General features: G+C 43.3%; 9 protein-coding genes, 1 non-coding gene and 4 pseudogenes across 21 annotated transcripts; 5 read left to right on the top strand and 9 right to left on the bottom strand.

Moving 5' to 3' along the window:
• Positions 1–8,695: 8,695 nt before the first annotated feature.
• On the bottom strand, positions 8,696–19,941 carry CNPY3 (canopy FGF signaling regulator 3). Its single transcript, XM_007972536.3, has 6 exons — positions 19,687–19,941; positions 13,306–13,429; positions 12,233–12,329; positions 10,106–10,228; positions 9,742–9,859; positions 8,696–9,391 (listed from the first exon to the last, which is right to left on the bottom strand). The coding sequence occupies exons 1-6, from the start codon at positions 19,832–19,834 to the stop codon at positions 9,168–9,170; spliced, it is 834 nt and encodes a 277-aa protein (XP_007970727.1). The 5' UTR covers positions 19,835–19,941; the 3' UTR covers positions 8,696–9,167.
• A 3,941-nt stretch (positions 19,942–23,882) lies between these two features.
• On the bottom strand, positions 23,883–34,147 carry PTCRA (pre T cell antigen receptor alpha). The gene is given in 4 exon segments (XM_007972537.3): positions 23,883–24,406; positions 25,409–25,453; positions 26,339–26,659; positions 33,833–34,147. Coding segments are annotated over 4 exon segments (846 nt in total). The 5' UTR covers positions 33,891–34,147; the 3' UTR covers positions 23,883–23,984.
• Positions 34,148–59,750: 25,603 nt separating this feature from the next.
• On the top strand, positions 59,751–60,252 carry PEX39 (peroxisomal biogenesis factor 39). The gene is given in 2 exon segments (XM_038005668.2): positions 59,751–60,167; positions 60,169–60,252. Coding segments are annotated over 2 exon segments (309 nt in total). The 5' UTR covers positions 59,751–59,942.
• Positions 60,253–60,924: 672 nt separating this feature from the next.
• On the bottom strand, positions 60,925–71,166 carry RPL7L1 (ribosomal protein L7 like 1). Of its 3 annotated transcripts, none has more exons than XM_007972538.3 (7): positions 70,829–71,166; positions 69,791–69,896; positions 67,437–67,600; positions 66,304–66,441; positions 64,639–64,748; positions 64,257–64,471; positions 60,925–63,578 (listed from the first exon to the last, which is right to left on the bottom strand). In XM_007972538.3, the coding sequence occupies exons 1-6, from the start codon at positions 70,867–70,869 to the stop codon at positions 64,263–64,265; spliced, it is 768 nt and encodes a 255-aa protein (XP_007970729.1). In that variant the 5' UTR covers positions 70,870–71,166; the 3' UTR covers positions 60,925–63,578; positions 64,257–64,262. The 3 variants fall into 3 exon arrangements, with proteins under 3 accessions (XP_007970729.1, XP_007970730.1, XP_072862094.1); XM_007972539.3 differs by having other exon boundaries at positions 64,257–64,417; positions 70,829–71,125; XM_073005993.1 differs by having other exon boundaries at positions 67,437–67,597; positions 70,829–71,068.
• A 10,973-nt stretch (positions 71,167–82,139) lies between these two features.
• Positions 82,140–206,759, bottom strand: BICRAL (BICRA like chromatin remodeling complex associated protein). Of its 3 annotated transcripts, none has more exons than XM_073005992.1 (13): positions 206,738–206,759; positions 169,143–169,404; positions 128,872–128,917; positions 128,079–128,127; positions 127,920–127,988; positions 119,881–121,560; positions 98,308–98,413; positions 96,435–96,535; positions 94,263–94,324; positions 92,812–92,957; positions 90,069–90,163; positions 87,779–87,881; positions 82,140–86,041 (listed from the first exon to the last, which is right to left on the bottom strand). In XM_073005992.1, the coding sequence occupies exons 3-13, from the start codon at positions 128,910–128,912 to the stop codon at positions 85,254–85,256; spliced, it is 3,240 nt and encodes a 1,079-aa protein (XP_072862093.1). In that variant the 5' UTR covers positions 128,913–128,917; positions 169,143–169,404; positions 206,738–206,759; the 3' UTR covers positions 82,140–85,253. The 3 variants fall into 3 exon arrangements, with proteins under 3 accessions (XP_072862093.1, XP_007970733.1, XP_072862092.1); XM_007972542.3 differs by lacking the exon at positions 206,738–206,759 and adding an exon at positions 140,352–140,447 and having other exon boundaries at positions 169,143–169,405; XM_073005991.1 differs by lacking the exons at positions 169,143–169,404; positions 206,738–206,759 and adding an exon at positions 140,282–140,340.
• LOC140708885 (uncharacterized) lies at positions 159,903–168,568 on the bottom strand (annotated as a pseudogene).
• Positions 206,760–206,979: 220 nt separating the features above from the next.
• On the top strand, positions 206,980–208,383 carry TBCC (tubulin folding cofactor C). The gene has a single exon (XM_007972544.3). It carries the CDS (start codon positions 207,022–207,024, stop codon positions 208,060–208,062), a length of 1,041 nt encoding a protein of 346 aa, XP_007970735.1. The 5' UTR covers positions 206,980–207,021; the 3' UTR covers positions 208,063–208,383.
• A 9,702-nt stretch (positions 208,384–218,085) lies between these two features.
• On the top strand, positions 218,086–221,423 carry LOC103222341 (ADP/ATP translocase 2 pseudogene; annotated as a pseudogene).
• A 7,079-nt stretch (positions 221,424–228,502) lies between these two features.
• Positions 228,503–230,113, bottom strand: LOC103221492 (V-type proton ATPase 16 kDa proteolipid subunit c-like). The gene has a single exon (XM_007972545.3). The coding sequence runs from the start codon at positions 229,441–229,443 to the stop codon at positions 228,976–228,978; it is 468 nt and encodes a 155-aa protein (XP_007970736.2). The 5' UTR covers positions 229,444–230,113; the 3' UTR covers positions 228,503–228,975.
• Positions 230,114–234,029: 3,916 nt separating this feature from the next.
• On the top strand, positions 234,030–260,572 carry PRPH2 (peripherin 2). Its single transcript, XM_007972561.3, has 3 exons — positions 234,030–234,874; positions 251,692–251,938; positions 258,212–260,572. The coding sequence occupies exons 1-3, from the start codon at positions 234,294–234,296 to the stop codon at positions 258,422–258,424; spliced, it is 1,041 nt and encodes a 346-aa protein (XP_007970752.1). The 5' UTR covers positions 234,030–234,293; the 3' UTR covers positions 258,425–260,572.
• A 2,600-nt stretch (positions 260,573–263,172) lies between these two features.
• Positions 263,173–401,306, bottom strand: UBR2 (ubiquitin protein ligase E3 component n-recognin 2). Of its 8 annotated transcripts, none has more exons than XM_007972547.3 (47): positions 400,872–401,300; positions 391,621–391,880; positions 372,453–372,531; positions 370,344–370,457; positions 354,548–354,678; positions 352,447–352,585; positions 351,399–351,461; positions 345,471–345,591; positions 342,934–343,041; positions 342,014–342,102; positions 340,760–340,858; positions 324,178–324,341; positions 323,989–324,088; positions 321,033–321,161; positions 319,388–319,571; positions 316,337–316,398; positions 314,892–315,002; positions 314,107–314,172; positions 312,273–312,395; positions 312,073–312,136; positions 311,028–311,152; positions 308,265–308,317; positions 305,988–306,090; positions 303,804–303,852; positions 303,228–303,382; positions 300,162–300,264; positions 297,752–297,861; positions 297,559–297,639; positions 297,056–297,234; positions 295,739–295,938; positions 293,306–293,399; positions 292,185–292,346; positions 290,072–290,175; positions 289,339–289,417; positions 285,147–285,295; positions 284,674–284,729; positions 281,363–281,459; positions 281,055–281,122; positions 279,072–279,207; positions 278,392–278,482; positions 276,863–276,993; positions 275,703–275,811; positions 272,099–272,155; positions 270,325–270,402; positions 268,281–268,451; positions 266,995–267,096; positions 263,173–265,631 (listed from the first exon to the last, which is right to left on the bottom strand). In XM_007972547.3, exons 1-47 carry the CDS (start codon positions 400,947–400,949, stop codon positions 265,490–265,492), a joined length of 5,268 nt encoding a protein of 1,755 aa, XP_007970738.1. In that variant the 5' UTR covers positions 400,950–401,300; the 3' UTR covers positions 263,173–265,489. The 8 variants fall into 8 exon arrangements, with proteins under 8 accessions (XP_007970738.1, XP_007970739.1, XP_007970737.1 ...); XM_007972548.3 differs by lacking the exon at positions 340,760–340,858 and adding an exon at positions 340,591–340,689 and having other exon boundaries at positions 290,072–290,172; XM_007972546.3 differs by lacking the exon at positions 340,760–340,858 and adding an exon at positions 340,591–340,689 and having other exon boundaries at positions 400,872–401,299.
• LOC119626904 (U6 spliceosomal RNA) lies at positions 291,335–291,441 on the bottom strand. Its single transcript, XR_005243082.1, has one exon. It is a non-coding gene; the product is annotated as a U6 spliceosomal RNA (small nuclear RNA).
• A 57,932-nt stretch (positions 401,307–459,238) lies between the features above and the next one.
• On the top strand, positions 459,239–459,349 carry LOC119626891 (small nucleolar RNA U13; annotated as a pseudogene).
• A 4,615-nt stretch (positions 459,350–463,964) lies between these two features.
• On the bottom strand, positions 463,965–464,513 carry LOC119626765 (large ribosomal subunit protein eL42-like; annotated as a pseudogene).
• Between the last annotated feature and the right edge of the window lie 33,950 nt (positions 464,514–498,463).

The following is a 498,463-nucleotide window of genomic DNA, read 5'->3' as shown; positions in this document are numbered from 1 at the left end:
TCCTGTCTGTACAAAAAATACAAAAATTAGCCGGGTGTGGTGGCGCACACCTGGAATCTCAGCTACTCGGGAAGCTGAGGCAGGAGAATCACTTGAACCTGGGAGGTAGAGGTTGCAGTTAGCTGAGATCACACCACTGCACTTCCCTGGGCGACAGAGTGAGACTCAGTCTCAAAAAAGAAAAAAAAGAAAAAAGAAAAGAAAATAAGAACATTTAAAATACGGACACATTATTTGGAATTGGCTGAAAATACTAAATTCTTCATTCCCAAACGTATGACATGTTTGCAAAAAGACTTCATCTTGGGAATGTGGCTATAACTGGACTAATTCCAAGTCCTACTTGAGGACACATTAAAATCCTGCAATTGTGAACTATGTAGATACAATAACTGCAAATGGGAGACATCCTGGTTGTTTTGATGTTTTTTTTTTAAGACAGAGTCTCACTGTGTTGCCCAGGCTGGAGTGCAGTGGTGCATTCTCGGCTCACTGCAAGCTCCACCTCCCAGGTTCATCCGATTCTCCTGCCTCAGCCTCCCGAGTAGCTGGGACTACAGGCGCCCACCACCACGCCCAGCTAACTTTTTGTATTTTTAGTAGAGACAGGGTTTCACCGTGTTAGCCAGGATGGTCTCAATCTCCTGATCACGAGGTCAGGAGTTCGAGACCAGCCTGGTTGATATGGTGAAATTCCATCTCTACTAAAAAGTACAAAAATTAGCCAGGCATGGTGGTGTGTGCCCATAGGTCCCAGCTACTCAGGAGGTGGAGGTTGCAGAGAGCTGAGATCGTGCCACTACACTGTAGCCTAAGTGACAGAGTGAGACTCCATCTCAAAAAAAAAAAAAAAAAAAAAAAAAAGGCGGTTTTACGGAGTGCTAACCTCCAGTAAGATCTCTTCAGTACACACAGATCGGTTCACTGAGCTATTATTATTCAACATAAAAATGATATGCTATTTCAGGCCCTGATAACAGGCTAAGCATTGTTTATTGAAACAGGTGATGTAGCACACACCATCACATCTAAAACACCAAGACTGGGCTGGTGAGTCCAGGTGACCCTTGAACAACTTGGGGGTTAGAGGCCCCAACTCCCCACACAGTTGGAAATCCAGGTGTATCTTTTTTTTTTTTTTTGAGACCGGGTCTTGCTCTGCTAACCAGGCTAGAGGTGCAATGGCATGATCTCAGCTCACTGAAACTTCCACCTCCTGTGCTTAAGTGATCCTCCCACCTCAACCTCCCAAGTAGCTAAGACCACAGGAATGCACCACCGTGCCTGGCTAATTTTTCTATTTTTTTGTAGAGATGGGTTTTTGCCATGTTGCCCAGGCTGGTCTCAAACTCCTGAGTTCGAGAGATCTGCATGCCTCAGCCTTTCAAAATGCTGGGATTACAGGCATGACCCACTGTGCCCGGCCCCGACATATAACTTTTGACTCCCCAAAAATTCAATTACTAAGAACCTACCATGGACCAGAACCCTTACCTATAACATAAAATCGATAATACATATCTTTTTTTTGAGAGACAGACCAAGTCTTACTCTGTTGCCCAGGCTGGAGTGCAGTGGCGTGATCTTGGCTTACTGCAGCCTCTGCCTCCTGGGTTCAAGCAATTCTCCTGCCTCAGCCTCCCAAGTAGCTGGGATTACAGGCGTGCATCACCACATAGGCTAATTTTTGTATTTTCAGTAGAGACGGGGTTTCACCATGTTGGCCAGGCTGGTCTTGAACTCCTGACCTCAGGTGATCTGCCCGCCTCAGCCTCCCAAAGTACTGGGATTACAGGGGTGAGGTACCGCGCCCGGCCAGTAACACATACCTTGTATGCGTATTATATAGTGTAATCTTACATTAAAGCTATAGAGGCTGGGTGCGGTGGCTCATGCCTGTAATCCCAGCACTTTGGGAGGCTGAGGCAGGTGGATCATGAGGTCAGGAGATCGAGACCATCCTGGCTAACATGGTGAAACCCCGTCTCTACTAAAAAATACAAAAAACTAGCCAGGCGAGGTGGCGGGCGCCTGTAGTCCCAGCTACTCGGGAGGCTGAGGCAGGAGAATGGCGTAAACCCGGGAGGCAGAGCTTGCAGTGAGCTGCGATCCGGCCACTGCAGTCCAGCCTGGGAGAGCGAGACTCCGTCTCAAAAAAGAAAAAAAAAAAAAATGCGCTCTTCTTTCAAGATCAAAAAATAAGGGGAATTTTGTTCATACTTGGAACTATAGTGGTGTAGGGCTGCAGTCAACATCTGGACAGCATAAGTCTCCACACTAGAGGGGAGTGTGGGGCTCCCATTCACAGGACAAACCTCATGGGTTTGCAGATTTATGAGATAATTTTCTGGCAGGCATTCAGTCAAGTGTCTTATTCTAACAAATGTAATTAAAACAATTTTCTCTTTTTTTTTTTTTTTTTTTGTAGACGGAGTCTCACTGTCACCCAGGCTGGAATGCAGTGGCAGGAGGTTCAAGCAATTCCCCTGCCTCAGCCTCCCAAGTAGCTGGGATTACGGATGCATGCCACCACACCAGGCTAATTTTTGTATTTTAGTAGAGATGGGGTTTCACCAAGTTGGCCAGGTTGGTCTCGAACTCCTGACCTCAGGTGATCCACCCGCCTGAACCTCCCAAAGAGATGGGATTACACGTGTGAGCTCCCACACCCGGCAAAACAATTTTCTGACAGATGGAAGTTGAAGTCGTGAAGAGCATCTTTTCCTAACTTGCATAAAGATCTATGGAAATGCCACCTAGCAGTCTCTAAGTAAGGAGAGGACCCTGCCTCGTAGGACCTGCCCTTTCAAATGAATACGGAAGCCCTGATGCAGCACTCCTGAGATTTTACTATCTGAGCCTGTTTTTTTTCCCCCGAGTTTTGCCTGTTGCCCAGGCTGGAGTGTAATGGCATGATCTCGGTTCACTGCAACCTCCGCCTCCCAGGTTCGAGTCATTCTTCTGCCTCAGTCTCCTGAGTAGTTGGGATTACAGGCATGCACCACCATGCCCAGCTAATTTTTTGTAACTTTAGAGACGGGGTTTTACCATGTTGGCCAGGCTGGTCTCGAACTCCTGATCTCGTGATCCACCAGCCTTGGGCTCCCAAAGGGCTGGAATTACAGGCATGAATCGCCACGCTCGGTCATCTGTGGTTCTTTTAATCATTGAACTGGAAAAAACTGGCCTTGTGGTCTGTCCATCAGTCCTCATGGTTCTAGTTGATGGAAGTCTCCAACAGAGATGGAGCCATTCTGCTGTTTATGTTTCTGAGGACAAGACCTTGACCCAATGTAAATTCATTGAAGTCCTTCCCCCTCTTAGGACAACACCCTGGGTTTATCTTGGTGAAGTGAGTTCTAGCTGCCTCTTCTTAAGGACCGTGAGAGATGTTTGCTAAGCATGCAGACTCCCAGTTCTCAACCCAGCAAGTCTGAGATAGGCCCAGACATCTGTATGTTTAGCAAGTGTTCTAGGCGACTATCATGTCCAGGTGAGTTGAGTTCAGAATTGTGTTCTAATGAGGCTTCTGATAGGACTGAAATCAGGTTAACTTGAGCGCAGGCAGTACATACCCTTACCTGATTATACCTGTGCCCTATACATTTATACAAATAGAAAACTTTTAAAAACAGAGGTTCTTTTTACAGTTTCACACTTTATTACAGGCAGGTTTTCTGTTTCATTTTGTTTCTTGAGACAGGGTCTCAGTCTGTTACCCAGGCTGGAGTGCAGTGATGTGATCAGTGTAAGTATCCACACTTAAGGGGAATGCGAATGGGAGACATCCTGGTTGTTTTGGTGTTTTATTCGCTTTTTAGAGATGAGGGTCTGTGTTGCTCAGGCTGGACTGGAACTTCTGGACTCAAGTGATCCTCTCAAGCCACCTCCCAAGTAGCTGGGACTACAGGCATGCACTGCACATGGCTTGTGTTTTGATTCAGAACAGGTAGAAATTCATCTGTATGAATTTCTGGGTATCAGGTAAATTAATTTCTACCTGTTCTGAATCAAAACAAAAACAAGTCATGGATGGGAAGGGGTATAGGAAAGTGGGAGGCAACACCCAAGTTCGAAAAGACTTGTGTGGTGGGGAGAAAAGCCGCACGCCTGTAATTCCAAAACGTTGGGAGGCCGAAGTGGGAGGACTGCTTGAGCCCAGGAGTGTGAGACCAGCCTGGGCAACATAGCAAAACCCCATCTCTACAAAAAAGAAAAAGAAAACAAAACAAAAAACAGAAAAAATAGTCTGGGCATGGTGGCTCATGCCTGTAATCCCAGCACTTTGGGAAGCCAAGGCAGGTGGATCACCTGAGGTCAAGAGTTTGAGACCAGCCTGACCAATATGGTGAAACCCTCTCTCTACTAAATATACAAAAATTAGCCAGGCATGGTGGCACGCATGTGTAGTCCCAGCTACTCGGGAGGCTGAGACAGAATTACTTGAACCCGGGAGGTGGAGGTTGCAGTGAGCCAAGATTGCACCACTGCACTCCAGTCTGGGTGACAGAGTGAGACTCCAGCTCAAAAAAATAAAAAGAAAAAAACCCAGAAAAACTTAGCTGCACATGGCAGCGTGCGCCTCTGTACCTGCAGTCCCAGCTAGTTGGGAGGCTGAAGTGGGAGGATCGCTTGAACCTGGGAGGGTGAAGTTGCACTGAGTCATGATCACGCCACAACATTCCAGCCTGGGCAACAGAGGGTGACCCTGTCTCAAAAGAAGAAGAAGAAAAAAAAAAAGCTGGGCATGGTGGCTCACGCCTGTAATCCTAGCACTTTGGGAGGCTGATGCGGGCAGATCCCAAGGTCAGGAGATCGAAACCATCCCGGCTAACACGGTGAAACCCCATCTGTACTAAAAAAAAAAAACAAAAAAAAACTATCCAGGTGTGGTGGCAGGCACCAGTAGTCCCAGCTACTTGGGAGGCTGAGGCAGGAGAACAGCATGAACCTGGGAGGCGGAGCTTGCAGTGAGCCGAGATTGGGCCACTGCACTCCAGCCTGGGCGACAGAGCAGACTCAGACTCCAAAAAAAAAAAAAAAAAAAAAAAAACCAGAAAGAAAAAATCCCCGGAAAGTCAGGTTTCCTGCATTCTGCCTTTCTAGGCAGGGCCAGAATAAGCTGCTGCCGGGTGGGCTGGGTGAAGAGCTAGTGAGTGTGCAACAAGCCTGGCCCTTGGGAGGCAGAGAAGAGACTCATCACACAGTTACCACAGGTCAAAGAGCAAAGCAGTGACAATACTGCCTGCCCTCAAGTCTGGGCCAGGGATTGGGCCACCGGGCCAACACCTCAGTAAAGTTTTTTTTTTTTTTTTTGAGATAGAGTGTCCCTCTGTTACCCAGGCTGGAGTGCAGTGGTGTGATCTTGGCTCACTGCAACCTCCACCTCCTGGGTTCAAGCAATTCTCCTGTCTCAGCCACCCAAGTAGCTGGTATTATAGGCATGCACCACCATGCCCAGATAATTTTGTATTTTTAGTAGAGACAGTATTTCTTGATATTGGTCAGGCTGGTCTCGAACTCCTGACCTCAGGTGATCCGCCCACCTTGGCCTCCCAAAGTGCTGGGATTATAGCTGTGAGCCACTGCACCTGGCTCAGGGGTTAGATCTTTACCTTGTCCTACTTTAAAAATCAGCGAGGCCAGGCACAGTGGCTCACATCTACAATCACAGCACTCTGGGAGGCCGAGATGGGAGGAATGCTTGAGTCCAGAGTTTGAGACCAGCCTGGCCAACATGTGGAGACCCTGTTGCTAAAAAATTTTCTTTTTTTGGTCGTGGGGGATGGAGTCTCTGTCACCCAGGCTGGAGTGCAGTGGTGCAATCTCGGCTCACTGCAACCTCCGCCTTCTGGATTCAAGCAATTCTCCTGCCTCAGCCTCCCGAATAAGAGGCTGGAACCACACCAGGCCCAAAAATTAAATTTTAAAAATTATTGGCTGGGTACAGTGGTTCATACCTGTAATCCTAGCACTTTGGGAGGCCAAGGTGGGTGGATCATTTGAGGTGAGGAGTTCAAGATCAGCCTGGCCATTATGGTGAAACCCCATCTCTGTTAAAAATAACAAAAATTAACCAGGCATGGTTGTGTGTGCCTGTAATCCCAGCTACTCGGGAAGCTGAGGCAGGGGAATCACTTGAACCCAGGAGGGAGAGGTTGCAGTGAGCCAAGATTCTGCCAGTGCACTCCAGCTTGGGTGATGGAGTGAGACTCTGTCGCAAACAAATAAAAAAGTATTTAAATAATTTTTTCTTTTTTAGACAGTCTCATTATGTTGCCTCGGTTAGTCTTGAACTCCTGGGTTCAAGCGATCCTCCAGCCTTCGTCTCCCAAAGTGCTGGGATTACGGGTGTAAGCCTCCACACCTGGTATACAAAAAATAAAATTTTAAAATTAGCCAGGTACAGTGGTGCATACCTATGGTCCCAACTATTCAGGAGGATCACTTGAGCCTGGGAGGTTGAGGCTGCAGTGAGTCATGATCACGCCACTGCACTCCAGCCTGGGCGACAAAGGGAGACCCTGTTCTAAAAAAGAAAGGTGGGGGGAAGGGCCAGGCATAGTAGTTCATGTCTGTAATCCCAGCACTTTGGGAGGTCAAAGAGGGTGGATCACTTGAGGTCAGGAGTTAGAGACCAGCCTGGCCAACATGGCGAAACCCCGTCTCTACTGAAAATACAAAAATTAGCTGAGTGTGGTGGTGGGCACCTGTAATTCCAGCTACTTGGGAGGCTGAAGCAGAGAATCACTTGAACCCAAGAAGCAGAGGTTGCAGTGAGCCAAGGTTGTGATACTGCACTCCAGCCTGGGCAACAGAGTGAGACTCTGTCTCAAAATAAAAGACCCAAAACAAAACAAAACAAAACAAAAATCAATGGAGCTCTGGGTACAGAAGTCAGGCCCCTAAGTGCTGTTAGTGATAGAATGGGGGAATCAGAGACTGGCCACCAAATCCTAGACAGTTCAGGGGGCAGCAAACAGATCCCTGCCCTGGGTGCCAGCCCTCCCACCTCACCCCCAGCCATCTTCTATGCTCAAAGTCCAGGACAAGACCTGCATCTAGAATGGAATCTCACTGCTCACCAGCCCCTTTATCAAGGGGAACATCAGTCCTGGAGACACGGAGGTGCAAGCTGGAACAAGATAGTATCATTTTCTCAAGACCTGGCGTCATCCTCAATAGCCAAAGGAGAGACAGATTCCATTCTGTTCCACTCTATGGCCTTGGCTGCCCTAACCTGATGGAGGGGGAGAGGCTGGAACCAGGCAATGAGGGGGCCCCTCACTCCCAGTTCGGCCCCCAAAGCTGCTGCCCTGGATGCAGGGAGGCTTCAGCAGTGTATCCCTCCTACCCACTGGGCCCGGCCTGGAAGTGTGAGGTAGAGTTGCAGTGTGGGTGCTCATAGGACATCTGGTGCGAGCACAGCGACTTGCTGTCATTCTTGCCTTCCAAGAAGCCACAGCTGCTTCCTATTTGCCTTTTAAGAATCTTGGTGGTGGTTAGGCCAGATGCAGTGGCTCCTGCCTGTAATCCCAACACTTTGGGAAGCCGAGGTGGGTGGATCAGTTCAGGAGTTCAAGACTATCCTGGCCAAGATGGTGACACCCCATCTCTACTAAAAATACAAAAAAATTAGCCTGGCATGGTGGCAGGCACCTGTAATCCCAGCTACTTGGGAGGCTAAGGCAAAAAATTGCTTGAACCCAGGAGGCCGACATTGAAGTGAGCGAAGATCGCACCACTGCACTCCAGCCTGGGCAACAGAGTGAGATTCCGTCTCAAAAAAAAAAAAAAAAAAAAAAAAAAAAAGGAATCTTGGTGGTGGTGACAGGTTAAGGCCAAGAAACCAAACCAGTTCGATATGACTCACAGTCAGTGCCAGGGGTTGGAGGAAGAGGCCCTGGCAGCTGTGACGAGTGGAAGTACCATGGATTTTCAATCTGAACACCAGTGTCTACGTCCCAGCTATACCACTCCTTAACAGCAGGACCTTGACTCCAAGCATATCACTTGATTCTAGCCTGTTTTCTCCTCTACACAATGAGGCTAACAGCACACCTCACAAGAGTGTGGTAAAAGTTAAAGCACTGTGAATACATACAATTGTCATCAATACTGTACCAACTTCCCTGATCCCTGCCTTCAGGACAAACTGGGAGGTGACTGAGCTTCCCACCCCTTCTCCCTAGAGGCCAGCCTCCCTGCTCCTCCCCCAGCCCTGAGGAATATGGTGTGACCAGGTGGTGTTGGGAGCCTGGTGTCCTCTCAATTGCACTCCAGGTACAGCTAGGAACATCAGAGTGATCAAGTGTGGTCATCAGAGAACAAGGTTCAAAACCAACAGGCAGGGCCAGGTGGAAGTAGGAGCAGGGGCGGGAGCTGGCCGGGCAAACACTGCACTTTACACAACAAATGGGAGGCCTTGGGAAGAGGAGCAGCAGGACAGAGGGAGGGAAAAAGGGCAGCCAGGCGCCCAGGACACAAGGGAGCGGCGTAAGGTCAGTGTACTGCCCTGGACCTCATCCTATGCCCATGCCTCCCCTCACCCCAAGACAACCCTGGGCCTTCCCCGCACTTGCTGCTCCCGAGAGTGGGTGGGTTTAGCCTCCCACTCCTCAGCCTGATGGGCTGGAAGTCAAGGAAAGAACACGAGGCTCCAGGGCACCTCCGAGGGCTGTAGAGGACTCAGAAATCAGAACCAGAACATTTTTACTCTTTGGGCCCTGGGGAGGGCCAGGCAGAGTGTAAGGTGTCCACAGGAGGGATGAGCAGAGAGCAGCCATGGGGGGCTGCAGTCTCAGTTCCCTGTGGAGGAGGATTGAGGTGAGGTGAGCTTGGGCTCCGGAAGGGCTCCAGTCCTGGTGCCCGGTTCTGACACCTGCCCCTCCTGAGTTCACACTGGAGTCCTCGCAGTCCTAAAACCACAAGGCCTGCCTGAACCCCGGGTCAGGAGAGAAACATTTGGGGAGGGGAAAGGCCGGCGTAGGCTACCCATGGCAGCTCTTGAGTTCTTCCTGGGGCTTGTGTCTTTCCTTGGAAGACGACGGCACAGCCAAGGCAAGGAGGGCCTGAAGCCTGCGGGGCCATCCTGGCCTGCCAGAGCTATGCCCCCGACTCCTCAGCTTCAAAATCAGAGGTCTCAGCACAGAGGACGCTGGGTGGGCTCAGAGCTCATCAGGGGGGCTGTGTGTTAGAGGGGATGCCTTCTGGATGCCCTCATCCTCCTCGGGGCTGGGGTCTCCCTCAAGGCCACCCAGCTCCTTCCTTTGTTTGCTGCTGCTACTCCTGCCGCCTGCTGCCTTGGCCCTGCTGCTCTTCTTCTTGGACTTCTTCCCTCCCAGGGAAGCTGTGTCTCCCTTCTTGCCAGACCACTGCTCTGCCAGGCAACCTAGGGTGTGGAGGAGAGAGACCCTCAACAGAAGTGCCTCAGGGCTGGGGTGCTGGGTGGAGCAATGAGCAGGGAGCCGTAGTAGCAACTAGGACTGTGCTTGACATCAGCCTCCCTGCCTCCTGCCTCTCGCTGTGGCCACCAGGCCTCTCTGGGGGCATCTGACTTGTCTGCTCATCATTCTGCACCTGGTTTCAGTGACTCTTACTTTCACCATGTCTTGCCAAGCAAGCCTTCCGAGGGCAGAGATCCTACAATGCCCTCTGGTGCCCTCTGTTTCTCCTCCTACCCACCGCCCCTGAGGGAGAGCAAACAAATCATCCAGAGCAAACTTCCTTTCCCAAACTCACTGGTGTCTTTTCCCTTCAGCACGTGGTTGGCGCAGAGGAATTCAGTCAGGTCTTCCTCCTGGTGGTTCCTGTACCAGTCCTCGATCACCTCCTCAAACTCTTCCACCAGCACGTCGCACTGTTAATCGTAACACCTCACGTTGGCAAAGCCCCAGCACCTTACTCACTCCTAGAGGAGCTCAGCTAAGCCTTGCAACCCACTGCAAGGTAGTGGCAGTGGTTCACCTAAGGAAACTGAGGCTAGAGAGGTGAAATGACGTGACCAAAGCCACCCTGGCCTGGGTGGCCCTCCTCAGAGCAGACCCAATCCCCACCGGCCCCTCACTGGGCACAGCAACCCTTCCAAGGGCTGAAGGGCCTGTACCTGCTTCTTGAGGTCAGCCACCTCTGCAGAAGTCTCGTTCCACAGCTCATAGGGGATGTCCATCACCACCTTGACCCCTTTGTGTACCAGGTTGTGTAATGTCTCAAAGGTCTCTGACATGCCCTGGAAGAAGCGACCAGACATGGGAGGCAGAGCTCCCTTCTCTCCCTCCTACCCTCCTCTCCCAGTGGTGCCTATGAACTCAGCTGTAAGACCAATGCCCAATGCCCTCTGAGGATCCTCATCCTTTTTTTTTTTTTTTTGAGAAGGAGTCTCACTCTGTCACCCAGGTTGGAGTGTCTCAGCTCACTGCAACCTCTGCCTCCCAGGTTCAAGTGATTTTCCTGCCTCAGCCTCCACGCCTCCATGCCCAGCTAATTTTTGTAGAGATGGGGTTTTGTCATGTTGGTCTCGAACTCCTGGCCTCAAGTGTTCCACTCGCCTCAGCCTCCCAAAGTGCTGGGATTACAGATGTGAGCCACTGCACCCGGCCTCATTCTTGACCTGACCTTCCTCTCCCCTTTTAGGCCTGCTTCCCACAACCCCTGCACATATACCCCTTGACCTGCCTCTGGACACCTCATCCTTTCAAAGAGACCTGTGGCTGCCCTCAGGCCTTTTGGCTTTACGCATGCTTTTCCAGGAAATAGGTTTGTCTTAGCTCTTTCCCCTCACTATGGCCGGACACACTCCCAAAGATCCACACCTGCTGTTCCATTCTTCCTGGGTTGTGTCTTTTCTCAATGGGAAAAAGGCACAGCCAAGGCAGGTAGACCTTTATTCTGTGAAAACTATCTCTGTTAGCTACCTAGGTCTTATCCAAAAATAGAACATACTATCCATTTCCTCTTTTTTCCCAGAGATAACTCATACAAATACCAACATCTAAATATATCCTCCCCCTAGCCCCTTTTTACACAAGCAGTGGTATAGCATACATACTATTTTGCACTTGCCCTTTTTACTTATACCTTGAAGGGCTGGGCGCAGTGACTCACACCTGTAATCCCAGCACTTTGAGAGGCCAAGGTGGGCTGATCACCTGAGGTCAAGAGTTTGAGACCTGCCTGGTCAGCATGGTGAAACCCCGTCTCTACTAAAAATACAAAAATTAGCTGGGCGTGGTGGTGGGTGCCTGCAATCCCAACTACTCAGGAGGCTGCGGTGGGAGAATCGCTTGAATCTGGAAGGTGGAGGCTGCAATGAGCTGAGATCCTGCACTCCAGCTTGGGCAACAGAGTGAGACTGTCTGCAAAACAAATAAAAACCTTGAAGATCCATTTAATTCAGTTCCTAAAGAGCCTCCCCATTCTTTGTTTCCAGCCACATGCTAGTCCACCAAATGGCCGGATCAACGTATTTAATCCTCTATTGGTGGAGTTAGATTGTTTCTCACTTTTTTTTTGGCTATGAAAAATAATACTTAAACACTTTTTATTAAAGCAAACACATATTTATTACTGAGTAGACTACAAAATTCATACAAATTTCTGCTGCTTGAGACTATACCCTTAGGTATCTCAGAAGTTTATGAATGGTATCCTTTGCTAGAAGGAAACTTAGGTAGAAAAATGTGGGTGGCAACTATCTTACCCTGTGCCAGGCACTGAAGATGTAGAGAGGAAGCAGTATGGGCCTTGTTGTAAGCAGCTCATTCTCCAGAGAGAGAAGCACTCATGCACATACTGAGTACATGAGATGTCACACAGGCACCCCAGTGGGGTTGTGGGAGGTACTGTGTGGGCCCAGAGATGGGACTGGGCAGTCACTCACCCCAGGTGTCCTCTGATATCTCACCTAAACCCCCACCTTTCTGCACATCCTGGATCTTGCTGAGTTCTCCCTCTCTAGTGTCTTTAGGTTACCATGGGGGCAGCAACTGTGCAGCATTTCTGCCTGTGTCTGAGATTGAAGCAGGACCCTCATGGACAGGCCTAGATCCTCATGCATGTGCCTGAAAAGTCAGGCCACTCAGGAGGGGAGGAGGGCAAACGGCAATCAAAGAATGGGAAGAGGCAAGGAGGGAAGCTCCCGGTGGTGATCTTCAAATCACACTCACACCAGCAGACACACTAAGATACATGCAGCCTGGCCCCAGAGCAGAGGAAGGACAATCCCAAATCCAACCTTGGCAAATCGGTTGCTGCCAGTCCTCTCCTTGTGCAGGCTATAATCCAGGAGCCTCTTGCAAATGGTCTCAGTGACTTCGATTAACCGCAAGTCCCTGCCAAGATAGCAGGACGAGAGGAAATGAGTTCCCCTCCTAGCCCCAGTGGGTTAGTGGTCTGTCCCTCCAGCCCTGTGCCCCAACACCTGCACATCTCACCAACAGGAAGTGAGTCAGACCTGGAAGGAAGATAGGTCATCTGGTCTGGGGGATCTGAAATGCTGGAACACAGACCAGAGAGACAAAATTTTAACAGCTCTAAGGGAAGGAATTTTTTATAAAGCTAAATATGATTCAGTATTTAGATTTTCTGATAAAGCAAAATATATTAAATTTTGATGGTAAAATATTCTCTTTGAAGGGATGATCATAGCTGACAGAATTGGGTTTTTAAAAAATATATTTATACTTGGCAAAAAAAAAAGTTGGTAATCCCATTACTAACGTTTTTAAAAAATTGCACTGCGGCTGGGTGTGGTGGCTAACACCTGTAATCCCAGCACTTTGGGAGGCCAAGGCAGGCGGATCATCTGAGGTCGAGTTCGAGACCAGCCTGACCAACATGGTGAAACTCCATCTTTACTAAAAAAATACAGAAAATTAGCTGGGTGTGGTGGCACATGCCTGTAATCCCAGCTACCTGGGAGGCTGAGGCAGGAAAATCTCTTGAACCTGGGAGGCAGAGGTTGCGGTGAGCCAAGATCATGCCATTGCACTCCAGCCTGGGCAACAAGAGTGAAACTCCATCTCAAAAAAAAACTTGAAATGGTCTGTGAAATCCAAGCGTCTGAGAATCAATGATATAGTCCAACCGTCTTGCTTTTAGAGATGAGAAATCTACTGAAGTATAAAGAAGTTAAGAGATTTATGCAGGTCATCCAATTAGTTGGGGACAAAACCAGTGGGCAAACTCAGGTCTTGGTTACAACTAATGCCCTTGTAGGGGGTTTGCCTAGTTAGGAGAAGGGAACTCTAAGCCCCTGAAGCCTCCAGCACCAATGCAGGCCAGGCCAGTGAGTCCCCATTCACTTACGACTTGGTGTATTTGACTCCAGAGGTCTTCTGGTCCAGGATGCCATAGCCCGTGCCAATCACCTCCTTCGTCTTGCCGGTTTCCTCAAAGGCTGACTTCAGCTCCACAGCAACATATTTACACACTGGGGGAGGGAGGTAGCACAGCCCACTGAGTGCACATGAGTCTAACGGGAGGCCAGCTCCCAGCAAAACAGATCCAGGTGGGCATCCTTTCCTAGACTGGAGGACCAAAATCAACACTCAAGGCAGGGAAGGAGTTAGAACCTGTGGAGGCTAAAGCAACTCCATCTTGGATGCTAATATGCCACTTTGACTTCTGATTAACCCCAGTTCTAGGAATGCCTCTAGGATTTCTATTTTATCTACTGTTTCTTGTGTAAGAGCATGTACTTACTGCAAATCCTGCCCTTAAGCAATTGTTCTTCGTATCCCTTTTTTTTCAAGATGGAGTTTTGCTCTTGTTGCCCAGGCTAGAGTACAATGGTGACATCTCAGCTCCTGGGTTCAAGCGGTTCTCCTGCCTCAGCCTCCCAAGTAGCTGGGATTACAGGCATGCACCATCACGCCCGGCTAATTTTGTACTTTTAGTAGAGACAGGGTTTCATCTTGTTGGATAGACTGGTCTCGAACACCTGACCTCAAGCGATCCACCCACCTCGGCCTTGCAAAGTGCTGGGATTACAGGCATGAGCCACCACGCCAGGGCCTATCATTTTACTTTCTAAAATTGCATACATACAGAAAAGCTGAAAGAATACAATGAATACCTTCCACTTGTATTCAACAGTTGTTAATAGTTTGCCACATTCTGTCTCCAATATATAATATCTCAACAATATATACATTATTTTTGCTACATCATCTTGAGAGTAAATGGCAAACATGACCTTTTGCCGTAAATATATCATCACGTATCTCCTGAAAGCAAGGACCTTCTCCTACATAACCAAAGAACAATTATGACACTTGGAAAATTAACAATTCCAACATCACCAAGTAGTTCATATTCAGATTTCCTTAATTGTCCCCAAAATGTCTTTTATAGTTGTTATATTACTTGATTTCATATGTGTTCCAACATCAGCTCTCTATTTCTACCAAGTTAATTTGCTCCATGCCCTCCAGGGAGTTCTTGTTCCTACTGTCTCTGCACATTTATTTCCTCATTTCCTCTTACCCTTCCTCAAATAGGTATTAGGCAACTCCTATGTGTCAGCCTGGGGATACAGAGATGAAAACAAGGTCCCCCCCCTTCCAGATACTCAGTCTAATGGAGCAGATAAAGGTGTAGACAAATAACTACCACTGTGTAAGGAGTGCTACAGTGCTACCACCGAGGGTGTGAAGTGCCTGAAGCCCTAGGAAAATACTTAATGCCTTCTAAGGGCTTCTCTGCCCATCCTGCCCACCTCACATTATAAGCCTCTCCCCCAGGAAGCCATTCTGCACTAATGCCAATTGCTCTAGATTTCACTCTGGGCCTCTGCAGGATCCATCCCTAAGGACCCTTGGTCATTTCATGTGTCTCTCCACAAAGACCACAAGGGTCCCCAAAATGTGCATTATGTATTAGATTTTTTTCTGTATTTCCTTAGCCTGTGACTTGATATATGTTGGATGCTTGATAAATCTTGTTGATAGAGACCGTCTTCTGATGCCCCTGAATGGAATACCAGTCTGCAGGCTAAATGCCATCAGCAGTTTTAACACTGAGAGCACAGTCTGGTAGAATACCAATTTACCACAAGAATAAATACATCCCCTGGAGGCCTGCTTGGTGAAATTCACTGATGGCTTGGAGAATTTGCAACACATAAAAATTCCAAGTAATAAGCTGGTGATCTTCAAATCTGCAATGAATTGGGGATGTCCCACCTCCCCAGCTCTCCATCCAGGACCGTCTGGGCTCCCTCACCTCTTCTGTCCCGTACTCTGTACAGGCGCATCATTTTTCTGGCACCACTTGTCCCTCCTCCCACGCCCTCCCCAGGAGTGGGGAAAGGGGAGGTTTGGAACATCCTTTCTCTCTTATACCCATCAAACACAACTTTGCTTTCCAGCTCTTCCAAACATTACCTCTTTAAGACCTCCTCTGGGGATCCCACCCAGAACCAGACTCGGAGGAGACTCATGGCACAGACCCCAGACCCTCACTGACATCCACCCACTCTTTTTTTCTGGGCAGGTTCTCCTTCCTCTGTGCCGAGGCCTGTTCCACTCAGGCTACTGAGCCAGGAGGCAGGCTTGGTGGGCTAGACACAGTCAGCATTTAATAACAAAGGTGTAATAACAATAAATACAAACAAATACAATATTAAGATGAACCTAATGGTTGGAGTTTGCCAAGCCATCCTGTGACTGCAAATCCCTTTTCAATTAATCTTCACCAGTTACTAAATGAGGTTAGGCTAGAATGATCTCTAAGATCCTGGGCATCTCTATGCTTCTGTGAGTACGTGAATGTTGCCTAAGGAGAATAAATGTGAGCTTCTTAGATTATCAGAATAATAAGAGGGACAGCATGGGCTCTTTGATATCAGAAGAAGATAGAATACAGGCCGGGTGTAGTGGCTCACGCCTGTAATCCCAGCACTTTGGAAGGTTGAGGCGGGAGGATCACCTGAGGTCAGGAGTTCAAGACCAACCTCGCCAACATGGTGAAATCTCATCTCTACAAAAATACAAAAATTATCCGGGCATGGCCGGGTGCGGTGGCTCACGCCTGTAATCCCAGCACTTTGGGAGGCCGAGATGGGCAGATCACAAGGTCAGGAGATCGAGACCATCCTGGCTAACATGGTGAAACCCCATCTCTACTAAAAATACAAAAAAATTAGCCGGGCGTGGTGGTGGGCGCCTGTAGTCCCAGCTACTGTAGTCCCAGCTGAGGCAGAAGAATAGCCTGAACTCAGGAGGAGGAGCTTGCAGTGAGCCGACCACTGCACTCCAGCCTGGGCAACAGAGCGAGACTCTTTTCACTGCACTCCAGCCTGGGCGACAGAGGGAGACTCCGTCTCTTTTAAAAAAAAAAAAAAAAAAAAATTACCCGGGCATGATGGCAGGTGCCTGTAATCCCAGCTACTCGGGAAGTCGAGGGAGGAGAATCGCTTGAATCCTGGAGGCAAAGGTTGCAGTGAGCCTAGGTTGCGCCACTGCACTCCAGCCTGGGCAACAGAGCAAGACTCCGTCTCAATAATAATAATAATAATAATAATAATAATAATAATAATGAAGAAGGAGGAAGAAGGAGGGAGGAGGAGGGAGGAGGAGGAGGAGGGAGAAGGAGGAGGGAGAAGGAGGAGGGAGAAGGAGGAGGGAGAAGGAGGAGGGAGAAGGAGGAGGGAGAAGGAGGAGGGAGAAGGAGGAGGGAGAAGGAGGAGGGAGAAGGAGGAGGAGACGAGGACGACGAAGGAAGAAGAAAGAAGGAAGAAGAAGGAAGAAGAAGAAGAAAGAAGAAGAAAGGAGAAAGGAGAAAGGAGAAAGAAGAAAGAAGAAAGAAGAAAGAAGAAAGAAGAAAGAAGAAAGAAGAAGAAGAAGACGACGATGACGAAGACGAAGACAGAAAACAAAGAAAAAAGGAAATGAAACCCTGAAAAGCTATCAGCAGGGCTGGGCGCAGTGGCTCAAGCCTGTAATTCCAGCATTTTGGGAAGCTGAGGTGGGCGGATCACCCGAGGTCACGAATTCAAGACCAGCCTGGCCAACATGGTGAAAACCCGTCTCTACTAAAAATAGCCGGGAGTGGTAGCACACACCTGTAGTCCCACCTACTCGGGAGGCTGAGGTAGAAGAGTCCTTGAACCCGGAGACAGAGGTTGCAGTGAGTCAAGGTCGCACCACTGCACTCCAGACTGGGCGACAGAGCAAGACCCCATCTCAAAAAAAAAAAAAAAAAAAAAAGCCGGGCACAGTGGCTCACGCCTGTAATCCCAGCACTTTGGAGCCGAAGTGGGCGGATCACGAGGTCAGGAGATCGAGACCATCCTGGCTAACATGGTGAAACACTGTGTCTACCCAAAAAAAAAAAAAAAAAAAAAAAAAAAAAAAAATTAGCCAGGCATTGTGGCAGGTGCCTATAGTCCCAGCTACTCAGCAGGAGAATGGAGTGAACCCAGGAGGCGGAGGTTGCAGTGAGTTGAGATCGCATCACTGCACCCCAGCCTGGGCAACAGATGGAGACTCCCACTCAAAAAACAAAAAACAAGGCCGGGCGCGGTGGCTCAAGCCTGTAATCCCAGCACTTTGGGAGGCCGAGGCGGGCGGATCACAAGGTCAGGAGATCGAGACCATCCTGGCTAACACGGTGAAACCCCGTCTCTACTAAAAAATACAAAAAACTAGCCGGGCGAGGTGGCGGGCGCCTGTAGTCCCAGCTACTCAGGAGGCTGAGGCAGGAGAATGGCGTAAACCCAGGAGGCGGAGCTTGCAGTGAGCCGAGATCCGGCCACTGCACTCCAGCCTGGGCGACAGAGCGAGACTCTGCCTTAAAAAAAAAAAAAAAAAAAAAAAAAAAAAAAAAAAAAAACAAAGAAAAAAAAAAACTAAAAAATAGAAAAAAAAATTAGCCGGGCGCAGTGGCGGGCGCCTGTAGTCCCAGCTACTCGGGAGGCTGAGTAGGAGAATGGCGGGAACCCGGGAGGCGGAGCTTGCAGTGAGCCGAGATTGCGCCACTGCACTCCAGCCTGGGCAACAGCGAGACTCTGTCTGTCTCAAAAAAAAAAACAAAAACAAAAACAAAAAAGGCCGGGTGCGTTGGCTAATGCCTGTAATCCCAAAACTTTAGGAGGCCGAGGCGGGCGGATCACCGGAGGATCTGGTGAGCCGAGATAGCGCCATTGCACCCCAGCCTGGGCAACAAGAGCGAAACTCATCCCCCCCACACACACACACAAAAAAGGTTATCAGGACTAGAGGAAGAGTGAAACGGCGGCCTGAAGCAGAAGCTCACACCTGTAAGCCCAGCACTTTGGGAGCCCAAGGCGGGCTGATCACTTGAGGTCAGGAGTTCGAGACCAGCCAGTATGGTGAAACCCCATCTCTACTAAAAATACAAAAATTAGCTGCGCATGGTGGCATGCGCCTGTAATCCCAGCTACTCAGGAGGCTGAGACAGGAAAATCATTTGAACCTGGGAGGCAGAGGTTGCAGTGAGCCGAGATCACACTATTGCATTCCAGCCTGGGTAACAGAGCGATACGCCGTCTCAAAAAAAAAAAAAAGAAATAAAAAAAGAAAAGAAAGGGGGAAGGCACAGGCTTGAACTCATACTTGGTGCCCCACCAGTGAAGTCGGCTTATCTCTAAAGCATCGCCTTTTAATCTCTCTAATGGAAGGATTCTGTGTCCCAAACTTACCCCAAACCCACTTTCCAGTGTTTAGGGAACATCTGGCCTGATGTAGGCTTTCAATTCAGATGAGAGGTTCACAGCCAACTTTCTGGGGGCCCTAGGGTTACGGGGCTGGGAAGGCAGGCATGACTGTAAGGTCTGAGGAGAAAACTGATGGACGGAGGGGAGGAAAAAGAAATAGATCCTTTATAGCTGGCTCGCTGGTAGCTCCCTCCCTGTAGTTCTTCAACGCCTACGTCCTTGGGACTCACCTTTTCTCCATACTCCTAAAATCTTCTTTCAAGTTCCCCATAGGCTCTACTGTTCTCCCAAAGGCCCCCTCAGACCCAGATCCTCCTCCTCACACCTCCACAGTACTCCACTTAATCTTATGTATTCTCAAAACATTAATTGAGTGCCTACCGGATACTGTGTGAATGCGTATCTAAGACAAAGTCCCTGCCTTCGAGGAGCTGTTAGTGGGTGCAACAGACAACCACACAGATTGGGTTACAGTGAGGTCACAAACGGGAAAGTCTTAGGTTCTTTTCCCCCAAGACGAGTCATCTGGAGCTTTTCAGTTCCTCAAACTCGTTCTTGGCTTCTCAGCCGGCAGGCCTCTGCCTCTGTAGTTTCCTCTGAATGAGCCCCTCTCCACTTCTCTTCATCCGGCTAACTCCTAATGCCTCTTCGTGCTTCCTGTATGAAGCCCTCTCTGACTCCCCTCTGCACACAGCCCTCGCCCACCCCCTCCCCCCCTCCAGGCTAGACCAGATGCTCCTCGCCTGGCCCCTAAAAGGAAGCTCTGTACCTCCCCTATCATGGCATCTCCTACTCTGAATTATCACTGCTTGTTTCTACCAATGTGTGAACTCCAGGGGTACCAGGACCAGACCTCCAGTCCGCCGCAGCGTCCCAGCGCACAGTACGTTCAAGGAACTAAGAGACCCTGCAGACCTCGGAACCTTGCAGCCCCCGACGCTGCTCCGCAAGGGCCGCCCCTGGAGCCAGCCCCTCCGGCAGGATACGCCCCACGGGCCCCGCCTCCTCACCTTCGCATTTGCTGGGCAGGCGAACCCAGTCGTTCTCGTCAGCTCCGGCCTGGCTCGGGCCCAGCTCCGGGGCAGGCAGCAGCAGCAGCAGTAGCAGCAAGGGAGGAAGCAGAAGACAGCGCGACGCGGGCTCAGGCAACAACTCCATGGCCCAGCCGGGCCCGACCCGAACGGACCGGGCGGCACCTCCTCCCGCGGCGCGCGCGGAGCAGCTTCCCCGCGCCGCTTCCGGGGCTGCACACGTGCCTCCGCGTAACCACGACAACAGCCAGCCTCCCGCCCGCCCTCCTCTCGCAGCCGCAGCCCGCCTTCAAAGCAGACCAAAGCTGGCGGACGCCGCAGCCAATAGACTTTCTGGGGTTTGCCCCCTAACGAATGGGAGGACTACCGTTGTATGGCCTTGGCCAGTAAGAGAGCAGATGGTGCCCTCAGAGACCTATGGCAACGTCCTTTCCCACCCCCTAACGGAGGCTCTGGGAGAGGATGCAGGACCAGGACCCGGGGAGAAGCAGCCTGTGTCTGGGCCTGAGTGGCACGCATTGAGGCGCGCAGGTGCTGGAAGTTGTCGGGAAGGCCGGCTTCGCGGCTTTCTCCGCCTCTTCGAACGTCACTTCCCTCCTGGGTTCCTAATGCCGCAAGTCCTTACTGAACACCTGTTTTTAAATGTTATTATTATTGGTGTTGTGGTTGTTATAGCCAGGCACTCTTGTAGGCGCTTAGGGTGCGAGCAGGAGGACTCAGACTGTCCCCAGCCTTCAAGATTTGTCCTAGTGAGAACTAGAACAAATGACTTCCTCTCTGAGTCTGTTTCTATTTGTATGACAAAGTGATTCTTCTAGCTGCTGTATGAGCTTGCCTGTTGTTGGGAAGCTCAAATAGGTTAATAGAATTACAATTTACCGAGCAGACTGTAAAAAGTTCAGGCATTAATTTTCTTTTTGTATGTAATCCCAGCCCCTTTTACTGCCCTATTATTTATTTCTTGATTCTGCCCTCTCAGAAGGCAGGAATTTGGCCGATTAACGATTGTCTCTCCCTTCCGTTTCCTCAGCAACAACAGGGTGCCTGGCACAAGGAGATACTCGGTAAATCTCCCATCGGCTGTGTCATTAAGAGGAACACTTAATGGCTCACGCCTGTAATTCTAGCACTTTGGAAGGCCCAGGCGGGAGGATCACTTGAGCCCAGGAGTTAGAGACCAGTCTGGGCAACAGGGTGAGACCCTGTCTCAAAAAAGAAGAAGAAGAAAAAAAAAAGCCCAGGTGCCCTGGCTTACGTCTGTAATCCCAGCATTTTGGGAGGCCAAGATGGGAGAACTGCTTGAGGCCTGGAGTTCGAGACCAGCCTGGTCAACACAGCAAGACCCCATCACAAAAATAAATAAATCAACCAAAATAAAAAATAAAGAGGAGGCCGGGCTCGGTGGCTCATGCCTATAATTCCAGTACTTTGGGAGGCCAAGGCAGGCGGATCACGAGGTCAGGAGTTCAAGACCACCCTGGCCAAGATGCTGAAACCCCCTCCCTACTAAAGATACAAAAAATTAGCCGGGCGTAGTGGCGCCAGCCTATAATCCCAGCTACTCGGGAGACGGAGGCAAAAGAATTACTTGAACCTGGGAGGCGGAGGTTGCAATGAGCCAAGATCACGCCATTGTACTCCAGCCTGGGCGACAGGGTGAGACTCTGTCTCAAAAATAATAAAGGCTGGCACGGTGGTTCATGCCTGTAGTCCCAGCACTTTGGGAGGCCAAGGCAGGTGGATCGCAAGGTCAGGAATTGGAGACCAGCCTGGCCTATATGGTGAAACCCCCTCTCTACTAAAAATACAAAAAAATTAGCTGTGTTGGTGGGCGCCTGTAGTCCCAGTTACTTGGGAGACTGAGGTGGGAGAATCGCTTGAACCCTAGAGGTGGAGGTTGCAGTGAACTGAGATTGCGCCACTGCACTCCAGTCCAGTGACAGAGCGAGACTCCATCTCAAAAAATAAAAATAAAAATAGGCCAGGCGCGGTGGCTCACGCCTGTAATCCCAGCACTTGGGAGGCCAAGGCGGGCGGATCATGAGGTGAGATCAAGACCATCCTGGCTAACACGGGGAAACCCCGTCTCTGCTAAACAAAATACAAAAATTAGGCGGGCGTGGTGGTGGGTGCCTGTAGTCCCAGCTACTCGGGAGGCTGCGGCAGGAGAATGGTGTGAACCCGAGAGGCGGAGCTTGCAGTGAGCCGATATCGTGCCTCTGTACTCCAGCCTGGGCTACAGAGCGAGACTCCGTCTCAAACAAACAAACAAAAAATAAATAAAAATAAAGAGGAGCACTCTTGGTTTTGAGGTCTTCTTCAGGCTGTCCCTGAACTCAGTGTCCTTGTAGAGACCAAAGTTGCTTCTCTGGGAAGTTGTCTGCAAATTGGCCATAAAACCCTGTTCCCTGATACCTTCTTGTTTCCTTCCTAGACGTTGGATATTTATGCTAGTTTATGAAGACTTCAGAGCACTGAGGCCCAGGCCTTGACACTTTCTGACCTCAGTTTCTTGTCCAAAACAACTGTGTTGGTAACAAGGCACTTTGGATAGGCGGGGGCTGTGGCATGTGGCATTCCGCAGTGTACAAGATCAGGACACTGTCCTGAGGTCCTCCATGTTTTCTAGGCTTGATAAGACTTGGGTAGGCTCAAGCTGGGCATGGTGGCTCACACTCGTAATCCCAGCACTTCAGGAGGCTGAGGCAGGCAAATCACTTGAGGTCAGAAGTTCAAGACCAGCCTGGCCAACATGATGAAACCCTGTCTCTGCCAAAAAATACAAAAATGAGCCAGGCATGGTGGCACGTGCCTGTAGTCCCAGCTACTCGAGAGGCTGAGGTGGGAGAATTGCTGGAATCTGGGAGGCAGAGATTGCAGTGAGTCGAGATTGCACCACTGCACTCCAGCCTGAGGAACAGAGTTAGACCCTGTCTCAAAAAATAAAATAAAATAAAATAATAAACTTGGATAGGCTCAGAGCTTGGCCATGGCCCTTGATTCACCTCAGCTCAGAAGCCCTCCTGGGAAATAAGATTAAGCCAGCCTGACAGTGGAGATTGAGAGGCCTGGGCTCAGCATCTGGCTGGATAGCTGGGAAGGGATAGTGGCCAGAGAAAGTCCGAGGTTATAGCTGGGCCCCTCCTTGGCCCCTGCCCACCCCCTCTCTCAGTCTTTGTGTCAGGGAAGGAACATGCCTTGTGGGGATGGTGGACAGATTCATCCCTAGAAGCTGTGGGACCCTCCCACCCCCAGCCACCACCACCCAAGAATCCCCAAAGCAAGTGGGAGAATCTCCTTTCAGGCTGGTGAGAGATGAGCAGTGGAGGAGGCAGTGAGAGTTTTTATGGAACAGTAGCTGAGAGAGCACAGAGGCTCAGGGAAGCTGAGGGTGTCCTTGAAACCATGTGTTGGGGTGCTGGGGCATAGTTCCCCATCCCCTCCCTGGGGGAAGGAAGACTAAGGTTGATCCAGCAGACTATCCTATGGGGCCCAAGGGACAGGTGGATTTACATGAGAGCACCCAGAGTCTCTTGGAGTGATTACTAGCGGAGAACCCTTGGGAAAGGCTGGATTTGCAGCCAGCACTGGGCAAGCAGGGGACACACACGTTATGCTCTACTGTGGAAGCCTCATACTCGATCAATGTAAGAATCTTCTTTAGGAAACAACCAAACCAAAAAAGCCAAGCCTCTTTACTGCCTGGCTCAGGGTTGATGCTCAAAGAATATTTGTTAAATGAATAATGACTCTTAATTGATTAATAAACTGTAAGTTTGGAATTAATACCTCATACTCTTGGCATTGAAAACGATCCTGTTCCCCGGAAACCCTGGCCCTGTTCACCTCTGTCGAGTCTGTACAAGAGTTCACATCGATCCAGCATCCACCTTCCTGGGTTCCTGGGCTCTCTGCCCTGATCTCTCACAGAGGTTGGGCCAGGGTAAGGAGAAGAGGGGGCCTCCCCACTTGCTGTGGGGCGAGGAGACAGCCGTGGGACAGCTGCCTTCCCAACCACCAGCCCCACTCTGTAGTTCCCAAGTTCTGTCTCAGGAAGCCCTCTTCCTCAAGGGAACCTTCCTGGATTTCTCCTACTTCTAACTCTGCCAAATTCCCTCCTCCCAGGATAGACATGAATTCAAACATTTCTCATTTGCTATGTCATTTAAGTTCTTTTTTAATGTTCTCAGTCATCTGCTCCCTAAATACCCCCGTAACTGGGTGGATCACCATTCTGGGGGGTGGAGGGGTGGCCTGGGGGAGGTAGAGCTGTGCCCTCAGGCAGCTCCAGCCTGCAGAGGAGGAGGCAGGTCACATGCAAAAAATGCTCCAAGACTCGAGGAAGGAATCCTGAGGTCAGATCTTGAGCACCAGGCCTGTGCTGGGCAGGTGGGGTATCTGCTGAGGTAAGACCCCTCCTCCCAGACTGGGCTCCCAGGCTTCCGACCCAGAGGGGTGTCACTCCAGCCATGGTCCTGAGGCTGGGGCCTGGGTGAACTGGTGGCCTCTCATCCCCCAGTCTCCGTGGCCAGGTACAGTCGGTGGGAGCCGAGGGCTCGAAGGCGGGTGGCGGCTGCGGGGGAAGGCGGTGGGCCCACGGGGTGGCGCAGGCGGCTACAGGTCAGGAGCAGGTCAAACAGCAGCAGCTTGAAGAGCAGCAGCCGCAGCACCCCCAGCCACAGGACCCCGCCCGGCATCCCTGCGAGGAGGAACCGCTCAGGAGCCCGCAGGAGCCTGCAGCCCCCCGACCCCAGGAGAGAACGTCCACGGAGGAGAGGGCCTTGTCTTCTGCCCTTGCCATTGCCCGTCCCCTTGACCCCTCCTCCAGGGAAAGTCCATCCCGGTGTCTAGCCTCCATTCTTACTGGTAATAATAAATACCTTCCTTGCCTTCATTTTATTTTATTCCCCAACAATCATGGGGGTAAGGGTAGGGGCCAGGCAGGACTTAGCATCTGACGCAGAGAGTAACTAGCTCAAAATTCTTTTTTTTTTTTTTTTTTTTGAGATGGAGTCTCACTCTGTCACCCAGGCTGGAGTGCAGTGGCCCGATCTCAGCTCACTGCAACCTCCACCTCTTGGGTTCAAGTGATTCTCCTACCTCAGCCTCCCCAGTAGCTGGGACTACAGGCATGTGCTACCATGCTCGGCTAATTTTTGAATTTTTAGTAGAGACGGGGTTTCACCATGTTGGCCAGGCTGGTCTCGAGCTCCTGACCTCGTCATCCACCCACCTCGGCCTCCCAAAGTGCTGGGATTACAGGTGTGAGCCACCGCGCCCAGCTTCAAAATTCTCTATTTGGTCAGGAAGCAGAGTTGGACCACAGCCCAACTTCATGACTGTCCATCCAGTGCTCTTTCCATCACCCCAGACAGCCTCCCATTTACACAGCCTGTAATGCTAAGACCCCCTGCCTGGGCTGCTCAAGGAGGACTCCAAAGACCCCTCTATTAGCTGTCACCTGTGCTTCTCAACTAATGTCCAAGAATTAGGCTAAGGTCAAAGGATTCACCCCCATCTTATCCTAGGTAGACTGAGGCCCATGCTAGCCAGTGCCCCAACCTAGCATGACAGCCTCTACGTGGGACACCTACTGACCTCCCGTGTAAGACCCATTAGGCCAGAGCTGAATGCCCCACCCCCCAGGCCCAAGGTCCTGGTCTCAGCCTCTTATTCCCCATCCCTTGCCCAGAGTACTCACCCCTGAGAGGCTCCCAGGGGCAGGTCCTGGCTGTAGAAGCCTCTCCTGTTGTCCAAGGAGAAGGGAGTGAGTCTTTGGGGATGGGCCATGCACTCTGGAGGCCATCCCCAGTGCTATGCCCAGGCCCTGGCACAGCATGGGTGTCAAGGCATTGGGGTAAATGGACAAGTGAGCCAGCAGCAGAAACCCTGAGCCCGTTTGCTGCAAGTCCTCTGAGGGCCCAAACATCCCTCACTTTGCACTGTTCCCCGTTCTGTGCCCTGGGGAGGCTGGGGTGCCCAGCACTCTCAGATAAGGAACTGACCGTCTTCACGGCATTCTTTGAAAGTCAGGGCACTGAGTTAACAAACATTCCCATTTGGAAGATGACAAAACTGAGATAATCCCCAGAGAGGAAGTAAGTCATCTGGTCAGTGATAATAATTGCTGACTGTTTCAAAATACAATGGAGGGGGAAACAAAAATCACTGGCTTTAGACATGTTACTTAGCCTCCCCATGCCTGTAAAATTAAGGGAATTATATGATCTGTCTCATAAATGTGAAGTGTATAGAACACTGCCTAGAACAGAGTCAACGCTCAATAACTGGTAGTGATTGGTTAATTAGTTTGGTCCTTACAGGGTATCATGCATGTACACAGGGTGATATATCTATGTGTGTATAATGAATCCTAGGTAGAAGGAGGCATTTTTATCTTTGGAAGCCGTGCTGCAGAGCCTGGATTTCAAACAGATATTGCAGTTGCAAATCCCAGAATTCATGGCCCTGAGGCCACTCTCCCCTGAGCCCAAGTGTCACCTCACCCGGAGGCTCTACACTTGGACACCCTTCATGCCTTTGCAACCTGGAGCCTACCCTCCCTCCAACCATATCCTAGTGTGTGGAAGGGGACAGGGAGCATCCGCAAGGGCCCAGGCTCCATCCCCACCTGACAGCTGCAGGGGCTGTGTACTCCTGCTGTGGCCCTCAGCCCCAGGCCCAGTGTGGCAGACCAAAGGCTCCCAGGATGCCAGCTCCTCAGAGGGCAGGGAGAGATGGGCCAAGCTGGTCCAGGTGCCATCCGTTGCTGGGGAAGGGCCATAGGTGAAGGCATCCAGTGCACTACCGTTGCCGGCTGAGAACCAGATGGGGCTGTCAAAGCCAGGGGGTGCAACATCAAGGACCAGGCAGACCACCACCATCTGCTGTTTTCCATCCGCCAGTAGCGTGATTGGTGGGGCCAGAGAAGGAAAGGGTGTGCCACCCACACCTGCAAGAGAGCATGCACCTGTGGGTGCTAGACCAGCTTGTGGCTTCCCAGGCCAGCATTGTGTTGTAGGCTAGGGTTCTACATTTCTGTCTTTCCATCCATCCATCCATCCATCCATCCATCCATCCATCCATCCATCCACCATCCATCTACCTGTCCTTCTAGCCACTCATCCATTCCTCCCTCCTTGCATTTTCCCATCAAGCCACCCTTCCTTCCCTCCATCTGCCCATCCTTTCATTCACTCACCTATTTATCCATCCTTTCTTCTATCAGCCATCTATCCTCCATCTATTCCTTCCTTCTTTTTTTTTTTTTGAGACAGAGTTTCGCTCTGTTGCCCAGGCTAGAGTGCAGTGGCGTGATCTTGGCTCACTGCAAGCTCTGCATCCGGGGTTTATGCCATTCTCCTACCTCAGTCTCCCGAGCAGCTGGGACTATAAGCGCCTGCCACTGAGCCCGCCTGGCTAATTTTTTTTTTTTTTTTTTTTTTTGTATTTTTAGTAGAGACGGGGTTTCATCGTGTTAACCAGGATGGTCTCGATCTCCTGACCTTGTGATCCACCTGCCTCAGCCTCCCAAAGTGCTGGGATTACAGGAGTAAGCCACTGCGCCCAGCCAACTCCATCTATTCTTTCTACCTTTCATCTATGTATCTGTCTATCCTTTCACCCACCTCTTCTTCCATCTACTTGTCTATGATATCCGAGCCCCATTCTGTGCCAGGAACTAGAGATACAACATTGGGTAAGTCATCGTTCCTGCTCTCAAGGAACTCAGTTCCATGGGAAAGACAGTAAATGTGCAAACAAATACTTGTAATACCCTGCTGTGGCAGCCTCTGGTGAGGAAGGGAAGGAAACAGGACCTGGAATGAGATTAGAAGGGGCCTCAAATATATCTGTAACTTTTTGTTTCTTTTTTTAAAAGTCTGATTTAAACATGGCAAAATGTTAAACATTTGTTAATCTAGGTGGAGTGTGCATTGGTGTTTTTTCTTTTATTCTCAGCCTTTTTCTGTAGCCTGTAGTTTTTTTGTTTGTTTGTTTGTTTTTTGAGACGGAGTCTCCTCTGCCTCCCAGGCTGGAGTGCAGTGGCACAATCTCGGCTCACTGCAACCTCCACCTCCTGGGTTCAAGCTATTCTTCTGCCTCAGCCTCCCAAGGTCCCATGACACCACCCTGGCTAATTTTTATTTTTATGTTTTTAGTAGAGACTGGGTTTCTCCATGTTGGTCAGGCTGGTCTCGGACTCCTGACCTCAGGTGATCCGTCCGCCTTGACCTCCCAAAGTGCTAGGATTACAGGCATGAGGCACCATATCCAGCCTTTTAAAAAAATAATAATAATAATAATAAAAAGCTTTATTGGCTGGGCACGGTGGCTAAAGCCTGTAATCCTAGCACTTTGGGAGGCCGAGGCGGGCAGATCACAAGGTCAGGAGATCTAGACAATCCTGGCCAACATGGTGAAACTACATCTCTACTAAAAATACAAAATTAGCTGGGCGTGGTGGTGCATGCCTGTAATCTCAGCTACTCAGGAGGCTGAGGCAGGAGAATCGCTTGAACCAGGGAAGCGGAAGTTGTAGTGAGCCTAGATCGCACCACTGAACTCCAGCCTGGTGACAGAGCAAGACTCCGTCTCAAAAAAAAAAAAAAAAGCTTTGTTGGCTGGGTGTGGTGGCTCACACCTGTAATCCTAGCACTTTGCGAGGCTGAGGCAGGCCGATCACCTAAGGTTAGGAGTTCGAGACCAGCCTGGCCAACATGGTGGAACCCCATCTCTACCAAAAATACAAAAATTAGTCGGGTGTGGTGGTGTGCACCCGTAGTCCCAGCTACTTGGGAGGCTGAGGCAGGAGAGTTGCTTAAACCCAGGAGGCAGAGGTTGTAGTGAGCCGAGATCATCCCACTGCACTCCAGCCTGGGCAACAGCACAAGATTCAGTCTCAAAAAAAAAAAAAAAAAAAAAAAGACTGGGTGTGGTGGCTCACACTTGTAATCCCAGCACTTTGAGGGGCTGAGGCGGGCGGATCACCTGAGGTCAGGAGTTCGAGAACACCCTGGTCAACATGGTGAAACCCCATCTCTACTAAAAATACAAAAACATTAGCTGCGCATGGTAGCACATGCCTGTAGTCCCAGCTACTCTGGAGGCTGAGTCACAAGAATTGCTTGAACCTGGGCAAAGGTTGCAGTGAGCTGAGATCATGTCACTACACTCCAGCCTGGGTGACAGAGTGAAAAAAAAAAAAAAAAGCTTTGTTTAGATATAGTCCACATACCAGACAATTGACCCATTTGAAGTATAGATGTATTATTTCATAATCTGAAGAACTAAGTCATATGGGTACTACAAACATTTTTCCCATATTTTCCAAAATAATCCCTACTTCACACAATCTTTTTTTATTATTATTATTATTATTATTATTATTATTATTATTATTATTCTGAGACAGGGTTTAGCTCTGTCATCCAGACTGGACTGCAGTGGTGTGGTAACAGTTCACTGGAGCCTTGGCCTCCTGGCCTCCCAAGTAGCTGGGACTACAGGCACGCGCCACAACACCTGGCTAATTTTTAAATTACTTGTAGAGACATGGGTCTCCCTTTGTTGCCCGGGCTCAAGCTGTCCTCCCGCCTCGGCCTTCCAAAGTGCTGGGATTACGGACATGAGTCCCTAGGCCCAGGCTGCAATCTTATTCTTTTCAGCAAAGATGGCTCATTTAATATGTAACAGAATTTTATTTATTATTTTTTGAGATGGAGTCTCACTGTCTTACCCAGGCTGGAGTGCAGTATCACAATCTCAGCTCACTGCAATCTCCACTTCTGGGGTTCAATAAATTCTCCTGCTTCAGCCTCCCAGGTAACTTGGATTATGGGTGTGCACCACCAGGTCTGGCTGATTTATTTTGTATTTTTTGTAGAGACAAGGTTTCACCATGTTAGCCAGGCTGGTCTCCAACTACTGACCTCAAATGGTCCTCCCACCTCAGCCTCCCAAAGTGCTGGAATTACAGACATGAGCCACCGCGCCTGGCCCAGAATGTTATTTTTGAACATTGCAATTTTTTTTTCTTTTTTTTTTTTGAGACAGAGTCTCTCCCTGTCGCCTAGGCCGGAGTGCAATGGCATGATCATGGCTCACTGAGGCTTCGACCTCCCGGGTTCAGGTGATCCTCTCACCTCAGCCTTCCCAGTAGCAGGGACTACAGGCAGGTGCCACCATACCTGGCTAATTTATTTTTTATTTTTTGTAGAAATAGGGTTTCACTATGTTGTCCTAGCTGGTCTTGAACTTCAGGGCACAAGAGATCCTCACACCTGGGCCTCCCAAAGTGCTGGGATTATAGGCATGATCCACCTTGCCCAGCCTGGAGTTTTTTGTGAATTAGGTATAGCCAGACTTAAGAAATGTCCCAGAGTGCAGGGAAGGAGGCCAAAGAATCTTGTGAGGATGTAGGGGTAAAGGGTACTCAGGAAAGATTTCTTAGAAGCCAAATAATTAGCCTAGGCCAGTCATGGTGGCTCACACCTTTATTCCCAGCACTTTGGGAGGCTGAGGTGGGCGGATCACAAGGTCAGGAGATCGAGACCATCCTGGCTAACATGGTGAAACCCTGTCTCTACTAAAATACAAAAAAATTAGCCAGGTGTGGTGGCACGTGCCTGTAATCCCAGGTACTCAGGAGGCTGAGGCAGGAGAATTGCTTGAACCTGGGAGGCAGAGGTTGCAGGAGGCTGAGGCAGGAGAATTGCTCGAACCCGGGAGGCAGAGGTTGCAGTGAGCCGAGATCATGCCACTGTACTCCAGCCTGGCGACAGAGCAAGACTCTGTCTCAAAAAATTAAAAAAAAAAAATAGGCCAGCAGATCATGAGGTCAGGAGATCGAGACCATCCTGACTAACACAGTGAAACCCCATCTCAACTAAAAATACCAAAAATTAGCGGGGCGTGGTGGCGGGCGCCTGTAGTCCTAGCTACTTGGGAGGCTGAGGCAGGAGAACAGCGTGAACCCGGGAGGCAGAGCTTGCAGTGAGCCGAGATCGCACCACTGCGCTCCAGCCTGGGCGACAGTGCGAGACTCCGTCTCAAAAAAAAAAAAAAAACTTATCCTACTAACACATAAATGGTAAGTTGTCCAGTCAGGATTTGAACTCAGATCTCTGTGACTCCAAATCCCATAAACCATCTTACCTTGCAGGGTGACTAAGATTTTGCCATGTGACACAGTGGATCATCTAGGACATAGCTTCAGACAGAGCTAAGCGTGACTCCTGACTCATTCACTTAATTTTCTGAGTTTTTTGTTATTATTATTATTATTATTATTATATTATTATTATTATTTTTTGAGATGGAGTCTCACTTTGTTGCCTCGGTTGGAGTGCAGTGGCATGATCTCGGCTCACTGCAACCTCCCCTTCTGGGTTCAACCGATTCTCCTGTCTCAGCCTTCTGAGTAGCTGGGACTACAGGCACGTGCCACCATGCCCAGCTAATTTTTTGTTTTGTTTTGTTTTGTTTTGAGACAGAGTTTCACTCTTGTTGCCCAGGCTGGAATGCAATGGCATGGCAAACGTGACTTGCTGCAACCTCTGGCTCCCGGATGCAAGTGATTCTCCTGCCTCAGCCTACTGAGTAGCTGGGATTACAGGCGCCCCTCACCGTGCCCGCTAATTTTTTGTATTTTAAGTAGAGTTGGAGTTTCACCATGTTGGCTAGGCCAACTCCTGACCTTTAACTCCTGACCTTAGGCTATCCACCCGCCTCAGCCTCCCCAAGTGCTGGGATTACAGGCATGAGTCATTGAGCCCAGCCAATTTTTTGTATTTTTAGTAGAGAGGGTTTTCACTGTGTTAGCCAGGATGGTCTCGATCTCCTGACCTCATGATCCACCCGCATTGGCCTCCCAAAGTGCTGGGATTACAGGCATGAGCCACCACGCCCGGCCTTTTTTTGTATTTATTTTTTATTTTTATTTTTTGAGACTGAGTCTTGCTCTGTCGCCCAGGCTGGAGTGCAGTGGCAGGATCTCAGCTCACTGCAACCTCTGCCCGCTGAGGTTCAAGTGATTCCCCTGGGTAGCTGGGATTACAGGTGCCTACCACCACGCCTGGCTAATTTTTGTATTTTTAGTAGAGATGGGGTTTCACCATCTTGGCCAGGCTGGTCTTGAACTCCTGACCTTGTGATCCACCTGCCTCAGTCTCCCAAAGTGCTAGGATTGCAGGCGTGAGCCACCGTGCCCAGTCTTTTCTTTTCTTTCTTTCTTTCTTTTTTTTTTTCTTTGAGACTGATTCTGTTTCTATCGCCTAGCCTGGAGTGCAGTGGCGGGATCTTGGCTCAGTGCAACCTCCTCCTCCTGGGTTCAAGCATTTCTCCTGCCTCAGCCTCCTGAATAGCTGGATTACAGGCACCTGCCACCACGCCTGGCTAATTTTTGTATTTTTAGTAGAGATGGGGTTTCACCATGTTAGCCAGGTTTGTCTCAAACTCCTGACTTCAAGTGATCTGCCCGCCTTGGCCTCCCAAATTGCTGGGATTACAGGTGTAAGCCACTGTGCCCAGCCAATTTTCTGAGTCTTTTTGTTTGTTTTGTTTTGTTTTCATTATTTATTTATTTATTTAGGTTGAAGGAAGAATATTTTTTCTGAGTCCCAGTGGTCTCATCAATATAATGGGGTTAGGTCGGGCTTAGTGGCTCATGCCTGTAATCCCAGCACTTTGGGAGGCTGAGTCAGGTGAATCACTTGAAGTTTGGAGTTCGGGACCAGCCTGGCCAACATGGTGAACCCCTGTCTCTACTAAAAACACAAAAATTAGCTGGGCATGGTGGCGGATGGCTGTAATCCCAGCTACTTGGGAAGTTGAGGTAGGAGAACCGCTGGAACCTGGGAGGCAGAGGATGCAGTGAGTTGAGATCGTGCCACTGCACTCCAGTCTGGGCAACAGAGTGAACTCTGTCTTAAAAACAAAAACAAAAACAAATAATAATAATAATAATAATATAATGGGCTGGGCACAGTGGCTCACGCCTGTAATCCCAGCACTTTGGGAGGCCAAGGTGGGCAGATCATGAGGTCAGGAGTTCGAGACCAGCCTGGCCAACATAGTGAAACCCCGTCTCTACTAAAAATACAAAACATTAGCCGGGTGTGGTGGTGGGCACCTGTAATCCCAGCTACTCGGGAGGCTGAGGCAGGATAATCATTTGAACCTGGGAGGCAGAGGTTGCCGTGAGCCAAGATCGCACCATTGTACTCCAGCCCGGGCAACAGTGTGAGCCTCTGTCTCAAAAAAAAAAAAAAAACCTCCAGAGCCTTTTCAGTTACATAGACAGAGACATTCCCCAAGTTGAGTTCGGCTTCCATTTCTTCCATGAAGCCTCCCAGGATTGTTCCTGCTTACCCTGGTTACTTCCTTCCCGAGCTCAGGCCTCCTGCCATGGGCTCCCTGTGTTCCACATAGGTGTGGTTTACTCCCTAATGAAGGAGTGCCTGTGAGATACTTGGGGCCAGCTTTAGATCAAGGAGACCCCCCCGACTCAAAAACCATGGACCTTCCCCTACCACACACATGCACACATGCACATGCTTCTAGATGAAGCTGGAATTTTCCCCTCAAGACATGAGTCCTTTGGCTCCAATCTTGATCATGGGAGGGTGGGGGTAAATACCCTGGGAAGAGGCCTTGGGACCTACCCTGAGCCCATTGATAAGGGCAAGCTGGGAGTGAACCTGAAACACCCTGAGTCCTATTGAACTAGGGCAGGCACCCTGAGGGCAAGAAGGACAGGACAGGACCTCACACTGTTATCCATATCCCATCATTGCATATCACATCACACACCCTGGCTACCCTAACCCCACCTTCTATGGATGCCCATCCAGTTTGTTCTCATTTCTCTATACCTCTAAGAGGTGCAGCCTCCCTACCAACACTGTGGGCTCCAGGGCAGGAGGACGTGGGAGCCCCAGAGCAAGGTGGCTGGGAGGAAGAGTACAATGGGAAGAGCACAGTGGGTGAGACTCTCCCCAGAGGTCCCTAAATAGTTCTTGTCCTGCCTCACTGCAGCCCATCAATACCCAGGGAGGTCCAGAGTGAGGGAATGGGCTTGGGCAGACTGAGGAGGAACAGAGAGGAATGCAAAGAGGGGGCTCACCTGTGGGTAGGGTTGGACACTCAAGGGCCAGGAGAAATAGCAGCCATGTCCCGGCCATGGCCCACTCGGAAGGAGGCAGGACCCAGCTGCAGACCTGAGTTGTGGCTGGGGGAGGAGGCACCCACAAGACTGCCTTCTAGGCCACAGGCCCAGCTGCACCTCAGCTGTTCCACCACGAGCCGTTTTCCCTGGTGATGGGCCCCTCCTTCTGCCCTGGCCCCCCAAACCCAATCCTGTCTCATGGGCCAGGGAGCACAGGGTGCCTCTCCCACACCAGGAGATGGACACCTGCACTTCCTCTGAAGACAGAGCACTTCAGTCTGCAAAGCCCTGCTTCAGGGCAGCTACCATCCATAGGACACAGAGTACCAGGTGGCTTGACAGGGTTGACATACAGCCCTTCACTTGATCCACTCAACCACTGTGAGATACATTTCACAGGTGAGGCAACTGAGGCTTACAGAGAGTGAGGGACCCGTCCAGGGCCACACAGCTGACAGGTACCAGAGCCAGGGCTTGAACTGTTTTTAGATGGCTGGCTTTATTACAGGCAAAAAGATACCCAGGGCCAGGCGTGGTGGCTCACGCCTGTAATCCCAGCACTTTGGGAGGCCGAGGCAGGTGGATCATGAGGTCAGGAGATTGAGACCATCCTGGCTAACATGGTGAAACCCCGTCTCTACTAAAAATACAAAAAAAATTAGCCAGGCGTGGTGGCGGGCACCTGTCGTCCCAGCTACTCGGGAGGCTGAGGCAGGAGAATGGCGTGAACCTGGGAGGCAGAGCTTGCAGTGAGCCGAGATCACACCACTGCACTCCAGCCTGGGCGACAGAGTGAGACTCCGTCTCAAAAAAAAAAAAAAAAAAAAAAAAAAAAAAGATGCCCAGTAAACTTTTTGCCATGTTGTTACAACCCTCCTTTTTATTTGTTTATTTATTTATTTTTTAGAGATGGGGTTCTTTCTTTGTTGCCCAGGCTAGAATGCAGCAGTACAATCATAGCTCACTGCAGTCTTGAACTCCTGGGCTCAAGTGATCCTCCTTCGTTAGCCTCCTGAGTAGCTAAGACCACAGGCATGCGCTACCACACCCAGCCAATTTATCTTTATTTTTATTTTTTGTAGAGATGGAGTCTTGCTTTGTTGCCTATGTTCGTTTCGTACTCCTGGGCTCAAGCGATTCTCCTGCTCTGGCCTCCCAAAGTGCTGGGATTACGGGTGTGAGCCACATGTCTGGCATTGATTATACCATTTTAACTTTTTTTTTTTTTTTTTAAGAGACCAGCTCTTGCTCTGTCACCCAGGCTGGAGTGCAGTGAGGCAGTCATAGCTCACTTACAGCGTTGAACTCCTGGGCTCAAGCAATCCTCCCACCTCAGCCTTTTGGATTTTTTTGAAGACAGTCTGGCTGTATCACCCAGGCTGGAGTACAGTGGCATGATCTCACCTCAATGCAACCTCCGCCTCCCAGTCCCAAGTAATCCTCTGGCCTCACCCTCCCAAGTAGCTGAGACCACTGGTACGTGCCACCACACCCAGCTAAATTTTTGTATTTTTTGTAGAGACTGGGTTTTGCCATATTGCCAGGCTGGTCTCGAACTCTGGAGCTCAAGTGATCCACCCTTCAAAGTTCTGGCATTACAGGCATCAGCCACTGTGCTCAGTCTGCTTTTTTGTTTTTTCTCAGACATTCTGTTACAGCAGCCATTCCTTTATTGTTAGACATTTGGGTTTCCAGTTTGGGGCAATGGCCATCTTTGTTCATAAAAGTTTTTCCAAATTTACTTTTTTTTTTTTTTTTTTGAGATGGAGTATCGCTCTGTCACCAGGCTGGAGTGCAGTGGTGCAATCTCGGCTCACCGCAACCTCTGCCTCCTGGGTTCAAGCAATTTTCCTGCCTCAGCCTCCCGAGTAGCTGGGACTACAGTCGTGCACTACCACCCCCAGCTGATTTTTGTATTTTTAGTAGAGATGGGCCAGGATGGTCTCGATCTCTTGACCTCTCGATCTGCTTGCCTTGGCCTCCTAAAGTACTGGGATTACAGGGGTGAATCACCACGCCCGGCTACAGGGTCTTGCTCTGTCACCCAGACTGGAGTGCCGTGGTACAATCACGGCTCACTGCAACCTCCACCTCCCTGGCTCAAGTGATCCTCCTGCCTCACCCCCAAATTAACCTCTCCAGTAGCTAAGACCACAGGCGTGCACCACCACCTGGCTAATTTTTTGTATTTTTTATAGAGATGGGATTTTACCATGTTGCCCAGGCTGGTCTAGAACTCCTGACCTCAAATGATCTGCCTGCTTTGACCTCCCAAAGTGCTGGGATCAGACTTGAGCCACCGCACCCAGCACCCCCAGTTTACATTTATTTCCTTAAAATTATTGGCTAAAGGCCTCTGTAGTTTTGTTTGTGGTTTGTTGTTCAACTATTAAACAATTATTTTTTTCTGGCTGGGCATGGTGGCTCACACCTGTAATCCCAGCACTTTGGGAGGCTGAGGTAGGTGGATCATGAGGTCAGGAATTCGAGACCAGCCTGACCAACATGGAGAAACTCCGTCTCTACTAAAAAATACAAAAATTAGCCAGGCATGGTGGTGCGCACCTGTAATCCCCGCTACTCAGGAGGCTGAGGCAGGAGAATCACTTGAACCCGTGAGGCAGAGGTTGCAGTAAGCCGAGATGGTGCCATTGCACTACAGTCGGGGTGAAAGAGCGAGACACTGGCTCAAAAAGAAAAAAAAAAAAAGAGACAGGATTTTGCTATTTTGCCTGGACTGGGGTGCAGTGTCTATTCACAGATGTGATTATCAAACTCATGGCCTCAGACTACAGAGTAGCTGGGACTGCAGGGGCATGTTTCTGTACCTGGCCATCCTAACCATTTGTAAGTATACATTTCGGTGGACATTCATACTGCTGTGCAACCATCACCATCATCTATCTCTAGAATTCATCTTGCAAAAATGAAAATCTGTACCCTAGCAACCACCATTCCCATTCTACTTTCTTTTTCTTTTTTTTTTTTTTTTTTTTTTTTTGAGACTGAGTCTTGCTCTGTCGCCCAGGCTGGAGTGCAATGGCGTGATCTCGGCTCACTGCAACCTCTACCTTCCAGGTTCAAGTGATTCTTGTGCCCCAGCCTCCCGAGTAGCTGGGATTACAGGCACCTGCCACCACGCCAGGCTAATTTTTGTATTTTTAGTAGAGACAGGGTTTCACCATGTTGGCCAGGCTGGTCTTGAACTCTGAACTCAAGTGATCCACCCGCCTCGGCCTCCCAAAGTGCTGGGATTACAGTTGTGAGCCACTGTGCCCGGCCACCAACATTCTACTTTCTGTAAATGAATTTGACTACCTCATTCAAGTAGAATCATACAGTATTTGTTTTTGGTGACTGGTTCATTTCACTTCGCACATGTCCTCAAGTTTCATCCATGTTGAAGCACGTGTCAGAATTTTCTTCCTTTTTAAAGCTGAATATCTCATTGTATGTATATAGCACATTCTGCTTATCCATTAATCTGTGGATGGACATTGGGCTGCTTCCACATTTTAGCTATCACGAACATGACTTAATGATAAATAAAGGGGTATTGACCTCAAAGGAAGAGGTTGAAGCACAAAATGTAATTTAAAGAGTTTACTTGATGATGCCTGTAATCCCAGCATTTTGGGAGGCCAGGACTTCATGATATCCATTATGAACATGGATATCTCTTTGAGACTTTCTTTCCTTTTTTCTTTTTTTTGAGACGGAGTTTCGCTCTTGTTGCCCAGGCTAGAGTGCAACGGTGCAATCTTCGCTCACCACAACCTGGGCCTCCCGCGTTCAAGAGATTCTCCTGCCTCAGCCTCCCAAGTAGCTGGGATTACAGTCACCGCCACCACGCCCAGCTAATTTTGTATTTTTAGTAGAGATGGGGTTTCTCCATGTTGGTCAGGCTGGTCTCAAACTCCCGACCGCAGGTGATCCGCCCGCCTTGGCCTCCCAAAGTGCTGGGATTACAGGCGTGAGGCACCGCGCCTGGCCTTGAAATTTCTTTAGTCTGGTGCCAGCCTCACCCGATTTCCGTCTGGATAGCTATTTTAATAATCCTGTGGATGGCGCTCTCCTGACGGTCCTGAGGGAACACTCTGCAGTCAGGGTTGCGCTCCCGGCCCTTGCTTTCCCAGGGCTGCCTGGAGGCCGCAGGCCCCGCGCGTTCCCAGGCATAGCCCGCGCCCAGGTGCGCGCCGTCGCGGTGGGTTCCCCCCGGGAGGGGGAGGGAGCGGGGCAGGTGTCCCTAACGACTCTCCCACCCTCCAGCCCGGGGAGGAGCTGGCCCGGGCTCCGTTACCACATTACAGATGGGGAAAGAGCTCTCCTCCCTGTTTCGGATTTCAGGATCTTCCCGAGAACCAGAAGGAGGAAGACCCCCTCCTCCCCGCCCCCGCGCCAGCCGCCTCCATCTACAGTAGCTGACCCTTCCCCCATCCGCACCAGCTCCCGCGGGACTCAGGCGTCCCTGGCCACCGCAGCCTGGAAGCATTCCTTGCCTGCCCCTCACATGGGTCTCCTCTTTCTGGGATCCCCGAGTCTCCCTCGGACCCCACAGTCTTGCTGGCCCTGAAGACGCCTTGCCCTGGGCAGACTGCCTTTTAACTGGACTTGGGTGAACCTACCATTTGCTGGCCAGGACTTGTTCCCAGATGTCTAATTTAATCCTCCCAACCACCGCACCAGGTGTTATCGCCTAAGGAAACGGGCCCAGAAAAACTAAGTTGCAACGCCGAAGATACCCTAGCAGGCCAGTGGTGGAGCTGGCTGGAGCCCGCAGTTTAGCAGAGGGATGTGTTTACAGGACTGTCTCTTCCCAAGCCTGCCGGGACAGAGAAATGAAATACGGGCTCCCACCTGCGTGCCTGACGCATAGCAGGTGCTCGCTGTAAGTGATACCTCCCCTCCGTTTTTTCTTACGTACGGGTGGAAAACCAAGGGCCCATGGAAATCTGAGTTGAGCCACATAGGATGTGAAAAATAAAATTAAGAAAAAGTAGGCCGGGTGCAGTGGCTCACGCCTGTAATCCCAGCACTTTGGGAGGCCGAGGCGGGCGGATCACCTGAGGTTAGGAATTCGAGACCAGCCTGGCCAACATGGAGAAACTCCGTCTCTACTAAAAATACAGAATTAGCCGAGTGCAGTGGCGCGCGCCGGTAGTCCCTCGGGAGACTGAGGCAGGAGAATCGCTTGAACCCGGGAGGTGGAGGTTGCAGTGAGCCGAGATCACGCATTGCATTCCAGTCTGGGCAACAAGAGCGAAACTCTGCCTCCAAAAAAAAAGGTCTCTTCGGCCGGGCGCGGTGGCTCAAGCCTGTAATCCCAGCACTTAGGGAGGCCGAGACGGGTGGATCACGAGGTCAGGAGATCGAGACCATCCTGGCTAACACGGTGAAACCCCGTCTCTACTAAAAATACAAAAAACTAGCCGGGCGAGGTGGCGGGCGCCTGTAGTCCCAGCTACTCCGGAGGCTGAGGCAGGAGAATGGCGTGAACCCGGGAGGCGGAGCTTGCAGTGAGCTGAGATCCGGCCACTGCACTCCAGCCCGGGCTACAGAGCAAGACTCCGTCTCAAAAAAAAAAAAAAAAAAAAAAAAAAAAAAAAAAAAAAAAAAAAAAAAAAAAAAGGTCTCCTTCAGGAATACTGACAGGGGCACACCTATTTCATTTATCAAATGAAAACCTACAGTGTTATTTATAACAAAAAAATAAAAATCACCTAAATGTTCAATGATAAGGAAATAGCTAAATAAAATATGGTGGATTTGCATGATGAAATAGTATACAAGCCTAAAATGTTCATTCATTATTTCATTCAGAACCATTTACTAGTCTCTTTTTTTTTTTTTTTTTTTTTTTGAGACAGAGTCTCGGTCTGTTACCCAGGCTGGAGTGCAGTGGCACAATCTCAGCTCACTGCAACCTCCACCACCCTGGTTCAAGCGATTCTCCTGCCTCAGCCTCCGGAGTAGCTGAGATTACAGGTGCCTATGACCATGCCCGGCTAGTTTTTGTATTTTTAGTAGAGATAGGGTTTCACCATGTTGGTCAGGCTGGTCTGGAACTCCTGACCATGTGATCCGCCCATCTCGACCTCCCTAAGTGCTGGGATTACAGGTGTGAGGCACCGCACAAGGCCTATCTCTGCTATGCCAGGAATTGGGGCTGGGGATAATGGGACAAAAGGAGATGCTCTCAGCAGTCAAGAGGGAAGAGACAGGGAGGGGACCTGGAGTGTTAACAAATACTGTGACTAAGCACCACACACACACACACACACACACAACCAAGCATAAGTGCAGAGGTGGAGGGAGGTCCTGGGGGAGGGGCTGTTTCTTGTAGAGCCGGTGGGAATCAGAACAAGTGCTTTAGAAGTTTATACTTGGGGGCCAGGCGTGGTGGCTAACGTCTGTAATCCTAGCACTTTGGGAGGTGGGCGGATCACGAGGTCAGCAGATCAAGACCATCCTGGCTAAAACGGTGAAACCCCATTTCTACTAAAAATAGTGGGTGTGGTGGCTAGTGGGCGTGGTGGCACGTGCCTACCCAGCTACTCAGGAGCCTGAGGCAGGAGAATCTCTTGAACCCAGGAGGCGGAGGTTGCAGTGAGCTGAGATCACGCCACTGCACTGCAGCCTAGGTGACAGAGCGAGACTCTGTCCCCCAACCAAAAAAAAAAGTTTGTACTTGAGGTTTGACGCAGTAGCTAACGCCTGTAATCCCAGCACTTTGGACTTTGAGAGGTTAAGGTGGGAGGTTAAGGATTGGTTGAACTCAGGAGTTCAAGACCAGCTTGGGCAACGTAGCAAGACTTCTCCACCATTCTATCCAGCCAGCTGCTTCTGGTCCACGGGGTACATGGTAAAGCCAGTAAATTCCTTGAGTGTGAGCTCATTTGTACATTTCCTTGGCTGTAACACGTATTGCCCTGGTTAGAGGCTATATTATGTTGAATGCCATGCTGATGGATATGGCATTCAGTAAGTCCATGAGTGGTGGTGCTGATGGAAGCACTGTAGGTAGAGAAAGCAAATACATGAAATATGTGCCTATCCTCATGAAGATAAAATACAGCCCCTTCATGATGGGAGAACCCAGTCAAACCAATCTACAATGAAGTGAGAATGGTGCCCAATCAGGGCTCAGCAGTGGGCTGTGAGGAGGGTCGACACTCAGCACTGGCCACAGCCAGATCAGCCTCAGAGAGAAGACTCTGTTACTGAGCCCAGGCATAGCTTCCATCCCTGCCACCATGGCCACTTTATATCTTTGCACAAGCCCGGGGCAGGGGAGGGGGCGCAGCTGGGAAAGCAGCTGACCATCGTCCACTAGACTGTCATCTTGTCCACCTGGTGATCATTTCGTCCCTTTGCCTTATTGTGGGCTATTGTATCCACCTTGCCTTTGTTAAGTACACAACTCCATTTGGCCTTTGTACCACCAAGATGCTATTATTCTCACTGAGATCGGGGAATCCAGTTCCACTGATCCATCCAGCACACCCCACTAGTTCTCTAGTCAAGAGAGGACAGTCATCAGAGCAAGTCAAGGATGCTGGTGGCCCTCACCAATGCATTTCTTAATGCTTTCATAAAGGGAGTGTTTTCCATACCCCCCTAAAATATGTGGTAGCAGGGGCTAAGAAGGTTGCTCATCACAGATCCAGTCCAGCATTCGCATCTCCCGGGGATTTCTGATTCCTTCTTCTACAGTATGCCAGGGAAGTTCTGGCATTTCATATTTATTAACTGTAGGCTACTACTTAATCCAGACTTTAATTAGCCAATCTAGCCGACTATTAATTCTCCTCCCAGGTGCTCAGGCCAACACAGTAAATCCCAAATCCTGGATAAGCATCCACGGCAACGAGTTTGGCCAAACCAAGGCTTCCATCCCCCAACTTTGGTCTAGCTCCCTCAGCACGCACTCCCACACATGCTCCTGCAGCTTCTGCCAAGACAAACTGGCTAGGCCTGTAACCTTGTGCTTCTCCATGGGCTGTGCTGGGACCTAACTCATGAAGGGCCTGGGGCCAAAGAGGGATGGGGGCAGGGAGGGTTCTGAGGCTGATATTTTGGGAAGAGGGAGCAGTATTAGAGGGCCTTATCTCCACAGACATGAGAATTTCAAGGGAATTTGGGGGTTCAAAGTTCTCAGTCTTGTTCATGTTTGCCTAAATGTCTCCATCTCATCTCGGGCTCCCAGCCCATTCCCAGCAATGCCCTTATCTTAGTATAAGAGACCTGGAGGGCTGAGCATTTACTTAGCACTGAATCTTGGTAACCTTTACAATGACATCCTGGTCCTGTCCTTAGTCACATGTGCCTGTGCCTGGAGGAGATGAGGGACTCCTTCAAGTTGCCATCAAGGGATTCTGGGTTTTTGTTGTTTGTTTGTTTTTTGAGAGGGAGTCTCGTTCTGTCACCCAGGCTGGCGTACAGTGGCGCCATCTCAGCTCACCTCAACCTCCGCCTCCTGGGTTCAAGTGATTCTCCTGCCTTAGCCTCCTGAGTAGCTAGGAATAGAGGTGCCTGCCACCACGCCTGGCTAATTTTGTATTTTTAGTACAGACAGAGTTTCACCATGTTAGCCAGGTTGGTCTCGAACTCCTGACCTCGGATGATCCACCTGCCTCGGCCTCCCAAAGTGCTGGGATTACAGGCATGAGCCACCACGCCACCCAGTTTCTGTATTTTTAGAGATGGGGTTTTACCATGTTGGCCAGTCTGGTCTCAAACTCCTGACTTCATGTTATCCACCTGCCTCGGCCTCCCAGAATGCTAGGATTACAGGCATGAGCCACCACACCTGGCTGTGTCTGTCTGTCTATCTACCATCTCTCTCTCTCTCTCTCTCTCTCTCTCTCTCTCTCTCTCTCTCTCTCTCTCTATCATCTATCTAACTATATCTGTTGAGACAGGGTCTCACTCCCATTGCCCAGGCTGGAGTGCAGTGGCACGATCTCGGCACACTGCAGCCTTGACCTTCCAGGCTAAATTGATCCTCCCACTTCAACCTCTCAAGTAGCTGAGACTATAGGTGTATATCACCGTGTCCAGCTAATTTTTTGTATTTTTAGTAAAGATGGGGTTTTGCTATGTTGCCCAGGCTGGTCTCAAACTCCTGGTCTCAAGTGATCTGCCTGCCTTGATCTTCCAAAGTTCTGGGATTACAGTCATGAGCCGCTGCACCCAACCAAGATATATATATATATTTATGTATAAATATATAAATATAATATATAAATATATAAATAATACATAAATATATAATATATATTATATATAAATATAAATATATATATAAAATATCTAAATAATGGATGAAAGATGTTGGATGAATTATAAATGAGCTTAGGGATGTTTGGAACCTATCTCTAGCTTAGAGGTTGATACCTGGCCTTGCTACCCTCTGCTGAAATAACCTCTTGGCCTCCTGTGTCCTGGTTGACTCAAGGAGAGGCTCTAGATTTACCTGAATGGGAAATACCATTGCCTCTGTCTATTTATTCAATTTTCCTTATTTTCTGTCCCTGCCTTCTGCATGCACATCTATGGCAGTGCACGAGCTTAGATGGCTGCCCACAGGGCAGAGGCCTCTGGGCCCCATCAAGGGGAGGCAGCCTGGTTTAGTGGAAGAGCATTGGGTTAGAGTCAGGAGGCCTAGTTTCCAAACTCAGCTGTTACTTCCTTTCATGGACTTGGTTAACTATCTAAGGGGGTTTGGACTCAGTGATGTTTGAGGTCCTTCTTGTCAATCCCTAATTCCTAACTTGTCCTGATCATTTTATGGGGTTGTGCTGTGGACAAAATGAAAGAATGTGAGAGAAGAGTAAGAATGACACTGAGATGATCCCCCACTTCCCAACCACATGCACATCATCCTCCCTAATTCTGAGGACATTTGACTTTTAGTGTGGCTGGGAGAACACCCAAGGCTGTTTTGACATCATAGACATGCTTTCATCTTGCACTTGGCTGGCAGGAAAGGAGGCAATGGTATAGCAGGAAATCAGAGGCCCCCCAGCAAGGATCTTGGCAGTGGAACCAGGACGAAGGACATCTGGGAAAGAAAGTGAACCTGGTGAGTTAGGAAGAAATCCTTAGGGCAAGAACTGAAGGAGTCTGGCCGGGAACTGACCTAGGCCACAGACAGGATAAGTTCTTCTTTCATATAGTATTCTGTTAAATACCAACTGGTGCACTGTGGTTCAATTCTGGCCCTCACCATCCAGAGCTAGTGCAGACCCCGCAAGTTAAAATGCACAATCCCCAAGACGACTGCCTTTACTTTAGAGGTCAGCTGCAAGGTCACGGGGATCCTCAGGTCACCCACACTTCTGACTGGCTGGCTACAAATTTGGGGGTTTCTCATGATCCCCCTCAGATTCGATAAGTCACTACAACCACAGCACTCAGGAAAGTGCTATTCTTATGATTACAGTTTTATTATGGAGGATGCAAATCAGCACAACCAGCCAGAGGGTTGTGGGGTAAGAACAGGGCAAGTCTGAGAGGGTTCTGAATGCAGAGCTACCATACTCTCTCCCTGTGGAATCAGGGAGGTTATGTCGTCCTTTGCCCTCTGACACTCCGTATGTTCATCAACCAGGGCACTCCAGAGTTTTGTATCCAGAAGATTTTTGTTTTTGCTTGTATTTTTTTTTTCTTTTTGAGATGGAGTCTTGCTCTGTTACCCAGGCTAGAGTGGTGCGATTTTGGCTCACTGCAACCTCCACCTCCCCGGTTCAAGTGATTCTCCTGCCTCAGCCTCCCAAGCAGCTGGGATTACAGGTGCATGCCACCACACCCAGCTAATTTTTGTATTTTTAGTAGAGACAGGGTTTCACATTGGCCAGGATGGTCTCAATCTCTTGACCTCATGATCCGCCCACTTCAGTCTTGCTTCCCAAAGTGCTGGGATGACAGGCGTGAGCCACCATGCCCAGCCTGTTTGTTTGTTTTTGAGACTGGGTGTGACTGTGTTGTCCAGGCTGGAGCGCAGTGGCATGATACGGCTCACTGTAGCTTTTATCTCTCAGGCTCGAGTGATCCTCCCACCTCAGCCTCCCATGTAGCTGGGACTGCAGGTGCATGTCACCATACCCAGCTAATTTTATTCTTTTTTGTAGAAACGGGATCTCGCTCTCTTGTTCAGGTTGGAGACTCAAGCTCCTGGGCTCAAGCAATCCTCCTGCCTTGGCCTCCCAAAGTGCTGGCAGTATAGGCATGAGGTACCACTCCCAGCCTGTATCCAGAGTGTTTTTTTTTTTTTTTTAAATCAGAGTTCCATTACATAGGCACAATTGATTACATCACTGGCTGGAGATTCAGTTCCATTTCCCCTCCCTGAACCTCAAGTGGATTGAATCCCCAATCTCTAATCACAGAGCTGGTTTTTCTGATATGGTTAGCTGCTATCCTGAAACTGCTTAGGGGCCACCATGAGTCACCTAATTAGCATAAACTATCTGGGCCATAAATATCACTCTTAATACTTGAGAAATTCTAAGGAGTGAGTCTCCCTCCTGAGCACCAGGGACAAAGGCCAAATCGTTTTTTTTTTTTTTTTTGAGATGGAGTCTTGCTCTTGTCCCCCAGGCTGGAATGCAGTGGTGTGATCTCAGCTCTCTACAGCCTCTGCCTCCTGGTTTCAAGTGATTCTCCTGTCTCAGCCTCCCGAGTAGATGAGATTACAGGCACTTGCCACCATACCTTGCTATTTTTTTTTTTTTTCTTGAGACGGAGTCTCACTCTGTCACCCAGGCTGGAGTCCAGTGGTGTGATCTCCACTCACTGCAAGCTCTGCCTCCTGGGTTCACGCCATTCTCCTGCCTCAGCCTCCCGAGTAGCTGTGACTACAGGTGCCTGCCCCCATGCCCGGCTAATTTTTTCTTATTTTTAGTAGAGATGGGGTTTCACCATATTAGCCAGGATTGTCTCAATCTCCTGACCTTGTGATCCACCCACTTCAGCCTACCAGAGTGCTGGGATTACAGGCGTTAGCCACCGCGCCTGGCCAATTTTTGTATTTTTAGTGGAGATGGAGTTTCTCCATGTTGGTCAGCCTGGTCTCAAACTCCTGATCTCAGGTGAACTGCCCGCCTCAGCCTCCCAAAGTGCTGGGATTACAGGCATGAGCCACCGCACCTGGCCTAGGCCAAATTTGTAGGGAAAAGAGAGAGAGATCAGACTGTTACTGTGTCTTTGTAGAAAAGGAAGCCATAAGAAATTCCATTTTGATCTGTACACTGAACAATTGTTTTGCCTGGAGACGCTGTTAATCTGTAACTTTAGCCCCAACCTTGTGCTCACAGAAACATGCGTTGTATGGAATCAAGGTTTAAGGGATCTAGGACTGTGCAGGATGTGCCTTGTTAACAATATGTTTGCAGGCAGTATGCTTGGTAAAAGTCATCGCCATTCTCCATTCTCGATTAACTGGGAGCACAATGCACTGCCGAAAGCCACAGGGACCTCTGCCCAGGAAAGCCGGGTATTGTCCAAGGTTTCTCCCCACTGAGACAGCCTGAGATATGGCCTCGTGAGATGGGAAAGACCTGACCATCCCCCAGCCTGACACCCATGAAGGGTCTGTGCTGAGGAGGATTAGTAAAAGAGGAAGGCCTCTTGCGTCTAAGGGGAAGGCTTCTATCTCCTGCATGCCCCTGGGAATGCTCGGTATAAAACCCGATTGTACATTCATTCTATTCTGAGATAGGAGAAAACCGCCCTGTGGCTGGAGGCAAGATATGCTGGCAGCAATGCTGCTCTGTTATTCTTTACCACACTGAGATGTTTGGGTGGAGAGAAGCATAAATCTGGCCTATGTGTACATCCAGGCATAGTAGCTTCCCTTGAACTTATTTGTGACACAGATTCCTTTGCTCACGTGTTTTCTTGCTGACCTTCTCCCCACTATCACCCTGTTCTCCTGCTGCATTTCCCTTGCTGAGATAGTGAAAATAATAATCAATAAATACTGATGGAACTCAGAGACCGGGGCCGGTGCAGGTCCTCCGTATGCTGAGTGCCGGTCTCCTGGGCCCACTGTTCTTTCTCTATACTTTGTCTCTGTACCTTATGTCTTTTCTCAGTCTCTCATCCCACCTGATGAGAAGTACCCACAGGTGTGGAGGGGCAGGCCCCCCTTCACCTGCCGCACAACGTGGGTGCCTTTCTCTAAGGTGAAGGTACGCTAAGAACGTGAGCTTTTGAGGACGAGTCCATGAGAGATTCCTGAGTACGTCCCTGGTCAGCCTTGCGGTAAGCTTGTGCACTCAGAGGAACCCAGGTAACAATGGGACAAACTGAAAGTAAATATGCCTCTTATCTCAGCTTCATTAAAATTATTTTAAGAAGAGGGGGAGTTAGAGCTTCTACAGAAAATCTAATTATGCTATGTCAAACAATAGAACAATTTTGCCCCTGGTTTCCAGAACAGGGAACCTTAGATCTAAAAGATTGGGAAAAAATTGGCAAAGAATTAAAACAAGCAAATAGGGAAGGTAAAATCATCCCACTTACAATATGGAATGATTGGGCCATTATTTTTTTTTTTTTTTTTTTTTTTTGAGACGGAGTCTCGCTCTGTCACCCAGGCTGGAGTGCAGTGGCCCGCTCTCTGCTCACTGCAAGCTCCGCCTCCCGGGTTCGCGCAATTCTCCTGCCTCAGCCTCCCGAGCAGCTGGGACTACAGGCGCCCGCCACCTCGCCCGGCTTATTTTTTTGTATTTTTAGTAGAGACGGGGTTTCACCATGTTAGCCAGGATGGTCTCGATCTCCTGACCTCGTGATCCGCCCGTCTCGGCCTCCCAAAGTGCTGGGATTACAGGCTTGAGCCACCGCGCCCGGCCAATTGGGCCATTATTAAAGCAACTTCAGAACCATTTCAAACAGAAGAAGATAGCATTTCAGTTTCTGCTGCCCCTGAAGGCTGTGTAATAGATTGTGAAGAAGAGGCAGGGACAGAGTTCAGGAAAGGAACGGAAAGTTCACATTGTAAATATGTAGCAGAATCTGTAATGGCTCAGTCAACACAAAATGTTGACTACAATCAATTACAGGAGGTAATATATCCTGAGTCATCAAAACTGGGGGAAGGAGGTCCAGAATTATTGGGGCCATCAGAGCCTAAAGCATGATGGCCATCAACTCCTCCTCCTGGGTTCAGATACCTGTAACATTACAACCTCAAAGGCAGGTTAGACAAGTACAAACCCCGAGAATATCAAGTAGAAAAGGATAGAGTTTCTATCCCAGCAATGCCAATTCAGATGCAGTATCCACAATATCAGCCAGTAGAAAATATGACTCGACCGCCGATAGTTTATAAATACCGGCCGCTAGCCAAGCGTCAGTATCGGCCGCCTCCAGAGGTTCAAAGCGGTATGTCCTGTGCCAAATAGCAGGGCACCGTAACAGCAACCCATGGCGGTGGTGTTTAATCCTACACCACCACCTAGTGGACAAGGTAGTACACTGCATGAAATCATTGATAAAGCCAGAAAATAGATCTTGAGGCATGGGAGTTCCGGGTACTTTTAAAACCGATACCGGCCAGGAAAGGGACTCAAGCAGGAGCGTCTGTCTGAACTGAGGCTAGATATGAATCTTTCACTATGAAAATGTTAAAAGATATGAAGCAAGGAGTTAAACAATATGGACCCAACTCCCCTTATATGAGAACATTATTAGATTCCATTGTTCATGGAAATAGACTCATTCCTTATGACTGGAAATTTTTTTTTTTGTTTTTTGAGACGGAGTCTGGCTCTGTCGCCCAGGCTGGAGTGCAGTGGCCGGATCTCAGCTCACTGCAAGCTCTGCCTCCTGGGTTTAAGCCATTCTCCTGCCTCAGCCTCCGGAGTAGCTGGGACTACAGGCGCCCGCCACCTCGCCCGGCTAGTTTTTTGTACTTTTTAGTAGAGACAGGGTTTCACCGTGTTAGCCAGGATGGTCTCAATCTCCTGACCTCGTGATCCGCCCGTCTCAGCCTCCCAAAGTGCTGGGATTACAGGCTTGAGCCACCGTGCCCGGCCATGACTGGAAAATTTTCGCTAAATCTTCCCTTTCACCCTCTCAGTTTCTACAGTTTAAAACCTGGTGGATTGATGGAGTACAAGAACAGGTACGAAAAATTAGGCTACTAATCCCACTGTTAATATAGATGGAGACCAATTGCTAGGAACAGGTCCAAATTGGAGCACTATTATCCAACAAACAGCAATGTAGAATGAGGCTATTGAACAACTAAGGGCTATTTGCCTCAGGGCCTGGGAAAAAATTCAGGACCCAGGAACCGCCTGCCCTTCTTTTAATTCAATTAGACAAGGCTCTAAAGAGCCATATCCAGACTTTGTGGCAAGGTTGCAAGATGCTGCTCAAAAATCTATTACAGATGATAACACCCGAAAAGTTTTTGTAGAATTAATGGCTTATCAAAATGCAAATCCAGAATGTCAATTGGCCATGAAGTCATTAAAAAGAAAAGTTCCAGCAGAAGTTAATGAAATTATAGAATATGTGAAGGCTTGTGATGGGATTGGAGGAGCTATGCATAAGGGCAATGCTAATGGCTCAAGCAATGATGGGAGTCACTTTAGGAGGACAAGTTAGAACATTTGGGAAAAAATGTTATAATTGTAGCCAAATCGGTCATCTGAAAAGGAGTTGCCCAGTCTTAAGTAAACAGAATATAATAAATCAAGCTATTACGGCAAAAAATAAAGAGCCACTTGACCTGTGTCCAAAATGTGGAAAAGGAAAACATTGGGCTAATCAATGTCATTCTAAATTTGATAAAGATGGGCAACTATTGTTGGGGAAATGGAAAGAGGAGCCAGCTTCAGGCCCCGCAACAAACTGGGGCATTCCCAATTCAGCTCTTTGTTCCTCAGGGTTTTCAGGGACCACAACCCCGGCAGCAAATACCACCACATCAGGGAGTCAGCCAATTACAACAATACAACAGCTGTCCACCGCCACAGCAGGCAGAGCAGCAGCAGATTTATGTTCCACTCAAATGGTTTCTTTACTCCCTGGAGAGCCCCTGCAAAAGATTCCTACAGGGGTATATGACCTGCTGCCAGAAGGGATGGTAGGCCTTATTTTAGGGAGATCAAGTCTAAATTTGAAGGGAGTCCAAATTCATACTGGGGTAATTCATTCAGATTATAAAGGGGAAATTCAGTTAGTGATCAGCTCCACTGGTCCCTGGAGCACCAATCCAGGTGATAGAATTGCTCAATTACTGCTTTTGCCTTATATTAAAATTGGGAAAAACAAAACGGAAAGAACAAGAGGGTTTGGAAATACCAACCCTGCTGGAAAAGCTGCTTATTGGGCTAGTCAGGTCTCAGAGGATAGACCTGTGTGTACAGTCACTATTCAGGGAAAGCAGTTTGAAGGGTTAGTGGATACTGGGGCTGATGTTGCTATCATCGCCTTAAATCAATGGCCAAAAAATTGGCCTAAACAATAGCCTGTTACAGGACTCATCGGTGTAGGCACCGCCTCAGAAGTGTATCAAAGTGCCACGATTTTACATTGTCTAGGACCTGATAATCAAGAAAGTACAGTTCAACCTATGATCCCTTCTATTCCAATTAATTTATGGGGCCGAGACTTGTTACAACAATGGCATGCAGAGATTACTATTCCAGCCTCCCTATACAGCCCCACGAGTCAAAAAATCATGAGTAAAATGGGATATCTCCCTGAAAAGGGACTAGGAAAGAATGAAGATGGCATTAAAGTCCCAATTGAGGCTGAAAAAAATCAAAAAAGAAAAGGAGTAGGGTATCCTTTTTAGGAGCGGCCAATGTAGAGCCTCCAAAACCCATTCCATTAACTTGGAAAACAAAAAAACCTGTATGGGTAAATCAGTGGCTGCTACCATAACAAAAGCTGAAGGCTTTACACTTATTAGCAAAGGAACAATTAGAAAAGGGACATATTGAGCCTTCATTTTCACCTTGGAATTCTCCTGTGTTTGGAATTCAGAAAAAATCTGGCAGATGGCGCATGCTGAACGACTTATAGAGTCATTAATGCTGTAATTCAACCCTTGGGGGCTGTCCGACCCGAGATACCCTCTCTGGCCATGATCCCCAAAGATTGGCCTTTAATTATAATTGATCTGAAGGATTGCTTTTTTACCATTTCTCTGGCAAAACAGGATTTTGAAAAATTTGCTTTTACTATACCAGCCATAAATAATAAAGAACCAGCCACCAGGTTTCAGTGGAAAGTGTCACCTCAGGGAAAGATCAATAGTCCAACTACTTGTCAGATTTTTGTAGCTCAAGCTCTTCAACCAGTTAGAGACAAATTTTTTTAGACTGTGATATCATTCATTATATTGATGATATTTTGTGTGCTGCAGAAATGAGAGACAAATTAATCGACTGTTACACATTTCTGCAGACAGAGGTTGCAAACCCAGGATTGACAATAGCATCTGATAAGATTCAAACCTCTACTCCTTTCCATTGGAAATGCAGGTAGAGGAAAGGAAAATTAAACCACAAAAAATAGAAATAAGAAAAGACACATTAAAAACATTAAATGACTTTCAAAAATTGCTAGGAGATATTAATTGGATTCAGCCAACTCCAGGCATCTCTACTTATGCCATGTCAAATTTGTTCTCTATCTTAAGAGGGGATCCAGAATTGAACAGTAAAAGAACATTAACTCCAGAGGCAACTAAAGAAATTGAATTAGTTGAAGAATAAAATTCAGTCAGCACAAGTAAATAGAATAGATCACTTAGCCCCACCCCAACTTTTGATTTTTGCTACTGCACATTCTCCAACAGGCATTATTGTTCAAAACACAGATCTTGTGGAGTGGTCCTTCCTTCCTCATAGTACGATTAAGACTTTTACATTGTACTTGGAGCAAATGGCTACATTAATTGGTCAGGCAAGATTACGAATAATAAAACTGTGTGGAAGTGACCCAGATAAAATCATTGTTCCTTTAAACAAGGAACAGGTTAGACAAGCCTTTATCAATTCTGGTGCAGGACAGATTGGTCTTGCTGATTTTGTGGAAATTATTGACAATCATTAACCAAAACCAAAAATCTTCCAGTTTTTAAAATTGACTACTTGGATTTTACCTAAAATTACCAGACATAAACCTTTAGAAAATGCTCTGACAGCGTTTACTGATGGTTCCAGCAGTGGAAAAGGGCTTACACCAGGCCAAAAGAATGAGTCATTGAAACTTAATATCACTTCGCTCTAGGAGCAGAGTTGGTTGCTGTCATTACAGTGTTACAAGATTTTAATCAGCCTGTTAACATTGTATCAGATTCTGCAGATGTAGTACAGGCTACAAAGGATGTTGAGACAGCCCTAATCAAATATGGTATAGATGATCAGTTAAACCAGCTGTTTAATTTGTTACAACTAACTGTAAGAAAAAGAAATTTCCCATTTTATATTACTCATATTTGAGCACATACTAATTTACCAGGGCCTTTAATTAAAACAAATGAACAAGCTGACTTGCTAGTATCATCTGCATTCATGGAAGCACAAGAACTTCCTGCCTTGACTCATGTAAATGCAACAGGACTAAAAAATAAATTTGGTATTATATGGAAACAGGCAAAAAAAATCGTACAACATTGCACTCAAGTCCTACACCTGCCCACTCAGGAGGCAGGAGTTAATCCCAGAGGTGTATGTCCTAATGTGTTATGGCAAATGGATGTCACACATGTGCCTTCATTTGGAAAATTGTCATTTGTCCATGTGACAGTTGATACTTATTCACATTTTGTATGGGCAACCTGCCAGACAGGAGAAAGTACTTCACATGCTAAAAGACATTTATTATCTTGTTTTGCTGTCATCGGGGTTCCAAAAAAAATTAAAATGGATAATGGGCCAGGATACTATAGTAAAACATTTCAAAAATTCTTAAATCAATGGAAAATTACACATACAACAGGAATCCCCTACAATTCCCAAGGACAGGCCGTAATTGAAAAAATTAATAGAACACTCAAAGCTCAATTGGTTAAACAAAAAAAGGAAAAAGACAGTAAGGAGTATAACACTCCCCAGATGCAACTTAATCTAGCATTTTAGACTTTAAATTTTTTAAACATTTATAGAAATCAGACCATCACTTCTGCAGAACAACATTTTACTGGTAAAAAGAACAGCCCACAAGAAGGAAAACTGATTTGGTGGGAAGATAACAAAAATAAGACATGGGAAATAAGGAAGGCGATAACATGGGAGAGAGGCTTTGCTTGTGTTTCACCAGGAGAAAATCAGCTTCCTGTTTGGATACCCACTAGACATTTAAAGTTCTACAATGAACCCGTTGGAGATGCGAAGAAAAGCGCCTCCGCGGAGACAGAAAACCTGCAATGGAGCATCATCAACTCTCCAGGTAAACAAAATGGTTATATCAGAAGAACAGATGAAGTTGCCATCCACCAAGGAAGCGGAGCTGCCGACTTGGGCCCGGTTAAAGAAGCTGACACAGTTAGCTAAAAAAAGCCTAAAGAACACAAGGGTAACACGAACTTCAGAGAATATGCTGCTTGCAGCTTTGATGATTGTATCAACGGTGGTAAGTCTCCCCATGTCTGCAGGAGCAGCTGCAACTAATTATACTTACTGGGCCTATGTGCCTTTCCTGCCCTTAATTCAGTTAGTCACATGGATGGATAATTTTATTGAAGTGTATGTTAATAATAGTGCATGGGTACCAGGCCCCACAGATGATCGTTGCCCTGCCCAACCTAAAGAACAAGGAATGATGATAAATGTTCCCATTGGGTATCATTATCCTACTATTTGCCTAGGGAAGGCACCAGGATGTTTAATGCCTACAACCCAAAATTGGTTGGTAGAAGTACCTGCTATCAGTGCCACCAGTAGATTTACTTATCACATGGTAAGGGGACTGTCACTAGGGTCACAGATAAATAATTTATAGGACCCTTCTTATCAAAGATCATTAAAATCTAGGCCTAAGGGGAAGCCTTGCCCCAAGGAAATTCCCAAAGAATCAAAAAGCCCAGAAGCCTTAGTTTGGGAAGAATGTGTGGCTGATACTGCAGTGGTATTACAAAACAATGAATTTGGAACTATTATAGACTGAGCCTCTCGAGGCCAATTATATTATCATTGTACAGGCCAGACTCACTCATGTTCACAGGCCCCATCCATCTGGCCCATTAATCTGGCCTATGACAATGATTTAATTGAAAGGCTGGGCCGGGCGCGGTGGCTCAAGCCTGTAATCCCAGCACTTTGGGAGGCCGAGACGGGCGGATCACGAGGTCAGGAGATCAAGACCATCCTGGCTAACACGGTGAAATCCCGTCTCTACTAAAAAATACAAAAATCTAGCCGGGCGAGGTGGCGGGCGCCTGTAGTCCCAGCTACTCGGGAGGCTGAGGCAGGAGAATGGCGGGAACCCGGGAGGCGGAGCTTGCAGTGAGCTGAGATCCGGCCACTGCACTCCAGCCTGGGCGACAGAGCGAGACTCCGCCTCAAAAAAAAAAAAAAAAAAAAAAAAAAAAAAGGCTGGATCAGGTTTATAGAAGGTTAGAATCACCCTATCCATGGAAATGGGGTAAAAAGGGAATTTCATCACCTTGACCAAAGTTAGTTAGTCCCGTTACTGGTCCTAAACATCCAAAAATTATGGAAGCTTACTGTGGCCTCGCACCACATTAGAATTTGGTCTGGAAATCAAGCTATAGAAATAAGAAATCATAAGCCATATTATACTATCAACCTAAATTCCAATCTGACAATTCCTTTACAAAGTTGTGTAAAACCCCCTTATCTGCTAGTTGTAGAAAACATAGTTATTAAACCAGATTCCCAAACTATAACCTGTGAAAATTGTTGATTGTTTACTTGGATTGATTCGATTTTTAATTGGCAGCACCGTATTCTGTGAGTGAGGGCAAGAGAGGGCGTGTGGATCCCTGTGTCCTTGGACCGACCGTGGGAGGCTTCGCCATCCATCCATATTTTAACGGAAGTATTAAAAGGAATTCTAACTAGATCCAAACGATTCATTTTTACTTTGATTGCAGGGATTATGGGCCTTATTGCAGTCACAGCTACTGCTGCGGCTGCTGGAATTACTTTGCACTCCTCTGTTCAAACTGCAGAATATGTAAAGAATTCTTCAAAATTGTGGAATTCTCAGACCTAAATAAATCAAAAATTGGCAAACCAAATTAATGATCTTAGACGAACCGTCATTTGGATGGGAAATAGGCTCATGAGCTTGGGACATCTTTTTCAGTTACAGTGTGACTGGAATACGTCAGATTTTTGTATTACACCCCGAGCCTATAATGAGTCTGAGCATCACTGGGACATGGTTAGATACCAGCTACAAGGAAGAGAAGATAATCTTACTTTAGATATTTCAAAATTAAAATAACAAATTTTTGAGGCACTGAAAGCCATTTTAAATTTGGTGCCAGGAACTGAGGCAATCGTGAAAGCTACTGATGGCCTCACAAATCTTAACCCCATCACTTGGGTAAAAACCATCAGAAGTTCCACTATTGTAAATTTCTTTTTTTTTTTTTTTTTTTTTGGAGACGGAGTCTTGCTCTGTCGCCCGGGCTGGAGTGCAGTGCCCGGATCTCAGCTCACTGCAAGCTCCGCCTCCCGGGTTTACGCCATTCTCCTGCCTCAGCCTCCCGAGTAGCTGGGACTACAGGCGCCCGCCACTTCGCCCGGCTAGTTTTTTGTGTTTTTAGTAGAGACGGGGTTTCACCGTGTTAGCCAGGATGGTCTCGATCTCCTGACCTCGTGATCCGCCCATCTCGGCCTCCCAAAGTGCTGGGATTACAGGCTTGAGCCACCGCGCCCGGCCTGTAAATTTCATATTAATGCTTGTATGCCTGTTCTGTCTGTTGTTAGTCTACAGGTATAGCCAGCAGCTCAGAAGAGACAGCGACCAGCGAGAATGGGCCATAATGACCATGGTGGGTTTTGTCAAAAAGAAAAGGGGGATATGTAGGGAAAATAAAGAGATATCAGACTGTTACTGTGTCTTTGTAGAAAAGGAAGCCATAAGAAACTCCATTTTGATCTGTACCCTGAACAATTGTTTCGGCTTGAGATGCTGTTAATCTGTAAGTTTAGCCCCAACCTTGTGCTCACAGAAACATGCGTTGTATGGAATCAAGGTTTAAGGGATCTAGGACTGTGCAGGATGTGCCTTGTTAACAATATGTTTGCAGGCAGTATGCTTGGTAAAAGTCATCGCCATTCTCCATTCTCGATTAACCGGGAGCACAATGCACTGCCGAAAGCCACAGGGACCTCTGCCCAGGAAAGCCGGGTATTGTCCAAGGTTTCTCCCCACTGAGACAGCCTGAGATATGGCCTCGTGGGATGGGAAAGACCTGACCGTCCCCCAGCCCGACACCCGTGAAGGGTCTGTGCTGAGGAGGATTAGTAAAAGAGGAAGGCCTCTTGTGGTTGAGATAAGAGGAAGGCTTCTATCTCCTGCATGCCCCTGGGAAAGGGATGTTTCGGTATAAAACCCGATTGTACATTCATTCTATTCTGAGATAGGAGAAAACCGCCCTGTGGCTGGAGGCAAGATATGCTGGCAGCAATGCTGCTCTGTTATTCTTTACCACACTGAGATGTTTGGGTGGAGAGAAGCATAAATCTGGCCTATGTGTACATCCAGGCATAGTAGCTTCCCTTGAACTTATTTGTGACACAGATTCCTTTGCTCACGTGTTTTCTTGCTGACCTTCTCCCCACTATCACCCTGTTCTCCTGCTGCATTCCCCTTGCTGAGATAGTGAAAATAATAATCAATAAATACTGATGGAACTCAGAGACCGGGGCCGGTGCAGGTCCTCCGTATGCTGAGTGCCGGTCTCCTGGGCCCACTGTTCTTTCTCTATACCTTGTCTCTGTGCCTTATTTCTTTCCTCAGTCTCTCGTCCCACCTGATGAGAAATACCCACAGGTGTGGAGGGGCAGGCCACCCCTTCAAAATTCTTTATTATACAACACTCAATACGGTCAGTTTCCTCCAGGCTGGCTTCTCAAGCTCTTATCAAGTGATCCCAACCCCAAATTTTTTTTTTTTTTTTTTTTTTTTGACAGAGTCTCTGTTGCCCAGGCTAGAGTGCAGTGGAACAATCTTGGCTCACTGCAGACTCGACCTCCTGGGCTCAAGTGATCCTCCAGCCTCAGCTTTCTGAGTAGCTGGAACTACAGGTGTGTGCCACCACATCCAGCTAATTTTTGTGTTTTGGAGGTCTCACTATGTTGCCCAGGTTGGTCTTGAAGTCTTGGGTTCAAGTGATCCTCCTGCCTTGGCCTCTCCCAAAGTTCTGGGATTATAGGCATGAGCCACTGCACCCAGTCTACCCCAACTTTTTATTTTAACAAGTTTCCAACCCTCATGTGGATTCACTAATTCTTAGCAATTCTGCCACATTTGCTTTCTCTCTGTCATAATGACACTTCACCTCTAAATACTTCAAAATGTATCTCCTATGAACAAGGTAATTCCCGCACATAACCACAATTATCACACTTGATAAATTTAACATTGATATATCGCTATCATCTAATATATGGATCATATTCAAATTTCCCCAAGGGTAAAATGTCCTTTAGAGCTGATCTCCCCTACACAATCTTGCATCTAATCCAGGATCACTCATTGTATTTATTTATTTATATTTTATTTTTGGAGACAGTTTCACTCTGTCTCCCAGTCTGAAGTGCTGGCAATCACAGCTCACTGCATCCTCCACCTCCCCAGGTTCAAGCAATTCTTCAATTACTGCCTCCGGAATAGCTGGCACTACAGTTGTCCACCACCATGCTCGGCTATTTGTGTGTGTGTGTGTGTGTGTGTGTGTGTGTATTTTTAGTAGAGATAGGGTTTTGCTATATTGCCCAGGCTGGTCTTGAATTCCTGAGCTCAAGCAATCTGCCCACCTCAGCCTCCCAAAGTGCTAGGATTAAAGGCATGAGCCATTGTATCTGGCCTGTATTTATTTATTTATTTATTTATTTATTTATTTATTTATTTATTTTTGAGACGGAGTCTCGCTCTGTCTCCCAGGCTGGAGTGCAGTGGCCAGATCTCAGCTCACTGCAAGCTCCGCCTCCCGGGTTCACGCCATTCTCCTGCCTCAGCCTCCCGAGTAGCTGGGACTACAGGCACCCGCCACCTTGCCCGGCTAATTTTTTGTAATTTTTAGTAGAGACGGGGTTTCACCGTGTTAGCCAGGATGGTCTCGATCTCCTGACCTCGTGATCCGCCCGTCTCAGCCTCCCAAAGTGCTGGGATTACAGGCTTGAGCCACCGCGCCCGGCCTGTATTTATTTTTTATGTCTCCTTTAATCTGGGGTAGTTCTTAGCTTTTTCTTTATCTTTTTTTTTTAAATTTTAATTTTTTTTTTTTTTTTTGAGACGGAGTCTTGCTCTGTCGCCCGGGCTGGGGTGCAGTAGCGTGATCTTGGCTCACTGCAAGCTCCACCTCCTGGGTTCACACCATTCTCCTGGCTCAGCCTCCCGAGTAGCTGGTACTAAAGGCGCCTGCCACCACGTCCAGCTAATTTTTTGTATTTGCAGTAGAGACGGGGTTTCACTGTGTTAGTCAGGATGGTCTTGATCTCCTGACCTTGTGATTCACCTGCCTCCCAAAGTGCTGGGATTACAGGTGTGAGCCACCACACCTGACCATTAAGCTTTGATTCTTTGATTAAGGTGATGTTCACCAGATCAGTCTAGCTTTTGACACTTTTTTTTTTTTTTGAGACGGAGTCTTGCTTTGTCGCTGAGGGTAGAGTGCAGTGGCGCAAACTCAGCTCACTGCAACCTCCGCCTCCCGGGTTCAAGCGATTCTCCTGCCTCAGCCTCCTGAGTAGCTGGGATTACAGGTGTGTGCCACCATGCCCAGCTAATGTTTGTATTTTTAGTAGAGACGGGGTTGCACCATGTTGGTCAGTCTGGTCTTGAACTCCTGACCTCGAGATCCACCTGCTTTGGCCCCCCAAAGTGCTGGGATTACAGGTGTGAGCCACCATGCCCGGCCACTTTTGATAATTTAAAAACCTGACTTTCCGAGCAGTCAGAGCAGCTGTAGCACATCTGACCTGCCTTCAACTTCTATCTTCTCTGGGACCACTAAGAATTGAAGGATGGCAGGATGTGTGAAGAGGGTGGTGAGGCTCTGGCTGGGTGGGTGGCTCACACCTGTAATCCCAGCACTTTGGAAGGCCGAAGCGGGTGGATCACTTGAGGTCAGGAGTTCGAGACCAGCCTAGGCAACATGGCGAAACCCTGTCTCTACTAAAAACACAAAAATTAGCTGGGCTTGGTGGCAGATACCTGTACCCCCCAACTACTAGGGAGGCTGAGGCACTAGGGACTCTGAGGATTGCTTGAACCCAGGAGGAGGAGGTTGCAGTGCGCTGAGATCTCGCCACTGCACTCCGGCCTGGGCGACAGACCGTGAGACTCCGTCTAAAACAACACAACACAATACAAAACAAAACAATAATAATAACTAAGAGAGTGGCGTGGCTTGGTGGTGGTGTCACTCCTGAGGCCCCTGGGAACAACTCTGCAGTTAGGCTTTGTCCCGTGCTGCGGAGCCTAGGATGGGGATTGTCCTCTGCCATGCCTTGTATCGGAATCCTTGCATGCGCTCCCGTGGTTGTGCATGAAAATGGGCATGTGCTCGGTGCCTATGCATGTATGGGTCTTTTTGCCCGCAGCAGCGCGTCCGCAGGCATGTTCTGTCCTATGCTAGCCTTCAAGTTTTGGCGCGTCCGTCCCTTCTTCTTTGGCGGGTACGTTGGGCACTCTGGTTTGGCTAAATCGTGGACGCTTCTAAAGCGTTTCTGCAGGGCGCTGGTCAGAGTTCTCAAGTGCTCCCCCAGTTCTGGGCCGGCTTGGTACGGTCTACAGCCTCCCTTTCCTTCCCCCGTCCCCCCGTGGTGGTTGCATCCATTCCGCCCGGAAGTGCTCGCTTTCCCGAACTGCAGGCGGCTCAGGCTTCGCGACCCGACATGACATGGAGCGTCCTCGCAGTTCCCGCTGCTCGGCCCCGGCCCCGGTCCCGGCTTCGGTTACCCTGGCGCAGCTCCTGCAGCTGGTCCAGCAGGGCCGGGAGCTCCCGGGTCTGGAGAGACGCCACATCGCGGCGATACACGGCGAACCCACAGCGTCCCGGCTCCCGCGGAGGCCCAAGCCCTGGGAGGCCGCGGCACTGGCTGAGTCCCTTCCTCCTCCGACCCTCACTCAGGATAGGAACGGCCCCGGCGGAGCCTGGCTTGGCTGAGGCAGCGACTGCACCTTCTTCATGACATACAGCTGGCTCCTGAGGTTCCAGGTCCTTCGCGGCGGCGATCTGGAGGTCGTGGCTACAGGACCCCGTATGCCATTCAGTTACTCATCTTTTATGCTTTGGTCCTGACCTGTCTCAACTGGACTTGCTCCTGCAGCCACTATGGGGGTTTTGCATTTGCATTTCTGGACCGTGATACAGTTAAGAAAAATCCTGTTTCAGTCCTTATATGTAATAAAATGTGTAATAAAAGGTTTTATGATTAATTTGGCCCCACAATGATTTTGAAGATACGTTAAAGGAAAGCCCAAAGCATTTTAAAAAGCCAACCAAGAAAGACTAAAATCGTGGCTCTTGGAATCAGCTGGATCAGGCAAGGGGCTAGAGACTTAGAGCATTGGAAAGGCTCCCACAGCCACCCTGAAATCAGTCCTTTTATGTTAAACAGGCTACCTGGCTCAGTGCACCTACTTAGTCAACACTAGATTTTACTTTCTCTACAAAAGCTAGAACATACCTAGTATGTGCTGACATGAGCATACCCTAACCCACAGATGATGTAACAGGTCTACCTTTTCTCAGAAATAAGGATTGTCTCACAACTTGTTCAACGAATTAGTTATGTCATGGTACATATATAGAAGTGCACAATTTTTGTAACATCTTTTATTTGTATACAATTATAAATTACAAACTTGTTTTATCAGAATTTTTTATTTTTTAGTCAACTTACTCCCTTTTATTTACCAGTAGTTTGCTCTGACAGAGTAAATTACAAACTCTTGTTTTGCTTAATCCTTTTAGCCATCATGTCAGGCACACAGGTTGGAGGGTATTAGCTCCCATTTTATGGACAGAGTGGAAACACTGTACTTATATTTAGTGTAGACAGAGCTGGGATATAAGCCTTGGGATTCCATAGTCACAACTGCTTTTTTCCATAACTTTGTAATACATCATTTTAAAGTAATCCGATTTCACAATGTTTTACAGTATAAGAGTAACATCTACAGCATCTCTTCTTGGCAGGTTACCTCTGGAGAGAACCAGTCTAGTTACCTCATCCGCTGGTACTTTTTTTTTCTGAGACAGAGTTTTGCTTTTGTTGCCTAGGTTAGAGTGCAATGGCCTGATCTTGGCTCACTGCAACCTCCGCCTCCCTGGGTGCAAGCAATTCTCCTGCCTCAGCCTCCCAAGTAGCTGGGAATTACAAGCACGTGCCACCTCACCCAGCTAATTTTGTATTTTTAGTAGAGACAGAGTTTCTCCATATTCATCAGGCTGGTCTCAAACTCCTGATCTCGGGTGATCCGCCTGCTTCATCCTCCCAAAGTACTGGGATTATAGGCGTGAGCCACCACGCCCAGCCTAAGCTGGCACGTTTTAAGGAAGTTACACCTCTAACTTGATTTCCCAGCTATGCTTGAGGGTCCCAGGAGCCAAAATTGCAGCCAAACTGATCTGAAAGGACCAGGGAACAGAATGGTCAAACATGTTTCCAAGTTTAACCTAGGCCTGGCACATCCTTGCCAATTGCTCAGATGGCAAGTGAGGGGCAACTAAGTGAAGGGAGTAGCAGGATGACCCACTTGGGGTGGACACTAATGAAAAACACAATCAGATCCACTGTTGTCAGGATTAAAATCCCCAGATGCCCAGTTACTGGTCTACTATCTACTATGTCACTACCAGCAGTACAAAAGGCAATACTTCTGAAGACTAGAATACACAAGGAAAAAATTAAGCTGCCTGCCTGTCTGGGGCCTACCGAGCCAAACAGTGCTAATTTCACCCATGCCAAACAAAATTGTTCATTCCTTCCTGATTTGGGTTTGAAGAAAGGGTGCTGATCATCAGAGAAACCAGGTAATTCTATCCTGAAGCCCAGGGGAAGAAATGGTGGGGATTTCTGAGTTAGAGATGGTGCAGGGGGTAACACTATGCCACCATGAAGGGAAAAATCTATCTTGGTAAACTTTGTTCTTCCATAGGACATGGAACCAGAGTAGCAAGATCAGGGCCTGCATGACCAATCCCGATTAAAAGCAGGACTTCCTCGCATAAAGTACACAAGGGCCGGGCGCGGTTGCTCACACCTGTAACCCCAGCACTTTGGGAGGCCCAGGCTTGTGGATCACTTGAGGTCAGGAGACTAGCCTGGTCAACTGGTGCAACTCTGTCTCCCTCTCTACTAAAAATACAAAAATTAGCCAGCCATGGTGGTACATGCATGTAATCCCAGCTGATCGAGGGGCTGAGGCAGAATCACTTGAACCCAGGAGGTGGAGGCTGTAATGAGCCAAGATCACGCCACTGCACTCCAGCCTGGGCAACAGAGTGAGACTGTCTCAAAACAGAGAAAAACAAAACCCATAAGGTGCACAGGTATCTGAGAAGGGTCTAAACACCCTAGAACTGCAAGCAAAATTTTGAGTGTATACATGTTTTCCTGGCGAAGGGGTCCTCATTCTCAAATCCTGAGCTTTTAGGAAAAAGTACTAAGCCAGTTTCAGGTTAGGATACAAAAGCCTCCAGATACACTTAGAGCCAGTCAAGTTTGAGAGCTCTCAAAGCCATCACTGAAAAGTTGGAACACAGACTCACAGCAGAGACAAGTGAACATTTATTTGTATGCCTTTCTTCCTATGTGTATTTCAAGTCTTTTTCAAAACAAGGCCCTAGGACGCTCCAGATTCAATTATGTCCTTGGGCTTGGTCAACTGCTGCAGGAGTCTTAGGGAGCCTTGTACAAATGCTAGAGTGACTCATTTACCAACATTAAACCCTAAGATAGATGCAACAAAGCAGGACTCCTTCCTTCACGGAATGTGCTGATTTCAGACGATGCAGTACCCAATGTAGAAAACACTGGAATTTTTCTTTGGAACTGGAGTGTGATGAGAGATGCTTGCCATGAACATAAGCTACTGTCTTTTCTTTTCTTTGAGACAGAGTTTCGCTTGTTGCCCAGGCTAGAGTGCAAGGGCATGATCTCGGCTCACTGCAACCTCCGCCTGGCAAGTCTCCTGCCTCAGCCTCCTGAGTAGCTGGGATTACAGGCATATGCCACCATGCCCGGCTAATTTTTGTATTTTTACTAAAGACGGCATTTCTCCATGTTGGTCGGGCTGGTCTCGAACCCCCAACCTCAGGTGATCTGCCCGCCTCAGCCTCCCAAAGTGTTGGGATTACAAGCGTGAGCCATCACGCCTGGCCAGCTACTGTCTTTTCTTTGACCCTTCCTTTCCAGTTTTTGAAGATAAAGCAGGAAATAATCTTCTCTGAAGATACTTGATAAAAATTCCCAAAACAATTAAACACAGGCTTCCACTTCATTGATAAAAATTTACCGCAGTTTGACACCTGAAAGCAATAACAACAGCAATAAAAAGTAATTTCAGAGTTAAGATTTCTTCAGCAAAATAGATGATTCACATCTTCAAGTCCTTTTTGAAATCAGTTATTATTATTGGTCTTTCCCCATTTCCATCTAAATGACCGCAGCAGTACAGTTTTTTTTTTTTTTGAGACAGTCTCGCTCTGTCACCCACGCTGGAGTGCAGTGGTGTGATCCTGGCTCACTGCGATCTCTGCCTCCTAGGTTCAAGCGATTCTCCTGCCTCAGCCTCCTGAGTAGCTGAGACTACAGGCATGCGCCACCACACCCACCTAATTTTTGTATTTTTAGTAGAGACAGGGTTTCACCATGTTGGCCAGGATGGTCTCAATCTCCTGACCTCATGGTCTGCCCGCCTTGGCCTCCCGAAGTGCTGGGATTACAAGCATGAGCACCGCGCCTGGCCAGCAATAGTTTTTAGTTACTCGACATCTTTAAGCCTATAACTCAGGCTATGCATAGCTCCATGTCCTAATCAGGCATTCATCAATCCCAGCAGGTCTCTATCTATTTGTACTAGCCTCCTTTCTCCTCCCAATCTCAAGGTTACTCTTAAATACTAGTAAATGCAAAAAGAATTTGTAAAGTGGCAAGGCATGGCCCATCAAAAGTCAACCCAAGGGCAATTTTCAGCCCTGCCTCACCTGGGTCTAGTTCAGCTGGCGGATGAGCTGATTGATGCGTTCACCCCGATAGCCAGGTGTGCCCATCTCCTTGAGGAAGCCCACTCTATTTTTGGTAGCATGTCGGGCCACTGAGAGGTGGAAAGGGCGCAAGAACCATGAGATCTCCTGGAAATGCTTCCCTGGGAAGGCAATTTCATGAATGAGGTCTTCCAAGCAAATGACACCAAACTTCCCTAAGAAACACAAAAGCACAGATTCCTTTATCAACATGTATCCAGCATATACTAAGCTGGGCACTCTGGCAGACTCTTGGGACCCCAAGAACACAACCTGAATCTCACATCAAAGCTTCAAAGACTCTGGTTTTCTGCCCCAGATGACCCTAAGCTGTAGCACTCACCCAGGTGCTCCTCAATCACTGTGTTGTCTGTCAGAGGGATGGTCTTATTCTTGACCTTGGCTTGTCCACGTTTCAAAATGAGTTCTCGGACAGACTTCAGATTTGGAAATCTATATGGGAAAATAAAGCACGGCTTTCACCAGCACCTGGCACACTACATACCAATCCTGCAGCCTGGCTGAGGAGAGGTTGGAGAGATTCTCCCACATACCCACTTCTCCCAACGAGCAAGTGTTCTGCAATCACATTCCAGCTGAAATGCTTGGAAATATTCCTAATAAAGAACCGAAGTGACCCCACTTACATAATTAGAAATTTAAATTTATGGATATAAATGTTCACCAGGGAAAATATCACCAACAAAAACAAAACAGAAACAATGTCCTAGCTTAGCTCAGGGGCTAGGACTCTGGCCTTAGGTGACCCTCTAACTCAAGATAGTGCAAGAGTTGGAAATGAAATCCCAAGTTTTTGTTGGGTTTCAATGTTTGAGGAACACTACTCTTTTTTTTTTTTTTTGAGACGGAGTCTTGCTCAGTTGCCCAGGCTGGAGGGCAGTGGTGCAATCTCGGTTCACTGTAAGCTCCACCTCCCGTGTTCACACCATTCTCCTGCCTCAGCCTCCTGAGTAGCTGGGACTACAGGCGCCCGCCACCATGCCTGGCTAATTTTTTTTGTATTTTTAGTAGAGATGGGGTTTCACTATGTTAGCCAGGATTGTCTCGATCTCCTGACCTCGTGATCCACTGTGCCCGGGCTTTTTTTTTTGAGATGGAGTCTTGCTCTGTCGCCGTGCTGGAGTGCAGTGGCGCAATCTCTCTCAGTTCACTGCAACCTCCGCCTCCTGGCTTCAAGCGATTCCCCTGCCTCAGTCTCCCGAGTAGCTAGGACTACAGGCACACACCACCAGGCCTGGCTAATTTTTTTTTGTATTTATTAGTAGAGACAGGGGTTTCACCATGTTGACCAGGATGGTCTCAATCTCCTGACCTTGTGATCCACCCGCCTCGGCCTCCCAAAGTGCTGGGATTACAGGCACGAGCCACCATGGCCGGCCAAGAATACTACTCTTATACAAGCACTGCCTTTAGCTCTGCTTTAAGACTTCCAAGAACCGATCTCTCCTTGACCGAGCCTTAGCCTACGACGGCACCAGCCCTACCATGGTACTCTTTTTTTTTTTTTTTGAGACGGAGTCTCGCTCTGTCGCCCAAGCTGGAGTGCAGTGGCCGGATCTCAGCTCACTGCAAGCTCCGCCTCCCAGGTTCACGCCATTCTCCTGCCTCAGCCTCCCAAGCAGCTGGGACTACAGGCGCCCGCCACCTCGCCCGGCTAGTTTTTTTTTGTATTTTTTAGTAGAGACGGGGTTTCACTGTGTTAGCCAGGATGGTCTCGATCTCCTGACCTCGTGATCCGCCCCGCCTCGGCCTCCCAAAGTGCTGGGATTACAGGCTTGAGCCACCGCGCCCGGCCCATGGTACTCTTAAGACCCCTCCCTACCCCGTGTCCCATGGTTGTTACAGCTACCCACTGATTTCAGGCTGGCTGAGGTCACAGCAAAATGTCCCTTCTACAGCAACATGAGCCCTGGAGAGCAATACCTGGTGCAGCCTGACACGCTCAAATAGAAATCTAATGTGAATTCACATGGAAAACCTCACTCACCCCCAGGTCACATAAGGTTCCACTATACGCAGCATTTTTAGGTTCTGGGGGGTGACTTTTACAAAGACACCACTAAAAATTTTCTTTAGGCGAAGTCTTGCAATGGTTCTCTGCACCAATAAACTCACGCCATCAATCCTGAAATGAACAGCAACAGAAGTCAGACAGACTCCCTCCAGTTTATGTCAGTCCAGCAAGCACAACATGCGAGGTCACTACACTGGGTAATCTGGAGTAAGACACAGAGACTGTGCCTTAAAGAGCTCAGTTTAGTGGGAGGGAGTTATGAAAACCAATCCTTTCATGATGTGGAGCAATGCCTGGAATGCTATGGAAACACAGAGACAGTCCCTGAACTTGTGTGTGTTTCAGGGGTTGAGGGAGTGGTGGTATGCAGGTCTACGCATGTCCAGCTAAGGAAGCTGGATATGCTTTTACGGGCAGTAAAAGCTACTGAAGATTTTAAGTAGAAGAGACAAGACCAGATTTCTTTCTGACAATCACCAAGGGCAGTGTATGGGATAGATCACAGTATGACACTAGAGGCAAGGAAATCCAGGAGGAAGGTTAATACAATAGTTTAGGAAAAATACGAGCAGTGGTAGAAGGCTACAAAGGACAGAGCTCATAAAAATATGCAAAAGTCACAGGTTTCTAGTTTGGGTGATTGGGTAGGGGAAACAGCAAGTAGAGTTGCACATGAGGTGGGCAGGGGGTTGCGAAAATTCCACTAACTGAGGAAAAATGTCTCCCCTTCACTGAATATGCTTCATCCACTCAGCCTTGTTTCAGTTCCTAGAATGATGCCTTGCTTTCCCCACCTCAGGACTTCAGCACATATGCCCGGAAAGTCTCCCAACACTGGTGAACGCCTTTCACATCTTTCAGGTCTCAGGTAGAAGTTCCTGCTTTAGAGAGGGTGTCCGCAACCCCCTCTCCCTAGTGAGCACTTATTTTCAAGTCTATCTGTCTAAGGTCTTCCAAATATTGCAGACTAAATTGTGCTCTACCCTGACATCCCAGCATGACTTGGCTGAGTGGCTTGGGGCTTATTATCTTCCTAGAAAGGGGTCTAAAGCTTAAGCAACGGTTTGCCCCAGACTCATGCAATTAGAAAGACACCAGTTCCTTACCTTTCGATGCGTACAACAAAGGCCAAGGAATGTTTGTCTGGCAATTCCAAGGCATGAGGTTTCACTTCTAGTCGTCTGAGACGCACCTTGTCACGTTTCTGCCGCCAGGAATCATGTAGGAATGATTCCAGTCGCTTAAACCTGAGCCCTTTTCCTTTCCTCTGCTACAGAGAAGACAGACCATCATTATCATCTTGTGCCTCCATACATTTTTACTTTTAGAACAGTAATTCATGAGTGACAACTGATAGAGCTTATTTCCCCGTGTTCTACAATGTAGAGCAAAGCAATATTCTCTATTTTCATATAAGGGAAAAATGAGAAACCAAAGTAAAGGTGGAGTTGAGTAAACTTGGGAATTACTGGGAAAAATAATTAACAAACAAAAAATTAGTTTGCATGATATTAATTAATGCTTACTAACAAGCTTCCTTAAACTCAACGCCAGCATTGGCCTGCAGGTGTTAAATATTTGCTAAAGGAAGACATACACCATATACACTTGGTGCTCTGCATCTGTGATTCAACCAACCCCAGATGGAAAATACTTCTGAGGAGCACATACACAGTGGCTCACCTGTAGTCCCAGCTACTCAGGAGGCTGAGACAGGAGGTTCTCTTGAACCCAGGAATTCAAGGCTGCAATGAGCTATGATCCTGCCACTGCACTTAGTCTGGGTAACAGAATACCTCACTCCTTTTTTTTTTTTTTTTTTTGAGATGGAGTCTCGCTCTGTCACCCAGGCTGGAGTGCAGTGATGCGATCTCGGCTCACTGCAACCTCTGCCTCCTGGGTTCAAGCAATTTTCCTGCCTCAGCCTCCCAGGTAGCTGGGATTACAGGTATGTGCCACCACACCTGGCTAATTTTAATATTTTTAGTAGAGATAGGGTCACCTTGTTGGCCAGGTTGGTCTTGAACTCCTGACTTCAGGTGATCCACCTGCCTCAGTCTCCCAAAGTGCTGGGATAACAAGCGTGACCCACCATACCCAGTCAAAGACCCCACTTTTTCTTTTTTTGAGACAGGGTCTCGCTCTGTCACTCAGGCTGGAGTGCAGTGGCACAATCTTGGCTCACTGCAACTTCCGCCTCCTGGGTTCAAGCGATTCTTCTGCCTCGCTTCCTGAGTAGCTAGGATTACAGGCACATGCCACAGTGCCCATCTAATGTTTTGTATTTGTAGTAGAGATGTGGTTTCACCATGTTGGCCAGGCTGGTCTTGAACTCCTGACCTCAAGTAATCCACCTGCCTCAGCCTCCCAAAGTACTGGGATTACAGGCGTGAGCCACTGCGCCCCACTGACCTCTTGAAAAAAAAAAAAGAAAAAAAAAAGAAAAAAAATTCAGGGGAAAAAAATGAAAAAACAAAACAAAACAAACAAACAGTAAAAAGAAATACAAATTTTAAAAATACATTATGTACACTGTATTAGCTATCAGTAACCCAGGCCAGGGAGGGTGGCTCAGGTCTATAATCCCAGCACTTTGAGAGGCCAGTGGGTGGATCACTTGAGGCCAGGAGTTTGAGACCAGCATGGCCAACATGTTAAAACATCTCTACTAAAAATACAAAAATTAGCCGGTGGCCATGTGGGGTGGCTGATGCCAGTAATTGCAGCACTTTGGGAGGCCGAGGTGGGTAGATCACTTGAGTCCATGAGTTCCAGACCAGCCTGGTCAACATGGTGAAACCTCGTCTCTGCTAAAAATACAAAAATTAGCAGGGCATGGTGGCACATCCTTGTAATCCCAGCTACTTGGGAGGTTGGCGCAGGAGAATCGCTTGAACCCGGGAGGCGGAGGTTGTGGTAAGCCGAGATCACATCACTGTACTCCAGCCTGCGAGACAGGTGAGACTCTGTCTCAAAAACAGAACAAAATTAAATTAAATAAAAAAAAAAATTAGCCGTGGCTAATTTAGCTAAAATTAGTCACATGCCTGTAATCCTAGCTACTTGGTTGACTGAGGAAGGAGAATTGCTTGAGCCCAGTAGGCAGAGGTTGCAGTCAGTCGAGACTGTGTCACTGCACTCCAGAACACAGTGAGACTCTTGCCTCAAAAAAAAAAAAACCTATTAAGTAATCCAGAGAGAATTTAAATTACACAGGCGGAAGGAGTACAGATTATATGCGAATACTACAACCATTTTATATAAGGGACTTCAGCAGTCTCAGATTTAGGCATCTGTGGGAGTCCTGGAACCAACCCCCTAAGGACACTGAGAAACAACTATACCTGGTTTGTCAAACTGTCGCGGGGAGCTCGTAAATACCAAATGTAGTCCAACACATGCTGGATAAAACTCACCTAATACAAATTCTAATTACTTTATCTTGGTTCCCCGCCATTACCTCCTTCTTTGCCAAAAGTGCCTGCTTTGCCTGGGTGGCTTTGAGGGCTTGATAAGCCTTCCTCTTTTTCAGCAGATTTTCTGGAACCAAAGGGATTTTTCTTTGCCTGATGCAGAAAATTGAGATCAGAGATAACATTTAGAAAACGAACACTTGGCTGGGCGCGGTGGGTCAAGCCTATAACCCCAGCATTCTGGGAGGCCGAGGTTGGGGAGGGGGGGATCACCTGAGGTCAGGAGTTCGAGACCAGCCTGACCAACATGGTGAAACCCCCGTTTCTACCAAAAACAAAAAATCAGCTTGGCGAGGTGGCGCACGCCTGTAATCTCAGCTACTCCGGAGGCTGAAGCAGGAGAATCGCTTGAATCCGGGAGGCGGAGGTTGCAGTGAGCCGAGATTGCGACACTGCACTCCAGCCTGGGCGACATAGCAAGACTCCGTCTCAAAAAAATAAACAACAACAACAAAGAAAACGAACATTCAATGGATTTCCAAACCAAGTCAATATCCTGGGCTTCAGGGAACATTACTGTTTTCAAGTGTCTGAAGAAAGATTCCCCTGAAACCTGCGGTTTCTGACTCCAGGCCTCAAAATGTACCCCTAATATTCACTCATCCCCAATGCCTCGAAGTAATGAAAAGTAATGAACCCTTTAGCCTCTGCGTTCCTGTAAGTTAACAGGATTTTCACTGCCACAGCTCTTCATAGGCACTAGCAGCGACGAATCTAGTAAAACCCCATGGGGTTGGGGTGGGCGCAGACCTATCTGCAGGGTTAATACTTGTCAGGCTGGGTGAATTCAGCTGTGGCACTCCAGCCCGCTGCCTGAAGTCAATCCTCGCCTCTCTAGATAATCCGAAATTGACCGCGGTCCCCTCCCTCCTCCGCCACAGCGCTACGGCTCCTCATCCCCACCCTTTGTAAACTGTGGCTTTTTCTATTCCTAGAGCCCACAAGAATCCGCCACCGAGGCATAAACACCGTGGATGGCACCAGATACTCAACACCCAATTCCAGATATTCAAAGCCCCACTCACTCTTGCTCCGCCATCTTTCTAGTGGTGCAGCTACTGATCATGCGCAACCCCAACACATGGGGAAGACAGCACTCGCTCTGTTTCCTTGACCATAGAGATGTCTGTTCTAACTCACGCTGGAGGACCCAGACAGTCAGCGTTCACTTAGCCGCAGTGAGTCGCTGAGGTCCTGCTAACCCCGATTCCTGCCAAAAGTTGCAGCGCTTCCAGGGTTTTTAGAGCCTGTATCATTTGCAAAACCCAGCCCTTTTTTTTGTAAGTTACAGTTTCATCACAAGCAGCTTGGCTGTGGACAATAAAGTACTTCCCACAATGCACCTATGGCGTCCGCTCTAGCGAAGGCGCCGCACTTCCGGCGCGGCTCTGCTGCATCTCTGAGGAGGAAGACAGACAAATTGCGCGAAACAAATTTTCGGTCTGTGGAAAAATTTGGAGGCTATGGTTTTGGCTCTCACATGTAGGTGCAAGTGTTTGTTGAGGACTCAGAGTGGTAAAACAGGTAGCTGCGATTCCGTCTGCTTGGCTCCGTCGATGGATCCTTGAAGACGTTATTTAACCCCTCTTCATTACCTATGGGTATACAGTAATAATAGGTCTACCTAATGGCGTTACGAGGATTACAGGAGATTATATAAAGCGTAAAGCGTTTAGCAGTGTCTGTCAGCACTATGTTTGTTACTATTACTGCTGGACCGAAAAGTACAACTTGCTTCCTTGCCATCTAAAACCGTTATACACACCGGGCGCGGTGGCTCACGCCTATAATCCCAGCACTTTAGGATGCCAAGGCGGGAGGATCACCTTAGGTCAGGAGTTCGAGACCAGCCTGGCCAACATGGCGACAGAGCAAGACTCCATCTCAAAAAAAAAAAAAAAAGGAATGAAAATAAAACCGTTATACAGCTGTCATCACCTGGAATATGCGTTCTTCCCTCCCGGTCTATATAAAATCCTGAAAAAGTAGGCCGGAGCCGGTGGCTTTCACCTGTAATCCCAGCACTTTGGGAGGCTGAAGCAGGTGGATCACTTGAGGTCAGGAGTTGGAGACCAGCCTGGCCAAGATGGTGAAACCCTGTCTCTACTAAAAATACAAAAAATTAGCTGGGCGTGGTGGCTCGCGCCTGAAGTCCCGGGAGGCGGAGGCTGCATGAGCCCAGTTTGTGCCACTGCACTCCAGCCTGGGTGACAGAGCAAGAGTGTCTCAAAAAAAAAATAATAATTTTTTAAAATTAAAAATCCTGAAAAACAACACAAGTCTTATCTCTGCAAACCTCCAGAGCAGCGCTTCTCAAGCATTAATAGTGAATAGGAGTCATCTGAAGATTTTACTAAAATACAGATTTTTATCCAGGAAGCCGGGTGGGGAGTTGATATTCTGCATTTTTTTTTTTTTTTTGAGATGGAGTCTTGCTTTGTCCCCCAGGCTGGAGTGCAGTGGCATGATCTCGGCTCTCTGCAAGCTCTGTCTGCCGGGTTCACGCCATTCTCCGGCCTCAGCCTCCGGAGCAGCTGGGACTACAGGCGCCCACCACCATACCCGGCTAATTTTTTTAATTTTTCGTAGAGACGGGGTTTCACCGTGTTAGCCAGGATGGTCTCGATCTCCTGACCTTGTGATCCTCCCGCCTTGGCCTCTCAAAGTGCTGGGATTACAGGCGTGAGCAACCGCGCCCAGCCAATATTCTGCATTTCAACAGGCTTCGGAATGACACTGGTGCTACCGGTCTATGGGCTGACTAGTAAGACTCTAGTGTCTGATTTCCCTCAGGACATTATTATATATTTAATATTTCTTCCACACGATACTAGGAGGGCAGGAACCATGACTGCTTGCTCATCACTGATCCTAAGGGTCTAGCACCAATTTCTTGATTTTGGCACTATTGATACTGATACTGGTGGCAGCTAAAGGCCTCGTGTTGCCATGTAACTAGTCCAACCGGAAAGACTGCCATGGGCACAGGTCACTTTCTGATGAATAAGTGTCAGGACAACCCAGTATTCAGGGTCACACACTGAAAGAGGGAGGCTCATTCTCTTTCAGCACCTCACCATGTGTCTTTGTAAAGAGGCAAAATACAAGGGTCATCAAAGTGTAAGACATTCACTAAATAGTAAACAAAAAAGCAAAAAGTTAAATGTTTTGTGATTTTTCCTGTCTATGGATAAAAGGTAGAGTCTGTGGTATCAATAATATCAAAGGGAGGAGGAATTTTAGGGTTAACAATACTCCAGCCGGGCCCCGATGGCTCACACCTGTAATCCCAGCACTTTGGAAGGCTGAGGCGGGCAGATCACTTGAGCTCAGGAGTTCAAGACCACCGTCAGCAACATGGCAAAACCCTGACTCTACTAAAAATAAAAAAATTAGCCGAGCATGGTGGCACATGCCTGTAGTCCCAGCTACTTGGGAGGCTGAGGCACGATAATTGCTTGAACCTGGGAAGCAGAGGTTGCAGTGAGCCGAGATTATGCCACTGTACTCCAGCCTGGGCAACAGAGCCAGAATCTGTCTCAAAACAACCCCCAAAATACCAGTACTGCAAGGCTGAATGGGATTGAGGCCAGGATTCAGGAAATGGTTTTCTATTGCCAGCAGATGGTGCTAGGAGAATACTTATTCTCAGCGCCAACGCCATTACTCCACCAGATTGACACAGGGAAAAAGAAAAGAGCCCCACTCTTAAACAATTATTCACTAACTGAATATGTGTTTACTGAGCATTGAGCATGTGTCCTAGATCTTTTTTTCAAAGTGAGGTTACTGAGGTCGGGTGTGGTGGCTCATGCCTGTAATCCCAGCACTTTGAGAGGCTGAGGCAGGCAGATCACCTGAGGCCAGAAGTTCAAAACCAGCCTGACCATCATGGTGAAACCCCATCTCTACTAAAAATACAAAAATTAGCTGGGTGTGATGGTGCATACCTGTAATCCCAGCTCCTTGGGAGGCTGAGGCACAAGAATTGCTGCACTCCAGCCTGGGTGACAGAGTGAGACCCTGTCTCAAAAAAAAAAAAAAAAATTCCAATCCTCTTGTGAACTTCTCTCTTCTTCATCATGTACAGTTGGGCGGCTGTTGGGAGGATACCAAATCCGAACATTTCCCTCTAATACTTAAAGTAAAGGAGTCTTTGGAAGATCTTTTCAATTCTTTTAATCACCCTATTGGGAGCGGGTATGAGATGCTAAATTTCTCTGTGATTTTGAATTTTGAGCAGAGTGATGATGGAACAAAGTATGAGATTTGAGACAGACTTTTTTTTTTTTTTTTTTTTTTTTTTTGAGACAAAGTCTTGCTCTCTCGCCCAGGCTGGAGTGCAATGGTACAATCTTGGCTTACTGCAACCTCTGCCTCCCGGGTTCAAGCAATTCTCATGCCTCAGCCTCCCAAGTAGCTGGGACTACAGGCATGTGCCACCACACCTGGCTAATTTTTGTATTTTTAGTAAAGACGGGTTTCACCATATTGGCCAGACTGGTCTTGAACTCCTGACCTCAAGTGATCTGCCCACCTTGGCCTCCCAAAGTGCTGGGATTACAGGTATGAGCCACTGCAACCAGTTGGGGGAAAAACTTAAGGATTTCCACCCAAGAAGACCTCCTAGAGTTTCTTTGTCTCTATTCTTCTCAAGCCTGGTGGGTTCTTCAATGTTTTCTTTAATTCTTATTCTCCTTACAAAATCCCTTTATGTTGGTTAACTAGAATAATTTTCTGTAGTTTACAACCAAATAATCCTGATTGTAATACTCCCAAACATTTGGGATACAGAATAGGGTGTAAAAAATGTTCCCAGATTGTTTTTGTTTTTGTTTTGTGTGTGTGTGTGTGTGTGTGTGTGTTTTTGAGATGGAATCTCACTCTGTCGCCAGGCTGGAGTAGAGTAGCACTATCTCGGCCTACTGCAACCTCTGCCACCCTGGTTCAAGCAATTCTCCGGATTCCGGACTCCGGACTCTGAAGTAGCTGGGACTACAGGTGCACATCACTATGCCCGGCTAATTTTTGTATTTTTAGTAGAGATGGGGTTTCACCATGTTGGCTAGGATGGTCTCAATTTCTTGACCTTATGATCCGCCTGCTTTGGCCTCCCAAAGGGCTGAGATTACAGGCATGAGCCACCGTGCCCAATCCCCAGATTGTTTTTCTTTTCTTTTTCTTTCTTTCTTTTTTTTTTTAAGAGTCTTGCTCTGTCGTCCAGGCTGGAGTGCAGTGGCATGATCTCGGCTCACTGCAACCTCCGCCTCCTGGGTTCAAGCCATTCTCCTGCCTTAGCCTCCCGAGTAGCTGGGATTACAGGTGCCCGCTACCACACCTGGGTAATTTTTGTATTTTTAGTAGAGACAGGGTTTCACCATGTTGGCCAGGCTGGTCTCGAAGTCCTGACCTCAGGTGTTCACCTGCCTCAGCCTCCCAAAGTGCTGGTATTACAAGCGTGAGCCACAGCGCCCGACCAATTATAGGTATATTTGTATGTAACAATTTTGGAAGCATATATGAAAAAGTGCTGATGGTGTCTTTTTGGGAAATGGTAGTAGGGTCTGGAATCGGAGGAAAACTTCTACTTTGTGATATGCCCTTTGTTTACCACGTACGAATTAGTTTAAGAAAAAGCTCTGAGCCAGGTTGGTGGCTGACGTCTGTAATCCCAGTACTTTGGGAGGCCCAGTTGGGCAGATCACTTGAGCTCACAAATTTGAGACCTGCCTGGGCAACATGGTGAAACCACGTCTCTACAACAAATATAAAAATTAGGCTGGGTGTGGTGACTCACACCTGTAATCACAGCACTTTGGGAGGCTGAGGCAGGTGGATCACTTGAGACCAGGAATTTGAGACCAGCCTGAGCAACATGGCAAAACCCTGTTTCTACTAAAAATTCAAAAAATTAGCCGAGCATGGTGGTGCACACCTGTAGTCTCAGCTGCTTGAGAGGCTGAGATGGGAGGATCGTTTTAGCCTGGAAGGGCAAGGCTGTAGTGAGCCAGATCTTGTCACTGCACTCCAACCTGGGCAACTGGAGTGAGACCCTGTCTCAGTAGCTAGATAGGTAGATAAATAGACAGATAGACAGACAGACATGGCCAGGCAAGGTGACTCACACCTGTAATGCCAGCACTTTGGGAGGCCGAGTGGGTGGATCACTTGAGTTCAGGAGTTTGAGACGAGCCTGGCCAACATGATGAAATCTCGTATCTGCTAAAAAAAATACAAATATTATTTGGGTGTGGTGCTGGGTGCCTGTAATCCCAGCTACTCAGGAGGCTGAGGTAGGAGAATTGCTTGAACCTGGGAGATGGAGGTTCCGGTGAGTCGAGATTGCACCACTGCACTCCAGCCTGGGTGACAGAGTGACTCCATCTCAGGAAAAAAAAAAAAAAAAAAATCTTGGCCGGGCATGGTGGCTCACGCCTATAATCCCAGCACTTTGGGAAGCCGAGGCGGGCAGATCATGAGGTCAGGAGATCAAGACCATCCTGGCTAACATGGTGAAACCCCGTCTCTACTAAAAATACAAAAAATTAGCCAGCCATGGTGGCACGTGCCTGGAGTCCCAGCTACGCCGGAGGCTGAGGCAGGAGAACTGCTTGAATCTGGGAGGCAGAGGTTTCAGTAAGCCAAGATCACACCACTGCACTCCAGCCTGGGCGACAGAGAGAGGCTCCGTCTCAAGAAAGAAAAAAAAGGCTGGGCGCGGTGGCTCACGCCTGTAATCCCACACTTTGGGAGGCCAAGGTGTGCGGATCACGAGCTCAGGAGTCCAAGACCAGCCTGGCCAAAATGGTGAAACCCCGTTTCTACTAAAAATACAACAGTTAGCTGGGCATGGTGGCATGTGCCTGTAATCACAGCTACTTGGGAGGCTGAGGCAGGAGAATTGCTTGAACCTGGGGAGGTGGAGGTTGCAGTGAACCGAGATCACACCATTGCACTGCACCCTGGGCGACAGAGTGAAACTCCGTCTCAGAAAAAAAAAAGAAAAAAGAAAAAAGAAAAAAAATCTATATCTATATATAAATTAGATGGGCATGGTGGTGTGCACCTGTCGTCATGCTACTTGGGAGGCTGAGATGGGAGGATGGGTTGAGGCTGGGAGGTGGAGGTTACAGTGAACAGAGATCGCACCACTGCACTCCAGCCTGGGTGACAGAGCCAGAACTTGTTTCAGAAAAAAATAAAATAAAATAAAATAGAAAGTAAAAAAAAAAAAAAAATCTGTAATTGGATTTTTGTGGTTCTCTCTGAATTGGTACCAGAATCTCTTTCCTAACATGTCTGTGCATAATTTATTTCAGTATTCTCTGCACTTCTGGATTATTTGGAATCCTACTTTTACTTAAGGGAAAGCTGCCACACCCAACACACCCTAAGGGGAACTCTATCGGCAATTTCCCATCTGCTCCATCCTCTTTCTTGGATTAAGACACTGTTTGCAGTCAGCTTCATTTTGCTTCAAGCTTTGCTTGTGTTCTGAGAGTGACAAGGGGTTATCGGGAAGCAGGTAGGAAAGAGGTTAGTCTGAGAGCAGTGGATGAACCTGGAGTTAAGGCAGACCACGTGAACAACAGCTTTTGATCCTGATGAAAAACAGGCATAAGGAAGCAAAAGTGGGAAGGAAAGGGAGAGAACAGGTGAGGGGCAGCAGCCTCAAGCTTGAGGATCGACAAGAAAGCTGGGGTAGGAAGGTGAAAGTATGTAGCAGGTAAGACTAAAAGCAAAACAGACAAACCCAAACTTCTGAATTATTTAGGGATAATGGAATATGGCTCTTTTTACTTTTTTTTTTTTTTTTTTTTTTTTTGAGATGGAGTTTGGCTCTTGTTGCCTAAGCTGGAGTGCACTGGCACGATATTGGTTTACCACAACCTCCGCCTCCTGGGTTCAAGCGATTCTCCTGCCTCAGCCTCCCGAGTAGCTGGGATTACAGGCATGTGTCACCACGCTCGGCTAATTTTGTATTTTTAGTAGAGATGGGGTTTCTCCATGTTGGTCAGGCTGGTCTCGAACTCCCAACCTTAGGTGATCTGCCTGCCTTGGCCTCCCAAAGTACTGGGATTACAAGTGTGAGCCACTGTGCCCAGTCTCTTTTTCTGTTTTTTTTTTTTTTTTTTTTTTTTTTTGAGATGGAGTCTTGCTCTGTCAGCCAGGCTGGAGTGCAGTGGCACAATTTTGGCTCACTAGAGCCTCCACCTCCCAGGTTCAAGTGGTTCTCCTGTCCCAGCCTCCCGAGTAGCTGGGACTACAGGCATGTGCCATCATGCCCAGATAATTTTTTGTATTTTTAGTAAGACGGGGTTTCGCCATGTTGGGCAGGCTGGTCTTGAACTCCTGACCTCAGGTGATCTGCCCGCCTCAGTTTCCCAAACTGCTGGGATTACAGGCGTGAGCCACTGTGCCCGGCCCCGCTCTTTTTACTGTCTGCATGTCTTCAGTAACAATTTTTTTTTTTTTTGAAAGAGTCTTGCTCTGTCACTCAGGCTGGAGTGCAGTGGCACGATCTTGGCTCACTGCAATCTCCATCTCCCGGGTTCAAGCAATAGTCCAGCCTCAGCCTCCTGATTAGCTGGGATTACAGGCACCCACCAACATGCCTGGATAATTTTTGTATTTTTTTTTTTTTGTTTTTTTTTTTTGCAGAGACAGGGTTTCACCTTGTTTGCCAGGGTTGTCTCTAACTCCTGACCTCAGGTGATCCGCCCGCCTCTCAGCATCCCTAAGTGCTGGGATTACAGGTGTGAGCCACCGTGCCCACCCTTAGTAACAACACATTTTACACCCTAAGAAGTAGAGGGCCGAGACCAGTCTTCCTAGTTGATGGGCAAGGACACGGTGACTGAGAGTTAAGTTGTATGAAGATACATGATTATGTGATAGATGAGGTACCAGAACCCATTTCCACATTCTGCTGCCAAAGGCACTTTCTGCCCACCCAGTTGCACTGCTTTCCTTGACTGTCATAGAAGTAATTTTTTCCCAAGGATCTTCTTGCCTTTGCAATTGGTTTCAAAGGTCAGACTCCAGCACATACCCAAGAGTAATACAGATTAGAGTTTCTTTTTTTTTGAGATGGAGTCTCGCTCTGTCGCCCAGGCTGGAGTGCAGTGATGTGGTCTTGGCTCACTGCAACTTCCGCCTTTCTGGTTCAAGCAGTTCTCCTGTCTCAGCCTCTTGAGTAGCTGGGACTACAGGTGCACCACGCCTGGCTAATTTTTGTAATTTTAGTAGAGACAGGGTTTCACCATATTGGTCAGGCTGGTCTCAAACTCCTGACCTCAGGTAATCCACCTGCCTCAGCCTTCCAACGTGCTGGGACTACAGGCGTGAGCCACCACACACGGCCTGGGTTTCTTATAAAGGTCTTTTACCTGCAGCAGTGTAGACAGGCAATTCCTATTACAGAATCCACTTTATACTACGTATGTGCTCCTGCTATTTGTGAATATGCTGAAACAGATTTCTCCATATAATTAACAATTTAATTACAAAAGTCTTGGCGCGGTGGCTGACGCCTGTAATCTCAGCAGTTTGGGAAGCCAAGGCAGGCCGATCACCCGAGGTTGGGTTCGAGACCAGCCTGACTAACATGGAGAAACCCCATCTCTACTATAAATACAAAATTAGCGGGCATGGTGGCAGGTGCCTGTAATTCCAGCTACTTGGGAGGTTGAAGCAGGAGAATCGCTTGAACCTGGGATGCAGAGGTTGCGATGAGTCAAGATCATGCCATTGCACTGCACACGGCCTGGGCAACAAGAGGGAAACTCTATCTCGGAAAAAATAAAAATAAAAAAATAAAGTCTTTTATCTTTGTTACTACAGAAAGTATCATATTTTTTTTCTCAAGTATAACTCAGGAAAATACTAAGAACCAGGGCATGGAAATGTAAATTACAGCTCTCTGTGCAATTTATCGTGGCAGTCCAGAAGAATTTTATTTTTTGAGACATGGTCTTGTTCTGTGACCCAGGTTGGAGTCCAGTGGCATGATCATGGCTCACTGCAGCCTTGAACTTGGCTCAAGCAATTCAGCCTCCTGGCCTACACGCATATGCCACCATGCCTGGCTAATTTTTATTTTTTCTGCAGATAGGTCTCACTGTGTTGCTCAGGCTTCTCTTGAACTCCTGGCCTCAAGCAGTCCTCCTGTCTCAGACTCCCAAAGCGTTGGGATTACAGGCATGAACCAGCCACATGCCCAGCCCAGAAACATTATAGCATCCCATTTTCTTCTCTCCTGCACTCCAGTCAGTTCCCAAATGTAATGTATATTTGTGTGTTGCTCCCCCTGTATACTGTGAGCCCCTTGAAAGCAGAAAGCATGCCTGAATTATCTGTATATCCCAATGTCTAGCACAGTGTCTGCCAACAGTCAACTGCTCAAGTAATATTGTTGGTTAGTGATTATCATTTTCAGCTGGATTCCCAACAGGTCCTCCTCTGTCTTGGAGAGCACACACAAGGCTGCAAGCAGGGCATGACCCTGAATCCCAGGGCCTAGCCCTTTCAGAACAGCACAGCTAGAGCCCTGCCTGAGCAATGCTGTTCCAGTTCCCCCACACTGTAAAGGTTTCTTTATTTTCCCTTACCTTTCCCCCAGTAATTAACTTGGAACTTTCTCTGCATCAGGAAGTGCTAGGGCCCCTTTCCTAGACTGTGTCCTCCCATACACACAGCTGAGGGCTTTAACCATCCTAAGAGAAGATGCCTGTTTTTCCTCCAGGTATGCCTCCAGGGAATAGAGACAGATCCTAACCTAGCAACCAGATGATCCTTCCTTCCTTTTTTTTTTTTTTGATGGAGTTTCGCTCTTGTTGCCCAGGATGGAGTGCAATGGCGCGATCTTGGCTCACCACAACCCCTGCCTCTCCCCGGGTTCAAGTGATTCCCCTGCCTCAGCCTCCTGAATAGCTGGGATTACAGCCATGCGCCACCACGCCCGGCTAATTTTGAATTTTTAGTAGAGATGGGATTTCTCCATATTGGTCAGGCTGGTGTCAAACTACCAACCTCAGGTGATCCACCCACCTTGGCCTCCCAAGTGCTGGCATTAGAGCCACTGCACCCGGCTGATCCTTCCTTTTAACTCTTCAATCCTGGGGCACTCCCATTGTCAATGGCCTGAAGAGGGACAAAAATGTCATTCTGGACACACATTTATCCTTAGCAAGAAGAGAAGCTTGACATCAGGGTAACACTGTACATGACATCAGTAGATAGATCCCTTCATATCATTCTGTTAGTTATTTGAGAATGACTTTCTTTGTTGCCTTTTTAAAATCTTTTTAGAGAATGACTTTCTATTTATGTACTGATTACTGCTGAATCTTCATTTCCTACTGATGTTAGGGCACAGGGGAGAATCTAATTAAACCATAAATGAGTACAAGTGTAGATTCTAGGCCCTAAAGAACAATTTGTTCCCAGAAATACATTTCATCTCTAGAAGCTTCCCTAACAATTTGGGTGGAAAAATACTTGTGAGGGCAGGAATTCAAAAGGGCCTCATGGGGCTGATTTTACACATAAGGTTATAGAGTTATTTTATTTATTACTATTATTATTTTTGAGTCAGAGTCTCACTCTGTCACCCAGGCTGGAGTGCAGTGGTGCGATCTTGGCTTACTGCAAGTTCCGCCTCCCGGGTTCACGCCATTCTCCTGCCTCAGCCTCCCGAGTAGCTGGGACTACAGGCGCCCGCCACCACACCTGGCTAATTTTTTGTATTTTTAGTAGAGACCGGGTTTCACCGTGTTAGCCAGGATGGTCTCGATCTCCTGACTTCGTGATCCACACACCTCGGCCTCCCAAAGTGCTGGGATTACAGGCGTGAGCCACCGTGCCTGGCCAGAGTTATTTTTTAATACAAAATTTGGTCAAATATGTTGAATCCAAAGAGAAACATGTTAATTCTGGACTATGTCTTATGTGAAATCATTTATCACTTAGCTTTCTCCTTGTCCTTGCAGAAACAAAATAAACATAACAACTGAAGAAAATCTCCTGCAGAGTGAGGCTCACTTACCTGACTTTTCACATGACCCCCACTTTTCCTTCCATAGCTAAGGACCTATGTGACAGGAGTAGGGATGGAGGCCAAAGGTGTACAGGACCAAACCTCCTCACTGACCAGCTTCATTAATTTGTAACTGTTTGGAAAGACCAAACAATTAAAATCCTATCCCTTCCCTAACTGGGGTAAATTGATTTTGGTAATGGTAAATCTATTAAAATAGAATTCCCATTGAACACTTACCCTTCTCCTCTGGGAAAAGCAGCCATTCCTATTTGCAAAATCAAGACAATCACAGTTGCACATTTTCCCAAATCTTTGGCTGTATTGCAATGGTTGTTTCATTTTGTAATCTCCAACTAAACATTTCCTAACCATGAATTAACAATATAGTTACTGACTGGTTTCTTTTAACAGTATTTATCCAACATAACAAAATAAACTGCAATTTGTTATACTTTTTTTTTTTTTACAAAACATTTTATAAATATTTTTACAAAATGTATACAAAGCAATTTCAAGTGAGACATACTATACAAATGAAGGTATTTAAGCAAATAAAGCCCACACCACACTGACAGCGAGTGACGCGTCCTCTTTAAGTCAAGTCAGTCTGTAAGGCCTCCCTAATCTAATAGAATCTACTAAATCCTTCAGAGCTAAAATATTTCTTTTTCGTAATTGCCAGATTAAAATTTTGCTTCATCTTTAGGAAGTACTTAAGGACACAGAAAATCAAATGCTTAATAACAAATTCACACTTTTCCACGACAACAACAGAAAAAAAAAAAAAAAAAAGAAAAATGATTTTTGTGACTGAGTACAAATAGTTCTAAAACTTAACTTTGACTAATGAACCTGAAAAACTGAATGCTGGCCATCTGAGGCTGAGCTCTCCTACCTTGCACCAGAGGGGGCTCAACATGCGAGTTATGACCCATGTGCGTAGAACCTAATCACAGGAGTAAAATACATGTCATAATCTTCATTTGTCATTATCTAGAATCCTTCCTCCGTAAAAAGTAAACTTACATACAATGACACAAACATTTACAAGTTTCATTTTGGTAAATTAGGCTCTCCATTTGCTAGACAAGTGTTAGGGCTTAAAAACCCTTTAAGATGGTATATAGAAAAGCTAGGATTGGGACAGCAGGGCAGGATAGGGAAGAAAGAGAGGTGACAAATGTACATGAAGCTTATCTTGTCTCTTGAGAATTCCACTGATTTGCAGTAATTAATATAACTCACTAGCAGCCCACATGAAGGCTTCCAGGGATAAAGTCCCGCAATGAGAAGAATTTGATTAGGAGGGATCATCTTGCTAGGAATTAGGGGAGCATGAGCCCTAAGGGAAGAAAAGCCTATGAAATCATGGAGTTCAGGGCAGGGTGTTACCCCAGGGCTACCCAAACAGAAAGTACCAACTGGCAAAACCAACTTACCTAATATGTTACAATACAGGAAAAAGGGGAAATCTGCAACTTGGACATTGGCACAAATAAGGAAAAAATGGTAACCCTAAAATGGCCCAGATTTTCCAATTTGTATTGGCTAGGGCACGTGGTTGGGGTGAAGGTACGTTGCTATTATGAAGATTGGCCATCTCACAGGGTTTTTTGTGTATAGTGGGACAAAGGGGCACCGGGGGTATAGGTCTTCTGTTGCTGTGTTTTCTAATCAGAAGCCTTCCTTTCCATCACAGGCCAATCCGGAAAAGAAATGCCCAACATGATGACAATGGGGGTCATCCCCATGCTGGCGACAGCCAGAAGCAGATTCTAGCAACACACTAAAGTGAAGACCAGAGGCTGCACCTCCAGAGCCAGGGAGATAAACAGAATAAATGAGAGTATGCACACAAAGAAGGAGAGTGAGTGTGCACACACTGTAACAAAAATGACCTCTGGATCCGAGCAGCTCAGATACACGCACATGTGTGTATGTGTGGGAGAAGAGTGCATACAAATACTACCATGTAGCTTTCCCAATGAGAGGAGATAAGTGATGGTTACAATGACATTGAGAATAAAGGTAACAACAGAAATGGGATAACCTGGGGCAGGTATACAAGAAAGGAAAACGGAGAACACTCCCTGACAAGAAATAAAAATAAATAAAGCAATAAGCCATGCTCACTAATATGAACACAGGCCAAACAGAAATGGTGACAGGGCATATCCTTTGGCTCTCAAATGGGAATCCCATGTCTAAGATCTTTCCTTTCAGTGGTGGGCTAGCTGGTTACCTTTGGTTTGTCTGTGTTTTGGTAATGAATTGCTGCCAGGGGTGACCACTGTTCTCAGACAAGAAGCATAAACAAGGCCAAAGTCTCCTTAAAGTTTAAACTGAAAAATTACAACATAATTTTCAAATGAAAGTGCTTTTGATGCTTGGTATTTGTTGTGGGAGAGGGTGCAAAGAGAGGTTAAGTGAAACAAAATCCAGCAACAAACAAAAACATACATCATATGTTGACTATATCCAATTATAAAATGCAAAACTTGTTTTTTCTCAATAGTTAACATATATATGCTTTTACATATATACATATTAATATTATAACCTTCATGGCTCTATCCCGGCCTCCCCTGTACACTGTGCCTCTTAACTGGTTTCCATTTTCCTTTATTTAGCCTGGTGAAATTATTTCAAATTTTGCTGCTGTAACTAAGAACAGAACATTCCCTAGATGAAATTCAACATGGATATGCCTAAAAGCATGAGGTTTTGTCCCAGAAGCATCAGAAAAGCACTTGAACCATCAACAGGGAAGCACTGCAATGCCCTGCGTATGTGCTACTGGCTTTTCCACCAGGGCTCCGGTCCCTGGCAGCACACCCAGCAATTTACTGCTCAAGGATGGCTGAGGGGGAAGAAGCATGTGGTCTTCCCCTCAACAACAACAACAAAACACACGCACACACAAACCCAAAATAATAATAATAATAAAAACCCCCAAAACTAAATTTGGAGATGCAGTGGGATATTCTTTAAAAAGTAGCTTCTATCTGTCTCGTTTGATTTTAGTAAGTCTGTTCTTTTCAAATGACTTATGATTGTCAAAATTTTACCAAGGGCCAAGTATACGTGGTCTCATTGAGTTACGGTGTTTTTAAAAAACAAAACAAATAAACAAAATGACTATAAGCACTTTCATAACACTTGAAATGAGTGGGGCCTATCAGACTGCTTTCTAACAAGGATTAATTTTACTAAAGGATCTCCCTGTAATCACGACAAGTATTGCTCTTAAACAAAGAACAGGATTGAGATTAGAAAGTATAACCTGTGATGAAAGATCAAGCAGGCTGGAGACAGGAGACCATTTCCATTTGCTTTTGCCAGGAAAGAATGTAACTGGTCCGGGGCCGGGGGGGTGGGTCTTGGGTGGGGTAAGGGGAGGACTGCTGCTATTAACACTCTAAGATACTATTTACAGCTGCTTCTAAAATGGAGTCAGTTTCTACAACACCTTCACTGTGGTCCGGGATGAACTTTTCCAGGCAGTTTTCCTGTGAAGCCATAGGAGAAAAGTTGGGGAAATCTAACTCAACAGAGCCGCTAACCGTGGGGTCACTCTGGGGCTGCCGTCCTGCCTTTTTGAGTTCCAAGATGTTCTTAAATGTGGTTTCCAAGCTCTTCGTCAGCTGGAGATCTGGCTGGGGCTCACCTGACCCTTTCATGATGTCTGTGTGTAAAACTTCATTCTTTGGAGAATTCCTCAGACTTTTGTCCTGGAAGGAATTGTTACATGTCATCTCCAAGTGCGAATCTGCTAGGATGCTTGAGAGTTTGCTCTCAGTACCGTGATCTGATCTGGATGAGGTTTTCCGGTGCCCTTCAGGGCCGGGAGAGCACTCACTGGCCTTCAGAGGCTCTCTCCGACTGGCCTTCTCTTCAGACGTGCTCTGGTACTGAACTAAGCCCACTTTGTCAAATTTCAGTGCTCTGCCAAGGCATTCTGTTTTTTTAGAAATGTTTCCTTCTGCAGAGACCACGATGTGATTAGGCACTAGATGAAACTGGTCATGATTCATGGATTCTGTCACACTGGTTTTGGCTCGGTCTCTGCCTTGGGCCTTGGCCGGCGGATGTGGAGAGCTGCTTGCTTTACTGCCATGCTGGTCACTCCGGCCAAACTGTGTCTCATGAGCAGCTTTATCAAGTTTGAAGGAACAACAGAAATCAGCCTGAAAACCCTCTGGAAATGGGAACAAAAAGATCATTAGTGAGTGATTGGGAGAGTACAGACTATACAGCAGACCTTCAGTGGGTCAGGTGCTGAGGGCAAAGCCAGCCCCACTCACAGAATCCATCTGCTTCACATACAGGAACATGCAGAAGCAGGACCCTGATCCCGAGAGAGCATCCTGTAAAGGCAGCCAAGGCTGTGGAGCCCCAGCTTCCAGATGGGGAGCTTAAACCTTTTGAAAAGGTAGATGCTTGATGACAAATTGGAAAATGTGATGGGCAAAAAGCCTCACTCAGTCCTGATCTCTAAGTATTATTTTATTTATTTTTTTTTGAGATGGAGTCTTGCTCTGTTGCCCAGACTGGAGTGCAGTGGTACGATCTTGGCTCACCGCAACCTTTGCCTCCTGGGTTCAAACAATTCTCCTGCCTCAGCCTCCCGAGTAGCTGGGATTACAGGCACTCACCACCATGCGCAGCTAATTTTGGCTTTTTTTTTTTTTGAGACGGAGTTTTGCTCTTGTTGCCCAGGCTGGAGTGCAGTGGCATGATCTCGGCTCACTGCAACCTCTGCCTCCTGGGTTCAAGTGATTCTCCTGCCTCAGCCTCCCGAGTAGCTGGGATTACAGGCGTCTGCTACCACAACGGACTAATTTTTTTTTGTATTTTATTAGAGGCAGGGTTTCACCATGTTGGTCAGGATGGTCTCGAACTCCTGACCTCAGGTGATCCACCTGCCTCGGCCACCCAGAGTGCTAGGATTACAGGCGTGAGCCACCGCGCCTGGCCTAATTTTGGTATTTTTAGTAAAGATGGGATTTCACCATGTTGGTCAGGCTGGTCTTGAACTCCTGACCTCAGGTGATCTGCCCGCCTTGGTCTCCCAAAGTGATAGGGTTATAGGTGTGAGCCACTGCGTCTGGCCTCTAAGTATTATTTTAAAATTAGTTTTCAGCTAATGACCTCCTTGAAACCTCCTGAAAACAGAAATTAGGTCCTGGTATCAGCCTAGTTTCTTCCTTAGAGCAGAAGGGCCTGGAATGGGGCTTTGCAGGGAAGGGGGATAGACACCAGGAAACAGAAAACCTATCTGTCTTACATACTTTCTGGGTGAAGACAGCTACTTGTCTTTGGGTGAAAGCACTTCAATCCCTTTAGACACATAGGAGAAACCTGGCATCACTTTGCCAAGACCACAAAATGAATAGCCAACACTCATCCAAAATGATATGGAAGGACAATGGGTATGCAGGAGCTGCGTCTGTGAGTGAGCACTGAACTGCACCAGGCTTGAGGAGCCAGAGGATGGCAAAAGAAATGTCCGTGAGGATTTAGAACATTGAGGGTCCAGATGGAGGTAGGCAGACTGCTGTTATGCAAGAGTGGAAAAAGTGTTAACGCTGGAAATCATCGAAGTGAAATAGAGCTTTGATGACATCTACAAAACAACAAAGAGTATGTATAGTGTGAACATGAATTTGTTCACCAAATTCTAAAATGTGAGTTTTAGGGAATGTAGACTTGAAATCTGAAAAGATGATTCCATCCAACAAACATTGGCTGTGCAGGCCAAAGAGAAGAAGGAAGTAGCTGGGATTACAGGTGTGAGCCACTGTGCCCAGCTCTCCCCAGAATTCACGTTCTACCTTCAAGTTTCTTACTCAAAGTTCACACAGACTCCCAAAGGCCCCACGGTCCCTGAACCATGGCAGGAGCTGTCCGCTACTTTCACTGCAATGTTTCTTACCAGGGTCTACAAGCGCCAGGCGCTTGTCTCGGGATAGGGAAGCTCTTTCCTCCTGGTTGAACATCCTATCGATCATCACCATCTCAGCAGAGGGATTGATTCGCTGAAAGAGAGAGAGGCCAGTCATTTCATAGATCAGTTTTAAAAAATTGTTGTTTTTGGAAAAAATAATTTACACATTGGTACAAAATTCAAAAGATGCTACAGGGCATGTGAAAAGTGAGCCTCCCTTCTTTGCCTCTTCCTGGTGTGCACCCACTACCACCCAGTGCCTCTCCCTGGAGGCATCTGCCTGCCTAGTAGTTTTCAGTACTCTTCTGGAGATATTTCTGACACACATAAGAATATATATGTACTATATATATGTGTGTGTGTATATATATATATATAAAGAAATATACTTCTTTATTTTTGTACCCAAATAGTAGCAATTATATATACTGTTCTGTATTTTTTTCTCCTCTATTTAATAATATATCTTAGAAATCTTTTCGAACCCTTGACCGCAGGTGATCCATCCGCCTTGGCCTCCTAAAGTGCTGGGATTACAGGCATGAGCCACCGCACCTGGCTGAGAACAATTATTACAGACTTTGGCGGCATTATTTTATTTTATTTATTTATTTTTAGACAGTTTCGCTCTGTTACCCAGCCTGGAGTGCAGTGGTGCAATCTCAGCTCTCTGCAACCTCCACCTCCCAGGTTCGAGCGATTCTCCTGTCCCAGCCTCTGCAGTAGGTGGCATTACAGGCATGCGCCACCATGCCTGGCTAATTTTTGTATTTTTACTAGAGACAGGGTTTTGCCACGTTGGCCAGGCTGGTCTCGAACTCCTGACCTCAGGTGATCCACCCACCTCAGCCTCCCAAAGTGTTGGGATTATAGGCGTGAGCCACTGTGCCTGGTCTGGTGGCATAGTTTTAAGTAAATATATATATATATATATATATATTTATTTATTTATTTAAGTAAATACAGACACACAGATACACATTTACTCTATGTTGTATATGTGTATAATATAGCTCAACCAATCTCCCAAGGTACATTTTCAAAGTTGATATCAAATTGAAAATGAGTTATAAGAGACCATGATAGGCTAAAGCCTATTTGATTTTAGAACTGCTTCTCAAATCTCAGATTTGGTCTTTCTATCATTTCCTGAGGTATCTTATTCTTACTCCTTTCTCTATTTAACTGGCACTTCAGATGAATTGCAGTTTCTATCTGGGATGATGAAAATGTTCTGCAATTAGATAGTGGTGATGACTATGTGACCTTGTAAATGTACTAAAAACCATCAAGTTGTACACTTCATTTATTTATTTATTCATTTTTGAGATGAGTCTCACTGTCACCAAGCTGGAGTGCAGAGGTGCGATCTCGACTCACTGCAACTCTGAACACTGAAATGTTTGTCTTTTCAGTAGAGACGGGTTTCACCATGTTGGCCAGGCTGGTCTCCAACTCCTGACCTCAGGTGATCCATTATTTATTATTATTATTGTTATTATTATTATTTTATTGAGACAGAGTTTCACTCTTGTTGCCCAGACTGGAGCGCAATGGCATGATCTTGGCTCACCACAACCTCTGCCTTCCAGATTCAAGTGATTCTTCCACCTCAGCCTCCCGAGTAGCTGGGATTACAGGCATGCACCACCACGCCTGGCTCTTTTTGTATTTTTCGTAGAGATGAGGTTTCTCCATGTTGGTCATGCTGGTCTTGAACTCCCAACCTCAGGTGATCCACCCGCCTCGGCCTCCCAAAGTGCTGGGATTACAGGCATGAGCCACCGTGCCTGGCTTAAGTTGTACACTTTAAATGTAAATTTTATGGTATGTCAATGATCTCTCAATTAAAAACAAAACTAATTTTGACATTTGTCACCAGCTTATCTGTTCAGATATGCCTCCAGTCCTTTCCCCACATCTATGGGTTGGTGAAAGGCGGTAGACGGCATCAGAGTGTGGACCAGGGGTCAGATGATCCTGGCCTGTATCCGAGCTCTGCTAATGACTGCAAACTTCTTAGCCATCTGTACTCGAGCAAGTTACTTAACCAAAGCCCTGGTTTCCTTATCTGTTAAACAAGAGAATAGTACTGACCCACCAAGTAAAGTTCAGAAAATGTTCACTGCTGTTTTTGTAGTAGCAGCTAAGTGTAAATTTTTCTACAGTGTGAACTATCTGTGTCTTTTACATTATGTTCTATAATCCCTTGAACTTTTTATCTCTGATTTAGTGGCTGTGACCTGTAAAAAACAAATATCAGTCGCATGACTTTTACCATGGCATCTTCTAGGAGCAGGCATCTGTATTTGTTAAGCATAGCTTGGGTCCTTTTTAGGAGCTGAGTGGCAACTGTTTCAAATTCATTGTCCACTTTAAAAAAAGAGAGACAAAGAAATAGTAAGAGACTGTAAATCACCGACTAGGTCTTCTGTTTCTTAAGACTGAAATTCATTACTCTTCCATTATTCAAACATGGCTTATCTGGGGCAATTTTCTCTTCTTAGATGAGCTGTTCCCTGGCTAAGCATTATCCTTCTACACTGCTTTGCCTCACTGTCCACTGATCATGGAAACTCATTTTATTACTAGCTTTTTTAACTTTAGGAAACCAAAAACATAATTACTTTGATATCACCTATAAAATAAAACCATATAACAGACTCGCAATAAATATCAATGAGTAGAGAATGATCTGCTAGTTTAGATGACCTAAGCCTAATGGTATGAAAAACTAAAATAGCTGAAACAATGAAGTCCAACTGTCTGGACTAGGCAAACCGGTTTAATGTAAAGACACAGCTTTACATTAAACTGTTGTGGTCATGTGGCTCTATTCTCTGTCTGTTGGTCTCCAAAGATTTGAACACCTTCTAATTCATTCTTCTTCTCAGTCTTCACACCCCCATGGGTTTTTTTTTGAAGGAATCTTGCTCTGTTGCTCAGGCTGGAGTGCAATGGCGCAATCTTGGCTCACTGCAACCTTCGCCTCCTGGGTTCAGGTGATTCTCCTGCCTCAGCCTCCCGATAGCTGGGATTACAGGCGTGTGCCACCACGCCCCGCTAATTTTTTTGTATTTTTAGTAGAGATGGGGTTTCACCATGTTGGCCAGGATGGTCTCAAACTCCTGACCTCATGATCTTCCCAACTCAGCCTCCCAAAGTGCTGGGATTACAGGCATGAGCAACCACGCCCGGCTCTTTCACACCCCATTTAACGCTGGATCTTGACCCTATTCCTTGGTGTCCTAGGGAAATCCACAGTGGACTCACAGAAACCACTGTGCCCTGAGATTAGAGGTCCCTGCCAGGAGGAGTAAGACTTGTAGCAGCTGAGGAAGGGATTAGAAAAGAGGAGGGCACTGATACAGCCAGGCCTTGGCGGTGGTGGTGGGAAAGAGCATGGCCACGCATTGGGACAGGAGGAGTTCCAGGTTTGGGGAAGGGGCCCTTATCTCTAAATTAATTAATTAATTAATTAATTAATTATTAGACAGAGTTTTGCTCTTGTTGCCCAGGCTGGAGTGCAATGACGTGATCTTGGCTCACGGGAACCTCTGCCTCCTGGGTTCAAGTGATTCTCCTGCCTCAGCCTCCCAAGTAGCTGGAATTACATGCATGTGCCACCATGTCTGGCTAATTTTGTATTTTTAATAGAGACAGGGTTTCTCCATGTTGGTCAGGCTGGTCTAGAACTCCTGACCTCAAGTGATCCACCCACCTCAGCCTCCCAAAGTGCTGGGATTACAGGTGTGAGACACCGCGGCCAGCATTTTCTTTTTTTTGAGACAGAGTATTGCTCTGTTACCCAGGTTGGAGTGCAGTGGTGCGATCTCCGCTCACCGCAACCTCTGCCTTCTGGGTTCAAACGATTCTCCTGCCTCAGCCTCCCAAGTAGCTGGGACTGAAGGTGTGAGCCACCACGCCCAGCTAATTTTTATATTTTTAGTAGAGACAGGGTTTCACCATGTTGGCCAGGCTAGTCTTGAACTCCTGACCTCAGGTATCGGCCTGCCTCGGCCTCCCAAAGTGCTGGGATTACAGATGTGAGCCACCATGCTCAGCCCTTATCTCTCACATTTTTGTCAGTTTCTTGATATGTGGCTAATGCTCTGGACTCATTTTGGAACCTCAGGGAATGCTTTTGGGAACTCAAGTGTCTAATTCATAAAACTACCAGAAACAGTTTGGCCAGGCGCGGTGGCTCATGCCTGTAATCCCAGCACTTCCGGAGGCCGAGGTGGCCGATCACCTGAGGTCAGGAGTTCAAGACCAGCCTGGCCAACACGGTGAAACTCCATCTCTACTAAAAAATACAAAAATTAGCCGGCTGTGGTGATGCGTGCCTATAATCTCAGCCACTCGGGAGGCTGAGGCAGGGAGAATTGCTTGAACCTGGGAGGCAGAGGTTGCAGTGAGTTGATGTGCCACTGCACTCCAACCCGGATGACAGAGCGAGACTCCACCTCAAAAAAAAAAAAAAAAAAACCTTCAGGGTATGCATACTGCCTAAAGGCAAGGACTATGCGAAACCACTGTGTAGAGTGTCTAGTGCAAAGCCATCCCATCTGGAGCCAGCAGTCCATACAAAGCTTGGATTTACTGCCCCTAATCTGTCAATAAAATACTCTGACATTAGGGTACCCTCCTAACAATTTTTTTTTTTTTTAAAGAGACAGTGTCTCCCTATGTTGCCCAGGCAGGAGTGCAATGGCTATTTACAGGTGTGATCATAGCACACTATAGTCTCAAACTCCTGGGCTCAGGTGATCTTGCTTTAGCCTTCTGAGTAGCTGGGACTACAGGTGTGTGCCCCTACACTTGGCTTCCCTTCAAAAAATATTGAGAAGTATAAGTCACGACCTTAAACAGGGACTGGGAAACTGAGTAAATAGGGAACAAGTTTGGTCTGTGATTAACAACAATCATCTGCCTACCATCTGGGGGTGACATGGCTCTTGCTCTTCTGGGGGGTGTCCATGGGAGGGTTTCCTGGAGCCTTAGGGTTCCAGCCTGCTTACCTTTTCTCAAGTCTTCTTCAGTGGGCATGGAGCCCTGGCACACGTGGTAGGAGAGCAGTCTCTGCACCGCATCACTTAGTGATCGGAAGTGACTTTTGTCCGGTGTCACAGTGTGGGCTTGGTCCCTCTGCAACTGCTGGAGAATGCTTTACAAGGGAAATGGCCAATGTCAATGTAGAGTCATGTTAGGAAATTAAATCTAGTCATATTTATTTGTACGCAAATAAAATAAGATATATAGGAATAGTACGGCAGTTTTTTCTTCAGTTTTATATTTGTTATACCACAGTGCGTTTATAGCTTAGTTTAACTAGCTCCACAGAGGACTCAGACTATGACCCTGACCTCGAAAGCACAGGTTCCCACCAATCATTTATGTGTTGGCATCCCCATAAACCTTGGCAGTGCCTGACCACTGGCCAACTAAGCTCATGCTAACATTTCTGTTCTAAACATGGGAGTTTAACAAACCATGCTTTTCCTCAGAGATTCTTTGTCTCTGAAAAGACAAAGAACTATTCTCCTTAAGAAGAGCTAACAGTAGGCTGAAACTACATTCAATATATTTGAAATGTATATACTACATTTCAATATATTTGTAAGTCCTAATGAAAATAAAGTATAGGCCAGGCGCGGTGGCTCACACCTGTAATCCCAGCACTTTGGGAGGCTGAGGTAGGTGGATCACCTGAGGTCAGGAGTTCAAGACCAGCCTGGCCAACATGGTGAAACTCTGTCTCTACAAAAATACAAAAATTAGCCAGGCATGATGGCGGGTGCCTATAATCCCAGCTACTCTGGAGGCTGAGGCGGGAGAATCGCTTGAGCCCAGGAGGTGGAGGCTGTAGTAAGCCGAGATCGTGCCACTGCACTCCAGCCTGGGTGACAGAGCAAGAATCTGTCTCACAAAAAAAAAAAAAAAAAAAAAGAAAGAAAAGAAAAGAAAGTATAGAAAAAGATTTTCAAAGTGTGTGTGTGTGTGTGTGTATATATATATTTATATGTATATATATGTGTATATATATGTATTTTTTTTTTTTTTGAGACAGGGTCTTGCTGTGTCGCCCAGGCTGGAGTACAGTGGCACAATCTCCAATTCACTGCAACCTCCACCTCAGGACTCAAGCTATCCTCCCACCTCAGCCTCCCAAGTAGCTGGGACTACAGGCCCGTACCACCACGCCTAGCTAATTTTTGTATTTTTTGTAGAGGCAGGGTCTCACCATGTTGCCCGGGCTGGTCTCAAACTGCTGGGTGCAAGCGATCCTCCTGCCTTAGACTCCCAAAGTGCTGAGATTACAGGAGTGAGCCACCATGCCCTACCTCAAAGTACATTTTTAAAAAGGCTAATATGCTCATTATTATAACCTGATTTCTATAGTATATTTATTGAAGGCTAGGGACCCAAAGAAACGTTCAAAATTGATTTGTTATTTCCAAAAGTAACTCACAAAGCTCCTTTAGTTAGCTGTTTTGCAGCAGGCCTTTTTTGTCCTCCCGAATGACTATCCACCTAAAGACAAAACATACCTCTTATTATTCCTTTTATAGGAAAAAGAATACAGTTATACATAAAGTTCACTACATTTCACATATTTTCAACTACCTATCAAGAACATAGTCTAAGACTATAGAATGTGCCCTGCTGAAAAAAAAAAACAAACCAGTACACAGAGTCCATGAAGCAAAGTTATACTGTGTTAAGATTGCAGAAAGCTGCATAATCAGTTCCGGAGGACTCAGTTTGCACTTTAAAGCCTGAATCTCTAACTCCTCTCTAAATGCATCATCATCATCATCATCATCATCATTTTTTTCACAGGGTCCTGCTCTGTCATCCAGGCTAGAGTGTGGTGGTACAATCTCAGCTCACTGCAACAATCTCTGCTTCCCAGGCTCAAGTGATCCTCCCACCTCAGCCTCCCAAGTAGCTGGGAGTACAGGTATGCACCACCATGCCTGTTAATTTTTTGGTATTTTTTGTAGAGACAGAGTTTTGCCATATTTTCCAGGCTTGTCTTGAACTCCTGGGCTCAAGTCATCACGCCTGCTCACAGGTGTGAGCCACTGCACCGACCCATGGTTATAGTTTTGAAATTCCACAGACATCTGAAAAGTCAGTAGATCCTATCTAATCCATCTTCTCAGTGGTAAGTACGGGGTGCACACACTTTTAAGCTCCTGTTATATATAGTCCAGGTGTGTGATCTAACGAGGCATTTTTTACAACACGTTAAGGAAACAAATATCTCAGAACCTTAGAACTGAACAGATCCTTCACTGTGTATTCCAGGCAGTCCCACACTGTAGCAAGGTTCATTCAACTACTAATTGGTAGGTCTGATGGAGAAGAAACTGTCTTAGTAAGCTGAAAACAAGAAATGTTTCCTTCCTTTTTAGACTACTAATTTGAAATCTTTTAGGTTTAAAAGCCAAAGTTGAAGTTATCAAATGTGCCCTGAAAATATGTACATCCATCATGTATCAAAAAACAAACCAAACAAAAAAAACTAGGCCAGGCGTGGTTGCTTAAGCCTGTAATTCTTAATTCTAGCACTTTGGGAGGCTGAGGTGGGAGAATCGCTTGAGCCCAGGAGTTTGAGACCAGCCTGGCCAACATGGCAAAACCTTTTCTCTACAAAAAATATAAAAATATTAGCCAGGCGTGGTGGTGCATGCCTGTAGTCCCAGCTACTCAGGAGGCGGAGGTGGGAGGATCACATGAGCCCAGGCGATCGAGGCTTCAGTGAGCTGTGATCACACCACTGCACTCCAGTCTGGGTGACAGGGCGAGACCCCACCTCAAAACAAAACAAAATAAAACAAAACAGAAAAACTAAAAAAAAACAAAAAAAAAAACACACAACTGGACTAGGCAGGGCACAGTGGCTCACACCTGTAATCCCAAGTACTTTGGGAGGCCAAGGCAGGTGGATGGCTCGGGCCCAGGAGTTCAAGACAGGTGTGAGCAACATGGCAAAATCCTGTCTCTACAAAAAACACAAAAAAGTAGCTGGGTATTGTCCTAGCTACCCAGAAGACTGAGGCAGGAGGATCACCTGAGCCTGGGAGGTCAAGGTTGCAGTGAGCTGTGATCGCACCAGCGCATGTCAGCCTGGGTGACAGGTGAGACCCTGTCTCAAACGAAAACCAAAAAGTTGGACTTTAAAAAGTGTCAACGTTGGGTCAAAAGACTGTAGGGATGGCCTAATTCCTATACACCTGGTTACTACTACAGAAAAAAAAAAAAAAAAAATCCCTCAGCATAACTAAGAAGAACAGATCCACTTTGATACAATGGTGAACGATATCACCCAGTAATAAATGACATTTTTTGAGTGCCTAGTATGTACTAGCTGCTGGTATATTACTAATTCATGAGGATATGATAGATTAATGAAGCACTGTAAACATGTCAGAAATAGAATAGACATTCATCTCAGAAACAGAAACATAAGGCCCAGCCCACCAGGAAGGTCTTCAACGACCACCCTGTTGTGGGAACACAGGGGACTGGGTGGACTGTGCATACAAAGCTAGCCAGCAACCACAAAGATGATACGACTACATTTCCATTCAATTATGCCAAACATTAGGAAGAGGCTATGCCAATAGTTTTCTACCTGCACAGCTGGATGGCCAGGAGATGATCCAACTACTTTTTCCTGCTGTGGTTGTGCGGTTCCTAAGGATGCAGATATAACTTTGCTTCCAGAATCCTGCCCTATTAGAATTAATACATAAGACAGTGTTCAAAAGAAACAGTAAATTGGGTCCATCATATAACCCTAGAGCCCAAGGGGTAGAGACTGTTGAGCATTCTGCAACAGGTTTCTTTATCATGGCTGCTTGCTGTGAAGAAGGAGGGCAGGGTAGTGCATTTACTTACAAGCTCTAAAGGAAGAGGTTATTAAAGCCTATTTAAGTAATAAATAAGTAAAGAGTAATAAATAGAAGCTCTAAATGCTATAGTTTCAAATTAGTTATAGTCTGAAACACAGGCCTCAAGCCAGTATCTGTCAGCAATACAGAATCCCAAAATACATTTTAAGGAAAGGGAGGCCCAAAGAGTCAATGAGGCAATTGACTGGGAATATTCAAGCTTTTTCTCTTTCTTGCCTTTTTTTTTTTTTTTTTTTTTTTTTAAGTACTAATCGGATGTTCAAAGTCTTAGAACTGCAGATGTTCAAAACCTTAAAAAAGCAGAAGACACAGTCCATAATATTTTCAGTCTGGGTGGAGAATTCCAAACATGTATATAGAGAGCAACATGGGGATAATTACAAAGTCACAAGTACTATAAAATACCTTTTTTTTTTTTTGAGACAAGATCTCGTTCTGTCGCCCAGGCTGGAGTGTAGTGGCATGATCACAGCTCACTGCAGCCTCGACCTCCCAGGCTCAGATGATCCTCCTGCCTCAGCCTCCTGGGTAGCTAGGACAATGCCCAGCTAGTAGAGATGGGGTTTCACCATGTTGGTCAGGCTGGTCTTGAATTCCTGACCTCATGATCTGCCTGCCTCGGCCTCCCAAAGTGCTGGGATTACGGGTGTGAGCCACTGTGCCTGGCCTGAATTCATTATTTCTAAGAAGCATTTTTTTTTCCCCACATAATTTAATGTGTCATAATTTAGAGGTAAGTGCTTTTCTTTTCTTTTTGGTAGTATGAAAAATGACAGTACATCTTACCATTGATGCTATCTTAGTGGGGTTTTTTTTTTTTTTTGAGACGGAGTCTGGCTCTGTCGCCCAGGCTGGAGTGCAGTGGTGCGATCTCAGCTCACTGCAAGCTCCACCTCCTGGGTTCACACCATTCTCCTGCCTCAGCCTTCTGAGTAGCTGGGACTACAGGCGCCTGCCACCATGCCCGGCTAATTTTGTTTTGTATTTTTTAGTAGAGACAGGGTTTCACTGTGTTAGCCAGGATGGCCTCGATCTCCTGACCTCGTGATCCGCCCGCCTTGGCCTCCCAAAGTGCTGGGGATTACAGGCGTGAGCCAGTGCACCCGGCGGCTTTTTTTTTTTTTTTTTGAGATGGAGTTTTGCTCTGTCACCCAGGCTGGAGTGCAGTGGTGCGATCTTGGCTCACTGCAACCTCTGCCTCCTGGGTTCAAGCGATTCTCCTGCTCAGCCTCCTGAGTAGCTGGGATTACGGGCGTGTGCCATCATGCCTGGCTAAATTTTGTGTTTTTAGTAGAGATGGGGTTTCACCATGTTGGTCAGGCTGGTCTTGAACTCCTGATCTCAGGTGATCCACTCTCCTCGGCCTCCCAAAGTGCTGGGATTACAGGCATGAGACATGGTGCTTGGCCTGATGCTATCTTAGAGTTGATGCAACACAGTATATTATTTGGGCAGAAAGGATACAGAAAGAAAGGAATAATCAGAGTGGAGGCGAGATTAAGCCAGAAAGCTTTCATGCAGAATGAGGGAGAAGAGTGAGAAGAGCATCCGTGGGTGTTGGGAGGACAGGGACAAACTGAGGAAGCTCCTGACCTGGCAGTGCGGTGCTCAAGAGCCCAGGGATCTGTGCTTGCCTCAGGCCGTCTGTGGTCTTGGGAGCAGAAATGGGGGAAGTCTGATTCAGACATTTTTTCTGAGCCTGTGAAACATGACCAAGATGAAAACATTAATTTCATTTCTAAAGCTTTAACAGATTATTTTAAATATCAACCAAGCCTCTTCATGCCTCCCTGGTACTTTCAGGTTAGATTATAAACAAAACAAAAATTTAAAAATTGTATTTTCTTATCCCATCAGGGGAATTGCAAAGTACGTCCTTTAACAATCTGCAGGCACACCGAATTTTTCTGATGCCATTCAGTAGGGATGCTGACTTGACACCAGGTTATTTTCTTGCTTCTGGGACTGCTGTGTTTGTGGTGCTCAGACAAAAAGGCTACAGCTGGGAATTTCTACCCCCGGTCATCTTATATCCCGCCTGCTAGGATTATGATCCTGACTATCAGCTCCTATGTGGGATCTGCACAGACTCCAAGTACCTGGTCAGGGACCAAGGGCCAACCCCCAATTTTTTGTCACCACTCATTGTTTTGCTGTGTAGATGATGTAAAGTACATTTCCTCACTACCATCTGGTATATCTCTAGTTTGTGTTGTGTCAACATTAGGTAGCATGCAACTGAGAAATGAAAATCAATTTAATATTAGCCTGAGCAAAATATAATTAGAAAAATAATCCAATGTTTAAATTGTTGTGTGCTTCTTTTCTATAAATGGGGAAGATGAAATGGATAATGTTTAAGAATTAAGTTCCTTTTAGCTCTTAAAAAAGAAAAACTATTATGTTATCTCTATAACATATTGCTTTTTTTTTTTTTTTTTTTTTGCCATAGAGTCTCACCATGTTTCCAAGGCTGGTCTTAAACTCCTGGGCTCAAGTGATCGTTCCACCCAAGCCTCCCAAGTAGCTGGGATTGTAGGCATGCACCACCATGCCCAGCCTCTATAATACATTTTAAGTAGAAAGATAAAGGGCTTTTATTTATTTATTTTGAGATGGAGTCTCACTCTGTCACCCAAGCTGGAGTGCAGTGGCATGATCTTGACTCACTGCAACCTCCGTCTCCCAGGTTCAGGCAATTATCCTGCCTCAGCCTCCTGAGTAGCTGGGATTACAGGTGTGTGCCACCATTTCTGGCTAATTTTTCCAATTTTAGTAGAGACGGAGTTTCACCATAGTGGCTAGGCTGGTCTCCTGACCTCAACTGATCCGTTCACCCTGGCTTCCCAAAGTGCTGGGATTATAGGTGTGAGCCACCACGCCCAGCCAATAAAGGGCTTTTAAATTACCCTCAGTTTTTTTTTTTCTTTTTGAGAGGGAATCTTTTCTGTCGCCAGGCTGTAGTGCAATGGTGCGGCTCACTGCAACCTCCGTCTCCCGAGTTCAAGTGATTCTCCCGCCTCAGCCTCCTGAGTAGTGCGCCACCACACCTGGCTATTTTTTGTATTTTTAGTAGTAGTTTTAGAAACGGGGTTTAGTAGTATTTTTAGAAATGGGGTTTCACCATGTTGGTCAGGATGGTCTCGAACTCCTGACCTTGTTATCCGCCTGCCTCAGCCTCCCAAAGTGCTGGGATTACAGACATGAGCCACCATACCCTGCCTACCCTCAGTTTTTAATCCTCTGTGCCATTACTACTTCAAGGCGCAGTAACTTTTCAGAGTTTTTTTTCTTCAGTTTTTTTTTTTTTTTTTTTTTTTTGAGATGGAGTCTCGCTCTGTTGCCCAGGCTGGAGTGCAGTGGCTGGATCTCAGCTCACTGCAAGCTCCGCATCCTGGGTTTATGCCATTCTCCTGCCTCAGCCTCCCGAGTAGCTGGTACTACAGGTGCCCGCCACCTCGCCCGGCTAGTTTGTTGTATTTTTTTTAGTAGAGACGGGCTTTCACCGTGTTAGCCAGGATAGTCTTGATCTCCTGACCTCGTGATCCACCCGTCTCAGCCTCCCAAAGTGCTGGGATTACAGGCTTGAGCCACAGTGCCTGGCTTTTTTTTTTTTTTTTTAATTTAATTTATTTTTTAAAAGATTTAGTCTTGCTCTGTTACCCAGGCTAGACTGCAGTGGCGCAATCTCGGCTCACTGCAACCTCCACTACGCAGGTTCAAGTGATTCTCCTGCCTCAGTCTCCCTGGTGGCTGGGATTACAGGCGCCCACCACCACGCCCGGCTAATTTTTGTACTTTTAGTAGAGATGGGGTTTCACTGTGTTGGCCAAGCTGGTCTCCAAGTCCTGACCTGAGGTGATCTGCCCACTTCAGTCTCCCAAAGTGTTGGGATTACAGGCGTGAGCCACTGCACCTGCCCTCTTCAGTTTTATATTATTTATACTATCAGTGGATTTAGAGTTTAGTTTAACCATCTGCACAGTCACAGACTTAACCATCACAGACTTAACTATGACCTTGGCCTTAGCAAAATGTTCCCACCAACCATTCACATGTAAGTGCTCACACAGACCTTGGCAATGCCTGACCAATTGACAAACTAAGCTTATTTATTTATTTATTTATTGAGACAGGGTCTCACTCTGTGCCACCCAGGCTGGAGTGCACTGGTGCGATCTTGGCTCACTGCAACCTCTGCCTCCCAGGTTCAAGCGATTCTCTTGCTTCAGCCTCCCGAGTAGCTGGGACTACAGGTCTGACCATGCCTGGCTAATTTTTGTATTTTTTGGTAGAGATAAGACTTAATTATGTTGCCCAGGCTGGTCTTGAACTCCTGACCTCAAAGTGATCCACCTGCCTTGGCCTCCCAAAGTGCTGGGAATATAGGCGTGAGCCACTGCATCCAGCCCGACAAACTAATGTTAACATTTCTGTTCTAGGCCAGGCACAGTGGCTCACGCCTGTAATCCCAGCACTTTGGTAGGCTGAGGTGGGCGGATCACACGGTCAGGAGATCGAGACCATCCTGGCTCACATGGTGAAACCCCGTCTCTACTAAAAATACAAAAAATTAGCCGGGCGCGGTAGCGGGCGCCTGTAGTCCCAGCTACTTGGGAGGCTGAGGCAGGAGAATGGCGTGAACCCAGGAGGCGGAGCTTGCAGTGAGCCGAGATGGTGCCACTGCACTCCAGCCTGGGCAACAGAGCAAGATTCTGTCTCAAAAAAAAAAAAAAAAAAAAAAAAAAAAGGTTCTGTTCTAAACAATTATTTATTTCTCTTTTGTAATATAAAAATGAAAAGGAGGCCAGATGTGGTGACTCATGCCTGTAATCCTGACACTTTAGGAGGCTGAGGTGGGAGGATCACTTGAGCCCAGGAAATTGAGATCAGTCTGGGCAACATAGGGAGACCTCATCTCTACAAAATTAGAAACTTAGCTGGACGTGGTGGCACATGCCTGTGGTCTCAGCTACTTGCGGGGGCTGATATAGGAGGACGGCTTGAGCCCAGGAGGTTGAGGCTGAAGTGCAGTGATGACGCCACTGTACTCCAGCCCAGGTGACAGAAGGTTATTAAAGAGGTGGACATGGTCACCTTTTTCATTCTTCCACTAGCAGGGAAGGGCAAACCTAAACTATTCCAGGTAGACAGGCAATGAATTATTAGGAAAAAACCCACGAGGGGAAGGGTCAATGTGAAAATCTTCCAGTTTTACAGCATGTCCCCTACAAGGTGACCCCATGATGTCCTACTGTAGTATGGGAAGTTCCCCATATGGTGAACTTCTACAGTAGGCTTGAGCCACCAAGCCCAGCTGTGAGTACCAGCTTTATAATTAATTGTTTTGTCATTGTTGTTTGTTTGTTTTGAGACAGGGTCTCACTCTATGGCAATCCCGGGTCACTGCAACCTCTGCATCCTGGGCTCAAGGGATCCTCCCACCTCAGCCCGAGTAGCTGGGACTACAGGTGCATGCCACCAAGCCTGGCTAGTTTTGTGTTTTTTTAGAGATGGGGTTTTACCATGTTGCCCAGGCTGATCTCAAACTCCTGAGCTCAAGCGATCCACCTGCCTCGGCCTCCTAAAGTGCTGGGGTTATAGGCATGAGCCACTGTGCCTGGCTAAGGTTCAAGCAATTTTCTGCTTCAGCCTCCCAAGTAGCTGGGATTACAGGTGCCCGCCACCATACCCGGCTAATTTTTGTATTTTTAGTAGAGACAGGGTTTCACCATGTTGGTCAGGATGGTCTCGAACTCCTGACCTCGTGATCCACCTGCATTGGCCTCCCAGAGTGCTGGGATTACAGGTGTGAGTCACCATGCCTGGCCAATGCCTGGCTAATTTTTAAATTTTTTGTAGAGACGAGGTCTTCCTATGTTGCCCAGGCTGGTCTCGAACTCCTGGGCTCAAGAGATCCTACTACCTCGGCCTCCCAAAGTGCTGGGATTACAGGCATGAGCCACCATGTGTGGCCAAAAATCAATTATTTTAATGTATCACATCAATAAGCTAAAGAAGAAAAATCCCATGATAATATCAACAGATGCAGAAAAAGTATTTGACAAAAAGCAACACCCATTCATGAAAAAAACTCTCAGCAAACTAGGAGTAGAGGGGAAATTTCTCAATTTGACAAACATCTACAAAGAACCTACAGCGAATTGATGCTTTTTAAAAAGGTTTTGAGAGGTTTATTCATTGTTTTTTCTTTTCCCCGAGACAGGGTATCTGTTGCCCTGGCTGCAGTGTAGTGATGTGATCTTAGCTCACTGCAACCTCTGCCTCCCAGGCTCAAGTGATTCTCCCACCTCAGCCTTCTGAGTAGCTGGGACTATAGGTATGTGCCACTGTACCTGGCTAATTTTTCTATTTTCAGTAGGGATGGATTTTCACCACGTTGGCCAGTCTGGTCTGAAGTGATCCGCCCACCTCAGCCCCTCTAAGTGCTGAGATTAAATGCATAAGCCACCAAGTGTAATTCATATTTAATGGCAAAAAACTTAAAGCTTTACTGCTAAGATCAATAATAAGGCAAGGATGACCCTCTTTTCACAGGTTTTCAACATGTTATTGAAAGATGTAGCTAATGCAATAAGATAGAAAAGACAATATACAACATGGTGTTACTTCCCAGAGGGCAGATAAGAGCTAAAGTCCAGGGAAGAAGCACCCACTACACACCCTCTAAAAGTGCCAAGCCTAACAGTAAAGCAGGTTGTCTACTTAGAGGGGTGTGTTTTTATACTTTGGTCCTGAGGGGCACTTTTTCCTAATTTGTACAAAGGCTCCAGATTGAGCAGCAGAGACCCTGGAAGACTACTTCCTTGTGCCGCCCAGAAGACTACCCCTCCAGTCATGGTTTATTCAACCACAAGTGGCCTAATCAGACTCTCTGGAGAATCTGGAATGGGGGTAAGGGATGGATATCAAGAGGTAGCGGTTCTCAAATTCAGGTTGCGTCAAGATCACCTGGAGAATTTCTTGGTTCCATCCACAAAGATCAATTCAGAAATCTAATGTGGGGCTTAGGAATCTATAACTTTTTATTTTATTTATTTATTCATTTTTTATTTTAGATTTTTGAGCTGGAGTCTTGCTCTGTCGCCAAGGCTGGAGTGCAATGGCGCAATCTAGGCTCACTGCTAACCTCCGCCTCCCGGGTTCAAGCGATTCTCCTGCCTCAGCCTCCTGAGTAGCTGGGATTACAGCCACCACGTCCGGCTAATTTTTGTATTTTTAGTAGAGACGGGGTTTCACCATGTTGGTCAGGCTGGTCTTGACCTCCTGACCTCGTGATCCACCTGCCTTGGCCTCTGAAAGTGCTGGCATTACAGGTGTGAACCACGACGCCTGGCCTAGGAATCTATAACCTTTTTTTTGAGGCAGAGTCTCACTCTGTTGCCCAGGCTGGAGTGCAGTGACACAATCTTGGCTCACTTGTGCAAGCTCCGCCTCCCGGGTTCACGCCATTATCCTGCCTCAGCCTTCCAAGTAGCTGGGACTACAGGTGCCTGCCACCACGCCTGGCTAATTTTTTTTTTTTGTATTTTTAGTAGAGGCAGGGTTTCACCGTGTTAGCCAGGATGGTCTCCATCTCCTGACCTCGTGATCCGCCCACCTTGGCCTCCCAAAGTGCTGGGATTACAGGCGTGAGCCACGGCGCCCGGCCAGGAATCTATAAGTTTTTGAAGCTTTCCATTTGATTCTGATGTATTGTTAAGTATTGGAAACCAGTGCACTTGCCAGTGGCTGTTAAATGCTTGGTTTGGAATAATGTAAAGATAGTCTGGGGCAATCATTTTAGTCCAGGAGAACAAAGAGAAAGAACAATGAAGGAGAGATAAGAGGCCATGCTGTTGGGCCGGCGCCGTGGTTCACGCCTGTAATCCCAACACTTTGGGAGGCCGAAGCTGGTGGATCACAAGGTCAGGAGTTCAAGCAGCCTGACCAACATGGTGAAATCCCGTCTCTACTAAAAATACAAAAAAATTAGCTGGGCGTGGTGGTGTGCACCTGTAATCCCAGCTACTCAGGAGGCTGTGGCAGGAGAATCGCTTGAATCTGGGAGTTGGAGGTTGCAGTGAGCCGAGATCGCACCATTGCACTCCAGCTTGGGTGATGACTGAAACTCCATTTCAAAACAAAAACAAAAAAACACCCAAAAAACAAAAAACAGAGAAGACAGCCAAAGGATACCAAACAGTCTTTATCCTCAAGTTTACCATCCAAGAAACACACAGGCTCACAGAAACATGATAGATCAGTGTGTTATAATTGTGGTGCCCAGACTCAACTGGAATCCAACCCCACACCTGTCCGGTAATCCTTTTTTTCCCTTAGTCAGCTCTTTTGAATGCTATTTCATTATAAGCAAACCTATACGCTAGATGAGAACTTTCTGCCGTGAAAGCTATAGTCTTACCCTTTCCCACCTTCTCTTGTTACAATAGAAGAGGTGTCCCTCCTCTGTCTACAAAGAATCCTAGCAGTGCTCTAGAATGAATGTCTTTCTCTTATCAGCTGTGAAAAAAGCTCATCTTTCACTACAAAAATAATTCCCTAATCCCACACATCCTCATAGCTATTGCTCTTCAGTTATCTTCATTTATCTGACAGCTGTCTATGCTCATGAGCACACCTCCTGCTCTCTCCTCAGTCTGTTGCAATCTGGCTTCTGCACCTACCGTTCCACAGAAACAAGTCATACCAACCAGCAGCCTCCCACTTGTTAAATCTATCAGAACGCCCACTCCTTCCCTTCCTTCTCAGTGTGCATCACTCTGTGGATCTTCTTTCCTGCCTGCAACATCCTCTTTTCTTAGTTTAAATGTTGAGGTGCTGTGGGGTTCTCTTCTGGCTATTTTCTTCTCTATTTATATGCTCTCCTTGGTCTATTTCCTCCACTCCCATTGCTTCAGTTGAAATTTATATGCTGGCCAGGTGCGGTCGCTCACGCCTGTAATCCCAGCACTTTGGGAGGCTGAGGCGGGTGGATCACAAGGTCAGGAGTTCGAGACCAGTGTGACCAACATGATGAAACCCCGTCTCTACTAAAAATACAAAAAAAAAAAAAAAATTAGCCGGGTGTGGTGACGCGTGCCTGTAATCCCAGCTACTCAGGAGGCTGAGGCAGGAGAATCGCTTGAACCAGGCAGGAGGAGGTTGCAGTGAGCCGAGATCGCGCTACTGCACTCCAGCCTGGGCAACAGACTGAGACTCAGTCTCAAAAAAAAAAAGAAAAAGAAAAAGAAAAAGAAATTTATATGCTGATCAATCCCAATCCCATTTTAGCTCATATTTCAGTGTTAAGCTTCAGTATATACAGCCGTGTATCATATAATTTGGTTGTCCTACAGGTACCTCACACTAGACAAACATACCCTAAACTAAACTCAGTAACTTCCCTTCAAATCCAAATCTCTCCCCATTTCTCCAACTCAGTGAACCTGTGTGTCATTGTCGGAAATCTGTAAGTCATCCTTATTCTTCCACTCTGTCCAATCAATCACAAGTTCTATCTAACCTAGTTGTCTCAGATCCATTCATGTCTCGCCATCTTTCCTACACTGCTAGTGTAGGTCTACTTCATGCTTAGATTACAACACTGGCTCTTAACATGGCATCCAAGACCTGCATGGTTTGTGCTCACCTTTCCTACCAAACACCTTAGTTGCCTCACCTGAACGTGTTTTCCTTTCCCCACAGCACCATGGTCTCTTTTCTCTCTAGGCTCTGCACTTGCTGTTTCTATTTCACGGACCATTCTTCACCCAGATCCTCTCTGCCTGGGTAACTCTCAGAGAACACCACCTCAAGGAAACCTTCCCTGACCACCCCAACTGGGTTAGAGGCTCCTTTTCGGAGTCCGCACTCTGGACTACTCCTAGCAGCACACTTAAAATACTGTGTTGCCTGGGCGTCGTGGCTCACGTCTGTAATCCCAGCACTTCGGGAGGCCGAGGCGGGCAGATCACAAGGTGAGGAATTCAAGACCAGCCTGGCTCACACGGTGAAACCCCATCTCTACTAAAAATACAAAAAATTAGCCGGTCGTGGTGGCGGGCGCCTGTAGTCCCAGCTATTCCGGAGGCTGAGGCAGGAGAATGGCGTGAACCTGGGAGGCGGAGCTTGCAGTGAGCCGAGATTGCGCCACTGCACTCCAGCCTGGGTGACAGAGTGAGACTCCACTAAAAAAAACAAAACCAAAACCAAAAATGTAACTGTGTTGTGACTGTTGGCCTAACTATCTGTCTGGGATACACTGTTATATATCTGGGGCTGGCATGTGGTAGGTACTCAAATACTGTTGGGTGAATGAATCAATGAAGAAAACATTTAACAAAGTAAGTGGTTATGTACCTAGTGGGGTGTACAAATAAAAAGTATAATAGGCAGGAAGAGATCAGTGAAGGGACTGAAAAACCTTCATTTTTTCTAGGGGCTTTGGGTGGGGCCCTGAAGGAGGGGAAGAATTTAAACAGGGAAGGAAAGGACATTCAATGTATACCCATCAATAAAGGCCTGAACACACAATGAGTCTGGCCTATTCATGGGAAAAACAGGGACCAGCCTGGTGGAAGTTGAGGGTTTCTAACTAGAGAACCTTGACTGCCAGGTCGGAGATTTGTGCTTTCTCCAGTGGGAATGAGAAGCTCCCTGATGATTTGGTTCAAATATTTCAGGAGAATTAATGTGGAAATCTGCCTTCTTTAAGGAAGAGGACGAAGGCAGATTGATCACCTAGACAATTGTTGCAGCTGTCTAATTAGGAGGTGTTAGGGTTGCAATGGGCTTTGGAAATCAGGTAGCATAGTGCTTCTCTATCCTGGCTGCACTTTAAAATCACTTGGGGAGCTTTTGAAAAATGCTGATGCCTAAAGCCCTTTCTCCAGACTACTTAAGTCAGAATTTATGTGGGTGAGGCTCAAGCATCCATAGTTTTAAAAAGCTCCCCAGGTAATTCTATTGCACAGCTAGAGTTCCTCATTTTAGAAAAGACAAAACTAGGGCTCAGATAGTTTAAGATACAAGCTTAGCTCAGAAACCACTTGCTGGCAGGGTGGGACCTATGACTGAGCTGGGACTGCTGATTCACCTCCTGTTTTTCTGTCATATTCTAGTCTCTCTTAAAGTCTACCTTAAGGTATGGATGTAGAAAAGGAGAAAAATGGGAAGCAGTGTGGTATAGATAACTAACAGGTAAAGTTCACCTTTATGAGCAATTTGTCCAAGGTCTGAACCCCCATCTTCTCTGCTGTAACGTGGGAACGATAATGCTACATGTAGCTCCAACATAATTAGAAATAGTGTGTGGAGCCCCAGCACTGTCCTTGTTGTTGTTAATAATATGATTAGTATTTTCATTGTTATTAGAGAGAATGGATAGGACACATTTTCAAATAATTTATTGGATTTGGTAATTCATTAAAGGAAGAAGAAAACAAGAACATCTAGTTTTAAGTCCAGATGTCTGAAAATACAATGGTTCCACATAAGGTAGGCAGGCTGAGCTACAGGGGGGATAGGGAAGTAGGGAGGGGCAGAGCGGGACTAGAAACTTCAGTAAAAATTCAGAGTGATTGGCAGGGCGGCGTGGCTCACGCCTGTAATCCCAGCATTTTGGGAGGGTGAGACAGGAGGATCACAAGGTCAGGAGTTCAAGACCAGCCTGGCCAATATGGTGAAACCCCGTTGCTACTAAAAAATACAAAAATTAGCCTGTGGTCCCAGCTACTCAGGAGGCTGAGGCAGGAGAATCGCTTGAACCCAGGAGGCAGAGGTTGCAGTGAGCCAAGATAGTGCCACTGCACTCCAGCCTGGCGACAAAGTGAGACTCCGTCTCAAAAAAAAAAAAAAAAAAAAATTTCAGAATGATCATTCAGGCACTCTCACATCCAAAGCATGGTAGGTACTATAGGTGATAAGGGCTCAGCTGCTCTCAATTTTTTTTTTTTTTAAAGATGGAGTCTTGCTCTGTCCCCTAGGCTGGAGTGCAGTGGTGCGATCTCGGCCCACTGCAACTTCTGCCTCCTGGGTTCAAGCTATCTTGTGCCTCAGCCTCCCGAGTAGCTGGTATTATACAGGCATGCCCCACCATACCTGGCTAATTTTTGTATTTTTAGTAGAGACGAGGTTTCACCATGCTAGCCAGGCTGGTCTTGAACTCCTGACCTCAAGTGATCCGCCTGCCTCGGCCTCCCAAAGTGCTGGGATTACAGGTATGAGCCACTGTGCCCTGCCTGCTCTTAATAAATTTTGAAACTACGAAATCCTTTAGTGATCCAAAGAGATTTGGGGCCAGGTGCGGTCTCTACTAAAAATACAAAAATTAGCCAGACATGGTGGTGGGTGCCTGAAATCCCAGCTACTAGGGGGTGCTGAGGCAGGAGAATCGCTTGAACTGGGGGGTGGAGGTTGGAGTAAACTGAGATTGCACCACTGCATGCCAGCCTGGGCGCCAAAGCAAGACTCCATCTCAAAAAACAAAAACAAAACAAAAATAAAGAGATTTGTCTGACTGTTGTGGCTCGTGCCTATAATCCCACCTATTTGGAAGGCTGAGGTGGAAGGATCACTTGAGCCCAGGAGTTCATCTTGGACAACATAGCAAGACCCCATCTCTAATAAATAAATGATGGAGAGATTTGGACCTATACTAATTTGTTTACTTTTGTTTGACAGATTATTTTAAATTGTCTCCTTAGTAACTGACTTTTGAATTTTAATCCATTTACAAGAAAGCGTAAATCCTGTAAATTACTCTCTGCACAAAGAGACTTAGTTCACAGGCTCCTTCAAGAATGGCGGATTCCAGGTTTGAGGCAAGGTAATCTAAGGCAGTCCTACAGTGTCTTGTGACACAAAGCAAGGAAGTGTTCAGAGGAGGTGAAAACATGTCAAAAGTATAGGAGCCAGCTCAAACAGGCTTCTATTGATCAAATTTGGGATAATTAAAGCATCAAAAAGAATGAGGAATGTAATAAATTACAATATATTAAATACAGAAAGAATACACTAAATACAGAAAGAATACATGATCTCTTAGAGATAAGTGCTAAAATATGACAGATGAACTGATATGATGGGTGAGCTTCAAAATCATACCAGGCAGGGGCAAAGGCAGTGGGGGTGTGGATGAAACAAGAGCAGCCATGAGTGGTAAATACTCAAGCTGAGGGAGCATGGGGGCTTGCAACAGTGCTTTGTCTACTTTGTGTTTAAAATTCCTCATGATAAAAAGTTCTAAAAAACAAACATAAAAAATCCTGGGCCAGGCCTGGTAGGTCACATCTATAATCCCAGCACTTTAGGAGGCTGAGGTGGGAAGATCGCTTGACCCCAGGAGTTAGAGCCAGCCTGGGTAACATAGCAAGACCCTGACTCTGTTTTTTAAAATAATAATAATAATTTAAAAAATTCTAAAACAACGGTAATGATCCCTATGAGTTCACAGTGCTACGCAAAAAAAAAAAAAAAAAAAAAAAAAAAAGGGAAGGAGAGGAAGAAAAAGCTCTTTTTTTTTTTTGAGACAGAGTCTTACTCTGTTGCCCAGGCTGGAGTGCTGGAGCGTAGTGGCACAATCTCGGCTCACTGTAACCTCCGCCTCCTAAGTTCAAGTGATTCTCCTGCCTCAGCCTCCCGAGCAGCTGGGACTACAGGCACATACCACCACACCTGGCTAATTTTTGTAGTTTTAGTAGAGATGGGGTTTTGCCATGTTGACCAGGCTGGTCTTGAACTCCTGACCTCAGGTAATCCGTTATTTATTTATTTTTTTGAGACACAGTCTCGCTCTGTCACCCAGGCTGGAGTGCAGTGGCGCAATCTCAGCTCACTGCAACCTCTGCCTCCCAGGTTCAAGTGATTCTCTTGCCTCAGCCTCCCAAGTAGCTGGGATTATAGGTATGTGCCACCACACCCAGATAATTTTTGTATTTTTAGTAGAGATGGGGTTTCGCCATGTTGGCCTGGCAGGTCTCAAACTCCTGACCTCAAGTGATCTGCCTGCCTCTGCCTCCCAAAGTGCAGGGATTACAGATGTGAGCCACTGTGCCTGGCCAAAAAAGCTCTTCTTTCTGGAAAAATCCCAGGCAATAAATATAGATAGGATACTACAATTATAAAATCATCATTTTGTGACTATCAATATAATATTCAGGTGAGGGGCATCAAAGGGTGAGAGGCTGAGAAACAGAATAGTCACATGGTCTCAAAGTACTATCCTGGAGATCATTTCTTCTTTATGAAGGGAACAAGACACCTTTGAGACCCTTGTGGAGAAATCTGGGAGAAGCCACTTAACCAAGGGCCCACACTCAGCAACACCATGAATGGGACAAACCAACATGTGTCTTGACCAAACCATTTAGCCTGATGAAGTCAAGTCATGAGGAAATGTAATTCCAGTCAGACAAGTCCAGTCAGACAAGGCCACTCTAGAAGATAACCGAACAGGGGCCACACGGTGGCTCACGCTTGTAATCCCAGCACTTTGGGAGGCCGAGGCGGGCGGATCACGAGGTCAGGAGACCATCCTGGCTAACATGGTGAAACCCTGTCTCTATTAAAAATACAAAAAATTAGCCGGGCATGGTGGCGGGCACCTGTAGTCCGAGCTACTTGGGAGACTGAGGCAGGAGAATGGCGTAAACCCGGGAGGCGGAACTTGCAGTGAGCGGAGATCGCGCCACTGCACTCCAGCTTGGATGACAGAGCGAGACTCTGACTCAAAAAAAAAAAGAAGACAACTGATCAGGACTGTTACAGACTAAAGAGATGTGATAACTCCATGAAATCAGTGCTCTCTGGATTCTAAAGTGAAAAACTGTTTTTGTAAAGGGTGTTATTGGGCCAAATGGAAGAAATTTGATATAATTGTATTAAAAGGTCCTTGTTCCACGGAGACATCTGCTGAAGTATTTAGGGATAAAAAGTTGTGACGTTTGCAGAGTACTTTCAAATGGTTAAGAGAAAAGTATATAAATAAAGTATAAATGTGTGTGTGTACATACACATAGAGACTACAGACATTTAGCACCAATAAAGCAAATACTGCAAAACAGAAATGACTGGTGATACCACGTGAATGTATTCACTGTACTCTTCCAACTTGTCCATGGCTTTGAAAGTTTTCCCAATACAAAGTGAGCAAGGAACTTAAGCTCACATCATAAAAGCTGGTTTCACTGGTTGCCTGATGGCAACTCAGTGGCAGGGGAACGAGACTAGGAGGGAAACTCTTCATCGTAGTATACATCTTTCTGTACCATTTGAGTTTTCTTTCTGTTTTGAGATGGAGTCTTGCTCTGTCACCCAGGCTGGATTGCAGTGGCGCAGTCTCGGCTCACTGCAACCTCCGCTTCCCAGGTTCAAGCAATTCTCCTGTCTCAGCCTCCAGAGTAGTTGGGACTACAGGCACCTGCCACCACATCCGGCTAATTTTTGGATATTTAGTAGAGAGAGGGTTTCACCTTGTTGGTCAGGCTGGTCTTGAACTCCTGACCTCAGGTGATCTACCTGCTTTGGCCTCCCAAAGTGCTGGGATTACAGACGTGAGCCACCATGCCCAGCCCCATTTGATTTTTTGAACCAAGTTAATGTATTATCTATATTAAAAACAATATTATATTTATATTTATATTTAAAAACATAGTTATCTCTAACATTAACCATTTATAGTATCAAAACCCGCTGAATTACATTTCCACAAACATACAAACACCAAAAGCCTTTGGTAATTATATTTCTGTTTGTTACAACATTCTATAAAGTAATTTATATAGAAATATGACACAGAAAAACTGGGTGCGGTGGCTTACACCTGTAACCCTAGCACTTTGGAAGGCTGAGGTGGGCAGATCACCTGAGGTCAGGAGTTTGAGATCAGCCTGGCCAACATGGCGAAACTCTGTCTCTACTAAAAATACAAAAAAATTAGCCAGGCATGGTGGCACACACTTGTAGTCCCAGCTCCTTGGGAGGCTGAGGCAAGAGAATTGCTTGAACCCAGGAGGCGGAGGCTGCAGTGAGGCGAGATAGTGTCACTGCACTCTAGCCTGGGTGACAGAGCTAGACTCCATCTCAAAAAAAAAAAAAAAACCAGAGAAAAAGAAAATAAATATTACATAGAAACTACAGAGAGGACCGGGCACAGTGTCTCATGCCTGTAATCCCAGCACTCTGGGAGGCCAAGGTGGGTGGATCACTATGTCAGGAGTTCGAGACCAGCCTGACCAACATGGTGAAACCCTGTCTCTACTAAAAAATATAAAAATTAGCTGGGTGTGGTGGTGCGCGCCTGTAATCTCAGCTACTCAGGAGCCTGAGGCAAGAGAACTGCTTGAACCTGGGAGGCGGAGGTTGCAGTGAGCCGAGATTGTGGCACTGCACTCCAGCCTGGGCAACAGAGCGAGACTCCATCTCAAAAAAAAAAAAAAAAAAAAGAAAAAAAAAAAAAGAAACTACACAGAAACACAGAAAGAAAAGAATTTATGTGTTTCTGGGTGTCCCAGGAATTTAAATGGTAGCTGACCTAAATACTACTATTTCAACTAATTCTGTACCCAAGGCTATGTTCCTTAATTTTAATAAACCTGGGGTTTCACTTGTTCCTGAAAACTTAGAAGCAGAAACACACTTGAACACTTGAAATAGTGCAACTGACCTAGTTCCCAATGCTTTTTGGCATAAAAAGTCAGCTGCTTTGAAGCTGCTAGTGTAGGCTTCTTTTTACCTTTGAATAACTGAAACTTTTGGGAGTCAGAGAGAAAGAGGTGTTTTTCTCCCCCTGCCTTTGAAGCATTATTTATTATATAGCAAAGAAGAAAAGGAAATGACCACGCTATGGATGATTGCTTAATTAATTATAATAAACATAAAGCTGATCAATACATTCAAATATAAAATGATCCTCAAGTTCTATCATTAAGTGAAAACGTTTATGGCGTGTTGCAGATAAGTATGTGTATGCACTGTGTGTGCTTGTCTATGTAGAGGATAGCTCTGGGGGAATACAAAGAACCTACAAACAGTGAGCCTTCTGGAAGGAAACTGGAGGTTGGGGAAAGACTTACTTTTCACTCTAAACTACTTTGGAACTGTTTTACATTCTTACTAATTAATTGCACGTTTTTTGTTTCTTTATGTTTGTTTGTTTGTTTGTTTTCTGAGACAGGGTCTCGCTCTGTCACCCAGGGTATAGTGCAGTGGTGCAATCACCCTCACTGCAGCCTTGACCTTCCCGGTCTCAGATGGTCCATCTCAGCCTCCCAGGTAGCTGGGACTACAGGCGCACACTACCACGCCCACCTAATTTTTGTATTTTTTGTAGAGACAGTGTTTCACCATGTTACCTAGGCTGGTCTGGAGCTCCTGAGCTCACGCAATCTGCCCCCCTCGCTTGCTGGGAAGTGCTGGGATTACAGGCATGAGCCACTGCAACCAGCCCCAAGTAACTTTTGAACACAGTATGTTGACTGTAAACACTTAGGCTAAAGACAGAACTGTAAATCATTAGTAAAGTGTAATTAATAGGTTATTTTTTTTTTACAATGGTGAAAAACATGGATTAGCAATTCTAATACTATTTTCTGTATATTCTAGGATTGAACAAATAAATAAACATGGTGGGGCTGGCTTTCTTACTGTTATAAAAAGGAGTTATAGGCCAGGTGTGGTGGCTCACGCCTGTAATCCCAGCACTTTGGGAGGTTGAGGCGGGTGGATCACCAGAGGTCAGGAGTTTGAGACCAGCCTTGCCAACATGGTAAAACCCTGTCTCTACTAAAAATATAAAAATTAGCCAGTTGTGGTGGTGCATGCCTGTAATCCCAGCTACCTGGGAGGCTGAGGCAGGAGAATCGCTTGAACCCGGGAGGCGGAAGTTGCAGTGAGCAGAGATTGCGCCATTGCACTCCAGCCTGGGCGATAGAGTGAGACTTTGACTCCAAAAAAAAAAAAAGGGGTCAGGGGAAAGGGAGTTACAAACATGGAAAAGAGAGAAATTTGGATGAATTCTGTAGTCATGGATTAGAATTGGAACTATCGGCCGGGCGCGGTGGCTCAAGCCTGTAATCCTAGCACTTTGGGAGGCCGAGACGGGCGGATCACGAGGTCAGGAGATCGAGACCATCCTGGCTAACACGGTGAAACCCCGTCTCTACTAAAAAAAATACAAAAAACTAGCCGGGCGAGGTGGCAGGCACCTGTAGTCCCAGCTACTCGGGAGGCTGAGGCAGGAGAATGGCGTGAACCTGGGAGGCGGAGCTTGCAGTGAGCTGAGATCCCGCCACTGCACTCCAGCCTGAGTGGCAGAGCGAGACTCCGTCTCAAAAAAACAAACAAACAAACAAACAAAAAAAAGGAATTGGAACTATCTATGTGAACTCACAGCTTTTAATATAGATTCACAGAAATGTAAATAGCTATAGGTGTTGGGTGTATAAACATACATATTTCCCAACTGAAATGACCTTAGTAGCAATGAACACACACAATGCTCAGATCTTGGTTTCTAAATATTGTTCTCCACTAGAAGGAACAAACCTTCTTAAAAAAATAGTTGATGCTAGGGCAGGAGCAGGGAAATTAAAAGATAAACACAGAACATTTGTTTTGCCAGAAATTGAAGGAAGTGCTCAAAAAATGATGGAAACATGTCAGAAGGATGAGCAGCCAATTTGGAGGGGCACCCACTTGCCAACTGTGGGTAGACTTGAGCATTAAAATACATTATTATACCAGTTTATAACCCACTAATTATAATAATAATCTAAGAATTCACACATAAAGAAAAAGGAAAGGGAAGAAAAGGAAAAGCTGTTCCTTAAATTAGAATGCCAATAGTAAGTATAGAACAAATGAAGGAATCAGAAAGTCTCTATTTGGAGGCCATCATAGTAATAGCTCTGTAATAACTGATTCAATCAGGAATCATCAATGGAAACTTAAATTATCATGTGAAAGTCTGATGAGAAACTGGATGCCTATAGAGTTTCAAATTATCTTCTGGAAGATTCTAATTAAGGACAAAAGGAAAAACAGTGGAGAAACCTGAAAGACACCATGTTAAGCAAGTGTTCAAGGTGAAATCACCAGTAATGGGACAAATCCACATCCTGAGCACTGAGGACACCTCACTTCTGTGGCAATCCTGTTAAAAATGTACTGAATCTAATCATGAGGAAGCATCAGAGAAACCCAAATTGAGAGACATTATAGAAAATAATTGGTTTGGCTGGGCGCGGTGAGTCATGCCTATAATCCCAGCACTCCAGGAGGCCGAGTCAGGCAGATCACCTGAGGTTGGGAGTTCCAGACCAGCCTGGCCAACATGGAGAAACCACGTCTCTACTAAAAATACAAAATTAGCCAGGCCTGGTGGCGCACACCTGTAATCCCAGCTACTCGGGAGGCTGCGGCAGAAGAATCGCTTGAACCTGCAAGGCAGAGGTTGCGATGAGCTGAGATCGCACCATTGCACTCCAGCCTGGGCAACAAGAGCAAAACTCTGTCTCAAAATAATAATAATAACAATAAAAATAATAATTATTGGTTTGCAGTCTTCAAAAATATTAATAGCATGAAAGACAAAGAACGACTGAGGAACTGTTGCAGATTTTAAAATCTGACAGTGAAATGAGATAGCGATTCTGGGTGGATCCTGGACCATAAAAACCAAAACAAATTGGGAAGCTGAGGTGGGCAGATCACCTGAGGTCAGGAGTTTGAGACCAGCCTGGCCAACATGGAGAAACCCTGTCTATACTAAAAATACAAAAATTAGCAGGGTTGGGTGGCAGGCAGCTGTAATCCCAGTTACTCAGGAGGCTGAGGCAGGAGAATTGCTTGAACCCAGGAGGTGGTGGTTGCAGTGAGCCGAGATTGTACCACTGCACTCTAGCCTGGGCGACAGAATGAGACTCTGTCTCGAAAACAAACAAACAAAAACAAAACAAAACAAAGCTGCATGCAGGGGCGAGCCTGTAGTTCCAGTTACTCAGGAGGCTGAGGCGGGAAGATTGCTTGAGTTCTAGAGTCTAGCTTGGGCCAGGCGCAGTGGCTCACTCCTGTAATCCCAGCACTTTGGGAGGCCGAGGTGGGCGGATCATGAGGTCAGGAGATTGAGACCATCCTGGCTAACATGGTGAAACCCTGTCTCTACTAAAAATACGAAAAATTAGCCGGGCGTGGTGGTGGGCGCCTGTAGTCCCAGCTACTCGGGAGGCTGAGGCAGAAGAACGACGTGAACCCGGGAGGTGGAGCTTGCAGTGAGCTGAGATTGCGTAACTGCACTCCAGCCTGGTAGACAGAGTGAGATTCTGTCTCAAAAAAAAAAAAAAAACCAAAAAAGAGAGTCTAGCCTGGGTAACATAGCAAGATCCCATCTCTAAAGAAAAAACACTAAAACACCAAAACCCAAACCAAATAATTTGTTTTCTCTTGTGCTCTCAGGGACATTACTGGGAGAACTGACTATATCTGAGTAAGGTCTGCAGATTAGTTATAGTATTTTAATAATGCTGATTTCTTAATTTTGATTACTGTACTGTGGTTATATAGAAGAATGCCCCTGCTTTTACAAATACACATTGAGGTAATTAGGAGTCAAGTAGCATCAGCATCTGGTCTGTAATTTACTCTGAAAAGTGTGTGTGTCTGTGTGTCTGTGTGTTTGTGTATGAGAGAGAGAGAGAGAGACAAAGGGAGAGAAAAGATTTGGGGAATCTTGGTGAAGGGTATGTGAGAATTCTTTGTAGTAATCTTGTAACTTTAACTTTTCTGTAAGTCTGATATTATTTCAAATACACACACATACACCCCTTTGATATCTTTGATACCAAAACAAATAAACTGAACATCCTTAATCATAAGTAATTTTTGTTTCCTTAGGATTCTTAGTGAAATTAGTTAGTCAAAGGTATATGGTTTAAAAAATTGATATATATTATATATATAAATACATATGTGTATATATTACATATATATATATAATCTTTGGGATGGAGTCTCATTCAGTCTGTTGCCCAGGCAGGAGTGCAGTGGCAGGATCTTGGCTCACTGCAACCTCCACCTCCTAGGTCCAAGTGATTCTCCTGCCTCAGCTTCCTAAGTAGCTGGGACTACAGGTGTGTGCCACCACACCCAGCTAATTTTTGTATTTTTAGTAGAGACAGGGTTTCACCATGTTGGTCAGGATGGTCTTGAACTCCTAACCTCAAGTGATCTGCCCACCTCGGCCTCCCAAAGTGCTGAGATTACAGGCATGAACCACAGCTCCTGGCTGATATATATATTTAAAAGATTGATATTGGCTGAGCACAGTGGCAAATGCCTATAATCCCAACACTTTGGGAGGTCAAGGCGGGCAGATCGCTGGAGCCCAGGAGTTCGAGACCAGCCTGGGCAACATGGTGAAACCCTGCCTATAAAAAAAATACAAAAATAGTTGGGCATGGTGGCATGCACCTGTGTTCCCAGCTACTTGGGAGGCTGAGGCGGAGGGAACGCTTGAGCCTGGGAGGCAGAGGCTGCAGTGAGCTGAGATTTTGCCACTGCATGCTAGCCTGGGCAACAGAGTGAGACTGTCTCAAAAAAAAAAAAAGATTTTGAAATATGTTGATATATACAAACAGAAGTTTTTGAATCCTTCTGAATGTGGAGGAGGACAAAGGCAGGGGAAACGCAGGACCGAGGGGTGGAAGGTAGGGTATGGCATGGGTCCTCCCAGATGAGAAGAGGAGGAGCTGGAACTATGGAGCATGCTCAGAATGAGTGGGAACCAAAAGATGGAGCCGTCGAAGGATCAGTAGATGACAGTGAAGGACTAAAGCTCATGACCACTTGAGATTCTTTTCAGAAACATAATCCTTATGTGGTTTACCAATTGCCCACAGTAATTAACCTGCATAATAGTATAGTAAGAGCAGGCTCAGGTAAAGTACTTGGTCAAATGAGAGTGCCTCGATTTCTCCCTTTATGTGCTTCCCTCTGCTGCAGGCCAGTTACCCACTATAGAGTCACGCTGAGTCCCTGAGCCTTTCCTGTTGGCAACCAAGAAGCAGCTACTACATCTTCAACAAGTCCATAGTCACATGTCCTAGTAGCCTGCTGTACAATGTAAATAAATAATCTAAAAGAAACTTTCATTTTAAATGCCCATAATGAATTTAATTAAGTATAAATACAGGCTTCTATTGAGTATTTGCTGTTTGCCAGGGTCTATGTCTAAGTGCTTTGTTTAGATTATCTCATTTCACCCTCCTGATAACTCCATGGGATGGCAGTATCATTATCCCCATTTCACTGTTGGAGACAATTAAGTCTAGAGCAGTAAGTTAACGTTTTCCATGTCATAAAGCTTAGATTCAAACTCAAGAGTCTAACTCCAGAGTCTCCACTCTACAATGGATTAAAAAACTTAAGAAGAAAAAAGGTTGGGTGTGGTGGCCTGTAATCCCAGCACTTTGGGAGGCCAAGGCCAGGGGATTTCTTGAGCCCAGGAGTTTAAGACCAGCCTGGGCAACATGGCGAAACCCCAAATCTACAAAAAATACAAAAAACTAGTTAGGTGTGCTGGTATGTGCTTGTAGTCCCAGCTACCTGGGAGGCTGAGATGGGAAGATCATCTGAGCCTAGAAGGTTGAGGCTGCAGTGAGCCATGACTGTGCCACTGCCCTCCAGCCTAGGCGACAGAGTGAGACCCCCTACCCCCGTCCCCTGGCAAAAAAGAAAATCAAGAAAAAAGATAACCAGTCATAAGTGTAAAAAAAAAATTTTTTTTTTTGAGACTCACTCTATCACCCAGTGCAGTGGTACAGTCATGGCTCGCTGCAGCCTCAACCTCCTGTGCTCAAGCTATTCTTCTGCCTCAGCCTCCAGAGTAGCTGGGACTACAGGTGTGCACCACCACACTCAGCTAATTTTTAAATTTTTGGTATAGGCAGGGTCTCACTATGTTGCCCAGGCTGGCCTTGAACTATTGGGTTCAAGTAATCCTCCAGCCTCAGTCTCCCAAACTGTTGGGATTATAGGCATGAGCCACTACACCTGGCCTAAAATTTTTAAGAAATTGGGAGTCTAGGATGAAAATTATATTCTAGTAAATACACATCTCATTTTTCCACTCTATAATCAGCCAAATATTTATTTGGGAAAGGGCATTACCTGGCAGAAGAATTGTTGCTGGGTTCCTGCTCCAGGTGTGTTACTGAAGGTGCTGGTACACTTGGAAGAAGAAACTGGAAGACGATGAGACACACTGACTGGTACTGGAGTCCTGTTCGGCTGCGTCAGCTGATCTCCCGTAAAGTTTGATCCTGATGAACCAGACTGAACTGCAGACCCAAGGCTAGGATGGGCAGTGCTGGCTGAGCTGACAGCAGGGAACCGACTAGGTCCTGACATGCTTGTCACCGAGGGCATGGTGGTGAAGCCAGGTCTTCCTTGGGAAACGCTGCTCTGCCCAGGTGACAGGTGTAATACCGTTGGGGACGCCTGCTGCAAGGGCATCTGTCCACCCACAAGCTGAGGAGAGGCATGATTGGCTATCACTGGACTTCCAGAGGCAGCAAATGTCTGCCCAGACACTAAGTGGACGGCAGTATTCTGGTTGTTAAGCATCTGTCCAGAATATGGTTGGTTGGTCCTGAGCATGTTGGAAGAGTTTCTGTTCAACATGACATGCTCTGAGGCCACTTGGCCAGAAATGAGCTGAGAGGGTTGAGTCTGAAGAAGTTGCCCATTTATAGTCTGGACGTGGTGTACCGAGTTGGAACTGACAGAAAGGCTTGTAGGTATGAGGAACTGACTTTGGGGTGCGTGAGGCTGGCCCATGGGGGAATGAATAACAATACTGCCCCCAGCGCTGCTCACTGCCTGTGAGGTGACTGGCTTTCTTGTGTTCTGTTGGTTTACAATGTTCACAGACATGTGTGGACCAACTACTGAGCCCTGGGGTGAGCTTGCAGAAGCAAAAGAGATCCCTTGTTGTACGTGGTGCTGCTGAATTCCCAAATTGTTCACATTGTATGTATTTTGCTGACCCATCTGGATAGGCTTTGGCTGTATATTAATTGGGACTTTATTTGAATTTGGTGCAAGACCCCTTTGTATGATGATGTTATGCACAGGTAAAGATGTTTGAAAATTTGTGCTGTTAAATGGAACAGTAACAGGCTGTGCTACTGGACTGGAACTGGAGTTCCCAAACAAGGAGTTGCCATTAGGAGTCTGTCTATGAACCAGGAGCCCTCCACTCACATTTGATGGGGCTTGCTGCCCGCTGCCCTTTAATATGATTTGAGATCCATCTAGGTTATTAATAGTCATCATGGAAGGATGATTACCAAATGACCCAATTAATTGTATTTGACCAGAACCACTAATCTGACTGCTATTAGACAAATGCTGGCTGGGAACACTGATCCCCACATGTTGCATAAAGCCATGTTGTACACCCACTGTATTGCTTGCAAACGATGCTCCAACAGGCACATGCGTCACCCCTATAGGCTGCAGCGTCTGACCTGAGTAATTAGAAACATTAGAAGCCTGAGTAAAGGATGCTGATGAAGAAGGATGAAGCTGAGCTTGTGCAAACTGTTGGCTTGAACCTATACTGGCATCCAAATATGCCTCTTCTGCCAATGTCTGTTCAGTGATATTGGCCTCTTGCAAGGATTTCTGAAGAATGTCGAAAGGTTGGTCCTCAGTGAGATCAGGAAGAGGAGAAGACTCGAGTTCATCTTCAAGAAACTGGAGGCTACTTGAAAGTGGCAGTCCATCACTGGGCCCTTCTCCAAGCTGGTTGCTTACACCTTTGAGGGATGACTTAGGATCAGCATTCTAAAAAAATAAACAGTATGTTACATGGCATATGTAACCTTTGAAAAGGATGTATAAAAATTGGCCAGGCGCGGTGGCTCAAGCCTGTAATCCCAGCACTTTGGGAGGCCGAGACGGGCAGATCACGAGGTCAGGAGATCGAGACCATCCTGGCTAACACAGTGAAACCCCGTCTCTACTAAAAAAATACAAAAAACTAGCCGGGCGAGGTGGCGGGCGCCTGTAGTCCTAGCTACTCGGGAGGCTGAGGCAGGAGAATGGCGAAAACCCAGGAGGCAGAGCTTGCAGTGAGCTGAGATCCGGCCACTGCATTCCAGCCTGGGCGACAGAGCAAGACTCCGTCTCAAAAAAAAAAAAAAAAAAAAGAAAAGGATGTATAAAAATTAATCTTACTTCTGAACATGAATAAAGCATAACAGTCTGCTTTTCAGGCACAACTCTCTAAACTGCTCACCTTATTCTGATATTTTATTTTCATAGTAATGATGCTTGATGTTATGTTTATAAGCATATGCATCCATCATGCTGGTAAATTATTTTATAGAGAACAGATAGATAATGCAAACATACTGAGGACTACTTAGAGCTTAGCTTCATTGTTTTGAGATACTGCCACAGACTTTATTTACTTATTAGTTTATTTTTTGATCTGGGGTCTCGTTCTTTTGACCAGGCTGGAGTGCAGTGGCCCAATAATAACTCGCTGCTGCTGTGAACTCCTGGGTTCATGAGATCCTCCCACCTCGGCCTCCTGAGTAGCTGGGACTACAGGTGTGCCCCACCATACCCAGCTACGTTTTTTTGTTTTTTGTTTTTAGAGATGGGGTTTCACCATCTTGCCCAGGCTGGTCTTGAACTCCTGCATGCAAGTAATCCTCCTGCTTCGGCCTCCCAAAGTGCTGGGATTACAGGCGTGAGGCACCATCCCCGGCCTCAGAGCATTTTCCATATTTCTACTACACCGACATGATGCAAAAAAAGTTGCCAATAAATACATATTGAATGAAGCAATTTGAAAAGATAGAATTAATACTCACATGGAAGTAGGAGAGTTGCTAAACAAAAATCATGAATGTTGAGGGATAGGCTAAATAACTACTTTATGGGCTTAGTGGCATCATATGTAGTGATTATTTATTCAAAATGAATGTCAGAAATGCTACTGATTCACAAGCCTTACAGGAGATCAATGTTGTGACAGATATATCTTGCATGATATGATCTTATGTACCTTACACACACGCGACCATTAAAAAGAACTGTCCATCCCAAGGACTTTCCGAACACCATTCCATTTTATAGGTGAAGAAAATATAGGTCCTGATGATAGTAAGTTAATATTTACTAAGCACCATACCAAGTGATTTCAACAGTCTAGTCAACTAATCTTAACCACCCTCTCAGGTAATTCCATTGTTATTCTGGTTTCATAAATGAGGAAACTGGCCAGGCGCGGTGGCTCACACCTGTTAATCCCAGCACTTTGGGAGGCCGAGGTGGGTGGATCACCTGAGGTTGGGAGTTCGAGACCAGCCTGACCAACATGGAGAAACCCTGTCTCTACTAAAAATACAAAATTAGCTGGGCATGGTGGCGCATGCCTGTAATCCCAGCTACTCAGGAGGCTGAGAGAGGAGAATCGCTTGAACCTGGGAGGCGGAGGTTGCAGTGAGCCAAGATTGTGCCATTGCACTCCAGCCTGCGCAACAAGAGCGAAACTTTGTCTCAAAAAAAAAAAAAAAAAGAGGAAATTGACCCTCACAGAGATTTAGTGATATATCTAAGGTTACACGGCTAATAAGTGGTAGGGCAAGGATTCAACCTTGGGCAGTTCAACTTCTGACTACCATCCACAGCAGAACAAAGCAACTATAAAGAGTAAGGGAACCTAAGGCTCAAACACAGTAATCTCAATATAGTCTCCAGGCAGGACACCCCAATCCCCTAGGTTAGGTTTCCTGGCTAGATGCTTCTAGAGGTTAAGAACATGGAGGTTGGGCGCAGTAGCTCATGCCTGTAATCTGAGCACTTTGGGAGGCTGAGGCGGGTGGATCACTTGAAGTCCGGAGTTCAAGACCAGCCTGGCCAACTGGGTGAAACCCCGTCTCTACTAAAAATAGGAGGTGGAGGTTGCAGTGAGCCGAGATTACACCACCGCACTTCAGCCTGGGCAACAAAGCGAGACTCTGTCTCAAAAACAAAAGAACATGAGTTCCAGAGCCTGGCGGCCTGGGTTAAAATCCTAGCTCTGCAACTCATGGCTTTGTACTATTTGGCGAAGTAACTTAACCTTTCTGTGCTTTACTTTCCTCATCTCTAAAATATGTATCTTTTTTTTTCCCCCCCGAGACAGAGTCTTACTGTGTTACCCATGCTGGAGTGCAGTGGTCCGATCTTAGCTCACTGCGACTTCCGCCTCCCAGGTTCAAGCAATTCTGTCTGCCTCAGTCTCCCAAGTAGCTGGGATTACAGGTGCCCACGACCACACCCATTTAATTTTTGTATTTTTTAGTAGAGACAGGGTTTCGCCATGTAGGCCAGGCTGGTCTTGAACTCCTGACCTTAGGTGATCCACCCACCTCGGCCTCTCAAAGTGTTGGGATTACGGGTGTGAGCCACTGTGCCTGGCTAAAATATGTATCTTAATAGAACCACTTCACGGAATTATTGTGAAGATTAAATGAGGTTAATACATGTTTTGGGTTTCTTTTTTTTTTTTTTGAGACGGAGTCTTGCTCGATGTTGCCCGGGCTGGAGTTCAGTGGCTGCCATCTTGGCTCACTGCAAGCTCTGCCTCCCGGGTTCATGCCATTCTCCTGCCTCAGCCTCCCGAGTAGCTGGGACTACAGGTGCCCGCCACCACGCCCAGCTAATTTTTTGTATTTTTAGTAGAGACGGGATTTCATTGTGTTAGCCAGGATGGTCTTGATCTCCTGACCTCATGATCCGCCTGCCTCGGCCTCCCAAAGTGTTAGGATTACAGGCATGAGCCACCGTGACCGGCGGGTTCCTTTTTTTTTTGAGATAGGGTCTCACTCTGTCGCCTAGGCTGGAGTGCAATGGCACAGTCTTGGCTCACTGCAGCCTCCAACTCCTGGGCTCAAGGGATCCTGCCTCAGCAGGACTGGGACTACAGGCATGCACCACCATGCTCATCTACTTTTTTTTTTTTTTTTTTGAGACCAAGTCTTGCTCTGTCGCCTGGGCTGGAGTGTGCAGTAGTGTGATCTCGGCTTACTGCAAGCTCTGCATCCGGGTTCACGCCTCAGCCTCTCGAGTAGCTGGAACTACAGGTGTCTGCCACTAATTTTTTTGTATTTTTAGTAGAGACGGGGTTTCACCGTGTTGGCAGGATGGTCTCAATCTCCTGACCTCATGATCTGCCCACTTCAGCCTCCCAAAGTGCTGGGATTATAGGCGTGAGCCACTGTGCCCAGCCAATTTTTTTGATTTTTTTTTTTTTGAGACGGAGTCTTGCACTGTCGCCCCGGCTGGAGTGCAGTGGTGTGATCTTGGCTCACTGCAACCTCCGCCTCCAGAGGTTCAAGCAATTATCCTGCCTCAGCCTCCTGAGAAGATTAAATTACAGGCACACACCACCACACTCGTCTAATTTTTTGTATTTTTAGTAGAGATGGGGTTTCACCATGTTGGCCAGGCTGGTCTCGAACTCCTGATGTCGTGATCTGCCCGCTTCGGCATCCCAAAGTGTTGGGATTACAGGCATGAGCCACCGTGCCTGGCCACTGGTCTAATTTTTAAATTTTTTGTAGAGATGGGGTCTCACTATGTTGGCTGGTCTCAAAGTCCTGAGGTCAAGTAATTCTCCTGTCTTGGCCTCCTAAAATGGTGGGATTACAGGCATGGGCCACCACCTCTGCCTGAGGTTAATATATGTTAAGCTCTTAATGCCAAGCACATACTAAATGCTCAAGTGTTACTTATTATCTTTTTTTTTCTCATTTAAGATGAAAACAACTTATAAGTAACTATGAATTAAGAATAATTTCCTCAAAGATTATTATGTAACAAGGTTCAAAACATTCTAATATGACTTTCTCAGGTTGTAACATTTCTGAGTCATTTTAGAAAGAATGTTGAGGCCAGGTGCAGTGGCTCACGCTTGTATTGGGGTGGGGATCACTTGAGGTCAGGAATTTAAGACCATCATGGCCAACATGGAGAAACGCCATCTCTACTAAAAATACAAAAATTAGCTGGTGTGGTGGTGGGCATCTGTAACCCCAGCTACTAGGAAGGCTGAGGCAGGAGAATCGCTTGAACCCAGGAGGCAGAGGCTGCAGTGAGCCGAGATCGTGCCACTGCACTCCAGCCTAGGCAAGAGAGCAAGATTCCATCTCAAAAAAAGAAAGTTGAAAGCTTAGAAAAATGGCAAAGTGGATATATAGCTTGCCTTTTTATTATTTAAAAGACAACCTCATATAGCTTGTCTTTTTATTGTTTATTATTTATTTTATTTGTATTTATTTATTTATTTATTTATTTATTTATTTATTTATTTTTGAGACAAGAGTCTTGCTATGTGGCCAGGCTTGAGTGTAATGGCACAATCTCGGCTCACTGCAACCTCTGACTCCCTGGTTCAAGCGATTCTCCTGCCTCAGCCTCCTGAGTAGCTGGGATTACAGGCATGCGCCACCACGCCCCATTTTGTGTTTTTAGTAGAGACAGGGTTTCACTGTGTTGGCCAGGATGGTCTCGATCTCCCGACCTCATGATCTGCCTGCCTCAGCCTCCCAAAGTGCTGGAATTACAGGAGTGAGCCACCGTGCCCGGCGTATTATTTTATGTTATTTATTTATTTATTTTTTTGAGATGGAGTCTCACTCTGTTGCCCAGGCTGGAGTGCAGTGGCACGATCTCAGCTCACTGCAAGCTCCATCTCCCAGGTTCACGCCATTCTCCTGCCTCAGCCTCCCAAGTAGCTGGGACTATAGGAGCCCGCCACCACACCCAGCTAATTTTTTATATTTTTAGTAGACATGGGGTTTCACCATGTTAGCCAGGATGGTCTTGATCTCCTGACCTCGTGATCTGCCGGCCTCGTCCTCCCAAAGTGCTGGGATTACAGGAGTGAGCCACTGCGCCCGGCCTATTTATTTATTTTTTTGAGACGGAGTTTTGCTCTGTTGCCTAGGCTGGAGTGCAACGGCACGATCTCAGCTCACTGCATCCTTTGCCCTCTGGGTTTAAGCAATTCTCTGCCTCAGTCTCCCGAGTAGCTGGGATTACAGGCACCCACCACCATGCCTGGCGTATTTTTAGTAGAGATGTGGTTTCACCATCTTGGCCAGGCTGATCTTGAACTCCTGACCTCGTGATCCACCTGCCTTGGCATCCCAAAGTGTTGGGATTACAGGTGTAAGCCACTGCACCTGGCCTATTTTATTTTTTAAAAATAAGAGACAGGGTCTTGCTATGTTGCCTAGGCTGGTCTTGAACTCCTGAGCTCAAACGATTCTCCCACCTTGGCCTCCCAAAGTGCTGAGATTACAGGTGTGAGCTACCGCACCTGGCCATATAGCTTGTCTTAATTTACTATGTTAAAAGTAGAAAATGTTGGCCGGGCGCGGTGGCTCAAGCCTGTAATCCCAGCACTTTGGGAGGCCGAGACGGGCGGATCATGAGGTCAGGAGATCGAGACCATCCTGGCTAACACGGTGAAACCCCGTCTCTACTAAAAAAATACAAAAAACTAGCCGGGCGAGGTGGCGGGCGCCTGTAGTCCCAGCTACTTGGGAGGCTGAGGCAGGAGAATGGCGTGAACCCGGGAGGCGGAGCTTGCAGTGAGCCGAGATCCGGCCACTGCACTCCAGCATGGGGGGCAGAGCGAGACTCCGTCTCAAAAAAAAAAAAAAAAAAAAGTAGAAAATGTCTACATAATTCAATAGATTTTCTTCCTATATAAATTACAACAGGCTGGGCGCAGTGGCTCACACCTGTAATTCCAACATTTTGGGAGGCCAAGGTAGGTGGACTGCTTGAGCCTGAGAGCTCAAGACCAGCCGGGCTAACATGGCGAAACTCTGTCTCTATTAAAAATACAAAAATTAGCCCGTCTGGTGGCACGCGCCTATAGTCGTAGCTATTTGGGAGGCTGAGGTGGGATGATTGCTTCAGCCTGGGAGGTCGAGGCTGCAGTGAGCTGTGATCGCACCACTGCACTCCAGCCTGGGTGACAGAGTGAGGCCCCATCTCAAAATAAATCAATAAAATAAAATAAATTACAACAGACAAGGTAAGGATTCTCATGATACAAAGGCAGTTAAAGGCTCAATTCACAAGGCATCAATGAGATAGAAACCATTTAATCACTGCATTTAGTTTCCAATACTCACACTAGAGTTGGCGAAAATTGAATTTGAATTGGCTGCAGAATATCCTGCGTTAGTCAAGTCATCATTGCTCTGCAAAGATACAAATTCAATAGGTGGTTACTACTTTAACTGTAAAGCAGAAACAAAATAGATGTCTGTGGCATGCTACGTATTACTTACAGATTTATTACTAGGTCCATGTAGAAAATAGTTCAGTGCTTGTGGGTCTCTAGAAAAGAGAGGAAAAAAAAGAGATAAAACAACAAACAAATACACTACCTATATTTAGAATTAATTTTTACTAGAGTAGAAAGAAAATGATTACCTGAGTAAAATTCTCTCCCTATTTTAAAACAATTAGTAGTTTTTAAAATTTTTATCTTGTTTTTCTTTTGATATTGTGCCATTTCCTATTATTATTCACTTTTCCCTCCTGGGATTTATTAGGAAATAAATTTAACAAATAATTACTTGCTGGGCGCAGTGGCTCATGCCTGTAATCCCAGCACTTTGGAAGGCTGAGGCAGCAGGATCACTTGAGTCTAGGAGTTGGAGACCAGCCTATACAACATGGCAAAACCCTGTCTCTACAAAAAAAAAAAAAAAATACAAAAAATACAAAAAATTAGCCAGGCATGGTGGTGCGTGCCTGTAGTCCCAGATACTTGGCAGGCTGAGGTGGGAGGATCGTATGGGCCTGGGAGGTAGAGGCTACAGTGAGCTGAGACTGTGCTGCTGCACTTCAGCCTGGGTGACAGAGTGAGACCCTGTCTCAAAAGGAAAAAAAAAAAAAAAGAATTACTGAATTACAGCCCCTATGTTAATCAAGTCCTTTGTTTCTCTACTAAACCTATGATTATTATTTAATTTTTATTTAAAATACCTACCAGGTGTTAATACGCTATTAGGTTGTTTTAGTGTTCAGCAAACCTCACACATTTGATTTACCCGGGTTTCGGAATAAGCATCTTACCCAATAAGATCAAGGAGACACGAGTCATCATCATCATCCATGACAACTATAAAGAAAAGGGAGAGGAAAACAGGTTTCAGTAAAGCAGATTAAAGGCAGTAGTATCAATGCAATATAAACACATGCCTTACACTTTTCTGGATAAATAACTGTAATTCATGTGAGTTTTCCTCGGCTTATTATTAATGTAATTTTTGAGAGATAAAATATTCAATTTAAACTTTTTATTGGAAACAAACCCTTAACTTATAAGTCGAAAAAGAATCTAGACAAATCAAAGATAGTTGGCAGCAACTTCCTTCACATGCAGATTCCCCCAAGGGGCTATAAACCATGAATAGTAACTTCCTCAAAATGTACAATAAACAAGGGGAGAAATAATATTTATGTTTTAGAAAAGATCTCATAGACATAGAGGTCTTTTAATTTTGTGACTCAATGTCCCTAAACATGGTGAACAATCTACATTTTTTGCCATATTCTGGCTATCTTTAGGAAGATAGGAAAATAGTTCTTCCTGCATTTAGAGAGAGAAGAGGGGCACCCTAGCCGCAGGCAGTCTCTGCAGGCTCTGGCCCGCAGGTCCTGCGTTCTCCCTCTGCAGCACCACCACCCCTGTTCAACTCCAAACAATCTACATCCTAACACTAGAATCCTTAAAGTAGAGAATCTCAACCAAAAAAGTTCACCCCAGCTCCAGGCCCTGAGATCCCTCTCTCCCCAGCCAGCGACAGCGTCAAGCTTAGCCAGTGAAATGACTATGCTTCAGCTGAACAACAACAACTGCACAGATTCCAAGAGCAGCTCTCCCCACAGACTGGGAAACTTACACTAGCGATCCGACACCTGGCAACACCGCTTCACACCCATTTTGAGCCATGCGTGGAATAATTTACATCACGGAATGCCAGGGCCAAGAGTTCTGGAGCAGTTGGAAAGGGCAGTTGTGAACAGCAGTTGGACGGAGGAATGAAATCCTGAAGAGATGCCCAGAAGAGGGACACGCCCGAAGAAGGCAGAAAGGACAGTCTCTACTAAATGTTTTTCCTCTGTTAAAACTGCATCTCTTCTCCATTTCCCTCAGACTTCCCACTCTAACAGTCACAAGGCCAAACTAATATAAAATGTACTCCTGCTACATAGAAGGTAACTTGCTTTCCTCAGGAAGAGTCTGGAAGGGGTAAGTACCCCCACTGGGATCTGCCAGGGAACTTCCCCTTGGCGGGTGAATTCGTCCAGCTGCTGAATGATCTGGGAGATTACAAACCCTGTAGAATCCAATGGAGAGGAGAAATGGTGGTTGAGAAAGGAGGAAGAAGAAGTGGGAAAATATACCAAAAGGTGACTCCCAAGGCTGAAACTGACAAGGGCAGCTGGCTAAGTGAAACCTGCTTTTTAGAACTCAGACTTGGAGTTACTCACGGGCACACTGGCATGACTATACTACCGTAACGTGACTGTGGAAGGAGTGAAGATGGGATAGAAAGAAAAGCAGGAAAATGATCATCACATAGATACAGAGAAATCTGTGTTAAGGTCTTCCCTTAAATTCTGACGACATTTAGTGAGATAAAATTGTATTAACCATGGCTCATCAGCAAACCATAGGCTTGTCTCAGGCATCACAATCATATGGAATAAATTAGCCAATTATGACATACATTAAGCCTATAAAGGAGATATTACTTTTTTAACATGACCATGTAAATTGAATTCCCCGTATCCTTTGTGAATTCATTTTTTTTAAGTGTCTGTCTCTGGAACAAACTAATTAATAAAAATGCAAGTGAAAAATAGTCTATACCAAAGAAAAACACTTCCCCGACTCTCCCAGCTTCCCTCCTTACTTGACACACTTGCCTAATTCCTCTACTCGATAAGGTGCCCTAAGAGTTAAACAGCCCTGAGGCAGGAAGTCACCAGCAGTCACTCCACTGAGGTGTTACTACCACCAGCACTTGCAAGCACAGAGAACATCTGCTACCCCTAAGTTCAGAATGACAAACTAGTCCTTGAGTAGTGCAAACAGAACAATTTTATAATATTGAATGAGATTAAAAGCCATTGTGCAATCTTCTCTACCAAACAAAACAGGGGGTCAAACACTTGGCTTGAAAGAAGGCTCCCCGGGGATATCTACCCCCTATCAGCAGCATCAGGAACTGCCAGACAGGCCTTCTCCTCTGGTCCCAGTAGGTACAACTCTAGGAGCCTTTACAGTCGGGGCACCCTGAGAATTCTACTTTTTAAAGGGCCACACTCTTTTCTCACCTTAAAATGGTTTCAAATTAAAAGAGATGACCCCTTAGTCCTGTATTCTCTAGCTTCAAATAATGCCAAAATGTAGTCATAATATAGCCTAAACCAGGGGTTCCTTTCACCAGATGACCAACGGTCCATCAAAATAAATTTACCAAAGCAAAATTGTAAAACTTGACTATGATTTTAAAATGAGAAGATAGGCCAGGCACGGTGGCACATGCCTGTAATCCCAGCATTTTGGGAGGCCGAGGTGAGTGGATCACTTGAGGTCAGGAGTTCGAGACCAGCCCGGCCAACATGGTGAAACCCATCTCTACTAAAAATACAAAAAATTAGCCAGGTGTGGTGGCACATGCCTGTAGTCTCAGCTACTCGGGAGGCTGAGGCAGCAAAATTGCTTGAACCTGGGAGGCGGAGGTTGTAGTGAGCCAAGATCACGCCATTGCACTCCAGCCTGGGTGACAGAGCGAGATTTTGTCTCAAAAAATAAAATTAAAAAGAAAAATAAATAAAATGAGAAGATAATCTGAAGATCAGTTACTAAGACCCAGAAGTGAAGAATTTTGTTTTCTCTGGAAAGATTCTCCCTTTAATTCTGGACTCCTGTTGAGGCTCTTTTCTCATTCAAGTAACATCCCTAGATGGGTGGCTGACCCCAGGGAGATTTTATGAGGCTAAGGGGAAATCCCTGTATGAGTGGTTGGAAACTATTTCTGGGCCCAAGAGACATGGGCAAGACGTCGTCCCCTCTGTAAATAGCAGCACTAGCACTCGGCAGTAGGATTTGTCGTGGAGGGAAGGGGGCTGTAGGCACCCCAAGAGTTCAGAAATCACTGCCCTGAGCACCTGACTACCTCTCTTAAAAAATTAAAGCTAATGTTTAAAATTGTTCTGAATTGCACCAACAAACATCTTAAATAATAGCTTTTAATCAAGAGGACACAGTATAAAAATGACATTTCAAAGCGGTGGGGAAAAGTTGTTAACCATATGGGGAAAATAAGGTAGATTCACACCTCATATCTTACACAAAATAAATTCTAGATGGATCTAGGCGTTACATGGTGGAGGGAGAAAGAAACTTAAAGTTCTAGAATAACACATGGGAGAATTTTTTTTTAAACAATGTTGGAGTGAGGAAAGTCTAAGGATGTCATAAGACACACAAGTCATAAAAGACTGACAAAGTCAACATAAAATACAAAGCTTCTGCATGATAAAAGAAAAACACATCATAAGCAAAGTCAAAGACTAAAACAAAAATAACTGGTAAAAATACCTCCAATTCATACCACAGAGTGCTTTTCTCCCTAATACATAAAGAGCTCCTATAAATAAGGAAAATTTTTTATCAGGGCTTTTCTCCCTAATACATAAAGAGCTCCTATAAATAAGGACAATTTTTTATCAGGGCTTTTCTCCCTAATACATAAAGAGCTCCTATAGATAAGGAAAATTGTTTATCAGGGCTTTTCTCCCTAATACATAAAAAGCTATTCTAAATAAGGAAATTTTTTTTATCAGGATCCTTCCAGAATATCAAAGATTTAATCAGTTTATGAGCAATCAATTCACAACAAAGGAAATACAAGTAGCTCCTAAGGATATAAAATAATCAACCTTACTTACAATAAGAGAAATATAAATTAATATTGTAGTGAGATACTACATGTCCTGTCAGATTGGCAATGATAAAAAAGTTGGATGAAGAATTATGCTAGCAGGGAGTGGGGAAATAGGAACGTCTATACACTGACAGGATACGGACTCATATAACCTCTAGTGAGGGCAATTCAGCAATGTCTTCCAAAATCTTAAGTGAATAAATCAGCTTACCAAGCAAATCCATTTCCAGGTATTTGTACTGCAGATACTCTTTTTTTTTTTCACTCACTTTTTTTTTTTAAAGAGATGGGGTCTCTCTATGTTGGCCAGGCTGGACTTGAACTTCTGGGCTCAAGAGATCCTTAACCCCCTAAGTGGCTGGGCCTACAGGTATGTGCCACCATAACCAGCTGTCACTTGGATATTCTTTCACATGTGCCAAATGACATGTGTATAAGAATATCCAGGGCAGTATTATTATTATTTTAGTATTATTGGTTTTAACAAAGGACTGCAAAACCTTAGATGTCATGGGTATGGTGTTTCTTTCTGGGGCAATAAAAACGTTCTTGAACCTGCCTGGCAATGTAGTGAGACCCCATCTCTACAAAACATTTAAAAATTAGTTGAGTGTGGTGGTGCACACCTGTAGTTCCAGCTACTTGGGAGCCTGAGATGGGAGGATTGTTTGCTTTAGCCTAGGAGGTCAAGGCTGCAGTGAGCTATGATTACACCACTGCACTCCAGCCAAAGTGACAGAGCCAGACTCTGTCTCTAAAAAAAAAAAAAAAAAGTTATTGAATTAAACTACTGAGTTATATTATTTTAAAAGGTGAATTTTATGGTATGTAAACTATACCTTAATTTTAAAAACTCTCTTAAAAACCCTAAATGTCCATGATTAAATGTCCTAATTATGGTTTACCTACATAGTGGAATACTCTGTAGTCATTAAAACTAATGAGGCAGTTTTAATCATACTGACTTGGAAGGATATATGGTCAATGAAAAAAGAAGGGTGCAGAATAGTATGTACATTATGTTCCCAGATGTGTGTGTGGGAAAATACACACACACATATATGATGTGTGTATGTGTGTAAATGTATAGACCCTAAAATGAAGCACAAGTAACCAGTAACACTAGTTACTTCTGGGAAGAAAACAGGGTGACTGGGGAACAGAGGAAGATACACTATTTATTTATATGTCCTTTTGTACCTTTTGAAATTTGTGCCACATGCATGTAAGATCTAATAAAAAAATAAATACAATTAATAAAACAAGGAGAAGAAGGAGACAAAATGGTCCTTGAAGTACAAGAACCTCAAGTCAATTTAGCCAGGTGTGGTGGCGCTTGCCTTTATTCCCAGCTACTTGGTAGGCTGAGGTCAGAGGATGACTTGAGCCCAGGACATAAAGGTTGCAGTGAGTCGTGATCTTGCCACTGCACTCCAGCCCGGGCAAAAGTACCAAACCTATCTCAAAAATAAAATAAAATTTAAAAAGAACCTCAAGTGAGGCTCACTTTCCTTAAGTATACCAAATATACCAAATACTCAGAACTTTTTTTGTTTTAAAGAGAAGGGTTTCATTATGTTGCCCAGCCTGGTCTTGAATTCTTGGGCCCAAGCAATCCTCCCCTTTCAGTCTTCTGAGAAGCTAGGATTACAGGTACATGCTACAGTGCCCAGCTAAATACTTAGAACTTTTTTTTTTTTTTTTTTTTTTTAAATTTTGTAGAGACGAGGTCTCACTGTGTTGCCCATGCTGGTCTTGAACTGCTGCACTTAAGCGATCCTCCACCTAGGTCTCCCAAAGTGCTGGGATTACAATTACCATGCCCAGCCCATAGAGTATTTTAAAGCAGCCTACTGACCTGGAGAGTAAGCTACATCAGCTGTCTTAAAAGAAATGCCGTATCCTTTTTTTTTTTTTTCTTTTGAGAGGGAGTTTCTCTCTTGTTGCCTAGGCTAGAGTGCAATGGTGCGATCTCAGCTAACCGCAACCTCTGCCTCCCAGGTTCAAGTGATTGTCCTGCCTCAGCCTCCCGAGATGGGATTACAGGCCCGTGCCACCATGCCTGGCTAATTTCGTATTTTTAGTAGAGACAGGCTTTCTCCATGTTGGTCAGGCTGGTCTCGAACTCCCGACCTCAGTTGATACGCCCACCTTGGGCTCCCAAAGTGCTGGGATTACAGGCATAAGCCACCACGCCTGGCCAAGAAATACTATATCTTAAAAACAGTCTGAATTTAATTAAGCTCACAGCAAAACTTCAAAGACCTCCAAGGCAGAGATATAACAGACTATCATTTTTTTTTCACACAGAGGGAGAAAATCTAAGCTCTCATTAAGAAACATATTGGTTGCAAGAACAGATATTTCAGGAAAGCTAGTGCGGCAAATCAGTTTTGCCTATTTAAGATATTCTGGGCTGGGCACGGTGGCTCATGCCTGTAATCCCAACACTTTGGGAAGCCAAGGCGGACGGATCACCTGAGGTCAGGAGTTCGAGACCAGCCTGGCCAACATGGTGAAACCCCATCTCTACTAAAAATACAAAAAATTAGCTGGACGTGGTGGTGGATGCCTGTAATCCCAGCTACTCGGGAGGCTGAGGCAGGAGAACTGCTAGAACCCGGGAGATGGGGGTTGCAGTGGGCCAAGATCACCCCACTGCACTCTAGCCTGGGTGACAGAGCGAGACTCCATCTAAAAAAAAAAAGATATTCTGGCCAGCAATGGAAGAAAACCAAAACTGACCCTTAAGAGCCATGAAACAGCCTGGCCAACATGGTGAAACCCTGTCTCTACTGAAAATACAAAAAAATGAGCTGGGCGTGGTGGCATGTGCCTGTAATCCCAGCTACTATAGGGGCTGAGGCATGAGAATCTCTTGAACCCAGGAGGCAGAGGTTGCAGTGAGCCAAAATCGCACCAATGCACTCCAGCCTGGGTGATAGAGTGAGACCCTGTCTCTAAAAAAAAAAAAAAGAAAACAGGATTTCAAAGACTGCACAAACTGAAATTTGGTATGTGGCCACAATTACAAATATTTTTGTTTCCTCCCTTATCTGCTTCTCCGTTCTTTTTCTTCATTCAAAAATATAGCCTAGTGGCTGAGGCAGGTGGATCACGTAAGATCAGGAGTTCAAGACCAGCCTGGCCAACAGGGTGAAACCCCGCTCTACCAAAAATACAAAAATTAGCTGGGCATGGTGGCAGTCGCCTGTAATCCCAGTTACTCGGGAGGCTGAGACAGGAAGGAGAATTGCTTGAACCTGGGAGGCAGAGGCTGCAGTGAGCCAAGATTGCACCACTGCACTCCAACCTGGGTAACAGACTGAGACTTCATCTTAAAAAAAAAAAAAAAATAGGCCGGGGGCAGTGGCTGAAGCCTGTAATCCCAGCACTTTGGGAGGCCTAGATGGGCGGATCACGAGGTCAGGAGATCGAGACCATCCTGGCTAACACGGTGAAACCCATCTCTATTAAAAATTACAAAAAACTAGCCGGGCGAGGTGGCGGGCGCCTGTAGTCCCAGCTACTCGGGAGGCTGAGGCAGGAGAATGGCGTGAACCTGGAAGGCGGAGCTTGCAGTGAGCTGAGATCTGGCCACTGCACTCCAGCCTGGGTGACAGAGTGAGACTCCGTCTCAAAAAAAAAAAAAAGATATATATATATGTGTGTGTGTGTGTGTGTATATATAATTTATATATATGTGTGTATATATAATTTATATATACACGTATACATATGTGTATGTGTATATATATGTATATAGCCTAGTGAAGATGGCTTGAACTCAGGAGGTTGAGACTACAGTGAGCCTAGATTGCACCACTGCACTCCAGCCTGGGTGACAGTGAGACCCTGTCTCAAAAAAAAAACCAAAAACCAAAAAACCACCAAGAGCCAATACAAGATACCTTACCAAAAACTGCTGACATTTGCTTTACTTGTAGTAAGTTGCTATAACATGAGTCATAACTTACCAATAATTTACAAACAAATTTACCTCTAAAAGGTGTTGAGGTTAGCAAATTATTGACAGACTTTAAGCAGACATGAACTAAGGAATAGTTTCAGTCTTCAAAATCACATTTTTACCTCCTGACCTATTGAAGGTAAAATGAACTGCAGTCACTTTATTTTTACTGACATATTTACTACTTCCAGTGTTCTTCCTTCTCTTAAGTAAATCCAGATTTCCATCTGGTATCATTTTCCTTCTCCTGAAAGGAATCCTTTAGTATTTTTTGTAGTGCAGGTCTTTGCTGATGAATTCTTTCAGTTTTGATATATCTTTAAAGAGTGTGAGATGGGCACGGTGGCTCATGCCTGTTATCCCAGCACTTTGGGAGGCCGAAGTGGGCGGATTGCTTGAGTCCAGGAGTTTGAGACCCTCCTGGGCAATACGGAAAAACTCCGTCTCTACAAAAAGTAAAAAAATTAGCTGGGCATGGTGATGTACACCTGTAATCCCAGCTACTCAGGAGGCTGAGGTGGGAGGACCACCTGAGCCTCGGCAGGTTGAGGCTGCAGTAAGCCATGTTTGTGTGACTGCATTCCAGCCTGGGAGACAGCAGAGATTCTATCCCCCACACCCCAAAAAAGTGTTTATCTTTCCTTCATTTTTGAAATATATTTTCACTGGGCATATTGTTTAAGATTGACAGGGTTTTCTTTTCCTTTCAGTTCTTTAAAGATATTGATATACTGGCCAGGCGCGGTGGCTCACACCTGTAATCCCAGCACTTTGGGAGGCCAAGAGGAGGGGATCACAAGGTCAGGAGATTGAGACCATCCTGGCTAGCACGGTGAAACCCCGTCTCTACTAAAAATACAAAAAAAAAAAAAAAAAAAGATACTGATGTACTGTTTCTCATTTGCATTATTTCCAAAGAAAAGTCTGCCATCATTTTTACCTTTCTTTTTTTCATAATGTGTCATTTTTTCCTCTGGACACTTTAAATATTTTTCTCTTTACCACTAGTTTTAAGCAATCTGATTATGAAAAGCCTTGGTGTAGTTCTCTTCATGCCTCCTGTGGTTAGGGTTCACTAAGCTTCTAGAATCTGCAGGTTTATAGTTTCCCTCCAATTTAGAAAATTTTAGAAATTTAGAAAAATTTCAGGCGTTCATTTTTTCAAATATTTTATGCCCCTCCCTCTCCTTTGGGGACTACAATTACAGTTATATTATTAGACTATTTGAAGTGTCCCACAGCTCAATGATGCTGTATTTTCTTGCAGTCTTTTATTTTTTAAATTTATTAATTTGAGACAGGTTTTTGCTCTGCTGCCCAAGCTGGGACCACAGGCACCTGCCATCATGCCCAGCTAATTTCTGTATTTTTTGTGGAGACAGGGTTTTACCATGTTGTCTAGGAGGCTAGTCCTGAACTCCTGGGCTCATGTGATCCTCCTGCCTTGGCTTCCTAAAGTGTTGGGATTATAGGTGTGAGCCACCATGCCTGAACTTTTTTAGTATTTTAATCTCTCTGGCTTTCATTTAGGATAGCTTCTATTCATATGACTTCAAACTCATAAATATTTTCTTCTGCAGTCTCTAATCTTCTGTTAATCCCATCCAGTAAACTTTTATTTTAAAACATTGTAGTTTTCATCTCCAGAAGTTCAATGTGGGTCTTTTTAATATACTCCATGTCATTATTATTAAAAAAATTTTTTTTTGCTTTGTTGTCTTGGCCCAAGATGAGATTCCATGCCATTATTTGTTTAATCTTTTCACTATTTTCTTGAACTTATGTAAGATAGTAACAACTTAAAAAAATTTTTTTTGAAGAGGCAGGGGCTCACTGTGTTGCCCAGGGTGGTCTTGAACCCTTAGTCTCAAGTGATCTTCCTGCCTCAGCCTCCCAGTGATGGGATTACAAGCATGAGCTCCACAGCAGGCTAATTTTTTTATTTTTTGTATTTTTTGTAGATACCGGGTTTCGCCATGTTGCCCAGGCTGGTCTCATACTCCTGGCCTCAAGCAATCCACCTGTCTCCACCACACAAAGTGTTAGGATTACAGGTATAAGCCACCTCATCTGGCCAACAGTTTCTTTACAAAATGTCTGATCCTTTTAAGGTTTGCTTTTAAGCTTTGTCAATCTTTAGTCTAGAAGTCATTTTGCCCTATATTGAGGCAATAAATACCTCATTTGATATTCTATGAATTACAAGGACTTTTGCACTCTTGCAGATGGGAACACAAACTATTCTCTGCCCTATGTGAGCTCCAAATAGGGTTCCTTCCCAGAACTTAGGTAGTTTCCTCAAATACATCAGTTATCAGCTGAAAACTTGAGAAAGACTCTGCAGATCTCCAGATAGTGAAGTGTAGTGCTGCCTCTCTCTGGTACCCTGCCCTGTGAAGGTAGGCTTTTTTTTTTTGAGATGCAGTCTCGCTCTGTTGGGAGGCTGGAGTGCAGTGGCGTAATCTCGGCTCGCTGCAACCTCCGCCTCCCGGGTTCAAGTGATTCTCCTGCCTCAGCCTCGGGAGTAGCTGGGATTACAGGCACATGCCGCCACGCCCAGCTAATTTTTCTATTTTTAGTAGGGACGGGGTTTCACCACGTTGGCCAGGATGGTCTCGATCTCTTGACCCCGTGATCCACTGGCCTTGGCCTCCCAAAGTGCTGGGATTACAGGCATAAACCACCGTGTCTGGCCGAATTTAGGCCACTTTAACCTCTCAGAGACATCAACTCAACTCAGGAAGATTATCAGCCTTCCTGTGGGTTCCTCCTCCCCTGAGCTATGGTAATGAAACACTCTTGACAGTAAGCTGGGTCAGTTACAGGGCCTCATCTCATTTGTTTTGTCCTCTCAGGAGTCACTGTCCTGTGCTGCCTGATATCTAATATCTAAAAAACCATTATTTCATTATATTGTGTCTGACTTTTACCATTTTTACACAGGAAGTTAAATCCAGTCTCGGTTACTCAATTTTGGCTCCACAGTCATTTGTAAGGTCTTGAACCAAATCTCTTGAAGGGGTTATATGAGTTCATCAGCAGAGATTATAGGATCAGAGTATTCAGAAAGAGGGAGGATAGGAGAAACGAAGGAAGGAGGACAGATAATTACATTGTTTACACAGTTTTCTCCTGTGCCTCCTTTAGTTTTCTACCCTTGAAGAACAGCTTAGGGAATGAGAAAGGCTCCTTCTTTAATTCCTATCTTTAATAAAACTATTCAATGGGTATAAAGAATATTCATTTAATAAACATTAGCGCCAGGTACTATGCTAGGGAGTGGGAATACAAAATAGTATGACATAAATGTAATAAATGTAAAAATCCTTCACATTTCGTAGAACAGAAGAAGCAAGGCTGAAAAGTGAACTACTGTGTTTGAGCAAACAGTTTTCCAATGGGTGTCACCATCAAAAAGTTATGCCATGAATAGCCAGTTATGCAGGGCAAATAACTATTCATGTTGATAAGGATATAAAGTATTCTCATCTTATTCTTTTTACTATATTGTAATTGTACTGTGCTGTTAAATTTTGTAATTGCAAGACTTCACCTTCTGGCATGGTTCCCGTTTTGAAGGAACTCACTTTCTTTTGGAAGACAGACATGCAACAATTCATTACCATTGCAATGTGAGAAGTGCTACAATTTTTGGCAGGAGTTCCCAAGCTTCTTCAGGTGAAATCGCTGGGCTTTTTGTGAAATAATATGACGTTTTGCTAGAAGAAAACATGACAATATTTTCACAATTATATCCATTTGGGGAGAAAAGAAGCTGTCAAACTCAGCATGATTGGCTTTAAGTTTTTTAGTTATTATTCAACCAAGGATTTCTTCATTTATTTTGTCACTAGCTAGGGCCTTCTAAAAGCAAGGAGGAGTGGGTGGAAAAGAGTAAGGCAAATTGTTACAAGAAAAACTTAGAAATTTAAAAATTCTGCCGGGTGCGGTAGCTCACGCCTGTAATCCTACCACTTTGGGATGCTGAGGTGGGTGGATCACCTAAGGTCAGGAGTTCGAGACAAGTCTGGCCAACATGGTAAAACCCCATCTGTACTAAAAATACAGAACTCAGCCAGGTGTGGTGGCATGTGCCTGTAATCTCAGCTACTTGGGAGGGTGAGGCAGGAGAACTGCTTGAACCTGGGAGGCAGAGGTTGCAGTGAGGTAAGATCATGCCACTGCACTCCAGCCTAGGCAACAGAGCAAGATTCTGTCTCAAAAAATAAATAAAAATAATAAAAATTCCCAGCTGGGCATAGTGGCTTATGTCTATAACTCCAGTACTTTGGGAGGCTGAGACAGGCGGATCAGTTGAGCTCAGGAGTTCGAGACCAGCCTGGGCAACATGGCAAAAATCCTATCTCTACAAAAACTACAAAAAGCTGGGTGTGGTGGCTTGGGCCTGTGGTCCCAGCTCCTCTGGAGGCTGAGGCAGGAGAATTGCTTGAATCCAGGAGACGAGGAGGCTTGAATCCGAATTGCTTGAACCTTGGAAGCAGTGGCTGCAGTGAGCCAAGATTGTGCCACTGCACTCCAGCCTGGGTGACAAGAGCAAAACTCTGTCTCAAAAAAAAATAATAATAAATAAATAAATAATAAAAAATTCCCGGATGGGCGCAGTGGCTCACGCCTACAATCCGAGCACTTTGGGAGGCCGAGGTGCGTGGATCACAAGGTCAGGAGATCGAGACCATCCTGGCTAACACGGTGAAACCCCGTTTCTACTAAAAATGCCAAAAATTAGCCGGGTGCGGTGGCCGGCGCCTGTAGTCCCAGCTACTTGGGAGGCTGAGGCAGGAGAACGGCATGAACCCAAGAGGTGGAGCTTGCAGTGAGTGGAGATCTCACCACTGAGCTCCAGTCTGGGCGAAAGAGTGAGATTCTGTCTCAAAAAAAAAAAAAAAAAAAAAAAAAATTCCCAAAGTTGGAAAAGGTGATATTTAACATAAGTGATAAATCTGGTTCATTTCATGAAACAAAGAATTTGAAGGTCTTTAAATTGCTTTAATTCCTACTTGAGGTAGGAATGAGGTGGGGCAGAAATAAGCCTAACAGCAGACATAAAAAAGAATGAGTTCGTATCTTTTGCAGGGACATGAATGAAGCTGGAAACCATCATTCTCAGCAAACTAACACAGGAACAGAAAACCAAATACTGCATGTTCTCACTTATAAGTGGGAGTTGAACAATGAGAACATAAGGGCACAAGGAGAGGAATAACACACATAGGGCCTGTTGGGGTGGGAGGGCGGGGGCTAGGAGAGGCCAGAACTTAAAGTATTAAAAAAAAAAAAAAAAGAAAGAAAGAAGCCTAACATATTAAGCAATCCAGTTGGCAAAAAAAATGTGCTATAACATGGGGGAAAGAGTGACCAACCATGAAGGGGGCTGGGGAGAATTTCTGGCAAGGCTTTACAGAGGCTGGGGACACAGGGCAAGGACACTGAATTTGGAAGTCACAGGGCTTGTTTTGGATACTGACATTGACTAATCATGTGATGACGAAGAAGCTCCAACCTCTGGGTCCCATTTCCCATTTGTTAATGAACTTAATAGACCATATCAGTGAGTTTTTAAAACTTGGGACCCAATATTCTTTAAAGTATCCAGGAGCTGTCTTAGAGGCTTAAAATAGCTGGTGGTGGAGGCACTCTTGACACTCCCCCCTCTCCCCACACACACCCTTCAGCTGAGTAGCTCAACTCTTACTCAACTGCAAGAAAAAAGTTTGAAAATCATTTAACTTAACCAGCTCCCAAACTCCCAGAACTCTATGACTTGTCATCTATTAAAAAGGAATGACCATCAGCAATGGTGAATCTGGCAATGTAAACAGGAATCCGTGAAAATCAAGACATCCATGATTATTTTAGCAAGCAAGACAATAGCTATACATATAGGGCCCATATTTCATTAAGGTAAACTCTAACAGCTGGGCACAGTGGCTCACGCCTGTAATCCCAGCATTCTGGGAGGCTGAGGTGGGCGGATCACCTGAGGTCGGGAGTTCGAGACCAGCCTGACCAACATGGAGAAACCCCGTCTCTACTAAAAATACAAAGTTAGTTGGGCACGGTGGTGCATGCCTGTAATCCCAGCTACTCGGGAGGCTGAGGCAGGAGAATCGCTTGAACCTGGGAGGTGGAGGTTGCAGTGAGCCAAGATCGCACCATTGCACTCCAGCCTGGGCAACAAGAGCAAAACTCCATCTAAAAAAAAAAAAAAGATATTATAGTACTACCCTCAAAAACAGGAATCTCATCTTATTTGTCTTCACATCCCCAGCAAATAGCACATAAGTGGGTATAATAAATATGGAATAAATACCCAGGATTTAAATATAAGGCAGCTGTATTTATTCACTTTTCCTTGAGAACTTCAGTTTTCCAAGCTCCCAAAGACCTTGCCTAATTAAAAGCTCATATAATTCCATAATTCTAGGTTAATCCTAACACATTTACAATTTCACAGAGTCTACCAGCATTGAAATTCTATAATTCCTGATGAATTATAAATATATCATTCTGTTAAATTTTTTTCAGTTATACAGGTGCGCACTACCACACTCGGGTAATTTTTGTTTTTTTTTTTTTTTTTTGAGATGGAGTCTTGCTCTTTTGCCAGACTGGAGTGCAGTGGTGTGATCTCGGCTCACTGCAACCTCCGCCTCCCAGGTTCAAGTGATTCTCCTGCCTCAGCCTACCAAGTAGCTGGGACTACAAGTGCGTGCCACCACGCCCAGCAAATTTTTGTACTTTTAGAGATGGGATTTCACCATGTTGGCCAGGATGGTCTTGATCACTTGACCTCAGGGATCACATTTTTTAAAAAAAAGAATTAGTATCTTTTAGAAATCCATACTGAAATAGGCATGAATGAAAAAAAAAATGACATCTGAGATTTGCTTCAAAACAATATGAAGGCCAGGTGTGGTGGCTCACACCTGTAATCCCAGCACTTTGGGAGGCCGAGATGGGCAGATCACGAGGTCAGGAGATCGAGACCATCCTGGCTAACATGGTGAAACCCCGTCTCTACTAAAAATACAAAAAATTATCTGGGCGTGGTGGCGGATGCCTGTAGTCCCAGCTACTCGGGAAGCTGACGCAGGAGAATGGGGTGAACCTGGGAGGCGGAGCTTGCAGTGAGCCCAGATTGTGCCGCTGCACTCCAGCCTGGGTGACAGAGTGAGACTTCATCTCAAAATAAATAAATAAATAAATAATAATAATAATATGAGGCCGGGCACAGTGGCTCACACCTGTAATCCCAGCACTTTGGGAGGCCGAGGTGGGCGGATCACGAGGTCAGGAGATCGAGACCATCCTGGCGAACACAGTGAAACCCCGTCTCTACTAAAAATACAAAAAAAAATTAGCCGGTCGCGGTGGCGGGCGCCTGTAGTCCCAGCTACTCAGGAGGCCGAGGCAGGAGAATGGCGTGAACCCGGGAGACAGAGGTTGCAGTGAGCTGAGATCGCGCCACTGCACTCCAGCCTGGGCGACAGAGCGAGACTCCGTCTCAAAAAATAATAATAATAATAATAATATGAACTGGAGTTGGTTATTAAAAACATGAATGGCTGGACATGGTGGCTCATGCCTGTAAGCCCAGCACTTTGGGCGGCCGAGGCGGGTGGATCACTTGAGGTCAGGAGTTCAAGAGCAGCCTGGCCAACATGGCAAAACCCTGTCTCTACTAAAAATACAAAAATTAGCCAGGCCTGGTGATGGGTACCTTTAATCCCAGCTCCTCGGGAGGCTGAGGCAGAATTGCTTGAACCTGGGAGGCAGAGGTTGCAGTGAGCCAAGATCATGCCATTGCACTCCAGCCTGAGTGACAAGAGCAAAACTCTGTCTCAAAAAACAAACAAAACATGAAAAACCACAGAGCACAGTGGCTCATGCTTGTAATCCCAGTACTTTGGGAGGTCAAGTGGGCGGATCGCTTGAGTTCAGGAATTTGAGACCTGCCTAGGCAACATAGCAAAACCCTGTCTCTACTAAAAAATATAAAAGTTAGCTGGGCATGGTGGCACATGCCTGTAGTCCCAGCTACTTGAGAGGCTAATGCGGGAGGATCAACAGAGTCCGGGAAGTGTAGGTTGCAGTGAACCCAGATGGCGCCATTGCACTCCAGCCTGGCCAACAGTGTAAGACCCCTGTCTCAAAAAAAAGAAAAGAAAAAAAATAAAAATTAGCCAGGTATGGTGGCACATGCCTGTGGTCCCAGTTACTGGGGAGGCTGAGGTGAGAGGATTTCTTGAGCCCAGAAGGTCAAAGCTGCAGTGAGCTATTGTTGCACCACTGCCCTCGGCAACAGATTAAGACTCTGTTTCAAGAAAACAAAAACCATGGACTCCTGTCCTCCGCTACCCCAACCCTGGAGATTCTGATTCACCTGGAATCTGGGGTTACTAGTTGCCCTTGGGAAAATTTCAAGCAAATTGGGGAACCTGTTCCAGGTCTGAGTGGAGTCAGGTGGGACCTGCAAACAAGGGCCTCAGGCTGACTCAGAAACCCAAACTGAGGCTCCAACTCTCCAAACTTAAGGGGAGAATCCCGTTTCTTGGCAACCTGACTGAAGGAAAGATGCTGTGGGCAAAATCTTATTTGGGAATGCATCACCCTAAGCCACATTCAGTATCAATCCTTTTTTACTCCTTCCCACCAAATAATTCCTCTACTTCTTCCTTCTCCTCTTTAGCACATTGACTCATATTTACATTAGAAAGTCAGCTCCATCAGGGCAGAGGTTTGTGTCTGTTCACCAATGACCCTTGGCACCCAGAATAGCCCCTGGCACATAATAGGAACTCAGCAAACATTTTAAAAAATGAACTTATCACCCTTTCTAATGTGTTGGTCACAGGATGGCAAACCTGCAACAGAACCAGGCACACAGGGAGAGTGTGTTTAGTCACTTTTTCTTGAAAACTTCAGTTTTTCAAGAAAGCATATTTTTCTTACTTTGGAGACCAGGTTATTCCTATAGGAGAACAATCTAAAGTGGAAAACAAAGAACTTTATTTAAGCTGACAACATACAATAGGGCTAAAGTTATTTTCCACTACTCCCTTGCCCTCTATTCTAGCCCACTGCCACTCTCCTAGCCTCCAAACACAATGATGTACTTTCCCAGCATCTGTCCTTGTCCAGGTGACAAATTTCCTTACCTGAAATGCTCTTCTTCCTCTCCCATGTCTACTGAAAATACAACCATTATTCAAAATTAGTTTGGATCTGATCTCTGTGAATCCGTCTCTGACAACCTCAGCCTGTCTTCATAATTCTCTGCCCAGAATTCTGACAGCAGCAACACTGATCAGACACTGCTCTGTGTGATAATCTTCATTATGCTTATCTTCTGTTCCCAATTAAAGCACACAGGCTGGGCACAGTGGCTCCTGCCTGTAATCCCAGCACTCTGGGAGGCCAAGGCAGGAGGATCGCTTGAAGCCAGAAGTTCAAGACCAGACTAGGCTACACAGTTAGACCTAATTTTTTTAAAAAAAGCAGAGCCCAAATATAAATGAATACACAACCATAAAGTGCTATGAGAGTGCTGATGAGACAGCATTTAATTCTCCCATCCCAAAGGCAGGCAACTTTTAGGCTGTATGGTTTTTTGCCATCAGAGAGCTGAATATACTGGCCTATTACAATAGGCACTAGCTAGCCTATCTCTACCCATCCCACTTGTCCCTGTAAGAAACCCTTAGTTCTTTGCTTCCTTGACCACCTGATGTCCCCAAAACTTATCAGTTTTTCAATTATTTGACTTTGCATATTCCTTTTACTTTGAAGACATTCCTGCCCACCTCCAAGCGGTCAACTGACAATGCCTACTTATCCTGAAGGTCTTGAGTAAAATGATACTGCCTTTCTTTAGTTTTATTTAAATCCTGAAGCAAAATTCATTATTCACTTATTCATATCCCCTAGAGGACATCTGACATCTTACCAGCACCTGACACATGTATGACAATACAGCCATGTGCCCCATAACAACTTTTCATATACAGTGGGCCACATACATGATTATGGTTCCATAAGAGTATAATACTGGCCGGGCGCAGCGGCTCACGCCTGGAATCTCAGCACTTTGGGAGGCCGAGATGGGCAGATCATCTGAGGTCAGGAGTTTGAGACCAGCCTGACCAACGTGGAGAAACCCTGTCTCTACTAAAAACACAGAATTAGTCAGGCCTGGCACATGCCTGTAATCCCAGCTACTTGGGAGGCTGAGGCAGGAGAATTGTTTGAACCCAGGAGGCAGAGGTTACAGTGAGCAGAGATCGTGCCATTGCACTCCAGCCTGGGCAACAAGAGCGAAACTCCGTCTCAAAAAAACAAAAAACAAACAAACTGTATATATATATATGTATATGTATGTGTATATATAGTATGTGTATATATGTGTATATATATAAAATATTGTTAGTGTACCTTTTCTGTGTGTGAATAGGATTAGACACACTAATGCTTACCATTGTGTTATGGTTGCCTACAGTATTCAGTATAGTAACATGCTGCACAGTCTTGTGCCTGGGAACAATAGGCTATACCATATAGCTTGGATCTGCAGTAGGCTAGATCATCTAGGTTTGTGTAAGAGTACTCTGATGTTCACAAGATATTGAAATTGCTAGGGCATTTCTTAGAACGTATCCTCATCCTTAAGCAACACATGAGTATACTTGGTTTTTCTGGCTTTCCCGTTGGCTTACAAGTTCCATGAAAACTGGATGAGTTTCCTTTCATCTCTGTGTTAGCAGAGGGTAGGGCAATGCCTGATACATATATGCCTAATAACTGTTTACCCTATGCAATTACTTTCGTAAGATTCTGGTTTCCAAAGGACATTTTTAGGGGTAATGTCAGTTACTAATTTACTTTCCAAGAATATGCACCGAGGCTACATGTGAGCACTTTTTCACGATGGTACAGCACAGACTCTGGGATGCAGGCCTGGTCCTCCATGGTCCAGGATCCACTAATGGCTAATGTTGGACCCTTATCATCCAGCCAGGCATCTATCAAGCCAGTGTAAAAAAAGTGAGGAATCAACTGATCCCCACATCTTCTCCAAATCAGACACTTACTTCTCTCAGGTGTAAGCAAATATAAGTTTTAAAGATCCACAGAATAAAAGATTGTGTGTCCTTCCAAGATAATCCACTTAATATTTAACAAACCTCCTTACAAAGGGATTTATGTGCTGAACATAAATATAAAATAGTTATTTGAAGTCTCCAAACATTTAGCACAGTAATTTATTATATTAATAATAGTTGTGTTCATCAAAAGACTCGGAAGTAAATATCGAAGTTGAAGACATTTACTAAGTTGAAGGCATAGTCAGGTATGGGTTTAAGGTCTACTGAGTATACTAACACTAGACCTTAAAGAAAAGACAACTCTACAATATGTTAAAAACCAGATGCTGTGACAAAAATGTTTTTATACTTCTTTACTGTGTTTTCTAAGAGAGTGTGAGGGCATTTTGATAACTATGGAAAACCATACACAGGAAATGATTGAGAAATGAGGGGCTGGGCATGGTGGCTCACACCTGTAATCTCAGCACTTTGGGAGCTGAGGAGGGAGGACTGTTTATGTGCATGAGTTCAAGACCAGCCTGGACAACATAGTGAGACCTCATCTCTATTAAAAACAAAAAAAACTAAAAGCTAAAAGAGCCAAAAGTAAGTCTTACTTATATATTCTCAATAAAGACAAACTATCTGAATATTAAATAGAAACTGCTCTGATACTTATCTATTTCTAGTTTTATTCAGAAAAATATTTATGCATATATGTGTGTGTGTTTTTTGTTTTTTTGTTTTTTTTTTCTGAGATAAGGTCTTGCTCTGTTGCCCAGGCTGGATTACAATGGCATGAACATGGCTCAAAGTGATTCTCCTACCTCAGCCTCCCAAGTAGCTGAAAACAAAGGTGCATGCCACTGTGCTAATTTTTAAAAAATTCATACAGAAGGGATTGCTCACCATGTTGCCCAGGCTGGTCTCAAACTCCTGGCCTCAAGGAATCCTCCTGCCTTGGCCTCCCAAAGTGCTGAGATTACAGGTGTGAGTCACCATGCCCAGCATGATGATATATTTTATTAAACAAAATGGAGATTTATCTAAGTCATTTATGTTTTTCCTAAAGCAAAGGGAATTTATTTTAGGGAATACTTTTTTATTTTTTATTTGTTTTGAGACGGAGTCTCACTCTGTCACCCAGGCTGGAGTGCAGTGGCGTGATCTTGGCTCACTGCAATCTTGGCCTCCCAGGTTCAAGTAGATTCTCCTACCTCAGCCTCCTGAGTAGCTGGGATTATAGGTGTGCGCCACCGCGTCTGGATAATTTTTGTATGTTTAGTAGAGACAGGGTTTTACCATGTTGGCCAGGCTGGTATCGAACTCCTGACCTCAAGTAATCTGCCTGCCTTGGCTTCCCAAAGTGCTGGGATTAAGGCATGAGCCGCCATGCCCGACCTATTTTAGAGAACATTTTAAATGAAATAAAAGCAATAATACTACCAATATGATTTTTTCCACTTTTACAGACTATGGACATTTTTGTACAATGCCAGTCATAAATAGTAAAAAAGACGGGACTCTGCTGTTTGCATTCCTAGCCCACAGTCAAAACATTCACTAAAATACAGTATGGTAAAAATTGAGCTATTAAAGTCAAAACTGCTTAATAGTAGGACACCATTTCTTGGTGTCGTTTAAATATATTCTGGTCCCTATGTATGGAACTGCTTTAAAAAATTCAAAATGTCAGTAATTTTTTTTTTTTTTTTTTGAGACGGAGTCTCGCTCTGTCGCCCAGGCTGGAGTGCAGTGGCCGGATCTCAGCTCACTGCAAGCTCCGCCTCCCGGGTTCACGCCATTCTCCCGCCTCAGTCTCCCGAGTAGCTGGGACTACAGGCGTCCGCCACATCGCCCGGCTAGTTTTTTGTATTTTTTAGTAGAGACGGGGTTTCATCGTGTTAGCCAGGATGGTCTCGATCTCCTGACCTCGTGATCCACCCGTCTCGGCCTCCCAAAGTGCTGGGATTACAGGCTTGAGCCACCGCGCCCGGCCTCAAAATGTCAGTAATTATAAACAAAATGTAGATTTCTCTCTCTCTCTCTCTCTCTTTTTTTTCTTTTAAGAGTCTTGCTCTGCTGGCCAGGCTGGAGTGGAGTGGCTCGATCTCGGCTCACTGCAGCCTCCACCTCCAGGTTTCAGCAATTCCCCTGCTTTAGCCTCCCAAGTAGCTGGGATTACAGGCACCCACCACCATGCCTGGCTAATTTTGTATTTTTAGTAGAGACAGGGTTTCACCATGTTGGCCAGGCTGGTCTTGAACTCCTGACCTCAGGTGATCTGCCCATCTGGGCCTCCCAAAGTACTGGGATTACAGGCGTTAGTCACTGTGCGTGGCCGTATATTTCTTTTATTAAGCATCAGTATTAGCAATCTGATTAAAGTTATTATGAAAACTCTTGACTCTCTTTACTCTCTGTCAATGAGTAACATTCAAAATATTTTGGTTTTATGGCGTGTTCCAAGAAAAATAAGCCCTATGAAAATAATAATGTTAACAAACAAAATTCCATTTTACAAAGTCAACGTTACCATGGAAGATACACTGAAGATTCCCTTTTATAAAGATAGACTCAAACAGAAAATGTGTGGACATAGCCAGATGTGCTGGTGGGCGCCTGTAGTCCCAGCTACTCAGGAGGCTGAGACACCAGAATCCCCTGAACCCAGGAGGCGGAGGTTGCAGTGAGCCGAGATCACACCACTGCACTCCAGCCTGGGCGATGAAGTGAGACCCTGTCTCAAAAAAAAAAAGAAAAGAAAAAAGAAAAAAATGTGTGAACAAAATCAGTTTCCTAACAAGGAGAAAACAAGTGTGCTTTTATTTAAGCTTAAAAGTGATTTAAGTCCGGGCACGGTGGCTGAGGCTTATAATCCCAGCACTTTGGGAGGCCGAAGTGGGCAGATCACTTGAAGTCAGGAGTTGGAGACCAGCCTGGCCAACATGGCAAAACCCCATCTCTACTAAAAATAAAAAAAAATCACTTTGGGAGGCCGAGGCGGACAGATCACAAGGTCAGGAGTTAGAGACCAGCCTGGCCAACATAGTGAAACCCTATCTCTACTAAAAATACAAAAATTAGCTGGGCGTGGTGGCAGGCACCTGTAATCCCAGCTACTCGGAAGGCTGAGGCAGGAGAATCACTTGAAGCTGGAAGGCAGAGGTTGCAGTGAGCCGAGATTGTGCCATTGCACTCCAGCCAGGGCAACAGAGTGAGACTGTGTCTTAAAAAAAAAAACAAGGCCGGGCGTGGTGGCTCAAGCCTGTAATCCCAGCACTTTGGGAGGCCAAGATGGGTGGATCACGAGGTCAGGAAATCGAGACCATCCTGGCTAGCACGGTGAAGCCCCGTCTCTACTAAAAAACACAAAAAACTAGCCGGGCGAGGTGGCGGGCGCCTGTAGTCCCAGCTACTCGGGAGGCTGAGGCAGGAGAATGGTGTAAACCCGGGAGGCGGAGCTTGCAGTGAGCTGAGATCCGGCCACTGCACTCCAGTCAGCCCGGGCGACAGAGAGAGACTCCCTCTCAAAAAAAAAAAAAAAACAAAAACCCAAAATTACCCGAGTGTGGTAGTGCACGCCTGTAATTCCAGCTACTTGGGAAGCTGAGGCAGGAGAATTGCTTGAACCCGGGGGGCGGAGGTTGCAGTCAGCCAAGATCGGGCCACTGCACTCCAGCTTGGGAGACAGAGCAAGATTCTGTCTCAAATAAATAAATAAATAAATAAATATTTAAGAAAGAATATGGACAAATATATTTGTAGCATATTACTCCAAGCAAGGTTTTACAATGAGTTTCTACAAACAGTTTAAAGATACTGATTTAATGTCATCTTTTTAAACTCTCTTTAAGAGACATAAACTTCTGTCTACTGAAATCTTTAATAAATCCTAAGAAACACCATGTGAACCGGAATTTGTATTGTAATTATTTGTATCAAGAGACCATGAGATACATAGTTTCAGTTGGAGAAGATGTAAAACTTCTGGACAAGAATGGTGGTGATGGGCTGGGAGCGGTGGCTCATGCCTGCAATCCCAGTGCTTTGGGAGGCCAAGGCTCGAGGATCACAAGGTCGAGAGATTGAGACCATCCTGGCTAACATGGTGAAACCCCGTCTCTACTAAAAATACAAAAAATTAGCCAGGCATGGTGGCGCATGCCTGTAGTCCCAGCTACTGAGGAGGAGACTGAGGCAGGAGACTCCCTTGAACCCAGGAGGCGGAGGTTGCAGTAGGCTGAGATCACACCACTGAATTTTAGCCTGGACGACAGAGCAAGTGTCCATCTCAGGAAAAAAAAAAAAAAGATTTAGTGGTGAATCTAATAACTACCCTCATTTGGAAGACAGTAATATTTCAAGATATTTGCTAATATAATGTGATATAAAAATATTTCAGCCAGGTATGGTGGCTCCTGCCTATAATCCCACCACTTTGGGAGGCCAAGGCAGGAGGTTCATTTGAGCTCAGGAGTACAAGTCCAGCCTGGGCAATATAGTGAGACTTTGTCTCTAATATATATTTCTACTGGGTAAAAAATTTCCAGGCACTGTTTTTTTTTTTTTTTTTTTTTTTTTTTTTTTTTTTTTTTTTTTACCAATAATGATTACTATTTATCATTGTTCTTTAATCATTTTTAAAATTATACTTTAAGTTCTAGGGTACATGTGTACAATGTACAGGTTTGTTACATATATATACATGTGCCATGTTGATGTGCTGCATCCATTAACTCGTCATTTACATTAGGTATATCTCCTAATGCTATCCCTCCCCCCTACCCCCACCCCACGACAGGCCCCAGTGTGTGATGTTCCCCTTCTCCAGGCACTGTTAATACAGTCAAGTCCTCCATATTCATGGGTTCCGCACCCCCAGATTCAAACGACCACAGATTGAAAATATTTGGGAAAAATAAAACAAAAAATGACAATATAACATCAAAAAATAATACAAATTTTAAAATGATATAGTCTAACAACTATTACATAGCATTTACATTGTATTAAATATTGTACGTATTCTAGAAATGACTGGCTACTGTGGGCATGCTGCCTATGGGGTAGCTATGCTCTGCAAGGAGCAGTAATAAAAAATAAAATTAAAACAAATCTAGAGATGATTTAAAGTATATGAGAGGATCTGTGTAGGTTATATGCAAACCCTACACAATTTGTTTTCTAATTTTATTTATTTATTTAGAGACAGTGCCCAGGCTGGAGTGCAGTGACTTCATCTCAACTGACTACAACCTCCACCTCCAGGGTTTGAGCGATTCTCCTGTCTCAGTCTCCCGAGTAGCTGGGACTACAAGTGCCTGCCACCACCCCCGACTAATTTTGTATTTTTAGTAGAGACGAGGTTTCATCACGTTGGCCAAGCTGGTCTCAAACTCCTTGCCTCAAGTGATCTGCCTGCCTTGGGCTACCAAAGTACTGGGATTACAGGTGTGAGCCACCATGCCCGGCCCACCTTTTTTTTTTCTAATTAAAAAATTTGTTTTCTTTTTCTGGTTTATGTGACTCTTTTTTAGATTTATTTTAATTTTAGATTCAGAGGGTACATGTGCATATTTTTTACATGGGCATATTGCATACTGGTGACGACTGGGCTTTTAGTGTACCCATTACCCAAATAGTGAACACTGTACCCAATAGGTAATTGTCAACCCTCACTCCGCTCCCTCCCTACCCCCTTTTGAAGTCCCTAGTGTCTATTATTTCCATCTTTATGTCCATGTGTACTGTTGTTTAGCTCCTACTTATAAATGAGAACGTGTGGCATTTGATTTTCTGTTTCTGAGTTAGTTCACTTAGGATAATGACCTCTGCCTCCATCCAAGTTTCTGCAAAGGGCATGATATCATTCTTTTCCATAGCTGGGTCCACCATTTTATTTATTTATTTTTGAGACAGAGTCTCACTTTGTCATCAAGGCTGGAGTGCAATCGTGGCTCACTGAAACCTCTGCCTCCCAGGCTTAAGTGATTCTCCTGCCTCAGCCTCTGGAACAGCTGGGATTACAGGTGCGTGCCACCATGCTCGGCTAATATTTGCAATTTTTGTAGAGACAGGGTTTCACCATGTTGGCCAGGCTGGTCTCACACTTGACCTCGTCAGGTGATCCACCTGCTTTGGTGTCCCAAAGTGCTGGGATTACAGGTATGAATCACTGCACCGGGCCTGTAACAATTTAATAATAAAAAAAGCAGTGATAGCTGAGACCCAAATGGGTTGACATTATGTTAATGCTTTATATGCATGATCTCACTTAGTCCTTTCAAACTCCCTCTGAAAGGTAAGTCCTCTATCCAGAGGAAGAAACTGAGGCACACTCCCTCAGGGAAGTTACTCACTCAAGGCAGTACCTACAGCAAGATGCTAGAACTCAGATCGGTCTGGTTCCAAAGCTGTTACTTTTTTTTTCCTTTTTAAGTCAAATCACTCCTTGCTTGAAAATCTTTAGGATTTTTTAACATATAAGAGAAAATTAAAATACTTTGGCCTTACATTTAGTGCATTTCACAAGCTGATCGCAAGGTCCTTCCCAGCCTTCCCTTTTCTCTCTTTTTAAACTTCTCACTTCATCCAAAGAAGTCTCCTTACTGTCTGCCTCTCTTATAAAACCCCAACCTAACTTTGTTCTTTTCCACCTAAGTTCCTCTGCTTATGTATCTTTTCCTGGTCAACAAAATCTTCCTTTTCCTTTAGGCTCCAGTTCAAATTCCATTTCTTACATGTAACCCTTGATAGCTCATCTTTTTTTTTTGAGATGGAGTTTCGCTCTTGTTGCCCAGGCTGGAGTGCAATGGCACGATCTCAGCTCACCGCAAGCTCTGCCTCCTGGGTTCAAGCGATTCCCCTGCCTCAGCCTCCCGAGTAGCTGGGATTATAGGCACATGCCACCACACCTGGCTAATTTTGTACTTTTAGTAGAGATGGGGTTTCTCCATGTTGGTCAGGCTGGTCTCAAACTCCTGACCTCAGGTGATCCACCCGCCTTGGCCTCCCAAAGTGCCGGGATTACAGGCATGAGCACCGCACCCGACTGACAGCTCATTCTCTTTTACCCACATCGCATCTGTCCGGAAATCCCACTGGCTATACCTTCAAATTACATCCAGAATCCAATCACGTACCACCTCCACTACCATCTCTCTGGTCCAAGCCATCATCATCTCCCACCAGCTATCTCTGCTTTTGCTCTTTTATACTCTAGAATCTATTCTCAACCCAAATTCCAGAAGTGACCCTTTTAAAACAGAAATCAAAACTCTCCAATGAACCTTCACTTCCTGTCATGTAAAAACCAAAATTCTTTTATGTGCTAGACTGTGAACACCCATAATGTCCTACACGACTGCTCTGCTCCTCAACCTCTCTGATCCCTTTTGATTCTCGCCCTTGCTACCTTGCCACACCCAGAACTCAAAATGCACGCTCATGTCTTAGGCCCTTTGCAGTGGCTGCTGTCTGCCTGGAATGCCCTTCCTCCAGATATCCTCAGGCTTAACACTTAAGACTTTTTCTTTTTTTTTTTTTTTTTTTTTTGGAGACGGAGTCTCGCTCTGTCGCCCAGGTTGGAGTGCAGTGGCGCGATCTCGGCTCACTGCAAGCTCCGCCCCCCGGGTTCACGCCATTCTCCTGCCTCAGCCTCCCGAGTAGCTGGGACTACAGGCGCCGCCACCTCGCCCGGCTAGTTTTTTGTATTTTTTAGTAGAGACGGGGTTTCACTGTGTTAGCCAGGATGGTCTCGATCTCCTGACCTCGTGATCCGCCTGTCTCGGCCTCCCAAAGTGCTGGGATTACAGGCTTGCGCCACCGCGCCCGGCCAAGACTTTTTCAAGACTCTGCTCAAAGACAATCATGACCTTCCAGACAATCTTCCCACACCCCAGCACTCCCTATCTTCCTATATGTTTACCCCATAACATACTACAGAGTCTGCTTAGGTTTATTGTCTGTCTTTCCCAAGAGAACAGGGCTTTGATCTTTTGCTCACTGCAGCATCCTGGGAGCCTAGAATGGCACCTGGCACACATTATGTGCTCAATATTTGCTGAATGGATAAATGAATAGATGCTGTCACACCACCTCAGTCAAAGGTTCTCTCTCCTTTGCTCTTGCTTATACTAATCATTTGGCACTTGCCATACACTGTTGTGTAGTTTTCTGTGTGTACATATGATCCACCTGCCTAGATTATGTGTTCCTGTGCCCTCCAAATGCTCTGCACAAATTTAGCATTTAATAAATATTTGCTGATGAAATATCACTGCACTGCCTTTTTATTTCAGAGTAGATAGTGATGGTAATAATTTTCAAAACAAGACATTCCACTTAGAAAAGAAACATTCTAGAAAGCAATATGATGTAAGAAAAAAAAATTTAATTTGAAAAGTTAATCTTAAAAAGAATGGAACATATCTTAAACGTGCATATACATTATACAAAATCCACATCATGCTCTGAAAATATTTATTCTGTGACTTTCACAGCCTCTTATGTCCTAAAGATACGCTTGAGAGTCAAGCTCAAGGTAATTTTTGATAGTAAGGTAATTTGAGACATAGAACATCTATTAAATAATAATTATATGTTGGGAATTCAGGTAATATATGACAGAAATAAAACAATGTGAAATAGGTCACATTTTATATATATCTATATATATATATGTATTTTATTTTTATATTTTGAGACAGAGTCTTGCTCTCTGTTGCCCAGGCTGGAGTGCAGTGGCATGATGTTGGCTCACTGCAACCTCCACCTCCCAGGTTCAAGCAATTCTTGTGCCTCAGCCTCCTGAGTAGCTGGGATTGCGGGCGTGCACCATCATGCCTGGCTAATTTTTATATTTTTAGTAGAGATAGGATCTCGCCATGTTGGCCAGGCTGGTCTTGAATTCCTGACCTCAGGTGATCCACCAGCCTCGGCCTCCCAAAGTGCTGGGATTACAGGTGTAAGCCACCGCTCCTAGTCTTTTGTCACGTTTTTAAATCTAATAGCAAAAAGTTTTGGAAAACAAGTTAGATAACTTTCTAACAGCAGATGTAGATGTTTTCAGTTACCTTGACTGTAGTTCATGCATAATTCTCTTTGAGAGTGTTGGTGGGGAGATCAGTAAATAGACTCTTGCATGACTTATGGTTTCTTTTTTTTTTTTTTTTTTTTTTGAGACAGAGTTTTGCTCTTGTTGCCCGGGATGGATTGCAATGGCGTGATCTTGGCTCATTGCAACCTCCGCCTCCCAGGTTCAAGCAATGCTCCTGCCTCAGCCTCCCGAGTAGCTGCAATTACAGGTGCCGGCCACCACGCCGGGCTATTTTTTTTTTTTTTTTTTTTTTTGTATTTTTAGTAGAGACGGGTTTCACCATGTTGGCCAGGCTGGTCTCAAAGTCCTGGCCTCAAGTGATCCGTCCGCCTCAGCCTCCCAAACTGCTGGGATTACAGGCGGAAGCCATGATGCCCAGCCACTTATAGTAAGTTCTTAATTGATATGTCTAGCTTAACCTTAAAACTTGACAATACAAATGAAAAAAGAACATAAAATATTAGTGCTCATAAAAGATATAAAATAGAGTCAGGCATGGTGGAGTACACCTGTAGTCTCAACTACTTGGCAGGGGAAGCAGGAGGATCACTTGACTCCAGGAGTTCAAGGTCACAGGTACACGGCCAGACAAAAACACACACGCACACACACACACACACACACACACATACACACAAAGTGAAAAGGGGTTGACTTTCACAGATTTCTCCGTCCTAAAACTCTCACAGATCTGGAGAATTACAATTCTAATGGGAAACAAGAATAAACCAACCTGGCCGGCCATGGTGGCTCATGCCTGTAATCCCAGTACTCTGGGAGGCCCAGGCTGGTGGATCATTTGAGGTTAGGAGTTGGAAACCAGCCTGGCCAACACGGTGAAACCCCATCTCTACTAAAAATACAAAAATTAGCGGCTGGGCGCGGTGGCTCACGCCTGTAATCCCAGCACTTTGGGAGGCCGAGGCGGGCAGATCACAAGGTCAGGAGATCGAGATCATCCTAGGTAACACAGTGAAACCGTCTCTACTTTAAAAAAAAAAAAAAAATTAGCCGGGCATGGTGGCGGGCGCCTGTAGTCTCCACTACTTGGGAGGCTGTGGCAGAAGAATGGCGTGAACCTGGGAGGCGGAGCTTGCAGTGAGCTGAGTTCACGCCATTGCACTCCAGCCTGGGCAACAGAGCGAGACTCCGTCTCAAAAAAAAAAAAAAAAAAAAAAAAAAAAAAATAGCTGGGCATGGTGGCATGTGCCTGTAAATCCTAGCTACTGGGGAGGCTGAGGCATGAGACTCTCTTGGACCTGGGAGGTGGAGTTTGCAGTCAGCTGAGATTGTGCCACAGCACTCCAGCCTGGGCAACAGAGTGAGATTCCATCTCCAAAAATAAATAAAAGAAATAAACCAACCAGCCAATTTCTCTTTTTTTTTTTTTTGTGAGAAGAGTTTCGCTCTTGTCACCCAGGCTGGAGTGCAGTGGCGCGATTTCAGCTCACTACAACCTCCGCCTCCCAGATTCAAAGCAATTCTTGTGCCTCAGCCTCCAGAATAGCTGGGATTACAAGCACCTGCCACCACGCCTGGCTAATTTTTGTATTTTTAGTAGAGATGGGGTTTCTTCATGTTGGCCAGTCTGGTCTCAAACTCCTGACCTCAAGTGATTCACCCACTTCGGCCTCCCAAAGTGCTGGGATTACAGGCATGAGCCACCGCATCCAGCATCAATTTCTAAATATACTTATTCACACTTCTAAAAAGTCTCAGGGTTAAATTAAATCTAGGCCAAGTGGAGTGGCTTATACCTGTAATCCCAACACTGTGGGAGGCTGAGGCAAGAGGACTGCTTGAAGCCAGGAGTTTGAGACCAGCTTGGGCAACATAGCGAGAACTCATATCTACATTAAAAAAAAAAAAAAAAAATTAGCTGGGTATGGTGGTGCACGCACATAATCCCAACTACTCAACAGAGGCTGAGGTGAGAGGGCTGCTTGAGCCTGCGAGATGGAGGCTACAGCTATGATCATGCCATGGGACTCCAACCCTGGGTGATCAAGATACTGTCTTGGAAAAAAACCAAAAATGTTTGTAAGAAAAAAAGTTACAGAAGCTAAGCTTATTAAGAAAAATGTTTCATAAACTTAATGTAGCCTAAGTGTATGGTGTCTATAAAGTTCATAGTAGTGTACAGTAATGTCCTAGGCCTTCACATTCATTAACCACTCACTGACTCACCCAGACCAACTTCCAGTCCTCCAAGCTTCATTCATGGTAACTGCCCTATGCAGGTACACCATTTTTTCTTTTGTGTCATATTTTCACTGTACCCTATGTTTAGATTATGTCGAGATACACAAATACAGTCACCTATAGTATCCAGGTACAGTAACATGCTGTACAGATTTACAGTACAGGAGGAACAGGCTATATCATATGGCCTAGGTGTGTGGTAGCTTATACCATCTTGGTTTGCGTAACAGCACTCTATGGTGTTTGTACACAATGAAATCACCTAACGATGCATTCAGCAGAACCAATCCCTGTCATTAAATGGCACATGACTGTATTTATTAAAAACGCATCAGAGGCCAGGTGCAGTGGCTCATACCTGTAGTCCTAGCACTTTGGGAGGCCGAGGTGAGAAGATCGCTTGAGCCCAGGAGTTTGAGACACGCCTGTGCAACATACTGAGCTCCCATCTCAAAAAACAAAAACAAAAACCAAACCCGTCAGGGTCTCAAACAAGGTGAAGGTTTAACAAATATTATTTCTCTTCCCCCTCATTTTCTTCCTTGTGAAAATGTTTCCATTTCAGGCCAGGACACAAAGTTCAATTCCTAATGAAACAAAGTGTCCTGGATTTGGGTTCAACTGAAATAAATCATTTCTAGAAAGCCAGTATCTGTCATATCTTATTCTCTCACATTCTCAGACTCAGGGCTTTAATTTTAAGTAATGTTAAGTGTTTAATGTGTTTGCAAGATAGAGAGCCAAAGAACCCACAAAAACAGAACATGTTCGGTTTCACAACTTTATTACAAATAAATTTGTAAGTAAACAAATCATAACTTTATAGGTTAAAGTTGATCGGGATTAAGGAGAACCTGGGTATAAGATCTGATACAGCGAGGTCACAGGATCTTTTCCTGAGTGGGAGTACACACGAGGTAGGGATGAGAAAACAACAAACCAGAACAAAGCTGCTGCTCCTAGGTCCTCTTTCTTCCATCTTCCCACACAGCATTCTGACAGTCCCTGAGCTCTCCTCAACTGCACTACAAAAGGGCAGGCCACCCCCAGCACAGCCAACTCCTGGGCTCCCTTTGCTAGCAGCCAGGCACCATGTTAGTGATTTCCACCTTAGGGCTTTCCTTTTAAAGTCCACACCCCACATGCCTTTTCAGTCAGCTCTCTCACCTCTCCATACTCATTTCACTCTTCCCCAACTCCCCTAGCCCATCTTCTGCCAGCTCCTTCACTCACTGTGTTTTCCACTTCTACTATACAGAACATTATTCATCAAGCAAGAGCCATGCCATGCAGAAACGCATCTGGTATGCTACGTAAATCATGCTGTTTCACCTGTTTTCCCCATGGTGGATACATTCCAGATTTGCTCCTCTCACCTTTAACTCAAAGCTATCTTTCTCAGTGAAGAATGTAGACAGCTATTTTGAATTCCATCATCTACTCCATTCTTATTTTCTCTAATCTCACTTTACGGTTATTGCTTAGCCTATCTGGGGAGCAAAGAAAACTCATGAAAAAGTGAATGACAGCAGATTCAAAGCGGAAAGAATGGGGAAAAGAAGGTGGGGGGGTGCTACATACTTCCATTTGACATTGTTTAAGTAAAAAATGATTTTCTTGGCAGGATGCTGTGGCTCATGCTTGTAATCCCAGCACTTTGGGAGGGCAAGGTGGGAAGGCTGCTTGAGCCCAGGAGTTTGAGGCCAGCCTGGGTAACAAAGATAGACCCCTGTCTCTACCAAAAAAAAAAAAAAAAAATTTTTTTTCTTTAATTATCTGGGCGTGGTGTTGCGTTCCTATAGTCCCAGCTACCTGGGAGGCTGAGGTGGGGGGAATCCCTTGAGTCCAGGAGGTTCAGGCTGCAGTGAGCTACGACTGTACCACTGCACTCCAGCCTGGGTAAGAGTGAGAGACCCTGTCTCAAAAACAAACAAAAAACGGAACTCAATGCTTATTTCTCTCCTTTCCTGTTCTGTAATCAGATTTTTTTCCTCATCACTTGCACAGATCAGAACGTCAAATGCTATAACCCACCACACATTCAATGGTCTTGATTCTTTTTCTCACAGATCCCTCTAATACTATGAGGCATTGCCGATCTCTACAGAACACTGCTTTCCTTTTGATTCCCATCATTCTACTCTACCTAGGTTCTGCAAATACTGAGTCAGCAAATGTTTACTGAGTGCTCAACTTGTTTTGAATGCTGTGATAAAGGCTTAGAACAAAACAGTAAACATGGGAGCAAATAATGTAATATTCTCAGGTCCTATTCTAGAATCTCTACATCTATAGGTGACTTATGCACCCTCAAGTTTGGTACCATGATAAGAAGACATACTTTCTCTTTAGTTTCAGTAATCTGAGATTTCATTTCCAAAGCAATTTTCTTCCATATGCAAATAACACCTCTATCTGCCACAAATATTTAAGTGTTCATTTTTTTTTTTTTTTTTTTGAGACAGTCTAGCTCTGTCACCCAGGCTGAAGTACAGCGGGGAGATCTCAGCTCACTGCAATGTCTGCCTTCCAGGTTCAAGCAGTTCTCATGCCTCAGTCTCCTGAGTAGCTGGGATTACAGGTGTGTGTCACCATGCCTGGCTATTGTTTTTGTATTTTTAGTAGATATGGGTTTTGCCATGTTGGCCAGGCTGGTTTTGAACTCCTGGTCTCAAGTGATTTGCCTGTCTCGGCCTCCCAAAGTGCAATTTTAACCATTTTTTTTTCCAGGATTGGGAAAACCCTTTATTTCTCTATAGAATTACTGAATTTTAACTATTCAAAAGTGTTCGGTTGAGTGGCAATACATACATTCACATTGTTGTGAAATCAAGAGCCCTATCCAGCTTTAGAAATTTTTCATCTTCCCAAAATGAAACTCTGTACCCATTAACTCACTTTAAGCCAGTAATGATTTTCATGGCCCCCACCCCGATTCTTCTCCTGCTTTCCTACTTGGCTAACATTTCAAGGCTCATCATCAAAATTACCCCCTTGCAACTACTCTCAAGCCTCTGGCACTGCTTCTCCTCTGTCAAACCTGCAGGGCAAAACACGAATTTTGGGTGAACTGATCACCTGCCTGCTCTTTGCTGCAGTCGTAACGGCTGAATGTTGCTAGGAGAAAAATCACACAACTAGCTCAGCTGACTGGCTTCCCCTTAAATTCATGGCCCCAAGCCATGGTGAGGGATTCAACAACGCCCAGCATTGAAACGACCTTGTTTCCCAGTTACTCAGTTCCTTGTCCTGTTGCTCAAGGTGAAGTGTCCATCTCTCCTGAAATCATCCACTACCCCTTCTTCGTTTAAGTTGCTGGCCTTGCGAAGAGACCAAGACTACCAAGACACTGTGTGGAACCCTGTCTCTATAAAAATACAAAATTAGCCAGGTGTGGTGGTGCATACCTGTAATCCTAGCTACTTGGGAGGCTGAGGCAGGAGAATTGCTTGAACCCGAGGTGAAGGTTGCAGTGAGCCGAGATTGCACCACTGCACTCCAGCCTGGGCAACAAGAGTAAAACTCCGTCTCCAAAAAAAAAAAAAGAAAAAGAAAAAAAAAGACTGCTGCTCCACTAGTAGTCTTCTGGATTAGTCTCACCTTCTCTATTAAATATTCTCATTAGCCTATCTAGTTCCCACTGTTTAAAAGAAAGGCCCTCTTCTTTACATAGGGACACTCTGTCTCTACAAAAAAAAAATTTTTTTTTCATTAGTTGGGTTATGGTGGTGCACACCTGTGGTCCCAGCTACTCAGAAGAGACTGAGGTAGGAGGATCACTTGATCCCAGGAGGTTGAGGCTGTGGTGAGCCATAATTTGCACCACTGCACTCCAACCTGGATGACTGACACCTTGTCTAAAAAAACCAAAAAAAAAAAAACCAAAAAAAGCCCTCTTCTTTGACCCCATCTCCCTCTGAAGCCACTAAACTGTTTCTCTCCACTTTACAGCAGCAAAATTTCCCTAACTGTCGATATTCACCTCCCTTCCTACTCTCTCTTCAAAGCATTCCAATGTGGCTTGGACCACTTGTCAAAACAATCACCATCATGTTGTCAAATCCGAATAAACATTTCTCTATTCTCATTGTGTAACTTCTCAGCAGCATTTGACAGAGGTGACCATTCCCTCTTTCTTGAAAATAAAACACTCTCCCACTTTAATGGCTGAAACTTCTCAGTCTCCTTTGCCCAAGCTTTAGCCATTGTTAGTGTTTTAGGGTTTTTTCCCCCCCAGAGCTGGTTGTGTGGGAGACCAGAGTTTTATTAGTCAAATCAGTCTCCTACGGCTTGATCTTAAGGCCACAAACAATCTCAATCAGTTCCATGACATGCCATCTGTACACTAGTGACTCCCAAAATTCATGTGCAGTCTAGATCACTCCCCTCAGCTCGACTTCAATATTCATTGCCTACTTAACTCTCCACTTGGATGTCTCCCAAGTATTTCAAACATACAGCAGGTTCCACACAGAACTCTTGCTACCCACCCCTCCCCACCTGTTCCTCCTCCAGTCTTCTCCAACCAGCAAATGGTACCATCAGCAGCCCAAGGCTGGGGCGTGCAACCTGAAGGCACCCTTGATTCCTCCCTCTCCCTCCACAGCCAACCTATTAAGCAAATCCTTCTGATTCCATCTCCAGAATATGTATGTGAAAGCTGCTGTCTACTCTGCTGTATCTCATTGCCACTTTACTTGCCCGAGATACTATTGATCTTGGGCTGACTACTACAATACCCTCCTAACTTCCCTGTTTCCTCTCTTCCTCTAAATAGTTATTTTTTAAATAAATTATCACTGCCCAAATTAAAACCCCTCATTGCCATTAGAATAAAATCCAAAAATCCCCCTATGATGTAACACAAGAAGACCTATAGGATTTCCCCATCTCCATCTCATGCCTACCCTATTCTTAATATCTCCCCTTGCTCAGAGGAGCCTTCTCTCCAGTCTAACACCCAGCCTTCCAGTTCTTTGAACTTGTTCCCATGTCTGGAATGTCTCCCCAGCTTTTCACATGGCTAGCACAAGTTCATGTTTCAAGTCTCAGCTCAAATATCACCTCTACAAAGAGACTTTCCTTGACCCTCACTACACAAAATGGTCATTCCCAACATACTCTTTTAGCTCCACCAGCCACTTATATTTTTTCTTAATCTGTCATTATCTTGATTTTTTAACTATTTTCTGTCCTTCCCCACTATACTGTAAATTCCGTGAGTGCAGAGATCTTGAATTCCAATAAAGGTTAAAGAAGCTACTGTTTCCCTCTAAGCAGGTTTATTTTAGATTTCCCCCTCATTTCAAGTTTTATTGGATTTTAGTCTAGTCAAAGATTATAATTACTTTGGCATTTACCATAAAAAACAAGGGGAGAAAAACCAGAAGTGACTTCCCTTCAAAAACTGTAAGTCACTCCACCCACCTAGTGGTCTAGACTGGACAGACTGCACAAAGGTATTCAACAGATGCTCCTTACAAAAATTTTCCAATGTGGACATATGCAAAGATGGTATAATTCTGACATCTGCATCAAAAATCTAAGTTTTAAACTACTCTTCCTAGCAATCACTAAACACAACGATCTGAGAAGAATCAACAAGGGAAAGCACAAAATAAGTAAAATACATGATCCTTAATCCAGAGAAGTTAATGATTTCATCACTGACTTAGTTCTCTTTCTCATTTTAGTAAGGTCATCTATTCATCACCTGCTCTAGATGCTTCTTCCTGACCCGTTTTTTGTCACCAGGCTGGAGTGCAGTGGTGCGATCTCAGCTCTCTGCAACCTCCCAGGTTCAAACCATTCTCCTGTCTCAACCTCCTGAGTAGCTGGGATTACAGGCATGTGCCACCACGCCAGGCGAATTTTTGTATTTTTAGTAGAGACAGGGTTTCACCATGTTGGTCAGGCTGGTCTCAAACTCCTGACCCCGTGATCTGCCCACCTCAGCCTCCCAAAGTGATGGGATTACAGGTGTGAGCCACCGTGCCTGGCCCTGACCTGTGTTTTTATACATATTCTGCTATTAGGTGCCACATAACTTGATCATCCTACTTCCCAAAACCAGAAGGTATGTCCACAATTCAAAATTCAGGAAACAATCTTTTAAGGATTTATCTTCAGGTCTTTATATCAGGGTCTTTTCTAACCTATTCTTAATTTCTGGATCAATCCTGGATTCTTTTTTTTTGAGATTGGAGTTTCATTCTTGTTTCCCAGACTGGGAGTGCAATGGCAGGGTCTCGGGCCACTGCAACCTCTGCCTCCCCAGTTCAAGTGATTCTCTTGCCTCAGCCTCCCAAGTAGCTGTGATTACAGGCACCTGCCACCACACCCGGCTAACTTTTTTGTATTTTTGGTAGATATGGGGTTTCACCATGTTGGACAGGCTGGTCTCTAACGCCTGACCTCAGGTAATCCGCCCACCTCGGCCTCCCGAAGTGCTGGGATTACAGGCATGAGCCACCGTGCCCTGCCTCAATGCTATGTTTGTTACACAGCTGTCTTGACTAAACTAGATGGCCTGGCTAGACCTAGAAGCCTGTATGTTGTGTAACTTCCCAACAGAATGAGACAATATACTTTAAAAAATGTACTAAGATTTTAAGGTCTTAGGATACCTAAACCTTTTTCTCTGAGGAAATAATTTCGATTATTTGATAAATGGCAGCTAAAATGGGAAAAATAAAAATGAGACTAATGTGAGCAAAAAACTGCTGAAACTCAAAATTATATGGACCTCGGCGGGGCGCGGTGGCCCAAGCCTGTAATCCCAGCACTTTGGGAGGCTGAGACGGGCGGATCATGAGGTCAGGAGATCGAGACCATCCTGGCTAACACGGTGAAACCCCGTCTCTACTAAAAAAAATACAAAAAATTAGCCGGACGTGGTGGCGGGCGCCTGTAGTCCCAGCTACTCCGGAGGCTGAGGCAGGGGAATGGCGTGAACCCGGGAGGCGGAGCTTGCAGTGAGCCGAGATCGCGCCACTACACTCCAGCCTGGGCGACGGAGCGAGACTCCTCCTCAAAACAAAAATTATATGGACCTCAATTCTCATGTTCCAATTCAAAAGAGCCAGCAGTAACAGTGCATAGCATAGTATAAGAAAGTCCAAATGTGTATCTGTATCACACTGGAATCAACTGGAAAGTTTTGGAATGAATACTAGATCTTTGGGTATAGCGGGTGCAAGGTGGGCCAGAATGTCAACACTGAACATCAACAAGTTGGAGCGTCTTACACATAATTAAACACATAATTAAAGGACCCCATTGGCCCTAGCAAATGATGGTGGAAGAGGTGATGTTACAAATCTCTATTTAAAAACATCTCCCAAGTTAATTCTGATGCTCAGATTTGGAAACCACAGGTGTAAGGGGAAAAACACAGCTTTCGTGATCCAATGGCAACTTTACTAAAAACTGCAAGACCTCGAACAAATTACTATACTTCTGTGAACGTTAGTTCATTCACCGGTAGACACATCATAAAATCACTATTTCAGGGCTGATATAATAGAAATTATACAAAGCATCAAGCAGAGTTTCTGGCATACAGATGTTCAATGAGATAGGTCTTATTAAATGGTCTAAAACATCCACTATGTATATTTATAAAAACAAGGACACATCTACTGGCACCACTGTGTTATTTTTCTATACTAGAAATTAACTATTTACTTTCCATGTCTGCGGACTTCTAGAGAAATCAGAGCTTTACAAATCTTTCCCCTCCTCTTTTCAGTAACAATGTAAACGTTAAACCCCTCCCCCATCTCTAACACAGATACTTACTACCAACAGATACTTACATGGATGCTTTTAAGAAAATAATGCAGTTTTGCTTTTTAGAAGAGTTTCAGAGTGTTTTAAAGCATATTTAACTTTTCAGATCAGCGTTCTAAGAAACTTAATTCACTGCCATTTGAAGTAATATGAAAGCCAACAAGATGTTTCAGAAAACTGGAACCCATCACCTTCTCAATCTGACTAGTGAATGTCTCCTCATGGTTGTTTTAGAGTAAAACTAAGAAACGAGAGAACCATGTTACGGGAAGGCAGACAGACAATGTCCTGGACTCTTCTTTTAGTTTTGTAACCTGGTTGGACTCTACTTTCAGTAACTGGAGAATGAAGGAAAAGCTTCAATGCCCTGCCCCCACGCCGGGCCAGAGAAGACAAAGGCGTCCACTCTCAGATGGCAGGAGAGAAAATGGCAGAAGCGCCTCACCTCCAATTTTGACTGGGAGGAGTGGGGGTGCGGGGTCAGGGAGGGAACCCATCAGCCGCGAGGCTCGACGCCCAGTCCCCTTCTTCCATCACAAGTGGGAAGGAGGAAGAAGCTGACCCCAGCCCTTCCCGCTCCGAGCCGGCGGCCTCGTCTTTTGGGTCTGGGGCCGTGGGGAAGGAGAAGGCCGCGCGACCCCAGTCCCATCTCCAGAATTCAGCACCCTGCTCTCGGCTCCCGCTGGCCCCGGGCCTCGCGGCGCCCTGGTCAGCGACATGTCCTTGGAGGGCGCCGCCCGCGCCGCGAGAAAGATGGCGCCCGCCGAGCAACTGCGCCACCAGCCCTGGCGACAGGCCAGGCCCAGCGCCATCTTAGCGCCTTCCAACCGCACCCCCCACCCAAGATCCCGCATTCGGGGCTACTCGGGGGGCGCGAATAGCATCAGGCCCGCGCGCACTCGGCCAAAAAAGCGCCGTCCCAGCCACACAGCTCTTCTGGCCGGCGCGGCGGACAGCACGGGCCTCGTAGGAAACGCCCAGCTGGGCCGCGAGTCCTCCGCCCGGGTGGGGACTCAGCCGGACCCGGCCGCGGATCCTCCGCGCGGCTGGGGGCTCGGCCGGATCCGGCTGCGGATCCTCTGCGGTACTTCGGCAGGCAGCGAGGCGGCTGGGAAAGAGCAGTCCAGCGGCAGGTGCGCGCCGCCGCCGCGGGCTCGGAGCGGGAGCGGGAGCGGGGCCAGGGCGACTCGCCGGCCCCGAGCTCTCCCCGCCGCAGCCCGGATCTGCTCTCCTCGCCGCGGCCGCCCGCAGATGCGGCGGGAAGGACGAAGCCAGGATGAAAAATAAACCCCGTCTCCGCCGCCTCCCTCCCCACCCTTTCCCCTCCCCCTCCCCAGACGCGGGGTCCATTTTGCCGAGAAGAAAGAAAATGTGATTCACACCCTAGAGCTTCCGAGAGAGAAAAGAAACGAGGGGGGGAAAACAGAGGGGAGGAGATTGGAAAAGCTTATTTTTCTTCCTCGCCCGCCGTCACTCCAGGCCCTCCCTGCCCCCTGCTCGCGGCCCCGCCGTGCCGTCTTCCCCTCGCCGAGTCCTGCTCCCTCCTTCCCGGCTCCCGGCGGCTCCGGGGGGCGGAAAACACACTCACACTCGCGCACACAACTAATTTTAAACCGGCTCAATCAATGAGTCATTAAAAGGCTTCCCTCCCCTCCCCTCCCCACCACCAACCGCCACGCCACCCCCTTCCCGGGCTCTCCCTCTCCCCGCTCCAGAAATTTGCATCCGCGGAAAAGAGAAAAAAAAAAAAAGGAAAAAGAAAGGCGCCGGGCCCCCACCTCGCCGAGGCGCCCCCGGCCCGGCCTCGCCGCCCCCTGCCCGCCTGCGCCCCCGCCCGAGACACTGAACTTGGTCTTCCTGGGGCCCCGGCAGCGCTGGGAAAGGCGTAAACACTCGATTCCCCTTTTCTCCGTGTCCATTAAACATCCACCCACCACCACCATCACCCACCCACAAACCCACCCCCCCCCCAAAAAAAAAAAAAAAAAACAGCCTTAGCCAATAGCTCTCTGGGCTGAAACCTAATATCCTGGTTTTGGCAACTCGGTGTTTAATTTGCTCCTCTTTCTTTTCTGTCTGGAGACAGATCTCCAGCCCCCCCTCCCTCGCTTTTCCCCTCCCCGAAGGAAAGAGGCAGAGGAAGGAGGTTGTGTGTTTTTTTTTTTCTCCTTGAAATTTTTATCACAAAATTATAATACACTCAAAGGGAAACTCACCGTCATGAAAAAGCAGTGCCTTGTCAACGGGGTTTCTGCGCCATCGCAACAGGGGCGGCGGCGGCGGCGGCGGGCGCGGGGCGCGGGGCGCGAGCGCGGGAGCTCCCGGCCGAGCGGCGCCGGCCACACGCGCTCCGCTCTCTCTCTCGCTCACCCCCGCGCCGGGCGGCGGGCGCCCGCTCCCCGCGCCCGCCCGGCCTTCATGCTCTGCGCCCGGGCAAACCGCTCGCCTGCTCGTCTACCTCCAAACTTCGGTTCTCGCCTGGCAAAAAATGTGGAGATTAGGATTTTTTTAATTAAAAATTTTTTTTTTTTTTTTTTTTTTTTTTTTTTTTTTTTTGTAAATCAAGCTCCAAGGATGTTCATTCCTGTTTCCTTTGGGATTCTTTTTTAACTTCAGATATGTACTGGTTTACTCAAGAAACAGTTTTATTTGGCTTTAAAAAAAATTATTAAGATCCACGAGGTGCGTGCTAATTCTCTTGCAGGCTCTCTATCCACACACACACACACACACACACACACACACACACACACACACACAGTTTTAGCTTGACACGGGAACGGGGAAGATTAAAGACAAAAAAAACCTACAAGATTTGTTTAGAACTCTAATTAGAGCAAGCCTCAGTAAATACGTTTTGCCTATGCTTTTTAAAAACCAAAACCACTTTTAACTTAGTTATTAGGCAAATAACTGGTTCGTCCTAACTTTTAAATGTACTAAGCTTTCCTTTGCAACACTCTTTCTCCATTCCAAAATTCGTGAAACCTTACCTGTGAAGCCCGTATGTGAACATTAAAAAGGAAAACAAAAAACTTTAGTGACCAAAAGGAAGGTGAGGCAGAGTAAATCACTCTCAAAACATTCTACTGCCTTCTCTTTATGTAGATACCTTTTATCTCCATATTTGCGGAATTTTCATTACATAACCCCCTCATTCTTAAAAGAGAGCTAGTCAATCTTTTAACATTCTTTGGTCCAAGTATAACTACCACCCATTTTTTAATCTGAAATCTCAAATTGTTGAAACTTCTCTGTAAACCATCTAGTATCCAAAGCATTTAAATTATGTGGCCCAGGGCGGGCGCGGTGGCTCACACCTGTAATTCCAACACTTTGGGAGGCCGAGGCGGGTGGATCACCTGAGGTCAGCAGTTCGAGACCAGTCTGGACAACATAGTGAAACCCTGTCTCTATTAAAAATACAAAAATTAGCTGGGCGTAGTGGTGGGCTCCTGTAATCCCAGCTACTCGGGAGGCTGAGGCAGGAGAATCGCTTGAATCTGGGAGACAAAGGTTGCAGTGAGCCAAGATCGGGCATTGCCCTCTAGCCTGGGCGACGGAGCAAGACTCAAAACAAACAAAACAAAACAAAACAACACAACAATATTATGTGGCCTGGAGTGAGAGCAGGTGCCTTTGTAGTCTAGGTTAACTACAAATGCCCACAAAATATACTGGGGGTTTTGTTGTTGTCTTTTATTTTAAATAAACATCAAGGATAGGTAAAGGGTGAATTGTACAGAATGTAATTCAGGTTTTAAAAAATACATATTAAGCCTCAGAAATGTTATAAATTGTTTTAAAATCATTTGTAATACATATAGCAATAGGATCCTGCTGATAAACAGAATGCTCAGCTGCTCTGCCTATGGAGTAGCTGTTCTCAAACGGCTCAAACCCATCTCTCCCAGATATTTGGTGACTTCTCAATAAAACTCTCCCTAGATTAAAATTATTTAAGTGAAATTATTGTATGGTTTCTATATCCCCTCAGCATTAATAAAAACATAATGGTAGTACACCTTTCTTGCATATATAAGGATACTGTAACTAGACTATGTTTCATAAATTAAATCTGTTGAGGCTGGCATACAATGTTGTCATAGTCAATACAGAAGATCTTTTTAGTTAGGGTACAGTAGTTCAAGCCTGTAATCCTAGCACTTTGGGAGGCTGAGGGAGGAGGATCATTTGAGGTTAGAAGTTTGAGACCAGTTTGGACAACACGGCGTGAGATCCCATCTCTAAAAAAAAAATTAAAAATTAGCCAGGTATGTGTGGCACATGCCTGTAGTTCCAGCTACTGGGGAGGCTGCGGCAGGAGGGCTGCTTGAGCCCACAAGTTGGAGGTTGCAGCGAGCTATGGGCAGTTTGACAGAGTGAGACCCTGTCTCTAAAAAATAATAAAAAAGATCTGGCTGGGTGCAGTGGCTCACGCCTGTAATCCCTTTGGAAGGCCGAGATGGGAGGATCGCTTAAGGCCAGGAGTTCAAGAGCAGCCTGGTCAACATGACAAAACCCCGTCTCTACCAAAAATACAAAAATTAGCCAGGCATGGTGGCATGCGCCTATAGTCCCAGCTACTAGAGAGAGGCCGAGGCACAAGAATCACTTGAGATTGCGCAACAGAGCAAGACTCTGTCTCAAAAAACAAAGAAAAACACCATATCTTGTTCTGGTACTGCCATTCTATCATTCATAATGTATGCTTTATATTTAAATGTGCCTTAAAAATACATTCAGTGATTTAGTATCACACAGTATCATCGAGGTGTTTTCTCAGATATTTTGCTTCAAATGCATCCAAGGGCTTCTTGGAACAGTAATCTTTGCATAAATTAGCATATTTCTCTACACTTGATGGTTGGACCAACCAGTTTTCTAACTGGCTTGGAAAATTTTTTAAACATGTTTTAAGGTGCCTTTGGATTGGCTGGGATGTAATTATAATACCCATTCTAAGAATTACATTTCAAGAGTCCATATATTATGCATTGCAATTAGGACCCACCAAGCAAGTTTTACAGCTGTTGCTCCACAGCTCCAGTGATATATGTGTGTGTGTGTGTGTTTTTTTTTTTTTTTTTCTTGAGACAGATCTCCCTCTGTCACCCAGGCTGAAGTGGAGATGCATGATCATATCTCACTACAGCCTGGAATTCCTGGGCTCCAGGAATTCTCTAGCCTCAGCCTTCCTAGTAGCTGGGAATATAGGTGAACACCAGCACACTCAGCCAATTTTTTAGTTTTTTAGAGACAGGGGTCCAGCCTGACCAACATGGTGAAACACCATCTCTACCAAAAATACAAAAAAAAAAAAAATTAGCCAGGCGTGGTGACAGGCGCATGTAATCCCAACTACTCAGGAGGCTGAGGCAGGAGAATTGCTTGAACCCAGGTGGTGGAGGTTGCAGTGAGTTGAGATTGCGCCATTGCACTCCAGCCTGGGCGACAGAGTGAGACTCCATCCCCACCTCACCCCGCAAAAAACAAGAGACAGAGTCTTGTTTGTTGCCCCGGTGGGTTTTGAACTCCTGGGTTAAGTGATCCTTCCACCTCAGCCTCTCAAACTGCTGGCATTACAGTTGTAAGCCACGGTGCTGGGCCCTCCAGTGAAATAGTAATGGATTTCAGAAAGCTGTCCTCTCAAGTCAGCCACAATTGCAAGGAAACTGAAATCTGACTTTAAAAATGACCTAACAAAGCTGAATTTATATACTCATAAAGAGCTTAGGGCATTGCAGGCTTTTTAAAGATAATGTCCAAATACAAGAACATCGACATTTATTGAAGGTCTTCTAAGTGCCACCAGGCATTATGCTAGATGCTTATACACATTATCATATGAACTTTCACTCAAACCCGAAGAATAAGGTTTAATTATCTGGATTTTGTAAATGAGGTTCCCAATAGGATAGTTTCAGCAATTTGCCTGGGGACATCAGTCTAATAAGGGCAGACAGGAGAACCAAGTCTGGCTGACCCCAAAACTCACCCTCTGTCAGGCCTGAAAAGGATCTTGGGAACAAGCAGTCTTTGCTGTTTCAATGTTAACATTAGAGTTCAGTGGTGTGGTACAGAGGGGACAGCTGTCTAATTAGTAAAGACCTACTTTGAGAATGCCAGTTGTCCAACCTAATTTTAAATCTGGAGGAGGAGTTTACAAAATACTGGGACACAGTAGGAGAATTTCAGATTCTCCAGGTACAACCAAAATTGTAATTATTTAATAATATGGCAAAACAAAAACTTTTTCCCCAGATTATTATAAAACTTCATTTAAATGAGGGATATGCTTTGTATATTAAAATTTAGAATTATAGTTTATATAGACAGGATTTTGGTAGCTGAATGTAAGATTAGAAAACTTTTTAAGAGGAAAGTTCTTCAAATGGCTTTACCAAATGCAAATAGCTTTAATTGTATTCTCTACAGTTTAATTATGTACAATAAACTGGCCATTCCTATGATTCCCATCTGTGTATGTGACTTAGAAAGAAAGGCAACTGGACAGAAAAAGAAAGGAGGATGTAAATATAATTGAAATGTTCTAACACATGCTTGGACCGCCAAATAAACAGGCCCAGTGTCCACATAACAATGAAAAGTGAAAGTGTTCTTTTTTTCCCTCCAAATGTTTCCCTTGGTTGGTTAAACATTCTCAGAAGTGGAGAATGAAAATGCTGGAGATTGAGCAGTGATACGCATGACCAGATGTATCCAGATCACAGAAATATCAACACATACCAGAAGAGTAAGTGTCCTATAGAGTGTTTGCGAAACAAAATTTTTAAAATTATCGGTGTGCATACATAAGGCATATATCTTTACTTGTACCTATAGAAGTACTTATATTCTGAGGTTTAAGTGTACTGGCTCTGTATTCAGACTGACCTGGGTTCAAATTCTAATTTTGTCACTTACCAGGTGTGTGGCTTTCGGCAAGTCATTTCACCACTCAAGGCTTCAACTTCCTCATCTATAAAATGGGGATGATTATAGTTCCCACCTCTAAGAGTTATTTTAAGGGTTCAGGAACTAGTGTAAAATGTTTAGCATGGTGCCTGAAACATAATGAGAGTTCAATACATTCAACTGTACTGCCTTATTTTAGTTATGTGTCAGGTTAAGCCCTGTGAGATCTTCCCATGTGAATATTCAATGGCAATCTCCTATGATTCAACCTGGTATGTTTCCCTTATGTTCCCTCCTGGATAGGGAGCTCCTCAAGGATGCCAGACCATCATCTCCATCCGTAAATTCTCTAAGAGTCTAGCAGAGTTATTTTGTATATAGTTTGGTCACAATCAGTATTTTTGCAATAAAGGCAAAACAGCCCAGTCCACAAGATCTACAAGAAATTAGCATATCTCTATCCAGCGACCCATATATTAAGGGGGTAAAATAACTCTCCTTAAACCATGTAAAACCATTGCCCAGCTGATTACAGGCAGTACTACATAGACTAATGGTTTAGAGTTCTCTCCAGTTTTATCACTGCCATTTTTCAGCCATGTGATTTTGGCCTAGTTTAAAAATTTCTCTTACCTAAGTTTCCTCATCTGTAAAACGGAGATAGTAATAACTATATCTCAGGTTGGTTGGAGGACAGTTCAATAATATTAAGTATATAAAACCTTTGCTTTGGGCAGCTATGGTGGCTCATGCCTGTAATCCCAACACTTTGGGAGGCTGAGGCAGGAAGGTCACTTGAGCCCAGGAGTTTGAGACCAGCCTGCGCAACATGGTCAGATCTCATTTCTACAAAAAATACAAAAATTAGCTGGGCATGGTGGCATGTGCCTGTGGTCCCAGCTACTTGGGAGGCTGAGGTCGGAGGATCACTTGAGTCTGGGAGGTTGAGTCCGTAGTGAGCCATGATCAAGCCACTGCACTCCAGCCTGGGCGACAGAGCAAGACCCTGTCTCAAAAATTAAAAAAATAAAAATAAAGGCTGGGCTCAGTGGCTCATGCCTGTAATCCCAGCACTTTGGGACGCCAAGGCGGGTGGATCACAAGGTCACGAGTTCGAGACCAACCTGGCCAAGAGACTAGCCTGGCCAATACGGTGAAACCCTGTCTCTACTAAAAATACAAAAATTATCCAGGTGTGGTGGTGGATGCCTATAATCCCAGCTACTTGGGAGGCTGAGGCGGAAGAATTGCTTGAACCCAGGAAGCGGAGGTTGCAGTGAGCTGAGATTGCACCATTGCACTCCAGCCTGGGTGACAGAGCAAGACTCTGATTCAGGATAAATAAATAAATAAATAATAAAATAAAATAAAATAAAAAACCTTTGCTTCAGTGTCCCATATATAGCATTGAATAATAGTTGCCATTATTATTGTGGTTGTTGTTATTATTAAAAGTACCATGGAATTATTTTCAAAACAATGATAAGCAATTTATTGGAGTAATTACAAATGTTTTCAGTACCTTGCCTACATTATTTTATTCAATATATGAATTTAAACACTTCACATCATCCTTGTAGAAGACTAAAGCTATTTGTCTCTATATTAAATGACATGTTTCAAGCTGGTTATTTTCCTTGACAGACTTAAAAAACAAATCTGAACTACAAGCTTTCAGTACAAGGATAAGGAATTAATACAATATAGCATATAGCAAGCTGTTTTTAAAAAAAAAAAAAAAAAGCATTCAGCACTCCCACTGGCCTTCCTGTCTTACCCATGTATACTGTTTCCCCACATAGTATGTTGGGGGGAGGACAGCCATCAGGTTAGGGGGGCACCACATGCTGCTGGCAGGCATGCCGCAGGATGTGCCATTCACTGGTTCCCATGTCCCCCTGGTATTCTATCAGAACTCTTTAACTCTCCTAAATAGAGCATTCCTTCTATTCCACCATGCCCAGGGGGATGGGGGAGTGGAGAGGAAGTGGAATGGAGGTCACATAATCAGGCTTTAAGGTGCTACTACAAAGCACACTTGGAGCTTGGTGAGAAAGCCAGTCTCTAAGATAGAACACCCATGTAAAGGGACTTGCCCAATAAATGTCAGTGTGCTTTCTGAAAATGAAACTACTAAGAGGTAAAACATCTGAAGGAGCCACTCTGGCCGGGCGGTGGCTCATGCCTGTAATCCCAGCACTTCAGGAGGCTGAGGTGGGCAGGTCACCTGAGGTCAGGAGTTCAAGACCAACCTGGCCAACATGGTGAGACCCCATCTCTACCAAAAATACAAAAATTAGCTGGGCATGGTGGCGAGTGTCTGTAATCCCAGCTACTCAGGGGGCTGAGGCAGGAAAATCGCTTGCACCCAGGAGGTGGAGGTTGCAGTTAGCAGAGATTGTGCCACTGCACTCCAGCCTGGGCAATAAGAGCAAAACTCTGTCTAAAAAAAAAAAAATTAAAAAAAAAAACACTCTAAAAAAGATGACTCGTAAATATGAGTGGAAATAAGTATGTACTAACCAGGCACAAGGAAATAAGTATGTACTAACCAGGCACCAAGAAATATCCTTGACAATAAAGAAAAAAAAAAAAAAACTATGGGAGTGGAGACAATGGGAGTGGAGACACTGTGTGACCCCAACAAGTATTCTTTTTTTTTTTTTTTTTTGAGACGGAGTCTTGCTCTGTCGCCCAGGCTGGGGTGCAGTGGCCGGATCTCAGCTCACTGCAAGCTCCGCCTCCTGGGTTTACGCCATTCTCCTGCCTCAGCCTCCCGAGTAGCTGGGACTACAGGCGCCCGCCACCTCGCCCGGCTAGTTTTTTGTATTTTTTTTAGTAGAGATGGGGTTTCACCGTGTTAGCCAGGATGGTCTCGATCTCCTGACCTCGTGATCCACCCATCTCGGCCTCCCAAAGTGCTGGGATTACAGGCTTGAGCCACTGCGCCCGGCCCCAACAAGTATTCTTATCACTAAAGGGCCACATTCTTACTCGAGCACTTTTAGAACCTGATGAAATACCCTTAGACCATATAATTCTTTCTTTCCTAAATCTTCCAATTACTAGTTCCATTTCCCAGGGTCCCTAATACTGTAAAAGTGACACCCTGAGCAAAGGTACAAGTATTCTTATACTCCAAATGTTTATATATCTCTCTTACTACAAATCATACCAATCAACTACTAGTTAGGTGTATTTATCAATCCTTGTGAGTCAGGTTGAGTCAGGTCTAAGACAATAAGGAAGATGTTCAGAGATTGGGCGGTCAGAGCAAAGGGCACTGATGCTCTGAAGGTGTATTTTGCATGCAGCCTGGTGAAAATGTGATGCGTTACTCCTGTCCCACCACATGCAAGCACCAAAACTCAAGTAATCATCTTCCCTTCTGAATCTGCTCTTCCTCTCTAGTCTCTATGCATGCTTGCAACACCCGCCTTTCACTTAGACCAACCCCTGGATATTTTTCAATTGTCTATGATTCCTCCTCATTCTCCCTCAAACCATGGAGCTGTTGGAGCTCAGAAAAATGATAGCCTGAAAGATGGCACTCTGACATGCTGAACTAAAGAAGCGGCCTGAAGGCCTCTCTGACCTCTCCTCCTCCAAACCCCCATCTTTCAGTCTTCCGTCTCTCTCAAAGCACAGGACATTCTCTGAAGTTCCCTTAACTACTGGACCCCAAAAGAGAAACATAATTGCCTTAGGTCTCCTCCCTGAAATCTCATTATTTGTCACAGAAAAGAAGACTGAGAAATGCAATCACATCTGGACAGGTTTTTTCACAAGATAATGTCTGCCTCTCACTCAAATTACAAAACAATCATTTACAAAATAATTTCTGTCCCCTGGACCGTTTCTTCTTCTTAAAAATCATTTGGTGCACTTCAAAATTGCTCTGATCGCTTAAGCCCAGGAGGTTGAAGCTGCAGTAGGCCATGATCCCCAAAAAAGGGCTGGCCAGCTGGGCATGGTGGCTCACGCCTGTAATCCCAGCACTTTTGGGAAGCCGAGGTGAGTGGATCACCTAAGGTCAGGAGTTCGAGACCAGCCTGGCCAACATGGCGAAACCTCGTCTCTACTAAAAATACAAAAATTAGCTGGGCGTGGCAGTGGGCGCCTGTAATCCCAGCTATTCAGGAGGCTGAGGCAGGAGAATCACTTGAACCCAGAAGGCAGAAGTTGCAGTGAGCCGAGATTGTGCCAGTGCACTCCAGCCTGGGCAACAGAGCGAGACTCTGTCTCACAAAAAAAAAAAAAAAAAAAAAAAAAAAGGCTGGCCAAGGTGGGTCCTGCCTATAATCCCGGCACTTTAGGAGGCCTCGGCTAGAGAACTGCTTGAGCCCAGGAGTTTGAGACCAGTCTGGGCAACATGGCAATGCTTTGTATCTTTTTAAATTTTTTTTAAAATTGCGTCCAGGCGCAGTGGCTCATGACTGTAATCCCAGCACTTTGGGAGGCTGAGGTGGGTGGATCACCTGAGGTCAGGAGTTCAATACCAGCCTGGCCAACATGGTGAAACCCCGTCTCTACAAAAATACAAATATTAGCTGGGCATGATGGTGGAGAATGCCTGTAATCTCAGCCACTCAGGAGGCTGAGGCAGAAGAATCGCTTGAACCCAGGAGGCAGAGGTTGCAGTGAGCCGAGATCGTGCCATTATACTCTAGCCTGGGTGACAGAACAAGACTCCGTCTCAAAAAAAAAAAAAAAATTGCTCCACTCCCCATTTCCCCTTCCCTTATGAAGAAGGGTACTTAGGCACCTGGACCTCACTGGGTTATTTGGTAATCATTCTCTTGCTATTCCCCCATGCTATGCATGTTAAATATTAAATAAATTTTTATGTCTTTTCTCCTCTTAATCTGTCTACTGCCAGTTCATTTTCAACAAACTTTCACGGGGTGGAGGGGAAGCTTTCCCTTGGTCCCTACAAAACACACCTCCAAAATCTCCCTTGAATACCATCCTCCCTTGATGGTAATTCTTTGTCAATTACCATCACCTGAATTCAGGTCCGCCTATTGCTTCCCATCGATCTCCTATCCAAATTGCTACAAAGATCATCTTTCTAGATTCTAGAGCTGGTTGTGTCACACCTCCATCAGCACCTCACTGTCCAGGGATGCTTATTGCAAGTACAGATTCCCAAACCCAAATCCATAACCTGAGAATGGGAATTTCTGAGGCAAGCCGAGAAGTGGAATATATACTTTCAAGTGGCTCGGTAATTGGCTCCACCTGCCTCTCCAGGCATATCTCGAGTCAGTCCTTTCCTAGTAACCTATGGTCCCTTTACAGAGAATACCCTGCTCCTGAACAAACATATCCAGATTTGGACATATCCTTTCCCCTCTGCCTAGAATTCCCTTTTCCTGTGGCACAAGTCCACCATTCTTCAAGGCCCAGCTCCAATGCCACCTCCTCTGGGAAGCCTTCTTCCGTCACCTACCTCAGTGGCTTTCAAACATCTTTGCTTAAGACTCAATCCCAAGAAATATATTTCACGTTATAATTCAGCAGATATATAATTGAAACAAAGGTTTTGGAAAAAAATATCTAAACTTACTATGGAGGATGCATCTTGATGTATTTCATTCTATACTGTATTTTTTCAAATGCTGTTAGGCACTTGGTAAAAGGATTTCATGATCCACTAATGGAGGTGACCCCATTTGAAAAACATTGCTTAAAATGAGTGAGTCCCTTCTCTATGCACTCGATACACACCTCTATTACCCATTGACCACTTTACAATAATGATCTGTTTACAGTCTACCTTCACCCTCCTCCTCTCTTCCCCAGATAGGCACATACCAAAACCAAATCGGCATATCTTATGACAGTTCCACAGCTGTTGACACATGCAGAAATGCGAATATTGGAGAAGAAATACTTTTATTTTTATTATTATTATTTTTTTTGAGACGGAGTCTTGCTCTGTCGCCCAGGCTGGAGTGCAGTGGCGAGATCTTGGCTCACTGCAAACTCCGCCTCCCGGGTTCACGCCATTCTCCTGCCTCAGCCTCCCGAGTCACCGGGACTACAGGCGTCCCCCCACCACGCCCAGCTAATTTTTTTTTGTATTTTTAGTAGAGACGGGGTTTCACCGTGGTCTCGATCTCCTGACCTCGTGATCTGCCCGCCTCGGCCCCCCAAAGTGCTGGGATTACAGGCATGGGCCACCGCGTCTGGCTGAAGAAATACTTTAATTGCTTTTGCTCGTGTTTAATTTTTTTTTCTTTTCTGTTACAATTGACAGCATAGTCTATTGGAGACTACGCTATTGGAGACTCAGCCTCCCAAGAGGCTGAGCCTGGGAATTATATTAGCTTCAACCCTTCAGTTAACAGCAATTTTTAAAAACAGCCATTGTATCTCAGTACAATTTAACCAAGGTGTAAATTATTCTCTCCCTCAAAAATAAAAACCACATACACGCAAAACCATCAGAAAATATTTTGTCAGGTTGCTAGCCAAGAGAGTGCAAATGTGGGCAAACAAATCTCTTACTTAGATACTTGCAAGCAAATAGTCAAAAACCTCAAAACCCTCCTTCCCTACCACTTCAGACAGGAAACCTCCCCCGCCACCCCGCCACCCCGCCACCCCCGCCACCCCCGCAGGGGTGGGGATGCAGATATAGAAGCCTTTCTATGCAGCCTGAAGCTCAATTTCTCACTAGGCTGTCCCTAACAACACAAACAAATGAGAAAAGTAGAAAAAACAAAAAGAAACCAGAGCAGTTAAAATGCACCATGTAATGAAGCCGGGCCGCAAGTTCCGGTGCGAATTGTACCTGTGACGGACGCGCGGGCACAGCGGCGGCCCGCAGGGGGAGGGGTCCTCTTTCTGCAGCACGTGGCGCTAACGACAGGAAACCTGCCTGCAACACCCGCCAACCCTGTACACCGCTCATTTGCAGCATCGTCATTTGTGTGATGCTAATTTGCTCCATGTCCTTGTAGACGTTCTTACAGAGACAAATGAAAATCTATTACAGGCTTGGGGTGGCCCTGGGCAGGCTAGGAGAGGAGGGACCCAGCAGTCCCCAGGTGTCAGTGAAAAGCTCTGGGGAGTCGGAGGACAGAGTAGGCAATCCTGTTCAAAGAGAGGGGAGGGCCGGGCACGGTGGCTCACGCCTGTAATCCCAGCACTTTGTAAGGCTGAGGCAGGCGGATCACTTGAGGTCAGGAGTTCGTGGCCAACGTGGTGAAACGCCGTCTCTACTAAAAATACAAAAATTAGCCGGGCGTGGGGGCGGGCCCCTGTAATCCTAGCTACTGGGCAAGGCTGTGGCAGGAGAATCACTTGAACTCGGGAGGTGGAGGCTGCAGTGAGTGGATCGTGCCACTGCAATCCAGACTGAAAAAAACAAAAACACTGACTGGGTGGAGTGGCTCATGCCTGTAACCCCAACACTTTGCGAGACTGAGGCGGGTGGATCACCTGAGGTAAGGAGTTCGAGACTAGCCTGGCCAACATGGTGAAACCCCCGTCTCTACCAAATATACAAAAAATTAGCTGGGCGTGGTGGTGGGTGCCTGTAATCCCAGCTACTCCAGAGGCTGAGGGAGGAGAATCGCTTGAACTTGGGAGGCAGAGGTTGCAGTGAGCTGCAACTGCGCCATTGCACTCCAGTCTGGGCAATATGAGCAAGACTCCATCTCAAAAATAATAATGATACAATAATACAAAAATTAGCCGGGCGTGGTGGCACACGCCTGTAATCCCAGCTACTTAGGAGGCTGAGGCGTGAGAATCGCTTGAACCCGGGAGGTGAAGGTTGCAGTGAGCCAAGATCACACCTCTGCACTCCAGCCTGGGTGGATGTCAGAGCAAGACCCTGTCTTAAAAAACAAAACAAAACAAAAAACTAAGAGAGGGAAGAACAGGAGATACTTTAAAGCTGGGTTTTAAAGGATGAGTAAGAGTTCTCTAAATCACATGGGAAAAGGCAGAAGAGAGCTCCTTGTAGAGGAACCTAAGAGAGTGTATGTGGTGAAGTCCTTAAATATAAATGAGGGAGATGGGCAGATGATGAGGGGCTTTGCAGATCATGGAAGGGAGTATGGATGATCTGTAGGCTGCTGCTTTCCACACTGTAGGTCACAATGCAGTAGGCTGTGCAATTCATGAGACTGTGACCAGCTTTTATAAAAAATGAAACAGCCTAGATCAGAAGATACCAGAATACATACAAGCAGTAAGGGTGTAAACTTGGGAAATTTGTTTCAGTTATAAATGTGTCTGTGTATGTATGCACTGGTTTGTAATATAAGTGTATTTCTTACTGTGGTGGTGATCTTTAAATTTTTGAACAAAAAAAATTCTAGACAAAGAGGACACAATAAGAGAATGCTACGAACAGATTTGAATTCCATGAGGATAAATGTGGTAGCAGTATGGAAGGTCGGTGGGCAGAGGTGAGGGCTCCGAGCACACGTGGTATTGTGTTTGTGTGAGGCTTCTCCAGCCCAGACAGTGAGCTTGATGCTCTAGGGCAGGGACTTGGTGTCATGTAGCTCCCAGTCCCAGCACTTGGCACACAGTAGGCACTAAAGAAATGTTTCTTGACCAGATATGGTAACTAACTTCCAAGATGGCCTCCAGCAAGCCTCACCTCCTGGTATTCTCACCCTTGTGCATCCTCCCTCCCACTGTGTACCAGGGTTGGTCTGGGTGACCAATAGGATAGGGCAGAAGCTTCCCATCCTGGGTGCTCTCTGGATCACTCACTCTTGGAGAAGCTGGCTGCCATGTCATGAGGACACTCAGACAGCCTATGGAGAGACCCACGTGGTGAGGAACTGAGGTCTCCAGCCAATAGCTAATAGCTTAGGCATCCTGCTGACCGCCAGACAGCCTCACCGGTAAGCTTGGAAACATCATCCCCAGCCTACCCTTCTCAGGACTGCAGGCCCAGGGGCCAGCTTAACTATAAACTCATGAGAGACCCTGAGACAAAAACACTCAACTAAGCTATTCTTGCATTCCTGACTCACAGAACTGCGATGTAATAAATGCTTGCTGTTTTAAGCTGCTACATTTTAGGGTGTCTTGTTATATAGCAATAGACAACCAATACACTGGGTTAACATGAAGTCTAGAAACATTTAAAATATATTAGAGTTACCCATTCTTTACTACCATTTTGCTTTTTCTCAAAGCATCTGCCACATTACATCTTTAGCTTGCTTAGAGAAAGACATCTGACCCAACCTGGACCTTTGGGATCCTCTCTTCTGGGTATTAGCACTTGGGACACAGAGACTGGGTCAGCTGTGAGGAGCAGACTACAAGGCTAGAAAGCCTAGGGGGCGAGGCCAGCATTTTGGGGAAGTGGTAATGGGGCCCATGTAAGTGCATGGACTCAGAAGGACCAGTGATTGGGGTAGAGGGGAAGAAAGCAGATTCTCACTGGGCATGGAGGGGAGAAGGGAGGAGAAAGTGCCTGATGATATCTGAGCCCCTGAGGCCTGGCTGGCTTTCTAGCTTTGGAGTTGGACTATTTCCTTTCCTTACAATTATTCCTCATTCTACCTGCTCATCTGAGCAAGCTCACTTTCTTGCAAACCAAAGATCCTGGAATATGCTGGCCAGCTTCTGGCCAGTGCTGGCCAGAGGAGCAGCTCCTCCTCTTGTGGCAGGCCAAGTGTCTCTCCAGAGAGAACAACCCACCAGAGACTAAGCTTTAGTATTACTGCTATGTAAAAACTGCTATCGATGGGGTAAAAGGTCCTCTCAGACCATCCAACTCCTTTTGTCTTAACTTCACTTTCAGCCAGTAATCTTTTGATTATTAATGGACTTCACTTTTAAAAGTAGTGTTCCGGCCAGCTCACCTAATCATTCCAGTGGTTGGTAAGTTCATGCCCATTATAAATTCACAGATTGGCTTTTGAGGACAAATCATTCTTGAGTAACCTCCATTTCATTTCCACTGCTCTCAGTCAAGCCCTGTCATTTATCCAATGAACCATTACAATAGCCTCCCAATGGTACTTCCCCTACTCCAATCCATTCTCTTCAGCTTCTTCTAAAACACAAATCTGATGCCTTACTCCCTGCTCTAAACCATCTGACAGGTCCCCAAGCACCCTCAGAATGACTGGCATCTCCAGCCCCATCTTCCACCACGCCTCCTCTATGCTGCTCCAGACCACTATCCACTGTTGCCATGTGGCGTTACTCCCAAGTTTCTCAATTGGTGTCCACCCAGCCCTGCCTGTATTCTTCCTGTTGCCTGGTGTTCCTTTCCTATGGACACATCCCCTGCCTTCCTACTTTTCCTACCCTCGTCTTTCCTCCTTGATAACACATAGTATGGTCAGCTTGACTAATAATTACTTGTCCTCACGTCTGTCCCTGGATTGCAAGCCTCAAGGAGATGAGGACTACACTTTTTTCATTTTTATACTTCCCCTCACCCCAGGGCCAACTACAGTAGCTTGCATCAATATGTTAAGCTAACATTTCTTGAGTCTTTACCATATCAAGCCACCTGGCTGGTGTTGCAGGTAGCAGACACTTAACAAACACCCACTGAATTGATTAAAGTCAGTCAGGGTGGCATGGACAAGTGTTTCCTGGACCTAATGATGTTCAGATGAGATGCCCCCCTGCAAAACACGTCTGTTTGCAGAGCTGAGAGAGCAGAGTTAGACTCATGGTGGCATCCATGGTGAGGTGATAAATGAATCTCAGCCTAACCTTTTACAAAAAAAACTTTTACATGAGGCATAATTTCTCATTTAAAATTACATAACATTAATTAATAAATGACATAAATAGAAAAAAAACAAAAAGCATTGGAATTAATAAGCAAACAGGCAAATCCACATACATACAATATAGTTTTTCCTCTTTTTAAACAATTAAATAGACATTCCTCTCTCCTCTTTTCTTTCCCTTTCTTTCTTTGAGACAGTCTTTTTTTTTTTTTTTTTTTTTTTTTTTTTTTTGAGACGGAGTCTCGCTCTGTCGCCCAGGCTGGAGTGCAGTAGTGCAATCTCTGCTCACTGCAAGCTCCGCCTCCCGGGTTCACGCCATTCTCCTGCCTCAGCCTCCCGAGTAGCTGGGACTACAGGCGCCCGCCACTGCGCCCGGCTAATTTTTTTTCTATTTTTAGTAGAGACGGGGTTTCACCATGGTCTCGATCTCCTGACCTTGTGATCCGCCCGCCTGGGCCTCCCAAAGTGCTGGGATTACAGGCGTGAGCCACCGCACCCGGCGAGACAGAGTCTTAACTCTGTTGCCCAGGCTAGAGTGCAGTGGCATAATCTTGGCTCACTACAACCTCTGCCTCCCAGGTTCAATCAATTCTTCTGTTTCAGACTCTCGAGTAGCTCAGATTACTGGTGCTCACCATCACACCCAGCTAAGTTTTGTATTTTTAGTAGAGATGGGGTTTCACCATGTTGGCCAGGCTGGTCTCGAACTGCTGACCTCAAGTAATCCACCTGCCTCGGCCTCCCAAAGTGCTGAGATTACAGGCGTGACCCGCCGTGCTGGGCCTCTTTCTCTGTCTTTCTACAATTCCAATTATGACTCACAAGCACATCACAGGATGCTATGTTTAGGTGAACAAATATTAGAGAATGGCATGGGAGTGGATTCCCCAGTTAGCCAGTTTGCATGTTTCAGAGCTAAGGCATGTGGGTCAATCCGCAGGTGACTTTATTGTAGTTCTTTCAAAAGAGTCAGCATCTATGTATGAAGGTAGAAGCAGAATCTGGTCCTGATTTGCCCACTGACGATCCTTGTCCTGCGTCCAAGTCTTCATCTTTCTCTCTTACCCCAGAGATTTGTGGAAAATCCCCAGCTCTGGGCAAACTTGAGACTGATGACACAATCCTAAAGAGCTTGACTACTCAGATAATTTCAGAGAACTTTACAAAGTCACTCCTAAAGCAATTGATGAAAGAGTACTGGAAGGCTGGGCACGGTGGCTCATATCTGTATTCCCAGCACTTTGGGAAGCCAAGGTGGGTGGATAGCTTGAGCCCAGGAGTTTGAGACCAGCCTGGGTGAAATCCTGTCTCTACCAGAAATACAAAAATTAGCCAGTCTCATAATCTGGTCTCAAAAGAAATAAATAGAAAACAAAAACAACAAGCACTGGAATTAGTAAGCAAACAAACAAATCCCCACACATATAATACAGTTTCTCCTTTTTTTAAACAAACGATTTCTACACACTAAGTTTCTATCTTCCACAGGCTATATAATAAATCATTATATATTGCCTCAAATCAATGCTCACATCTACAGGTTCTTAAAAAAGGCAGCAAGGAATATTGCCTTGACCCCTGACAGCCTGTAGAGCTACCAACAAGAGAGCACCAGGAATCGCCCACTTGTATGATACAGGAAGTCCCCTAGTGGCTCTGGCTTTCTGGGGAAATCACACTTTTATCAAGAGCCTATCTTTTTGGCTTATGTTTGCATCACACGTTTCACTCAAGCTTCACCTTTCACTTCATCATCATTCTTCAGATGAAAAGAGTTTTTATTACCTGAAGGGAATTACGCTGTGAAGACAAAGAACAGAAAAAAATAGCATGCCATGTTTAAACGCAGACATGGAGCAGGGGGCGTGGCTTGCTCAATAGCTCAGTGACTGTCTCCCTCCCTACAAGCCTCCTAGGATGTACTTGAATTTGCGCCTCATCAAATTTCAAATTACTACATGTCATGGACCACTGGGATCTCTCCTAGAGAGAACTCCCAATTGTCAGAACTACAAATCCCTTGTAACATAGCCCTGTTACACATTCACATTCCTAAATGTTTCCTATCATTGTTCCCTCCTCCAAATCGGCATCTTTCACTGTTTAGCAATAATAATGCAACTTTGTAATAATTACTTTGTAAAAGCAAACTTTCATTATTATTACCAACTACAGAAGGGAAAAGTCTCCGCAGCACAAATAGGTGCTCACTTGACAAGACATTTTACAGGAGTTGGCTCAGCATGCATAGTTCCTTATTGCTACGGCGCCGTAATGAAACAAAGACAGCTCTTTTTCCAATTCAGCAAACACTTTTGAGCCCCGTAAAGTGCAAGGCATCATTTATTCACAAAACTGTTTTTCTAACCTTTTTAAAACACAACCTAGGCCAGGCGCGGTGGCTCACGCCTGTAATCCCAGCACTTTGGGAGGCCATGGCAGGCGGATCACGAGGTCAGGAGATCCAGGCCATCCTGGCTAACATAGTAAAATCCCATCTCTACTAAAAATACAAAAAATTAGCCGGGCGTGGTGGCACACTCCTGTAGTCCCAGCTACTCGGGAGGCTGAGGCAGAAGAATGGTGTGAACCCAGGAGGTGGAGCTTGCAGTGAGCTGAGATCGCACCACTGCATTCCAGCCTGGGTGACAGAGCAAGGCTCCATCTCAAAAAAAAAAAAAAAAACCTATAAAAAGAAACACATCCTATCTCTCAAGTCATGTGTGTGTATATATAGAATATATTTACATAATATAAATCTATATATGTGACACAAAACTTTTTTTTTTTTTTTTTTTTTTTTTGAGGCGGAGTTTCACTCTGTCGCCCAGGCTGGAGTGCAGTGGCCGGATCTCAGCTCACTGCAAGCTCCGCCTCCCGGGTTCACGCCATTCTCCTGCCTCAGCCTCCCGAGTAGCTGGGACTACAGGCGCCCGCCACCTCGCCCGGCTAGATTTTTGTATTTTTTAGTAGAGACGGGGTTTCACCGGGTTAGCCAGGATGGTCTTGATCTCCTGACCTCGTGATCCGCCCGTCTCGGCCTCCCAAAGTGCTGGGATTTTTTAAAGACAGAGTCTCACTCTGCTGCCCAGGTGCAATCATGGCTCACTGCAGCCTCGACTTCCCAGGCTCAGGTGATCCTCCAACCTCAGCCTCTGGAACAGCTGGGACTACAGGTATGTGCCACCACACCTGGCTAAATTTTTTTATTTTTGCAGAGACGAGGTTACGTCATGTTGCCTACGCTGGTCTTGAACTCCTAGGCTCAAGCAATCCTCCCACCCACCTCCGCCTCCCAAAGTGCTAGGATTACAAGTGTGGATCACTGTACCTGGCAGACTTTTTTTTTTTTTTTTTTTGAGACAAAGTCTTGCTCTGTCACCCAAGCTAGAGTGCAGTGGCACGATCTTGGCTCACTGCAACCTCTGCCTCCCCGTTTCAAGCGATTCTCCTGCCTCAATCTCCCGAGTAGCTGGAACTACAGGCATGTGCCGCCATACCTGGCTAATTTTTGTATTTTTAGTAGAGATGGGGTTTTCACCATGTTGGCCAGGCTGGTCTTGAACTCCTGACCTCAGGTGATCCGCCTGCCTCAGCCTCCCAAAGTGCTGGGATTACAGGTGTGAGCCACTGCCCAGCCTCGGCAGACATTTAATATGCTATTTTCTTTTGTCTTTTTAAATTATTATTATTTTTAATGCACTAAATAGATTTCATGACCTCACTGGCTTGGTACCTGCATTTTGTAAACACTTGTTTTTCTATTTTTTTGTTTTTTGAGACAGAGTCTCACTCTATTGCTCAGGCTGGAGTGCAGTGGTGTGATCTTGGCTCGCTGCAACCTCCACCTCCTGAGTTTGAGTGATTCTCTTGCCTTAGCCTCCCAAGTACCTGGGATTACAGGCATGTGCCACCACACCCAGCCAATTTTTGTATTTTTAGTAGAGATGGGGTTTCACCATGTCAGTCAGGCTGGTCTTGAACTCCTGACTTCAAGTGATCCGCTTGCCTTAGCCTCCCAAAGTGCTGGGATTACAGGTATGAGCCACCACACCCAGCTGAAAGCACTGGTTTGTAGCAGTTCAAAGAAAAGCGGCACATTGTAGTAAATGATAAAATCCTACCTAAAGAAGATAACCTTAAAAATTCTAGGCAGAAGAATACTTTTTTGCTTCTTATTTAACTTTCAACTGCCAGGACATTTTAAAAGTATTTGAACTCAATGAATGAGCATCTATATAAAAACTTTTTTTTTTTTTTTTTTTTTTTTTTTTTTTTTTGAGACGGAGTCTCGCTCTGTCGCCCAGGCTAGAGTGCAGTGGCCGGATCTCAGCTCACTGCAAGCTCCGCCTCCCGGGTTCACGCCATTCTCCTGCCTCAGCCTCCCGAGTAGCTGGGACTACAGGCGCCCGCCACCTCGCCCGGCTAGTTTTTTGTATTTTTTTAGTAGAGACGGGGTTTCACCGTGTTAGCCAGGATGGTCTCGATCTCCTGACCTCGTGATCCACCCGTCTCGGCCTCCCAAAGTGCTGGGATTACAGGCTTGAGCCACCGCGCCCGGCAAAACTTTTAAACTATCTCAAAATCTTTATCCTTTATCCTGAAGAAGAACCTGAGACAGAAAAACTAATCCTCTTCCCAATCTGTATTAAAGACTTACATCTGTGTCTTTTAAGAACTCTTAAACCTGTTCTTGCTTCAAATGATTACCCTCCTGGCAAGATTACCATGAAGATTAAATGAGATAATATAAGTGAAGTACCTCGTGGTTCCTGCTATGATTCAGGTTATTGGATTATCTTTTCTTGAAAATGCTTGATCTGTTTGACCTTTGGGATCATTCACCCAGAGAATCTATTCTACTGGGCAATAAAGGGCAGAGGCTCCCTCGAGGAGTTTACTAGCTCTATCAATAAGAATAAATATCATTACAATCTAAGGTTCTAGAGTGCCAGGCTATTTTATTTATTCATTCAATAGATTTTTTTTTTTTTTTTTTTTTTTTGAGACAGTCTCACTCTGTTACCCAAGCTGGAGTGCAGGGGGTATGATCACGGCTCACAGCAGCCTCGACCTCCCAGGCTCAAGAAATCCTCTGCCTCAGCCACCTGGGTAGCTGGGACTACAGGCGTGTACCACCACACCCAGCTTAAGTTATTTTACTGTTAGTAGAGATGAGGTATCATTGTTGCCCAGGCTGGTCTTGAACTCCTAGGCTCAAGGAATCCTCCTGTCTTGGCCTCCCAAAGTGCTGGGATCATAGGTGTGTCTACTACGCCCATCTAGATAATTATTGAGTGCCTCACATGCCATGCATGATGCCATAAACTGCGATTATGGGGTGTAGAATATGGGAGACACAACCATATCCCTCCAGGAACTTACAGTTAAATACTTAGCCTTTGTGAAGACACCTCATATGCCACTAATATTACATAACACACAAGTGTTTTACATGCCCTTATCTGTAAAGTGAGATAAGATTAGATTAGTGGTTCCCAAAACTGAAGATTTCACAGATAGCAAAGCTTTCATAAAAGAAATACTTTTAAAAAAAGTTTTAAAAACTCATTCAAAAATCACAGTGTATCTTTATCTTTTCCTTTGATTACAAGCCAGTTAAATTTTGTCCTGGCATTAAAGGAACCCTCAGGGTTTGCCCAGCTCTGTCTTTCTAGGATTCTTGGGGGCTGTTTTTTTGTTTTGTTTTGTTTTCCCAGTATTATTTACATGTAAATTCTGCCCAACTATTCCTCAGCATTGCAGAAAGGCCAGAGACCTATTCATAAGAGAATCAATAAAGGGCCCCTTTCCAAGAAAGTCATAGAGTACAAAGCAAATTTGGCTCCACCACTGACCTTGAGGACCGAGAACTGCAAAAGAACAAAAGTATAAAAGGTTGTGGTGACTGGAAGGCACAAGGACCTGGCATTTTTGAGGAGCTACTGTAGGCATGGCCCAATACTTGGTACTTTTTCATACCGTAAGCACTTTATTTAACACCACAATAATCCTGAAATAAGTACATATTTTTTTCTTCTTTTCTTTTTTTTTTTTTTTTTTTTTTTGAGATAAGGTCACCCAGGATGGAGTGCAGTGGTGCCATCATGGCTCGCTGAAGCCTCAACCTCCTGGGGTCAAGTAATCCATCTTAGCCTTCTGTGTAGCTAGGACTACAGGTCTGTGCCACCATGTCTCACTATTTGTTTGGTATTTTTTTATAGAGATGACAGGGTCTCACCATGTTGTCCAGGCTGGTCTTGAACTCTTGGGCTCAAGTGATCCCCCTGCCTCAGCCTCCCAAAGTTCTAGGACTACAAGTATGAGCCACTGTGCCCAGCCAAGAAGTAAATATTTCTTTTTAAAAATTATCTCATGCAACAGATGAAAGAAGTATGTATTTCTTTATCTGCACTTTGTAGTTGAAAGAAACTAAGCTCAGAGAGGTTAAATATCATGTCCAATGTCACACAGCTAGTATTGCACAACTAATCAGAATTTATTTATTTATTGCACTCCAGCTCTGTTGCCTAGGCTGGAGTGCAGTGGTACGACCTCGGCTCACTGCAACCTCCGCCTCCCAAGTTCAAGTGATCCTCTCGCCTCCAACTCCCAAGTAGCTGGGCTTACAGGTGCGTGCCACAACGCCCAGATAATTTTTCTATTTTTAGTAGAGATGGGGTTTCACCATGTTGGCCAGGCTGGTCTCGAACCCCTGGCCTCAGGTGATCCGCCAGCCTCAGCCTCCCAAAGTACTGGGATTACAGGCCTGAGCCACCGTGCCCTATCAACTAATCAGAATTTAAACTCAGATCTGTTCACTTATTAGCACCACTGCATCTCACTGATAAGAAAAGACATGAGAGAACAGGTGCAGAAAAGTTTTGAGAGATTTAAGTGCCTTTTTTTTTATTTGAGACAGAGTCTTGCTCTATCACCCAGGCTGAAATGCAGTGGCGTGATCTTGGCTCACTGCACCCTCTACCTCCCAGGTTCAAGCAATTCTCGTGCCTCAGCCTTCCAAGTAGCTGGGATTACAGGCACCGGCCATGACGCCCAGCTAATTTTTGTACTTTTAGTAGAGATTGGGTTTCGCTGTGTTGGCCAGGCTGGTCTCCAACTCCTGGCGTCAAGTGATCCACCTGCCTCTACCTCCCAAATTGCTGGGATTACAGATGGGAGCCCCAAGCCTGGTCTTATGTACCTTTTGACAAGAAAGTAATTTAAAATCAGTCAGACACAGTGGCTTATGCCTGTAATCCCAGTTTTCCGAGAGGCTGAAATGAGCAGGTCGCTTAAGCCCAGGAGTTTCGAGACCAGCCTGGGCAACATAGCAAGACCTTGCCTCTAATAATAATAATAATAATGTTGAAACCACATTCAAAAGGCAATTTATATAGCTGACAATATATTACTCTATCTTTTTTTTTTTTTTTTTGAGATGGAGTCTGCTCTGTTGTCCAGGCTGGAGTGCAGTGGCGTGATCTTGGCTCACTGCAAGCTCCGCCTCTCCGGTTCACACCATTCTCCCGCCTCAGCCTCCTGAGTAGCTGGGACTACAGGCACCCGCCACCACGTCCGGCTAATTTTTTCTATTTTTAGCAGAGACGGGGTTTCACCATGTTAGCCAGGATGGTCTCGATCTCCTGACCTCGTGAACCACCCGCCTCGGCCTCCCAAAGTGCTGGGATTACAGGCATGAGCCACTGTGCCCGACCATTACTTTATTTTAGAGTCAACAGCTAAGGCACCTACCTCTTTAGGACTGTTTCCTGATCAGCTCAGCAAATATCCCCTGCCCCTGGACTCTATCTGTCCCTTACCCTAGAAATGAGAACAGGTCCCCTGACCCACTTTTTTTTTTTTTTTTTTTTTTAAGTAGAGATGGGGTTTCGCCATGTTGGTCAGGCTGGTCTAGAACTCCTGACCTCAGGTGATCTGCCCGCCTCGGCCTCCCTATTTTTTTTTTTTTTGAGATGGAGTTTTACTCTTGTTGCCCAGGCTGGAGTGCAATAGCGCAATCTCAGCTAACTGCAAACTCCACCTCCCAGGTTCAAGTGATTCTCCAGCCTCAGCCTCCCAAGTAGCTGGGATTACAGGCATGCACCACCACGCCCGGCTAATTTTGTATTTTGTATTTTTTTTTTTTTTTTGAGATGGAGTCTTGCCCTGTCAGCAGGCTGGAGTGCAGTGGCACAATCTCAGCTCACTGCAACTTCCACTTCCTGGGTTCAAGCGATTCTCTTCCCTTAGCCTCCTGAGTAGCTGGGACTACAGGCGTGCACCACCACACCCAGCTAATTTTTGTATTTTTAGTAGAGACAGGGTTTCACCATGTTGGCCAGGCTGGTCTCGATCTCCTGATGTCGTGATCCGCCCACCTTGGCCTCCCAAAGTGCTGGGATTACAGGTTTGAGCTACCGTGCCTAGCCTTTTGTATTTTTAGGCTGGTCTCGAACTCCCAACCTCAGATGATCCACCCGCTTCGGCCTCCCAAATTGCTGGGATTACAGGCATGAGCCACTGTGCCCAGCCCCCCGACCCACTTCTAACCACAGTCCTAGGAGAAGGTTGAGCTTTTCATCCATAAATCATCTTTTTTTTTTTTTTTTTTAGGACAGAGTTTCATTCCTGTTGTCCAGGCTGGAGTGTAATGGTGCAATCTCGGCTCATCACAACCTCCGCCTCCCGGGTTCAAGCGATTCTCTTGCCTCAGCCTCCTGAGTAGCTGGGATTACAGGTGTGCAGCATCATGCCTGGCTAATTTTTGCCTTTTTAGTACAGACAGGGTTTCACTATGTTAGCCAGGCTGGTCTCTAACTCCTGACCTCAGGTGATCCACCCGCCCCGGCCTCCCAAAGTGCTGGGATTACAGGGGTGAGCCACTACACCTGGCCATAAATCATCTCTTTAACAAGCACTTACTGTGTCCCTCCTGTGTCCCACATGCTGTGTGAGGGACACACATAGAATAAAACACATCCCTGCTTGGAGAAGCTCAAGCTGCAGAAGATATACCTGTAAACAGATACTGACTTCACACACTGATAGTCATCTAACCAGAATCAACAGAGGGCAAAACCTAGATAGGCTTCTCAGAAGAGGAGGAATTTATAAAACAGATCTTGTAGGAGGCAAGTGCTTTGTTATGCAGAGAAGATGAGGCATAGGATCACAGAGGAACCAGGGAGCAAGCAGCATGTGTAAAGGGACCTACCAGCCCTCTCCAAACCTTCTCCTCCAGGTTCACTCTGTCAGGCACCAAGATCACCACAGACCCAGCTCCACAAACTGGAACCTTCTACAACTCTTGCTTCCAGTTAATCACTGAGTCTGTCTCGTCTCCTTCCAAGTCTCTCAGACACTCCCCCTTCTTTCCTCTATCCTTACTCCCATCACCACAGCCCAATGCCATTTCTCTCTGGCTCCTGCAACGGCCTCCAAACTCACATCTGTTTATTTGTGTTCCATGTAAATCCACTTCACACAGAGCATCCAGACTGATCCTTCGTTAAAGGGGAAGAAAAGGAAAAACAATGTGATGCTCTCATCATCCTGCTTAAGCCCTTTGGCAGCTCCAGTGCCTTCAAGATTAAGCTGAAACTTCTTAACAAGATTTACAAAGCCCTTGGTGGGCTAGCCCCCCTGCTCACCTCTCTAACCTCATCTCTGATCTCCACTTCCAGCTTTGATGTGCTTCAGTTCCTGACACAGTGGCTTATAACCCTGGTTGCCCATAAGAACCACGCGGGGAGCTTTAAGAAATACTGATACCAAGGCCCCACTCCGAGAGATTCAGATTTACTCAAAGGGCATTAGGATGCTGTAAAGCCTCCATGAGATATCAATTTGCAGCCAGGGTTGAGAACATTACTTTAGCCTGACATGTCTCTGTCTCATGTCCAGGTTTGTTGCACATGACCTGTCTGTTCCTAGAAGCACTGGAGCTCTCCTAGTTTCTGGGCCATAAAGGCAGAGACTTTTTGGTCTCTCTTGTTCACTGCTGTAGTCCCAACACCTAAAAAAGTGCCTAGAACATAGTGAGTACTCCATAAATATCTGCAGAAAGAAAGAATGAACACGTGACTCTGCTTTCACCCTTCACCTGGATAGACGTCACTCAATTCTTTTTTTTTTTTTGGACCGCACTCAGTCATGAGGACCCAGCTTAGATTTCCCAAAAGATACTCCTGATTCTCCTTGTCTGAGATAGGTTACTCTGCATAATTTCGGCACTCAAGATTTCCATTCTAGTGTAAATCACACCACATTGTAATTATCTGTATCTCTTAGCTTCTGAGCTCTGAGGGAGTCCCATCTGTGTGTTCACCAATATACCTGCACCATCTGGCAAAGTGCCTTAAAAAGTGCAGCACGAATACATGGAAGTGAACAGACACGGTGTGCTGGGTGACAGCGGACCTTGGTGTGGCTGGAGTAGGGCGCTGGTGGGACATGAGGCTGGTGAGGTACACCATGGACCAGATGGAAGAGGCCCAACATTCACACTAAGGAGTCTGAACGGTATGAGACAATAGAGAGCCAGCAGAGGTTTTAAGTGGTGCAATCGGCTTGCATTTTAGGGCAATAACTGGCTGCCGTATAGAGAACTGGAGAATTCAGGGAAGCCCAAGGGTAACGACACCAGATGGGAAACTATAACAACAGCCCTGGGAGGAGAAGATGAGAAAGGAGTCAAACCTGAAGAGAGGGAGCCAGACCAAAGAGACAGAGATCAGAGAACATTAACAGTATTTGTCAACTGGGTAGACCAGTGAGAGAGAAGGAGGTGCTGTGGTTGACTCTGATCCCCCGTTTGGAAGACTATGGATGTGGTGTCATGAGCATGATCAGATGCGGTCTCATGATTACACAGGAAGTGTCAGAAGCTTGAACTCAGGAGCCAGACTGCCTCCATTCAAATCTTAGCTCTAGTTGCTTCTTGGCCTTTTGGCTAAGATCAAGTACAAATCTTAGCTCTACAACTTAGCTAGCTCTCAGGCCTGGGGAAGTCGGCCTCACTTCAGGTCTTCATCTGTTAAATGAGAATAATAATAGTATCTACATCACAGGGATGTTGTGAAGATTCAATGAGGTAGCACGTAAATAGCCATTTCCTGGCATATAGCAAATGGCACATAAGAGTTAACAGGCTGGGCGCGGAGGCTCATGCCTGTAATCCCAGCACTTTGGGAGGCTGAGGCGGGCAGATCACTTGAGGCCAGGAGTTCCAGATCTGTCTGATCAACATGGCAAAACCCCATCTCCACTAAAAATACAAAACTTAGCCGGGCATGGTGGCCAGAACCTGTAATCCCAGCACTTTGGGAAGCCGAGGCAGGTGGATCACAAGGTCAGGAGATAGAGACCATCCTGGCTAACAGTGAAAACCCATCTCTACTAAAAATACAAAAAAATTAGCCGGGCATTGTGGCGGGCGCCTATAGTCCCAGCTACTCAGGAGGCTGAGGCAGGAGAATGGGGTGAACCCGGGGGGTGGAGTTTGCAGTGAGCTGAGATCGTGCCACTGCACTCCAGCCTGGGTGACAGTGAGACTCCATCTGAAAAAAAAGAGTTAAAAAAACTATATAGAGCATGGTAGATTATCTGCACAAAGATGGCTGCCAACAGTTCTTTCTATCCCTCTAAGTGACTCTTGCTTGATCCATTAAAAAGAGAAGTCCGTTTTTTCTTCCCTTGAATCTGGGCTGGCTTTGTGATGGACTCTGACTATATGAATGCAATGTAAGTGTCACTGTACCAATTCCAGCCAAAGCCATAGGAGGCCTGGTGGCAACTGTTTTTGCCCCCTTGGAAACCACCCACTGTGAAAAGAAGCTTGAGGCCGGGCACGGTGGCTCACGCCTGTAATCCCATCACTTTGGGAGGCCAAGGCAAGTGGATCACAAGGTCAGGAGATCGAGACCATCCTGGCTAACACGGTGAAACCCCGTCCCTACTAAAAATACAAAAAATTAACTGGGTATGGTGGTGGGCACCTGTAGTCCCAGCTACTCGGGAGACTGAGGCAGAAGAATGGCGTGAACCCGGGAGGTGGAGCTTGCAGTGAGCCGAGATCACGCCACTGCACTCCAGCCTGGGCGACAGAGCAAGACTCTGTCTCAAAAAAAAAACCAAAAAAACAAAAAACTAAATAACAAGAGCTCAAAGAGAGAGGGAGAGAGGGAGAGAGTGAGAGGGAGGGGGAGAGAGAGAGAGCGCGCTGGGAGCGCAAGCATATGCACATGGGGAGAAAAAGCCTGGTGCCCCAGCCCACAACCAGCACCAAGGCCCCCAATGTGTGAGTGAAGCCATTTTGGAGGCTCCAGTCCCAGCTGAACCCACAGAATTGTGAGAAATTATTGCTGTGTTAAGCCAGTAAGCAGTTAAGTTTTGGGGTGATTTGTTACCCAACAATCGGTAACTGAGACTTAATGTATAGAAAAAAAAAGATCACTGGGGCAATAAGAACTTCATTTTGGGCCATCCTAAACATGAGGTGTTTGGGATAGTGGACAGTTACATGGAAACATCTAGAAAGCAGTTGGAAGATCAGGTCTGGGCCCAAGAGAGAGGCAGAGGGAGAAGCTGGGGATCTGAGAGTCAATCAGCACATGAACAGGACTTGGCACCCTGGGAGAAGGTAAGCTTGCCAAAGGAGGTGAGAGGAACAAGAAAAAGAATTCTGGCCTCATTTACATTTAAGGGATGGACAGAGAGAAGTTTATCAGGAATGAAGAAAGAACCAGGGAGATAAACTCCTGCTGTGAGAAGAAGGGGTAATCAAATACTTAGGGCTACAAAGAGCAATGCATTTGAAAATTAGGAAGCAATGGGAATAGGGCAATTTCCGTTTCAAATACAATGGCAGGGCAGAAGTGGCTAAGGAGGGAATGAGATTGAGAAACTGGACACAGCAAATGTAGACTATTGTTTTAAAAGTCTATTGTTAGGGGAAGAAAGTTAGAGCATCACTTGGGTGGATGATAAGACAAAAGGTAAATTGTTTTAAGTTGAGGAAACTTGCTTGCTGAGAGGAGATGCCAAAGAAGAGAGAGATTAAAAATCCTGAAGAAAGAGGTGACTGGGCCGGGTACGGTGTCTCAGGCTTGTAATCCTAACACTTTGGGAGGCCGAGACGGGTGGATTGCCTGAGCTCAGGAGTTTGAGACCAGCCTGGGCAACAAGGTGAAACCCCATCTCTACTAAAATACAAAAAAAAAAAAAATTAGCCAGGTGTCGCAGCGTGCCCCTGTAATCCCAGCTATTTGGGAGGCTGAGGCAGGAGAATCGCTTGAACCCAGGAGGCGGAGGTTTCAGTGAGCTGAGATCGCGCCATTGCACTCCAGTCTAGGTGACAGAGCAAGACTCCATCTCAAAAAAAAAAAAAAAAAAAAAAAGGAAGAGGTGAGTGGTGGCTCAAGGTCCCAGGCAATGGAAGGGAGAGGGCAGAGAACCCTGGTGGGAGCTTTTCCCTGAGTGAGAAGGAGAGAGACAAAGAGGTGTGTCTTCACAGATAAGTTAAAAGTGAGAAGGGAGGGCATGTGGAGGTACTATCTGGCCACCTCTTTTCTGTGAAGAGTATGTAAGGTCATCTGCTGACAGGCAGTGAGGGTCTTGGGGAGAATGGTGTTCATTCCTGAAGAGTTTTATAGGAAATGCATGAGGGGCTGCAGAAGTCAGGACCAGACTCTTCAGAGACACCACCTTCCAGGGATACCCCACCTGCTGAGGAGGCTCTTCACATCAGCTTTTCTCCTCTGACCTGCCCCAAATCCCATTGTCTTCTCTTGAGCTTGTCTCCTGCTCAGATTGCCCCACCTGGGAAGCTCTCATTCATTCCCAACTTCATTCTCCAAGTATTTGCTCAACATCCACACCATACCCAGCCCCATTTCTCTGGGCAACATACTCTCCCTATTCCCCCAGGGCTCTCAAACTTTCTGCACACTTTTCAGACCCCCTACCTCCACCCTTTTTCTCCTCATACTCAGCATGAGACCTCACTGTCTGAGAACGCAGAAACCATCAGAGTCATCTACCAACTACCACACATTTTCCTGCAGCTGTACTCCCCTTTTCCCTTTCTATAAAGAAATGTTGTTGCGGCATTTTAAAATTGCAGTTTAACTTAGGGAGGTCTTGATCAGCTGTGGTTTTGCTTTTGTTTAGAGACAGGGTCTCGTTCTGTTGCCCACGCTGAAGTGCAGTGCCATGATCATGGCTCACTGCAGCCTCAACTCCTGGGCTCAAGAGAGTTTCTTACCTCAGCCTCCTGAGTAGCTGCAACTATAGGTGCATGCCACCATGCCCAGATAATTTTTTAAAACATTTTCTGGCCGGGCGCGGTGGCTCAAGCCTGTAATCCCAGCACTTTGGGAGGCCGAGACGGGCGGATCACGAGGTCAGATCGAGACCATCCTGGCTAACACGGTGAAACCCCGTCTCTACTAAAAAATACAAAACACTAGCCGGGGAAGGTGGTGGGCACCTGTAGTCCGAGGTACTCGGGAGGCTGAGGCAGGAGAATGGCGTAAACCTGGGAGGCGGAGCTTGCAGTGAGCTGAGATCTGGCCACTGCACTCCAGCCTGGGTGACAGAGCGAGACTCCGACTAAAAAAAACAAAAAAACAAAAAAACAACAAAAAAAACCATTTTCTGTAGAGACAGGGTCTCACTATGTTGCCCAGGCTAGTCTCAAACTCTTAGCCTCAAGCAATGCTCCTGCCCCAGCCTTCCAAAGTGCTGGGATTACAGGCATGAGATGTCATGCCCAGCCTTGATCAGCACATTTTAAATGCAATAAATAGAATAGAAAATAGGGTCCACTGCACATAGTAAGAGTATTTATTGTTTCTTAAAACGTCTGTTTCAATTTTGATACATCTGTTACTAAGAGTTGATGTCAAAAAGTTTGTGTATGGCCGGGCGCAGTGGCTCATGCCTGTAATCCCAGCACTTTGGGAGGCCGAGACGGGTGGATCACAAATTCAGGAGGCCCAGACTATCCTGGCTAACACAGTGAAACCCCATCACTATTAAAAATAAAAAAAAATTAGCCAGGCGTGGTGGCGGGCGCCTGTACTCCCAGTTACTTGGGAGGCTAAGGCAGGAGAATGGCGTGAACTCGGGAGGCAGAGATTGCAGTGAGCCCAGATTGTGCCACTGCACTCCAGCCTGGGTGACAGAGCAAGACTCTGTCTCAAAAAAAAAAAAAAAAAAAAAAAAAAAAAAAAAAAAAAAAAAAAAAAATTCAGGCAGGGCCAGGTGTAGTGGCTCATGCCTGTAATCCCAGCACTTTGGGAAGCTGAGGCGGGCAGATCACCTAAGGTGAGGAGTTCAAGACCAGCTTGGCCAACATGGTGAAACCCCATCTCTACTAAAAATACAAAAATTAGCGGGGTATGGTGGCGCATACCTGTAATCCCAGCTACTCAGGAGGCTGAGGAAGGAGCATCACTTGAACCCGGGAGGCAGGGGTTGCACTGAGCCAAGGTCACGGCACTGCACTCCAACCTTGGTGACAGAGTGAGACCCCGTCTCAAAAAAACCAAAAAAGTTCAAACAACAGTGCAAGAGAGAGGGTGTCCCTCCTCCTATCTATAGCTACTCCATGAATCTGTGTTTTAGATGCCATTTCCTAAATGGTAGCTTTTTCAGGACCCTTATGTGCTTTATGTCTTCTCTCTTGTTAATTCCTACGCATGCTTTCCTGGTCAGTTTAACCCCCTCCAAAGCTTTCCATGACCATCCCAACAAGGCCAACCCCCACCACTAGTGGGCTCCTTGTACCTCTTTCTTTTATAGCAACGACTGGCCAAGTGTAGTAGCTCATGCCTGTAATCCCAGCACTTTGGGAGGCTAAAGCAGGAGGATCCCTTGAAGCCAAGAGTTCAAGACCAGACTGGGCAACACAGCAAGACCCTGTCTCTACAAAAAAATTTAAAAATTAGGCCAGGCATGGTGGCTCATGCCTGTAATCCCAGTACCTTTGGAGGCTGAGGTGGGTGGATCCCCTGATGTCAGGAGTTGGAGACCAGCCTGGCCAACATGGTGAAACCAGTCTCTACTAAAAATACAAAAAGTTAGCCAGGCCTGGTAGCAAGCACCTGTAGTCCCAGCTACTCGGGAGGCTGAGGTAGGAGAATCGCTTGAACTTGGGAGGCGGGGTTGCGGTGAGCCAAGATCGTGCCACAGCACTCCAACCTGGGCAACAAGGGCCAAACTCCGTCTCAAAAAAAAAAAAAAAAAGAAAGAAAGAAAAGAAAAAGAAAGAAAGAAAAGAAAAAAAAAGGGTCCTTTTATTTGCCTGGGTGTGGCTGGCATCTTCCACCAATGCAGGGTCTCTGATAAACTCCAGAGAACACCAAAGGGCCTATTCCTTTATTGTTTAACCATACCTAAAGACTGTTTTACTTTGCTTAAATGCTTTCTCTACTTACTTCTTGAGGCACGTAACTACATTCATGAGATTCCCTTTGTAACATTAAAAGATCAAATAAATACAACAGACATTTAAAATTTCACAAATACTGTATAGGGATGCAACCAGCAAAATCCAGACTGTGGGAAACTCTACTGAACAAATGACCAAGCTGCTTCAACAAAACAATTTAGAGAAAAAGGAACCCACACAGTGAAAGTGATTTAAGGCTCTCTACCCAGGACAGGGGTCCTCCCACGCCTGAGGCTAATGCTGCCAGGACCTTAGGGTGTGGTGGGGATGGGGGACTTGGCTGACCATGTCTTTCAAATAAAGCTGTCTAGGCCGGGCGCGGTGGCTCAAGCCTGTAATCCCAGCACTGTGGGAGGCCGAGACGGGCGGATCACGAGGTCAGGAGATCAAGACCATCCTGGCTAACACGGTGAAACCCCGTCTCTACTAAAAATACAAAAAACTAGCCGGGCGAGGTGGCGGGCGCCTGTAGTCCCAGCTACTCCGGAGGCTGAGGCAGGAGAATGGCGTAAACCCGGGAGGCGGAGCTTGCAGTGAGCTGAGATCTGGCCACTGCACTCCAGCCTGGGCGACAGAGCGAGACTCCGTCTCAAAAAAAAAAAAAAAAGGCTGTCTAACTCAGAAAAAAAGTGATTTAAGGGACACAATAACTAAATGCAGTGTATGAACTTTGTTTGGATCCTTATTCAAATAAAATAACTTTAAAAAAAGGAAATTGGGCCCAGTGCGGTGGCTCAAGCCTGTAATCCCAGCACTCTGGGAGGCCGAGACGGGCAGATCACGAGGTCAGGAGCTTGAGACCATCCTGGCTAACATGGTGAAACCCTGTCTCTACTAAAAAAAAAAAAAAAAAATACAAAAAACTAGCCAGGCGAGGTGGCGGGCGCCTGTAGTCCCAGCTACTCGGAGGCTGAGGCAGGAGAATGGCATGAACCCGGGAGGCGGAGCTTGCAGTGAGCTGAGATCCGGCCACTGCACTCCAGCCTGGGCGACAGAGGGAGACTCCGAGACTCCGTCTCAAAAAAAACAAAAGGAAATGGGGCAAGGGGAGGGAGAGCATTAGGACAAATACCTAATGCATATGGGGCTTAAAACCTAGATGACAGGTTGATAGGTACAGCAAACCACCATGGCACATGTATACCTATGTAACAAACCTGCACATTCTGCACATGTATCCCAGAACTTAAAGTATAAAAAAAAAAAAAAAGAGGCCAGGCGCGGTGGCTCACGCCTGTAATCCCAGCACTTTGGGAGGCCGATACGGGTGGACTACAAGATCAGGAGTTCAAGACCAGCCTGGCCAACATGGTGAAACCCCATCTGTACTAAAAATACAAAAAATTAGCCAGGCATGGTGGCAGGCACCTTAATCCCAGCTACTCGGGAGACTGAGGCATGAGAATCGCTTGAACCCAGGAGGCGGAGGTTGTGGCAAGCTGAGATCACGCCATTGCACTCCACCCTGGGCGACAGAGCAAGACTTTGTCTTGAGAAGGAAAAAAAAACAAAAGTAAATTATGGGATAATCAGAGAGATGTGAATGTAGACTGGCAATCTGATATTAAGAAAATATTGTCTATGCTTTTTTGGAGTGTGGTAATGGCAATGTGGCTGTCTTAAAAGGGAAGTGACCAGGCGTCGGGGCTCACACCTATAGTCCCAGCACTTCTAGGGGCCAAGGTGGGCAGATCACTTGAGCCCAGGAGTTCAAGACCAGCCTGGGCAACACGGCAAAACCCTGTCTTTACAAAAAAAATACAAAAATTAGCTGGGAGTGGTGGTGCACACCTGTAGTCCCGGCTACTCAGGAGGCTAAGGTGGGAGGATCACTTCAGCCTGGGAGGTCAAGACTACAGTGAGCCATAATTGCACCACTGCACTTCGGCCCAGGTGACAAAGTGAGACCCTGTTTCAATTTAAAAAATAAGAAAAGGGCCTAGGCATGGTGGCTCACGCCTGCAATCCCAGCACCTTGGAAGGCAGAGGCGGGCAGATCATGAGGTCAGGAGTTTGAGACCAGCCTGGCCAACACAGTGAAACTCCATCTCTACTAAAAGTATTAAAAAAAAAAAAATTAGCCAGGCGTGGTGGTGGCTGCCCGAGGCAGGAGAATCACTTTAACCTGGGAGGCAGAGGTTACAGTGAGCTGAGATCGTGCCACTGCACTCTGGCCTGGGCGACAGAGCAAGACTCTGTCTCAAAAAAAAAAAAGGGGGGGGGAACTCCCAATCTTTTAGAGGTATATAGTGAAATATTTATAGACAATAAAATATGAAATAATATAATATCTGGGATCTGCCAAAAAATAATCAGGGTGAGAGGTGGGGAAGTGACTAGGGTTTTACAGGAAACAAGATTGTCAGTTGGTAACTGTTTTTTAAAAAGTTATTATTTTTATTGATATATAATAATTGTACATATTTATGAGGTACATGTGATATTTTGATACATGCATACAATATGCAATGGTCAAATTAGAATAATTGGGATATCTATTACTTCAAACATTTATCACTTCTTTGTGTTGGGAACATTTCAAATTCTTTCTTCTAGCTATTTTAAAATATACAATACATCATTGTTAACTCAAATTAGGCTACTGTGCTATCTGACATGAGAACTTATTCCCTCTATCTAACTTGTACCTTTGTGCCCTTTAACCAATCTCACTTCATCTCCCGCCACTTCCCAGCCTCTGGTAACTATCATTCTACACTCCATCTCCATATGATCAACTTTTTCAGTTCCCACATACAAGTGAGAACATGTGATATTTTTCTTTCTGTTCCTGGCTTATTTACTTAACATCAGTTGGCAGTTGTTGAAGCTGGGTGATAGGTATATGGGTCCTTGGAACACTCTTCTAATACTCTCTCCATGTTATATATGTTGGAAATTTTCAAAAAGTTAAAGGGGGGATCTAAATCTAACAAATAGAACCATAAAGTATCTAAACTGTTGTTAAACAAACAGTAAAGTCCATAACACGTTAGAATTCTTTCATTTTTCAAGATGTCTATAAAAGAGTAGTACCTTGATTCACAAGCCCTTTGAGATATCATTGAAAGCAGGATGCAGAACTCAGAGCTGCTTGCCTTTTGCTACATTTCCCCTGTAATGCATTCCCCACTCTCCTTCCATCAAAACAGGCACTTACCTCTGACAAGTTGGGATCTATTTCAAAGATGCATGCTGAATCCACTGCCCTAAAATGGCAGAGAGAGGATGCAAATACAGCCAGGCAATGCCAGCCATTTCACAGCCTTCCTACTGTGTTTGAGCTTAGAAACAGTTTTATCTCCATTTCTTGACCACATGCCACACAGTCTGCAGCTGTGCAGGGGGCTGTAAAGAACTGTCAAGCCAATGCTTCACAATGACCATATCACCTACTGACCCCTTTCCACTCCTCCTCACATCAGTCTTTGAAACTGCCCCTAACACACTGGGTCAACTGGGTGACCTGTCAAGCTCTGTTTTTAACTGTTTCCTTTTCTTAAAACTTCGAACTAACCAACTTCAAGTATTTAGAAACTTCCCAAGTCTACTGGATTGTAGCAAAACCTGTCCATTTGGTGGACAGAAATGAAGTTCTTGAAAGGGTTTAATAACATTCAATTCCACTTGGGATACAGCCAACACTTACAACACCCATAGATTCACTAATACAGAAATGTTAGATTCGCCTAATACAGAAATGTTATCTTACTCCAGCTGCAACCTCCAAGTCCAATAAAGCTTCTTTAGCTACAAACGTTCTTAATTTGAGTGAGGCAGGTTCAAACTGAAAAACTTAAAAGGTCAGATTGTTTTTTTCTAGAAAAATAAATCTTCTCTAAATCTTCTTTGCTTGAGTCAACATTTCATAAAATAAAGCAGCTATTGCAATTCTCCAGGACTTGGACGAGACAACTAGCTATATTTCATCCACCAGCTTTCAGACCCACAGTTTTATGAAATAAACCTGCTTTTCTGAAAAAAAAAAAAAGAAGGCCAGGCACAATGGCTCACGCCTGTAATCCCAGCACTATGGGAGGCCGAGGCGGGCGCATCACCTGAGGTCGGGAGTTCGAGACCAGCCTGACCAACATGGAGAAACCCCGTCTCTACTAAAAATACAAAACTAGCCGGGCCCGGTGGTGCATGCCTGTAATCCCAGCTACTCAGGAGGCTGAGGCAGCAGAATCGCTTGAACCCGGGAGGCGGATTGCGGTGAGCCGAGATCGCGCCACTGCACTCCGGCCTGGGCAACAAGAGCATAACTCCGTCTCAAAAAAAAAAAAAAAGAAAAGACAGAAGCCTCACCTAGTCTGCCCGTAAAACAAGACTAGTGAAAACGATGACTACGCACAAGGGTAAGCACCATTGTTTTTCGACACCCCCTTTTCCATCGGGTGCACGCAGGCACGCGGACACACAAACCCTGCCCCCGCGCCCCGCCTGCGCGCGGAATCTGCCACACGGTATGAACTGTGCTCTCAGCGGAGAAATACTCTGCTCGGCCCAGAAATTTATGTGTTTTGTTTTAAGTGGGAAGGAAAGGAAGAGAGTGGGGCGTGAAAAATGGGAGATCAGTTTTAATTCAGATTTAATTCAAAGGCTCTCGTTTCCTCCCATCTTTCTCTGTATCAAAATGCAGGTAGATCGGTGAAATTTCAAGTTTCTTGGGCCGTTAAATACCCCAATTTAAACGATGGAGGCTGGGAACTGGGGATATAAGGAGGAAACCCAGGGTTGGAAAGGCAGGCAGGGTTAAGGAGGTCCGGGAGCTCTGCAGGGCTGAGGAAACGTGCGAGGCTGCCGCGCCCGGGCAGCGGCTGCGTCTCGGGTTCTTGCCCTGCCCGCTGCCTCGGGTTTTTGCCAGTGACTCCGCCGTCTTGGCTGCCCACCCACACCTCGGGTTGGTCCCGACTTTAGGATAGGCCATTCACTTCCGGTGACAAATCCCTCCCACCACCCCTAGAAATAATGTACCGCTTCTCCCACCGCTTTCCTAAGACCGACCGCCCCAGAGAGCCACAGAGCCCGGGGCTAGGGTCTCACCCCAGCGCGGCCGGCGACGCCCAGCTGCGGAGGGAGTGGCCGGGACGGAGCTCGGGGAGGGCAGGGAAGAAAGAAGGGGGTGTGGATCTCACCTTCCCCCGCCCCCACCCCTTCGACTGCAGCAATTGGCCAAAAAAATAGTAATCCTTTTTTAGACTCCCCCAGGGCCCCTCGAACCCGGTTGCAGTGAGGAACTCAGTCTCTCCCATCGCAGTGCCCCTCGCCTTCTCCCGCCCCTGTAACTGCCTGCGGGGGTTCAGGAGCCCCCAGGCCGCGCCGAACTGCAGTGGATAGGGGGGAAGGGGGCGAGAAGGATGAGGGCTACGGGGCGGCAGAAATAGGTTGGGGGAAGGGGTGGTGGAAGGGAAAAGAAAAATCCGGAGGCATGCAAGCGGCTCCCTAGCCAGCTGTTCCAGCTGCTGCTTCCTCCGCCGCGGGCCGGGCGGTGCAATATTCCCCCCCCCTCCATCTTTCTCACCACTACCTGTCCCCCCAACCCATCACACGCACTCATCCCTCCCATCCACACCCCTAGTAGCAGATCTCCGGCCTGTAAGGGGGTAGTAGGGAGGAGCTGGGGGGAGGGGGAGGCCTGCGAGTTTCTAACCTTGTTCTTATAAACAAACCCACATGTGCAGCTGCCGCTGCTGCAACTCACCCCACAATCCCGGATATAAGTCCTGCCCCTTTAAGAGGAAAAAAAGATTCCCCCGCCTGCCTCCCACCCCACCCATCCACAAGAACCTTTGTCTTCCCACCCCCAGTCAGTAGGCCCCGCCCCGTCTCTCCGCCCCCTCCGACGCAGAAGAACCAATAGGCGAAGAAAATAAGGCCGGGGGTCTGACATCATCGTGTTAGGCCAATCACCGGAGGCGTTGGTGGGAGGCCTCACAGAGACCACACCCGGAGGAAGGAAGACGAGAGAGGAAGCTTGAAGTTAACATGGAGTCCGTCAGTTGCTCTGCTGCTGCTGTCAGGACTGGGGACATGGAGTCCCAGCGGGACCTGAGCCTGGTGCCTGAGCGGCTTCAGAGACGCGAACAAGAGCGGCAGCTGGAAGTGGAAAGGCGGAAACAAAAGCGGCAGAACCAGGAGGCAGAGAAGGAGAACAGCCAATTTTTCGCCGCCACCTTTGCTCGGGAGCGAGCGGCCGTGGAAGAGCTTCTGGAGCGCGCGGAGTCGGTCGAGGGGCTGGAGGAGGCAGCCTCTCGGCTCCAGGGGCTACAGAAACTTCTCAACGACTCGGTTTTTTTCCTAGCCGCTTACGACCTGCGGCAGGGACAACAGGCGCTGGCGCGGCTGCAGGCGGCCCTGGACGAGCGGCGCCGGGAGCTGCAGCCCAAGAAGCGTTTCGCTTTCAAGACCCGGAGAAAGGATGCTGCTTCGTCTACCAAAGTAGACGCGGCTCCTGGCATCCTCCCGGCAGTTGAAAGCTTACGGGACTCCCCGCTGCCCAAGAAGGCGGAAGGAGACCTCGGTTCCAGCTGGGTGTGCGGATTCTCTAACCTGGAATCCCAAGTCTTGGAGAAGAGAGCCAGCGAGTTGCACCAGCGCGACGTCCTTTTGACCGAACTGAGTAACTGCACAGTCAAACTGTATGGAAATCCCAACACCCTGCGGCTAACCAGAACCCACAGCTGCAAGCTGCTCTGCGGTCCGGTGTCCACCTCTGTTTTCCTGGAGGACTGCAGTGACTGCGTGCTGGCAGTGGCCTGCCAACAGCTCCGCATACACAGTACGAAGGACACTCGCATCTTTCTGCAGGTGACCAGCAGGGCCATCGTGGAGGACTGCAGTGGGATCCAGTTCGCCCCTTACACCTGGAGCTACCCGGAGATCGACAAGGACTTCGAGAGCTCTGGTTTAGATAGGAGCAAAAATAACTGGAACGATGTTGACGATTTTAACTGGTTGGCCAGGGATATGGCCTCCCCAAACTGGAGTATTCTTCCTGAAGAGGAGCGAAATATCCAGTGGGACTAAGCAGTTATCATATCACTCTGTTCTTCACTCCTACCAAATACTTTCCACGTTGGACTTTCCCCCTTATTGGGTCTCGAAGTTTACTTATTGTCACACTCTGTATGTTTTCAGCATTTTAAGGCTTGAGATTGTAATGGGCTCCTACTTGTAATTTCCATTAAATTCGTAACAAGCGTGAGCCACCACGCCAAGGCTTTATTTATTTATTTTTATCACAATAGTTGAGGCAATAAGGGGGAAGGAGGGTGATTATGTTGCTTTGTAATGGTTTGTGATATTTGAAACATCGCGGTGCATAATAAAGTAGGTCTTCGATGAATACATGGGTTTGGTGTGTGTGTGTGTGTGTGTGTGTGTTTGGTGTGTGTGTGTTTAGAGATGGGCTGTCCTTACGTTGTCCAGGCTGGTCTCGAACTCCTGACCTCAAGCGATTCTCCTGCTTCGGCCTCCCAAAGCACTCGGATTATAGACGGGAACCAACCGTGTCCAGGTATAAATACATGTTTAATAAATTATAGGGCTGAGCCCAGGGACTCACCCCTGCAATCCCAGCACTTTGGGAGGCTGAGGTGGGTGGATCACTTGAGGTCAAGAGTTGGAGACCAGGTGCCAGGTGAAACCCCATCTCTACTAAAAACACAAAAATTAGCTGGGCTTGATAGTTCACACCTGTAGTCCCAGCTACTCAGGATAATTGCTTCAACCTGGGAGGCAGAGGTTGCAGTGAGCCAAGATCACGCCACTGCACTCCAGCCTGGGTGACAGAGCCAGATTCTGTCTCAAAACAACAACAACAACAAAATAGGTAATTCCTTTGTCCCTAGACATTCAGTTCCTTTGGAGAGTCATCACTCTTTTTTTTTTTTTTTTTTTTTTTTGAGATGAAGTTTCACTCTTGTTGCCTAGGCTGGAGTGCAATGGCGTGATCTCAGCTCACTGCAACCTCAGCCTCCCTGGTTCAAGTGATTCTCCTGCCTCAACCTCCCGAGTAGCTGGGACTACAGGTGCACCCCATCACCCCCAGCTAATTTGCGTTTTTTGTAGAGAGGGCTTTGCCATGTTGGCCAGGCTGGTCTCAAACTCCTGAGCTCAAGCAATCTGTCCCCCTTGGTCTTCCAAGTGCTGGGTGGCGATGCGTGTTTGTAATCCCAGCTACTCGGGATGCTGAGGCATGAGAATCCTTTGAACTTGGCAAGAGGAGGTAGCAGTGAGCCATTATTGTGCCACTGCATTTCCAGAGCAAGACCCTGTATCAAAAAAAAAAAAAAGGCGGTGGTGTCAGGCGTGGTGGCTCATTCCTGTAATCCCAGCACTTTGGGAGGCCGAGGCAGGCAGCTCACCTGAGGTCAGGAGTTCGAGACCAGCCTGGCCAACAGGGTGAAACCTCGTCACTACTAAAAATACAAAAATTAGCCGGGCATGGTGGCACATGCTTGTAATCTCAGCTACTGGGGAGACTGAGGCAGGAGAATCTCTTGAGCCTGGGAGGCAGAAGTTACAAGGTTACAGTGTGCTGAGATCGTGCCACTGCACTCCAGCCTGGGTGACAAGAGCAAAACTCCATCTCAGGGAAAAAAAAAAAAAAATTTTGGGGTCTTTGCCAGTTTGATGGTTAAAAAATGTTACCTTCCTCTACTACTAGTAATGGTAATCATCTCTTATCTCCACATCTCCAATTGCTAAACTATTCTGCATACAGCTACTAAATTAGTTTTCTTAAAGTATGTCACTCCTGATCTAAAACCTTCTGAGATTCTTATTATCTGATAGGCTTCCTGGCCTGGAAGACAAGCCCCTCCACCATCTGTTTCAGCCTACTGTTCTTACATGATGTTTTACTGTTTCATCACACACACTTCATGCACCAGCTAGTCTGAACTAATAATACCCATTAATCAAACACACTGTATCAATCAGGGCTCTGGCAGGAAACAGATGGCATGCTCAAAATGGATACTTTGAGAAGAGCTTAATACAGGAGCTATTTACAAAGCTGTGGGCAGAGTATAGGAAAAGCAATTAGAGATAGTACACTATCTGTTACCATCCTTAAGGCTGAAGAGACAAAAATGTTACCAGAATGCAGAGAGAGAGTTATCCAGCTACCCAACAGGAGTTTCAGTCCTCAGTGGAGGGATTCTGCCAATCCGTGGTGACCTGGCAGGGAGAGAGCCATGGGAATTAAACAATGTAATTCTCTTTTACTGGTGCCTCCCATTGGAGCCCATCTGGAAATTTCAGGGCAAAGAAATCTGCTGCTGCAGTCCATGTGAGTCAGCTCCCAGGATGTAGAACAGGGTGGAGAAAAATGAAGAATAGATCTGGAGGAGGAAATAGAAGATACTAAGTGCAGGCCAGCTCTGTGGCTGACGCCTGTAATCCCAGCACTTCGGGATGGCCTTGGGATTTGCATTGGGAGGCCAAGGCGGGTGGATCACCTGAAGTCAGGAGTTCGAGACCAGCCTGGCCAACTTGGTGAAATCCTATTTCTAGTAAAAATACAAAAATTAGCTGGGCATGGTGTCAGGCGCCTGTAATCCCAGCTACGTGGGAGGCTGAGGCAAGAGAATTGCTTGAATGCGGGAGGCGGAGGGTGTAGAGAGTCGAGATCGTACCACTGCACTCCAGCCTGAGTGCCAGAGCAAAACTCCATCTCAAAAAAAAAAATTTCAGTGCAAATAGTTTTTGCCATATTTCCTGGCCTTTTCTCAAGCAGTGCCCACACAGATTGGGTCTGCATGCACTTGCCAAAATTTCATACAAGACAAATGTCACTTCCTCTGAGAATCTGTGATTTTCCTTAGTCTCTTTGAAAATGAGGCATGGGCCAGGCTTGGTAGTTCATGCCTGTAATCTCAGCATTTTGGGAGGCCTTGGTGGGAAGATCATTTGAGCCTGGGAGTTCAAGACCAGCCTGGGTTCGAGATAGAGCAAGACTCTGTCTGTACAAAAAATACAAAAATTAGCTAGGCATGGTGGCACACGCCTGTGGTCCCAGCTACTCAGGAGGCTGAGGCGAGATGATTGCTTGAACCTAGAGGTCAAGGCTACAGTGAACTGTGATTGTGCCACTGCACTCCACCTTGGGCGACAGAGTGAGAACTTGTCTCAAAAAAAAATGAGGAGTCTGGGTGCGGTGGCTCACACCTGTAATCTCAACACTTTGGGAGGCTAGGGTGGGCAGATCACTTGAGGTCAGAAGTTCGAGACCAGCCTGGCCAACATGGTGAAACCCAGTCTCTACTAAAAATAGAAAAATTAGCTGGGTGTGGTGGTGTGCATCTGTTATCCCAGCTACTCGGGAGGCTGAGGCCCGAGAATCACTTGAACCCAAGAGGCAGAGAATGCAGTAAGCCTAGATTGCGCCTCTGCACTCCAGCCTAAGTGACAAAGCAAGATTCTATCTCAAAAAAAAAAAAAAAAAAAAAGAAAAAGTTTAAAGGGAGACCAAGGAATGACCACTATGGGGACCAGGGGAAACTTCTGGCCAATCGAAAAGTACTAAAGACTTACATAAAAGTTAGCTGTAATATTTGAGGAGGGGAAATGAAGGAGGGAGGAGTAACCGCCTTTTCCCCGGCTTTGGTTATTGCAATTCTCCGGGGAGGGCCATTCACGCACATCTCATCAGATATGGTAATTTCCAAGAAAGATGATTAGAAAGTTGGATGACTCAACGTCCTTGAGCAGAGGAATGCTTATGGACATTAACAAGAACATTCCATAGAAGTTGCAGTTTAATAAACCTTGGCAAATCCAGCTCATGCACAAATTTCCCCCAAGGAGCATTGACAGTTTAGCTTTTTTGTTGTTGCTTATTACGACAGGGTCGCACTCTGTTGTCTAGGCTGCAGTGCAGTGGTGCAATCATGGCTCACTGCAGCCTTAACCTCCCAGGCTCAAGCAATTATCCTACCTTACCCTCCTGAGTAGCCACCACACTCGGCTAGGTTTTTACTTTTTTTTGGAGAGTTGGGGTGTCACCATGTTGCCTAGGCTGGTCTTGAACTCTTAGGCTCAAGGATTCTCCCACCTTGGCCTCCCAAAGTGTTGAGGTTACAAGTAAGAATAAGCCAATTTTACTTTTTGACTGGGTACATGTTTAGTTTATGTTTGTTATTTATTTGTATTTTATTTTATTTTAATTTCTCTCTCTTTTTTTTTTTTTTTTTTTTTTTTTTTGAGACGGAGTCTCTCTCTGTTGCCCAGGCTGGAGAGCGGTGGTGTGATCTTGGCTCACTGCAACCTCCACCTCCTGGTTTCAAGCAATTCTCCTGCCTCAGCCTCTGGAGTAACTGGGACTACAGGTGCGTGCTACCATGCCCAGCTAATTTTTATTTATTTATTTGTTTATTTATTTATTTATTTATTTAGAGACAGAGTCTCACTCTGTCACCCAGACTGGAGTGCAGTGGTGTGATCTTGGCTCACTGCAAGCTCCGCCTCCCGGGTTCATGCCATTCTCCTGCCTCAGCCTCCTGAGTAGCTGGGAGGGACTACAGGCACCCGCCAACACACCCGGCTAATTTTTTCTATTTTTAGTAGAGACAGGGTTTCACTGTGTTAGCCAGGATGGTCTTGATCTCCTGACTTCGTGATCTGCCCACCTTGGCCTCCCAAAGTGCGGTGATTACAGGCATAAGCCACCATGCCCAGCCCACGCCCAGATAATTTTTGTATTTTCAGTAGAGACGGGGTTTCACCATGTTGTCCAGGCTGGTCTCCAACTCCTGACCTCAGGTGATCCACCTACCTCTGCCTCCCAAAGTGCTGGGATTACAGGCATAAGCCACAGTGCCTGGCTGATTTTAGTTTCTCTTAATCTTCAATTTTGGTATGGTTATGGCATGAAGTGTGTTTCCTGACATGGAAACCCAGACTATAACATTGCATCTCTGGAAACTATGGGCTAGACTTGACTTGGGTTCAACTGTGACTGATGTTAAAGAACCAACTGACTTCTTCAGTCCAGTAACAGCTGTAAGACTGGGATATTGGGGCCAGGCGTGGTGGCTCATGCCTGTAATCTCAGCACTTTGGGAGGCTGAGGTGGGAGGATCACCTGAGGTAAGGAGTTCAAGACCAGCCTGGCCAACATGGTGAAACCTAGTCTCTACTAAAAATAGAAAAATTAGCTGGGTGTGGTGCATGCCTGTAATCCTGGCTACTCAGGAGGCTGTGGCAGCAGAATCATGTGAACATGGGAGGTAGATGTTGTAGTGAGCTGAGATCGCGCCACTGCACTCCAGCATGGGTGACAGAGCAAGACTCTGTCTCAAGGGGGGGAAAAAAAAAGACAAAAAAAGACTAGGATATGTCCCCAGGGGCCTTAATAAAAAGTACTGGATGGGCAGTAGCTCACCCCTGTAATGCCAGCACTTTGGGAGACTGAGGTAGGAGGATCACTTGAGCCCAGGAGTTAGAGACCAGCCTGGGCAACATGAGACCCTGTCTCCAACACAAAATTTAAAAATTAGCCAGGCATGGTGGCACATATCTGTGGTCCCAGCTACTCAGGGGGCTGAAGTAGGAGGATTTTTTTTTTTTTTTTGAGGCGAAGTCTCACTCTGTCGCCCAGGCTGGAGTGCAGTGGCCGGATCTCAGCTCACTACAGGCTCTGCCTCTCGGGTTTACACCATTCTCCTGCCTCAGCCTCCTGAGTAGCTGGGACTACAGGCGCCTGCCACCTTGCCCAGCTAGTTTTTTTTGTGTGTGTGTGTATATATATATATATATATATATATATATATTTTTTTTTTTTTTTTTTTTTTTTTTTTTTTTTTTTGAGACAGAGTTTCACTCTTATTACCTAGGCTGGGGTGCAATGGCACCATCTCAGCTCACTGCAACCTCCGCCTCCCAGGTTCAAGCGATTCTCCTGCCTCAGCCTCCCAAGTATCTGGGATTACAGGCATGTGCCACCACCCCCAGCTAATTTTGTATAGATGGGGTTTCACTATGTTGGTCAGGCTGGTCGCAAACTCCTGACATCAGGTGATCCACACACCTTGGCCTCCCAAAGTGCTGGGATTACAGGCGTGAGCCACCGCACCCAGCCTCAAACTAATTTTTTGTATCCATTAACCATCCCCACTTGCCCCAGCCCCCAGCCCCCACTACCCTTCCCAGCCTATGGTAACCATCCTTCTACTGTCTATTTCCATGGGTTCAACTGTTTTAATTTTTAACTCCCACAAATAAATGAGAACATTTGAAGTTTGTCTTTCTGTGCCTGGCTTATTTCACTTAACATAAAGACCTCCAGTTCCATCCATTTGCTGCAAATGACAGGATCCTGTTCTTTTTATGGCCGAATAGTAAGTACTCCATTGTGTATATGTACCACATTTTCTTTATCCATTCATCTGTCAATGGACATTTACATTGCTTCCAAATTCTGGCTATTTGGAACAGTGCTGCAACAAACATGAAAGTGCAGATATCTCTTTGATGTACTGATGTCCTTTCTTTTGGGTCTATACCTAGGAGTGGGATTGCTGGATCATATGGTAGTTCTAGTTTTAGTGTTTTGAGGAACCTCCTAACTGTTCTCCATAGTAGTTGTGCTAATTTACCTTTCCACCAACAGTGTAAGAGGGTTCCCTTTTCTCCGCATCCTCACCAGCATTTGCTATTGCCAGTCTTTTGGATAAAAGCCATTTTAACTGGGTGAAGATGATATATCATTGTAGTTTTGATTTGCCTTTCTCTGATGATCAGTGATGTTGAGCACCTTTTCATATGCTGTTTGCCATTTGTATGTCTTCTTTTGAGAAATGTCTATTTAGACTTTTTGCCCATTTGAAAACTAGATTATTATATTTTTTCCTGTAGAGTTATTTGAGTTCCTTATATATTTCGGTTATTAATCCCTTGTCAGATGGGTAGTTTGCAAATATTTTCTCCCATTCTGTGGGTTGTCACTTCATTTTGTTGTTTCCTTTACTGTGCAGAAGTTCGTTAACTTGACATGATCCCATTTGTCCTTTTTATTTTTTAATTTTTATTTTGTTTTTTGGAGACAGAGTCTTGCTCTTTTGCCCAGGCTGGAGTGCAGTGGTGCTATCTTGGCTCACTGCAGCCTCCGCCTCTTGGGCTCAAGTGATTCTTTGCCTCAGCTTCCTGAGTAGCTGGGACTAAAGGCATGTACCACCATGCCTGGCTAATTTTTTTTTTTTTTTTTTGAGACAGAGTCTCACTTGGTTGTCCAGGCTGGAGTGCAGTGGTGCAATCTTGGCTCTCCGCAACCTCTACCTCCCTGGTTCAAGTGATTCTCCTGCCTCAGCCTCCCAAGTAGCTGGGATTACAGGCACTCACCAGAGCGCCCGGCCAATTTTTGTATTTTTAGTAGAGACAGGGTTTTGCCGTGTTGGCCAGGCTGGTCTTGAACTCCTGACGTCAGCCGATTTGCTTGCCTCGGCCTCCCAAAGTGCTGGGATTACAGGCATTAGGACTGCACCCAGTTACCATTTGTTCATTTTTGTTGTGGTTGCCTGTGCTTGTGGGGTTGCCTGTGCTCAAGATATCTTTGCTGAAGTGAGAGGATTGCTTGAGCCTAGGAGTTGAAGGCTGCAGTGAGCCCTGATCATGTCACTGCACTCCAGCTTGAGCAACAGAGTGAGACCCTGTCCTAAAAAATAGATAAATGAAAATGAAAATAAATTTTAAAAAAGTGCTGCTTTTGTGATTTCTCGATCAGAAAGTTTCTTCTAATAGCACTTTTTTTTTTTTTTTTTTAGATAGGATCTTGCTCTGTTGCCTAGGCTTGTGTGCAATGGCAGGATCAGGGCTCACTGCAGCCTCAACTTCCCAGGCTCAAGTTACCCTCCCACCTCAGCCTCTGGAGTAGCTGGGACTACAGGTGTGAGCCACCTCACCCGGCTAAGTTTTCGTATTTTTTCTTGTAACAGGGTTTTGCCACGTTGCCCAGGTTGGTATAAAACTCCTGGGCTCAAGGGATCCGCCCACCTCGGCCTCCCAAAGTGTTGGGATTACAGGCGTGAGCCACTGTGCCCGGCGCACTTTCTATGTTTTAAGTAATAGTAGTGTAATAGAGGGTGCTGCTTGACCATCCACATGGCTTGAACTTTCCGCTGTGCCCAGCATGATAGTATTAAGTGTCTGACAGTTGTGATTCCTCTTGTGGAAAGCCTTGCTGCTGTCCTTGTGTAATAGGCCAGGATAGCTGGGGACTTATCCTGGGAACAGCTCTCAGATGAATGACTCTCCAGAGTTAGTGAATAAATAGCTCAGCTCCCTCACCCAAGACAGGATAATTCTGAGATGTGTTTCCCCCCAGGGCTTTCCTTCTCCACGGTAGAAGCTGGTGTAATATCACAGTCTTGTGGGCTGCCTTTCCTTCCTGTACCGCTTTGCCACCTCTCCATGGGTGTTATCTGAATCTCTCCAATTAACTACTTTTTTTTTTTTTTTTTTTTTTGAGACGGAGTCTCGCTCTGTTGCCCAGGCTGGAGTGCAGTGGCACGATCTCCGCTCACTGCAAGCTCTGCCTCCCGGGTTCACGCCATTCTCCTGCCTCAGCCTCCCAAGTAGCTGGGACTACAGACGTCTGCCACCACGCCCGGCTAATTTTTTGTATTTTCAGTAGTGACGGGGTTTCACCATGTTAGCCAGGATGGTCTCCATCTCCTGACCTCGTGATCCGCCTGCCTCGGCCTCCCAAAGTGCTGGGATTACAGGTGTGAACCACCGTGCCCGGCCAATTAACTACTTTCACTCCCAGTTTAGGGTAGCGTTTTTAGTGTTTCTCGACCTTTTTTTTTTTTTTCCATTATCACCCCCATAAAGACCCTTTTTAGACATTTATTTATTTATTTATTTATTTATTTATTTATTTATTTATTTTTGAGACAGGGTCTCACTCTGTCACTCAGACCGGAGTTCAGTGGCGCGATCACGGCTCACTGCAATCTCTGCTTCCCAGGTTCAAGGGATCTTCCTACCTCAGCCTCCCAAGTAACTGGGACTACAGGCATGTGCTACCATATCCCCAGCTAAATTTTTTTGTATTTTTGATAGAGATGGAATTTCACCATATTGTCCAGGCTGGTCTTGAACTCCTATCCTGAAGTGATCCCCCTGCTCTGGCCTCCCAAAGTGCTGGGATTACAGGTGTGAGTCATGGTTCTTGGCCAGATCTTTTTGTTTTGAAAAGATAGGGGCCACACAGATTTCACATTGGGACTTCTTTTTCCTAGTTATGCCCCTGGGGAGAGGAATAGGAAATGAAGAAAGTTATGGAACATTGAAAGTAGATGGTAGCAGAGGCTCGGCATGGTGGCTCATGCCTGTAATCCCAGCACTTTGGGAGGCTGAGATGGGCGATCACCTGAGGTCAGGAGTTTGAGACCAGCCTGGCCAACACAGTAAAACCCCATCTCTACTAAAAATACAAAAAATTAGTCAGGCATGGTGTGCACACCTGTAGTCCCAGATACTAGAGAGGTTGAGGCACAAGAATTGCTTGCACCTGGGAGGCAGAGGCTGCGGTGAGCCAAGATTGTATTACTTTACTCCAGCCTGGGCAACAGAGTGAGACTCTGTCTCAAAAAATAAAAATAAAATAAATAAAGTGGATAAGGGCCAGGCGTGGTGGCTCATGCCTGTAATTCCAGCACTTTGGGAGGCCGAGGTGGGTGGATCACCTGAGGTTAGGAGTTTGAGACCAGCCTGACCAACATGGAGAAACCCCGTCTCTACTAAAAGTACAAAAATTAGCCAGGTGTGGTGGCAGGTGTCTGTAGTCTGTGAGTCCCAGTTACTTGGGAGGCTGAAGCAGGAGAATCACTTGAACCTGGGAGGCAGAGGTTGCAGTGAGCCAAGATCACACTACTGCACTCTAGCCTGGGTGACAAGAGCAAAACTCTATCTCAAAAAAAAAAAAAAAAAAAAAAAAAAAAAGAAGTTGACAGTAAAGAGTACTGGATTCCTTAAACAGCTATCTCACTGAAAACAACTGTGAATGCTAGATAAAATATATCAAAATACTTGTAAAAAGACATCATGGAGCTGCAAAGAGAGTAAAGAATATGTGGATGTGGGCAGAGAATTACCCAAGTGCCAAGGCAAGAGACTGAAGGCACGAACTGTTTCAGTATAATAAAAAAAAAAATAGTTAAAATGAAAATAGTCATAAGACAAGTTAGACATAGAGAATGATCATGGACATTATCAATCATTAGTATAAACATTATGAATCATTAGCTTTTAATATTACTCTTTGTCGTATTACTAATATAACCAAAAAATAACTGGCGGGTATAGGGTCAGGTGCTGAAGGGACATTGTAAGAAGTAACCAAGAAGGCAAAAGGTGAGTTCTCTGTTAGGCCCACATAAGGTCCGCTTGAAGGCTCCTTGGTCAAGCGGTAACGCCAGTGCCTGGGAAGGCACCTTTTACTTAGCAGACCGTGAAAGGGAGTCTCCCTTTCCTTGGAGGAGTCAGGGAACACTCTGCTCCACCAGCTTCTTGTGGGAGGCTGGATATTATCCAGGCCTGCCCACAGTCATCCAGAGGCTTAAACCCCTTCCCGTGATGCTGTGCTTCAGTGGTCACGCTGCTTGTCCACTTTCATGTTCCTCCCGTACTCCTGGTTCCTCTTTAAAGTTCTTCGAAGATAGTGGTAGAAAAAATAGCGAAAGTCTTAAAGTCTTTGATCTTTCTGATAAGTGCCTAGAAGAAAACACTGATGTATGCTGCCTTCCCCCTCTGCTTCAGCAACCTATAAGGGAAGGGCCCCCTGTCCTATAATCACGTGACTTACTTGACATCAATCACTTGGACGACTCACCCTCCTTACCCTGCCCCCCTTGTCTTGTATACAATAAATAACAGCGCATCCAGTCATTTGAGGCCACTACCGGTCTCCACGTCTTGGTGGTAGTGGTCCCCCGGGCCCAGCTGTTTTCTCTTCATCTCTTTGTCTTGTGTCTTTATTTCTTACAATCTGTCGTCTCAGCACACAGAGAAAACACCCGCTAAGCCCCATAGGACTGGATCCTACATGTGGAGATAAAAAAAAAAAAAATTTTTTTTTTTGGAGACGGAGTCTCACTCTGTTACCCAGGCTGGAGTGTAGTGGCATGATCTCAGCTCACTGCAACCTCTACCTCCCGGGTTCAAGCGATTCTCCTGTCTCAGCCTCTGGAGTAACTGGGACTACAGGCATGTGCCATCACGCTTGGCTAATTTTGTATTTTTAGTAGGGACAGGGTTTCACCATGTTGGTCAGGCTGGTCTCAAACTCCTGACCTCAGGTGATCCACTTGCCTCGAGTCCCCCCAAGTGCTGGGATTACAGGCGTGAGCCACCACACCTGGTGGAGATCATAATTAATCCAGAGATGTGAGCTAATTCTTTTTTTTTTTTTTTTTTTTTTTTGAGGCGGAGTTTTGCTCTTGTTGCCTAGGCTAGAGTGCAGTGACGTGATCTTGGTTCTCTGCAACCTCTGCCTCCCAGGTTCAAGTGATTCTCCTGCCTCAGCCTCCCGAGTAGCTGGGATTACAGGCATGCGCCACTGGGCCTGACTAATTTTGTATTTTTAGTAGAGATGGGGTTTCTCCATGTTAGTCAGCCTGGTCTCAAACTCCTGACCTCAGGTGATCCACCCGCCTCAGCCTCCTACAGTGCCCATCTTCAGTGTAAGAGTATGCTGTGGTCTGAATGTCTGTGCTCCTTGCTGTGATGTTATGATATTTGTTGGTTTTCATCCACGTTCCTGGGTCATAATTCCCACAGCCCTTGTTCTGGTGTTTCGTTATAATGTTGGGTGTGTTGGGCCTCAGGGGCAAGTCTCTGACCTTCTCCTGCCCACCTTCCACTGGAATGTTGCCCCACCTCTCTGACTGTGGGACCTAAGACCTTCCCAAGAGAGGATCCTGCCCTGTACTGGGGGGAAGGAATACTGTTGTCATGAAGCTTCCAGAAAAACCCCCAAAAGGCCCAGCAGCCCTGGAGTCAAAGCTGGTTCCTGGCCCAGTCCCATCCTGAAGCAGCCTGCCTCCCCTTTCCTTTCAACAAGACAGATGCTGCTGTGTCCTTCGCCAAGGACTTCCTGGTGGGTGGACTGGCCCTAGCCATCTCCAAGACAGCGGTAGCGCCCATCGAGCAGGTCAAGCTGCTGCTGCAGGTGCAGCATGCCAGCAAGCAGATCACTGCAGACAAGCAATACAGGGGCATTATAGACTGCGTGATCCGTACTCCCAAGGAGCAGGGAGTCCTATCCTTCTGGCATGGTAACCTGTCCAATGTCATCAGATACTTCCCCACCCAGGTTTTCAATTTCACCTTCAAAGATAAATACAAGCAGATCTTCCTGAGTGGTGTGGACAAGAGGACCCAGTTATGGGGCTACTTTGCAGGGAATCTGGCATCAGGTGGTGCCGCTGGGGCCACATCCTTGTGTTTTGTGTACCCTCTTAATTTTGCCCGTACCTGTCTAGCAGCCGATGTGGTTTAGTAAAGCTGGAGCTGAGGCCGAGCAGTGACTCACACCTGTAATCCCAGCACTTTGAGAGGCTGAGGTGGGCGGATCACCTGAAGTCAGGAGTTTGAGACCAGCCTGACCAACATGGAGAAACCCCATCTCTACCAAAAATACAAAATTAGCCAGGAGTGGTGGCAGGTGCCTGTAATCCCAGCTACTCAGGAGGCTGAGGCAAGAGAATCGCTTGAACCTGGGAGGCGGAGGTTACAGTGAGCTGAGATCGCACCACTGCATTCCAGCCTGGGTGACAGAGCAAGACTCTGTCTCCCAAAAAAAAAAAAAAAAATGCTGGAGCTGAAAGGGAATCTGAAGCCTCGGTGACTGCCTGGTTAAGTTCTACAAATCTGATGGGATTAAGGGCCTTTACCAAGGCTTTAACGTGTCTGTGCAGGGGATTATCATCTACCGAGCTGCCTACTTTGGTATCTATGACACTGCAAAGGGAATATTTTCAGATCCCAAGAACACTCACATTGTCGTCAGCTGGATGATCTCACAGACTGTCACTGCCATTGCTGGGTTGACTTTCTATCCATTTGACGCCGTTCGCTGCCGCGTGATGATGCATCACGGCGCAAAGGAACTGACGTCATGTATACAGGCACGCTTGACTGCTGGAGGAAGATTGCTCGTGATGAAGGAGGCAAAGCATTTTTCAAGGGTGTATGGTCCAATGCTCTCAGAGGTATGGGTGGTGCTTTTGTGCTTGTCTTGTATGATGAAATCAAGAAGTATACATAAATTATTTCCTAGGATTTTTCCCCCTGTGAACAGGCATGTTGTGTTATATAACTTATGTTGAGCATTCTTGACAGACTCCTGGCTGTCAATTTATCAGTGGCAACTGTTTACTGGTTGAAAAATGGGAAGAAATAATATTCATCTGACCAGTTTTCTCTCTCTCTCTCTTTTTTTTTTTTTTTTGAGACAGAGTCTCATTCTGTCACCCAGGCTAGAGTACAGTGGCACAATCTCGGCTCACTGCAACCTCCGCCTTCCAGGTTCAAGCGATTCTCCTGCTTCAGCCTCCTGAGTAGCTGGGATTACAGGCGCACACCACCATACCTGGCTAATTTTTGTATTTTTAGTAGAGACAGGGTTTCACAATGTTGATCAGGCTGGTCTCGAACTCCTGACCTCGTGATCTGCCCACCTTGGCCTCCCAAAGTGCTGGGATTACAGGCATGAGCCACTGCACCTGGCCTCAGTTTTCTCTTAAAGCCATTTCCATGATGATGATGATGGGACTCAATTATATTTTTTATTTCAGTCACTCTTGATGAATAACAAATTTGGAGAAATAAAAATGTCTTAAAAAAAAAAACACAAAAGGCCAGGGCGACAGAGCGAGACTCTGTCTCAAAAACAAACAAACAAAAAACAAACAAAAAAACCAAAAAACAAAACAAAACAGAAAAAAACAAAAAACCCCACAAAAAACAGAAAACCCTAAAAGACAGGGTTCAGTGAGCTTCGGGGTAGCTGAACACGTGGAGGTTTCTGGGGAGTACCTCACCCAGGGAGCGCCTGGAAGTTCCACACACCGTCTCCCATGCCTTTTCATATGTACCTTTTTATTATGCCTTTTTATATGTACCCTTTGCAATAGCCTTTTATTTTTTTATTCATTTTTTTATGGGGGCGGAGGGGACAGGGTCTCGCTTTGTCACCCAGGCTGGAGTGCAATGGTGTAATCTCAGCTCAGTGTAACCTCTGTCTCCTGAGTTCAAGCGATTCTCCTGCCTCAGACTCCAGAGTAGCTGGGATTACAGGCGCCCACCACTATGACCAGCTTTTTGTTTTTGTTTTTGTTTTTTTTTGAGTTGGACTCTTGCTCTGTCACCCAGGCTGAAGTGCAGTGGCATGATCTCAGCTCACTGCAACCTCTGCCTCCCAGCTTCAAGGGATTCTCCTGCCTCAGCCTCCCACGTAGCTGGGAGTACAGGCATGCACCACCATGCCCAGCTAATTTTGTATTTTTAGTAGAGACAGGGTTTCTCTATGTTGGTCAGGCTGGTCTCGAATTCCCGACCTCAGGTGATCCGCCCGGCTCACCTGAGCCGGGATTACACTTTGTAATCCCAAACTGCTGGGATTACAGGTGTGAGCCACTGTGCCTGGCCTAATTTTTGTATTTTTAATGGAGATGGGGTTTCGCCATGTTGGCCAGGCTGGTCTCGAACTCCTGACCTCAAGAGATCCACGTACCTCAGCCTCCCAAAGGGCTGGGATTACAGGTATGAGCCACTATGCCCAGACTTCTTCTGTGTTATTTCTTTTTAAATTTTTTTAAATAGAAAAGAGGTCTCAGGCCAGGCACAGTGGCTCACGCCTGTAATCCCAGCACTTTGAGAGGCTGAGGCAGGCAGATCACAAGGTCAGGAGATTGAGACCATCCTGGCTAAAACGGTGAAACCCCATCTCTACTAAAAAACCAAAAAAATTAGCCGGGCATGGTGGCGGGCCCCTGTGGTCCCAGCTACTTAGGAGGCTGAGGCAGGAGAATGGCATGAACCTGGGAGGCGGAACTTGCAGTGAGCCAAGATCACACCACTGCACTCTAGCCTGGGTGAGACTCCATCTCAAAAAAAAAAAAAAAAAAAAAAAAAAGAAGAAAATAAAAAAGAAAACTGTAATGCTCAATCAATGGTGATTTTACCCTGCTGGTGATATTTAGCAATGTCTGGGGACATTTTTGGTTGTCACAATTAGGGAATGGTGGTGGATACTACTGACAAGTAATGACTAGAATACACCAGACAGCCTCACGTAGCAAAGAATTTTGTGGCCCAAATGAAGAGCCGGTTTACATACAGAGACATGATTATCAGACTGACAGCTGACTTTTTTCTTTGTTTCTTTGTTGTTATTATTTTCTTTTATTTTTTGAGACGGATTTTTGCTCTTGTTGCCCAGGCAACAAGAGGTTGCAGGTTGCTCACTGCAACCTCTGCCTCCCAGGTTCAAGCCATTCTCCTGCCTCAACCTCCCGAGAAGCTGGCATTACAGATGTGCACCACCATGCCAGCTAAGTTTTGTATTTTTAGTAGAGACAGGGTTTTACCATGTTGGCCAGGCTGGTCTTACACTCCTGACCTCAGGTGATCCACCTCCCTGGGCCTCCCAATGTGCTGGGATTACAGATGTGAGCCACTGCGTACTACCTGACTTCTTAACGATGACAATGGGAACTGGAAAACAATGGAATAATGGTCTCAGCTAGGTGTGGTGGCTCACACTGTAATCCCAGCACCTTGGGAGGCTGAGGTGTTGGATCACTTGAGGTCAGGAGTTCAAGACCAGCCTGGACAACACTGTGAAACCCTGTCTCTACTAAAAACACAAAAATTAGCTGAGCATGGTGGCATGCACCTGTAATACCAGCTACTCAGGAGGCTGAGGCAGGAGAATTGCTTGAGCCTGAAAGGCAGAGGTTGCAGTGAGCCTAGATTTCTTTCTTTTTTTTTTTTTTTTTTTTTTTTTTGAGACAAAGTCTCACTCTGTTGCCCAGGCTGGAGTGCAGCAGCATGATCTCGGCTCACTACAACCTCTGCCTCCCAGGTTCAAGTGATTCTGCTGCCTCAGCCTCCCGAGTAGCCGGGATTACAGGTGCCTGCCACCATGCCCAGCTGCCCAGCTAACTTTTGCATGTTTTTTTTTTTTTTTTTTTTTTTTTTTTCCCGAGACAGAGTCTTGCTCTGTTGCCCAGGCGGGAGTGCAGCGGTGCAATCTCGACTCACTGCAAGCTCTGCCTCCCAGGTTCATGCCATTCTCCTGCCTCAGCCTCCCGAGTAGCTGGGACTACAGGCACCTGCCACCACGCCCGGCTAATTTTTTTGTATTTTCAGTAGAGACAGGGTTTTACTGTGTTAGCCAGGACGATCTTGATCTCTTGACCTCGTGATCCACCCACCTCGACCTCCCAAAGTGCTGGGATTATAGGCGTGACCCACCACGCCCAGCCAACTTTTGTATTTTAATAGAGACGGGGTTTCGCCACGTTGGCCAGGCTGGTCTCGAACTTCTGACCTCCTGATCCACCTGCCTCGGCCTCCCAAAGTGCTGGCATTACAGGTGTGAGCCACTGTGCTTGGTCCATAAAACCATAACAGTTTTTACACGAATAGTAAAAACATTCTACAGGACAAACTTCAGAAAAAGGGAGAATAACCGTTGGGAAGGAGACACACAGGAAAAAATACTGAGCAGGGACATTGATAAACATGTAGCACGTTTAAACAAATGTTGACTTATAAAAAAAAAAAAATGACATTTATGTTTTGGCACGGAGGCTCACACCTAGAATCCGAGCACATTTGTGAGGCTGAGGCCAGCAGATCACCTGAGGCCAGGAGTTCAAAACCAGCCTAGCCAACATGGGAAAACCCAGTCTCTACTAAAAGTATAAAAATTAGCCAGCGTGGTGGTCCATGACTGTAATTCCAGCTACTTGGGAGGCTGAGGCAGGAGAATTGCTTGAATCCTGGAGGTGGAGGTTGCAGTGAGCCAAGATCGTGCCACTGCACTGCAGCCTGGGTGACAGAGTGAGACTGTCTCCAAAAAAAAAAAAAAAAGAAGTGGCCGGGCACGGTGGCTCAAGCCTGTAATCCCAGCACTTTGGGAGGCCGAGACGGGCGGATCACGAGGTCAGGAGATCGAGACCATCCTGGCGAACACGGTGAAACCCCGTCTCTACTAAAAAATACAAAAAAACTAGCCGGGCGAGGTGGCGGGCGCCTGTAGTCCCAGCTACTCGGGAGGCTGAGGCAGGAGAATGGCATAAACCCGGGAGGCGGAGCTTGCAGTGAGCTGAGATCTGGCCACTACACTCCAGCCTGGGCGACAGAGCGAGACTCCGTCTCAAAAAAAAAAAAAAAAAAAAAAAAAAAATTTTCGAACAACACAGAGACACATTTTAAAAAGAGCCTTGGCCTTGTGCAATGGCTCATGCCTGTAATCCCAGTGCTTTGGGAAGCCAAAGCAGGCGGATAACCTGAGGTCAGGAGTTTGAGACCAGCCTGGTCAAGATGGTGAAACCCTATCTCTAATAAAAATACAAAAATTAGCTGGGCACCATGGCAGGCACCTGTAATCCCAGCTACTCAGAAGGCTGGGCAGATAATCGCTTGAACCTAGGTGGCAGAGGTTGCAGTGAGCCGAGCATGCCACTGCACTGCAGCCTGGGTGACAAAGTGAGACTGTCTCCAAAAAAAAAAAAAAAAAAAAAGAGCTTTGCACCCAATTGGTACATGAGACACACTTTTTTTCCCAAACACTTGTGGAATATTGACCGCAGGACAATTGGCCACAAACTAGGTTACAGAGCAAGTCTCAGATCTTTTTTTTCTAGGTTTGGTATTATACATGTTATGTTCTCTCACTACAGTGCAACTTTTTTATATTTATATTTTTTATTTTTTTATTTTTATTTTGTTTTTATAGAAACAGGGTCTCACTGTGTTGCGCAGGCTGGTCTCAAACTCCTTAGGGTTATACCCTAGAGAAACTTCTGCACAACGGCAGATATCCACAAATGTGGTGGTTTTTGTTGTTGTTGTTTTGAGACAGGGTCTCACTCTGTCATCCAGGCTTGAGTGCAGTGGCTCAATCACTGCTCACAGCAGCCTCAATCTCCCAGGCTCAAGTGATCCTCACACCTCAGTCATGAGTAGCCGGGACCACAGGTGCACACCACCACGCACAGCTAATTTTTGTATTTTTTGTACAGACATGGTTTCACCATGTTGCCCAGGCTGGTCTTGAACTCCTGGGCTTAAATGATCCTGCCTTGGCCTCCCAAGTTGCTACAATTACAGTTGTGAGCCACTGTGTCCAGCCAGAAATGTTGAACGAGCTCTATGCATGAAAGTAAAACTCTAGAAATCACCCATGTATCTCCTGGCAGAAGAATGTATACTATGTGGCATGTTCTATATATGACAATGAACTATAGCTACATGCAACATGTGTGTCTCTTAAAACATATTGACTGAAAAAAGAGCAGATCCCTGAAGACCATCTACACAGTATCATACAATTGTTGTAAATCTCAAAAACATCAAAAATTTGCTTGTAGGGAAGCACTTAATGATTTTTATATGAAAAAGAAAAAGCTGGCTGGGTGCAGCGGCTCATGCCTGTAATCCCAACACTTTGGGAGGCTGAGGCGGGCAGGTCACCTGAGGTCAGGTGTTCAAGACCAGCCTGGCCAACATGGTACCCTGTCTCTGCTAAAAAATTAGCTGGGCATGGTGGTGGACACCTGTAGTCCCAGCTACTCGGGAGGCTGAGCAGGAGAATCGCTTGAACCTGGGAGGTGGAGGTTGCGGTGAGCCAAGATTGCGCCATTGCACTCCAGCCTGGGCAACAAGAGCCAAACTCTGTCTCAAAAAAAAAAAGAGAAAGAAAAAGCTAAGGTGTTCAGATTAATGGTGACCTCTTGAGTGGGAGGGACAGTGCATTAGTCAGCTGTGACTGCTGTGATAGAATACCATAGACTGAGCAGCTTGAGCACCAGGCATTTATTTTCTCACAGTTCCAGAGGCTGAAGTCCAAGAGGAAGGTGCCAGCAGGGTTGGTTTCTGTCAAGGGCTCTCTCCCTGGCTTGCAGATGGGTCTTCTCATGGTGTCCTCACATGGCCTTTCCTCAGTACTAGCTTGGGGAAAGCTCTGGTCTCTTCCTTTCCTTTTATTTTTATTTTTATTTTGAGACAGGGTCTCGCTCTGTCACTCAGGCTGGAGTGCAGTGGCAAAGTCTCAGCTAACTGCAACCTCCACTCCCAGGCTCAAGCGATCCTTCCACCTCAGCTTCCCAAGTACAGGCATTTGCCACCATGCCTGTTTAATTTTTGTACTTTTTGTAGAGATGGGGTTTTGCCATGTTGCCCAGGATGGTCTCAAATGGCTGACCTCAAGTGATCTCCCCGATCTTGGCCTCCCAAAGTGCTGGGATTACAGGCGTAAGTCACTGCACGTGGCCCCTTTTCTCTCTTTTTTTTTTTCTTTCTTTTCTTTCTCTTTTTCTTCCCTCCCTCCCTCCCTCCCTCCCTTCCTTCCTTCCTTCCTTCTCTTTCTTTCTTCCTCCCTCCCTTCCGTCATCGCCGCCGCCTCCTCCTCCTCCTCCTCCTCCTTCTTCCTCTTCTCTTCTCTCTCTTTCTTTTTTTGTTTTGAGACAGTCTTGCTCTGTCACCCCAGGCTGGAGTGCAGTGGCACGATTTTGGCTCGTTGCAACCTCCACCTCCCGGGTTCAAGTGATTCTCCTGTCTCAGCCTCCTCAGTAGCTGGGACTACGGGCGTGAGCCACCATGCCTGGCTAATTTTTTTGTATTTTTAGTAGAGACAGGGTTTCACCATATTGGCCAGGATGGTCTTGAACTCCCGACCTCAAGTGATCTGCCCGCCTCTGCCTCCCAAGGTGCTGGGATCACAGGTGTGAGTCATCCTGCCCAACGTCTCTTTCTTTCTCCCCTCCCTCCCTCCCTCCCTCCCTCCCTCCCTCCCTCCCTCCCTTCCTTCCTTCCTTCCTTCCTTCCTTCCTTCCTTCCTTCCTTCCTTCCTTCCTTCCTTCCTTCCTTCCTTCCTTCCTTCCTTCCTTCCTTCCTTCCCCTCTCTCTTTCTTTCCAGGTTGGGGTGCAGTGGCCTGATCAGGGCTCACTGCAACCTCCACCTCCCGGATTCAAGCAATTCTTGTGCTTCAGCCTCCCGAGTAGCTGGAGTAGCCTGCCACCACACTGGCTAAGTTTTGTAATTTTTGTAGAGACGAGGTTTCACCATGTTGGCCAGGCTGGTCTCAAACTCCTGACCTCATGAGATCTGCCCACCTCAGCCTCCCAAAGTGCTGGGATTACAGGAGTGCCGGGCCACCACGCCTGGCCAAGAAAAACGGTATAATGTCGTTATTATAACCGCATTAATGGTTATTTCTCCCCCTCCCCGCCCCAAATTCGAGAACTTTATTGGACAGAGCTGCGCGCAGGGCCAAGGGCCCGGCGGCGAGGGCGGCTCCATCCAGGAAGTCTCAGCAACAGGAACCCACAAGGCCACAAGCTAGTTAGGGTTATAGATAGCTGGGAGACCAGGGCCTCTCCGGAGAGGCGGGAACAGGCCAGATCTTCATAAACAGACATCCAGTAAAGAGAAATGACAACTCTAAGTCACCTGCATACACAGAGCACTCTAGGGGGTGGGGCGCTGGGGGCCTGGAGGGGCGATGAGTGGGCCCAGATGTCTATGGCACGGGGCGGGCGGGGGCAAGGCCAGGGCAACAGACAACGGGCACTAGGACACTGCGAATGTACAAGATCAACTACTGGGTGCCGCGGCCCTGTGCGTGTGCGGCAGGCTCTTCGTTTTGGAATGAGGAGGGGTGGTCTTTACATCGTATTCTGGCCGGTGGGCTCGGAGAGGGGCTACTCTGTGGAGAGGATGAGGGCGACGATGAGACCATAGAGGCTGAGCACCTCGGCGAAGATGAGGGTCAGGATCATGCCCATGAATAATCGGGGCTGCTGGGCCGTGGCTCGTACACTGGCTTTCCCCACAATACCGACGGCAAAGCCTGCTGCCAGGCCGCTTGGGCCCACGCTCAGGCAGGCGCTTAGCTGGAGGGAGCTCCTGTAGAGGCTGATGTCGTCATTCAGGGAGCTGGCGATGAGGACTGCCACCACCAGGCCATAGATGGCAATGATGCCAGCCATGACCACTGGGATGATGGACTTCATGATCCACTCCGGCCGCATGACGGGCACGGCCGTGATGCTGGCGCCGCTCTTGACCGTGCCATAGGCAGCGCGCGGGGCGCTACAGACCATGGCGGCCGAGGCGCCTATGACGGCGAAAAACGAAGCATACTCGGAGCGGTTACTGGACTCAGACATTGTCTGCGGGTGGGGAGGGGGCGAGCTCTGCGGGCCGAGGTGGAGGCGGGGGCTAGGACTGGCCGGGCGCTAAGGCGAGCACGCGGGCGGCGGCGCAGGCGATCAGCATTAATGGTGTTTCTAAAGAAGAAAAGTGAACCATCCTTAATTCCGCTAATCTCTTCTATTATCTCTATAATAGATGTCTCACATCTAGACTTATATCCGTCGGTCCGGAAGCAGGAAGGAGCCCTCCCTTCTCTGACAGATAAATTACTGCTTCTTTTGCAGTCCACTTTTCTCTGCTTGTTCATCGCCATATCTTGCCTTGATTCGTAGTTGAAAGGTTTGGCCAGGGACATTTCTGATGTGTCTGTTCTTTTTCTGTTACTTTTCTGGGTAATTTGACATGCTGGGGATGAGAGCACGTTAAATTTCCATCCATTGAAGCCATTCTATTTCTGGCCACCAGGGGGCATCCACAGACTTGCTTTGGGCTCAGCGCTGCCCTCCTTGTATTTACAACCTCAAGGTCGTCTCAGGAGAAAGAGGTGCCTGACTAATCGGGTTATCCTTGTAGAGCTATTTTTAAATTTTTGTTTCTGGTTTCTACATTAAATCTTTCTTCCTCTTCTTCCCTCTGATTTTCTCTTGTCTGCACGTGTGCTTCTAAGAGGCTGTCTGTGATAGCAGTCACAGTCATCTACATCCTATTTACTGCAGGACAATCGTCTTCCAATTTTTTTTTTTTTCCGTAGAAGGTATTAGTCCTGTGGTTGTCTGAACACCCTCTTTTGGAAAAAGCAAAACAAAACGAAACAACTTCAAATATGGCAGCAATTCTTTTCAATGTCCTTGATGATAGAGTTGAAATCCTTTGATAATCCAAAGCTATTAGAAGCCAACATTGGCTGTTAGAAGAGTGATCACTTTGGGTAATATTGTTTTTGACCCAAAATGCTGTGTGACAATAGTATAACAAGAATGTTTCCCCATATGGCTCAGGACCTGGCTTTGGAAGTCACTCCCAATTGGAGTCCAGACTTGAGCTGAGCAATGGAATAAGTGCTTTGTTTTCCAAGGTGACTGTTGGATGGGAAAACTCACGTCTCATTGCTTAGTTCTCACACCTCCTCTGCCTGTGGAGAATACTCCTCTGATTTACATAGCGATTTGGAGACTTTGAAGAGGAGGGTGTGGGTGGTGAGTCTGGTGTAGGGGAATCAATGCACATAAGGGAAGAAAGGAGATGCTGGATTAGAGATTTGACCCACTTGCCACCAAGAGCTCACAGGCCTCATATTCTAATCATGAAACCCTTTTTGGTATTAGATGGATAGGAATTTGATGACAAGATTAATTTGTTCTCTTTTTTTTTTTTTTTTTTTTTTGAGATGGAGTCTTGCTCTGTCGCCCAGGCTGGAGTACAGTGGTGTGATCTCAGCTCACTGCAACCTCTGCCTCCTGGGTTCAAGAAGTTCTCATGCCTCAGCCAGCCTCTGGGAGTATAGCTGGGATTAGAGGTGCCAGCCACTGTGCCCAGCTATTTTTTTTTTTTTTTGTATTTTTAGTAGAAATGGGGTTTCACCATGTTGGCCAGGCTTGTCTTGAACTCATGACCTCAAGTGGTCCACTTGCCTTGGCCTCCCAAAGTACTGGGATTACAGGCATGAGCCACTGCACGTGGCCTTGGTTTGTTCTTAAAAGCCCTTATACTTATGCACAGGCTGTTCTGAGAAGTGAGATTTTTGGGTCTTTGGGAATTTTAATGCATTTTAAGTTTTAGGGTGGGTGAGGTGGCTCACACCTGTAATCCCAGCAGTTTGGGAGGTTGAGGCAGAAGGATTGCTTGAGCCCAGGAGTTTGAGATCAACCTGGGCAACACAGCAAGACTCTATCTCTAAAATTTTTTTTTTTTTAAATTACAATAGGTATAGCTAACTTGCCCTTCCAAAGGGCTGTGAAACTTTACACTCTAAAGAAAACAAACAACATTATTAAAAAGTGAGCATGCTGGGCATTGTGGCAGGTACCTGTAATCCCAGCTACTCAGGAGGCTGAGGTGGGAGGATTGCTTGAGTATAGTAGTTTGAGACCAGCCTAGACAACATAGATAGACCCTGACTCAAAAAAATAAAAGCAGGCAAAAGTGCTGAATAGACACTTCACCAAAGAAGATAGGCAGATGGCAAATAAGCACATGACACATGACAAGATCAATGTCATTAGGGAACTGCAAATTCAAACAAGATACGGCGACACAACTATTACAGTGGCTAAAATCCAAAACACTGACAGTATCAAATATTGGCAAGGACATGGAGTAAAAATTGCTGGTAGGAATGCAAAATTGTATAGCCACTTTGCAAGACCGTTTGGCAGTTTCTTACAGTCTTACTATATAATCTAGCCATTGTGCTCCTAGATATTTACCCAGATGAATGGAAAACTTTTCACCAAAAACCTGCACATGGATGTTTATAGCAGTTTTATTCATAATTGTCAAAAATTGGAAGCAACCAGGATATTATTTGATAGGCGAATGGATTAACCGTGGTACATCCATGTGATGAAACATTATTCAGTGATAAGAAGAAATGAGCTATTAAGCCATGAAAAGATACAGAGAATCATTAATCACATATATTGCTAAGGGAAATAAGTCAGTCTGAAAAGGCTACATATTGTATGATTCCAACTGTATGATATTCTAGATAAGGCAAAACTATAGAAACAGTGGTCGCCCAGGCTGAGGAGTGAGGGAAGGAGGAATGACTAGGTGGAACACAGCAGGTTATTAGAGCAGTGAAACTATTTTGTATGATACAGTAATGATGAATATATGACATTATGCATTTGGCAAAAGTGATAAAATTATATGCACAAAGACTGAACCTTAATGTAAACTATAGACTTCAGTTAATAATAGTGCATCAATATTGGTTCATTAATTATAACAAATGTACCACATTAATGCAAGATATTAATTATAGGAGAAACTGGTTGGGGAGATGGGGAGTAATGGGAACTCCCTGTATTTTCTGTTCAATGGTTTTTGTAAACCTAAAACTACTCTAAAAAATAGTCCATTAATTAATAATAATAATAAATTTATGGATTCACCAAGAGTGTACATTTCTACTTCTAATCTCTGTGTTGATGTATGGTGACAGAATTTTGACATATGTTCAATTTGATGGATCAAGTTTGGTCTTTATTTTTTGAGACGTCATTTCACTCTTGTCACCCATGCTGGAGTGCAATGGTACAATCTTGGCTCACTGCAACCTCCCTTCCCAGGTTCAAGTGATTCTCCTCCCTTAGCCTCACAAGTAACTGGGATTACCGATGCCTATCACCATGCCCAGCCATTTTTTGTATTTTTAGTAGAGACGGGGTTTCACCATGTTGGCCAGGCTGGTCTTGAACTCCTGACCTCAAGTGATCTACTCACCTTGGCCTCCCAAACTGCTGGGATTACAGGTGTGAGCCATCGTGCCCGGCCAAGTTTGGTCTTTTACTGTTGTTTGGATTTGCGTTTTTCTGCTTATTTCTCAAGTTGAGATCTTTTCCAGATTATCGGACTTTTCAAGTTTCCTTATGAATTGTCTCTTCCTGGGTTTTGCCTATTTTTCTAGTTGATTGTTGATCTTTTGATTGTGAATTTTTGTTTATTGTGAATTTGTGGGACTTAAAACATTTTTGCATATTAATTCTTTTTTTTTTTAGACAGAGTCTCACTGTCGCCCAGGCTGGAGCACAATGGGGCGATGTCAGTTCACTGCAACCTGCACCTCCTGGGTTCAAGCGGTCCACCTGCCTTGGCCTCCCAAAGTACTGGGATTACAGGCATGAGCCACCATGCCTGGCCGCTATATATTACTTTTTAATTTTACAAGTTGCAAATGTTTTCTCACAATCTGTCACTTTCTTTCTTTCCTTCCTTCTTCTCTTTCTTTTCTTTTCTTTTTAATTTGAGACAGGGCCTAACTCTGTCACCCAGGCTGGAGTGCAGTGGCATGATCACGGCTCACTACAGCCTTGACCTCCCCAGGCTCAGGTGATCTTGCCACCTCAGCCTCCAGAGTAGCCAGGAGAACTACAGGTGCGTGCCATCATGCCCAACTAATTTTTTATTTATTTATTTTTTTGTGGAGACAGGGTCTTCCTATGTAGCCCAGGCTGGTCTTGAACTCCTGGGCTCAAGCAATCCACCCAACTTGGCCTCCCAAAGTGCTGGGATTATAGGTGTGAGCCACTGTGCTTGGCCCTGTCATTTCTTTTTTCAAAGAGGATAACAATTTATTTGACCTACAGAAAGTTTTAAATGTTGAAGGAGATTGGCCTGGAAATGTGCTTTTGGGAAGCAACATGGTCTGAGCCAGACCTCCAGATACAGCCCATTCTTTTGGCCATTCTTGCCCTTTGCTCCTGATTCTCCAAGCTGTACCCAGAGCTCTCTGGTCCAGCATGTACCTGGAGGCTGCTTTTGACCATGTTTTGAGAGTGGCATGGCTTTATCTAATGGGATGAACCTGGCTAAAGAGATTAGCAAAACGTCTTGTGGATCCCACTTTTAATCTGCAGCATTCAGGCTGCCCCTTCTTGGCTGGGAAGGGCGCTGAAGAAACAACGCCCAGGACCAGGACTAGCCCCTGCTCAAGCTGTGATTCTGAGACCCCTGCCACCACTACTGCATTTGCGGGGATCCCAGGCTAGGAGGGCTCGACATGGGCAGCCCCCAGGGCAGCTCCCTACAGCTTGGGCCATCTGCACTTTTCCCAAGGCCCTAAGTCATCCGCCTCTGGGCTCGTTAAGGTTTGGGGTGGGAGCTGTGCGGCGGGAAGCAACCCAGACTACACTCGGCAAGCATGGCGCTACTGAAAGTCAAGTTTGACCAGAAGAAGCGGGTCAAGTTGGCCCAAGGGCTCTGGCTCATGAACTGGTTCTCTGTGTTGGCTGGTATCATCATCTTCAGCCTAGGACTGTTCCTGAAGATTGAACTCCGAAAGAGGAGCGATGTGATGAATAATTCCGAGAGCCATTTTGTGCCCAACTCATTGATAGGGATGGGGGTGCTATCCTGTGTCTTCAACTCTCTGGCTGGGAAGATCTGCTACGACGCCCTGGACCCGGCCAAGTACGCCAGATGGAAGCCCTGGCTGAAGCCATACCTGGCTATCTGTGTCCTCTTCAACATCGTCCTCTTCCTCGTGGCTCTCTGCTGCTTTCTGCTGCGAGGCTCGCTGGAGAACACCCTGGGCCAAGGGCTCAAGAACGGTATGAAGTACTACCGGGACACAGACACACCTGGCAGGTGTTTCATGAAGAAGACCATCGACATGCTGCAGATCGAGTTCAAATGCTGCGGCAACAATGGTTTTCGGGACTGGTTTGAGATTCAGTGGATCAGCAATCGCTACCTGGACTTTTCCTCCAAAGAAGTCAAAGAGTGAGTGGCTTCCAGTCCTGGGGTCAGAGCTATTAATATATTGGGGACACTGAGGCTCAGGCCTCTGACCAGCCCCTCTCCCCACACTCAGTGCCTTTTCCTCTCCATTGGGTGCACACCTTATTACTGCGTATGTGAGGGTTTATCAGGTCGAACCATATGAAACTGCTAATATTCTACCTCTTTGACCCATAAAAAAAATGGCAACTTCATATGGTTCAACCTAATGTTGGCTGAGGTGGGAGGAAGGTGTCAATTTATATAAGCTGTTTGGATAGGAGCTCCTTGGGAGGAAGAGCCAGGCAGGAATGTGTGTCAGCTTTATATAGAGGGATGGAGGTCATTCATCGATCACAAATACTGAGGTGCTATTTGGCTATTTGTCTCATTCATTCAAAGTAGCTGGATTCAATCCCAGAAGTTCAAATTTCCTATTTAGGGCTGGGCACGGTGGCTCACACCTGTAATCCCAGCACTTTGGGAGGCTGAGATGGGCAGATCACGAGGTCAGGAGATTGAGACCATCCTGGCTAACACGGTGAAACCCCGTCTCTACTAAAAATACAAAATAATTAGCCGGGTGTGGTGGTGGGCGCCTGTAGTCCCAGCTACTCAGGAGGCTGAGGCAGGAGAATGGTGTGAACCTGGGAGGCGGAGCTTGCAGTGAGCCGAGATCATGCCACTGCACTCCAGCCTGGGCGACAGAGCGAGAACCCGTTTCAAATAAATAAATAAATAAAAATAATTTTAAAAAGTAAAACAATTTCCTACTTAGTTCCCTTGTTTTCCAACCTTTCAACCCTGAGCATCCATTCCCAAGATGTTTGTCTGGATATGTTGGAAAGAGCAAGGGAAGGGGAAGTCATGAGATCTAGGCTGAAGTTTTGACTCTGTTGTTCAAGGTCTTGTGACCTTGGGCAGGTCACTAGTCACTCTGCGCTGTGGTTTGCCTATCTTTTAAATGAAGGCACCGGAATAGAATAGGTAATTTTGGAAGTCACCTCCTAGCCCTGGCTGGCACCTGGCATGCAGCAGGTACTCATCAAATGCCTGCTGGTGTTTATTTAGTAAGTCATGATAGTGCAACGTGATAAAACATTTCTAAAGTATTCTTGGCATATGTAAAAGTAAAATGCTGCGATGGGCTGTGGGAGGTGCTGGTGAAAGAGAGACTCTCAACTTCTGTGTCGGAGGGAACAGCCTGTGTGCTGGCTCCAGTGGGCTGCTTTTCTCAACACGCCCACCAACCTGGCGCTTGAGTGACTTTTCGGGGAAAGGGCAGCCTGCCTTGAGGCAGCCGCTCTCACTCACCTCTTCTTTCTGTCCGACTCAACCCTACCTGGCTGAGGTTAGGGGTTCAGTTATTCCTAGGGGTGGTTTTTTTTTCTTCTGAGTAAGGCTGGTAAGTCCAAAGGGAACTTGGACTCAGGGCATTGGTACCAGCAGCAGGACATGTCTGAAGCCCAAAACAACATTAATGACGCCTAAATGGCTAGCTTAGCTGCCCTGCAGATGGAAGGGACGTCACAGTGAAGGTCACTTCTCGGGATTTTATTTTCTTGTGGATAGAGATTACTGCTGCAAATCCCCAGTCAGGAGAGGATTGTAAAGGGCTGTGCCCTTCCCAGGTGACAGGTCTGCAGGGGCAGCACAAGATGCCACGATTTACATAAATCTCCCGAGGAGAGCGTGAAGCCAGGGGCACAAGCGGAATTCCTGGGGAGTGGGAGAGGCCGGTGGTAGAACCAGCCTCTGTGAGCAGATGAGAAGGGGCTTTTCATCTTTTCCTCCATCATTTCCCTTGATTGTCTCCTGCATAGAGTCGGTTCTTGGATAGATGTATTCAAATCTCTCGGTAACTCCAAGTCCCCTTTTGTATCAGAGTGAAGGAATGATCTAGGTCACTCTACTCTCAATGGTCAATGGATTCAAAAATTTCAGGCAAATATTTAGCCGAATCAAAACTCTTTCAATGTCCCATACCAACTTGTTGGTGGGAAATTCTCCAAACTCCATTTGGTGACTTGGGAAAAATTCTTCTATTACATGCACAAAAAATGCAGCAGTAATGTTAAGAGAAACCAAAATAGGAAAACAAATTCAAGCTAGCTTCTCACCCATAACTTGATTAATGCCTTTAATTTTTCTACATTTCAGTCTAGTATTGTTCACATTTACATAGTCATACAGTGTAATCATAGTATAAAGACAATTTAAGGCCGGGTGTGGTAGCTCACGCCTGTAATCCCAGCACTTTGGGAGGCGGAGGCAGGCGGATCACCTGAGGTCGGGAGTTTGAGACCAGCCTGACCAACATGGAGAAACCCCGTCTCTATTAAAAATACAAAATTAGCCAGGCATGGTGGCTCATGCCTGTAATCCCAGCTACTCAGGAGGCTGAGGCGGGAGAATTGCTTGAACCCAGGAGGCGGAGGTTGTGATGAGCTGAGATCTCACCATTGTACTCTAGCCTGGGCAACAAGAGGGAAACTCCGTCTCAAAAACAAAACAAAACAAAACAAAACAAACCCCCCCACACACACACACACAATTTAGTGTTCCATTTTGTAATCTGATAGTGTAACATTTGCATAATGTCCAAAATGATCATGTTTAATGGTTGCATAAGAAGTCCACTGAAGCCGGGTGCAGTGACTCACACCTGTAATCCCAACACTTTAGGAGGCCAAGGTGGGTAGATCACGAGGTCAGGAGTTCGAGACCAGCCTAACCAACATAGTGAAAACCTATCTCTACTAAAAATATAGAAAATTAGCTGGGTGAGGTGGCATATATCTGTAATCTCAGCTACTCAGGAGGCTGAGGCAGGAGAATCACTTGAATCAGGGAGGTGGAGGTTGCAGTGAGCCGAGATCGCGCAACTGCACTCCAGCCTGAGAGACAGTGTGAGACTCAGTCTTGAAGAAGAAGAAGAAGAAGAAGAAGAAAAAGAAGTCCACTGAATGAATGTACATGCTTAGGCAGGCATCCAAATTTTTATTTACCTCTATTATAAATAACACTGGAATGGGCATCTTTGAGCCTTTTACTTCTCTCTGTCTCTGTCTTTTATTTCCCTTAGGCTAAATTTCCAGGAAAAAAATGGACGTTTGGCTTTAACTTTCCACAAAGTTGATCTTAAGACACAATTAGGGGCCGGGCGCGGTGGCTCAAGCCTGTAATCCCAGCACTTTGGGAGGCCGAGACGGGCGGATCACGAGGTCAGGAGATCGAGACCATCCTGGCGAACACGGTGAAACCCCGTCTCTACTAAAAATACAAAAAACTAGCCGGGCGAGGTGGCGGGCGCCTGTAGTCCCAGCTACTGGGGAGGCTGAGGCAGGAGAATGGCGTAAACCCGGGAGGCGGAGCTTGCAGTGAGCTGAGATCCGGCCACTGCACTCCAGCCTGGGCGACAGAGCCAGACTCCGTCTCAAAAAAAAAAAAAAAAAAAAAAAAGACACAATTAGGGCTGGGATCAGTGGCTCATGTCTGTAATCCCAGCTCTTTGGGAGGCCAAGGTGGGAGGATCACTTGAGCTCAGGAGTTCGAGACCAGCCTGGGCAATATGATGAAACCTTGACTCTAAAAAAACAAAACAAAACAAAAACATAAAAAAATTAGCCAGGAGTGGTGGCTTGCACCTGTGGTCCTAGCTACTCAGGAGGCTGAGGCAGGAGGCTCATTTGAGCCCAGGAGGCAGAGGTTGTAGTGAGCTGAGATCATGCCACTGCACTTCAGCCTAGGTGACAGAGTAAGACCCTATCTCAGAAAAAATAAATAAATAAATAAATGAATAAATAAAGAATTAGCATACAGGTTTCTTAGAACTGAAATGCTTTTCTCCTTTTCAAAACCTCCAGTGACATACCACAGTGAGCTGCCTGTTCTTCCAAGGGTACAGCCTGACAGGGCCACCTTTGCCGAGGGAGGATCACATTATCATTTCCCACAGACTTTTACTTTTATTTAATTAATTAATTAATAGTTACTTTGAGGCAGGGTCTCACTCTATTGCCCAGGCTGGAGTGCAGTGGCACAATCTTGGCTCACTGCAACTATCACCTCCTGGGTTCAAGCTATTCTCGTGCCTCAGCCTCCCAAGCAGCTGAGATTATAGGTGCGTGTGGCACCACACTGGGCTAATTTTTTTTTTTTTTTTTTTTTTTTTGAGACAGGGTCTCACTTTTTTGAGATGGTCTCACTATCCAGGCTCACTACAACTCCCACCTCTCAGGCTTAGGTGATTCTCCCACCTCAGTCTCCCGAGTACCTGGGACTACAGGCGTGAGCCACCACATCTGGCTAATTTTCTATATTTTCAGTAGAGACAGGGTTTCGCCATGTTGCCCCCAGGTTGGTCTTGAACTCCTGAGCTCAGATCATCCACCTGCCTCGACCTCCCAAAGTGCTGGGATTACAGGCGTGAGTTACCTTGTCCAGCCTCCAGCTAATTTTTCTATTTTTAGTAGAGATGGGGTTTCATCACGTTGGCCAAGCTGGTCTTAAACTTCTGGGCTCAAGTGATGCTCCTGCCTCAGCCTCCCAAAGTGCTGGGATTCCAAACGTGAGCCACCGCACCCAGTCCCACAGACTTTTACATGAATCATCACTGAACAAGGCCCACAAGGGAAGTGAGGCTCCTGGGGTTATGTTCAGAAAACTGCTCAGAGCTGGGTTTGCCTGAGGGGCAGTGCCTGAGACCAGAGCACAGCTCTCATCTAAAGTTGGTAGAAGGAATGAAAGAAGGACTGAATGAGAGACTGTAGAATGGCACCTACTCCCACCTCCAAGGAAAACTAAAACATTTTTCTGTTCACGTTTTCACGGCTTCATTTTGGAAGGTTTAGTAAGTTTACATGACAAAGCTAGCTCTCCAAAACCCATCCATGAAAAATGTAAGTTATATATATATATTTTTGAGATCACAAGCACTGAGAAATGGTAAGCATTTACCTTCTGGATTATCTCGGCACACCCCCGGGGCTAGGATTCTGATGGCACAGACGTGAGGCCGGCAAAAGGGCAGGGAGAGGGAGGTTATCATCCAACAAGATCCTTCTCTTTTTTTATTTGTTGCCCAGGCTGGAGTGCAATGGTGCAATCTCAGCTCACTGCATCCTTGCCTCCCTGGTTCAATTGAGTCTCCTGTCTCAGCCTCCCAAGTAGCTGGGATTACATGTGCCCGCCACCAGGTCCAGCTAATTTTTTTTGTATTTTTAGTAGAGATTGGGTTTCACCATGTTGGCCAGGCTGGTCTCGACCTCCTAACCTCAAGTGATACACCCTCTTTGGCCTCCCAAAGTGCTGGGATTACAGGCGTGAGCCACTGCTCCTGGCCACCAAGATCTTTTTAAAAGAAATTTTTGGCCAGGTGCAGCCTCATGCTTGTAATCCTAGCACTTTGGGAGGCTGAGACAGGAGCACCCCTTGAGGCCAGGAGTATAAGACCAGCCTGGGCAACATAATAAGACTTCACTTCTACAAAAAACAAAAAAAAAAAGGCCTGGTGAGGTGGTTCACGCTTGTAATCCTAGCACTTTGGGAGGCCGAGGCGGGTGGATCACTTGAGGTCAGAAGTTCGAGAACAGCCTGACCAACTTGGTGAAACTCTGTCTCTACTAAAAATACAAAATTAGCCAGGCGTGGTGGCTCACGCCTGTAATCCCAGCACTTTGGGAGGTCGAGGCGGGTGGATCATGAGGTCAGGAGATCAAGACCATCCTGGCTAACAAGGTGAAACCCCGTCTCTACTAAAAATGCAAAAAAAAAATTAGCCGGACGTGGTGGCGGGCGCCTGTAGTCCCAGCTACTCGGGAGGCTGAGGCAGGAGAATGGCATGAACCCAGGAGGCGGAGCTTGCTGTGAGCCGAGATCGCGCCACAGCACTACAGCCTGGGCAGAGCAAGATTCCGTCTCAAAAAAAAAAAAAAAAAAAAAAAAAAAAAAAGAAAAAGAAAAAATTAACCAGGTTCAGTGGCACATGCCTGTAATCCCAGCTACTTGGGAGGCGGAGGCAGAATTGCTTGAATCTGGGAGGCGGAGACTGCAGTGAGCTGAGATGGTGCCATTCTACTCCAGCCTGAGCAACAAGGGCGAAACTCCATCTCAAAAAAAGAAAAAACACCACCCAAACAAAAACAAACAAAACAAAACAAAAAAGAGCTAGGGCACAGTGGCATGCACCTGTCGTCCCTGCTACTTGGAAGGCCGAGGTGGGAGAATCGCTTGAACCTGGGAGTTCGAGGTTGCAGTGAGCCAAGATTGTGCCACTGCACTCCAGCCTGGGTGACAGAGTGAGACCCTGCCTTAAAAAAAAGAAAAAAAATTATTTTCTTAAAAAAAAAAAAAAAATAGAGATGAGGTCTCACTCTGTTGCTCAGGCTGGTCTTAAACTCCTGGTTTCAAGCAAGCATCCCACCTCAGCCTCCAGAGTACCTGGGATTATAGGCACCCACCACCATGCCAGGCAGAATTCCCTTTTTTTTTGTTTCTCCTCTCCCCATCAAATTTGGATGAGCCAACAAAGAGTTTGGGGTGAGCCTCTTTCTCCTGCTTGACCTGAGGACTGTGGGGAAGCAATCCCAGGAGAAGTGAGCTGGTCTGAGCACGGGTAGCCTGGAGAAAATGCACAGGGATCCTCCGCTGACACAGACGGGGCATGGGCAGTGTGTGGTGCCACGATTTCCAGGCATTTCTGCAGGCTCTGTCCCTGGAATAACTTTCCATTCTGTGCAGTGGGCACTTCACTAGACTGGGCTAGAGAAAGTTGAGGTCTTCACCTTCTGGCATCTTCAGTCCAGCTCCTGAGAGGAGGAGCTGGGTGCCTGCATTCTGGCCTCCCCAGTTGTGCCCCACCTTGGGGCCCCCAGGAACCTGAGGATAGAGTGCATAGCCTCAGTAAGCATGGAGGGGTGGGCAGGTTTTGGAGATTTCTCAGGGGAATCTTTAAGATCCAGGCTGGCTCCTGAAGGTTCCTGATCTAATGAATAAGATCAGGTAGAAACAATTCCATATTTTTATGGGAATTTACAAGAGTATTTTTTGTTTGTTTATTTTGTTTTTTGAAATGGAGTCTCACTCTATCACCCAGGCTGTGGTGCGGTGGCACGATCTCAGCTTGCTGCAACTTCCGCCTCCTGGGTTCAAGAGATTGTCCTGCCTCAGCCTCCTGAGTAGCTGGGATTACAGGCACATGCCACCACACCTGGCTAATTTTTGTATTTTTAGTAGAGACAAGGTTTCACCATGTTGGTCAGGCTGGTCTGGAACTCCTGACCTCAAGTGATCCGCCTGCCTCAGTCTCCCAAATTGCTGGGATTACAGGTGTGAGCCACGGCACCTGGCCTTACAAGAGTTTTGGCTGCTCTGTCTCAGGGGAGTAGCCCAGTGACTGCACCCCATCCCCAGCCTGCCTATGACCATGTTGCCAAGTCATTTGGGAGAGAGAAAAGACCCAAATTTATCCTGCACAAAACCCCTCCTGGGAAGTTTTTGTCTTAATTTTTTTAGTTTTTGTTTGTTTGTTTGTTTGTTTGAGACAATCTTGCCCTGTTGCTCAGGCTGGAGTGCAGTGGCACCATCTTGGCTCACTGCAACCTCTGCCTCCTGGGTACAACCGATTTACCTGCCTCAACTTCCTGAGTAACTGGGATTACAGACGTGTGCTACCACGCCCGGCTAATTTTTGTATTTTTAGTAGAGACGGGGGTTTCACCATGTTGCCCAGGCTAGTCTTGAACTCCTGATCTCAAGTGATCTACCCGCCTCAGCCTCCCAAAGTGCTGGGATTACAGGAGTGAGACACTGCACCCAACTTGTATTATTATCTCCATTTTACATATGAGAAATCTGAGGCCCAGGAGGTTAAGGGACATGCCTAAGATCACACAATAGGAAGTGGAGGAGGCAAAAAACAAAACAAAACAAAACAAAAACCAGTTTCGGCCACTGGCCAGTGGTGGTTCACACCTGTAATCCCAGCACTTTGGGAGGCTGAGGCGGATGGATCACTTGAGCCCAGGAGTTTGAGACCAGCCTGGGCAACGTGGTCAAACCCCATCCCTACAAAAAATACAAAAATTAACTAAGTGTGGTGGTGTGTGCCTATAGTCTCAGCTACTCGGGAGGCTGAGGTGGGAGGATCACCTGAGCCCAAGCAATTGAGGCTGCAGTGAGCTGAGATTGCACCACTGCACTCCCGCCTGGGCAACAGAGTGAGACCCTGTCTCAAACAAAAAGAAAAAACAGCTTTATTGAGATATAATTCACATACCAAACAATGTACCCATTAAAAGTATGCAATTCAATGGTTTTTAGTATATTCACAGAGTTGGACGACCAACATTACAATCAATTTTAGAACATTTTCATCACTTCTAAGGGAAACCTTGCATTGTTTAGCTTTACTCCCTAGCCTCCCCTCCCCCTAGCCCTAAGTAATCACTCGTTTACTTTCTGTATCTATAGATTTCCCTGTTCTGGACATTTCATATGAATGAGTCATATAACATTTGTCCTTTTGTGTCTGCCTTCTTTCACTTAGCATAGTGTTTTCAAAGTTCATCCACGTTGTAGCATGTATCAGAACTTCCTTCCTTTTTATGGTGAAATAATATTCCATTATACAGCAGGCCAGATTTTAATTCTGCTCCTTTCACCCTACTCTGCTGTTTCCCGGTGATGTTAAAGTACCTCTTGTATACCTTCGGCATTAAATGAATGTTTGTTCACTGAGTGACAGAAGCCTCAAATTATCCAGGCTGCTTGGGGTAGGGGAAGTCTTGCTTTTCTCCCTCTTCTCCCTGTCTTTCTCTTTTTTTTAATTTAATTTTATTTTTATTTTTATTTTTTATTGAGATGGAGTCTTGCTCAGTCACCCAGGCTGGAGTGCAATGCGCGATCTCAGCTCACTGAAACCTTCGCCTCCCGGGTTCAAGTGCTTCTCCTGCCTCAGCCTCCCGAGTACCTGGGATTACAGGCACCCACCATCATGCCCAGCTAATTTTTGTAATTTTGTAGAGATGGGATTTCTTCACGTTGGCCAGGCTGGTCTCAAACTCCTGACCTCAGGTGATCTGCCTGCCTCGGCCTCCCAGAGCGCTGAGATTACAGGTGTGAGCCACCGCTCCCAGCCTTTCCCTGTCTTTTTGTTCTCCATTTCCTCTCCCAGAAGGACAGGGAAAGGAGTGGACAGAGATGATGCAGGGTTGGAAAGCATGAATGGATTAGGTTCGGATTCCAGTGCTTCTGTGCCAACATCTTAAATAATCACGAGGTGGCCCCACAGAAACTAGAAACACCATCCTGGGCTCTGCAGGGCCTGTGGTAAATGGGGTTGTCACTGGGCTTCAACCTCCCACATCTTGCTCCCCTGGCCTCGTGGTCCTGGGTGGGCCAGGAAGAGGGGGACATACTTTCTGCTATACTTGGAGGAGGCTCTCAGAGGGAGGAGCCAAATCCAGGAATGCTGTCTCCCTCACTGACTCTCTCTTTTCAGAGCAAGGTATCAGTGAAAGAGATGTAGAGTTCTCTCTCTCTCTCTCTCTCTCTCTCTTTTTTTTTTTTTTTTTTTGAGATGGAGTTTCACTCTATTGTCCAGGCTGGAGTGCAGTGGCACCATGTCGGCTCACTGCAACCTCTGTCTCCTGGGTTCAAGCAATTCTCCTGCCTTAGCCTCCCGAGTAGCTGAAATTACAGGCGCCCAGCACCACACCTGGCTAATTTTTATATTTTTAGTAAAGACAGGGTTTCACCATGTTGGCCAGGCTGGTCTCGAACTCCTGACCTCAGGTGATCCACCCGCCTTGGCCTCCCAAAGTGCTGGGATTACAGGTGTGAGCCACCGTGCCAGGCCTGTAGTTCTCAACTGATGCTCTTTTATCTTGTTTTATTGCATTTCCAACTTCTATTATAGAAAAAACTCAAGCTTTTACAAAATTAGAGAGTTCAGTATAATTAATTCCCATGTAGCCATCACCTAGCCAGGTGTGGTGGCAACACACCTGTAACTCCAGCTACTTGGAAGCTGAGGTGGGAGGATCACTGAGCCCAAGGTCTCTTAAAAAAAGGGAAAAACAGATTGGGCGTGTTGGCTCATGCCTGTAATCCCAGCACTTTGGGAGGCCGAGGCGGGCGGATCATGAGCTCAGGAGATTGAGACCATCCTGGCTAACACGGTGAAACCCCGTCTCTACTAAAAATACAAAAAAAATTAGCTGGGCGTGGTGGTGGGCATCTGTCGTCCCAGCTACTTGGGAGGCTGAGGCAGGAGAATGGCGTGAACCCGGGAGGTGGAGCTTGCAGTGAGCCGAGATCGCGCCACTGCACTCCAGCCTGGGCGACACAGCAAGACTCCATCTCAAACAAACAAACAAACAAACAAACAACAAAAACAAAAAAACCCCAAAAAACAAAAGGGAAAAACAGGCTTGGCACAGTGGCTCACGCCTGTAATCCCAGCACTTTGTGAGGCTGATGGGGGTGGATCACCTGAGGTCAGGAGTTCAAGACCAGCCAGGCCAACATGGTGAAACCCCGTCTCTACTAAAAAAAAAAAAAAAAAAAAAAAAAAAAATTAGCTGGGCATGGGCGTCGTGGTGAGTGCCTGTAATCCCAGCTACTTCGGAGGCTGGGGCAGAAGAATCACTTGAACCTGGGAGGCAGAGGTTGCAGTGAGCCGAGATTGTACCATTGCACTCCAGCCTGGGCAACAACAGATAAACTCTGTCTCAAACAAAAACAAAAACTAAAAACCCAAAGACAAGAAGCCATCACCTATGAACAAATATCAACATTTTGCCTGTTTCATATATACTACCCTCCCCCAAACACATTCTCCCCTTCTGAATATCCTAAAGCAAATCCTGGACATACTTTCCTTTTACCTGTAAATACTTTAATAGGCATCTCCAACAGACAAAGAGGCTTTATTTGTTTTTTGCCCTTTTGTTTCTGCTGAACATAAGCACAAGATCAGTCACAGTCAACAGAATTAATGGCAATATCAACCAATACCCAGTCTATCTTCAATTTTCCCTGATAGTCTCGGAATGCTTTTTACAGTTGGTCAATTTAGGATCCAAACCAAGTCTATGCTTTGCATTTGGTTGTTTGGTTTCCTGTCTGTTTTACTAAGAAACTGGCCCCTTTTTCATGCCATGTATGTAAGAGAAACTGGGATTCTCCTGCAGAATCCCCCATAGTTTGGAAATGGGCAATTGCAGTCAAGTGATGTTGTTTAACTTGTTCTTCTGTTCCCTGTATTTCCTCATAAACCAGTAGTCTGGGTCTAGGTGTGGTTGGATCAGGCTCAGCTGTGGCAAGAACATTTCCTACATTGCCGCTCTGTGCATCTTACCGGAGCACATGAGGAAGGACATGAGGTCTTCAGTCAGTTTACAACACTTCTTTTAAAGGTCGCAGGATGAGTAGAGCTATAGTATCTTGGGGTGAGAGGTAGAGCATGAGGGAGCTCAGACATTTTGGAACCAGGAACTACCAGCCAGGAAGGCCTAGCCAGGGGTCTCCAGTCTGAGGGAGAAGCTGGCACCAAGCTTTCGCTGTTCACCATTCTTCCCAGGGAACCCACAGACTACATACAGGTACCTGCTTGCTCTTCTTAAACAATTCGTAGACATCTCAGGAAGAAGATTAGAACCTGCCTAGATGGGGTGTCTCCCCTCTCAAACGGGAACTCTTTGAAGGCAGAGCTGTGTTTCCCCTTCAAACTGGGGCTTCCTGAGGGCTGGGCTGTGTCTCCCCTCAGACCAGGGCTCCCTGAGGATGGGGCTGTGTCTCCCCTCAGACTGGGGCTCCCTGAGGATGGGGCTGTGTCTCCCTCAGACCGGGGCTCCCTGAGGATGAGGCTGCGTTTCCCTCAAACTGGGGTTCCCTGAAGACAGGGCTGTGTCTCCCCTCAAACTGGGGCTCCCTGAGGACGGGGCTGTGTCTCCCTCAGACTGGGGGTCTCTGAAGACAGGACTGTGTCTCCCTCAGACTGGGGCTGTCTGAGGACGGGGCTGTGTCTTCTCCTCATGTCACCCCTCACTGTCTGTACTACCTCATGCCCAGTGACTTACTGTCTTAGTTCACTGGGAGCTGCTGTAACAGAATACTTGAGTCCGGAAAGCTGATAAAAAGCGAGATTTATTTCTTACTGTTCTGGAGACTGGGAAGTCCAAGGTGGTGGGGCCGCATCTGCTGAGGGGCCCGAATTCATCCTTTTCCTCAGGAACCCACTCCTGTGATAATGGCATTAATCTGCTCATGAGGACAGAGCCCTCTTAATCCAGTCACCTCTCAAAGGTCCCATCTCTCGCCACTGTCATGCTGGGCCTCACGTTTCCAACACAGGAACTTTGGGGGACACATTCAAACCACAGCACTACCCAAAAAAGCCATCTTCAAAGCATACTAAACACATAGTGTGTACCCAATGCTCTAGGCATGTGGTCCCATTTAATGTCCACCATCCCATCAAGTGTTTAAAATCTCATTTCTTAGATGAGAAAACTCAGTCTCAGAGAGGTTAGGCCAGTTCTCAAGGTCTCACAGGTGTCCCTCGGCAGCGTTCTGCTTGGGGTGACCCCCTGTCAGGTATACCCTTGCCCATTGCCCTATGACTGGCCTTACTGATTTGATTCACTTACTAAATTATGTTGGTTTTTCCAGAAAAACTCAGGCATGATCATTTTCCCAGGCTCTATGTGCCTTACTTATGGGAGAGTGGCCTAGAACATAGGCCTTATTTTATTCAAGACCCTTTCAAACCCTAGTGACTCCTCCCCCACCGCAGAGTGAAATTCATAGCCTGGGAAACACGCGGTGATATAAATAGCCGGCTCACCACTAAGGCGCTCTCCTCTGCCTGGCTTTGTCTTAAGAGGGTGAGAGGAGCCTTAATCTGTGGTTGGAATGAGGGCAAGCACTGAGTAAACAAGACGATGTTTGGAGTGGGGGAGGGATAGCTCTAGAAGTGAGAGACCCCAAGGGTTCCCAAGCTGGTGACCCAGGCAAGTCCCAGCGTTCACCAAGCTCGGCCTTTTCCCCCAGGCTGACCCGTGTTGCCCCTGGGAAGTTCCCAGTGTGAGGGAGACGCAGCCATGTCTTCAGGAAGCCCCAGTCTGAGGGGACATGCAGCCCTATCTTCAGGGGTCCCCAGTCTGAGGGGAGACACAGCCCGTCCTCAGGGAGCCCTCAGGGGAGCCGGAGGCCCAAGCCAAAGGCCCTTCCCACACTGCTCCAGCTTGTCTTCCCACCCCTGCCCCAATTCCGTCACCCACAGCCCAGTGCCCCCCAGCGAGGGGCTGCAGAGGTACAGCTGAGCAAGACACAGTTTCTGCCTTCCCCACGCACATGGCTGGAGTGGGGCTTTGAGCGGTGGGCAGGCAGTGCCAGCCGGCAGGTGCTCCGTGTTGGGACCACTACGGAGGGTACCCCGCACGATCCTGCCCTCAAGGAGCTGACAGCTTCTTCACCATGGCTGGTAGAACCTAACCTGCACTGCCAACTCCCCAGTGAGGGCTCTCCCGTGATATGATATAGCGTGGCGGGCTCTGTTCTTACAACCTGATGTCAGCTCCCAGGTGCTCAGAGCACCGCCCCTGGCAACTCTTGCTTGGCCAGCTGCCCGGTGAGGTGGTTTTGCTCACAGTGCATGGCTACTATGTATTATACCAGCACTCATCAAGCACTCTTACATGTATCACTTCGTGCAATCCTCGTGTCAACTTTGTTTTAAATATAAGGAAAGGAGAGGCAGGGAGAGGTTAAGGAACTTGTCCAGAGGGATGGAGCTGGCATGTGGGCAAGCCAGGAGTAAACCCAGGCTGTCCTGCTCTTATCACCGACCTGTGCTGTCCATGCCACCCAGGGCCATCTGGTCTCTGGGCAGTGTGTTCTGCCCATGAAGTAGAGGGCAGGGATTACAGGGCGCGTGGAAACATGTTTACCATGACCCAGGCCACCTCATGCAGCCCTCCTAGAAAGTCTTAATCATAATAGACGGAAATCAACACGCTTCATGGAAATGGAACGCCCGTGGTCGTTGAGCACACCAGAAGATGCTCAGCTTCACTCGTAATGAGAAAAATGGAAATGAAAACAACCCCGAGATACTGTTTTCCAAAGATCAGGTGAGCAAAGATCAAAAGTCTGACCTGTGTGGATGCGGCTGTGGAGGACGGGTTCTCCTGAGCATGGCTGGTTGGGGTTTGTGAACCGCCCCCTCCCCACTCAGCCCCCCGCAGGACAGACCAGAGGAGAAATATGGCAGGTATCTGGCAAGATCACCCTTTGATGCCAGGATCCATCTTCAAGGAATTTACCTACTCCGTATAGTCACAATATGCAAAATGACTGATTTCCATGTTTGTATTAATGAGAGACTGGGAAAACCGAAACTTCCATCAGTATGGAACTGGCTAGGACCCATGTGCCATCCACACAATGGGAATACCATGCAGCTCTTAAAAAAAAAGAAAAAAAAAATCCAGGACACTCCATTGACAGATATGAAAATATCTCAGCTGGGCGCGGTGGCTCACACCTGTAATCCCAGCACTTTGGGAGGCTGAGGCAGGCGGATTACTTGAGGTCAGGAGTTCCAGATCAGCCTGGCCAACATGACAAAACCCCGTCTCTACTGAAAATACAAAAGTTAGCTGGATGTGGTGCACCACTGCACTCCAGCCTGGGTGACAGAGTGAGACTTCATCTCCCACCCCTGCCAAAAAAAAAAAAAAAAAGATCTCCAAGATATTGCTAAGGGAAAAAAGAAAGGTTCAAGACAGTATGTATATAATGTTCTCATTTGCAGTAATAAAAAAAGAACAGGAAAAATGAAAACATGTTTGCTTGTCCATGCATGAAGCCTCTCTCTGGTGGAACTGGCCACAGTGGTCAGGACCTGGAGGCTGAGAGATGAGGAGTGGGAGGAATTTTGTATTAAAGAGATTTTATTTAGAAGCGAAACATGGACATCTTTTAAGAGATTCGTGACCATTTCAATGAACATTGTTTAAAATAATCTCTATTGGAAACAATTATGCTCTCTATTATGTTCTAAAAGTCTATTATGTAACACATTGTTCACCTGCAACTTTTTTTTCTTTTCTTTTCTTTTTTTTTTTTTTTTGAGACAGAGTCTCACTCTATCGCCCAGGCTGGACTACAGTGGTGTGATCTTGGCTCACTGCAACCTCTGCATCTCGGGCTCAAGTGATTCTTGTGCCTCAGCCTCCCGAGTAGCTGGGACTACAGGCATGCACCAAAACACCTGGCTAATTTTTTTGTATTTTTATTAATTGTAGAAATGAGGTTTCACCATGTTGCCCAGGCTGGTCTCGAACTCCTGACCTCAGGTCATCTAATCACCTGGGCCTCCCAAAGTGCTGAGATTACAGGTGTGAGCTACTGCACCTGGCCTACGTGCAACTTTTTCTTTTTTTTTTTTTTTTTTTGAGACGGGGTCTCACTCTGTCGCCCCAGCTGGAGTGCAGTGGTGCGATCTCGGCTCACTGCAACCTCTGCCTCCCGGGTTCAAGTGATTCTCCTGCCTCAGCCTCCTGAGTAGCTGGGACTACAGGCACATGCCACCACGCCCAACTAATTTTTGTATTTTTAGTAGAGACGGGGTTTCACGATATTGACCAGGATGGTCTCGATCTCTTGACCGAGAGACAGTCTCAGTCTCTTGATCTCGATCTCTTGGTCTCGTGATCTGCCCACCTCCGCCTCCCAAAGTGCTGGGATTACAGGCGTGAGCCACCGCGCCTGCCCACAACTTTTTATTTAGATGACAAGCACACAGTCAAGTGCACAAATCTTTTTTTTTTTTTTTTTTAAGAGACAGTCTTGTTCTGTTGCCCAGGCTGAGTGCAGTGGTGTGATCATAGCTCACTGCTGCCTTGAACTCCTGGGCTCCAGCGATCCTCCTGCCTTGGCCTCACAAAGTGCTGGGATTACAGACTTGAGCCACCATGCCCAGCCAAATGCACGAATCCCAAGTGTGCAGCTCAGTGAGTTTTGACACATGAAACACCTGGGTAATCACACCCAGGTCAGGTAGAACATACCCAGCCTGTCTGAGGGGAAGGGGAGACTTTTCACTGTAGAGATCCCTTTTGAATTCTGAACCTGTGTGAATGTATAGTAAGCTCTAAATAAATATACAAAAAAATATAGAAGTGCAGAAGATATGCTGGGAGCCCCGCCCATCAGCCTGGAGAACCTGCTTGCAGTTGTGTCCCTTAGGTGAGTCAGGAGCTCCCCCCTGGCTGGGGGTGGAGTCCTCTGAGGGCAAGGACTGTGCCTGCCTCGGGTCTCCATCCCCTGCCTTTGCACAGGCCCTGGGCCTGAGCAGGCCTTCTGGAAACACCTGGCTGGAAAGGGCCAGTGACCTGTAAGGGGGAGATGAGGTTGGTGAGGGAGCTGGGGCGTCACCAGTGGCAGCCAGATGCTTGTCCATCAACAGCTCCTGTCCTGCTGCTGCTCCTCCCCTCCAGGCATGGCCCCAGGAAAGGACCTGGCAGCACAGAGTGGTTGGGTGAATTTCTGTATTCCCTATTGACTCGAGTCTTGGATTACCATCTGCCTCAACCCTCTAGACCATAAGGTCGAGGAAGGCAGGGGCATTTATTCATTGCTTTGTCTTCAGTGCCTAGAACAGTGGCTGGCATGTAGCAGGTGCACAGCAAATATATACCAAGCGTGTGAGTGAATGACTATTCCAGGCTTCCAGAGGCAGGGGATGGGAGGAAGTGGCCCCTGGTGAGAAGCCCAGGAAGCCCATCTCCAGTTGTCTGTTTCCCTTCCAGTCGAATCAAGAGCAACGTGGATGGGCGGTACCTGGTAGACGGCGTCCCCTTCAGCTGCTGCAATCCTAGCTCGCCACGGCCCTGCATCCAGTATCAGATCACCAACAACTCAGCACACTACAGTTACGACCACCAGACGGAGGAGCTCAACCTGTGGGTGCGTGGCTGCAGGGCTGCCCTGCTCAGCTACTACAGCAGCCTCATGAACTCCATGGGGGTCGTCACTCTCCTCATTTGGCTCTTCGAGGTAGGCCCTGGGCCAGCTGGGGGTGGGGGTAGGGAGAGCCTCTGGCCCCTTCGGGTCTAATGGGGGCGGAGCCAGGCCTGGAGAGAGCATGCCTCCCTCCTTGGAAACAGCCTTCAGTGAGGTTGTGAGTCAGATCAGCCTGGGCTTGAACCCCACCCAGTGCCTCCACCTTTTGTATTTATTTATTCATTTATTTAGTTTTTGGTTTCTTTCCCACCACTTAAATTTTTTTTTTTTTTTTTTTTTTTTTTTTTTTGAGACTGAGTCTCTCTCTGTTGCCCAGGCTAGAGTGCAGTGGCATAATCTTGGCTCACTGCAACCTCCCCTTCTTGGGTTCAAGTGATTCTCCTGCCTCAGCCTCCCCATAGCTGGGACTAAAGGCATGTGCCACCATGCCCGGCTAATTTTTTGTATTTTTAGTAGAGACGGGGTTTTCACCATGTTAGCCAGGATGGTCTCGATCTCCTGACCTCGTGATCCTCCCGCCTTGGCCTCCCAAAGTGCTGGGATTACAGGTGTTAGCACTGCACACAACTGACACATTTTTTTTTTTTTTTTAAATTAAGGTGAGATTTATAAAAAGTAAACAATTTGGTGTCATCTAGTTGATTTACAATGTTGTGCAACCACCTCTACCTAGTTCCAAAAGATTTCCATCAGCCCCCAAGAAAATCTCACACTCATGAAGCAGTCACCACCTCCCAACCTGCCCCCAACCCCTGACAACTATTCTCTGGATTTATGTATTTTGGACATTTCATATAAATATACCCATATTACGTTTGGCTTCTTTTAGTTAGCATGCTTTGGAGGTTCATCCCGTGTCCCCACTTTTTGGTACTGAGGTCTTAGTCATTTAACCTCTCTGTTATATGGGGTGACAGCATTTAGCTTTGGGGACTATTGGGCGGCAACATGAACAGCATATGCAGGTGTTCAGGAAATGGGTACTGTTTGGATTTGGGCTTCTTGAGATGCTGGTCCCCATTTACCTGTTAGTCTAATAATGTGTGGGTTCATCTTATCCGCAACGCTCAGTTCCTCTGTAAGCTATAGGGCTTGCAATGTAAGCAAATCCTCGGTGAGTGTGCTGAATTCACTCGTTGGTTAAAGAGATATTCATTTTTAATTTTTATTATTTTAAATTGTTTATTTTTTTTTTAGAGACAAGAAGAAAAATTCACTGTGTCACCCAGGCTGGAGTGCAGGGGCATGATCGTAGCTCACTGCAGCCTCAAACTCCTGGGCTCAGGGCTCTTCCCACCTCAGCCTTCTGAGTAGCTGGGACTATAGGCACACGCAGAGTAGCTGCAAGCGGGTGCCCTGAGTCACACTCCATAGAGTCTTTTGTAGAAATTGGGTCTTGCTCTGTTGCCCAGGCTGCTCTCTAACTCCTGGCTTCAAGCAATCCTCCTGCCTTGGTCCCCTAAAATGCTGGGATTACAGGTGGGTGCCACTGCACCTGGCTGAGAGATCTTTCTTTTGAGACAAAGTCTTGCTTTGTCACCCAGGCTGGAATGCGCTGGCATGTCAGCTCACTGCAAGCTCCACCTCGTTCAAGTGATTCTCCTGTCTCAGCCTCCCAAGTAGCCGTGATTACAGGCGTGCACCACCATGCCCAGCCAGGTTTTGTATTTTTAGTAGAGGTGGGGTTTTGCCATGTTGGCCAAGCTGGTCTTGAACTCCTGACCTCAAGTAATCCACCAGCCTTGGCCTCGGCCTCCCAAAGTGGTGGGATGACAGGCGTGAGCCACCACATGCGGTCAGAGATATTTCTTAAACATGTACCTGTATGCCAGGCACTGCTCTAGGTGTTGCATGAGAGACTGTTAGTAAATGAGGTGGCACAGTGACTCAGGGTATGTGCTTTTAGCTACCTTGAGAGCAGAAAATCCAAACTTCAAAATCCCAATGTACAAAGCCAGGAGCATTTGGTGAGGAAGCTTTTTCCATTGAGGAGATTCCCAAAGATTCCTTTAAATGAGTCACTGTCCTAATGCTATCAGCCAGTGCATCCTGCCTGTGGCTGAGAAACACCTCCTTTAACTCACCACATGAAAATAAAGGGTGACTGTGTGTCCAGGAAGCCGACTTTTTTTTTTTTTTTTTTTTTTTTTTTGTGAGATGGAGTTTCACTCTTGTTGCCCAGGTTTGAGTGCAGTGATGCGATCTTGGCTCACTGCAACCTCAGCCTCCTGGGTTCAAGTGATTCTCCTGCCTCAGCCCCTCCCAAATAGCTAGGATTACAAGCACCCACCACCACACCTGGCTAATTTTGTATTTTTAGTACAGACGGGGTTTCACCATGTTGGCTGGGCTAGTCTTGAATTCCTGACCACAGGTGATCCCCCCACCTTGGTCTCCCAAACTGCTGGGACTACAGGCGTGAGCCCCTGTGCCCGGCGAAAGCCTTCTTTTAATGTTGAGGCAAACACAGCATATTCATGACCATTTATTGGTTGCTGACTCCTTGACACAGAGTCTTGGGTGGTTAGAATGAGGAGAGAAACATACTGCTGGAAATTTAGATGGCCGCATTCCCTGAAAACACACAAAAAGAAGACTGAATATAAAAAAAGTCATAAAAGTTCACTAGCATTGAACTCAGGAATTTGAGACCAGTCTGGGCAACATAGTGAGACCTCATCTCTACTGAAAAAAAAAAAAAAAAAAAAAAAAAAAAAAAAAAGGCCGGGCGCGGTGGCTCAAGCCTGTAATCCCAGCACTTTGGGAGGCCGAGATGGGCAGATCACGAGGTCAGGAGATCAAGACCATCCTGGCTAACCCGGTGAAACCCCGTCTCTACTAAAAAATACAAAAAACTAGCTGGGCGTGGTGGCGGGCGCCTGTAGTCCCAGTTACTCGGGAGGCTGAGGCAGGAGAATGGCGAGAACCCGGGAGGCGGAGCTTGCAGTGAACGGAGATCGCGCCACTGCACTCCAGCCTGGGCGACAGAGCGAGACTCCGTCCCAAAAAAAAAAAAAAAAAAAAAAAAAAAAAAAAAATTGCTGGACGTGGTGGCACATGCCTGTAGTCCCAGCTACTCAGCTCAGGTACTCGGATGGCCAAGATGGGAGGATCTCATGAGCCCCAGAGATGGAGGCATAAAAGAAGTCAGCGGAGCCAGGAGCGGTGGCTCACGCCTGTAATCCTAGCAGGCGTTAGCTAGGATTTGGGAGGCTAAGGCAGGAAGATCAATTGAGCCCAGGAGTTTAGACCAGGCCGGGGAACATAGCAAGATCTCGTCTCTACAAAAAACACAAAAATGACGGCCAGGCGCGGTGGCTCACGCCTATAATCCCAACACTTTGGGCGGGCAGATCACCTGAGGTTGGGAGTTTGCAACCAGCCTGACCAACATGGAGAAACCCCGTCTCTACGAAAAATACAAAATTAGCCGGGCCTAATGGTGCATGCCTGTAATCCCAGTTACTTAGGAGGCTGAGGCAGGGGAATCACTTGAACCCGGGAAGTGGAGGTTGCAGTGAGCCGAGATCACGCCATTGCACTCCAGCCTGAGCAACAAGAGCGAAACTCCGTCTCAGGAAAAACAAAACAAAACAGAACGAAAAAACACCACCACCACCACCACCAACATAAAAATTAGCCGTGTGCGGTGGTGCACACGTGTAGTCCTGGATACTTAGGAGGCTGAGGCAGGAGGATCACCCGAGCCCTGGAGTTCGAGGCTGCCAGGAGCCATGAGCCATGATCTCAACACTGCACTCTATCCTGGGCAACAGAGGCAGACTCTAGCTCCAAAAAAAAAAAAAAAAAAAAAAAAAAAAAAAGAAAGAAAGAAAGAAAGAAAAAGTCAGTGGGAAAATGGGGTTCCATTTTCTGCCTCTCCGTGGCCCACCTTTACAGGAATTTAGTGGACTGCATTAGACAAGGATCAGCTTATTGGGAAGAGGGCATTCAAATGCCCCTTTTACTTGGAGCGTTTAATGGACAGAGGTCTGATGGGCCAAGGGTGGCTGAGCGTAACGTTAGGAGTCTGATCTTGGCTGTGCCTGCCTAGGCTTCACAATCTAGTCAGGAGATGATGTCTAATTTATGAGCCAAAGGGAGGATCATTACCAAGTGCAAAACTCACAGTGCAGAGAGTCTCTTTCAGGAAAGCAGGAGGGGATCAGAGTGGACGCGTTCACATCAAGAGGACTTCATGGAGGAGGTGACTTTTTCCTCTGTAAAAATATTTATTCAACTTCCAGTTGACAGTAACATAAATCTAAAACTCTCAGTTATTATTATCTACTACCATAATTATCAAATGTCCCAGAGTATTCATTCAAAAGAAATTTACTGAGGCCCTCCCCCTACCTGGTACTGTTCTAGGTGCTGGGATTCTGAGTGAGCCAGATGAGTAAGGGCCATCCCTGCCCTCAGGGAGCAGCTTCATCCCTGAGAGCTTGCTATGCCATACAGAGAAGTGGAGGAGAGCAAGCCAGGAATTTGTATAGAAACAAGTGGCTAATGGAATCTATTATAGAAAAGTGAAAACAGGGTGTGGTGGCTCATGCCTGTAATCCCAGCACTTTGGGAGGCTGAGGCGGGCAGATCACCTGAGGTCAGAAGTTTGAGACCTGCCTGGCTAACATGGTGAAACCCTGTCTCTACTAAAAATATAAAAATTAGCCGGGTGTGGTGCCAAGTTTTTGATGCCTATAATCCCAGCTACTCGGGAGGCTGAGGTAGGAGAATCGCTTGAACCCGGGAGGCGGAGGTTGCAGTGAGCTGAGATCGTGCCACTGCACTCTAGCCTGGGTGACAGAGTGAGACTCCATCTCAAAAAAAAAAAAAAAAAAAAAAGAAAAGTGAAAACAATAAGCTAATGATCCGCTACAGCTGACTCTTCTGTTGGTCCTACTGTGCACCAGGTACTGTGGTGGTGTTTGCTAGAGTGCAGTGGTGCAATCATGGCTCACTGCAGCCTCCATCTCCAGGGCTCATGACATCCTCCCATCTTGGCTACACAAGTACCCGAGTAGCCGGGACTACAGGCACGCACAACCACACCCAGCAATTATTTTTATTTTTATTTTTATTTTTAGTAGAGATGAGGTCTCGCTATGTTGCCCAGGCTGGTCTCAAACTCCTGAGCTCAAGCAATTCTCCCTCCACCTTGGCCTCCAAAAGTGCTGGGATTACAGGCATGCACCCATGTACTCGGCCTGTGTGTTTTACACATATTAAAGTGTCACAGTATCCACACAAGGCGGGAACCACTTCATCTGAAAATCTGCAAACCAGATGAATAAAGTGAGGTTTCCTGGTAACATGGCTGGCTAAGTGCCAGGACTGGGTTTGAACCTAGGCATTTTAGCACGAAATCTGCCACACAGTGAATACTAGTGAACAAATCCAAATTATTTTTTACCAGCGTCCACTCATCACTGTGCTCATCAAAATAATGGAAAAGCCGGGCACCGTGGCTCACACCTGTAATCCCAGCACTTTGGGAGGTCAAGGCGGGTGAATCTCTTGAGGCCAGGAGTTCGAGGCCAGCTGGCAACATGGGGAAACCACATATCTACAACAATAACAACAACAAAAAATACAAAAATTAGCCAGGTATGGTAGCAGGCCCCTGTAATCTCAGCTATTCAAGAGGCCGAGGCACGAGAATTCCTTGAACATGGGAGACAGAATTTGCAGTGAGCTGAGACCATGCCACTGCACTCCAGCCTGGGTGACAGAGCGAGACTCGTCTCAAAAAAAAAAAAAAAAGTACCACACAGCAGATGCAGAAAAGGAGATGACCTCTTAATTCCACCCAAAGAAGTTACTGAACCACACAATATGTACCAAGCGACAGGGTGTAGAGGGGCACCGAGGTGAAGGAACCCAGGAATAATGCACCTGGGATGGCAGCGACCCGAGGGGGCGCGGAGGGAGGATGAGCTGCAGGGGAGCTCACCAAGGGCTAAAGATGAATTAACAGATGAACATGGAGTGGAACGAGGTTCTAGGCAGAGCATAGCAGATGGTAAAGACCTAGAGAGGAGAGAGTATGGGGCATGGGCGAATCCAAAGCAGCCCAGAGTGGCTGGAAAGGGAAGAAGAGAGGGGTCTGAGATGAGGCTGGAGGAGTCAGGTGTGTTGAGCATTGAGGGCAGGGCAGCGTGGGGCAGGGTGTCACCAATCCACATTCCACAGTGCTCAGGTTGAGTCCTCTCTGGGACCCTCATTTTGAGGCTCCTGTGGTTTCCTAGTGATCCAGCTCCCAGTGATTCTCCCAGATTGTCTCTAAATTTCTTCTCCCGCCATCAGGTGACCATTACAATTGGGCTGCGCTATCTGCAGACGTCACTGGACCGTGTGTCCAACCCCGAGGAACCTGAGAGTGAGAGCGAGGGCTGGCTGCTGGAGAAGAGCGTGCCAGAGACCTGGAAGGCCTTTCTGGAGAGCGTGAAGAAGCTGGGCAAGGGCAACCAGGTGGAAGCTGAGGGCGCAGACGCAGGCCAGGCCCCAGAGGCTGGCTGAGGGCCCTGGGGCCCCTCCCCTCCCGAACACTGAGAAATAGTGGACTCAAGAAACGCGGATCTCCCCCTCGTCCAACTCTGAAAGTCTGAATCTCCCAAGGAGGGCACCATCTCACAGAGACTCTCCCTGATGGTGGAATTTAAGTTTAGGGTCCCTAAAAGCATTTGACACACAGTTGTTGAATGACTGACCCAAAATGTGAATGAGCGAGCTCCCTTCAGGCCCGCTGCCCTAGGATATGCCCTCTTGGTGACTCAGGGGCTCTCTCAGATGGCTAGCCCAGGACCCGTCTTTCTCACACGGATTTAGTCCTACCCTACAGTCACTGGCCGTATCCGAGGGCTGCTCCCCTTTTAGAATTTACCTCTTATGAGCTCCATGTTGCTTCATTCTATATCCAAAGTGTCACTTGGTGCATAAGTACAGAAGTTTGAAAAATGGCCATGTTGTCTTTTTTTTTTTTTTTTTTTTTTTAATGCCAAGGTTGACAGGTTGGCCATTTGCTTAATGCCAGAAGTTGGGGGAAAGTTACACTTTTCTAAGAATAACAGACTCTTAAGGCATTGAGGGCTCTAAACAGGATTCTTTAATCATGAAGCAAGAGAATTTCAAGGCAGGAGATTATTTCCCCTACCAAAAACACAGTGAAAGGCCTGCTTTTGTGTCCCATTCACATGCCCTCAGTCACTGAGTCTGGAGTGAACCATGGGTTGAGGAAGTCAGGCTGCTGGCGTGTCCCAGCACCACACCACCCCTAAAGTGCCGGGTGATCTCCTGTGGCTCATCTGTGGAAGCACTGGGGTAGGCTGCTGCCCTGCTGTGGAAGAGGAGCAACAATCAGACACGAGTCCACCCTTTGGAGACCAGGCCTCAGCTCTTGGTGGGCCCAGGGACACTCACACAGGTGGCCATCACAGTCCTATGGACAACACTAATTGTCCACAGCAAAGGGCAAGGAATTCTCTGGGAGCTTCTTCTTCTCCAGAAACACTATTTCTGGAATGCTTCTGCATCTAAGGAGATGCTTTGAGATAGCCCATCTTCCTGAGCTAGCAAATACATGAGTTTTCACTTTCTTTGGGAAAGAGAAGCTTTCAGGGGAAGGAATGATTTTGCTGACTTCCCAGACCCTGGTGACCAGACCAAGGCGGGGCCCAGCAGAATTCCGCCAGTTGGATGAATATTCAAGACAGCTCATTCCTACCTGGCTGGAGACCTCAGCCAGAAGGCAAAAACCAGAAAGGGAACCGTAGATAATTTACCTCTGCTTCTGACCGATGGTGTTTGGGAATAGGTTACTTTGGACTCAGTTTGGGTTCTTTGCTGTCCTAAGAACTTCAGTGTAGAGAAAATAAGACTTCTGGTGCTGCCTGGGGTATGTTCTGGGCTTAATTCCCCCAAGCAGAAGACCAGATCCAAGATGTCAGGACACCCTGTCAGACGTTGGTCCCAAGTTTAATTAGATTTCTGAGTCTCATGGAGGCCAAGGAATGATCCCTACTGAAAAAATGCTGAGCCAGACATCTTTGGCAAAGGTCCCTGAGCTCTCGCCGTCTCTCAAGAGTGCTGAGAACCATGGTGAAAATGCTGCTCTAGGCCCACAAGTGTAACTATGCTGTTAATAGCTGTCAACAGATATTAAAATTCATACTGTATGAAAATCACTTTTGTTAAATGACTAAGCCCATTCAACAACATGTATCACAGAATCCCCGACTACAGCTAGTATTTGCCAAAAAGGAAAAGAAACCCACCCTAAAGGGAAGCATTGGTAACGCTCATTGTTATAAACATGGCCTGCGTATCACCTCACTCCATCTGGCCATCTCTTACCTGTAACAACAGTGACTATTATAGCAGTGACTATTATTATATCCAAATCATCTCAGCATTTGCTAGAGTTTGAACCAGAGCTGAATACATGGAATTTTAATGTAGTAATTTAGGCAAAACTCCAAGCCATTTTTTCTTCTCCTCTGGCCAAAACATTATTTCCTCAAACAGGGAAATATCCCTACGGGGCCAGGTTATAGGGGCAAATGTGAACAACCTGAGCATCTGAAGGTTGTTGAGAGGCCCAAGAGTGCACTGACCCTACAATATATCTCATTCATTGGTTCGGAGCAGGCTTAGGGTTAACTGCATTTTAACAGTCTTCTCAGGTAGCCGGTAGTTGCTAGAGAAACCTGGACCATCCCTTTTGGTCACGTACCAGTGCCCAGGAAGTCTCTACTATCAGGTTTTTGCTTGTGTGTAAATTCAGTCTTTCGTTGGGCTGGTGTAAATCCTTTTCTCCTGAGGGACCCAGGCAGAAATTTTTTTTTTTTTTCCCCCAAATATGGAGTTTTACTCTTGTTGCCCAGGCTGGAGTGCAATGGCATGATCTCAGCTCACTGCAACCTCTGCCTCCTGGGTTCAAGGGATTCTCCTGCCTCAGCCTTCCTACTAGCTGGGATTACAGCATTGGCCACCACATCCTGCTAATTTTTATATTTTTGGTAGAGATGGGGTTTTGCCATGTTGTCCAGGCTGGTCTTGAACTCCTGTCCTTAGGTGATCTGCCTGCCTTGGCCTCCCAAAGTGCTGGGATTACAGGAGTGAGCCACTGCAGCTGGCCCAGCCAGCTTTTAAAGTTCTGCCAGCATAGCCCTGGGACAGGGGTGAGGGGTAAAGACAGAGCCTTAGGACTTTCATTTTTAAAATGCTCACTCCATAGTGAAGAAACAGGTGATGACTATCCTGAATATTTGGGAAGTTGTGTCCTGGAATTTTTGGCCTCAGTTCCAGAACCCACAGCTTCTTTACAACATGCTTCAAGCCCAGGACTGAGCTGCCAGTAAATAAACCCCTAGTAACCTTAATATGGGTTAATAAGATTAGGTGCCTGCTCTGCACGCTCCCCTGCCCCTCCTCGTTCGGGCACCTGTTATGCTAAGCCAGCATGTTTGCAGCTTAGCCAGGGGCAATCGTGGACCAAGAAAGGGCTTTTCATCCACTACTGGCTAAAAAGATGGCTTTCAATGACAGCGCAGGCAGGCAGGCAGCAGCACTGTGTTAGGAAGAGAAAAGTGTCTGTCGAATACTATGAAAGTCCAGGGAAGAGAGAGGTGCCTTCCCAGGTCACAATGGATAGACTGGATGGAAGGGGAAAAACATGTCAGACCTTAACTCCTGACAGCATTTTATCCTGTCCATCACAGAGGAGTGTAAACAGCAAAGTTAGAGATTAGAGAATGCTGAGCTCTCAGGATGGCGTCAAGAGGAGGATTAAGATATAAGTGACAACTTCTAGCGATTTACCTGAGGGAAGTGAAAATTCAGGTTTGTACAAAAACCTATCCATGAATGTTTGCAGCAATCACCAAAACAATCATCCAAACTCACCCAAATGCCCTTCATCTGGCAACTGCCCAGAAGTCCACAACGGAATGCTACTCAGCAATCCAAAGGAACAACAGGGAGGACCCAGATGTGTTCTTCTTTAGTGAGAAGCCAGACTCCAAATGCTACATACGATACAATTCCATTTATATAACATTCAGGAAGAGGCAAAACAAAGGGAGAGAAAAGCACTGGTAGCTGGAAGCCAGGATGAGGCAAGAAGCTGACTACAAAGGGGACTTTTGGGGATGACAGAATTGTTCTGTTTCTTGATTGTGGTTGTTAAACTGTATGCATTTGTTAAAATGTATAAAACTGTACACTAAAAAGTTAATCTGTTTGTAAAATATACCTCAATAAATGTGACTTAAAAAACAAGAGCAGGAACAGGCCAGATACAGTGGTTCACACCTATAATCCTAGCATTTTGGGAGGCTGAGGCTTGAGAATCATTTGAACCCAAGAGTTCAAGACCAGCCTGGGCAACACAGCGCGACCATATCTACAAAAAACAAACAAAAACAAAAACAAAAAGCAAAAAACAAACAAACAAAAAACACAGGAATTAGCCAGGCGTGGTGGCATGTGCCTATAGTACCAGTTATTGGGGAGGCTGAGGTGGGAGGATTGCTCAAGCCCAGAAGGTTGAGGCTGCAATGAACCAAGGCTGTGCCACTGCACTCCAGCCTGGGGGCAGAGCAAGACCCTGTCTCTCAAAAAAAAACCAAACCAAACCACCACCACCAAAACCAAGAGTAGGAAGAGAGAGAGGAACGAGTCAGAAGGGGCTTCATGAGTTCCTGGAACTAAAGACAAAGAGTAGTGAAGGCAGTAGGCTGGGAGCAGCGTTAATGACCAGGAGGCAGGGCAAGTGCAATGGAAACCTTGCTGTTTTAGTTTGATGCTCTCAAGAGGATTTCAAAAAAACAGAATTCTCATGGACAATGACTCCCCTAGGAAGACAGTGTAGCTGCCTTCCTCTCTCTCTCTCAAAAGCAGGAAGTGGGGAGTATGTAAGGACAAGGACCTTGAGATCACCAGGTAAGGATGAACAGGAGTTTAAACCCAGACACAGGTCTTGGAGTGTCCTGTTTCCCACTGATTTGAGTTCCAAAATGGTCCAGAAAGGTCACACGCTGTCATGGCTAATGAATATGAAATTAATCAGCTGAAATGATGATCACACTTTATCTGGGAAGGTCAAGATAGTTTGGCTAATGGCCATAATTGACACTAATAATATAAGCTTCTTAAATTTAAAGCTAATACAGATATCCCACTATATTTGTAGCAAGGTGACACGGGGCACATTGCTGTGGCAGGTTAAGTGTGTAAAATGAAACAGAAAGATATATGCTAACGAAAAGTAATGCCAACACCTAAAGCATTTATTTGGATATCTTTGAACTTTTTACATATGATACATTCCAAATTTTACAAGTTGTCCACAGATATTAAAGTTATAGCCAATTTATTAAACAGATATGATTTTCCCTGATACGGAAAGCATGTTATATAAACATTTCTACAATAAACATAAAACATGCAGAACAAATCATAAAACTAACATGATTTGTAAGGTAGGAAAGACAACTACCTCAACACCAGAAAATAAAAAGGTGTGTATGTTGCAATTTCATGTAAATTCATCTTCTCCCAGGCTCGGTGATATTCTCAGAGAATGGAATCCAGAGACACCCTTTGCTAACTCCAGGCTCTAGGAAGTCAGGCCGGAAAGCTGAGTATTGTTTTGATTTCGTGAAAATGTTTATAATCCACTTGTAGAGAGAGAAACCTGGTCTTACTATTTTAAATTTTAGCTTGGTGAACATCTGAAAAAAAGCCAAAAGAAGCTTACCTTAAAAGCTAAAGAAACTGGATGTGACAGAGGCCAAAATAAACATGAATTATGCCACCTATAGCCCAACCAACCAGATCTTATGAAGGCCAGAAAAAGGGGGAGACAGCTGGATTCAAATGTGAATTTTCTTCCTGTTGGTTCTCCTCTCAGCTAGGTGAGTCAGTCCCAAGCAAGAATGGTGACGGGTCATCCTCCTCTCAAGAGGGGGCGGTTCTTTCACACACTACCTTGGAGAGGAATGTGGCTTCTATATCCTCACTTATTTTAGCCTCAGGTCCGGATTTCTGACCTTCTTCCTGCTATACTGTGGAACAGTGCCTAGTTGACTGGTAGCTGAGTGGAACAAAACTTGTAATTCAAAGAAAACTGATTGAAAGGGTCACTTGCATTGGTTAAAAAAAATCCAAGAGCCTCTTATTATTCACTTGTTCCTTAGCCCCACCTTATACAGGCTCAGAATTTATTCCTCTACTAAGTCTTCAGTCACTCTCTGCATGTATTCAAGCTCTCAGCAATCATACATCAAACAATAGTAGCTGTGTGGTACATAATAATTATAAGCCATTTTGTAAGTGGCTCTTGTTCTAGGAAGGCACCTCAGTAAGAACAATCTTCAAAAAGAATAAAAAGCCTGGGTGCCAGACCATCCCAGGAATGCACTAAGTGAGCCAGCAAGGAAGCAGCAGCTTGTCTGTTCCAGGAAATGCTGGCTGGGTGGGAGTGGGTTCTCACCTTCTTTAGTGTTTGACTTTAGATGATATACTCTGCCAATTTAGCCTTAGAAATAACAAGAGAATATTACTGTCTGAAACAGGATATTCTAAAAGAATACAGATAAGAAAATTAGAATACTCTTTTAGAATACCTACTATTTTAAACTTAAGCTTGGTGAACATCTGAAAAAAAGCCAAAAGAAGCTTACCTTAAAAGCTAAAGAAACTGGATGTGACAGAGGCCAAAATAAACATCAATTATGTCAGCCACAGCCCAAACAACCAGATCTTATGAATGAAGGCTTCTCATCTGGATATTAGGATATTCTCAAAGAATATCCTAAATTTTTAATCCATACTCTTTTAGAATATCCTAAATTTTCTTCCTAATTCTAAAAGAATATCCTAATTTTTAAGATCACCCTAAGTTTTTGGAAAGCCCTTTAAGTGAGTTTTCTCAAAGCCGAAAGTCTTGCCATAAAAAAAAAGAAAAAAAAAAAACCCTCCAACAGCCCTGAAAAACCAGCCAGTACACTAGCAAGCCACCTTCTCCCCACGGGCTTCTTCTGCATGTGTGTCCCCCAACTCTCTCATAGTCAACGGAGAGAAGGGAACACTGCCTTCAAAATCAACCACTTTGCTCCTAGAAGTAGGTCCTGTCAGCGGAGGGGACACCAACCCAGTCCCAGTGTTGGGCCACTCAGTGAAACCAGGAAGTATGACCCAACAGACCACAGAGACTTTGTTTCCTGCCTCTGTTGAATCAGCTTCAGACCCACAGTTCACTATCATCAATAACGTGAAATATCACATAATGGCTGGGACTATGCAGTCAGACCCCCACAAAGGGGCTGGGATCCAATCTAGGAAAAGAAGCTCCTTGCTCGATCTTAAAACCCAAGACGTTCTATTTGAGGGGCACAGCAAACAGTGCAAGAAAATCTGCTGATGGAAGATGATTTTCATCAGTCCTCAGAACCAGAAACTATAAAACTGGGAAAAAAAGTTTAAATAAAGAATTTATTTCCAAATTCAGCAGAACTTCTTTCTTTCTTAAAAAGCCAACTAGGCTAAAAAAATCCAAGTTTCTGTTTTTTGGTGGTGCAATAATTATAAATGTTGCCAGTCAATGCCAACCAGTGTCTGATTGGCTTCCTGTGCATGTCCAATTTCCTCTGTGACACTGTGTTGGTGCCAGAGCTTCTGAATCTTCTTGAATCGCTCTTTGCATAAATGTAAAGGATTTCCCCGTCTAGAAAGAGAAGACACATGTCACTCAGAATGTGTTCTGTTTATTCCATTATAACCCAACCCTTCCTGACTTAGGCTAGGTTACAAGTTATTGGTTTTAGACTCCCTGCAACATTTCTGTGTGGCAGCTGACTGTGGCTATTAACAAAAATACTAGCTCTGTTTGCCAAGAGCAGGTAAAAGGGAATAAGTGCTGAAAGAGGAGGGAAAGATACACAAACCACACTTACTCAGAATGAGATGAGGGAATAGAGGTTGCGGGGGATCAGGAGGGTCTGGGTTGAGAGGCTAAAACTACCAATTCATTGTCCATTTTATTGGTAACACGTAAAAAGGAAAGGGGGCAGAGGAGAAGGTGAAAGAATTATACGAGTAAAAATGTTCCTCATAGATTTTACTAAGAGCGCGAAGATAAGAAAAGAAAAGAAAAGAAAGAAAAGAAAAGAAACGTTCCCCAGATGCCATCTTTCAGCCACACTCTCAGTGAAGCAATCAACTGAGAGTAACTTCCAGGTCCAATTTAAACACAAGTGCAAGCTTTGGTGGGTTCCTGCCTGGGACCAGTGCCCTGAGCCAGGTACCTCTGCTCCTATTTCTGGGCACAGCCATCCTCTCACTCACTAACCAGACTCTCTTCCTCTAACAGACCATGCTGAGAACAGTGGGGGACACCATCACTGGGTGGCACATGGGCAGAGCCTCGCAGTCCAGCGCCTGGGGCAGCTCATCTACTTACCTTGCTTGGGTTTCTAGGCCTTCAACATCTGCTACTCAAGGCTGGACACGCATATCTATGGAGGTTAAAACTTCTATCTCCTTTAGACAAAAGAGATGGTCTAAAAGAAGTTCTTTAGTAGTGCTTGGGGGAAAGGAATTGTTAGCTTACAATATACTAAAGCTACCAGAGTAGAAGTAACTTAGCCTCAAATATTGTTATGTTGTTCTATATGTTTTAAATCTTTGTCCCCCAGATTTTAGTGTAATAAGCACATTTGTTAGCAATTAAGATTTTCTCAAACACTAGGCCTCCTCTATACAAGGCCACACAAGTCAGAGTGGGCCATCCCTGGAGTGCTCTGAGCTGGGATGCCATATGGCAATTCAAACAGTTCTTTGGAGTGATAAATGGAATAAAGCTGTACTCTGTCCTATTCTCTTCCCTTACCTATCCTGATGTTCCTCATGGCATTCTGAAGGCTGGGAAAAGAACACCACACCAGGCTGCCAGGGCACCCTTGCTGGAAGACTCCACTGATAACACAGCCACCTCTTCCAGAACCACCACAGCCCTCCACCCTCAGGACGTCAACACATCCTGAAGGGTGCTGCGGGCCCTGAGTCAGCTGACTAGGATGGGTTCTTACCTGAGTCCCTGGTCGGTCTCCCCATAGTCATCAAGGTAAGGAGGAGAATAAAAACAGCCTTTGGTTTTCCCGGCTAAAAATAGCACCTGACATTCCCGTACTCTGTAGAGAGATCATCCAAACGTTATACATTTATACATTAGTAACCAACGTTTGTATTCAGTTCCAAATAGAATGAAGTCTTATAGTACTGCTACTTAAACCACTATTATGAGGAAGTTATCCATTAAAAAATGTGCACAAACTAGGAAATAGGTTGAATCGAGACAAATTTGTGGCCCCTGATTCCTTTGAGAGATTTGCCTTTTTCTGGCATTAACAGTTCAGTGCAATTAAACAGGTATTTATTGAGGACCCAATATATATAAGAAATTGTCAAGGTCCTGGGGGGGATGACTAAGCTACGGATACAACCTAAGCTCCAGAGGAGCCCACACTCATGTCACACCTCTGCTTCAAACCCTGGAATGGCTTCCACCTTGCCCAGAGATGTCACCAGCACACAGCAGGCCCTGGATTCTCTCACCTGTGCACAGCACTCCAGTGACACGAGCCTCCTTGCCTTGAGCAGGCAGGCATATTTCTACCCCAGGAACTGTGCAGAATGTTCTGAGTAGAATGTTCTCCCGCTTCTTTAGGGCTTTACTCAGAAGTCATGTTCTTAGGAAGCCTTCCCTGATCTACTAAAATTAAATCTCAAATTTAGCTCCACAGCTGCCATTTCATATTCCCCTCTCTGCTTTATTTTTTCTCCTTAGCATGTGTCACTATCTAAATTTTTGTCAGTCTTGCTTGTCCTCTCTCTCATTAGAAAACGAGCTCCATCCATGAGGGCAGAGATCTTTGCACTGCGGACTACTGCATTCTCAATGCCTAGTACATAGTAGTCACTAATCACAAGCTGGCATGTAGAGCTGTGATAATATGTACGAATGGAGGTAAAATCCAAAAGCCATGAGGACATGAGGACACAACAGAAAGTAATTCTGACTGGATTTGTACACAAAATCAGAGGTTTCATGTTAGCGGGAGACGTGAAGGAAGAACAGAACTGTCGCCTATGGTTGGGGGAAGAGGAGCGGGAATGGTGACAATAAAAGAACCAACACAGAGTTGGCATGGGCCAAATGTGAGATGTGAGGAGACGAGGAGCTCCATGTTTCTGGAATGAATCAAACACAGAACAGTGCTCTCAAAATTCCTGGCAATGCAGTAGTTTCCTGTGACACCCTAACAGTCAGATACTGAGGCAGATCCAAAGCCAAAAAGCCCCTGCAGGTCCTTACCTCAGGAAGATGCCCACTCCAGAGCCACAAGAGTAGGTGTGAGCTGTGCAGGCTCCTACATCCTCCCCTTCCAGCTCAGTCTGGCAGCAGTAGCTCTGGGAGCACAGCAGAGATCCACACACAAGGCACAGAGTTGGGGCTCTGCTCTTATCACCACCTGATTTGGGGCACCTCCAAGGGATAAAAAAACCCACAAGTCATTGATCTGAAGAGTGGCTAAAGAGCTAGTGAAGAAAACACCAGGCCAGAAAAGAATTCTGCAGTATCAAGTAAAGCCAAAGCAGCGTATATCCTACAGTCTATGCAAATTTATTCCTAGAATCAGGAATAGGAAACACCTTGCACATATATACAGAGACCATGTACTGGAAACACTCAAAAGAATCAATAACTGGAGAAAAAAATAAATAAAATCATCAATAGAAGAAAAAGATAAATGGTGCCACTGCCATATAATAAAATACTGTAGAGCAGTGAAAAATCAATAAAGTTATACATGACAATGCAGATAAATCTTAGAAACAATGCTGAATGAATGCAAAATCAGCTGGGTGCAGTGGCTCACGCCTGTAACCCCAGCACTTTGGGAGGCAAAAGTGGGTGGATCAACTGAGGTCATGAGTTTGAGACCAGCCTGACCAAGATGGTGAAACTCCGTCTCTACTAAAAATACAAAAATTAGCCAGGCATGGTGGTGCGCACCTGTAGTCCCAACTACTTGGGAGGCTGAGACAGGAGAATCACTTGAACCTGGGAGGTGAAGGTTGCTGTGAGCCAAGATCACACCACTGTACTCCAGCCTGGGCAACAGAGTCACACTCTGTCTCAAAAAAAAAAAAAAGAGTAAAAAATAAAACATGCAAAATAACAATATATGCTGTTTAGGAACAGAAACCTATTATGGTTAATGTATAGGAATAGAATGCTTAATATTCCATTTAGAATAATAGTAGGTATCTTCAGAGGGAGGAGGAAGAGGCAACAAGAGAAGAGACAGCTGGGGAGCTTCAACTGTCTAGGTAATGTTTAAGCTCTTACATTATTATATTCTTCTTTTCTTTTTGAGACAAGGTCTCGCTGTCACCCAGGCACGATCATGACTAACTGCAGCCTCCAACTCCTGGGCTCAAGTGATACTCCCACCTCAGCCTCCCCTATTATTCTTTATGCTGCTTGTATGTTAAATATTTGATACTATATTAAAAATTACTGCTGGGCGTAGTGGCTCACGCCTGTAATTCCAGCACTTTGGGAGGCCGAGGTGATACTAAAAATACAAAAAAAATTAGCTGGGCCTTGTGGTACGTGCCTGTAATCCCAGTTACTCAGGAGGCTGAGGTACGAGAATCACTAGAATCTGGGAGGCGGAGGTTGCAGTGAGCCAAGGTGGCACCACTGCACTCCATCCTGGGTGATAGAGCGAGGCTTGGTCTCAAAAAAAAAAAATTACTAAGGGCTGTTATTACTTTAAGTGCAATTATTAAACATTCATGAATCAAACTTGCTCCTCCTACTCCCATTCCATGTCTTATTCTGAAACATAGTGAAATGATGCTTTTATAAGTTACGTAGTATAGAGTACTACAGACGTTCTTCTTTTTTTGAGACAGAGTTTTGCTTTTGTCACCCAGGCTGGAGTGCAATTGCTCGAACTTGGCTCACTACAACCTCCACCTCCCGGGTTCAAGTGATTCTCCTGCCTCAGCCTCCCGAGTAGCTGCGATTACAGGTGCCTGCCACCACGCCCAGATAATTCTGTATTTTTAGTAGAGACAGGGTTTCACCAAGTTGGCCAGGCTGGATCTCCTGACCTCAGGTGATCCACCCACCTCGGCCTCCCAAAGTGCTCGGATTACAGGTGTGAGCCACTGAACCTGGTCAAGTTTCTTCTTTTTTCCCTTTTTTCTCTCCCTCCTCTCATAAAGTACTAAAATACGATTTCTCTACCCAAACAAAACAAAGAACAACAACAAAATCCTTCAAATTCTTTGTAGAGAGGTGTTTTCCAGTGGCAGGGATGTTCAATGCTAACAGCAAAACTTACGAGAAATTGGATGCTTGATTAATGAGGCTGCTGTAATCCTCTGGAAGGTTTATTAATTTGTTAGATTCTCTTGGATATCTGAAAAAAAAGGGAAAAATTTAAAAAATGCTCCATTAATTTAGGTCATATTATACTATGAGGCACTTCCATGTGCACATACCTGCCTAGCCCGGGTAACACGGTGTGGCCTTTCACTACTTTACCTATTGCCAAGACAAGAAATGGAGTTAAACGGAAGGGGGGATTATTTTAAACAGTAGTTCTTAATCGTACCAAAATCACTTGGGGGAATTTTGAGGCGATAGACATGCTAGGGCTTTAACTTTAGAGAAATTAGATTCAGTAGGTAGTGGCCTGAGTATTTTTTCAAGTTCCCAAGGTTATTCTGATGTATACTTCTGGTTGAGGATTACTGTTCCATTTATTAAGAGTTTTCTGACATAAGGGTGCAATCACATGAAATTGGATATTCAACCATTTTTGACTTATAAACGGACATTTCATGTGGTCCAACCTAATAAAATTGGAGTGTTATTTCCGGATGTGTAAAAGCAAACAAACAGGACAGATAATCTCTAGTCTTCTGACTTTTATGGACGGTGTATTTACCAGAACTAAGAGATATAGGTTGAGTATCCCTTATCTGAGATGCTTGGGACCAGAAGTGCTTTTTGGGTTTTGAATTTCTTTAGAGTTTGGAATATTTGTATTACTTCTGTTTGGATTCTGTAGTAAAGCATGCTCTACCAGATCATAACAAATGCATCTCAACTGTTAATCCAAGTTGACTATCTCTAATGTTAAAACCTGAAATCTGAAATGCTCTGTAATTTGAAATTTTGTGAGTGCCAACATGATGCTTAAAGGAATGCTCATGGGGACATTCCAAAGTTCAGATTTCTGGATTAGAGATGCGCAACCTGTACAATAACAGTTGAGACATATCTTGTTAGGATCTGGTAGAGCACACTTTACTACAGAATCAGAATAGAATTAATGTAAAAAGAAATGAAGGAAAAATAATGATAAGAAATGACTGGCCATGATTTGACTGATAGTTATTGAAGGTGAATGACAAGTATGTGGAGCCTCATTATTTTGCTCTTCACACTTCTGAAGAGTTTTCCCATAATGAAAGACAGAAAAAAATAGAGCTAAGAAAAACCTAGGAGATGCGTTATATATTTTTTTTTTTTGAGACGGAGTCTCGCTCTGTCGCCCAGGCTGGAGTGCAGTGGCCGGATCTCAGCTCACTGCAAGCTCCGCCTCCTGGGTTTACGCCATTCTCCTGCCTCAGCCTCCCGAGTAGCTGGGACTACAGGCGCCCGCCACCACGCCCGGCTAATTTTTTGTATTTTTTAGTAGAGACGGGGTTTCACCGTGTTCGCCAGGATGGTCTCGATCTCCTGACCTCGTGATCCACCCGTCTCGGCCTCCCAAAGTGCTGGGATTACAGGCTTGAGCCACTGCGCCCGGCGCGTTATATTTTTTAAAGCAAATATATAATATATATAATATACATAACTTTGTTATTTGCTAAAATATAATAACTTTATTTGCTTTCTCTACCAAGAATGTAGTATATTTATGTTCATAATTCTGACTTTGATAGACTCTTCTCATTAGATTAGGAAGAAAATATGAAGGCAACATATCTCAACCTTTTGGAACCACTGAAGGCGTGGGAAGTCAGTTTCTGAAGGAATACAGCACTTATATCCTGATTCCACCCTTTCTCCCACCCCAATCAAGTTTTTGAGGATCTTTAACTTACCTTATAGCATCTCTTTCACCTTCTAGATATCTTTTAACTTCACTGTTATGGCACCAACTTTAATGTAAACAGAGGGGGAAAAACACAAAACACGTTTACTTTTAAAGGGTTAAAACCAGATTTTTTTCCCCTTCATAGCCAATAAGAGGAAAATAATATTCTTGACCTAACATACTTACTTCATCAAAAGAAACCTGAAGAAATACTATTTTGCCTACAACTTTTAAAATCAGGAAAATATTCTCTAAAAGCAAGAATGCTTAAATATATTAAGATTTGTGGCTATAAACATCATTATCTTACTAATTTGGATACTCTAGAAAAACTAGTCTATATTAATTTATATTAATGCCAAGCTAACATTATCTAGAGCTAGAACACTCATATTAAAAATAAAACTTTTTTTTTTTGCCAGGTGCGGTGGCTCACATCTGTAACCCTACCACTTTGGGAGACCGAGACGGGCGGATCACAGGTCAGGAGATCGAGACCATCCTGGCTAACACAGTGAAACCCCGTCTCTACTAAAAATACAAAAAATTAGCCGGGTGTGGTGGCGGGCGCCTATAGTCCCAGCTACTCGGAAGGCTGAGGCAGGAGAATGGCGTGAACCTGGGAGGCGGAGCTTGCAGTGAGCCGAGATTGCATCACTGCACTCCAGCCTGGGCAACACAGCGAGACTCCGTCTCAAAAAAATAAAAAAAATAAAAAAAATAAAAACAAAAATAAAAAAAAACTTTTTTTGGCCAGGTGCTCATGCCTGTAATCCCTGCACTTTGGGAGGCTGAGGTGGGAAGAGTACTTGAACCCAGGAGTTCGAGACCAGCCTAGGCAGTATGGCAAAAGTCCTTCTCTACTAAAAATACAAAAATTAGCTGGGTGTGGTGGCACGTGCCTATAGTCCCAGCTACTTGGGAAGCTGAGGCGGGAGGATTGCTTGAGCCCAGGAGGATAAGCTGTGACTGTGCCAGTGCACTCAAGCCTGAATGACAGTGAAACTTTTTTTTTTTTTTGAGACGGAGTCTCGCTCTGTCGCCCAGGCTGGAGTGCAGTGGCCGGATCTCAGCTCACTGCAAGCTCCGCCACTCGGGTTCCCGCCATTCTCCTGCCTCAGCCTCCCGAGTAGCTGGGACTACAGGGGCCCGCCACCTCGCCCGGCTAGTTTTTTGTATTTTTTAGTAGAGACGGGGTTTCACCGTGTTAGCAAGGATGGTCTTGATCTCCTGACCTTGTGATCCACCCATCTCGGCCTCCCAAAGTGCTGGGATTACAGGCTTGAGCCACCGCACCCAGCCGACAGAGTGAAACTTTAAAAAATAAAATTGTTTTTTCTTTTTCAGTGTGGTAAAATATATATAACATAAAAATGACCACGTTAACCACTTCAAAGTCTAATGTTCTGTAGCATTAAGTACATTCATATTGTTGTGCAACCAGCACCACCATCCATCTCTAGAACGTTTTCATCTTTCCCAACTGAAACTCTGTAATCATTAAATGCAAAATTCCTTCTCCCAGCACCTGGCAACCACCATTCTACTTTCTGTTTCTATGAATTTGACTACTCTAGGTACCTCAGTGAAGTGGAATCATACAGTATTTATCCTTTTGTGACTGGCTTATTTCACTTAGCACACGTCCTCAAGGTTCATCCATGTTGTAGCATGTGTGAGAATTTCCTTTACTTTTCTTTATGAGACACAGTCTTGCTCTGTTGCTCAGGCTGGAGTGCAGTGGTGTAATCTTAGTCTCACTGGAACCTCCACCTCCCAAGTTCCAGGGATTCTCCTGCCTCAGCCTCCCGAGTAGTTGGGACTATGGGTGTGCGCCACCACACCTGGCCTACTTTTAAGACTGAATAATAGTCCATTGTGTGTGTGTGCACACATTTTGTGCATCCATTCACCTGCTGGACTTCTGGGTTGTTTCCATCTTTTGGCTATAAATGAATAACGCTGCTATAAATGTGGGTGTATAATATTGATCTGAGTTCCTGCTTTCCGTTATTTTGTAATCTGTACCTAGAAGTAGAATTGCCGGATCATAAGGTAACTTTACGTTTATCTTTTTGAGGAACTGTCATGCTGTTTTCTGTAGTGGCGCTAGCATTTTCTATATCCCATGCATGAGGATACCAGTATACCAGTTTTTCCACAACCTTGTAAAAATTTGTAATTTTCTTCTTTAAAAAAAAATAATGGCCTACCTAATGGGTGTGAAGTGGTATCTTAGTGTGATTTCCCCAGTGACTACTGATGTTGAGCATCTTTTCTTTTGCTTTTTTGGTTATTTGTCTTCTTTGGAGAAATGCCTATTCAAGTCCTTTGCCTATTTTTTAATTGGGCTTTGTTGTTGTTAAGTTGTAGGAATTCTGGATATATAGAGTCTGGAATTTTTCTTTTGATACAGGGTCTTGATGTGTCATCCAGGCTGTAGTGGAGTGACATGCAGCTCACTGCAGCCTCGACCTCCAGGGCTCAAATGATCCTCCCACTTCAGCCTCCTGATAGGTGCATGTCACCATGTGTGATTAATTTTTAAATTTTTTGTAGAGATGGGGTTTTGCCATGTTCCCCAGGCTGGTCTTGAACTCCTGGGCTCAAGTGATCCTCCCACTTCTGCCTCCCAAATTGCTGGGATTACACGGGTGAGCCACTGTGCCTGGCCTATTCTGGATGTTAATCCCTCATCAGATATGTGGTTTGCAAATATTTTCCCCCATTTTGTGGACAGAACAGCAATGTATTTAATTCAGTTACTAACTTGACATGATTGTCAGGCCAATTTCTCTAGACTTCACTTTTCTCAAATATAAAGTTCAGAGTATTGGACTAGATAGCCTTAAGAGTTCTTTTGGCTTTAAAAATCTATGAAAAGCTGAGTGTGATGGCATGTGCCTGTAGTCCCAGCTACTCAGGAGGCTGCGGTGGGAGGACTGTCTCAGCCCAGGAGTTCAAGAGCAGTCTGGAAAAAATGGCAAAACCCCATCTCTTAAAAACAAACACAAAAACAAAAAAACCTATGGAAGAGAGTCCTTAACAAGTAAGTTCATGTAAGGAAATCAACATTTCTACCACTATTCCCCTTCCATGCAAATTTGTTTATGCTATTCACTAGCTTGGCAAAAAGTTGACCGAAAAGCCAGATCCTTACCTAAAAAGGCCTACTCATAGGCTGGGTGCGTTGGCTCACGCCTGTAATCCCAGCATTTTGCAAGGCTGAGGTGGGTGAATCATTTGAGGTCAGGAGTTCGAGACTAGCCTGACTAACATGGTGGTCAAAAAAACTAGCCAGGTGTGGTGGTATATGCCTGTAATTTCAGCTACTTGGGAGGCTGAGGCAGGAGAATTCCCTGAACCTGGGAAGTGGAGGTTGCAGTGAGCCAAGATCATGCCACTGCACTCCAGCCTGGGCGAAAAAGCAAGACTCTGTCTCAAAAAATTAAAAAAAAAGAAAAAAAAAAAAAAGGCCTCCTCCTTAGTTTGAATTATTTGTGTTGAATTCTAGCAGGGTCATTATTTAAGAATTTTGCTACATATGTGATACCTAAAGTTTGGTTCCATAGAACTATTTAATACAACGAAGAAAAATATATAATCATTACCTTTCAATCAGTGAATTCATTATCTCACTATTTTCTTGAAAAAGGCAAATGAGGTTGTTTGGTAGGGAAAGATAGTTACATAAATGTTCAAAATGGCTTGTTCCAGGAACTGCAAACGAAGAACAAGAAAAGAGTGCATATAACAACTAAGGGCATATTCCGCATGAGAGTTAAGCAATAGCAGGGCTTAAAAAAAAGATGAAAGAGTTCCAATGTGCCAGGTACGTAACTTGTAGGAAGTTAACAGAATGGCACGTGGAAGGAATCCATGGAAAATGACGCAATGCATTGAGAACAGTCAGGCGACTCCTACATCAAACTGGTCCCAATGTCCTGGTGTCTCAGCTTTATCATTTGCAAAATGGTGTGCCTGCACAATCTACTGCACAGGGTTATTGTAAACATTAAATGATAAAAATAATGTATGGGTGCTCTGGAAAAGGATCAACCAATACAGAAATACAAGCTGGTTTTACCATGAGACATGGATTTAAATACCAACTCTAATCATCACTGCAAATAATCTGGAAGATTAAATTCTTTTATATGGCTCCTGAACAACTAGCTGAATGGAAATGCCAGTTGACAAACTTTAGAGAGTAGCACTGCATGCAGGTATTCTATGGCCAGTGCCAGGCACTGTGATGATACAGAGAGACAGTCGAGTCCACCTTCATACTACTTTTATGGAATGAATCAAAACAGAACATGGAAAACAACTATGAAAGAGTAAATGAATTCCCACATTAAAATCAGATTTATGTGCAATTATGGGTATTCTAAATTTTAACGCCATGCATGTTTCAAGTTAAAAATCACATGAAATTGTCAGTTTTCACCTTTTCAAATCTGAGGAACCTTGTTTATAAATAATACATAACTGAACATTTTAACATCTGAGAGCAAAACTACGATCTTTACAGGAGAAGTGCTTTGCAGGTGTAAAAACATTTACATAGGAGTTTGCCAGTCACTGAGATCCAAATAAATGGAGACATATGCATAAACATACATTTTATGCTATAAATGTGTACATCACCATAGTCAATTAGCTATGCTTTGAACTTTTAGTCAATTTTCATTTTTGCAAGTGATCTTTATATTTGCTGGAGTAAAGGATTACAAACTCTCCCTACGTTTTGAAAGAAAGTATAAATTACCTTGAATGTCGGGTGGGGAAGGAACTCCATTTAAGTAATGAAAAAATAAAGCGGAACACTTCAGGAAAGGCATGATTCCAGCTCTGACACTCCTCCACAGATGCCAGCCGGATGGTATTTCCTTCAAGGCACTAAAAAAGAAAAAAAAAGATTATTGGGAAATCTACTAAGAAAAGGTCACTGTACTTACAGCACAGTGTGAAAACAAACTTGACTGTCATTTGGAACTGATGGCATGTATGCTTAAAAGGAGTGAGTTAACAGGCAAGTGTGTGTGTGTTATTATAGGAGGCTAGGTGTAAGTGGTGACATAGTCTCCAATGCTGTTATTAAAATTTATAAAAGTAATATAGTGACATAAAGAGAAAATGTGGAAAACGAAAAGTCCAGGCTGGACTCAAACTATTGGGCTCCAGCAATCCTCCCGCCTCAGCCTCCCGAGCAGCTGGGACTACAGGCACATGCCACTGCACCCAGCTCCTAGGAGCCATATTTTAAATAGATTTATAATATTTTGGAACACATCCACCACTATATCCAACTATTCCCCCTGCCAACACTTAGATTGCTTTCAATTCTTTGCTAATATAAATAATATCACATATACATCTTTTTCTTTTTGAGACAGGGTCTCACTCTGTTGTCCAGTCTGGAGTGCAGTGGTGTGATGGTTCACTGCAGCCTTCACCTCCCCGGCTGATATGACTACCTCAACCTCCTGAGAAGATGGGACCACAGGCACATGCCACCATGCCTGGCTAATTTTTGTACTTTTTTGGTAGAGACAGGGTTTTACCACGTTGGCCACGCTGGTCTCGAACGCCTGGGCTCAAGTAATCTGCCAGCCTCATTCTCCCAAAGTGCTGGGGTTACACGGGTGAGCCACCGTGCCTGACTGGAGTTTCCATCTTTATATGCCTATATGTTTTTTTCTGTATGTTGAATTATTTTGTTAATGTAGGTTCTCAGAAATGGGATAATTTATTCAAAAGCAGACATTTTTATAGGTTCTTGACTTTACAGATTCTTGACATATATACTGTTGAAGGCTAAGCAAACTACTGAATTGCTGTTTGTAGCAAATCATGACTCTTAACCATACATGAAGTTCTAGTAATTTCATTTTATTCCTGCCACTACTGAATATTACCTTAAAAATAAATTATGCCAATTTAACTTGCAGTTTTAAATTCCCATTCTGAATGAGACAACGTAAGTTTTAGAATATCAACTTTCCAAAGTACATTTGGTCTGTCCTCTAGCCTGTGCCAGATCCTCTGAGCAAATGAAGGGTTCCACAGCCAAATAAATGTGGGAAGCTCTTCATATTATCACCTTTCTCCCAGATTTCCAATTATGTTAGTATATGAATAGCTCAGAAAAGCCCTGCAGATTACTCCACCTCTTCTTTTAAAAACATGTCAACAGACGACAATTTCCCCTAATTAACAAACGAATTCCTTTCTCATGCTATCATCATCTAGCAATATTTAGGGAAATGCGTTATCATGCAAAGGTAACTAGCTCACCTTCCCGTATACTGGTGAAGTGTTTTATACAAAGCAAGAACTGCTGATTCTTCTTCACAAGTGGGATTTTCTTGATCCATGCCATTCTCTTCTGAAAGATAAGGAAATACTAGTACTCTGTATTTTTCAATTAAGTGTTACCAAAAGGACTGAAGACATTAAACATGCAAATATATTCATAAACTCACATATAACATGAAATATTCTTAGAAAACATGCAAAATTTTAATCCCTCAAGTGGGAGCACAGTATTGATCTCCATCAAACCAAACAACCAGCTGGCAGGTTTTAAGTAACATCAAATAAATATAGTCTTAAAAGTGTATGAAAAACAAGAATTTTGAATGCAAAACATAATTTAATGATGAATTCATGTGGGCATTAGCAAACATGTAAGTTAAAACAAAATTGGCATTCTAAAACATAAGATTCTAAAAGATTTAATTACTATCCTACACAAATATTACTCAATGTATGAAATTAAAACTAGAAAGATTCACATTACTAGGAAATTTTAAGAGAAAGAAATGTTTCAAAACTTTTCGTATGAGGATACACAGAAAAAAATAGCCTAATTCAGGTATTATTCTCATCCAAATACCTTTTCCTCTAATACTTTTTTTTAAACTCAGAAAACTCAAGTATTTCCTTCAAGAAGCTGACAAAAAGGCAAGAGTTACCTGTACATGAGGTAAGTAAGATCTGTATGATGTGTGCCATAGTAACCAGATGGAAAATGTGAAGGTCTCCAGTGCCAAGGCTGATCCCTGAAAAATCCTGACACTGCAACGCAGGGAACGCAAGCACCAAGCCCACCTAGGCACCAAACACAGGACATCAGACAGATCGCCTTTCCTTTCACAGCTAAGCACATTTCCATCTTCTTTCTTTTACCTTTATTTTGATTTTTTTTTTTTTTTTTTTTGAGACAGAGTCTCACTCTGTTGCCCAGACTGGAGTGCAGTGGCGCAACCTTGGTTCACTGCAACTACCACCTCCTGGGTTCAAGTGATTCTCCTGCCTCAATCTCCTGAGTAGCTGGGATTACAGGTGTGCAACATCACGCCTGACTTTTTGTATTTTTAGTAGAGACGAGGTTTTGCCACGTTGGCCAGGCTGGTCTCAAACTCCTGACCTCAGGTGATCTGCCTGCCTTGGCCTCCCAAAGTGCTGGGATTATAGGCGTGAGCCACCGCACCCGGTCACATTTCCATTTTCTTACTGTGATCCCTCCTGAGTTCAGCTCCTCCCTTTAAGAAATCTTTGTTCTTAAAGAAAGGGTATGCATGTTAGAAAATCCAATAGGACTGGCTACATGAAATGCCGTAAGAGTTACAGGACTCGATGGGCACTATGATTTCATTAATCCAGTGGGTCCCCTATACATAGCTTATTGTTAACAAAAACAATATCCTAACTCTTTCCAGGGAGTAGGCAGTTGAAAAGACATGGGTTTTGGATCCATAAATATCTAGATATGAATCCTACCTCCTCCTATGAGCTTTTTTACACAAATTAACATCTCTGATCAGGCCTCAGTTTCCCTATTGGTAAACTAGAGACAGTATGTTACATGTACGTGGTAGAGATGTGTGAATGTATGTAAACGCTGGCAAGTACACAAATGCTAGCTCTGTTGGCCTGCTGCTGTCTGCATGGCATTCTAAGTGGTGGTGGTTTTAGTTGCAGCAATGAGAACAGTAATAGCCAGCATTTATTAGGAATATATTGCTCTAAGTGCTTTACATGGATTGAGTTCTGACACAGTCATATAAAGTAGGTACTAATCAACTTAAAGGTGCAGAATCTGAGGTACAGAGAATAAGGGGACAGCACTTGGGGCTGCTGGATGTGGTAGTACACTCTGTATCCTGTGCAAGGGAACCCAGTTGAGGTAGGGCTGAAATTTGACTAACCACTATTTGGATAGCTGTGTGTCTTAGCACCAGGATGTACCAGCTCAGAGGACATACCTTTCCCTGAATTATAAGGGGCTCTCTGCTGCTAAGTAGTGTGACCACACTGCCAGAGTTTTGAAAATGTACAAAAGCACTATATCGGCCAGCAGCAGTGCTTCTGTTGCTGGTTTTTTTTTTGATGGGGTCTTGCTCTGTCATCCAGGATAGAGTGCAGTGGTGCAATCTTGGCTCACTGCAATGTCCACCTCCTGGGTTCAAGTGATTCTCCTGTCTCACCCTCCTGAGTAGCTGGGATTACAGGCGTGTGACACCGTGCCCAGCTAATTTTTTGTACTTTCTGTAGAGATAGGGTTTCACCATGTCGGCAAGGTTGCTCTCAAACTCCTGACCTCAAGTGATCTGGGGTGAGCCTTGCAAAGTGCTGGGATTACAGGCATGAGCCACCACCACCTGACCAGTTGCTGGTGTTTTTATCTCTTTACATATTAAAAGCACAGAGAGGTTAAAATACTGACTGACCTCAGCCACAAAGCAAAATAAGAGTCAGAGGATGTCTCGACAACAAGGTCAAGTCTCTCAACTAGGTTCCTAAATATTTTCTTTTTGAGGTTTCTCATAAAAGAATTATACTCAGAAGGGGTAAAGAAATCATATAACTCCTTCCTGTCTGCCACTACACTGCTCACCAAACCTAAGGTAAAGTTACATAGTATGACATAGAAGTCCAAACTACAAAATACCCACCAATAAATGAAACATGTCAATATCTAATATGCATGGAAGTTCTTCATGGCTGTCATTAGGCACCAATGCTAGAGATTTAAAGAAAAATACATTAGGATATTTCATATGCCAAAATATGTTAAAATGTTTATAATCTGCTTTAAATTTATCTTCTTGTGAGATACGTGAGAATTTATAAGCTACAGCTTATATATAAGACAACCAGTACTACTAAATATTTAATTCATTATTGAAAGAAGCTGTACCATTAAAAACAAAATTTCAGAGGAGAAATTACCATAACATGTTAAAAATGTATTAATACTCACATGCAAAAAGTTTACAAAAATGTCCTTGCACCACTGAAAGTGATGCCACTGTCCAGTGTGCTGCGGCAAATCTCGTCAATGACCTAAGACAGTCATCCTAAAATAAAGAAACCAGTACAATTAACAAAAAAACCAACAGGCAAAGCAGTTCTCTTTCAGGAATGCTAGTTCAGAGCACAGCTACATGCACAATGAAACTGCTCTAGATGGTATGGAACTAAATCTACGACATCTCCATGACATGCCTCTAACACAGGATAAATGGAATAGGAAACGTCTAAGTGTAATGCTGAATAAACGAAATCTATCCCTTTGCCACCATGTTGCTGGTTTTCTCTGGAAAAGAAAAGAATACAGAATATATGCATCAGACCGAAAGCAAGGGACACTCCCAAGATGCGGATGCAGGCTGGGAGCAGTGGCTCACGCCTGTAATCCCAATACTTTGGGAGGCCGAGATGGGCAGATCACCTGAGGTCAGGAGTTCGAGACCAGCCTGTCCAACAAGGAGAAACCCTGTCTCTACTAAAAATAAATTAGTCAGGCATGGTGGCGGGCGCCTGTAGTCTCAGTTATTCAAGAGCCTGAGGTAGGAGAATCGCTTGAACCCTGGAGGGAGAGGTTGCAGTGAGCTGAGATCACACCACTGCACTCCAGCCTGGAAAACAGAGCAAGATTCCATCTCAAAAAACAAATAAACAAGCCAAGATGCGGATGCAGTATTTCTCTATGTTTATTCTAGAGAGATACTCTAAAACTTGTATTTCTTATGTTTATCCTAAAGAGATACTCTAAAATGTGGATACTCTTTCTTAAAATGTAGAGTATCCTAAAGAGATACTCCAAATATTGGGGAAACTGTCCAAGAAGATGGTGGCACAAATGAGGGTGCCCGCAGCTATTAGAAACTGTTATGAGGACTAAATAAGCAGTAATAAGAAAACTCTTGATTTAAAGAATACCACAGAAACAAAGCTACATGTGAGTACCAACTGAAATCAAGAATAAACATGCTAATGGAAAAAGATGGAATGTGGTAAGTAGGTGACTTTATTCTTCCTGCTTGTTTTTACATTTTCCAAATTTTCTGTAATGTTTGGTTCAATAAATATTGAGGTCCTACTATATACATTAGGTCCTGGTTCTGAAGATCTTCAAATAAAACCCATTCTCCCTCTCCTGCTCTCAAAGAGCTTAAAGCCCTGGGGGTGGGAAAGGAAGAAAGTCGGGAAGGAGACAGGCATCACAGATGAGAGATCTCTAACTCACAGTACAGGGCTCAGAGGGCTTTCTAAAGGAAGGGAAAGCTTAAACAGCATCTGAAAAAGTAGCAGTCTGCTTAGGGTACTCTAGGCAGAGGAAATGGAATGTGCAAAGGCGTGGGGACAGCACTGAGGAACTGGCAGTGATTCTACAAATCTGGACCACAGGGCTGGGAACTGGCAGGAGGTGATAATGGAGAAACAGGTTAAGTTTGTAAACGTATGAAGAATATGATCAGGATTGCTTTTGAGGAGCCCCTCTGATAATGTATTAGAGAAGGGTGAGATTCTGGGTAAAAACTGCTACTCTAGGCAAGAAATGATGTGGGGCTGAACCAAACAAGTAGCAGAAGGCATGGTGAGAATTTGTCAGACTCTGCTGGCCAAGTGAATAGGAATGCCCAGGCTAAATAATGTATCTAGGCCGGGAACAGTGGGTCATGCCTGTAATCCCAGCATTTTGGGAGGCTGAGATGGGCAGATCACCTGAGATCAGGAGTTTGAGACCAGCCTGGCCAACATGGTAAAACTCCATCTCTACTAAAAATACAAAAATTAGCTGGGCGTGGTGGCGTGCACCTGTAATCCCAGCTACTGGGGAGGCTGAGACAGGAGAGTTGTTTGAACCTAGGAGGCAGAGGTTGCAGTGAGCCACGATCGTGCCATTGCACTCCAGTCTGAGTGACAGGGCAAGACTCCATATCAAAACAAAAACAAAAACAAAAACAAAAACAAAACACTTCAATTTTCTGGTTTCTCCTGGATGAATAGTGGTGAAATTAACTAAAAGACGGACTATAGGAAGAAAAATTAATTTGGATTGTTGAATTTTAGGTACCTGTAGGAGATCCAGGTGAAAAAATAAAGCAGGCAGAGAAAACCTAGGCCTAAGATAAAGATCTGGGTTGGAGATACACAGGTGGGGATCATTTGGATATAACTGAAATCAGAGGCATAGATGGGGCTGATCAGGGAAGAGTATTAGATGGCAGAACTCTGGAGGTTTAAAAATGACAACTGCAGGATGGAGGAGGGAGAGGAGGCTGAGAGGCAACAGCCACAGATGTACAAAGAAAGCCAGGAGCGTCACAGAAATTAAGAGAAAAAATGAGTTTCAGAACGAAGAAGGAATGGAGAGAAATAAAAAGTTTCAGAACGAGCAATTAAGTAGAGGTTTCAAAGAAAAGGGCTAAAAAATGCTCACACAAAATGATAATTAGGAGATCATTTGGTGAACTTGGAAAAAGATATTTCATGGAAGTGATAAAGTGTTAGAAGTGGAGCCCAATTGCAGGCGTTGAAGTATGAATGGTTAGCAAGAAAGTGGACCTAGAATATACATTCTTCTTCTTCTTTTTTTTTTAAGATAGGATCTTGCTCTGTTGCATAGGCTAGAGTACAGGGGCATGATCGTGGCTCACCGCAGCCTCGACCTCCCCAGCTCCAGTGATCTTCCCAACTCAGCCTCCTAAGTAGTTGGGACCACAGGAACATGCTACGCCACCACTCCTCGCCAATTTTAAAATTTGTGTAGAGATCAGGTCTCACTATATTGCCCAGGCTGCAATATTCTTTTTTTTTGAGATGGAGCTTCACTTTTATTGCCCAGCCTGGAATGCAATGGTGCAATCTCAGCTCACTGCAACCTCCGCCTCCCAGGTTCAAGCGATTCTCCTGCCTCAGTCTCCTGAGTAGCTGGGACTACAGGCATGCACCACCACACCTGGCTAATTTTGTATTTTTAGAAGAGACGAGGTTTCTCCACGTTGGTCAGGCTGGTCTCAAACTCCCGACCTCAGGTGATCCTCCCACCTTGGCCTCCCAAAGTGCTGAGATTACAGGCACGAGCCACCACACCTGGCCTCCTGAAGTTTATTTAAAAGATTAAACCACAACCGTTACTTCTTTAATATCCTTACAGAAAGTGGGTTTTTACTGCGAAAGAAGTGAATGTAGTAAGTAACTACTGCAGGTCCGTAAGATTAAAAGAAGCAGAACCACCTGATTTCCATGCCCCCCTTTCATGAACTGAATAAACTGAGAACTTACCAGTCTGCAAGGTAAAGGACCAAACAATGGTTTATCTTCATCACTCAAAATTCTTTCTACAGATTAAAGATGGTTAAAATGGTAAATGTTATGTTATGAATATTTTAATACAATTTTTTAAAAAAGGTTAAAAAACCCCCAATTCTATAGAAAGTACAATATTGTTAAGTTTCAGAATCTTCAAAGTCATTTCACAAGAATTACATTTGGTTACAAAGTAAAAATGAACAGCACATTCCTTCAACTGACAAGAAGTTATAATCACCACCAAGAGTTCTCTTGTTGCTGTGGTTAATTTATAAACTATCAATCTAGTATTTTGTCAGTACACTACATTTCTTGCTTCTAAGTCTTTTTATTATTTCTTCACGTTGTTACCCACTTTAAACATTTCATTTAAAAACAAGATTCTACACCTAATTCATATCAACAAATGCTTGTGACGTACAGAGAAACAGCTGTCAATCCCTCACCTATGCTTTGGATGGTGTATGCACAGCTACCCCAACACATTATGGGAACACGAGGATCCTCTTCATTGGGATGAACCTTTAGTCCCACCTTGTAGGTAGCAGTTCCAAATGTCGTTAGCATTTCTTTTATGCTCTCGGAATAAGGGTTCCTGAAGTAAACATGTATAAAATTAGCTCAGAGTCATATACCAAGAAATGTCATAGAAAATGTGCACATATCAAATGGTTCAGTTTCTTAACAGCTCTTTGCTACATTGAAATTGAACCACTTCACATATATCCAGAGATAATTGTATGCAAAGTGATCAGAGATAATGCAAACTGCCCCTGACCAAGAGGAGTTACTCTTTGATTTAGCAGGGGTGAGGCACAGGGCTGAAAACAGGGTGCTGGGCAAAAGCCTACATACTACACAGTGAGATCCTTGACCCTGTTTCCCATCCTGAGAACAGCAGCAATGTATACCCACTGCCACAGAGATTAGTTTTTCCAGTGAACAATCCTCAGGGGAAAGTCAGTTTTTTACACACTGACATTTGGGGGTCACCAAGTAAAAGACTGGAGGTGTCCTGACCACCTAACTGTGAGGCTTACAAGTCAGCAAGCTCCACCTGTCCACCAGGTATCCTTATGCTTAGTTATCCAAGAACTAATAAACATTTAAGGAAAGCATCAAAGAGATAAACCAAAACAAAGAAGCAGAGAAACAGAACTCAGGGAAAACAGAAACAACATCGAAAGCAAAAAACTTATAAGAAAATTAGGGTATCAGTTCAATAGGGGCAACAGTGAGCTAACAGAACTACCTCAAAGAACAAAATCCAAGAGAAAATTATTTAAGAAACGACATAAAAAATTCTCAGAAATGAAGGACATGAATGTTCAGATTCAATAGGTTTATTGAATGCCTAGCAAAATGAATAAAAAGAGTCATATACCAAGAAATATCATAAAAAATTTCAGAACACTGAAGAGATAAAGAGAATATCTTACAGTTTTCAGAAGTAACAGAGTTATAAGCCCGGGTGTGGTGGCTCACACATGCCTAGCATTTCGGGAGGCCAAGATGGGTGAATTACTTGAGGTCAGGAGTTTGAGACCAGCCTGGCCAACATGGTGAAACCCTGTCTTTATTAAAAATACAAAAAATGAGTGGGGCATGGTGGCACGTGCCTGTAGTCCCAGCTACTTGGGAGGCTGAGGCACGAGAATCCCTTGAACCTGGGTGGCAGAGGTTGCAGTGAGCTGAGATTGTGCCACTGCACTCCATCCTGGGTGACAAGAACGATACTCTGTCTCAAAAAAGAAGAAGAAGAAAAAAGAAGTAATAGAGTTATAAAGGAACCAGGCTTGGTGGCTCACACCTGTAATCCCAACTACTCAGGAGGCTGAGGCGGAAGGATCACCTGAGCCCAGGAGTTCAAGGCCAAGCTGGACAACATAGAACTCGTCTCTAAAAAAGTTAAAAAAAAAAAAAAAAGTGGCTGGGTGCAGTGGCTGACACCTGTAATTGCAGCACTTTGGGAAGCCGAGGGGGGCGGATCATCTGAGGTCAGGAGTTTGAGACCAGTCTGGCCAGCACGGTGTGAAACCCCGTCTCTAGTAAAAATACAAAAATTAGGCAGGTGGCCAGGTGCGGTGGCTCACTCCCGTAATCGCAGCACTTTGGGAGGCTGAGGTGGGCGGATCACAAGGTCAGCAGATCGAGACCATCCTGGCTAACATGGTGAAACCCTGTCTCCACTAAAAATACAAAAAATTAGCCAGGCGTGGTGGTGGGTGCCTGTAGTCCCAGCTACTACGGAGGCTGAGGCAGGAGAATGGTGTGAACCCAGGAGGCGGAGGTTGCAGTGAGCCGAGATCACGCCACTGCACTCTAACCAGGGCAACAGAGTGAGACTCTGTCTCAAAAACTCGGGAGGCTGAGATAGGAGAATCGCTTGAACCCGGAATACAGAGGTTGCAGTGAACTGAGATTGTGCCACTGCACTCCAGCCTGGGTGACAGAGTGAGAAACTGTCTCAAAAAAACAAAAACGAAAACAAAAATTTACAAAGGAACAGGAATTAGAATGGGATTAATTTCTCAATGGATATAGAATTTAGTAAAATAATGCCTTCAAAATCTAGATGAAAAGTTACTTCTAACCTAGAATTCTATACCCAAACTATCAATTGAGCATATGAATAAAATAAACATATTTTCAAACATGAAAATATACCATCCAGGTATCCTTTCTTAGGAATCTGCAAAAAGAGCAAGTACTTAAGAAAGAGGAAGATACTCAATCCAGAAAATAAGAGGAGCAGGACCAAGAGAAGTGACAGCTGTGCCCCCTCCTGCCTGCAGGAGAACAGAGGCTGTGTGGGGGAAGGAGGACCCAGCAACAGAAGACCATCTGACAGATCTGAGCACTTAGAAAAGTTGTTAGGAGGCTGGGTGTGGTGGCTCACGCCTGTAATCCCAGCACTTCGGGAGGCTGAGGCGGGTGGATCACCTGAGGTCAGGAGTTAGACTTGAACTGGGCAACATGGAGAAACTCCGTCTCTACTAAAAATACAAAAATCAGTCTGGCATGGTAGCTCATGCCTGTAATCCCAGCCACTTGGGAGGTTGAGGCAGGACAATTGTTTGAACCCAGGAGGGGAGGCTGCAGGGAGCTGAGATCATGCCACTGTGCTCCAGCCTGGGTGACAGAGTGAGACTCTGTCTCAAAAAAAAAAAAAAAAAAAAAAGAAAGAAAAAAAGAAAAGTTGTTAGACATTGGACAGATCTACTGCACCATTCAGGAAAAAAAAAAAAAAAAAAATACATAGAAAACAAATACATGAAAAAGACAAGGTAATTAATAACTATAAGACAAAACTGTACAAGAAAGGAAATATAATTCTAATACGCAACTTGTATCAGCAGAAACACAGTTATTAGAATGTAAAAACTGACAACTAGATTTAACCAAAAATTGTGGAATAATTTACTAGTCAACAGTGAAGATACTGTCTAATTAGAAATATGGAAGTAAATACTAGAAGTGACAAATAAAATGACAGGACTGGTGGAGTGTGGCAGACAGAAGATTGAAGTTTTTTTCTTCCTTTTTCTTTTTTTTTTGAGATGGAGTCTCAGTCTGTCACCCAGGCTGCAGCGCAGTGGCGCAATCTTGGCTCATTGCAACCTCTGCCTCCCAAGTTCAAGCGACTCTCCTGCCTCAGCCTCCCAAGTAGCTGGGATTACAAGCGTGCACCACCATGCCTGGCTAATTTTTGTATTTTAAGTAGAGACAGGGTTTCACCATGTTGGCTAGACTGGTCTTGAATTCCTGACCTCAAGTGATCTGCCCGCCTTGGCCTCCCAAAGTGCTGGGATTATAGGTGTGATGTTTTTTCTATTCAAGTCTTCTAGGTCTGTATTTATTGAGTTACTTGGTACATGCTAGGCATAGCTTTCAGGTAGCTCTATGTACATTATGTCACTTTATCCTAATAAGAACTATGAATTATCCTCACTTAACAGATGAGGGATCTGAGGTACAGCGAGGTCAAGCAATTCGCTCAAAGTTGCACAGCTAAAAAGGGGTGGTGCTGGGAACTGAATCAACCAGTCTAGCTCCAGAATCTATGCTATACCTTGTAACTAACTGGCTATGGGGTAAAGTAGGGTGGAAAATATTCTGATTTTAATCCTGGGTTGCCAAAAGCTTGGTTAGGTCATTCATAGAAATTCTGAAGTCAGACAGAAGTGCGGGATCCTTCGGGGAAGCTGAGCAGTTTGTGTTTAGAATTACTGATTAGATGTCGTCAAGGAGAGCCAGGTAAAGAAAGGGGTGTGGAGGGGGTCAGCAATGCTGACTAGGAGAGGGTGGTGAGAGTTAACTACGCCACATCGTTCTTAGATTTTTTTAATGTACTGCAATAAATACAATCATGTAATGCTTAAAGATTTTTTGTTGTTTTGAGACAGGGTCTCACTCTGTCACCCAGACTGGAGTGCAGTGGCACAATGAAGGCTCACTGCAGCCTCTACCTCCTGGGCTCACACCTCCTGCCTCAGCCTCTGCTTAAACTTTAGAACTAAAGATCAGTATCCTATAACATTTTGCTCCCTCGCTTGCCAAATCATATTCCTCCTAACTGCTGATTTAATCATCATTTCAAATGGGTCAAATTTTAAAGGAGTAAAATAATATACTCACTTAGGATGAAAATCAGGCCTGAACCCTTCAGGGAGCTGTAACTCATCCATATTTTCTGAATTCTTTGTAGATGCATTATCTATAGAAACAGGCATTTTATACCATTATTCAATACACGACAATATTCCTAAAAGTATAGCCATATAGGTCAAAGAAATTAAAAACAACAGGAAAAAAATTCCCTAATAAAAACTGGCATAACAACCATATGAAGCATGAAAACACTATTGCTCTAGTTGACCAAGGCCCTTTCTTATCTATGCTTTTCCTTATAGTACAGCCACTAAAATGAAAACAAGAGTAGCTATTCTGTTTCTATGAAAACCAATGATATAAATTCTGTTCATACTACGTTCCCACAAGGTCATAAGTGCAGTGCATGGTCTATGAAACTTGGGAAGCCTTTGGTAATGCCAACAGTAAGGTGAGTTAGCCCACCAAGAACTGAAGCTAGCTCTGCAACACTCAGTTACATCTCCCCCACCTCCAGAAGCTCTTCAATAAAATGGGGGAATAAGTGAGAAGTGTTTGTTATAAACTTCACATGAGCTTGTGTGTTTAAGGAATTAGGAGTAATGCAGTAAAGTCAAATTTAGTTTATTAAGACAATGAAAATTAGAATGAGTCAAAATTTTAAGTGGGAGGTTTCACTTTTAAACAATTTCTTCTGGAAATACATTTTCTGATGACCTCGGACTTTAGGGAAAAATGAAAACAGGTTACCGGAACTTACTAGGAGTACTTTCTTCTTTCCTAAGAAACTGTAATGCTTTTATTTGCTGAGATATTGTTCTAATCCACTGAGTCAGATTTGGTTGGTCTGAAAAATTTAACCTGCTAGAAAAGATTATAGAGAGTATTTAGTGTTTTATTATTGTTCCTTAAGATACAAAAGACTCCTTAAATGATCACAGGCATATTTTAGACACACTCCAAATATTAAAAACAAAAAAGATAAGGGAAAATTCATTGCATTAAAAAAATTAGGATATTGGCCAATGAAAATGAATATATTATTTGTCAATATGATGGTAATAACACTGTGTATTAAAAATCTCACTCTTCAGTACTGGAATTTGCTAGAATTTCTTAGGTATCATAATCACCATCACTATTAATATCTACCAAGTGCTTATTATGTTACAAGCATTTAGTGAAGCATTTTACTGTAAATATCTTATGGTATTAGACTTAATCCTCAAAATATCCCTATATTTTGTTTCAGGTTGTAGTATTATTGCATAGGTTGTATCCCTATATTGTATTATTTGTATAGGTTGTATTACTACATTTTGTAATAGGTTTTATTATTATCCCCATTTTACAGATGAGGAAACTGAGGTTTAGAGCTATGTAACTTGACTAAGGCCGAACAAGGGACAAAGCTAGCATTCAAATTTGGCTCTGTAAGATTCCAAAGCCTGTGTATTTTTATGATTATATTCCAATGTGACTAAACCATAATTGAATCTCATGGGCAAAACCCAAAAAGTGGACCAATAAAGTGACAGGTGAAATCCAACAAGAGTGATTTCTTCTTATACACAGTTAATCCTCAATCTAACAATAATTAATTTCTTTATCAGTTCAAATGCAGATAAGTCAGTACCATGATGTTCTTCTATAATTAAAAAGCATGAGCTTACACTCAAATCTACTAATATTTTAAGAACATTTTGTGGTAGCATAGACTAAGACACCAAAGTTTGAACTCCTAAAACTGACAAGAAAAAACTGACTTTGCTTTGAACTGAATCCAAGTAACACAGAAATGGATCATTTATACCCATATAACTTAATATTTGTGCATGCAAGGTAGGCAGCATAATTCTACATTGAGAAATGAAGTTCAGATTTGAATAGCAGACATTATCAAATTCATACTTGAAATGAGTATGTCCAATACTCATAACTAAAAGCATCCAAAAAATTATGAAGTTACAGAAATTTTCCATTTTCTTTTTTTTTCGTCTGCTAGACAAATTCTAAAAGAGCTAAAAATATGGAACACTTCACAAATTTGTGTGTCATCCTTGTGAAAGAGCCATGCTAATCTTCTCTTTATCGTTCCAATTTTAGTGTATGTGCTACTGAAGCAAGCACTTATTTTATTTTTGAGACTGGGTTCTGCTCTGTCACTCAGGCTGAAGTGCAACGGCATGATCAAAGCTCACTGCAGCCTTGACCCAAGCGAGCCTCCCACCTGAGTCTCCCAAGTAGCTGGGACTATAGGCATATGTCACTACATCCAGCTAACTTTTTATTTTTCGTACAGACAGGGTCTCATTATGTTGCCAAGGATGGTCTTGAACTCCTGGGCTCAAATGATCCTCCCACCTTGGCCTCCCAGAGTGATAGGATTATAGATGTGAGCCACAATGCCCAGCTGAGATTTTTCCATTTAAAATATAGCAACAGATTTTCACTTTTTTGCCTGGTTCTTGAAACTATGAATGGCTAGTACATTGCCAAAAGTTTTATACGATTTTCAGACTGTCCTATAAAGTCAGTTTGAGTTGTTCCATCTCCCCCTACCAGTTTACTGAGCATGTCTTGAAAAGTGCATGGAAGATATTAAAAGTAGGGTCCTTAGAAATAAACCAGATACTTGGTTTTCATAAATACACACGAATTTTATAGCTTAGAAACTTAAATTTTCACCTGCTCCTCTCTAAAAACTAAAATGATATTCCACAGGTCTGCTAGAAGAAAATGACCAGAGTTTGGAAAGTATCTGGAAAACACTATGCAACTGCCTACGCTAAGTCTTCCTCCCTGATTTATTATTTCATTATCTTCAAAGCAAACTATGGCTTTGTTATGAGTTGTCATGAGCCAAAACTTACTTGTTAAAAATATTTCTTGGAGGAAGCAGCAGAGGAATAACAGTATTACTCAAGCATTCACAAAGGGGGCAAAGGAATTCTCCGTTTTCTACATCATAGCTTGTATGTAAGCGCAATCTCTGTTGCCTTCGCTGTTCTTTAGCTTGAACGGAATCAAAATACCTTTACAATTAGAGAACATGAGGTATCAAAACAATGGTAATTTATATAAATGACAGCCACAAGCTTCAACATTTTAAATAATTTGTTTCCACAAATAGTTCAAAAATGAAAAATCTTAAATTATTTTTAACATTATTTTTGAGTGATTTTAAAAATCCAAATGGATTAAAGGTTCTAAAACAGGAAAATTAAAAAAAAGACTGCCATGTAAAAAAGCATTTACAAAGCAGCAACAAAAATTTCTTGGTGCCACTGTTCTCTTGCCACTTCCCCAAGGCTGGTGGCTATTTGTTTGTTTGTTTTTTTGAGATGGAGTGTCACTCTGTCACCCAGGCTGGAGTGCAGTTGCACGATCTTGGTGCACGGCAACCTCCACTTCCCACATTCAAGCAATTCTCCTGTCTCAGCCTCCCAAGTAGCTGGGACTACAACGTGGTAGCTAGTTGTTAGGGGTAGTTCATGATAACTGGGTGAGCACAGTTCTAGAATAATATTGATTTGTTGGTTTTGCAGAAGCATAGAAAACACCAAGGTAGAACAAATTCAGGACATCTCATCTTATCACAGGGAGCCATTAAAATTTTGGGAAGTAACAAAGCAAATATTAACATCTATGGAATCAAGAGTTGTCCACCCTGGACCCAAAGAAAGACAACATTACCCTTCTAGGGTTTATCCTACTGTAAAAACCCTTTTCTTCATCCACAGACTGACACAGATCCACTTCCTTCTTTGGAAGATAAAGAAGAGACTTGGATATAAAGCTAAATTAAAAAATATATCTGACATACTTTACATCTATGACAAGGCAAATAACTTTTGTTATTTATTAGGCAAAAATATAGATTTTTTTCTTCAACATTTTTAGTTCCTTTCCTTTTTTCTAGAATAAAATTTCCTCTACGTTAAAAATTTTGAGCCCTTAAACTTCTCTTGAAAATATTAAGAATATACATTACCTTTGCCAACAATGGGCATGCATAATGTGCCCACAGCTACTAGTGTGTGTTCCACAAGACAGATCAGGGTGCATGAATAAGGGATCATATTTTTCTGCATTACAAAACAAAAACAAAAACAAAAAACAAAACAAAAAAGTGAAGCATTTAATATTCCTGTAACAAATGTGCAACTTTAAATTGTAAAATCTTTGATAAAGACTTGTAAATTTGAAATGAAATGCTAGTTTATTCCTTTTGAGATACCAATAATTTATGCAAGACCTTGGATTATTCAGAAAGTAGGACTCTAATTTTCACCATCCACAGCAAATTAATTAAACATTCTCAAATTGTAAACTGAAATTAGAACTATGAATTTAAATATATCCAATCTTTTGAACATTTCACACTTTCAGGGTACTGAGGTATTCCAATTCCTCCCATTGTACCCTGAACTCCAGGTAAAAGAGCTACTCTCTTCACCGGGCTGCCTTATGTGCGTTCAGGACAGCTGGGTTACACTGATTGCTAATAAAAAATGTTTTGGCAGTAATGGGGCGCCCCCTAGAGGACAGACTGCTTAACGACACTCATATAGCAAATAATCACATCAGAGCCGAAGTAACAACAAAAAATCTAAGCATAGACCAGATCAGATGGGGAAAAAAAAAAAAGTAATTCAGAATCTTCTGTCCTGGTGTCCTGGTGCTAATTTTTATATTCAAATGGGATGAAAAATCAAGAAAAACAAGATGGATGTCTGGCTTCTTTGGAATTTTTTGAATTCTTTATATAAATTAGTATAATCTTAGAAATTTCCTAACACTCTAGAAAGAATTATTTTTAATTTGCTTTAATAGTTTTAACTTGCTTTAACACTAGAACAGTGCAAATGTCAAAGCATTAAGAAAATCCACTTATAGCCAGCTAATACTTTTTCTTCAAGAAGTAACAAATTAAATAAAATTAACAACTCTGTCTTTGGTCTGGAATGAAATTTATAAAGCACCAAGTTTAAATGGCTATTTCTTTTTTTTTTTTTGGCAGAGTCTCGCTCTGTCACCCAGGCTGGAGTGCAGTGGTGCCATCTCGGCTCACTGCAAGCTCCTCCTCCTGGGTTCACGCCATTCTCCTGCCTCAGCCTCCCGAGTAGCTGGGACTACAGGTGCCTGCCACCATGCCCGGCTAATTTTTTTTCATATTTTTTAGTAGAGATGGGATTTCACTGTGTTAGCGAGGATGGTCTTGACCTCCTGACCTCGTGATCTGCCCGCCTCGGCCTCCCAGAGTGCTGGGATTACAGGCGTGAGCCACTGCACCTGGCTTTAAAAAAAAAAAAAAAAAAGACAGGGTCTTGCTTTGTCGCCTAGGCTGGAGGGCAGTGGTGCAATCTCAGCTCACTGCAACCTCCACCTCCTAGGTTCAAGCAATTCTCGAGCCTCAGACTCTTGAGTAGCTGGGACTACAGGTGCACGCCACCACATTCAGCTAATATTTTTGTACTATTAGTAGAGACAGGGTTTCGCCATGTTGGCCAGGCTGGTCTCGAACTCCTGACCTCAGATGATCCACCTGCCTTGGCCTCCCAAAGTGCTGGAATTACAGGCATGAGCCACCATGCCCAGTCCAAATGATCATTTTTAAAGATGAAGCAGACCAATCTTTAGTAAGTAGGATACAAAGACTTTCTTTAAAGAGAGAAGGCAACTCTAAAAGTGGCTCTCAAACCTCCTTTCACACTGCAGTGTGAAAGACATGGGCTAAAGAAGTGCTCTGGGAATTTCCAAGACACAGTTCCTACTCTCAAGAAGTTTACTGTGTATCGCTCAAGCATATGCACACAGAGCACAACTTACAAGCAGAGAAATAAATGTGTCAGTGGTGGACAAAATCATGTACAGACTGGATCTTCCTGCTTTATTTCCTCAGTTGGTGAAAGAAGGCCCTCAACTGTCCTGCACAGTAATCTGTATCTCAAGAATCTGCTTTCTGGGGAACCCGATCTGTGGTGGTATCACTATTCTAAGCTAGAATTTGGCTCAAGGATTGCCTCTTACATAGGTAACTCTCTATCACTGTTCTCAGGAGATTCCACTCAGGCTCTATCAATAAGACAAAGCAATTATTATTTCAGTGTGTCAACAAATGATCAAGGCTTTGCAAGTGCACTGAAGCATGGGAAAGACTGTGAAATGCCAAAGTATGTAATGTTACATCACAAAGAAAAGTTTACTTTGAATCCCTGCTATTTATCAGCTGTATGATTCAGGTATAACTTTCTGGAGTGGTTCCACATCTGCCAAGTGGGGAATTCCTGCCTAAGTTACCTGCCAAAGATACCATCCAAGTCTATGGAGTCATTCTTAGATTTAAAAAATCTCAATGTATCATCAACCACATTAACTGGCAGTTGTTATTAATCGGGAAGATGAGGATCTAGCTATGACTTACCTGGATCTTGAATAAATTTACTTCTGTTTTTTGATAACACAGTTGATCTCTGAACAAACGCTGCCAAAACCATTGCCCTGCTTTCCACTTTAACTTCTTGCTCCTCTTGACACAATATACATGTAACGAATTGTCTTTGTTCAGGAACCTGAGTTTGTGTGGGGCCCAGCGCTGTAAGTGTCATATCTGAAACCACAGGGCTGCAATACAAAGGTTATGAATATAATTAACGATCCCAAAAACTTTCTACATAATCATAAAATAGCAGACTACAGGTATGTATGTGTGCATATACATATATATCTATATATTTTAAAAATATTATTTAATTTTATTTTTTTCTTTTTGAGATGGAGTCTCGCTCTGTTGCCCAGGCTGGAGTGCAATGGTGCGATATCGGCTCACTGCAAGCTCCGCCTCCCGGGTTCACGCCATTCTCTTGCCTCAGCCTCCGGAGTAGCTGGGACTACAGGTGCCCGCCACCATGCCCGGCTAATTTTTTGTATTTTTTAGTAGAGACAGGGTTTCACTGTGTCAGCCAGGATGGTCTCGATCTCCTGACCTCGTGATCCGCCTGCCTCGGCCTCCCGAGTGCTGGGATTACAGGCGTGAGCCACCGTGCCCGGCCCACTTTTATTTTTTATTTATTTATTTTTTTTGAGATGGAGTCTTGCTCTGTTGCTTAGGCAGGAGTGCAGTGGCATGATCTCAGCTCACTGCAACCTCCACCTCCCAGGTTCAAGCAATTCTCCTGCCACAGCCTACTGACTAGCTGAGATTATAGGTGCACACCACCACGCCCGGCTAATTTTTTTTTTTTTTGTATTTTTTAGTAAAGACAGGGTTTCACCATGTTGGTCAGGCTGGTCTCAAACTCCTGACCTTGTGATCTGCCCGCCTCGGCCTCCCAAAGTGCTGGGATTACAGGTGTGAACCACCGTGTCTGGCCAGGCATGTATATATTTAACACATGGTTTTGATAACTTGGATTGTCAAGTCTTTGGTATGTATCAAAACCATCTCCTTTAATTCTCACAGCAATCTAATCTGCAACACAGATGTCACACACTCTAGATAACTGAGTGTAGTGTACTCATTCTTTCATGAATGTCCAAGATCTTCTGCAGAAAATACCCTACTATATTACCATATCTATATTCAGAGATTTCTAAGATTAAATCTTCTAAATGGAGGTCACAAAATTTACCTATGAATTCTAATAAATTACTTTAGGTTTAAAAATACACTTACAAGGAAAAAAAGCAACACTGCCCCTAGTTGGGAACAACTGGTCAATAAATTAATTTTTTTTAATACCTATTATCAAGAACAGCAGAGGTTGAGGCATCCAGTTCTAACGTCTGCTGAAAGAGTTCTTTGTTTTCATCAATAAAATGCCGCTGCATTTCAGACATCTGAGCCATGATCTTTTCTCTGCGCAGTCTGGCAATCTCTGCTTTTCTCTTCCTCTCAGCTTTGTCTTTGTCCCTTGAACTCTGAAATTATGCTCCATTCAATTAGACCATTAGATGCTAAAACACACATTTTTTCCCAAAGCAGAAATATCTTTATTGTAAATACCAATTAAAAAACTATTCTACAATCTCACTTATTTAAACAAGAGAAAAGACTCTTAAGTTGACCTAACATGTTTTAAAGGAAAAAAGCAGACAAAAAATTGCTACAACAAATAGAGATAAATAGTGGCATATTTGTTGGAATTTCAATGTTGTAACTGGCAACTTACTGTAGATAAATTTAATTTGTTCATACTGAACTTGCTATAATTTTTTAGCATTATCACACTTTACTGTTTATACCTCTTCCATTATGGTTCCTTCTGTCTCTGCCACGGGACTGGTAGGTGAACTCTCCCTCATCTTTTTAACAGCATTAAAAGTCTACAAAAAAAAAAAAAAAGTATCAGTATCCTGTATGAAATATCATCACAATGTACACATAACAAATATTTAATATTTCTCACAAAAAGCAGAAGAATGTAGGAAATTTTACCTTCAATATCCACCGAATCATGTCTTTGTGGACTTCTAGGTAGGGAGCATTTTGTAGTGTTTCCAGCATAGCTAGTATGCTAGGAGAGTTTTTTGGCGCTTCACCAGGTTCTATGTCAGAAAAATAAAAGGCACAATAATAGCAGCTAACACTTCATAGTACTTATTCCTATGCACAGGAACATAAATGCAGTTGCTTATAACACCTATTGCCCATAATTTGATTATGACTCTACCAAAGAGATTTTCGATACTTCTTGAGAATGTGACATATGTGCCTTTTACAAACAAGTTGCCAACAACTAGAATTCTTTAAGCATTCAAAAGTGACTTTTAATAGCAAATGAATTTGCTAAAATGTATTTTAGCAAAATTATATACAAATTCAGCTAAAAATAACTGGTGTACTTGAGATTTTACAGGTCTAAAAATAAACTAGCATTAAGAGGTGCACATATGTACAAATACGTTTATTTGCTCTGACCATTGCCTTTAATAAAAACTAGATTCAGAATAAAATGAATTTCTTCCCCTAGGAATTCACTGTTTATTTGAATATAAGAGTCAAGTCCATATTTTCTATTAGTCTGCAGTCAGAAATGTTCAATTATCGATTTTCTTGATTTTGGTGCTGCCATTCTGGAAAAATGTGCCTTTTTCCTAAGAAGGAAGAGATTGACCTTTGTGATCTTTAATATTCTATCACATCTAAAACTCTGTGGCATGCATTAGGGATGTGACTCTAGATAAGGGAGAGGTTTCTTTGCAAATAAATCATGTGTCTTAATTATGTAAAATGTCTAAAGACAAATTAAGAGTAATGTTGAGGGAAAATGATGATCGTTTAATAAAAAGGAAAGAGAGAGTAAGAGAGAACCTAATATACATATATATATTTTTTGAGACAGAGTCTCACTCTGTTGCCCAGGCTGGAGTGCAGTGGTGTGATCTCAGCCCACTGCGACCTCCACATCCTAGGTTCAAGCGATTCTCCTGACTCAGTCTCCCGAGTAGCTGGGATTACAGGTGCCCACCACCATGCCCGGATAATTTTTGTATTTTTGGTAGAGACAGGTTTCGTCATTTTGGCCAGGTTGGTCTCGAACTCCTGACCTCAGGTGATTCACCCACCTCGGTCACCCAAAGTGCTGGGATTACAAGCATGAGCCACCGTGCCTGGCCAAGAACCTAATATTTTATAGTGATGAGTGAATGAAATTAGGGAGTATTCTGTGTGGTTATCCTAAAATAAACACACCAGAAACAAAGAAAGCAAAAACCACAGTATTAATCCATAGAAACAATATGGTAGAGAAAAAGAATAGGTAAAAACTGGCATCCATGAATAAAGTGTTCAGTGGGGAAAGGTGGTTTCTCCTCTTTCTCTCATTTACTTGGATGAGGGCAAAAAGGAAAACTAGAGATCTAGAAGCAAACAAAATTACTCCTCCCTGTCCCCTGGTAGCATAATTCTCACAGTTATCATTTAGGAAGTAATGACACTGAATACATTTACAGAAATAATCCTTTTTAATCAAAGCATTTATAAACTCCTATCATAGCACCATAAATTCATTTAAAAACACCTCAGCAAATAGCTGACTACAGGTCTGTGGCAGGGAAAGTACAAGATGAGCTTGGGCATCTTTTGGGCCAGAAAGTGAGGTGGTACTTTCTGGCCCAAATGGGGCTGGGTGAAAAGGACACAGAAACTGACTAAATAAACTCCCACTGATCAACGTGGGCATAATTTGAGCATCAAAAGGAATAATTATTATAAGTGACTATAAAACACTGAATAAGTAAAATGAATAATATTTTAAAAAACTCTAAACAAAAAACATTCAAAGTTGCCACAATTGCAGGTAACTATCAGGCCAATGGCTGATTATGAAAATTAGTAAATGAAAAGCTTTTCTTTGAGACGTGAAATATTATGTCTACAACAAAAGGTTCAAGAAAGTACGTAAATATAAAAGCAAATATAGCAAACTACTAAATCTAGGTAGTAGGTATATGAATGTTTACTGGACAATTCTTTCCACTTGTCTCTATGTTTGAAATTTTTAAAATAAAAAGCTAGAAAAACTCCCTGGCCTTCTTTTAAAAAGTCACACTTCTTTATATGAAATGACAATCTAATCCCCTATAATTTTTATTTGTTTTCAATACTGTGGAATCTTATGTCAACCACAGCTGACTATGACTTTGAACTTAGCCCTAGATATTTTTATAAAAATATAACAGGGTTTAATATAGTACCTTTACTACACAGATGAGTACATATAGCCTCAAACATTTAGATTAAATATTACCCTTTTAGAATCCATATGACCAAATAAGAGAGGTTATTAAGTGATTTCTTAAAATCATTTATATCGAGTTAGTTTAGTAAAAAGATATATACATACTTGATATCTTCTGAGTGAAGGTAAATGTTACTACATGCTCTTCTGTGACATTCTCTAAATGTTGTTTTTCTTCTTGTAGTGCCATTCCAATTAAATGTAACACCTTGAATAAATGTTTTGTAACTTTTAGTATAACAATTTAAAAAACCAAGCACATATTTTAATAAGAAATAGCAAAAAAGAATTATTGAAAAAGATAAATCAAACTATTAAGTACTAAATGCAATTAAAAACAATTTGAAGTACTAATTTTTTTTTTTGAAATGGAGTTTCACTCTGTCAACCCAGGCTCACTGCAACCTCTGCCTCCTGGGTTCAATCGATTCTCCTGCCTCAGCCTCCCCAGTAGCTGGGATTACAAGTGTGTGCCACCATGCCCAGCTAATTTTTGTACTTTTAGTACAGATGGGGTTTCACCATGTTGGCCAGGCTGGTCTCGAACTCCTGACCTCAAGTGATCCACCCACCGTGGCCTCCCAGAGTGCTGGGATTAAAGGTGTGAGCCACCATACCTGGTCTTGAAGTACTAATTTTTATTAAATGAAAAGACTGAGGTTCATTTTCTATTAAACAATAATTGGCAAGAAAAACAAAATTTTCTACTTCAATAAGGAAGAAATTTCAATTGCAAATTCTTAGGGTAAGCTAAAATTACCACCACCTGTGACCAGCAATTCACATAATATGTAAGTTTTACTCTATACCTATACGACAGACTTAAAAAAACCTTCCAAGAATCAGTGGTCAAGTAAGTACAAAGCTAAAAGTATCCCCTATGTAATTATTCAGTCTATGACACTATATAGTTTAATTTCTCTAAGGACTAAATCTTCATCATCTGAGAAAGACAAACTTTTTATCTCTAATGCCTTATCATTTATAAACTTTAGAGTCTTTCAATGTATCTCACAAAATATTCTCCATCAGACTTCTAAGAGAGTGTATTAACCTATTTGTTTTTTTACTGCTCTTACCCCATGCCCAAGTTTTTCTGTGTTTTTTGAGACAGAGTCTCCCTTGTTGCCCAGGATGGAGTGCAGTGGCACAATATCGGCTCACTGCAACCTCCGCCTCCCAGTTTCAAGTGATTCTCCTGAGCCCTCCTGAGTAGCTGGGATTACAGGCATGTGCCATGATGATTGGCTAATTTTTGTATTTTTAGTAGAGACGAGGTTTCACCATGTTGTACAGGCTGGTCTTGAACTCCCAAACCCAAGTGATCCACCTGCCTCGGCCTCCCAAAGTGTTAGGATTATAGGGGTGAGCCACTGCGCCGGGCCCACACCCCAGTTTTTAAAGGAGATATGTGTGTGATGTCTCTGTATCTTTCCCTCCACAAGGGAAGACTGTGGTTGTCAGAGACTTGGAAGAACTAGGTGACATAAAGCAAATGTACACGTAAGGTAAATATTGTTCACACCTCTCTTCTCCATTATTTCCCACAAATCTTTTGTTCATGTAATGCTGACAGTACACGACAGCTAGTACAGCTGTACTAGAAATGAGCTAGTATACCACAGCTCCAGGCTTTTACACTTTAAATAGGCTTATAAATAGGAGGGCATTATAAGAATACACACATCTTAGCCAGTGAGACAAAAAGAAAGAATGATAGCTACTAAGCCTTCTCAGGAAGGCTCCAAAATTTGAATGCGAATCCTGGTTTTACTGCTTTCAAGCAATTAATATAAACCCTCAGGGAATGCCTCTGAGCCCATGTCATCATCTTTAACACTGGAAAAAAAGTTTCCCTCTAGAGTTCTGAGGATTACAAATGCTGTATGCAGAGTGCTTAGCATGGCCGGGCATGGTGGCTCATGTCTGTAACCCTAGCACTTTGGGAGGCTGAGGTCAGTGGATCACCTGATGTTGGGAGTTCGAGACTAGCTTGGCCAACATGGTGAAACCCTGTCTCTACTAAAAATACAAAAAATTAGCTGGGTATGGTGACAGGCACCTGTAATCCCAACTACTCGGGAGGCTGAGGCAGGAGAATTGCTTGAACCCCGGAGGCAGAGGTTGCAGTGAGCCAAGATCACGCCATTGTACTCCAGCCTGGGTGACAAGAGCAAAACTGTCTCCAAAAAAAAAAAAAAAAAAAAAAGTGCTTATCATGGAATAAGGCATAAAGTAGACAATCTATTTAATGAATAATTGTTATATCACTTAGTAGAGTTATATTGGAAGTAAATGGAACCTCACTGAAACTTGGCTTCCTCATCTAACAATGAGAAGAAAGTTATATCTATTCATGGGGTGTTGTGTGAATTCAATGAGATAATGTAAGAATGGCTTACATTAAAACTATAAAGTAAAATACAAACAAGGGGCCAGGCATGGTGGCTCACGTATGTAATCCCAATACTTGGGGAGGTCGAGGGGGGAGGATTGCTTGAGTCTAGGAGTTCAAGACCAGCCTGGGGAACATGGCAAAACTCTGTCTCTACCAAAAATACAAAAATTAGCCAGGTGGTGTGATGCATGCCTGTAATCCCAGCTACTTGGGATACTGAGGTGGAGGGATCGCTTGAACCCAGGAGGCAGAGGTTGCAGTGAGCCAAGATCGCATCACTGCACTCCAGCTTCCTGGGTGACAGAGCCAGATCCTGTCTCAAAAACACAAAAACAAAAATAACACAAAAAAGGTTCCAGACTTGCCACGTAACTAGCTAAAGGACCATAAGTCTATGAGTGCCAGTTTCTTCAACTACAAAATAAGGATATGGATGATTCAAAAAAAATTTTTGTTTTGGAAAATAATTAGATTAGAAACATATATAAAAGATAACACATTACATCAATATCAGAGTACTACATATATAAAGACCAGGACCAATCAAGGAGAGAATGACTGCCCAGTGGGACTGAGGTAATAACAACCATGTGGTATAAAAAATCTGTCTGGCACTTGTTTTCACTGTCAGACACAAAAGCAGTAACAATATATTCAAGTTAGGAAAACACAATATGTTTCGGCCTCATTTTCCTCTGTATAGATATAGACAAGAATATTTTGCTTGTACTATAAAATACTAAAACATAAATAATAAATGTCTTCAAACCTACCCTTTGCAGCATGGACTCTGACCAGGCATATCCATTATGTTCCACAGCCCATTGCAGAATTGTTCCCATGATGCACAGCATGACATCTGACTGCAAAATGTTAACCAGGCTTGCAAACAGAGGGCAGAATGGAGGCAACACCGGAGGTGGGAGTGCTGAAAATACAGTTGTTATTACTATCGGTTTCTTTTACAGAACGTGCTTTAGAAACTATCCCTTTGTTACTTTTGATAGTTTTAACTCAAAAATATTCATTAACACACACCTTAAAGCTATTATTTTACGTTCTCAAGGTCAAATCTATAAAATGAGCCACATAAGTAGCAGCAGTACAAAAGAAAGTCTGTCTTTTCCCCTAGGAAGGTTTTAAGATCTGAGATAAAATCAAACCAGAGGAGACTTAGTACAAACTCTTTCTATGTTAGCATATTTATTATTCCTTTGAATAGGAGGTTGTTCACTAGGAAAGCTTACATTTAAATATTCATTCCACCAAGGACAATCATCATAGTTAATAGAAAACAATGTTTAACATGTAAAAAAGGGGCATGATATTTTTAGAAAGATTAAAAATACCTGTATCTTCTCTATTTTGTCTTTTCATTTTCCGTTGAGCTTCTTCTGCCTAATAAAAAATAAAGTTATTTGGGCAGGGAAGTAGTAATATAAAACATATCCAAAACTAATGACATAAGTCCATCTTTGTTGTATTATTTTCTTTTTTTTCTTTGAGAGTCTCGCTGTGTCACCCAGGCTGCAGTGCAGTGGCACGATCTCGGCTCACTGCAATCTCCGACTCCCAGGTTTAAGAGATTCTCCTGCCTCAGCCTCCTAAGTAACTGGGACTACAGGTGCCCACCACCACATCCGGCTAATTTTTATATTTTTAGTTGAGACGGGGTTCCACTATGTTGGTCAGGCTGGTCTTGAACTCTTGACCTTGTGATCTGCCCACCTCGGCCTCCCAAAGTGCTGGGATTACAGGTGTGAGCCACCGCGCCTGGCCCTTTTTTTTTTTTGAGACTAAGTCTCACTCTGTTACCCAGGCTGAAGTACAGTGGCATGATCTCAGCTCACTGCAACCTCCACCTTCCGGTTCAAGCAATTCTCCCTGCCTCAGCCTCCATAGAAGTTGAGATTTACAGGCACTCGCCACCAAGTCCAGCTAATTTTTGTATTTTTAGTAGAGACAGGGTTTTGCCATGTTGGCCAGGCTGGTCTTGAACTATTGACCTCAGGTGATCCACCCGTCTTGCCCTCCCAAAGTGCAGGGATTACAGGTGTGAGCCACTGTGTCTGGCCAAGGATGAAAATCTAAAATCAGAGAATAACACAACTGAGGCCGGGGTGTGGCAGCTCACACCTGTAATCCCAGCACTTTGGGAGGCCACGACGGGTGGATCACCTGAGGTCAGGAGTTCGAGAGCAGACTGGCCAACAAGGCAAAAACCCCAACTCTACTAGAAATACAAAAATTAGCCAGGCATGGTGGCACGTACCTGTAATTCCAGCTACTCGGGAGGCTGGGGCAGGATAATTGCTAGAACCTGGGAGGCAGAGGCTGTAGTGAGCCGAGATCTGCACTCCAGCCTGAGTAATAGAGTGAGACCCTATCTCAAAAAAAAAAAAAAAAAAAAAAAAAAAAAAAATCTATCCTTAATGTTCTAGTCCTCCCCCAAACTGATACATTAAGGTTATTATTATTTTTTTTTAACTAAAAGAATCCCCAAATGAGTTATCTATTACTTCAAATTAGAAGAGAAACACGTACAACCCCAAACCAAAAAAACTTACTTAAGTTTGAACTCTATGACTTCATCAAAAACTAAATAAAAGCTTTATGTCTAAGTTTTGTTTAATGCTGTTATGCTGTTTATTGAAAAATCACTTTAAGAGAAGACTGCTAAAAGGCAGATTTTTTGTTTTTTTTTTTTGAGATAGGGTCTCACTCCCATCGCCCAAGTTGGAATGCGGTGGTGCAATCATAGCTCACTGCAGCCTTGACCTCCTGGGATCAAGTGATCCTCCTATCTCAGCCTCCCGAGTAGCTGGGACGAGAGGTGCATGACACCATGCCTGACTAATTTTTGTATTTTTAGTAGATGTGGGGTTTCACCATGTTGGCCAGGCTGATCTTGAACTCTTGAGCTCAAGCGATCTGCCTGCCTCAGTCTCCCAAAGTGCTAGGATTACATACCCCACCAAAAAGGCAAAATTTAATTACATAGGAATGATTAGAAAAGCTTCATGAATCTCTATGAAAAAGCATGTTAAATAATACCAATTCTGAAATGTGCATAAAATGGATTAACTGATTATAATACAGGTTGAAAATGTGTTTTAAAAAACTATACCCATATATGTATAGGTATGTATTATATAGATCTTACATACGTATGCACAAAACGCTAGGGGGAAGCTCCAAAATGTTAGGTGAGGGTATTTTAAGTAATTTCTACTTTCCTCTTTATATATTTTCCAAATTCCCTATAATAAAAATGTATCATTTTTCAAGCTGCAAAAGCAATAAAAAGTTGTTTAGGAAAAAATAATTCAAGCCAGACACAGTGGTGCATGCCTGTAATCTCATCTACTCAAGAGGCTGAGGTGGGAGGATTGCTTGAGCCCAGCAGTTTGAGGTTGCAATGCTCTATAATGGCATTGTGAACTAAAACCTAGCCTGGGCAACATGGTGAAACCCCATCTCTTAAGAAAAACAATGCAACCCTTCCCTGCTACATTTTAAATTTTCCCAATTACCTTGGACTGTTCTGCCCTTGAAAAGTGATAGAAATACAAGTTGAACTCTTTGGCACATTCTGGTTTCAGTTCATACATGCCTCGTCCTGTTAATCCAGGTTTCCTATGAAAGAAAGGACCTTAGAATATTATTACCAAGGCCATACACTAATTTATGAGATAGTCTTGGATATTAGAACAAGAAAGCAGAGCTCTCATATACTGCTGGTGGGTGTTAAGCTACAACTATTTTCAGTGGGTTGATTTGGCAATCTAAATCCAAGTTCTTACATGCATCCGTTTTATTTAGCACATCCATTTGGAATTTATCCTAACTAGACAAGAGAACCTAATGGACACTGCAGTGGCAACAATTAAAAAGTCTAACAACGGGAAATAAGTAACAAATTACAACATCTCCAAACAACTGAACACCATTAACAGTGATGATAATTTCTCTATTTTCACATGTAAAGACCTCTGTGTTAAGTTTTATTAAGCGGAAAAAAGCAGGTACACTATTGGGGTTTAGAGAACTTTCCTAAGCAAGTTATAAAACCCAGAAGCCAGATAAGAGACAGAGTTTTAAAAACAGAAATGACACAAAGTTAAAAAACAAGGGACAGACTGGAAGAAAGTACTGTGATGTGTTAAACAAGAATTGATATTTCTAATATATTATAAAAACACTTTTGGAACAAGAAGATAGGGACAAACAACCATAAAGAAAAATGCATTAAAGTATGAAAAAACAAATGGCCAATAAACACATGAAAAGATGCTCAACTTCTCTGTTACTAGAGTAATGCAAATTAAAATAAGGTACTAAAAGACTGCTCATATTAAAATGTTGACAAAGTTGCAGGGCACTCTTCATACACTGCTAGTCAGAATATAAATTGATGACTTTTCCTGGGAAGGCAATTAGGAGGTATGTATCAAAATGTAATACAAGCTTTCATTTTGATCTAGCTAATCCTCAAACACTTTCACAGTCAAAGATACACTTGTTAATGCTATATGTACAAGGATGTTCAGTATTTGTTTATAAGAGAAAATCTGGAAGTTATGTATTACTCTTACAGGGAAGAGGTTAGATACATTACAGTAAATGACTACAGGGACGTGAAAAAGGGCCTGGCGCCCTACAGGGACGTGAAAAAGGGCCTGGCGCCATAGCTCAGGTCAGTAATCTCAGCACTTTGGGAGGTCAAGGTGGGCTCGATCATCTGAAGTCAGGAGTTTGAGACCAGCCTGGTCAACACGGCCAAACCCCATGTCTACTAAAAATACAAAAATTTGTGGTGGGGTGCCTGTAATTCCAGCTACTTGGGAGGCTGAGGCAGAAGAACTGCCTGGACCCAGGAGGCAGAGGTTGCAGTGGGCCAAGATCATGCCACTGCATTTGAGTCTCACTTTGTCGCCCAGGCTGAAGAGAAAAAGGATGAAGTATGCCTATATGTACTGACAAAGTGTATTACGTAAAAACTAAAAAAACCCAATAAAAACAACAAAACCCCTACAAAGACACAAATACATGGAAACATTCCATTATTTAATTTTAAAAAAGGTTATAGAATAGTAAATATAAAATGAAATCATTTTTTGTTATGTGTTCCAAGTACACAAAAAAAATTTAGAAAGATATATATCCAAACATAATAGAAATCATCTGAGTGGTTGGATTACAGGTAATATTTTTTCTTTGTATTTTTCCATATTTTTTCTAAAAGCAAGTATTGTCTTTATAACCAACAAAAAATAAAGACACTATCTTCAAAAATTTATAGTGGGTTAAAAAAAATGAATACATTGTCACTGGGATAGGAAGTAAAGAAAAAACAGGCTTAAGAAACTGCCTCAATATCTTTAAGGGTATAAACCAGTTTATTGACTGGGGAAGACGGTGGACACTGGAGAAAGTGGCATTGAGAGGCTATCCCACAATTTAGGTGGTACATTCAAATAAAAACAAAGAAAGTAGTTTTAAGAAACTACAATGCATTTACTTAGATCATTGCTGAGGTTAACTTTTACTATTTGAAACCATCAGCTATGAACACCTATTCTGAATAGGATGAAAACCCTCACAATGTCACTTTATGTTGCCGAGTACCGGGTGAGATCAGAAAAGTGAAATGTCAGTGACAGATCTAATTCAGAGCTATAATTTGAAAACGTCTGTCACTCTCTGAAAGCTGCAACTTCATTCTCAGTTACATCAAAGAAAACACTCTAAGAAAAATGAATGTACTGGAAAAGTAAAAAAGAATGTGAAATAACAGGAAGTAAACTCACTTGAAATGGGCAACTGCTTCGATTACACTCTCCATGCCAGTCTCCTTGTTCTCCTAAAGGCACAGGACACAAGTGTGTTTCATGTTAATAATAACTACTAGCACTCTGAGCATTGCGTTTTATCTCATTGACCCTCGTAACAACCTAAGGTAGATACACCTTATCTCCATTTTCACAGATGAGGATTCCATAGCAAACACAATGATTTATACAAAACTAGACACATTTACTTGGTAAGCTGATGTTCATTCAAATTGATATATTATTTTTAAATACATAAAATAGATAAAACTTCATGATTTTAAAAAAGTCACTACCATATGGAATCAAGGTAAGAGCTTTCTAAACTAATTAAATGAAAACACAAACTATATAAAACATTTTTAAAAATTTATGTAAAATACTTCTGGTATTTTATAAAACAGTTGCACTAATTTCTTGTCTATTTTCAGTACAACAGCACTTCCCAAATCATATCTCATTCATGACAAGATAGTAATAGGAGTTCTGTGAATAAATAATTCTTTAAAATGTTTGGGAAATACAGTTACAATCACTTTATTTTTTATTTTTTTGAGATGGAGTCTTGCATTGTTACCCAGGCTGGAGTGCAATGGTGTGATCTTGGCTCACTGCAACCTCCGCCTTCCAGGTTCAAGCAATTCTGCCTCAGCCTACCAAGTAGCTGAGATTACAGGAGCCTGCCACCACACCTGGCTAATTTTTTTATTTTTATTTTTTTTAGTAGAGGTGGGGTTTCACTATGTTGGCCAGGCTGGTCTCGAACTCCTGACTTTGTGATCTACCCAACTTGGTCTCCCAAAGTGTTGGGATTACAGGTGTGAGCCACTGTGCCCAGCCAACGATCACCTTATATAAGGCTTAAATCACTTTAAAAATGCCTTTTAAAAATTTTATTGTTCCTTAAAGTTTAGGCTAAATTATAACTGCTTCCTAATTGAACAACTTGGGATTCACTTCCTGCATTAAAGCGGTACAAGTAATTTTTATCTTGACTAGCTATTTAGTGACATTAAGAAATTATTCATCATTCGGCCAGGCGTGGTGGCATGTGCCTGTAATCCTAGCTGCCTGGGAGACTGAGGCATGAGAATCGCTTGAAGTCGGGAGGCAGGGGTTGTAGTAAGCCAAGATCGTGCCATTGCACTCCAGCCTGGGCGACAGAGCCAGACTCTGTCTCTCTTTCTCTCTTTATATATATTTATTTAGAGAGAGAGATACATCAATTATTGTTTTTAAAAGTGTGATAATATAAAGATAGGGTTTTTTTAAAGAGTCCTCATTTTCTAGATCAGAGTTTTTCAACCTCAGCATGACTGACATTCAGATCAGGTATGTTGTGGGGGTTGCCCTGGGTATTGCAGGATGTTTAGCAGTATCCCTAGCCTCTACCCACTAGATACCAGTAGCACCCCACACCCCATCCTGAGTAGTGACATTCAGAGATGTCCCCTGGGGGGCAAAATTGTCCTCAGTTGAGGAATCACTGTTTTAGATACATATAGTCCTATTTATAGATGAAATGGTAAATCCAGTATTCTCTAGGAAATAATACAGTAGGGCACAGAGGTTAGTGGTTGGGGTATAGATGAAACCAGACTGGCCTCTGTTGAAGCTGGTGATGGGGTTGTTAAACTATGTTTTTTAATATCTATAGATGTTTGAAATATTTATAATACAAAGTTTAAAAGTATTACTGTGCAACAAAGATAAGATAGGTTGAAATCTCAGAAAAATAAATGTTAAGGTTGAAAGTTTCGATCTATGTTTCAAATTAGGGCAAACATTTTGAAAAGCTTCAATGAAAATAAAGTCCCTTCTCAATTATAAGGGTTGAGTTTCTGAAAAGCCCCATGGCTGAAGTATAGGTTGCTGGGGAACTTATCACCCCTGGAAGGAAAAACAGTTATAATTTTACCTATGAATGTCCTTGTCACTATTATTTTACATTCACTAAAATGAAACAAGGGCTCATCATTAAGAAGACTCTCTGGAGGCCAAAAAGGAAAAAGCTTAGGAAAACATTATTTATTCTACTCAACATAGGTGAGTAGGTACTTCTGACTCCCTTCCTCAATACACTAGGTTATAAAGCATTATCCATACCCATAGCAACTTTGTACTAAAGACCCTATAATGACCTCTTTCTATGGGGTACAAACATTAGTTCTGAGGTTTGGGCTTACTTTTTGTTTAGTGCCCTTATCTTCTTCAAGGCTTTATTGGAAAAGAAAAGGTTCTGTTACTATTCTGCTTTTTTTTTTTTTTTTTTTTGAGTCAGAGTCTCGCTCTGTCACCCAGGCTGGAGTGCAGTGGCGCCATCTTGGCTCACTGCAAGCTCCGCCTCCCAGGTTCATGCCATTCTCCTGCCTCAACCTCCTGAGTAGCTGGGACTACAGGCGTCCGCCACCATGCCTGGCTAATTTTTTTGTATTTTTAGTAGAGACAGGGTTTCACTGTGTTAGCCAGGATGGTCCCTATCTCCTGACCTCGTGATCCACCCACCTTGGCCTCCCAAAATGCTGGGATTACAGGCTTGAGCCAGTGCGCCTGGCCTACTATTCTGTTTTCTACTCCTATGCTCTTTTTCTAATTATTTATAATAAGAGTGACTGGAATTATACACATCCCATGATAGTAGATTTTACAATTATGAGAAAGGTATATAGATGTAAATCTATAGCTTCTAGACTGAGAGGGAAAAGTTTCTACAGTTTTCTTTTTAGAAATGTAGGTACTTACATCTTCAGGTAAAGACTTTACCAATTCACTATGAGCCATAGGCTTGATACTCAACTGATGGATAATCTCTCGCTTGATTTCATCTGTAGCATTTACCTGTCCAACTCCAGGACTAAATCTCTCTCCTGTCAAAAATGAAAAAGTATATATACATACATTTAACATAATCACAATACTTTTGTGATATATACTTACAATTCATGCAGTATGTTATATTTCTCTAAGTCTGTCTGAGCAATGGGAAAGTAAGGACTGCTCTGGCAATAAGCCAGGGAGAGCGCAGCTCCCGACTATCCTTCTGTGTCTCAGACCCAACACGTGAGGGCAGGCTTTAGGCAGTGGAGAGAGCTCTTGTTGCTGAAGAATGGGATCAGAAATGTGAGAAGGGATTAAATGTGGTCAAGGAAACTGCATTTACCCCATTCTCCTTGTGGGAGCAAGGAGGGAGAGCCTTCCTTTCCCCTTCTATCTAGTAGCACATAAAATATCAACTTTGGAGACCTTCTTCATTGGTATAATTTCCTGACAGTAGCCAGGATTCTCTGCTCTGTGGACTATGGGGGGTCTAAAACAGTAGTAAAGGACTGAAAATACAGGTAATAAGGAAAGAAATCCACATCTATTAGCCATAGGTCTCCTTTAGCTTGGAATTATTGTATCTGAAGTCAAGAAGATACTTTTGTACCACAAACCCATGGAGAGAAACATAGTTAAGACAGAAATCAAGAGTAAATAGATCTTAAATATCCTATTCCTTGCTTGCTAAATTCTCCTGTCCCCCAATCCCCCTGCCACCACCCTGCAACATACAGTCTTCCAGTTTATTCTGCTTCGGTAGTTATATTTTCTCCTTCTTCCAAAGCACCAAAGTGCTGTAACTCTCAATATTACAGTAACCAGAGGGGAGAAAAAGAGAAATACTCCAATTCTCTTCCCCTAAGACTGAGTATCCTCTCAAAACAAGGGAAACACAGGCCAGAAATTCCAAACTATTTGCTACTATAAACGTCAATGTAATTTATTAAATGCCTCAATTTAAACTTACCAACAAGCATTATAATGAGGTATAGCATTTCTTCTATTAGAGTATTGTTCTGCTGAACAACATCCTATAACGAGTGAGGGAAGATAAAGTTCAGAGGTAAGAATAGGCATATTGTATAATCTCAAAGGATTAACATATCCAAAAAGGAGGAAAGATGCTTCTTTAGCAATGTGTTGTGGTTTCATAAAACATGTTCTTACCTTATGGGTAATCTCAGAACTAAATCTTTTTCCATAGTCTGGAGTACTGAAAATCTGATAAAGTTCAAAGCGGCTGAGCATGATCATCAGGAAATGATTTGGATCCATCATGGAGACACCTGTCTTTTTTTTTTTTTTTTTTTTTTTAACGTTTGAGATAAAGGAAAAGAGGAAGGTCAAAGGGGCCACTATTGAAACAATTAGAGATAGTTTGGCTTGCACAAGAGAAAGCAGTTTACCAATTCTAAAAGGTTTACCAATCCCAATAAAAGATGAAAACTCATTTAACCTCAATCCCTACTTTTGGTAGCAGACAAGTGTGGAAAGGAATCTAAATTGGTAAAACAAAATACAAGCACACAAGCCCCAAACCTAAGTCCATCCAGCACAGTAATACGGACTATGAGTTCTCTTTCCTTCTAATGCTTTGAAATAATTGTATTCCTATGAATTCACTGCCAAAATTTTATTTTGGCGTTCACTGATCACTGTTTGAACTCGGAAATGTGGCAGATTAATTAACCTTCTAGTATTTTAAAAATATTGATCATATTAAATTATTATCAAGATCTCCTAACCTATTTTTTTCTGGTAAGCATTATACTAACTGAAGTGACAGCTTTTAAATATTAGTTTCAATTCTCTTTTAATTCCATTTGTATAAATTATAAATCAACCTAGATTTTGTTCTGAACTAATACTTTTTTGAAATACACATTTTTTTTACTTTATTTATGAAGTCTCACTCTGTCGCCCAGGTTGGAGTCCAGCAGAGTGATCTCAGCTCATTGCAACCTCCGCCTCCCAGGTTTAAGTGATTCTCCTGCCTCGGCCTCCTGAGTAGCTGGGACTACAGGCGCATGACACTGCGCCAGGCTAATTTTTGTAATTTTAATAGAGACAGGGTTTCGCCATGTTGGCCAGGCTGGACTCAAACTCCTGACCTCAGGTGATCCACCCACCTCAGCCTCCCAAAAGGCTGGGATTACAGGTGTGAGCCTCCGCGCCCGGCCAGCTTTATTTTTCTATAATGACTAAATCCATTCAGCAGTAACAGAGAACAACTACTATGTGACAAGCACTATGCAAGGCCAAAGGGACAAAAAAAGAAACAAGACATAACTGCCATGGTTTGGTGGGGTGGGGGTAGGATGCTGAAGAGTAAACAGTAATCACAATTCAGGTTGTGAGTGCTATGGCAGGGTTAAATACCATGCTAGGGTCCTCACGAAAGGGACATGTAGCCAAGTTTTAGTGTGTCAGGGAAGGCTTCCTGGAGGAAGTAATGCTAAAGTAAACACAAAGACAAGCAGGAAAATAAGTTAGCTAGGTAAATGGAAAAGGAAGGGGTGGGTAACTTAGGGAGGAAAAGAAATATGCAGAGTTTAAGATGTATGAGAATATGGCAAATTCAGGGAACTTCAATATACTTTAAGTATCGCAGTCGTTGAAAATTAGTTTAAGGGGTTTAAACTAAGAGGTTTAACATTAGTTAAAGAAACAGAGGACAAGGAAGAAAGGATGGCTTTCAGGTAAATGACTTTAGCAACTAGGTAGACTGTGGAACAATTCACCAAGGTAGGGAACTGAAGACAGGAAGAAGGTACGGAGGAAATATGAGGAGTTATTTTGAACACATTTAATCTGAAGTGTGTCTAGGAAATACAGATGGGAATGATCTAAACGCTGTTAGCCATGTGAGTTTGGAGGTTAGGAGACAGGGCTAGACTGGAGTTATAGATTTGGGAGTGATCACAAGTGACTCAATTCTATGGAAATAATAAGAAGCAAAGATTCCCCACAACCTTTAAGTTCAATGCTTTTAATTCATTACCTGAAGCATTACTATATCCTTGTCAAACATCTCACGTCTGCATTTCACATTATGGTAGTAATAAATCTAAAAAAATAAGTAATTATATTGAGTAAATAGTTTTTATTGGTTCAGGCTCTCTCTCTCTCCCAATCCTTTCCCAAAAGCACAAGTTTGTACAAGAATGTGTGCATGTGTGTGATGTGGTTTTTCTAACAACTATCTTAGTATAGATTAATTAATTACAGATTTTCACATTACAGTGGTCATGATATGGTTCACATTTTGCAGCTAACTTGCTGGGTCTCCGAATAAAGTAAAAGGTTGTGGTCTCAGGAAGGTTAGGAGCTACCAAAAACAGGAGGAAAAAAAACTGTTTACAGTTATACCATCCCAAATGCGCCAGATCTTGTCTGATCTTGGAAAAAAAAAAAAAAAATTCATTCCAAGCCTATGTGAGGTCTATAAAAAGTAAAACCTCAACTTTACAGCTATATTAAAAGGACTTTATCTTTTAATTCAATTTAATTTAAATAGATAAAATCTGGATTTTTGTTTTTTAATATCCAACTTTGTTCTAAAAAATTATTTCAGGTAAAAATTATGACCACTGTTGTTCATTTCTACTTTTTATATCATTTCTTGACAAACTATGAATAAAAGTTTTAAGAAACTTTTGTTTTATCATAAATCTTTTCAAACAATTTTAATATAGATCCTCAGCTTTCACTAAGTCCACTGAAAATTACAACCTTCATAGAAGCCAAGAATGGAATGAAAACTCTTCATAGAATTAGAACACTGACCTGGTTTACTAGAGAGAACCCATTTCTTCTCCACATTCCAGCATGTACTTGGGCACATAAAACGAGACATCTAAGAGGGTGTTCTATCAACATGGGTGGGCTAAGCTCACTCTATATATACAAAGAATAAACAGAAAACAAAAAAACCACACACATAAAATCAGTTCTAGAAAGAAGTTTGGTCGATAGGGATAAACACTTTTATAAAACACAATATAAATTATTATTATTATTATTATCATTTTGAGACAGAGTCTTACTGTCACCCAGGGGGTAGTGCAGTGGTGCGATCTCCGTCTCCCAGGTTTAAGAGATTCTCCTGCCTCAGGTTCCTGAGTAGCTGGGATTACAGGCATGAACCAACATGCCTGGCCAATTTTTGTATTTTTAGTAGAGATGGGGACTTGCCATGTTGGCTAGGTTGGTCTTGAACTCCTGACCTCAGGTGATCCACCTACCTCAGCCTCCCAAAGTGCTGCGATTACAGGTGTGGACCACTGTGCCCGGCCTTATTTATTTTAATTAAGATATGTTTGTGTGATGGTTAGTTTTATGTATCAATTTAGCAAGGTTATGGTATCCCATTTATGGTCAACACCAATCTAATGTTGCTATGAAGGTATTTTTTACACATGATTAACATTTAAATCATAGACTGGCTGGGCATGGTGGCTCATGCCTGTAATCCCAGCACTTCGGGAGGCTGAGGCAGGTGGATCACCTGAGATCAGGAGTTCGAGACCAGCCCAGGCAACATGGCGAAACCTTGTCTCTACTAAAAATACAAAAATTAGCTGGGAGTGGTGGCAGGTGCCTGAATTCCCAGCTTCTCAGGAGGCTGAGGCAGAAGAATCCCTTGAACCAAGGAGGCAGAGGTTGCAGTGAGCCGAGATCACGCCACTGCATTCCAGCCTGGGTGACAGAGTGAGACTCTGTCTAAAAAAAAACAAAAACCAAAAAAACCAAAAAAACAAATCATAGACTCTGAGTAAAGCAGATTACCCTCCAAACATGGGTGGGCTTCATCAATTCAGTTGAAGGCCTTGAGAAAAGACTGATATCCCCCACAGAAGAAGGAATTCTGCCTTTATAACAGCCACTGTACTCAAGAATGCAACATCAACTCTTCCCTGGGTCTCTCCAGTCTGCCAGTCTGCTACGCTCCCTTGCAGATTTCAGACTTGCCAGATTTCAGCCCCCATAATTTCATGAGCCAGTTCCTTACAACAAATCTCTCTCGTTCTCTGTGTGTGTGTGTGTATGTATGTATGTATATGCGTGCGCGCACACACACACAGGCACGCGCACACACACACACACACACATAAATATCTTACTGGTTCTGTTCGTCTGGAGAACCCAAACTAAAAATGTGTTTCAAAGTGATTTCAAATACAAGGAACATAATAAATAGGTATTCACTTTTAAATGTTAGCACCACTTACTAGAGGTAGGAGCTCTGGAAATTTATATGCCACTTCACTTTTGCTTAATAATACATGTAAACCTGCATGAAAGAAACAAAAAACAGTATTTCTATCAGTAAAAATCATTTAGGAAAAATACCCTAAATATTCACTCAACTTTACATCTGACTTCTTTTCTCTTTAAGAACCTATCAAATTACCAATTAAGATATAAAATGAACATATTCATAAGAGGCTTATTATTATTGTTGCTTTCTTGAGATGGAGTCTCGCTCTGTTGCCCAGCTGGAGTGCAGTGGCACGATCTCGGCTCATTGCAAGCTCCGCCTCTCGGATTCACACCATTCTCCTGCCTTAGCCTCCTGAGAAGCTGGGACCACAGGCGCCTGCCACCACGCCCGGCTAATAGAGGCTTTTTAATGCTTCTCATGAATCTGTTATCAAAGGCACACTTAGAACTAGTCTTAGTTGTATGTACTAATATACACTGATGACATTTTAAAAGCTATCAAAACAATTTATACATATGTTACGCCAGCTTTAAGAGTTGTATTTCACTGGGCCATGGAGTTTGTTCCCATTTAAAGTACAGCAGTGAGAGATCCTTCTGGCCACTGAATGGAGAAACTGGCCCTGGAATCACGGTCCTCACTGATACTGACCTTTGAATTAAGTTCCCCAGAACTTCCGATTTAGGATCAAAGCCTCCTTAGTTTCTAACCTCAAGGGATCCTGGCTGACTGCAACCTCCGCCTCCCAGGTTCAAGTGATTCTCCTGCCTTGGCCTCCTAAGCAGAGCAGCTGGGAGGGACTACAGGCACACTCCACCATGCCCAGTTAATTTTCTTAGTTTTAGTAGAGACGGGGTTTTGCCATGTTGGCCAGGCTGGTCTCGAACTCCTGATCTCAGGTGATCTGCTGGCCTCGGCCTCCCAAAGTGCTGGGATTACAGGGATGAGCCACCATGCCTGGCCTTCAGTTCATTCTGAATGTGTTCTGTTTATGCTATTGCTTAAACAGAGGACACCCTTTAAAGTCTTATCAATATATACTGGCCACTTACGCAAGCCTGGTTTAAGGCTTTCTTCATCTAGGAAAACTTGCACTACTAACGCCATTCTAATAGCTTATTCTCAACATTTACTGCCCAAACTCCATTAGCACTTGCTTCAAACTGTCCAAGAACTGTTTTGTGTAGGTTTACTTAGATTTCCAATTAGATTATAAGCAGTTAGGCTAAGGTTTATCAAATATAAGAAAATGAACACTCAAAAATATTCACACAACAGCTTTGAGGGAGGTAAAAACGTAGGCAGAAATTAGTACATTTTTAGAGTATCGACTTTTTTCACTGTAAGTAACTATCAGCATTAGCTTCCTCCCATAAAATTAGATTTTTTTTTTTTTTTTTTTTTTTTTTGAGACAGTCTCACTCAGATTTTTAAAGGCAGAATAGATCAGTGGCTCAGTTGGAGACAGGACTCACTACTCACTTTCTTGCCTTTTTTTTTTTTTTTAATCGCATGTGCAGGGCATGCCACACTGCGCCTGTGTGCTACTTCCCCATGCATGCCTCACTTTCTTGCCTTCTATCCAGTACTTTTCCACAACAGCATGCCATTAATTGCTTGTGTTGAGGGTCGACAGTTCAGTTGCTCAAAACACTTATAACAAAACTGGGCCTGAATAAGTTATAGAAATAAGACAGATTTCTTCTTACGATCATGATTTCAGTCTAGGTAATGGTCTATTGTACCATTTTAATATTCATATGTCTAGAAATAACAACTTTATAAACCTCACAGTAAGTAATTATCTTAAATTACCATGACTTCAATAATATACCCACGGCAAGGGTCTATCAGTGGGATAAGGTGATAAGTCTCAGAACAATGAAAAAAAATGCCTTCAGAATGAAAGAGGAATCATTACCACTGATCCCATGTACATTAAAAGGATAATGAAGGAATATGAACAACTCTAGGCCCACAGATCTGATAACTTAGATGAAATGGATCAATTCCTTGAAAGACACAAACTACCAAAACTCACACAAGGAGAAACAGATAACCTAAACAGGCCCATATTTATTAAAGAAATTAACTCAAAAATTAGTAACCTTCCAAAAACTAAAGCATCAGATGAGATGACTTCACTGGTGAATTCTGTCAAACATTTAAGGAAGAAATGAAACAAATTCTCTATAATCTCCTCCAGAAAAAAACAAAACAAAACAAAAAACACACCCTCACATCACATTAAGCTACTGAGCCACAAACTTAACATAAACTACATATTTTACAATGAGTAAAAATACCTTCAAAATTCCTTTCTGTTTTCTGAGTTAAAATGGAACTAAAGAAAACAACAGTGTGTGAGCAAGATAAGAATACCTAGAATCAAGAAATATGAAAGCTGTACTGAAATGAGTCTGTAGAGATGGATAAGTACATATTTAAAGACTTTGGCCATGTAAGATGGCAGCTTCAGACATTCCAGCAATTAATTACAAGTGCCTTATAAATCAACTACTTGAAATTAAAAGAATTATCACCCCATTATGGCCTTGTTCTTGACCTGTTGCATAAAAGGCTATCAATAAATATATGAAACAGCTCAGAGGGAGAGAAAAAAAGAAGAGAAAACGTAGGGTGGCTTCAAGTGATTAGCAGTTGCTTAAATGACAGATAAATTTGAATGTTAATAACACAGACTTTGAAGCTGGATTCAGTGAAATGATAAAACATGTGGTATCTGTAGTTAAGTCTAAAGAAGCACTACGGTATAACAGCTATAAACATGGCCTCTGGTGCCAAACTTCCTCATAATGCCAACTGATTCTTTCTTGTTGTGTGACTTACTAAGCAAGTCACTCTCTATGCCTCTGTCTTCCCATCTGTGAAGCAAGCTTAACAATAATACCTACTTCACAGGACAATGTGATGATTGGATAAGTTAATGATGTAGAAATCATAGAATAATGTCTGGCACAAAGTATTCACAGATATTAACCACAAATAACAATTTAAAAGATAATTTTAGGGTTTTATTTTAGGGGAAACGCTTTACCTGCAAGTAAGCGAGAAACTGGGAGATGAATGCTAACTTTTTCTTGGGAAACACAGTATCTGATAGTTTCCACTGAATGTCCACAAATGCTTAGTGTGATAGGTTGTTCACCATCAGTATAACCACCATGACACTGCATCAGTACAGCGAGACATTTCTTGTAAGCTTCAATTAACACTTTTTCCTAAAAAAGAGGGGTTTTCTGTAAGTTACTCAAAAGGTTGAGTTTCTACAACATTGAATAAGCATCTCAAATTCAATGAGTAAGTACCTCAAATAACAATACGGGCAAAACCAAACTCAATTCTCCCTCCCAAACTTGGTCCCTCTTCCAATGTCCGCCATCTCAGTGAATGATACATTTACCCATATAGTACAGAAATCTAGAAGTTATTCCAGTACCCTTCTTTCCCCTATTCCCCATTGTCCAATCTATTACCAAGCTGGTAACTTCATCTTCTAATGAAGTTGCTACTTTTCTGTATCTCTAGTAACTCTAAGGCACTGCCAAGCATCTCTCTATTAAATTCCTGCTTTGACTCTTGCCCCCTTCATCCATTCTCCATACAGAGCAATTTTTTAAAAACATATAAATTGAATCAAGTCACTGTATGGAGAATGGATAAAGGAGGCAAGAGTTGAAGCAGGGAATTTAATAGAGAGATGGCAATCTCTAAAGGCTTCCCACTTCAATTCAAATAAAATGCAGGCTGAGTGTGGTGGCTCACGCCTATAATTCCAAGACTTCGGGAGGCCGAGGCAAGCAGATTGCTTGAGCCCAGGAATTCAAGACCAGCCTGGGCAACATGGCGAAACCATGTCTCTACAAAAAATAGAAAAATTAGCCAGGTGTGGTGGTGAGAGCCTGTTGTCCCAGTTACTCGGGAAGCTGAGGTGGGAGGCTCACCTAAGCCCAGGGAGGTCGAGGCTGCAGTGAGCCAGCATTGCGCCACTGCACTCTAGCCTGGGCAACAGAGTGAGCTGTGTCTCAAAAAAAATAATATTCAAAACTTCTTTACATGGCCAAGGCCCTGAAAAATCACTCCTGTGCCCAAATCTCTGTTCTCTACTTCTATGCTCCAACCACAGACCTTTCAATAGCTCCTAGGACTACCCTAGTCCCTGTCATCACAGACTATAATGCAGCTGTCTTCTCAGTCACGAATATCATTTACTCTTTGTTCCATTAACTTTTACACATCGTTCAGACCTTACAGAAACCTTCCCTAACCTCATAACGTATACAGGCTGTCATCTAGACTTTATCACCAAGGAAGGCCAAAATAATTTTAAGACACAGGACAAATGTACTAATAATAAAATTTTATTTTTGAATAAATTTACAAACTACCATTTTTATATTCTCAAAGTCTAGAAGGGATTATGAAAAAAAAAAAAAAAAACAAAGATAGTTACATTAGGAAGAGACAATTTGGATTATTTCCTTCTCTATTTTTCAAGTTTTTCCTAAGGTTGTAGAATTTTAAAATTTTACTGAGTTTATAGGTGGAGAAGGAAAATACGCTGTTTAATGAACTAAGTATCACCACTATTTTCTCCAGGTCTCCCCAAAATTTACTTAGGATTCTGCTTATTCCTCCCTCTTCCACTTTCCTCCTATCTCCCGCACCTAGAAGAAACTCACATCTGAAGCACACCAGTCCTGCATCATTGAAATGACATGTGTTAATTTCATTTGTAGTGTGAAGGCTGCTTCCCACTCTGGTTCCATTTCAATATGTTGTCCTACTTGACGTGTAATTGGATCCATTCCCTTAAAGGAAGTGAAAAAACTATATATGAATGAAAATTATAGTTGTTCTTTCATATGGAAACCTAAGAAGTAATGCAGAAGAAATATATATTGATTATAAAAACATAGAAGGTATAAGTTTTAACAGGAAACTTCAAGTACTATGAAAAGTAATAGCTTTTAAAATTATGTGTTTATATAACATTCTCTAAAATATAAATTTAAAAATCCCAATAAATGCATTATTTCAGAGGTATCTTCCAAGATCTGTTTTAGGCAATAAAATACTTCAATATTTCACTGCAATAATCCTTCCTTTTTAGCTCTATTGTCTACAGGAAAAATTGTTAAAAGAAATGTGACAAGCTTTTAAAATGTTATTGAATTTATAACTGTATTTTAATATATTAAAATTTAAATATTATGTCCTAATATGCAATTAAAAGTTTTCACAGAGCCTGAAAGAAGGCAAAACAATAAATAGCTTTTAATTAAAATTACTATTCAGAAACTAGCCTAACTATTCTAGTATGTCAGAATTTATTAAATAATAGAGAATACAGAATACTTCAAGTATCAAAAATGACCAAAGTAGCTACTGTTTTTATAGATACATGAAAAACATAGTAGTATTATAATAAATTAAATACCCATGAACTACCGCCCAACCTAGGAACTAGAATGGTAAGTCAGGCCAGACATGGTGGCCCAGGCCTGTAATCCCAGCACTTTGGGAGGCCGAGGCGGGTGGATCACTTGAGGTCAGGAATTCAAGACCAGCCTGGCCAACATGGCGAAACCCTGTCTCTACTAACAATACAAAATTAGCCGGATGTGGTGGCATGCACCTGTAATCCCAGCTACTCAGGAGGCTGAGGCAGAAGAATCACGAGACAGATGTTGCAGTGAGTCAAGATCTGTCACCTGGGCGATAGAGCAAGACTACACCTCCAAAATAAATAAAAAAATAAATAAAAATAAATTCAAATAAATAAAAGTAAAAATGATAAGTCAACTTTGGTCATTCCTTTTCTTAAGAAAGCCAGGTGGCTACTAAAGAAATCATAATAGTACTTGCTCAGATTTTTAGAGACGTCACCTATCTTCTTACAGTTATAACTGGTTAAATATACCTGTTCGTTTCTACTTCTAGATTCTGTTTTGTATATAGGGATGTTTCCTAAAAAGAGAATTAAACAGGGGAAAAAGGTCTACACTGTATTATATAAATATCACACGAAGGAGAGAAAAAGAAACATGGAAACATTAAAAAGCAAAATCAAAAATGACTACAGTTTCTCAAATAACCTGACTATACTTCCAAGAAAGCATATTAAAAAAAATAAACTTGTAACCTCTAAAGAAAGAACATTAGTGGAAACCAAAGAAATACAAAAGTGGCTGGCGCAGTGGCTCATGCCTGTAATCCCAGCACATTGGGAGGCTGAGGCAGGCGGACCACTTGAGGTCAGGAGTTTGAGATCAGCCTGGACAACAGGGTGAAACCTCGTCTCTACTAAAAATACAAAAAATAGCTGGGCATGGTGGCAGGTGCCTGTAATCCCAGCTACTCAGAAAGCTGAGGTCAGAGAATCACTTGAACCCAGGAGGCGGAGGTTGCAGTGAGTCAAGATTGTGCCATAGTACTCCAGCCTGGGCAACAGAGAAACTCTGTATCAAAAAACAAAACAAAACCAAAAAACCCCCAAAATTGGCCAGATGCAGTGGCTCATGCCTATAATCCCAGCACTTTGGGAGGTTGAGGTGGGTGGATCACTTGAGGTCAGGAGTTCGAGACCAGCCTGGACAACTTGATGAAACCCCGTCTCTATTAAAAATACAAAAAATTGGCCGGGCGCGGTGGCTCATGCCTGTAATCCCAGCACTTTGGGAGGCCAAGGCGGGTGGATCACGAGGTCAGGAGATCGAGACCATCCTGGCTAACACGGTGAAACTCTTGTCTCTACTAAAAAAAAAAAAAAAAAAAAAAAAAATTAGCCGGGCATGGTGGCGGGCGTCTGTGGTCCCAGCTACTCGGAAGGCTGAGGCAGGAGAATGGCGTGAACCGGGGAGGCGGAGTTTGCAGTGAGCTGAGATTGAGCAACTGCACTCCAGCCTGGGTGACAGAGCGAGACTCCGTCTCAAAAAAAAAAAAAAAAAGGGAGTCTCAAAACAAACAAACAAACAAAAAACCCAATAAATTAGCTGGTGTGGTGCTGTATACCTGTAATCTCAGCTATTCAAGAAGCTGAGGCAGGATATTCACTTCAACTCTGGAGGTGGAGATTGCAGTGAGCTGAGGTTGTGCCACTGCACTCCAGTCTGGGTGACAGAGTGAGACTCCATCTCATAAACAAAACAGAACAACCAACACAGAAAAAACCCAAGAGCAGTAGATGCCAGAATCTTTGCTGGGATCTCCTTTGCTCCATACCTTTCTAAGAATCTCCAATTAGAGAGGAGCTTCCTGGTCCACACTGCAGCCATCCAAATTGATCTTTTGGAAATGTGCAAAAAATGAAAAGATGCGCAGACAGAAAGCTGTTCATTTCAATGAACAACAACAACAACAACAACAACAAAAACAAAGAAGCTGGGCCTGGGCCTGTGCCTGAGCCTGCGCCTCTAGTCCCAAGCAACTCAGGAGGCTGAGGCAGGAGAACTGCCAGAGCCCAGGAGTTCAAAGGTATAGTACACTCTGGTTGTGTCTATGACTAGCCACTATACTCCACCCTGGGCAACACAGGGAGACCCCCATCTTGTAAAAAAATAAAAATAAAAATAAAACAAAAAGAGAAAAAGAAAAAAAAAAAAAAGGAAAAAAAAAAGTGTAATAGTTTTTACATACCTGCATACATTTTAGTAATTCCAAAAAGGCATCAAACCCTTCTAGGAACTTCTGCCTCAGCTCATCTGACCATTCAGTTGGTTTGCTAATTAACACATACCTGAACAAGATAAAAGTGACAGTGGCAATTAACATAAACATCGACTTTCTATAAATTGCAACTGGTTTAATAATTAAACGAAAACTTACTTGAGATCTAAAATAAGGCTCTGTACTCTCCTAAATTTGAAGGCTTGTAAAGCAGTGTATCGTTCAAACTGAAATCTGCCATGGGCATCTCGATGTCTCAAATGATCCATAAAAGTCTTAATGATAATGCTCATCAAGTTTTCTTCTGTGATGAGCATTCGAGCCTAAAAACAAAGTTTATCAGAGTGCATGGTAATCAAAAACTAGGTACTAAGAAAACTAAAAAAAGTCACCAACATTGTTTAGCTCCATCAGTTTAAACCTTTTTTAACACAACTATATATCATAAATGCATTACTGTGTATTTCTAAATAACAATTACTTACTCCAATTGCCACTTGTATGAAGCAACAATTATACCAGATGCCAGAAAGATGTTAGAAGACAGTTCCAAGGCTCATTATTCAAAGATAATTCAGGGTGGGGGCTCTGAATCAGGCTGCAAATTGTCCTTAACTGAGACATTTAGATACCTATAATGGTATGGTATAATTATTCTAGGATCCAGAGGTTTATGCATAGATTCTCTAGAACTCAGTATGAAACAATATTTTCTCTTAATTTCCTTAGTTGAGATTTATTTTTTGTTTCTTTGTGTGTGTGTGTATATATATTTTATTTTGAATAAGAAAATATATGTAAATGATACTAAATGCAACAGGGAAAAGTAAGTCAGTAAGTCTCCTAGCTCCTGAGGTCTTCTTTCTAAAGGCAAACCTGTTAATAGTAGCTCCTTGCATATTCTTGAAGAGATGGTATGGGTATATGTATTTTATGTATATATAATTGCAGAGCTTGTGTTTTTATATATGTATAAAATTATAGAGTATATACTATATAACACACATATATAAAATGCATAAATTACATAAAGTGTATATTAAGTATACACAAGTATATATAATTATATCTATCTCTTTCCCACAAAGGATAGCATATTATACTGTTTTGTACATTTTTTACCTACAAATTACATACATTGTTCATACAAATGTCCGTCATTCTTTTTAACCAGGTCTACTTTTGTATCAGATTTAATTTAGCCAGGCTTTTACTGGTCAGACATTTGGGTTGTTTCTAGTTTTATGCTATTAAAAAAGATGTTGCAACAAATATCCACTGTGTATAGTTGTAGGAATATTTATAGAATAATTTCCTACAAGTGGAAGTAATCAGTTAAAGAGTATGCACATAATAAAATTTAATGATATCACCATTGTTCCCACAAAAAGGCTTAACAATTTCTATTTCTACTTACAATGTGGGCCATGCCCTTTCATAACCTCCATAACACAACATAACTTCAAACATTTTGCTCTTTGCCATTTTGATGGTGTTAATCTGCCCTAGTAGAGTCAGAAAGTCTAATGTTACTTTGAATACTTAATTTTTTACTCTGATACAAAAGATCATGGATCCTCCCCCTGACATTTTCCAGCCTCCTAGAGTGTTATTGATACTGGGTGACAACTTAAACAGGTCTCACATAAGTCAAGATCAGGTAATTAGCAACAGAAAAAGTTTTATCAAAAAGTAGAACAAGGCCAGGTGCGGTAGCTAACGTCTGTAACATCAGCACTTTGGGAGGCTGAGTCAGGCAGATTATTTGAGCTCAGGAGTTCGAGACTAGCCTGGGCAACACAGTGAAACCCTGTCTCCATAAAAAATAAAACGATTAGCTGGGTGTGGTGGCATGTACCTGTATTCCCAGCTACCCATGAGGCTGAGGTGGGAAAATCACTGGCGCCTGGGAGGTCAAGGCTGCAGTGAGCCATGATCACGCCACTTCAGCCTGCATGACAGAGTGAGACCCTGTCTCAAAAACAAAAAACAAAAAACAAAAAAATCCCAAATAAGTAGGAAGAAAAATGCAGAAGACAGAAGTCTAAGAATATACTAAAACTGTATTCTAATATAGATGTTAAATTCTAAAGTCAGCAGATAAGTAGAAAATCTATACAGTTAAATATACCTTTGAAAACTTCAGGACTTAAAGCAGGCAGTAAAAGGAAGTTTGGTGGAGAGACAACTTAATATTGTTAGAATGTAAACCCCCACCAATCAAGGTACTCATTAGCATTTTTAGTTTCAGGTGAATGTTAACAGAGATGGTTCACATACTGCACTTTCGGATTGGATTTTAATTCTTTATGGGGTGTCGAAAAAAAAATAGGCTGGGTGCAGTGGTTTATGCCTGTTATCCCAGCAAGCGAGGCCGAGGTGGGTGGATCACCTAAGGTCAGGAGTTCGAGACCAGCTTGGCCAACATGGTGAAACCCTGTCTCTACTAAAAAACACAAAGATTAGCTGGGCATGGTGGTGGGCTCCTGCAATCCCAGCTACTCGGGAGGTTGAGGCAGAACTGCTTGAACCCAGGAGGCAGAGGTTGCAGTGAGCCAAGATCATGCCATTGTACTCTAGCCTGGGCGACAGAGCAAGACTCTCTCAATTAAAAGAATAATAATAATAAAATAAATAATAATAGGGTGGTTCATTACTACGACGACGACGACGACTACTACTACTAGTACTACTACTACTAGGGTGGTTCATTACTAATGTCCCATTAAAACAAGGAAGTAGCTGGCCACAGTGGCTCATGTCTATAGTTCCAGTTACTTGTGAGGTTGAGGTTGAGGACTGCTTGAGCTCAGGATTTCGAGGCCAGCCTGGGCAACAAGCAAGGCTTTGACTCTTAAAAACAAACAAAAACCCAGGCCGGGCGCGGTGGCTCAAGCCTGTAATCCCAGCACTTTGGGAGGCCGAGACGGGCGGATCACGAGGTCAGGAGATCGAGACCATCCTGGCTAACCCGGTGAAACCCCGTCTCTACTAAAAAATACAAAAAACTAGCCGGGCGAGGTGGCGGGCGCCTGTAGTCCCAGTTACTCGGGAGGCTGAGGCAGGAGAATGGCGTAAACCCGGGAGGCGGAGCTTGCAGTGAGCTGAGATCCGGCCACTGCGCTCCAGCCTGGGCGACAGAGCGAGACTCCGTCTCAAAAAAAAAAAAAAAAAAAAACAAAACAAACAAAAACCCAAAAAACCAAACCAAAACAAAAACCAACGGAGTTATTCAGGCATTTCTACTTCTAAAAGATAACAAAAGAAGCACATTTTTCAAAGTTACAAAGAGAAAAGAAAAATAAAAGACCTTAGGTTCTCAGCTTTATCACCTTATGCTAAGAAATTTTTGCTAACCTTTCAAAATAATTTTCAACATTAAATACCAAACATTATTTGGTATTTATTCTTGGTATATATTTCTTGTACTTAACACCCTAAAACATTATTATTATTTTTTTTTTTGAGACACAGTTTTGCTTTGTCACCTAGGCTGGAGTGCAGTGGCATAATTTTGGCTCACTGCAACCTCCTCCTCCAGGGTTCAAGTGATCCTCCCACCTCAGTCTCCTAAGTAGCTAGGATTACAGGTGTGTGCCACCATGCCTAGCTAATTTTTAATATATATTTAGTAGAGACAGGGTTTCACCAAGTTGTCTAGGCTGGTCTTGAAGTCTTGACCTCAAGTGATCCACCTGCCTTGGCCTCCGAAAGTGCTGGAATTACAGGTGTGCGCCACCACGCCTGGCCTTTCCTAATGTTTATGCCTACAATTCACTTTGCTTTAAAAAGCATTACCACTATCAGTCAGGCACAGTGGCTCATGCTTGTAATCTGAACACTTTGGGAGGCTGAGGTGGGTGGATCACCTGAGGTCAGGAGTTCCAGACTAGCCTGACCAAAGTCGCGAAATCCCCTCTCTACTAAAAATAAAAATATTAGCCGGGTGTGGTGGCGGGCACCTATAATCCCAGCTACTCGGGAAGCTGAGGCTGGAGAATTGCTCGAATCCAGGAGGCGGAGGTTGCAGTGAGCCGAGATCATGCCACTGCACTCCAGCCTGGGTGACAAGAGCGAAATTCTATCTCAAAACAAAAACAAAAACAAAAACAAAATTACGACTTACTTATAGCTTTTATTCATTTTATATGATTCATATTCAATTTTGTATTGCAAGGCTCATGACCCATTTAACAGCATATTCAAAATGGGCTAAATTCTCCCATAAGACTCTGAAAAACACAACTGAATAATAATCATCATCTATGCCTATACTTTTAAACTAAACATGCCATAGCATACAGGGATAATGTGGATTGAACACATATTTAATAAAGGAGAATAACTATGATACTCTTATCACTTGAATTATAAGCACTGTTTTCTTTTCTTTTTTTTTTTGAGTCAGAGTCTCACTCTTGTCACTCAGACTAGAGTGCAGTGGCATGATCTTGGCTCACTGCAACCTCCACCTCATGGGTTCAAGCAATCCTCCTGTCTCAGTCACCTGAGTAGCTAGGATTACCAGCATCTGCCACCATGCCCAGCTAATTTTTTGTATTTTTAGAAGAGACGAGGTTTCACCATGTTGGCCAGGTTGGTCTCAAACTCCTGACCTCAAGCGATCCTCCCACTTTTGCCTCCCAAAGTCCTGGGATTACAGGCATGAGCCACTGTGCCCAGCCAGTACTAAGTCTTGACCAAACTAAAAATGAAGACTGTGTTAACTGTAAGTTAATTGTGATTCAAAAGATACCGCTGCTATAAAACATTCCACTAATATCTAGGGCAAATTATTTTTAACCAGGAGTGTGCATAATAATTATTAAGAGTTTTTTTTTTTTTTAAAGAACTATAAGAGTACTCTTCTGCTTTCAGTCATGATGCAGTAGCTTGAGGCTGACCAACATTTCCACCAAGAACAACTAGAAAAGCTTAATAAAAGTAAAAAAAAAAGTTTGAAATCACTAGAGAGCTGCTGAGACAAGGACTCCAGGAGAGAAAACCAGGGAGAAAGGGAACTGCACAAGGAGGCGAGCCAGCATTCTGCAGCTCCTTTTCCCTCAGCATTTGTCTATTCTGGGAGTGGGGTAAGAGGGGATTAAAGATCCCAAGAAAAAACCAAAACTACCTTTGCAAAAACTGTAACGGTGAGAAAATTATGACAATTAAAGAGATCTGACCTAACTGACTTCATCTTGCCTTTAATCTCCAGAACTGCCCTTATTCATTCCTGGGTGCAGCTCAAACTAACTTTGGGAGGAATGTGGTTTACAGTTTAACTTTAAAACAAAGACTTTAAAACAAAGGCTGGGTGTGGTGACTCATGCCTGTAATGCTAGTACTTTGGGAGGCTGGGGTGGGAGGATCATTTGAGCCCAGGAGTTCAAGACCAGCCCAGGCAACATAGCAAGACATTGTCTCTACTAAAAATAAAAGATAAAAAACTTAGCCAGGTGTGGTGGCGCACACTTGTAGTCCCAGATACTCAGGAAGCTGAGGCAGGAGGTTGGGTCGCACTTGGGCGGTCGAGGCTGCAGTGGGCCACGATTGCACCACTGCACTCTAGTCTGGGCAACAGAGCGAGACCCTGACTCAAAAAACAAAACAAACCAAAAAAAAAACAAAACAAAGATGGTAATGGCCTCTCCCTGAAACAAACTCCCTCTTTGCTTGGGAACCAGACTGTGTTTATAAAACCAACAAATTAGCCACTAGATTAGAAATTATGGCTCAGAAGTCATGCAGCCCGAGGCCACAAAATCACTAACCTCCCCCACTTGCTCCTACAGACAACATTACTATTGTAAAACCTAAGATTGGTGTTTGAGGTATTTTTCAGGCCCTGCATTCTGAAGGACCTGCTGGAGACACCCAGACTGGTAAACTGGCTTATCTGGTCTTACGGCCCCCACCTAGGAACTGACTCAGCACAAGTGGACAGTTTCAACTCCCTGTGATTCCATCCTGGACCCAATCAATCAGCATCCCGGATTTCCTAGCCCCCCTGCCCAACAAACCATCTTTAAAAAAAAACCTAGGCTCTAAATTGTTGGAGTGGCTGATGTGAGTAATAATAAAGCTTTGGTCTCCCACTTAGCCGGGCTCTCTGTGTACTAAACTTTCTCCATTGCAATTCCCTCATCTTGATAAATTGGCTCTATCTGGGCAGCGAGCTAGATAACCCATTGTGTGGTTACAAAATCTGTACAGAACTGTTATTATTAGGGAGAAAAACTTGCTGAGTCTATAGCCATCCCAGGGTGTTAGAGAGGCCAGAATCCCAGTAAGAAAAAGAGCAGGGGGAACTGAGTTCAACGTTCTTCTAGCTTTTCCCTAAAGACATTTACAAAATTCTGAAGTTACATAAGGAAGCAAGATTAGTGTTCAAGTTCCTATAGAGTGAAAGAACTCAAATTCTAGGGAAGAACTCCAGGCTCTCAATTGAGAACCCTTAGGGAGTTATGTGTCAGGGGTGGAGATGAAGTACAGGTAAGACTGAGTCTTGTCAAAGCAACCTGGAAACATTTAAATCCTTAACTGGACTAAAGTGATCCACCTCACTCTATCTGCTGAAGAGAACTCGAATATTGTGGGCGGCAAGCCACCCAGGTGCTGAGGCAAGAGACCGAGGGCATGAGCTGTTCCAGTATAATAAAATATATAAAATAAGAGTAGTTATACTAGATATAGATTATAGATATGATTATATATGAATATTGTTAATCATTAGTTTGTAGCAATTACTCTTTATTCCAGTATTGTAATAATCCTCGCTCTACAACTATAACCTAGGGAAAACCAGGCCATACAGAGATAGGAGCTGAAGGGACATAGTGAGAAGTGACCAGAAGACAAGCGTGCGAGCCTTCTGTTATGCCCAGACAGGGCCACCAGAGGGTTCCTTGGTCTAGCGGTAACGCCAGCATCTGGGAAGACGCCCGTTGCCAAGCAGACCATGGTCTAGGGGTAGTGTCAGTGTCAAGGAAAAACACCCGCTACTTAGCAGACCGGGAAATGGAGTCTCCCTTTCCATGGGGGAGTTTAGAGAAAACTCTACTCCTCCAACTCTTGTGGAGTTATCCGGAGGCCTAACCGTCTCCCTGTGATGCTGTGCTTCAGTGGTCACACTCCTAGTCCGCCTTCGTGTTCCATGCTGTATACCTGGCTCTGCCTTTTAGATAACAGTAGCAAAATTAGTGAAAGTACTAGAAGTCTCCGATGTGCAGAAATAATGGTGTAAGCTTTCTCTCTCTCTCCCTCTCTCTCTGCCTCAGCTGCCAAACAGGGAAGGGCCCCTGTCCAGTGGACACGTGACCCACATGACCTTACCTATCACTGGAGATGACTCACACTCCTTACCCTGCCCCTTTTGCCTTGCATCCAATAAATAACAGTGCAGCCAGGCATTCGGGGTCACAACCGGTCTCTGCGTCTTGGTGGTAGTGGTCCCCCGGGCCCAGCTGTCTTTTATCTCTTCGTCTTGTGTCTTTATTTCTACAATCTCTCGTCTCCGCACACAGAGACGACCCACCGACCTGTGGGGCTGATCCCTACAGAATATGCGACCCATAGGATTATTTTGAGCAAAGGCAACTGATGATAGGAGACACAAGAAAAGCTGTAAAAACAGAGCATACATTTCCCTTCTGTAAAGTGTCCTCTCACTTTCCAGGAAGGCAAGGGGCATCCTTTATTACCTAAGTTCATCTGAACTTGCAAAACAAACCTTTCTAAACGACCCTCATTTGCCACATAACAAGATGGTGAGATGCAGTTAAAATTATGCTTACATGGAAACTTAAGCCTTAAATCATCCGAAAAGAAGAAAGGTTCAAAGTAATGATCTAATAATCTATAAAGAAATTACATTGGTGGTCACGAAAGGAAAGAAACTACATAAGAATGGCAAAATAAATGTAAAGAAAATACGAAAAGGGAAAGAATATAATAAAAAAAGTAAATGTATAAAAGGAGAAAAATAAATCAATGCAACTAAAGGTTGGTTCTTTGAAAAAACTAATAAGCATATACATCTCTAGGCCGGGCATGGTGGCTTACGCCTGTAATCCAGCACTTTGGGAGGCTGACGTAGGCAGATCACATGAGGCCAGGAGTTCGACACCAGCCTGGTCAAGATGGCAAAACTCCATCTCTACTAAAAATACAAAAATTAGCCCAAGGTGGTGGTGCATGCCTGTAGTCCCAGCTACCTGGGAGGCTGAGGCACCAGAACGGCTTGAACCTGGGAGGTAGAGATTGCAGTGAGCTGAAATCATGCCACTGCACTCTAGCTTGGGTGACAAAACGAGACCCTGTCTCAAAAACAAAAGTATACATCTCTATAAAGACTGGTAAGAAAAACAGAAAAATTTAAATTTAAAAAAGGATTACAAAAAATACTACAAGACCTACAGATCTGAAATGTATTAAATAGAAAATAAGATAAATATTAGGTGTCATTTAAATCAATATAAATGGAAATTTAAATGAAATTACCAAATTCCCAAAAAAAAAAGTATATTATTAGAAGAGAAACAAGAAATAGAAAATCTGAATAGTCCTATTAAAATTTTTAACTGGCTATAAAATCATTTCCAGAAAGATATCTTGAGGCCTAAATGGTTACACTGGAGAATTCTTCTAAATATTTAAGTGGGTAAAGTGCCTTTGCAAAATTATGACAGTAAGAGAAATCTGATATAGTTGACTCCATCATGCTTCTAACCTTCAAGCTGTCCTTGGTCATTTCTGGGGTGTAGGCCAAACTGACTTTGGGAGAAATTTAATTTGTAGTTTAACCTTAAAGCAAGGAAGATAATAGCCCTTTCCAAAAGGAAACTGCCTTTATAAAACTAATGAAAGTCCACAAGGTTAAGATGATGAAAGGGGCCTGAATTATGCTAAAATCTAAGTTAAATGATAACCAGCAATCACAAGATTTATAACTTCCACAATTACTCCTATAGATAACAACACTATTGTAGAACCTAAGAGTGACCTTTTGGAGATGCCTTTTCAGACTTTTGCATTACTTGTGATCCATGATTCAACCAGTCCTTTGACCCTCAGCCACAAGTGGACTCAGCACACACCCTAATGATGCCCTCCTCAACCAATCAGCATCACCTACTCCCTAGTTTTCTGCTCACCAAATTATACTTGAAAATCCCTAACCTCCAAGCCTTCAGGGGGAGATTTTGAGTAAAAACTCTGTCTCCCAAGTGGTGTGGCCAGCCTCGTGTCAATTAAACTCTCTCTGTATAGCAATGCTGTAGTCTCAGTGAATTGATTTTACCTGTACAGTGGGCAGGAAGAATCTGTTGGGCAATTACAAAAGCAATAAGGAATAAGCGGTTCACACCTGTAATCCCAACACTTTGGGAGGCCAAGGTGGAAGGATCACTTGAGGTCAGGAGTTCAAGACTAGCCTGGGCAACAAAGCAACACCCACCCCCAACTCAACAAACACTAAAAAAAAAATTAGCCAGGTGTGGTAGTGCATGCCTGTAGTCCCAGCTACTTGGGAGGCTGAGGCGGATCACTTGCACACCGGAGGTCGAGGCTGCAGTGAGCTGAGATTGCACCACTGCACTCCAGCCTGTGTGCTAGAGCGAGACTTGGTCTCAAAAAACAAAACAAAACAAAACAACAACAACAACAAAAGCAATACCTATCTTACATAAAATTTTCCAGAAAAGAGAATATATTTGCCAATTTAATTAATGAGTCCTCTTTAATCTTACTACCAAAACCCCAAAAGGCTATAACAAGGAAAGAAAATTATCACTTAATCTCTCTCACAAATAAGGGTGCACAAATAGAATCAAGCAATATAGAAAAAGGATAATAAACCACAACCAAGTTTGGTTTATTTCCTTAACATAAAAGTAATAAAACATTTGAAAAAAATTAAATAATCTTATTAACAGACAAAAGAGAAAAAAACCCACTTGATCATACCATCCAATGCCGCTCATGAATTCATGAAAATTAAACACATATTCGTGATTTAACACAAACAAAAACCGGCCGGGTGCAGTGGCTCACGCCTGTAATCCCAGCACTTTGGGAGGCCAAGGTGAGTGGATCACGAGGTCAGGAGTCTGACCTGATCACGAGGTCACCAGCCTGACCAACATGGTGAAACCCCGTCTCTAAGAAAAATATAAAAATTAGCTGGGCGTGGTGGTGCGCACCTGTAATCCCAGCTACTCAGGAGGCTGAGGCAGGAGAATCGCTTGAACCCGGAAGGCGGAGGTTGTAGAGAGCTGAGATCACACCACCGCACTCCAGCCTGTGCGACAGAGGGAGGCTCCGTCTCAAAAAAAAACCAAAAACCAAAAACCAAACAAAAACCAAGCTGGGCTCAGGGGCACATGCCTGTAGTCCCAGGTACTTGGGAGACTGAGGCAGGACGATTGCTTGAGACCAGGAATTTGAGGGCCGGCTGGGCAATATGACAAGGCTCCCTCTTTTAAACAACACTACCACCTTAGAGCAAACTAGGAATAGAGAAAATTTCTCTAATCTGATAAAAGAGTATCTACAAACAATCAAACAAAAACCAAGCAAACAAAACTCCAAAGCAAAACATCATACTTTATGGTAAAATAGTAAGTTTTCCCCCTGAGATCAGATACGAGACAAAGAGTTCTGCTTTTATCTACCACTTGTATTTAACACTAGTTGAGGTCCCAGCCAGTATAATAAAGAAAATGAAGTAAAATATATAAATATTGGAAATAAGAACTAAAATTGCCATTATTCATGGATGACAGGTGATATGATTATGTACACAGAAAAATCCAAAAGAATATACAAACTGGCTAGGCACAGTGGCTCATGCCTGTAATCCTAGCACTTTGGGAGGCTGAGGCAGGATGATAGCTTGAGCCCAGAAATTTGAGAATGGCCTGAGCAACACAGACCCCATCTTAAAAAAAAAAAAAATCTATAAATCATTAGAATAAATGAATGTGGAAAAAGTGGCTGGATACATGGCTGATATACACAAATGAATGTATTTCTATAAGCAAATACAAAGTAATGTTAAAAAAAATTTCCCATAGCATCAAAAGCCAATAACAGGCCAGGTGCAATGGCTCACGCCTGTAATCCCAGCACTTTGGGAGGCCGAGCTGGGCAGATAACCTGAGGTCAGGAGTTTGAGACCAGCCTGGCCAACATGGTGGAACACCATCTCCATGAAAAATACAAAAAACTAGCCAAGTGTGGTGGCACGCACCTGTAATCCCAGTTACTTGGGAAGCTGAGGCAGAAGAATCACTGGAACCTGGGAGGCAGAGGCTGCAGTTAACTAAGATTGCACCACTGCACTCCAGCGGGGGGAAGAGAGTGTGGCTCTGCCTCAAAACAACAACAACAAAAACAAAAACAATGTCTCCCTGCCCTCCCCAAAAAACCAAGCACCTAGAAATAAATCTAACAAAAAAAGAATGGGGGCCAGGTGCAGTGGTTCATGCCTATAATCCCAGCACCTTGGGACACCGAGGTGGGTGGATCACCTGAGGTCAGGAGTTTGAGACCAGCCTGATCAATATGGTGAAACCCTGTATCTACTAAAAATACAAAAATTAGACAGGCGTGCCGGTGGCGGGTGTCTATAATCCCAGCTACTAGGGAGGCTGAGACAGAACTGCTTGAACCTAGGAGGCAGAGGTTGCAGTGAGCCAAGATTGTGCCACTGCGCTCTAGCCTGGGCGACAGAGCAAGACTCCATCTCAAAAAGAAAAAAAAGAAGAGTGGGAAGCCCTCTATAATGAAAACTATAAATTATTGAAATACGTTTTTTAAAAAAACTAAATGAATGAAGCAATACATCAAGTTCACGGGGCAGAAGACTCAATATTGTAAAGATACCAATTCTTCCTAAACTGATGGAGAGATTAATTTCAATCTCAATCAAAATACATGAAGGCTTCTTCGTGTGTATAGAAGCTGATATGCTGAATCTAAATTCATACAGAAATACAAAGGATTAAGAATGGCCAAGGCTGGCCGGGCGCAGTGGCTCACGCCTGTAATCTCAGCACTTTGGGAGGCTGAGGCGGGTGGATCACCTGAGGTCAGGAGTTCGAGACCCGCCTGACCAACATGTCAAAACCCCGTCTCTACTAAAAATACAAAATTAGCCAGGTGTGGTGGCACATGCCCTGTAATCCCAGTTACTCAGGAGGCTGAGGCAGGAGAATCGCTTGAATCTGGGAGGCGGAGGTTGCAGTGAGCCGAGATCGCACCATTGCACTCTAGCCTGGGCAACAACGACAAAACTCCATTTCAAAACAACAACAACAACAAAAAAGAATGGCCAAGGCACTCTGAGGAATAAAGCTGGAAGATTTAACTGTCAGATACTGAGACTCACAAAACTACTATAATTAAGGCAGTGTAGCAGGGGCACAAAGATAGACAAGACAGACACACACATATAAAGGTCTTGATTTATGACAAAGGTGCTCCTGAAATGCAACAGGTGAAAAAATATCTTCAATAAACACTTCTAGGTTAACTGAATAACTATGTAGGGGGAAAAAAAATCAAGACCTTACTTCATACAATACACAAAAATGAATTATAGATGGATTGGGAATTTAAATGGGAAAGGCAAGCCTTTAGAAAACATGGGAGAATATCTTTGTGACCCTGGGATACACAAAGATTGTTTAAACAATATACAAAAAGTATGGCCAGGTGTGGTGGATCACCTGAGGTCAGGAGTTTGAGACCAGTCTGGCCAACATAGTGAAACCCCATCTCTACTAAAAATACACACAAAAAAATTAGCCGAGTATGGTCACACATGACTGTAGTCCCAGCTACTCAGGAGGCCAAGGCAGGAGAATCGCTTGAACCCAGGAGGTGGAGGCTGCAGTGAGCGGAGATCGCACCACTGCACTACAGCCTGGGTGACAGAGCAAGACTCCGTCTCAAAAAAAAAAAAAAAAAAAAAAAAAGACAAAATTAGTACATGTTATAATTATGAATTCTGGCTCATTAAGAGACACCTGGCTGGGCGCAGTGGCTCATGCCTGTAATCCTAGCACTTTGAGAGGCTGAGGCAGGTGGATCACTTGAGGCTAGGAGTTCAAGACTAGCCTGGCCAACATAGTGAAATCCCGTCTCTACAATAATTACAAAAACTTAGCTGGGTACGCATGTAGTCTCAGCTATTCGGGAGGCTGAGGTTGCACCAAGCTGAAATCATGCCACTGCACTCCAGCCTGGGGGACAGAGTGAGATTCTGTCTTAAAAAAATAATAATAAATAAATAAAATAAATAAATAAAAGGAGACAGTTAATATTCAGGAAGTAAACAAGACAAGACACAGAGTGGAAACAGTATATGTAGTATATATACCCAACAAAGAGTATGGATGCAGAATCTATGAAAAACTCTGACAAATCAGTAAGAAAAAGGCAGACAACTCAATAGATAATCAAAGGACAACTTTAACAAAGATTCACAAAGGAGTATATACAAATGCCAATAAACATATAAAAAGGAATTCAGCTTCATCATCATCAGAAGAATGCAAATTAAAATCATGAGAAACCACTATGTCCCACTAGAATAGATAAAATCTTAAAAGACTGGTAAAACCAAGTGTTGGTGAGGATGTGGAGCAACTATCACTTTCATACGTTATTAACAGAAGTATGAATTGGTTCAACCATTATGGAAAAGAGTTTGGTAGAACCTATTTAATCTGAATACATATATATCCAGATAGACCAGACAGATACAAGATGGACATATAAAAATCAGTAGTTTTCCTACATACTACCATAGCTTGTTTAAAAATATAAAAAGTTTACTATAGCATCACAAATACAAACATATAACCTTAATTTAAAAATGTTAAGACTAGCTGGGTGTGGTGGCATGCATCTGTGGTCTCAGCTACTTGGAAGGCTGAGGCAGGAGAACTGCCTGAGCCCAGGTGGTCAAGGCTGCAGTGAGCTGTGATCGTGCCACCTCACTCCAGCCTGAGTGACAGATCAAGAACTTTTTTTTTTTTTTTTGAGACGGAATCTTGCTCTGTCGCCCAGGCTGGAGTGCAATGGCTCGATCTCAGCTCACTGCAACCTCCACCTCTCGGGTTCAAGTGATTCTTCTGCCTTAGCCTCAGGCATGCGCCACCACGCCCGGATAATTTTTGTATTTTTAGTAGAGATGGGGTTTCAACATGTTGGCCAGGCTGGTCTCGGATTCCTAACCTCAGGTGATCCACCTGCCTCGGCTAGGATTACAGAAGTGAGCCACCGAGCCCAGCCGAGATCAAGAACTTAAAATATATATATATATATACACATTTATAATGAGAGAACTATGAAGTTTTTACTAAGAACATAAAATAACATTTGAATAAACAAGGACAAATTATATTCCTAGTTGGGATATTCAAAATTGCAAAGATGTTAGTGCTTCCTAAATTAATCTACAAATACAACGTCTTTTCAGTCAAAATTCTAATATGGTTTTTGGTAACTGACAATCTGATTTTATTTCATCTTTTTTTTTTTTTTTTTTTTTTTTTGAGATGGAGTCTTGCTCTGTCGCCCAGGCTGGAGTGCAGTGGCCGGATCTCAGCTCACTGCAAGCTCTGCCTCCTGGGTTCACGCCATTCTCCTGCCTTAGCCTCCGGAGTAGCTGGGACTACAGGCGTCTGCCACCTCACCCGGCTAGTTTTTTGTATTTTTTAGTAGAGACGGGGTTTCACCATTTTAGCCAGGATGGTCTCGATCTCCTGACCTCGTGATCCACCCGTCTCGGCCTCCCAAAGTGCTGGGATCACAGGCTTGAGCCACCGCGCCCGGCCTTATTTCATCTTTTTGAAAAAGGCCTAAGAATAAGCGAAAACATTTTGGAAAATAATAAAGGAGATTTAAGCTATCAGATGAAATGGGATTTAAGATGTCAAAATGGAATATTAAGCTACAAATAATTATTACAACTGTGGTACTGGCATGGAAATGGACAAAAAGATCAATGGAGGAGGGAAGCGCAGATACGAAAACACATAGTATCATCTCAGAGGCTTCTGGAACTCAACCCTGACTAAACTAAAAGCATCACTTTCCCTCTTTACAAATGCTAATCATTCAGCAAGTGGCACAACATCTACTCAGCGGCAAGCCAGACGCTTTCGAATCATCCTTATATTCCTCCTTCAAATCCAACATCCAATTCGTCAGCAAGTCTAACAACCCTCAACCCACTTAGCCAGTTCTGTAGATTTCACCACCTAAAAATATCCCTCATGATTCATATTCATTTTCAGCATCCCAGTTCAAGTTACCATCAGTTTTTGCCTGGGTCATTGCGTTAGCATCTAATTAGGTTTCCCACCCTCACTTTTATCCCCGTCCAAATTTATTCTCCAAATTACAGACAGCATGATCTTTTAAAATCACAAATGTAATTATGTAAGTACCACTTAAAACTCTTTAATGCCTTCTCACGTTCTTAAGACAAAATGCAAAATCCTTAATTTGGCCTATCATAATAGCTCATTAACGGGTAAACAGACTCCAGACAGCTTCCACTGTATTAGAATATATCCTTTAACATACAAGTAACATGGGAAAAAATTCAGTTATTTTTAATATGCCTTATTAATAAAGTAACTATAAAATGCTCTTAAACCTAAACAGTTTCACTCCAGGTTCAAGAATCTTCAAGTGTCCTCGTTTTCCTCTATTTGCCATAGAGGTAATGCTCCCCTACTCCTCCTAGTTTTCTCAATTGCTCGTCCCTTTGCATGGACCTTCCCTCATGCCCTTGCATAAAGGCACCTTTCTTAGAGAAGCCCTGAACTGTGGGAAAAGGTCAGGTCTCTTGTTATTATCTCTCGAACCAACCAAATTTTTATTGTGATTCTGATTAACTATTTATATAACTCTTTCCCACTATGTAAGTTTGATGAGGGAAGGGTCACATTTGTTACTGTTTACTGTTACATTCTCAAAGTCTAGAACTGTGCCCAATATTGGTGTTTCTTAAATTTGCTGAACAAATTAAATATGAATTTTAATTATATATATAGAGCTAAAACATAATGATGTCTTCATGGGCAACTCGTGAAGCTCAGTAAAAGACCACCGAATCATCATGATTCAATTGCCTTAGCTACATCTCCCCTTTTGGGAGGGAGTTGAGAGGAGGACTTCTCAAATTGTGAGACGGTGTACAATATGCTGTCTAATTCTAATGTCAAGGATAATTTGTGAAATCAATCGGCTTAATGTGAACTAATCAGTTCAAAATCTCAGGGAAGTACTATGAGAAATTACAGATTGTTTCCCTCTCCTTCACTCTGAAGAGAAAGTATAAATTAAGTCTAAATGACTTCCCCCGCCCCACCAGATTACTTTGATATTCAAGGTTATATTCTAGTATAAGAATAGTTGAAGGCGTTTGAAGTCTGATTACCCATTAATAAAATACTATTCTTTTCAGGAATATACAGACTTTAGTTCTCTATTATTTTAAGGCTTTACTTCTGTTAATGGAAAACAAGAAAGTTCTTCTAGTCTTTCAGTACTTACAAGTGAAGGAACCGTGAATATCTGAACCGAGAGGTCTGCGACTGAAAACTCTCTGTCGTGGTCATCTGTCACATAATCACTCTGCAAACGCTCATAGTTCTATTAAGAAGGCAAAAAAAGGCAAGGAGTGCCAGCTATCAGTTACAAAGAAAAGGTAAGCACTACTCACCAGAGTAGGTGCGGTGAAGAACTGGACAGACAGAGCAGTCACCGACACTGCTCGCTCGTGATCATCCTCCATAAAATCTCTCTGCAACTGCTGGTAATTCTAAACAACAAGGGGGAGATTCACCTCTAATCCACATTGACCAAATGTTTAAGGATTATAATGAAAAGTCAGTGCTGGAGGAAGTCAAGAAGATAATACTGCTATAAGAACAATAACTGGAATGATTTCTACCAATAGAATCCTGTATAGATATTGATTCACTATGGAATCTGTGGAATACTGATTCTTTCTTCTGGAGCACAATGGCAGTTTACCAGCCCAAGTAGGCAGTAACAGCTACTAAGCTCCCAGGTGTCATTGCACGCCGGTAGAGTTAAACCACAGCAGCATTACACTGTTTCTGATGAAGTCAGACTTTCATTACTTCTGCATCATATCAGAATCATCTGATGACTCTTCCAAAGCATACACGCTTGGGCCCCCATTCTTGGTTGATCTGTTTCAGTAGATTTGAGAATGGAACACAACACATGTATTTTGAAAGAGCTCTCCAAGTGATTCTTATATACTTCCTAATTCAGGTGAATGCAAAAAAATAAGCAGCTAGCTTACGCACATGCTGCTAAAAGGGAGAACTTAATTCAACTATATCAATAACCTAGAGTTTTGAAGAGACCTTGTTTCTTAAAAAAAAAAAAAAAAAAGCAAAATACATGTTTTCTTTAGCACAAAATAGCTGCAATCTATTTATAAAATCAAAGTTTTCTAAATATAATTTTCTAACAAAATATACAGGCTATTTAATTTGGATCATGCCCACCCCCTAAAAAAAAAATCTGTATTTTTTTTTTTAAAGACTAAGACTGCAATGTTAATTTTAAAATGCACAAATATATTTATTAAATCATATCCATATATATGTCATTTAAACTGAGATTAGTTTCCTTATATGAATTTTAATAGAAAATATACCACAATTCACAATGGCATAGGTTTAAACTCTTCATTTATTATTTCATAAACATTGCATAATAGATGGATACTCATGTTATCACAGGAGGTGATGAACAAGAGGTCTCACTGCTATAATTTTATTCTATTGATAGAGAATGAAAAGATTTATTAAGTTTCTTAGAATTTAATATCAACATATTGACATATTACTATTAGATGTTAATTTTTTGAAGCCTAGATATAATTATGGGCATAGTTATTCTATATATAACCTATTTTGAAAATTGAAAAGCCACTTACCTTTGCAAATCGAACAGCAAACAGTTTCTTGTATTTCAAATCCATAAGCAGACTGCTCATGAACAACTGATGATATACGCTTCTAGCACCTTGTAGAAAAAGATCATGGTATAAGATAAAGACACGCCAAACAATTAGATTTCTCAAGTTTTATGTGATCTACAGTGGGGTTTTTTTTTTTTTTTAACTTCTGAGACAGTATCTTGCTGCATTGCCCAGGCTGGTCTTAAACTCCTGGGCTCACACAATCCTCCTGCCTCAGCCTCCCGAAGTGTTGGCATTACAAGTGTGAACCACCATGCCCGGCCAACACAGTTTTTTTTTTTTTTTTTTTTTTTTTAAAAAGAGATAGGGTCTTGCTTTGTTGCTCAGGCTGAACTCAAACTCCTAGCTCAAGTGATCCTCTTGCCTCAGCCTCTTGTGTAGCTGGGACTACAGGCACACACCACTGAGATTGGCTTGTATTTTAAGCCTCAAAAACAAAAGTAAGCCATATATGGTGGTATGCACGTGTAGTCCCAGCTACGAGAGAGCCTGAGAAGGGAGAATTGCTTGAGCCCAGGAGTTTGAGGCTGCAGTGATCAATGATCATGCCACTGCACTCCAGCCTGGGCAACAGAGTGAGATCCTGTCCCTTCAAAAAAGGAGCAAAATACCTGTTTTCCTTAGCACAAAATATTTGCAATCTGTTTATAAAACCAAATTTTCTAAACATAATTCTGTAACAAAATATAAAGTCCATTAAAGTTGGATTATGGACCCCTCCCCCACCAAATCTATATTTTTCAAAGACTAAGACTGCAATGCTAATTTTAAAAAGTAAAAATACATTTGTTAAACATCTTCCCAAATGATAAAGTTTCACATCCCAATTAGTTATATAGGTTCCTCTACACCTTAAAAGTAGTTAAAAGATTCACCTTTCCATAATTTGGAATCACTAAGCATCAGTCTGTCCACTAGAGAAGAGTTTTCACCATCTGGCCCTTCCTGCAAACCAACTTGACATAAAATCCGGCGAAGGCCATCTTTAAATAGAAGGAAAAATAGTAATGAGATAGCAACTTCAAATATTAAAGTGACATTTTAGTAGATGTCCAAATGGATCTGTAGAGTTTTAGGTGTTTTATTAAAGGTCAAATTTATTCAGAAAAAGCAAACATGTTAACTGTGTTATTAATATTTTAACAAAAAGGAAATGAATTTCAAATCTCACATCACACACTACTACTCCTGAATGTCAAAACATATGCCTGTCATAAAGGCAATAATCTCTTGTGCTTTAATGAATTTAATTAAAGAGAAAAACATCCAAAAACCACTTAATATTGTTTTTTAAGCACTAATTAAATCAGATTACAGTAAAAGTGTTATACATTCCATAACTGAAATATAAAACATGCTACCATTTAAAAGGAGGAATGCATGACTTCTGCACTATAATATATACCAGTACATTTTATTAATGTTTCATAAAAAATGCTTCATTCATTAAACAAAAACTTATTGTGGACTTGCCATGTGAGAGACCCTGGAAAACACATTACTACAACCTTTTAAATGTAAACTTTAGAAATGTTCTTCAAATATTAATATAAGCATTAAAATAACCAAAACTTTAACTTGTTCCATACATACACATATATATACACACACATATATACACACATATGCCTGGGATTACAGGCATGCGCCACCACACCTGACTAAATTTTGTATTTTTAGTATAGACGGGGTTTCACACCATGTTGGACAGGCTGGTCTGAACTCTTGGGCTCAAGTGATCCACTTGCCTTGGCCTCTCAAAGTGCTGGGATTACAGATGTGAGCCACTGCGCCTGGTCCTATACTTTATAATTTAAATCACTGTTTTCATCTTTTTCAAGCATGCAAAATAATAAAAAATTTAAAAATGGAATAACTTTTAATTATAAAAGCTATCAAACAGAAATCCTTTAAAAGGCTAAAGAGAAGACCTATGTAAGTATTAAATAGGAATATATAAATTATTGATAAATATCTCAAAGAAAATTTTCAGCAGGACATTACTTCCATTATACTCTTCATTAATACTGTAGCACAACACTTGGCATGCAGGTATCCAATGGAAAATACCAAAATAAAGAATATGCGGCTAAGAAAAATAATTGGAAAGATATTTGTTTATTTTCTTTTAAAAAAAATTTTAGATAGAGACGGGGTCTCCCTATATTACCCAGGCTGGTCTACGAACTCCTGGGCTCGAGGGATCCTCCCACCTCAGCCTCCCAGAGAGTTGTGACTAGAGGAGCGGGCCACCGTGCTGGCCTGGAAAGATAACTTATAAGTTATCTTTTAAAGTAAACACGTTCTCTTAATCTTCCACACCTCCGTATTTTCAACTCTCAGTTCTGTGTAGTAACATTCTTTTTTAAAAGCCTTTCAAAACAAATGTATTCAAATTTTTCTTTACAGTAAACATCTGAATGTCACTTATCCACAGTCTTGCCTGAAGAACAGCATAACAGCTTATACTGATCTCTGTTTTACGCTTTACTGTTACACACCAGGCTTGTATTTTTGGCTGCGGATATGAGGATTCTTAATTCTTACCATTACATAAAGAAAAATGATCGAATTTCTAGACTCTGGAATTTTTTTTTTTTTTTTTTTTGAGATAGAGTTTCACTCTTTTGCCCAGGATGGAGTGAAGCGGTGTGATGTTGGCTCACTGCAACCTCTGCTTCCCGGGTTCAAGTGATTCTCCTGCCTCAGCCTCCTGAGTAGCTGGGATTACAGGCACATGCCACCATGCCCAACTAATTTTTGTATTTTTAGTAGAGTTTTGTCATGTTGGCCAGGCTGGTCTTGAACTCCTGACCTCAGGTTATCCACTCGCCCTGGCCTCCCAAAGTGCTAGGATTACAGGCATGAGCCATGGCACCCAGTTGAAAATTTTTTTTAAAACACAAATTGGTAACTTCCAATTTGCAAACTTTCAGAGTTGCAAGTTATCGGTAACCAAAAGTTGTAGGAGTCCAAACAAAGAAATCAACATTAGTGTTTTATCATTTAAACAGCTAATCACTTAGGTTATTTACAGCAGCATTTTTCCAGCTTACTCAGTAGAAGAGTTCTGCAAAATGCTCCACTAAAAAAAGTTAAAAAAAAAAAAAAAGTTTGTGAAATGTACATTGCATTGCATTAGCATATTAATGTCCTTTACAATTGTTTAAACCAATGTTTCCTGCATTTATTTGAATAGAGAATCCTTTGTGTGCATATAAAAAATATCCAGTATGATAAAATTTGTTAAACATAGGATTTTTTCTTGCATAAAGATATTTTGAAATGGTATTTTAAAATGTAATATCAAAGCAGGAAATTATTCCAGTTGACATTTTTTCCAAAACAGTTTTGCAAGGGTATATTGAGCTCATTTTTAATAGACAATTGGCATGAACTTTTATGAACCTACCTGAATATCCAATAATACTTCCCAGCCAAGACAAAAGTTTCAAACCAAAATTCTGATGTGCGACGATAGACGAATGCATAACTTGAACTTTGAGTGGCTTTGTCTGTCTACTGGTATTTCTCTTAAAAAGAAATGGCAACATTTAAAAATTAACTTAAAAAGCTATCCTACTGGCAGAACAAAGTTATTATTTTTACTTAATATAACCACACCACCATCATCACAGAATTTTTCATGGATGTAAGAAAATCACCATTCTCCTTGCCTTATTTGATTCAGATCCTAATTTTCTACAGGAAATCTTAGGATTCATACAAAAAAACATGAAAGTTCCGCTAGTTTATGAGTAATCTGAATCTTTTTTTTTTTTTTTTCCTTTTTTTGAGGCGGAGTCTCGCTCTGTCACCCAGGCTGGAGTGCAGTGGTGCAATCTTGGCTCACCGCAACCTCTGCCTGTTGGGTTCAAGCGATTCTCCTGCCCTCAGCCTCCCAAGCAGCTGAGACTACAGATGCGCACCATGACACCTGGGTAACTGTTGTATTTTCAGTAGAGACAGGTTTCACTATGTTGGCCAGGCTGGTCTTGATCCCTGACCTCAAGTGATCCACTTGCCTCAGTCTCCTAAAGTGCTGGGATTACAGGTGTGAGCCACTGCACCTGGCCAGTAATCTGAATCTTTAGTCCTATATTTGAAAATCTGCTGTACCAATAAGAAATGATTTAAATGTTTTAGCTTGCTTTATGGCTTTAATTTCTTAACGTAATTATGTACTTATTTAAATAATTTATTGCATAGATGTGATGCTATCAACTTTTTTTTTTTTTGAGACGGAGTCTCACTCTGTCACCAGGCTGGAGTGCAGTGGTGCGATCTCTGCTCACTGCAACCTCTGCCTCCCAGTTTCAAATGATTCTTCTGCCTCAGCTTCCTGAGTAGCTGGGACTACAGGTGCGCACCATCATGCCTGGCTAGTTTTTGTATTTTTAGTAGAAACAGGGTTTCATCATGTTGGCCAGGATGGTCTCGATCTCTTGACCTCGTGATTTGCCTGCCTCAGCCTCCCAAAGTGCTGGGATTACAGGCATGAACCACTGTGCCCAGCCCATGTTATCAATTTTTTTTTTTTTTTTTTTTTTTTAAATCATAGCTAGGCACAGTAGCTCACATCTGTAATCCCAGCACTTTGGGAGGCTGAGGCAGGCAGATCACCTGAGGTCAGGAGTTTGAGACCAGCCTGACCAACATGGTGAAACCCTGTCTCTACTAAAAATACAAAAATTAGCCGGGTATGGTGGAACATGCCTGTAATCTCAGCTACTTGGGAGGCTGAGGCAAGAGAATCATTTGAACTTGGGAGGTGAAGCTTGCGGTGAGCCGAGATCGCACCACTGTACTCCAGCCTGGGCAACAAGAGTGAAACTCTGTCTCAAAAAAAAAAAGGTAAAATACATATAAAACTTTCATCTTAGCAATTTTTATGTGTACAGTTCGGTATTAAGTACATTCATACTGTTCTGAAACTAGTCCCCAGAACTCTTTATCTTGTAAAAGTGAAACTCTACATAATACCTAATAAAGAGCAAGTCCCTGCTATTTTCTTCCCCTAGCACCTAGCAACCACCATTCTGTCTCTTTCTGTGTCTGTGGATATGACAATGCTAGGTAGGTCATATAAGTAGAATCATACGGTATTTATCTTTTTGTTACCAGCTTATTTCACTTAGCATAATGTTCTCAAGATCCAATCATGTTGTAGCATGTATCAGAACTTCCTTCCTTTTTAAGACTAATATACCATTGCATGTATATACCACATTTTGTTTCTCCATTCCTTCATTAGCAGACACTTGGGTTGCTGCTACCTTTTGGCTATTGTGAATTATGGTGCTTGAACAGGGGTGTAAAATATCTCTTTGAAACCTGTTTTCAATTATTTTACAAATATACCCAGAAGCAAAATTGCTGGATCACACGGTAATTCTATTTTTAATGTTTTGAGGAATTGCTGGACTGTTTTCCACAGTGGCTATACCGTTTTACCTTCCTACAAGTAGTGCACAAAGGTTTTAATTTCTCCATATCCTTGCCAACACTTTTTTTCCCTTAGAGACGGAGTTTTGCCATGTTGCCCAGGATGGAGTGCAGAGGCTATTCACAGGTACCATCATCACATACTACAGCCTTGAACTCCTGGGCTCAAGCAATCCTCCTGCCTCAGCCTCCAGAGTAGCTGAGACTATAGGTGCATGCCTATCCTTCTTTATTTATTATTTGACAGAAGCCATCCTAATAGGTGTGAGGTGGTATCTTAGCTGCCTGTATATCTGCTCTGGAGAAATGTCTATTCAAGTCTATCAGCATCTTTTTTTTTTTTTTTTTTTTAAACAGGGTTTCACTCTGTTGCCCAGGCTGGAATGCAATGGCGTCATAACAGCTCACTGCAGCCTTGACCTCCTGGGCTCAAGCAATCCTCTTACCTTAGCTTTCCAAATAGTTGGGACTACAGGCATGCGCCACCACGCCTGGCTAACTTTTGTTATTTTTATTTACTTTTTTTGTAGAAATGGGATTTTGCCATGTTGCTTAGGCTGGTCTCAAACTCTTGGGCTTAAGCAATCTGCCTGCCTTGGCCTCCCAAAATGCTGGGATTACAGGAGTGAGCCGACGTGCTTGGCCAGCACTTTTTTTTTTTTTTTTTTTTTTTGAGACGGAGTCTCACTCTGTCGCCAGGCTGGAGTGCGGTGGCGCAATCTCCACTCACTGCAAGCTCCGCCTCCCGGGTTCACGCCATTCTCCTGCCTCAGCCTCCCGTGTGGCTGGGACTACAGACGCCCGCCACCGCGCCCGGCTAATTTTTTTGTATTTTTTAGTAGAGACGGGGTTTCACCGTGTTAGTCAGGATGGTCTCGATCTCCTGACCTCGTGATCCGCCCATCTTGGCCTCCCAAAGTGCTGGGATTACAGGCGTGAGCCACCGCGCCCGGCCGGTCAGCACTTTTTAAAGAATGTGTTTACCCCTTTTTATTTTTGGTTCGTCCTTTTACTCTCTGTCCATCCGTTCTCTACAACATACATTAACACAGTAAGTTTTTGTATATGTTCTCCATTTACACATATTTAAATACACATATTAAATACATTTCTAAAGATTTGTTTGACTTATGAAAATCAAATACTATATATGCTTTTGTGCATCTTAGCTTTCATTGATTTTTTTCTGTTAACGACTGCATAATTTTCTGTGGTGTGGACTTATTAAAACATCCTTCAGAGAAGGGTATTCATCTTCTCTGTTTCCAGTCCTCTGTGACTACAAAAAAAGCAGTACTGTACTGAACACACTGTGTACACACTTACTGGTACTTGTATTTCTATGAGATAAATTCCTAGGTGAGGTAAAGCTTTAACATGTTACTAGATCATTTTCCTCAAATGCAGCAATTTATTGTTAAGCATGTATTCCTAGTATCTGCATCTCTGCAAGATATTTTATCACCCTAACTTCATGTATATTGACCAGCTAGATTTTCTGTTATTATCTGTCTTTTCATATCCTTTGTCCATTTTCTATTTTATTGTTTGTTTCCTACTTGATAATCTGTAAGTACAGTTTCTGATATATTATTAAATTGAATATGCTGAAACATTAAGGAAGAATTTCTTAAATAAGACACAAAACATACAAATTATAAAGAAAAATATATCTTTTGCTACATTAAAATTTAAAGTTTTTGCTCAATGAAAGGCACTGCAACAAACTTAAATGATTAAGAAAAGGTCAATCCAACAGAAAAAATAAGAATATGAATAGGAAATTTGCCAAAAAGAAAACTTAAATGACCAATAGAATACAAGATATTTTAAAAATCAAGGAAAATGCAAATTTGACTGAAGAAATTTCACACACATCAGATTGGCAACTTTTTTTTTTTTTTTTTTTTTTTTTGCTTAACACAAGATCTTGTTCTGTCACCCAGGCTAGAGTGCACTCGTGTAATCAAAGCTCACTATACCCTTGGACTCCTGGGCTCAGGCAATCCTTCTACCTCAGCCTCCTGAGTAGTTAGCACTACATGTGCGCACCATCATGCCTGGCTAATTTTTCAATTTTTTTTTTTGTAGAGTCAGGGTCTTCCTCTGTTGCCCAGGCTGGTCCCAAACTCTTGGCCTCAAGTGATCCTCTTGTCTCTGCTTTCCAGAGCGCTAGGATTACAGGATTACAGGTGTGAGCCACAGTGTCTGGCCCAGATTGGCAAAATTTAAAAATTTGACAGTATATAGTTTTAACAAAGATGTGGAGAAACGGGCGCTCTCATACACTGCTGGTGGGAAAGTATATTGGTACCACAGTTTTGGAGATGAACTAGGCAAAATCTAGTAAAGCTGAGAATGTCCATACCCTAAAAACTCAGAAATTCCATTTCTTGGTATATACTGTAGGGAAACTTTTGCATCTATGCAAAAGGGAGACAAAACAATGCCCATAGCAGGAGTATTTGTCACAGCAAAAAACTGAAAACATCCTAATTGTCTATCAACAGGAGAATAAATTGTGGTATAATCATCATGAAATACTATACAATGTTTAAAAAAATGAATGAACTGCAGCAACGTGTATCAACACAGATAAACCTAAAAACAACACTGAAAAGGCAAGCTGCAGTGTAATACATTCAGTATGTATCTTGTTATATAATGTTTAAAGACCCCCAAACCAATCTATATAATGTTGATGGATATTTAATATATGAAATATAAAGGAATGCACAAGAATGAAAAAAGTAAATTACATAATTATTGCTAGGGAAGGAGAAAGGATAATGGGGGAAACCCCTTCTCTACCAAAAATACAAAAAAACTCCAAAAAACAAATAGCCAGGAGTGGTGGCACATGCCTGTAGTCCCAGCTACTTAGGAGGTTGAGGCACAAGAATTGCTTGAACCCAGGAGGCAGAGGTTGCAGTGAGCGGAGATCATGCCACTAAACTCCAGCCTAGGTGACAGAGAAAGACTCTGTCTCAAACAACAACAACAGCAGCAGCAGCAACAAAATGATAATAATACAGGGGCCTCCATACTACTTTATATATTTAAAATTTGAGGCCGGGTGTGGTGGCTTACACCTGTAATCCCAACACTTTGGGAGTCTGAGGCAGGTGGATCACTTGAGCCCAGGAGTTTGAGACCAGCCTGGACAACACGGTGAAACCCCATCTCTACTAGAGATACAAAAATTAGCTGCGTATGGCTATGCACACCTTATCCCAGTTACTTAGAAGTCTGAGGCAGAATCACTTGAACCCAGAAGGCGGAGGAAGTTGCAGTGAGCCGAGATTGTACCACTGCACTCCAGCCTGGGCAACAGACTTCTCGAGGGGGGGAAAAAAAAAGATAGATAAAATTATTTTTTAAAAAGAATATTTACATAAAATTCAGTTACATGGAGTGGTGAAAAATAAATTATAATTTCTAAAAATAAATCCAAATGTGGAGAATAGTTTGCTTTTAGAAAGATGATACACTAATTGCTGTGAGGATATGGAATATATTTTGCCATAAGGTACCAAGAAACAACTTTGTTTGCATTATAATCTTGATGCTTAAGGCCACTTTAATTTCTAAAAAGTAACAGAACATTCTACTAATTAAAAACAAAACAAAAAGCAAAAAACATTCTAAGACTGCTTTGATGGAGAAATGGAATATATCTTATCTAAATACTCATTTCCTATATCAATCCTACACAGCTTTAAAAAACTAGATAAAACAATAATGCAATATTTAAGAAACATTATCTTTAAACACAGTTTTTGGTTAACATTGATCTTCATTCGAGAAAGCAGAAAGACATGTTTATAAATGCTGAAATTTGAAGCTAGTTTTAAACTAATAAAAAATAATATAGGCATGTTTTAAAATTACTTACCACAATTACTGATTTTGCTTGCTCACAATACTGGAAGTCTCCATATCGAACAGACCTACGCCCCTGTAAATAAAGATATTTAAAATTAAGCTATAAAAATATTGTATTCAATATTAATAACTTTTAAACCAGTAAACAAACATGTTTCAGCATATAACAACTCTGATCAATTTTCTTTTTTTTTTTTTTTGATACAGGAGTCTTGCTCTGTCACCCAGGCTGGAGTGCAGGGGCCGGATCTCGGCTCACTGCAAGCTCTGCCTCCCGGGTTTACGTCATTCTCCTGCCTCAGCCTCCCGAGGAGCTGGGACTACAGGCACCTGCCACCTCGCCCAGCTAGTTTTTTTGTTTTTTTTTTTCAGTAGAGACGGGGTTTCACCGTGTTAGCCAGGATGGTCTCGATCTCCTGACCTCATGATCCGCCCGCCTCAGCCTCCCAAAGTGTTGGGAGTACAGGCTTGAGCCACTGCGCCCGGCCTTGATCAATTTTCAATATTTACAATGTTCATACTACTCATTGATAAATAAGTTAAAAGTTTCCTTCAAAGCTATGCTAACTTTTCTAAGCCATTAATACACTTCTTTGAACAAAACATTTATTCTTCTAGACATCTATAATTTCCATTTTCATAACTATATGTCCTCTTAAACTTTCTATCTGGTGATAGCTTATAGTTATACCCAACATACATTTGGGCCAATATTCAAATGAAAATTTTTTTTTTTTTTTGAGATGAAGTCTCGCTCTGTCGCCCAGGCTGGAGTGCAATGGTGCAATCTTGGCTCATTGCAACCTCCGCCTCCTAGGTTCAAGCGATTCTCCTGCCTCAGCCTCCTGAGTAGCTGGGATTACAGGCGCATGCCACCACACCTGGCTAATTTTTGTATTTTTAGTAAAGACGGGGTTTCACCATGCTAGGCTGTTCTCGAACTCCTGATCTTGTGATCTGCCCGTCTCAGCCTCCCAAAGTGCTGGGATTACAGGCATGACAAATGAAATTTTAAGAAAAAAAATTCAATTTATTATCAACATGGTAAATGTACTTACATCTCGATCTACTGTAGTTGCAAAACCAATAGCTTCTTTCTGTGTACAGTTAACAGCTTTCTGAAGAGTATAAATAACTTGTTCATAGGTGTGAACTTCATCATTAAACAGCATGCAATAGTAGGTGTCACTCTTCTCTCTGTGGGATAAAATATTAATGATATATTAATTATCTATTTGCTTATTATCTTGCTCCAGGCTGACTTATTAAGAGACTACTTTGTCCTATGTGATGTGCTAGGTACTGAACACATATCTGTAAAGAATTCACCTGTGGTCCCATGCTCTATGATACTACAATCTGGTGGGCAAAATACATATTGCACATATGACTCTGTATAAACAGGTTTTTATTAAGAATAGAAGGTAGAGCACGGTATAACAGGCCTGGGAGCTCAGAGAACTCTTGGAGAAGTAATCTGAGGACCAAAGTCAGAATTGGCTATCAGCAGCTCTCAACTGGGGGAAATTCCCCTCCATCTCTCATAGTTGACCATTTGGCAACATCTGGAGACACTTCTGGTTGTCAAGACTGGGGCCTGGGGTGCTGCTGGCATCTAGTGGGTAGAAGCCAGGGATGTTGCTAAATATCTTGCAATTCACCAGACAGCCCCCATAACAAAAAATTAATCTGGCCCCTAATTCCAATAGTGCCAAGGTTGAGAAACCATGGGCCAGAGGAAGGTGAAAGCAAAGGTGCTAAGGTGGCAAAGGTAAATACTGGGAGATGGAGCACAAGGAAGAAGGGGGAGATTAGTATGACATTAGTCTGGTCTGGAGAAAGAAATCCTGAACAGCTTATAATGTTTTTTTTAGTTTGTTTTGAGATACGGTCTGTCGCCCAGGCTGGAGTGGAGTGGCACAATCACAGCTCACTGCAGCCTCAACGACCCAGGTTTGATGGATCCTCCTGCCTCACGAATAGCTAGGACTACAGGCATACACCACCCTGCCCAGCTAATTTTTTAATTTTTTGTAGAGACGGGGTCTCACTAGGCTGGTCTCCAACTCCTGGGCTCAAATGATCTACCTGCCTTGGCCTCCCAAAGTGCTAGGATCACAGGCATGAGCCACTGAGCCAAGCCAGCTTATATTTTGATTTTTGCCATTCTAAGGACAATCAAAAATTTGACATAGGAGATATAATCAGAATCGTCTTAAAGTTCACTTTGGCTGCAGTGTAGAGAATGAATTGTAAGGGGTAAGAATGTACATGGCAGTCCAGTTAGGAGGCCATGCTGCCCCCAAATGAAATTAATTTGGACTAGGATACTACAGTATACTATACAACAACAAAACTATAGTAAAAATCATGAGGTACTAAGTCATTTTCATCATTTCCAAAAAGGTATAGTCAACTCATTTTATTAGAAAACACTTAACCTACAACTTATCTGAAACACAATTGAGAAAGCAAAAAAAAAAAAAAGTACCAATGTCCCTCAGATCCTTATTCCAGCTTGTATTCATTCTAAACTATGACTAATTCCAACAAGCTTGGTCTTACTTCTAAGCAAGAAAGAAGGTTGTTTGAGACAAGCACACTAACAAGAAAAATAAAGCCCTAATCTTAATATATCTGTGGCAGAATCCAGTTCTCTGGTCACAAGTTTGTAACCTCAATAATTTAAGTAAAAATGGTAGATGTACCCTAAAAAAGCACAGTGTGGAATACATTTTATTAAAAGTCAGAATCAAAATGATTAAAATTGAATTTGAGCATTTATTCAAACCAGAAACCTCATTTATATCAAAGAGTTCATTCCCTAATGATATTAACATATAACAAAACAAAAAGTAAAGTTGTAAAGTTAATCTATCATTTTATCATACAATCAAAGAGAAAACTGGTTCTGCCTGAAACCAGTCCTAGAGCTATGACAAAGCTTAAATCTGGCTATAAACCAACTAATCAACCAACCAGCCAACCAAACAGGGAGAAACCTCCACCAATTAAATGGATCACACATTTTAAAACTACAAAATCAAAGTTATTGTTCTGCTAAAAACTCATTAAAAAATGATTATGCCCTATACTAGCTGTGTTAAAGTTAAAATTTAGCAGTTCTTCATACACAAAGAATAAACAGGTTATACTTACACGATCTCTAAATCTGCTGGCAATTCACTTTCTTTTTCCCAGGTTAATATTTCTACTGCATACCGAAACATAATAGCAAAAATGTTGTAAGTTCTTGCTATCACATCTTCTGATAAATGAACAAGAGGATCCTGAAAGAAACAACAGGAAAAATAAAAAATAAAAAAAAGGGCAATCATGTACATTAATTTTCATTCTGCTTCCAACCCTCAAAATAGTATAGTAAAAAGTTAGCTGGTCTTCCAGCTTCAGCTTCTCTTCAGTGAATGTGATCCTATACATTACCACCCTACCAAATACAGCTTCTTAAAAGTTTTAGTTCAGAATAATCTAGTTATTCAATCAATTCAATCAAAATATTCAATGGCACTCAAATGCCTAATGAACAAATCTAAACATTTTAGAATGGTATTCCACGATCTCAAAAACCTAACATCAAACCAATTTTATAGCTTTGTATCTTACTAACCCCCAATTTCTAGAATACACAAAGGACTATTACCTAAGGAAGGACAAGCAATATTGAGTTTTATAGGTATAAAAGAGAGCTTCATTTTGACAGTTTTAAAGGTGAGAACTCATGACTTTCAGAAAACTGCCCGTTGATGTTGTAAGAAGCACTCACTTGTCTACTCTCAGCAGGGTGAGACGTGTATGCATGTTAACAGGGAACTTCATACATTAGATTGAACAGTGAAAGAGTCACTGAATTTCTAGGGTAATGTAAAAAAGTATTACTTTAAACATGCTATGTTTAATCAAGGTAATTTTCAGTCAAGGTTGGCAAAATGTTTTGCACTATCTTTCATCTTAATGCTTTATCTTAAACCTAAACTCTTTAGTTTAATGGCTAAGTAGCATTATTTTCATTTCTCACATTAAAATAGTATGTTCCAACATCATGGGATGGGAATCAGCAGATCCCTGAAAATAAATACACACATGCACACACACACACACACACACACACACTGCATAAAAATAAAACATAGTGGAAAATATGAAATATGTATTTAATATTCATATAAAATAATTACATTTTATAAAGTATATAATACCTGTTTTATAAATATATAATTAAATATATATTTGTATATATTAATGTGAATGTATATATACATACACACAAACACATATCTGTGGAGACAGAACATTTTTGCATACCCACACCAAAGATGAGCCTAATGGAACTGATATAAAACAAATAGAGAAGGCAGAATAAATGAATGGGAGGCTGGGCACCGTGGATCACACCTGTAATCCCAGCACTTTGGGAGGCTGAGGCGGGTGGATCATGAGGTCAGGAGATTGAAACCATCCTGGCTGACACAGTGAAACCCCGTCTCTATTAAAAATACAAAAAATTAGCCGGGCGTGGTGGAGGGCGCCTGTAGTCCCTGCTACTTGGGAGGCTGAGGTAGGAGAATGGCGTGAACCTGGGAGGCAGAGCTTGCAGTGAGCCCAGATCACACCACTGCACTCCAGCCTGAGTGACAGAGTGAGACACTGTCTCAAAAAGAAAAGGGGGGAAAAAAAAAAAGAATGGGCCAGGCACGGTGGCTCATGCCTGTAATCCCAGCACTTTGGGAGGCCGAGGGTGGATCACCTGAGGTCAGGAGTTCAAGACCAGCCTGGCCAAAGTGGTGAAACCTCATCTCTACTAAAAATACACAAGTTAGTTGAGTGTGGTGGCAGTGCCTGTAATCCCAGCTACTTGGGAGGCTGAGACAGGAGAACTGCTTGAACCCAGGAGGTGGAGGAGGCTGCAGTGAGCCAAGATCATGCCACTGTACTCCAGCCTGGGCAACAGAGCAAAACTCCGCCAAAAAAAAAAAAAAAAAGAATGGAGAAAAAAGGACAAAGATGCCTAAAACAGATGGGTCTAGAGCTTGAAGAGGGCAAATTTCCTTTTCTCAGTAAGAAGCAGCAGATTTTTCAAATTTTAAGAGCACCTTTTACCTATAACTCCTCTCGTACAGGCTGCTTTATATGTCCCATCGAGGTTTGCTTTTTATTTTTTGAGACAGAGTTTCACTCTTGTTGCCCAGGCTGGAGTGCAATGGCACGATCTCGGCTCACTGTAACCTCTACCTTCCGGGTTCAAGCAATTTTCCTGCCTCAGCCTCCTGAGTAGCTAGGATTACAGGCATGTGCCACCATGCCCGGCTAATTTTGTATTTTTGGTAGAGACGGGGTTTCTTCATGTTGGTCAGGCTGGTCTCAAACTCCTGACCTCAGGTGTTCCACCTGCCTTGGCCTCCCAAAGTGCTGCAATTACAGGTGTGAGCCACTGTGCCCAGCCAGGTTTTTTTGTTTGTTTGTTTTCTCTGCTAGAAGGTTTATTACTATTCGTTATGAAGTCTTTAGAAATCACTGACATGGTGAAATCACTTGTATACAAAAAGAATCAGAGCTGGTCCCTTCTGGGGTTTCAGACAAGAGTAGGTATTAATAATAATATGAATCTCATACGATACCAAAATAGAAAGTGGAATCAAAATTCAGCTTTCCTGGTGCTACTATCTCACCAAACAGTCACTCCATTTCTTACGGTTATATCCCATAAGACAAGAACATTTAAGGACTGAAGAGTTTGATAAATAGGGTTTTCAAAACTTTAATGGTCTTGGAACAGACACCACCAATGCTTGAGAATCCTAACCAATAGTTTCCAAACTCTATTTTACAAAAATCCCAGGGTCTGGTAGAGATGCTTCCTATTTGAATAAAAATGTCAGTTCCAAAATATAGTCTAGGCTGAACATGCTGGCTCATGCCTACAATCCCAGCACTTTGCGAGGCTGAGGTGGGAGGACTCCTGGAGCCCAAGAGTTTGAGACCAGCCTGGGCAACACAGTGACACCTCATCTCTACAAAAAAATTAAAAAATTAGCAGAGAGTAGTGGTGCATGATTGGGAAGCTGAGGTGGGACGACTGCTTGAGCCTGACTGGTAGAGGCTAAAGTGATCTTGACACTGCAACTTGACACTGCAACTTCTCCAACCCTGGGCAACAGAAAAAATACACTCTAAAATGTGTTACATTCCATATTGGAACACCAACTGATAATTTTTTTTTGCTACATTAACCCAGTTTGAGGCAGGCCTAGACAGATTCTTCTGATATCTCCATATACACACATTTTAACTTCTAAGAAATGTATCACTCATCATAAAGAATTACTTCTGCAATGAAGAGACGCTACACCTGTACAAGTCTACTAATGTTATGATGATAAATTAAATGTCAGGAAAGACTGAGACATTCCTGCTCAAATTGCCCTTTTCATAGCATAAATCAGTTGGAACAATAAATGACATCCTATTGTATTATCTATTATTACTAATAATTTTAGCTCTCTGATTATATTTATGCTACAGAATGTTCATCTGTTGGTGAGTCTACTTTAATTTACTATTCTTTCAAGCTGGAAGAATGTAAGGCATGTTGTTAAAAAGGTTGTTAGTGGTTATTTTAGAGGGCAGTAGGAATTATGGAGAACTTTATCTTTTATGCAGTATATTCCTATAATATTTGAATTTGTAAAATGTAAGCATGTATTACAATAAAGATTTTAACTGTTATCAGATGCAAAGTAGGTATGAATGAGGATTTTCTCCATACTGTCCAACTAAAAATATAGAAATAAACTAGAGGCTGCAGTCATTAAAACCACCTCACTTATCTCATAAACTGACTTTCTAACAACACACATTTCAATTTACAAAAAATAAATCTATTATTAATACCACTTTAATGTGCTTTATTACTTTTTAAAATTAGATTTTCATTTAAAAAAACAATTCTGGCTGGGCATGGTGGCTCACACCTGTAATCCAAGCACTTCTGGAGGCCGAGGCAGAATTGCTTGACCCCAGGAGTTCGAGATCAGCCTAGCAGGGTATGGTGGTATGTGTCTGTGGTCGCAGCTACTAGGGAGGCTGAAGTGGGAGAAATCGCTTGAGTTCATATGGTCAAGGCTGTAGTGAGCTGTGATTGCACCACTGTACTTCAGCCTGGGAAACAGAGCAAGACCTCATCTCAAAAAAACAAAACAAAAACATAACAAAACAACATAACAAAACAAAACAAACCAAACCAAACAAATCCCAAAACACGCAATAATTCCGCCAAAAATGCTTTTTAAAACCAGTATAAGGTACTGTGTTAAGAGTATCATTACTGGAGTCTACACTACATGGCTTTAAATCCCAGTCCCATAATTTGCTACATGGGACACGTTGGGCAAGTTTTATCTTTCTAAACTCAAGTTTCTCTTTTTTTCTTTCCTTTTTTTTTTTTTAAGAGACAGGGTCTCTCTCATCCAGGCTTATATCTCATTGCAGCCTCAAACTCCTGGGCTCAAACTGACCCTCCACCTCAGCCTAAAAGTAATTATTTATAAAATATTGGTAACAGCATTATCTATCTTATGAGGCTGTTTTGGGAATTAAATGAGATAAACCAAGTAGTCACCATTAACATATAGTTACTAATAATTACTGATCTGAATTCAAATAGATGGAAGCAGCATTTGTGAGTGAAATTTCAGATTACAAAAATCTTCACTAAGGTTGTTGTTCAGTTAATATTTCTTATTTAACTAAATCTCATTCCAAATAGGATTTACAGCAATTTAAGAATACATCTACATCCCAGCTACTTAGGAGGCTGAGACAGGATGATTGCTTGAGTTCAGGAGTTGAAGACCAGCCTGGGCAACACAGTAATAAAAACCATGTCTCTAAAAATAAAATAATTTTTTTAAAGAACGCACCTAATAGAGTGGTATATAAAAAAAGATGTAAAAAGCAGATAAAGGAAAATAAAGATAGGAAAATAAACCGTAGTCAAGGTAACATCTATATATAAGTAGAGATCATATAAATTTCCACACAACTACTACAGGCAGGCTGTTTCCAACCATTTGGCTCTTTTTCCAGAAGTCTCAACAAAAGGAAACACAATCAGTTATGAGATTCACACCAGGAGAAACATAACATTTCTTAATACAGAGACCTAAGAGAAATTCCTTATGGACTCCTATAAAGACTAACAAAGGAGATACCACATATTATGTGTTGATTCTCAACTGGGAGAGGTACAACTCACCAACCTCCCCACTCGCTCCCACACCCAAGGGGCCACTTGAAAAATGTAATAGTCCTATATCCCAGGGTAGAAGGCCAATGGAAACAGAAATCAAATGACCATGTGTTATAGCGTAATTTCTCAGGTAATGATTTCAAACAGCAAAAGAACTGAACAGACTCTTTAATTAAACCTGAAACTCTCCAAACAGCAAAAAAAAAAAAAAAAAAAAAGAAAACCTAGCTGGGCATTTTTTGTTGTCACTGTAGTGGAACATGCTAGTGACATTTAGGGAGTGGGAACTGAGTAGGCAAAACACAATGCTTTCAATAGCCTACACCTAGGGTCAACAAACTTTTTCTGTGAAGGAGATAGTATTTTCGTCTTAGCAGGCTATAGGGTCTCTGCTGCAACTACTCAATTTTGTTTGTAATGGGAAAACAGCTACAAATGCTACATTAAAATTTAAGCACGACTGTGCTTCAATAACATTTTATTTATGGACACTTAAATTTGGATTTCATCTAATTTTCTCACGTCACAAAATACAATTCTGTTGATTTTCTTCAACTATTTAAAAACAGATACAAGAACAGGTTGCGGACAAGATTTGACCTGTAGGAGTCAGAGCTTGCTGAACCCTGTCCTATCCAATGAAGAAATATCTCACCCCCAAATGCAAAGAGATGAGAAGACCTGTAGAACTCTTACACAGTACTTCTATAAGCATATCAGCAGGTTTCCCCCAGCTTTTTCTGAAGATGTAGGCTAAATATACGACAAAAAAATTTTGTTCAATAGTTACTGGGAACAGGTATACTAAACATAATGCTATCTTAATATCTTATAGTCTTACCCTTGAAGACTTCATTTCTCTTTCTTTTTTTTGAGATGGAGTTTCGCTCTTGTTGTACAGGCTGGAGTGCAATGGCGCAATCTTGGCTCACCACAACTTCCGCCTCTCAGGTTCAAGCGATTCTCTTGCCTCAGCCTCCCGAATAGCTGGGATTACAGGCATGCACCACCACGCCCAACTAATTTTGCATTTTTAGTAAAGACGGGGTTTCTCCATGTTGGTCAGGCTGGTCTCGAACTCCTGACCTCAGGTGATCTGCCTGCCTCGCCCTCCCAAAGTGCTGGGATTACGGGTGTGAGCCACCACGTCCGGCTGACTTCATTTCTGTTAACCCTTTTTCTTTTTTTTTTTTTTTTTGAGACAGAGTCTCACTCTGTCGCTCAGGCTAGAGTGCAGTGGTGTGATCATGGCTCACTGCATCCTCAACCTCCCCTGGCTCTGGTGATCCTCCCACCTCAGCCTCCTGAGTAGCTGGGATTACAGGCACATGCCACCATACCTGGCTAATTTTTGTAATTTTTGTATAGATGGGGATTTGCCATGTTGCCCAGGCTGGTCTTGAACTCCTGAGCTCAAGTGATCTCACCCACCTCGGCCTCTCATAGGGTTGGAATTACAGCATGAGCCACTGCACTTGGCCTTAAATAAACTCTTAAATATAAATTAAATGGTAGAGTTTGGAAGGCTTTATTCTTTGTCTAGTTCCAGGAGTATACATTCTCCAGGCAGGATTGTATGACTTTTGGGTAGGCAGGGGAGCTTGGCATCTTCTTAAAATTCAGGAAATTAACCGGAGCTTAGTCTGTTGGACAATGTATGAGGATAAAGCCAACAGAGCAAATGTAGGCAGATTCAGAACTTTTTCTTGGAAAATCATTTTAAGTCTACTCTAACACAAGGATAAAAAAGGTAACAGAAGTCCTATTTTTTTTCCAAATAAATAAATTTTTTCCAAATAAATGATATTTATAGAACATAAAATTAACCATTTTAAAGTGAACAACTCAGTAGTACTTGGTACACTTATTATAATGTACAACCACTACAATCTAGTTCCAAAACATTTCCACCACTCCAAAGTGAAACCCCTTACCTACTAAGCCATTTCTCTCCATTTTCCTCTTCCCCAGCCCCTGGCAACTACCAATCTGTTTTTTCTCTCTACAGATTTATCTATTCTGAATATTTCATATAAAAGGAATCATACAATATGTGACCTTTTGAGTCTAGCGTCTTTCACTTAATATGTTTTAGAGGTTCATGCATGTTGTAGCACGTATCAGTACTTCATTCCCTTTTATGGATGAAAAATATTCCACTGTATGTATATTATCACAATTTGTTTATCCATTCATCCACTGATGGACATTTGGGCTGTTTCTACCTTCTGACCATTGTGAACAACACTGCTACAACATGTGTGTGCATATACTTGCTCAACTTCGGTTTTCAGTTCTTTTGGGTATATATCTAGGTGTGAAACTCAGAATCATATGGTAATGTTAAATATTTTGAGGAACAGTCAAACTGTTTTCCACAGCACTGAATCATTTCCTATTTCCACTAGCAATATACAAGGGTTCTAATTTCTCTATATCCTTGTCAACACTTGTTATTACTTTTAATAGTCATCCTACTGAGGGTGAAGCAGTATCGCACTGTGGTTTTGATTTTGCATTTCCCTAATGACTAATGATGTTTAGCATCTTTTCATGTGTTTGTTGATTATTCAAATATCTTCTCTGTAAAAATGTCTATTCAAGTCTTTTGCCCATTTTTAAATTGGGTTATCTTTTTACTGTTGAATTGTAAGATATAAACTCTGGATACTAGATCCTTATTGGATATATGGCTTGGATATACATATATACACTTTCTCCCACAGTCCTAAAGTTTTATACCAGTGGTTTTTAACCTTTTTCTAAAGCATAATTCTTTTTTTTCAAATATATATTTATTTGTCCTGTATTTCTACATACAGAACTCCAATCAACTATATAAAAATGGAGCTTCTCCAATAGAAGTAGAAAAATCTGGAACCTTGACCACTTGGCATCTTACTATAGCAAATTACAGAACACTTTCACAAAGCAATGAAACACAAACAAAACATGTTTTCCATAGCACTCAATCATTTTGTAAACATTTTGATTTGTACATCAAAAACTTTGGTCATTCTGGTCGGGGGCGGAGCAAGATGGCCGAATAGGAACAGCTCCAGTCTCCAACTCCCAGCGCTAGCGACACAGAAGACCGGCGATTTCTGCATTTTCAACTGAGGTACTGGGTTCATCTCACTGGGGAGTGCCAGACGATCGGTGCTGGTCGGCTGCTGCAGCCCGACCAGCGAGAGCTGAAGCAGGGCGAGGCATTGCCTCACCTGGAAAGCGCAAGGGGGAAGGGAATCCCTTTTCCTAGCCAGGGGAACTGAGACACACAACACCTGGAAAATCGGGTAACTCCCACCCCAATACTGCGCTTTAAGCAGACAGGCACACCAGGAGATCATATCCCACACCTGGCCGGGAGTGTCCCACACCCACGGAGCCTCCCTCATTGCTAGCACAGCAGTCTGTGATCTACCGGCAAGGCAGCAGCGAGGCTGGGGGAGGGGCGCCCGCCATTGCTGAGGCTTAAGTAGGTAAACAAAGCTGCTGGGAAGCTCGAACTGGGTGGAGCTCACAGCAGCTCAAGGAAACCTGCCTGTCTCTGTAGACTCCACCTCTGGGGACAGGGCACAGTAAATAATAACAAACGCAGCAGCTCTGCAGACGCAAACGACTCTGTCTGACAGCTTTGAAGAGAGCAGTGGATCTCCCAACACGGAGGTTGAGATCTGAGAAGGGACAGACTCCCTGCTCAAGTGGGTCCCTGACCCCTGAGTAGCCTAACTGGGAGACATCCCCCACTAGGGGCAGTCTGACACCCCACACCTCACAGGGTGGAGTACACCCCTGAGAGGAAGATTCCAAAGCAAGAATCAGACAGGTACACTCGCTGTTCAGAAATATTCTATCTTCTGCAGCCTCTGCTGCTGATACCCAGGCAAACAGGGTCTGGAGTGGACCTCAAGCAATCTCCTACAGCTACAACCTACAGCTGAGGATCCTGACTGTTAGAAGGAAAACTATCAAACAGCAAGGACACCTACACCAAAACCCCATCAGTACATCACCATCATCAAAGACCAGAGGCAGATAAAACCACAAAGATGGGGAGAAAGCAGGGCAGAAAAGCTGGAAATTCAAAAAATAAGAGCGCATCTCCCCCGGCAAAGGAGCGCAGCTCATCGCCAGCAACGGATCAAAGCTGGACGGAGAATGACTTCGACGAGATGAGAGAAGAAGGCTTCAGTCCATCAAATTTCTCAGAGCTAAAGGAGGAATTACGTACCCAGCGCAAAGAAACTAAAAATCTTGAAAAAAAAGTGGAAGAATTGATGGCTAGAGTAATTAATGCAGAGAAGCTCACAAACAAAATGAAAGAGACGAAAACCATGGCACGAGAAATACGTGACAAATGCACAAGCTTCAGTAACCGTCTCGATCAACTGGAAGAAAGAATGTCAGCGATGGAGGATCAAATGAATGAAATGAAGCGAGAAGAGAAACCAAAAGAAAAAAGAAGAAAAAGAAATGAACAAAGCCTGCAAGAAGTATGGGATTATGTAAAAAGACCAAATCTACATCTGATTGGGGTGCCTGAAAGTGATGGGGAAAATGGAACCAAGTTGGAAAACACTCTTCAGGATATCATCCAGGAGAACTTCCCCAACCTAGTAGGGCAGGCCAACATTCAAATCCAGGAAATACAGAGAACGCCACAAAGATACTCCTCGAGAAGAGCAACTCCAAGACACATAATTGCCAGATTCACCAAAGTTGAAATGAAGGAAAAAATCTTAAGGGCAGCCAGAGAGAAAGGTCGGGTTACCCACAAAGGGAAGCCCATCAGACTAACAGCAGATCTCTCGGCAGAAACTCTTCAAGCCAGAAGAGAGTGGGGGCCAATATTCAACATTCTTAAAGAAAAGAATTTTAAACCCAGAATTTTATATCCAGCCAAACTAAGTTTCATAAGTGAAGGAGAAATAAAATCCTTTACAGATAAGCAAATGCTTAGAGATTTTGTCACCACTAGGCCTGCCTTACAAGAGACCCTGAAGGAAGCACTAAACATGGAAAGGAACAACCGGTACCAGCCATTGCAAAAACATGCCAAAATGTAAAGACCATCAAGGCTAGGAAGAAACTGCATCAACTAACGAGCAAAATCACCAGTTAATATCATAATGGCAGGATCAAGTTCACACATAACAATCTTAACCTTAAATGTAAATGGACTAAATGCTCCAATTAAAAGACACAGACTGGCAAACTGGATAAAGAGTCAAGACCCATCAGTCTGCTGTATTCAGGAGACCCATCTCACACGCAGAGACATACATAGGCTCAAAATAAAGGGATGGAGGAAGATTTACCAAGCAAATGGAGAACACAAAAAAGCGGGGGTTGCAATACTAGTCTCTGATAAAACAGACTTTAAACCATCAAAGATCAAAAGAGACAAAGAAGGCCATTACATAATGGTAAAGGGATCAATTCAACAGGAAGAGCTAACTCTCCTAAATATATATGCACCCAATACAGGAGCACCCAGATTCATAAAGCAAGTCCTTAGAGACTTACAAAGAGACTTAGACTCCCATACAATAATAATGGGAGACTTCAACACTCCACTGTCAACATTAGACAGATCAACGAGACAGAAAGTTAACAAGGATATCCAGGAATTGAACTCATCTCTGCAGCAAGCAGACCTAATAGACATCTATAGAACTCTCCACCCCAAATCAACAGAATATACATTCTTCTCAGCACCACATCGTACTTACTCCAAAATTGACCACATAATCGGAAGTAAAGCACTCCTCAGCAAATGTGCAAGAACAGAAATTATAACAAACTGTCTCTCAGACCACAGTGCAATCAAATTAGAACTCAGGACTAAGAAACTCAATCAAAACCGCTCAACTACATGGAAACTGAACAACCTGCTCCTGAATGACTACTGGGTACATAACGAAATGAAGGCAGAAATAAAGATGTTCTTTGAAACCAATGAGAACAAAGATACAACATACCAGAATCTCTGGGACACATTTAAAGCAGTGTGTAGAGGGAAATTTATAGCACTAAATGCCCACAAGAGAAAGCAGGAAAGATCTAAAATTGACACTCTAACATCGCAATTAAAAGAACTAGAGAAGCAAGAGCAAACACATTCGAAAGCTAGCAGAAGGCAAGAAATAACTAAGATCAGAGCAGAACTGAAGGAGATAGAGACACAAAAAACCCTCCAAAAAATCAATGAATCCAGGAGTTGGTTTTTTGAAAAGATCAACAAAATTGACAGACCACTAGCAAGACTAATAAAGAAGAAAAGAGAGAAGAATCAAATCGACGCAATTAAAAATGATAAAGGGGATATCACCACCGACCCCACAGAAATACAAACTACCATCAGAGAATACTATAAACACCTCTACGCAAATAAACTGGAAAATCTAGAAGAAATGGATAATTTCCTGGACACTTACACTCTTCCAAGACTAAACCAGGAAGAAGTTGAATCCCTGAATAGACCAATAGTAGGCTCTGAAATTGAGGCAATAATTAATAGCCTACCAACCAAAAAAAGTCCAGGACCAGATGGATTCACAGCTGAATTCTACCAGAGGTACAAGGAGGAGCTGGTACCATTCCTTCTGAAACTATTCCAATCAATAGAAAAAGAGGGAATCCTCCCTAACTCATTTTATGAGGCCAACATCATCCTGATACCAAAGCCTGGCAGAGACACAACAAAAAAAGAGAATTTTAGACCAATATCCCTGATGAACATCGATGCAAAAATCCTCAATAAAATACTGGCAAACCGGATTCAGCAGCACATCAAAAAGCTTATCCACCATGATCAAGTGGGCTTCATCCCTGGGATGCAAGGCTGGTTCAACATTCGCAAATCAATAAACATAATCCAGCATATAAACAGAACCAAAGACAAGAACCACATCATTATCTCAATAGATGCAGAAAAGGCTTTTGACAAAATTCAACAGCCCTTCATGCTAAAAACGCTCAATAAATTCGGTATTGATGGAACGTACCTCAAAATAATAAGAGCTATTTATGACAAACCCACAGCCAATATCATAATGAATGGGCAAAAACTGGAAAAATTCCCTTTGAAAACTGGCACAAGACAGGGATGCCCTCTCTCACCACTCCTATTCAACATAGTGTTGGAAGTTCTGGCTAGGGCAATCAGGCAAGAGAAAGAAATCAAGGGGATTCAGTTAGGAAAAGAAGAAGTCAAATTGTCCCTGTTTGCAGACGACATGATTGTATATTTAGAAAACCCCATTGTCTCAGCCCAAAATCTCCTTAAGCTGATCAGCAACTTCAGCAAAGTCTCAGGATACAAAATTAATGTGCAAAAATCACAAGCATTCTTATACACCAGTGACAGTCAAACAGAGAGCCAAATCAGGAATGAACTTCCATTCACAATTGCTTCAAAGAGAATAAAATACCTAGGAATCCAACTTACAAGGGATGTAAAGGACCTCTTCAAGGAGAACTACAAACCACTGCTCAGTGAAATCAAAGAGGACACAAACAAATGGAAGAACATACCATGCTCATGGATAGGAAGAATCAATATCGTGAAAATGGCCATACTGCCCAAGGTAATTTATAGATTCAATGCCATCCCCATCAAGCTACCAATGAGCTTCTTCACAGAATTGGAAAAAACTGCTTTAAAGTTCATATGGAACCAAAAAAGAGCCCGCATCTCCAAGACAATCCTAAGTCAAAAGAACAAAGCTGGAGGCATCACGCTACCTGACTTCAAACTCTACTACAAGGCTACAGTAACCAAAACAGCATGGTACTGGTACCAAAACAGAGATATAGACCAATGGAACAGAACAGAGTCCTCAGAAATAATACCACACATCTACAGCCATCTGATCTTTGACAAACCTGAGAGAAACAAGAAATGGGGAAAGGATTCCCTATTTAATAAATGGTGCTGGGAAAACTGGCTAGCCATAAGTAGAAAGCTGAAACTGGATCCTTTCCTTACTCCTTATACGAAAATTAATTCAAGATGGATTAGAGACTTAAATGTTAGACCTAATACCATAAAAATCCTAGAGGAAAACCTAGGTAGAACCATTCAGGACATAGGCATGGGCAAAGACTTCATGTCTAAAACACCAAAAGCAACAGCAGCAAAAGCCAAAATTGACAAATGGGATCTCATCAAACTAAAGAGCTTCTGCACAGCAAAAGAAACTACCATCAGAGTGAGCAGGCAACCTACAGAATGGGAGAAAATTTTTGCAATCTACTCATCTGACAAAGGGCTAATATCCAGAACCTACAAAGAACTCAAACAAATTTACAAGAAAAAAACAAACAACCCCATCCAAAAGTGGGCAAAGGATATGAACAGACATTTCTCAAAAGAAGACATTCATACAGCCAACAGACACATGAAAAAATGCTCATCATCACTGGCCATCAGAGAAATGCAAATCAAAACCACAATGAGATACCATCTCACACCAGTTAGAATGGCGATCATTAAAAAGTCAGGAAACAACAGGTGCTGGAGAGGATGTGGAGAAATAGGAACACTTTTACACTGTTGGTGGGATTGTAAACTAGTTCAACCATTATGGAAAACAGTATGGCGATTCCTCAAGGATCTAGAACTAGATGTACCATATGACCCAGCCATCCCATTACTGGGTATATACCCAAAGGATTATAAATTATGCTGCTATAAGGACACATGCACACGTATGTTTATTGCAGCACTATTCACAATAGCAAAGACTTGGAATCAACCCAAAGGTCCATCAGTGACAGATTGGATTAAGAAAATGTGGCACATATACACCATGGAATACTATGCAGCCATAAAAAAGGATGAGTTTGTGTCCTTTGTAGGGACATGGATGCAGCTGGAAACCATTATTCTTAGCAAACTATCACAAGAACAGAAAACCAAACACCGCATGTTCTCACTCGTAGGTGGGAACTGAACAATGAGATCACTTGGACTCGGGAAGGGGAACATCACACACCGGGGCCTATCATGGGGAGGGGGGAGGGGGGAGGGATTGCATTGGGAGTTATACCTGATGTAAATGACGAGTTGATGGGTGCAGCACACCAACATGACACAAGTATACATATGTAGCAAACCTGCACATTGTGCACATGTACCCTACAACTTGAAGTTTAATAATAATAAATAAATTTAAAAAAAAAAAAAAACTTTGGTCATTCTGATAAAATATATTTGACCTGTAGGGTATGGGTACCAGGAAAAACTTTTTTTTTTTTTTTTTTTTTTAAAGACAGGGTCATGATCTTGGCTTACTGCAACCTCTGCCTCCCATGGCTCAAGCGGATCCCACTTCAGCACCCCCAACCCAAGTGGCCGGGACCACAGGGGCGTGCCACCACACCCAACTAATTTTTGTATTTTTTGTAGGGATGGGGTTTTGCCATTTGCCTAGGCTGGTCTCAAACTCCTGGGTTAAAGTGATCCACCCGCTTTGGCTTCCCAAAGTGTTGGAATTATAGGTGTGAGCCACTCTGCCCGGCTGAGGAAGGACTATTAACGTCCACTTGCCCCAAATCTGTATCAGGCCTACTAACAAGGTAGAAGTACTTGGGTGTACCTATTCCCCTGCCATTTAGAAATAATAAAATCTGAAAGAAGGATCTCGAACTACACAACAAATTGTCATAAAATGTAGCAGAAGAGGGACTGCCACAGGTTGGTTAATGGATACAAGAACAAAGCTATACAGGAAGAATGAGTTCTAATGTTTTATAGCACTATAGCATGACTATAATTAACAATTTACTGTATATTTTCAAATAGCTAGAAGAGCGGATGGTGAAAGTTTCCAATACTACATAATGTTAAATGTTTGAGGTGATGGATATGCTAATTACCCTGATTTGATCATTACACATTGTATATATGTATCAAAATATCACACTGTGTCCCATAAATAACACACTGTATCCCATAAATATATACAATTATTGTCAATTAAAAATAATAAAACATAATCTATTGTAGCATACCATTGAAAGATTTTATCATTGTATAATTATAGTTAAGTGAGTTATTAGAAATATATGGAAAGGTGTTGAAGTTTAAAAAAAGCACAGGGATTTAAGCATTTATTTTGTGGGAGTCTACTATTCCATTAGAAATCCATTTAAGAAAAATAATGCAGGATCAACAATTTGAAAAACATAGTGAGCAGTGGGAATTATTTGTACTGAGCCATCACCACCACACATGGTCCCATCACATAACCAATGATAATGGAAACCAGGAGATGATGATTGGGATTGGCTATCATGTACGGTAACAGAAAAGAAAGCTATCTGGCTCCAAAAGTCTTTGTAATAATAAAGATATACAAAACTCAACTTAGTTAACTGGTCTACACATATGGGAAAAATAATCCTCTCAATCATAAATTAGTACTCAAATAAACTTCAAGTATGCTTAAAACAAAACCCCAACCAAATAAAAAATCAAAATTAAACGAAATTTCCAGAATTTCAACTGTGTACTATTAGCAACCATAGAGCATCCACAAAATGCAAAGAACTTTCAAAGTAAACTAGTCACTGTCAATAGTGGAAGTACTATTTGCTTATCCATTTCTCACATCATCTAATGACTATTTCTAAAAATATTTCAAACTTGGGTTAAAAACAACTTTGTGAAAATGCTTTTACCTCTTCTTCCTCAATTTCAGAGGTGTTAAGTTCATGTTTTTGACAGTAAGGACCCTCTTTCCAAGCTTCAGTGTCACCACAGTCACAGAAACCTCCACCTCCTGATGTTGTCATCTTGGAAAAAAATTGTAAAGTATCTTGTCAATAAATATTTACCGAGGGCCATCAGATAATAAATAAGAATATCAAGTGCTAAGGAAATACCATTGCTTAAGTGTTTAATTTCTTTGGAGTCATAAAATCAGATAAAATGCCAAACCTCTCAATGCTTTAAAGTTTATTTTAAATAAGCTTATAAACTAATCGAAGTGATTTCAAAATAAAATAAGCTACTTTGTAATGTTAGCTACAGATATTTAAAAGAGGATATGTTTGCCTATATGACTTCCTTAATTAGGAAAATCATGAGGATCACAAGGGTTTTCCTGCTGGGTTTTGGTTAAATTGGTATAATGCTGGTATCTACGCTACAGGTTGTGATGCTATAAACACAATAGACTCAGGGGTTATACAGATTCCTAGAGCTGTTGTCTCCTAGAGTCTAAGAGTGCTGCATTTGCTTTGGAGAAATTAACCAACAAAGACTAAAGAAATAGTTAATTTTTCTTCTCTAATACTCCCTAAATAGCCACTCTTTGAAAGGACAGGTAATAGGGGCTCAGGAAATACAAAAGTAGACTGCCTAATAATAAAAACTCTTCACCACCTGCAAGGTTCAGGAATTATTCACACTTCCTTAAGACAGGGCAATGATTTGAGAAATCTGGCATCACAGAACGAGAATTAATAATTGGTAGACTAGAAATTCTGCTTTTCTTAAGATAGTATGAGGAAGCGCTTACTAACAGGTATTAGATACAGCAAATTTTAGAATAAGCCCTCTTATATTCTGCCCAAAGTAAGTATTTGTGTTATACATCACAATATAATTAATGTAACCCCATAAATGACAACTATTCCCAGGGAATGCAAAGATATATGCCAAGAAACGTGGGTAGGAGTCATTTGGAAAATGACACGTGCTTGTTCCAGTTACCAAACATAGGCAGAACAGCTGAAAGGAAACTGGGCCTCTTTTACTGATTTATGAGACTGATGAACAGATAAGAATGTGTAAATAGCCCAATTTTGTAGCTGGTTATTTATTTATTTTTATTTTTTATTTTTGGATGGAGTCTCGCTCTGTTGCCTAGGCTGGAGTGCAGTGGCACGATCTCAGCTCACTGCAACCTCCACCTCCCAGGTTTACGCGATTCTCCTGCCTCAGCCTCCCGAGTAGCTGGGATTACAGGCATGCGCCACCATGCCTGGCTAATTTTTGTATTTTTTGTAGAGATGGGGTTTCACCATGTTGGCCAGGATGGTGTTGATCTCCTGACCTCATGATCTGCCCGCCTTGGCCTCCCAAAGTGCTGAGATTATAGGCATGAGCCACTGTGCCCGGCCCTGTAGCTGTTTTAGTTCATTATTATGAACTCTTGGGTAGAGTAAATAAAAACAAACAGAAGGAAAAGTTCTGACCCAGGACAGCTCCTGAATTAAGAATAATGTTAAAATATTCCTTCTCTACCATTCTATTTTACGATTAGGGTGAAAAGTTCCATCTAACAGCAGTTCCCTAGCCTTTGAATCTCCATGGTCTGTCTTCAATTTCCAATAGAGGAACCAGGACAGGATTTGGAATAATCTGTATTTATCTGTGTCCCTGACTTAAAAGCAAACAAACATACCTGATTTTTGAAAAGTACTGACAACATTACAGCAGTGAAAAAATAATAAACTGGTGGGTCTTATGTGCTGGAGTTGGGTCTTCTCCTACACTGTAATAGATACCTCTTTAATAAACATTAAAAAATAGCAAAAACAAACTAGTTGAAAACCAATGCAGAAGAGCTGATATCTCTATTATCTTTTTTAAATCATATGCTCCAAGAAGTGTGGATTCATAATTTGTTTCTACACTGCCATCCTATGTCCAGTGGTATTTAAATAAACACACTGTTTAAACCCCTCCCCCCCATTTTAGTGTTAAATCTTTGCATTTTGAAAAGAAAGAAATTTATTATAAAATACAATACTGGGCATGGTTATTATGTGGACATTACTAACCCTATATCGATGATCTCTGTGAATACTTCCCAAAAAGCACTCCATGCACAAAACACAAGTTGGATCAACTGCACAGTCTCTGTAAAGTTAAAGAAAAAAAAAAAATCAGAGTGTCAGAAAATAACTATATATTTCACGACAGAATTATTTCAAATTGGAATCCATCCTAAAAGAATGAAAATAGTGAAGTTTTTTGGTGTTTTAAAAAAGGAAATATCATTCCCAAAGATCTGTCAGATCTTTTGATCAATGAAAGCAGTTTAAGGAACTGCTTCTCCATAACGGATGTGTACATATTATTAGAACAGTAAATTTTAATGTAATGGTGTGTTTTCCCATAGATTTGTAGAAATCACATTACACATTAAAACACATAGATGTATATGGAATAGATTCAAAATATTTATGAATTCTTAAGATTCATATATTGGAATTTCAAATAACTTCTTCCAAACAGGTATTTGAGACCAACGGTCTTCAAAGCGATATGTATGCATTCCTAGAAAGGCAAAAATATCAACTGAAATGTAAGAAGACAATATTTGAACTTACGTTTCTACTTAAATTTTAACTAAAAAGGGAAATTAAACATTCTATGGGTTCACTGCACAGGATGATATAGGTCTCCTCACATGGCTCCTATTTCTGGTATTCGCACAACACATATGGCCCATGAGCTATCCTGACTGAACAGTAAGGGTTTCAAAAGGTTGCTTGGGGTACCCTGAGTTGTTTCATTTGCTTTCTTCATACTACCAGTTAGATACATTTATAGATCATATCTTAAGAGAATCTAGACAATTCCATGAAATGAAATGGGGATTGTAAAATAAGAAATCTATGTTGGTTCCTGCCCCTGGTTCCTGACGCCAGGCTCCTAAAACTCTTGTAGATAAGGGTGTTAGCAGATGTGCTAAAATTTAGTCTTTAACCCTAGTTACAGACACAGAAATCCCCTGGGTGACACAAGAGTCTTTTGTTCTTTTTATTGAGCCAGGCTGGAGGGCAGTGGCACGCTCATGGCTCATTGCAGCCTCAACCTCTTGGGCTCAAGCAATCCTCCCACCTCAGCCTCCCTGGTAGCTGGGAGTACAAGTACATGCCACCATGCTGGGCTCATTTCTGTATCTTTTGTAGAGATGGGGTTTTACCACGTTCCCAGATTGGTCTCCAACTCCTGGGCTCAAGCAATCCTCCTTCCTCAACCTCCCAAAGTGCTGAGATTACAGGTATCTGTAATCTCACTGTGCCTGGCCAAATCTTTTGTTCTAAAAGGCTGGAAGCTTCAAGACAGCTTTAGGATGGAAGCTGGTTGCCAAGGGAACCAAGCATAGGATTAAAGGGTTGAAACTTTCAGCCCCACCCCCACTTCGGGGGACTGGTGAACTGATCGGGAGTGGCCGATGTAATCAATCACGGTTATGTAATGAAGTCTCCACAAAAATCCAAAAGGATTGGGTTGGAAGAGCTTCCAAATTTCTTTTTTGAGCGGAGTCTCACTGTTACCCAGGTTGGAGTGCAGTGATGTGATCTCAGCTCACTGCAGCCTCCGCCTCCCCTGTTCAAGTAATTCTCCTGCTTCAGTCTCCCGAGTAGCTGGGACTACAGATGTGTGCCACCACGCACAGCTAATTTCTGTGTTTTCAGTATAGATGAGGTTTTGCCATGTTGGCCAGGCTGGTCTCGAACTCCTGGCCTCAAGTGACCTGCCTGCCTCGGCCTCCCAAAGTGCTGGCATTACAGGTATGGGCCACCGTGCCTGGCCTAATTCTCTTTTCTATTCCACTCATCTATGTCTATCTTTATGCCAGTACTATACAGATTAATTTGTAATTGTTCTGTCTGTACTTGAAAGAATACACATTCTCTTGGGGCAGAGTTCTCTAGATATTTGATAGCAAGTTTATTAATTTTATTGTTCAAATCTTAGATCACTCTGCTTTTTAATCTTCTTTATCACTTCCTGTGAGGAAGGTGTTAAAAGTCTTTAACTAGAATTGTTGATTTTTCCATTTCTCCCTGCAGTCCTACTAGTTATCACTTGATATATACCAAAGCTGTTTACAGTCTACAGTTAGGTGCATAAATGTTCATTATGGATATTTTTTCTTTACCTACTGTTCTCTTTACCAGCATACAATGTCTATTTGTGTCTTTTATATGAAAACTGCTACTTTTTCTTTTGTATCATATTATTTGCCTGGTATTTTTTTTCTTAACCGTTTCTCTTCCTACTTTCAATGACTTTCTATTTTAGTTTGCCTCTTATAGACAATATTTGTGTATGTTTAAATATCAATCTGAGAGTCACTTTTTGCTTTCATATAAAGAAAAGTAAAGCTAGAGCCTTGTTCTCATTTAGCCATCATTTAACAGAAAAGACAACTGTATACAGTTATAGTATTGTTGACTACTGTATTAAAAGTATGTAGGGCCAAAGCCAGTGCATCTAGAGCACTCAAGGATCCCCGAGATCTTAGTGATTTGTCTAAAGTCATCATCTCCAAGCTTTTACAATCATATACCCTTTTATTAAAATGTTTTGAGTATGCAGTATCTATCTCTATGTAAATATATTCATATTACACATATATTATTTTATATAATATTAATACATGTAATAATTAGTTACTCAATTATACTACTGTGTAACTGGAGTCTTAGGAATGGAACAAAGGCAGAAAAAATATTTGAAGAAATAATAACCTAAACTTACCAATTTGGTGGAAGACATCAGCTAAAAACAAACCTCAAGAGAATACAAAAAAGATATTTAGGCCTATCATAGTCAAACTGCTAATATTAAAAAATAACAAGAAAATCTTTAAGGCAGCTAGAAAAAACCAACATATTTCACACAAGGTAACAAAGATATGCGAGTAACAGCTAACATCAACAAAACGACGGAGTTCAGAACACATTGGATCAAGATCTTTAAAATGTTGAAAAGGAAAAAAACCAGAAAACAGTCTATCCAGACTTAAATATTCAGGAAAAATATCCTTCAAAAATGAGTACAAACAATCTGAACAGGCCTATATCTAATAAAGAAATTGAGTCAATAACTAATAACCTTCACAACCAAAAGCACTAGGTTCGCATGGGTTCACTGGTGAATTCTATCAAATGGTTAAGGAAGAAATTACATTAATTCTATGCAATCTCTTCTAGAAGACAGAAGCAGAGGGAATACTTCCTAACTCATTCTATTAGGCCAGTATCGCTCTAATGTCAAAATCAGACACAGACAATTCAAGAAAAATACAGACCAATCTGCTTCATGAAAATAACAAAGTATTAGCAAATTGAATCCAACAACGTATAAAAAGAATTCTACACTATGACCAAGTAGAATTTATCCCATGTATGCTAGGCTGGCTCAACATCTGAAAATCATGTAAATCTATCACATTAACAGGCTAAAGAAGAAAAATTACACACAGAAAAGCATTTGATAGTCGGTACAGTGGCTCACACCGGTAATCCCAGCACTTTGGGAGGCTGAGGTGAGAGGACTGCTTGAAGCCAGGAGTTAGACCACTTGGGGCAACAAAGTAAGACTCCATCTCTGCAAAAATTTTTTATAAAAATTAGCTGGGTGTGATGGTGCGCCTGTAGTCCCAGCTAAGAGGCTGAAGGATCCCAAGTCCAGGCGTTTAAGGCTGCAGTGAGCTATGATCTCGCTACTGCACTCCAGCCTGGGCGACTCTAACTCTGTCTTTGGAAGAAAAAAAAGGATTTGACAAAATGCAATGCCCATTCATAATAAAAACTCTCGGCAGAAGAGGAATATTGAGGAATATTTCTCAACTTGATAAGAAATATCTACAAAAAACCTACAGCTAATATCACTTAATGGCGAGAAATTTATGCTTGTTTATGCTTGTGAGGTGACTTGCGCAGGACCCCTAGACAGCCTCAGTATAGGGCTAGTTACCAGAAAGACCACAACCAAGAGGGCTGGAGCTTTCAGACTCACTCACCAAAATCTGGGAAGAGGGGAGGCGTGGGGCTGGAGATTAAGCTCTTTATTACAAAAACTCTTTTTTGTTGTTGTTGTTTTGTTTCTTGGGATAGGGTCTAGCTCTGTCACCCAGGCTGGAGTGCAGTGTGGCCTGATCACAGCTCACTGCAACCTTAAACTCCTGGGTTTGAGCAATCCTCCCACTTCAGCCTCCCGAGTAGCTGGAACTACAGGCTCAAGCCACGATACCTGGCTATTTTTCCTTTGTAGAGACAGCATCTTGGTATATTGCCCAAGCTAGTCTTAAACTTCTAGCTTCAAGTGATTCTCCTACCTCAGTTTTCCAAAGTGCTGGGATTACAGGCATGAGCCACCATGCCTGGCCCCTATAAAAATTCAACAAGGTTTAATGAACTTCCAAGTTGCTGGAACTTCACCCTGGGACTGAGGTGCTAGGAGGGTGGTATGCCCAGAAAGGGCATGGAAGCTCCTCACCCTTTCTCCAACACCTTGCTGTATTAAGTCTCTTCCATCTGGCTGTTCTTCTGTATCCTTTATATATATATATATATATATATTTTTTTTTTTTTTTTTTTTGAGACGGAGTCTCGCTCTGTCGCCCAGGCTGGAGTGCAATGGCCGGATCTCAGCTCACTGCAAGCTCTGACTCCCGGGTTTACGCCATTCTCCTGCCTCAGCCTCCCGAGTAGCTGGGACTACAGGCGCCCGCCACCTCGTCCGGCTAGTTTTTTGTATTTTTTAGTAGAGACAGGGTTTCACCATATTAGCCAGGATGGTCTCGATCTCCTGACCTCGTGATCCACCCGTCTCGGCCTCCCAAAGTGCTGGGATTACAGGCTTGAGCCACCGCGCCTGGCCCTGTATCCTTTATAATATCTGTAAGCTATCCTAGCAACTTAATCCAATCCAAGGAAGAGCTAATGGAGACCCCAATTAATAGCCAGTCAATCAGCAGTATAGGTGACCACTAATTGCAACTGGTGTTGAAAGTAGGGGGCAGACTTGTGCGACTGAGCTCTTAGCCTTTGGATTCTGACAACACCAGGTAGACAGAGTCAGAGTTGAACTGAATTAAATCGTAAGATATCCAGCCAGAATTCAGAGTTGGAGAAATCCTTAGAGTAAAAAAACTCACATACCTGGTGTCAGAAGTGTTGCATGAGAATGTAGAGAAAGAGTATGTTTTTCCCAGAATAAAAAATGGGAGAAAAAATAAGCGCAAAATAAAAACATTTTCAGATGAGATTGGGCACATTCAGGGTGGTATGGCCATAGACAACAAAAACATTTTCAGATAAACATAAACTGAGATAACTAATAATTAGTATCCACAGTAAAAGTCAACAACAATGGTCCACAGCCTCTGGTTCAACCTGCAACATAAGAATGATTTTTACATGTTTAAACAGCTATTTAAAAAAAGAAGGCAGCTGGGCTTGGTGGCTCATGCCTGTAATCCCAGAACTTTGAGAGGCTGAGGCGGGAGGATCGCTTGAGTCCAGGAGTTCGAGACCAGTTCTGGCAAAACGGTGAGACCCTATCTCTACAAAAAATTTAAAAAGTAGCCGGGTATGGTGGCATGCACCTGTAGTCTCAGCTACTTGGGAGGCTGAGGTGAGAGGATTGCTTGAACCTGGGAGGTCAAAGCTGTAGTAAGCTGTGGTTATGCCTCTGTATTCCAGCCTGGGAAATGGACAGAGCAAGACCCCATCTCAAAAAAAGAAAGAAAAAAAAATTAAAAGAAGAAGAATATGCAACAAAGACTGCAAATGTATTTTCTACTTGGATCTTTACAGAAAAAGCTTCCTAACCTCTAGTCCAGGAAAGAATGAAGATCTCTGGGAACAAGATATATATGGGTTAATATTAATGGTTATACGTATGTTTTCCTGTCTTTCCTTAATGTCTTTGAAAGACTAATGTGTCTTTTAAAAGACAGCAAAATTTGTAACATTGCATTATAAGGTTTATAACATTTTGGCCATGCACAGTGACTCATGCCTGTAATCCCAGCACTTTGGGAGGCTGAGGCAGGTGGATTACCTGAGGTCAGGAATTCAAGACTAGCCTGGCCAACATGGTGAAACCCTGTCTCTACTAAAATTACAAAAATTAGCCAGGTATGGTGGTGGATGCCTGTAATCCCAGCTATTCGGGAGGCTGAGGCAGGAGAATTGCTTGAGTCTTGGAGGCGAGGTTGCAGTGAGCCGAGATTGTGCCATTGTACTCCTGCCTGGGTGGCAAAGTGAAACTCTGTCTCAAAAAAAAAAAAAAAAAAAAAAAAAAAAAAGTTTACAGGTGCAATATACATGACAAGAAGCACAAAGGATGAGAGGAATAAATGTAACTATAAATGCAAGGTTCGTTTATTTTACACGAGGTTGTAAAAACAGACTTTGATAAGTTAAAGATGCATATTACAATCCCTAGAATCACCATTTTAAAACATGCGAGAGAACAGCTAAAAAGCCAAAAAAAGAATAAAAACGAAATGCTACAATTTTAATTAGCCCAAAAGGCAGCATACAATTAGGAACAGAGGAACAAAAAGAAAAAAAAAAAAAAGACAGAAAACAAATAGCAATGGTAGACCTAAATCAACAAATAAATTAATAATTATAAGCATATCAATTACATCAAATAACTGCAAAATATACCTTCTTTTCAAATGCACATGGAATAAGACTGACCATGTTGCCAAACCATAAAACAAGTTTCAAGTTTTGTTTGTTGAGACAAGGCCTGACTGTGTTACCCAGGTTAGAGTACAATGAATTGTACAATCTCAGTTCACTGCGACCTCCGCCTCCTGGGCTCAACTCAACCTCCCACATAGCTGGGACTACAGGTGTGCTCCACCATGCCCAGCTAATTTCTGTATTTTTTTTGGTAGAGATGGGGTTTCGACATGTTGTCCAGGCTGGTCTTGAACTCCTGGGCTCAAGCTACCCACACAATTTAGCCCTCCAAAGTGCCAGGATTACAAGTGTGAGCCACCTTACTGGGCTCATAAAACAAGTTTCAATTAAATTCAAAACTGAAACCTTACAGAATGTGTAATTTTGTTAGAAATAAGCTACAGTATGTTATCTAAGAAAGTCTCAAATACATGGAAGTTAAGCAATGCACTTCTAAATAACCCATGGGTCAAAAAATATAAGAATATAATCCATACTAAGTAGAAGGAAGAATAATAAGAGCAGAAATAAAAAAAAAATAGATAAAAGACAAAAATAACAAAGCTTAAAACTGATTGTTTGAAAATATTAATTAAATTGATTAAAAAGACAAAATATAAATTACTATTATCAGGAATGAAAGAGACATCATTAGAGATACCACAGACATCAAAAGCAAAAGGAAATATGCAAAATTTTATGTCAATTTGACATTATATGAAATATAGTCCTTGAAAAATATATAGTACGAAACTGATAGAAGATGAAATAAAATTATTAAATGCCCTAATAAATATCAAATAAATTGAATTGTTACCAAATACTCCCTTGCAAACAAACCCTAGGCCTTGATGATTTATTTTACTGGTACATTCTATTAAACATTTAAGAAAGTCATACCAATTTTACATAAATACTTCCAGAAATAAGGAAGAAGAAATATATCCCAATTTGTTTTACAAGGCCAGTATAACCCTGACGACCAAGACCAGACAAACATATTACAAGAGAATGCCAGATTGGTATATTCTATAGAATACAGAGACAAAAATCCTTCACACAACATTAATGAGTTGAATCCAGCAATACATAAAAGTTACAACTGATGATAATAGAGCTGGATTCATCCAGTTATAAAAAAATGTGAAAAATCAAACAATGTAATCAACCAAACTAATGGAATAAAAAAGAAAAACTTAAGATCATCTCAATAGATGCAGTAAAGGTACCTGACAACATGCAATAGTCATTTATGATTTTTTTTTTAAAAAACCTAAGTAAACTAAGAATAGAAGGGAACTTCCTCAATGAGATAAAAGTTATATGAGAAAATTATACTTAACATCATACTTCATAGTGAAAGACTGAATTTCTCCCTAAGATTGGGAACAAGGAAAGAATATCCACTTTCACCAGAGCAATGAAGCACAAGAAAGAAAGGCAAAAAGATTAGAAAAGAAAAAGTAAAACTGTCTCCATTCATAGAAAACATATACAGAAAAATCCTAAGAAACAAAAAACAAAACAAAAACACCAGCACTAGTAAGTGAATTTAACAAGGTCACAGGGTAAAAGTTAATATCAGAAACCAGTTGTATTTCCTTATAACAGCAGAAAATAAATGGACGCTAAAATTCGGGAAAAATATCATAAATTACTTAGGAATAAATATAACAAAAGGCATGTACAACTTCTATATACAAAGTATAAGACTTTGCTAAAAGGGATTAAAGAAGACCTTAATAAATGGAGAGAGATAAAATGTTTATGGATTTGGCAAACTCAGTATTGTTAAAATGCCAATTTACTCCAAACTAATCTATAGATTCAGTGCAATCCTAATCTTAATCTTGGCAGTCTTTCTTAAAAACAGAAAGTGACAAACTAATTTAATTTATAAAATGCAAAGGACATGAAATAGACAAAACAAACTTTAAAGGAACAAAAATGGAAGACTTACACTAATCAGTTCAAGACTTATTACAAAGCTGCAATAATCAAAGTAATGTCTTTGACATTAGATATATCAATGGATGAATTAGATTACTGTTCAGAAATAGACCCACACTTTATGGTTAAGTGATTTTTTATAAGATATCAAAGCAATTCGACCAGGCGCGGGTGGCTCATGCCTGTAATCTCAGCACTTTGGGAGGCCAAGGCGGGCAGATCACCTGAGGTCGGGAGTTCGAGAACAGCCTGACTAACATGGAGAAACCCCGTCTCCACTAAAAATACAAAATTAGCCAGGCGTGGTGGCGCATGCCCATAATCCAGCTACTTGGGAGGCTGAGACAGAAGAACTGCTTGAACCCGGGAGGCGGAGATTGTGGTAAGCAGAGATAGCGCCACTGCACTCCAGCCTGGGCAACAAGAGCAAAACCCATATCAGAAAAAACAAAAACAAACAAACAAGCAAACAAAATGGCAATTCAATGGGGAGAGGAAGAAATGATGCTGGAACAACTAAATATCCATATGCAGAGAAATGAAACTTAACCTCTATCTACCTCAAGCCATATAAAAAATTGACTTTGAGACAGATCACAGGCCCAGACAAAGTCTAAAATCACAAAGTTTACATGAAAAAATTAGAGAGAGGGCGGGCGCAGTAGCTCATGCCTGCAAATCCCAGCACTTTGGGAGGCGAAGGCGGGCAGATCATTTGAGGTCAGGAGTTCAAGACCAGCCTGACCAACATGGTGAAAACCTGTCTCTACTAAAAACACAAAAAAATTAGCTGGGCGTGGTGGCGCATGCCTGTAGTCCCAGCAACTCAGGAGGCTGAGGCAGGAGAATGGCTTGAACCTGGTAGGTGGAGGTTGCAATGAGCCGAGATTGTGCCACTGCACTCCAGCCTAGGCAATAGAGCAAGACTCGCCTCAGGGGGGAAAAAAAAAAAGAAAAAAAAAAAAGGGCGCTGTGGCTCATGCCTATAATCCCAGCACTTTGGAAGGCTTAGGCGGGTGGATCACCTGAGGTTGGGAATTCGAGACCAGCCTGACCAACATGGGGAAACCCCACCTCTACGAAAAATAGGAAATTAGCTAAGGCTTAGTGGCACATGCCTGTAATCCCAGCTACTTAGGAGGCTGAGGGAGGAGAATCGCTTGAACCCGGGAGGCAGAGGTTGGAGTGAGCCAAGATTGCACCATTGCACTCCAGCCTGAGCAACAGGAGCAAAACTCTGTCTTAAAAAAAAAAAAAAAATCATGGAGACTATTTTTGCCATTTGAGAGAAGGCAGAGATTTATTGGACACAGGAACAATAATCATGGAAAATAAAGTGGTAAACTCAACATCAAAATTAAAAACTTCTGTCATCAAAAGCCACCATATAGACAAGCCACAGACTAGGAGAAAATAGTCACAAAATGAGTCTGACGAAGGACTTGTATTCAGAATACATAAAAAACTCCAAAAGTGAATAAAGATAATGAAAAGATAACCCAAAAATGGACAAAAGACCTTAACAATAACTTCACAAAAGAAGCTGGATGAATGGGCAATAAGCACATGGAAAATTGTCCTTAAGGAAAATTCGGGTATCATTATAGATACCCAAAGAGCACTGAACTTTTTTTTTTAATTTTAAAAAGAAAAAAAGAATTATAATGAGATATCATTAAATAGAATGGCAAATTAAACAGTCTATGTAGTATATGCTGGCAGATAATAGAATAGTACGATGCTTTAAACTTAAATTTAAATGAGGTTATTATTTTAAGGACTTTGTATGTTTTCTGTAAGGAATAATACAATAATTGCAATTAAGAAATATTTCATACTGTATTACACACATTCTTCCTGTTTTGTTAAAAAAAAAAAAAGTCTGACAACATCACCTATTGGTAAGGATATGAAACAACAGGAACTTTCGTACATTACTAGAGGAGAAGATAAAATCATTTTGGAAAAAAGGTTTAGCAGTTTTTATTAAGTTCAACATATACCTGCCCTTTTACCCAGAAATTCTACTCTTAGGAATTTATCCAAGAAAAATTAAAACATATGTCCATAAAAACACTTGAATAAAAATAGTAATGGCCGGGCACGGTGGCTCAAGCCTGTAATCCCAGCACTTTGGGAGGCCGAGACGGGTGGATCACGAGGTCAGGAGATCGAGACCATCCTGGCTAACACGATGAAACCCCGTCTCTACTAAAAAAAATACAAAAAACTAGCCGGGCGATGTGGCGGACGCCTGTAGTCCCAGCTACTCGGGAGGCTGAGGCGGGAGAATGGCGCGAACCCGGGAGGCGGAGCTTGCAGTGAGCTGAGATCCGGCCACTGCACTCCAGCCTGGGCGACAGAGCGAGACTCCGTCTCAAAAAAAAAAAAAATAAAATAAAATAAAAAAAAAAAAAATAAAAAATAAAAATAAAAATAGTAATATCCTGAAACCAATGTATTAAGTAAGAGTATTCACTGCATTATTACAGTTTAGAAGGCCTATCTTATGGTGTCTTAATATAAATAACATTTTTTAGATTCCGAAAATGTATAATTAAAAGTTGCAGATTTTTAACAGTGCAAGATTTATGTTATTTGGTATATAAAACACATTAAAATGTGGTTAAGTACAGAATAACAATGCCTAATATTTTAATGTGTTGTATATTTAAAAAAGAGAAGGTCATAGAAGTTTTATTCATAATAGCCAAAACTTAGAAAAAACTTGAATGTTCATCAACAGAACAACAGATTGTGGGCAACTGTGGCACATTTATACAATGAAATACACTCAGCAATAAAATGGAACCAACTTCTAATAATCATTACATCATGGATAAATCTGACAGACATTATGCTAAGAAGAAGTCAGGCACAAAAGGACTACAATTTCATTTTTATAAGATCTAGAACCAGGCTGGGCGCAGTAGCTCATAGCTATAATAACAACACTTTCGGAGGCTTAGGGGAGAGCCTCACTTGATCCCAGGAGTTCAAGATCAGCCTGGGTAGCAAAGTGAGACCTTGTCTCTACAAAAATTTAGCCAGGTTGCCCGGGCACAATGGCTCATGCCTGTAATCTCAACACTTTGGGAGGCCGAGGTGGTCAGCTCATTTGACGCCTGGAGTTTGAGACCAGGTTGGCCAACGTGGCAAAACCCGGTCTCTACTAAAAATACAAAAATTAGCTGGGCATGGTGGTGCATGCCTGTAATCCCAGCTACTCAGAAGGTTGAAGTGGGAGAATTGCTTGACCCAGGAGGCGGAGGTTGCAGTGAGCTGAGATCATGCCACTGCACTCCAGCCTGGGCGACAAAGCAAGACTCCGTCTCAAAAAAAAAAAAAAGAAAATTTGCCAGCACAGTGACAGACACAGTTACTTGGGAGGCTGAGGCAGGAGGATAGGTTGAATCTGGGAAGTTGAGGCTGCAGTGAGCCATGATTATGCCACTGCACTCCAGCCTGGGCAACAGAGCAAAACCCTGTCAAAAAAAAAATCTAGACCCACCCAAAGTAATCTAAGGTGAAAATATCAACATAGTGGTTACCTAGGGGGCTGGAGCCAATAACAGGGAAATTTCTAGTGAGACAGTAAAGTTCTCTATCTTGATAGTATATAAATTATATAAGGTTAACTGCTGTCAAAAATGTACAATTAAGGCCGGGTGCAGTGGCTCACGCCTGTAATCCCAGCACTTTGGGAGGCTGAGGCAGGCAGATTACGAGGTAAGGAGATCGAGACCATCCTGGCCAACATGGTGAAACTCTGTCTCTACTACAAATACAAAACAAATTAGCTGGGCGTGGTGGCATGCACCTGTAGTCCAAGCTACTCAGGAGGCTGAGGCAGGAAAATCGCTTGAACCCAGCAGGCGGAGGCAGCAGTGAGCCGAGATTGCGTCCCTGCACTCCAGCCTGGGCAACAGCATGAGACTCTGTCTCAAAACAAAACAAAACAAAAAAAAGCACAATTAAGATTTGTCTTTTGACATATGTAAATTTTCCCTTAAGAAAAAACACTCAAAACTCACATAGGCACCAAGACATAAAATTTTAGTAATATAAATTTGAGTTTCCTACCTGAATGGATTACCCCAAAGCCTTCATGGTTCTATTATTTCTTACTATCTAGGCAAAGGCAGCTAGCTATATGCCAAGCTGATGATATCCCCATGTACTTCTACATTTCATTCCGCACCAAACTGAATAATCACAAATCTCCAAAATAAGAACATAAAGCTCATTTTAGACAACTACAGAAATCTAAATTATCTAGAATATATTTACTGCTCACCACCTGTCATTTTCCCAGGTCAGAGACAGCAATGCAGACAAGGGAAATTCCATTATACTGAAGGGCCCATGATAACATGCAGAATTAAAATACCTCTGGGTATTTACTGAAACATGTACAAAGAGATGTACACAAACATGTGCAGAGTATTCCTTGTAGCATTGTTTGCTACAGAAAAAAACACCTAGAAATCTCCATTTCTAATTTCACTATTAGGTCAATCAAATAAACTATGGCCTGTCCTAACTATGAAAACACAGCAGTTATAAAGAATGAGGTAGAATTATATATATTGACATTAACAGATCTCCAAAACAAACTGTTAAGTGAAAAAATGTAAGCCACAATTATAATATACATAGTGTAATTTCATTCATATGTGTATAATATACATAGTATAATTTCAGCATGTACCACACATGCTGGCCAGGTACAGTGGTTCACACCTATAATCCCAGCACTTTGGGAGGTCAAGGTGGGAGAATCCCTTGAGTCCAGGAGTTTGAGACCAGTCTGGGCAATATAGGGAAACTCTGTCTCTACAAAAATACAAAAGTTAGCCAAGCATGGTGGCACATGTCTATAGTTCTAGCTACGTGGAAGGAACATTTGGGTCCAGGAGTTGGAGGCTGCAGTGAGTCACAATCATACCACTGTACTCCAGACTGGGCGACAGAGTGGAACTGTCTCAAAAAAAGAAATAACCAACGGTTTTAAAACTAACACAACACTGATTCCAATCTCTGGACTATTAATGTTATAAAGAAATAGCTTGATATAGTTTGGATATGTGTCCCCTCTAAATCTCATGTTGAATTGTAATCCCCAATGTTGGAGGTGAGGCCTGGTGGGGAGGTGACTGAATCATGGGAGGGATTTCTCATGAACAGTTTAGCACCGTCCTCTTGGTGCTGTTCTCCCAAGAGTGAGTTTTCGTGAGATCTGGTTGTTTAAAAGTGTGGCACCTCCTCCTCATCTCTTGTTCCTGCTCTCACCATGTGATGTGCCTGCTTCCCTTTCCCCTTCACCCATGACTGTAAGCTTCCTGAGGTCCTCACCTGAAGCCAAGCAAATGTTTATGCCATGTTTGTACAGCTCTGCAGAACTGTGAGCCAATTAAACCTCTTTTCTTTATAAATTATCCAGCCTTAGGTATTTCTTTATAGCAATGCAAGAACAGTCTAACACTCAGTTTTAAAATAGAATCCTGCAAGAGATCAAGACTTCAAGTTTTTGTGTGTGTGTGTGGTTTTCTTTTTTTTTGAGATGGAGTTTTGCTCGTTGCCCAGGCTGGAGTGCAATGGCACGATCTCGGCTCACTGCAACTTCCGCTTCCTGGGTTCAAGCAATTCCCCTGCCTCAGCCTCCTGAGTAGCTAGGATTATAGGCATGAGTTACCATGCCCAGCTAATTTTTGTATTTTTAGTACAGAAAAGACTTCAAGTTTTCTAAAAAGCAAGAAACTGAAAGAACAACCCCTCTTCATGGAAATACGTAGGTCTTCCATGCGAGAGCTTTATTATTTCCAGACAGAAAAGGAACTGGAACTATCTGCACCCCTCTGCTTGAGATATACTCATGGCTCAGTAATTTATACGAAGGAGAGCATTCAATTAAAAGAACCTCACACATATCTATAGTTACCTATGTGCTTTCATACACATTACTTCATTTTATCCTAATGACTCAGGGAGGAAAAATAACCCTAAAGAACGTAAAAATGTCACTGCTAAAGACACTTCTAATGCTCATCCACATCCCAGTTTCATCTATCCCTGTGACTTATGAGACTTACACTTTCCCGACCTGTTCTGTAGCTGGACAGAGGCATTAGGACTAGTTTTGCCTAATGAGACTTGGGTAAGGTCATAATTTCTGAGACAAAGCATTTATTTGCTGAGCATGATCCGCCAGTTCTATTCTGCTCTTGCTGTGGCGAACCTTGAAAGCATTACACTAAGCTTGTGGAAACATAAGATGGTGTGAAAAAACTACCTGGAGCAGAACCCTCTACTTATCACCCCACTCATCTGAATTGGTCACACAGTCTGAGTAATAAATATATCTTGGTACTTAAAGTCTTTGTGACTGTAGTGTTATCATTTTTAGCATAATCTCAACTGTCATGACCAACAGAATCAGAGCTAAAACATCCCAACAGAAAGAAATGATAAATTGTTCAAAGTGATGGATATCCTAGTTACCTTGATTTGATCATTACACCTTATGTGCATGTATCAAAATATTACATATACCCCATAAATACACAGAATTATTATATACCAATACAAACCAGCACTAAAGCAAAAAAAAAAAAAAAAAAGCCTAAGCAAAATTATTTAATAGTTAATAAAGCATCATAAAATACTACCTAGAAACAAAAACACTCCTGATGGTAGCATAAGCCACCCCTGCCCCCAATGCTGATTTCTGGTTATCTATAACATTCATGCAATACGTTTTTAAATGTTAAAAAAGAATGTTCTCAATTTAACTACACTAAAAAAAACAAGGGACAAAATCTCACTTCTCTGTATCTTAAAAGAAGTATTAAGCTAAAAACCTAACTCATGAAAGTATGATTTCATATTCTACTCATGTTTTATTTTTCTTAATGGTTATAAAAAATGTCAAAATATACAATTATAAAAATCAACACTAAGATTTTTGCCCACTAAGATTTTTTACACTCTAAAACCATTTCTATTTAATAATGAACAACAAGAGGTAAGTTTGACCACTCTTTTCCTAATAGAGTACATAAAAAGCAGCTTACTGCCTACGAACACCGAGATGGCTTTTTTCTGACATCATGGAGACTTCAGAAAAATAATTTGCGACCAATACAATTTTAGAAACTATGAACAAATAACTCCCATGGCAAAACTAATCTATGCCCTTCACAAATCCTTTTCCCAAGTACTATACATAAAAGATCCTTTAATAACATTTTTTTTTTTCATTAAAGAAACCTTCCACATTATGGATATCAGTCACCTTTATCCTGAAGGGTCTAGTTTAGAAACCTTCCCAGAATTCCAATAACCATATTTCATCTTTCCAAATAACAGACTCCTTGTCATTTTAGCAGGGCGCTGGGTTTCATGGAAACACCTACTTTTAAAATGAGATATTCACCCCCGCACCCAGTATGGCCATTTACCCTGAGTTTACTGTGTGCCAAGTATTGTGTAACATACTACACACAAAGGATCTCACTTACCTTCTCAACAACAATGTAATGAAGAACCTGGCTGGTCTTTGATCTGGTTCCTGGGAGGTAATCTCTAAATCCCTGGCATTACTCATGTGATCACAGTGTCTCTGTTATTTGTGGGACCCCCTACAAATAATAAAAACTATACATCCTAGAACAAGACTTACTTTGGATCTGCCCTATTAAAACAGGAGGGAGGCCAGGCGCAGTGGCTCATGCCTTTAATCCCAGCACTTTGAGAGGCTGCAGCAGGTGGATCACTTGAGGTCAGGAATTCGAGACCAGCCTGGCCAATGTGGTGAAACCCCATCCCTACTAAAAATAGACAGATTAGCCAGTGTGCGCCTGTAGTCCCACTTACTCAGGAGGCTAAGGCAGGAGAATTGCTTGAACCCGGGAGGCAGAGGTTTCAGTAACCCAAGATCATGCCACTACAACCCAGCCTGGGCTATGGGGTGAGACTCCATCTCAAAAAAAAAAAAAAGAGGAGGGAAAGGCCACTGTGGTCCAGTACTGAACACAAAATCCAAATGGGTAAAGGGGGACAATTACGTAGATAATTGGGCAGTAGCAGAATGGCTGTATACAGGAGAATAATTAAATAAGCAAATACTTTAAGGAAAATGAGAATCAGGTTTTCTCTTGTCAGAGAAGGAAATTAAAAATATGCAAAGGAAGAAAACTAGAAAGAACCTTAGAGGAGAACTGGAGAGATCACCACAGATGTATGGTTTTCAGTATCTATTTCAATACATTTATACAGATAGGTATAAAATACAGCTCCATTGAGACAGCCTGAGAGTTATGACACCAACAGCGACAAGCACACATACATCTTATTTGTCAACACCATTTTCCACTAAAAAGAACCAGGATCCTTGGCAAAATGGTTGATTTCAGGGTTGGGGCAGGGGAAAACTCAAGATGTGCCTGGGACATCTTGTTGTACCAGGAAGAAAAGGAAAAACAGAAGGGAAAAGGAAAGGGGAAGAAAGGAAAAGGAAAGGAAAAGAAAAAGAGCTCGAAAGATGATAGAGATATGAAAAAGAACAAAGATAGCTCGAAGGGGCTCCTACTGGCCAAATCTAGGACAATTTGAGCATAATAATGAGACCCCACAAATACTGATATAAATAAATAAATTGAAAGTTTGATAATGAAGAGGATACCTAATAGTCTCAAAGTACTTCCCAATAACATACTTATTGATCACATAGGGGAAAAGAGTAGCATTACAGTGGAGAAGTCTTGCAGACATCCCTTTAATCAAGTGATCAATATCACCAGTTATAGAACTAATCAAAATCATATATACCACCTGACAGGGTTAAAACACAGGCATCTGTGGTACTCTCGTCACAGATGCAACTTGAATCTAATTATGAAAACCAGACAAACCCAAACTGAGGGGACACTGACAAAATAACTGGTCTGTAATCTTCAAAAGTGTCAAGATCATGAAAGTCACAGATAAACTGAGGAAACGTTCCAGACTGAAGATTAAAAGATAAGATAGACAAATGAACAATTTGGAACTAGATCCTACGAATACAAAGAATATTACTGAACAATGGGGTCTCAATTTCCTATCTGTAAGTCATGAGGTTCAACTAGGTCTACTGCTCCAAACATCAACAGAATTTTTAAAGTGGTTGCTGTAATAGCAAACAAAAAACTAGGTCTAATATTTTTAAATATATATACTGTTCTCTACTGATATTCTAAATACGCTGATAAAGAAAAACTACCATAGATACCCTGAGGCCTTCACCAAAATTAGCTTATTAAATTTAAATTTTACAGGAAAAAGTTAAACGATGCCTCCATCAACAACACATCTACACAAAAGAATATTATCTAGCTATATAAGCTGATATGGAAAGACGTTAAGCTATTGTTAAATACAGAAAAGAAAACTGAGCTCAGTATATGTAACATATTCCCATCTGTATTTATGTGTGTATGAATGCAGGTTCAAAATTGCTATATATCTTGGCCTATATACACACAGAAAATTTCTGAAAGAGGCCGGGTGCAGTGGCTCACGCCTATAATCCAGCACTTTGGGAGGACAAGGGAGGTGGATCATCTGAGGTTAGGAGTTTGAGACCAGCCTGGCCAACATGGTGAAACCTCGTCTCTACTAAAAATACAAAAATTAGCTGGGCGTGATGGTGGGCGCCTGTAATCCCAGCTAGTCGGGAGGCTGAGGCAGGAGGATCACTTGAACCTGGCAGGTGGAGGTTGCAGTGAGCCAAGATCGCACCATTGCACTCCAGCCTGGGCAACCGGGCGAGGCTCCATTTCAAAAAAAAAAAAAAAAAAAGGGAAAATTTCTGAAAGGATATATGGGAAAATGTTAACAATTATGAATTCTGGAAAATAGGATAGTCAAAAAGAGGACAAGGCACTTTATTCTCCATCTTCTACCCTTGTATACTCAATTTTCACCAAGAAATTTAAAAAAGAATAGTCTTCCTAATAGCAGTAAGTACGTATAGCACCCAGATCTTGGTTTCTAACTACCATTCCCAAATGAAAGAAAAATCCTTAAAGAAATGGCTGATTCTACACATGGGTCAGAGCAAGTACAAAGTGAGCTGGGAGCATCTTGTTGTGTCAGAAAGGAAAGAAGCACCCACAAACTAATGAAGGCATGTGAAAAAGACAAAGAAGCTGGAGTGACAGGGCTCTCACTAGCCAAACCTAGGGCAATTTGAACATCAGAATTACTGTTAACTAAAAAATATCAAGAAAAGCAAGAAAGTGATTATTGCAAGAGTCACGAAGTCAGTTAATTACGGGGGAAGGAAGAAAGCACACAGTAGGCTTCTAGAATGCTGGTGACAATAGTTTTTGATCAAGAATAATTACAACAATATTTGTTTTAATTATGTATTAAACAGCATGTATTTGTAATACGGATTTTTAAGCAGATATGGTATTTCATAATTTTTAAACAAAAATTTTAAGGTTTCAGGGAAAAAAAAAGAGGTCAAATAAAACAAGAGCCTCCTAGAAAGAAAATTAAAATATTTTACCTGCAAGAGTATGTAGGCTCTCCTACTTTAAAAACACGACCACAAAGATGAGAAGGTTTGTTTGCTTGCTCAAGCTTTGGAAATCCAAATGCAGGATCTTCACCACAAAGGTACCATTCCATTGGTCCCAACAAAACATGCTGTGCCAGCATGTCTTCCTTCTGTGGAAAAGGGTTGGGACCCCTGCAGTAGATTTTGGGTACATAGTGGGCTAAATGCTGGTACACTTCTCTAGTGAGGTCAGTTGCTTGGAGCCATTTCTTTAAAAGAAGAAAAAAGAAGAAATGATTTGAAACACCAACAAACTAATTTGAATAAATTCACCCTACTTTCTTTTAAGTACAAAAATAATGGCAAAAGCATGTTAAAATATTTTGTTTACAACACTCACCACCATACGTTAGAAATTTAGCCTATTAAAATGCCAAGTATTTTTAAATCCTACTTTTAAGTGTAAGCAAAATTAAAATGAAACAAGCCCCCCTCCTTCCCTGCAAAATGACTCTTGAAGCAACCTTCTCTAGGCAGTACCAGAAAATAATTACAAGAAATCATTATAGAAGACATGAACCATTGAGCTCATCTGATATCCTTCCTAATGCTTTGCTCAAATGTCATTCTCACTGTGATACGAATTCTGCCAGTTTGTCCACAGGAAGAGTGTACAGTGAACATGAACAGCCAATATGTATCATGAACATGAATAGCCAATACACTACATTTCTTAATGATTGATAAACGAGTTTATATACCAGTCTCTTATGAATAAGTCAGTCCACAAGAGACTGTTGTACCAACTACGCCTTCTTTCTCTGATCAACCTCTCTCTATAAGGCCTTTTCCATTTGCTCTTCCCACTAGAAACAAATTTTAAAGCATGATTATACTTAGATCTCATAGGCACCAACTCAATAACTGAATGCATGATCTCCCCCGCATCCTCCACCAAAATTTGTTATTTTCCCTATTTTAGCTTTGCTTCCTTTTCAGATTTTTCATGTGGATACCCAGGTTTTGTATTTTAAAAACATACAAAAAGAAGCCAGGTGCAGTGGCTTATGCCAGTAATCCCAGCACTTTGGGAGGCCAACCCAAACACATCAACCGAGGTCAGGAGTTCAAGCCCAGTCTGGCCAACAAATCCCATCTCTACTAAAAACATAAAAATTAGCCGGGCGTGGTGGCGCAAATTACCTCTGCCTATAATCCCAGCTACTCGAGAGGCTGAGGCAGGAGAAATCGCTTAAACCCAGGAGGCAGAGGTTGTAGTGAACCGAGATCCAGCCTGGGCGACAGAGCAAGAGTGTGTCTCAAAGGGGGAAAAAAAAAAAAAGACTCACTTCTGCTAGAATGCAGTTAACTGAACTGTGAACAAAACCCACAGATGGAGGGGAGGAGGAAGGGGGAAGTGGGTTGAAAAACTACCTATTGGGTACTATGCTCACTACCCGGGTACAATATACTCATGTAACAAACTTGCACATGTGTTCCTTAAATCTAAAGTAAAAGTTGAAATTTTAAAAAACCTCCAGTGTTTACCTATGGATTATCACCTAAATTCCAGTTACATTTTTGTTAAAAAAAAAAAAAAAGTATGTTCAAGTGATATCTAACATTATAAGAAGTCAATATAAGGTCTTCATTTTAGCTATTTTATTTACTTGTATATTCTTCAGACCACTCCTCCTAAAAATAACATACAGAGAGAGATTTTAAACATGCATGAGGTGACGTATATTAACTTTCTAGTCAATTTCATGTTTTCAGAGAACTTTTACTAAAAACGTAAAAATTTTGTTCATAAGTTAAGGGACTAGATAGAAGCTTATAACCAAAAACAGTGAAAGAGTTTTCACACTTAAGGTGAAACTACACTATTTTCCAAACATTACTAACATTGTTGTGTTTACATTATGCAAGTAGGAAAGAGACCAAATTACTTTCAAAACCACAGCATTTCTTCCCTGGTGGTCAAGTGGTTAGGGGACAAAAAAAAAAAAAAAAAAAAGCAGCAGCATTTCTTAGGAGACAATCCTACGGGTTTTAAGTATTCTCTCCCTTCAGAGTGATTCAATCAAAAGTTTATATATACATACACATCCTTTAAGCTCAGTAATTATAAAGAGGACGTTTAAAAAAAAAGAAGAAAAAGCAAAGTCCTCAACAAGCATACTAGAATCTTATTGAGTTAAAATACATCTTTTTTGGCCTCATTCAAAGCTAAATGTCTCATTTTTCACCTGTTGTCAGCAAACCAAAACAAGAATGAAGGGAGTCTAATTATCCTAAGCAACCTTTTTTGAGTCTGGTGCTGTTGCCCAGACAGGAGTACAGCGGTGCGATCTTAGCTCACTGCAACCTCTGCCTCCCGGGTTCAAGTGATTCTCCTGCCTAAACCTCCTGAGTAGCTGGGATTACAAGCGTGCACCACCACACCCAGCTAATTTTTATATTTTTAGTACAGACAAGGTTTCACCACGTCGGTCAGGCTTGTCTCAAACTCCTGACCTCAGGTGATTCGCCCGCCTCGGCCTCCCAAAGGTGCTGGGATTCAATTTACTCTTTATGAACGAAAAATTAAGCAATAAGACCAAAATAATTCACCTCCATGATCCTAGAAAGTTAAGTGCTTCAGACTATTTTAATTTACAACATATTGAAAGATTTTATTTAAAAACCAGTTTTTTTCTTATATTTTATGTTCCCACTCCACTGTTGCAGAATTTTAATACAAGAATGAAAGATTTCTTTAGAAGGGATGCTTTCTAAAAAAATTATGTAGTCTAGTGACTATAACAAGAGAGCAAATTTGTTCACAGATTTCTTCAACAAAAATTCAGACGCTAGTATCAGCATCTGGTTAAGAAAAAAAAAAAAATCAGCTGGGCCCAGTGGCTCATGCCTGTAATTCCAGCACTTTGGGAGGCCAAGGCGGGTGGGTCATTTGAGTTCAGAGGTTCGAAACCAGCTTGGGCAATATGGCAAAACCCCGTCTCTACTAAAAATAAAAGAAAATTAGCTGGGCATGGTGGTGCACGCTGGTAGTCTCAGCTACTCAGGAGGCTGAGGTGGATCACCTGAGCCCCAGAGGTTGAGGCTTCAGTGAGGCATGATCATGCCACTGCACTTCAGCCTGGGTGACAGAGTGAGATCCTGTCTCAAAAAACAAACAACAACAACAAAAAACTACTCACTTTACATAAAAATTTTATTAGTAAAACAAGCAAGTATTTCACTCTTTATTACATGTTATTATAAATAACAAGATTTAAAAGTCTGGTTCAAGAAAGGCATGCATATGCTCCCCATTTTTAAAATCTTTACTACTGCTGGGCACGGTGGCTCACGCCTGTAATCCCAGCACTTTGGGAGGCCAAGGTGGGCAGATCACTTGAGGCCAGGAGTTCGAGACCAGCGTGGCCAACATGGTGAAACCCCATCTCTACTAAAAATACAAAAATTAGCCAAGAGTAGTAGTGTGTGCCTGTAATTCCAGCTACTCGGGAGGTTGAGGCAGAAGAATCGCTTGAACTCAGGAGGCGGAGGTTGCAGTGAGCCTAGATTGCACCACTGCACTCCAGCCTGGATGACAGAGTGAGACTCCGTCTCAAAAATGAAAACTTTACTACCATTATATGAAAAATTCACAATCACCTAAAAGATTTGGGCTCTATTACAGGCACTTTAACCTGATTAAACATATACACTTAATATAAAAAGCAAGAAAAATTTATGACTGTCTTTCAGAAGTAGCTCACATATTTCCCCAAAGAATAAAATCTATAGCTTTTCATATTAGTTCTCACTAACACATGCTAACTGCAACTGTTTCTTCAACATGAAAAATTGAGATTTCCAGTTTGGTTTGCATTTTAATTTGTCTTTATTTCAGACACTTGTAGCTGTCACGCCCATGTGGCACAAGAGAGTAATAAGCATTCACTACCTTATTAGAAGTCCCTCTTAAGGGAAGTAAAGAAACTGTCAACTCATCCCTCTAAAGTAAACACGTTATGACAATGTTTCCAGGAGCTTTCCCTCTATTGAATGCTAAATTTAAGGCTTGGGATAGAAAGTAAGTACAATAAAACAAAAATGAAATGAAAAATGAAAGAATCTCTAGAGGTTAGCCTTTTATTACAGTCTCTATTATTCTATACCCAATTAAAATTGTATCCTTTAACCACTTATGGTTTTGCTTTCAAACAAGGATAAGCAACATGTAAGTTAATCATGAAACAACTAGTGCTCATAATCATAAAAACACTAGTGCTCAATTGGGAATTTTGGGGAATATATTGAGAAAAAATTTAAACAAATTATATTAAGAGTTCTACAAATGAAGGAGAGTATTTACAAATAAAAATAGAAATTTAATAGGCCAAAAGACTAATTGAAAATGGGCAAAGAAGACATAAAAATGGCCAATAAGCTCATAGAAAGATGTTCAACATGACTCATGAGGGAAATGCAAATCAAAACCACAATGAGAAGGCACAACACCCAAAAGAATGGCTGTAATCAAAGCACAGGCAAAAACAAGCGTTGACAAGGATGTGGAGAAACTGCAACTCTCATGCACTACTGGTGGGAATGTAAAACAATGCAACGGCTTTGGAAAAATCTGGCAATTCCTCAAAATAGTTAACATATAACCCACCAATTTCACTTCTAGATAAATATATATATATATATACACACACACACACCCCCAAGAGAAACAAAACCATAGGTCCCCACAAAAATTCGTAACAGAATGTTCACAGCAACATGATTCATAATACCCAAAAAGTAGAAACAACCCAAATATTCACCAACTGATGAACAAATAAAATACGGTTTACCTACACACAGGAATGTCATTTGGCAATAAAAAGAATGAATTACTGACACAGGTTGAACATCCCTAATTTGAAAATGTGAAATCCAAAATGATCCAAAATCTGAAACTTCATGTACCCACATGATGCTCAAAGGTCACGCTCAAAGAAGTACTCATTGGAACACTTGGATTTCGGAGTAAGGATCCTCAACTGGTATAACTGCAAATATTTAAAATCCAAAAAAATCCAAAATCCAAAACACTCCTGGTGGCAAGAGTAACGATACTCAACCTGAACATGGTACAACATGGATAAATCTTCAAAACATTATCTTAAGAGAAAGAAGTCAGCCACAAATGACAGTATGTTGAATTCCATTTATATGAAATACCCAGAAAAGGCAAATCTACGGAGACAAAAATTAGTAGTTGATTAGGCCTCAGGAGTTTAGGTGCAAATGGGAAGTGACTGCCAATAGGTACAGGATTTCTTTTTTGGGGTGATAAAAATGTCCTAAAATTGATCATAGTGATGATTGCACAACTCTGAAAATACTAAAAAACTACTGAACTGTACATTATGTGAGTTACATCTCAATAAAACGGTTTAAAAAATGTACAGCAAAAGATAACTAATACAGACCTAACACTCTACAAAACTTAACAAATTCCTATTTATTAAAAAAAAAAATTGTTTTTGGAGACAGGGTCTCTATCACCCAAGATGGAGTACAGAGGCATGATCATAGCTCACTTCGAACACCTGGGCTCAAGCGATCCTCCCTGCTTAGCCTTCTCAGTAGCTAAGACAGCAAGTTCATGCCACCACACCCAGCCTTTTTTTTTTTAGTAGAGACAGGATCTAGCTATGTTGCCCAGGCTGGTCTCAAACTCTTAGACTTAAGCAGTCTTCCCACCTCAGCCTCCCAAATAGCTGGGATTACTGGCATGACCCAGTGCTCCCAACCTGTATTTCTTTTATACTCAGGGGAAAAAGACGGGGTCCCACTTTGTCACTCAGGCTGGAGTGCAGTGGCGTGATCTCGGCTCACTGCAACCTCAGCCTCCTGGGTTCAAGCAACTCTCCTGCCTCAGCTTCCCAAATAGCTGGGATTACAGGGGTGCACCACCATGCCTGGCTAATTTTTGTATTTTTAGTAGAGACAGGGTTTCACCATGTTGGCCAGCATAGTCTCTATCTTTTGACCTCGTTATCTGCCCGCCTCAGCCTCCCAAAGTGCTGGGATTACAGGCGTGAGCCACCACACCCGGCATGTTTACTTTTAAAGCCACAATCACCCATTGGAATACACTATAACCATATGTAGTATGGAAAGTAAACCGAGTCAAGAAATGTTGGGAAAGTCATACTTATGGAATCAATTCTAACAAGAGAAGAATGAGAAGAGAGGGCCACTGTAATATCCTAAACTTACAAATATTAAAGAGTCAGCTTAGATGCTTTTCTTTGTGAGCCATACTAGCTGGAATGGATGGGATCACAAAAAGTTCTTCCCCCTTATAACAGGAATAAGAAAAGCGATGTGTAAATGAAATGTGGAAAGGATGACACTAGTGCTCGTTAGGTGATTTTTAAATGGAAGTGATCCTAACAAATTACCAATGACAGAGGTCTGAAGACTACAATCACTGTTTTCTCTACTTGTTTCTCTTCCCTAAAATGTACTTTCAACCTAAGAGAAAACTTTATTAATTTAAATGTGTGATAAAAAGCTGAAGCCTAAGCTGAAAAAAGTTTTAAATCTTAGGTGTTTTAACTTAATACAGACAGTAAAGTCCTCACAAAGTAAGGCAAGATTAAGGTCATATAATTGAAGGAATTTTATATTTTAATATTCATTTTCAAGGTAGGAGGATCTCTTGAGACTAGGAGGTCAAGGCTGCAGTGAGCTATGATCATGTCACTGTACTCTAGCCTGGGCAACAGTGTAAGACCCCATCTCTTACCAAAAAAAAAAAAAAAAAAGAGTTTGCATCTTCTCTATTTGAGAGAATTGTGTTGGTCTTCAGACTAAATTTAAAAAAAAAAACTTATTGTTCAGAAGGCATTTAAAAGTAAACAGGGTAGGCTGGGCACGGTGGCTCACATCTGTAATCCCAGCACTTTGCGAGGCCAATGTGGACGGACCACCTGAGGTCAGGAGCTCGAGACCATCCTGGCCAACATGGTGAAACCCTGTCTCTACTAAAAATACAAAAATTAGTCAGGCGTGGTGGCGCATGCCTGTAATCCCAGCTGTAATTCGGAAGGCTGAGGCAGGAGAATCACTTGAACCCCAGAGGCAGAGGTTGCAGTGAGCCAAGATCGTGCCATTGCACTCCAGCCTGGCAACAGAGCAAGACTCTGTCTCAAAAAAAAGAAAAAAAAAAAGTAAACAGGGTAAAATGTAGCTCAGATTGTGATCTTCACAAACTCAAATGAAGTCCAAATTAATAATTTTTTGTTGCATTTCCCTTGATTTTTCCCTACTGCATCTGCCTGAGAATTTCACTGAACAAGAACTAGGAGCACTGGCCTCCAGCACAACTTTTATAACCAGTTTTCTCAGGAGCCTCTACAAATTGGAGAACCTCCTATCACCTGATAGTTTGCACTTTTAGAATGGGATAACGGAATTTGTATCCTCTATCACTGGGCCAAGACACAAAATTCAGTGACAGAAAAAAAACCACAACAGTACTTTGAGGTAAGCAACAGATATCAATTAGAAGAGGCATGGAGAGCAAACAGCTGTCATTACTATTTAACAGTTTACTTGTAATACTACTTTCATTTTCTTTTTTCAAATCTCTGATAAACGAAAGGCAGAAATTCCTTGAGTTGTGTGCAATATTAAGTAGAAAGTAAATGAAAACAGACCTAGGCTAAACAAGTTAGTAGGTTTAAAAAAACACACCCAAGGCAGGGCGCAGTGGCTCACGCCTGTAATCCCAGCACTTTGGGAGGCCCAAGCTGGTGGATCACCTGAGGTCGGGAGTTCGAGACCACCCTGACCAACATGGAGAAACCCCATCTCTACTAAAAATACAAAATTAGCGTGGCGTGGTGGTGCATGCCTATAATCCCAGCTACTCGAGAGGCTGAGGCAGGAGAATCGCTTGAACCGGGGAGACGGAGGTTGCGGTGAGCCGAGATGGCGCCATTGCACTCCACCCTGGACATCAAAAGCGAAACTCTGTCTCAAAAACAAAAACAAACAACAAAACACCCCCAAACAAGCAAAGATTCAGCATTTAACAACGTATTTCTTTAAAGTTTTCACCTCTACTCCTGACATTTCTTTCTACCTGGACTTAATGTCCTCATCAATTCACGCAAAATAACTACTCACAGACCAACAGCTCCACAGTGCCCCCAATCCCAAATTTTGTTCGTAGCATTCAGATTGCTGACTTTTATTCACGGGTCACTTCCCTCCTAGTAGCCTTTTTAACTGGAGGTCTTAGAGGTGGGGCCCAAGCTTTCTTGGTCCATTCATAATCATTCCGGGCAATCTCTTCTAATGGGTGTTCCCTGTCCTTATTGGTGAAAGATGCTGTCGAGTTTATTACTCTACAACTCTGCTATTTACACTAGAATATTCATATTACAGTTTTAATGCAATACTGCGTTTGAATGGTTTTACGTTTGGAGCATAACTGCGCCTACTACACTGTGACCAATTCTCACGTTTAGCTTATACAGTATTCGTTGAAAACTGCTCTATCAACGTTATATAACATTTGTTCTCCATCCAGTTACCCCTAACTCCTAGAAAAAATATTTTTAAAATTTCCCAGCCTCCACGACTACTTTCTCATACTCAGTAAACTTTCCACACATGCATCAACGTTGTCAACTAATCAAACCGGTGCAAAAAAAAAAGGGGGGGGGCACTGAAAGGGGTAACGAAGGGTAGTGTCGTTTGCCTTCTTGGTGCCTGGGGCAGTCCCAAAAACAAAGTAGGGGCTTGGTTAGGGTGGCATGTTTAGTCGGAGGAGCACACGGCTCCGCTTATCTCAGGAAAAGCAATCAGCTAGATAAAGTAGGGCGATTATACCAAAAACACAAGAAGCGTCTCTTCTCCTCTTCCAAGAGCTGATACATATAAAGGGCAAAGGCCCATGTGTTGGGAGACTTCATGGGCGGCTAGGGGAAAGGAGGTATGATGGAAGAGCCGTGCGCTCTCCTGGGCAGAAAGGGAAAGTAAACGTAGTTAGTGCACAGCGCAGCTCTGGGAGCTGTTGAAAATGGAAAGAGAGGGGCAGGATCGGTGGCCTCCCCGGGCTGTTACCCCACAAGGCGAGGGCCGGCACAGCTGTTTCCCCAAGTCTGGGCCGGGCTGCTCCAGGGCGTCCAGGAGTCGGTTCCTCCCCGCGGGCGCGGCCTGCTAGGGGCGGACGTACCCGCCCGGGTCCCGGCACTCACCCCCGCAATCTCCTCGGCCGAACATTCCAGCAAACTCCGGTCGATGGCCTGCACCTCTGGCTCCAGCTCCGACGCCATCTTCTCTCCTCCTCCTCCCCTGCGCTACCGCCGCCCGGGGAGCTGCAGCCTCACCTCGGCCCCGGCGGCCTCGACTGCCACCCCTGCCCCAGGCAATCAGTCCCGGAGCCTTCCAAGTGGCTGCAGGTGGAGCAAGAGAGGGAGAGAAGGGTGACGTGAACCGGAAAGGAAGGACAGCGGCCTCCTGCGCTCCCTCCCAAGCTTAGCGCCCAACAGTCAAGTCACTGGCTCGTCCCTGACCCAGGGAAGGACACAGAAAACCCCAGGCCTGACACTCTGGCTAGCCACTACCGCGTCCGGCACCGGGAAAGGGGCGATAACACCCAGGAGGCGAAGCAGAGGGTTCTGGGTACTGTAGTCGTCCCAGCAAAGCCGGGAGAGAGGTGGTGCCCTGATACGGGGCCCCTCGAATGCATTGTGGGAGTTGTAGTCCATTCCCAAGGGGCGCGGCTTAAATGGCAGATAAGCGGGCGGGGCTTTTCTGCCCAACGAGAATCACGGGAAGAGTGTCGTGGAAAGTAGGGCCCCCTGGAAAAAAGCCAAAGAGCAAGACACTGTGGGAACTGTAGTTTTATTCCCCGAATCTCGTTTGTTCATTTTTGTATCCCCAGCTTCAAGAACACTGCCTGGCACGTGGTAGACCCTCAAGGACTTGCCAGTCTGGCATAGGGTAGGCACTCAAATACTTGTCAAAGGAATGAATGAATTACATTCTATTCCTGTGGTTCTATGTCCTGTCATCCATCGAACCCTCATCTTTTATACAAGTAATGGAGGTAAACATTACCCAGCTTTTTGAAGGTTTAAAACATGTTTAAAAATTTTTTTCAAACACTTTAGTAATGACCACTTACAAACTTTATCACAAATCTTGCTGCAAAGGAAAAAGAGTCTATTAGGCCAATTCAAAGATTTACTCTTGATAAAGACATTTAATTTCTACAGATAATCAGACCAAGCTTGGTGGCTCATGCCTGTAATCCCAGCACTTTGGGAAGTCGAGGGGGGCAGATTGCTTGAGCCCAGGAGTTTGAGACCAGTTTGGACAACATAGCGAGACTCTCTTGATAAAAATCGAAAAATTAGCCGGGTGTGGTGGCACGCCTGTAGTTCCCAGCTACTCAGAAAGTTGAGGCAGGAGGATTGCTTGAGCCCAGGCAGTTGAGGCCATCGTGAGCTGTGATCGGCCCACTGCACTCCAGCCTGCGTGACACAGCTGAGACCCTGTATCAAAAAAGAAAAAGAAGAAGAAAAAAAAAAAGAGGTAAACATTGTTAGACTAGCTATCAAAGAAAACCGTGTTTAGTTAAAGGTATTAGACTCTTGGCTGACAGCTGGGTGACGGGGCTTCTAAGAAGTCTTCAATCTCTAGAGTTTGTCAGAAAATCGTTTACACCTTTTGTCAAGTGTATTAATTTATTCCCAGAAGTAGGTTGTAAATTACATAAGGGGGGAAAAGTTCTGAGCCAGACCAGGTTTAGGACATGTTTATGTTTATGTTGTTTTGGGATTTTTTTTAAACCAATACTATGATATTAACCAGTTTTTTAAAAAAGGAAATAAGAAATTATCTGTATCCCTGTAACTTCACAATACAATTAAGCCTTGTTATCACTTTTTAAAAGTAATATATATGTATAACATCAGAAATTCAAACTGAAAAGGAATCTTTTAAAAAAGGGAAATTGAAAACTTCCTATTCCTCTTACCCCAAATCCCTCTCCCCAAAGAAAATCATTTTTAACACTTTCTCATGATTCTGTCCAGAAAAAAGTATGCACATATCTGTACAGATATTTGTAATGAGATATCTTGAAATATTCTTCTGTGTATTTTTTTTTCTTTTTTTGCCCAACTTCCTTACACTGATCCACTCAGGACAGAGTCAACCTGGAAGAAAACTGGGATTGTCCCAGCCTAGAAGCAAAAACAACATCTCTTGAGGTGTCCTAACACAGAATTTAAGTAATTAACATAGACAGTAAAGGCAATTTCTGTTCTTAACATTATTTGCTTCCTAAAATTGTTTCAGGTCGAGCATGGTGGCTCACACCTGTAATCCCAAAACTTTGGGAGGCCAAGATTGGAGGATAACTTGAGGCCAGGAGTTTGAGACTAGCCTGGGCAACATAGCAAGACCCCATCTCTACAAAACAATTTAAAAATCAGCGGAGCATGGTGGCCCATGTCTGTAGTCCTAGCTACTTTGGGAGGCTGAGACAGGGAGGATCACTTGAGCCTGAGAGCTCAAGCCTGTAGTGAGCTATGATTGTATCACTGAACTCTATCCTGGGTGAAAGAATGAGAGCCTGACTCAAAAAAGATTGTTTGCTTTGTGTGTCATAATTATGAATTTGGAGATCATCTTCACTTAGCATTAGTAGCATTAGCGGTGGGACTCTCCATGTATTAATACTTTCAAAATACTTTTTCATTTGCTTCTGCAAGGCCAGACAACCTAGAAAACATCATATACTCAGGACCAGACACTCTAGGAGTATCCTATATCTAGGACCAATTTTACATCAGTTTCTAGGCTTAAGATTCCCTGATAGTATTAATTCAGTTGTGTGCCATTTCTCTGTCTATAATTTTTGTTTGTTTTTTCGAGACAGAGTCTCACTTTGTTGCCCAGGCTGGAATACAATGGTGCGATCTTGACTCATGGCAACCTCTGCCTCCCAGATTCAAGTGATTCTCATACCTCAGCCTCCCAGGTAGCTGGGATTAGATGCGTTGGTGGTATAGTGGTGAGCATAGCTGCCTTCCAACCAGCTGGGATTATAGGCATGCGCCATCACGCCTGGCTAATTTTTGTATTTTTAATAGAGATGGGGTTTCACCATGTTGTTCAGGCTGGTCTTGAACTCCTGACCTCAGGTGTTCCACCCGCCTCAGCCTCCCAAAGTGCTGGGATTACAGGTGTGAACCATGGTGCCTGGCCTGTCTATAAATTTTTAAGGAGAGTTCTTTCTCCTACTCAGAGTCAAGGTAAAGAGCTTCTTTGTCATTTTTGTATGCCAGTTGGTGGGGTTTTTTTCTAGTCTACCCTTTCACTGATACTACATTGCTTTCAAAGCCCTGGCTTTATGTAGGGGATCTCAGTTTCAATTCCAATGTTTCTTTGACCCAGGGTCTTGTTTTCTGTTCCCATGGGGGCATTAAAAGCTAAGCCCCAACTTCCAGTTAAATGTGGCAGATTGAATACCTCATGACAGTAAAGGGAGAAAAAAAGAAAAGAAGAGACGATGACAGCACCAAAGTTTGGTGGAAAGCAAGTGGTTGAGAAGTAACTAAGAGAATGCTGAAACCTCGGCTAGCAGACACTAAGAGTCAAGCTAATTAATATGCAGAACCCTGAAAGACTTAAAAATTTGAGGCACCACGTAACTCTGAAAGTGGGTGAAGATAATGCCAAAAGCAAGCTTATTGTTTGAAAGTCTGTATAGCAAGAAGTTATATCTCATTTCCTACTCTGGAAGAAGACTGGAGCTTCATCCTCTCGAGTGACTACACTTGAGGGCCTTTTGACTGGGAGACACCAGACACAGCTGAGGACAGGGATACTGCACTGCATTCAAGAGAGGTGAATCAAAGTCTACACAGTGAAAAGCGATAACCTAGCTTGTTTCCCCATTTGGCTCTGAGAACCTTAGTGGCCAGGCTTATACCTCCCAGGCAAGAGTTTGGGAGGGTCTTCTCCAGAGTGGTAGACTATCCCACCACCAAAAAAAATCTGTAGAGGTCATCCCTGTAATCCCAGCACTTTGGGAGGCCAAGGCAGGTGGATCGCCTGAGGTCAGGAGTTCAAGACCAGCCTGGCCAACATGATGAAACCCCGTCTCTACTAAAAATACAAAAAAAGCTGGGCATGGTGGTGGGCACCTGTAATCCCAGTTACTTGGGAGGCTGAAGCGTGAAAGTCGCTTGAATCCAGGAGGTGGAGGTTGCAGTGAGCCAAAATTGCGCCACTACACTCCAGCCTGGGTAACAAGAGTGAAACTTCGTCTCAAAAAAAAAAAAAAATCTGTAGAGGATAAGACCCCAATAAAATAAAATGGTATAGTCAGTTCACCCCACCCATGCATGAAACTTCTAATCATATTTTTAGTAAGTCATTCTTAAATATGAATAGACAGGCAGTTGTGTACAGATATTTGAGCAAAGCCTGTGGAAGAGAGACTAAAACAAAAATGACAAAGGAAGAAACAGACACAAGTCAGAAAGTTGGAAAGAACTTTTACAAATGTTATTGAAATCACTGGAGGAGATAAGCAAAGATTTTATATCCAAGAAAGAATTACAGGAGTCTAGGGAAAAGGAGTTTTTTGTTTGTTTGTTTGTTTTAGACAAAGTTTTGCTCTGTCACCAAGGAATTTCACTCAATTGTTTTTTGTTTTTTTTGGAAACAGTCTCATTTTGTCTCATTCTGTCATACAGACTGCAGTGGGGTGGCATGATCTCAGCTCACTGTAACCTCCACTTCCCAGGTTCAACTGATTCTTCTGTCTCAGCCTCCTGAGTAGCTGGGATTACAGGGACCTGCCACCACACCCAACTAATTAACTAATTTTTTTTTTTTTTTCCAGTAGAGAGAGGGCTTCACCATATTGGCCAGGCTGGTCTGGAACTCCTGACCTCAAGTCATCCACTCTCATTGGCCTCCCAAAGTGCTGGGATCATAGGTGTGAGCCACTGCTCTAGGCCATCATTCAGTGTTATTTAAATCACCTGAAACATTGGAATGAGCCACTGAGCTCATCAATAAGGTTAAATACATTATGATGCAGGCCAGGCACGGTGGCTCATGCCTGTAATCTCAGCACTTTGGGAGGCCAAGGCAGGCAGATAGCCTGAGCTCAGGAGTTTGAGACCAGTCTGTTCAACATGGTGAAACCCTCCTCTACTAAAAATACAAAAATCAGCTGGGCCTGGTGGCAGGCACCTGAATCCCAGCTACTTGGGAGGCTGAGGCAGCAGAATTGCTTGAACCTGGGAGGTGGAGGTTGCAGTGAGTCAAGATCACGCCATTACACTTCAGCCTGGAGGACAAGAGCGAAACTCTGTCTCAAAAAAAAAAAAAAAAAGCATTATTGGGTTAAAACATCAATGTGAGTTTCTGCTTTATTTATTCATTTAACAAATATTTATGGAGTACTCAATACATTTCAGACATTGTTCTAGGAACATGGATACATATGTGAAAAAAGAGGATCCCTGCCTTCATGGAACTCACATTTTAGCTATTCAGGAAATATGGCAGCACCATTCTCAACACAAATACCTAGAAATATTGGGTGAAAATATAATAAACATAACCTTAAATGAACATTTTAAAGGATGAGGCATCCAGTGCCATTCTGATTCTGCAGTCTTTGTGTTTCTTTCTGGAAGTTTATAGGATTCTTTCTTTGTTCCTGTTGCTCTAAAATTTCCCAATGACTTGCCATAATGTTATTTCTACTTAAAACCATTGTGCTGGCTATGGAAGGGCTCTTTCCATCTAGAAACTTATGTCCAGTTCTTGGAAATTTTTTGAAATTATTCCTTGATAACTTCTTCCCATTTATTTTATTTGTTCTCTCTGGGACTCCTCTTATTCAGAGTTTTCACAATTTAAATTTCTGAGAGAACTTTTTTGTTCTTAAGTGTTCCTTTTGGCCAGGTGCAGTGGCTCACGCCTGTAATCCCAACATTTCAGGGGCCCAAGATGGGACGGTCACTTGAGCCTTACAGTTCGAGACAAGCCTGGGCAATGAAGTGAGACCCTGTCTCTACAAAATATAAAAAAATTAGTCAGTTGTGGTGGTGCACATGTGTGGTCCCAGCTGCATGAGAGGCTGAGGAAGGAGGATCACTTGAGTCCAGGAGGTCGAGACTACAGTGAGCCAAGATCATGCCACTGCACTCCAGCCTGAATGACAGAGTGAGACTCTGTCTCAAAAAAAAAAAAAAAAAAAAAAAAAAAAATTGAATGGAATTCCTTGTTCATATAGCTTGGCAAAATCTTTTAAAGTATAGCCAAAGGATAAATTCTACAAGGAAATGTGCTAAGTCAAAACGAATAATGTAAACAATAAAAGGGCAAAAGGTGCAGAGTGAGGCTCAGAGTCTACAGGACTATGAAAAAGGCCTATCTGGGTACCACTTGTCACTCACAGGCATTCAGGGCCCCCTCTCTGCTTAAGGTTCTCTACTGTGGCCTCTCACTGGACCTAGTTATGACCTCAAACTTCAAATATTTACTCAACCTCCTATTTCTCCCCCTACAAAAGTATTATATGCCATTTCCTCAGAGCCCAACCTAATGCCATATTTATTCATCCATCAATTAGCCAAGAAATTAATTGAACAAATATTTTTGCGCTCCTGCTAAGTACCAATCACATTTTTGTTTTTGGGATATACATCTATAAACACAACAGGCAAAGCTACTCCTTTCACAGAGCTTGCACTTTAGTGGGAGAGACAAGCAATAAAAAAATAAGCTGGGCTGGGTGTGGTGGCTCATGCCTGTGATCCCAGCACTTTGGAAGGCCAAAGTAGGAGGATTGCTTGAGCTCAGGAGTTCGAGACCAGCCTTGGCAACATAGCGAAACCTTGTCTCTACAAAAAATGCAAACATTAGCCAGGCATGGTGGCACACACTTGTAGTCCCAGCTACTCGGGAGGCTGAGGTGGGGGGATTGCTTGAGCCCAGGAGGCAGAGGTTGCAGTGAGTCAGGATCATGCCACTGCACTACAACCTGGGCAACAAAGCAAGACCCTGTCTCAAAAATAAAAAAGTAAGCTAAAGAATATATTACATAATTTTTAGATATTGACAAGAGTTAAAAGGCAATAAATATATAAAAGGTGAAGGTGAAAATGGAGGTAAGGGCATTAGATAGGTTGGTCAGGGAGGTGTGTACGAGAAGTGGGGAGTTGAGCTGAGTACTGAGTGAGAAGAACCCATCGTGTGAAAATCTGAAATGAGAGCATTCCAGGCAAAAAGAAACAGCAATTGTAAAGGCCCTGAGGGTGAAAAGAACTTGTTGAACCAAGAAGAATAAGATAGCTGCAGTTTTTAGCCAATACGTTTCAGATAAACTAACAGATGCTATGCTCACTAGTAATAGGCATAGGTATATTATTCCTATTCCTTACTAAAATTGTTTCAGATATGTGCTATTATTTTCAGTTAAAACTTCATGAAATAGGCTGGGCGTGGTGGCTTAGGCCTGTAATCCCAGCACTTTGTGAGGCCGAGGCAGGTTCATCACTTGAGGTCAGGAGTTCAAGACCAGCCTGATCAACATGGTGAAACCCTGTCTCTACTAAAAATACAGAAATTAGCCGGGCATGGTGGCGGGCGCCTGTAATTCCACTACTCAGGAGGCTGAGGCGGGAGAATCACTTGAACTCAGGAGCCGGAGGTTGCAACGAGCCCAAGATCGTGCCACTGTACTCCAGCCTAGGTGACACAGCAAGACTCTGTCTCAAAAACAAAAACAGAAACAAAAACAACAACAAAAAAAACTTAATGAAACTGAAACTCATAAAGGCAAGGTAACTTGGCCAAAGTCACTGTGGTAGATTGCAGTTTTATGGCCCTAATTAACGACATTCCTGTCTCCACTCCCTTTGCAATGTGACTCAGCCACTCTTTCTATCAAGAAGTGGGAACTGTTTTAACACCCCTTGAATCTGGGCTGGCCTTATGACTTGCTTTAGAGAACAGAATGTGATAGAAATGACAGTATACAGTTCTAAACCTAGATCCCTAAATATGGCCTTGGACGCTTCCACCCTTTCTAGGACTCCCCTGCTTTCTCCATGTGAACAAGTCCAGGTTAGCCCACTTGGGGATGAGAGATCATTTGGAAGAGAACAGAGGCACCTAGCTGACAGCCAGCCAACTCCCAGAAGCAGGGTCACTTAGTTGTCCTGTGGGTAGCTTAAGGTGTTACCAGTGGAGGGTGTCCAGGTTCTTGGTGCTTTGAACAAAGAGCTGGACAAAATGCACAAAGCAAAAATGAAGCAACAAAAACAGATTTATTGAGAAAAAACAAAAACAACAAAAAACAAAAAAACCACACTCCATAGTGTGGGAGCAAGCAGCTGAAGGGCCTGGTTACAGAATTTTCTGGGGTTTAAATACCCTTTGGAGGTTTCCCATTGGTTACTTGGCATACACGCTATGTAAATGCAACCAATCAGAGATTGAAGTGCAGTTGCCAAGTTACACCCTATGCAAATGTCTGATTGGTTGCAAAAAGTGACCAATCAGAGGCTGAGGTTACAAAGTTATACTTCAATGCAAATGAAGAGTTGGCCCGTGACAAGCCTGATTGGTTGCAGGAGGAGACTAATCAGAGATACTTTCAGTTTTTCATCTACCAGGCAGAAAATGGGGCGTGGTAGCGGGGAGGAGAGGCTTGCAAAGGGAGTCATTTATTTTGTCGTTTATTTTGTTACTTGGGTGTGGAAACTTGGGGTTGACCCAGGCTGGAGTGCAGTGGTACGATCTCAGCTCACTGCAACCGAGGTTTTCCTTTAGATTTAGTTCTAGGAAGTCAGTGTGAATCGGTCTTAGGTTCTCTACCGCCAGACCCTATTCTGCCTCAGAGGCATGTGAGAGAGGCCAGGGAAACCAGGAGCACTGGCCCAAATTACTGACCTGCAGAATTGTAATCTAAATAAATGCTTGTTCTTTTAAGTCACTAAATTTTGAGGTGATTTTGTATGTAACAGCAGCTAATCGATTCAGTTGCATTGTTAGATCAGCAGCAGAACTGGCATTTGAAATCTGGTCTCACCAACTCCAAGGCTCATGTTCTTCCCAAGCCAGGCTGTTCCCCCTATAGGCCTATTTCTAGGCCAATTAATTATTTATTTCCTAATTAAAATAACCTAGCTCGTGTATATTAGGCCAAAACCCAGTCTCCCTTCTCCTGGACTGGTCCTAAACTAATTAGCTGGGCTTCGTTTCCTTTTCTTTTCCCTTCCTATCCCTTCCCTTCCCTTCCCTCCCCTCCCCTCCCTTCCCCTCCCTTCCCCTCCCTTCCCCTCCCTTCCCCTCCCTTCCCCTCCCTTCCCCTCCCTCTCTCTCTCTCTCCCTCTCTCTTTCTTTTCCCATCTTGCTCTGTTGCCCAGGCTAGAGTGCTGTGGTGCAATCTTGGTTCACTGCAACTTCTGTCTCCTGGGTTCAAGCAATTCTTCTGCCTCCAGCCGTCTGAGTAGCTGAGATTACAGACACTCACCACTATACTTGGCTCATTTTTGTATTTTTCTTAGAGACGGGGTTTCATGATGTTGGCCAGGCTGGTCTGAAACTCCTAACCTCAAGCCATCCATTGCCTTGGCCTCCCGAAGTGTTGGGATTAGAGGTGTGAGCCACCAAGTCTGGCCAGGTTTTCTTAAAGGCCATGGGTAAAAGATTGAGAACTTTCTGTCCTGGAATTGTTTCAAAACACTGGACAGAGGTCTTTCTCTTAGGAGGGTCACATCAAGATAGTTGTATCCATGGTTAAACTCCATAGACATACACTCTGCTTTTCTTGGGGACAAGGTTACCCACCTCTGTCTTTTATAGGGACATTGGCTTTGGTGACAGCCAATTGCAACTTTTTTCTTCTCATTGGGGGGCATTGAAAGTGGTTTTCCTCCAGTCTCTAGTAGGAATATTATAAAGCAGCTGGTATACAAAGAGCTCTCAGGCAATAAAAAAGTAAACAAATACTTTATATAAATAAGTATAAACTAAAAAGATTCTGAAGAACATTTTTTGTTTTCTGTATCTGTTGTCGTTGATATAAATTATCTCCTGGGAATGAAATTTGAATTCTCTGTCAATTGTCTAAATCTCCCATTGTATCGAGACACATCCAGTTGTCTATAAATTTTATCTTGGGCCGGGCGTGTGGCTCAGGCCTGTAATCCCGGCACTCTGGGAGGCCAAGGCCGGAGGATTTCTTGAGCCCCGGAGTTCAAGACCAGCCTGGGCAATATAGTGAGACCTTGTCTCTACAGAAACCTTAAAAAATTAGCCGAGCATTGTGGTGCACACCTGTGGTCCCAGCTACTCCGGAGGCTTAGGTGGGAGGATCTCTTGAGCTTGGGAGGCGGACGTTGCAAGAGCTGAGATTGCTCCACTGCACTCCAGTCTGAGTGACAAAGCGAGACCCTGTCTTTGTCACTCTTTTTAAAATAAGATTAAAAAAACAAAATTTTAAAAATCTTTCTTTCTTTTCTTTCTTTCTTTCCTTCCTTTCTTCTTTTCTTTTCTTTTCTTTTCTTTTCTTTTCTTTTCCTTTCTTTTCCTTTCTGACAGAGTCTTGCTCTGTCACCCAGGCTGTAGTGCAGTGGTGCAATCTCAGCTTACTGCAACCTCTGCTTCCTGGGTTCAAGCAATTCTTGTGCCTCAGGCTCCCCAGTAGCTGGGATTACAGGTGTGAGCCACTATGCCTGGCCATTTTTTTCCCCCCAATCTTGTAGAGATCTCTCCTGGAGTTTTCTGACCTACTCCAAAATGGATTGGTTACCCTGTTGACCTAGTTCCAGAGGTAGATTTCCCATAAAACTAGTAAAGGTTAAGCTTTGGGGCCCTCACTGGCCTCAGCAATGAATTCACATGGTCATAAGTTTCATAAAATTTGCAAAGTAAGGTATTTTAACTGTGATTGGCTAAACTGCTGTCTCTTTCCTATTCAGCTTTTCCTCAGTCACATTTCCTCTCACATTGCTGTTTTGGGATCAGACCAATGGGAAATAAATTGAAGATCTATTAGCATGGGTTTAGTTAGATTATTTACGTAGTTCACAGTCACAGCTACATAAAGTTGGGTTATTGGCAGCCATTCCAGTAGGAATTGCCTCCAGAAATATTCCCACCTCTTACTGTAGTAATTCACCCTGGGTACAAGAGTGAATAAAGGTGCGCCTGTAGTCCCAGCTGCTTGGGAGGCTAAGGTGGGAGGATGGCTTGAGCCCAGCTGAGATTGTGCCACTGCACTTCAGCCTGGGCGATATAGCCAGACCCTGTCCCAACAACAACAACAACAACAAAAATTTTGCTATACTTGTTTAATTTATTTATTTATTGAGATAGGGTCTGGCTCTGTTGCCCAGGTGGGAGTGCAATGGCACCATTTCGGCTCACTGCAACCTCCACCTCCTGGGCTCAAGCCATCCTCCTACCTCAGCCTCCCAAGTAGCAGGGACTACAAGTGCATGCCAGCACATCTGGCTAATTTTTGTATTTTTAGTAGAGATGGGGTCTCACCATGTTGACCAGGCTAGTCTCAAACTCCTGAGCTCAAGCAATCCACCTGCCTCGGCCTTACAGGCGTGAGCCACCATGCCCCGCCAGCAAAACGTTAAGTGTAGAATTTAGGTGACAGGTATGTGGTGTTCACTGTAAAGTTTTTTTTTTTTTTCTTTTTTTGAGATGGAGTCTCCCTCTGTCGCCCAGGCTGGAGTGCAGTGGCCGGATCTCAGCTCACTGCAAGCTCCACCTTCCGAGTTTATGCCATTCTCCTGCCTCAGCTTCCCGAGTAGCTGGGACTACAGGCACCCGCCACCTCGCCCGGCTAGTTTTTTGTATTTTTTAGTAGAGACAGGGTTTCACTGGATTAGCCAGGATGGTCTCGATCTCCTGACCTCGTGATCTGCCCGTCTCGGCCTCCCAAAGTGCTGGGATTACAGGCCTGAGCCACCGCGCCCAGCCTGTAAAGTTATTTTAACTTTCCTATAGGTTTGAAGATTTTCATGAAACACTGTTGGAGGAAAAGTATATAGCTGAAAAATAAAGGAAAAAAGTGTTATAGACAGGGATCAAGCAGTTAATTCATTTAAAAATTCTATCTTTCCACTGGCCGTGGTGGCTCACGCCTGTAATCCCAGAACTTTGGGAGGCCAAATGAGTGGATCACTTGAAGTCAGGAGTTCAAGACCAGCCCTGCTAACATGGAGAAACCCCGTCTCTACTAAAAATACAAAAAATTAGCTGGGCGTGTAATCCAGCTACTCAGGAGGCTGAGCTAGGAGAATTGCTTGAACCCAGGAGGCAGAGGTTGCCGTGAGCCGAGATCACACCATTGTACTCTAACCTGGGCAACAAGAGCAAAACTCTGTCTCAAAATAAATAAATAAATAAATAAATAAATAAATAAATAAATAAATAAATAAATTCTATCTTTCTAGATTTTGTGATGTCTGTGGTATTTTTGTTAGCTTTTAAAATTTTGTAATTTGTTGTGATTTCTTTTCTCATTGTAAATAAATATGCATTTTCATACCTAATTTTGTATTCACAATTTTGCATTTTACTTTTAAGAAGAGGACCCTCAAATTATATAAGCTTCAGGCCCCACAAGACCTGGATCCACTCCTGTCTGGTACACAGCTGACATTCTCAAAGCTCTTTTCACTTTTACTTCGGAATTTCCAGTCTCCATATCCTTAAGATGCCCTTCATTCCTCCTGTGTTGAAGCTTTCCTTTACTGGATCCTATGTCTCCTTAGCTTCTTCATTCTTGAATTCATCGTCATTTTGGTGGGTCATATATTCCAATAGCTTCCCAAGAAAGGTTGCATAAGAAGTTCATTTTTGAATTTATTGTAATCATGCAATGATTTTTATTCTATTCTCCCACTTGATTGATAGTTTGCCTGAGGATAGAATTCTAGGTTGAAAATAATTTTCCTCCAGAATTTCGAAGGCATTTCCCAATTGTCTTCTAGCTTCCAGTATTGCTACTGAGAAATCTAAAGACATTCTGATTTCTGATCTTTTATGTATGATCTATTTTTCTGTCTCTGGAAATGTAAAGGATCTTTTTATCCATAGAATTCTGAAATTTCATGATAATGTGACTTGACGTGAGTTAATTTCCATCTATTGGTTATGGGTACTAAGTGAGCCCTTTCAATCTGAAAACCTGTGTTTCTAAGATTAGGGAAATTATTTTATTTTATTTTATTTTATTTCATTTTTTGAGACAGAGTCTCGCTCTGTTGCCCAGGCTGGAGTGCAGTGGTGTGATCTCGGCTCACTGCAAGCTCCGCCTCTTGGGTTCACGCCATTCTCCTGCCTCAGCCTCCCCAGTAGCTGGGACTACAGGTGCCTGCCACCACACTCGGCTAATTTTTTGTATTTTTAGTGGAGACGGGGTTTCACTGTGTTAACCAGGATGGTCTCGATCTCCTGACCTCATGATCCACCCACCTCAGCCTCCCAAAGTGCTGGGATTACAGGTGTGAGCCATCACGCCCGACCAGGTTAGGGAAATTTTAAAGAATTTATTTAAAAAAGAATGTTCTCTGTTTTTCTCTTTTCTCTCTTCCTGGAACTCCCAGGCTAGTCTTCTCTTTTCCTTATCTTTTCTCTTCTATTTCTACCTCTTGGTCTCTTTTTTTTTCTGGGAGATATCCTGGACTCTTGTCAATCCTTTTAATGAGTTTTTCACCTTTTGTTTCCATTCTTAATTTCCAAGGACTCAGTTTTTTTCTTGACTATTTTCTGAAACAACATATATTTCTTATTTTGAGGTTTCAATATCTTATCTGAGGATTTCAAATATAGGTGTGGAGATTTTTTTGTGGTGTTGTTGTTGTATTGTTGAAGTTTTCTTCCCTCCTGTGAAGTTTCTGTTTTATCCAGATTTCTTTTTTTCTGTTAGTTTTGGTCTCTGTCTTTCACATCAGAGACTACAATCTGTTGTTGTTGGTTCACTTTTAAGAATGAGAGACTAACAACCTGATGAAATGCTCTGAAATCATGGGTAGAGCTTATCAATTATGAAATGTTCTGTGGGGTGATCTGTCTGGGATGTTTCATCAGGAAATCTATAGTGCCAATATCTTTTGGTCTTTCCTCTTAGTCTAGTCAGATTTCTCAGAGAAGATACTTGGTCTTTTGCCTGGATGGTAAAATTGTCCTATCTTTTCTCACCGTTAGAAAAGTAATCCAATATGGCACCCACTGTCAGAATCTGCAGGAACAGAATTCCTAGGCTCCCAAATTGAGTCAGTTAAACAAACTTACTGTAGACAAGTGATAAATGTGTTCATTTTTTAAAAACTACTGAAAGGGCAGTCATGTACTTAAAAATTGATACCCAGTCAAATTTTTTTTTTTTTTTTGAGACAGAGTCTTGCACTGTCGCCCAGGCTGGAGTGCAGTGGCGCAATCGCAGCTCACTACAAGCTCCGCCTCCCAGGTTCACGCCATTCTCCTGCCTCAGCCTCCCGAGTAGCTGGGTCTACAGGCGCCTGCCACCACACCTGGCTAATTTTTTGTATTTTTTTTAGTAGAGACTGGGTTTCACCGTGTTAACCAGGATGGTCTTGATCTCCTGACCTAGTGATCCACCTGCCTCGGCCTCCCAAAGTGCTGGGATTACAGGCATGAGCCACCAAGCCCGGCCCAGTCATTTAGGATTTTTACCCACCAATTTTTATTGGCATTTGTTTCCATCAATTGCTTTTGCCAATGGCTAATAGTTGAACTCTTCCATAGTTGAGTTTACACCTATATGGTCTGCAAATACTATATGATTGAGTGTTAATTAGCATTAATTGAGTGTGGCTATTCTCTACACACATTCCAGTCTGCTCCTTTTGGGTTCAGTCTGTTTACAAGTGCTACATGAGGAGTCTCTTAGAGTTGTAGCTTGTGCTGCTCCCTATTGGAAGGAATAACCCCATGCTTATTGAGGGCTGATCTTTGACTAGGAGGTGCCATTACAAAAAAAACAGGATCAGGCTGGGCATGATGGCTCATGCCTGTAATCCCAGCACTTTGGGAAGCTGAGGCAGGTGGATCACTTGAGGTCAGGAGTTCAAGACCAGTCTGGCCAACATGGTGAAACCTCGTATCTATGGAAAATACACACACACACACAAATTAGATGTGCAGGGCGGTGCGTGCCTGTAATCCCAGCTACTAGGGAGGCCGAGGCAAGAGAATAGCTTGAACCGGGAGGTGGAGATTGCAGTGAGCTGAGATCATGCCACTGCACTCCAGCCTGGGTGACAGAGCAAGACTCCGTCTCAAAACAAAACAAACAAACAAACCACAAAAAAACCCCTGCTCTGATCTGGAAAAAAATAAATTCAATCAAAGATCTCTTAATTGATGGTAGTAAATTTGTATTTATCGTCATATTCAGTACTTCCCCAGCCTCCCTCCTTTTCCCCTTTATGATTTGATTCCCAGACAGTTTGTTCATAATTTACCATTTAGTTAAAAAGAGTTTTCATTTTTACTTTTCATCTTTCCAGTGAATTGTGAAATTATGTTTCTGTCCCAGTTTACTTAGTGAATTTTCATCAGATTGGTCACCATCATCATGTAGAACCCAAAAGGTAGAGGGAAATTTCATTTTAGACTCATATCTTTACTTGTTAGTTTAGACTCAAATGTTTACTTGTTAGTTTTCCCTTCTTCTCCCACTCTTTGTCCTAATCCTTCACTTGTATTTATCAAAGCAAAGTTCAAAATTCCTTATTTGTATTTATCATATCCGTTCATAGGTAGCATCACCAGATATACTTGGGGGTTTGTCAGTTTATTGATGGGACTCTCAGCTGTCCCCGTTATTGTTAACTCACTCTTTGGTCGGTCACCATAGAGTTGTATGTTGCAAGCAATTAGGAGAGTAAATGCCTTGTGATAGAACTGTAGGCTTCCTCATGCGTGTTCCTGAGTCAGTGAAAATCCTCCGCTACAAAGTGAGGAGTCAATGCCTCCATCCTCCTTTACTTGGAGATGGGCAAGTTGGAAGGGCCATTTTATATTCAGATTATACACCCATTCTTGACAAATCAGACGCTAAGAAATCAGGAATGCTGTTTTTCTGTGCAGCTCCTTAATGGTGACTTTTACCGAATTCAGCACTAATTGTGACAACATAGTTTTGGCTCTGATGGACTGGGCAGCAGTGAAATATAACCTACCTTTAGGTCGGTGCCTCCAGGCACAGAAGAGGGTAGGGAAAGGCCAAGGCTTGCTCTTTACTCACAGGGCTGCTGTGAGTAGCACGTCTGGGTGGACTGCTAAATACCTTGGGTCCTCCTCGAGGCCAGGGCAGCAACCATTCCTCTACAGTCTCTCTGTTCATGTGACCACTTGTCTGCCTCTCTCATCTTATCAGAACCTCTATAGCTTTGTTCCATGGGATTCTTCACTAGGGATCTGATGGCATCCACGTGAGGAACCAGGAGCTTAATTTTGTCAGCCGGTCAATGGAATCTACAGCCGGCAGCCAAGCTAGTGGCCTAAACATAAATCACTGCCTGGGAATTTGAATAGAGGAAAGTCCTCTTTGCTCTCTAGAGCCCAGGTTCAAGTCATCAGTACTGCCTTTGGGTCTGGCCACTGGGAAGAAGCCCCTCATTCTCCTCTCCAAGTATCGTAAGGGGACCGCCACCGCTGGAGGTTTTAAAAGTGAGGGAGGCAAAGTCACCCACAAACCCGGCGGCAGCTCAGAGTCCACCGTGCTTCTCCGGCACTGATGCCGGGAGCCTGCAGGGGGCGCCCTTGCCCAGGTTGGCCTCCGCAGCACCGGAGGCGGGACCAACTTTCGTGGGGCTGAGCTTTCCGATCCCTGGAGTTCCTCTTCAGCAGTGGAGCTAGCTTTCGTTTGAACGTGACCGATTCCCGTTGTACAGCTTGGGACCCCGAAGTACTTGATGTCCCTTGTTGTCTTAGGTTCCACAAGCAGCTGGTAGCTGACATTCAAAGGGAGCATCCTCAGGACTAGAAGCCACAGGCTAAGCCTTTCCCCTCCCTCAGGAATTCCCAGAAGGCTCCAGTCACCAGCAGTTAAGGAGACACACTTCATATTCTGATTTGTGATATGGATCCGGAGGAAGGGCGGCGGGCACTGTGGTATGCAAGACTTCAGAGGCAGTGGCTGGTTTGGACCGCATGCAAATTCTGATGCCCTTCTAATAATCTAATACCCAGATGTGGATCCAAGATGCCCATTAATATCTATGCCTACTTTTTAGTGATAGGGGGCTTGAAAAACAAAAGCCTCTATCTGGTCCAGGATGAATTCCTCTAGCGGGTAGAGGCAGAGCCAAACTGCATCTAGGAGGGCGCCTGAATTTTCTCGTGATTGATGGCACATCCCTTTCAGTCAAAAAAAATCAAGGGAAGACAGAGCTTCACCACAGTTGTTTCTGAATTACCCCTAATTAATTTGTCATCATTGTACTGAGGAACGTCAGTATCTGAATTAGGCCACCTATTAAAATCCTGCTTTATCAGATTATGGCACATTGCCGGAGAATGGATATTTCACTATGAGGGGAATTGCTGGCCTCGCCAAATGAAGGCCAGCTAAAAGTAGGGTTGTCAGATTTAGAAAATACGAATAGAGGGCACCCAGTGAAATTCTGATTTTAGAGACATAACAATTTTTTATTTAAGTGTGTTCCAAGTATTGCATGGGATGTACTTATACTAAAAATCAATTTGTTCTTTTTCTGAAATTCAAATTTACGTGGGCATCCTGTATTTTATCTGGCAACCCTAACCATAAAAAGAGAATTCAAACAATTTAAAAGATCTTAGAACTTCAGTACCGTTGTACAGAGAGAATCACCATTAAAAGTTTTGGGTATGTCTTTCTCTTTTTTGTTTTGTTTTTGAGATGGAGTTTCACTCTTGTTGCCCAGGCTGAAGTGCAATGGCACATTCTCAGCTCACTGCAACCTCTGCCTACTGGGTTCAAGCGATTCTCCTACCTCAGGCTCCCGAGTAACTGAGATTACAGGCATGCGCCACCACGCCCAGCTAATTTTATATTTTTAGTAGAGACACGGTTTCATCATGTTAGCCAGGCTGGTCTCAAACTCCTGACCTCAGGTGATCTACCCACCTCAGCCTTCCAAAGTTCTGGGATTGCAGGCGTGAGCCACTGCACCCGGCTTGGGTATGTCTTTCCATAAACTATTCATGAATATACACAAATATTTATGTATGTTCAAATCCTGGTTCCTCCAATTGCTAGCTGAGTGACCTTGGAAGAGTTACCTAACCTCTCTGGATCTTAGTTTCTTTACCTGTAAAAGGGGGATAATAGTAGTATCTGTCTCATAGAGTGTTAATGGGGGTTAAATGAGTCTGGCATTTAGAAGTCACTGAATGATTGTCTGTTATCAATAATTATTATCAATAATGATAACTAGACTGAGCGCAGTGGCTCAATGTGCTGTAATCCCAGCACTTTGGGAAGACAAGGCAGACGGATCACTTGAGGTCAGGAGTTCAAGACTAGCTTGGCCAACATGGCGAAACCCCATCTTGGAAGCTGAGGCATGAGAACCTCTTGAACCCGAGATGCGGAGGTTGCAGTGAGCCAAGATTGCACCACCGCACTCCAGCCTGGGTAACAGAGTGAGACTCTGCCTCAAAACAACAACAACAAACATACACACACACATGCACACACACACACACAACATATACAAATAATATCACTAATATATATCATGGCTTAAAAATTTGAAAATGGAGGCATACTCTATGAATTGTTCTATACCTTGCTTTTTTCAAGTTTTATCTCGTTTTTTCTTTTTCACAGACACATATGATTACTTTTTAAAAAATTTAGTTCCTATTGATCATTTAGGTTATTTTTAATACTTTTTTGCATGTACTGCTGTGTAAGTACCGTGTGTGCTAGCCAATTGCACCACTGGAGCTCCCATTTTCAACACATTTCTATCTGAATATTGCTGCAGTGAACACGCTTGTGATGAAATGACTGTATGAAAGTGCTTCCTCTGTGTAGTCTGGACAACGAGCCAGCCAGGATTCAGAGCTCCCCCTCCCTCACTTTTTTCCAGTACCCAGGGCTGCAGTTTATCACTGTCAGCAGAGCCAGCACCTCCCTCACCCAGGTGCTGGCAACTGGCATCTCCAGACAACAAGGCAAACAGTGGCAAAGGGCTGAGGCTAGGATGTTTAGATGCAAAATTTTAGAGGACACCAAAATCTCAGTAATCAAGATAAGTAATATTTTAGCGCACTATTAAAAAATTAATATTAATACAAAATTAATGATGGACAAATAGCAAGCTTTTAAAGATAGGATTAACAACTGTGCCATACAGAGTCATATTGGATTTTACATTCATTTGTATTTTAAAAAAATACTTCATTGAATTGGGCATGGTGGCTCACATCTGTAATCCCAGCACTTTGGGAGGCTGAGGTGGGAGGATCGCTTGAGGCCAGGAGTTTGAGATAAGCCTGGGCAACAAAGCAAGACACAGTTTCTACAAAAAATTAAAAATTAACCAGGCATAATGGCATGCACCTGCAGTCCCAGCTACTTGAGAAGCTGAGGCAGAAGGATCCCTTCAGTCCAGGAGTTTGAGGTTACAGTGAGCTGATTGTGCCACTGCACTCCAACCTGGATGACAGAGCAAGACCTTGTCTCAAAAACAAACAACCCCCCACTCAAATCCTATTTCATTGAAATATAACATCTTGATTACTGAGGTTTTTAGTGCCACCTTACATTTTACACTAGGGGAGACTGCCTCATTTGCCTCTTTATAAGTCCAGGCTCTGGCTGGTACCATATCTGGATGGCAGGCACAATGTCCAAGTTTGAACACCATTGATAAAGTGGTTCTAGCCGGGCATGGTGGCTCACGCCTATAATCCCAGCACTTTGGGAGGACAAGGCAGGCAGATTGCATTAGGCCAGGAGTTCCAGACCAGTCTGGCCAACATGGTAAAATCCCATCCTACTAAAAATACAAAAATTAGCCCGTTGTGGTGGTGTGCACCTATAATCCCAGCTACTCGGGAGGCTGAGGCACAAGAATTGGTTGAACCTGGGAGGCGGAGGTTGCAGTGAGCCAAGATCATGCCATTGCACTCCAGCCTGGGCCACAGAGCAAGACTGTCTCAAAATAAATAAAAATAAATAAATAAATAAATAAATAAATAAATAAATAAATAAAAGGGTTCTGGTGCTTGCCTTGAAAGAAGGAAGCCCTTCAAAGAATGGGGTTCCTCCCATGAAACACAGCCCCATATTGCATATACAGTAAGCTACTTGATTCCAGCATACCTGTCCAGTGGTTAATGGGCTGAAGAGAGTCATAGGCCTTCTCCTGTTGACCCTGATCTTTCTCCATTAAAGCCTATTCTTCAATCCACACCATGTGTGTAACAGGGTTCAGGAATTTATTCCTGGGAGTCAATCCTGAAGGGATCTCTCTAACACGACAAACCTTGTATATATGCTTTCGTGAACATACAAATATATATCTGTCGCATAAGTTTCAATAAGTGAAATTCCTGGTCCAAATGATATGTGCATTACAAGTTTGGATAAATATAGCCAATTCCCTCTCCTAAGATAATATATCCGTTTACACTCCCACTAAAAGTATGTGAGTATGACTGTTTCTCCATGTTCTTGACAATATTGAAAATTGTGGCACTTTTTAATCTTTGCTCATCCTACAGATGAAATAGTATTTCATTTTTGTTTAATTATTATTTCTTAATTATGAGCAAGGTTAAGCAACTTTTATCTTCCTGTACATTTATAAAGCAATAAATAACATGCTCTTCTATGAGTAAATTCCCTAGTCTCATTTTTCAAAGTCAACTGTTGGTCTTTTTCTTACCAATTTGCTAATGTTCTTTAGATAAGTTTTTAAAAAATAACTCTCTGGTTATTATATATGTGGTGGATATTATCCCTGATTTGTTTATCTTTTGACTTTTTAATGATTTTTTCCCCTGAAGAAATGCTTTACATTTTTACATTGTCAAAGTTATCAATATTTTCCTTTATGATACTAAATGTTACATTTCATATAGAAAGATCTTTCTTACAACAAGTTTATATGCTGTTTACCTTCTAGTACCTTTATGGATTTATTTCCTCTATTTAAATTCATCTGGGATTTATGTGTGTGTGTGAATAAAGAGTAAGAAAGACTTTTTTCCCCTTGAAATGACTAGCCAACATGATTTATTAAAAACATCTGTTTTTTCCCACTAATTTGAAGCGCAGCTCATATCACACTTTAAATCCTCATTTGTATATGGCACTTTTCCAGAATTCTTTAATCTGTTACAGTGGTCCATATTTCTGAACCAGCACCAAATTGTTACAAATAAGGTAGGTTTTTAATGCATTTTAGTATTTAGTATTTGTTTTCCCTGGAGTTAATAATTGTCATTTTTTTTCCTCCATTTCTTCAGTTGTTTTTCTTAATGTCATTATCATTCATTCAACTTCAAACTCTTTGCTAGCTTATAAATCACTTTGCAAGATTGATTATCTTCTCAATGTTATCTCCCTGAAAAAAAATCTGGGCTTGCCGCTCTCCCTGATGGGTGCACATTTTGTATCCCTTTGTCTTCTGTCCGGGTGTCCTGGGATTCCCTTAACCTGTCTCCTGTGATAGAGCTCCAGTTTCCTGGACATTCTGTCTTCCTTGTTTTGTTTTGTTTACTATCATGTTTGGGTAAAGCATACCCTTCAGTACCTTCATAAGGAAGGGTGCATGGGAGGTAAATTTTCTCACATCAAAAAATGTTTTTATTTTGCTCTCATACTTGAAAAATGGCTGGATATGGTTTCTCTAGATTGAAAATCATTTTACTCTAGAATTTTGAAGGCATTGTTCTTTTGCTTTCCAGCTTCCTGTTGAGAAGTCAGAAGCCATTTTTGTCCCTGATCTTTTTATGGGTCCTTTGGCTTCCTCTCTAGAAATGTGGAAGATTTTTTTCTTTGTCCCCATTGTGAAATCTGCATGATGTACCTTAGTATAGGTCTATTTTAATTCTTTGTGCTGGATGCTTTTAATTTGGAAACTCATACTATACATTTCTGGGCAATTCGTTTGAACTATTTCTTTAACAGTTTCCTTTCTTTCATGTTCACTGCTTATTCTTTCTGGGACTTCCACTATTTGGGTCGTGTTCCACCTGAACTAGGCTTCTAATTTTCTTATCTTTTCATTCCTATTTTCTACCTCTTTGTGTTTGAAATCTACATACTTAGAGATTTCCTCAACATCATCTTCCAAACTTTCTGTGTATTAAAAATAATCTCTGCTATCATGTCATTAATTTCCAAGGGCCCTCTCTCATTCTTTTCCCTGTGAATAATTTTTTCTTTGTAGCATTCAATACTTAGTTATGGATATGATATTGCAATTGCTTTTAACTTTTCTAAGGACATAGTGATAGTTAATTTGATGTGTCAACTTGACTGGGCCCATAGGGTATCCAGATATTTGGTTAAATATTTTTCTGGGTTATCTGCAGGCAGGGTGGTGAGGGGGTTTCTGGATGAGATTAACATTTGAATCAGTAGACTGAGTAAAACAAATTGCTCTCACCAATGTGAGCAAGCCTGATTCAATCTGTGGTATTCAATTTGAATGGAACAAAAAGGCTGAGCAGGAGAGAATTTGCTTTCTCTACCTTATGGTCTTTGAGCTGGGACATTGGGCTTCTGTCTTTGGACATGGACTGAAACTTACATCATCAGCTCTATTGGTTCTCAGGTTTTCAGACTGCAGATTTGGGGAATTCTCAGCTTCCATAACTGTGTGAGCCAATTCCTTATAATAATCTCCCCTTTATATGTCTACATTTATTATTTATTTATTTATTTATTTATTGCTACTAGCAGGATCAACTAGGTAAATATCTATCTATGTATCTATGTATCTATCTATCCATCTATCTATCTATTCATCCATCTACCTTATTGTTCCTATTTCTCTGGAGAATCCTAATATTCGCATTAATGATAAGATGTTTTGTTTTGGTTTTCTTCTCCTTGTGTAATTGCATAATTCATTTTCTCCAAGTTTCTTTTTTCTATTTGCACATTTTAGTTTCTAGTGATTCATGTTAGAAGTTTTCCTCAGATGCCGCAGGTGATCCTTGGTAGTTTGCTCCTATTTAAACTGATTGGAAGCTTTGACAGTGCACGGAAGGATTTATAGAGTGTTCCGGTTGGATGGTTTCATTGGAGGAACTCTTGAGGTCTATACCTTTATGTCTTTACTTGTCAGCTGATCAGATTCCCCAGATGTGTCCTTTCCCAACTCTGTCTGGAAGGGTGCAAGCCAGGCTGCCAATGTTCTAGGAGCAGAGGCGGAAGAAGGCAAGAGTTTCTGCCTCTAGTGCTTATACCTAATCCTGTTTGTTTTCTTTCTTTCCTTCCTTCCTTCTTTCCTTCCTTCCTTCCTTCCTTCTTTCCTTCCTTCCTTCCTTCCTTCCTTCCCTCCCTCCCTCCTTTCTCTTTCTCTCTCTCTTTCTCTCTTTCTCTCTTTCTCTCTTTCTCTCTCTCTTTCTTTCTTTCTTTCTTTCTTTCTTTCTTTCTTTCTTTCTTTCTTTCTTTCTTTCTTTCTTTCTTTCTTTCTCTCTCTCTCTCTCTCTCTTTCTCTCTCTCTCTTTCTTTCTTTCTTTTTCTTTCTTTCTTCCTCATGGAGTCTCTGTTGCCCAGGCTGGAGTGCAGTGGCATGATCTTGGCTCACTGCAACCTCTGCCTCCCAGGTTCAAGTGATTCTCCTGTCTCAGCCTCCTGAGTAGCTGGGATTACAGGCATGCGCCACCACGCCCGGCTACTTTTTTTTTTGTATTTTTAGTAGAGACGGGGTTTCACCATGTTGGTCAGGCTGATCTTGAACTCCTGACCTCGTGATCTGCCTGCCTCGGCCTCCCAAAGTGCTGGGATTACAGATGTGAGCCACTGCGCCGGGCATCCTGTTTTCTGTGTAGTGTCAAGTGTGCCTAGTGTCCTCAAGACCAGACATCTACCTCAACCTCACCCCCAGTTTACACTTTTTAGGCAATTTACCACCAATCCGTTGCTGTGGGGAGACAGGGAGTTGGGAGGGTATCTAAGGCTCTAATTGCTTTTATTTATTTATTTATTTATTTATTTATTTATTTATTTATTAACTAGAGAGAGAGTCTTGCTCTATCACCCAGGCTGGAGTGCAGTGTCACAATCATAACCCACTGTAACCTTGAACTCCTGGGCTCAAGCAATTCTTCCACCTCCTCCTCCCTAGTAGCTACGACTACAGGTGTGTGCTATTTTTTTTTTTTTGTAGAGACAAGGGGGGTCTCACTGTATTACCCAGGCTGGTCTTGAATTACTGGCCTCAAATGATCCTTCCACCTCAGCCTCCCAGAGTGCTGCGATTACGGGTGTGAGCCACCGTACCAGGCCTCTAATTGCTTCTTAAATGGTATTTCCATCAGTTCGCTTTGTTTTATCTCTCTTTCATTTCCAAAGATAAGTGGTTCCATCCATTCCTGAGCCTTTTGGGTGATTCTGTAGTGTAAACTGATTTGATTTCTATCTTTCTCCACTGCCACCTTAGGATTCTATTTTCTTAGGTCTGAGTCATTTACTTATAGCACAGCTATTCATTTGTATATTTATTTTACAACTAGATACTGAAGTGCATTTGCTTACTCTTAAGTTTTCAAAGTACACAATACCATAACATCTGCAAATAATGAAAGTTTTCCTTCCCTTACTAACTTTTATACCTTAATATTCATTTTCCTTCTCAAATTGTATTGGCTTATACCTTCAGTATTGGTAGTGATATGGGCATCCTTGTCTTTTTCCTGGATTTACTGGGATTCTTTTAGTATTTCACCATTAAGCATGCTGCTGGTTTGGATCTGATTATATACATTTATTTATTGTGTTAAGGAAATATCCTTTTTTTTTAATTAAAAGGTTTGTGTCAGAAATTGAATGTATAATTTTTCCAAATACCTTTTGGTCCCCTACAGATTTTTTTTTTTTTGGAAAGTCTTGATCTGTTGCCCAGGCTGGAGTGCGGTGGCATGATCTTGGCTCACTGCAACCTCCACCTCCCAGGTTCAAGCAATTCTCCTGCCTCAGCCTCCCGAGTAGCTGGGATTACAGGTGCCTGCCATCATGCCCAGCTAATTTTTGTGTTTTTAGTAGAGGCAGGGTTTCACCATGTGGGCCAGGCTGGTCTCAAACTCCTGACCTCAGGTAGTCCACCCGCCTTGGCCTCCCAAAGTGCTGGGATTAAAGGCATGAGCCACCGTGCCTGACCTTCCCTACAGATTTTTAAAATCCATATTCATGAGAGAAATTTGCCTGCATTTTTCTCTTCAATGCTGTATTTTTTAGGTTTTAGTATCAGTGTCATATTGCTTTTGTTAAAAAAAAAAATCTAAAAGCTTGCTTTCTGTCTTATACTTTTGAACAGTTTAACAGCATTGGAACTATCTGGTGAGTAATTTAAAAAATTATAGTATCCAGTACCAGAACAGACTGGCCCTCTACCCTCCTTCAAATCAAATTGTAGTTTATAGGGTGATCCCTACTTGTAAGTCAGCTCCGCAAGCTGTGGTCTCAGCAACTACAGAGGTAATATTAAATGAAAGACGCAAAATTTACTTTTGCGAAGCTTCAGGGAGCCGGAAAAGGAGGAGAAGGGAAAGGAAAAGGAGGAGGAGGAAGTTAATTGTGTTGTTTGGACAAGAATTTAGTTCAACAGACTATGTTTTTCTTCAGCCAACCACAAGACAGGCCTGATAAAAAAGGACAAAGTAAAAGGAATTTCTGCTACTTCTTTTTCTGAAGCTCTCGGACTTGGCCTAACAATTCTGTAGTCTCCTCAGAAACCCTGTAGAAGTTTTCCCAGAGGAAATATGTGAGGCTGTCTCTGGGCCACTGGAACAAGGTCTGGGGTTGCTGCTTGCTGACAAACAGCAAAGTGCTGTGTTGGTTTAGTGATTTGCTGATCCCTTTTCTTTGATGAAGGTGGTGTTTGATTCATTGTATCAGCTTGATTTGGCTAACTCATGACCTGGCTTTTCACAGTTTATCTACTACCTGGGGAAACACTGAGGTGGAAGGTTCTAGAAAAAGTTCAGTGTATTATAAATGAGAGACTTCTGATTACGTCTGCAAGAGGAAGTTGCTGCTTCCCAAGGCTTGATTTCACTATCAGACAGTGGCCAAATGGGATGACTCTTACAATTCTCCAAGTGTACAATGAAATGGGGAGGTTTTGAAGATGTCTTCATATTTTAGATGGGCTTGGAGCTTAGACCACCTCCCCACTCCCTTTTAACTGTCATAATTGATGAGGGAGTCAGTATAACTCAAGTGACCAAGAGCATAGACTCTGGATTAGACAGATCTAGTGTGGATCCCATTTCTGCTCTAATTAGCTCTATCAGTTGGTCAAATTAATAAACCTCCCGGAGCCTCAACTTTTCTGGAAAATGAGGACAGTCATCAAACTTACCTCACTCAGAAGGCTGATGTGAACATGAAGTGAGATATTGGGTAAAAGGCTCCTGACAGGATATCAGGCCCATAAGTAAGGACCTATAAGCAATTCTTATTGTTGTTGTTATTATTATTCTATATGCCTTCTGGGACTGATACTTCTGTTACTACATAAATGAATAAAGTTCCTGCTCATGGAGAGAGACTGGTAAGGGTCTGGCCTGTCTGGGAGTTCGATAGCAGCTGGGAACTTGCCTAAACCAATCCACCCCATGGTTAGCAGGAAGATGCTGATCCCTGACTTTCCTGTTCTCGCTTCCACATCTTTTATCTTAGGGGAAGTGGTAGGAATTTCTTGGATGTGCAAGCTCTGTCCTCTGAAAGTAGACCAGGGTCTTTATTCTGGTTGCGAATGGAGAGTGAACTCCAAGTCAGCAAATCTTGTTGAAACTTCTGATTGGTCATCAACAGAGCAAAGGCCTCCTCGGGGGACTCACCTGTTCCCTGCACTATCAAATGTGCTCTGGGCATCACGCCACTTCTCAGCATCTTCTTCTGGACAACGCTGTGCTTTTCAGCTGCTCTGCCCTCTGGCACTAGCCTCTAGTTGGGTTCTCTCTCTGACTGGAATAGCCTGGACTGGTTGTGGATAAAGAAGTTTGCCCCCTCCTTCTCCCTCATTTTGCCCTCTTTGCAATGTCTTTCCTCTCTCTTCCTACCCCAGGGACCCCCTAGTCTTTGCTTTCTTCAGTTACCCTGTGTTTTCCCATCCTCTTCCACACTTCTTCCCATTGTATTCAAATTTTAAATTCTTTATTCATGAAGTTTAATAAATGAATCAAATTACTTAAAGTATGTGCTAAGCTCTTTTGCTTGTAATAAATGACTTTCTTTGGTTTATCTCAAATAATTCTCTTCCCCCAGTGGGAGGGTGGGTTACATAATTATTGTGAAGAACCCACATGGTAATTGGGGGAATCAGGGCACTGTCGGCCCCCAGAGTGGCTGCCCAGCTGGGCCTCATTGCAGCTACAGCACGGCTGGGGAACCAAAAGGGGGGCCCAGGATGCAGAGCTCTGGGGACAGTAACTTATCCCCCTCTCAGCAGGAGATTGTCTACCTTTTGGCATGACCGTGACACAGCCTCCTTCTGCCTCTGATTCTCACACTTTTGTCACTATCAGCTCACTTCTAACCCTTCTTTTCTTTGCCTCTTGGCTTCTGTTCTCTCCAAGCTTCTACTTATCAAGAGTTCTGGTTCTTAATGGCTTCTATTACCTTATGGCACTGCCTCTTCTTTGGTGGACGGGAGTTTTTACAGTGGAGCCCCTCACAGGCTGCTGCTGGCTGGGCCACTTATTGACTGACCCTGCATTGGTTTTCCACCCCTGATCCATTCATCAGTGGACACAGAAGACCCATGGCTCTGGGCTGAGTGTGGTGACTCACCCCTGTAATCCCAGCACTTTGGGAGACCAAGGGGGCTGGATCACCTGAGGTCAGGAGTTCAAGACCAGCCTGGCCAACATGATGAAACCCCATCTCTACTAAAAATATGAAAAATTAGTCAGACTTGGTGGCTTGTGCCTGTAGTCCCAGCTACTGAGGAGGCTGAGGCAGAAGAATCACATGAACCTGGGAGGCGGAGGTTGCAGTGAGCTGAGATTGTGCCACTGCATTCCAACCTGGGTGACAAGAGTGAAACTCTATCTCAAAAGACAACGACGACGAGGAAGAAGGGGAAGAAGAAGGAGGAGGAGGAGGAGGAGGAGGAGGAGGAGGAGGAGGAGGAGAAGGAGAAGGAGAAGGAGAAGGAGAAGGAGAAGGAGAAGGAGAAGGAGAAGGAGACATGTGGCTCTGAACTTGCTCCTCAGCCCAGGGACTGTTGGTGTGCCCAGCACTCTGAGCTTGGCTTTATCCAGGAAACACCATGATCTTCCTACAAGAATTTCAATGATTCCCAATCTAGATGATTGGCAGAATCTCATGGGTAAATATTTAAAAATACAGATTTCTAGAAGCTACTTATCTGTAAAATGATTACAGTGATAACATCTACCTCACAGGATTGGGGTTGCTGATTTTTTTCTCTCTTTTCCCCCCCCCAAAATAATTCTGTTTGCTATGTTTGTAATGACAAATGCTTGAAAATCTAAGTTCCCCCAAATGGGAACTTAATAGATCAGTGGTTGTCAAGGTCTGAGAAGAGGAAAGAAGGATAGTGTATCCGAATTACCCGGGGATGCCCATGCTTGACCTCTGCAACCAGAATGGAGGGGGATGCTGAAATTCTCAGCCTCTATACCAGCTGCAAACCCCATCTCCACATCACTGCACTAAGCAACTTACAGTATGTCTTTAAAATAGAATCTTGTGTAGCCAATGCAATTGGTTTTGCACAAGTCCATTTGTTTAACACGCAAAGAAGGTCATGATGGATCATTGAATTAAAAAAGCAGGTTGTAAAACAGGACAATAATTGGATCTAATTTTTAGAGGAAAAAAAGTAGGTACACTTATGCATAGCTAAGGGCCTGGAATAGTAAAAGTATGGTTGGCAGACCTGCTACCCCAGCACTACCAGGAAGCTTGATAGAAATGTAGAATCTGGAGCCCCACTCCAGACAACCGACCGAGAATCTGCATTTTGACAAGATCTCCACGTGATTGGTGTGCACATTAAAGTGTGAGGCTCACTGCTCTGGAACACTGGTTCTTGTCTTGGGTTCTCATTAGAATTCACCTGGGGAGCATGGAAAAAATAATCCTCATGCCCAGGTGGTACCCAGATCAATTTAATCCTAGTCTCTATGGGTAGAGACTGGCATCATATAGCTTTAAACTCCCAGATGATCTTGATGAGCAACCAGGATGAAAACAGCTGCTGTGAGGATATATCCTAGGTGTGAGACTGATTGTCCTGCAGATGGTGAGAATCTGGTGGTTCTTCTTTCTGCTTTTCTATGTTTTATTATTTTTGTCTAAGAAGCACATATAGTTTTTGTAATGAGAAAGAAATTATTTTTAACTTAAAAACCCTTAATTAATGCAAGGCTTATCTAAAGTTTAGGCAGAAGCCTCGAAATGAGGAAGACGTTTTAGAGGAGGATTTGCAATAGAAAGACAAAGGAAGGCCAGGCATGGTGGCTTACTCCTGTAATCCCAGCACTTTGGGAGGCCAAGGTGGGCTTATTTGTTGAGGCCAGGAGTTCGAGACCAGCCTGGGCAACATGGCGAAACCTCATCTCTACAAAAATTAGCCGGGTGTGGTGGCACATGCCTGTAGTCCTAGCTACTCGTGGGGCTGAGGTGGGAGGATCACTTGAGCCTGGGAGGCGGAGGCTGCAGTGAGCTGAGATCGCGCCACTGCACTCTAGGTTGGGCGACAGAGCCAGACCTTACGTCAAAAAAAAAAAAAAAAAAAAAAAGAAAGAAAAAGAAAAAGAAAAAAAAAAAAAGGAAGGAGGCAAAAGGCAACATAGGCTAAAACGGTTGAAAGACGCCATTTTAGAGGAAAATTAGGAATCACTCCTCACTCCACCTAACACCTGACCTGGTACATCCCTCACCTGGTATATCTCCTCCCCTTAAGACAAAAGGAACTGAACATTGCTGAGAGTGTACTAATCACCTAGCATTGTAATAGGTGTTTCTTTTTCTTTTCTTTTCTTTTTTCTTTTTTTTTGAGAGAGTCTCTGTCGCCCAGGCTGGAGTGCAGTGGCTCAATCTTGGCTCATTGCAACCTCTGCCTCCTGGGTTCAAGCAATTCTCCTGCCTCAGCCTCCTGAGTAGCTGGGACTGCAAGCGCCCACTGCCATGCCCAGTTAATTTTTGTATTTTTAGTAGAGACGAGGTTTCACCATGTTGGCTAGGCTGGTCTCAATCTCCTGACTTCAAGTAATCTGCCTGCCTTGGCCTCCCAAAGTGCTGGGACTACAGGCATGAGTCACTGCACCTGGCCTGTAATAGGTGTTTCATGGATCCTTATGAACTGTGAGTGTAAAATATACACCAGATAGCAAAAAGATTTACTATAAAAAAGAAACATAAAATAACTCATAACGTTTCATATTAAATACACATCAAAATGTATTGTTTTGGATATATTTGGGTTAAATTAAATATATTGTTAAAATGTATTTCACTCGTCTCTACCTTTTTAAATTTGACTCCTAGAAAATTTAAAATTACACCTGTAGCTCACATTTGTGGTTCATACTTTATTTCTAGACGGTCGGTGGCAACTCGAATAGCAGACACATGGGGATTACTTAGGCTGGTTGTTCATTCTTTTTGGACCCCTCCTAAGAGCAGACAAAAAGGTGAGAGAGGAAGTAACTTCTCCTGAGCCTGTCTGATTGAGGATTGGATGGAAAACAGGTTAAAATGAATTTGAGGACATCTCTGACCACTTTCTTTTCTTTAAATTTTATTTTACTTTTTAACTTTTTTTTTTTTGAGACTGGGTAATGAGACTGCCAAATTATTGTATTTTTTTGTAGAGACGGTGTTTTGCCATGTTGCCCAGGCTGGTCTCAAACTCCTGGCCTCGAGCGATCCATCCGGCCTCGATCCCCCAAAGTGCTGGGATTACAGGCAAGAGCCACCGAGACCGGCTGATGACCATTTTCTTTAGCCTAGTGGTTCTCAGCTTCAGCTGATCATTAGCATCTCCAGGGGAGCTTTTAAAAATCTGATGCTCAGGCACTCTACTGTCCAGTTAAATCAGAATCTCTGGAGAATCTCTGTTTTTCGGGATACTGAGCCTCAGTCTTGCCTGAGCCTCAGTATCCTGAAAAAGATCAAATCACTGCTTTAGCCAGATTTGTAATCCTTCCTTGGCAACAAACTATAGGTATCTGGAAAAGAAAGCTAGCAACCTTTGGAAAGCAGTAGCCTATGAAGATTTTGAAGGATATTACTTGGGTCATTATAAATGTTCTTTCAAAAAAAAAAATTGAGGTTACTTTATTTCCCTTTTGTGAATTAACCCTGAAAGAACAAGGTTAGTGTTCTAACAGGGTTAGCTAACTAATCTTGCAAGTTCACCCTCTTGGCCACTAGGGGGACTGAATAAAATACTTGTGGAAGGATAGGCCTGTGTCCTTGGAGAGATTGCCTCTAGTGGAGGGAAGTTGGCACTGTCATCTTAGTGGACAAAAGACCAGCACGTATTGCTGCTTTTTAACTTTTATATGAGTTAAATCCTATAAGCTTCCCCAAAGGACCTGACTTTGCCCCTAGGAGTGAAAATTGATATGATCCTTCTGGAGAAAGCAATGTAATTACAGAAAATATTTATTGAGCGCTCACTCTCGGTTGGACACTGGGCTAAACACTTCATGAACATTATCTTATTTAATTCCTCACAAAAATCCTATGCAGCAGGTACAATTATCTGTATTTTCAGATGAAAAACAAGGACAACAGCCAGGAGTGGTAGCTCATGACTGTAATCCCAGCACTTTGGGAAGCCAAGGTGAGAGGATTACTTGAGGCCAGGATGTCAAGACCAGCCTGGCCAACATAGAGAGACCCCCATCTCTACAAAAAATACAAAAATTTAGCTGGCATGGTTGTGCATGCCTGTAATCCCAGCTACTCAGGAGGCTGAGGTAGGAGGATCACTTGAGCCCAGGAGGTCAAGGTTGAAGTGAGCCATGATCGTGCCACTGCACTCCAGCCTTGATGATAGATGGAGACCCTGTCTCAAACAAAACAAAACAACAATAACAACAACAACAACAAAAAAACCAAACAAGGGCTGGAAGGATGAAAGAAGAGACCCATGGCTACAGAGCTGGAAAATAAAGCATTTGAGCCTAGGCAATTGGTCCCCTAAGAACTTGCTCTTAACTTCTAAATAGACTTTGACCTAAGGCTTATAGTTCTTGGACTTTACTCAAGGAAATGATCAGACAACTGCATAATTCAGAACAAAACTGGACCTAGAAAAACCCTATTCTTGTAGGAGACTAGTCAAATAAATTATTATGCAGCCACAAAATGAAATAATATGCAACAGCTAAGAGTACTGATATAGAAGATTTTATTGAAATGGAAAAATCTTCATGAAGTATTAAGTTAAAAAAGCAAGATAGAAAACATATTCAGTATGATATCCAGAAAGCAAAAGTTGGCGGATACATGTGTGTGGGAAGGAACACTAAAATATTAACAGTGGCTATATTTAAGTGGAATCTCAGAAATTTTAACTTTCATCTTTACATTTGTCTTTATTTGCTAATTTTTCCATAATGTATCTTTTGGGCAGTAATTTTTTAAAAGCAATGCAAACTAAGATATTTCAGGATATGAAAGAACAATGCCTGATTAAAGGAAGTGGAAGGAGTAAATGGGAACTAGTTCTTGAGATTGTCCTGGGCACTAAATTTAGCTCTAAAACTCTGGCAACCAGGGGAAAAAGATAAACATATTGGTTGTACAGTTTTCACATAATTTTATTTAGTGTTTTAGGAGAGGGCGTCCTAGGTGGTTTTCCCCATTTTTAATTGTTCACTCTTGTGAATTTCAGAATGTGGGGCCCTAGACAGTTGTTCCACACATGTCCCAGTTCTGTGTCACCAAGTGCATTTCACTCGATTGAACCTATGTTCAACACTAGAGATAGTGCCATGTAGGGGGCTGAGTGCTAAACCATCTCTTTCTTGCAACAGCACTCTGATTCCTACCTCCTGCTCACCCTCCATCTTGAATTTCATCCCATACAAATCTTTCTGTTGCTTGAGTCTAGTTCAGGCACCTCCATTAGAGTCATCAGTTCAAACCAACCTTCCCCTTTGGTGAGCCTATTGCAACAAGAGTCCTTATAGAACAATTCAGTGTGGATGCATTCCCTCATTTCATAAGCAATGTTTCTACTATTAGACTGGAAACACCTCATAAACACAAACCTGTTCTCTCCTATGTATAGAACCCTAGAATCAGCATTTTAGAGTTTCAAGGGGAGACCTGACAGCTGGGGTGATCAATGCATCCTGGTTTGCCCAGGACTTTCCCACTTTTAGTACTAAAGGTTCCACATCCAGAAAAGCCTCTGAGTCCTGGCAAGATGGCAGGACACTTTATGGGTACTCACTAGTTTTTTCCTGATGGGATTGTTTTATCTGGAAAAATCCCTACTGGGCACATTCCCATTTTTAGCTGTGCATTAACAAAATAATAACCCTGTACGTTAACATGACTCTCGACTCTCTCCGCTGCAGTGTTTTTTTTTTTTTTTTTTTTTTTTTTTTTTTGAGAATGAGTTTCGCTTTTGTCGCCCAGGCTGGAGTGCAATGGCGTGATCTCGGCTCACTGCAACCTCCGCCTCCCAGGTTTAAGCGATTCTCCCGCCTCAGCCTCTCCAGTAGTTGGAATTATAGGCACCTGCCACTACACCCAGCTAATTTTTGTATTTTTAGTGGAGACGGGGTGTCACCATGTTAGTCAGGCTGGTCACGAACTCCTGACCTCAGGTGATCCCCCAATCTTGGCCTCCCTAAGTGCTGGGATTACAGGTGTGAGCCACCGTGCCCTGACTCACTGCAGTGGTTTTTGTGATCCTCAGGCAAACTCTGAAAGTAGGAAAAGACAGGGAGTATTAGTCTGGTTGAGAACCTAAATTCCGAGAAGATTTTTCTTCGGATGTGACGATATGATTCTAAAGTTTATCTGCTGGACCACCCACTCAAGAAAAGTGTAAGCAATTTTTGAACAATAACAATTATGAAGGAGGGAAACTCTACTACCAGGGGTTAAAAGTTATTAAACCACAGTAATTAAGCAGTGAGATGTTGGCACAGAATGGATCAATCAATAGAACAAAATGAAAAATCCACAAAGGGAACCCAAAGTATATAAGAAATTTGGTGTAGTATGAATATGGTTCAGGTCAATCAAGGAAATGTTTATTACATAAATGATATGGGTGAATTGGCTGATCATTAGAATGCGCATAAAATTTCAAATGGCTTACAACTTTTAGTGTAAAACATGAAGCTACAAAAGAACAGGTACCAATGAATGTTTATGTGACCTGGTGAAGAAAATGTTTCTAAATATAACACAAAAGGCAAATGCCATAAGGAAAAAGAAAGACATTATATTTGATTACATGAAAAATCCATTTGTAAAAAGTACAATAGATATGTCAGTGTGGGAAAGACCTTTGCTGAATATACGAAGACAATTTTAAAAACTTCTTATTGGCCAGCTGGGAGTGGTCGCTCACGCCTGTAATCCCAGCAATTTGGGAGGCCAAGGTGGGCAGATCACTTGAGGTCAGGAGTTCAAGATTAGCCTGGTCAACATGGTGAAACCCTGTCTCTACTAAAAACACAAATATTAGCCAGGTGTGGTGGTGGGCGCCTCCAATCCCAGCTACTTGGGAGGCTGAGGCAGAGAATTGCTTGAACCCGAGACAAAGTTTGCAGTGAGCCAAAATCACGCCACTGCACTCCAGCCTGAGTGACAGAACAAGACTCTATCTCAATAAATAAATACATATATACATACATACCTACATAATAAAAATAAATAAATGATAGTATGTTCATGTGCTGCATACCAACATTTGGGTCAATGACAGTCCACATATATAATAACACTGATCCCATAAGAGCATACCACATTTTTACTGTACCTTTTCTATGTTTAGATGTTTTAGGTACACAAATAGCATTGTGTTACAATTGGCTGCGGTATTCAGTAGAGTTACACGCTGTACAGGTTTGTAGTCTGGGAGGAAGAGGCTATATGCCATATCATATAGCCTAGGTGTGTGGTAGGCTATGCTGTCTAAGTTTGCAGAAGAACACTCTGTGATGTTCACACAATGACAAAACCTCCTAACGACACATTTCTCAGAACGTATCCACGTAGCTAAGTGACACATGACTGGATATTGTTTCCATAGAACAGGAGGCAATTATAGAATAATACTATGCAGTTGATGTTGTAGAAGAATATTTAATGACATGAAAAATATTCCTGACAATGTATATTGCTAAGTTAAAAAGCATATTACTAAGCAGTTTTCACAGTATGATTCTGTTTGTTTACATACACATACAGCATGAATTGTGCGTTACGAATGATCTTTTTCTTTTTTCTTTTTCTTACGCATTTCTACAGTACACATTTACTCATTTTTTAATAATAAAAATTAACAATTACTCCAGCCTGGGCAACATGTCAAAACCCTGTCTCTGCAACAAATACAAAAATTAGCAGGGCATGGTGGCGGGGGCCTGTGGTCTCAGCTACTGGGGAAGCTGAGGTGAGAGGATTGCTTGAACCCAGAGGTAGAAGCTGCAGTGAGCTGCAATGGCACCACTGCACTCCAGCCTGGGTGACAGAGTGAGATCCTGTCTCAAAACGAACAAAAAGAAATAACAATTACTATTAATTGCTACTAAGGAGAACTTTCCAAATCTTGATCAATGGTTTTTTTGAGGCTATAGAATTACAGGGATGTTTGTGTCCTATGATATTTACTTCTGTAATGCTTGAATTTTTTAATTGTACTTGATCAATTTTATAGTCAAAAGGAAATAATTTTTAAAAGAAAGGAAAAACGGGTTAGGGAACAGAGAAATTCATATTCTTTAATCCAACTATTTCGTGTTTAGAAAATTTCCTAACCCTGAATATGAGCAAATATTTATACAGATATTTCTCATCACAGAAGGACTTTATAATAGAAAAACAAGCAAACAAAACAATGTTTGTGATAACAGGCTTATAAATACCACCTAAATGTCTAGCCACAGGGAGCTGGAAAAGGGAATTATAACATGACCATTAGATGGATCCACAGTGGCATAGTGAAGTGAGCATGATTCTAGCCTGCCTGGGTTCAAATCTCAGTTCTGCCACTTACTAGCTGTGTGACCTTGTACAAGTTACTTAACTTCTCTGATTTTCAATTTTCTTGTTGGTAAAATGGGATAATAGTACCTATATAATAAGATGATTATGAGGATTTTTTTTTTTTTTGTCATTCAGAGTTTAGGCAGGAAACAGAAGACACTCTCAAACTGGGTAATTCAAAGATAATCTAAAAAAGAGACTCTACTGAGGCAACAGCAGGGTGTGCTAGGGAGCAGTTGAGTAGTTATTGGAACCTGGAGAGAGAGAGGTGTGGAGAGATGTGGAGAGGAGAAGCTGTGGCTTTGAAGAAAGGACCCAGCAGCCCTGTGACCCTTTATACATACCTTGACCTTGCCGTCCAGTCTCCTGTCTCCTGAGATAACTGTAATTACAATCCCTGACTGCAATAATGGTGTATGCAAAGAACCCACAAACCTCAGTGGCTACAAACTACAAACATTTGTTTTCTTACTTCTGAGTTGACTGGGCCTGCTCTGCTTCAGGCTTTGGGTCAGATTCAGGTCTGCTTCATGGGCCTGTCATTTTGGAGAGAGTGACCAAGAGGCCAACCCAAGGAAACTCCATTCCAGTTCTCTGCTCAGGGTGTCTACAAACATCCCATTGGCCAAAGCATATCATGTGACTGATCCTAAAATAAATGGAATAGATATTTGTATTGCATATACTTATATGGAAAATCCTAACACCGGGAGAAATTAGAGTTTGGAATGATAATCCAACCTACCACAGCTCTCATTGGGCAAACCTGGGGAAGAGAGATGTCACAGAGTCTGTTGATGCCGTCTATTCAGATCAGCCTCCCAGGGCACAGAGCAGGGTGGGAGGGGATAGAGGCATCTGGAGGGGCAAACAAAGATATCTCTGCAGGATCACATGAGTTAATGATTATTATTATGTTAGAGATGAGGTCTCACTCTGTAGCCTAGGCTGGACTGCAGTGGCATGAGCATGGCTCACTGCAGCCTCAGTTTCCTGGGCTCAAACGATCCTCCCACCTCAGCCTCTCAAGTAGCTGGACTACAGGCATATGCCAACATGCCTGGCCAATCTTGGTATTTTTTTGTAGAGATGGGGTTTCACCATGCTACCCTGACTAGTCTTGAACTCCTGGGCTCAAGCAATCCTTTCATCTCAGCCTCCCAAAGTGCTGGGATTCTAGGGGTGAGCCACTGTGCCTGGCCAAGTTAATATTTTTAATGAGCTTAAAATATTGGCTCACATAAAGATACCATATAAGTGTTTGTTAGATGAAACAATAGGCCAGGTGCAGTGGCTCATGCCTGTTATCTCAACACTTCAGGAGGCCGAGGTGGGTGGATCATTTGAGGCCAGGAATTTGAGACCAGCCTGGCCAACAGGGCGAAAACCCATCTCTACAAAAAAATACAAAAACAAGCCGGGCGTGGTGGCACGCACCTGTAGTCCCAGCTACTCAGGAGGCTGAGGCATGAGAATCGCTTGAACCGGGGAGACAGAGGTTGCAGTGAGCGGAGATGGCACCACTGCACTCCAGCCTGGGTAACAGAGTGAGACTCTGTTCTCAAAAAACAAAACAAAACAATAAAACATGGTGCCATTGACAATGATATTTTTAAGAATATTTAAGTATTTAAAATATTTACAATGAATTATAAGTGAAAGAGGTTATAAAACAGGTATATATTATAACACCATTTAAACATACTATATACCTAGAAGAAGGACTGAATTTAGCAAAATGTTAATATTGTTGTTGGGAGGTAGAGTCATGGGGCATTTTTATTTCTATGCTCTGTGTTCAGAATAAGGCTGTCACATACAGCCTCATAAGTTGTGCACTGCACAACTCCAGGAGGCCCCCTTTGTCCTTCTTCATACTTCCAACTTACATAACCTCCTTTATTGTCCACACCTTCTAGAACACACATGTATTACTCTTGTGTAATCAAACAGATAAATACAGTTTAAAAAATTGCAACCTTGCCTTTTCTTCCTAACATATTTCAAAGACAAATGAAGTTGACCTAGTTTGTCATTTTTATTAGAGCTGGAGAGAAATTACCTCTGGACTCTAAAATGATTGCTATAAAGGTAAACTCAGCAACTCTTGGGACAATCAAGGAATGTACAGTCTTGACTGAAGAACTGAAAGGTACTGCATCATGTGTGTAGGATAAGTAAACATATTTGGCCTGAGTAAGTTAATCACATTTTTAAAACCCTGAAATGTATTTTATCTACTGAAAAAATTCAGAACTGATGAATCAGAAATGCTGAATATAAGCATGAAATGCTCATATTAAATTCACAATGAAGAAGATTTAAAATAAAATGATTTAAATAAAGAGATTTAAAGTAAAATGATTCTCCCCTCATGCACAGGACGAAAGGAGCCTGGTTCTTATTGGCATTCTAGATTAACCCTGGACTTCTCAGCTCCCTACTTCTTACGTGTAAGATAGCAAATATCTTTACTGCTTAGGCCACTGTAATCGGGCACTCTGTTCTTTGCAGTCAAAGCATTATACATGAAGCTTTTAAGCTCTCCCTTCCCTAGATAGTGTCAAACGCTTCCTCTTCTATGTGCTCATGACCCATTGCACTTCTATTCTGGAATTCAACATGTAGTGTGATATGGTTTGGCTCTGTGTCCCCCAACCAGATCACATCTTGAATTGTAATCCCCATGTGTTGAGGGAGGAAGGTGATTGGATTATGGGGGTGGTTTCCCCCATGATGTTCTTGTGATAGCGAGTGAGTTCTCATGAGATCCGATGGTATAATGAGGCAGTTTTTCTTGCTCTTGCTTGCTCTCTCTCCTGCCACCTTGTGAAGAAAGTGCCTTGCTTCCCTTTCCGCTGTGATTGTAGGTTTCCTGAGGCTTCCCCAGCCATGCAGAACTGTGAGTCAATTAAACCTCTTTCCTTCATAAGTTACCCAGTCTCGGATAGTATCTTTATAGCAGTGTGAGAATGGACTAATACATAGTGTAATAGTCATTTACATGACTTGTTTGTGAGATAATCCAAAAAATTCATGGATTGTCTTCATTTCTGTAACCTCAGTACTCTTCTTGGTATCTGACACAGAAACACTTGTTCAATTGGTGTCAATAATTTATATATTCACTGTCGTGGGAGACGTGGAGGGCACTTTTTGAGACTGTAGATGGGTGGGGGTGCAGCTCATATGCATGCACAGATGAACAGTTTCATAGCCTGGGCAAGGCTGTCGGTAAAGGTTGAGTCAGAAACACCCTAGGGAGCCTGGCGTGGTGGTGCGTGCCTTTAGTCCCAGCTACTCAGCAGGCTGAGGTGGGACGATTCCTTGAGTCCGGGAGTTTAAGAACACTGGGCAAGTGAGATCCAACTCTTTAAAAAATAAAAAGAAAAGGAATAGCCTAAGGACCTCTCCCCACAAGCCCCAAGCCTCTGGCAGGGAACTCCAGAAAACTGGTAGACGGAACCGAAAGCGACTCTCGATGCAGGGGGAGGGGCAGTATAGAGGAGTATGTGTCCTTCCCCATTTGGATTCTTAGGATTCTTTTTAGAGATTATTTTTATTTTATATTTTTACATTTTTGGAGTTTAAATGTTGGCTTCATTACAAAGCTAGATTGAAATTGGTGGTATGGTTGTTGGGTGGGTTTGCCATTACTCTTCTGTTTTGAACTTACCTTCCAAAATGCCATCTTCTACCCCTGCTGGGGGAGAGCCTATCCTCCTTGGCTTAACACATAGCTGGGGGTCAGACCAGGATGCGCCTGCACTCCATAGATCAGGCTGCTAATCGCAATGGCTGGCTGGAGTGAAAGTGAATTCAGAAAGCCAGGCGTGCCTGGGACACAGGAGTTGGGGGATGGGAGGTGGAAAAAAGGGGGAGTGGAAACAGGGAGGTGGGCACGTGCACAAAGACATGAACTTACACCATATAATCTGCTTTTTTTTTTTTTTTTTTTTTGGAGGGGGGGATGGGGTCTTACTCCACCACCCAGGCTGGAATGCAGTGGCACAATCTTGACTCATTGCAACCTTTGCCTCCCAGGCTCAAGTGATCCTCTGATCTCAGCCTCCCGAGTAGCTGGAATTATAGGTGTGCACTACCATGCTCAGCTAATTTTTTTGTATTTTTGGTAGAGATGGGATTTCACCATGTTGCCTGGGCTGGTCTCAAGCTCCTAAGCTCAAGTAATCTGCCTGCCTTGGCCTCCCAAAGTGCTGGTATTACAGGTGTGAGTCACTGCACCTGGCCTACCCTGAAGTCTTTATGATCCTTCTCACTTTTCTCTCTTAGTTTAGCTCACTGAGAGGTCACAGTTTTTAAATATGCACCCTCCCCCACCCTACCAATTTTGGTTTGGCTTTTGCTTTCTTACAGTAAAAATAATGCAGCTTCTGAACCAGCCGAGGAATATGGGCTGTAAAGCATGGACTGTTTCATTTTGATATCATGATATTTTGATACTTTCTACACAAAGTTCCAGTACAGTAGTTGAAATTATCATTGGCAGAAATATGCAGAATGCTCAAGGTTGAAATTTGGGGCCTCAGGTTGCAGTAAAAGTATACAGTCTAGATTGCTTTTTCCAGAGTTCAGATGTTTCACCAGGCAAGTCTGATAAACTAAATTGATAAAATGTTAATGGCAGAGAAGAGGTGTATATGTAAGATCACCCAAACCTCATTTGCTTTATTTATTTTTTTTCAGAGATGGGGTCTCACTATGTTGCCTAGGCTAGAGAGTAGTGGCTATTGACAGGTGCAATTATAGAGCACTACAACTTTGAACTCCTGGACTCAAGTGATCCTCCCACCTCAACCTCCTGAGTAGCTGGGACAACAGGCATGTGCCATTTCACCCGGCTTCATTTGGTTTTAAGTAGCTGCTTTCAATGCCTTGCTTCAAAGGAGGTTGTCCTAGAGGTATCTTGAGCCATATGGCAGGTTTTTTCAGAGAGGGGGGCTTTATTTAGCCCCCCTTAATCATGGCATAAAGGATGTTCCTATTTTATTTCCCCAACCCTCCCCACAAGGCTGGTGATTGGAAAGAATATAGTGGAAAAGTGGGGGAACTTTCCAGATCTTATTAAGAAGAAGTAAAACACAGATGGCCCCAGAGCAGGGACCCTTCCAGCCCCACCCCATCACGATGCATTTCACCAGCCCAGGCAGAATCAGGAAGTGAGTGAGTGAGAACACAGAGCTCCGTCAATATCACCAGGGCACCACGTCTGGGTTCTGTAGAGTAAATTGACCTGATTGGGCTCCATTCAACCAGTCTGTGACTTCAGCCTCTTCCTTCAGCCTCCTCAGCCTAATACAGCCCTGGGCCCAAAGAGCACATGGTCCACCTGCCCAAGGTCCCACTCTACAGCCACCATCCCTACATTGCTAATCCTGCCCAGTCATCAAGCAAATGAATCTCCTGAGGGTTCTCAGGGGACTAAGTGCGAGTGTGGATGACTCAGTGTGACCCCTCCCCACTGTTAGAGAAACAGCTCAAAGCAAATAGTTTGTGATGGTGAGTTAGTAATGTCAGCCTCATTATGGAATATTTTGTGACAAGTACAGCAGTGAGTAGCATTAGCAAACCTTTAAGACTAATTTTTGTGCCATAAAAGAAAGGGGAAGTTGGAGTCAATAGACTGAGCCTCTGATGATTTATATCTGAGTTTAGACTTGTGTATTTCATTCACTTCTGCAACATTTCTTCTAGTCTATCTGCCTTTGGGGATCTGGTTGAAAGAAGAGTGAGTCATTGTTTGGCCATATCTTCTTTTTAATGTGTTTAATCCCATAATGTAAAAGAGAATTAGGTAAGAGGTTTAAGAGATTAAGCAAGATTCATCACTGAATTATTAAAAATTAAACTCTGGCTTAAAACAAGCTAAGAGGAGATGTGAACAACAGTCTTCAGCATTGCAAGGGACACAAAAACTGCTTATTCAGGCATAATAGATGCTATCCACTAGTTTCTTGGTAAAATCAATAACTAACAATAATAATGTGCTCAAAATTTATCCTTAATGTTTTTCTGAGACAGTGTGTTGCTGTGACTTAGGCTGGAACGCAGTGGCATGATCATGGCTCACTGCAGCCTCAATCTTCCAGGCTTGAGAGATCCTCCCACCTCAGCCTCCTGCGTAGCTGGGACTACAGGCACGAGCCAATGTGCCCGGCTATTTTTGCTTGTTTGTTTGTTTTCTTTTGTTGCTGTTGATATTGTTGTTTTTGGTATCTAGTCTCCAAAGGTGGCCCTCAAGGATCCATGCCTCCTATGACTCCTGCCCTTCTGTAGTCCCCTCCCACGTGGAATCTAGACTAGCCCAGATTCGCTTTAACCAATAAAACGTGGTAGAAGTGATGCTTAGACCAGTTCCAGGCCAAAGTCTTACAAAAATCTCAGTCTCCCTTTTTGCACTTTTGGGAGCTCTGTGCTGTCATGTATGAAGTCCAATTACTCTGCTTGGGAGGTCATGTGGAAAACAGAGGCCTTGAGACTATGTAGAAATAGAAAAAATCCTAGCTGCTCAAGTATCCCATCTGAGTCTAGCCTTCCAGCCATCACTGCCAAGGTACCAGACATGTAAGTGAGATAGCTTGGATTTTCCTGTACGGTAGCACTCCCAGGTTACTGCAGCCCCAGTCAACATCACAAAGAGTAGAATAACAATCCAGGAGAGCCCAGTCAACCTACAGAATAGCAAGAGAATAAAATGGTTCTTGTTTTAAACCCCTAAATTATGGGATGGTTTGTTATACAGTAATAGAAAACCAAACATTTTTATATAACGAATCTGATTTTTTTTTGAGTAAACAAAGTTAATAAAGTATAGATTATGTAAAGTAATTAAAAACACTCATTTATTTTGCAGAACACTCAATCAGAAAGAAGCCTCACTGGCTTGGCACAGTGTCTTATGCCTGTAATTCCAGCACTTTGGGAGGCTTGAGGCAGGAGGATTGCTTGAGCCTAGGCGTTCAAGACCCGTTTAGGCAATATAGCAAGACCCAGTCTCTACAAAAAATTTAAAAATTAGCCAGCAAGGCTGGGTGTGGTGGCTAACACCTGGGAGGCCAAGGCGGGTGGATCATGAGGTCAAGAGATCAAGACCATTCTGGCCAACATGGTGAAACACCGTTTCTACTAAAAACAAACAAACAGACAAACAAACAAAAAAAACAAAAAAATTAGCTGGGCGAGGTGGTGTGCACCTGTAGTCCCTGTAGTCCCAGCTACTCAGGAGGCTGAGGCAGGAGAATCACTTGAACCTAGGAGGCGGAGGGAGGTGGAGGTTGCAGTGAGGCAAGATTGCACCACTGCACTTCAGCCTGATGACACAGTGAGATTCCTTCTCAAAAAAAAAAATTAGCCAGGTGTGGTGGTGCATGCCTGCAGTCCCAGCTATTTGGGAGGCTGAGGTGGGAGGACCACTTAAGTCCCGCAGGTTGAGGCTGCAGTGAGCCATGATTACACCACCACCTGGGTGACAGAACAAAACCCTGTCTCAAAAAAAAAAAAAAAAGAAAGAAAGAAAGAAAGAAAGAAAGAAAGAAGCCCCATTAAAACAATATTTAGACCACAATGAAATAGGATAGCTATAATTTAAAAAGACATAATAACAAATGTTGACAAGAATGTGGGGAAATTGGAACTCTGCACTGCTGATGAGAATGCCAAATGGTGCAGCTGCTTTGGAAAACAATCTGGCATTTCCTCAAAGTGTGAAACATAGATTTATCATATGATCCAGCAATTTCACTACTAGCTATATAACCCAAAGAAATGAAAACCAATGTCTCCACAAGAGCTTACACAGGAATTCTTCATAGCAACACTATTCATAATAGCTGAAAAGTAGGAACAACTTAAATGTCTATCAATTGCTGAATGGATAAATAACATGTGGCATTATCTATACAATGGGCTATTATTTGATAAAAAAGGAATGAATTACTGATACCTGCTGCAACATGGATGAACCTTGAAAATGTTCAGTGAAAGAAGCCAATCACAAAGACCACAGAGTGTATGATTCTATTTATATGAAATATGCAGAATAGGCAAATCTGTAGAGACACAAAGTAGACTAGTGTTTGCCTAGGGTTGTAGGCAATGAAGAATGATCGCTAATGGGCCTAATGGATACAAAATTTCTTTCAGGGGTAATGAAAATATTCTAAAATTGATTGTGTTGATGATTTAAAACTCTGTGAATATACTAAAAACATCATATTGTACATTTTAAATGGATAAATTGTATGGTATATGAATTACATCTCAATAAAACTGTTATAAAAAAAGAAGAAATCTTCCATAAGACTGATGTCTATTTTGTTTCACCGCCTTGGGCATGAGAGTCCTGCCTATCATCAGATAGGGCTCAATTAACCTAGATATCTAACTATAACAGTATGTACTTGAATGCACTTTTTTGACAGGGGAGTTTATAGAAACAATATATGAGCTGAAAACTGAATGTCCGTTTATTATACAATTAATACAGTATAATTTTACAGTTGATATCTCATCTTCTCAATAAGGTGATGATCAACACTGAGATTTGGGCTGAATTCTAATATTGTCTGATTGTGAGGTTTTGTTAAGTCACTTCTTGCACCTGCTGTGCTGAGTTCCACATCGTTTCTTGCTGTTTTGTCAGGTCCTTGTATCAAGACTTTTATTTTTATTGCCTGATTATGAACTGATATTAGCTTGTCAGCATGAAGGATGGGAGGAGGGAAGTGTTGCCCCCTCCTCAACTTCCCAGAAAATAAAATAACTATACTTGCAAGAACCATTAAAAGTATCTGAATTCACTGCTTATATAGCAAGAAAACATCAGAGTTAGAGTCGCCTGCAACTGCACGATAGCAAAAATTTCATTGTCTAATGGTTACTGTATGGTTGACTTTTACGGTTGTTCTCATGTTTTTGAAACAAATATGTATGCTGTATTTGCTATTGGATTCAGTTGTATACATCTCCATTAATTCAAACTGTTTAACTGCCCATTTAATTCTTCTATAGACTTACTAATGCTTTAGCTACTCACTTAGAATTCACTTATTATTTAGAATGTATAAGTATTTACTTATTGATAACCTAAAAAGTGTCAGGCCCCATGCTGGGCCCTGGAGATTCAATCCTAAACAGGACACACTTCCTGCCCTAAAGTAGCTCATGGTAGATGACAAATGTCTCGGTATATGAGGTTATAGACCTTCAATGCCAATTTGTACTTACTTTGGATTTCTATTCAAAATGTTTAAAAGTATATACTTTATTTAAAATCTCACTTTTTTGCTATCAAATATTGATAAAGCAGTATTTAAATCTTCCACTATGGTTGTGAAGTTATCAAATTCTCCTATGGATCTGTTAATTTCTGCTTAATACGCTTTGACTTTGAGGCTTTACTGTTAGGTACACAGTGGTTCTGATTCTTACATCTTCCTGATGAGTTCTATTAACTCCTGTAGTGTCTAACCTGCTGTTCAGGCCATACAGTGACATTTTATCTCAGACATTATGGTTTTCATCTCTAGAGGTTCAATTTGGGCCTTTTTTATGTCTTCCATGTCTCTACTTAACATGCTCAATCTTTCCTCTAGCTTCTCAATCATGTGAAATATACTTACGACAACTTTCCATGTTCTTATTTCCTAATTCTGTCATCTATGTTGTTTCTCAATATGATTTTATTAATTGATTTTTCTTATCATTATGGATCATAATTTCCTACTTCTTTGCATACCTAGTAAGTTTTTATTGGATGTCAGACATTGTGTATTCTACCTTGTTAGATGCTGGATGTTTTCATGTTCTTATAAATGTCTCATGCTTTGTTCTGGGACAGAGTTAAATTACTCAAAAACAGTTTGATCCTTTCAAGTCTTCTTCTTTTTTTTTTTTTAACTTCAATAGGTTTTTGGGAGAACCAGGGATGTTTGGTTACATAGATAAGCTCTTTAGTGGTGATTTCTGAGATTTTGGTGCATCCATCATCTTAGCAGTGTACACTGTGCACAATGTGTAGTCTTTTATCCCTCACACCCTCCTTCCCTTCCCCCTGGTCCCCAAAGTCCATTGTATTGTTCTTATGCCTTTGCATCCTCACAGCTTTGCTCCCACTTATGAATGATAACATACGATTTCCATTCCTGAGTTACTTCACTTAGAATAATGGTCTGCAACTCCACCCAGGTTGCTGCAAATGCCATTATTTTGTTCCTTTTTATGGTTGAGTAGTATTCCATGGTGTGTGTGTGTGTGTGTGTGTGTGTGTGTATATATAAAATATATATCACATTTTCTTTATCTGCTCATTGATTGGTGGGCATTTGGGCTGGTTTCATGTTTTTGCAATTGCAAATTGTGCTGCTATAAACATGTGTGTGCAAGTGTCTTTTTCATATAATGATGTATTTTCCTCTGGGTAGATACCCAGTAGTGGAATTTCTGGATCAAAAGGTAGATCTACTTTTAGTACTTTAAGGAATCTCTATACTGTTTTCCATATTGGTTGAACTAGTTTACTTTCCCACCAGCAATGTGAAAGTATTCCCTTTTCACCGCATCCACGCCAACATTTATTATTTTTTAATTATAGCCATTCTTGTAGAAGTAAGGTGGTATCTCATTGTGGTTTTGATTTGCATTTCCCTGATAATTAGTGATGTTCAGTAGTTTTTCATATGTTTGTTGGCCATTTGTACATCTTCTTTTGAGAACTATCAAAAGAAAGACCCATTATGGTAGATGCAATCCTGCACTACCCAAATCTCTCTTCCAGACTAATGGACCTAATCCTCCAGATGCTGGATACTGGGAGCTGGGGCTGCTTCTAGGAAACAATGCTCAAATGTCAGAAATGTCAGTCCTCTCCAGGAATTGCCCTCAGCTGAATAGTGCTGCTTTACTCACAGGGTCACACTGCTTCCTGAGGACAGCCTGCATCCAGTGATTGGTCGATGCAGGATTACAAAGAACCGGTCTTCTCATCCCTATGGTGGACAATTCTAAAGTTTCATCTTAGTCTCAGAGTTCCCTGTGGTAGGATGTTATGTCCTTGTTTGCCAGAGACTATCCTGGCTTTAGCACTGAAATTTCCACATCCTACGAAACTTCCAAGTCCTAGGCAAACCAGGTCATTCTTTTCATGAGGTGGCTGAAGTCTTAGTTGAGACTCCATCATAACTCACCCTCTCACTCTGCCCAGTCCTGCTTCCATCCCCTACACTGGTACTGATCCCAAGAGCGCTCCCTGATAAGCCTCCTGCATGCTAATCTCTGTCCGAGTCTACTTCCCAGGGAAACCAACCCACCAACCTACAACACTCACGTCTTTTTAAATTTTATTATAGAAAATTCTCAGATGTTTTCCTCTTAAAGATTGCTTTTTTCATATTCCCTCTTCTTTTCTGCAGGGATGCTTACTAAATGCATGTTGAATCTCTTTTTACTTCATTTCCCTTAATCACTCTGTTTAAAATTTCCTTTGTTCTTCTAACTTTGAATTTACTAATTTTGTCTTCATCTGGGCCTAATTTTCTGTTTAATACATCTATTGGCTTTTACACCTTAATAATTTCCTTCATCTGGCTTTGAATACACCATCGTCATCTGGTTTTCTTCCTATATTTCTGGTTACTCTGTTTCAGTCTCATTAGCTGGTTCCTCTTCATCTTCCCTACTTCCCAATGATGAAGTCCCCAGGGATCAGTCCCTGGACCGCTTCTCTTTTTCGCAATCTCAATCACTTTCCAGATGAAGTCATGAGTCTTGAGTCTTACGACTTCAAATCCCGCAGATATGCTGATAATTTTCAAATTTATATCTTTAGTTCCGACCTCCCCCCTAAATTCCAGACCCCTATACCTAGCTGACTAGGAGATATCTCCACTTGGAAGTTTAAAAACGGAGCTCCTGATCTTCATTCCCAAACCCTGCCGTTTTTCCTATCTCATTTAATGAGATTGAAGGTGCTATTCAGATATTACAGATGTTCAGTTTAAAAACCTTTAATTTCTCTTTGTCTCACACTGTAAATACTGCAAATCTTATGGATTTTACCTAAAAACAGATCTGGTCCAAGTCACCATCATTTCTTGCCTGGATTATTGCAATAGTCTCCTAGCTGGTCTACCTACACTGTATTCTCAGTATGGCTGCTAGAGTGATGCTGTGAAAGTTACTCAGATCCTTATGTCCCTCTGCTCAGAACCCACCACTGGCTCCCTTGTCATTGGAGTAGAACCAAAGTCTTCAGTGTGGCCTGCAAGTCCCTGCACGATTCAGCCCCCTGTTATGTCATGAACTCATCTCCCATTACTCTCTCTCTTCCCTTTCTCTCTCTTCCCTTCTCTCTCTCTCTCTCTCTCTCACACACACACACACACACACACACACACACACACACACACACACACACACTCTATTTCTATCCACACAGCAAGCAAGGCTCCTTGCTGTAACTTAAAAACACCAGGCATGTTCCCCACTCAGGACCTTTGTTCTGGCTATTTCCTCTGCCTGAAAAGTTCTTCCCCATGCAACAATTTGACTTGCTCTCTCACTTTTTCAGGAGAGGAATAAAAATCACTTTCTCAGTGAGGCTTTCTCAGACACCCTATCTAAAATTTCAACCGCTCCCTCCCCTCTTTTTTCTTTTCTTTTTCAATTTCTTTTCTTTTTCTTTTTCTTTTTTTTCTTTTTTTTTTTTTTTGAGACAAGGTCTCACTCTGTCACCCGGGCTGGAGTGCAGGGGAACCTGCAGCCTCGACCTCCCAGGCTCAAGCGATCCTCCCACCTCAGCCTCCCCAGTAGCTGAGACTACAGGTGCACATCACCACACGTGGCCTTAACCCCCCTTTTTGATGTTTCACATCCCCCTTCCCTACTTCGTTTTTTTCTGTGTAGACCTTATCCCTACCTAACATGCTATGCATTATATTTATTATCTGTGTTCTTCATTAAAATGTAAACTCTGCCAGGCATGGTGGCTCATGCCTGTAATCCCAGCACTTTGGGAGGCCGAGGTGGGTGGATTATCTAAGGTCAGGAGTTCAAGACCAGCCTGGCCAACATGACGAAACCCCGTCTCTACTAAAAATACAAAAATTAGCCAGGTGTGGTGGCACATGCCTGTAATCCCAGCTACTCGGCAAGCTGAGGCAGGAGAATCGCTTGAACCTGGGAGGCAAAGGCTGCAGTGAGCTGAGACCGTGCCATTGCACTCCAGCCTGGGTGACAGAGCGAGACACCATCTCAAAAAAAAGAAAAAAGAAAAAGTAAACTATACTAGGACAAGGATTTTTGTCTGGTTTGTTCGCTGCAATATCCTCAGAGCCTCTGTGTGTCTGGCACATTATATGAGCTCAATAAATATTTGATGAATGAATGAATGAATGATTGCCTCTATTTTTCATTTCTGGAAGTTTGATTTGGTTCTTTCTTCAAATTGCCCTACTCTTATTTAATAGTGTCCTGTTGCTTTTTTTTTTTTTTTTTTTTTTTTTTTTTTTGAGACAGAGTCTCGCTCTGTCGCCGGGGTTGGAGTGCAGTGGCCGGATCTCAGCTCACTGCAAGCTCCGCCTCCCGGGTTTACGCCATTCTCCTGCCTCAGCCTCCCGAGTAGCTGGGACTACAGGCGTCTGCCACCTCGCCCGGCTAGTTTTTTGTATTTTTTAGTAGAGACGGGGTTTCACCATGTTAGCCAGGATGGTCTCGATCTTCTGACCTCGTGATCCGCCCGTCTCGGCCTCCCAAAGTGCTGGGATTACAGGCTTGAGCCACCGCGCCCGGCCTGCTTTTTAATTTATAGTGATTAATAGCATCGGCTCTGGAACTAAACTGTGTGGGTTCAAATCTCAGCTCTGCCACTCTAATAGCTTGTGGTGACCATGAGCAAATTTCCTAATATCTCATCTGTAAAAGAGAGAAAGCAGTAGTACCTACCTACTTCACAGGGGCTTCGTGAGGACTGAATGAGTTAATATTTTGTGAAGCCCTTAGAACAGTTTTATATGTTTGCCATCATTATTATTATCACCATCATTTCTTTAATCATTTAAAATCAACTATTATTTATAGCATTCTCTAGATTCTCTATTATTTTGACTTTTGGTAAGTGACAATTTTTCTGTTTCTTGCATATGCTAACTCTCTACCGATAAAAATCTAATCACCATGGAGCACCAGGAGCCAGTCTGTAGTCTGACCAAATTCGTTATTAACTCAGTCCAGCAAGGGAGGCCACTCCAGGGGAACTGTGGAATGTCGCTCCAAAGAGAGAAGACAGGAAGCTGCTGAAGGATTCTGAAGATTCCAAGGGAAGTAGGCATCAATTCTGGATTGGTTGCTCCTACTCTGGTTGGGGGCAGGGTCGATTAAGAGAAGTGATGATTAACTAGGTATTAGGTGCTCCCATGAGGCAACAGTAGCTCAGCAATTGGGTACCCAGCAATAGGTGGGTATGGCAAAGCTGTCTGGGAGTTTGGTAGGAAAGCAGTCATCACTCAAAGAGGGGATCTTATGGCATTTTGCAGCTGCCGACTGACTTTGGGGGAAGCAATGTTCCTGTGAACTTTGCAGCTGGCTTTCTTTATGTCTGTCTTCTTTCTAGCCTGAATTGACACAGTTGCTTTTTCTTTTCTTTCTTTTTCCAGTCCAACCTGATTTCTACTCTTTAAATCTTAGACAGGATTTGACTCTCACCAGCATAGCAGGGTATCTGTAATTTTTTATTGTGAACTTGTCTTCAACAGGTTGTTTCTCCCTATGGGAGTCCTTGAAACTCTTGAGTAGTAACATTTTCTCCATGGAGATGACTCACACATTTGCTTCTGCCAGAATGCTGAGTGTGTCAATGGCCCTCACTCCTATGCACATGGCATAGACCCAGGGTTTAGAATTCTCTGGATGACATTTTCCCCCTCATGTTCAGGACCTTAAACAAATGGTGAGCTTCCTGGCTGATTCCCAGGGCCCGTGTTCAGTTTTTCTATCCCCATTTAAGGGGGAAGAGTGCTATAAGGCCTTATTTATTTATTTTAAGAAAAGGAGTCTCACTGTGTTGTCCAGACTGGCCTCAAACTCCTGGGCTCAAGTGGTCCTCCTGCTTCAGCCTCCCAAGTGACTGGGACTACAGGCGTGTACCACCACCCCAGCTCAAGGCCTTCAATTTTACGCAGGGCTCACTGCCTTCCTCCTGTCCTCTCATGGGTATTAGGCCCTGGCCCTAACTCCAGATCCATATTCTTCTGGGTTACTATGAAATCAGCTCAGTTAGCTGCTCTGCCTTTGATGGCTTTCTTCATTCCTAGCACTTGGAGATTTGGATTATTTTTATTCCACATCTTCTCTGTATTTGTGCTAGAACTGGGCCTACTTCCATAGTAGTTTTGTTGACTCAGTCCTGATGCTAGGACCTCAATGGTGGTTAAAAGCTCAGACTTTGGGGACAGATGTGGGTTTAAATCCTGGAGCCCATGGCTATTTTTTCTATGACTTTGGTAAACTCTTTTTTTTTTTTTTTTGAGACAGAGTCTCGCTCTGTTGCCCAGGCTGGGGTGCAGTGGCCGGATCTCAGCTCACTGCAAGCTCCGCCTCCCGGGTTTATGCCATTCTCCTGCCTCAGCCTCTCGAGTAGCTGGGACTACAGGCGCCCGCCACCTCACCCAGCTAGTTTTTTTGTATTTTTTAGTAGAGACGGGGTTTCACCATATTAGCCAGGATGGTCTCCATCTCCTGACCTCATGATCCGCCCGTCTCGGCCTCCCAAAGTGCTGGGATTACAGGCTTGAGCCACCACGCCCGGCCGACTTTGGTAAACTCTTTAAGTGTCCTTCTCTTGTCTGGAAAATGAGAACAATGACATGCCTATTAAATGAGGTAGTAAATACGAAACACATACATAAGAACTCAGTAGCCAGGAGCGGTGGCTCACTCCTATAATCTCAGCACTTTGGGAAGCCAAGGCAGGTGGATCACTTGAGGTCAGGAGTTTAAGACCAGCATGGCCAACATGGCAAAACCCTGTCTTTACTAAAAATACAAAAATTAGCTGGGTATGGTGGCATGTGCCTGTAATTCCAGCTACTCAGGAGGCTGAGGCAGGAGAATTGCTTAAATCCAGGAGGCAGAGGTTGCAGTGAGCTGAGATCGCGCCACTGCACTCCAGCCTAGGGAACAGAGCAAGACTCTGTCTCAAACAAAAACAAAACCAAAACTCAGTAGATACCATTATTAGTATTACTATCAATATAGAAAATTAAAGAAATAAAAAAAGAACAAGAAAGAAAATAGTGTGTGCCACCTGGTGGCAAGACTTACCTCCCAAATCAGGAGGTCTTTCTCTATCCATCTTGGACACATTGTACCTATAAATACAGAATCCTTACCCATTCAATTGCCCCCCAAAAGCCTTTGATTTCCTCAGGAGGGTTCTGAAAAATGTCTTCCTCTTGTTACTTTACCCAGAACACGGCTTAAGTCTTTGGCTGCTGGAGATGGAAGATCTGCCTTTGAATATGAGAGTTCTGACCAACTACTTCTGTGTTCTGTGTTTTGTGATGCGTTGTGTCAGTGGGTTAGTGTTTTTCTGCTTCCTCTTAAGTAGAATAACTTGAGAATAACTTTCTCTTTGGTAGACTTAAGAGAATAACTTAAGAGAATAACTTAAGAGAACAACTTCCTCTAAAGTAGAATAACTTAAAAGAATAACTTCCTCTTAAGTAGAATAAGTTAAGAGAATAACTTTCTCTTTGGTGACTTCTGAAACAGAACTTCCCCCTCCCCAACACACAGAAGTGTGCATACACAGGCACATAACAACCAGGCAGTACGCCGAGGTCATAACACCTCATTCATAATACCATTAAATTATAATCTAACCATTAAATTATAGTTAAGATGATCATCAGCAGTGCAATGCCAAGTGAGCTACACATATTTATTCCCCACGTGTCTGATTTTGGAAATCTGACATCTTCTCTAAATAAGTGCACCTTCCTCTCAACGCTCTTTCTCAATAAAGACAAATGTGTCATCTACACACATACTCAGTTTCTATCCCTAAATTTCCCTACCAGGGAAGTCTAATAACTGTTTTATATATCCAAGGATATCTATGTGTCTGCTATCTCATGCTTCTAGAATTCTAAATTCACATATTATGAAGTTTAAATGGAAAAGCATGCATGGATGTATCTAGCCCTCATTTGGTACTCAGTCAGCCATCAATAAATGTTGGAATTGAACATGTCCCTAGCCTCTACATACTGGTGCTATCTAAGGTAGATTTTTAAAATATGCAAATCATAAATTCTCTAGTACATTTGTTTTCAAAAGTTTTTTATATGTGTGTGTGCATATATGTATATTATATGCATGTATATTTATACGTTGGCCTGCCAGTCACTGTTTCTGTTTCTCAAATGAATCAGCATAAGCTCTGGAAAGCCAAGAGTGATTTATATTCTATACTGTGAGTCCTCCCCCACCAGAAGGCCTTACACTTTGCATAGATTCTTCTTATACACATAATGATGTTCAGGACTGGCTTTGGTGTATCAGAGTGAACCTCAAGGGGCCTGGGGAGGAGTTGTGTTGTTCCCCACTCCACGTCAAATATTACAGATAGGCCCACTCAGCTCCATTCCCACTCCCAGAAAAACTTCGAAATGTGTTGTTCTGAGCTATAAGTGGTTGAGAATACCCTACAATGGGTTATATGTTCCCACGGTTGATAAACTTTTATAGGATTCCAAGGCAGAAATAAGTGGGGGTAATTTTTCCAGCTAATATGCTTGCTAAATTCTTCAGATAAAAAGAGAAAGGCTATTAATTTCCTAGACTCCTTTAGAGCTGGAGTTCTGAGTCCATCAAGGAAACTCACTTGGGGGTTTGGAAGGCAGAAACAAGGTGGGGGCCACAGGTCTGCTATTCTCTGTCATTCTCCTGGCAGGCACGCATGTGGAGACAATGGAGTTCTGTGACAGAAGTGGGAAGAGTCCCACTGTCTGGTTCTTAGCTTTGTGGGTGTCAGGAACAATGTGATCCTAGTATTTCCTGATTCTCCAGCTTATTGTAGTGACAGAAGAAGCAGCTCCCTCATGGGCCACTTCTGCCATCTTGTTCTGGGGAGTCATTCTTGGAAGGTCACCCTAGGGCTCTTCCTACAGCACCTAAAACATTTTTTTAAGTACCTAATTCTCTTGTCAAGGGATCATTTGGTTAAATTAGCCCTAGTGGTTTCTGCAACTGAACCCTGATGGATAGACCCTAGAAACACCCCTTCCTCTCACATCTCCATGCTATCTCAACCCAGGTTAGTGACTGTAAGGCTAGCTGGAAAATTCTGCCTTTGAATCCTGTAGATGCTTATCAACATTGGGAACATATAACCCAGTGTAGGACATGCTCGACCACTTACAGATCTGACAATATACTTAGAGGTTTTCAGCTGGGCGCGGTGGCTCACGCCTGTAATCCCAGCACTTTGGGAGGCCGAGGCGGGCGGATCACAAAGTCAGGAGATCGAGACCACGGTGAAACCCCGTCTCTACTAAAAATATAAAAAATTAGCCAGTCGCGGTAGTGGGCGCCTGTAGTCCCAGCTACTCAGGAGGCTGAGGCAGGATAATGGCGTGAACCCGGGAGGCGAAGCTCGCAGTGAGCCGAGATCGCGCCACTGTACTCCAGCCTGGGGGACACAGCGAGACTCCGTCTCACAAAAAAAAAAAAAAAAAAAAAAAAAGAAAAGAAAAAAAAAGAAGTTTTCTCCTGGTAAAAAGTTTTGACTGTGTGGAAAAAAATAAAGAAACAAAAAAGACTATGGGTGTAGTGGGCACCTTTTTAGAGGAGTTGCCACCGCGGGAGAGAACCAGGTACTGAGCCGGAAGATAAATGTTGCTACCTCTATGCTTTTACCCCACACCTTCCCCTGATGACGATGGCGTTTGGTTTTAGAGCAGAGTGGCACCATCAGGGAAACCAAGTAACCGGGAAAGTGGATGGAAAAGTCACTCATCCCAACCATCCTCCTTGCCTGAATCTGCAGCCATGATGCAAATTTTCCAAAATGCTCTGTTTAGCAAGAGTTGGCTGGGAGTTCTAAAGGAAAAAAAAAACCCTAATAGTATTTTTGTTCTCATCCTAAGTGTTCTTGCAGGGGAAGTATTTTTTTTTAATTTAAAAATAAAATGTAGTTATTTTTATTTAAGACAATTCCCCATCTTGAACACATTTACATTTTTTTCTTTCCCCATTTACAGCCTATTTCCTGAAAAATGTTGAGAAGATTTAAGTGTCTAATATTTTCCAAGGCCATCTCATGATTCATCAGTTTATTGTTTGTTAAGTATCAGACTCAAGAAACTGACTTAGATGGGAATGTTGATCTGGATTTTCTCCTCTGATTTACTTCACAGATGACGGGAGAATGAATTAAAAGATTAAAAAGTCAACATTTTGCTGAGTCCTTTGAATAACAAAGAGGTCCTGTAAGAACCAAATGAAGCTAAATCGGCAATCTTTGTCCTATGATACAGCATCAAATATTAATAGAATTTGTGACGGGAGGGAGGGGGCGGGCTCGGTAGCTCATGCCTGTAATCCCAGCACTTTGGGAGGCCAAGGTGGATGGATCACCTGATGTTGGGAGTTCACGACCAGCCTGACCAACATGGAAAACTCTGTCTCTACTAAAAATACAATATTGGCAGGGCGTGGTGGCACATGCCTGTAATTGCAGCTACTTGGGAGGCCGAGGCAGGAGAATCGCTTGAACCTAGGAGGCAGAGGCTGCAGTGAACTGAGATCATGCCATTGCACTCCAGCCTGGGCAATAAGAGTGAAACTCCATCTCAAAAAAAAAAAAAAAAAAAAAGGATTTGTGACCAAAAGGGCCTTGGACCTGTCACCTAATTTCACAGAAGAAGAAACTGAGCCCTAAAGAAGGGAAATGACTAACTCAGGATCGCCAGTGACCAGTGGCAGAGCTGGGAGTAGAATTCAGATCTCCTGAGAGTCACCCTCTGGTGCTTTCTCTCCTGTCTTGCTTATTTTCATATGTACCCTTTTTTATCACACTTCCCTTTCCTGCTTCCCAGGCTTTTGATCACACTTCTACTTTCCTGCTTTTCAGCCTGAGTATGTCTACTTAGGAGAAATACAGAGATCATTTAAGGAACTGAGAATTTCCTTCTCACTTCGAGCTCCATCGAAGTCAGGACTCCCATTCACATGGGACAGATGAGAAAGAAAAAAGTTCAGAGGGGAGTTTCACTTGCCAGAGTTCACACAGCTACGGTTAGACCTCAGACCTCCTGAACAACAAAGCCGACGTCTGTCCCAACACATTAAAATAGGTGGGCTGGTACATTACATGAATGTACTGTTCTTTTGTTTAAAGAAGTGTATGGGAATCAGAATTTGGTCTAATTAAAGGCCATTGGGGGTAGATTAATGAAGTACAAAAAGGGCCTCATTAAAAGAAGCTGTGGCCGGGCGTGGTGGCTCAAGCCTGTAATCCCGGCACTTTGGGAGGCCAAGATGGGCGGATCACGAGGTCAGGAGATCGAGACCATCCTGGCTAACACGGTGAAACCCCGTTCTCTACTAAAAAATACAAAAAAAAAACTAGTCGGGCGAGTTGGCGGACGCCTGTAGTCCCAGCTACTTGGGAGGCTGAGGCAGGAGAATGGCATAAACCTGGAAGGCGGAGCTTGCAGTGAGCTGAGATCTGGCCACTGCAGTCCAGCCTGGGTGACAGAGTGAGACTCCATCTCAAAAAAAAAAAAAAAAAAAGCTGTCCTCTAAAAGGCAAGCCAATGGCAGTTACCTTTCCAAAGTGAACATTAGAAAGTGGTTCCTGTGTAATTTTCCAATCATTTAACTTAAAGATTCCTATCTATAGATACATGAGGGTCTGCATGTACTTTTGTGATGGCCTGAACCAAGGTTGACTTGAGCAAAAAGCTGCTCAAGGCCAGTGATCATGGTTAAAATTATGAAAGTAATATAAGCACATTACAGATCTTTGGAAAGTTCAGGAAGGAAAAATATATACCCATGGTTCTACCATCCAGCATGGTATTGTTAATTATTTTGTACATTCCCTTTCCGTCTTTTTACCAGAAGTATCTTTACATAGTTTTAAATGGTCTTCCTCTAATTTTCATAGCATACTATGACCTTGTATTACATTTTCCCCTGTGACATTAGATCATAAACATTTTTCTCATACATTTTGTCTTCATGAGCATCACATCTAATGGATGCAAAAAGGTCCATTTCATGGGGGTCCCATAAGGTGCTCATGATTTTCTAGAGGATTCATGAACATCATTCCAGGGGAGTCATATTGTCAAAGACAGCAATGGCATTTGTTTTAATTTTGAACAGTAAACAGTAGCTCAATTTTTTATTTAAAACATTGCCCCTTTAAAGCTGAGCAGCGTGAGAGCCTCTGGGTGTGTGGATACACACAGGGTTAGTGGAGATAATAAGCCAGTTCGTCAGTCCATACCTCGCTCAGCACAACACACTGGGGACTAACACCTAAGAAGTCTATTGGACAGTTATAAATTCCACATGGATGCATGCTATAACATGGATGAACTTTAAAAACATTATGCTGGCTGGGCGCAGTGGCTCATGCCTGTAATCCCAGCACTTTGGGAGGCCGAGGCGGGCGGATCACCTGAGGTCAGGAGTTTGAGACCAGCTTGGCCAACATGGTGAAACCCCATCTCTACAAAAAATACAAAAATTGGCCAGGCATAGTGGCGGGTGCCTGTAATCCCAGCTACTCGGGAGGCTGATGCAGGAGAATTGCTTGAACTCAGGAGGCGGAGGTTGCAGTGAGCTGAGATTGTACCACTGCACTCCAGCCTGGATGACAGAGTGAGACTCTATCTCAAAAAAGAAAAGAAAAGAAAAGAAAAGAAATTTAGGGGACACATTCAAACTATAGCAAGGAACAATTCGTTTACTGGGAATAATGATTATCCATACCCCAATTCCATTTCCAAATGTACTTGTAGAAAATTGTTTGCAAATGACAGCCTGAAATCTCTCTCATCTCTTTGTTTTGAAACAAAGTATAAAATGTCCAAAAATAAAACAGTTGAGATCCAAAGTTTGTGATTCATAAGGGCAATGATTGGGTTTTCATGCTAATATGTGAGATGTGACTCCTTCAAACTTCTTTGTTATGACATCAGCCACATTACTCATCGGATGTGAAAAGAAATTTTTAATTAAAAAAGTTGATATTTTAAGCTAAAATGCAAAAATTCTAAACATTAGGCAATCACAATAGCTTTTGTCCATTTAACTGCCATAACATGTAGTTAATTTAATTTAATTTAATTTAATTTAATTTAATTTTTTGAGAAAGAGTCTTACTTTGTAGCCCAGGCTGTAGTGCAGTGGTTTGATCTTGGCTCACTGCAACCTCTGCCTCCTGAGTTCAAGTGATTCTTATGCCTCAGCCTCCCGAGAAGCTGGGGTTACAGGCATGTGCCACTATGCCCAGCTAATTTTTATATTTTTAGTAGAGACGAGATTTCACCATGTTAGCCAGGCTGGTCTTGAACTCCTGACCTCAGGCGATCTACCCACCTTAGCCTCCCAAAGTGCTGGGATTACAGGCATGAACCACCGGGCCCAGCTGCATGTAGTTACTTTTAATCTATACTGAATATAGTCTTGGTCCCTAAACTGACCATAATAATTTCATTTCAAAATGTAAATCACAAACTATATTTTGTCTTACATTATTGATTTAAAGTATGTGTCACATGTTAAACAGAAAGTTGAATTTTGTCTTAACAACATGAATATTATTGAAGATTATATTAAATTAATATTTTTTGTAGAACTGTAATACTTTTTTAAACATAAAAAATTTCACAAAAAATTGTAAAACATATATCAATGAACTAATATTTATAATATTCTAAATATTTTTGAAAGTGCCTGTAACAATGCCTAGAACAGTGCCTGGTATGTAATAAGCATTACATGTGTCTGTTAAATATAAAGAAAATGAAATTACAAAATATTTTAAAATACTACAAGTTTTATAAGTATATTTATATACATGAATTGATAAAGAACATTTGCACAGTAAAAAAATATACATTGGAAGATGCAGATTAATGTAATCATTCCCCCAATTTTGGCTATTCAGGTTACTGCCAGTGTTTTTTAAAGGATTACTATGATGAACATTTTTCAAGCATAAAGAAGTTTCAGTAGTTTATGTTATTTTCTCAAGGTATCTTCACAGAATAGAGTAGCCAGTGCAAAAGTTGTGATGACACGTATTACTTTCTATATGTGTCATAGTTGCTAATATTATCTTAGTGGCACTTAGCATAAGGAAAATATAATGCCCCAACTCTGAGTCAGGCTCTGTTGCAAGAGGTTTACCAAACTTATTGCTATGGTTGGAATATTTATTTCCTCCAAAACTTATGTTGGAATTTAATCTCCAACATGGTAATATTAAGGAGGGGGTCTTTAAGAGGTGACTGGGTTATGAGGTCTCTGCTCTCATGAAGGGATTAGTTGATCAGGGGGTTAATGGATTAGTGGGCTATCCTGGGAGTAGGACTGGTGGTTTTATTAGAATAGGAAGAGAGACCTGAACTAGCATCCTCAGCCCCCTCGCCACGTGATGCCCGATGCCACCTTGGGGCTCTGCATAGTCCTCACCAGCAAGAAGGCCCTCACCAGATGTGGCCCCTTGACCCTGGACTTCTCAGCCTCCATGACTATAAGAAATAATTGTTTTTTTCTTTATAAATTACCCAGATTCAGGTATTCTAGAACCAACAGAAAATGGGCTGGGCGCAGTAGCTCATGCCTATAATTCCAGCCCTTTGGGAGGCCAAGGTGGGCGGATCACCTGTGGCCGGGAGTTTGAGACCAGCCCGGCAAAACAACCTCCTTACCAAAAATGCAAAAATTAGCTGGGCATGGTGGCACATGCCTGTAATCCCAGATACTCAGGTGACTGAGCCACGAGAATTGCTTGAACCCAGAAGGGGGAAGTTGCAGTGACCTGAGATGGCATTACTGCACTCTAGTCTGCCTGACAGAGCAAGACAAGAAAAAAAAAAGGCAATAGAAAATGGACGAAGGCACTTATCTTTATGGATCTTCACGATAATTCTGTTGGGTAAGAGGTAGTATCATCATTCCTATTTTCTAGATGAATCAACTGAGACTCAAAGAGTGGAATCACAATGACCTGATATCTAGGAGGGAACACTGAGTTTTAACTGCAAGTGCACCAAGTAGGAAAGACCGTCTTATGGTAAATTTCTTTCTCTTGGCTAAAAGCAGGGGGTGATATGGGGTCAGTTTGTTATTGTCACCTATAAGAGAGATGGAAAAGGCTTCTACATTATCACGAACTTGAGAATCTTACAGTTAAAAATTGGAAAGATGAAAAATGGGTGGAGAGTGGGACAGGAGTGATTGGTAAGGTTACTTGATGTATCAGTTCCCTAGGGCATCCATCACAAAGTACCACAAACTGGGACGCTTAAACAATAGATATTCATTCTCTTATAGTTTTGAAGGCTAGAAGTCCAAAATCAAGGTGTCAGCAGGCAACTGATCTCTCTGAAGGCTCTAGTTTCAGGTGGTTACTGTCAGTCTCTGGCATGGCTTGGCTTGTGCACCCATCACTCTAATCTCTGTCTTCATATGGTCTTCTCCCCACTGGGAAGACAGAGATAGTGATTTGGACACAGACACCAAGTCTCTGTGTAAAGACAATATTTCCAAATAAGACTCTGGGTGAACATGAATTGTGCAGGGTTACTATTTAACCCAGTACTGTACACTTGGGTAGGAGAAGCCTGATACTTCTGCCCCTTCCTACTTTCTACTTTGTGTATGCAGTGATTAGCAGAGGTATCTCTGCTCTCAGAAGTGAGGGGAAATCCTTATGTCCCTAGGCAATGTCTTAGTAGGCTGCTGACACCCAGGAGAAACAGTCTCTTCAGACTCAGAAGGCTACATCTAGGCCCATCCCCATCATCTTCCTCCACAGTTGCTGGAAGAAGGTTGCAATAAAAAGCTCCCATAGTTAGGGCAACAGAGAATCTCAAAGGAGAAGATGTGCACAGAGCCAAGAATTACTAACACATCGTAAAAGAGAAGCACGAAATGAAACAAATGACTATAATATCTGAGAAACAAATACTAGAACTTGCGGAAGGTGATTTTAAGAGAAGTATAATGAACCTTTCATCACAGGGATAAAAGACAATTGAATCCATAAGACAAGAAGGAAATTATGAAAAAGAATCAAATAGGGATCTTGGAAGTGAAAAGTATTCAGAAGAGAGGGAAATGGTAGAATGAAAATGGATGAAGAGCAGTTTATTGAGCTAGAAACCATAGCTGAGAGATTATCCCAGAATGTAGTATAAGAAGACAGAGAAAAATCATGAAAGAAATGTTTAGAAACATGGAGGGTAGAACCAAAGCTCCCAAATCTATCAATTCACATTCCAAAAGAAAATAAAAAATTGAAAATATGAGAGAGAGGAAAAATTAAAAACATATTAAAAGAAAAATTTCCAGAGTTGAATACAAGCACAAATCTTCCAGTTGAAAACTGAGTAGGATGAATAGAAATGACTACACTTAGATACAAATAGTGAAATTTTCGAACAAGTGTAAGGAGAAATTCTAAAAGCATCCAAAGATTTTTAAAAATTTTTCTGCAAAGACTAATATCAGAATTCTCAGTAAAAATGCATTGCATACAAGAAGGCAATATAAATACATCTTCAACATTTTGAGAGAACATGGTTACAAACCTAGAATTCTACATCCAGCTAAACTATTAAGTGTAAATGCAAAAAAAAATACATTTATAAATATTCAAGGATCTGGAAAATTTACCATCCACAATGAATTAAGAGAGAATGAACTTAACCAGAAAACAAAAACAGAACAAAACAAACAAACAAAAAAAGAAATACATGAAGCAGTATCTTATTGAAGAAATCAGTAAAATTTATTGTAAAACTCATATAAGTTAGGATAACCACTAGAAGAAGTTACAGGTGCAAGTTTTAAATTTTGAGAAGGACAAAATAAGACAAAGAAAACTCACTGATTTTGCAAAAGGCAAAAGGAAATAAAAAAAAATCCAGGAGAAGTAGAAAAGACAAATAAAATGAGAGGAATAGTTCAGATGTCTCAATATCACATTAAATATGATTGGGTTAAGCCCATGGATAAAAGGAGAATTTTAGATTGGATGTTTGAAAACCATTATAAGAGACACATCTAAAACAAAATCATCTGAGAAGTTTGAAAATAAAGTGATGGAAAAGGATATTCCAATGAAAAAATGTGTGATTATATTTAAATCAGATAAAACAGAATTCAAGGAAGGTTTAGAAAGTGGATCTACCTAGCAGTAGTCAGCACCCCTGGTAACTAGATAGTAGTTTCTAAACATCATTTCACACATACACACGAAATCAATGTTCCCTTGAAAAAAGGCTGATTCCAGGTCTGGGACAAGAAATATACAAGATGAGCCTAGACCAACATGTCATATCTTAAGCAAGAAAGCTGAAGACTACAGAGAGAGTGTCAAAATTGCTTAGGAAACAACCTGAAGAGGCTTTTACTGGCTAAAGATGCAACAATCATGCATTAATAAAAATGATAATTACAATGATTAAAACACTTCAAATATACTTAAGTTTATGAATATGGAAATGAAATAATTTTTTAAAAAACACCCTTATTGGCCACTTTCTATTAAAAAAAAAAAAAAACAGGGAACAGAGGAACATGTTAAACACTATCACAGAAAGATAATCAGCAAAATCCAGACTGTAGGACATTCTACAAAACAAAAGATCCAAAAAATATATTCCAAGCAAAAAAGAAAGTGTGTATTTGTGTGTGGTTGGGAGGGATTACAGATTAAGAGTTACCTAAAAAACATCACTCGATTGCATGTAAGAATCTTAACTGAATCTTTTTTTTTTTTTTAACATAAACTCAAGATTTTATTGTCTTCATAATAAAAGAAAAGATGACACTCAGAACTATATCACTTGACCCCCTTCTCTTCTTATCTCCTCCCAGTTCAAAATGCTTGCATCTCTTAATAGCCAGCATTCTCTTAGATCTGCAGTTGGGCTCAATGCACTCAAGTCTTAGCACAGTCTTCTTTGTAGTTTTAGCCTTTTCCTGGAAAATCCACTTAGTCTGTCCACTATAGCCACTATGCTTCCCATCAAGGCCGTTTTCCCTGGGCATATAGAGAATCCTTGCCCTTCTCGTACTGTGTCACTTTGTGGGGTTGGTGCTTGCCATACTTCTTACAGAAAGTCCACTGAGTTTTAGGAACATTCATAATGTTTGCAGGATCATTATTGGCATGGAAAACTGAATGTTGATAAAAACAAACACATTGGCCCTCAAAGTGGCTCATGCCTGTAATCCCAACACTATGGGAGGCCGAGGATCACTTGAGCCCAGGAGTTCAAGACTAGTCTGGGCAAAATAGTAAGACCCAGTCTCTAAGAAAATAAATAATAATAATAATAATAATAATAATAAACAAAAAGAAAGTTTATATAATTCGCTACATGCACAAATTAAAGCATCTGATTATATCAATAAATGCTAAAAAAATTGAAAAATTTAACACCTGTTAAGATTTTCAAAAAACTTGCAGTAGCTTGCTATAGAAGGGAAATTTTCTATCTTAGTTAAAGGGACTACCAAATCCTATGACTATCACCATACTTTGTGGTGAATTTAGAGGTAATCTTATTACCTCAGGAATGGGACAAGGATGCTTGCTTTGATGCTGCTATACAACACCAAACCGGATGATCTAGTCAATGCAATAAAACAAGAAAAATAAATAAGAAACCTATAAATGATATTTTCATCTACAAATAACAGAAAAAACAATTTGAAATAGTTTATACAAAAAAACCATTTTATTATCTCACATAATAAATTCTGGCTCTCTTCTTCATTCTCTAGCCCTGTGAAGATGTGCCTTGCCTCCCTTTTACCTTCCACCATGATTTGACTTTGGTCTACCTGAACAGTAATGTGCACTTGCTGTAAGTGGTAGAGCCCATCTACATTAGGCTGACGATCTATTGTTGAAGTAAAAAAAACCGGTGAGGGAAGATGGCGGATAGGAGACAGGGCTGATGTGCAGCTCCCATCTGTATGGACAGAACAGTGTGTGGAGACTCATGTCATGGACTTTTGCTCCAGAAACCATCACAGGAGTGTACTAGGAAAACTGAAAGAAATCACAGATCCTTTGAAAGCAGCAGCAGGCTGCTGCAAATTCCATGAGACAGGCCAAAAGCTCTGGTGCTCTCTGGCTGGAGGTCAACCAGCTCAGGACCTTACAGCAATTCATGACAGAACAACCCTGCTGAAGTGGGGGACTTCTGTACTCCACTGACAGCAAAGACAGGTAATCAAGACAGCAAGTCAACAAAGGACCAATGGACTTAAATTACACCTTAGAACAAGTGAACTTAACAGATATTTACAGAACATTCTACCCAACAACTGCAGAATATATGTTCTTTTCATCAGCACATGGAACATTCTCCATGATAGACAATATGATAGGCCACAAAACAAGTCTCAATAAATTTAAGAAGATTTAAATTATATCAAGTACCCTCTCAGAACATAGTAGAATAAATTTGGAAATTAGCTCCAAAAGGAACCCTCAAAACTATACTAATACACGGAAACTAAATAACCTGCTCCTGAATGATCTTTGGGTCAATAATGAAATCAAGATGGAAATTTAAAAATTCTTTGAACTGAAAGATAATAGTGATACAACTTTATCAAAATATCTGGGACACAGCAAAAGTGGTGCTAAGAGGCAAGTTCATAGCACTAAATGCTTACATCAAAAAGTCTGAAAGAGCACAAATAGTCAATCTAAGGTCAGACCTCAAGGAACTAGAGAAATAATAACAAACCAAACCCAAACCCAGTAGAATAAAATAAATAACAAAGATCAGAGCAGAACTAAATGAAATTGAAACAAAATAAATACAAAAGATAAACAAAAAGCTGGTTCTTTGAAAAGATCAAAAAATTGATAGGGCAGTAGTGAGATTAACCAAGAAAAGGAGACAAGATCCAAATAAGCTCAGTTAGAAACAAAACAAGAGATATTACAACCAATACCACAGAAATAAAAAAGATCATTCAAGGCTGCTTATGAACACCTTTATGCACACAAACTGGAAAATTTAGTGAGGATGGATAAATTTCTGTAAATATACAACCCTCCTGGATTAAATCAGGAAGAAATAGAAACAGAAATAGAACAGACCAATAACAAGCAGCGAGACTGAAACAGTAATTTAAAAATTTCCAACTACAACAACAAAAGGCCAGGTCCTGATGGATTCACAGCTGAATTCTATCAGGCATTCAAGGAAGAATTGGTACCAATCTTACTGAAACTATTCCAAAAGACATAGAAACAGGGAATCCTCCCTAAATCATTCTATGAAACCAGTATCACCTTAATACCAAAAGTGGGAAAGGACATAATAAAAAAAGAAAACCACAGACCAATATCCCTAATGAACACAGATGCAAACATCCTAAATAAATACTAGCTAACCAAATCCAACAGCATATCAAAAAGATAACACACCATGATCAAGTGGGTTTCATACTAGGGATGCAGGGATGATTTAACATATGCAAGTTAATAAATGTGATGCATCATATAAACAGAATTAAAAGCAAAAGCCATATGATCATCTCAAGAGATGCAGAAAAAGCATTTGACAAAATCCAGCATGCCTTTATCATTAAAACCCTCAGCAAATTTGGCATACAAGGAACACACCTCAAAGTAATAAAAGCTGTCTGTGACAAACCCACAGCCAACATTATACTGAATGGGGAAAAGTGGAAAGCATTCCCCCTGAGAATTGAAATGAGACAAGGATGCCCACTTTCACCACTTCTATTGAACAGAGTACTAGAAGTCCTAGCCAGAGCAATCAGACAAGAGAAATAAAGGGCATCCAAATCAGTAAAGGGGAAGTCAAACTATCACTGCTGATGATATGATTGTATACCTAGAAAACCCTAAAGATTCATCAAAAAAAAAAAAAAAAAAATATATATATATATATATTTCTGAGCCATAGAAAGGAATGAAATAATGGCATTCACAGCAACCTGTGTGGAGTTGGAGACCATTATTCTAAGTGAAGTAACTCGGGAATGAAAAACCAAACATCACATGTTCTCACTTATAAGTGGGGGCTAAGCTATGACGAACACAAAGGCATGAGACTGATATAATGGACTTTGGGGATTCGGGGGGAAGGGTGGGAGGGGGATGAGGGGTAAAAAACTACATATGGGGTACAGTATACACTGCTCAGGTGATGGGTGCACCAAAATCTCAGTAATTACTACTGCAGAACTTTTCCATACAACCAAACACCACCTGTTCCCTCAAAACTACTGAAATAAAATAAAATAAAATAAAATAAAATAAAATAAAATAAAAACACAAAGAAATCCTGAGGTAGGGAGTGCCCAGAGTTGTCAGTAATTCAGAGGTTTACTGACATAATTAAAGACCCAAGGCCGGGCGCGGTGGCTCTCATGCCTGTAATCCGAGCGCTTTGAGAGGCCGAGGTGGGTGTATCACGAGGTCAGGAGTTTGAGACCAGCCTGGCCAACATGGTGAAACTCTCTCTCTACTAAAAATACAAAAATAGGCTAGGTGTGGTGGCGCGCTAGTCCCAGGGCTGAGGAGGCTGAGGCAGGAGAACCGCTTGAACTCGGGAGGCAGAGGTTGCAGTAAGCCGAGATCACTGTCGCCTGGGCGACAGAGCAAGAGAGTCTCAAAAAAAAAAAAAAAAAAAAGACCCAGGTCCTTTCTATTTTTACCTGTACTATTACAGGAATGTGAGGTTTGTGGCTCTCCAGCTTGCCCCTCCCAAGGAAACAAGATGGCTCCCACAGTTCCAAACATCCTATATAAGCATGTCAAGCAGAAGTGATGTCAACTTGTTTGTCTCTTTTCAAGAGTGAGGAAATATTTCCCAGAAGTCCCCGGGATATTTTGTCACATCTCATTAGTCAGACCTAGGTCGCACACGCATTCTAGAACTATGGAATGGAGTTCCCAGTCGGCCCAGGATGGACATTTTGTGGAGGAAAGAAAAAAAATCTAGGGGGCTAGACCTCTGATCTTTTCGTGTGTTTGTTACTGCAACATAACCTAGCCTATCCTAATTTAACAAAACCTAAAGTAAGGCCATAGCCAGGTGTGGTGGCACACGACTGTAATTCCAGCTACTGGGGAGGCTGAGGGAGGAGAATCGCTTGAACCCAGGAGGTAGTAGAGGTTGCAGTGGGCCAAGATGACACCACTGCACTCCAGCCTGAGCAACAGGAGCAAAGCTCCATCTCAAAAATAAATAAAATAAATAAATAAATAAAATTAGGCCAGATGCAGTGTGACTCACTCCTGTAATCCCAGCACATTGGGAGTCTGAGGCCTGAGGATCACTTGAGCCCAGGAGTTGGAGACTAGCCTGGGCAAAATAGCCGAGATCCTATTTCTTAACAAAAATTTTTTTAAATTAGCACACCTGTAGTCCCAGCTACTTGGGGGGCTGAGGTGGGAGGATCCATTGAGCGGGGGAGGGAGGTTGAGGCCACGGTGAGCTATGGCCCTGCCATTGCACTCCAGTTTGGGTGACAGAGTGAGAGTCTGTCAGAAAAAAAAAAAAAAGAAGAAGAATAAAAGAATATATCTTATTTTACCCTCTTGCTTACATAAAAGGTAGAAGATTATGTTACTATTCTGTACCTTCCCTTTGTTTCTTAAAATAGATCCTTTAGCTCTTCATATCAGTACAAAAAGGCTTCCTAATTCTCTCTCTTTCTCTGTCTTCATCCCACTCAGTGGCCAAGACGTCTTAATTTTTTTTGCTTTGTTTTACAGCTGTATTGTGTTCCGTTATATGAATATAGCATAGTTTATTTAACCATTTCCTTATTGATGGGCACTTTGGTTGTTTCCAATCTTTTTGTATTACAATGATGCAATGATGAATTACCCTGTGCATACATCATTTTGTCAGTGTGCAGGGGAATATATAAAATCTCCAGAAGTGAATATGCCAGATCAAAGGGTAAATGCATTGAAGATTACAGAAATATTAAATTGCCTTGTATTATGGTTATACCATCTTTCAGTCCCACTGGCAATGTATGAGATTACCTTATTCCTCATATATTATTCCCCATTATTATTCCCCACATATTCTGTTAACTATTCTAAAGCTGTTCAACTTTTGGATTTTTTTCTGATCTAATCACTTTCTCAGTTTAGCTTTAATTTGCATTTTTTATTATGAGTGAAGTTCACTTTCTTTTTATATGCATATAAGCCATTTGTATATCTTTTTCTGTGAACTTTTTGTTCACATACTTTGCTCATTTTTCTTTAAAAAATTATGGATCTTAATTATTCTTTTCATATTGATTTACTGTAATTATATATTTAGATAATTAGCCCTTTGTCTATGGTGTAAATTGCAAATATATTTGCCCATTTTGTCTTTGTCTTTCAGTATTGCTTATGGCATATCTTCCCATGCACTTATATGATTTTTGATTTAGAGATGGGGGTGTCACTTTTTCACCCAGGCTGGAGTGCATTGGTGCTACCATACCTGTGGTCTCCAACTCCTGGGCTCAAGGGATCCTTCTGCCTCAGCCTGGGATGACAGGCGTGCACCACCCCTCCCAGCTAATTTTTTATTTTTTGTGGAGACAGAGTCTCTATAGGCTGGTCTTGAACTCCTGGCCTCAAGCAACCCTCTCTCATCAGCCTCCCAAAGTGTTGGGATTACAGGTATCAGTTACCATACTGGCCAAAATTTTTTTTATATAGTAGAAATTTTATATAGTAGAAATTATTTTTTTGCATGCATCTTTTGTATTTTGAATCACAGTTCATAAAGAAATTCACGTTTTCTTATAGCTTCATGGCTTTTTTTAAAAATTAAGATTAAAAAAATTGATTTGCCTTTATTCTGATACATGATGAGAGGTGTAGATTCAATTTTATTTTTTCCAGGTGGCTATCCAGTTGTCAGACGCCATTTATTTGAAACTCATTCTTGCCACTTTGTTTTGAGTTGCCTTCTTTTTGCACATCAAATTTCTGTAATGTATTTTTGGAGATGGAGTCTCACTCTGTCACCCAGGCTGGAGTGCAGTGGCATGATCTCGGCTCACTGAAAACTCCGCCTCTCAGGTTCAAGCAATTCTCCTGCCTCAGCCTCCCACGTAGCTGGGACTACAGGTGCACACCACCACACCTAGCTAATTTTTGTATTTTTAGCAGAGACAGGGTTTCACCATGTTGACCAGGTTGGTCTCGAACTCCTGACCTTGTGATCTGCCCCCCCCCCTCGGCCTCCCAAAGTGCTGACATTACAGGGGTGAGCCACTGCACCTGGCCTCCTCTTTTAGCCCATCTAGTCATGCAGTGTTATCTTATTAATACTTTTTAAATTGGTGGAAACTTATAGCATGTTTCAATATCTGATTGAGATAGTTCCACCACATTGTTCTTCATTTTCAGGGATTTTCTTCTTACTCTTGCTTTTTTGTTGTTGTTGTTTTGCATGAATTTAGAAACAACTTATCTATTTCCAGGAAAAATAAAACAATTGGTAACTTTATTAAGATAAAGTCAGCCCCAATGAGGTGGTACATGCCTGTAATCCTAGCACTTTGGGAGACTGAGACAGGAGGATCACTTAAGCCCAGGAGTTCAAAAGACCAACAACATGGTGAGACCCGTCTCAATAAAAAATACAAAACATTAGCCAGGCATGGTGGCCCAAGCCTGTAGTCCCAGCTACTTGGGAGGCTGAGGTGGGAGGATCACCTAAACCTGGGGAGTTCAAGGCTGCAGTGAGCTGAGATCGCCCCACTGCACTTCAGCCTGGGCAATAGAATGAGACCCTGTCTAAAGCAGGGGAAAAAAAGATGAAGTTAAATTTATAAACTGATTCAAAGAGAAGAGACTTTGTGATGTTGAATTTTTTTAATTTAAAAAAAAAAAAAAAAAAAAGAAAGAGTGTTTCACCATGTTGGCCAGGCTGGTCTCAAACTTCTGACCTCCATGATCCACCTGCCTCAGCCTTTCAAAGTGCTCGGATCACAGGCATGAGTCACCACACCCAGCCAAATGTTTCTTTAACCAAATAATAGGCCTATCTTTCCATTTCTTCAGTTCTACTTTTGTGTCCCATAGTAGTATTTTGGAATTTTCCTCATAAAGATGTTATATATTTCTTGTTACGCTTATTCTTAAATAGTTTACCTCTTTCTTCTCATTTTTGCTGTTGGAGACATAAGCTTCTTTTCCACTTGTTATTTATTTATTTTTTAAGAGAAGGGGGTTCTCACTATGTTACCTAGGCTGATCCTGAACTCCTGGGCTCAAGTGATCTTCCCGCCTCAGCCTTTTGAGTAGCTGGGATTACGGGCACACACCACTATGCTTAGACACTTTACTATTTAATTGGTGTTGATTTATGTAAGAGAGTTATTTGTTGCTATGTATTAATGTTATACCCTGTAATTTAATACAGGGGTCCAAACCCAGGGCCACTGACCCCATCTGGGTCTGTTAGGAACCAGGCTGCATAGCAGGAGTTGAACCGCCAGTGATTGAAGCTGAGCTCTGCTTCCTGTCAAATCAGTGGAGGCATTAAATTCTCAAAGGAGCGCAAACCCTACTGTGAACTGCACAGGTGAGGGATCCAGGTTCCGTGCTCCTTATGAAAATCTAACACCTGATGATCTGTCACTGTCTCCCACCACCCCCAGATAGAACCATCTAGTTGAAGGAAAACAAGCTCAGGGCTCCCACTGATTCTACGTTATGGTGAATATATAATAATAATAGAAACAAGGAGCCCAATAGATGTAATGTGCTTGGATCATCCTGAAACCATCTCCCTCAACCCCAGTCCATGGAAAAACTGTCTTCCATGAAACAAGTCGCTGTTGTCAAAAAGGCTGGGGATTGCTGATTTACTGAGTTCTCTTGTTACTTATAGTATTTTTTCAGTTGGTTCTCTTAAATATAAATCAGATCTTTTGAAATTGGTGACAGTTTTACCATCTTTTTTACAATTCTTATACTTTCTCTTGTATAGTTGTATCTGTTAATATCTTCAGAACAATATTAAATATTAATGTTGATAGTGGGCATCTTTGTCTTGTTTCTCACTTTGCGTGAATGCTTCCAGTGTTGTCCATTAAGATTGGTTCTGATCTCTGGACTAATAAATAGGTGTTAGGGAAAGTATCATCTATTTATTTTTCAGGAGTGTTTTTAAAATCAAGAAGGAGTGTTTACTTTTTCCCAAATTCATATTAGTATCAGTTGAGATCATATATATTTTTTCTCCTCAGATATATTAATATAGACAGACTCTTAATATTAAACCAACTTTTTATTCATGTAGTAAATGACCCTTGGTTAGTATTTTAACTGTGCTATAGATTTTGCTTGTTACAACTTCATTTGGTGTTTTTGCATTGACATTTATAAGTGAGATTGGTCTGTAGTTTTCTTCCTTTGTAAAATCTTTGTCAGGTTTTGGTATCAATGTTATATTTACTCTAGAATAGTTTAAAAACGAAGTATCAAATCGAGGTTTTTCAGAAATCATGAGTTGGGTGAATTTAAGTCACAAGCAATGTGAAGGGTGGCTTGCAGTTCTACATTCTTAGAGGATATTTTATTTCCCCTCCTACCCACCATGAAGGTTGAAGTGGCAAGTTTTCTTACGGTATGTTTCTGCAGGCTGGATTGTTCAAACTTGTTTCTTGGTATTTTAGCTTTGTTCATGGGTCTCCTACCCATCTCCCACATCTTGGAAGGACTTCTGTGCTCTAGACTTCATGAGAGCGGAAAAATGGAAACTTACGATCATACAATATGACTATAAAAGCACCTGCCATTCCAGTTGGCTTTCTCCTTTCACTCATCTGACTTCCATAACTTTTTGAGACTTTCTGACCAACTTGCTTAAAAAAGATCATTTTTAAAATTGAAAACAAATCTATTTTGTCTAGTATTTTTACTTGTTTTGCATAAGAAGGCTGTACAGGGCAACTGGTCTACTATACTGCTAGGAACAAATATCAGGACTTGTTATATCAAATATAAAAATATTTTATAATGCTAAAATGATTAAAGCTGTGGTTTTGGTATAGAGACAGTTTAATGGGGTAAAATGGAGACTATAGAAATAGATCTGTCTATATATGAGAACCAGTATAATATTAGCATACAATATTAGCATAATCTCAAATTCAGTTTTATTGGAAGAATTACTATGTACTAATAAATATAGTTAGTATTAATTAAATAGTTAAATATTTAGTATTATACATTTATTAATAAACACTATACCATTAAGCAAAACAAAGCTACATCTGTGTCATATATCATCCTCAATATTAAATTAAATTCCAGATGGATTAAAGGGATAAACTTAAAAAAAAAACCCAGAACTACAAAATAATTCAATGAAAATACAGACAAAATATTTATAACCACTGAGAAGGACAGAGCCACTAAAGCAAGGACACACACACACACATGCACACACACACACATGCACATAATTGTATAGGAAAATTTAAGCAAATATTTATAACCCTTGGGGTAGGAAAGATTCTCTGAAGACAAACACTTCAACATACAAAAAGCTTTACAAGAAAGATACATTTGATGACTTAAAAGCCTTATTCTTGTAAAACACACTAAAACTAAAAAGAAAGAAAAAGCAAGAGGCTAGAAGAAAAGATTTACATTATATTTGTAGTAATGAAACATTAATTTCACAAATATGTAAGACAATCAATGAGAAAAAACTCCATATCAAAATTTTCAAAGGCTATAAAGAGGCAAAACAAAAAGCCAATAAAGATATTAAATGATACTCACCTTTTACAGTTAATCAGGGACATACAAATCTTAATAACAATGATATACTATTTCTTAATTGTGATGTAGACAAGAATTTTACGTTGATTGTATCAAATGCAGGCAAACGTGTAGAAAGTTGATATCCCATGTTTAATTGTTGGAAATTTAAATTGATATAACCTTTTTAAAAGATAATTTAGTGATATCAAAAATTTTAAAAATGCATAGCTTTTATGTAAGAATGCGACTTGCATAATATATATCGGAAGAATGTATATGCTCACATGATAGAGATCTGTAATAATGGTAAAAATTTAGGAAAAAACTCCCCATCAATCGAGAAATGGCTAAATTATCCATGGGTTATACATGTACACAAAGAGACATGTACAATACTGTTCATTGCATCACTGTTTGTAATGACAAATAGTAAAAGGCAACCTAAATAACCATCATGGAGGAATGAATAGATAAAATGTAATCTAGTCATTTGATTGATTACTACACAGAAATTAAAAGGAATAAACTAGACATAATTATCACATAGATGAATCTCAAACATAATTTGCATGAAGTTGTAGATACATATGGTATGACACCATTTTTGTAAAATTTTTAAGCTCACAAAATAATGCTGTATGTTATGTAAGAAAAATGTGGCATGTGGGTTGAAAAGATACAAATTAAACATATGGGAGGAGTGGGGGTAATGGAACAAAAACCCAAACTGGCTATAACTGAGGAGTATGAATAATTAAATCATATCAATCCATTCATATAACTGAGGTCTAACACAACTAGAAAAACAAAAACAAACAAATGGACAAAACTGTGATGTAAACATATCAAGTACTTAGGAAAGAGTTAAAAGATATGGAAAGAACTCCAAGACATATTGTTAAGTGAAAAAGCAAGTCAAAGAACAATATGTACAATGTGTAACATTTATGTAAAACAAAACCACAAAATAAAACTATATATTTACACACACCATACAACCAAATGCATAGAAAAAGTTTTAGAAAAGATAACGAGGTAACAAATATAAATAGTGATATAGAAAATTTTCTTACATTGTTTATAAACATTTATAAATAGTGTGGAATAAAAATAAAGGCAGATAGAAATTCCAGGAAAGGCTGGTGCGGTGGCTCACGCCTGTAATCCCAGCACTTTGGGAGGCCTAGGAGGGCGGATCATGAGGTCAGGAGTTCGAGACCAGCCTGACTAATATAATGAAACGCCTTCTCTACTAAAAATACAAAAATTAGCTGGTCGTGGTGGCGTGTGCCTGTAATCCCAGCTACTCAAGAAGCTGAGGCAGGAGAATCGCTTGGACCTGGGAGTTGGAGGTTGCAGTGAGCCGAGACCACACCACTGCACTCCAGCCTGGGTGACAGAGACAGACACTCCATCTCAAAAACAAACAAACAAAAAGAAATCCCAGGAAAACAGAAAGAAGTAAGAAATGAAATGTAACCCTTATGATCATTGCTTCTGCAATAAACAATATTTATATAGTGTTATGAACTGAATGTTTGTGTCTACCCCAACCCCTTGGCAAATTCACCTGTTGAAGTCCTAACTCCCAATGTAATGGCCTTAGGAGGTGGAGTCTTTGGGAGGTAATTAGGTTTGGACGACATCATGAGAGCGGAGCACCCATGATGGCTTATAAGAAGAGAAAGAGACACCAGAGATTTCTTTCTCTGCCATATGAGGATACAGCAAGAAGACAGCCATCTGTGAGCCAGGAAGATGACTCTCAGTGAGAACCAAATCTGCTGGCACCTCAATCTTGAACTTCTCAAATTCCTGGTGTTTAAGTCACCTCATCTATAGTATTTTGTTATAGGAGCCTGAGGTGACCAAGACACATAGTCATAATAATATCTGTACATTATTTTTTAGTTGTTTATAACCAACCTGTAGACAAAACATAGAAAATGTAGTTAATAGACAAAGCTTAGAAAATGTAGTTATATTATAAAAATTTTCAACCTTGATAATGTGAATGACAAAATGTGCAAATGACAAAAGGTGTAAAATTGCTGAGTGGACTGGTTGGGGAGCTATTATCTTCATTTTATAAAAAGCATTAAAAGATAGTTGATGAAACAAAAAATAAAGGTATTAGGATGTTATTTATAGTATAAAGGCAACCAACAGAGAAGCTAAAAGGGGCAGTACAGGAAGTATTGAAAAATGAGCTGAAAACATCTATTGTATGACAGATTAAATAGATAATGCCTAAAATTATAAGGCTCTTATCACTAAATTTCCAGAGGTAGGGCAGGTTTAAGAGTGATCCAATCCAGTGTCTTTTTTTTTTTTTTGAGACGGAGTCTCACTCTGTCGCCCAGGCTGGAGTGCAGTGGTGCGATCTCGGCTCACTGCAAGCTCTGCCCTCCAGGTTCACGTCATTCTCCTGCCTCAGCCTCCCAAGTAGCTGGGACTACAGGTGCCCGCCACCACACCCGGCTAATTTTTTTGTATTTTTAGTAGAGATGGGGTTTCACCGTGTTAGCCAGGATGGTCTCGATCTCCTGACCTCATGATCTGCCTGCCTCGGCCTCCCAAAGTGCTGGGATTACAGACGTGAGCCACTGCGTCCGGCCCCCAGTCCAGTGTCTTGAGCTCTGTTTCACTAAACTTCTCTTGGTCCTGGATTTATTTATGGGTTGGCTTCATTCTCAGGTTGACATCAAGATGGCTTAAATTCTAGGTTTTTCTGTATTTGCAAATCCTGGAAAAACTGATTTCCAGTTCAGAAGGAAAATAAAATTTCCTCTTTCCCTCTCCCACTTACGATCCTTCTTATATTTTTATATCCTGACTGAAAATTAACCTATTCCCAGGATCATTGCTGGTGGGAACATCTATTCTTCATAGGAAGGAAAAACCTGGACCACTTTTATGTAGGCAGGCCATCACAATGGGCTCAGGAAGTAGCTATAAGTTCCTCTGGGAGTGGTCCACCCTGCCTATTGCTCTCAACCTCCAGTAAGTGTTATTGTTATTAAAGTTACACCTCAGTTTCAATGCTGCTGGGAGAAAACAGGAAAGAACTGGGGGCCTAGGCATGGGGCAAAGAGTTGGAAAAGTGTCTTAAACCTGAGCAGAGGTGGTTAGCAATAACCATCAGCAGAAGGGAGTTATGTCTAGGAGAATGGTGAGCAATGAGGAGTTTCTCAAACACTTTCCCTGAGGGTGAAGCAGAGCGTTATGTGGTCATTTACATAAGTAATGTGCTAGGGGCTTGAGCCATAATTATTTGGGTATAACTGTTTGGGTATAAAAAGGAAGAATGACCTAATTTTACATATGGGTTTTATATAGATTGTATCTCAACCCAATAGCTCATCAATCTTTTGTTCCTTTTGGGAATATTTTCCTAGGAAATATGTTCCTTTATTACGTAAAAAAAAAGTCACTTCCCTCTATATGTGAGTTTCCAGGAGAGAATCCATGACCTGATGAGTGGAGAGAAGGCATCCTATCTAAGACATACACACCTTCTTTCTCACTTAGCATTGATCTGATTTTTTAAAAACTCTCTCATTTGTATGTCCTGTATGTAGGTGGGCCTATTTATGTTCAATAAAAAATTATAGCAAGTTAAGGCCGGGCACAGTGGCTTAAGCCTATAATCCTAGCATTTTGGGAGGCCGAGGCTGGTGAATCCTTTGAGTCCAGAAGTTCATGAACAGCCTGGACAAGATGGTGAGACCTTGCCTCTACATAAAATACAAAAACTAGTTGGGCATGGTGGCACATGTCTATAGTCTCAGCTACTGGGGCAGCTAAGGTGGGAGGATTACTTAAGGCAGTAAGATCGAGGCTACAGTGATCTATGGTTGTACCACTGCACTGTCCATAAAAGATGCCATGTGTTAGTGATGCCCTTCTAGGGGAACTATCTCTTTTTTTTTTTTGAGATGGAGTCTTGCTCTTGTCGCCTAGACTGGAGTGCAATGGTGTGATCTCGGCCCACTGCAACCTCCGCCTCCCAGGTTTAAGAGATTCTCCTGCCCCAGCCTCCCGAGTAGCTGGGATTACAGGCGCCTGCCACCACGCCGGGCTAATTTTTTTGTATTTTTAGTAGAGACAGGGTTTCACCATGTTGGTCAGGCTTGTCTCACACTCCTGGCCTCAGGTGATCCACCCACCTCAGCCTCCCAAAGTGCTGGGATTAAAGGCATGAGCCACCTCACCCAGCCAGAGAACTGTCTTAATAGGGTAGCTGTGGGGCTAGAGTTGGAGATATTTTGACTAAATATGCAAGAGAACTTGAAAATGTTGGACAAGACTATCTGGGAAAGCAATAGATTTCCCAATTCCTAGAAATCTTCATGAATGGAATGGACTGAAACTTGTCCTTAATAGGTTAGCTGTTCATCTATCTGAGAAAAAGAGCACACAATCACGTATCCTTTCAAGGTCCTTTTCTAGTTCCGGGTTATTGCACTTTTATTTTTTTATTTTATTTATTTATTTTTTTGAGATGGAGTTTCGCTCTTGTCGCCCAGGCTGGAGTGCAGTGGTGCGATCTCGGCTCACTGCAACCTCTGCCTCCTGGGTTCAGGCGATTCTCCTGCCTCAGTCTCCTGAGTAGGTGGGAGTAGCGCCCACCACCACACCTAGCTAATTTTTTATATTTTTGGTAGAGATGGGGTTTTGTCACATTGGGCAGACTGATCTGGAACTCCTGGCCTCAGGTGATCCGCCCCCCTGGGCCTCCCAAAATGCTGGGATTACAGGCATGAGCCACTGCACCTGGCCTGCACTTTTAAAATTTAAGAGCACGGGTACAGTTTAAGCTTCCCAGGGTAGCTTAAAATGGGCACAGAAGTATGTAATATTGAGCATGGAGATGGTAAATGGAGAGAAAACATTAAATTTAAACTTGTTTTTCCTTAAGATGACAAAGTTTATGATTTGCTGCATATTCTACACAGCTTTGGAACAGAAGTGTTCTTCCATTTATTCTTATAGAATTGTCATATTCAGGAGAAAGGCAAAGGAAATAATATGCTTTTTAAAATAAGGTTTCATTCAAGGCTGGCAGCCATCAATGTTCTAGGAAATAATAATAGGGCAATAGTCATTTATTCTGTCTGCAAAGTGCTTTTCCATGGGAGGAACTTGAAGAATATGTACCAATGATGATTTCATCAATCCCAGCCACATTTGTGTGGGAGAAACAGCACACATGTGTGACAATGTTACAGACAGTCAAAGGGCTGCTACACAAAGTTAAGTGATTTGCCAAAGGTCAATTTACAGATCCCTGGGAACAGTCTGAGGAATATTTTCCTTCTCAATATTCTTACATAATATGTTAATCACTGACAATGGTTTAATAAGTTTCTTTTTCAAGAGTATGAGAACAATCTTTTTCTCTGGAATAATCTTTTTCTTTAAAATATAATTTATTTTACTTTCTCAGATTATGAAAGTAGTACATGTTCATTGTGGAAAATTTGGAAATCATAACACAATAAGAAGGTGGGAAAAAGTCACTACAACTCCACACTCTCAGAAAACAGTATCAAGGCCGGGTGCAGTGGCTCACACCTGTAATCTCAGTACTTTGGGAGGCCGAGGTGGATCACCTGAGGTCAGGAGTTCGAGACCAGCCTGACCAACATGGTGAAACCCCGCCTCTACTAAAAATGCAAAAATTAGCTGGGCATGGTGACGTGTACCTGTAATCCCAGCTACTCAGGAGGCTGAGGCAGGAGAATCGCTTGAACCTGGGAGGCAGAGGTTGCAGTGAGCAGAGATTGTGCTACTGAACTCCAGCCTGGGTGACAGAGTGAGACTCTGTCTTAAAAAACAAACAAACCAACAACAACAACAAAAACCAGTATCAGTACACGGGTTCTTAATTTGGGGTCCATAGTCTCGTGGTGGTCACGAGGTTCATGAAGCCCTGAAAATTGGTACAAATCTGTATAGATATGTGCATTTTTCTAAGGAAAGAATTTATAGCTGTACCAATTAAGGTTCTTGGTTGTAAAACACAGAGACCAATGCTGGCTAACTTAGACAAAAAATGTCTTTTGAAAAGCCATCAGAAGTGGCAGGAAAGCTGGAAAACCAGGCTAGAAAAAGCAGCAGATGATTGGTGGACCGGCAGTCCTAGGGAGAGTCTGGTGGGGAGGACACCCCCACCGTCACAGGACACTTAGTGCTGCCATCACTGAACTCTCAACCCGACGCTGCCACCACGGACAACCTCTAATTGTCCTTTCCCAAAGATTCAGATCCCTGAGCAGTAGGGTCTGACTGGCAGGGCATTGGACTGGGACTGCTCCTAGCTCTCTGGAGTTGGAGAGGTAGACATAGGATTCCTCACCTCCTTAGGTCTAGAAGGCAGGATCCAGCCCCCAACAACATTCACCTAGTGAAGGATTCCCCTAAAACAGGAAGAGCGGTTGGGTGCTAGGCAACCAGAAGGAAACAAAAAGCAAAAGTCACCTTAAGTGTTCTCATTAGATTCTCAAAGGGACCTGTAGCCAGAGAGCTAAAGTTAAGAACTACTGATAAAATCGATGCTATATTTCATGGTAACTATAGTTAATAATAATGGATGTATCCCTAAAAATTGCTAAGAGAGTAGTAGATTTTCTATGTTCTCACCACAAAACAAGTATGTGAGGTGAGAGACATGTTAATTAGCTGGATTAAATAATTTCAAAATGTACACATTTATCAAAATATCACTGCACACTGTAAATATATATGATTTTTATTTGTCAGTTATACCTTAATAAAGCTGGGAGAAAAATTATGCTACATTTGCTTTTAGACTATTAGTATACATTTTGATATACATAACATGCACATTAAAATAAATATACATATTTTAAAATAAAAATATTGTACTGAATAGAATATTTCATATTAAATAAATAATAAAATAAAAATATGGCCAGGCGCAGTGGCTCATGCCTGTAATCCCAGCACTTTGGGAGGCTGAGGCGGGGTGGATCACAAGATCAAGAGGTCGAGACCATCCTGGCCAACATGGTGAAACCCTGTCTCTACTAAAAATACAAAAATCAGCTGGGCATGGTGGCTGGTGTCTGTGATCCCAGCTACTCGGAGGCTGAGGCAGGAGAATCACTTGAACCCAGGAGACGGAGGTTGCAGTGAGCCGAGATCGAGTCACTGCACTCCAGTCTAGCGACAGAGGGAGACTCTGTCTCAAAAAATAAAAAATAAATAAAAATACTACGTAGGTTTGTGTCGTGGTTTTTTCCACATAATGTTATAACATAACTATTTTGTTATATTAGAACTCTTTCACCCCAGCGCAGTGGCTCAGTCCTGTAATCCCAGCACTTTAGGAGGCCCAGGCGGATGGATCATCTGAGGTCAGGAGTTCAAGACCAGCCTGGACAACATGGAGAAACCCTGTCTCTACTAAAAATACAAAAAATTAGCTGGGTGTGGTGGTGGGCACCTATAATCCCAGCTACTGGGGAGGCTGAGGCAGGAGAATCACTTGAACCCAGGAGGCAGAATCGTGTCGCTGCTTTGGGGAACAAGAGCGAGACTCCGTCTCAAAAAAAAAAAAAAAAAAAAAAAAAAAAACCAAACAAAAAAAAAAAAACAAAAAAAACTCTTCCATAAGTATAATTTAAAATAAATACATAAAGATTCAATTTTGTCAGTGTGCCATAGGGAACATAGGGAATGAATTGTTCTGAAAGTCTGCAATCCTTTATCTGAAACTTTTAGGACCTGGTGTGTTTATTGTTCTGAAAGTCTGCAATCCTTTATCTGAAACTTTTAGGACCTGGTGTGTTTTGAAACTCAGAATTTTGGGGCCTTGAGCGGTTGGTCACACTTGTAATCCCAACACTTTGGGCGGCCTAGGTGGGAGGATTGGTTGAGCCTAGGAATCAGAGACGGTCCTGGCAACATAGCGAGACCCCCATCTCTAGAAAAAATCAAATGGTTAGCCTGGCGTGGTGGCACACACCTATAGTCTCAGCTACTCAAAGGGCTGAGGTGGGAGGATCACCTGAGCCTGGAAGGTTGGGGCTACAGTGAGCCATGATTGTGCCACTGCACTCCAGCCTTGGCAACAGAGTGAGATTCTGACACACACACGCATACACACCCCCCCCCCCCACACACACACAGAGAATGTTTGGATATTAGAGAAATAATATTGTAATCTTACCATATATTACTCAATGCCCTCTTTGAGGTGTGGAGCAATACATTGTAATCCAATGTGATTATTCTGTAAAGAAAACATGTAGATATTCACGGTAAATGGAATAAATACCTGAACTGAACTGAGTAGTCGTATATCAGGTCAGTTTGTGCTGCCAATTGTGTTTGTACCAAACTTAAGAAAAAAATCATTTGGTGTTCAGTGTTTTGGATTTCTGGACTTATAGATGAGTGATTGTGGACATGTAATAGAATTTGATACTTGTTAAGGAAGAGTGGTAGAAACAGATGGTCAGGATTGTCTGTTAGCAACCATTCTAGGGACTGTACATCAGCTTTTCCAGGGGTTGGAAATGTGGGAAGACCTAGAATGCTAGCCATCCTAACACCAACCTGAGGATGAAGACAGTATGCAAATAAGTTCAGGCCAGTTGAAGTGCAGGGAAACAGAGTTAGAGGTACTAGATCAATCTTAAACTTGACTACCTCTGGAATTATAGAGATGAGCGCCAATATATTTTCTTATAATTTAAACTAAACTGAGTTAGAGTCATTTTTATTGGGGAAAAAAGGCATCCTAACTGATAGGTTAGCTGGAAGCTTGGGAATGACATTTCTCCAAATCTCTTACCAGTAGATTCCAGGAAAGATTCTGCCAACGAGAAGCATTTATAGAAGATCTAAGGCAGAGGAGAGTCGGAAACCATTTTTCCTCCAGCGGTGAGGAGCAGATATGTGGCATTTGGCAGACAGGACGTTCAGCAGCAACCTCTGAGAATTACCCCTGTGGACACTGCAGGCATCAGTGGTGATTCCCTTCAGTTCCTCATCTTGACGACAGGAGAAAGTTTTAAATTCTTTGAAGTGAGAGCTCGTGGCACTTTTTCTAGACTTATGAAAGTTGAAAAATGTGAACTTTTGAAATTGGAACATCAGATCAATGGACATAATTTTAAAGAGAGCAATTCTATTGTTGATCAGGATGAGAACTGTTTTAGGTCAGAAGGAAAATATTTTCAAACTTTAACAAATAGCTGTTCAGAATTTATCATGTACTATATCTGACACTGCTGTAGACACCATGATTTAACAAGCTGATCTGCCCTTAAGAATATGGACCATAGAAGACGTGAGTTTGACTATATGAAACAACAATGGCTTAAACATAAAAGGCTTACTCATTTACAGAAAAGAAGACTGAAGGAGACAGTCCAGGGACGTAAGAGTGGCTCTACAAAGCCATTGGATACTGGGCTCCTTCCATCTTTCTCCTCCATTGTCCTTAGTCAGTGGCTTCCATCCTGAAGTTTACCTGACGGTCCAAGACAGCTTTCTTAGCACTTTTCTTCATCCCTCCTCACTTCAGGCAGCAGGAGTGTGAAAGCAGGAGAGGACAAAAAGTCCGGCCTTCCTGAAGAATCTGCTCCCCTTAAGCAATCTTCCTGTAAGTTCTAATGTTTTTTAGAACTTGTATCTTTTTTTTTTTTTTTTTTTTTTTTTTTTTTTTGAGATGGAGTCTTGCTCTGCCGCCCAGGCTGGAGTGCAGTGGCATGCTCTTGGCTCACTGCATCCTCTGCCTCCCGGGTTCCAGCAATTTTTCTGCCTCAGTCTCCCAAGTAGCTGGGATTACAGGTGGGCACCACCACACCCGGTTAATTTTTGTATTTTTAGTAGAGATGAGGTTTCACCATGTTGGACAGGCTGGTCTTGAGATCCTGACCTCAAGTGATCCACCCACCTCAGCATCCCGAAGTGCTGGAATTACAGGCATGAGCCACAGCCACTGTGCCCCGCCAAAAACTTATATCTTATTGATCAGAATTTAGTGACATTACTGTACTTGGCAACGGAGGTTAGAAAATGCAATTTTTATATGGCTTTAAATTTTATATGGCTGTTTGCCACCCTGAATAATTGGGATTCTGTTACTAAAAAGCAGGGAAGAATGGATTTTTGGATGGTAACATAATTACAATTTCTGCCTAAAGAAGTTAGAATTTACCTGGAGAAATAAGAACCTGTAGGCTTGAAAAGACAATTAATAATATATTCAAAAGGGCCAGGCAGTGAGCGGCAGAGAAGTTTGGTAGAGGAAAAGAAGGTATCCAGGCCTCCCAAGAAAACTTCTTAGGAGAACCAGGATTTGATCTCCCTTTTGAGGATGTGTAGAATTCACAGCTACAAAAGACTAGGAGGCCATCTCAGCAGGAGGAGCTGACCTGAGCAGAAGCCCAGAGGCTGGGCAGTGCAGATCTGCTCTAGGCAGGATCATCAGCGATCACTTGGACCAGACATTGGGCTGGGGCATAATAGAGTCTTAGGATAGATGGGAAAGAGTATTGACTGATTTTTAAAAATCACCCAAAGCAAAAGTTCCAAGACTTCTTTTCTAGGATAAAATGTGAGCACTGAATTTGTTTCCCTGTTCCTGGAATTGACACTCTTGTATTCTCTATACAACTCATACCAGCAGAAATGATCAAAATATTTACTCCAACGAATTCCCCTAATTTTGGATTGTCCAAAATAGTACAAAGAGTGTAACCAGTGAATATATGACAACAGTAATAAAAATAAATGCATGAGAAGCCCAAGACCACAGTCCAAGGCTATTATTCATTAAATGAGAGGAGAAAAAGTCTACAAATAAAGTGTTCTGGGTCCTTTTCCTAAATATTAATGGTTTATTTCACGATTCTTTTCCAATCTAAACAGACCTTAAGCTGCCCCTTCTTAATATGCTCCCATAAAGGATTATAAACCAGAGAGGAGCTTGGTTTAAACAAAGTAATCAGAAAGTAAGCAATCTTCTCTTTCTCTCTGGCTCGCAGCTTGTTTTGTCTGTTAGGAAACTTTTCTCTTTAGTGTGCAGATCTCAAGGTCAAACAGAGGTCACCCTTCTGCTTTTTGAAGTATGGGTGCTTTCACATTATTTGCTCATTTTTATTGCTGAGAATAACCATCCATTTGCCCAAATAACTGGGGCTCCCCAACACAAAGACTTCAGGGTGGACACTGGCAGGGGGTTTAATCTCATTCAATACAAATCAAACAAGTTCAAATCTCATTAAATGGTGGACAAATGCAGCAAGAATACAAACATTTCCAATTTAGAAAAGGAAGATAGAAATATGACACAGAAGTATTCTAATCATTTAGTAGAATAAATTGTACCAACATGATACTAAAACTGTCAACTTGGTGGAAAAAAGGATAAAACTCCATTAATAATACAACAGCAATGCTTACTTTTTCACATGAGGAAAATTCCATTAAAACAAACAGCCTGGGGCTTTCAAATTGCTTTTGTTCAAGATCAGTGGAATATTGTTATAAAGACCATATTGCTAGCAATGACATTTTGGATCTGAAGATGAAACATAGCTGATTTTTTAGGGTGAACTAGCAGAGATGGGGTAGTTGCACAAAGGACTATATGTGAATAACCTCCTTTATGCAAATTTTAAAAATGTAGACCCAGCAAGATTCTCTGACTCTTGCCTGTAATCTTAGCATTTTGGGAGGCTGAGGTGGGAGGATCGCTTAAGCCCAGGAGGTCGAGGCTGCAGTGAGTTGTGATCGTGCCACTGTATTCCAGCCTGGATGACACAATGAGACCCCATCTTAAGAGGAAAAAAAAAAAAAAAGAAGAAGAAGAAGACGTAGGTCCTTCACGTGGGTTCACAGCTTGGTTAGAATAGGGCAGGCTGGAATTCAATCCCACTTGTCCCTGCAGCCAGGGGATAAATTGTACAGCCTTTGCAGAGGCCTTGGTTGCACACGATTGTCCTTTTAAGGCCTGTTTATAAATTAGCTTCCTGGGCCAGGTGCAGTGGCTCACGCCTATAATCCCAGCACTTTGGGAGGCCAACGCAGGCGGATCATGAGGTCAGGAGATTGAGACTAGCCTGGCCAACATGGCGAAACCCCGTCTCTACTAAAAATGGAAAAAATTAGCCAGGCATGGTGGCTCATGCTTGTAATCCCAGCTACTTGGGAGGCGGAGACAGGAGAATCACTTGAACCTGGGAGGCGGAGGTTGCAATTGCCACTGCATTCTAGCCTGGGGGACAGAGAGAGACTCCGCCTCAGAAAAAAATAAAAAATAAAAATACAATAAATTGGCTTTCTGGAATTTGTTTCTTGAGCCATTATGGTGTAGGCCTCACTGTATGAAGCCTTTTTAAATTACACATAAAATTTCCCATTTCAGGATTTGGACTAATGCTTTCCCCCCTGGTTTTTGAAGTACTTCAGATTCATCCTACAAGGGTTTGAGCTCTCAACCCCTCCCCACCTACCCAGCTATTACATAATTATGGTGCATCTGGCAAGATACTATACAAAGTCTGCCACAGGCCTTGTCTATATGCTCAGAATTCTCAACTGACATGTGCTCTCCAAAGGGCTGTCTTAGCTTGGGTTCCCTTAAAAGCAGACCTGAAGAAAAGGGTTTTGATATAAGTAGTTTATTTCAGAGGTGGTCCCAGGAAGCACAGTGAGAAGTTGGGGAATTGCGGCAAGAAAACAGGAAATGTCGATGAAGGATGCATCAATGAGCAGGCTACTGCTGCAGGCAACTGAGGCCCGATCCCACTGGGGACTCTCTGAAAGACAGTGCAAAACACAGCTCAGAATTTTCCAGCCAGGGTTGTGCTTGGTGGCTCACGCCTGTAATCCCAGCACTTCGGGAGGCTGGGGTGGGCAGATCACTTGAGGTCAGGACTTCAAGACCAACATGGCCAACATGGTAAAATCTCGTTTCTGCCAAAAAATACAAAAATTAGCTGGGCATGGTGGCATGTGCTTGTAGTTCCAACTACTCAGGAGGCTGAGGCAGGAGAATTGCTTGAATCCAGGAGGCAGAGTTTGCAGTGAGCTGAGATTATACCACTGTACTCCAGCCTGAGCTACAGGGTGAGACCCTGCCTCTAAAAAGAGTTGTCCAGCCAGGACAAGGAAGCTGAGATATTTATTCCCCAACTCCCATCCTTGTTGATTGATTATTGCTCCTGGGAGTAAGGATTGGCATAGTATTGAGCCAGAGAAGCTCAGAGGTGGAAGAAGCAGGTACTTGGGATATGAAACCATTGGTGTGCACAAGAACTTCCACCAAAGCTGGTTGTTTCCCAGGTGAGCTGAGGGGCTATGGATGGCACACTGACAACGGCTCCCTCCCAAGTCGCGCCTTGCATATTAGATCCTAATGTGGCTCCTGGTGGTCTCTGCCTTCTTTACCTCCCTAGATGTGTTGGGGCAGAAAAAGCTTGAGAGCCATTTGTGTACTGAGTGGCTCTTCAGACCTCACTCGTGCTCTTAGGATATGTTCTTTCTCCCCATTTTCTTCCTACATCAGTGCCTTCTACTCTTTCACATATAATTGAATACACAGAAAAGGATCCTATTTGCACAGCATATCCATTTTCTCAGGGTTTGCTTTTGAGCAAACCAAAATGAAGAGGCTGCTCCTAGATGGAGACACCAATAAGAATAAAGAGGCTCCAGCAGCCTTGAGAACAAAGGGAATTTCTATCCTAGCACTCAGCCAGTTCCCATACTTCTGTGTTGGGTTGGGAAGTTCTGGGCTTAGATCTTCTTGGTCACCAAGTCCTGCTGATACGCCTTTTTACCAGTGGTTCTAACTTTTCTGTAGTTGGGAACCCCTTTGAGAATCCAATGAGAACCATGGATTTGCTCCCTAGAATCATGTGCAAATACACACACACATAGATACATGATTTTCCTACAGTTTCAGGGGATCCATATAACCCCAGAAGCTCCTCTGGGACATTCTGACACTCAAGCAATGGTTTGGTGTGTCCATTTTTCTTCACTGGGTGTGTCCATTTCTCTTCATTTCTGCAGCCCAAATGCCTCACTTGGGTTTGCCTGGCACCCTGAATCTGTCTTTGACATGACACAATGAACTGATGAAGAGCCAGACAGTTAGGGATCAGTCATCCCAACTGTGCTACACATTAGCTGCTTGCCTTCGGGCAAGTCTCTCAGCTCCTTGGTGTGTTGGTTTCCTCATCTGTACAATGAAGAGAGCAATAGTACTCACCGTGTTGTGAGGGTCAAAGTGTTAGTAAATGTAAAACTCATGACTGTATTAGTCTATTTTGTGCTGCTATAGCAAAATATCTGAGACTGGGTAATTTATGAACACTCAGAAATTATTTTCTGACAATTCTGGAAGCTGAGAAGTCAAAGATTAAGGCACTTGCAGATTCATGGTCTGGTGAGACTCTAGTCTCTGCTTCTAAGATGTTGCCTTGAATGCTGCAGCCTCTGGAGGGGAGGAATGCTCTGTCTTCACATGGACAAAGGCAGAAGGCAAGAGAGCTGAACACAGGCGAAGCCTCTCCTTACTCAATCTCATTCACAAGGAGCCCTCATGGCCTAATTACCTCTTAAATGCCTCACCTCTCAGTACTATTACATTGGCAACCTCTACACTTTGGAGGGGACACATTCAAACCATAGCAAACAGTGCCTGGCACATATAAAGTGCCATGTACATGTGAGCTATTGTGGTTGTTATTTAGTTGGAGGCCATTGCTTTGGAAAGTAGGGTGACATAATGGAAAGAGTCTAGACTTAATGTCAATCAACAATGGGTACAAATCTTTCCTCTCTCAATTACCAATTGCGTGATTTTGAGAAAAATAAGTTTTTTAAAAAAATTCTTTTGGCCTAAATTTGCATTTCTAACAAGTTCCCAGTTGATGCTGATGCTGTTGCTGGTTGGGGGAACCATACTTTTTTATTTTTTATTTTTATTTTTTAAAGGGAGTCTTGCTCTATTGCCCAGGCTGTAGGGCAGTGGCACAATCTCGGCTCACTGCAACCTCCGCCTCCTGGGTTCAAGCAATTCTCCTGCCTCAGCCCGCTGAGTAGCTGGGATTACAGGCGCACAACACCACGCCCAGCTAGTTTTTGTATTTTTAGTAGAGACGGGGTTTCACCATGTTGACCAGGCTGGTCTTGAACTCCTGACCTCAGGTAAGCCTCCCACCTCGACCTCCCAAAGTGTTGGGATTACAGGCGTGAGCCACGGAGCCCAGCCCATGGAACCACACTTCTTAAGTCAATTGACATTCCTGTGGAAGGGCAGATTTCATTCATGCTATAAGGATCCCAAAAACCGATGAGGAGAAGTATTTTCTGACCAGAATGCTTGACCAGGTCTCTAAAGGCACACTTATTTTGTTGCTTGCCCTAGGCCAAAAGAAACATCAAGAAGTGTAACTCTTGCTTTTCTTTCTTGTGGTTGTGTATATTTCAATTCATTCCATTAACATCTTAGCTCTCTTGGGCCAAATATCCTTACTCATTGGTGTATATTGTATATAAAATGTTAACAGTAGTTATTCTTGGATGATGGAATTACAGATAATTAAAACTTTTTCTAGGCTTGGCACAGTGGTTCATATCTGTAATCCCAGCATTCTGGGAGGCTGAGGTAGGCGAATTGCTTTAGCTAAGGGGTTCAAGACCAGCTGAGAAATGGAGTGAAACCCCATTTCTACAAAAAAAAAGAAAATTAGCCGGATATGGAGGCATGCCCTTCTAGTTCTAGCTACTCGGGAGGCTGAGGTAGGAGAATCACCTGAGCTGGGAGGTCGAGGCTGCTGTGAGCCATGATCACACCACTGTACTCCAGCCTGGGTGACAGAGCCAGACCCTGCCAAAAAAATAAATAAAAATAAATTAAAAAGTTATTTTTGCTTGTCTGTATTATCTAACAGTTCCATAACAGAACAAATGTTAATTATATAAGGACAAATTATACTTGAAAGTAAAGTACATATATATCAAGCTGTGCTAGGCTCTGTGATGAGGAGAGAGATGCTAAGGAATAGAATACTAATATGAGTAAGTTCTTGTCTTTAGAAACTTTATGATCTAATTCAGAAGATAGAACATGCATTCGAAAAGTATTTAGGCTGGGTGTGGTGGTTCATGCCTGTAATCCCACCACTTTGGGAGGCCAAAGCAGGCGGACCACTTGAGGCCAGGAGTTCGAGACCAGCCTGGCCAACATGGCAAAACCTCATCTCAACTAAAATACAAAAATTAGCTGGGTGTGGTGGCACATGCCTGTAATGCCAGCTACTCAGGAGGCTGAGGCAGAGAATCGCTTGAACCTGGAAGGCAGAGGCTGCATACTGGACTCCAGCCTGGGAGCAAGCACTCCAGAGCAAGACTCCATCTCAAAAAAAAAAAAAAAAGTATTTAGTGATAAAATAAGACAAGCGGTTCAGGAAACAATGTTCATTGAAATGTGCAGTTGGCAGGTACTTCCGGCTGAGTGGCCCTCGAAGGGGCATGTGAACCCAGCCTTAGATGATAAACCAGCTTGGCATCTTCTAGAGCCTAGGCAGAGGGTGAGGGAGGATGTCAGGGCTTCTGTAAATTCCCACAGTGCCTCCACTACACACAGCAGGTGTTGAGTGAACACTGTTGACCGAGCAAAGTGAAGAACTGAACAATTATCTTATTCAGATAGAAACTTTACTTGGGCACAAGTACACACTCAGCATAATAGTGGCTCATACACCTCTTAGACTGTGGCCAAAATCTACAAAAACTGAAACGAAAATCAATTCCATTGTGCATTTATGACAAGTCACGTATGGAAAGAAAGTCTGTAATCTTCTCCTTTTATGTGATTTCTACATTGACAACGACATCCCAAAAGTGTTTCTATGAGTTTGCAAAGAAAGACCCCTTTGAACTGGACACACCTTTAGCTGTGGTCTCCACTTTTGCCCTTAAGATGGGAAAGTTACGTGTGGGTTACAGGTCTTCTAGTTTCTCTGTTCAAAACCATACTTACCCTAAAGGAGCATCTCTTCCTTTCTTTTATGTTTGGGTTGTTAATAATATTTTTCTGTGTTTAAAAAAAAAAAAAAAAGCTCACGCCTGTTTTCCCAGCATTTTGGGAGGCCGAGGAGGGTGGATCACCAGGTCAGGAGATCGAGACCATCCTGGCTAACACAGTGAAACCCCATCTCTACTAAAAGTACAAAAAATTAGCTGGGCGTGGTGGCCGGCGCCTGTAGTCCCAGCTACTCGCGAGGCTGAGGCAGGAGAATGGCATGAACCTGGGAGGCGGAGCTTGCAGTGAGCCGAGATGGCGCCACTGGACTCCAGCCTGGGCAACAGAGCAAGACGTAGTCTCAAAAAAAAAAAAAAAAAAAAAAAAAAAAAAAAAAAAAAAAAAAATTGCTCAGAGACTTCTACTTCTGGATAAGATGGAATAACAGCAACTGGATTTACCCTTCTGCCTTAAAATGCTAACAAAATAGATAAAAACATATGAAAAAATAGGGGCAGAGGTAGGAGGGAGGTACAGAGGGGACTGGGTGGAGGAATTACAGAGGGGCATGAGGAAAATTTTGAGGGTGATGGAGGAAACTTTTGGGGATGATAGATATATCTTGGTGGTGGTGGTAATTTGCAGGTATATACTTATTTCAAAACTCATCAATATGAGCAGTTTATTATACCACAATAAAACGATTTAAAAAGTACTAGAGGGAAAAAATAATACCTTGGAAGCTAATAGCACAGATACCATTTAAAAAATATTCCATGCTATTCATGGAATTTTTTTTTTCCTTTTAGCAGATTTTTAAAATCACTCTTAAGCAGGGGTGAATATACAGTGGGAAATACTCTGCTGCTATTTAATGGGATAATTTCCCCTCCTTGCATCAGATGTGTTACTACTGTTAAGCACAAGTAGATATTCTGTGACACTAACGAAGTTTAAGCTTCTGGATCCTTGCAGAGTTCTTTCCAAAGTCCTGTGCCTAATTTTTTATTTCTAGTTATATTTCCTTTTTTTTTTTTTTTTTTAAGAAGCCCAAATTTGTGTAAGATTCAAGCGCCACAAAACCTGGATCCAATCCTTGTGTTAAGTGAGCTAAAGAAGTGTTATGTGAGCAAATTGTTCCCATTGCTCATGGGTGTTCATTTCCTGCCTCCTTCAACAGCAATTCAGAATTGAGCAGGCAACGTAGTGGAGGAGAGTTTTGCCTTAGGTGCTCTCTGTGGCCAAGCCTTGTGGAATTTCAGTTCCAACCACCTCCAGAGAAGGGGCAATGAAAAGGTCATGGAAGTGAGATTTGTTTTTACTACATTTGGGTTGCATTTCATACTGTTTCTGAGTAAGATACCATTGTTCTTGTAAAATGTATCCTTGTTCTTCCTCTCTTCCGACTCAGATCCCACCAGCAGCTCGGTTGCCTTCTCAGATCTACCCAGCGCATAGTAAAACTTTCCTCCCCAAAACTTGGAGCATTTAAGTTGTGTACCATTCTTGAAGCTATTAGGAGTTTAGACTCCAACGCCTTTAAGCATGTGACCTTGGGTAAATGACAACCTTTCTGAGCCTAGAGTTCTCCAACACAAATTCATTTTCCACACTGATCATGTGTGAATTTTATAAAGTGTTTTCTGATGGCAATAATAACCCCAACTGATGTCACAGAGTTAATGTGAAGCTTAAATAAGACAATATAGGTAAACATCTTTTGTAAACTATAAAAGGCTGTAAAATACTGGCAGAGGTGACATTTCAAATATTTAATGACCAGTAGACACTGGCCTTGACCAATCCAAATAGTCTTCAACCACAGTACTGTTGCAGGCTCCAGGAGGCTCCCTACCCAGCCAGGCATTAACTCTTTAGTTCCTGGATTAAGGGAAGTTTGGGATTCTCCAAAGAAAAAGCTGAGATAGTAGGGGCCTAGTGGAGAGAGACCCAAGGGGCTAGGGCCACAGCTATCAAAAAATGTTTTAGTAACTGAATAAGTAGTATGGCTCTAACTTGCATACCACTATGTTATAGTATTGCTTAGAAAAATAAAATAACAATACTTTTTTACTTGCTAAAAAGCAACAGAATTCAATATCAACCTTTACTTACATATGCAGTGACACACTTTCAAAAGTATGCATACGTAGGGCATACTTTTTCAAAAAGTATATCCAATTATCAACAATTTTCTTTCATTTTCCACTGGATTGTAATGATATCAAACCTGAAAAACCTACTAACAAATTCTATCTCTTTTTAAGTGAAGACAAGTTTATTAAGAAAGTTAAGGAATAAAGAATGGCTACTCCATAGGATAAGCGCAACTTGGGCTGCTAGACTAAGGATCTTTACAGTAATTTCTTGATTATATGCGAAACAAGGGGTGAATTATTCATGAATTTTCCAGGAAAGGGGTGGGCACTTCCCAGAACTGAAAGTTCCTCCCTTTTTGAGACCATATAGGGTAAGTTCCTGATGTTGCCATGGCATTTGTAAACTGTCATGGTGCTGGTAGGAGTGTCTCTTAGCATGCTAATGCATTATAATTAGTGTACAGTGAACAGTGAGAATGACCAGAGGTCACTTCGGTTGCCATCTTGGTTTTGCTGGGTTTGGGCTAGCTTCTTTACTGCAAACTGTTTTATCAGCAAGGTCTTTATGACCTGTATCTTGTGCTGACCTCCTATCTCATCCTGTGACTTAGAATGCCTAACCTCCTGGGAATGCAGCCCAGTAGGTCTCAGCCCTGTTTCACCCAGCCTCTACACAAGATGGAGTCGCTCTGGTTTAAACACTTCTGACAGTTCCCCCCTCCCTTTTACAAGGGAACCTTTCATCCTAAGGGTTGTAGAAGGACAAAGATCCATCTTCTGTAACTTCTTCAGGCTGAATTGGGGTGATGATATTCCTGCCTAACTATTAGGGTTTCTTGTACTCAGGATAGAGAGAAGCTCAGTCAGAAAGCATTGATATGGCAAGGGCCCTTCGTAACTCTTGAGTTCTGACAAAAGGTGTTATCTAGAAGATTAATACGTATTCAATTTAAGAATACATTCAGTAAGCTTACGCTGCATTCCTACACAGAGTACAATACCAATATATTCCATAACAGTAAAGCAAAATAAGCAAAATTATCCCAAATAAACTAAATAAGAAGGCCTTCCATGAACAGGGCGACTATTGGAACCAAGCTGATATGGGGTTGCTAGCTGATTCCAATATGTGTCCAGAATTAAAATATTGATCTAGAATAAATCCTAATTTTTGAGGCCTCCTATATTTTACCCTTAGAGATGTCTAGAATACAATCCCAAATTAGCATTCAAAGAACTAGGAAAATCTCAGCTAACAAGTCAAAAAGCAATCAACAGACACCAACTTGAAAAAAATACAAATGTTGTAATTATGAGACAGACTTTTAAACAGCTATTACAGCCACACTCAAAGAAGTACAAATGAACACTCTTGAAACAAATGGAAAGATAGAAAATCTCATCAAAGAAATAGAAGATATAAAGAAGTGAGCAGTAACTTTTTTTTTTTTTTTTTTTGAGATGGAGTCTCATTCTGTCACCGAGGCTGGAGTGCAGTGGCACAATCTCAGCTCACTGCAACCTCTGCCTCCCAGGTTCAAGTGATTCTCCTGCCTCAGCCTCCTGAGTAGCTGGGACTACAGGCACATGCCACTATGCCCAGCTAATTTTTTTTTGTATATATTTATAAGTAGGGACACCATATTGACCAGGTTGGTCTCGAACTCCTGACCTTGTGATCCACCCACCTCGGCTTCCCAAACTGCTGGGATTACAGGCATGAGCCACTGTGCCTGGCCTAATTTTTTAAATGAAAAATATAATAACTAAAGTAAAAAATGCACTGGAAGAGCTCAGTAGCAAAGAGTTCAGAGATGACTGAAGAAAGAGTTCAGGGCCTTGAAGATGGGTCAATAGAAATTACTCAGTCTTAATGGGGAGAAAAAAAATTGTTTTAATGAGAAGAGCCTAAGGGATCCATGGGACCACACCTAAATGTCTAACATACATAACAGAAGATATTCAAATAGTCCAAGAGAAATTAGGAAATGGGAAATAGAGAAACAAATACCAGGAAACAAATAGTAAAAATGGTAAATACAAGTTCAAATATGCCAAAAATTACATTAAATGCCAATGGTCTAAACAAACCAATTAAAAAATAGGGATTGTCCAAAATTTTTTTGAAATAAAGACCCAAAGATATGCTGTGTACAAGAAACCAATTTCAAATATAATATCATATGTAACTTAAAAGTAAAAAAATGTAAAAAGATATACAATGCCAACAAAAGTTGGAATGCCTCTGTTAACATTAAGAAAAGCAAACTTTAAGGCAAGAAAAATGAACAGGAATAAAAAGAGACATTATGTAATAGAAAATACGTCAATTTCTCAAGAAGCCATAATAATCCTAAATGTATATGCACTAAACCACTGAGCTTTAAGATACATGAAGCAAAATCTGATAGGCAAATCCACGATTATAGTTGGAGATTTCAATACTCTTCTCTCATTAATAAATGAAACTAGACAGAAAATCAGCAAGAATATAGAAAAGATGAACAACATCACCAAACAACTGAATCTAATGTACATTTGTAAAATACTCCACAAAATACACTCCAGAGTATACTCCTATGTGTATTTTGAATACACATAGAACCTTCACCAAGACAGACTATATCCTGGGCCATAGAACAAAGTTTAAAAGAATTGAAATTGGCCGGGCGCGGTGGCTCAAGCCTGTAATCCCAGCACTTTGGGAGGCCGAGATGGGCGGATCACGAGGTCAGGAGATCGAGACCATCCTGGCTAACACGGTGAAACCCCGTCTCTACTAAAAAATACAAAAAGCTAGCCGGGCGAGGTGGCGGGCACCTGTAGTCCCAGCTACTTGGGAGGCTGAGGCAGGAGAATGGTGGGAACCCGGGAGGCGGAGTTTGCAGTGAGCTGAGATCCGGCCACTGCACTCCAGCCTGGGCGACAGAGCGAGACTCCGTCTCAAAAAAAAAAAAAAAAAAAAAAAAAGAATTGAAATTATATAAAGTATGTTCTCCACTCATAATGGAGTTGAAGTAGAAATCAATAACAGAAAGATAACTGATAGATCACCACACCCTTGGAAATTAAACAACACATATCTCAATAACCTGTGGGTCAAAGAAAAAGTCCCAAGGGATATTAGAAAATATTTTTGACTCAGCAAAAGTGAAAACACTCACATAGAAATTTGTGGGATGAGGTTAAAGCAGTGCTGCTATGGTTTGAATGTATGTGTCTCTCCAAAATTCATACATTGGAGTTTAAACCCCAAGGTGACAGTATTGAGAGTTGGGGCCTTTGGGAGTTGATTAAGCCAAGAGGATGGGACTAGTGTCCTTATAAAAGGGATTGAAGAAGTGAGTTCATCCCCTTTTTGCCCTTGTTGCTTTCCTCCATGAGGACACCGCAAGAAGGTGCCATCTTGGGAGCAGAGAGCAAGCCCTTACCAAACACCAAAGCTGCTGGTGCCCTGATCTTGGACTTCCCAGCCTCTAGAACTGTGAGAATACATATCTATTATTTATATATTATCTAGTCTGAGGTATTTTGTTATAGCAGCAGGCATGGACTAAGGAATTGGTACTATAATTGGTACTATATACCTGAAAATATGGAAGTGAAGTGGCTTTACAACTGGGTAATGGGTAGAGGCTTGAAGAACTTGGAGGTTCATGCTAGGAAAAGCCTGGATTGCCATGAACAGAGCATTAAGGGCAATTCTGGAGAGGGTGCAGAAGAGAACTGTAGGGAAAACCTAAATCTTAGACATTATCTAAGTGGTTGTAAATAGAATATTGGTAAACGGCAAATGGCAATTCCACTGAGGTCTCAGACAGAAATAAGTTATTGAGAACTGGAGGAAAGGCCATCCTTGATACAAATGGCAAAAAACTTGGCAGAATTATGTCCATGTCCTAGTGCTTTGTGGAAGGCAGAACTTACAAGTGATGACCTAGGATATTTGGCAGAAGAAATCCCTAAGCAAAGTGTTGAAGTGGTGGCATGGCTTCTTTTGTCTGCTTACAGCAAAATGTGAGAATAGAGGAACAAATTAAAGACAAAATTTAAAATGAGAAGAGAAGCAGAACTTAAAGAGTTAGAAAATTCTCAGCCTGGCCAGCTGAAGAATAAGAAAGCATGCTCCAGAGAGAACACCAAGAGTGTGGCCAAATGACCTTTGATAAGGGGATTAGTATGGGTAGAAGGAAGCCAGATGCTATTCTCAAGATAATGGAAGAATAAGCCAGGTATGGTGGCTCATGCCTATAATCCCATCACTTTAGGAGGACAAGGCAGGTAGACAGCTTGAGCTCAGGAGTTCAAGACCAACTTGGACAACATGGTGAGACCTTGTCTCTATAATAAATATAAAAATTAGCCATGTGTGGTGGTGGCATGCACCTGTAGTTTCAGCTACTCAGGAGGCTGAGGTGGGAGGATCACTTGAGCTCAGGAGGTTGAGTCTACAGTGAGCCATGATCGTGCCACTGTGTTCCAGCCTGGGTGACAGAGCAAGACCCTGTCTCAAAAACAAACAAATGAACAAACGAAACAATAATGGAAGAAGGACTCTGAAAGCATTTTGGAGTCCATCAGGGCTGCCACTCCCATCACAGGCCCAGAGTGTCAGGACCTGGAGAGCAGAATGGCTTCAAAGAAGAGGATCAGGGCACCCTCGGGAGCTTAGACTTGCTGCCCAGGGCCACTTTACATTTCTGCTCCAAGCATTCCAATGCAGTGTTCTTTAGTCACCACAGCTATGGCTCAAGCTAGCTCAAGCTAGCTACCTTGTTCCTCAAGGTATTTTGTTAAAGCAGCAGGAACAGACTAAGACAAGCATTTAATGGAAAGTTTGTACCATTAAAATGTTTACATTAAGAGAAAAGAAAGGTCTAGGCCGGGCATGGTGGCTCACACCTGTGATCCCAGCACTTCGGGAGGCCGAGGTGGGTGTATTGCTTGAGATCAGGAGTTCGAGACTCAGCCTGGCCAACACAGTGAAACCCCGTGTCTACTAAAAACACAAAAATCAGAAGAGTGTGGTGGCTCATGCCTGTAATTGCAGCTACTTGGGAGGATGAGGTGGAAGAATCACTGGAACTTGGGAGGCTGAGATCGCAGGGAGCTGAGATCAAGTCACTGCACTCCAGCCTGGGCGACAGAGTGAAACTCTGTCAAGGAAGGAAGGAAAGGAAGGA

The sequence above is a fragment of the Chlorocebus sabaeus genome, chromosome 17 (assembly GCF_047675955.1).
Source record: "Chlorocebus sabaeus isolate Y175 chromosome 17, mChlSab1.0.hap1, whole genome shotgun sequence".
In the NCBI taxonomy this organism is placed as follows: Eukaryota; Metazoa; Chordata; class Mammalia; order Primates; family Cercopithecidae; genus Chlorocebus; species Chlorocebus sabaeus.
Note: the sequence above shows the minus strand (reverse complement) of the source record. Positions and strands in the feature narration are given on the sequence as shown.

What these genes read in the sequence shown, in the direction of transcription:
- CNPY3 (XM_007972536.3), bottom strand. Translation starts at nt 19,834, where the DNA reads ATGGAGTTGTTGCCTGAGCCCGCGTCGCGCTGTCTTCTGCTTCCTCCC. An exon ending in GGAGTCAAATACACCAAGTC is followed by an intron (nt 12,330 to 13,305) that starts GTAAGTGAATGG and finishes CTATCTTGGCAG; the next exon opens with GGACTTGCGGTTAATCGAAG. An exon ending in GCAGCAACCGATTTGCCAAG is followed by an intron (nt 10,229 to 12,232) that starts GTTGGATTTGGG and finishes CGCTTCTTCCAG; the next exon opens with GGCATGTCAGAGACCTTTGA.
- TBCC (XM_007972544.3), top strand. Translation starts at nt 207,022, where the DNA reads ATGGAGTCCGTCAGTTGCTCTGCTGCTGCTGTCAGGACTGGGGACATG.
- UBR2 (XM_007972547.3), bottom strand. Translation starts at nt 400,949, where the DNA reads ATGGCGTCGGAGCTGGAGCCAGAGGTGCAGGCCATCGACCGGAGTTTG. An exon ending in TCTGCTGTTCTTGATAATAG is followed by an intron (nt 295,939 to 297,055) that starts GTATTAAAAAAA and finishes TTTGTATTGCAG; the next exon opens with CCCTGTGGTTTCAGATATGA. An exon ending in GTCCTTTACCTTGCAGACTG is followed by an intron (nt 281,460 to 284,673) that starts GTAAGTTCTCAG and finishes TCTTTATTTTAG; the next exon opens with GATGACTGTCTTAGGTCATT.
- RPL7L1 (XM_007972538.3), bottom strand. Translation starts at nt 70,869, where the DNA reads ATGATCAGTAGCTGCACCACTAGAAAGATGGCGGAGCAAGA. An exon ending in CACTTTTGGCAAAGAAGGAG is followed by an intron (nt 67,601 to 69,790) that starts GTAATGGCGGGG and finishes TCTTCTCTGTAG; the next exon opens with CAGAGGAAAGGAAAAGGGCT. An exon ending in TTTGTTGTACGCATCGAAAG is followed by an intron (nt 66,442 to 67,436) that starts GTAAGGAACTGG and finishes TGTTCATTTCAG; the next exon opens with GATTGATGGCGTGAGTTTAT.
- PRPH2 (XM_007972561.3), top strand. Translation starts at nt 234,294, where the DNA reads ATGGCGCTACTGAAAGTCAAGTTTGACCAGAAGAAGCGGGTCAAGTTG. An exon ending in TCCTCCAAAGAAGTCAAAGA is followed by an intron (nt 234,875 to 251,691) that starts GTGAGTGGCTTC and finishes TTTCCCTTCCAG; the next exon opens with TCGAATCAAGAGCAACGTGG. An exon ending in TCCTCATTTGGCTCTTCGAG is followed by an intron (nt 251,939 to 258,211) that starts GTAGGCCCTGGG and finishes TCCCGCCATCAG; the next exon opens with GTGACCATTACAATTGGGCT.
- LOC103221492 (XM_007972545.3), bottom strand. Translation starts at nt 229,443, where the DNA reads ATGTCTGAGTCCAGTAACCGCTCCGAGTATGCTTCGTTTTTCGCCGTC.
- BICRAL (XM_073005991.1), bottom strand. Translation starts at nt 140,336, where the DNA reads ATGTCTGTCTTCCAAAAGAAAGTGAGTTCCTTCAAAACGGGAACCATG. An exon ending in AACGGGAACCATGCCAGAAG is followed by an intron (nt 128,918 to 140,281) that starts GTGAAGTCTTGC and finishes TTTTCTTTATAG; the next exon opens with TTGTCATGGATGATGATGAT. An exon ending in TGCTCCTAGAAGATGCCATG is followed by an intron (nt 87,882 to 90,068) that starts GTAAAAGTCATG and finishes TCTCTCTTTCAG; the next exon opens with CGAATCAATCCCTCTGCTGA.